The following is a 576,464-nucleotide window of genomic DNA, read 5'->3' as shown; positions in this document are numbered from 1 at the left end:
CTGGCTCTTGCTCTGAGAGGGCAAAGGAGATGGGCAGTAAGCCAGGGGGCTGTGGCTTCTGACTATGCCCACGGAGCTCGTACCCCCAGAATGGCCTTCCAACCACCAAAAGATGGAATCAGATTTGTCCTCAGCCTTTCAGACAAGCCATTCTTTTAAAAAGGAGATCTGGAGTTAGATACTAGATGTCCTCCCATGGCTTCGGATAGCGCCTGGCCTCCTATTGTCAAACTTAGGGCAGGGATTTTCTCTTCCGAACTGTAACCATCTGAAAACCCTTCTGGAGCTCAGCTTAGGCTTGTGAGATTGGCAGTCAGGCAGACGTTCGCTCAAGCCCTGTACTGTGTGCTTTTGGGTTCCTCATAGACCCTCTTTGAGCTCAGACCTGAAAGATGAGTATCCCAGGCTGAGGGAACAGCCAGGGCAAAGTTCTAGGGTAGACTTGAGCTCACATGTTCAGGGAGCATTTGTGAAAAGGGGTAATAAAGGCACTTCTCTCCTAGGGCTGCTCTGAGGGTCAGTGCAACCAGCTAGACCTCTGGCTTTATCCTGCACCACCCATGAACCCCAAACATGACTCGAAAAGGACATGATGCCACCCGGAGCAAGCCTGCTGTTTCTCAGGTGGGAGAGACTTTAGGGGCCCCTACCCCAAGAAATTGCCCCTCCCAGGTGAGGGTCCCCCACCAGACTCAGCATCCCCTGCTCTGCTTTAATCCTCCCTGAAAGTGGCCTTGGGTGTGCAGGGGGGTACTTTGAAAAATACTTATATTTACGTTTTGCTTTTACAACAGCAAAGAAAGTAAAAGTCACCATGGAGCCCACATTCTAGAAATAAACTTCCTAATTCTGGGGTGTATTTTATTCCGGTGTTTATTATCATAAATATTTTTACATAGCTGAGAAATCACTATATACCTTTCTTTTTTTCTTTCGGCCAATTTGTCGATTTTCTTGGCCTGCCATCCCCCATGAAAGGTGCAACATACGGTAAAGGAATTTTCCTCCACTGGCGGTTTTGGAACTAGTTCAAAAAGATTCTTTGGCCATTTTTGGCTGAAATGTGTGTTTTTTTTTAAAAAAAATAAAACCTGCTACTTAGAATCAGGGGTCATAAAACTGAACATAGTCCAGGAAACACAGATTGACTCTTGCTACAAAACCCCTTTCCCACAAAGGAACGCTGCTGGATGAGAACCCAAATGTCCACCACAGTAATCACGCCTCAGTGCCTCCTTCTCTCCTTTTTGCTTATTTGCATTTTTCCAGTTTTTCTGCAATGAACATGTAATGCTTGTATAATAAAAATATTTTTTAAATTCATTAAGATAAGGGGGGGAAAAGGACAAATAAAGGCATTTTACGTGTAGCACACCTAGTGTGCTAGAGGATGGTAATGGACGCTCCATCACGAAGAGGTCTAGTGATGAAGTAAGTTGGGAAACACTGAGTTAAAGCTAACTGGATTTCTTCCCTGCAGTACTTCTCGGAACCTTTAAGACGCTGGAGGGTAGTCTGACCCTTAACAGGGGGCTGTACCCAGCAGTGCTACGGACAGTATCCGACCTCTGAACCCCTCTTGTGAGGACTATCTCTGTCCACTGATTGTCTTTGGGACGCGTTTTGGAAAACCCTTTTCCAAAACCCGGGCGGCGCGCAGAATCGGGCTGACGCCCCAGTCCCGTTAGGCCACGTTCTCGCGAGATCTGCACGGCTGAATTTCGGGAAATTTGAGGCCGTGTCAGCTCTCAGAGCAGGGACGCTGCTGCAGTCTCACCGGAGGATTAAGAAGCGTGGCCAACTCCATTATGGATTTTATTATCAATTAAGAGATCTGGAGAGGAGAAAGACATTCGGAGGCATCTGGTTGGTAGGATCACCGAGCCGTTTGGTTCAGCAGAGACTGTAGGCCATGAATAAACAGAAGACAAACGCCCCTGAGTTCCAAGGGCATAACATATCCCTGCAAACGAAACAGTCCAAAGGAGAATAAAAGGAGCAATGGGGAGTGGGTGCAGCAGAAAGGACAGTGGCTGCCCGTATCCAGTTGGGCCTCACCGTGGCAAGGGCTGGCCCTCCAACTACCAAGATCTGTATCTCTGCCCGGAGAGGCCAGAAGTGCCTAAGAGTTGATGGACAGCAGCCTGCAACCAATGAGAAGCTCGCCTGCATCTCCGGCAGGATGACTGAGGTGCAAAGTCCACGCTGGCTCCCAGAATTCCCCAGTGGGCTGAATCTCCAGTTGCCCATAGTGGCCTCTGGTTTGATAACAAACCCTTTATCGGCTGCCTTTCCTTCCCTGCCTCACTTTCCCTAGGAAACAAGGTTAAGTCCTGCAGGAATGTCTTTGCTGGTAAGATTATTAGTAAGAAGACCTGTTTTTCTGGGTTGCCGAAATTCTCCCAGCCAAGATTTGCTGCACTCCAGTGAATGAAGAACAGTTCCGTCTTATTTCTGACAGAGGGCAGCATTTAGTTTTCTACCGCAGGGAGATATATTTCTGGGGGTTGCAAATGACTCCAGCTCAAAATAAAGAAAAACAAATTGAAATGAGGATTTTAATCACCGTGAAGGGAATGAAAGACTGTGTCAGCGTTTCCATGGTAAGTGCCGTCTTTCAAGGATTTATCGTCCCAGCTGTAAAAATATGCTTTATGCTAGGATTTGGCAAGAGCAAGGCTTCAGTCACTGAAAATCTATATGTTACTAAAGATTCTACTTTCGGTCAAGTTGGAAACGTCACTCTGTAAAAATGGCACAGAATGCCCCTGTGCCCCTTGGGGCTGCCAGCTGTGCTCGCTGCATCTCCTGCCAGATGCTCGGCACCGGCTTGGAGAAGTGGCAGAGGCACAGCCCCTGGCCTTCTCCAGAGGCTGCTTTGCATTCTGGAAATGGTTACACTGAGGAAGATGCCTGGTTCTTTGCGGAGGAAAAGTGGTCCTTGTGGGGTCCTGTCTGTGTGGCTGTAGGTGACTCTCCTCTGAGCCTTGGCTCACTTGCTCCCTCTCCCTCATCCCCGGTCCCAGGGCCACCGAGGGGAGAGAGGGGCGTCAGCACAACCACACCCACACAGGAGGCTTGGTCCCCCAGCTCATGACGCACAGGCCCCTGACAGCATCACAAGTGGAAGAATCGCAGGCTGAGTTGACCAGAAACCTTAGACTCGTTCTGATTTTAGCTCGCAGCCTGAGCTCCGGGGTGTGAGGGGAATAAAGATCACAATAGCAGCCAGAGAGGAGGCAGGTTGGGTAAAACAGAACCCAGTCTGAACCTTTGTCACATCACATCAAAGTCACCTCTGCTTGGTTTCAAACAGGACCGAATTTACAGAAACTTTGGTGTGCTCTTTATTTGAAACAGGCCGGTGTGGGCGGAGGGGAGCTGTTTACAATATGAGAGAAAAGGTAAGAGCAGGAGGGTGACTTTTTATGACCTGAAATGAGTCCTTAGTATGTGCCCATTGGTGTGTTTATCAGGTCTTAGGTATCAGCAGTTGAATCTTCCCCCAACACAGTGGTCGGTACTGTTACTCCCATTTGAAAGATGAACAGATCGACATTCAGAGGTTGGGCCACTTGCCTTCACGGAGGTCTCAAGGAGAGAAGGTGGCAGAGTGGGGCCTTGAGGCGTCTTCCTGACTCCAATCAGGTCTGAATTCCCCTGCCTTGACACCGTTCAGGGGCAGCACTTTGGGATTCCACCAGCCCATCTCCTCATCCTACCCTGGGTGATGGGCAACCTGGCACAGTGCTTGGCATGTATGGCAGCCCAGCAGATTTCCTGCTGCGGGGACAGCTGATGGCTGCAGAGGGCAGGCCTAGGAGCACTGGCTAAACTCGAAAAGGGCAGACTTATTTTTTTGTTTTGTTTTTTAAAATTTTTAAATTTAATTTTTATTTTTTTATACAGCAGGTTCTTATTAGTTATCCATTTTATACATGTTAGTGTATATATGTCAATCCCAATCTCCCAGTTCATCCCACCACCCCCTCACCCCACCCCTGCCACTTTCCCCCGTTAGTGTCCCTGCGTTTGTTCTCTAGATTTGTGTCTCTGTTTAGGGCAGACTCGTTTTTAATGCTAACGTTGTTTGAGGGTTTACTGTCTACCAGGCACAGTTGGAAGGCTGTATATATGTTATATATTTCATCTCATTCACAACCACTCCAGCAACTGCCTGAGCTACATACTAGTATTGCCTCCATTCTACAGATGAAGAAAATGAGGAAACAGAGATTGAATAATTCGCCCAAGGCCACATGCAAGCCTGTAGGAGATGAAGGTGGGAGTCCAGCCCAGGCAGCTTGACTCTCAAGACCAAAGCAGGGAATGCTGCCTGGGGGAGGGTGAGTTTCCCCAGGCTCAGATTGTTCACTGGTAATCTGATCATAAGTGGCTGGGCTGGACTTCAGGCTAACTGGTCCTACCCCTCATCTTGCTGTTGACCAAGCTGATTCGGCAAGAGGCAAGGTGGCTGCTGTAGGGTGTCCTCCCTTCCTCCAGGGGCGGAGCCAGGATGACAGCCTGAGTGATGGGACCTTGTGATGGAGCCTCACACTGAGCAGGTAAGGCGGTGTCCTCCTGCACTTTGTCTCCGCAATGACTCAGGCGAGACAGCCCCTGGAAAGCTATGGAGGGTTGCATCCAAGGTCTGGGCAGGGCTGCGGCAGGCTGTCCTATGCCCCTTAGGCAATCCAAGTTATCCCCGCCTCCCCCCAATCTCTCAATCTGGAGAAGGAAAAAGCTAACAAATAGCTTGGGGCAGGATGGACATAATTAGTGGTTCTTTTTTTTTATAAGTTTATTTTATTTATTTATTTTTGGCTGCGTTGGGTCCTCGTTGCTGCGCGCGGGCTTTCTCTAGTTGCGGCAAGCGGGGTCTACTCTTCATTGCGGTGCGTGGGCTTCTCATTGGGGTGGCTTCTCTTGTTGCGGAGCATGGGCTCTAGGTGCGCGGGCTTCAGTAGTTGTGGCACGCAGGCTCAGTAGTTGTGGCTCGCGGGCTTAGTTGCTCTGCAGCATGTGGGATCTTCCTGGACCAGGGATCGAACCCGTGTCCCCTGCATTGGCAGGCAGATTCTTAACCACTGTGCCACCAGGGAAGTCCCTAATTAGTAGTTCTTTTCTTTTCTTTTCTTTTTTTTTAATAGTGCGGCTGCTTTGGAACTCCTATTTTCTGTTTTTTTGATAGTGGCCATCCTAATGGGTGTGAGGTGATATCTCATTGTGGTTTTGATTTGTATTTTCCTTATGATTAGAGATGTTGAGAATCTTTTTTTTTCTTTCTTTCTTTTTTTTTTTTTTATATTTATTTATTTATTTTGGCTGCGCCGGGTCTTAGTTGCAGCATGCGGGATCTTCGTTGTGGCATGTGGGATCTTTTTTAGTTGCTGCATGTGGGCTTCTTAGTTGTGGCTTGCAAACTCAGTTGCAGCATGCATATGGAATCTAGTTCCCCAACCAGGGATTGAACCTGGGCCCCCTGCATTGGGAGCGTGGAGTCTTACACACTGGACCACCAAGGAAGTCCCGAATCAGTGGTTCTAAAGTGCATTTGGAAACAGAAAAACTGATTCCTGTTGGGATGAGAGTGTCACCCATGCCACCCCAGGAAACTGGGTCTGTGTAAGCAACCATACAAAGCAGAGATACCCCTGATGGTGAAGCTGCAATATTTTGGTTGCACCAAGATGTTTTGGTTTTGCATTTCTGAGTTGGTCTAAGACAGTTTTCCATTGGTGCTTAACCATATTGGTTTACAAGGCAGTTAACGGGTGGAACCTTCCAGGGTCCAGGCCCTACACTGGGGGGAGGGGGAAAGGAGAGAGGAATGGACAGGGGCTATAACATGAACAAAGGAAGAGCAGAAATCAGGAATGAAAGTGGGGTTTCACCATTGACCTTACAAAAACAAAAGGGTTTTTAAGGGACTGCTATGAATAACTGTATGCCATCAAATTAGATAACAAAGATGAGATGAATAAATTCTTAGAAAGACACAAACTATAAAGACGAACTCAAGAAGAAATAGACATTATGAACAGACTTACAGTAAGTAGAGAGATTGAATTAGTAATGTTAAAACTTCCCTCAAAGAAAAACCCAGGCCCATATGGATTCACTGGTGAATTATACCAAACATGTAACCAAACAGTGGTTTCTTAGACATGACACAAAAAGCACAATTCATTAGACTCATTAAAATAAAAACATTTTATTGTTGTTGTTACAAATGATACCACTAAGAAAGGAAAAGACAACCCACAGAATGGGAGAAAATATTTTCCAATCACATATCTGATAAGGGACTTGTATCCTGAGTATATAAGAACTCTTACAACTCAGCCATAAAAAGACAATCCAATTTTAAAATGTCTGAATAGACATTTCTCCGAAGAAGATATACAAATGGACATCAAGCACATGAAAAGATGCTCGGTGTCTTAGTCATCATGAGTCATTAGAGAAATGTCAGTCATAACAACATACCACTTCACATCCACTAGGATGGCTATAACCAAAGCCACAGAAAATAACAAGAGCTGGTGGAGACATGGAGAAATTGAAACGCTCATACCTTGCAGGTGAGAGTGTAAAATGGAGGGGCCCTTTTGGACAGCAGTTTGGCAGTTCCTCAAAAAGTTAAATGTGCTGTATCATATGGCCAGTCATTCCACTTCTAGGAGAATTGAAAACGTGTTCAAAAAAACTTGCACGTGAGGGCTTCCCTGGTGGTGCAGTGGTTAAGAATCCGCCTGCCAATGCAGGAGACACGGGTTCGAGCCCTGGTCCGGGAAGATCCCACATGCTTCAGAGCAACTAAGCCCGTGAGCCACAACTACTGAACCTGCGCTCTAGAGCCCACGAGACACAACTGCTGAGCCCGTGTGCCACAACTACTGAAGCCTGCACACCTAGAGCCTGTGCTCCACAGCAAGAGAAGCCACCACGATGAGAAGCCCGTGCATTGCGACAAAGAGTAGCCCCTGCTCGCCACAACTAGACAAAGCCCTCATGCAGCAACGAAGACCCAACACAGCCAAAAATAAAATAAAATAAAATAAATAAGTTTATTTAAAATAAAAACTTGCACATGAATTATGTTCATAGCAGCACTATTTATAAGAGCCAAAAAGGAGAAAAAACCGAAATGTCCGTCAACTGATGAATGGACAAACAAAATGTGAAATATCCATACAATGGAATATTATTCATCAACAAAAAGAATAAAATACTGATTCATATTACAACATGCGTGCACCTAGAAAACAGTTTAGTAAGTAAAAGAAGCCAGACACAAATCATTCCATTTATAAGAAATGTCTAGAATAGGCAAATCCATAGAGCCAGAAAGTAGATTAGTGGTTGCCTAGGGTTGGGAGAAGGGGAAGGATGAGCATGTGTTTTCTTTTTGGGGTGATGAAAATCTTCTGAAATTAGATAGTCGTGATGCTTGCACAATTCTGTGAATATATACTAAAACGCACTGAACTGTACACTTAAAGTGGATGAATTTTATGGTATGTGAATGTCAATAAAACTGTTAAAGATTATAGGGAATTAGTTAAAAAATATGGTAAAAGTATATAATGAATTACTCTGCAGCTGCTTAAATTAACAATGTGATTGATATATACTAATATGGAAAGTTATCCACACTATAGTAAATGAGGCATAAAGCAGATTATAATTCATTGTAGCATGATCTCAGTATTATAGAAATAAACAAAATGTGTGTGTGTGTGTACAGAAAATAAAATTTGGAAGGATATATATTGAGGGAGTGATTTTCACTGAGTACTGCATAATAAACTATTCTTTTTCAAATTTTTATTTAATCTTTGGAAAAGTAATACAATCACATGGCATAAAAATCAAAAGCTCTAGAAGACTATCTAGTGAAAAATCTCCAAGCCACCCAGTTGTCCTTCTAGAGAGCAACTCGTGTCACCTGTTGGCTGAGCATCCTTTGGGAGAATTTGACACAAGTGGACAATGCTCTCACTCTGTCCAGCACCTTATTTTTCTCATGTAATTATGAATCTTGTCCATACTGAGATATCACAAAAGTCCTCATTTTTTTTTATGGTTGAATAGCTCTTTATCCTGTAGAGGTACTGTTTGAAAGATTCTTTATGTTCATGCATTTCCTAATTTATTTACTTTTGCATTTAGCATGTATTTTACTTGTAATCAGAAAGAAATCTAGCTATTTCTCCAAAAGAAGCACCTGTATTGAGGATTCAGATCTAAGAAGAGTGAGCCCCCAGGAGGTGGGCAGGTTGCACGCGGAGACCCGGAAACCCTGGACGTGAAAGCAGGTCAGTGAACAGGGCGGGGGAGTGCCCTCCACCATTGGGCAGGGACCCAGGAGAGATGCTGGAACCTAGAAAGGAGTCCAGACAGCATTTAAGGATCATTCCTTCTCCTTTTTTCTACTCTTAATCTCCCCAAATATGAGGAGCATTTGAGACTTACTGGGGAAGTGGAGGCAGAATTCACCTCCCAAGGGCTGCTGCTGACCTTACACCTGCTCACCATCTTTCCAGTCCAGCCCTCGATCGGACTTGCTGCCCTCGCCACAGTGCTGGGTGCTCTGAGAGCCTTCTGGGCACCTTGTCGTTTACTCCTTCTAGAACTTCTGGGGTCATTTAACCTATACTATGCAGAGGTTCTAGAAACCACCTGGTTTTGACTTCTGCTTCCCCGCTCCTTGCTGTGTGACCTTGAACACATTATCCGGTCTTTCTGTGCCTCACTTTTCTATCTCACCAGCAAGATGTCAAGGGGTGTATTTAGCCATCGTCACTGTCACCCTGTTACTAAAGTAGGGCTCACAGATGGGACTCGTGTTGGCTGCCCACAGCCCTTTGGGGAGCAGAGGGAAGGGCCGGTTGTGTGGGAGACGAGCTAAAGGGATGGGGGAGGAAGGGCCCCTTTGGTGAGTGAACCCTCCCTTCTCCTTGAGGGACTCGCCCGCACCCCATGTCCTTCCTGCCCTCTGTTTGTTCGACCTCTGGAAGGCATTTCCTGCTGGCCCTACCTGCCTCCGTCCTGCCCCTTTCCAGCTTGGTGGCCACCAACCCTGCTGTGAGTGGGACCAGGAGAGAGGCAGAAAGGAAGAGATTCTTACAGCGGCGACTCTTACTGAGAAAGGCCAGCTCCCAGTCCAGTCCGTGCCCTGCACCTTGTTTGTTTGTTGACTGCTTACTGAATCAAAACAAAAACAAAACCTGGCTGGCCTCATGGTCGCCCTACAACTTTCCTGTTATTCTTCAAATGAGCTCTCCCCTCCCCTGCCCGTCCGTGCCCACCCGGCCCACCTTGGCCTGAGTTCCAGTCTGCCAGAATCCCGCCTCAGTGACCTCTCATAGTGCTGGCCCTGGCTGACCCCCGGACTGGGCCTGCCGTGGTTCTACAGGTACAAACTTCTTTCTCTCTTTGCCATTGAGCTGGCTTCTTCCTGACGCCCTGCATCCCCGACCCCGGCCACTGCACCCCTGAGCCAGTGACTTCGGAGGTTCTCACAAGAGCCGCCTCCAGCCCTTCGTCTGGGCTGAGCAGAAACACTTGGTTCCTGGCATCCTGAGCCTGGACCGGCATGTGGCCATGGTGAGGGCTCAGCCCGCCTCCCTGGAGCAGGTTTGCTGGAGATTTCTGATTAATAAGTTGTCAAATAGGAAAAGGAGTCATAAGACCCAACGTCCCAGCTGAGGAAGGAAGTACATTTCTGGAAGTTGGCCCAGGATAAGGACCAGATATTTTCTTCCACAGGAGTTTACACTTGACCAAGCTCAGAATCTCAGAGAGATTCATTCTGGAGCTGGTGGCAGGGGCTCAGGGCCCATCCTTCCAATGAAAACAACTCCAAGGATGCACGGGGATTTTCACTGGAGCATCTGTAAGGGCTTCCTAAACAGCAGTGAATCTTCACAGAAGCCTTCCCAGAAAGGCAGGCAGGAAGGAGACTTCTCTGTTTGGAGATGGAGGTACCAAGCTGGGCAGTGATTTATCTGAGAGCGTGAAATGCCAATGATCAAGAAGGGAACGCTTTTCCCAACACCCAGTTGAATCCACAGTTCTTTGATGCTGACAAACCACTTATTTGAAACACTGCTGACTAACAGCATTTACTGAGCACCTTTTATAGGCTGGGCTCTGGGGAAGATGCTTTGTACAGTTCATCCTCACAGTATTCTTAAATGCTGGTACCATTATCATGCCCATTTTACTGATGAGGAAACAGAAGTTCAGAGAGGTTCCCTGACTCACTCAGTTTACACATCTGGCAAGGGGAGGAACTGTGGTTGTAACCCAGCTCTCTCTCTGCCAAAGCCGGTTCCTTTCCCTCTGATTTACTCCTCAGTCTGGCAAGCAGTTTAAACTATGTACCGACAACCTCAAAAAATGTTCCTGCCCTTTGATCCAGCTAACTCGCTTCTGACAACCACTCTCATGAAATGATGCCAAGTGCAGAGTAAGTGTCTTACAGTTCAACATGGCTAAGCACACGGTGGTGTGTACCCCTCTTCTTCCCTACATTCCACTGAAATGACAAGAAATTCAGAAATAAAAAGAGTGCTCGTGGTTGTGGGCAGTCAGGAGGAATGGGATCAATGTCCAGAAGATTAAGGAATTTCAGGGAAACTATAAGACAAATACAAGAACAGGTTGGTGAAGAAATGAAAACGAAGCTGTAATGCCACAGGGCGAAATGCGCAATCATCACAGAGTGAATTTTCCCAGCAGAGTTCCAGAACAGAGGCAACGTGACCTGGGTGAAAGAGTGAGCTAGAGATGGACTGTAGGGTGGTGAATGGTTCCTTTCCACTGTCCGCTAACCACTCTGCACACGCAGTCACCTGAGGCTGGCTCCTGTATCAACAGCTGCATTCCCTGCCAGAGGAATGGGATTCTCATGGGGGCAAGGAAGTGTCCCCCAGCCACGAATACTGTTCAGCCCAGATGGTCATCTACAATGTTAACAGCTACGTTAGAATTGCTAGCTATTTCAGAAAAGCCAGAGCCTGAGAGAGGCACAAAAATAGAATGGACTCCAAGAAAACAGACTACCCAAAACAGAAGAAAACTGTCAGGAATTAAAATGAATATCCCAGAGAGAGTTAAGAGAATATCACATCCACTTAAAAAATAAAGCCTCTATGAAAAAGATACAGTAAGAGTTCTTGGGAATTAAAACCATGACTGACAAAAGTTTTAAAAACTCAGTAAATGTGCTAAATAGATAACTGAAAACTTAATTAGTAAGCTGGAAGATCAAGCTAAAGGATTCCCTAAAAATGTGTTAGAAAAAAAGAAAGATGCCATTGTTTTTTAAGTTATGTGATATGAGGTGTAAAATCAAGCACAGATACCTTTCTTATGGAAGCTCCAGAGGAGAGAACACAGAGAATGGAGAGGAGGAAATAAAAAGATATATTAGAAAAAAATATCCTAGTGCCAAAGGAACACTTCAGATAGAAGAGGACCCACTGAGAACAAAACAAGTCTCTTAAACTCAAGTTTCAAAAAAAAGGCAATAAATCTAATAGAAAAATGGGTAAAGGGCACAGATAATTAATTCACAGAAAATATGAATATGGCTAGTAAATAGATGAAAAGAGCTCAGTCTTACACATCACCAGGGAAATGCAAATAATACTTTACATCCATCCACCCTAATATCCAGTGTTGGTGATGACATAAGTCAGCAATTTCACGAACGTCATTTGTGACAGCTTCCAGAGGGCATCTTGGCACCAGCTATGAAAATCTCAGATGTAATTCAGCGCTTATATTTCTAGGAATCCATCGTATCCACTAAGTGGTGGAATCTGGTTATTTTTTAAAAGGTGGTCGCCGGTGTTTCCGTATTCTGGGGCTAGTCTGCCCAACATGGTCACCACCAGCCATGTGTGGTTACCGAGCGTGCGAAAGGTGGTTGGTCTGAATTGAGATGTGCCGTAAGTGCCAAATAGATACCGGATTTAAAATAGCTTGTTATATACCAGAATTAAAATAACGCATAATTTTATGCCGAGTAAATGTTGAACTGATAATATTTTGGATATATTGGGTTAAGTAGAGCATATTAAAATTAATCTCACCTGTTTCTTTTAATTTTTCTTAAATGTAGCCACTGGAAAATTTCATATTTTATATAGGGTTCATATTCTCTTTCTATTGGATGGCACTGAGTCCGTGGGAATCAGCTGGAGAGAAAACAACCCTTTGGTTTGAGAGAGCGAGTAATTGGACCCAGGCCTGGAGGAGACTTTGAGGCAAACGGGAGCTCAACTGCTTCGTGTGAGAAAGGAGAAGAGGAAGTAACAGACTAGGACGAGGACAGGCAAGTGTGGCCCGGGGCTGGGTTTCAGGGGACAGAGAAAGCGAAGAGAGGATGGGAGGGAGGCCCAGGAACACGACAGTAGCCGGAGACCAGGGAACAGGTGGCTGAGGAAGGCCTTCCCGAGCCCCTGGGGCAGGGCCAGCGTGAGTTTTGCCAGCAGTGAGGTCAGCTGATAAATTTTAAATGGGTTCCTGATCTATGCCATGATACTGCTCTGCCGTCCCTGCACCCCAAGGACGGACTGTGTGGGGCTGGGGACACTGTGTCCCTGCTAGGACAGCAGGGCTGGGGGAGGATGGTGATGTGCCAGGCAATGGCCCAAGAGCCCCAGGGGAGGAGGGAAGGTGAGGAGCAAGGGTGCCGGACGAGGGGTCAGGCAAGGACGACGTGACAGATACCCAGAGTCCTTGGAAGGATCCCCAAGAGCCCTGAGCTGCTGCTGGCAGGGAGGTGCAAGGCGGCTGAAAATTTTCACTTGGTTTTGAAGGGAAGGATCACCCCAGCCGGCTGGCCGACACTAGGACCCTTCGCCGCATCACACAGGGCCTTGTAATACCCTCTGGGGTGCTGGGCAGCAGCGGCTGAGAAGTTTGGTGGCAGTGCTGGCGGGGAAGGTGAGGAAGTGGAACCAAGCAATGCTAGTAGCCACCTCAGCAAATAACATGGAAAGCTCTCCGGGATCAGCTGTCAGGTGATGCAGGGAGCAAGGTCCCGGGGTGGGGGTGGGGCAGGGTGTCCTGCATGTTCTGCAGGGGCCCCCCTGCGAGACACCCACACCCCTCTCAGCCTGCTCTGGGTCTCGGGAGGCTGGCTTGTAAAGTCTACACACACAGACCTCTTTGCCCCAGACTCCTGAGGCGGATTGGCCGATGGGGGCCCTGCTGAAGATCCAGGGCATGGGTGGCGCGTGAGGGCAGGTGTTTAGTCCCTGGCTCCTTCCCTGCATTGCGGTACGTTGTCCCTCTACCTTGAGGCCTCTCCACAAAGTGCTGTCTCTCTCTGTCTCTCAATCTCTGGCTTCCAGCATCTCCTATCCCTCACCCCTGCAGGCTCCCCATGGTCCCCAGCCCTGGCGAATTGCACATTCCTATTCCTTCCCCCCTCAGCCGACCACACCTTTGTCAACAGCCTTTCACTAACTCTTCCTCACTAATCCAGCTCGACTCTGCCATTGGCTTCCTACAGAGACCCTGACCGATACCAGGATGTACCATACGCTAAAACTTTTGTGCACTTAAGGGAGAAGGCAGAGGGAAAATACACGTTTGAATTTACAGAAAGGAATATGGGAAAGGTACATGAGAAACTAATAACAGTAGCGGGTATAGTGGGAGGAATCAGTGAACTGGGGCAGAGGTGGAGCGGGATTTCCCATTGTATCTAATTTATATTATTCTGATTTTGAACCATGTGAATTATTATCTGTCACAGCGGTCCCCAACCTTTTTGGCACCAGGGACCGGTTTATTGGAAGACAGTTTTTCCACGGACGGGGTGGGAGGGCAGGGGAGGATGGTTCAGGGGGTAGTGCGAGCGACCAGGGGCAGCAGATGAAGCTTCGCTGGCTCACCTGCCGCTCACCTCCTGTGTGGCCCGGTTCCTCACAGGCAGCGGCCCGGTACTGGTCCGTGGCCCGGGGTTTGGGGACCCCTGATCTATCACACAAAATTAAACTGGAAAGAATCTTCTCTACCCCCTGTTGGATTATCTGGGGGAATTGTAGACTGAAATAATAACACACCACGTGAGAGCTGTGACTTTCAGTTTTATTTGGGGATTTACCGAGGACTATAGCCCAGGACACAGCCTCTCGGATGGCTCTGAGAAACTGTTCAGAAGCGGGGAAGGGGTGGTCAGCATATATGTGATTTTGGAGAAGGGTACCTGCAACCAAGCACACGTCTCGCTAGAAGGTTACTGCTAGCCACGGGGAATAGACATCTTACTTAATGATTTTCGTGCTTTTCCAAGTATGGGAGGGCGCGAGAACTTGTGTTCATAAAATTTTCTCCTGGAAATATCTAACCGAAGGCTGTTCTGCCAGTTTTCCCAGAGCCCAGAGCACCTCATTCCTGATCTCCACCCTGAACTCCTTTCAGGGTGTGTTGAAGATCAGTGATGGCAGTGGCGGATGACTCAATCCTGGTACAGCTGGATGGCGAGCGATATTCTTTGGCTGGCAGAATTGGTTTAATCCCATCTAGACCTTTCACCAAGGCACCTCCAAATCTTGAGCGGGAAAAGCCACAGCACGGAGGGAAGTGGCCTCTCCTAGCTGCCTCCAGGCAGCTGGGCCACAGCTACCCCACCTGCCTCTCTCCCTCCTCCTGTCCTTCTAGGGCTCTGGCTTCAGCCACTAGTGTCCTAGAGGCTTTCCACCAAGAGAGACCACAAAACCAAATCACATAAGTGGAGAACAAGGGGGGCCAGCGCTGAAAGCCAGCATCGTGGAGAGACAGCTTTCATCCTGCTCACTTCAACCTTGACAGGTCCTGTTCAGTCTGTGGTTTTTGCTACTGGAAGTTTCCAAAAGGCCCAGCAAGATCCACTCCTTTAGCCGACTTGCCGTGTGAAATGCCCCCGGCACGTGGCCAGAGCTTGGACGATGTTCCCCCTACCCCCCCTTTTCTAAGTCTGACCCCGGGGCCTCACCCCAGATGAGCGTGACACAGACATAGAGCTCAGAACCACACCCAGTGAGGACCTCAACCTCCCATAAAGAGAACGTTGACCTTTGCTATTTCCCATCAGTTTTGTGGAATAATCAGAGGGACCAGCTGGGGAACAAAGCTGCATTCACCGAGCTTAGCGCTCGCTCGTTTCCTCCTTAATCCTCCGAGTCACCGTTACGAGGCAGGGAGGGGCCGGTGCTGTTACAGCCTTTTAGCCACAACAGCGGGTAATGACCTGCCTGTGTCGTGCATGAGTCATGAGCAGAGTGAGATCTAAGCCCTGATCTCTGGACCCTGGCGCAGCATCTCTCCTCACCCTCAGCTGGGCACCAGCTGTAGCGGATGCCCTTCTGTCCCTTCACGTGGCTCCCGGCTTGCTGTGGGAAGGCAGGCATAATGGACACGCAGATTGGCCTAGCAGCTACCTAAGCGGTGTGACCTCAAGTTCAAAGACAAAGACCTTCCTTCCTCCATGGGCCGAGACTGCCCAAATGGTTACCATCTGTCCCCCTTTGGGGAGTTGGGCGTAGCTCTTGGCAGCTCTGGCAGAAGCGAGCACCTGGTCCAGGTGTTTGGGAAATACTGGGCGAGTGGCAGCCTGTGCGTCCCTGAAGCGTTGTCGCTGGGCCTTGATCAGATGTCACCTCACTCTGTTAAAGTGTCAGCCAAGGTTAGTTCATCAGTCCGGCTGCACCCTGTGCAGAGACCGGCAGGGGCTGGTTTTACTTGGGTAGGAGGGAGTCACAGAAGCATCCGTGGAGTGGTGGGGCCTGTCCATATCGGAGGGAGATCTGAGGGCAGGAGGAATCCACGGCTGAGGCCAAGGCTGTGGCGAGAGACAAGGGGGAAGCAGGCCCTTCACAAGTGCTAAGGACGCACCGTGCCTCACACTACACTTAGCCTTGGGCAAAAGGCTTATCCCCTTATTCCATTTACTACTCCTTTACCTTGTGCCAGGCTGCGGACGAAACCGTCTTCACGTGATCTCACAGTTTCCACGTGGACATCTGACAGTCGGGTAAACTGCCCGTGTGTGTAGAGCCCAGAAATGGTTGAGCTGGCATATGAACCCCTGTCTGCCTGGAGCCTAAATGTCCCCACTTTCCAGAACATTCCTGCACACTTACCCACAGATCTGAGCAAGTTGTGGGGAGGGAGGAAGGGAGGAATGAAGGGGACCAGCTCAGAGGCAGAGAGGAAACGGTGAGGTGGAGGCAACGGGAAATCCTGGCCGTGTCCACACAGGCTGTCAGTACAGAAGTGTAACTGATTTAACGTCAAGGCCAGAGGCAGCCGCCACAGAATGGCAAGGGCAGAATGCATGTACTTCGACAGTTGGCCTTTAAAATACATGTTCCTTCAGCAATTGGAGACCCGGTGAACATCCGGATCTTCCTAAATTAAGCCTTTGAAATAAAAATAATAATAATGTCAGGTGACAAAGTAAATATGCGTCATGCTTTGTAGCTAGAAGTCTGCAGATCTCTGAGATCCAGGCTGTTCCTGCTCACCTGGTCCCTGCATTTAATGGATTTGCTGGAAGGACCTCCAGAGAAGAGGGGACGTCCTGATAAAGTTTGGCCCAGGAGACGAGGAGGAGGAAGGCAGACCCAGCAGAAGCTGATGGCCACAAACCTGGCAGCACCCGCAAAGTCCCTGGATAGTCAGCCTCATTTGACTCTTCTGTGTTCCCTGTGGGCTCCCTCTGCAAGGGGGTCATGGAAGGTTCTGGAGCCATGTCCACTTTGGGGTGTGGGATGTCCAAAGTTCCATGGGAAAACTTACCATGCAAATCAAGCTGCAAATGCCCACCAATCACTGTGACAGTCACTCCTAGCTCTGCCATGCTGGCTGACCTTGAGCAGGTTACTTAACTTCCCTGTACTTCTGTTTTCTTATCTGGAAGGTGAGTGTGACACTAACATAACCTACCTCCTAGGGTCATGATGGGAATACAATGTGAGAAAGTATGCAAGAGGCACAGGGCGCTTTGCAAGTGTGCTGTATTACGTGTCCTGGTGAGACTGTGGAGATCGTGTTGGTGGGGGGGGGGGGATTTATCGCACCGTGCTTTATGTCAGAGGTCTTAGGGGACCTCCTTCAATGCCTTCAGTGATCCCTTAGGAAAGAGGTTATTGGCAGAGTTGACAGATGAGGACTCAGAGAGGACAAATAACTCTGCCCAAGGTCATGGAGTTTAGCGGCCAGGGCTTGAACACACCTGGGCCTGGTTCCAAGCACTGTTATGTGAATCAGGCCATGCCTCCTCCCAGAAGCCCCCGCCAGGCCTGAATTTATATCCCTGACACCTACTTAGGTTGCCTGATGCAACCACAGCCCTGGCAGTAAGAGAACCTGGTCACACTTTACTCGTGCTCCCCGACCCCCCATGGGCGGGCCTTTTCTGTCGTTCACAGACAGTCGGTGGCCCAGTGGGGAGTGTGGCCAGAGAAGGTACACCGAGGAAACGGAAAAGTGAGAACAAAACTAGAAGAGGAGTTGGGATCCTCGGGCCCAGTCGTGAAGGGACACATTCCAGCAGAAACACTTCTCTATTTTCTGCCTGATCTTTGAATCGCCTCCTGGGGGAACAGGTCCCAGGCACAGTGACAGGGGAGGCAAGCATGTGGGGACAGCACGTGGGTGACGGAGCACCTAGCCCGGCCGGTCCTCACGGCCGTGATCTCATGCAATCTCCACACCAACCCTAGGAGCTGATGATCAGTGTGCATTTTACAGACTAGGCAGCTGAAGCCCATTAAAGTTAAACAAGGTGCTCCAAGTCGAGCAGCTGAGGAAGATTTAAGCCTGGTCCACCTGGTCCAGAGTCTCTGGGTGACCGCCGCCCTCAGGATAACAGTGATGCTGCTTGGATCACAGATGACGTGTGACCTGCACCCGCCAAGCCTGGGCTCCTCACCACGGCTAGAGTCCAACATTTCGATCCAGTGGCATAAGGAAACAGGCAGAGCTGGGATTCCAGGAGGAAAGGGATTGGAGTGGAAGGAAAGAAGGAGACAGAAAAGTTAAGGAACAGGAGACAACAGAAAGAATTTAGGGAAACGGGGATTTCAAAGCCCTCCTTCTGGAGCCAACTGGCAGCGAGTGCAAGGCAGCTAGAAGCTACAGCAAAGGACGTCTCTTAACTCGCTGTCTACTTGCAAAACAACAAAACAGACCTGTTTAGCAGCTGAAGAAATGGCTGCCTTTATCCTGCCTCTGCGGGCTCAGGGATGGAAAAGCTCAGGAGAGAAACACAAGCTGTGGAAGAGTTTCCCAGATGGTGGGGAGACTTGGGCTGGGGCAGAGGAGGCACCCAGTGCAGAGATAGGTCTGATTTGATCAGACCCAGGGGGAACCTGCAAATGTTGGTTGATGTGATGAGGCCATGACACATACAGACAGGCCACAGGGCTCGGGTTCATCCTCCCCAGGCCTCCATCCTGGGCCCTCCTCTTTGCGACCCAAGGCTGGGCCCCGTCACGCACCCCCTCAGGGCTCCCATACTTGCCTCTGGCTCACGTGCTAGTTTTGACCTTGATTCGAACAATGAAAGGCTCTGGGATTGGCTTGTCCAGCTCCCGCATTGTTTTCAGATAGAGAAAGAAGTTAGGAAAGAGCCTTTTCTTGGTCCTCAGCAAGCTTGCTTTTTGTTTCTGTGTGACCTTATTTCCCCGAAGGGTTGGAAAGCCTCAAGGGGCTCTTTGGAGGGTGGGTCAGGCCCTGGAAGGACCTCACTGCCACCCCTTTGTCCCAGATGGAGACCAGGAAGAGTCGGCCTGAGAGCGAGGTCAGTGGGGGGCTGTGTGGGTGGCGGCATTACTGGTCACTGGTCACGCCCACAGGCTGAAGTCTGGGCAGATTTGCTTTTTGCTGGGCGCGAGTCAGGCTCCTCAAGATGTTCCACAGCTGGGAGCACTTAGGTCAGACCAAGGTGGAGCCTCCGAGGAGGGTGGCCAGAGTCTGGCCGATGCTGATGGGCAGAGCAAGCCCCAAATCCAAGGAGACTCTCCTACGTCTGCCCAGAACAGAAAGAAAAACAACTCGAGAGATCAGAGGAGTAAAGGAAGGCAAGAGTGAGCAGTACAAAGGGATGGGAAGGAAGTTCTGGTTCTGTTGCCCCAGGGGGAGGCAGGAGGGGGTGTTTAAGGAAGCTGCAAATAGATCCCTTCACTGCCCCTTCATCTGGACCGGTGGCCGCGTATCAGAATCACGGGGCGGCTTTGGAAAACTACAGATTCCCAGGCTCTGCCCTCCACCACCCCGGATTTGGCACTGGTACACTGGACAGTCTCCCCAGGCGATCCTAACGTGAAGCCAGAATTGAAAATGGTCAGGTGTAGGTCAAGGCTCCTGAAACTTTCATTGCATACTGATCAACCAAGGTCTCATTCAAGAGAAGACTCTGACTTAGCAGATGTGGGACAAGACCTGGGAATCTGCATTTCCAGCAGGCTCCAAGGTGCTGCTGCTGCCGCTCCTCCTGGCGTGGGGACCAGTCTGAGGAGCCCGGCTGTAAGCTAGACACCTGGGACAGAACCCAAGGAGCCCCAGCACCAGAGGTGGACACTGAGGCCGGGAGAGGCTGTGTAGCTCAGGAAAGGGCCAGCCACCGGCTTCCTGACGGGGGGAGGGCAGCACAGCCGGACCTCACACACAGTAGCTTATTTTTTGCTGCTGAAAGGCTCCAGGTGCCCCAGGTTTCCGAGCAGAGTATTGAGATGAAGGAAGAACTGTTCTCTGAGAATGATGAGCCACAAGTGGTCCCTTTACGGCTCAGAAAAGTCCTCTGGACACTCACACAGAGACAGAGGGGATGAGATTCAACCACCCAAGTCGTTCCCTTGTGGACCCCTCCCCATCTGCTTCAGCCAGGACCAGGGACAGAGCAGGGGAGGGAGGGAGGCAGGGTCTTCAGCCCAGAATGCTCTGGGAAGGGACACCGTGGCGCCTAAGTGTGGCGAGTCCTCCCTGTGAAGTAAGAAAGGTTGAAGACCCAGATGCAGAGTCGGTCCCTGTCAAAGGTCATGACTGTAGAACAGGCCAATTCTCCAGGGAGCCTCAAACCCTGGCACCTCTGGGGCCCTGCCCATCCTGCTGCTCCCAGTTGGCCAGTCTCTCTCTCCTGGGTGCCTGGGGCGTGTGCTAGAGGGAGTCCATGCGATTGGCTCAGCCCTGATGATCTTCCCACTTCATGGGTCAGCCACGAATGATGGGCGAGGCTCCCTTGGGTCCCCCTTCACTGGCCATCCCTGAGGATGGTTGGCAGATATCCCAGCTGACAAGTCTGGCCACACCCTAGGAGCCGGCCAAGGCTCGGAGTGGGCCCTCACGGCCGTAGTCTAAGCAAATTGGGGAACAAGTGGCTTCACTCCCCCAATGTGGGGCTCAGCAACCCCACCCTCCCTGCGGGTCCCCCATCCAAGCATCTTTGGCCATGTTGGGAGGACTTTGTTGGTCCTGGTATTTTTCCTGTTTGTCCTCAGGTAGAGGTGATAAAAATGCCCCTAAGAAACTTCATGTGAGCAAAGTTATATTCTAAGGCTTTGGGAAGAAAGAAAAGGGGTAAAGAGGAAAGAAAGAGAGATACAGGAAAAAGAAAAAGGGCTGGAGATTTGTAACAGGCATGCCATTTGTTTGCAATAGGAATGTCGATAATAGAGCTCTTTTGAATAGCTATGTGTCGTTATTCTAGCTAAAATTGATCACCTGGATGACAGAAGTGATGCAGACAAACCGCAGCCCGCCGAGCAAACCTGGAAGCTCACAACCCACCAGGCTGGGAGGCCCGAGAGAGTTAACACACGTGAAACCCTGGGAGCTGGCCCCGGCCCACTGTGAGTAAACATGTCCTCTCGTTTTACAGCTCGGAGATGAAACGGGCTCCTCCTGGTTTCTTTCTATTCCATCACCTGTCTCTGTGGTCACAGCCTATCCTGCCCTTCCTGGGAGGGCAGGTGCCATGTCTCTGAGCCCTGGTCCTCCTCGCCTTCCACCCTGAGCTGAGTTCACTCTCCTCGCCCCCAGCCACCTTCGCCAAGCCAGGAGAGTCCCCAGCCTGCTGTCCCCCTGCCCCAGGATCCAGACATGCATGCTGCTCTGCCCTCCACCTGCACTGCACAGGGCAAGTTATGTGACCTGTGTCTCAGTCTCCTCCTCTGTAAATGGAGGTGAAGCACCGCCTTGCAAGGGTGATCTAAGGTGTAGTGTCAGGCACCCGAGTGTTATATAATCCTCTGCTACTTTTTTTTTTTTTTTAATAAATTTATTTATTTTATTGATTGATTTTTGGCTGCATTGGTTCTTCGTTGCTGCGCACGGGCTTTCTCTAGTTGCGGCGAGCGGGGGCTACTCTTTGTTGCGGTGCGCGGGCTTCTCACTGCGGTGGCTTCTCTTGTTGCGGAGCATGGGCTCTAGGCGCGTGGGCTTCAGTAGTTGTGGCACGTGTGCTCAGTAGTTGTGGCTCGCGGGCTCTAGAACGCGGGCTCAGTAGTTGTGGCACGCGGGCTTAGTTGCTCCGTGGCATGTGGGATCTTCCCGGACCAGGGCTTGAACCCGTGTCCCCTGCATTGGCAGGTGGATTCTTAACCACTGCGTCACCAGGGAAGCCCCCTCTGCTACTTTTACTAATAGTATTGTTATCGTCATGGAAGTGTTCTTAGCTTCTCCAGGGACCAGCTTCTCACCGTTGTTGCTGCCTACATGGCTGACGTGGTCTAGCACATATTCATTCATCAAATTCCTCAAATATTTACCGAGTGCTGACTATGTGCTACACCCTTGGGACATAATGATGTTAGAGATGTCCAGTGGTCCTTTTTTATTGAAGTATAGTTGATTTACAATGTTGTATTGGTTTCAGGTATATAGTGACTCAGTAGTTTTACAGATTATACTCCATTAAAAGTTATGACAAGATAATGGCTATAATTCCCATCACTATATCCTTGATGCTTATCATTTATACATAGTAGTTTGTATCTGTTAATCCTATACCCCTAATTTGCCCCACCCCCTCCCCTGTCCAGTGGTTTTTTTAATCCATTTCTTTGGGATCCTATTGTCTCCACTTGGTGGTATTGATGCTGGAGTACCATCTACCGCTTTGGGGGCACTTACCCTGTAATTTATATGCACATTTCCTCAGTTAGATCCTTACACAACCCTGGGCGCTAAACTTTGCTCCCTTCATTTCCAGCTAAGGACACTGAGGCACATGGAGGTCAGGTAACCTGCCCACACTCCTACAGTGAGGGTGGCGGCCCTGGGCTTTGAACAGAGCCCTATTTTTACCCTAAGCTCTCCACCATGCTCTGGGAGGCTTTCTTTTGTGGAGCCCACCTCCCTTTTCTGGGGGGCCACCTTCCCTGGGCACAGTGAGACCCTCCCTCAGTTCTATCCCCGAGAAACTGAAAATCCTTCTGCAGCTTTTAGCCTCAGCCACCAGCAAAACTTCCTGCAACTGGGAGTATCTGCAGTCAGCTCTTTCCGTGGGCCTGTGTGCATTCAGATTTTCTTTGGAGGTGCTGCATGGAAAATATTAGCCCGTGAACTAAACAACTGTTCAGAGATGCCATTCAAAGAGGCACAAGCATTCCAGGAATTGTTGAGTGTGAAAATGGCACACAAGGGTCCAGGTTCCAGGCACAGACTTGGGGACAAAGCAAATGCCATGTGTATCCTTGAGCCCACAGATAGCTGTTCTGGGAGCGGGTCATCTGGGAGAATCTCATGACAAACGAAGCCAGAAGATGTTGCTTTTCTGATTTTAGATCAGCTCGGGCACAGAGGGAGAGCATGGGCGGCTGGCCTGGGACCCACCACGTCAGCTCTACCAACCAGGAGAGGCCCCTGCTCACCCTTGAAAATGCACTCGCCTTCGTCACGTACAGAAGGCCCAGACCTACCATCCCTTCCCATTGGTTCTCTTCAGCCCACACACAATGAGCTGAAGTTCTAGGGTGCCCTGCATGGTGCAAGGGCCTGTGGGGGACACAGGAGGTCCAGTGTGGGAGCCCACAGCCTACAAGGTAAACTGGCTCTTCTGTCTATTCTTTTTGTCCTTTGCATATTGGACTTGCAGAATTTTGCAAACTGTAACCACAGTGTTAAAAACATGCCTGCCTTTTAACCCAGCGATTCCAATTTCAGGAATTTAGCTTTAGGAATCAAGCACGTGAACCAATTTAGCTACAAGAAGGTTCAGACAATTTTTATTTTAATTAGTTAGTTGTTTTTAATAGTAGCCAAGGATTGGAAACAAGCCAGATGACCAACAATAGGAGGTTGGTTACCAAAAGATGGGTATACCACACAGTGGAGTGATATTTGGCCATTAAAATGATTTTGTAAAAGTATATTTACTGAAAGCAGAGTCCAGATATATTATCAAGTGAAAGGAGCAGTTGTAAAATACGCTATGATCATATGGCATGATCCTGTTTGTGTGTGTGTGTGTGTGTGTGTGTGTGTGTGCACGCATACACCTCTCTCTGCACAGCAGTGTCTACACGTGCCATGGTGTCTGGTGTTTCATCGTCCTGACAAGAACTGTGCAGGGCCCCCTTGTTCACCACTGGAAGAGGGAATCCCCACTTCCAAGGGGTCTAAAGGGGCCTTTTGTCTTTCAGAAGGTGTGTGTTGGTGGGGGACTGGGGGTGGGGATAGCTTATTTCCCCAAGACGCTTCCATCCAAGTGGAGGCAGCGCCCCAGGTATGACACCCCTGCACTCTCTCCATCCCTCCGGCTACCCCATCCTTGTCACCCTCCCTGGAGGGAGGGGCTTAATCAGATTGTGAGTTTGGAAGCAGAAGTTGGGTGGGAATCGCCCAAACCCTCTTGGGTCTGCTCTCCCATGCGGTAAATCTCACAGGACAGGCCTCTTGGTTATGATGGGGTGAGTGAGATGCCTTATTCTGGGATTCAGTATTTGGAAGGACATGTAGCTGGTACACACCTCTCCAACATCAGTTTTCTCTGTATCCGTGACCTTCTGGTCTCCATCTGCCTTAACTATACCTTTGTTTATTTCTCAATTGGAGCAGGACTCAAGTGAGGAAGTAAGAAAGGGGGTGCTATTCGCTGGCCCCCCTCAAACACCTCAACATTCTGGGCCCCTTTTTCAAAACAAGCAATACTATACTGTAAGAAAGGGAGTGAAAGCAACTCCCCTGTCTCACATTTCAGTTCCATCTTCAAATACATCAAGACGCCATCTCACCTCACCACCTCCCTTATCCTGCTGGTCCAAATAACTAGCATCTCTCTCTTGGATTATTGCAATAGCCTCATCACAGGCCCCTTGCTCCTACCTTTGCCCGCCTGTAGTTTATCCTCAGTGTTCAGTCAGATTGTGTAACTGCTCTGCTCGAATCTCCTAGTAGTGTCCCATCACTAATCAGAGAACAGCCCGATCCTTTCGCTGGCCCTCAAGGCCCTGCACGTTCAGGCTCCGTGACCTCCCTATCTCATCTCCTACACCCCATCTACACTGACATTCTCTTTCCAGTCACACTGACCTCCCTGTTGTTCCCAGCATATGCCTGGCACACTCCTGCCCCAGGGCTTTTGCACGTGCTGTTCCCTCTGCTGGAACACACTTCCCTATTGTCTCCAGATGGTTCAGTTCTTTGTCTCCTTCAGGCTATTGTTTTCAGACTTTCCCTGATCACCCCATTTAAAATTTCAGCCTGCCTAACACTCCCAAAGCCCTTTCCCTGCTGTGATATTTTCATGGCGTTTATCCCCAGCTGTCGTACTATTTTTCTTATTTGTTTATTGTCTGTCTCCCCCAATTAGAATGTCAGCTGGACAAGGGTAGAGATGTTTGTTCTCTCACTGCTATTTCCCCCGCACCTGGAAGAGTGTCTGGCACATCATAAGCATTCAATTAATATCTGTTGAATGAGTGAATGGATCTAAAAGGTGGGGGACTGAGATAGTTTTAATTTATGGGAAAAATAAAAGAAGTATGATCTACTGTGCACCAAAATGTCATGGAGAAATTCACACCAAGTACACACACACACAAAATGAGGCTTCATCAACATTAAAACATTATAGTGGTTTTCTCTGCATGGGCAGCTGCAGGTAAGTCTCTCTCTCTCTATCATTCTCTCTCTCCAACCACTGCTTCTAATAATCTACAGTAAATATATTGTTTGTGTAATGAAGTAGAAGTAGAGGATTAGTTTTGTTTTTTTTTTTTTTTTAAAGTAGTGCTTGCTGTAAATGATAAGGGGCTCAGAGGCAAGGACTGTGTGTAGGCATACGGGCATTTCTGTGTCCCTCAAATAGAGACTTTCCATAGCCTTAGATGCTCCACCTCTTGCAGGACGGCTAGTTCTCTACTCATCAGGTGCTCTTTCCGCCCCCCCCCCTTATTATTTATTTATTTATTTTAATTTTTTTTATTTTAATTTTTTTTTATTTTGCAAGTTTTTGGCTGCATTGGGTCTTCGTTGCTGCACACGGGCTTTCTCTCTAGTTGCAGCGAGCGGGGGATACTCTTTGTTGCGGTGTGTGGGCTTCTCATTGCAGTGGCTTCTCTTGTTGCGGAGCACGGGCTCTAGGCATGCGGGCTTCAGTAGTTGCGGCGTGTGAGCTCAGTAGTTGTGGCTCATGGGCTCTAGAGTACAGGCTCAGTAGTTGTGGTGCATGGGCTTAGTTGCTCCCAGCATGTGGGATCTTCCCGGATCAGGGATCGAACCCGTGTCCCCTGCATTGGCAGGTGGATTCTTAACCACTGCACCACCAGGGAAGTCCCTCATCAGGTGTTCTTTATGTGCACCAACTACATAGCCTCTGGCTGTACATGAGAAAGAGGCCCCAGAGTGTTTGGACAAGTGCAGTAGTCAAGCTGCTGTCACCAAGAAAGGAAGATACATAAACACTCGGACAGCCAGTGGATGCCTTGCTTGGCATTCATGAGTAAACAATCATAAATTTCACTGGGTTCTGTGGCTGACAAAGCATTTTCATATACATCATGTTACTTGGATCTTTCCAACAGCTTTGTATGTTACCTGTTATTTCCTTCCCCAAGGAGGCTTAGAGAGTTTAAGTATTTTGTCCAAGATCCCACAGCTGGTTTCTCCCACAAACAGCCAGGAAGTAACAAACAGGAGTATGGTCTGTGGACTTTCCTAAAAGGAGTAGCGTTTGGGATGAGCCGATTATAGCTAAACCCCTGGATTTCTTAGAGGAAACTGAGATGGAGAAGTGCAGTAGGATTTGTCTAGGAAAGGAGATACAACGACTCTGTTATCCTAGCAGTATGGGAGTGCCTCTTGTGGGGGGGGACTACCTTTGTTTGGAAAAAAGACCTTAATAAATACTTGGGGTAGAATGTGAGGTCTTGAAGTTGAAGCCACTCTGCCATACCAAAAAAAAAAAAAAAAAAAGTGGGAGGCATTTTTTAAACCACTAGGAGAGTCTGCGAGAGAATAAAGGAAAGAAGAAGGAGCAGGGGAAAGGGCAAGATGGAGAGAGGCGGAAGAGAGCAGGGAAGTGTCAGTTTGCGGTGGCCAGAGGCCGCTTGAGGATTTTGTTGGATTTTGTTGGAGTTTGAACTTGTGTTGCTGTGACAGAAATCTGTTCTCATTCTCCCCTTCTAGTCCTTTCACTACTGAAATAGTTGGCAAATTCTGCTCAGCTCACAGATATTTTGTGTGAGAGAGAATCTTGATATACTTGACAAGAGTTGTGGCATGTAACAGCACAGAATAAGGACCACACACATATAAGCAAAAGTCAGGGCAGGGCATGGGAAGACAGAAGAAGCCATGAGCACGTGAGCCCCCTAAGGATGTGCAGAAATCTTGGGGGGGTGGCTCTAGGTTTCTAAAGGTCAGGAATCTGATTGCTCAAGCCAGCTTTACCTGGATCTCCACCAGGTGGGAGGAGGTAGCTAATAATCTGGGTTACATTCGAAAGGAAAATATTAGGGTTGACATTTAGCGGAAATTTATTTTTCCCTCTAATCAAGTTCCCTTGCTTGAGTCAAAAAGCAAGAATAAATAAGTGGAAAGGACAACAAACTTGTTCCTCCCCCTTTTCTTGCCTTTCTTGAGAACAAGGCTTAATGGACCATTTTTCTTTTCTTTACTAGACAATGTCATGTGATTAGTCATACAGAAGGTTTATTTACCAGGGCAGATTTTCAGATTCCAAAGAACTTGAAAAATGCTGCACAAATAAGTGGCATTTGGGTTTATCCATCACTCCCCTGTGAGTTTGGTCAACATGGGTCAGTCTCCCTGTTTGCCCCTGTTTGTTCCCGTAGATTGGCCACTGCCAGCACTGGACATAAGCTGGTATTTTCCACTGTAAACCTTTTCTTCCTCCTAGGATTGGGCTCAGGCACGAGGCTACGCATAGCTCTGACCATATCAGAAGGAACTCAAGGTCCAGCCTTTTATATGGAGCATTCCCAGGAGGCAAACCCAGAGGCATTCTCCCCTCTCCTTTCTCATTTCACCTGTCCTTGTCGTCACTCCTCTCCAAGGAGCCTGCAAGAAGGGCCTGTGCCCAGAACAGTCAGGATTTCTACTTCAAGACGTGCCCTGGGACCATAGTAGGGACATGGCTTTACACCTTTCCAAATGCGGTCACAGTCATCATCTGACGCCACCCTACAACTGTGATAAGAAACCACTTTCTCCAAGTCTCGTTCCCCATCCTGTAGGGCAGGATCCTGAGGCATCTCAGGGTGGGGATGCTTGGAGATGAAGACACTGGGGAAGCCGACCTGCCACCTTGGCCAATGGCACCTGCTTTACTTCCACCATAATCGACGCATCAGAAGAGCAGCCTCAGGCAGGTGCCCAGAGTTGGGGGAATTTCTCTCAAAGAGGATCACCCTCTGACCAACCAATATAATATCTATCTATCTCCACTCTTCTTCGAAGCTGCATTTCTCAGCACAAACCCACGAACTGGCAGGTGAGTTTGACCATCTGTCTCTAGGGATTTTGATTTCCATTCATCAGTCCCCCAAAGCCTCATTCAATTATTTCAATCTTAAAAAGCATTTGAATGTCCATCCATGCATTAATTCATTCGGCATGGAATTGCCTGATGTTATGAGGCACGTGGTGGAGCCGGTGGGCTGGGGACTGAGGAGAAGGCTGTGCCGCCCACCGGAGGCTTAGGGGCTTGTAGAGGGTGGAGAACGTTGAACAAGCCCGTGGGGGCGGGGACACAGGAGGGGCTCTGACAGCTGTAGGAGCGGGTCTGCGTGTGTGAGCGAGGGGCTTCCTGAGGGCAGGGTGTCCTCCCTGCCGTGTGCCCCTCCTCCCTCTGTCCCTCTCTGCTTCTCTCTGTGCCCATCTCCCTTCTTGTTCCCTTTTCCCTTCCTCCTCTGTCACCCAGTGACCATTTGTCCCCTTGCTCCGATCTCCCCACTTCACACAAAAAATGTTGTCCCTCCTCTGATTCTCTTTTCTCACCCCGCCCCCATCTTTCCCACACATCAGCCAGTCCCTCCAAACCAAAAGAAATTCTCCCCAATCAGAGGCAAGGAGGAAGCATCCATCCCAAAAAGGCAAGGAACAGAACCAGCGTGGAGAACCAGAATCATGTCAGACATTTCCCAGGGGAGAGGAAAAGGCCATAGATGATAACAAAAATGTTGCTCGCTGCCATGACAACCGCAGCCAGTCAGCCACAGTACCACGGGTTTGGAGGCAACAGAATCAATTGCATGTTTATTTCCCCAGCATGACCAGTATCCCTAAGGAAGAGGAAGCCAAGAAGGAGATGCCTTCAGTCCTCTGCCTGTCACCTGCCAGAGAACCAGGATGCTTGGTGGGGTTGGCCTTCCTTTCTCCAAACTGCCATCAGTTGTGACGTCACTGTCAGCTGTGCCCGGTGTCTAACTTTTCATCTGTATCAATCAGCATTGAGAGTCCACTGGGTGCCCAGGTCGGGAGGCTCGGCCCCAGGCTGATGTGAGTAGCCCCTGTCTCGAGGCACAGGAAGAGCCACAGCCAGCCTCGGTGGGGTGGCCACAGGGCCCAGAAGGCTCAGTGCCAAAAAGTTACCCAGATTATGTTTGCGGACGGGAAGGTGGGAGGTGGAGCCCCACATAACACAACAGGAAGCAGCGTCATTATTAAGAACAAAGCCTAAACTCAACAATGGGAAGCAGAATAATCAATAGAGCCCCTTTCCCGGCTGTAGCCCACATCACACAGCTGAAGATTTAAAGGGCCAGTTAAGAAAAGGCCATGAGGGGATCATTTAGCCTTTCTGTCCCAGGTCGTTTATGAATATGGACACGAATGTCCTCAAGCTGCATTGTGAGCCAAGCCGGCCACAGAGTCAGAGGCAGGCTGTTTCTGAGGGAGTGGTGACGCCCTCTCCAGAGAAGCTGTCACCTGCTCTGAGGCTGTCAGCAGGTCCAGCAGCACATGAGGGCCCTGGATATCTGATCTCTGATTGCTTCTGCACTGTTAGGATGACAGAGGAGGCTGAAGGGCGACTGGACATTCTCTCCCCACCATATTCCTCCCCACCTCCCCAGGCATCATGCGGCTTTCAAGGGTCTCTGCGCTAACGTAATATTGCCAAGTGCCAGGCATCTCAAATTGTGTGAGATATTAGCAGAAGTATAAAAAATATTGCCTGCCATAAGGAAGCTCCTTTAAGAGAATCCGTCTGTGCTGGGCATTGGGGAAGGGGGAAGGAGGCAGTGGAGATAGATCGCACTGCCGCTGCCTATTCTATTAAATATGACGCGTGGTTCAGAGCCACACGGGCATTTGTGAACCTCATTCCTCTGTTGGCTAAATGGAGCTCGATTTGTATGTGGATCAAAGAAAAGCTACTTATCCCTACTGGATATCTCCTTCTAACTCACTGGCATTGTTCAGCAGGGAAAGGTGAAACAAAGGCTGAATTTATTCACAGACAGGAGCTTCAAAGCCCAAACATCAAGGAAATAGCTCAAAACTTCAAAAAACAGCTCTGACCTAAGTTCTCCAACATTTTATATTTTCAAAAATCACAAGCAACAGATGAACTATCCAAAAAGAGCAAATTTCACTTCAATTTCCATTTAAACGCCTCAAAGCAAAAAAATCCAAGAGTTCTGTCTCTTTTTGCACTGCTGTCAGCCAGGCTGGGAGCCCCTCATATTCTCTTCTCTTATTTTTCCACCTTGTGGTGAAGGTCTACCTTCCAAACTGGTGAGGGCTGAGGTTAATCAATACGACAGTTGCTCAATGCTTCAGCATAAGAGAAGTTGAACATTTACATCCAAACACCTCAGATTTACCACACCACCACATGGATCCAAAAACAAACAAAACAAAACAAAAACTGGCTTTAAAACAAATGCCATTAGAAAACAGTTTCTTTAAGAGTTATACATACACCTATCATATGTTCTATCCCTAATTACTTATCCAAGAAAAAAGAAGGCACATGTCTATATAAAGACTTTTACATAAATGTTCATAAGAGCTTTATTTGTAATAGCTAAAATTGAAACAATCAAAATGTCCATCAATAATGAATAAGTAAATATGGTATAAACAAAATAACCAAACAGATTGTGGTATATCCATACAATGGAATACTACTCAGCAACGAAAAAGGGAGAAACTGGTGATACAAACAACAAGGTGCATGAATCAAAATAATTATGCTGATTGAAAGGAGCCAGACAAAAAGGAATTTATATAAAACTTTAGAACATGCAAACTAATCTGTCATGACTAAAAGCAGATCAGTGGTTGTCTGGGAGGAAGGGTCCAGGGAACCAGAAGGACAGATTGCAAAAAGGGCATGAAGAAACTTTTGGAGTGATGGATATGTCCATTGTCTTGAATGTGGTGATAGTTTCATGTGTATACATCAATACATATGTCAAGACTTGTCCGTTTTATACTTTAAATGTATATATATACATATATATATATGTATGTATATATATATATATTATGCTTCAATAAAGCTGTTTAAAAAGTCAAAGAAAACATATGCCATGATGCAGTAACAGGGACTAGATATATACCCCTCCTTAAACAACTAGAAAACCAGAAAAAATATATGAGACAACAATTTCAACATTGGACAACAGTCAAGGTAGGATTGTGAAGGAAAATAAGCAAGATGGGTCTTGCAGTGGCACCAGCTCACTGTCTAGAGACAACCCAGATGGTGGGATTGCGGACTTGAGGAGACAGAGTTCAGAGTTGTGGGAGACCAAGGAAGTTCACGTTTTCAGGGCAGAATGCCAGAGTGAAGGGAGTTCTACACACAGAGAAAAACTCCAGACACCGTCAGGTTAGAAACCTTGTCTTTGATATCTGATCATAACCTGCATGTGAAAAAATTCCTTGAGGCAGAAAAAAGAACCCCATAAAAGGAGCAGCTGGAACAATTCCTGGAGTTCTTACAGGGCTAGAAAACGTTGGTATTTTCATCAGCCGAAGTGCAGACCCTGTAACACATGGGTTGTGTCCCAGAAGGGTATTGCCTTAATCACAGGGCTAAATCAGTCCTAGACTAAAGGTTGTTCTGGACATAGCATAACAAAGTTTAAAAGCAAGCCCTGAAAAGATTAAACTGTTTCCAAGTAACCGTGTGCCAGAGCAAAGTCCAACACTCTCTCAAGGAATAAAACAAAATCTGATACCTAATACTGTAAAATGTCCATTACCTAGCATCGAATAGAAAATTACCAGGCGTGCAAAACATCAGGAAAATATGACTTATAACTGGGAGTAAAATAAAACAGAAATATGCCCAGAAATGGCAGAGATGATGGAACTAGTAGGCAAGGATATTAAAATTGCTGTGATAAATCTTATAAATATATTCAAGGATGTTAAAGGAAAACACAAACTCAATTATGAGAGAAATAGAAGACATAAAAGAAAACCCAAATGGAACATCTGGAGGTGGAAAATACAATAGCTGAAAAACAAATAAATTGTGAACAAAAATCATCATCTCATTGTTAGTGGAACTCACTTTCAGGCTGTCAAGTGATAACTGAATCATCACTTCCTTGGAGATGCCTCCCTGGCTGAAACAAACTCAGTATTCTGTGTTCGCACAGTGCTTCAACCTCCTCTTCAAAGTACTTGCCATGGTTGTAATATTTCCATTATTTGTGAGACCACCCAATGTCTGTCTTCCCTACACTGTAAGGTCCATGAGAACAGAAGCATGTTTTTGCTTACCTGTTCACCAGTGCCCGGAACAGTGCCAGGCTTCAGGAAAGCACTCAATAAATATATTATGAATGAATGAATGAACTGCTCTCATCAGCTTTGCACTGGATTCATTCAGCAGCTCCTATTTAAAGCATCACCTCTGACTGCCTTGATCAGTGTAGTGACCCAGGTTGACCACGGGCTGCGATTCTCACATGGCTTCGTAAAATGTGCTTCCTGCAGGCACTGTATAGTGTGAACAGATGATTCGCTGAGTGACCTGGAGTGAGCTACTTAATGTTGCCGACCTTTGGCTTCCTCAGCTATTGAATGAGGATGTTGAAACAGATGATCTCTAAGAACTCTCTCAGCTCTGATGTCCCAGGATGCTGTTATGGTCCAGTCTCCAAAGTTGTTCTTCCTCCCTACAGGGTCCTCACCTCCTAGTCCCCATGCCCTTGGATATGCTCTCCCTGCCTTGAATCGGGACTTCCTGTGTGACCAATAGCGTAGGATGCAGAGAACAGTGTGTGACTTCTGAAGCAAAGTCATAAAGGGCATTCTGCTCTGGTCTCCTGGATTGCCAGCCACCGTGTCATGAGAACACTCAAGTAGCCCCTGGGGAGAGGTCCTCATGGAGAGGAACTAAGGCCTCCTGCCAACAGCCGTGCGAACAAACCATCTTGGAGACAGATCCTCCAGCCCCAGTCAGACCTTCAGCTGACTGCAGCCCAGCCAACATCTGACCTTAACTTCATGAGAGATTGGAGCCCGATGCACCCAGCCAGGCTGCTCCCGGGTTCCTGACCCACAGAAGCTGTGAGAGATCCTAATTGTTCACTGTTGGGTTTTGTTTTGTTTTGTTTTGTTTTTGAGGGGATAAACATTTGCCATTTATTTATCTGACAAAAGGCTCTTATCTAGGATATGTAACTCACGGCCATAAATTGATAAAAATACCAGCCATCCACCAGGAAAAAATGGGCAGAAGATTCGAGCAGGCACTTCACAAAAAAGATAACCGAATGGGAATAAGTATATGAAAAGGTGCTCCACATCACCACCCATGAGGAAAAGGCAAGGCAAAACCGCAATGAGATGCCACCGCACATACACAGCAATGGCTAAAATCAAAACCCTGACAATGTGTCCTGTTGTTTCAGACCACTAAGTTTCGTGGTAATTTGTTATGCAGCAATAGACAACTAGTACACTGGTACTGAAAGCTGTCCCTCCTTCACTCTTTCATTACTTCTGCTGTGAAGAAAACACTAACTCATTGCATAAGTGAAATCTCCAAAACAGACATCTTTCCCAGTTTGGAGAGCAATTTGGGGGCCTGGAATCTTGATCAAAAGTCTCAAGGAATACAGAAGCCCCCTTTTCTTCATTTGTCCCCTGCAGATCTGATGCCACCCTGTCTTCACTAAACTCCCCCCCAACTCTTTTCCTTCTTTTTTTCACCAGCCATTTTTTACTCAGTTTCAACAATTTCACTCCCACTCTGCATATGATTTTCTAGGTGTCCGTGGGATACAGGTCCTGCTATCCTGAATGACTTTGCCAAGTTCCATAATCAGTTTTGAATGTCCTCACAGTACCTGTGGGCACATAGCAGGTGTTGAACAAGTATTATTATTTACTGCCTTGGTCCAGAAAGCTGACCCTGAGCAAGCATTAAGGTTCTACTGATTTGGTTAGAAGGTGTAAATCCAGGGCGATGGAGATGGAAACAAGGAAGTGAGACAAGAAGTCACGTGATGCCATGTAACATGTTACCGTGGTGGCCTTGTTTCACCGTGAGCTCCCCTGAGCAGTGAGGGGGCACCGGGTTTACTCAGTACGGAGCTTCTCTAGAAAGGCTGCAAGAAGGAATCATGATCCAGTGTCATTCACAGGAGAAGGGAACGTGGAGGAATTTATCTGCCCTGCTCCTACCTTCTACCACCTAGGTTAACATTCACCCCAAGGGGAGTGAGCTCCCTTGCATTATCCAGGCCCTGATGACTGCCCATGAAGCCAGATTCCGTGCCCTACGGTGAGGGATTTCATCTGCGTTCAAGGTGAAGGGCATCCAGGGGCAGGTGGGACACCAGCTGAAAGAGAGAACGGTCATCGAGGAACTTACGAAGATACACAAGATGGGTATCTCATATAGTTACCTTCTTGGCCCCTTTTCTAATTCCTTAGATACTAGCTTGCCAGCACAGCTGTAGGAAGGCCTGGCTTCTCGTTTTGACTGCATCAGTTCCTCAAATGTGTGATGTGGGCGGAGATACAGTGTGGCTGCATATTAATGGGAGCTGACCCTTGCAGGCTTCAAGACAGATGGACACGCTCAAATCCTGGCACCCTAAAAGGCGAGACTTCTTTCTGCAGCCGGCTGGAAGGAAGATCTTGTCTCTCAGCTGAGGGGGGGGGGTCTCTGAAACAGTAACAGCCACCAGCTTAGAAAACGCAATTTAATTGAGTAAAACTGGAGTTTTTGAGCAGTCCCTGGGCTGTTTTAGACAAATTAAAAGGCCCTGAAGCACCCTTTTTTTTTTTTTTTTTTTTTTTTTTTGCTACAAAGAGAGGTGTTTCCTCCCAACAGTTCTTCAAACTTCTTCTTAGAATCAACCCCTGGGAACTGGCTGCAAGCAGTAGATGGAGGCCCCATGAGTCCCTCAGAATCCCAGTGTGCCAAGAGGCCCAGTCGGGCTCTCATTAACAGATGAGGATAGGTGGATGGATGGGTGGGTTGCTGGGTGGGTAAATGAATAGATGAGGTTTGTAAAACCTCAGTTTGTAAAAACCTAGGAGGCGTTGTCCAGGCACCTAACACCCTCAATGCCCCCTTTCCAGCAGGCAATCGATGAAATCACTGCTGTGGGTTTTTACTGTCTGAGTCTCTCCACCATGCATTTTTCCTGTCCCTGAGAGAGCCACCCTCTCCAATCCCCCACCCTCTGGCTTGTTATCAGCTCCATGCTGTCTCTTTGCATTAAAGTGACGAGAAGCAGCACAAAGCTGCCGACAGGAGTCTGGAGCTGTAATTTGCACTGACATTCACTGGCGTTATCCACTTATTGCCTGGTAAGCCAAATAGGAGATTTGTCTGATTTTGATCCCAGGAAGAGAAATAACAGCCCTGCTCTGCTCCTGCCATTTAAAGCAAAGCACCAGGCCGGTCCTCGGGCCCGAGTCCTGGCTGGCAACTCCCACCTTCGTGATGCGGGTATCATCTTCCTTTCCTCTGTCTGGAACTGCCTTTCAGATCTGACATCTGGCAAACACTGGATGGTTGGGGAGGGGGGAGACCATGCCATCCTCTCCGCTGGTGACAGTACTGACCACAGGTTGCCAAGGGTCCTTAAAGGAGCCTCCAGGGGATTTAAGTGCCTCTGGGAAGTCAGGCCCCAGCTGAAAATACCGCAGCAGCTCTCCTCTGCCTCCCCAGCCCCTGCCTTTAAACTCTCCCGGCTATAAGAGAAATGAGGCTGAATGAGAGGCTCATGAAAAGAGCACCAAGTAGTCGGCCTGTGGGCACAGCCCACTACATAATTTACAAAATGAAAATGGGGGGCCCCTTGTTCAAAAAAGCAGGAAAAGTGTCGTTAAAGGTACTAAAATATAAGGCCTTTTCCCTTTCTTTGGTGGTCTCTCTCTGAATTGTCATAGTATTTTTTATTTGCTATGTAGTGCTGTTCCAAGTATAAGTAGATAAATAAATATTATTTATTAGCACGATCTTTACCCTTCATCTCTAGATTATACAAGGACAGTTTTAAATGCACACGGAAAAGCTTTTAACTCAGATGTGGAATCACCAAAGTGACACAATTCGTATTTCCTAACTCGTATATTCATCTCTGGTTCATCGCTACCAGAACAGTGGAGATGCTGCATCGACCTGTTCTTATTTCACTTCTTGATATACAGACTTTTTACCAACATTCTCCGCCTTCATCTTACTGACGAGTAAGGGAGGACTGAAGGGAAAAGAAACCGTGGTTGCCCTTTCTTTCCTTCTATGTCATCATTTTCAGTGTAAATAGTCAATACAGGGAAGTAACATTAAGAATGTGGTAGAGTGCCTTGACCTTTCTTAGAACACGATCATCTTCTTTCTGCGTTTAAGGCAAGTTGTGGAGTGCCTACAGTGGCCAGGCGTGTCCAGATGCTCTGTATGCTTGAACTCATTGGATCTTCTTGACAACCCCACACAGCAGGTAAGTTACTTATATTTTTTCAGAAAATAATTGGAGGCACTGGGAGGTTAAATGACTTGCCCAAAGTCCCGGAACATGCCACTGGCAGAGCCAAGATGCAGGCACGAGAGCCCCGCCCACTAGGGTCTCCTGTTGATCAGGACAGATCAAGGAAAGATCTGGGGGGAGTCGCACCCATCTCTTTACCCCTGCGTCTGTCAGGTCTATGTACCAGGGCTGGGGATTGGGGCAGGGGGGGGGGGGACAGGGAGCGTCTTTCCCTTCAAGTGTGAATCCATAACTTCACTTCTTTAAGATGTTACCTTTGCTCAAGCCCAGATCAAGGGGCTTACTGACATTTTAAAGATGACGAGGGGGGTGAAGTTCACAGTGGGACGCCCTGGAGTCTGCTGGGTCCAGATAAGTTGGGGGAGGGCAGCTGGGAGTCTGAGGAAGCCCCTTCCTCCCAGCTGTTGTTGGACTCGGGAGTGGGGGAGTTGGCACGGGAACCAGCCAGTGAAGCCCTGGCTTGGTTTCCCTCGTGCCTCAGTGAAAGGCGCGAGTGTGCACACACGACCCAGCTCTGCCTCCGGCCACATGCTTAGAAACCGTGTCCTTTCACCCCCAGTCTCCTCTTTCTTGAAGTGACTCAAAAGTGTTCCCCACCCGCTGCCTGGAAAGGCATTGCCCGGCAGGTTCACCGGGTCAGAGGAAAAGCCCTTGGCATCCGGAACACCGGCCCACAGACGTCAGCAGGGAGCAAGGACGGCCAGGAGGAGGGAACTGATAACTCCCTTTCGGGCTTGGGGCTTGTGTCGGTAGGAAAGGGCAGGGAGGGCGGGGAGGGCCGGGGTCATGGAGCAGAATGAAGGGTCGGGGAGCGCACAGAGGAGGGAGGTGCAGCGTCATATGGGCACTTTGCCCAAGGTCCCTGGGAGATGGAAGGAGCCCTGCGATGCCCAGTGGTTTTACAGCGGCCCTAAATGGTTCATCATCACCCAGCCATCCAGTCCTGTTCAGTCATCTTTATGACATCTTTATAGCAAAGCTAGTTACCTTTGCCCCAAGTAGCGTGTGCTCTCTGGTTAGCCATCCAAACGGGCTTATGTCAGATGGGAGCCATGTCTCCCCTCTCTTAGCACGCAGATTATGGGGCAGAAACACCCAGTCCCGCCTACCATAAAGACTTCTGTATCTGGTGCATTGATACACGGTTGGAGGTTTGTTCCCTAAACATTCCTGCAGACACGAACTTAAATGTCTCATCATTTAGGAATTAAAAACAAAAAGTACAATCATCCCTCACTATCCATGGGGGATTGGTTCCAGGACCCTGCGGACATCACACTCTATACATGCTCAAGTCCCTTCTGTAAAATGATGTAGGACTGGGGCCCTCCGTATCCACAGGTTCCTCATCCCCTGAATCTGGGATTGGGGATGGGGAGCCCGCAGTACGGAGGACCAACTGTACAACGTAACAGGCTATTGACTCCTACAGACTGGATGCCTGGACCTGGAGAAAGGACATCAGCGAAGGGAAGCTATGGCTTAAAGCGATGTTTTCACAATTCTGATAGCAGTTTCTTTCCACTGTTGGTTTTTCCTTTTCCCAGAATGCAGAAGGCTTTGTCTGCTTTTCTCCATCTTTGCTCTGTGTTGTCCAGTGCCTTTAGGGGAATCTTACTGATCAGCAACAGTGGGGGGTGGGGGGTGGGGGAGCGCGGTGGGCAGAACTCTCTTTCCTCTCCTGTTTCCTTTTTTGGGTTGTAATGCTCTATTTCTCTCTGGATATATTGTTTGGAGACCATCAGGCATGTGTTTGATGCGTGACGCAAATGTCATATGGTGTTGTTAACGTCACACAGTTGACAAAAGAAGACGAGGAAAAGGATCCCAGCAGATGGTTTGGTATTACATTTCATACTACACACAGTCCATTCCTGACGGCCCAAAGCAAACAGCAGTCACTCTGTCAGTGAAAAAGATGCAAGTTTTTCTCTTGTCTCAAGTGAGAATTCCCCATATGGCTATTTTACAGTCCTTACTCACTTCTCAGGAAATTTGCTTTTTCTTGGTTCTCTTTTTTTCTCCTCAAACATACTGATGGTCCCAAGGCTTAGGGACAATAATTGTTGCTCCTTTTCAACATAAAGGTCAGGATCCTTTGTTACAAAGCAGGTTTTGTGGCCCAGAGAAAGCTGGGCAGACATGATCTCTGCTAAAGAGCAGAGGAAAATAATTCGCTCCCTGGTTGTCACGTTTGGCCAATTTGAGTGAGAAAAGGGGGCTTGTGGGTGTAAGAGCATATGAAACCACACAATTATGGTCTCTCACTTTTCTTTTTATAGGCAGGCAAAAGAGACCCCAATATGTCAGACAGCGCTGGACCTTGAAGGGAAGGTCAGTAAAAAAATTTAAGCTGTTTTCTCCTTTTGTTTTCTGTTATCTTGTGTTAACTGTTTCTTCATAGTTATCTGTTAATATTATTTTAAGTCTCCAGCAAAGATTCTGACACTATGATGATACAGTTATGTTTATAAAATACGGGGGAACTGCTCTCGTCCTGGCTTGCTGATTTCCAGGTTTCTTCTGGCTTTAACACAGGAGAGCTGGGGTGTTGAATGCCCAGCAGTTGGAGGTTGACCCCTGGCTGGCTGACCCCGATCCCTGAGTTAATCTCCACCAGCCACCCATCAGTTTGGAAGCATCACTTGGCAGTATGGCCACCACGGACCATTCCTTTCAAGTTGTTGTGGGTTGCCATGGAAACAAAGATGTCTCAATGTTAAAAGTAATTTGGTCCTTAATGGAAACGGTCTCTCTCTAAAGGAAAGTTAACTTGGGAACCATTAGAGTCATGCCGAGTCACCGGCCCCACTGCGCACCCCCGTCCTACTTTCTTCTGCTGGCCTAGAGGTCTTAATTTTGATGATGTATGAGGTGTCAGCCAGAAGATCTTGTGCTCTGCTGCGAAGCACTATAAAAAGGCAGATGGATGACTGTGTCATCCACAAATACCCTAGAAAGTTAAGTGTTAAACCAATGTTAATAATAAATGTTTTCTTCTGAAGTAGGTTACGGCAGTATCACCGGAGCCCTTTAAAATGTAACGAACCAATAAAATCTCAGGGAGCTGAGGGACACCTAACCCTGCCATCGTCCCTATAGTACAGTCAGGAAAGTTATTAAATGCCATCCCATCTGGTCTGCGTCTGCCTGAAACCCTTGGATGGAAAGAGGAACAGTCCCTCCAAACATCTGAGCTTGATCTCTGCAAATGAGAAATCTTGAGACCAGAAAGCCCCAGGGAATGCAGAAATGACTCTTTAAAAGTCGTTTTGAGGAAACATGGCCACTGACCCATCACACTGACTCAGCCTCCCTGCCCCTACCATTTTGCTAATGGGCTCCCTTGATTTAAATGGAAGGAAGCGAGGAAACACTCTCTGATCTAGGTCCTGCCTGATCTCCCATTGCTGGATGCTGCCTTGATCATTTAGCAAGCACTGGTCTTGACTTCTGGCTCCTGCAGGGGCTTGTCTGAAGATAGTCCCCAGGTGGGGAGCCTGGAAGAAGAACTGCATGCTTGTGTGCATAATTTGAAGCTTACTTTGCAGGGACCCATAGTTGTGCTGTCTTTGCTCAGGAAAATTCTAAGCTGAAATTCTGTATTCCAGCCCCTGTGGATATAAAGTCCTAACTCTTCCTCATCTTCTCCTGCTCCTCAGTCAATAGTGAGATTGGTGGTTGTTGCTATTGTTGTTTTCTCCTAGGAGGTCCTTCCTGGTTTAAGAAAAAGAGTCAGCATCACTGAGAAGATGAGTCAAAATGCTCCAGTGTCAAGCTGGGTTCCCCAGAAGCAGACCCTGAGGGAAGATTCTAGTGAAAGTGACTCATTAGGAAGTGTTCCATAGGGTGGGGAAACAGGACTGGGAAGGGAAGGACGACGTGATGTCAAGCCACATCCCTGGGAGGGTAATGCTGGCACAGTCCCTCAGGGGCACGGTGTAGGTGACACCTAAGCGTCCCCATCGGGGATGAGGGAGTTGGAGAGTTTATAGCCCTCTCATCGGTTAAGGGCTGCAGGGGCAGGACATACAGGGAATGCAGCCAAGGCAGTTCCAGGTGCCCGTGGTCCATCCTCTGACACAGATGCAGGTGCTGCTGGGAGTGGAAGCCTCAGGAGAGACCTCATGCTCAGAAATGCTGAACAATCTGAGATGTTGACATAGGACCGACAGTCACTGCCACACACCCCACATACAGGAAAATAAAACAAGGAAAGGAACTCAAGGTTTACTTCCAGGTTCATTGACTTGTTTGTCACTCATTCAGTCATTCAACAAACATTATTGAGCACCTGCTATATTCGTCATTGTGCTAAATGCTGGAGCTTTAAAAAAAAAAAAGGAGGAGGAGGTAGCACTGATCTCGTACCTGAGAGGCTAAGAGTGTAACAGGGTGGGGTGGGGGAATATGAACCTAATGACCATCACCCGCTCAGGTTTGGACCCAACTAGTCCTAACTTCTGTCTGGGTCTGTCCCACCTCAAAGAAGCTCTCTGTATAATGGCATAATCCAGGGGCTACAGGGCTACGCTGCTTCATGTGACTATAGCACCCAGCGATACCTGGATGAAAAGCACAACATGAGTGTGACGTATTATTAGTAATAAAAGTGGCATTTAGTGGGCTTCCCTGGTGGTGCAGTGGATAGGAATCTGCCTGCCAATGCAGGGGACACGGGTTCGAGCCCTGGTCCGGGAAGATCCCACATGCCACGGAGCAACTAAGCCCGTGGCACCATGGCTGCTGAGCCTGGGGTCTGGAGCCCACAAGCCACAACTACTGAGCCCGCGCCACAACTACTGAAGCCCGCGTGCCTAGAGCCCGTGCTCTGCAACAAGAGAAGCCGCTGCGATGAGAGGCCCTCGCATAGCAACGAAGAGTGGCTCCCGCTTGCCACAGCTGGAGAGGGCCTGCGCGCAGCAGCAAAGACCCAACACAGCCGAAAATACATAAATAAAATAATAACAATAAAATAAAATAAAAGTGGCATTTAGCAATACTGAAATAAATAAGCTGACACAGGAATTTTGCTCTGCATTTAGGGAAATGTTCTGGGTCTCCGAGGCCCTATGTCTTAGAATCAAATGCTTCCAACAGCCATAAAATATTCCTGCCCTGGTTTGTTTTAGGACTTGAGCATTTTTCTGGCATCCTTGCTTTGCTAAGTGCCCTGCTGCTTCCAAGCAGTGTGGCTGCGTGGGCGGCATTTCAGCTGCAGCTCAGGCAGGGTTACTTAAGGTCATGTCCATCTATTGCCCATGACCTACCGGCCAGGACCAGGAGGGAGGGACAAGGCATGGGAGTGACTGGAGACTAATAGCAAAACTTTTCTCGTTTGTAGGGTAAAACAGGTTAGGAAAAGTGTAAAGCAATCCTGTCCCTCCATTCCTAGGACCAAAGACTTGATGATCAAAACAGACCCTGCCAGGTAAAATATAGGGCACATAAATAAATGATGAATACTTTGTAAAGTGTAAGTATGTCCCAAATATCTCCTGGGATACACTTATACACTTATATTAAAACATTCCTTGTTACTTATGTGAAATTCAGATGAAACTGGGCATCCTGTATTTTTCTTCTCCAGTGTTATCTGGCAACCCTACCTGCAAGGGCTTCACCAGAAGGAACTTACTCCTTAATTCCTTATCCAGGTGGGAAATGGAAAGCCAGATATGACTGGAGGCCTCCATTTCAGGCCTTTGGGAGGTTCAGATCTCTCCAGCTGAGCCATTTATCTGAAGTCAACTTAAAATCGCTTTCTAAGATCCTCCCTCAACTGTTCCTTGGGCTGGAAACGTGGACCCCAAACTGATCTTTAACTCGCACTTCAATTCCCTAATGCCCAGCAGAAAGGCCCACCTGGAGAGGTGTTCGCGGGCAGGAAAACGGAGGCAGAGAAATGACCAAGGTGAGGATCCCTTAGCAGGGCCTCCGATTCCAGAACTTCTTATTCACATGTGATTCCTTAGATTTTTAATCTGCGATGGGCTTGCCTTAAGCTTATGAAGTAATTAAATAATGCTTTAAGTTTTCTTAACTACAAGAATGAAAAGCTCATCTAAAGTCAAATGCCACGTGCAGATGTTATTTGTTTTGTTCTTTATTTTTTTGATGAATCCATGTATTTTAGTATAATACTTTTTCAACCAAAAATGCACTAAGTACAATTGATACAAAAAGTGACATTTTGACATTACCATTTTAAGCAAAGACAATTTTCTCCACACAAATTTCTAGCCAGAGAATATCAAACAAAACAAATTTGAATCGCAGGCCACCAAGCCACTCAAGAGGGATGGGGAGGTAGCATCTTCTATAACTCCTCAGTGCAACCATATCATTTTTATCTATTTCAAAGTACTGTCATATTTTGTCTTTATTTTGCCCCTAAGGAATTTTTCGTGTGTTATATCTTTATTTGAATTGCAATTTGAGTGAAAGGTAATCATGAGTCCCAAGATGACTGAAAACTTGGTAAAGAAACTGGTTCAGAAGAAGAACTTCCTAAAAAAATGGCTCTCTTCTGCCCATTTTCCATCAACCATCATCTACTGTCACCACCTCCTATTAGGCCATTCCTTGGGGAGAACTGCAAACTTTTTCGACATTACGTTTTATGTGCAAACCACATTTATTTACTTTCAAGTTGGTGTTGATTGTGTAAATTCCCCTTCTTTGTTCAGTTGCAGCAGTTCAGCAAGGGACAGGTGCAGGCAGGCGGGCACAGGAATCTCAGGCAGATTTTAAAGCCATAGAGAAGTATCACCAGCCCCAAACCTCAAATTTGCAGGCACTTTTTTCCTGGCATAGCCAGCCCTTTCCCAGCAGTCACCTCATTTGAGCCTTGACACCGTCTTGAGGGAGGGCACCACAAATGTCATCCAAACCCTTTGGCAGGGCCTGTCCAAAGCGACAGGGGTGGTGACAGAAACCTCATTTGTGGCCCCGGTTTTTCCCATTTGAACCCGCTGTTAAGCAGTGAACCTGGAGCCAGATTCTGGATTTTAGAGCCCAGGTCTGGGATATGCTGTTGAAGGATGCCAGTTCCTGCCTTCCATAGTCTACCTGGTGGAGGCCACAAATTCATTCCTTAAATCCTTATTGAACAAGGACGGTGTGCCGGGCACACTCCAGGTGCTGGGGACGCAGCTAGGAAAGGCAGACAAGGTTCAGGCCTCCGTGGAGCTTCCATTCTGGAGGTGGCATCAGATGGCGACAAGTGCTCTGAAGATAGGGGCAGAAGGACCAGGTGGGAGGCAGGGCTGCTTTATGGAGGGTGAACAGGAAGTTCTTTCTGGAGAGGGGATGCGTGACCAGCCAGCCTCCTCATGTGGGGCCCCAGCTCTGCAGGCAGGGCAACTGCTGAGCCCCAAGATGGGAACAGGCTTGCTGTCTGAGGGCCAGCCAGGGAGGACAGCAGGTCAGAGCGGACCCAACACGTTGAAGAGAAGGGAGATGCTGTCCGAGCACCAGGCAGGCTCAGCCCATGGTCAGGAGCTTGGATTTTATTTGAATGGTGATGGGGAAGCCGCTGGAAAGCTAAATCTTAGCCCAGGTTCTCACCTTCTCCTGTAAAGATCAACAAAGAAAGAGGATGTGGGCTCAGGCACAGACGGGGCGGAGTGGAAGGTGCACGGAGACCCTCACAGGTGACGGCCAGGTGTCCGCCTCTTGAGGAGATTTGCCTCTGGAAGAGGGCGGGTAAGGCCCCTGGCTGCTGCCTGCTGTCCGAAGGTTGGTTCCTGGAGCTTGGGGTTTTCCCAGGGTGTAAAATTCCATTTCCTGAAGCTTCATGTGCTTCTCCAGAAAGCTAGTAGGTGTCCTGATGAGGTTTCAGACCCTGTAGCAGCACTTTTTAGACCCTGGTGGCCTTAACACAGGTTAGGATGGTCCCGTCTGCCTATGCAGACTGCCAAGAAAAGACATTCCAAACTGTCGTGGGGATGAACAGAGCTGAGGCCTGACGCAGAGGCCGACTTGGGAGAAGGTCAGTTGGGCACCTTATCCAGGGGCCAGATTAAAACATTTCGACCAGTGGTTCTTAGAGTGTGGCCCCTGCATCAGCATCAAGTGGGAACTTGTTGGAAATGCTAAATCAGAAACTCAGCTTTCTGTATTTTAACAAGCACTCCAGATGATTCTAGTACTCAATATTAAGTTTGAGAACCGCTCATTTAGAAGAAAGCTGGGCAGATAGTTAAAAAAAAAAAATTCCCGCTTTTGCTGAGACATGGCTCAAATCAGAGCAAAACCAGAAAACTTCAAGGCACGGGGATGTGGGATGTCGTCTCTGCCCCAAAATCAACCAACCACAGAGACTAATATCCAAGTTATAACTTCTCAGTCGAGCAAAACTCCATCATGAAACATATTAGTAAAGACTGATCTCTGGCTATTTCTCCCAACCAGTTTCCAAGGCCCTAGTTTATTCTTGGTGCACTCTGGATACTCCTGGAGCATTCATTCATTCATTCACTCATTCATTCTCACACTCTTAGCTGCTGAAGATACAAGATAATGAAACCCTACGTCCACCCTCAGGTAGTTTGTTTCAAGGAGAGGCATATGGCTTGCAAATGAAAAATTACAGGGCAGGGTAATAATTACTACAAGAGTGCTCTGGGCTGGGGTGGGGCTCCTCACCTAGGGCAGGAGGGAGGAGGTCGGCCAGGCTTGGAGGAACAGAAACAGCAGGGGTTAATCCAGTTCAGCCAGCCTAGTGGCTGAGTCAGATCATGACGCAGTCAGATGGGAAAGCTCCAGTTCGCAGTCCTAACTTCCCCCTGAGAACAGAATTGTCTGCAGAGTCCAAGTACACCCCATGACCACACATGTGTGCTTGGGGCGTCAGGGGTTGACTGGAGGAGTGAGGGCACCACTGGCAGCTCCAGCCCCCAAATTACTGACCAGGGGCTGCAAATTCCAAGGGGCTGCATTACCAGCTCCTTTTCCTGATGAGCGTTCTCATTGGCCAGTCCGCCAGTTCCAAAGCCCAGCAACTCGTTCTCAGCCCTATCACCCCAGTAGACACTCGAAAACCTCACTTCTATCCCAGCATTTTGTCCTTTTGATCAAGAAAGGACTGGGAATAAATCCCTGTCCACACAATCAAGAACCTCAGTCCTTAGCACGTAGTCTTAGCAGTTCTACTCACATGCACGGCGTGGTCCTCCTTTGGTAATTCATTCATTCAAAACTATTATGCCGGGCTTCCCTGGTGGCGCAGTGGTTGAGAATCTGCCTGCCAATGCAGGGGACACGGGTTCGAGCCCTGGTCGGGGAGGATCCCACATGCCGCGGAGCGACTGGGCCCGTGAGCCACAATTACTGAGCCTGCGCATCTGGAGCCTGTGCTCCACAACAAGAGAGGCCGCGGTAGTGAGAGGCCTGCGCGCACCGCGATGAAGAGTGGCCCCCGCTCGCCGCAACTAGAGAAAGCCCTCGCACAGAAACGAAGACCCAACACAGCCATAAATAAATAAATAAATTTAAAAAAAAACAAAAAAAACAAAAAAAACAAAACTATTATGCCAGGCCCTGATCCAAATGCCTCCTCTACCCAGTCATCCTGTTACTGATGGTTAATAATTATGCGGTAATTCTTAGTCTCACTAGGAATGAAAAATGAGACAATAAACTACCATTTTTCACCCATCAAATTAGCAATACTTTGTTTTAAAGAAAATACTCAGTGCTAGCGAGGAGGCTGTGAGACGGGCAACTGCAACATCATAATTAGCAATAGAAGTGGGACATCCTTTCTGGAAAGCAGTTTGACAAAAACTATTTCAATGTTAAAACTCATTAACCCAGAAGTTCATCTGGAAGTTTATTATAAGGAAATTATCAGGGATTTAGACAAAGATTTATACCAGCCATGCACTAAATACATAAATTACCTCCTGTACCAACAAAGATTTCACCAAAACATTGTTTTTCATGGCAAAAAAATTACAAACAGGTTACATTTACAGTAATAGAGAATGTTTAAACAAATTAGAATAAGTCATAGAACATAGTATGCATTAAAAACTGTCTTTAAAGAATTTTAAATGCCATAGGAAATGTTCTTATATATACAGTATGCTTCTAACTTATAAAAATATATAATAAATATACATGCATTAAAAATAACGCAGAGAGGGACTTCCCTGGTGGACCAGTGGTTAGGACTCCCGAACTTCCACTTCAGGGAGCAACTGGTCAGGGAACTAAGATCCCGCAAGCCGCGTGGCACAGCCAAAAAAAAAAATAACAAAAATAACACAGAGAAATAAAATACTACTAGGTAGGATGGAAACTTACTAATGCTTCCCGCGTTTTCCTATTTTTCTACAATTGGCCTGTATCCCTTTAATAACAGGAAATGTTACAAAAATAAAAGGCGCCTGCGCGAGCACACACGTGACTTCCCTCGGGTATGAGGAACTCCTTATCGCGTTCTTCCTTCGGACAGCTGCCTCCTGGTCGAGTCTTGGTGAGTCACCCAACTCGTCTGAGTATTTAATTTTCTCTTTGCAAAATGAATGTGATAATCCCGGCCTCTCCACCTCATAAGATAGTTGTATATTGCTGCTGCCTGCTGCCCATAAAACCCCAGGTGAATGCTAATTACTGACATTACTAACAGACCAATGCTTTCTGGGAGAGGTGAGTCCCGGTGACGGTGACATCATCAGGAAGACTCGTAAGAAAGGAATGGTCTCCTGGGACATGAAGTCTCCTCTTCCCAGAAACCTTCGTCCTGCGTATTACTCCGCAGGTACTATTGCTGGTACCAAAGGATTTGAAAGCTCAATGGCATTCCACGGAGCGTTTGTTTCTCACTCATACATTTGAGCTGCGGTTTGGCTGATCTTGGCTGGGATCAGCTGGGTTCGGTTGAACGCTGCTGTTTGGGTCCAGGTCTGTCCCACATGCCTCTCATCCTCCCGGGACCAGCAAGCTAGCTGGGGCATGTTCTTCTCCTGGTGACGGGGAGAGGCATAAGAGGACACGCCCAACCACACAAGCACATTTCGAACCACTGTATGCGTCACATCTGCTAATATCCTCCAGCCGAGTCCAAAATCATGGGGCAGGGAAGTGTTTCCCTCCCAGGGTTGTGGGAAGATCTGCAGAGTTACACAGCAGAGGGTGTGAGTGCTGCAGAAGGTGAGGAACCGAGGCTAATGATTCAACCTAGCAGGAGGAGGGTTGGGAAGGTAAAATGAGCCACGAAGCTGTTAGCTCTGTTCAGACTGAAGGCAACGAGGGAAAGAGATGGGAAGCCCGGGCTGTGACTTGTTGGAGGCAGCCAGGAGATGCCTACTCTGCATCCCTTGTTCATATAGCCAACAGTTACTGGGGGTTGGCCTTGGAACTTGGTGAGGTTCTGAGCTGGGATGAAGTGTAGATGAGAATGAAGGCAGGACTCCATTCCCTCTAGCTGTTTTCCTGATCAACTTTCTTTCCACACCTGCAGCCCATTGCCATATTTTAAATGCCCTTTCATTTGCAACTGTCCTGCCTCTTGTGTTGCCATGGTTTTAAAAGGTGGCGTGTATTTAAAAAAAATGTTTTTTATTAAAGTCTAGGTGATTTACAATGTTGGGTTAATTACTGCTGTACAACAAAGTGACTCAGTTATACACACACACATATATATATGTACATATTCTTTTTCATATTCTTTCCCATTATGGTTTATCACAGGATATTGAATACAGTTCCCTGTGCTATATGGTAGGACCTTGTTGTTTATCCATTCTTTATATACCAGTTTGCATCTGCTAATCCCAAAATTCCAATCCTTCTCCCACCCTCCACCCCCTTGTCAACCACCAGTCTATTCTCCATGTCCGTGATTCTGTTTCTGTTTCATAGATATGTTCATTTGTGTCATATTTTAGAGTCCACATTTAAGTGATATCATATGGTATTTGTCTTTATCTTTCTGACTTACTTCACTTAGTATGATAATCTCTAGTTGCATCCATGGTGCTGCAAATGTCATTATTTCGTTCTTTTTTATGGCTGAGTAATATTCCATTGTCTACGTGTACCACATCTTTATTGATTCATCTGTTGATGGACATTTAGGTGGTTTCCATGTCTTGGCTATTGTGAATAGTGCTGCTGTGAACGTAGTGCTGCATGTATCTTTTCGAATTATAGTTTTGTCTGGGTATATGCTCAGGAGTGGGATTGCCGGACCATATGGTAATTCTATTTTTAGTTTTCTGAGAAGGTGGCGTGTATTTTTATCACCTCAAGGCTGTATATCAAGCACTTCCCTCATGCGTAAACGTCTTTATGATCGGAGTTCTCTCTGGGAAAATCAAATGCATGTGTTCCCAGTCTGGACCGTCAGGACCCATCTGACGGTGTGGTCTATCATCTAGGAAGGAGGGTCCGCCTGCCAGGACAGCACCTGAGGACGGTGGGGAGTGGGGTAGCTTCTGCAGATGTGCGCCCACAGGGCTAGCTGAGGAGATGCCTCCCCGGAGACAGCAGGGATGGAGAGCTGCAGAGACAAAGCCACCACCTGGCAGCTGGGAGGCAGCTGGCCGCGCATGCTCTGGCTTCAGTGGGAGTGACAAGGCTTGAGGAAATGTTGGCTGAAGGAAGCAAACAGAACCCCACAGAGCCCTACAAGACCAAGTCCCCGACTTTCCCTTTGCACTTCTCTGTGCCGGGGTCTGAGTCTTAACAGGGATGAACAGGGCCCAGCTGGAGGAACGAAATGCACCCTGCGACCCTGGAAGATGGAAACTAGCATAAACCAAGGGCTTTACCCCAGCGGGAGAGTCTAGGGTAAGATGACTTTCTTTACTCGGAACCAGATGATTTAGCACAACGACAAAAGAGAAGTCTCCTTTTCCTTCTGAAAAGAACCGAATACATAAGAAAAAAAACACCTACTGTGGAATTCTGTCAAATAATGGCAGATGTCCCTGTTATGTTGGCACCTGCCTTGCAAGAGCTCACTGTAACGATCAAAAGGCAAGGGTTGGGGGAGATCAGCTGGGTGCTTTGTGACCACCTAGAGGGGTGGGATGGGAAGGGTGGGAGGGAGGCTCAAGAGGGAGGGGATATGGGGATATATGTATATGTATAGCTGATTCACTTTGTTATACAGCAGAAACTAACACAACATTGTAAAGCAATTATACTCCAATAAAGATGTTAAAAAAAAAAAAAAGACAAGGGTTGGGCCCCAGTCTAATTAGGAGAAAAATCATCAGACACATCCCAAAACACCTGACCAGCCCTGCTCAAAACCATCAACGTCATGGAAAACAAGGAAAGTCAGAGAAACTGACTGCCACAGCCAAGAGAAACCTAAGGAGACATGAGGAATGCAGTAACCGGGATGGGATCTTGGAACAGAACAAGACATTAGGTAAAAATTAAGGAAATCCAAATCAACTGTGGACTTCCGTTAATAGTAATGATCAATGCTAGTTCATTAAGTGTAACAAATATACCACCTTAATGTAAGATGTTTATAACAGGGGAAACTGGATACAGGATGTATTGGAACCCTCTGTGCTATCTTCTTAATTTTTCTATAAATCTAAAACTGTTCTAAAAAAATAAAGTCTATTAAAAAATCAATTCAAGAGTTGAAAGCACAGACATGGAAACCAGGCTGCCTGGGGTCCAGTGCCGGCTCCTCCTCACCCTGGGTAAGCCGCTTAACCCTTTCTGCCATGCCTCAAGTTTCCTCGCCGTAAAATGGGAATAATCATAGGACCTCTGATTGTCCTGGGGACTAAATGAGTTAAAACTTGTTAAACTCTGGAAGAGTGCTTGGCACCAAATAAGTGCTACATGTGCTTATTTAGTACGTAAATAAAATTGAAGATGTGGGTTCACCTCACATGTTCTGTAAAACAGGAGGAAGTGTACATTCACTGAGTTTTAATTTTTCTTAAAAAAAAAAGGAGCATGCTTAGGGCTCAGTTTGGGCTCCACTGTCCCAGAAATCCCATGACCCTGCCCCTTCCCTCTGGCTTGGCCTGAATTGGGTTCTTCCTGTTCTTTCTCCCAATGGTTTCCCATTCTTTGCCAGGTTCAGACGGGGTGACTCAGCCTGGAAACCTCCCGTCAGGAGGCACATCACCACGGGCAGATCCACCGCTCTCTTGCCTGTCCTAGCTCTTCCTTCTTCCCCGGGAGGGTCCTACTGCACCTGCGTTCCAGCAATACCCCCAGACACCTCCAACCCCACCACCCTCCCCCACACACGTGGCCCCAACCCCTCAGTCCCTCCTACCTGTGCGGATGCCCTTCCAGCTTGGAGAGCTTTGGTAAAGAGGGAACATCACCGCCCAACAGGATGCCTGGGAAATGCGTGTGTTCCTTATTGCTCAGGAAGAGGTCTTGCTGAAGAACAATCCTGAACTTTGTCCAAATGGTTGAAAGCTTGACACGAGTCATCTTCCTGTGAGCATCTGAAAAAAGCCTGTGTCCAAGCAGAACTGGAAGCACAGATCTGCTGTTTCCTTTAGTCAAGACCTTGAATTCCTGGAGCTGTTTCCTGCCCCACTCATGGCCACGGTCCCTCTCAGGGGCTGCCAGGTAAAATGGAAGCCAAGCACTGCAGTGTGGCAGGGACAGAAAATCTAAAGGATCCAAGCCTCTACAGGATGAGGCTGAATCTCCCAGTACTCTTCCCTGGTGGGTTCCCCCACTTGTTTCTAAAGAGGCTTATTTATTGTCCAAAATCCTGAGACACTGGTGAAGGGGGTCATTAATAGGACCCTCATTTTACAGGTGAGGAAGCCAAGTCCTCCTGGAGACAAAAAAGATTTCGGGCATGCTTCCTGTTTAGAGAAGGGGTTGCAATTCCTCATCCACATTCTAGCCAGGGTTAGCTTGTTTGCTTTGCTTTTCTTTGCCAGCACTTGGCAGTGACCTACATAGACCACATGCCTAATAATAACTTGAGCTTTATTAGCACCCAACATTCAAGGGCCTCTGGGGATTTGGCAAAAGGCAGTATTTAGTAAATCATCTGCTTTAGTAAATCATCTGCTTATACCTCTGGGGCAGCCTTTGAAGAGAAGAGGCTGCCAGCTGGGAGTATCGGCACAGCCGTCACTTGTCTGACTTTTTTCTTTTTCATTTATTTATCTGGAAATCTCTACGACCATGGCTCACTTGTAAAGGTTGATATTTGAGATAGATAACACTAGTCTGGCTCAGGTATCGGCCAATCAGAATGGATTTTGGCCAAGGGTACCCAACCAAGGCCCTACCCCCACTCCTGCCCCTGATTGGCCAGGCATTGTCCCTAAAGCTGCAGGTTTAGGGGAAGGTCTAGGGAGTTCCAGGGAAGGAGCCTAGGTGGTCAAGGTAGTGGGTCAATAGCTGTACCAAGTGACAGGGAAGTAATTCAGTATTTAACCAGCTGACTGCCAACCCTGTATGTACCCATATTCTCAGTTCCTGGGAAGTACAGATCCATGCCACGTGGCTTAACGTTCTCCTAAACGTCCATGATGGTTAACCAACCATAGCAGGCTAAGGAGTAGAGGTGTTTGGATTCAAGAGCCTTGGGGATTTCATTTTACTGCATCTTACCTCCTCTTTGGTCCCCTGGAGCTGGAGCTGGATCAGGTGTAAGAAGAAGAGTGGGTGCAAGTCACAAGTGATAGCATGAGATGATCAAAGTTAGGGAAGCCCAAGAGGGCCCCTAAGTCCAAAGGTCGGTGTAGAATTCGATGTGAGAGACAGGATAGAACAGGGCAGATGCTGGGAAGATCTAGGACAAGAGGGTCGAGGGGGTCAGAGGGTCTAAAATCACTGCCTCGAAAGCTCCATCACTCCTTGCCAGGGAAGCTTAACTGTGGTTAAAAATGTACAGAAGGGTAGAGCTACTCAATCCTCAACAGTTCTTAGAACTTCCTTGTGAAAACATTTCCCCAAGTGTTTGCAACTCACCCAGCAAGCTCTTTGTAGAAAAGTTATCCCAGAGGCCAAAGCTGATACTTAAGAAGGACCTTCATTGTTTGAAAGGCTGCTTCCCACTGGGAAAAAGCATGATTTAGATGGGTGGTCTTTTTCATCACAGAGTCCAAATTCTCTAGGACTCTGGCCACCTCAGAGCAGGGTAGCTTTATAAATTTTTACCAGTAAAGTAATTCTAATAGAGCCATTTTCGAAGTGGTCTCAAAGGCCACTGGAGATGCAAGAATTCTCCTGATGGATGCAAATTGCTTTCCAAACATATGAGTCCTTTCTGCTCTTCTGGGTGAATGCCACGCAATCCTCCAGCTGTCATTTAGGGAGAACTAATCGCTTTCTACTATTAACTTATTAAGTGAATCATTAAGGGTGACTGAATTTGGAATTCATGAACCAAAATTAACGTGTGACCAGAATACTTTTAACCAGCATTTATCCAAAATTCTATCATCTATGCAACGTGTGGCCACTTGCATAGCTCCTGCTGTGCGTGCAAAACTGTAAACAGCCAAATGCCCATACTTAGGAGGAAACAAGTTTTGTTTTCTCTCTTAGCAGTTGCTGCTACTGTGTTATCCACGTGGTTGGTTTTAGGTTTTCTGATCTTCTCTAAGATATTTGCCACATCAGTATTTGGGGCCCGTAATTTTCTAGTAACTAAATTGGAAGATACATTGTGGTTCAAATAGGAATCATCATACCCCAGTTGCAAAAGCAAATGTTTACATAATGCTACCCCCTCTCCCCAAAAGCAAACTGCTTATACGTTGACACTTTGTTATTATGAACAAGTCCCATTGTTTCTTCCACTGGAAAGCGTAAAAGGATAGAATAGATGGACAATGAGGTCTCTTGCCTCACCTAAGTGGGTTGAAGTGAAAAAGAAGATGGAAAGTTATTGCTCTTCTCAGGGAAGGTTTTTCAAATGTAATTTTCTTTTTAAAATAGGTTATAAATTCCTATGATTCAAAAATCAATATCAAAAGTTATAATTGAGAAGTTTCCCTCTCTCTGCTACCCAGTCTGCTTGGATCCTCCACTCCACCCCCGGAAGTCATCACTTCACTAGTTCCTTGTATATCTTTCCACTGTTTCTTTGTGCAAATAGAGGTATTCATATTTTCCTCTCAAAGGGAGGTTTGAAATATTTCACTAACACTCAGAGCTCCCCTGACCCCGCACTAGGAGGTAAAGTTAAGTATGGTAGATAAATTCAGAAGTGACTCCAGAAGACTGAAATTGCATCTGAAGTCTATCTTCCTAGGACCGTCCGCAGCACTGGTGTTTTTTTATATACCTGGCTCTTGGGAAAATGATGGACTAGAATTTTCTCCCGACTCCCCGGCTCTGCTTTCACACTCCGCCTCCTCCCGTGTCCACAGCCCCACAAAAGTTTCTGACAAAGGTGCACCTTTTGTTCTATTCCCCACGCCCACCTCCCACAAACACACCTTTGTAGGGTCCCGTCACCTCCGTGCCTGTGGGGACGGGTAAATGGCTTCTAATGTATATACAGTATTCCAGGAAGCAATGGCTGGCTCCTTCAATTCAAGGGTTCTTCCAAATGGAAATAGGCCTTCAACATGGGGCTAATGGGAAAACTTGATACTGGAGGATGTCCCAAATGTACAATATTCAACTGACTGATGGAGTGCTTATTATATGCCAGGTGCTATGGGCGGGTGCCAGGTAGAAGGGTGAGTAGGACGCGGTGCCTGCCCTCATGGACCTCATGAGGAGAGTTACAACACGGAAGAGCCGCGAGGGCGCAGAGCTCAGAGAGGGCTTCAAAGCCGAGATAAGAGGGGCAGGTAGACTCAACCAGGCGGTGAGCGGGGGGGTCTGAGGCAGCATCATGTGCAGAGGCCTCTGGGGTGAAAAAGTCAGGATTCCTTCCTCCTCTGCTACAACTTCCTTTCCAAGCAGGACCTCGTGGAGGTAATTCTGGTGACCAAAGGAGTGACTTTAATGGAGATGTAGGGGCGGTAGGAGTTGGAGGTGCTTGGGAGTGTGTGGAGGTGTGCGGCACATCACAACGCGTGGACACGGGCCTGGGGCAGTTCCGAGCCGGGTCAGGTGAGGGGGGTGCTACTGGGAGTCAGGAAATTAGATGCCTTCTTGCCCCGGGACCCCCAAGTTTATTCCAGGCTCTACTTCATACATGGCTTTGGAAACCTCAGAAAATAGCATGGCCATGGGAGCTTCATGGGAAAGATCTTGACATACCAAGGAGTCAGAAGGTGAGGCAGTCCAGTTCCCAACAGAAGACAGATGGCACGTTGAAAACAGGGTAACCTGGGGAGGGATAATTTATGAAAGTGTGGGCAGGGTGGGGGGGCAGGGAACAACCAGTGCTGCAGTAGCTGGGGCTTTACCACCCAGAGCCCTACCACCCGGCGCCCAGAGGAAGGAGATTAGGAACAGTTACCAGAGCCTGTGGGGGGCGAGTGCCTTGTTTGGCTCCTGGGTCTTGAAAGGAGCAGTGACCTTCGGCAGAGGTGACCTTGCAGAGGGGGAGCGAGGGGAATAAATTCCCAGCCACACTGTCCTTGCCCCTGCCAGGCCTGCCTCGTAGCCGAACCCTGCCATACGAGAGGACGCGGGGCCTGTCGTGAGGTTCCAGGCGCAGGGAAGCGTGGGGCGGGCATCTGCAGGGGCACAGGAGGCAAGAAGGAAACCCACCAAGTCCTCGCTGTGGCTTGAGGTGGCAGGAGACCGGACAAGATTGCTTTTCTCCATTTTTCTAAAGTCTCAAAATGAGCACATATGACTCCCGATTGGAGAAACGATGATTTTTAATTTAAAAATGCAAAACCACAAACCACATCAATAGCAATAACAACAAGGAATGTGTCCCAAGGAGACGCCCCCCTGGGAGTACCAATGCTTTCATTACTTAGAGCGGGAAAGGGAGGCCTCACCAAAAATTCTGTCCCACTCTGAACAGCCAGCTGACCCTTTCCCACGGGACACTGACCACAAACAAAGCACGTGGAACCGGCGCTCTCAACCAAGTTCTCGGGAAGAAGAGTCACTGGGTCCTGAAGAAAGTGACACCCAAGCCCTTCCTGTTTCTCTGAAGCAAACCTTGTGTGGGCGGGTTGGGGGTAGGGGGTGGTCATAGGGGAAGATGCTCAGCTTTCCAGGGACATGGGTTCAAGTCCTGGCCCAGCCGCTTCATCATGGGGGAGCCTCAAGCATTTACAGGCTCTGAGTCTTGTATTCAAGTGACCGTGAGTGTGATGATGATCCTTCGCTCTAAGAGTCATTGTGAGGGTTCACGACCTTGTAAATGGTAAGAATCTCTACAAATATTCCTTGTAAATGAAGGAGAGCAGTGCACAAAGGTAATCACCACCACAAAAGGCAAGAACAAATACATCCGCGGCCTCTAGGAGGCCTGAGGCCTGTAGCCCAGCTCATGCGTGGACAGAACACAACCTTGGTGAATTAAAGAGAAACACAGCACCAGAGCCCGCTGGGAGGGATTTCTCTATTTCCCATCAGATGGTCTTTCTCTCTCCAGTCTTCTCCTGTTTCTCTGCTTTCTCCACCCCTCAGCTCCCTGGAGTCCCTGTGCCCAGGACCTGGCTAGGAGTCTCTCGTGGGAGTCTCTCCCTACGTGCAAGGTGAAGGTAGACCCTCAGATTTAGGACTTGCAGAGACTTCAGAGGTCAGTACCTATGATGCCCACCTTTCTCTTGCTACCTTGACTGCCTTTGGCGTGTAATTTCAGTGTGGGATTGTTCTAAAAGGCCCCTGTCCCATGAGGGAGGGACAAGACAGATGAGGCCAGTGAAAACCGAGAGGAACCGAGAGAAAAATCATGGCAGAAGAGGGCATGAAAAGAAGTCAAAATAAGGAAATGGGAAATTCTTGATAAAGACTGGAAATGTGATCACACTTTCATAGTCATTCTCAATCCCTTTGACATTTGGCACTATGGGGTCCCAGGCTTTTGCAGCCAGAGCCTGAAGGGTTTAGGGCTGGAGAGAAATGCGGCGGCCAAGGAAAACTCTTGTCAGATGCCACCCCCTTCCCAGACCCTCCCCACCTCTTACACCTCTGACCATGACCCAGCGGACAGAAGGAGCACCCAAGCCTCATCTGGACCTCCTGGTGCTTGAAAGCACTGACCTTGTGTTCCTCCCCAATTTAAACTACAGGATCTGACCTACAACTAGTGGTGTTTGTCCTTGGTACAGGGGAAAGATGGGTGGTGGGTACAGGAGTCCAGAAACAGAGAAAAAGGTATGAAAGTGGAGCACTTATTTTTCCTGAAAGATGGGGGAGTGGCTAAAATTGTGGATTCTGGAATCAGACTGAGAAGGTCCAAATCCCATCTCTTCTGCTTCCCGTCAGGGTCACCCCCTTACTTAGCTACCGGAGCCCTCTGATCTATCACTATAAGTGGGATGACCAGACCAGATGTGCTCCCTAGGGGGATGCAGTGTCAAATACACAGCATCAACTCGGACACATTCTTGCCTTAAAAAAAAAAAAAAAAGACCTGAAATTAATCAAGCCTCTAGATGTCTTACCAGTTTACAGGGAGTAAAGGGGACTGAAGAACAAATTAAGCAACACTACAAGGAAGCAAGCAGCCCAGTCCAGAACGTGGGACATCCTACGAGATAAATGACCTGGTGTCTTCAACTAACCAACTACAAGGAAATGAAAATTTACAAAGGAGTGGAGACTGTTACAGAACAGAAGGGACCATCAAAACAAAAGTGTGAGCCTTGTTTGGATCCTGATTTGAAAAAAAGCCCTAAAGAGACATCTTTAAGAGAACTAACCTGATATTAAGGAATAACTGTTAATTTTGTGGATAACGGCATGGCGGTTATATTTCTAAAACATCCTTTCTAACTACAGACACGCACTGAAGCACTTACGGGTAAAATGACAGGATGTCTGGGATTCGGAGGGTCAGGGGCAGAGTTAAAATTGTTGGAGCTGAGTGATGAGTGCCTGAGTTTTCATTTTATTCTTCTGTCTATATTGCGTATTTTTGAAAATTTTCATCACAAAACATTTTAATAGAGCCTCAGATATATGACTACAATGGCGTTAGTTTGGATCAGACACCTTTGTTAGGACCTCAGCATCTGTAGGGCTTACCCTTGATTGTGGGCATGCCTCGGGGCGGGGTTCCACCCAGCTTTGACTTGCTTCACTTCCAGAGCAAGCCATGTGTCTCTCTGACCTGTGGCCTGGGATGCCAGCCAGAGCCTGCTCAGGACACCCCCCCCCCCGCCCCGCGCCGGACCATGAGGAGCCCACAAGTGCAGGGGAGTCAGTGCCTGTGGGCAGTAAGGCCAGGTGCCTTGTTTTAAAGGTGCATAAACTGTGGCTGTGTGAAGTGCAGGGACCCCTTCATGACAGCTGGTTGGGGACAGAGCTGGACAAGGGATTCTGTCTTGAGGCCTTCCATGGTACCCAGCGGAGGGCTCTGCCCACAGGAGGCCCTCGATAAGGATGTTGTGCATGAGTAAAGAAATGCCAGGGTCAAAAGAAGAGAGACCATGACAACACAACACAATGAACAATAGAGGTTCAAAAAAATAGGTCTATTTTGCTTTATATGACTGATTTTAATGTTTTAAAGTTGAAATATAGTTGATTTACAATATTGTGTTACTTTCAGGTGTACAGCAGTGATTCAGATATATATATATATATGTTATATATATATATTTTTTCAGATTCTTTTCCGTTATAGGTTATGACAAGATATTGAATATAATTCCCTGTGCTCTACAGTAGGTTCTTGTTGTTTATCTGTTTTATATATAGTAGTGTTATCTGTTAATCCCATACTCCTCACTTATCTCCCTGCCCCTTTCCCCTCTGGTAATCATAAGTTTGTTTTCTCTGTAACTGTGTTGTTTTCCATGACTGCTTTTAAAAATCCCAAAATGTCATTTGAGAAAATGAGTAATTATAAAGGAAGACAGTCCTTCACCCCACAGCAATACACTTCTGCAAAGGTGGTAAAGCACCAAGCTTACTGTCCCTTAGCTCTGCCTTCAACAGAGCTAAGGGACGGTAACGAACCCCAGCGTCCGTGCGCATAGATGAACGTGGGAACAGGTATGTGTGCTCCATATTTTTGCAGATAAAAATAGCTCATGAGCCTGGAAGAATAATCTGCTTTAATTCTAGGAATTTGAAAAAACACTTGTAGCCAAGAACAGATTCTCTGTTTTGAAGATAATTGGCATTTCCCCCCCAACCACAAATATTTTAAATATTAACATAAGTGAGATAACATGCAGAGGCAACGCCTCAGGCCCCAGTCCTGTGACCATGGGAATTCATTCCTTCTCCCCTTCTCTCCCTTTTCACTGTCTCCTGGGACATCCAGGGAGCTGTGATTGAATCTGTAGAATTGCTAAGTTCTAAAAAATAAGCTTCTTGTCTATCAGGTTAAGATATGCAAAAGATAATCCATATCCTCTTTTTTTGTGTGTAAAGAGCTAGGTAGAAAATATTTTTTTTGGAAGAAACCTGGCAAGAAGAAAGCTAGTTGAGGGATGGAGGTTCCTACTGCGTGGATAACCTGTTTAGCCAGCACCAGATGGCTTGGAGGGCGGGTAATGAGATCCAAAGTGCTCTCTATCTAGGTCAGCGTTGAATCCAGTCCAGGTCGCAAATCACAGAGAGTTGTTTGGCCAGATGTGTGTTCAGAGGCTGATGGAAACGAGAGGATGTTCTGAGACCCAGATATATTTGAGTTTGGGTCTAATTTGGCTCCTTTGGGGGCCTGACTTCTCAGATGGAGCTGTCGTGGAAGGAGAGCTTTGTGTATAGGATGGATATGCAACTGTGGTTCTTTCCCAAAAGATTACAGAATGTCATTGACTTTCCAGGACTTTAAAGAAAGACATAGTGTCTAGTGTAAACTAGAACATCGGGAATCTCCTCATACATGGGAGATGAGTGTAAATTATTACAACTTTTCTACAGATAAATTTGACCATGCATATAAAAAAATCCTAACAGTTTGCAAAGCATTTGCCTAGCATTCTACTTCTAGGAGTTTATTCTAAGGATATAATCAAGCATGTGCCCTAAGATCTTTAGTAATAATAATAATAATAGTAATAATTTTTTCCAAAAATAGCGCAATGAACTAATCTTACTGTCCAACAATAGGGGATTTAAAAAAAATGATGGTACAATGTAATATCTTCAGTCACTAAGAAAAATATTGTAGATATATATTTATTGACATAGAAAGATGTCTGTGGCCTATTGCTAAGTGGTAAAAAGCTGGTTATAAAATAGTCTGAGGCCATATTTGCTTTTCAAAAGCTTTTTACACACACATGCATGTGCATACGAACATACACGTGTATGTGCTTAGAAAAATATACAAAAGGTTAGTCACGGTTATCTCTGGGTGATAGAATAAGAGGCAGTTTTTCTTCCCTTCTTTTTAGTTTCTTTTCTGAATTTATAATAAACAAGCACTTACTTTTATGTCTTTTATTGAAAGGTATTTTAAAACAGAAATTAAGAGCTTTTCAGAAGGATTCTCTGTAGTGGTCAGAAGGACGGTAGTGGAGGGGTGTGATCTGTGGAGTTGGAGGTCCGCCGAAGGAATGGGTGACCCAGACTCTGTCCTCTTCACGGGAGACGTGCTTTTAGGGAGTCAGCCCCAAGCTCATGTGGAATGACCTTGTGTGGAGTCGAGAAGCCTCTGTGGTCCTCCCCAAGCAATGCAGACACCGTGTGCTTTAGAACAGTCAGGCTGCACACACCGGCCAGGGGGTGGAACGGGCAGTTCGTAGGCAGAACAGAACTAGTCTCTTTCTTAAAAGTTACTCTTCTTGGCTCATTCCTCATCCTCACTGATTTAAACATTAAATTTCCTAATCCCTCAAGAGAGTTCATTGAAAGTATGAAAGGAACCCAAATAACCATCAAGAGAAGACAGAGCCAGCCAAAGGCGGTTTCTTTTTAGTTTTAGGTGTTCCTTCCTAACAACAGATGTCTCAGCCCCGGGGGAGCCCAGCTCGGGACTGATGCTCTTTTTTCCCTTTGGCTCTCTGGGGTCTGCAGTAAGCGCCCTCCCACCCTTCCAGCACACGCATGTCCTCAACAAAAGTGGGTACAGCTGCAAATCGGGGATGAGTGAATCTGCCCCAGAATGCTAACATCAACTTGAAAAGTAAGCAAGCCGGTGGCCCAGCCTAGGGTTTCCAGCCTCCAGGGTAAGAGCAGGGCTGGGGTGATGTGTACAGTTTGCCATGTGATGGGCTCCTGGAGTCCTGCATGGCAGGGTTCGGAGTTAGGAAGACATAAATGTGTAGAGGTGACCATGCCTGGAGCTGAGAGACCCTGAGAGACCCACACAGCCATCCCCAGGCCCATCCACCTGCCCCTCTCGGTGCTACAGAGGAAGGGGCTTTGTGACCACTCAGGGCTGATTCTGAAGAATTGGAAGGCCAACAGCATAGCTTATGGAGCTGCTTTGGATAAGTGACACAAACTCTTGGAATCCTTCTACCTTTGTAAAGTAGAAATAACACAAACCCAGGGAAGTTGTATTGATTAAATGAGACGATTGGCCTAGAAGAGTCTCATGTGGAAGGTCTGTGGTACTTGTGAAAAAGAAGTCCCGAGTTCTACCTTCTGCCGTAACTTCCTGGGGGCAACGATTGCTAACCATTGACCCCAGTATCAGCCTTCCCTTTCTTAGCTGTGCAGCAGCTCCCCAGAATAAACATCCATTTCCCATCCTCTCCTGTAGCGAGGTGTGGTCATGAGAACATGTTCTGACCAGTGGAATATACGTGGGAGGGTTACATGCAACTTACCTTATTAGAAGGATGGGGGGACCCTTTCATGCCTTCCTCTATCTCCTGGGCCAGAATCTAGACTTGATTAAGGCTGAAGCTTAAATAGTCAAATCATCACATTGGCCCGTGAGCTGAGGGTGGTAGAGTGATAAGACAGAAGGAGCCTGGGTCCCTGACAACCTCACAGAACCATCACAGCAGCCCAGCTCCCTCCTGGATTCATTTACAAGGAGGGAAAGAAACTTCTGTGCTATTTAAATCACTATTGTTTTGGATTTTCACTCATTTGCAGACAGGCCTAATGGTAACTTAAACATCACTCCAGCTGCATTTAAAGTTGTTTAAAGTTGGCTTTTTTTTTTGTCTCATCTGTGAAAACACTGATTAGCAGCTTACCACCCTGATAGCAGCCATTCACATTTGTGAGATCTCCTAATAGATGCCTTCCCCGACTCACAGCATCTTCTGTCACACTCTCCCCCCACTGACCTGCCTCCTTTTTGTCTATGGCAAGTCACTGCCCACCCTGTAGGGTTTCCCAGCTGATTCGAGGAACAGGGCTCGTTGGTGGGCACCAACCACAAGGAGACCCCAGAGTCACTGACTCTGTTCAAACAACAAAGGAAGTTATGTTTATAAGAGAGGAAGTAAGTGCATATCCGGGGAGTGGGTGGAGGCTATAGTATTTGAAAAGCTTTGAACTGCAACATTTCAGAGACATTTTGAAAGATCCAGAAAGATCTGTGTGTAAACTTTTAGGAATGATTTTTTTTTTTTCCTTGAAACAGAAGATTTATTTTAGTCTCCCATTTCCTGTTTCTCTCTGTTTATTTTATGATAAGGGACACTGATATGATGAAGGAAGCTTGTTCTGAACTAATTTTCTTTTCTAAAGATTTTTATCTCTGACAGTGTTTTGGAAAAAAAAAAAAGTTATTTTCTTGGCTCTGATTTCTTTGAGGTGGCTTATTTCCTTGCTAGAAAGAATTGTATAGGGTTTTTTTGTTTTGTTTAGTCATTGCTGGTTTGTTGGGTTTTTGTGTGTGTGTGTGGTAAAATATCCATAAAATTTATCATTTTAACCATATTTAAGTGTACGGTTTACTGGCATTAAGTATATTCACGTTGTACAACCATCACCACCATCCATCTTCAGAATTTTTTCATTTTCCAAAACTGAAACTCTGTACCCATGAAATAATAGCTTCCCACAGCCCCTGGCAACCCCTGTTCTACTTTCTGTCTCTGTGGATTTGCCTACTATAGGAACCTCATTGAAGTGGAATCGTACAGTATTTGTCCTTTTGCGTCTGGCTTATTTCACTTAGCAGTATGTCTTCAAGGTTCATCCACAATGTAGCATGTGTCAGAATTTCCTTCCTTTTTAAGGTTGAATAAGACTTACTTTATGTATATACCACATTTCTTTTATCCATTCATCTGTGATGACCACCTGGGTTGCTTCCACCTTTTCGGCTATTGTGAGTAATGCTGCTATGGACATGGGTGTACAGATATCTGTTTGAGACCATGTTTTCAGTTCTTTTGGCTATATACCCAGGAGTGAAATTGCTGGATCTTACGGTAGTTCTATGTTTAATTTTTTTGAGGAACCATCCTACTGTTAGGGGTTACTTCAGAGTTAGAGCAGGATGGTGTAGTTTTTTTAGTAGTGGGTAAAACACTGGTTCCGAAACTGGTCTATGCATCAGAATTACCTGGGAACTCTTAAATACAAATTCTTGAGTTCCCCACTCTCCAAGACTATTAAGTGAAATTATCTAGGAGGGGAGCCTGGAATCTGGAATTTAACAAGCTTCCTGTGACACTCATCTGTGGAGTGACCTTTGGGACCAGCAGGGTTGGGAGGAGGGTTCCAGCTGCCCATATAACGTCCACTACACACACCCAAAGGGAGCTGAGCTTTGTCAGACACCGGGGCCCACTCTGCCTACATCTCTCTGTATGGTAGGTGCTTCTTGTACGAAAGTAGGGAGTAAGGAAAGCCATCTCCGCAGCCTCCCGAGGAACCAGAATAACAGCCCTCATTGCTCAGGATTCCCAGCTGCTTTATGGTCTGGTTGTCCTTGTTAATCTCTCAGGAGGGGCAGAGGAGCCTCCTTGGAGAGTTTTTCCATGCACATTTCCAGAGACAGGATCTGATTGGCCCTATTTTTCGCTATCCAGTGTCAAAGGCTCCTCTGTGACAGTACCTCCAGTGCCTGGAGTCAAGCCTCCTCATAGGTGGTTGGGCTTCCTTCCGCCCAGTCTACTGGAGCCTTCAGTAGGGATTCCTCATTCAGTGGGTTGTGGCCAGGGTGGCCAGGGTCACTTGGCACAAAGCCTGGCTCCTCGGCGCAGGAGGAAATATCTGTTTGGCCTCTCTCCCAACAGCATGCACTTACAGGAATGCTCACAAAGGTCTGTGGATCCTCCAGGACAGGCATCAGAATTTTTTTTTAATTAGGATCTTCTTTGTAGTTTTGTTTTGCAGTTTGGAATAAACTCATTCATAGGCAGCTTAGAAAGTTTAGAAACCACAGGAAGATAGAAAGAAGGAGGGAAAAAAAAAATCACTCCTGATCCCACTCCCCAGAGTCTACCATTTTTAGTGAGTTTCCTACTTGTCTTTTTTTTTTTGCATAGTTTTTTTATTTGCTCACTTATCATTCTAAGTATTTCCCCATGTTATTATAAACTCAAAAACACATTTTAGTGGGTACATGGATCTACCATGGTTTATTTAATTCTTTCCCTACTGTTTAATATTTTTTGTTGTTTCTAATTTTTTCGTCTATTGAAAATCGTACTACAACAAGTACCTTTAGACAGAAAGCCTCTTGCAAATTGTTTCCTTGGGCCAGAGTCCAAGAAATGGGATTAAGTTAAAGTCATGGACATATTGAAGGCCTTTGCTATGTATCTCATTTATGAAAGGATTGGTACCAAATTGCACAACCATTAGCAAAGTACAAAAGTGTGCATCATTACCTAGATTCTGGCCCATTGGTCCACAGCTATAAGTAATTTGGCACCCAGGGGACACTTGTCAATGTCTGGAGGCATTTTTGGTTTGCACAATGGGAGAGATACTCCTGGCGCCTAATGGGTAGAGGCCAGAGATGCTGGTAAGCATGCTACAATACACATTACAGTCATGTGCAATGGAGAATCGTCTAGCCCACAATGTCAAGGGTGCCAAGGTTGAGAAACTCTACTGTAGTCATCACTTGGATCACAACCCTTTCAGAGAGAAAAATACAGAATCTTATCAGTCCAGTTTCAAGGCCCAGTTGTCAGCTGCTGTTGCTTCTGTTAGCACCATATGATGTCAACGTTGAAAACTGGTCTAACGCTACTTCACCGTGACCTTGTCCAGGATTAGCAGCCTGCTCCAGAATCAGATTTCCCCTTGACCAACCCAGGGCACCACTCAAAGCACCCCTCCCCCTGGGGCCCTGAGAATTCTTACCAGTCACCTGTCAGTGGTTCAGTCCAGACCACTGCCACCCATCAGAAATGTTCTAATACAATTACACTTCAAAAGGGGGGATATATACTCTGATTTTGATAAGTATTCTGGGATCCTATGCAAATTTACCCACACATCGCCCCATTCAAGACCCACAGTAGCCTCTGTGCAATATACCAAAACCCTAGGACTTTGAGGTTACAATTTCAAAATCATCAATCTAGTGTGTGGTAGAGCCAGCTAGCTCTTCCCAATATCTGTTCTCCCTTTCCTCCATTGCTAATAGAATCCCCAACTTTTAGTTGGTCAATGGCTTCTCAGAATAGACACCTCATTTCCCAGACTCTCTTGCAGCTACTCATTGGCTTAAAAGTGGAAATGTTGAATGTGACTTTGGGTGGTACCATTTAGAAAGGCAATGTGCCCTCTTTCACTGACGGCAAAAATGTGGACATGCTGGCTTGATCTAGAGCAGCCATCCTAGACCAGAGGTTGAAGTCAAGTTCAGAGGATGGCAGAACAATGATATAGAGGGAGCCTAGGTCCTTGATGATCACAGAGTTAATGTTCTAGCCCCATACTCTTAGCACCAGGCTTCACTACTGGAAGAGAATAACCTCATGTTTGATTTAAGCTGCTGTTGTCTTGGTCTCTGTTACAGTTGAACCTAATCCTAATTGACACATAATCCCGGTCTCTCACTTGAAAGATACAAATGGAGGCCTGAATGGATTATATCAGGCTCAGTTCATGGTGCCTTTTCTTTCAGCTGTCTGGGAGTTTACTAAATAAAATTTTTTAAATGTGTGAATCATTTAAGAGAAATGGTATATTTTGGGATACCTTATGAGGTTGATAACACAAAAGAAGACAAAAGACTTGAATTTGGAGGAAGCAAAGGTTTCAGAATAAGAGATGAAAGTCAGAGCACAGTCAGAAAAGGGGGGAAAAAAACACAGCCTTCATATTTCAGGGTTAGATCTTCTGAATCAGGGAGTAGCTAAAACTCTAACGACACCCTTGGTGATGTAATGTTCCCGTTTTAGCAATTAGCATGTCTGAATGCAGAGACTGTTTATAGAGTAGCGTAATTAGTAGATACTGCATGGAAGTGATTGTTGCTGGTTCAATTATTCTTTAACAGATTGGCTAGATCAAGGGGCTGCTCTGGAAGGAAAATCAACCTTTCTTTTCTCCCCATCAGAATAAGTGAGCACTCATAATTTATTATACTTATCCCCTTGGTTTCATTTCATTCACAAAGGAAATATATGCCCCTTCTTAAAATATACAGATTTATTTCCCCTAGCATCTAGCAGGTAAAGAAAAAGATAATTGGCATCCCATTGAGTTAGAAGAAAGTTGTGTCTGCACGTCACCTAAGCAACCAGTTACTCAGGACGATTCTGCCAAAACACCCGTCGATTCTGTGAAAAATCCATCAGCCTGGTTGTGAGGCATCCCACAGCCTTCTGTTTGCCCTTCATGGCTTGAGTAACTCAATTTCTCATTTTCTACTGCCTGTATTGGCTTCCTAAAGACTCTGCTGCAGGTAGAGCTTTGATTTCTTAGAGGAAGTCATCTATCTTTAAAACTCTTTTTTAAAAAAAAAAAAAAATTTATTTATTTATTTGGCTGCACCAGATCTTAGTTGTGGCACATGGGATCTTCGTTGTGGCACACGGGATCTTCGTTGTGGCATGTGAACTCTCAGTTGCAGCATGCATGTGGGATATAGTTCCCTGACCAGGGATCGAACCCAGGCCCCCTGCATTGGGAGTGTGGAGTCTTAACCACTGCGCCACCAGGTAAGTCCCTATCTTTAAAATTCTTGTTTTTAAAAGTCACTAGGATTTTGCTCATGATTATTAGAAAATTCTCTGCAGAAATGAAGTTCGGTTGCCCAGTGGAGCTTGGAGGGTCAGATGAAACCCAGTCCCTTGGACGAGTAGAAACAATTTGAAAGCTGATCATTAATTGGCATTTTCCATTTTCTTCTTCCCAGTGCCCAGAAGATGGTTTTTCTTGGCTCTGGGACTAAATGGAGTGAACACCTGGTCCAGATTTGCTTGGCTCTTTCTTCTCTAAGCAACTAATTCCTGATGGAAAATATGCTTACACCACATAGACTCACACCAAAGACAAGGGAAAGCTTCCATTTATCCTGTCGCTTTGATTTCATTTCTGCCTCCTGAAGGTGAAGTCAGCCCAGGCAAGCCTCATCCGGTGCCTCACGACACAGAAAAGAGTTTGGCCTGGCTGACTGCATGATTATCACAGTGCAACAGAACCTTGGCAGCAGCCTTTTAAGCAGGGTGCTGTGTTTCTGAAGACCGCATCGCAAAAGAGAAACTCAGAGCTGCACCAAGATTCAACCTACAAAACGTGTGGGTGACCAGCCCTGCGTACACCCACTTTTCTATGCCAAGTTACTCTTCTCATCTGCGACTGGCCTACTTTCATTCTGCCTTCTTCTCCCATACTCCTTAGTCTAGCCTGTTGCATGAGCTGCCACACCCTGATTCTATCTGATGTTTTCATCCCTCACTTCAACCAGTGGTGCTGGAGTCGGCTCCTACTGGCTCAAGAAAGCGATTGTGCATTGTCCTTCCCAATGTCATGTTCAAAAACATGACATTGGTAGCTTGAAATTGGGCATGGTAAGGGTAATTACATCACAGAAAGCAGCAAATCCTACAAATAGGGCTTTTCCCCCCTCCAGAGAGCCAGTTGTTAAACATTTACTACCATCCAACTGAATTTACTCCTTTTCAAAAGTTAAATAAGGATCGATTTTATTTTGACAAATGTTTAGCTCTATCCTCAGCCCTAGAATAACAAAAAGGAGTATCAATCCTGGGCAAAATGGTTATACATGCCCTGTGTACCACTGCACAGTTTTCTTCAGAATAGGCTCCTCCAAATTGGTCCCCCCCCCCTCCTTCATGACTCTGATCTACCTCCAAGCCAGCCTCAGCAAGGCTGGAGCACCTGGAGCTTTCATGACCATTCTCCCCTATCAAAAGTTAAAAAAATTTTTTTTTATTGGAGTAGAGTTGATTTACAATGTTGTGTTAGTTTCGGGTGTACAGCAAAGTGATTCAGTTATACATATACATATATCTACTCTTTTTTAGATTCTTTTCCCATATAGGTCATTACAGAGTACTGAGTAGAGTTCCCTGTGCTATACAGTAGGTCCTCCTTATTAGTTATCTATTTTATATATAGTAGTGTATATATGTCAGTCCCAGTCTCCCAGTTTATCCCTCTCCCACCCCTTTCCCCCTGATTCCCCTATCAAAACTTGCCTGACCGGTGTTCCATTTACCTATGTCAAATTGATAAATGCATTCTAACTGGGTATTGCTCCATATTTTATTTCTCTTAGATGAATATATTTTTAACACAGGGCTTTCAGTGTCTTAGCTCCAAGAATGAGGGGAATTTCAGTCACCTTGCCAAGGCTAGCAAATATTTAGAGAGCAGTGAAACCAATCACTCTCCTAAATAGACCTTACATACTTATTTCAATAAAGAATTACAAGATGATAGTCACTTTAGAAAATAATTCGGCATTTCAAATGTCAAACATTAAAACCTTATGACTTAGAAGGTATTCCACCCTAGGTATATAGCTAAGAAAATTGAAAATGTACATCTACACAAAAACTTGTATGTGAATGTTCATGGCGGCACTATTCATAATGGCTAAACAGTGGAAATCATTCAAATGTCCATCAACTAATAAATGGATAAATAAAATATGGTTGGGACTTCCCTGGTGGCTCAGTGGTTAAGAATCCGCCTGCCAATGCAGGGGACACAGGTTCAATCCCTGGTCCAGGAAGATCTCACATGCTGCGGAGCAACTAAGCCCGTGCACTACAACTACTGAGCCTGCACTCTAGAGCCTGCGAGCCACAACTACTGAGCCCACGTGCTGCAACTACTGAAGCCCATGCGCCTAGAGCCCGTGCTCCGCAACAAGAGAAGACACCGCAATGAGAAGCCCGCGTACTGCAACGAAGAGTAGTCCCTGCTCGCTGCAGCTAGAGAAAGCTTGCGCGCAGCAATGAAGACCCAACACAGCCAAAAATAACTAAAATAAATAAATTTTTAAAACTATGGTCTACCATACAATGGAATATTAAGACATAAAAAGAACTGAAGTACTAATACATGCTATAACATAGGTAAACCTTGAAAACATGTAAAGTGAAGGAAACCAGACACAAAAGACCACACACTATAAGATTCCATTTATATGAAATGCTCAGAATAGGCAAATCCAGACAAAGTAATTAAGACAGAAAGCAGATTAGTGGTTTCCAGGGGCTACGGTGGAGGGGGAATGGCAAGTGACTGCTAATGGGTATGGAGTTTCTTTGGGGGGTGATAAAGATGTTCTTACATTAGATAGTGGTGAGGGTTACATATCTCTGTGAATATAGGAAAAAACACTGAATTGTACACTTTTCAAGGGTGAATTTTATGGCATGTGATTTATGTATCAATAAAGCTGTTATTTTTATTTTTTTGTAATTTTATTCTATTTTTTAATTTCAATTTTATTGGAGTATAGTTGATTTACAATGTTGTGTTAGTTTCAGGTGTACAGCAAAGTGATTCAGTTATACATATACGTATACTCATTCTTTTTTATATTCTTTTCTCATATATGTTATCACAGAATATTGAGTAGAGTTCCCTGAGCTCTACAGTAGGTGCTTGTTGGTTGTCTGTCTTATATATAGTACTATGTTCATCCCAAGCTCCTGATTTATCCCCCCCATCACATTTCCCTTTTGGCAACCATAAGTTTGTTTTCGATATCTGTAATTCTGTTTCTGTTTTGTAAATCGGTTCATTTGTATAATTTTTTAAAATTAGATTCCACATATGATTCATATGAGTGATGTCGTATGATATTTGTCTTTCTCTGTCTGACTTACTTCACTTAGTATGATAATCTCTAGGTCCATCCATGTTGCTTCCATGTCTTGGCTATTGTAAATAGTTAAAGCTGTTATTTTTTTAAAAATCCACAGTTCTGTATCCACAGAAAAAAACAACTATGGACTTGTGCAGTACTGTAGTACTTATCTGTTGAAAAAAACCTGCATACAAGTGGATCCATGCAGTTCATACCGTGTTATTCAAGGGTCAACTGTATTTAGATATAAACTTAAAAATATATACAAGATCTCTATATGAGGAAAACTACAAAACTCTGATGAAAAAAATCAAAGAACTAAACAAATGGAGAGATATTACATATCTGTGGATAGGAAGACTCAGTATGGCCAAGACCTCAGTTTTTCTCAACTTGATCTATAGATTCACAGCAATCCCAATCAAAATTTCAGCAAGTTATTTTGTGGATGTCAACAAACTATAATTTTAAAGTTTATATGGAGAAGCAAAAGATCCACAATAGCCAACACAATACTGAAGAACAACAAAATCAGAGGACTGACTCTAAGCCTTACTGTAAACGTACGGTAATCAAGATTGTGTAGTTTTGGCAAAAGAATAGACAAATAGATCAATAGAACAGAATAAAGAGCCCAGAAATAAACCCCCATAAATATAGTCAAGTGATCTTTGACAAAGGAGCAAAGATAATACAATGGAGGAATGATAGTCTTTTCAACAAATGGTGCTGGAAAAACTGGACATCCACATGCAAAAAATCTAGACACTGATCCTACACCCTTCACAAAAATTATCTCAAAATGGATCACAGACCTAAATGTAAAAGGCAAAACTATAAAACTCCTAGAAAATAACATAGGAGAAAATCTAAATGACCATGGATATGGCAATGACTTTTTAGATACAATGCCAAAGACATGATCTATGAAATAATAAGCTGGACTTCATTAAAATTGAAAAATTCTGCTTTGCGAAAGACACTGTCAGGAGAATGAGAACAAACGACAGGCCGAGAAAAAATATTTGAAAAAGACATATCTGATGAGGGACTGCTATCCAATATAAACAAAGAATTCTTAAACTAAACAATAAGAAAACAAACATTTAAAAAATGATTTTTAAAATGAGCAAATGACCTGAATGAACACTTCACCAAAGAAGATGGCAAGTAAGCATAAGAAAAGATGCTCAACTTTCTATGCCATTAGGTAATTGTAAATTAAAACAGTAATGAGATACCATTACACACTACTAGAATGGCCCAAACCCAAAACACTGACAATACCAAATGTTATCAAGGATGCAGAGCCACAGGAACTCTCATTTATTGTTGGTGGGGATACAAAATGATACAGGCACTTTGGACGACAGTTCAGCAGTTTCTTCCAAAACTAAACATATTCTTACCATACAATCCAGCAGTCATGCTCAGCAGTCATTTACTCAATTCAGGTAAAAACTTAGGTCCACACAAAAACCAGCACATGGACGTTTATAGTAGCTTTACTCATAATTGCCTGAATCTGGAAGCAAGCAAGATGTTTTGTTTTTGTTGTTGTTTCTTTTCTCTTTTTTCTTTTTTTTCTTTTCTTTTTACAAACCCTTGTGTCGAGGGCTGACTTTCAACCAAGATGTTTTTTAGTAGGAGAATGGATAAATAAACTGTGGCACATCCAGACAATGGAATATTATTCACAGCTAAAAAGAAATGAGCTTTCAAGACATGAAAAGAGATGGAAGAAGATTAAATGCATATCACTAGAGGATAGAAGTCGATCTAAAAGGTTTTATGCTATATGATTGCAACTCTGTGTCATTCTGGAAAAGGCAAAACTGTGGAGGCAGTAAAAAGACCAGTGGTTGCCAAGCTTTAGGGGGTTAGGTAAATAGGTGGAGCACAGAGGATTGTTAGGGCAGTGAAACTATTCTGCATGATACTATAATGATGGATACATGTCATTATACATTTGTCAAAACCCGTAGAATGTACAACACCAAGAGCAAACTCTAATATAAACTATGGACTTTGGATGATGATGATGTGTCAGTGTAGGTGCATCAACTAACAAATGTACTACCCTAGTGGCGGATGTTGATAATGGGGAGGCCATGCATGTGCAGGGTAGGCAGTGTATGGGAAATCTTTGTACATTCCACTCAATTTTGCTGTGAATCTAAAACTGCTCTAAAATATAGTCTTCTTAAAAAATTGGATTATGTTATGTAGGAAACTGTTTCTGTAGTTTAGAGAAGTATTTAGGGATGAAATGCCATAATGTCTGTAATTTTCTTTAAAAATACTTCAGAAGAAAAATGAAGCAAACGTGGGAAACTGTTAACAACTGTTAAATCTGAAGGGTGGATATATGGAAGTCCCTGCTCCGATTTTCTGCACCTATCTGTATGTTTGAAATTTTTCATCATAATCATTTTAAAAGAATTTCCAGTCCTGGAAGCTATAAATTCGGTCAATCTTGAGTAGAACTGTTCATCTTAGTCCCTGAAAATCTGGGCCTGTATGACTCTAAAGGTTGTCAACCTACTGAATTGTTGCAGTCACAGTAAAAACCTGTGACCGTCCCTATTATAGATTTGGCAGTGGGCCCTGTGTTCACACGGGGCAGGGCTCGGCTGAGGCTCTTGCATCTGCAGTGGGCGGGGTGAGGAATGACTGACCAGCAGGCATTTCAGCTTTTCCTGGTTCAGCTGGAGGGAGTTGAGTGCAGTACGCATTTCATTATCTTTCTTGTGTGCTTTTTTAACTGTACAGACCAACTGAAAGTAATTGTTTTTTACTAACCCTCCTAAGAATGACCCCCCGCCCCCATTCTGTTCACTTAAATGTTTTAGGTCCTACTAACTGCATTTGGTGAGATGATACTATTCTCTGAGCAGCAAATCCCATGTAATCAAAATAATATTTTAAAATACACTAAAATATATTTTCTTGTAGTGACACCTCCCTCTTTTCCTTCAAGGGGAATCCTTTGGCTTTGGGGAATTTTAGGGATCTTTCCTTTCATCCTACCCGGTTCTGTGGAGATCTTTCTTGTCCTTTCAGGTGTTTGAGGTCCTCTGCTAGTGTTCAGAAGGTGTTCTGTGAGAATTGTTCCATTTGTAGATGTATTCTTGATGTATTTGTGGGAAGGGCTGAGTTCCACATCCTACTACTCTGCCATCTTGATTCTGATCCCCCTAGGGATCTTATAAATGCAAAGCAATGGAAAGTTAACATTTAGCTTCTAGCATTTAAACTAGGATTTTGAAACAACAAAATCCAAGCTTTGTCTTCAGGGAAAGGATTGTGTAAGCCCCTCTATCGCTACCCTTCTGGAAGAATGGCAGTCGCGGTGGACCTGAGGATGATCCCAGCCTTTGAGGTCACAGAGTCCCATTCAGTCCGGAAGGGGAAGGAGAAGCTGGCTGCTGGGCACGTGTCCCGACCTCTGGCTCTGGGCTAAGGTGGTGTGTCAGGTGCATGGAGGGGCCTCAGGACAGCATTTCTGCCCCCGTCTCACTTGGATCCCTGGGAGGAGGCTGCCCTGTAAGCTCCCCACACCACCTTCCATGTGCAGCCACAGCAGAGGAAACTCGGATGCACGGCGTGATCTAGCGGAGGCAGTGTGGCTTCTACATGATGTGAAAGACACCCCACAGTCCCCACGTACCCTCTCAGGGGACGACAAAGCTGAACTGAGAGGCGTTGGGTCTGTCAGGAGCCCTGTGAGAGGTGAGGTGGCCCCAGAGCAGAGGAGAGCGGGACAGAAACTCAGAAGGGTCTGCTTCTGCCAGCAGAAGCAGTGCTGGGCCAAGTTGGCCTGAGAGAGACCAGGCTGTGAGTCGGGGACAGCAGAGACACCAGGAGGGCACCCAGACCCGGGGGTCGCCATTCACACAGCAATCCCACTACAGCAGAGACTGGCAAGGAACCAATGGGCCTCACCTCTATCCAGCCGCCCCCCCTCCCTCCGAGATCACAGGGTCATGTAAAAAACAGCCCTCTCCGCTACACTTGGATGTCACTGTGGAGGAGCAGAAGTGGAAATAGAGCACTTTCTCCAAAAGACCGAGAAAGATTGTTAAAATGATTGCATCTAACCAAGTGCGTTGGACCTAAGTAAATACAGTTGCTCCTGCTCCTTACCCAAAAGGGTGGGCTCTCATGAAGAAGATTAGGCCAGTTTCAGAATAATGAAGGAACTACATTTTCTGTGCTCATCTGAATACAATATGAGAAGATCCTAATCATGCTACAGCCAAAGTTTGTTCTTCAGCACACCCTGCTCCCAAGATGCTCATGTGGCAAGAGTCCCACGACCAGGTCTGGAAGCCCCTGTATCCTGAAAGCCCCTTCTGGAATGCAAGGTGCACCCTGGCCTATTAACGGTTCTGAATGGTCTGCAGTGAGAAGGCTGTTGAATCTTTGTTTATCTCAGCACCATGTTTGGCCCCAAGCTTTTCTTTGGATAATCTCTGTGAATGTCCCCAAGTGCTCATGTTCCCATGAACTGCTTGGGAACCTTGTTCAACGGAAAAGAAAGGTGCTGGGCTCACCTATGGAAGCTCTGTCTTGGTTCCAACAGGTAAGGGAGGCTACTTCCACTTGCCACCTTGCAGAAGAGATGAAGCATCCCCCAAGCAGTTGTTCTCAGCTTCTAGGTGTCTCGGGCACATGATGCAGACACTTTCCAGCATTTCAGGCCCCTTCCTGACAGGCACATTTGTGTGATTAGGGTCAGGTACACCCTGCACACAGGATTGACTCTAGCTGATTCATAGTTTTTATCTTTTTTACTTAATTTTTTTAATTGAAGTATAGTTGATTTACAGTGTGTTAATTTCTGCTGTACAGTGAAGCGATTCAATTATTCGTACATATATATGTATATACATTTTTTTCTAATATTCTTTTCCATTATGGTTTATCATAGGATATTGAATATAGTTCTCTGTGCTGTGCAGTAGGACCTTGTTGTTTATCCATTCTATATGTAAAGCTTACACCTGCTAACCCCTCCCACTCTGTCCCTCCCCCAACCCCCTCCCCCTTGGACAACCACAAGTCTGTTCTCTATTGGCATGGTTTTCATCTTGCTCCCAGAGACAAGTGGTGAAAATGCACACACACAGTTTTGGTTTTCCTAGACGAACCATTTATTGAATTGGCAAGAGCACTGGACTAAGGAATTTCAAAGAGGCTGGGTTTGAAGCTCTCCCCAGCCACTCGTGGCTACCGGTCCCAGTTCAAGGGTCAACAAAATCATCAAAGGCAAATGGAAGCAGAGCCTTGGTTCCTTCACCAAAAACCTCCCACAATGGGATTGGGACTTGTTGAATTCCTCAGGAATTTCTGCAGATCACACCTATGGCCTCCTTGCTGTCTCAGCCCTCCTTGCCCAGCCTCAGTTTGTACTTACCCCTTGGACCATAAGACCCCAGCAGCCCTGGATTGCACCTGGTGTTTCTAGCCCTTGGCGTGGAACCTCATAGGAACCCAGATCCCAACCCTCATCCTCTTCCCCTTGGCCAGCTATTGATTCAGAGCTTCTGCCTTGTCTCCTGCTGTGGCCTGATGATTTGAAGAAAACCACAAAGCTGAGACAGGACAGTCTGTGTTCTTGGACAGCCCATGGACCCTTGGTTTCATTTCATAATGAGATTAATAAAAGCCATCTTTTATCTGCCTTGCACGACTTGTGAGGATCAAAAGAAGGAAAGTCTACCCAAGTCTAAGATTTGCTGTAAAGCCCAATACAAATGTTCCTTGTTATTATCTATTTCTATATAATTTAATTTTTAATGTTATACAATATCTTTAGTAACTCTCCAAATAGCCAAAGTTGTTATCTGTTTACCCATCTGGGGAAAAAAAAAGGTTTAATGCAATATTTTCTACCTGGAGAAGTTTTAAATAAGGAAGGAGGGGGTCAGTGTCCTCAGAAACAGCCCATGAAATACCCCTGTAAAGAGGATGCTGAGGCCTACCCAGGTGTGTGCCTTCTAGAACATGTTCCTGCTCTAGTCATTAGCTACAGATCCAGCTTCTATTCGTTTGCGAACTGCTGACGTTGAATTTTTACTGGCTTCGATTTTCCTTTGGCCTTCATTTCTTCCTCCCTCCATCCCTCCCTGGCTCCCCAAGCTTTTGTGCTATTCAAACCTTTGGCACACAGGGCTGCTGACATACGTTTTGTACAGCAAGCTGTCGTGTTCTACTTTTAGAAGTAAACACAAATGTTATTTTTAAAAAATTTATTTAGAAAATTTTAAAAATTTTCATATTCCTTTCCATTATGGCTTATCACAATATAGAATATAGTTCCCAGCAGTAGGACCTTGTTGTTTATCCATCCTATATATAATAGTTTGCATCTGCTAATCCTAAACTCCCAATCCATCCATCCCCCCCACCTCCCTCCCCCTTGGCAACCACAAGTCTGTTCTCTATGCCTGTGAGTCTGTTTCGTAGATAAGTTCATTTGTGTCATATTTTAGGTTCCACATATAAGTGATATCATATAGCATTTGTCTTTCTCTTTCTGACTTACTTCACTTAATATGATAAATCTCTAGTTGCATCCATGTTGCTGCAAATGGCATTATTTCATTCTTTTTGGTGGCTGAGTAATATTCCACTGTGTGTGTGTGTGTGTGTGTGTGTGTGTGTGTGTGTGTGTGTGTGTGTGTGTATACACACCACAGCTTCTTTATCCATTCATCTGTCGATGGATATTTAGGTTGTTTCCATGTCTTGGCTATTGTAAATAGTGCTGCTATGAACATAGGGGTGCATGTATCTTTTCAAATTATGGTCTTGTCTGGGTGTATGCCCAGGAGTGGGATTGCTGGATCATATGGCAACTCTATTTTTAGTTTTTTTTAGATACACCGTACTGTTTTCCATAGTGGCTGCACCAATTTGCATTCCTACCAACAGTGTAAGAGGGTTCCCTTTTCTCCACACCCTCTCCAGCATTTGTTATTTGTATAGTCCCATTTTAGAGTGGAACAAAGTGAGGTCTGGAGAGTTTGAAAGGGTTCCCCCAAGGTCCTACAGTTGGTAAATGACAACTATGTCTCAGCCCTCATGTGTCTAAGTCTCATGCACTTTCTGTTCATTCAGCAGGTTCTTAACCTAGTGTCTTTTGTCTGGCTTCGGGAGATCGCCTAGAAAAATTTATACGTACATGCATTTTTCTAGAAAGAGGGTCCACAGCTGCCATGGGGTTTTCAAAAGATGCGAGACTCAAAAGTTAAGAACATGCTTCATGTTTTGTCTGGCATAGAGCAGGTGTTCAACATTTGTGTGCTGCATTGAATTGAGGATAAGTGGGGCTTGGGGAGGTGGGTCTCAGAGGGATAACACGGTTTATCCAGAAAAGCACCCTGTGGGGAATGACCCCCCTGCTGCAGCAGCTGAGGTCCTGGCCATGGTGTCTCAGAGAACACATGCAGAGGTTGGGGAGCAGGCCAGGAAAATTTCATGATGGATGGATAGCCTGGAACCCAGGACCAACCCAATTCACCTGGAAAGGGCAGATCCCTGAAGAAGTCTGTGGAGAGAAAAGTGTTGAAAGAGAGAGAAATGTCCTGCCCCTCTTCTGGACTTGGAACGTAGTGGCCACTTGAGGGGTTCTGGGTCTTCTCTGGATGAGTGGACCCTCCAGGACTTTCCTAGAAGCAAAGAAATGAAACCTTCTTGAGGAGATTCCCTTCATCCGCCGTCCCAAGGCTCATTACAGAGTGAGACCAAGGGGAGTGTTGAGCTTCCCAACCTTATACAGAGAAGAAAAATGAACAGGAGGCTCTGGCAAAGGAACTGCAGCAAATATGGCCATCAAGGAGCATCACCGTCAAGCCAGTTGTCATCACGGCAACTGGACCGGCTTTCAACACACTCATTTGGGCATCTTAAAGAACTAGACGTGTATCACGGTTTGGCATCCATTCAGAGATATGGAGTAAAATCAGGACATTTTAATCCTAACAACAGAATATTACAGGACACATGTTTTTAGCATATGTAAAATCTGATCATCCTGGGCGGTAAGAAACAAGCATAAAACCCCCAAGTCAGACCGCCAGTATGGGATGTTTTTGGTCTTTGTGTTTAACAGGATGTGTTTAGAGGAGAGATTTCCGTAGCCACTGAAGCACAGAGAAACTTGGTGCCCAAAAAAAGAATGAGGGGAAATAAGAGCCTGCGTGTGTGTCCCATGGTAAACAATGAAGCCGGAAGCATCCATCTGGAATGCAGTCAAAAAACACAACTGCCTGCTGAAATGCTGGAGAACCAATGCTCTGGAAATGGAGCAAGCCCTTAGCCAGACTTTGCTGGATACCAGTATAAAAGAGTAGGGGTGTGGGAATGAGTTCAATGGGGAAAAGCTGGGAATAAGAATCCTTAGTAGCCAAATGGTGTGTGCTTGTGCGTCAGGCAGAAGCAGAGAGGGGAGAGAAGAGAAGCCCAGATTCTGTTGTCGGAAATGCTCTGAGTTTAAAATTCAGTCCACAGCCCATCTCGGTCCCTTTCAGCGGAGTCCTGGCACTAGACTCAGGTCGTGGCAGCTCCTTGAGGGACCCTGAATATAATAGCATGGGAAGAAAGACAGCATGTGTTTCAAGATCCTTGAATGCATCTTAACCAGGTTACAGTGAGGAGGAGAAGTGCAAGCCCCAAGCTGGCATGATTTTAATTCACCTAGTGGAAGATTATTGAAGCATATTTCATATACTTAGGGTCAGGAATGGATCTGGCATCATTTAAGGCAAATGCCCCAAACACAAAGCCGATTCAGCTGGCATGATTTCTAGTCCTGAGAACAGCAAGTCTGGCAACGATTAACCAGGCAAGAGGAAACGGCAGAGAGGCCACTCCGCTGTTTGGCCACCCTCTTCACAAACCAGGGCAAGGAATTATGGAACACCATCAATGAGCAGTACCAGGGCCCCACTGGAACACAGCAAACTTGTGGGTAATGGCTTGTGCCTGGAACATCTCAGGAAGTTTTATGAATGTTAATTTAATTGTGTGATAGGCCAGGAAAGTAAGTGGTGCCTGTTCGGTAAACACGAGGCATGCTGGGAGCTGGGCCTTCTGGAGTCCCCCAGTGTCCTGGGGTGAGCTGACTCTAGATCCTGATGCTGCGAGATTAAAAAAGAGAAAGAAAAAAAAAAAAAAAAAAACAAAGGAAAGGAAAGAAAAGAAGTAAACCGACATTATTGTCGACATAGCTGATGAGCAGAAACTGGATTTGGAACAGAACCATGATGCTTAGCACGGACGCTTCCATTCAGGACCCCCCAAAATTGTTTTGAGCCTTAAAGCTGCTGAGCTGTGGCAGACCGCCAAACCTCATGGCATTCTTAGACCATAAGCCTCCAGTGTGCCTGGCTCCCAGTGTGTGGAAGTCTGGGGTTCAGGTATGGCAACATCTTGGCTTGCTGGTGGATGCCATGAAGCCAGAGCCAAAAGGTACATTTGGCGTCCTTGTGATTGCTTTGCTTCCCCCTTAGGCTACTCCCAGTAGATGCCTTGAGGTTAAGACTGGCAGGTTTCTCTCCAGGCACACTCCAAGGGGAGTATTGGGAGGCAAAGGACCAAATTCTATTATAGATGGCAGAGCACATAGTGGGTGGATGGAAAAGGGCAGCCTCATAGACAGAGGTGACGTAATGTAAGAGAGACCCAAATAACAGTGGCTGAAACAAGATGGAAGTTACTTCTCTCTCTTATAACAACCTGGACGTAAGCTGTCAGGGCCGGTAGGATGGTTTATGGTTGAGGGACCCAGTCTCTTTCAGTCTTGTTCTCTACTATCCCTAGGTTGTCTTCTCATCTAAATGGTCCAAGATGACTCATCACCACCATGTGTACATTCCAGCAGCAAAGGACAGGAGGGCACGTCTCTACCCGATAATGGAGCGATCCGGATGTGCCACACATCCCTTCTGCTTACATTCCATTGGTCAGGAGATAGCACATGACCACACCTAGCTGCAAGGGAGACTGGGAAATTATTTTTCTTCCCTGGGTAGCCACGCAGCCACTAGGAATTATATTTCTGTGGAAGCAGAGAGAGGCGGTCTGAAGGAGTTGAGTGGGTGTGATGGCTCTGTCTTAGAAGTCTCCCACCCCACCCTTCTTCATCAGCTGCTCTCCTCTTCCTCTCCTGTGTCCCACACAGCACTTCCAGACTTTATCACAGCTGCTTTCACCGGATTCCAGGGCCCCACTCAGAACTCTCTTCTTGCTCTCCTCTTTTCATGTTCTCGTCTTCCCTCAGATTAGAGAAACTTAAACACCAGGAAAGAAAAGTTGAATCTTGCATGGACATCTGCAAACATTTTTTTCCCTGGCTGTAAGTCCTTGCAGTACATGGACCACTTTCCACCATCACCTCCCTGATACAGTGGGAGCCTCCTGTAAATAGAAAGTGCCTCTAACATGCTTGGTTCTGTAGGTGCTGAAAAACAAGAAATCATCTCAAACACACAATCAAGATTCACTTTGGGGCGTCCTTGGTGGCGCAGTGGTTAAGAGTCTGCCTGCCAAAGCAGGGGACATGGGTTCGAGCCCTGGTCCGGGAAGATCCCATGTGCCACAGAGCAACTAAGCCCATGCGCCACAACTACTGAGCCTGTGCTCTAGAGCCTGCGAGCCACAACTACTGAAGCCAGCGTGCCTAGAGGCCATGCTCCGAAACAAGAGAAGCCACCGCAATGAGAAGCCCACACACCGCGACGAAGACCGCGACTAGAGAAAGCCCGCACGCAGCAACAAAGACCCAATGCAACCAAAAATAAATAAATAAATACATTTATTAAAAAAAAAAAAGATTCACTTTGTTCTGGAGGGTGGTGACGTGAATGTATACACATGTGAGAGACTAGATATGCCAGTGACAATGACCAGACCGTACATGACAGCAGGTCTGTGACCCACAGAAGAAGCTCCGGGAACCAAACCACAGCCTCCTAAGCAAGTGGCCCAGAACAGAGTCAGGACTTGGTCAATATCTGCCAACTTCCCTATTTTTTTGCCATGCCCCTTCCCACTGCCCTCACACTTGCTTCTAATTCAGTACCAACCAGGGAAAGCCAAATATCCAATATGCTCCCCTACCCAATCAGGTAGGACGCTCCCCTTCTAGTTACGCACGTCCAGCTCCCCCGTGCCAATAACCTCCAATCAGGGCACACCTGAAGCCTTCCCTTTTTCCACTGTAAAGCTTTCCCACTCCTCTGCCTGCCTTCGAGTCTCTGCCAAAGTCAAGCGATGGTGTGACTCTCTTGCTATATTGCAAGCTCGGAATAAATAGCCTTTGCTCTTCTCATTTGGACAGTCTTCGTTTATTTTCACACTTGTAATAACTCACTGAGCTGAACATTTAAGATCAGTGCTCTTTCTACTGTTTACTGTATGTCTCTTACCCATCAAAAATTTGAAAACCTTTGCTTTGCTCAACCTTCTGAATAAAGAAAAAATGAACAATATTAAGTAAGACAAGTGAAGGAAAAGCAAAGAACGTGGTAAAGTAAGCACTGCCAGTTTCAATGGGGAATACACGAAACAAGAACTCCTCATTTTCAGTTCATTTGAAATGCCACTGGAGACTTGAGAATAGCTCCTTTGTTTTATGAAAAGGCCACAATCACTGCGCTGAAAAGGAAGATGGAAAGAAAACATACAGAGAAGTTGTATGTCCAGAGCTTCTGGGACCCTGTCCCGTTCCCTAGCATCTGCGTGGGAGTTGAGGAGAACAGACCAAGGCGTTGCTGACGCTAAGTATTAAAACTTCTAACAAATCCATATGCACATCATGTTTTATTTCTTTCATGCCTAGTGACACATATCTCTGAAGTGATCTGTTTCATCTTAATATGTAACTTGCTTTGACCTCCCTGAGACCCACTAAAGGAGGTGGAATCATCTTCCATCCCGGTCTCAAGGAGCTCTCAGAGCAGCACAAGTTATGTTCTTCAGTTCTCTCTCAAGGGGCAGTGGAGCAAGCTATGCAAATTAAACCCAGACAATTAGAGAACAAAGAACCACCCCCCCGCCCCGCCCAATAAACAGATTTTTTTTTTTTGAAGAATTTAATTCAGTGTAGTTCTAGGAACAAAATGGAACTTCCCCCAGCGTTTTGGCTGAGTTGGTTTTCTTTTAAGAAATTAATTAATTCATTTATTCATTTATTCATTTATTTATTTTTGGCTGTGTTGGGTCTTCGTTGCTGCACGCAGTCTTTCTCTAGTTGCGGCGAGCAGGGGCTACTCTTCATTGCGGTGCACGGGCTTCTCATTGCAGTGGCTTCTTTTGTGGAGCACGGGCTCTAGGGCATGCGGGCTTCAGTAGTTGTGGCTCGCGGGCTCTAGAGCACAGGCTCAGTAGCTGTGGCGCACGGGCTTAATTGCTCCGCGGCATGTGGGATCTTCCCGGACCAGGGCTGGAACCTGTGTCTCCTGCATTGGCAGGCGAATTCTTAACCACTGCGCCACCAGGGGAGCCCTTGGCTGTTTTGGGCATAAGTTTTAGGGCATTAAATGTTCAAAGAAATCAAATATAAAAAATTACAGTGAGGACTTCCCTGGTGGCACAGTGGTTAAGAATCCGCCTGCCAATGCAGGAGACACGGGTTCCAGCCCTGGTCCGAGAAGATCCCACACGCCACAGAGCAACTAAGCCCGTGAGCCACAACTACTGAGCCTGTGCTCTAGAGCCCGTGAGCCACAACTACCGAAGCCCGTGCGCCTAGAGCCCGTGCTCCGCACCAAGAGAAGCCACCTCAATGAGAAGCCCGTGCACAGCAACGAAGTGTAGCCCCCGCTCACCGCAACTAGAGAAAGCCCGTGTGCAGCAATGAAGACCCAACCCAGCCAAAAATTAATTAATTAATTTTTAAAAATTACAGTGAGGTTTATGTTTAGGATTAGGGTCAAGGCACCACTCAAAGCTGCAGAATCCACAGCGCTGTTTGTGACAGTAATACAGGGCTGTTCTTCCAGATTCCAAAGTTGAATTTCAAATGTAAATGCCTAATCCCTTCAGTTTGTACTCCACCAGCAGTGAGGTCTGGCAGAATACAACATGTATCGATGACTTGACACCAAGCTAAGCATCCTTGGGACTCCAGGCACTGAAACTCACGGGCATCACCAGGGCCATAAAGAGATGATGGATGAAGGGAACGATAGCTACTAACAGATGGTGGGTATGAGAGGCAACTCGATGATGTTAATCGATTGCAAAGTAGAAGAAAGGACATTAAATATGAATGCTGGGAACAAACTAATTATACAAAAGTCCTGGGTGCAGGGCAAGCTTCTCACCTTCCAGACAGAACACTACCTACTAGGTGTCACCGAGCCCTCCCGTGCTTCCCTTTTTTCAATATTTATTTATTTATCTTTATTTTTTTATTTTTTGGCTGTGTCGGGTCTTAGTTTCAGTACCCGGGATCTTTGTTGAGGCATGCGAGATCTGTTGTTGCAGCGCACGGGCTCTTCGTCGTGGCGTGCGGGCTTCTCTCTAGTTGTGGCGTGCAGGGTCCAGAGCACGTGGGCTCTGTAGTTTGCGGCTCGTGGGCTCTCTCATTGAGGCGTGAGAGCTCAGTAGTTGTGGCTCATGGGCTTAGTTGCCCCGCGGCATGTGGGATCTTAGTTCCCCGATCAGGGATCGAACTTGCGTCCCCTGCATTGGAAGGCAGATTCTTTACTACTGAACCACCAGGGAAGTCCTCTCCCATGCTTCCTTAATTAATCCCTGGCAGCTCTGAGAAGTTCTAATACTTTTCCCATTTAAAACTGTCTGCAGATGTCCTTATTCTGGCACCAAATGTGGTATCAATGTCACCCCAACCATCACCTCTTGATGGACAATATCTTGGCCAGCTCCCCACACCACCCCTGCTCAGGATGCTCTTAGACTCTTATCATTGAGGCCCTTACCCCTTCCTGTCCATCAGCCACAAATGCGGCTCACATCTCTCCCTTTCCTTCCCATTTCCCTTGTCCTCTACTAGCCAGGCCTTTGTGTAGCTTAGCTGGACTCTCGCCTTGTCCCCTGCGGGTGGCTCTGTGCCCCGGCCTCTCTCCTCTCCTGTTGACAAGCTGCTCCCCACTGCCTTCCAAACTCAACCACCTTCCCCAGCCTGGCATCCCAGGCCCTCCTCCTTCCAGCCCAGCCCTCAACCTCACTTCCCTGACAGTCCTTCAGACACTCTCTTGTCCGGCCTTACCGCTTTTTTTCAAACCATTTTTTATTATGAGATAGAACATAAAAATCCCACTTGGGATGTGGAAAGCAACAAAAGAACATCACTCCTACTCTAGCAATGTGAAAAGACAGATAATGTACAAAATCACATTTTCTTGAGCCCACCAGAGAGTTAAGGTCACAAGCAAACCCGGTAAACTAAATTCCAACACTGACGAACCCCTTCAAGGAGATGGAGGACACATGAACCGGTTTGCCTTTGGCAGAGCCTGGATGGAAGAGGTTGCTGTGGGCCTCTATAAAATACAGCACAAAACTGTAAAAGTGCGTGGAACAGACCTGCAGAGCTTAGTGAGTCATTGTAGGATAAACACCTGTATAATCACCAACTAGTTCAATAGGCAGGTCACAATGCTCCCTCCCCTCCTAAGAAGAGTAACTGCTGGTCATTATGGTAAAAACTTCCTTGCTTTTCTTTATCCTTTTACCACTAAATCTGAGTCTCTAATCACCACAGTTCAGTTTGCCTTTTTTAAAACTTTATAAAATGAAATCCTACAGTGGATCATTTTCAGCAGCTGGCTTCCCTCATTCAGCATTGTGTGGGTGAGATTCTACCATGTTGCCTGTTTGCCACAATTTAGGCCCATGCATCTTTCCTGCTGACTCCTCCCACCTAGAATATCTATCCCCCACTGTCCCACTCACTCTCCATATCCACCTGCCAAATTATTATCCATTCTTAGAATTCAATACAAATCCCCCTTCCTCCTCCAAGAAGCCCCCCATAGAACCCCACAGAGAAGCTGTCACGCCTGCCTGTAACTCCTCCAACACTTTGACCTTCTCTTCCAGCTCTTGCACCTACATTGCCCTGCACCACGGTTTCTTGTGCTGCTATTTCAACCTGTTGTAGAGTGTGTCCCCAAAACCAACAGCTGGACTCTTTTACTTTCGTTGAATGCCGCAGAGTGCTTAGCGCTCAGCCAGAAATACAGTAGATGTCCAGTGAATTCAATAACTGGATGGATCTACTAGACAAACTCTGCCTGTGTGAAACAGAAGTGTCATGGACTCGTTGGGCCAGAGCCTGGCAGCGCCTGGAAGCTGTTCTTATTATGTGATTGTCTCGAATGGTCCTGTAGATAAACGAGCTTCAGGAACTAGACACGAGGCTGCGGTTTGTTCTGGGAGTTGCTCTGGGGACTCAATCCCCCCTTAAACTGTTTCCATTGTATCTGTCTCTAGAGAAGTGACGTGAGAACATCATCTGGCTCTTTGAGCTTCCTTGTTATTTGGATTCGGGGTAAACAGTAGTTTCCTTTCTGGCTCTCTGGGATTAAACAAGTTGGTAAATTATTTCAGTTTGAAGGAAAACAGAGCAACATCTCTGACACTGCGTTCTGAGAAGTGGAAACAGGGGAAATGATCTCGGTGCATCTTTGATGACCCACGGCAGAGAAAGGAGCGGGTGAGAAGCTTTAGAAAACCTGCCTCTCTGCTCTGAAAATGGGTGTGGAGGTGGACCATGAGAGGCGTAGAAGCTGAACAGAAGCCCAAACCCCTGTTTGGTCCCCTGACAGTGGCCGTGAGGACCGGGTCTCTCTCACGAGGCTGGAGCAGAGTCCTCCAGGGGCCCCGTTGCCTAGTAGCGATGCTCTGCTTGGGACTTGCGTCCTTTATCTCTGTTCTTATTTGCCCTCCATGGAGTCTGGAAGCTGGAAAAACACCTATAAACTAGGTGGGGGAGGAGGAACAACTTACCTCCGTCAAAAAGCTGAGCACTTTGCAGCAACATGGATGGACCTAGAGATGATCATACTGAGTGAAGTAAGTCAGACAGAGAAAGACAAATATCATATGATGTGGCTTATATGTAGAATCTTAAAAAAAAAGATACAAATGAACTTATTTACGAAGCAGAAATAGACTCACAAACATAGAAAACAAACTTCTGGTTACCAAAGGGGAAAGGGGGAAGGGGGGATAAATTAGGAGTTTGGGATTAAAATATACACACTACTATATATAAAATAGATAACCAACAAGGGCCTACTGTATAGCACAGGGAAACTATATTCAATATCTTGTAATAACCTCTAATGGAAAAGAATCTAAAAAAGAATATATATATATTTAACTGAAATATATATATATTTAACTGAATCACTTTGCTGTACACCTGAAACTAACACACTGTAAATCAACTGTATTTCAATAAAAAAATTTTTTTAAAAGCTGAGAAAAACAAAAGAACAGTTATTATGACCAAACTATTAACAGTGGTTACTGGCGGCAGATGGGCTTACGGTGGGGAACTGAAGAGGGTGTCTTTCTGTATTGCATCTTTCTGAATTGCTTGAATTTTTTTAATAGCAATGAAGGTATTTGATAAAGGAAACCCAGGAACAATGTACAGGTATAATATTGGTTTCTTAGCGGGCGTGAAGACACCCCCAGGCTCTCCCACTGCCCTGTTCACTGTCGTGTACACACCGTGGTCAAGCACCCACTGCCTTCACCGCACCAGTGGCTTCCCCCCTTAGCTGCCTGTTCCCCCGTCCCCTCTCCTCTCTTCAGTCCTCTGCAAGAAACTCTTGGCTTGCCAGGCCTGCGAGACATCTCTCTTATCCTACCAAAACCCACCCATACCGTATTCCACTCCATCAGCTGAGTAGCCTGCCTCAGTTGGCTGTCATGTTTGATAGATGACTTCACGAGAAAGTAGTAATGACTGGGCTAATGCCCATATTTCCTGCGCCATGAAACAGGTTTTAAGAGTTACATGCCTGTTCCACCATTTTTTCTAATGGTTCCACTACTTGGAAGCTATTCCAAAGCAGTCACCCAAAGAGGGTGGAGTGGATACTGCTGGTTCCTCGCCCAGACCCCTCCACAGTGCCAGAGCCCCATCCCCACGCCTGCTGGGAGTTTCTCACCGCTGACCCCTTCCCCGGAGCCGACTTGCAGGGGAGGTTATGCACCCTCCTCCACCACCCAGGGCAGCCCGCAGCCCATGACTGACTGGAGTTCTTTTGTCTTGACGGGGGATCAACTCTGTGATGCAGCTCGTGCTCTAGAGCTCCCCGTGGGACCGGGTGGAAGCCAAGTCCAGCAGAGACCCCATCTTTGCTCAGCCCCTTCCCCCTCAGCAACTCATCCTCCTCCTCTCGCTCCTGCGCTCAGGTCCGCCCTCAAGAAATCACAGGCCCCAGAATCCCATCTCAGGCTCTGCTTTGGGGGAACCTGATCTGAGACACAGGGAAAAGTTTTGCTCATGGAAAAGATTCATTACAGAGTTATAGAGATGATCAGACATAAACTAGGCAGATGCTGATCAGAGAGACCACCTTGAGGGGGTGGCACTGGAATAGGCGGCTGTTTCTTTTCACCACGAGCTTTTTTGTTCTGTTTAGTTCATTATCATGTGCTTGCATTACTGTGATTAAAGTATTTTAAATTTAAAACAAAATAAACATCCATTCGACCTCCAAATGAAGCCATGGTCCTGCATTTGATGATCATCTGGATCTCTTTTTTTTTTTATACATCTTTATTGGAGTATAATTGCTTCACAATGCTGTGTTAGTTTCTTTTGTACAACAAAGTGAATCAGCTATATGCATACATATATCCCCATATCCCCTCCCTCCTGAGCCTCCCTATCCCACCCCTCTAAGTCATGGCAAAGCACTGAGCTGATCTCCCCGTGCTATTTGGCTGCTTCCCACTAGCTATCTATTTTACATTTGGTAGTATATATATGTCCATGCCATTCTCTCACTTTGTCCCAGCTTACCCTTCCCCCTCCCTGTGTCTTTAAGTCCAGTGTCTATGTCTGCATCTTTATTCCTGCCATGCCACAAGGTTCATCAGAACCATTTTTTTAGATTCCATATATATGTGTTAGCATACAATATTTATTTTTCTCTTTCTGACTTACTTCACTCTGTATGACAGACTCTAGGTCCATCCACCTCACTACAAATAACTCAATTTCATTTCTTTTTATGGCTGAGTACTATTCCATTGTATATATGTGCCACGTCTTCCATTCATCTGTTGATGGACATTTAGGTTGCTTCCATGATGTGGCTATTGTAAATAGTGCTGCAATGAACATTGGGGTGCATGTGTCTTTTTGAATTATGGTTTTCTCTGGGTATATGCCCAGTAGTGGGATTGCTGGCTCATATGGTAATTCTATTTTTAGTTTTTTAAGGAACCTCCATCCTGTTCTCCATAGTGGCTGTATCAATTTACATTCCCACCAACAGTGCAAGAGGGTTCCCTTTTCTCCACACCCTCTCCCGCATTTCTTGTTTGTAGATTTTCTGATGATGCCCATTTTAACTGGTGTGAGGTGATAGCTCATTGTAGTTTTGATTTGCATTTCTCTAATAATTAGTGATGTTGAGCAGGTTTTCATGTACTTCTTGGCCATCTGTATGTCTTCTTTAGAGAAATGTCTATTTAGGTCTTCCGCCCATTTTTTAATTGGGTTGTTTTTTTGATATTGAGCTGCAAGAGCTGTTTACATATTTTGGAAATTAATCCTTTGTCCGTTGTTTCCTTTGCAAATGTTTTCTCCCGTTCTGAGGGTTGTCTTTTCATCTTGTTTATGGTTTCCTTTGCTGTGCAAAAGCTTTTAAGTTTAATTAGGTCTGATTTGTTTATTTTTGTTTTTATTTTCATTACTCTAGGAGGTGGGTCAAAAAAGATCTTGCTGTGGTTTATGTCAAAGAGTGTTTTTCCTATATTTTCCTCTAAGAGTGTTATAGTCTCTGGTCTTACATTTAGGTGTTTAATCCATTTGGAGTTTATTTTTGTGTATGGTGTTAGGGAGTGTTCTAACTTCATTCTTTTACATGTAGCTGTCCAGTTTTCCCAGCACCACTTATTGAAGAGGCTGTCTTTTCTCCATTGTACGTTCTTGCCTCCTTTGTCGTAAATTAGGTGACCATATGTGCGTGGGTTTATCTCTGGGCTTTCTATCCTGTACCATTGCTCTATATTTCTGTTTTTGTGCCAGTACCATACTGTCTTGATTACTGTAGCTTTGTAGTGTAGTTTGAAGTTGGGAAGCCGGATTCCTCCAGCTCCATTTTTATTTCTCAAGATTGCTTTGGCTATTTGGAGTCTTTGTGTTTCCATACAAACCGTAAAACTTTTTGTTCTAATTCTGTGAAGAATACCATTGGTAGTTTGATAGGGATTGCATTGAATCTATAGATTGCTTTGGGTGGTATAGTCATTTTCACAATATTGATTCTTCCAATCCAAGAACATGGTATATTTCTCCGTCTGTTTGTGTCATCTGTGATTTCTTTTGTCAGTGTTTTATAGTTTTCTGAGTACAAGTCTTTCGCCTCCTTAGGTAGGTTTATTCCTAGGTATTTTATTCTTTTTGTTGAGATGGTAAATGGAATTGTTTCCTTAATTTTTCCTTCTGATTTTTCGTTGTTAGTGTATAGGAATGCCAGAGATTTCTGTGCATTAATTTTGTATCCTGCAACCTTACCACATTCATTGATTAGTTCTAGTAGTTTTCTGGTGACATCTTTAGGATTTTCTATGTATAGTATCATGTCATCTGCAAACAGTGACAATTTTACTTCTTCTTTTCCAATTTGTATTCCTTTTATTTCTTTTTCTTCTCTGATTGCCGTGGCTAGGACTTCCAAAACTATGTTGAATAAGAGTGGCAAGAGTGGACATCCTGTGTTGTTCCTGATCTTAGTGGAAATGCTTTCAGTTTTTCACCATTGAGTATGATGTTTGCTGTGGGTTTGACATATATGGCCTTTATTATGTTGAGGTAGTTTCCCTCTATGCCCATTTTCTGGAGAGTTTTTATCATAAATGGGTGTTGAATTTTGTCAAAAACTTTTTGTGCATCTATTGAGATGATCATATGGTTTTTATTCCTTAATTTGTTAATATGGTGAATCACACTGATTGATTTGCATATATTGATGAACCCTTGCATCCCTGGGATAAATCCCACTTGATCATGGTGTATGATCCTTTTAATATGTTGTTGGATTCTGTTTGCTAGTATTTTGTTCAGGATTTTTGCATCTATGTTCATCAGTGACATTGGTCTATAATTCTCTTTTTTTGTGATATCTTTTTCTGGTTTTGGTATCAGGGTGATGGTGGCTTCGTAGAACGAATTTGGAAGTGTTCCTCCCTCTGCAGTTTTTTGGAAGAGTTTGAGAAGGATGGGTGTTAGCTCTTCTCTAAATGTTTGATAGAATTCACCTGTGAAGCCATCTGGTCCTGGACTTTTGTTTGTTGGACGATTTTTAATCACAGTTTCAATTTCATTACTTGTGATATGTCTGTTTATATTTTCTATTTCTTCCTGGTTCAGTCTTGGAAAATTGTACCTGTCCAAGAATTTGTCCGTTTCTTCGAGGTTGTCCGTTTTATTGGCATATAGTTGTTTGTAGTAGTCTCTTATAATCCTTTGTATTTCTGTGGTGTCAATTGTGATTTCTCCTTTTTCATTTCTAATTTTATTGATTTGCATCCTCTCCCTTTTTTTCTTGATGAGTTTGGCTAAGGGTTTATCAATTTTGTTTATCTTCTCAAAGAACCAACTTTTAGTTTTATTGATCTTTGCTATTGTTTTCTTTGTTTCTATTTCATTTATTTCTGCTCTGATCTTTATGATTTCTTTCCTTCTACTGACTTTGGGTTTTCTTCATTCTTCTTTCTCTAGTTGCTTTAGGTGTAGGGTTAGATTGTTTATTTGAGATTTTTCTTGTTTTTTGAGGTGAGATTGAATTGCTATAAACTTCGCTCTTAGAACTGCTTTTGCTGTGTCCCATAGGTTTTGGGTCATCGTGTTTTCATTGTCATTTGTTTCTATGTATTTAAAAAAATTTCTTCAGTGATCTCTTGGTGTTTTAGTAGCACACTGTTTAGCCTCCATGTATTTGGTTTTCTTTACATTTTTTTTCCCTGTAATTGATTTCCAATCTCATAGCGTTGTGGTGAGAAAAGATGCTTGATACGATTTCAATTTTCTTAAATTTTCCGAGGCTTGATTTGTGACCCAAGATGTGATCTATCCTCGAGAATGTTCCATATGCATTAGAGAAGAAAGTGTATCTGCCACTTTTGGGTGGAATGTTCTATAAATATCAATTAAATCTGTCTGGTCTATTGTGTCATTTAAAGCTTGTGTTTCCCTATTTATTTTCTGTTTGGATGATCTGTCCATTGGTGTAAGTGGGGTGTTAAAATCCCCTACTATTATTGTGTTACTGTCGATTTCCCCTTTCATGGTCATTAGCATTTGCCTTAGGTATTGAGGTGCTCCTATGTTGGGTGCATAAACATTTATAATTGTTATATCTTCTTGGATTGATCCCTTGATCATTATGTAGTGTCCTTCCTTGTCTCTTGTAACAGTCTTTATTTTAAAGCCTATTTTATCTGATATGAGTATTGCTACTCCAGCTTTCTTTTGATTTCCATTTGCATGGAATATGTTTTTCCATCCCTTCACTTTCATTATGTATGTGTCCCTAGGTCTGAAGTGGGTCTCTTGTAGGCAGTGTGTATATGGGTCTTGTTTTTGTATCCATTCAGCCAGTCTGTGTCTTTTGGTTGGGGCATTTAATCCATTTACATTCAAGGTTGTTATTGATATGTATGTTCCTATTACCATTTTCATAATTATTTTGGGTTTGTTTTTGTGGGTCTGTTTCTTCTCTTGTGTTTCCTGCCTAGAAAAGTTCCTTTAGCATTTGTTGTAAAGCTGGTTTGGCAGTGCTGAATTCTCTTAGCTTTTGCTTGTCTGAAAAGCTTTTGATTTCTCCATCAAATCTGAATGAGATCCTTGCTGGGTAGAGTAATCTTGGTTGTAGGTTCTTCTCTTTCATCACTTAAGTATATCCTGCCATGCCTTTCTGGCCTGCAGAGTTTCTGCTGAAAAATCAGCTGATAACCTTATGGAGATTCCTTTGTATGTTATTTGTTGCTTTTCCCTTGCTGCTTTTAATATTTTTTCTTTGAATTTAACTTTTGTTAGTTTGATAAATATGTGTCATGGTGTGTTTCTCCTAGGGTTTATCCTGTATGGGACTCTTTGCATTTCCTGGACTTGGGTAACTATTTCCTTTCCCATGTTAGGGAAGTTTTCCACTATAATCTCTTCAAATATTTTCTCAGACCCTTTCTTTTTCTCTTCTTCTTGGACCCCTAAAATTCAAATGTTGGTGTGTTTAGTGTTGTCCCAGAGGTCTCTGAGATTGTCTTCAATTCTTTTCATTCTTTTTTCCTTATTCTGCTCCTCGTCAGTTATTTCCACCATTCTGTCTTCCAGCTCACTTATTCGTTCTTCTGCCTCAGTTATTCTATTACTGATTCCGTCTTGTGTATTTTGCATTTCAGTTATTGTGTTGTTTATCTCTGTTTGTTTGTTCTTTAGTTATTCTAGATCTTTGTTAAACATTTCTTGTATTTTCTCAGTCTGTGCCTCCATTCTATTTCCAAGATTCTGGATCATCTTTACTATTATTACTCTGAATTCTTTTTGATGTAGATTGCCTACTTCCTCTTCATTTATTTGGTCTTGTAGGTTTTTACCTTGCTACTTCATCTGTGACATATTGTTTTGCCGTCTCAATTTTTTTTTTTTTTATGATGGGTTGGATTGTCTTACTGGTTGTTTGGCCTGAGGCTTCCAGCACTGGAGTTTGTAGCCTGTTGGGTAGAGCTGGGTCTTGGTGCTGAGATGAGGACCTCTGGGGGACCTCACTCTGATGAATATTCCCTGGGGTCTGAGGTTTTCTGTTAGTCTGGTGGTTCAGACTTGGAGCTCCCACTGCAGGAGCTTTGGCCCGATCCCCGGCTCGTGAACCAAGCTCACGCAAGCTGCACGGGGTGGCAAAAAAAAAAAACCAAGAAAAAAAGGAGCAGAACAATAACAAAGAGTAAAAAATAAAATTAGACTAGGAAACTAACAGATATGTTAGAAATAATATAAAAATAAAAATATAGATGAAATAACAACCGGAAGGTAAACCAGAATCACGATAGTAAAAAAGAGGAGAAAAAAAAAAGGTGGAAAAGGCCTTGGCTGTGGGGGGCAGGACCTAGGCAGGGGCGGGGTTTGGGCAGTGGGCAGGGCCTATGCTTAGGACCCACAGGGCTGGAAAAGGCCCTGGGGGGCATGGGGGGTGGAGCTTAGGCTCAACAGAAGGGGCCCAGGCATGCCTCTGGTCCTGGAGGGTTGGGGACCCAGCCTGGGAGCCCAGCAGGCTTCCTGGGCCCAAGTGGGTGGGGCAAACACCCTCTATGCCTCTGCTTCTCCTCCCGTCTGCCTCTCCTGTTCTCCCCTGGCCTCCCTCCTACACCCCCAGGACCCACACAGCCCAGAGGGGGCCTCTGAGGATGTAGGACTCCGCCGGAGAGCCGGGCAGCCTTTCCAGGCCAAATGGGCAGGGTAAACGCTAGGCGAGCTTCCCCCTGATCTGAGCCCCCAAGGGTCCCCCCAGGTGTGGGAACCCCTCCCCCTTCCCAGCCACCCCTCAGGGGCACCGGTCCTGTCCGGCCTCCACTTCTCCCCCCTAACTCCCCGCAACATCCTACCTGGTCGCTTGGGGGTTCCCCCATCTCCTTGGGTGTCAAGGTCCCCCACCAGCTTCCGTCAGGTGCCCTAGTTGTGGGGAGATGCGAACTCTGTGTCTTCCTACACTGCCGTCTTGACTCCACCCCTCTGGATCTCATTTTGGAAGATTGGTTCAGAAAATTCAGAAGTTTTGTCGGTCCTAGAATGAAATCCATATGCCAGGTGAATTTCTATCTGTAGCTAGATAAAATTTCATATTTTCTGCTGGAATTTGGCTGTTTACTAAACGTAACTAAATCCCAAATCAGAATAGAGTGAAAAAAACATGGGGCCCTGACCATTTGTTACTGAACTACAGGACACTGAGATGATTGTAGAGCCATCCAATGTGGACGGCACCCAACATGCTTTTAAATTATTGATAAATGGCGAGGAAGGAGAATTTGAGAAACAGGATAGTCAGCCGAGCAGAAAGGCACTGGCCCTATGGGGACTGACCTAAAAGGAAGGCAGCGTCTACCTCTGAATGGGATGAAGCACTGTTTGGGAGGAGGGCAAGGTCCTCACTGTGCAGCAGGCATGGGACAGAGAGGTAGGGGACCCAGGTGCTCCCATGTGACCGAGTTGGCCTTGCTCTGGTGTGAGATAGGGATGGCAGCTGTTGGGGGCCTGGAGAAAGGGATGTGGTCCACAGGGACCAGTTCATAAGCCATTCATGCAACAGCGCTTTGGTGCCTCCTCTGTGCCAGGGGCTGGTAGGGGCATGGGGGACACAGTGAAGAGAGATGGAAAGAAAGAAAGTGTGTCAGTCTAGGACGTTTGATTGCCTGCAACAGAAACAGATTTTGTCTCACAGCAGCAAAGCTGTATTTATTAAAAGGAGAATGAGCCACAGAATTACAAGAAGTTTATAGAACCAGCTTGGAAACAGGTAGGAAAGACGGCAGCTCAAGCTGGAGGGGCTAAGAAGAAGGAACTCTACAGGAAGGATCTATATAAGAGCAGAAGAATGTGGTCAGTGCTGATAGGATAAAAAACCTCCAGCCATGTCTTCCATCTGCTGTGTTCCAGAAGAAAGCATGGCAGTAGCCAAGCCTAGGTCACACATCTGTCCCTGGCCATGTGGGGCTGATCGCAGGAGGGAATCAGCCTCTCACATTTGTGGGAGGTGGGGCTCCACTGGAGTTACTGTCCTAAAAAGACCACATACTATGGTGGATTCCCCACGAGGAAACTGAGATGCTCCTAAAGGGGGGGAGGTGAGATCCCAGCTGTGATGTGAAGCATCAGTCCGAGTCAGCCCAGGGAGTGGGCAGTGGAGGAATGCTGTGGGCAGAGGACACTGCCAAAGGCTGGATGCGGTACAGCCTGGAGCAGTTTTGGAAATGGTAAGAATCGTATCTCCCCACTTTACATGGTTCCTTATTCTTAAAGGGGTAATTCAGTTGAGGTGCAGCCTCGGGTAATGATGCCGTGGAATGGGGGAAGTCGGCATCTTCCTGGGCTGGAAGCAGAGGGTGAGGAGGATGTGGCAGGGGAAAGGCGTGCCGAGGCCAGCAGGGGTGCTCTGTGTTGAAGAGCTCTGGGTGGGGAAAGATTGTTCCCTGCAGCGGGTAGGAAGGCTCTTAGAGCTAGAGGCAAGGTGAGAGCCAGAAGGCTGCTGCTATAACCCAGCAGAGGCGAGACCAGGGCTAAAGAGGTGGAAAAATGCATAGGAAAGAAAGGCTTTGCCGTAAATTAAAAAGGATCCCCAAGGACAGTCTCTAAATGTACACAACATGGCAAAACCTCTGAATCTCCCATTGACATTTTAGCCACAATTGAGACACCCAGGGTTGGTGAGGTCACTTGTACAGAGTGGATTTTAAAGATGGAAGGACTGGGTTTAAAACCTCCCACTCTGCTGCTTTCTTTTTATTTAATTTAATTAAATTAATTAATTAATTAATTTATGGCTGTGTTGGGTCTTCGTTTCTGTGCGAGGGCTTTCTCTAGTTGCGGCAAGTGGGGGCCACTCCTCATCGCGGTGCGCGGGCCTCTCACTATCGCGGCCTCTCTTGTTGCGGAGCACAGGCTCCAGACGCTCAGGCTCAGTAATTGTGGCTCACGGGCCTAGTTGCTCCGTGGCATGTGGGATCTTCCCACACCAGGGCTCGAACCCGTGTCCCCTGCATTGGCAGGCAGATTCTCAACCACTGCACCACCAGTGAAGCCCCCCCTGCTGCTTTCTTGCTGTGTGGCCCTTCAGGCCTCACTTCACTGCTCCAGGTTTCATTGAGGATAATTTCTTCATCTACCTGTGCTGGACATCCATCTGTGGTTTGAATACTCAGCATCTGTTCCCCTTGGTCTAGTAAGACCTCTGATTTTTGTTTGAGGATCTGTCCTGTCTTCATTCTCCAGGAGTAGAGCTCATCCCCACTCCCACCTGGCAACAATGGTTGGTTCGAGGACAGGCACACATCCTAAGCCAGTCGAATCAGAGCGAACCTTGGGAATTTTTGTAGAAGCCACTGGAAGAGTGTTAAGTCTTTTCCACTGAGTGAAACTCTGAACTTAGTCATTCTGCAGCCCTCTAGGCTTCAATATGGAGAGAGCCACAACACGGAGGTCAAGAATGGAGCCACAAATGGATGGCAGAGATGAGAGACCAAGAGAAAACAAATCCTAATGACCCTCTTTTAGCCCCTGGATCAAGCTTGACCTGAAGCCAAAGATACTTCCGGATTTTTATTACATGTAAATTCCTACTCATGTTGCTGGTTTCACCCAACAGGAAAACAGAAACAGATAAGGTCTGCAGATGCTGCACTCTCCAATCACTACCTTGACCCCAGGGCTAGAGTTTGGTTGGTAATGTCTTTCAGGTGAACGTGGTCCTCTGAAGCAGTTGCCCCCTGGGTGTGTTCGGTAATCGAAGCCGTTCTCAGACACGCCCATGCTGGCCCACCACTGCTGCGGTGAGGAAACAGGGGCGGGCCTAGCTGGCTGCAGTGGGAGCTGCATGGGAGGGGCAAGGACAGGCGGCGCCGGGCTGGGTGGGAAGGCCCGCAGGTGTGCACTGCCATCTCCGTACCAGCATCCCACGCACTACGACTGCTTCCCAAAGAGGTGTTTCTCGCCAGGAGGTGCTGTGGATGCTTGTGACACTGCCTGGGAGGAAATGGGAGGCGCCAGGATGGACGTCTCATCGTGGAGACGTCCAGGTAGGGGCGCAGCAAGATCTCCTTGTTGGGGTAGTAATAAGGCACGTGGACTTGGGGTGGGCTTGGGGTACTTGTGCCAGCCCCTCCTCAAAGGAGCTCATGGACCCCCACAGGATCACCAGCATCATGGCAATCTGAGGTCTAACAACAAGCAGCTGGCACTCAACTGGTGTTGGCGGCTTCTGTGTCGCTTTGGTCCACGCTCTTTGTCTCAGTAATGCCTAGTGCGCAGGCGTAGGAGCCAGGGGCTGAGCTGAATACCGGTAGCTGTGTGAGCTGGGGCAAGCGGCTTAACTTCTGTGCCTTGGTTTCCCGATCTGTCGAGAACGGATAATAATAGCACCGGCTTCATGAGTTGGTTTGAGGATTAAATGGATTAATACCTCTGGGGCTTTAGGACAGGACCTGGCTTCTAGGGAGGGCTGTGGGTCTGTGGGAGGAGCATTTTTAACAAGCCTGTTTTGAGCTGATTGGCAAGGGTAGGCCCTGGACCGGGGCTTCTGACTCCAGATCTGCCTCTGACTCAGCCAGGAACAGGAAGGTGATGTTCACACACTCCAGTGCAGCTCATGCGGGCGCGTCCACGCCCTCAGAACACAGAAGCCTCCAGCCCAATCTCTCGTCAGGCGCTCCATCTGAGTCAGTGGTACGTGGGGCACGTTGTCATTAATTATACTCAGAGCAAGGCTGGGTCCGCATTCCCATACCCACCTTGGCAACTGCAAACAGCTTAGGGACACCAAACAGAGCTCATTGTGTGTTTATCAGGGTTCATAGGCTATTTTTGCCTTCTTGTTTTTTTTCCTTTGGCTGCGCCACGTGGCTTGTAGGATCTTAGTTCCCTGACCAGGGATTGAACCCACGCCCTTGGCAGTGGAAGCCCAGCATCCTAACCGCCAGGGAATTTCCTATTCCTAACTTCTTAACCTCCCAACTTCTGGCTGCTTTGGTGTCAAAGGGATTCAGTTGAACAGCTGACCTGACTTCTTTCATGGTGGCAAAACTCAAGTCTTCCCCATCCACTTGGTGTGAGTGAGTGAGGAGTGTTGTGGGCGTGCGACTCCTAAATTGAGGCTCCTTGTGTCTTGTGGACACACCCTAGGTTTACATAACAAGCCCCAGGACCTACTGGAGATAAAATGAGATCCACTTCCACTGAGTCAGCTGCCCAGATTGTCTAGTTTATGATCGTCTGGGACTCCCGTCTCTGAAGCTGGGGCGTGAGGGCTGAGGTGAAACATTAGTCACCCTGAATAATGCCCCGCTCCGCTTTGGATAATAGCAAGTTCCGGGCAAAAGGGACAGTTCCTCTGGTGTGACAGCAGCCACTTGACTAGACTGTTGCAGTAGTCTTCTAAGTCATCTCTAGCCTTCTGTTATGCTCCCTTTTTTTGGGGTAGGGGCGCCCCAGGTGGCAGGCAGGATCTTAGTTCCCCAACCAGGGATCGAACCTGTGCCGCCTGCAGTGGACGTGTGGAGTCCTAACCACTGGACCGCCAGGGAAGTCCCATGTTATGCTCCCTTCTGATCCATCCCCAAGTGGCCCCAGGGAGGGCTCCGTGAAATACGATGATGTCATTTGCTTGCTTAATATCCTCCTGTGCTTCCCGCAGCCTGGAACAGCACTGTTCAATAGAACTTTCTGTGATGAAGGAGATGTTCTGTATCTACATTGTACAGTATGGTAACCCTTAACCACATGTGGCGACTGAGCACTTGAAATGTGGGGAGTGTGTCTGAGGAATTGAATTTTTAATTGTATTTTATTTCAACCAACTGAAACTGAAGTTGCCACATATGGTTAGTGGCTGCATAGCAGACAGCATCGGGCTAGAGAATGAAACCAAAATCTCAGCCATGTCCCAGCCCTATCTGAGCAACTTTCATTTTTTTGCCAAAATTCATTCAAACTGGGGATTCCAACCATAGCAAATGACTTACAACTCCCTAAACTTTGTGCCCACTTCACACCTCCAAGCATTGGCATCTGCTATTCTCCCTGCCTGGAATGTTCTCATCTCCTGCCCAAACATGCCTTCAAGCTGCCTGCCAGCCAAACAACCCTCCTTCAAGCCATAGCTCCCATGTTACTTCTACCATCAAGCTTTATCAACCACCCCCTGCCCTCCGCATGCAGAACTAACCACCCCTCCCTTTATGTATCTGGCAAAGGCATGCTCTGAGGCCCTTCCAGCACTTATACTGCTGATGTGTTTCCCATCTCCGAGTAAAGGCAGCCTCCAGGAGAAAAGGTTCTGTGTCGTATTCGCCTCTGCGTCTCCAATGCCTGCTGCAGAGTTTGGCTCAGATCAAGCAGTCATTAGATGGTGGCTGAAGAAATAAAATTATTGTAGTAGACATAGGTCATAGTTCAGGCTGTCTCGCATCCAACTTCCTGTCTTAATTTACCCCAGTCACTTCTGGGGACTTCTCTTTCTGTGTGGCCTTGGGAGTTGAAAGTTAAAGGAGAAGATTTTTTTTTTTTAATAGAAGTATAGGTGATTTACAATATTGTATTAGTTTCTGGTGTACAGCAAAGTGATTCAGTTATATCTATATATATTTTTCAGATTATTTTCCATTATAGGTTATTATAAGATATTGAATATTGTTCTCTGTGTTATATAGTAAATCCTTGTTGCTTATCTATTTTATATATAGTAGTGTGTATCTGTTAATCCCAAACTCCTAATTTATTCCTTCCCCATCCCCTTTCCCCTTTGGTAACCATAAGTTTGTTTTCTATGTCTGTGAGTCTGTTTCTGTTTTGTAAATGGGTTCATTTGTATTATTTTTTAGATTCCACATGTACGTGATATCATATGATATTCGTCTTTCTCTGTCTGACTTACTTCACTAATATGATCATCTCTAGGTCCATCCGTGTTGCTGCAAATGGCAACATTTTGTTCTTTTTTATGGCTGAGTAATATTCCATTGTATACATGGACCACATCTTCTTTATCCATTTATCTGTCGATGGACACTTGGGTTGCTTCCATATCTTGGATATTGTAAATAGTGCTGCAGTGAACATTGGGGTGTATGTGTCTTTTCCAATTAGTTTTCATCTTTTCTGGATATATGCCCAGGAGTGGAATTGCTGAATCATATGGAAAGTCTATTTTTAGTTTTTTAAGGAAGCTCCATACTGTTTACCGGAGTGGCTGCACCAATTTACATTTCAAAGGGGAAGATCTTTTCACTGCCCAGGCCAGTCTTTCCAGAGACTAATGAGGGCGTGAGGAATGCAGTGAGGCCAGGGCAGGTAGAGGTCACACTCATCATAGCAGCAGCACACAGCCCATACCACTTCTGTTGCCCAGCCCGCCAGAGCTCTGAGATTGATTCTCCAGCCTCCTGCCAAACATGTGAGTCCCTGATGGCCTTCCAAAAATTCGCTGGGAGAGTTGGCTGGCTCTTGGTCATTGGCTACCAAGTGACCCTTAGCAACAATCATACAGAGAAGCTTCCAGGTCCACAGAGCCCTGCAGGAGGAGAGGGCATGTCCTTTGGTGATGAGACTCAGTGGGTGACGGGGCTGAGCTGTCACAATGCACAAAGCTGAGGTTGAAGCCAGAGCAGAAGACCCTCCCAGGCAGCTGAGGAGGACCCACCTAGCATTGCAGGGCGATGAAGCTGACCATGCCAGGAGCTTGGCCTGTGCCAGGGAGGCAGAGCACTGTCCACTGCAGTCAGAGTGACTGGGACGTCTGGGTGACTACAGGCTGGGCCATCCCATGGAGTGACGTAGAGGAGACTCCAAGTGAGGCTGAAGGATTCTGTTGAGATAGGGATTGGTAAACTGAGGGCCATGCAGGGGTCTTTGGGTGTTATTGGCAAGTGTTATTGGTTGGGTTTCTATTCTCTTAAGTAAACATCCCTTCCAATACACTGTGAACTGAGAACTTAATTCATCCATTCAACAAAGTTTATGAAGGGCCTCTTCCTCTGCACAAGGGACCATGCCAGCACATTTTCCCACCTCAGGGCCTTTCCCCAAGCTGTGTCTCCTGCCTGGATTTCTCTTTTGCCTTGTCTGAACAGCTCCTACCCATCATTCACACTTAGTTTAAATGTCACTTCCTATGGAAACCCTCCTTGACACCCAGATTAGGTCTCCTGGGCCCTGGTACCTCATGTTATAGCATGTTATCAGAGCTATCATTGTGTAGTTATTGGTGGGGCCATTTGAAGAAAGCTTCTCTTCTTGCTAAGTGGCAGGCTTCCGGAGGGCAGGACAGGGTCTGTCCTGTTCATAGATGAACCTCAGCACTACACGGTGCAGTGTCTAATAGTCAAGGAATATTTGTTGAATGAACGAGCAAAGGAGGGGAGGTGAAGAGGAAGGAAGGAGGGGAGGAAGGAAAGGAAGAAAGGCAAGGTTGCAGTATTCCCACTGGCCCTCTGGGTGCCCACAGTATGATATCTGTCCCTAATTATGCTCCGTGCCCTTAAAAAAGGAAATAATAAGTAGCCTCTCCAGGCCATGCGCTTGGGGCCAACCAGGATAAAGACTGTGTCCTCCATAACCTCATACCTGATCCTTTGTAGGGTGAACTCCCCAGGGTTCTGGACAGAGACAACTCAAAACAAAGTCCCTGCTGCTATGCCTGAATGTTCATGTCCCCACAAAATTCCCATGTTGAACTCATAATGCCCAATGTGATGGTATTAATAGGTGGGACCTTGGGGAGGTGATTAGATCGTGAGGGTGGAGCCCTCATGAGTGGGATCAGTGCCCTTATAAAAGAGGCTCAGGGAGCTCCATAGCTCCTTCCTCCATGTGATGATACAGTGACAAGTCTGTGACTCAGAAGAGGGCCCTTATCTGACCACGCTGTCATCCTGATCTTGGTTGTGGAGAGATAAGCATTTTAAATGTTAACGGCTACTGCCAAAATAGCTGCAGCCCCATGGTCCATTGCACCTTTGAGTTTAATCTCTTTGTGTTGGGGTCGATTTCACACACAGTCTGAAATTGAACACTACATTTTGGCATCAAAACTGCTGCTCCAAAGGTGTTAGAACTCGCTTCCTAGTGCAAGTACAGCTAACATTGGCAGTACCTTCTAAGCATTCTTCATGAGTTCACTCATTTAATCCTTACATAAACCACCCTTTGAGGCAGGTGTTGTTATTCCAGAATACCAACGCCAGCCTGAGGCCTTGACCGTGCTTGGATGGCAATAAAGTAGCCCATCCAAGGTTCAAAGTCGGTGTCTGCGGCTTCCCTCGTTTGCCGTTCAGAGTTCTGGGTGAGCAAGGGACTGACAGGATCTCAAGTCACATAATCAGACTGAGGCTTCTTTAAAGGCTTCTTCAAACCCATACATTCATAATTGACTTAACTCAGGAATTCACCCACATAGAAAAGCCAATGGGATTTGCAATGTAGGCAATCCTACAATATGATAAAAATACAGATCAGGAGTTTCACCTGGAGGCTTGTGAAAGGCCTAATAGGAGTTGCTGCAGCAGAGACAGTAATTGGGGGTGAAGTCATCATCATAAGTAGCATTAAAAACAGAAGAAATGGAATTTGGGATTAACAGACACTGCTATATATAAAATGGATAAACAGCAAGGACCTACTGTATAGCACAGGGAAGCTATATTTAATATCTTATAATAACCTATAATGGAAAAGAATCTGAATCACTTTGCTGTGCACCTGAAACTAGCACAACGTTGTAAATAAACTATTAAAAAAGAAAAAAAAAAAAGGAAAAAGGAAAAAAACTCAGAAACACAGGCAAACTTGTTTTTTCTTTTTTTTTTGGTCTCATGGGTGAGAATGATGTGCCCAGGCCTCAGCATTTCAACCTGCATCCTGTGACGTTTCCCTGACGTGGAACACAAAGATATTGACCTCAGCACCTTCTCTGAGTGAAGCTTTCCCATGGTTCTCTGGGGTGATTATAATATATATTGAATTTAAAAACAGTCCCAGTCTTCAGCCCATCAGGAGTGAAACTGCAGTCTTTTTTTTTCCTTTGACACTTTTTACAGAGAGAAAATGTGTGACTTTTCTTGATGAGCAAACAGCCAGAGGTGTTTAGGAAAGGTCTATCATTTTTTCTGGTGGCGAGACACCCTAAACTAAATTCATTAGCAGCTCTTCTGTTTGGGATTTTAAAATCTTCTCTAACCTATATAAATTCCTTGTTATGTCCTCTACTAATATACAAAAATTAACTGACGTATGGCTTTCAGAGCAAAAAAGCAGCATAGTATAACAAAAAAAGGACTTGGAGGCTGTCATTTCACTGTTGAAGACAACAAAATCCATGCTCTACCCATGCCTCTACTCCTCCTCAGAAAGGTTCTTCATGTTTATAATTTTGTGAATAGTAGATACTGCTTTTTAGACACAAGTCAAGTTTTTAGTTCTACATGTGTAAGTCATTTAATTATGTTTCTGTATTTTCCAACCTTCCAGAAAATATTAGAGGTACACCAGGACAGACATTTGGCTATGTCTTACAAGCAACTAACTGTAATGAGTCATATGGACCAACTCAAGTAAATCAGTTCACTTCTCTGTTTCTCAGTTTTCTTTCCCCAAATACATGTGACACAGCATCCCCATTGGTTCATTTATTTGGCAAATATTTATTGAGCTCTTACTCTGTGCTGTGTACCAGTGCAAGATGCTGGAGCTACAGTGGTGAACAAAATACATGAGGTTCTTGCCCTCATGGAATTGAAATACTGGTGGATATGAAAGCAATTCTCTTGCAGTTTACACTGTGTATTGGCATTTATTCTATGACACCTTGGCTGCAAAGGATCAGTAATCTTCCTGAGGGCAAGACATGGCTTAGACTTTTCATGTTTGCAATGCTTAGGATGATTGGGTAGCTGTCTCTGAGCCCTGAACATGGTCTTAGGCCCAGGAGTCTCTACTCTTTCTCCTTTTTTAAATGGCCTTTCAGCTGGGGCAGGTTATTGTGGGCGTCGAATATTGGATGACAGGGATAATGAAACTGTTTTTTTCCTCCCAGAACTAACAATGAGTGAATCCTTTTTTAATATAAATATTAAAATATTGAAATATTTGAAATATTCCTTTTTTAATATAAATTATTTAAACTGTTTAGTCCTGAGTTTATAGACATTTGGGGACAGTACGTTCCATGTTCATTAAACCTCAGTTGGTTTAGGCCAGTGACTTTTTCTACCTAGTTTACAACCATGATTGGCCCCTGAAATCTGAATTAGGCCCTTTTGGTTGATTGCATGTAAAGTTAGATATTGCTCACTGATGGTAAAAGAAACAAGGCTGTTTTCACTTTCAGTTTGCGTCTGGGTACTTTCTGGCCCTTCTCTTGGCTCTCAGTTGACATACATACTCCATTTACCTCGAATAGCTGAGAGTGTACTATTTAGGAAGCATGGGGAGTATCATGAATAACCCACACCCATCCTCCTTACTACAGATTGAGATCTACTAATTAACCACGTCCAGGCACAGGGGCCTCTGTTGGGAGGGGCCCCGAGTACCGACTGGGGCCCAGGGTTTAGTCATCTTCCGGCTGAGTCAAGTCCCCGTGCGCCGTAAGCGAGTGTGTAAGTGTCAGAAAGGAGGACTCAGCTCTTGCCAGCTGTCTTTGTCACTTTCAGCACTATCCACACCCCCAACTTTTCTCTATTCAGAGGGGCAGAACAGAGGACTAAAAGAGGAGGACAAGTAAAACCTCAGCTGGTCATTCCAGAGGTGGTGGCTCGAGAGAAAGAGAGAGAAGGAAAATAGGGAGACATGGTGGGTACCTGCAAAACGCATCCCATTTCTCCTATCCAATCTTTCAATCATTTTCTGAGGACTAGGGGGTTCCTCCCATTTCAGCATTATTCTTTTAAGTTAAACTTTGAGGACAAAAGGTGTTTCTTGAACACCTTAACAAGCAAGATGGTTTAAATTTAGAGTCTCAATTACTGGACATTTGACTCTTGAAAGCCATTCATTTGATTACTTGTATATTCACAAAGCAAGTGTTTATGGAGGAGTTACCATGCGCAAGGCACTGGGGAAACAGTGATGAAAGACAGTCTTTACCTTGGCAGAGCTTGTTAGCTACAGTGAAGGTAAGAGAAAACTATACAAGTGTGTTGGAAGAGCCATGTCACAGGACCTGTGACTTGCTATGGAAACACAAAGAAGGCCACCCAATCCAGTTTGGGGGTGGGGAGGTCAGAGGTTGTGACATTGAAGCTAAGACCTGAGGGACATTGAATAAGTAATGAACGTGGGAAATGAATGTCTAGTTGGCTTTCCATCACTGTGGTTTGTAACTCTGGGGAGTATCAGAAAAAAGAAAGGTCTTTCCTGAAGGTAGGCTGCATGGAATACTTGAGTATGAACCTCTGGCCAAAGGCTGGCTCAGAGCGGTCGGCAAGGCTCAGAGAAAACCAAGGTCAGTTTCAGTTAGGAGTGGATTGCCCTGCATGCCACAATGTATGCCCATGACTTTGGGGCCCAAACTTAAGAAACATTAAAGATATTTCCTGGTTTCCTTTTCTTGACTCAGCTGGAGGAGAAATAAAGGAAGAGTTCATAGTTCTGGAAACACGAGTGCTAAGGATTTCACGTATTGTCGTTATTATTAGAAGCAAAACCTTTTCATCTGTGTTATATAATTACTTATGATCTTTCCTGCCTAAAACAAATTTGGGTAATGTCTTCTGGAAAGATACAAAAGTGTCATGGCATAGAACACCCTGAATTTGTTATGAGAATTGGGTTAGGGGAGCACTGGAAATGGCACATTGGGCCCTGGTAGAGGAAGGCTCCTCCCATAAAGAGGAAGACTTCTGGAATCAGAAATGAGATTCAGAAGTAGCCCTGGGTTGGAACCAGAAGGTATAAGTTCTCAGGAATGGTTCTGATTCTGAAACATTGCAGTCTCAGCCTAGAAACTTCAACCCTTGGGGTGTCAGACTCCACAGGTGTAAAACATAGAGGATTGGGTTCTGTTCATATATTCCCCGGATATTTATTGAGCACCTACTACATGTTAATATTAGCCTATTAGAGAGAGAATACTAGGAAGTGATTCTTGGTCCCTGACTAAGAGTGGGAGGGCAGGAGGATGGCTCACAGTCTGGTGGAAGAGAACAGACAAGTTATTAGATGTCAATGACAAAGCAAAGTCCTCTTGGGAACATCCGAGAACATATGGGAACCATCCTGGGGAGGCCCACAGGTGGACAAGAACACAGGTGTTGGGTAGGACTAGCATCTCTAAAGTACCCCTGAAACACTGTGCTTTAAATTACAGACACATGACATTGCTTTATATTCTCATTTTGTGATTGTATCATTTGTTTTCGCTTTTATGAAAATAACACCATGAAGGAAGGAAACAGAATTCAGGAACTTTGACAGGATTTTCTTTTTTTAAATTGCTTTCTCATTTTTGTTGCTATTAGCATCTAGAATGCAGGAAAATCCAATTAAAGTAATAATTTCAAAAAACAGTTTATCCAAAATGTTATAGGTAAAAGTGGAGGAAAAAATACAATGAACCCCTTTGTGGCTCACCTGATTCTGTTTCCTCTGTACCCTCTCCCCACCTCACCACACACAATATTTGTTTGCTTTTGCTGGAATATTTTAAAGCAAACTCCAGGCATCATTTCATTTCATCCATAAGTATTTCAGTAGGTATTCTATCAGGGAAGAACTTTTTCAAAATTCATAACCACAATGCCATTATCATGTGATATAATACCTAGAACATACCATATTTTCCTGATTAACTCAATATTTTTCAGTTGTTTCTTTCAAATCAGGATCCAAACAAGAACTACACATAGTATATGATTGAAAGGACTCTTAAGTCTCTTTTATTCTGTAATGGTTTTTCCCCCTTCCCCGTTTTTTTTATGCCATTCCCTGAGGAGGGGGAGAAATGAGTCATTCATCCAGTAGAATATCCTACATTCTGGATTTGGCTGGTGGTTTCCTCCTGGTGTCATTTAACTTGTTCTTCTATTTCCTGTAAACTGGATTAGATTTTTTTTTTTTTTTTTTTTTTTGGCTTGAAAACTTCATAGGAGATGCTGTGTACTGTCTGATGTATTACATCATGAGGCTGATTGTCCCATTTTAAGAGATGTGAAAATTGATCAGTGTGGGCTCAGGTGTTATCAGCATGGTCCATCCAAAGTTCCCTGTCAACCTTTTACCTAATAGTTATTGATGATCATTGGCTAGATTCTTTATTTCATCAGGTGTTCCCAAGTGGTGGTTTTCTGATTCTACTATTCTTTCTGTCTTTATCAGTCGTAATTCTTCTATTAAGAACTCCTGATCATTTCTTTGGTTTCTTTGAAATACAGTTCAAACAAGGTATGCAGAATAAACGCTTGGTTATTTCCCTTTATCTATTTTTAACTCATTTTAATGCATTGTAGTCACTGTTTTTTGATGCTCACATTGTCCCCTCCTTGGCTAGTGAAAGTCCCTTCAAGTTGACCTTTCTGTGTTTTGACCTGACCCTAGTGGGATTTGATACCTCCTTGCTTTTGAGAATAAGTGTGCACAGCTACTTTCCGATGTAGTAACTAAACTTGGAAAACCCTCACTGGCCCTCCGTCCTTTTTTTTTTTTTTTTTTTTTTTGGCCTATCCATGACAAGCAATGGTTTATATTAGTTGTATCAGTTAGGAATGCTTTCTGCTATAAGTAAGCATAAAGAACAAACAGAGTTTTCAATTTTTGCACAGCACAAAAAGTCTGCAGCAGGCAGCTGTTAGCATTTGTTCAGCAGCTCGTGAGGTCCAGAGCCAGCATCACGATGATTCTCTTGGCCTCTCCTTCATGGTTGCAAGATGGCAGCTCCTGTTCCGGGCATCACGCCCACAGTTGGGGCAGGAAGAAAGGAGAAGGCCAGAGCCAGCTGCAGCTGTCCCTTTGTATCAGAAAAGCAAAAGCAAGGGAGGCTGGGAAGCGAGCAATTCATTTTGCTGGTCTTTAGAGTCAAGGCAGGCAACGGAGCGGGGGTTGAAGTGAATCTAGGGCTACTATTTCTGGGAGAGTGATCTTGAGTCCTGAACCAACTTTCCCTATTTGCTTTTATTTTTTATTTTCATGTGAAGTGTAACACTCCTAAATTTGGAAGCGGGGTGGGACAGCTAAAAAGAATTGTGAGTTGGCAATGAGGAAAGCGTTATTTGCAAGACTGCCCTAAGGAAATGAGCGCCAGCACGGCTCCGTTCGGTTACCAGATGCCAACTCCAGGGCCAGGGTCCGCACTGCCAAGTGTCCTGTCTCCTCACGTGCGTGAGGGGACAGACCAGTCTCACCTTCATGAAGACAGACGCTGCTTTTGAGCTGTAGAGATTCCCTCTGATGCCTGAATACCTTGTGGCCACAGTTTCACCAGAGGATGCCCAACCTTCACACTGTTTTGGCAAAGACCAGTGTTAACCTTCAGCCAGCACTCTGTGCTGACGTGGAAACACTGAGCTTGCTCTGCACTGACTGATACACAGCTGCTGCCTGGGGCCTCGGGGTCCTGCGGACTTGGTCATCCCGGCTCCTCCCTGAGGAACTCACCCACCGTGCTCAAGACCTTCTCACATTCCAGCAACTGAGGGCTAAGGCCCGGCCTAGTGGGGGCCCGAAGACCCTTCCCTGAACAACACTAGGGCCATCCATTCTGTGTCCAAACATTTAGTGGTCACGTGGCTCTGATTTTTAAATATTTTGAATCTCTCCCATTGGAAAGAATACTTGTTATTATTCCCACTGGTCATTTCTCTTGACTGTGCATGGTTGAAGGGCAAATGGGTAGTTAATGATAACCAACTCAAGGAAGAGAGGTGGATTAATTCCATCACTGATAGTCTTGGTTTCCTCAAGGCTAATTAATAAGTCATTTGATAGAAAACTCGAGCTACTTTGATACTGGGATTTTTGGGGGTTTTTTTTTTAGTGTTTATGCTGCAAGTGAAAGAAGCCAGACACAAAAGAACACACTCTGTATGATTCCATTTATTTTTTATTTTGTTTTATTTTATTTTATTTTATTTTTTGGCTGTACTGTGCAGCTTGTGGGGTCTTAGTTTCCCAACCAGGGACTGAACCCATGTCCTCGGCAGTGAAAGCGTGGAGTCCTAACCGCTGGACCGCCAGGGAATTCCCTGTATGATTCCATTTATATGAAGCTGAAAAAGGGGGGACACCCTTGGGGGGAATGCTGACAGGGAAGGGGCATAAGAAAGCTTCTGGGGTGCTGGTCTTGTTCTTTTCTAGGATCTGGGTGTTGACACTGCTGGTCACTAACCCAATATCCATCCTCTTCTTTTCTCCTGTCGGAGCCCTAACATCCTTGTTGAGGCTGGGGTGACATGTGACAAGCTGAAAACCACATTTCCTAGCCTACTTTGGAACTAGGGGTGGTAACATGACACACTTTTGGCCAATGAGATGTAAGTGAAAGTTGATGGGACTTCCAGGAAATCTCCTTCAGGTGGACAGGCTCTGTGGGCCTGTTGTAACTCTATGTTTAACATTATAAGGAACTGACAAATTGTTTTCTGAAGTGACTGTACAACATTTTACGTTCCCACCAGCAATGTATGAAGGTTTTTATTTCTCCTCATCCTTGCCAACACTTGGCATTATTAGACTTTAAATTATCTCTATTCTAATAAATGTATGGTGGTATCTCACTGTAATTTTAATTTGCATTTCCCTAATGACTAGCGATGTTGATCATCTTTTAATGTTATTTTTAGCCACACAAATATCTTCTTTGGTGAAAGGTCTATTCAAATCTTTTGCCCATTTTTAACTGGGTTGTTTGTCTTACTGAGTTATAAGAATTTTTGATATATTTCAGATACACGTCCTTAATAAGATACATAATTTCCAAATATTTTCTCCCAGGCTGTGGCTTGTCTTTTCATACTTTAAATGATATCTTTGGAAGTGCCAAAGTTTTGAATTTCAATGAATTACAATTTAGCAAATTTTTCTTTTATGAATCGTGTTTTTGGTATCATATCTAAGAAATTTTTGCCTAAGCCAAAGTCACAAAGATTTCTTTCCTGTGGTTTGTTTTTTCAGGTTTTATAGTTTTCAATTTAACATGTAAGTCTGTAATTGATTTTGAGTTAATTTTTATACATGATGTAAATTTTTTAATTTGTTTAATTTTTGTGTATGGATACCCAATGGTCCCAGAAACATTTGTTAAAAAGAATATCTTTTCACAATTGAATTCCATTGGCACCTTTGTTGAAAATCAATTTACCAAAAACATAAGGATTTTCTGGACTTTCTAGTCATCTCCATTGATATATGTGTCTATCATTACACCATTGTGACACAGTCTCAACAACTATTATTTTGTAATAAGTTTTGAAAATGAGTAAAATATTCCAGCAACTATGTTGTTGGTTTTCAAAATTGTTTTGCTATTCTAGGTAATTTGCATTTCCATGTAAACCTTAGGATTGGTGTGTCAATTTCTATCCCAAAAAAATTGATTGGAATTGTATATATAAATCAGTTTGGGCAGAATTGCCATCTTAACAGTAGTGAGTCTTTCAATTCATGAAAATGGTATATATCCCCATTTATTTAGATCTTTTAAATTTTAGTGAGCAATGTTTTATAATTTTTACCTCTTACACATCTTTTGTTATATTTATTTCTAAGTATTTTATTTTTAGTGCTATTGCAAATTACATTGTTTTCATTTCATTCTTAGGGTGTTCATTATCAGTATGTAGAAATATTGGTTTTTGTATCCTCTGACATTCTCATTTATTAGTTCTAGTTGGTTTTTTAAGATTCACTAGTAGTTTGTAGATACAGGATCAAATAATTTGCAAATAAAGACAGTTTTATTTCTTCATTTCCAAACTGGATACCTTTAATTTCCTTTTCTTGTCTTCTTGACTGGCTAGAACTTCCAGTGTGATAGTAAATAGAAGTGTTGAGAGCAGACATCCTTGCTTTGTTCTCAAACTTATGGAAAACACCTTTAGTCTTATCGCTAGTAAGTACGATGTTTGCTGTAGGTTTTTTCTTAGATTCTTTTTTATCGGTCTGAAGAAATTCCCTTTTATTTGGAGTTTGTTGAGAGTTTTATCATGAATGAGTGTTGAATTTTGACAAATGCTTTTTCTGTATATATTAACATGACCAAGTATATTTTGGCCTTTATTATATTAATATGATGTATTGCATTAATTTTGAGATGCTATATCAACCTGGCATTCCCAAGATAAATCCCACTGGGCCATTTTTATATGTTACTGGATTTGATTTTTGTGTTTATGCTCATGTGGTATATTGTCATGTCTTTGGCCTCAATGAACGTGGAAGTGGATCCATTTCCAGAGCCTCTAGATAAGAGCCTAGTCCGGCCAACACCTTAATTTGAGCCTTGTGAGACACTAAGCAGAGAACCCAGTCAAGTCTGCCTGGACTTCTCACCTATAGAACTCTGAGTTCTAAGCTGAGAAGTTTGTGCTAATTTGTTACATAGCAACAGAAAACGAATACACCAACTTTCTCCAGTTTTCCTCTGCCATAGCTAGAAGTCCTGCCTCATGGCAGAGTTAATTTTGAAAAAAATAAAATAAAATCAAGATTTCTGGTTTCAAAAAAAAAGATTTCTGGTTTCTCTTGAAAAATGGGAAGACCTTGCAACTTGAGATTTGAATTTCTCACATGTCAGACCATCAGCAAGAGCTGGGTAGTGACTCTCCCCATCTTCCTTGTTAGCCAGGGTCTAGATCCTCCGATTTATCTGCTCTCGCCTTTCACCCTAGACCTGCATCTCCAATTACAGGCCTGGCCCGGAGACATCTGAATCTGTAACACCCCTGATCAGCACATGCCCAACTTATAGTAAGTGTTCAGTAATTATTTGTTGAAGGAGTGAATCAAACCACAAAACAGGCGACATGTGGGGGAATTTTACATAAGAGCACGTGAATGGACATTTGGGATGGCCAAGGCTGAGGACACCATACCCTCAGTGCACTTTGGAGATATATGTAAATATTCACAGCAACATTATCCATAATAGCAAAAATCTGGAAATAAATGAAATGTTCATTACCTGGTAAATGGATAAAGAAAATCTAGTGTATCTGTCTAATGAATACTATTCAGCAGTAAAAAGGGATGAACTACTTATACATGCTACAACATGGATAAACATTATGCTAAGTGAAAGAAGCCAGACACAAAAGACCACACATTGTATGATACCATTTAAGTGACTTTCTAGAAAAGGCAAATCTGTAGAGATGGAAAACAAATCACTGGTTGCCAAGAGATGGAAATTGGAGTGTGATTGACTGCAAATGCACAGGAGAAAACTTTTGGGGAGTGATGGAAATATTGGGGTGGATCGGGGTGATGGTTGCATAACTTTATAAATTTACTAGAAGTCATTGAATTACCACGTATTAACGGTGAACTTTACGGTATGCAGATCATACCTCAATAAAACTGTTAAACAAAACCATTAACTCTTCCAATTTTAAAATGTCCTTGGGAATTCCCTGGCCGTCCAGTGGTTTAGGACTCTGAGCTTTCACTGCTAAGGGCCTGAGTTCAATCCCTGGTTGGGGAACTAAGATCCCACAAGCCGCAGGGCATGCCCCCCCACCCCCTAGAAAAATGTTCTCAACTAATTCAAATTCTTAAAGGACCTTTGTGGAAAAAAAAATACCCCAAGTTTATGGCACAAGCCCTTGGGCTGCCTACTTGCAACCCCAGTGCTAAGCTGCATGAATAGAAATTTGAATAAAATAAAATCCTTGTCCTCCGGGAGTTCAAGATCCAAAGGGAGAAAATGGAAGCGTAAACAGCTACAAAACACTATGATAAATATTACAAGCAGGATGTGCAGGGAGGTTTGGGTCCAGAGAATGCCTGGCTCTGACTGAGCAGGGATGGGGGTGCCAGAGATGAGGCTGGACACTCAAGTGAGGTTTTGAAGGGTTCAGGAGATTGCAAGTGTAGAAAGTGGAGAAAAGGGGTGGGTGACATTTCCAGGCAGTGGGAACAGAATGGGCAGAGGCTCGGAGGTATGAAAAAGCAATTCCCTTTCTGAGAACTGAGAAGGTTGGAGATGTGGTTCACCTGGAGATAAAGAACAGGAAAGGAAGGCAGGGGCCAGGTTGTGAAGGGCTTGGCAGGCAGTGTTAAAGTCTTTGGACAAAATATGAAGCAGAATTTATTTGTTGGAGGAATATGGGCATCCTTCTTGTGGCCTGAATTAAACTTTGTATATCTTGGAAACATCATATTGCACTAATTTAAAAAAAATCCATTAATATACTGCTTATCATGTGCCAGGCACTGTTTTAATACTTTATATAAACCACCTTAATCCTATCAACAGTGATTCTCAAATTCTAACCTGCATCAGATTCACCTGGAAGTCTTCTTAAAACAGAGAGTTTCTAATTTAGTAGGTCTGGAGTGGAGCCCGAGAATTTGCATTTCAGTCCAGTTCCCAGCTGCTGCTGCTGATTTCCGGGGAGCACACTGGGAGAACAACGGCCTTACACCCATCTTATAAGAAAGATATCATTATCATCACCATCATTCCCATTTTACAGAGGAGGAAACAGATGGAAGGTTAAGCAATCTGCCCCCAAGGCCATATAACTCTTGGTGATGGGGCTGGCAGTCAATGCCAGGCAATGTCTGCCGTGCTTCCCAGTTCACAGGTTGCAAACAAACAGAGTTAAGGGCTGGCATTTTCAATCCTTCATTGCAACTATCAAAAATACATTACACACATACACACATACAGTCACGCACAGGCCTTAACTGACATCTGAGATAAAAGAATTAGGGATGCTGACTGATGCCAACGAGGTAGTGAGGGAAAGTCTTTGAGAAACGCTTGAGTCCATTCCAATGAAGTTTTATTTTGGTCCTACTGGATGAAACCAGGATTCAGATATGCTCAAGTATCAATGCACGAAATGACTAATTAAATACGTAAAAGGAAATCATTAAATGTCACAACTCAAAACTGAAACGTACATGAGTCCTCAATCTCTGTTGTTTTCAATATATTTATTTTAAATGTTTTATAAATTATGAGAATTAACAATATCTAGAGAAGATAACCTGGTTATACGTGCTGCTTTGGGGGGGTAGTCCCAAGAAGAAAATGGCAATTCTTTCCTGAATCGGCTTGCTTTTCACATCTTGATCTAATTTGTAGCATCTCCCTGGTTGCCTTCCAATAAACAACTTCTTCCCTAAATTGGTGGCATTATGTTATTTCTGAGATCTGAATCACAGAGACTGTAGTCCAAGCCTGCATGCTCCTTCTTGTCGTTTGTGTAGAGTGCTGTATATCTAATTAAAGCTTCTTACAGGTCCATAAAAAGACCTAACATTAAAAAAGCAGTCTGGTTTGGAGAAAGCCCCAGGGCAGAATGAAGGAGGGGGTTCTTCATTAACGATAAACACATTTTCTTGAATTCAAAGTTAAGCAATCATATATTAATTTGTACTTGAGTATTTTTAAATGTTGCCTAAGCATGATCAGATCACGTTACCACATTGATGGTGCGGGACTGAAAACGGGTCACGTTCTTGCCAGCAACACTCCAGCTTCCCAGGAAACACTGGGGATGAATAAATGATTTAGCACATGGCCAGGACTGCAGCCGTCTCTCTGGAAGAGAATTTGAGCCAACTTGATTTAAACCAAGGTATTATTCTATTCCTTTTCATTTACTGTTTTGCTATTCTTATGCCCTGTTGCCCTTATAGAATTTATTCAAAACCCGAGTTACACAGCAGCAATATAAATACTCTGTTTTCCAAGGGCTTATCTACTAAGGCCATTGTTTTGTGATTACTGTTCTATCTCAGGGGCTACAGACCTGGCATGGAGGTCTTCAACCACTGGAATTCCCTTGGGAGACCATTAGCGGGGTATTTTTTTCCCTTTACTTGGTTACAGGGTTCCCTGAATAGTGATATCTCCCTAAGGAGAAAAGTGCAAGGACTTCCCATTTGCCAGTAACAAAGGAATGAATTCCACAAACCAAGTTAGAAGCTCTTGCTTAACATACTGCTAGAGTTAGAATGTCAGTATCAAAGTGAGATTATTCTTTTATGATCTTTTTAAGCCAGTGTTATCCCAGAGTTGGGGCCTTGACTCAGCCCTGAGGGGCAGAGGCCCACCTGAGGCCTACAGCCCCAGGCTTTCCCCAGCCAATGAGATCCATCACCCCATGCCAGAGCCTTAGGGTAACTGGGAGTCCCCCTTTAACCTTCTGTTATTACCCTGAGGGTCTGTACCTCCCAACAATCCACTCTTGCTTCCCAGTCATCTTCAGACATGCAAAGTGGATGCCAAGGAGACAGTCTGAAAAGAAAAGGCTTCTGACACTTCCAGGTCAGCAGAGACATTTGCTAAAGCCATCTAGATTTTTCTTCTCCGTCCAGTCAATTTAATCAAACTTGGAGCATCTAAGCAGCTCCCGCCTCCCCCCACATTGTGTCCTTCTTTGCTAGGGGTCCTTCCTTGGGGGAGGGGTGGAGAGCAGGGAGAATCATTAAGGGAAAAAGCAGGTTGGAGAAATCTGGCATCTGGCTTGTCACTCCCTTCCAGAAAACCCGGAGAGCTGATCTCCATTGCGCGCCAAGCTTCCAAGGGCGGGAGACGTGAGCCCCTGCCCCTGTCTCCCACCCTCCCAAACCCTCCTCTCCGGCGAGCGCGAAGTTCCCTTCGGGAGCCACCGGCCTGGTGACCATGCCGCTGTGCACAGTTAATGCCTGGAGTGTTCTGAATCCCTAACTTAACATGCTTTAATACTTCCCACGACCTTTCGCCTGTCCACACTTTTCCAGAGGAGGCAGCCTGGCCAGGCAAGGGTCTCCCGCTGACCTTTAAAGCCAGCGCTGCATTCGGATGCTGGGCTTTTTCTCTTTTTTAAAAATGGCAACAAAATCAACAAAATTCCTTCAAATTGGGTTCCCAAAGAGAAGAAACTGTAAAGAATATGTATGTGTATACATGAATGTATATTGAATTTTTTCCCTTTCTTTGCTTAAACCTGGGCGGGAGATGGGAGGAAACTTTAAAAGGGTAAAGCGCCTGGCGCCCTCGGCCCCACGTCCCAGGACCTAGAGTCTGGTGAGGACGCGATCCCTTCCCTCCGATTTCCCCCGACGGCTCGCGCTACTTTTCTGGGCCATTCTCCCACGTCCCTAGTGCTTCCTTCTTCATCATCCCTTCTGTTCGGGCACCTCGCCCGCTTCCTACCGCCAGCCGCAGCCCAGACTCGCTGGGGTCGGGATGATGCCAGGATGCCCTCCAGCAGCCCGCGCGCGGGAGCCCGCAGGTGCACCCCGCCCCGCCCCGTCCCGTCCCTCCCTCCCCGCGGCCCCGCCCCGTCCCGTCCCTCCCTCCCCGCGGCCCCGCCCCGGCGCTTACGTCACAGTGACGCGCGCCCCGCGCAGGCGCAAGTCGGTCCCCACCCCCTCCCCGCGGCCGGCCGCCCGTTCGGTATTATGATTATCGCTGGGTGCGGGGATTCGGCGGCCGGGAGGGAGTCGTCGGCGCCGCGGCCGCTGCAGACAGACGCCCGCCTGCTGGCTGAGGTAGGGGCGAACGCGGAGCGCGGCCGGGCGCGGTGGCTGTGGGCGGGGGTCGGGCCGGCCTCCGCCGCCTAGTCGCCTCCGCCGTTGCCGGGCGCCGGAGCCGGGCTACCGCCGCAGGCGGAAAGTAAGTTGCGCGCTCCGCGCTCCCCGCGCCGGCCGCGTCGCGCGCCGGGGAGGACGCGGGGCCCCGGCTGCTGCGGCCCCGTCCCCGCGCGGCGGCGGCGCGGCCTGGCGGCGGGCGGCGGCGGGGCCCGGATGGGAGCCGGCACTGCGGCGGCTGGCCGCGGGCGCCCGGAGGCCCTGCCCTTGCGGCCGCGGCGGGATTGCGGCACCTCGGGAGGCGCCCGCATCCCCGCGCCCCGCCCCGGAGCGGGCCGAGTGCGGCGCCCGCGGGGCTCCGCTCCCAGGTTTTCTCGTGCGGTGTGTATTCTTCACCAAAGGTGTTTTCCTTTTTCAAAAGAATCTGGAAATCTGGCGTAGCAGGGGGGTTCCTTGCTAAAACTGCAGCCGTAAAATAGAATGGGGATATTGTTGTCTGTAGAGAAAGGGCATCGGGGTAAGGAAGGAGGAGCAGTGCCATTCCCGAGGGACAGCTAGAATTTTTAAGATTGGAAAACGTCCGTTCTTTTCCGTAGTCATCGCCTGTTGATTTCTTTCTGGACCGTTTTACAGAAACCTTCCTGCCTTTTATTTGGACTTGGGATCCAGGAAAGTGACAGCCTTGCATCCTGGGGGGCGGGCGGGGGGGGTTCCTGGAGCTGTGCTGTTCCAACAGTTGCATCAGATAAAATTCAATAGGTTCATAGGGAATTCGGTTCAAGTCCAGTATTTGGAGGGGAGAGGAGGGATTTAGCAGTAGGGTTCCTCAACCTATAGACGTCTGAGGATATCGGATTTTTCACACTGTCAAGTTACTTTTTTCCCCTTCCATTTAATTGAGTACATTTCCACAGTTTTAGGAGCAGGTGGTAAAGCTGACTTAATGCGTTTCACGTTTTATGGTGAAAGGTGAAGCATGGCTAGCAGGTGATGGAACTGCAAATGTTCGGCATACTGATTCGATTCCACCTGATTCCTATCAAGCATCAGTTGCCTCAGTTTGGGTTCCTTGTATGGGGTTGGGGTGCTAGTCCCAAATCAGTCTAATTTATCAGAATGTATATCGGTGTACTTTAAAGTCTGGGGTTGTCAAGGCTTATGTAATCCATTTGTTAATTTATAATCTTGTTATATGGCTCTCCAGATTTATAAAATCATTCCCTTAAGGAAATCTGTCTTCAACGTCTGCTTAAATATTTCTCTTGGAATTGGATTCTTGGAGAGAAATGTTCTGTACTGGTGGTGATTAACGCATACTAATTAGACAAGTTTAAAAAAGAAATCATGTTGATTCTTTTATTTGACTATCTAATTATGTCTATTAGGAAAACATGACATTCCCATTTTACAGAACTAGAAATGAGAGAAATGACATTCCCAAGGTCACTTACTGAAGCAGTATAGTAATTGAAAGTCAGGTGCACTGTGTTAACTTTTCTTAATACTCCATCTTTAAGGCTTTCCATGTAGGGAACTTTGACACCTTTCTGTTTTTTAAAATTTGCACAGTTTTTATTTTGTGCAGAAAAGTTACTCACAACGTACTAATTTTTTTACTATTTTTAGTAAGTTTTCCTGTATTATTGCAGTAAGATCCATTTGTATAAAACATACAAGGACTCAGAAGTTATGTAATTTTTATTATTCTAGAACAGAAGTATAGATTGAGGCTTTATGGGTCAAATGTAATCCCATAATCCTAAAATGAAGGCTTTCAAATGTCCTTATTAAAAGTGAAGGGCTTTCAGATATTTTTACTGGGCGCAGGAGATACTATTGGTCTAAACTTTACTATGGATGTTTCATATAGAAAGTGAAACTAAATAGAAAAAAAACTTTATTTTGGAGATATTAAGCAGCCCAGGTTCTAAGCACTGGTATAAATAAGGCTTGATTTCTCCCCTGCAGCAGCTTGTCTGAGCCTAAGAACTCATTACACAGCCCAGGAAGAAAAGGGTACAAGTACACTTATCACATGGTCAGAATTTTAGGAATTAGAAACATAGATGTGAGGAACTCTGAAGACTTGATTTTACTGCATGCCAGCTGTTTGCCTAACAACCAAGAGGTAGAATTTTTAGCCAAGATGCTTTTATAAGAAAACTAATTATTTAGAATATGGATACTTCCCAGTGTGCATGTATGTGCTGGTCAGCTCTTAGAGCAAGTTAGGTGGAAAAGTTGAGTGGTTTGTAGCAGTTTTGAAGGTAAACTAACCTATGATCATTTATTCATGGAGCCTTTGTCTACTTTTGGGGCCCTGGGTTAGAGGATAGCAGTAGAAAAGTGAATAAAAACTAGTTCCTGCCTTTACAGGCTATTGTATTTTTTGTTTTTTTGTTTTATTTATTATTTATTTATTTTTGGCTGTGTTGGGTCTTCGTTGCAGTGAGTGGGGACTCTGTTGCGGTGCGCGGGCTTCTCACTGCAGTGGCTTCTCTTGTTGCGGAGCACGGGCTCCAGGTGTGCGGGCTTCAGTAGTTGTGGCCCGCGGGCTCTAGACCGCAGGCTCAGTAGTTGTGGTGCACGGGCTTAGTTGCTCCGCGGCATGTGGGATCTTCCCGGACCAGGGCTCGAACCCGTGTCCCCTGCATTGGCAGGCGGATTCTTAACCACCGCGCCACCAGGGAAGTCCCAGGCTATTATAAATTATATTTACACCAAGGTAATCAATAACAGTAGGATCAAATGCTGTGGTGAGACATAGGCAAGACCCTTGGGCAAGGAACAGTCTGACTTGGGAATGCTTCACAGAGAAGGTGATGGTTGAACCAGTCTTGAAGGATGGGTAGAGTTCCCAGGCAGAGAAAAGGGGAGAGGGCTCCAAGGGTTCAAGGAGGGTGAAAAGACAAGGGCAGGTGGTGGAGGAAGAACTTAGATCCAAGTGGGTGAAAGGGAGTTGAGGAGGTAGAAACAGGGTGCAGCTGTTTTTGTTTCTTTTAAGACTATGGAAAAGAAGGGGGAGGAGTGGGGCAGTACCTTTGGGGATGGAGGGGGACATGTTTTGTTATTCTGTTTTAGTTTGGGAAGAGCCGGTGTACAGCCTCTTGGACTTAATGGCCTCACAAGTGAGCACTGGAAATGTGTTGTCTGTTCTGGATGATCTGGAGCTGCGTTATTCACACCACAGATTATTTCCGTATCTTGCTTTCCATGTATCTGCTTTGGGTTGAGGCCTTAGATCCCGTGGGAAACCATTTCTTGCTGGTGGTAGGGGAGGAACCTGACTAAAGAGGATTCCTGCTCTATCTTTCCTGAACATTTATTTCTCTGCTGTTACTTCCAGAGCCTCCTGAGATTCTGCTTTGGCACCTCCAGCGTTTGGCCTCTGCTCAGGTAGGCTCTTTCCTGACAAAGAAGGCCTTTCTCTCTCTCCTTCCTTGTTGTGTCCTATTCCCCAGACTGCTGCCATGTGACTACAGCAGTTACTTCAGAGTTGGAGGGCATTGGCTGCCCATGCACCATGATGTTTTTTTTTTTTTTTTTTTAATTTATTTATTTATTTTTAGCTGTGTTGGGTCTTCGTTTCTGTGCGAGGGCTTTCTCTAGTTGCGGCGAGCGGGGGCCAGTCTTCATCGCGGTGCGCGGGCCTCTCACCACCACGGCCTCTCCCGTTGCGGAGCACAGGCTCCAGACGCGCAGGCTCAGCAGTTGTGGCTCACGGGCCCAGCCGCTCCGCGGCATGTGGGATCCTCCCAGACCAGGGCTCGAACCCGTGTCCCCTTCATTGGCAGGCAGATTCTCAACCACTGCGCCACCAGGGAAGCCCCACCATGATGTTTTAAGTTCTGGAGTGTCTCCAGGCTCACAGCAAGATTGGGGGGAGGGGTGTCTGTCTGCCTATCTAAACACATAACCCCTCAGCTACATGTTGGCCTGAAATGTGATATTGATTATGAAATCAGTGCTCCAGAAATGTAGGTTACAGGACATGTAACTGGTCAAATCGTAGCCTCAGTGGGCCTCGGTTTCTCAGTTGTTGACGTGCAGTTACCTTTCTCAAATCCAGAAGACTGTCAGCTCCTTGGAGCCAGAGATCCCTTCTTTGATTTCTATATCCCCAGACCAGTGTAATGCTTCACACAGTCAGTGTACCCAAGAAGTGTCCTGGCGAAGAAACTTTAAAAATCTCAACTTTAGTTTGTTGCCCATTAGTGGAAACCATACCCATTTTCTCCAGATGAGTTGGATTGAAATTGCTCTTCACTCATAGAATTCCAGAGCTAGAAGCAAATCTTCCACTCTACACTGCCATGCAGTAAATGCTCAAGAAATGTTTGTTACTGTCCTGAATTCCCTGTCTGAGTAAATGACCCCTCCTGCTACCACTCTCCACTAGTCATTCTAGATTGCCCTCTTTGCTTTGCCCCCTGTGCATTGAGTTCCTGGATTCTACTTCCTAAACGTGTCTCCTCCATTACATCCTCGCCATCACCGCCCAGGTACAGGCTGCCCTCATTTTTAAGTCTTTAATCATTTATCTGGAGACATTTTCACTAGTCTCCTTACCTGTGTCCAAACCCTAGTCTTGCCCTTCCAATCTGATCTTCACTTTGCTGCCAGAGTGGTTTGTTTAACTGTCATCTCTGATTGCCGTTCCCCTGCTCAGGATTCTTCCTTGGCTTCTTAGTGCCAGCTTTCATTTGTTCATTTAATAAAGTATACCTATATATTTTGGGCAGATGCTATACTTGGCGGGCCCTGGGATGGAGAGCTGAATAAAACAGATGTGCGTCTTACACGGGCTGAATTTATCATGTAATCTAGTGGGGGACACAGATTATTAATCACATAATCACAAAAATAATTATATAACCACAGTTGTGATAAGGGCCATAATGGAAAAGGGCCTGGTGCTGTGAGAGGGTGTGGGGAGCTGGTGTGCAGGAGTGTGGGAGGGGAGGGAGAGGCTATGGTCAGGAAGGTGACCTTCACGCTGGGCCCTGAAGCATGGTTAAGGGCTAGCCAGATGTGAGGAATGTCAACTGATGTGCACAGGATACAAGGACCTTTGGGTATCTGGCCCTTACCTACCTGTCTAACCTTGTCTCTTACACTCTGCTCTGCATGTATTGCTGTCCCAATCACACTAAGGCCTCTTTCCCACCATGGCCGATTTCAGTTCTTAGCTCAAACAAAAAAATTAATTTCTCTGAGATGCCTCCTGTGAACTACTGAAGGCAGACTTAGGGGAAAGAACACCTCTTCCGGCCTCCTTGTCCCTTTGAGAGGTGTAAATAATGTGGGGCAGCGGCCTTCCTATTATATCCAGTACAGGCATTTAGGAGCAGTTACTTGGGCCAATAAGGGGTGAGGGTACCGATATCAAACTAAGATGAGGAAGTAAGTATACAACCCCTCTAAAATATCAGACTCTCCTGGGAGGGAAGCCATTTGTGAAAAGTTGGGGAGAAAAATCCTGGGGTGATTTTGATCCCACTCACAACTTGCTAATATGTATTATCGCCTTTTGCTTTCATAATAACTGTCCAAGGTGGTGATTATCTTTGTTTTATAGAAAAAGACATGCCTGTTGGCAGAAGTTGAGTAATTTGTTGGGCTCCATGTCCTGTGGTACTCTTTTGTGCTAAGATGCTACTCATATTTGCTAAATAAATGAATTTTGATCATTTTTAAAGTGCACCTCTATGGTGAAGATAATAAAAGTTGACTCTGTGGTACTTTGAAATGTGCCTCTTAGGTTGCTGTCCCAGCTTTTCTCTGATGTTCCCTCTCCTTCTATGCGCAGACACACCTCTTAGTTCATTATATTGTCTTCATATTGCATAGATAGGGGAAAATGTTTGAATAATGTATCTAACTGGGTTTAATATTTAGCCACATTGCTGCTTTTATATTAAAGAGATTATATTTTAGGTAATGTAGGTTTCACTCTTACAGTATAACTTATCTAGGTAAAGTTCATTTTAGATTTAGGACATTATACTAACAAATATTCGTTGGACAAATTATGAAGCTAGGGTGTGCCGTATTTATGGATCTCTTTAAAATAGTCCAAATACCATACAGTCTTTTTTTTTAGCAGTGGACAGAAGTAGAGCGATTGAATTTTAGAGTTTAGCTTTGTGTTTTATCTCATATTCTACAGGTTAAACAGTTCTCTCTTTATTGGTATAAAGCATTATGAGTACTACAGAAGATATTTACAATGAGAATATTCAATCTACAGTTTCAAGGCTTGATTTTATCCTTTGTTCTCCTATTCTGTGAGCATTTGCTAATCCTCTTGTGAAGGAAAATGCTTTTTCAGAAACAAATGGAGAGAATGTAATATGCAAAAGTACGTTAAAATTGTAGCTTGGGTAAGGATAAATTTTTTAAAAAAAATAAATTTATTTATTTATTTATTTTTGGCTGCTTTGGGTCTTCGTTGCTGTGCGCGGGCTTTCTCTAGTTGCGGCGAGCAGGGGCTACTCTTCGTTACGGTGTGCGGGCTTCTCATTGCGGTGGCTTCTCTTGTTGCGGGGCATGGACTGTAGGTACACAGGCTTCAGTAGTTGTGGCACGCGGGCTCAGTAGTTGTGGCTCGCGGGCTCTAGAGCAAGGCTCAGTAGCTGTGGCGCACGGGCTTAGTTGCTCCGCGGCATGTGGGATCTTCCCGGACCAGGGCTCGAACCCACGTCCCCTGCATTGGCAGGTGGATTCTTAACCGCCGCGCCACCAGGGAAGTCCCAAGGATAAATTTTTTACAGCAGAAAATAGGATCTTCCTAAATTGTACTTAAATTACTTGCTTGGTGTTGGCTGTTCTGTGCCACTGGGGAGGACTCTTGCCATAACAAAATTGTATGCAAACTCTAAAGGTGAAGTTATTTTCAAGGTGCCATTCAATTTTTAGATGACCAGTAATTACCTCAGTCTGTCTTTTGAATGGTTATTTGCCTGCAATTTCCTTTCTCAAAGAGCAGTTTCTAAACATTTCAAAAAGTTTTTAATGGAATTATTTATTTAACTTTTTAAAAAAAGTTTTACTTTGCAAAACTTTCTGTTAAAAGTTATGTGAATCTTTTAAAAATATTTATTTATTTATTTGGCTGCGCCGGGTCTCAGTTGCGGCATGCGGGATCTTTAGTTGCAGCATGTGGGATCTAGTTCCCTGACCAGGGATCAAACCCGGGCCCCCTGCATTGGGAGTGTGGAGTCTTTGCCACTGGACCACCAGGGAAGTCCCTGGAATTATTAATTAATAATGTTTATTAGGTGAGTCTTTGGCACTTTGGTGGCATTAGGGAATTTCCTCTTTTTAGTTGATTGCTGGGTCAGGTAACTCACATGGCATGTCAGAATGGGAGGAAAAACAGAAATGTCAAAATAGATTTATTTTAGTGCTGTTGTTTCCCTGGGAATTAGAAAGGCCTACGTCAAAGGGGGAGGCATTGTATTATTTCAGGAAAAAATGCAGGGCCCAGGAGTCAATTTAGGCAGCTCTTACTTGGGCGTAGGACTGGGGCCATAGGAAGTCCTTATCCTATTTGACCCTGCTTTCTCATCTGTTAAAATGGGTATGATACTTCCATTGTATTCTTGGTTGTGAGGAATAAATTATATAACATATGTAAAGAATCCAGTGCATACATAGATTCCCAGTAGTTGAATTGTTTACTCTTTTTGAAACCTGCATTAAAACAAAACAGTGGGCAGTTGTGGCAGTAGAAGACATTTTTAAAACTTGAAATGAGACAATGAAAAGAAAGGTCAACTGTAGTTTTGCTGTAAGACTCATTTCTATATAAACCTATTTCGGTTAGTAATAGCTTTTTAGGAAAGTAATATGGGTAATAATGAGAGAGATCTAGTAAGTCAAGACAAAAATTGGTGTTTATGGAACTTTAAAGTGAACAGTGTTTTTAAATTGGTTTAAATTTTCTAATGACCTTATTCTTATGTCGCTCTCATGTTAAAACCTAGAGTTTTTCTCTTCTTTTGAGGCCTCATATCAGCTCTGTGATGTGAAGCTGCTTCTGTGCATTTTTAACTCTTTAATGGCACTTGAATTAACCTTAAGTATAATTCAAAGATAGATATGTGGTGAATTATTTAGTCTAGCAAGTTTTCCATTGATTTTGAGAAGCTAAGAGTTCATCACAGTTCCCTGAATGGTGAGCCACTAGGTAGTTTTCAAGATCAGCCTTCCTAACCCTATTAAACTTACCTCACTTCTACCCCACGGCCTAACTTGACGCACATTGGCGTTCTCCTTTCGGAAGCCGTATGCGCACTCTGCTGCCTGTTTCCCCCACTGTCAGGAATGGTGTCCCGCTGCTCCCGGTGAAGGGTAAGGCCTGATCTGTGGGTTGCCCCATCCTTGGGGATCCTGCCTTTGGTATCCTCTGCTCTTCCTTTGACGGAACTCACTGAGGTTAACTTGTATAATTGATTGTCTTTTTATGTGTAGATAACTTATTTGTAAGATTCTAAAGGACAGGGACTGTGTTGTGTTCTACACAATTAGGGCTCAAATGTTTGCTAATAAAAATAGACTCAGTGTTCCTGTTCCTTCCTCAGCCTGAAGAAATTGCATACTTTGTCCCTCAAGGGAGGTAGAATATTTCATTGAATATGCCTTGTTTGTTAAGATTACATAAATATGTATATATGTTTTCAGGGAAATTGGTTTACTTTATAGATCTCAATGGAAAAGTAAATTGAATAATTATGTACAGAAATTCAGAATTTTAATAGCATCTGCCTTTCCTAGATTAAAAGGCAGCACACATCTGCTGTGAAAAATTTGAAAAGAACAGAAAAGCATAAAGAGAAAGAAAACTACAATTTTACCAATTAACATTTTGGTATTTTTAGTATATATGCAGACAAATTATATGCTTTTAAAGAAATTGGGATCCTGTGCCATGAAATTTGGTGTGTGAATATTTTTACTTAATATTTTATTGTGACAATTTCCCATGAGATTAAATAGCTTCAAAATATAGCAGCATAGTGTTAATGTTAGGTATAGCATTTCCTTATTGTAGACCTTTTGGCTATTTCTGAGATGTATATATATATACTATATATATACACATATATATACTTTTTTTTTTTTTTTTTTTTGGCCACACCGTGTGGCATGTGGGGTTTTAGTTCCCTGACCAGGATTCGAACCCATACCCCCTGCATTAGGGGCGCGGAGTCTTAACCACCGGACAGCCAGGGAAGTCCCTGATTTTTTTTTTCTCGTATATGAATATCACTGAACATTGTTGAATATAAATATTTGTTCATGTCTTTATTTCTTTAAGACATAAATCTAGTAGTAAGATTTTTAAATCGAGGGTATTAATTATTTTAAGGCTCTTGATGCAGGTATTGCCAAATTGTTTTTCAGAAAGGTAATTTGCAGTCCCAGCAGTATGAGAGAATCCCCAAATGATTCTGCCTTTTAAGTCAAAGTCAATGAAATGTTAGGTGCCAGTATTTTTGTTAATGGATCAGTTTATTTTTTTTCTTTTCCAGCATTCTTTTTTGACCACTTTTTCATTACCATCTTTGTCACAATATCAGCAGGGGGGATGAAAAGATGATAGGGAGTTAAAATGAGTTTTGACAGTATTAATAAAAGCTTTGTAAGAGAGATTTAGATTATTAAGTTTTAAAATTCTCCATAACTTCCAACTTATATTCTGTTTTCCTGGCAAAGGAGTAATTGTGGGTCGGCTTTATTTATTTTGGAGTAATTTCTACACACCAACTTGTGCTTAAGTCATTATTTATTATGTGGGCACTTTATACGAGGGCTGTCACCATACTAATTTTTGAAATCTCACTTTACCATCAGGTAGAAATGGTGACATGCTTATTGACATTTTTCATCACGTTAATGAGAGGCAGTTCTGTTTAGGAATTTGAACTTATTATCTGTGCTGCTGCTTCAGGTTTTGTGGCTTGGATGTTAACCGTTTTCTACAAATACTAACTACTGCTTTCTATCAGTTAATGGATTGCCTGACTCCTAAATTCATTCAAAAATTCCTTGATGTGTCCTGGAATATAGCTTGTTTACTTAGAGGAAATAAAGATTACTTAAACCAGCACTTTAAGGGATAGATCTGCGTTGGCAACCCAGTCACTGCCTCGAGAGACTGGAGCAGGCTTTTCAGCCTGGCATTCCTGGTTACCTCAGTGGCCCTGAGTCCATTAAAATTGACTACCTCGAAGAAAACTTGAAGAACATACTTCAGTAGGCAGTTACCTTCCCTTGAAAAATACTTTATTAGACATTTGGAGGTACATTTTTGTCTATTGGGACATTTCTCATAATAAATGGTTGACTGAAATCTTCTAATTTGTAGTTTCCATCTTGATTCCATTCAGTGGCTACAGACTGATACTACATGATACCCACTTAGTAATATTCAATCAATCCAGTGAAGAACTCTGGATTCTTCCGTAACTTGGGACGTGTTGACCTGTTTGTGGTTTCCTCTTTTTTTTTTTTTTTTCTTTTTTGGCCGCGCCCTGCTGCATGTGGGTTCTTAGTTCCCCTACCAGGGATCAAACCCGCGCCCCCTGCAGTGGAAGCGCAGAGTCCTAACCACTGGACCACCAGGGAATTCCCTGGTTTCTTCATCTTTGATTTATAGCTTATATTGATAACACCCAGGAGGAGGAGTGCTGTTCTAGAAATGTGGCATGTTGTTTACTTTGGATGAAAAGAGCAGCAGTGGTGACTGCCACTGGGGTTGTGTTTATTTTGCTTGATCTGGAGGTTGTTGATATTCCTGGAGGATTGAGTCTACTGTCTTCTTTCCAGCCTATACCATTTTTGTTATAGGTATCTTTGAAATTTTAGCAGTTAAATCAGGGCAGTAATTTTCATGGAGAGTCTGTTAGTTCCTTCACTTAAGTTGGCTTTTCTCCAAACATACATTTAGTCTGATACTTCCCCTAAGTAAGAGTAACAACAGTGTTCATTTTTTTGGTGTTTGTAAAAGATACCAGATAATTTCCATGTGTAAGAAGCTTAAATACAGTTTTAGCATGGCTTTATAAAAACTCATCTTTTAGCTGTATGTATTGGAGGGAGAGTATTGGCACAGATACTTTTTTTCAAGCATGTAATTTGTTTGGGAGGTTTTTGTGTGTTTGAATATTCGTGGTCTGGTTTGGGCGGGAATTTAATGTCCCAAAGTGCAGAGAGGCTATAGAAGTAGCCTGATTTTTGCACATGGTCCTTTTTGCGTGACCGGCTCTCTCATGCCATGGATTGGTTGATAATGAGTATCCACGCCGAGCCACCTTTGTTCAGTGTGCTCTTCCTCACCTCTCCTAGGGAGAGGTGTGAGTTGGAGACCTTTGTTTGATATACAGACCACACTGCAGTGGTGAAGATGTCAGTGAAAAGCCAGAAGTGAATTTTGACAAGAATAACAGGGTGAATTCCAACTTGACAGTAGGTTTAACAGAGGCTGGTTTTACAACTGTTTTCAGCAGCTTGCAAAATGTGTGTAGGGCCGCCCACACTTCCTTCCTCTTCTCCAGCCACGCCCGCACGCCTCAGTTGCTTCTGCTCTCTTTAGTAAACTGGGAGAACATCGGTGTGTTCTTGCAACACATTACTAGTACTTGTTTCTCAAACGTGGATTTCCATATTGTAAATGGCCTGTTTCATTTAGGTCCTGCCTAGCTATATGCATGTGTGAGCACATGCTGAATAAGAAGACTGCTTTAGAATGGCCTAATTTAGTGCTTTTGCTGTTTTAAAAGATGTCATCTTAGCTATGTAGTCATTAAAAATAGTGATTTAGAAGAACTTAGTGCATGCAAAAATGTTCATCCTATAGTAGAGGAAAAAGTAGTCATAAGACTTCATATACAATATCTTAGCTTTGTAAAGAAGCATAGGTGTAAAGAATATATACTCAAACCTGAAGAGAGGTCATCCTAGATGAAATTATAGGTGTTTTTTGTTTGTCTGTTTTTAATCTGTGGTGCTTTTCTTCATTTTCCAAACTTTCTAAAGTGAACTTGTTTTGTGGAGAGAAGTACTTAGAAAATGGTTACACTGCTCCCCCCCTTCTCCAATTTATGTGTGTGTGATCCCATTTTATTAAAACCTTTGTGTCTGGCATGTATTATACATAGAACATAATTTGGAAAGCTGTGTCCGAAATGTTAACAGAGATAATCACAGAAGATAGACTGATGGATTATTAATTTAAAAAAACTTCCCTCTCTTTTTTGCCAATATATATGTTCTGATTTTATTTCTTTCTTACACTGCATAGATGTTTCTTTCATAATTGAAGCAAAAATACTAAAAGGAAAATAATAGGTCAAGTGAAAAAAGAATACAAGATATAAAGTTATATATAGAATGATCACACCTTTATAAAACAAAATGAAGCGGTATATAAACATTTGCAGAAAAACCACCAAAATATTAATAGTGCTGATCTTTTGTAGTAGGACTGTGGATGCCTCTTTATTCTTTCTACTTCCTATTCTGTATTTTCCATATTTTCTATTAAAATATGTTACTTTGATAGGAAAAATATAAAGGAATATTTAGTCCTTTTTAAAAGGATAGACTTGATAGAATGTCATCTTAGTATCATTTGAAAAGCAAATACTTAGATTTTTGTGGGATGCTTTATTGAAAAATCATCAGACTTTGATACCAAACTAGAGATTAGTTTCTTTATCAACACCCATTTCCAAGTTAATACATTTTAGGAAACTAAGCAGTAGAAGATTTCTGAAAACAGAAGAGAGGTAATAGCTCAGTAAATTCAGTCTCTTGAAGTAGACTGGAAGACTAAAAGAATTTCTACTTGGGTAGGGGAGATTACCATCAGTATAACAATGATAGTGGTGGTGGTAGCTAGTATTTACTGAATGCTTACTCTGTGCCAGGCTTTATTTTAATCACTACCTTTATTAACGCATTTAATCCTCACCACAATCTATGAGGTGCTCTTGGCTACTGACATTTTCTAATGAGGAAACTGATGGTACAGAGAGATCAGGTTTTGCTCAGGTCCAGTGACTTGTGAATGGTGAGCTGGGATTCAGATCCAGTCATTGGCCTTCAGAACCAGTCCTCAGCCATGCAGGACCATCGCACTGCTTGGCCAGAGAGACTGTGGGTGAAACTGGCTGTTGGAAAGAGAGAAGCAGGCATGGGTAATGGGAGGAGCTACTGTATCCCACTTGGAGCTGAAGGACCAGGTAGGCATCCCAGGGTTCAATTCTCACTAGAAGTGGGCCTGTGCCTATGGCTTTGCTGGCCTCGTCTGTGTGGTAGCTGTGTCTCCATCTCTTTTCATCCCCTCATTCCCAGCAATAAACTTGGTTTCACATCCACCTTTCCTTCTTTCTTTTACCTTTCCTGCTTTCCCCCACCTCTTTGTACTCCCTTTCCCCCAAGCTCCTGTGAGCTTGAGTTTAATGCTTACCTGGACGAACTCACCTGTGTAGTGTATCGTGTAAAGTGCCTTGGCGTAGTTTGTTTGGAACTTCATTTGTGTGATATTTCAGTGTTGAGGAAAGGCCTGCAAGGCTGCCTCAGTCAGTCAGTATTCCCTCACTATGCCGTGAACTTAGATATCAGTGAGCCTCTCACATTCTCTTTGTTCATAGAGTTTCTTTTTTTACTATCAGATGGAAAGCCTCTAAAGCAAAGGTGTTTTGTGTTGTGTGTTCTCTGGTGCTGGTGTTGATTTCTGCTGCCCTGCTAGAGGATGGTGTGTTGGGAAGGTTGCCCTCCCTGGATATTGGAGTGGGTGTTTCATGAGCCCAGAGGGCATCCTGCAGGCAAGTTGGGCTCCCAAGCCAGGCTGAGCAGGCTTGGAGCTGCAGACTGCTGCTTACAGGGCAGGTTGAGCCTCCTTGTGCCTACCTTGCAGGCTCCTAGTGAGGATTCAGTGCAATGCGGATTCGTGCTCGTTACCCAAGAGGCATTTAAAAACGGTGACTTGACTGTTGTTCGTTATTATAATTTCCTCCTTCTTCCAGTGCAGTAATCCTTCTGAGCTGTCTACCTGGACCAGTCTCCATGTATCTGTGCACTGTGACACTCCTGTTGACTAAAGATTCCTTGAACGGGTTGCAGTTCATAGAGGAGAGAAAGAAAATGGGAGACTGGGTCACAGAAGACAAATTTACCATTTTTATATGTTCGTCTGGATCCAGCCTGAGGGTTTATATTTTAACTTTAAGCAAAGTTAAGTAGAACTAAACTAAAATCTTTTTTGTGTTTTCTTTTAGGAGAAAGAAGCACCTAACGAAACACAGTAATAACAAGGATTATTCAGTATGCAGTTGGCAGGGTATGTCTTGGAGCTGGTGCAGAGTCACCTTTACTTTATATAAGCCGCATCTTAACATTTTCCATTGGTGTTCAGGATGATTTTCAGGCACTGCAAGATCCTCCAAGATCAAAAAATGATTTAATTATTTCCTATGCTAACTCAAAATATACTCGATAGGAGGGTTAAAGAGTGTATTCAAAAAGATGTTCAATAACAAGGATATTTTTCCTCCCAACTTTCAGTTATACGTAACTTCCTGTTTTTAGGTATACAATTGTAGTTTCATAGGCAATGAGCAAGAGATATGTATACCCAGAAAAGCACCAAAAAAAGTAAATTCTTTAATAGTGAGAGTATCATTTCATTACAGGGTAGTCTGTCATTAAGAAGAGACCCTAGGGCTTCCCTGGTGGTGCAGTGGTTAAGAATCCACCTGCCAATGCAAGGGACACGGGTTCGAGCCCTGGTCCGGGAAGATCCCACATGCTGCGGAGCAACTAAGCCCCGTGAGCCACAACTACTGAGCCTGCGCTCTAGAGCCCGCGAGACACAACTACTGAGCCCACGTGCCGCAACTACTGACGCCTGCACGCCTAGAGCCCGTGCTTTGCAACAAGAGAAGCCACTGCAATGAGAAGCCCGTGCGCCGCAACGAAGAGTAGCCGCCGCTCGCCACAACTAGAGAAAGCCTGTGTGCAGCAACAAAGACCCAACTCAGCCAAAAATAAATAAATAAATAAATAAATAAAATTTTAAAAAAAGGACCCTATAAGATTCTTCCCTGTGAACTTGCTAGTAGATTAAAAATTATTTCATTGTGCCCTTTTGCTAACACAGTACTGGGAGGAGAAATGACAGTGTGTGAATAGTGATTATCTCTGGGTGTTTAAGACCCTGAAAAAAGACTTTTTCCCTCATCTGTATATTCATTTATTACTTTTGTAATAAAAAAAATCTTTAAATTAAAAAAATGAATTAAGGTAAAATTCAAACAAACTCAGATTTACTTGTAAAGTCTGATTTATATGCCACTGTAGAACACATCTAAACTAAAGTGATAGATGAAAAATAAATATTAGGTAACTTGGTGGCAGCCTGAAGAAGTTTGTTTTGAAAGCGAAAGTTGCATTTGCAAACTCATACAATAGAAACATAGACTTGGGTAGAATTTTAAGAGTAATTACCGCCATTATAATTAATTGAAGTTAAAGATTTAAAGATAGTTTTCTGCCCCCTGGAGTTAGCTTAGAGTTTCTATTTTTGAAAATTAGACATGCCTGAATTAAACTTTCTTTTGGGGAACTACTGTCCAAATAAAGCAAGACTTTTCCACTTGGGTTTTCCTGTTAATCTTATTAAAATTATTAGCTCAGATGACAAGGATAATACATAGTATAGAAGAAATTTGCTTTTTCTCCAGCCCCTGTACATAGTATGGGTTTCTTATTTTAAAAAATCTTAATAGAAATAGGATTTTGTTTCTGAAATTAATGCAGAAACAGTGTAGCATAGTGGTTAAAAGCACAGATTTTGGTGTCAAGATAGCCTTGGGTTCGAATCCCAGCTCTTTTACACACTGGCCCTATAGCCTAGGCCAAGTTACTCATTATTTTTGTGCCTCAAAATGAGCCTGATAATCCTATCTCTGAGGGCAATTTACAATTAAAAAACCAAATCACTCAAAATTACTCTGAGGGTAATTTACAATTACAGAAAAGCTTGAGGGGGCCCCAGATATGTGATTCAGATCATTTCAGTTTGCATGGGAGAATGACTGTGCCTCTTTTATAGTATTTTAACCCTTAAGATATTATTATCCTAAATATAGTATTGTTAAGAGTGGCCAAATGTTTATAAGAGGTGTATGCTTTGAAATAAGAGTTCAGTTTGAACCTTAGCTTTAGCACGTACCTGGAACACAAGTGTTTTCTTGGCTATAAAATGGAAATAATACTGACCTCTTAGGATTGTTAAGATCCAATGACACAATCCAATTTGATTCATTTTGTACAAGTACATGTAGTAGGTCTTCAGTAAATGTTAGCTTTTCTTTTCTTTTAAGCGAAAATGAGATTTAAAGGTATTTAATGCTAGTGCTTAAAAAGAAAAACTACCTTATTTTATGTACAATTTAGTTTTTTGGGATATTTTCACCAAAGTGGAGTAAATGCTGTAAGTACTGTTCTTAACAAAAAGTAACTGAAAATGTGAAACTGTATACCAGGAGCATTAGAAAATGCTTCACTGAAGGGATGAATGTGCACTAACAGGAAAGATCTAGTCTTGGGAGATGGCTGTATTTTTCATTGGATTTTGTTATTTAATTCTGTTAAGTTTTGGTCAGAAAAAATAATAGTGGGAGTTCAGTCTGTGAGATTTAAAGTGATGTCTTAATTTATATAATTATATACATTTAAAAATTTTTCTGAGTCAGGGTCATTTATAAGAACCTATTTCTATATTTTAAGGTTTACACTATAAAGGATGAGAATTTTAAATTCCATATGAAATGAGGTCTTTAAAGCCAAATGGTCTTTAACAGTTAAATGGTTTAAATGCATGCTTGTCTGTTCTTGAAATATAAGCAGATCATAGTAGGTTTTGTTTGAGAGTTGGAAAACCGTAATAAAGATAAGCATAACTGATAAGCACGAAGAGTGAGTACCAGTCAGTCAGCAAATAATAAGCACCTACTGTGTGCCACTTACTGTTCCAGGCACTAGTGATGCAAGAGCAAACCATTGCCTTGTAAACATTTTGAAAAAAAGTTGCATTTCAAAATTTAACAAAATTTTAATTACCTGCTGTATGTAGAACTGTTCTAGGCATTAGGGAAGGGTAGAAGTAAAAAATATTGATAGAACCATAGGCCCCTCAGGAACCTTGCAGTCTCAGGATAAAGGCGGTATATACAAAAACCTATAGAATAAGACCGCCTGGGATGGTGGTGTCCCATGGTGCTTTGGAGATGCAGAGAAGAGAAGGGAAGGTAATATCACCTGGGAGAGTTAGAGAAACCTTTATTGAAGAGATTTTAAAGGAAATAGTGCTAATTTTGGAATAACAGGAAAAAGTTGTTGGTTTCTGTCCAAGTGTATATTCTTTGTGTTTTCCCTTTCTTGTCAATCCCTGACTTCTTTTTTAAGACACTAATAGAAATTACTTTTGGAAAATATTCTTTAAAAACATAGCTTATCAAACTTGCCAGTTTTCTTATTTCTGACATCACCAAAAAATTGTTTCAACAAACTAACTTTTTATCAGTTTGCAAAGTAAAATGGTATTTAAATTATCAACCTTTATAATGTAAATCCTAAATATGTAAATAGGTTGTTATAAATGCTCCTGACTCATTTTATGTCTCAGTATATTTATTTCAAGCTTCTCTTAAAATTTAAAGAAAAATGAAGCTATAAAAGGAAAAGTCACAGAAAACTTAATTTTATTTCTCTTATTTTTGTAGATGTCCATGGCGACATTGAAAATGAATTCCTTATTTTCAGCAGATATATGAGAAGATCCATTTTAAACAGTCTAAATATTTTTTCTTCGGTTGGACCAGCATGGCAGGATTCAAGCGAGGGTATGATGGGAAGATTGCTGGATTGTATGATCTGGATAAAACCTTGGGTCGAGGTCATTTTGCAGTGGTTAAACTTGCCAGGCATGTCTTTACAGGTGAAAAAGTGGCAGTAAAAGTTATTGACAAGACAAAATTGGACACTCTAGCCACTGGTCATCTTTTCCAAGAAGTGAGATGCATGAAACTAGTGCAGCATCCCAACATCGTACGCCTTTACGAAGTTATTGACACCCAGACCAAACTATATCTTATTCTAGAACTTGGGGATGGAGGAGACATGTTCGATTACATAATGAAGCACGAGGAGGGACTTAATGAAGACTTGGCCAAGAAGTACTTTGCTCAGATAGTTCATGCCATATCTTATTGCCATAAACTCCATGTGGTTCACAGAGACTTAAAACCTGAGAATGTGGTCTTCTTTGAAAAACAGGGTCTTGTAAAGTTGACAGACTTTGGTTTCAGCAACAAGTTTCAACCAGGGAAGAAGCTCACTACAAGCTGTGGATCTCTTGCATATTCTGCACCAGAAATTCTGCTTGGTGATGAGTATGATGCACCTGCGGTAGGTAGGTAACCTTCCAGTATTTGTCCTCTTGAATTCTACTGGCTAGAGTGTATTTGGTCAAATCTGTTGTTGTTGGTATCAAAATAATTTCTAAGAGAATTTCTGTTAAATGGGTCTTAGTTAACAGATCGGGTTTCACGAATGCCATGTTTCTCTAAAGCTGGCAATGAGTTTATTTTACCTTTTAGATGGCTAATGTCGAAAGTGTATTTGTCAGCACAAAGGAAAATGAGTTAAGTTGCTATCTAAGGTAACCTCTCATCTGCCCGTTTTAATTTTTTTTAAGGTCTGAGTACTTTTCCTGTCTTCTGAGATACTTCTAGTCATCTCCTTCCTGTGAATACTTTTTAACAGTCATGAGACCCATATTAGACAGGTACTGTGAATATGACAGTGCAGTGTGAAGAATTGGGGCATTGGAATCATTTATTGTGACCTTGAACAGTGTACTTGACCTCTCTCTGCTTCATTTCCTCATCCATAAAATAGAATTAGATCAGATACAGGTATCGTATGTTCTCTTGTTTACTTTTCACAGTGACCTGTGTGGTGGTTATTGTCTGTCTCATTGTACAGAAAAGGAAATTGATACACAGAGTGCCTGCTGTGTGGTGGATTCCAGAATAGTGGTAGCATTTGGCATTCCCACTGACCCTCTCCCTTGACTCCAACATATTTTCACGCTCTCACTCACTTGTCGTGAGTTATTTAGTTGTGGTAGAAGGGTTTATTGCTTTTCAGTTTGTGTCAGCTTTGTCCCCTTGGGATCATATCTGTTTTGAAGGTCATTTAGGAATTTACTTTCAATTTTTAAGGACTTGTTAATCTGAAGGTGTGGTCAGCTTTTAAAATTGTAGGTTTAGTCTTGGAAAAATATGCCCAAATATTACATGCACATGATATCAGACTTCATAGATATGAGCCTTCCATTTGCATTCTGATCATTTAAAATGCAGGTTATAGAAGATTAAAGACACACATTGAAGAGTGCTGATCTTACACTGAATACTCTGTACACCAAGACATTGTTTTTCATGTTAGACTATGTGTTCTGGAAAAGAAAGGGTTAAAAATGGTTTCTGCACACACTACAGATAACCAGGCTTCACTAAAGTCTTTCATTAGAATATTTGAGGCAGAGATTTTTGATTAGTGGAGAGGCTCTAATCTGAAAATGAGGCCCAGAATATGCAGAAGAGGAAACATAAATGTCTCAACATGAAAAGGATGTTCAACCTCACTAATAATCAGGGAAAGGCAAATTAAAACCACAGTAAGATATTTTCTTACTTTTCACATTGAGAAAAACTAAAGTCTGACAAAACCAAGTGTAGATAAGACTATAGAACATCAGGAACTCTTGTGCTTTGTAGATGACAGTTTGTCAATATCTGGTAAAGTTAAAGATGTACACATCCTGAGACCCAGCAGTTCTGCTTCCTATGTATGCAAGAGATTTTCAAAGAATGTTTTTAGCAACATTGACTATTCATCAGCAGGAGAATAAATTGTTCATTATTCATGTGGTAAAACTATAGCTTGGTGAAAATTAATAAACTATGTCAGCATGGCTGGAGTTCACAAACTTGTTTAAGTGAAAAAATGAGTGAAGAATACATACAGTATTATAACATTTATATGAAAGTTTAAAACATACAGAGCAGTATGATATATTGTTTAGGGGTGCATGCACATGCAGTAAAGTATGAAGAACACATGAGATCAAACTAGTTACTTCTAAGGGGCAGGCATATCTAGAGGGTTTCAACTGTATTGGTGATGTTTATTTCCTAAGTTGAGTAGTGAATGTGCAGGTGTTCATTGTAATATTCTTTTTTTCTCCCCTTATATCATAAATATTGCATAATAGAACTTTAAACAAGTTTTTAAAAAGGAAAAGAAAATCGTTTAGAAGGATAATCACCAGTCTGATAAATGGTTAACTTATGTTGGTACAGTAGATTTGGGTGGAGTTCATTTTCTTTATTTGTATTTATTTCCATACATTTTGTGTAATTGTGTGATTGAATTTACTACAGAATTGCTTTAAAAAACAAATGGAAAGTTATCTCTCTGTTAATGTAGTATTAGTTTATTATGCCAAAATCAGTGATTTTTCACAGATGTTTCGCAAAATTAGTTGGGAATAAATATTAGAATCTGTCATTTAATTAAATTATCAGATGTTGCTAAATAAAACAACTTTGGTTCAATTTTATAGGTAAGTTTTTTTTTTGAGTACACTGGTCCTCAACATTGAAACTTAGTTCAGAAATTGTGTATTTTATTATTATTTTCAAAGAATCAGATTTTGATTTTATTTAACTATACTTTTTGGTTTCTATATCATTACTTTTTCTTTCATTTTTATTAATTCTTTCTAGGACCTTTGAGTTTTCTTTCTTTTTTCTTTTTTAGTGTCTTGAATTGAAAGCTTTTTTCCCTTATTGTCCTGATTTCTAACAAAATATTTACATCTAAGGCTGTATGTTGCCTTCTCCCTCCATCTCTGGTAACATCCCAGGGGTTTCACTCTGTAGTCATTGTTGTTCATTGCTAAACTTTATCTTCTCTCCTTTGTTTCTTGTTTAGTTTTTTTGTTTTTTAAAAATTCAGAGTGGATACATTTATTTTTCCTTTTAACCATTTGGTTTTAACTTCTAATTTTAGTACATTACAGTCAATAAATATGCCTGATTGGTTTCTGCTTTGGGAATATTTTGAGATTTTCTGTGTGGTTTAATACATAGTCATTTTTGGTTATTATTCCCTGTATGATTAAAATTTTTGGTACGTACAGAATTTTTATACATAATTAAGATTGTTAATTATGTAATTTGTTCCTTTGTGTCATTATGTTTTTATTCTAATCTGTTATTTTATGAGAGAATTATGCTAGTCTCCTACTTTTATCTGTGAATTTTGTATTTTAATCAGTTTTTGCTTAGTACATGTTATTTTCAAGCTGTGTTAGATATATAAAAGTTTATATAATTTATTTTACATGGTGGGCTATAGCTTTTAGCAATGTGAAACTGCACTTATTTTCTTATTGCCTTCGATCCTATTCGTCATTTTGTTTTAGATTTATCTTTCTTAAATAATATGTAGCTGGATTTTGTGTCTATAATCTGTGAGTCAGACTTTTAATAGGTGAATTTAATCCATTCATATTTGTTTTGACTGGAATGTTTGGACTTATTTGTGCTATCTTATTTTGTGTTTTTCATTTGCCTTATTTCATTATTACCTTTTTCCATATTTTGTTGGGTTATTCAAGTTTTCTTTGCTCCTCCTTCAGTGGTTTGCAAGATGTGCAATCTGTTTCTTTGTATTAGTGTCTGCTCTTGATGTCTGGAGTTAATTGATATTTGTATCATTCCCTCTACCATACAAACAACTATAGTTTGCTTTCACTTTCCTTTGAGTAAAAGATTTTTTTATTTGCTTTTATTTATTTTATAAAAAATATTTAATTTTGGACTTAATTTTACTAATTTCTTGGTTTACCACTGAGTCTTCACCTTTCTATCTTTCACTTAGATTATTTTTGTTTTGTTTGTAATTCTTTAGAGATGATTTGTGAGAAGTTTGCCAAGTCTTTGTCTAAAAATGTCATCACATTTGAATGGTACTTTGGCTGGGTATAGAAATACGTATTGAGAATCATTTTCTTCCCAACTTTGAAGATATTTTCCTGTCACCTTTTGCTTCTAAAGTTGCCAGGGTGAAGTCTGATGTGAATTTAATTTTATTTTCTTTGTTGGGCTATACATTTCATTTATCCTGTGAAGCATAGTTTCACATTTCTGGAAATGCTCCATTAAATGATTTTTCTTGGGTATTAGTTCTTCCGTTTGATGCACTTGGTTCCTCTCTTATGCTGCCCATGTTTCCTAGGTGCTTGGGGATTGTTAGTTGTGTGTTTATGTCTTTTTTGAGATTCCCTAATAGTCTGTCTGTGAATATAATGTCTGAGTAGCCTCCAGTGGATGTGGGAGAGGAGCAGAGTGTGGCCTGGTGTCTGGTCTTACTATTTGACAGACTGTCAGTACACCTCTGCCCCTGGTGCCCACAGTCACTCCTCCCACCTAGAACAAATACCTGCTTGTTCATGCTTGGTGAGTTATGGGGTGAGAGAAATTGATTCATCCTTCTAATGGTTGTCTTAGTGCAATTTCTTCCTGTTTCCAGACTGTGTCTTCTAGAAAGGAGCACCACAGACGCTCCTACCAGCTGGTTTCCTCTTTCAGTCTGATTGCATGTGCCATCTACCTTTGCGATCAGATCTAGGGATTTGGGGGGAGAAGGAGATCTAGATCTTGCTCAGTGAGCTGTTGATTCCAGTTGCCTCTGTTGGCTTTCAAGAATGTATATTAAGTTGACTTTGCCAAGTTACAAAGGAAAGATAAAAAATGATCTTTGTGAAAAATCCTGGAATCTCTCATCACAGTCTTTGGAATTCCTGTGGTAGAGATTGCAGTGCAGCAGTGTACAGGGTGGAAAACTCATTATCACTGCTAATTACATCAGTTTAGATGATGGAAGGTCAGGCAGGGGATGGACCTGTCCCTGCTGGAGTCATGCACACGTCATGATGTTGCTCTGGAGAGCTCAGGCTCTGCTGAAACTGTTGGGGACCTTGCTGCTGGCCCTGTAGGGGGCCCTTGTAGTAAGCCTCCAGGTGAATTTCTGGGTAGGTGAGGGTTTCTTTTTTTCAAAGCAGTATTGGAAAAGACCTTACTCTGCTTTAAAAAACAAAACTAAAGTATGCGTTAAAGTTTTCTTCATTATAGAAACTCTGAAATGGGAAAACTGTTTCTTAGATCATGGACAGAACTTTTCAGTTGTTGTAAAACCCTGCAATTGTTTATGTCTTTCTACTTCACTAAATTTTTAAAGTTTATTTTCAAGTTAAAATGAACTAAATTTGGTATTGAAAACTTTGTCATCTCACTTGAGATTCAGAGGCTTCCTGGGATGTTACAGCTCTGGAACTGAAAACCCCTGTATTAGATGCTTCCTACTTTATAGACAAACTGTTTCAAAGATGAAATATTCAGTCTCTTCATTAGTTTATTATTTGCTAAATTAATATGCAGGAGATATCATTGAAAGCTAAATTATATAAAACATGGCTCCATATTAGTACAGTGCAGAGATCTGGATTTAGACTCGGTGTGTATAAGCTTTTTGGGATGTAAACAGAAAATCTGTATACACTCTACAATTTGCAGTTCAGCATTTAATGGATATTATTCATTTATGGAGTTATGAGAAGTGTCCTCATGTATATGAGTATGCAGAAAGCTTGGAGTTCTTTTTATAAATCTGTTATTTTTCCTACATTAAAATATTACTCTTTGCTGGCTCTCAGTAAACTAGGAATAGAGGGGAACATTCTCAGCTTCATAAAGAGCATCTACAAAAACCTACAGCTAACATCATACTTAATGGTGAAAGACTGAATGCTTTCATCCTAAGTTTGGAAACAAGGCAAGGATGTACGCTCACCACTCTTATTTGGCATAGTACTGAAAGGCATACAGATTGGAAAGGAGGAAATAAAACCATCTCAATCTGCAGATGACATGATTGCCTATGTTGAAAATCTCAAGGTATGTATCTACAGAAAAATTCCTAGAACCAGTAAGTGAATTCAGCAGGATCACAGGATACAAAATCAACACATAAAAATCAATTGCATCTGTATATATTAACAAACATCTGGAGACTGAAATTAAAAACACAATAATATTTACAATCATGCAAAAGAAAATGTATACATCTAACAAAACATAAAATAATTTATGCTGAAAAATGCAAAATGCTAATGAAGGAAATCAGAGGAGACTTAAATGAATGGAGAGACAAATCATATTCATGAATTGGAACATAGTACAGATGTCACTTCTCCTCAAGTTGATCCATAGATTTAATGTAGTTCCTGTCAGAAGCCCTGCAAAGTTTTTGAAGACATAGACAACATTATTCTAAAATTTGTATGGAAAGGCCAAGGACCTAGAAGAGCTAAAACAATTATGAAAAAGAATAACAAGAGAGGAGTCACTACTGTACCACTCTGGAAAATAGTTTGGCAGTTTCTTATAAAACTAAATATGTACTTCCCATACAACCCTGCAGTTGCACTCCTAGGTGTTTATTTTCACATGAAAACCTGTATGTGGATGTTCATAGCAGCTTTATTTGTAATAGCCCCAAACTGGAAACAAGCCAGATGTCCCTCAGTGGGTGAATGGTTAAACTGTGGTGCATCCTTGCCCTGGAATACTATGCAGCAATAAAAAGGAACAAACTATTGATACAACAACATAGGTGGATCTTGAGAATTATGCTGAGTGAAAAAAGCCGATCTCAAAAGCTTACGTACTGCATAATTCCATTTATAACTCTCTTGAAATAACAAACTTATAAAGATGGAGAACAGATTGGTGGTTGCCATGGGCTAGAGATGGTAGTGAGTGGTGTAGTTATAAAGGGATAGCATGAAGGAACCTTGTTGTGATGGAGCACTTCTGTATCTCTTGTCGTTACATGAATCTACACATGTCATAAAATTGCATGGAAGCTACACACAAATGAGTGCATGTAAAACAGTGAAATCCGAATAAGCTCTGTGGACTGAACCAATGTCAGTTTCCTATATGATATTGTGCTATAGTTAAGTAAGGTGTTGCCGCCGGGGAAACTGCGTGAAGAGTACATGGGACTTCCCTGTACTTCTTTTTTTTTTTTTGGCAACTCTTGTGAATCTATAATTATTTCAAGATAAAAAGTTAAAAAATACATATTATTCATTGCCTGGAAGACAAGTACTCCAGTGTAGGGCTTCCCCGGTGGCACAGTGGTTAAGAATCCACCTGCCAATGCAGGGAGCACAGGTTCGATCCCTGGTCCGGGAAGATCCCGCATGCCGTGGAGCAGCTAAGCCCGTGCACCACAACTGCTAAACCTGAGCTCTAGAGTCTGCGAGCCACAGCTACTGAGCCCATACGCCACAACTACTGAAGCCTGTGTGCCTAGAGCCCGTGCTCCACAACAAGAGAAGCCACCGCAACGAGAAACCCGTGCACTGCAATGAAGAGTAGCCCTCGCTTGCGGCAACCAGAGTAAGCCCGTGGGCAGCAATGATGACCCAACACAGCCAAAAATAAACTAAATTAAAAAAACGAGAAAGTATTCCAATGTACATGTTCCTGAGATGTTGTGTAGGGGTTGTTTTTACTTTATTTTTAACAGTAATGCCTGATTATGGTCTGGGAATGAAGGTCGCCATGACAGAAACACACTGCATTTTTTCAGTGTTCAGATACATGCTAACAAATGTATTTTTATATTGTATTTTTTAAAATAAAAACAATTGTAAAACTAGATAATCAGCCAAAAATTATCCTATGTCCACTGAGGTGAGAGCATTTAACCTTCACCATGTTAAAAATATGTACTTGCATTTATTTTAGAGTAGTGATTCTTAGCTTTTTCAGGTTCAGTAATGCCTTAAGATCTGATGAAGTCTATAGACACATCTTAGAATTGTGTTCATTTTTAAAAAAAATAAATTTATTTATTTATTTATTTTTGGCTGCGTTGGGTCTTCGTTGCTGTGCGCGGGCTTTCTCTAGTTGCCGCAAGCAGGGGCTACTCTTTGTTGTGGTGCGTGGGCTTCTCACTGTGGTGGCTTTTCTTGTGGAGCACAGGCTCTAGGTGCGTGGGCTTCAGTAGTTGTGGCACGTGGGCTCAGTAGTTGTGGCTTGTGGGCTCTAGAGCGCAGGCTCAGTAGTTGTGGCGCACGGGCTTAGTTGCTCCGCGGCATGTGGGATCTTCCCGGACCCGGGCCTGAACCCGTGTCCCTGCATTGGCAGGCGGATTCCTAACCACTGATAAAGAAGATGTGGCACATACATACAATGGAATATTACTCAGCCATAAAAAGAAGTGAAATTGAGTTATATGTAGTGAGGTGGATGGACCTAGAGTCTGTCATACAGAGTGAAGTAAGTCAGAAGGAGAAAAACAAATACCGTATACTAACACATATATATGGAATCTTAAAAAAAAAATGGTTCTGATGAACCTGGGGCAGGACAGGAATAAAGACACAGATGTAGAGAATGGACTTGAGGACACGGGCCAGGGGAAGGGGAAGCTGGGACGAAGTGAGAGAGTGGCATTGACATATATACACTACCAAATGTAAAATAGATAGCTAGCGGGAAACAGCTGCATAGTACAGGGAGATCAGCTCGGTGCTTTGTGACCACCTAGAAGGGTGAGATAGGGAGGATGGGAGGGAGACGCAAGAGGGAGGGAATATGGGGATATATGTATATGTATAGCTGATTCACTTTGTTATACAGCAGAAACTAACACACCATTGTAAAGCAGTTATACTCCAATAAAGGTGTTAAAAAAATTTATATGCTAATTATATTTTGTATAATATTTGGGAAATCTTGGTGTATTTAAGCCAAGAGCTGAAGTGAAACTGGAGGCCACATTTAATGCGCTTATGGCAGCCATTCGTCGCTCTGCTCTAGTCCTGTGATTTAAAAGGATTCCTCCTTCCTATACAGATAGTGCAACCTAACCTAAACTTTGTGATAGAACTTTGAAATAATCCAAAAAGATGTAAGCAAATCGGAAATTTTCTCTTTGATTAACATAGATCTGCCATTATAGCTTAGACTATGAATTGATAATTCCTTGCTTTTATTTCAGATTTATTACAGAAAAGCTGCTTGTGTACTTGCTTTTACAGTCCTTCCCAAGCTGCACCAACTCTCAGTGTGTACAGTTTCATTTTTCTCAGTTGTTTATTAGAGCCAGATGTCTTTGTAATGTTTCAGTATTTTCCGACTTGGACCTTTTCTTCCCAGAGTCAGAATCTGGCTAAATTTTATATTACTTATTCTTATACTATTTGTCATTTAGACATATGGTCCTGATGAGTCTAGATTAGAAGACCGTAGGCTTGTGTCAGAGTATTAGGCCCAAGTGTGGAGTTTGGGATTATATATTTTTAAGGGATGATTTGAGCCTCTTCTGTGCGTAGGTGAGGAAGTTTGGTCTGCTTTAAAGTAGCACCTTTTTTGTTTTATTTGCATGTGGGAGTGGGCATGGCCTTAGAACACTTCTCTGGCCTGAGCACATCCTGCTGTAGGTGATGCTGCCATGTGAGTAACAGACCGAGTGCTGTTCTTCGAGGTTTTCTCTGTCCTTCTCAGCTTTGCAGTCATCAACGGTTTGCTGTTCTACTGACCAAGGTGAAAACCAGGCTTGCTTCCATCCGGTCCCTCCCCTGCTTTCCCTCCCTCTCCTGAGCACGTGTTTATGGCATGCTTAGTCCATGCCAGGCGCCCAGGATACAGCACTGAGCGAGGCAGATCTGGTCTCTACAGTTCAGCGGAGGGATGATGTTACCTGTTATCTCATAATTAATTGATCACTATCGTGCCAAGGGCTAAAGAGGAACTTTAGGCTTTATACACTCATGCTTGTTAAACCAGGCCCATACCCAGGCCCAGGGCAGAAACCTTGGAAAACTAAAAAAGGAAACACAGAACCTGCTTGTGTAAGTGTGCCCAGTATGAGCTGCATTGCAGCCTGGGGCTTAGGCCTAGTCACACGGGTAGCATTTGGTTGCTGAGAACTGAAAAACATATCCATAGAAGTGTGGCACACACCTTCCACAACCCAGCTGCCAAATGCAGGGTCATATGCTCTGACAGCTACCTTTTACAAAGTATGGTGCCATCACTTGTCATATAAAACCAAAAGAAAAAATGAAAATCCTTCCTTAAACTTTCTGAAGTTTCACATGTCTATGAGAAATGAAAATTATTTCAGAAATCGCAATTAAAAATTGATCTGGCATGAACACTAAATAAAAGCACTTGATTTGGTATTAATTCTGTCTTCACAATGTACTGGCTTTAAAATGTGAATGTTGTATAATCAAGTATTTGAGAAGCAGGTAGCAGTGCCTTGAGTAAAATCTTTTGGGTTTTATAAATCAGCTGTTATTGAATTTAATATTTGAGCATGAAGTGTTAGAGGTAGTATAATCTATAGGTACCCTATAGATGGGTTTTTCAGGCTGACTCAACCATTGATTTCTCAGTGAGACATCTGAAAAATATGATAGAAATGATTTGCGTGTTTTTGATGTTTTCCCTGTTGCATTTTTAGCCACGGTACTTATTGTTCTCACTGTGTGATAAGGCTGTGATCAAATGAAATATGTGGTGACTCTATTTTGAAAAGTATAACTTACTGTACTAGTGGTATGGTAAGATTTAAATTGGTGGTTCTCAATTCATCGCCCATCAGTTTCACCTGGGGGAGACTTAAAAAGAAAAAAAAAAAAACCTTGCCTGGGCAACCCTGCTAGAGATTGATTCTGATAGTCTTGGGTGAGGCCCACAACCGGAAGCTTTCATGAGATTCTGATATTCATCTAGCCTTCCCTACTGCTGATTGAGACCCATAGAATCAAATGTTTTTAGCCATTAGTGGAAAAAAGATTCCCAGTATTTTAATTCTCATGTTCTTTAGATAATAAGCATTAGGGAAAAAATTTTTTTTAACCTTCAGGTTCAAAAAAGTGAGCGAGAATGTATATTCTTTTTGATGTTGAGAATTGAGTTTAAATTTCTCCCCTCCACCTCTCTCCACTTCCCGCCCCCCATTTTTAGTCACATTCTGTGTTCATTTAGGGATAAGTAAGTGAAAACCAAATTTCAGGTCCCTTGGAAATGTTTTCTGATGCCTCTCCAGTGCCTGGAACTTGAAACTAAACAGCCGTCAGGGTCCCTTGTCCTGAGGAGCCCAGAGACTGTCCCGCTGCTTCCTTTCCACTGTAGTCAGAAGGTTGCCTCATTGCCTCATTTAAAATCGTTTTCTTCATCCAGAAGATTTATAGCACCTTTGCAGTTTTCTAAGGGCTCTACTATTAGCTAGACAGGGGTTTTGTTTTGTCTTAGGTGGACCTTAGTTGCACCACTTACTCCCCCTAAAATCCTGTGGAAAGACAAAGGTGTGCAGGGCTGGTAACCGCAGGTCCTATTAGAATAAAAACTGGAAGTTACTGTTCACCTACTTTTCAAACTAGAGCCCAGCTCTGATCTGAGTCTTTGGGTATTCTGTCTGAGGAGGTAAGAGTTGGGCTGATACGCACGAGTGCGTGTGTCTTAGGAAGCAGGTAAGAGAAGGGATTTTGGAAGCCGCTTTCCTTTCCTCTGTTCCGTGCTGCTGCCCTTCTCAGATACTGACGGTTCCGGGGAGAGGTGGCTTCTGGGGCTTGGGGCGGGGGCGAGTCGGAGGTGCCCTGGGGAGTAGCTGTAAGGAGGGGCTTCCTCGGGTCTGCAGCCCGAGGCGGCAGTCTCAGGTCACCCCTGCCGAGGAGGAGCGGTGCTGCTCAGTTCCTTTGAAGACTGGAGTCTGTTATGTCACTCCTCTGCTCAGAACACCTTCAAGACTTCCCATTCCACCCAGAGTCGAAACTGGAGTCCTCACTGTGGCCGCGTGACCCTCAAGGTCGGCTCCCCCCATTTCTTCCCTGACTTTCCCTCCCGGTTTTCCCTGTCGCTGCTCAGCTCCAGCCACGTGGGCTGTCAGTCACCTTCCTCCCGCCCCAGCCCAGCCTCAGGGTCCTGCTGTCTCCCAGCCCCCTGCCCTCAGGCCTCACCTTCTCCCCACCCAGCCGATCTCCTTCCCCACTTGTCTCACCTCTCTGTGCAGTGCAGGTAGGAACGGTTCCCGCCTTAGGACTGTTGTAGGGTTTAGGTGAATGAAGACCCCCTTCAGCCGGCAGCTCGGACTGTCTCAGCATGTCCTCCTCTGGAGGAGAAACACGCCGCCTTCATGTTTCTGTGGGGCTGCATTGGCTTCATTTTCCTTCCTGAGGTGCTCGCTCCTCTGGAAAGTTGTCCTGGGGGAACTTCTGAAATGCTGGCTGCATGGGAGAACCGGGGGAAGGGCAGGCCTGTGCACGTGTGCTTTCCCGCTCGTGTTTTTAGTTGTGTTTAACTTTCAGAATGTTAGGTTTTTTTGTGTTTAGGGAGTAGGTTGACTTCTAAAGAAGGGGTGTGTGTGTGTGTGTGTGTGTGTTTTCATGTTAGATTTTAAAAAAACAAATGAAAGTCCTGATGTTTATTTGATAACTGGTTAGTTTCTTGGAACTTCAGAAGAGTTGTTCAAAACACCCCAAACAGGAACTATTTTAATACAGAAGTACATATGGAAACCGAAACCACTTATCTTCACTTCAGGTTGTAGCCTAGGAAACCTTTGGGGAGTTGAAAACATCATAATCTGCTTGGGTGTTTTTTAAGCTTTTTATTTGTGGGGAGAGGCATAAACCTGTTAAAGAAAAGGCTAGTTCACAAAACAAACTATAGTAGAACCAACTCAGTGACACAGGAAATTTGGAATCCTTTCAGTCAGAGCGCACATTGCTGAACAGACTCAGAGCTCCGAATGGCCTGTGGAGTGACTGTCGTGTGTTTAAGAGCTGCTGAAGGATGCGTGTCTGCTTACGTCAGGGTGCCGGCTTCATGCCTCTCCCGTGTGCTCCCTGAGGCGGGCCTGGCGGGGCTAGTCAACCGCAGGCCCCGCTTTCTGGGGAAACCCTGCCCGGCGGGTCCTGTCATGACTCCCAGGGTGGCTGCTTGGGCAGCGCTTTCACAGTCACCTTAACACACAGTGTGGCTTCCTTCTTTCAAGGACTATGGCTTCTGTCAGTCAGATCCTCACCTGCTAATGTGGACTTTGGTAGACAGAGGTGGAGAGCAGACATGGCACAGGACCCCTGGAGCTATAGTCCAAGTTCACCAGCAGAGACTCCTGTGTGGAGCTGATGCTTCCTTACAGCTATGATGCCAATTCGTGCCCTTCACCATTTTTCATGTCTCAGTCCCATCATTCTGTGTAGCACATTTTCTATATAATCTACACTGTGTTTGGAAGACATTGGTGTATCTTAGCTAATTTTTATTGATTTGTTAGCCTGATGGTGATGTGTTTAAAATTACATCCAGTATAGTATAAGACACTGCCTAATTTAATATTTTAAAACTTTAATTCAGAATTATTTTAAACCCTGGAACCTAAGGAAAAAATTGTGGGCCCTCAGCATTTGTGACAACGTCTGGTGAGTAGGAAAATAAGAGTGTGAAGGGAGACCCTCTTCATAGATGCGCCTGAATTCTGGTGCCTGGGGTGCAGCCAGGCACAGAGTAGGCACTCTAGTTTGTTGGGTAAAAAATAATAGAAAGCTTGTGAATGGCTAAAAAAAGAGGGTGATGAGTTGCAGAGGACATATGCCCTGCGTGCCTTTTCCCTTTGGAATTGGATGGGGTGATGCCAAGCCTAATCACTCCAGATGGCTCACTTGTCCCGCTTGCTCAGTAGTAAGATCCTGGAGAGAGGGAACTGTGTTTGTATCTGTGTCCCATCCTCATCTCCTGGTAAACACAGCAAGCTCTTAATGTTTGTTTAAATGAATAAACATTACAGAGAGTAAGAAATGAAAATGTACGTTCTTCTAAACTTCTTTACAAAGTTTAATGGTGGTCGCCCTCCATGGCTCCTCCTGCTCTCTTTGGTCACTTCAGAACTCCTTTTTCTTGCCCTTCTGTATGTATATTTAATGAGTCCTAGACTCACCATGAGTCTGATGAAAGCTGTGGTGCCTCTGTTCGGAGAGATGCAGAGGTGCAGTTTCTGAGGTGTTTTACGGACCACTGTGAAGCCCCTTTTTAGATGAGACCTTGGGGCTGAGTAAAAAGTGGGCCCACAACTTTCTGACAGAAGGAATAAGCTCAAGCACTTTCGAAATAAGCTTTGGGGCATAAAATACAGGTGTGGAATAGTGAGTGGCCTTGTTTTTTGTGCGTATCTAATTCGTTTTATATATTAGAGCTCTCATTTTCCTTGTTGTGTTTTTAGTTTCCTAGCTATGACTTGGGAAGATTGTAATGGAAAATTGGAGGTAAGGTTTTAGATAGGGCTACTTCCAAAAGGAACATCAAGTCATTGCGGGTACAGTGTTCTTTTTATTTTTTAAAACCAAAGTAGACTTAATCTGTAGGTATTTGGTGTGTTAGGTAAGATTTTTTTTTTTTTTTAAAACCCATCTTGTGTTAACAGAGTTTGTGTGTATTAACTCTTCACTGACCTTTGGAGGTTCTTGTTACAGTTTAAAAGAGACTTAACATGGATTGGGAGCTCCAGTAGATGCAGGGAAGCCCCTCAGGTGGTGTGACCCCCATGTTCCAGGGTGTGATTCCCAGTTTTGTACGCAGTGGTAATTTGTTTCTAGAGGGCTGAAACTGGTTTAACAAATTCTTAAGAGACTAATGTATACAGATAGCAGTTGATTGATATATGAGACATTAAATATCAGTTCACTGTAAGCTTATATTCTTGCATCAGAGTAGCTATATTTTCCTAACCTTACCTGGTTTTCAGGGTTTTAAAAATGATGTTATACCTAAGATACTCTTTTAGTTATAGTGTAATATAAGTTGATTGGGCTTAACCTTCTTCAGGAACATTTGTGATCCATTGAAACTCTGGAGGTCACATGATTCTTGTTTGAATTTCTGCCTTAGCTCTAGAAAGGGCTCTTTCCAGTCTGGAATTTTAGTTCATCTATTCCTGTTGCTCCCAGGGCTTTAAAATCATGATTTCTGCAAGTTATCCTTTTGTTTCTAGTTGTTAGAGCAGGACCTTCAGTCTGCTACAACCCATTGTATTCTACCTGGAAGCAGAAGATTCCTAGTGGTTTTAGATTAGTCCTAATTTTTTTTCTCAGTCATCAGTTTATGGGTGGCGTACGGTGCTGTCTGTCTCAAGGATAGTTGTATTATCAAGTTGTCAGTAAATAGCTTGATAAAAACTTCTTGGACTTACCATCTAGCTTCAGTATTAAAATGAACTCGTCAATCAGCAGAGGCAAGAATAGGTAGAGAATTTGTGTTCCCTGACTTTCTAACCTTTGACTCTTCTGGCTGCTATCAGGGGAGTGAAGGGAGTAGCTTTTCATATGGTAAGGAAGCTTTCTGAAATTGTTCTTGTGTTACTTTATGTAGGAGAAATGAGCTTCAGAATCCTTAGCTATCAGTGTCTCCTACCAATTAGGGAAAGTACTTATTGAGCCCTTTCTTTAGATTAGTTCTTGAGTTGTCCCGAACACAGTAGAGCACCAGAAAGCAAGCAAATAAAGGCTGCTGGGATGCTGAAATGGACTGCCCTCAGCCCATGTACAAAGCTCATGTATTTTGTTTACAGTTGTCATTCAGGGTCTCACTCATATCCTTATTTATTAGTTAATTTTACATAAAATTCTAGCAAGTTGAATAAGTTTATTTTTGTAGCTTCAGCTGATAGGTAGCAAAGGGACCTCCTAGAGGCCGGCACACTGATAGCAACAAGAGATGAGGAAGAATCAAGAAATCGTAATTGAAAACTCTTAAAAACGTGATCTGCCCCTTTGTAACCTGGAGTCCAGGCTTTTATCCGGGCTTACGGGTACTTTTGGAGGTAGAGCGAGATACATGCTTGCCATGGAAGCAGCTCTAAAAGGGGAATCTTAGATGGAAGATAAGGTGGAGCTATCTTTTATAAGCCAGGTGGTTGTTGTAACATTCATTCATCTCTGTAAATGAATGAACAGAAACGAACTGTGGCAGGGCCCAGGACCCCAAGGGCAGCAGTGCCCGCTCTCCTGGAAATTCTCCCTTCATTGCCAACCTCTAAGGTCTTGTGAGGACTACATTTCAGCACCTAGCACAGTGCCTGGCAAATAGTGGTGCCATATACTTGCTGAACACACACATCAGTTTCTGCTTTGTGGCCCTTTAGTGTAAGGACTGGTGCCCAAGGGCACCTCTGTATCTTACCATGATTCTTTAGCTGGTGATTTTAAGTGAGGTAGAAAAAGGAAGAGGCCTTAATAATTTTAAATTCCTCCATTATCAGAAGGCATCAGGGGAAGAATTATTTAATAAGTTATACTGGAATAATTAAATATTTCAAGAAGAAGGGATGATAGATCCCTACCTATGTCATATGTCACAATAAATTCCAGGTGAATTCAGGATTTGTATATGAAGAATTAAGCCTCCCCACCGCAAAAAAAAGTTGAATATTCGTAAGATCTTGGCCTTTCTAAACAGGAATTATAAAGAAATGGTGATCGATTTGATTACAGTTTATGGGTATGGTGCATATGTTTAAAACAAAATTATGATGGAAACAAACTGGGGAAATAATTTGTAATATAGTTGATAACTATTCTTACTGTAGAAAGAGCTCTTACAAATCAGTGAGAAAACTCTCCTAAAGACAAGTGAGGAGTCGATTTACAAGTCATTTAAATAGCCGATAAAGAAGGAAGAGGTTAACCTTAAGAGTAATTAGAATATTTGGGACTTAGTATAAAGCTACAGTAATCAAGACTGTATGGTATTAGCAAAAGGGTATGATCAGTGGAACAGAATAAAGAATCCATAAATAAACCCACACATATTATTGGGTAGTTTCTAATAAAGCTAACATATGACCTAGCAAACCCACTCCTAGGTATTTACCCAAGGCTAATGAACATTTAAATTTGCATGAGCACACACAGATATTTTTAGTGACTTTATTCGTGATGGTCTGAATCTTAAATAAACTGTGGAACACCTGTGTAAAGGGACACCACTCAGCAGTAAGAACTGATGAATTATTGGCACGTGCAGCAACATGGACAGGTCTCAGATGCATCCGTGAAGAAAGCCAGACTTCAGAGACTACACACTGTATGAGTCCATTTACAGGCAAGACTTTCGGGACATGAAACAGACCCGTGGTTGCCAGGGGCTGGGCTGGGAGGAGGAGTTGTTGACTGCAAAGAGGCACAGGGAACTTTCTGGAGTGATGCTCCGTATCTCCGTGTCTCGGTTGTGATAGTAGTTCCACGACTACATTTGTTAGAACTTGCAGAGATGCGCACTGACAATGGTGAATTCTAGTGTATGTAAATTATACCTTGGAGAAATTGGGAGAAAATAATCAGGACAGTGCAAATTAAAACAAATCTGTTATATCTTTACCTATCTAATAGGCTAATATGAAAGATGGTGGTGTTGGGAATTGGGGAGCTTCCCCCAGGCTGCTAATAGAAACTTACTGTCATTAAACATGTATTTCATAATCTGAAGAAAGTAAGCGTTAACTTTTAAATACAGGAAATGTGTGGTTATATTTGAGAGAACTCTCTAGCTAAAGTTTTAATATGAAGGAATCTAAAAGTTATAATCCTATGTAGAACCAACCAGGTTGTATTTATTGTAATCCCTAGAAAGATGTGTTGATTTTTTTAATGTAGGAAAATAGCTTGTATACATTTTTAAACCACATGACTAGTTTAGGCATTATGCAGGGAGAACTAACCAAAACAAACATTTCAAGAACTAATATTTTGAATTTTGAATCTTTTTATAGCGAATACACTATTTTAAAGTTTATTTCTTTTTATCCTCAAATGATAACGTTAAAGTCTCCGGACAAGTTTAACATTTTAGGGAGTCTAGGGTAATGCCATGATCCGTTAAAGGACACACCTCATTTGACTTTGTATCTCTGTGCCCAGAAAGCTGTGTTCGTTGCATTTTGAAAGAGAACCCTCAAGAGTCAGCATATGCAGGTGATTTTTATTAACTGGTATTGTAATGGCTTGCATATTTGTCTTATGTTAGCACACCTCAATCTTATGCAAAAGGCTCAGTGTTTTTAAAATCAATATAAGAAAACATCAGAATACTCCACTAGCTATTAAACTAAAGCATCAAGTTAGTGCAGGCTTCAGATTTATTCTTTAGTCTGCATAGTTGCTATTGTTTGATTAAACAATTGACTTGGACATTTTTAGGTTTGGTACTGAATCTGAACATTTTTACTTTCTAGATCCGAGCCAAATTGTGAAATCACTTTGCATTTGTCATATTCCTGTCATAATCATGTAAAATCACTTCTTAAAACGAAATCCAAGTCCCTGAGTGACCACGATGAGGCAGTGCTCCAGTACACCCCCTCTTTGAAAAGTGTCCACGTTGAAATTTGTAGTCGAAGAATGTGCTCATGCATGTTGCCATCCTGATGGCGCTTGTTTCCACATTTAAAAAAGTATTTCTCATATGTGAACGTTTTAGGCTTTGTGACTAGTGTAATAAAATTGGACAAAAGTTAGAGACTTTTCTCATAAGCTTGTAAAAGGAAGTATTTAGGTTTCATAAGGTTTTTTTTAATAAAAGATCTAATTTTGGAAAGGTATGAATTTGTAACTGATTCTTGCTTCACCAGGGTATGTAGAAATCAGTACTTTGAAGGATTGTTCTGAGGGTGGAAATTTCTAGGAAGCCAGAGCACCCAGACTGACTTTGGGAATATACCCGAGGTGGATGACTGTGGTGGCTCTGGCTTCAGGGTCACCTTCCCCTTGAGAACCCTTGGGTCTGTCCTGAAGCAGGGGAGTAGAACTAGAGGGTGACCCAGCCCAGCAGCACTACCCTGACCCCTTCCCAGGCTTCATGAGACCCAAATCCTCTCCCTAGACACTGTGGTACCGAGATACCACCAGGAAAACAGGTTATCCAGAGAGTCTGGACCCATATAACTCTGCCCTTTTTTCTTTCATCACATTCTGTAAGACTCTCAGGGGTGCTTATGAAACATCAGTGAGTTCGTATTTGAGTTTTCTTAATCCTTGAAGGAAATTATCTGTGCTAAAAATGAAAAGTAATATATTTCCTACTGTAGGTATTCATGCTATGGGCAGATTGGTCTATGAAGCCATTAAGGGAACCCTGTGGAACCGAATGCCCCCGGACCACAGGCTAAGAGTCACAGGCTCAGTGACTAGAGAACGTGTCTAGACTTTTTTTTTTAATATCTTTTACATTCCTATAAAGAGGTTTCTGCTTATTCAGTTAAAGTAGGTACACATCAGAATATTAAGTACAGCTAATTTCTAATTACTTTTTTTTTTACAAGTAATAAATGAATGTTCTTGTAAGATAATTCAAATAATACAGAAATATATTTAATAAAAAGTATAAAATCCCTTTTGCTTTCTCCCGCCAGTCCCACTCCTATGTCTAGAGGTGTGACCATTTATGATCCTTGCAGACTCTGCAGTAATACATGTAGCACTGTTTGCTCAGACACCCTGTCAGCGTCTCAGGAAGTACCAGAGAAGTAGTGGTGTCCACATTTTAAAGAAGAGAAAACTAAGACATGAAGAAGTTGGGTGACTTGGCCAAGAATACACAGCTAATTAAACGGCCAAGGTAGGGTTTGAACCGAGGTCTCTGACGCTTTAGCCCAGGCACGCTCTTTTCCTTAGGCTGTACTGAAAGAAATCACACCGCTATTATGTTGTAGCTTGTCTTATCTTTCCTTCTCCATCTGTGAAGTTCACTTCCTAACCGGTTTCAAAATCAGACTCGTAAAGTGACGTATGAAAGAATGCCGAGTTGGAAGGGTGTCTGCTGCTTGTCTGGTTTGGATGTGTGTGAACGTGTATAGTCCCACAGTGTGTGACTGATAACCTCTGACTTCTTGAACTTTTCCCTGTTTTCTTGCGACTTAAAAAAACAAGTTTGCATAAGGCCTTAACCAGCTGACACTGCAGCTTGTCCTCATTGACCTCCACACCCCCCCCCCACCGTACCCCGAGCCCTTCTTAGTCTCCTTTCCCTCTCACTAGCTGCTCACTGCCTCTGTACCTCAGACTTCCGCTTCATCTGCCTCCTGGGGGCTCTACCCAAACGGCATTTGCAGAAGTACTACTTTGTTTTTAGTTTCAGGCTCACTCCATTCAGCAGACCTCTGTCGAGCAGGACTGCCTGGGTGCAGGGGACATACTCTGCACTCAAGGAGCTCTGCGCAGTGGAGGAGGACAGGAGAACATCTGTAGTTACAGCTGGCTGTGGTGATGCTGAAATCACCAGCTGGCCCAGCTCCCGAGGTTGGAGGGCAGTGTGGGGAGACCTCAGGGAACCTGAGGGTCAGTGGTGGAAACCGCTGTGTCTAAGCACATACTGGAATTGGCACGATCTCCCTGGCGTGGAAGTCAGAGGACCCACAGAGTGTAGAGTCTGGGAGGTCTCCCGAGTTTTGATTGGGTGGGTGAAGGTGTCATTGACCAAGTTAGAATACAAATGAGGACAAATAGGTTTGGGTAAAAGATGATAAGCTTTGTTTGTGCAGCACTGATTTTTGAAGTCCCCAAGGCACATTTAGGTGGATTCAGGTCTGGGAAAGAAGTTTTTTCAAGTAGGTATGAGATGTCGACATTCATTCTCACTCTTTTCTTTAAAGAGAAGAAGTGATTCCTTGTTAAATAATACAACTTTGCTTCCAACTAGAGTGTTGATAAAACCAGAAATAATAGGACATGTCCACATGCTTCGTTCCTCTTCTGCCTCAGTCTTACACTGTTAGTTCAAATGACCTGACAGTTTTCTACTTTCAGAACAGTCTCTAGTTATGTCCCTTAGAAGCAGCCACTGATCTTGTCCAGAGCAAGAAAGAATCCTTGAAAACCAGAGCTCTAGGTGATTTTGAATGCAGATGAGTAGTTCTTACTATGTAGATAGAATTCACATCAGTGGACCATAGAGATTAGGTTTCTGAATATCATACAAGAAACAAAGGCTCTAGGTTTTGTTGTAGAACTCCTGGGACCTACACACTTCTGCAACAGTACTTGCTATTCTAAGAAAGCATTCCCTTTAACATTAGTATTGGGTCATTTGTCAGTTGCTAGTGACCGTAGTTGGAACTGCAAAGTGATTGCATAAATCCTGCCAGTTGTGAGTGGTGTTATAAAAGGTGCTGGTCCCTAGCTCATCTATAGTGGTTTTAGAACATTCTATTCCTGTTGCTTGTTTCATGACTCATGGCTACACTGATAAAAGAAAGCCAGAGGGAAAAAATAGAGGGTTCTACTTAAAATCTTTCTTCTGGTCTTCCCATTTTTATTACTTTCTAATCCCTGTTTGTTCTTTTGCTGTCGAGATAATTACTTCAGAAATTTTCAGAAAACCTTTCAGTAGTTGTGACATTTTCCCTTCCACACCCTTTGGCAATTACTTTTCCTCAAAGTAATCACTCTTTTATTCTGTTTTGTTTTCATTTTGATCTTTTGTTAGCCTGCCTAAATGAACTTAGTAATATAAACTCCACCTCCAACCCTAGAGATAGCATAATTCAATTGTATTATGGTGAATTGACCTACTGAATGTTAGCAGATGAGACTTCAGTGCTCATTCTTGTGATCTTATTTCTAGCTACCTTGAGAGCCAGTAAGGGGACCGGTAATTCCCACCCTTCATACTAACAAAGACTTCATTAGCTTTCTACTCCTTCCCCTTCCATGAGTTGGAAGGTTTTTTTTTTAACCAAAGGAACTGTATTTATGAAGTGTTATTTTCTTTTTCTATTATTAACCAAGGGTCTGTAGCTGGGTCTGAAATAAAAACATATGCTTCAGGTAGTAGTCATTAAGTTTGATTTTTCAGATGATTGATGTTTGTTAACCTGTGGACCTTTAGTATGAATAGACAATTCCACTGACATTTTTTTTAATGAAAATAATGTAAAGTCCCCGTTCCATGCTCTTTCTCTAACTTTCCCTACTCATCCCCCCCCCGCCCCCCCCCCCGCCAATTACAGACTTGGTGGATCCCTTGTGGTCCTAGGATCTCAAGCTTAGGCTATGATCTATGCCTTGGGAGTTTGTAGTTTTATTAGCAAGTTATTTTTTTTTATGGAAAAGGTAATTTAAAATATCCACTAAAATGAATTTTTATTAAGACAAGTACCCCCTCCCTCCCTTATTTTGGGTGGAATATCATAGATAATCTTTCTTGATTCCACTCTTAGTCCTGTAACACCAGATGTGTAGTCCTGGGGACCAAACTCCTGAGTTACCACCTTTTTCTTTTTTTTTTTTAACCTGAATTACTAAAAGGCCTTCCTTGTTTCTCCTGCCTCCCCCCAGTCTCTTAGTTTTTCTTTGCTGTGTTGGCTTTGCGCCTTCTTGAGCTTACCTGCTTTCTGTTTCTGTTACCTGCTGTCTGTTTCTCACAGTGAATTAGGAGCCCCAAAAGGGCAAGGGTGTCTCTCATTTATTTCTGTGTTTGCGGTGCCTAGACAGAGCCTGGCACAGGTGAACAAGAGCGGGGTGGCAGCAGCCTCCTCGGGAATGCTTCCTGTGTGCCGGTCTCTGTCCTGAATGCTTAACCATGAATTCGATTCTTATCCGTTTAATGCCTACAGCAGCTTTAAGAGGAAGTAACTATTCTCATTTTTCAATAACTTGGTTAAAGTCAAACTTCGTGTTTGTTTAGTGACTCTTTTTATCTCTTTCCTTTGGCGCCTAGGATGGAAAAGTTAATGATTCAAAGACAAAAAGTAGAGTAAGAAGAGAAAAAGTCTGGAAAATAAGCAAATGGAATAAATGGTCCCTTGAATAATGTCGTGTCCATGAGAGGGTTATTTGCCCTTTCCAAAACTTTACCCCCTCAGTTACACTGCCGTTCTTCTCCAGTTTACATGCTTCAAATCATGTCGTTTAGCTTTGGAAACTACTTGCCATAGAACTGTATTTCTGAGTTTCTCAAATTGTAAGCATTTCCATGTTCAGAAATTATTTGAGCCGTAACTGAAAACAGTGGAAACAGTGTATATATTTATGTTGTTTTTCTTTTCTACTCTTCTAACCATGCATCAGTTCCTTACAGGCAGAGTGTGTTAGCTTGCTTGGGCAAATGATCCGGAAGAGAACATTTCCAAATAATTGGACTTCCTTGTTGCTATTGAGGTTAATATTTAACAGGAAAAGAGAGTTTCTTTAACCAAATTAGAATTTGGGGTAATTATTAGTTGATATTTATCTTATTTGTTGTATTTTTAAATCATTGGTTTCGTATAATTGTACTGTCAGGTATCATCTCCAGTTTAGCATAGAGAAAAAGTAAAAAACCAAACTAGTTAGAGTATGAAATGGTAGAAGAAATAATGTAGCCAAACTCATAAAAATTATTGTGTTTTTAGGATTTATATGGAAAGATATGAATTTATTATATCTCAAATGTATATGTATTAATGGTTAGGTTTGGTTACAGTAGTAGCATTAGGCACTGTCAATATTGTAACAACAGAAGAAAGTTTTTATTTTAACTATCTTGATTTTTATGATTATGTATTTTTATTGTAAGCCACTTAAAATCCCCTCTTTGGGATTATTATATATATATATTAATGTTTATATTATAAACAGAAACTTCCCTCCTTGTGTAATGAACATCAGTGAAAAGGTGGGTTTACTTTACAGTTAATTTCTAGATTATGACTCTTTTGTAAAATGAAGGACACATGCATTAAAGGGAGAATAATTGTAATTGCCAGTTGTTCACAGTGGTGGCTAGGGAGTTGGAGCAGGTGACCAGAAATAGCAGGTTCACGTTGTACAAAGAGAGTTTAAGTTAAACATCAACTCTATAAGTTTCCTTTTAAAAATCTTAATAAGGTATTCCTAGAATTGGGGATATAAATTCTTCTCACTGAATATTTAAAAAAACAGGTGCAACTAACCACCATTACTGAGATTGTTTGACTTTGAATGGGGATGGCCCTCTGGATTCCAAAATGAAGATGAAGAAATGTGGGTCAATGAGTGGAGTGGAGCCCTGAGACACCTTGCTGTCCTGGGGCAGTAAGATAATTCATGCATCCAACAAGTAATGCCAGGCAGCCTCTTGGGGACACTGCAGAGCCAAGGGTTTGAACTGAGTGATCCTCAGGTCCCTTTCGTTCTCATTTATATAAATGTTTTAATTTTAGTAGATTTCCCCATCTCCTTCACTAATTTCTATTGGAGCATCCTTAGTAAAATTTATTGTACATATAAAAAAATCACAGTGTGTGTAACTTTTGGGTTTCTGCCTTTATTGCCCTCTGTTTAATCTGGACCAAGAAGAAGATGTTTTATTAACAAGTTTTAATTCTCATGGAACCTACATAATTTTGGGTGTTTAAGCTTAAATGAAGAGAGAGGTTGAGTGTTAACAGATGTGGTGACAAAGGCCTTGTGGCCTGCCCCTTACTCTCTTCTAAGCCTTTCATGGTCTAGAAAGCTTCTTGAATTGATGTCGTGTTACATGCATGTTCATATAATCATGTCTATACTTTAGTTTCTGGAATGAATGACTTGTGATGGCCTTCCTAAATTGAGTCATTATTTTTCCATCTGTGTGATGGCTTTGTTTTTCATTTAGTGGCAAGAAGTAGGGGGTTATTTGTTATTATAGGAGTTAGTGTTGAGAGGGTCCTCAGATGTCAGCTAGTCCAGCTTTCCAACCAGTACAGGAGTGCCTTATGCAGGAGATTAGACTGATGGTTACCCAGCCTTTGCTGGAATACTTATAGTGATGGGAAACTTACTACCTTTTCCAGTGTTATCATGGTTTTATTAAGTAGCATCTGCTGTTTTTAAAGTCAAAGTGTGCCTTCTGGTTACTATACCTTCAGTCCTAGTTCTTTCCTCTGAAGTAATACATAACCAGTCTTTTTCCTCATTGACATCCCAGCCCAGGAATATTTTTCTCCTCTCTGAGCTTTAATTTTCTTGTCTGTAACATGATTTGGTTACCTGACCAGGATTGAGGTTTAAGAACAGCCTGGACAATCGTGACCTTAGGCAAAACCCTTTTCATGTCTCAGAGTATTAGTATCTTAGTTTTATCTCTGGTGTATAATACAATGGGAAAAATGGCAGTGTGTGTACATTGGTTTGGGAACCTTGATAGGTACTTTCCAGTCGATGTTCTTGCCATTAATAAATGAATTAATTCATTTCTTCATTGAACATTTATTGACCATTCCCTATGTGCCTGGCACTTGCTTGGGTCTTAAGTGAATATAAAAACAGGGAATACGACAGATACCTTCCCTGCCTGACTGAGGCTTAAGTTCTCTTCCCTAGATCTTTTTACTTTGAGGTATAAATGCTTTTCTAAAATTTTGTTTTACGTTTTTAAAAAATTTTTATGTTGGAGTAAAGTTGATTTACAATGTTGTGTTAGTTTTGGGTATGCAGCAAAGTGATTTAGTTATACATATACCTATATCAGTTCTTTTTTCAGATTCTTTTCCCACATAGGTTATTACAGAGTATTGAGTAGAGTTCCCTGTGCTATACAGTAGGTCTTTGTTGATTATCTCTTTTATATATAGTAGTGTGTATATGTTAATCCTAACCTCCTAATTTATCCCTTCCCGACCTTTTCCCCTTTGGTAACCATAGGTTTGTTTTCTAAGTCTGTGAGTCTGCTTCTGTTTTGTAAATAAGTTCATTTGTATCATTTTTTAGATTCCACATAAAAGTGATATCATATGATATTTGTCTTTGTCTGACTTCACTTAGTATGATCATCTCTAGGTCCATCTATGTTGCTGCAAATGGCATTATTTCATTCTTTTTTTATGGCTGAGTAATATTCCACTGTATATACGTACCACATCTTCTTCATTCATCTGTTGATGGCCATTTAGGCTGCTTCCATGTCTTGGCTATTGTATATAGTGCTGCAAAGAACATGGGGTTGCATGTATCTTTTCAAAGTATGGTTTTTTCCAGATATATGCCCAGGAGTGGGGTTGCTGGATCATATGGTATCTCTATTTTTAGTTTTTTAAAGAACCTCCATACTGTTCTCCATAGTGGCTGTACCAATTTACATTCCCACCAACAGTGTAGGAGGGTTTTAGGAGGGTTCCCCTTTTTCCACACCCTCTCCAGCATTTATTGTTTGTAGACTTAAAAAATTTTTTTAATTAATTAATTAATTAATTTGGCTGCGCCAGGTGTTAGTTGTGGCACACGGTATCTTCATTGCCGCACGCAGGATCTTCGTTTCAGCATGAGGTATCTTTTAGTTGCAGCACGTGGGATCTTTAGCTGTGGCATGTGGGATCTGGTTCCCTGACCAGGGATTGAACCCAGGCTCCCTATGTTGGGAGAACAGAGTCTTAGCCACTGGACCACCAGGGAAGTCCCCTATCGTTTGTAGACTTTTTGATGATGGCCATTCTGACCCGTGTGAGGTGATACCTCATTGTAGTTTTGATTTGCATTTCTCTAATAATTAGTGATGTTGAGCATCTTTTCATGTGTCTCTTGGCCATCTGTATGTCTTCTTTGGAGAAATGTCTATTTAGATCTTCTGTGCATATTTTGATTGGGTTGTTTGTTTTTTTGATATTGAGCTGCATGAGCTGTTTGTATATTTTGGAGATTAATCCCTTGTTGGTCACATCGTTTGCAAATATTTTCTCCCATTCTCTGGGTTGCGTTGTGTTTTGTTTATGGTTTCCTTTGCTGTGCAAAAGCTTTTGAGCTCAGTTAGGTCCCATTTGTTTATTTTTATTTTCATTACTCTAGGAAGTGGATCCAAAAAGATATTCCTGAAATTTATGTCAAAGAGTGCTCTGCCTATGTTTTCTTCTAAGAGCTGGATAGTATCCGGCGTTACATTTGGGTCTTTAATCCATTTTGAGTTTGTTTTTGTGTACTGTGTTAGAGAATCTTCTAATTTCATTCTTTTACATGTAGCTGTCCAGTTTTCCCAGCACCACTTATTGAAGAGGCTGTCTTTTCTCCATTGTATATTCTTGCCTCCTTCATCATAGATTAATTGACCGTAGGTACATGGGTTTATTTTTGGGCTTTCTATCCTGTTCCACTGATCTGTTAGTCTGTCTTTGTGCCAGTGCCATACTGTTTTGATTATTGTAACTTTATAGTATAGTCTGAAGTCAGGGTGCCTGATTCCTCCAGCTCTGTTTTTTTTTTTTTTTAATAAATTTATTTATTTATTTATTTATTTATTTTTGGCTGTGTTGGGTCTTCGTTTCTGTGCGAGGGCTTTCTCTAGTTGCGGCAAGCGGGGGCCACTCTTCATCGTGGCACGCGGGCCTCTCACTATCGCGGCCCCTCCCATTGCGGGGCACAGGCTCCAGACGCGCAGGCTCAGTAATCGTGGCTCACGGGCCCAGTCGCTCCGCAGCATGTGGGATCCTCCCAGACCAGGGCTCGAACCCGTGTCCCCTGCATCGGCAGGCAGACTCTCAACCACTGCGCCACCAGGGAAGCCCTCCAGCTCTGTTTTTCTTTCTCAAGATTGCTTTGATTATTTGGGATCTTTTGTGTTTCCATATAAACTTTAAGATTTTTTGTTCTAGATATGAAAAAATGCCACTGGTAATTTATTTCATAGGGGTTGCATTGAATCTGTAGATTACCTTGGATCGTATAGTCATTTTGACAATATTGTTCTTCCAGTCCAAGAACATGGCATATCTTTCCATCTGTTTGTGTCACCTTTGATCTCTTTCATCAGTGTCTTACAGTTTTTGGAGTATAGGTCTTTTGCCTCCTTAGGTAGGTTTATTCCTAGGTATTTTATTCTTTTTGATGTGATGGTAAATGGGATTGTTTCCTTAATTTCTCTTTCTGTTCTTTTGTTGTTAGTGTATAGAAATGCAGCAGATTTCTGTGTTAGTATCTTGCAACTTTACCAGATTCATTGATTAGCTCTAGTAGTTTTCTGGTAGCATCTTTAGGATTTTCTATGTATAGTATCATGTCATCTGCAAACAGTGACAGTTTTACTTCTTCTTTTCCAAATTGTATTCCCTTTATTTCTTTTTCTTCTCTGATTGCCATGGCTAGGACTTCTAAAACTATGTTGAATACAAGTGGTGAGAGTGGACATCCTTGTCTTGTTGCTGATCTTAGAAGAAATGCTTTCAGCCTTTCACTGTTGAGAATGATGTTAGCTGTGGGTTTGTCATATATGGCCTTTTTTATATGTTGAGGTAGGTTCCCTCTATGCCCACTTTCCGGAGAGTTTTTATGATAAATGGGTGTTGAATTTTGTGAAAAGCTTTTTCTGCAGCTATTGAGATGATCATCTGGTTTTTATTCTTCAGTTTGTTAATGTGGTGTATCACACTGACTTGTGGATATTGAAAAATCCTTGCACCTCTGGGATAAATCCCACTTGATCATGGTGTGGGTATCCTTTTAATGTATTGTTGGATTCAGTTTACTAGTATTTTGTTGAGGATTTTTTGTGTCTATGTTCATCACTGATATTGGCCTGTAATTTTCTTTTTTTGTTGTATCTTTTTCTGATTTTGGTATCAGGGTGATGGTGGTTTCTTAGAATGAGTTTGGGACTGCTCCTTCCTCTGCAATATTTTGAAATAGTTTCTGAAGGATAGGTGTTAACACTTCTCTAAATGCTTGATAGGATTTGCCTGTGAAGACATCTGGTCCTGGACTATTGTTTGTTGGGAGGTTTTAATCACAGTTTCAATTTCAGTACTTGTGATTGGTCTGTACATATTTTCTGTTTTTTCCTTGTTCAGTCTTGGAAGATTGTACCTTTCTAAGAATTTGTGCCTTTCTTCTAGGTTGTCCATTTTATTGGCATACAGTTGCTTGTAATAGTTTCTTATGATCCTTTGTATTTCTGTGGTGTCTGTTGTAACTTCCTTTTTCATTTCTAACTTTATTGATTTGAGTCCTCTCCCTTTTTTTCTTGATGAGTCTGGCTAAAGGTTTATCAATTTTGTTTATCTTTTCAAAGAACCAGCTTTTAGTTTCATTGATCCTTACTATTGTTTTCGTCATTCCTATTTCTTTTATTTCTGCTCTGATCTTTATGATTTCTTTCCTTCTACTAACTTTGGGTTTTGTTGCTTTAGTTGCTTTAAGTGTAAGGTTAGGTTGTTTGTTTGGGCTTTTTTTTGTTTCCTGAGGTTAAGACTGTATTGCTATAAACTTCCCTTTTAGAACTGCTTTTGCTGCATCACATAGGTTTTGGATCATCATGTTTTGTTTTCATTTGTTTCTAGAAGGTGTTTTGACTCTTCAAAATAAAATAATCTTGTTAGTCTACTTTTACTCCTTTGAGTGTTTTTTGTTGTCTAACTAATTCAGTATTTAACAGTGTGTCTTTGATTTGTAGATATATGGAGTCTGGGAGTGATCCTTTTCATGTTGGTGTGTGGGCAGCCACCATTTCAAGAGGCCAATGACAGTGAAACATTGACAATGATCATGGATTGCAAATATACAGTACCATCCCACGTATCTAAAGGGTGTAAAGAGTAAGTAAAAAAAAAAAAAAAGTATGTGGGTATCTTTGTTCGTTTTAATTTTTGAACCCAATATTTCTGCTCTTGTTAAGTATGTTTTGGGGAGTTAACCACAGAATATGATTGAAATTTAATATTGGAGTACAGAATGTATTAGTCTATTTTTCAAATATGCCAGTTTTCAAGAAACCCATTATATGCCTCCTCAGCCTCCAGGAGAAGTGGGTTACTTTCACTTGAAGAATTACCATAAGAACTACTTTCTCTTTTTGCACCTGGAATTATATTTGACGTTCCAGAGAAGAGTTAGGGAATTTTCTTTCCTGAAAAAGACCATCAACACACCATTTTAGGATTTACATACCATGCCTCATAATTTTACTCATGTACCTCTCTCCCCAGTTGACTGAGGAGCTCTGTTTTGGTTCATGTGACTATGGGAAGAAGTATATGCAAGCTGATTACTTGGAATTTAAAGTACTATATATATAGTACTGTGATATGTGTAGTGATAAATTCATAATGGAGTAAAAGAACTGCTGGAAGTTCATTGTTTCTTTGATACTGTGGTGATATTTTAAAATAAGGTCACCTGAGATGATAGCTACTTAAAGGATTTTGCTAGAATAATAAAGTTTTTAGTTTCTCCCATCAGCTGATAAGAAGGAAATCTGAGCTTGAGGAACCTTTTCTCCAAGTGGATCCCCATCTTTAGGCCATAGTTAAGAATTTAGGAATTCCAACTCTCTGGATTCAGCTACTGGTTTCTCAGTTTACTAATGGTATGAGAATGGTGGAACCTACCTTACAGGGTTATTGTGAAAATTAAATGAATTAATGTATATAAAGCTTGTAGCTCAGTCTTTAGCACATAAGTAGCACTCAAAATGAATATTGATGATGAATATGATGATGAATATTGATGTTGAATATGATGATGATTATTGATGATGATTACAATCCTCCTCCTCCCCCTCCTCCCCCTCTCCCTCCCCCCTCCCCCCTCCTCCCCTCCCCGCCTCCTCCTCCCCCTCTCCCCCCTACCCTTACTATTATTATTCTCTACCCCAGGAAGCAGGCTGCTCTCTGTGGGTATATGTTGTGTGCATGTTAGATGCTTGTAATTCAAGGAGTATCTCCATAGCCCCTTCTGAAAAAACTAAAACAGAGTAACTTATTTTTATATTGACATTTATCATTCAAAAGAATGGAAAAAATGTGTATGTAATAAAATGAACCCATTATCCAGCTTAAGATAAAGAACATTTCTAATATTTTAGAAGCCTCTTCTTGGTGTCTCCCTCCTAGAGGGATTATCTTTGATAATCATAGGACCATTCAGTTTCTACTTTATCCTACTTCTTCCTTTTTCCTGTCAGTTTTGTTAAGTTTTGTTTCTTAAGGAGCTTGTCCATTTTATCTAAATTTTCAAATTTATTGGCCTCAAGTATTTATAATATCCTCTAATTATATTTTTAAAGCCTATGAATTAGAGGAGTTGTTGCCCTTTTTCATTCTCATACTGATTTTTTTGCCTTCTTTATTTTTGCATTCTCTATTTTTGTCTTGATCAGTCTTACATGAGGTTTGTTCATTTTAATCTTTTTCAAAGAACTATCTTTTGTCTTTATTAATTTACTATTATATTTTTTGTTTTATGCTGTTGATATTCTTTTGTCTGTATTATTTCCTTCTGCCTACTTAATGGGCTAATTCTTTTGTTCTTTTTCTTATGCTGGGTATTCAGATCATAAATTTTCCTTTTCTAAGGTAGTAGTTTAAGGCTATAAATTGCCTCTTAGTACCATTTCAGCTACATCCCATTAGTTTTGATTAATAGTCCTTTTGTTATTCAGTCCTGATTATTTTATAGGTTCCATGGGTTTATTTAACCTATTACTTTCAGAGGGGTATTTTAAATTTCCAAATGTGTAGCTTTACTAATTAACTTTTTGTTATTCATTTCTAACTTAATTGCATTGTGATCCAAGAATATAGTCTGTATGTTACTAGTTTTTTTAAAATTGGTAAGGCTTCCTATGGCTTAGCATGGAGTCAATTTTTGTGAATAATCCTTCTGTTCTGGAAAAGAATGTATGTTTCTAATTGTTGGGGTCAGAGTTCTGTATAAATTCTTAAGACTAAGCTTGTTTATTATGATGTTCAAAATTACTTCTGAGTCTTTTGACTGCTTGATCTATCACTTACTGAGATATTCTTCCACTACATGGAAGTATATTATAGGCAAATAAAAATAGTGATTACCCCCATTAATACAACATTGTAAATGTATTTTTCTTATTCTTGAAAGTCTCTCAGTGTTTGCTTTGGGTGTTTTGGGGGAATGTTATTAGGTCCAAACAAGTTGAAAACTGTTGTGTCTTGCTGGTGAATTGAACCTTTGTATCACTGTTTATCTCTAATAATGCTTTGGGCTTTAAAGTCAGTCTATGTTGTCTAGTTTTAGCTAACCACTCCAGTTGTCTTTTGGTTAGCATTTATGTGCTATATAGGTTTCCATTCTTTTACTTTAAATCTTTTATTGTCTTGTTTTTAGGTACATCTTTTTTTAACAATTGGGAACTGGATTTTTGATTAATCCTATCTGACCAATGCTCCCATCTGAGCATTGTCTTTTAATTGGAGAGTTTATTCCATTTATTTTTTATTGTGTTCACTGATAGAAGTAGATGTATTTGACGTCTTTGCATTCTGATTTTGCCATCGTGTCTTTTAGTTCTTGCAGTGGTACCTTGTTTCCTTTGTACTTTTTGACTGCGAGGTCAGATTTCTTATAAAATTATGTGGGAGTTCTTTTAAGTTACATTCCCTAGAGAAACAGTTTGCATTTGCTTTTCTACTAGTTGCCCTTGGGCACGTCCAGCCTGAAGCCTCTTAAAATTAACTTTTTCACTATGTGTACCATACGGATATACTGTCATTAATTTGGACCACAAACTTGTGAGAGGACCAGCTTGTAGTTAGAAGTTCTTAGAAGAAATTCCCCCATCTCACCTCCACAGCACTGTTGAGGCAGGCAAGTTTCCCTCTTGACATCTTAGCAGTAGGTTTGTTTCTTCTCGTTCATCTTCACACTGAAGCTGGGGTCCCAGTTCTTTGCAGGGGTTCTAGTTGCATCCCCCACTTTCAGTAGGCCGTACGTATTATAATCTGGTTATATTCTGTTTTGTGTACTCAGTGTGGAAACAGAAAAAAGCAGAAACAATCAGGCCAAGGCCAGCTTTGTCATTTGCTCCTAAGAGTCTTGCTTTTACTGTTTTTACCTGCTGAGTAGTTCGTCCGTCCGTGCTTCTGTCTGCCCTCCCTCCCTTCCTTCCTCCCAACACAAAGCCTTTAAACAAAATATATGTCTAAAAATATATGCCATTTTGGTTGCTTTCATCAGGATGGTCATTCATTCTTCTGGAAACAGAAGTTGGCTCATGCACTCTATTCTGTATGTCGTTGCTGATCATTGTATCTGATTCCGGTATGCCACTATGCCACAGTTAATTCAAGGACAGATGTTGGTACCTAGAGTTAATTCTAGATGATAGGAAACTGCATTTGTGTGTTTGGCTTGTCAGTATATCTGGTGGTTGTGATTTTTTATTTTATGAATCTGATGGCACTTTCTTTATTCCCATCTGCCCCACCATCACCTCTACTGGACGTAATGAAATTGATGGTATAAGTTTAGGAAACAATTCTGATAAATACAGTAACCCACCATTACTAATCCCTGACAGCAGTTTGCTTTAACAACGGACTTACCTTCCTTTCCAGCCTGATCACAAGGATGCTACAGAGAGATCCCAAGAGAAGGGCCTCTTTAGAAGAGATTGAAAACCATCCTTGGCTTCAGGGAGTGGACCCTTCCCCAGCCACGAAGTATAACATCCCCCTCGTGTCATATAAGAACCTCTCGGAAGAGGAGCACAACAGCATCATTCAGCGCATGGTGCTCGGGGACATAGCGGATCGGGATGCCATTGTCGAGTATGTCGGCGCTCATCACTACAGGGGCCGTGGGCTTAGGGTTCTTGGGATGGGCTCTTTTCTTAACGTGTCAGGGCTTGGGGACACTGTGTAATGGATAGGGTTGCCAGTTGGCAGGGGTTATGTCATTTATCTCTAGAGTTTCTGGCCCCGCGCCTGGCTCATAGGTTTTGTTGGTCTTTTGTTTTTATTTTTGTACTAGTGAGCAGTGAGTCCTGTGGCCTTTCTCCCTTCTTACAGAAGTGGATTGGAATAGACTGTTTTATATCCCAGTACATGCCTTGTCCATTGCTGTATCCTCTTAATTCTTGGGTCTCCCTCTGGTCCCCATACAGAAGCAGGGACACTCAAGGGGGCGACACCACAATTCCTCAAAATCAGGGGTTGCTATATGCGTCCAGTCACACATTTTTGTAAATAAAGTTGTAGTGGCCCACAGCTGAGCCCATTTGTTTACATGTCCATGGCAGCATTGTGCTGCAGTATCAGCGTCATTGCGAGATGGACCATGTTACCTACAAAACTCAAAATATTTACTGTCTGGCTCTTCAGAGCTCTTGCTGCAGTAATCTGGAACCCACGAGATGCACAAGTTGTTAGTTACATTTTTTAAAAGCAAAGACAGTTTTTTTATAACCTAAGAAGTTTGGATTCAAGGATAATATAAAGATGCAGTTGGTTTAACAGTGATATGATTCATTTCTGTAAGAGGTCCTGTCTATAGAAATACGAAGCGTTTCCACAAATGAAAAGTCAAAAGTTATTTAACCCATTGAATGAAATAGTTGGATATGATGGAAAGAGGATATACTCTGGGGGGCAAAAAAGAGATTCCCATCGGGAGGGCCACTCTGGCCTGGCTGAGTGATCTGACCCAGGTACCTGACCTCGGGGGAGAGGAGGCTGCAGGCTGGACTTACTCTGCAGTGTGGCAGACTGTCACACGTGGCACCTGAGGGCCTGGTCCCTGAGAAGGGTGGTATCTTTATAAAGGACATGCATCTTTAGGGTACACTGGAAAGAAGGATTTACAAAACTAATCATCATTTTGGTTTAAGTACAAATTTCTTCAGCTTTCTGAGTGCATTCTCAGTTTTCACAGATTGACCTAAAGAAACAGAGAAGCGCAGGACACTTGCTCTTTCTGCCAAGGACACTCACTTTAGGAATGTGTGGAAAATGATTTTTCACTTTTGAGTGAATAAAAGGCTATTTGCATCGCCCTGAATTGGCTTAATATTTTTAAATGAATAAGTACATGCAGTGGTGTAGTATAGAACTGTTTAATTCATGTGAATTCAGTTATCAATCCAGAAGGAGAGGTAATGCCTCAGCGGATGCCCTGAGCCCGAGTCCTCCCAGCTGGTCTCAGGCAGCATGATTCCTGAGTTCATAGACACGTTTGCTGGTCCCCTTAACACAAGCCCACAGCTCTATCCAGTGCCCAGCTGAGGAAACCACTCTGAGAAGTCATTGTGGCCCCGAATTTCATCTTGGGCTCTTCCCTCAGAACCTCTCACCTCAGCCCCACTTGCCCCCATTAGCTGAGGCCCCACCATCCGTTTTGTGAGGAGAGACTCCTGTATTGTTTCCTCCCGAAGTGTTCATTGCGTATGTTCGCTGACTACAGAAAGGTCCTGAAAAGCATAATTACATATCTCTGGGCCTTGTGGAGCCTCTGTGGCATTCCTCCTGTGTCCTGCTACCGGCCAGCTGCAGGAGGGCAGGCAGGCTGTGTGCCCCAGCACAGCGCCGGCCAGACTACGGACTCAGCATTACTTTTGAGGTGGATGAATGAACGCGTAGATTTTATTCAAAGAAGAGGCTAATGACATGCTTTCAATATATTAATAATTCATTCATGTCGGAAAATGCCAATAAATACAAAGAGTATAAAAATAAAAGCTTCTTCTAATTTTTCTGATTGATATTAGTGTTTCAGTGTACGTTCATATAACTCATTTCATAGTTCTACTGGAAGCAAGTAAGCCAGTGTAATGGAAATAAACACTGACACACATTAAATTTCTGGATAATGTGTACATTCTTGGAAACTTTATTATCTTATGCATCTAAAACCAACATCCAGCTCAGCTGCCATCAGCATTTTGGGTTTTTCTTACTAATTGAACATTTTTATGCAGTTGTGTCTTAGAATTTTAAGAATGATCTACTAGGTTTTTTTCTTATTTGTGTGTGTGTGTTGGGTTTTTTTTTTTCCCCTGTAATTTTAAAGATTCCAGGTCATTGGATTTCATTTGCTTGTACTTAAAAAAAAAAAAAAAAAAAAAAAATCCAGTTCTGCTTGTGAAAAAACAAACCTGCGAATGTGGCTTATATTCACTCTCTCTTATTTCCTCAGAGCCCTGGAAACCAACAGGTATAACCACATCACAGCCACTTACTTCTTGCTTGCTGAAAGGATCCTGAGGGAAAAGCAAGAGAAAGAAATACAGACCAGATCTGCAAGCCCTAGCAATATCAAGGCCCAGTTTAGGTGAGAAAAAAATCTTCACTGATTTTAGTAAGTTAACGTTTTGAAATCGAGAACTTTTTTTGATGTTTCCTAAGTCTGTGGGGTGGGAGCATAGAGAGCGGTGACAGCCTCGCTGGAGGGGCCACCTGTGGGCTTTCCACGTGAGTGGGGGCCCCGGTTCCTTGGTCACCAGGGACGCCTTCCTCTCTCGGGCTTAGCGGAGAGAGGGGCTGCACTTGCTGGCTTGGCCACAAAGACACCTGCGGAGAAGCAGCAGCCTCAGGCTAGAGTGCCAGCTATTTTCACTAAGCTCTTCCAGATCGGACATGTGTAAATGTGTTATTTTCTTTAATTTTTTCATTCTAGGAACAAGGCCAGGTTTTCCCTCAGTATTTGACATAATTTTAAAAAACATACAGAGCCTGTCTGTGGCATGATGCTGTCTTAGGATTTCAGGAATTTGGCAGTCGCATCAGCTAGTTGATTTGTCATCTGCTTGATCTTGGGAGGTCACTTCACCTCTCTCTGACTCAGCTTCCTGTGAAGTGGGAGTAGTAATCCTGTTTACCTCTTGGGGTTGTGGTGACGGATAAACGAATTAGTATATGTGAAGTGCTTTGAACTGGGTTCCACGTGTTTGCTGTCATTGTTGTGAACGTTTCCCCACCACATCATCTTTGGGAAAGCAGTGACCGTGCGCTCGTCTCCCTGTGTTTGCCTTCCCCTTCCCTTCCTTTCCCGACTCTCCCCCTTCCCCCCTGCCCCCCTCCTCTTCTCTCCCTACCTTCCTACTCCTCTTTTTCTTCTGCCATATTAGCTTTCCATTTAATATCAAAGCTTGGGAAGGGTTACTTTTTTTTGTCACCATTATGAAAATTTATTTAGACTTTATCTTTATTCAGATGAAGTAATCCATGGAATTATAGTGATTCAAAAACAGAAGGAGGGACTTCCCTGGTGGTCCAGTGGTAAAGAATCCGCCTTCCAATGCAGGGGATGAGGGTCAATCCCTGGTCGGGGATCTAAGGTCCCACATGCCGCGGGGCAACTAAACCTGTGCACCACAACTACTGAGCTCGCGTTCCTCAACTAGAGAGCCTGCGTGCCGCAAACTACAGAGCCCACACGCTCTGGAACCTGCATGCCATAACTACAGAGCCTGTGTGCTGCAACTAGAGAGAAGCCTGCGCACCGTAACGAAAGATCCCACACGCTGCAATGAAGATCCCGTGTGCTGCAACTAAGTCCCGATGCAGCCTAAATAAATAAATAAGTAAATAAATATAAAATAAGTAGTTAAAAAAAAATTTTAAAAAACCAGAAGGATGCTCTTGGTTTTAAATAATTCTCTACTTGTACATCCAGCTATATAAACATATATGTGTGAATATGTAACAGTAATTACTACTTAGAAGAGGAAGAATACCATTGGATTTTAAACTACTTGCTGTCACCTTGCCATGTGTAGGTTGTTGCTTGGGATGGAGCAACAGAGAAGAGACAAGAAAACATTCCCGGGTGACCAAAGACTAAATATTTAGAAGTCTAGTTTAATAGGAAGATGAATTTGCTAACTTCATCTATATCCTGGCCATATTCTTGCATAATGAAAACTAGGCACCCTGTCTGGTGTCAGCTTGGAAGAAGACTGGGCCCCAGGGAGCATGGGGACCCTTGCACATGGGACAAACCAGAAGAGTGACAGTGAGTGGTTAGGGTCAACCTAGTCGTGACCCGAGCCCTCTAGCGTGAAAGAATGGCTCCAGAGCCGTCACCGCATGCTGCGCCACCAGGCCTGGAGCCGCCCCAGTGTTTTGGAGAAGGGAATATTTGGAATTGAACTGTTTTATTTTTAGGGGAACAGATCGGAACTCAATCTGAAGTTGAGCAGATATGTAAATGAATTAAATTGGTTTTACTGCATCATAGAAATTACAAAGCCAACAGTAGCTGTAAAGAAATATCAGAGCCTTCCATGCAGTTTCCTTTTACCCACCTGGGGATTACAGAGTGGAGATGCTGTCATGGCCTGTCCTCCTCCTGGGGCCCAGGGCCCACTGGCAGGTGGTGGATGTCTGCTTACTTGCCTTTTCTTTGTTGTCAAAACCCTGCACCCTAACTTGGTTCCATTGCTGGGTGTGCCTTGGGGTCAGAGTGACTTGGGGTGCAGAAATGTGGACTGAGTCAGGAGATTGGCGTCTAACCAGCAGAGTTATTTGTGGGACATGGGTAGGTCAAGTCAGGGAGAGCCAGCCCTAGAGAGCGAATACGCTCTTTGGGTCCTGCCAGCATGGGATGGAAACACGTGTATTCTGTTAGAAGAGCTTTGTGAAGTCCTCTGGGAGCTGAACTCCACACGGGTGGGACCAGTGCCCACATCCTTCCAGAGAGAAACTAGGAGGTAAGGAAAACCACAGAGGCCTGACTGCAAAGGTGCCATCCATTCGATAGGCAGTCATTCAGAGGGCTTCCTGGGTTGCAGAGTGAAGCCACTGCTCTGGGGGTTTAGTAACCACTGAACTCAGCCTAGATGTCACTGTCTTCAAGCCCGTGTGGCCTTGGGCAGGTTGCTTACACTCGCTGTGTTTTGATTTCTTCACTGTCAAGGGAGGGTGGGATTGTGGTGGGATTAAATGAATTAATTGCTGTCAGGCTCTCTCCACAGTGCTGGCTCTAGTAAGTTCTCAGTGTGAACTGTGCTGTCAGTGTGACTTGTTTGTAATTCTTGTTAGCAGTCTTTCTTATCTTTCGTTAAGATAAGCCGTGATTTTCTTACAGTGTTGTGCTCATTAAGTCTAGCACAGCGTTGGGGCCAGATATGTTCTCAATAAATGTGAGCTGTTTAACCCTCTGATTTACTCACATAAATAAGAGCCGTTGGTTCAGAAGTGGAGATAGCGTGTCCGGTGCAGCTGCAGCGCTTGCCCATCTGGTTTCCGAGGGTGGGTTCTGAGGGTGGTTTTGGCTTTCTCTTGGGGTTGGTGGGGAGAGAAGCGCCTCCGGCACCTCTGTGCCCCGCCCCCCCCCCCCCCAGTGGACTGGCTGCCGCTCTGGGGGGTCAGACGCACTGTCCGCACCTGCCTCCCACTACACGGCCCCCCGCGTTTGCCAGGGCGACCTTTTGGGTGGCTGCTCTTCGAGGAGCAGCCTGAAAGGAATGTTGTGTGCCACTTCCTAGGGCCCCGAGCCTCATCTGGAGTTGGTACAGTTGTGTTGTGAGGACAGAGGACTCGTCCAGAGTTGCTGCTTGACCTCAAAATCATTGAACACCCAGCTTCTATAAACTACCAAGCAGTGACCAGCAAACGGACCCACTCCATCCTTGAGAGAGAGGAGGAGGCTCCGAGTTGGGGGAACGAGGTCTGCTGTAGACTCCTGTGGGTTTTTTAAGGCTACAGATTTAAACTGGGTTTTATGTCTAGGATAACGTAAGTGGTGTGAAGTGGAAGTGTCAGCGTACCAGTGGCTGTTTCAGTGTCACTGGCGTCTAGTGTTCCCCTGGGCAGAGAGGGCAGTTGAGAATTCAAGATATTTATTCAAAACAGGCTGGAGACCTCACTTGCATAAGTCTTCCTTGGGCTACCAAGCAGTGTTCTTACTACTTGGGTGACTCTGGATTGGGGAATAAAATCAAAGTTTAAATAACAGTGGATTTTGCTATGCAGGACTCCTATGTGGTCATTTAAAAATGTATGTATTTAGTTTAGAGGGTGCATATTTTAATTGGTGAAGAAGAGATTTATGTATGCCAGTATTCACTGACTTTTCTCTCCAGTATCATATTTAAATACAGTAAATTATTTCCATTTGTTTTTGTAAACACCAACTTTTAACACCATCCAGTAAAATCTGGAGGACTGGAAATTTCAGGTGAATTTATTAGCAGTAATATACCTTCAAAGGTTGTGATCTTAAGACCGAAAGGAGCAAAACCTGTGTTCAGGTTTTGCTTTGGTGATAACTCCCTTGTACTTTCTAAAAAGGTTTTTCTTGTGGTATAAAACGTTTCTATAGAAAAGATGTTTGCCCCCTTTTCTGACAACCGTGATGAAGTTTTCATTTGGCCAATAAGCCATAAACGGAACCACATTTCAAAATCACATTTGCCCTTCTAGTGTCCTTGTGATGTTTACAGGATGTTGAATGGGTTTGCAAGGCTGCTGTTTCTTTTTGTGTCTTTCGTTTTCTTTTTTTTTTTTCTGTAAAGTCTGTGTATTTTGTCCCAGTAAGTTTTATTTAAGGTCCTTGAGTAAAGTCTGTGTACCATTACATAGCTTTTCTTTTTTCTTCAATCTGTTACATAGGCAGTCATGGCCAACCAAAATTGACGTGCCCCAGGACCTTGAGGATGACCTCACGGCCACTCCTTTGTCCCACGCGACTGTCCCTCAGTCTCCTGCTCGGGCTGCCGACAGTGTCCTCAACGGCCACAGGAGCAAAGGCCTGTGTGACTCGGCTAAGAAAGACGACCTCCCCGAGTTGGCCGGGCCCGCGCTGTCCACGGGGCCGCCCGCCAGCCTGAAACCCGCGGCCAGTGGGCGGAAGTGTCTGTTTCGGGTGGAGGAAGACGAAGAGGAAGACGAGGAGGACAAGAAGCCCATGTCCCTCTCCACACAGGTGGTTCTGCGCCGCAAGCCGTCCGTGACCAACCGCCTGACGTCCAGGAAGAGCGCCCCGGTCCTCAACCAGATCTTCGAGGAGGGGGAGTCGGACGACGAGTTTGACATGGATGAGAACCTGCCTCCCAAGCTGAGCCGCTTGAAGATGAACATTGCTTCCCCGGGGACGGTCCACAAACGCTACCACCGCAGGAAAAGTCAGGGCCGCGGCTCCAGCTGCAGCAGCTCGGAGACCAGCGACGACGACTCGGAGAGCCGGCGGCGGCTGGATAAAGACAGCGGCTTCACCTACTCCTGGCACCGCCGGGACAGCAGCGAGGGGCCCCCGGGCAGCGAGGGCGACGGGGGCGGCCAGAGCAAGCCGAGCCGCGGCGGCGGGGGCGCGGACAAGGCCAGCCCCAGCGAGCACAGCGCCGGCGGGGGCGGCCCCGCGGGGGGCTCGGGCGGCGCCCCGGGCGGCACATCAGGCAGCACCCGCCGCTGCGCCGGGCCCGGCTCCTCCACATCCACGCAGCTGGCCGCGCGCGGCGCCGGGGAGCTGGTGGAGAGCCTCAAACTCATGGGCCTCTGCCTCGGCTCCCAGCTGCACGGGAGCGCCAAGTACATTATCGACCCGCAGAGCAGCCTGTCGTTCTCCAGCGTGAAGGTCCAGGAGAAGTCCGCCTGGAAGATGTGCATCGGCTCCGCCGGCGGCGCGGCGCCTGCCCCAGCCGTGGGCGGCATGAAGTTCTTCTCCGACCACGTGGCAAACACCACCACGGAGTTGGACCGGATAAAGAGCAAGAATCTGAAAAACAACGTGCTCCAGCTACCTCTGTGCGAAAAGACCATCTCTGTGAACATCCAGCGGAACCCCAAGGAGGGGCTGCTGTGCGCCTCCAGCCAGGCCAGCTGCTGCCACGTCATCTGACCTCGGTGCGCTTCCTGCTCAGAGCGGCGAAGACCGGCTCACTTCACTGGTCCCTTTTCGGTTTTCCTCTTTTAAAGCGGGCAATTATTTATTACTTTTTCATTTGTTTGCCTGACGACTTGACAAATGCATGGTCTTTGTGCATGCTGCTAGACACTCCTTTTTTTCCCAGCCGAAAAGTCTTGTGTAATTTTTACATTTATAATTTTAATGTGGATGATCAGGATTAAATTAAAATGTATATTTGGAACCTAATATAAATGGAGCACTTAGAAATTTGATGTTCTGCACTTACCTAGAGAGAGAAAAAATGCTTTTCCTTGTGAAAAACCTAAATTCCTGCTCCGACCTTCTGTGACATGGAACCTCCGCGATCTGAGGCACGCTCTGGTGTCTGAGGCAGAACCAAAGCAATAACGTTGTGATGCCGTCAGGCCTAGAGCCCGCGAGCGTGCTGCGCGCCCCTAGACGCCGGGGCCCGTGCAGAGTACAGTGAGCGTCTGCACTGACAACCTTAAAACCATGATTTCAGCATACCCACACCTGTTTGTCTTAAGCTGTAGTGTGAAAACAGTTTGGGCTCTTAAAATTTAACTGAAAAAGATTTTCTCGTTTTGTAATACGTGAGATAAAGTACTTAGATTTATAAGGCAGCTTCCCCATAGAGGTAAATCACAAGCAGACAATCTCATTTTGTAATGTGATAAAGTGAACTGATGATGTCTTAACTCTACTTACAGAGTGTGTGTCTGTCTAACAGAACAAAACGATGCTTGGTGTTAATTCTTTCCTGGAGGGCACACCCCAGGGTTCCTTTACAACCACATAGATAGAAGAAACTATAGGGCCTAATATAGAAGCAAAGGTGTACCCAGATGTTGGCAAAGTCAAAACCCCATAAATGAAAAAAAAGAAAACGATGATTGGCATTTGATTTTTAGGAGTTTGATAATTAGGTTGTCTCTTTTGTTAACTTCCATTCTTTTACGTCTTTTAGCTCAGCTACCTATGAAAATTGGCTGATTAAAAAATATACATAAAAGGGTAAGAATTCACGCATAAAGCAAACAGAAATGCACAAAGCCTGCTTTGTTTTTTGTTTTTGTTTTTTTTTTTTTGCTGTGTTTTTCACTTTGCCTTCCTGCAAAAACAATAATCAAAGAACTCTTGCTTTAAACTATTCCTGTACAAAGACTACTTTTGACCAGATAATCATCTTTCGTGGCTTTTATCTTGTAGGACACAGTATCATTTTGGAAGGGACCAGATGCTACTTTTTCATGCTGTGCCCAGGGGGTCTTAAAAGCAACGCTTAGAGACATTGGTGATAGGATGTGGCTGGGCCCCAGGGCCTTCCCACACTCATCAGCCTCCTGTCATGTCTCTGCAGTGACAGTCGCCTGGTCCGTAGAGTGGGCAGAGCACCAAAGGACAGCATTCCATTGGTCACGGTTTCTCCCAAGTACACACTGACTCTGCTACTTTAGGATTCATACGTTTTACTCAGAACTCTGAATTTCACAGTATACTTAACTAAACTAAGTAAAGATGATAGTCAAAATACTTATTTTACTTTCTAGACCTAGGCTAGATACGTTTTAAGCTACAGCTCTAGTTCATTGTGGTATTTATAACTGAGAGCTATGAGAATAGGCGTGTGGGGGAAGCCACAGAACATATGTGCTTGAAATTCTTGAGCAGGGATCTTACACAGGGCCAGAAATAAGATGTGTGGTTCACACAGATAGCGAGCGTAACATCTGTGTTAAACGTAGGAGAGAAGTTTATGAAGGGCATTGGCAATAAACTCTTTGTTGCAGCTGTTTTCCAAGCAATGTAAATACTTTTTCCTGTGATTATGTATAGCCTTGGAATGGCACCTTTTAACTAACCCATATGTGTTTGGTTTTCAATGGTTTTTTATATTCAAATGTATATATGGTGCTCACTTTTAGGATCAGCAGTGTTGACCATTTATGCTGCATAGCTGTATCATAGCCTTACTAGTTGTGTGTGGTTGGTTGACCCTCTGGGTATACAAATGTTAGTCTGAGTGGCGTCTTACTCATTTGTTCCTAAGTGAATGACTGTGCATGTGTTGTATGTCATAGTATGTCGTCACATAAAAGGGAGGGAGCAAATAACCATTACATTAAGATAATATTGGACCAAATGACTTACTTGCTCTAAACAGTTTCTTGTACCCCTTAACCTGTCTTCAGAAGTTGCATAGAGTTACAGTAGTGTGTAAATTAAATATTGTGGAAAAACAATTAGTCTTGTATTTTTCTGTATGTGTGTATATATATATACATATATATACATATATATATATATATAAAATGATGTACTTCTGGCAGTTCTATCTGTATTTAAAGTTGTGACAATCTTGACACTGATTTTAAGAATAGCCGTGAGACTGACTCAAAGATGTCCCTTCCAAGTAAGAATTGATGTGTGTTAAGAGGGTACAGAATTATCAGCTGATTTGGTCGGTTGCTTCCACTGCACTGCTGGTTGATATTCCTCATTGTGTAAACATTGACAGGTATGTGACAAATGGGAAAAAAAAGTCCAGATAATAAAGTGGCATATCGGTGTTCAGCAATATAAACTGTGTCGCATATTTTGTTTCTTCTTATGAACGCAGCTCTGTATAGTCCCGGCCTGGGTTAGACCGAAGTTCTACGTGCTGTGTGCGCACCTGCACCACCAGATGTGACTGAAAAAAATGCATTCGTGACTGTTCTCACTTTAAACTCGTGACCATAAGTCTCAGGTGGGTCCCAGGACTGCCCATTAATTAAACTTTATTTCCCCAATTATCTGCTTTCCTCACTCAGCCAGTCACCATGCTCTCAATAAATAAACCAAAGCCGTTAGAACTGCCCCCAAGCTCCCACTTCTACTTTCCTACCTTGGTGTGTGTCCACGTGCCCTGCTCTTCCTCCTGGTAGCGTGACTCCAGGTAAGTCCCTTCACTTGCCCCTGGAGACTTGACAGGTGTTAAGTGAGACAGACCTGAGGACTTTGTCATTCTCTTCTTCCCTCTGCACCATCAATCTTTGCCTCTCTACTAGCTTATTCCTAACAGCAAACAAAACAAACATGATTTTATTCCCTTACCTTAAATACTTTGTTGTTTTCTCTCTAGCTGTTGCCACATTTTTCTATTCCTCTCCTCACCTCTCTCTGAACCCTTCCAATCAGGCACTGCTGCTGTCACCCCACCAAAACTGCTTTGCTCAAGGTCAGCAGTGATCTCCATGTGCTAAATCCAGTGGTCAGTTTTTAGAAACAGCTTTCAGGTATAATCCACATACCGCATAATTCACTGATTTATATCGTACAGTTCAATGGGTTTTAGTATATTGACAGAGTTGTGCAACCATTACCATAAACCCCAAAAGAAACCTTGTACCCGTTAGCACATTCTCCCTTTCCCTTCAACTCCCAGCCCAGCCTAAGCCAGACACTAACCCAGTGGTCACTTCCAGTCCCACGTTAGCATTTGTTGAGCTGATCACTCTTCCTTGCAAACTTCGCGTTGTTCAGGACCCTACTTCTACCTTGCTGCTCTTCAGTCCACTAGCTCCACGTTCTCCCAACCACTAAAGTTGGAATACCGCAGGGTTTGATTCTAGATCCTTTCTGTATCTACACGCAGTCTCTTGATCCTTAACATCCCTGTGCTGATAGAAGCCCGAAATATATTTAGCTCACGTCTCTCCCAGGAACACCAGATTCCAACTACCTATTTGATCTCTCTACTTGGATGTGTCTGATGAGCACTTCAATTTGTACAAGTCCCAAACTCATAATCCCTACTAATGTTCCCCATCTCATAAGTGACAACTCTAAACCTTCATTTGTTTTGCACAAGTCAAAAATCTTGGTGTCAGCCCTCACTCTTTGATCCCAGCATCCAATCCATGAGCACATCTTATTCACCATTCAAATATTGACACCTCATTGCCTCCACTCTTAACATTCTGGCCCATGACACCATCATCACTTATCCTGTCAACTATAAAATGCCTCTTAAAGGGTTTCATCACTTTTGCCTCGTCTCGCTTGTCTGTTTTCCAGTCAGCATTGTGAGTGATCCTTCTAAAGGCTAAATCATGCCATGTTTTGAAAGGTGATTAATTTCCAAACATTTGAGGATTTTCCACATAAGTTTCTGTTACTAATTTCTAGTTTGTTTTGTTCAGTTATGCTTTGTGTAATTTTTTTTTTTTTTTTAGTGTATTTTATTTTTGGCTGCGTTGGGTCTTCATTTGCTGTGCGTAGGCTTTCTCTGGTTGCGGCGAGCGGGGTCTACTCTTTGCTGCGGTGCGCAGGCTTCTCATTGCAGTGGCTTCTCTTATTGTGGAGCACGGGCTCTAGGCGCGCAGGCTTCGGCAGTTGTGGCATGCAGGCTCAGCAGTTGTGGCACATGGGTTCTAGAGCGCAGGCTCAATAGTTGTGGCGCCAGGGCTTAGTTTCTCTGCGGCAGGTGGGATCTTCCCAGGCCAGGGCTCGAACCCGTGTCCCCTGCATTGGCAGGCGGATTCTTAACCACTGCGCCACCAGGGAAGCCCCTGCTTTGTGTAATTTAAATCTTTTTAAGCTTACTGAAATTTGTTTTATGGCCCAGCTAATGGCCTATCTTGGTGAATGTTTATGTGAGTGCTTGAGAAGTGCTCTTGCTGGTAAAGTGTTCTATATGTTTTATACGTGTCAATAATTAACTCAAGTTGGTTGATAATGGTATTCAAGTCTTCTGTATCCTTACTGATTTTCTGTCTCATTATATAAACTACTGAGAGAGAAGTGTTGCAATCTAGCTGTAGTTATGGATTTGCCTATTTCTCCTTTTAGTTCTATCAGTTTCACTTCATGAAATTTGAAGTTCTGTTGTTAGATTTAAGATTGTTAAGTCTTCGTGATGAATTGATCCCTTTCATCATTATGAAATGTTGCTCTTTATCCCTAGTAAATTATTCTTTGTCCTGAAGTCTACTTTGTGTGATACTGATATAGCCATTCTAACTCTTTTTGACTTGTGGGAGTGTATTTTACTTTTAACCTATCTGTATCTTTATATTTAAAATAGGAGTTTTGGGGTTTTTTTGTTCTTTTTGTAGGCAGCATGTAGTTGGGTCTTGCTTTTTTGTCCAGTCTGCAAATCTTTACCTTTTATTTGGAGTACTTAGACCAATTACATTTAGTGAAATTATCAACATGGTTGAGTTTAAATCTACCTTCTTTCTAATTGTTTTCTACTTGCTTCATCTGTTCTTTGTTTCTTTTTCCGTCTTTTACTACCTTCTTTTGGTTTAACTAAGCACTTTTTATTGGCTGTGTGCCTCTCTTATTTTTTTATAGAACATAACCTTACAACTATATACTTCCATTTTCTTCCTTCTCTTCTTTGTACTGTTGTCAATCATTTTATTTTTACAGATGCATACAGAGTTTTGTTTTAGGTAGTTTTCTTTTTAAGAGAGGAAACACAGAAAAAGTCTTGTATTACCAACATCTCTATCATTTCTGTCACTCTTCATTTCCTTGTATAGATCCACATTTTGGTATTTTCCTTCTGCCTATAGAACTTTAAATTTTTTATAGTTCAGGTCTGCTGACTATATTCTGACAGCTTTTGCTTGTCTGAAAAGGTATTTTTACTTCATTTGTGAAGGCTGTTTTCATTGGGTATAGAATTCTAGCTTGACAGTTTTTTTATTGCAATGCCGGACACCGTGAATTTCACATTGTTGAGTGCTGGATTTTGTATTCATGTAAAAAGTGCTGGGTTTCGTTTTGGCATAGGGTTACTTGGAATCAGTTGGATCCTTTTGGGTCTCGCTTTTAAAGTGTGTTAGGACAGATCCAGAGCAGTCTTCAGGGCTAATTTGGCCCACCACTGAAGCAGTACCCTTCTAAGCACTCTACCGAACTCTTTCCACTCTGGCTGGTGGGAGCATGAACTGTTCTCAGCTTTGTGTAAGCTCTAAGCGTTGGTCAGTCTACTGCTTTCCTGGGGGCTTCTTTCTCCAGCTCCAGGTAGTTTTCTCATGCACATGTACCGATCAGCTCTCAAAGACGGCAAATTCCAGTTCTTGCTCACTCCTTGTGCAGCAGGATATGCCAGACTTCAGGCTACCCCTTAGCCCTGAAGTCCAGCAGGGATTGGGTTCCTCAGGCTTCTGGATCTGGCGAGGGATAGTTGAGAAGGGGAAATGGGATCTAGCCTTTCTTGAGCTGATGGAAGCCAAGCACATTGTGACTGCTAGAGAGTCATTTGTATTTTTGAGGATCCCCGACTCCTGAACACCTCTCTCCCAGCAAAGTGTTACGTGTTGGAAAGTTGAGAAGAGGGAAAACACAGAACCTTGGTCCTTGTGAGTTCATAATGCCCTTGGAGAAGAAACAGGGATTTAAATTAGCACCAGATGACCATCAGAGGTGGTGACGGGTCACAGGGCACTGCTGTGAGGGCCGGGAGAGTTCCAAGACAGGTGAGTCAGGGGAGGGAGGGAGAGTGCAGGAGGCAGAGAATTGAGCTGGGTAGGATCCGGGTCATCGGTCCCTGTGAGCCACAGGAGACAGGCGTGGACTTTGCTGGGAGAGAAGGGTCCGTTCTTCTTCTTGACTGCTTTATCCCTTCACAGGGACTCCAGGGTTTCTGGACTGGAAGACTGGAAGAACTGGAGGACTGCGGGCCATGGCTAGAAAGAGTGTTGCCAGGTGGAACGTCAGTGTTAGGGTGGAAAGGAGGCAGATTCAACATCCCACTGTCACTCAGGGCCCCTGCTTAGAAGGGCCCTCTCTTGGCTTGACACTCTGCTCTTAGTTTCTTGTCTTGAAATTCTTGAAACTTTTGAAAAGGGGGACTGCATTTTCATCTTGCACTGGGCCCTGCAGGTTATGCACCTGGCTGAGGGGTTAGCTCTGTATTCTGCAGGTATGAAGGAGGTGATCTCAGCCACGAGGATGGGAGGCTTTGGTGAGAGCAGAGGCCCAGAGAGAGCAGCCAAGGCCAGAGACAGAAGCCCAGGGGCCGCCTCAAGTGTGGGGCTGAGAGGAGGCATCAGGGAAGCAAGGAGTGGAGACCACCGAGTGGGAGAGCAACAGGTGAGCCCGAGAACTGCTCGCCGAGGCTGTGGTCTCTGAGGCGGAGGAGAACGAGAGGTGGAAGCAGGTCCTGAGGAGGCCTCTCTGAGAAGTGTCGGCAGTGAGGCGGCCGCGGTAACGGTGAGTGTGTGGGCGGGACTCTGAGAGCGCCCCGCGGGAAGGGACCGCTAGGCGGGCTGTGGGGCTCAGAAGGGTACACGGCGCTGACCCGACCCGAGAGCCACCCCTCAGGTTGCCCCCCCTGCATGCGGCAAGGGGAGGCAGTGGATGACCTCTGACCTTCCAGGGGGCTGGGCAAAGCAGTATTAAAGCACTAGGCTACGGGTTCACTTTAAACCACACTGGAACTCTTACGTAACAGATGTCTATGCATCTTGTTACCTTTCTAATACCTGAAAAAATTCCAAATTCTGTGAGACCCCTGGTCCTGAGGGATGCGGACACGCAGATGAGACCATGTCGGGCAGCTCATTACACCTTGTGATGGGAAGGCATTTGGAGTCAGGGGCTGAGACCTGGTCTCACAACATGCCCCAAGGGGTTCCAGCGTGCCGAAGCTTCCCTGGGACCCGCCGTCTGGGAGCAGATTAGGACCGAGGAAGAAGCGTCTCTCGGCCCCGGGATGCCTGTGGTGTGTTAAGGAGTCGGTACCTTCAGCGTGTTTGTGTAGGAAGCACAGCAAAAACCTGGACCAGTGGGCACACGGTTTAGGTGGGAGTCAGCACATCACTGGGTCGGTTCAGGTTATTAACGCAGATCCCTACCTGCATCCTTCCTTCAGTTGTGGCCCAAATGCCAGGGGCTGCTCATCCAGGGCACAGGCAGGGCGCCCCGGCTGGCGGGCAGTCGGGCAGGTCCTGGAAGGCAGTTGTTGGTACCACGCTTGGTCTCCCCGTTTATTTAGCTGACTCCATCTGCAAAGGGCCAGCCCTGTGGTGCCAGTTTTCGGCCTTGTGTTCTGGGATTGGAGAGGCAGAGATCACTGTAAGTGGCTCTTCAGCCTCCCTTAGGGTGGAAACATATCTGTTTCCTATTTTCGAGCCAGACAGCTGTGTAAAGGGCGGCACGGGTCTGTGTCTGCACTACTGAGCTGCCCTCTGGTCCTTTGTTCGGCACTCCGATGATCTTCCTGGTCCTGAGCAGATGACTGCCTTCACACCTTGGGCCTGTTGGACACCTGCGGGGGCGGGGGCGGGGGGGTGTCGTGCTCCCCGCACGAGGGTCCACAGACCTGGGCTCACCCGGCTCTGCCCTTCCCGCGTCCTCCTGCCCGGGCCGCGGTGCTCTCGGCTGTGCACAGGAGAAGACAGCGGGTAGCGGAAGGAGCCACGTGATCCCGATGCTTTGTGCCGCATTTTCCCTGTCCCCCGAGGGAGTTCACCAGCAGCCAGAAAGGTCCAGAGAGGAGGCCACGTGTCATCTGCGTGATCTGTGCCACAAGCTCAAGGGAAAATGCCGTCGTATCTCTTTTACGTTTGTTGATCACGTGAGGCTCACAGACCAGTTAGCAGGAAGCCCGGCGTCCCCTCCCTCCTGAGTGGTGGTGGCTCTGCCTCTGACCTGCCCGGGTATCCCAGGGGCTTCCAAAGGGTCGTGGGGCATGCCAGTCATCCAACGCCGGGTGTTGGAACTGGAAGGTCTCTTTGGCCCTGCGCCCCGTTGCTCCTCTGCCCCAGGTCCTGTTCAGGCCCAGGGGTGCCCACCCAGTGCGAGGGAGGTCCTCGTTGCTCCAGATCCCTGGTACCTTGGTGACGAGGCAGCAGGGGAGGAGGCTGGCTCTGCGGGGCCGTTAGCATCAGCCCCTCCTGGGGAGAAGCCGGCAGGGCCTCTGCTCCCCTCAGTTCGCACACTCCAGAGTGTGCAGCGTGTGGCAGCGCCCACCGCAGGCATCGTCAAGGACATGGAGCCCCAGGCCAGGCTGCCAAAACCCGGTTCCTCAGGCCTGCGTGGTGGCACCCGAGCATCCGCATTGAACAGGGTGCAGGTGAGTCTCTCTTGGGGGTCTGCGGCCCGCTTGCTGATGCCAGCCTCACTGCCCGCCCAGTGCAGGGCTTGGCTGGGGCCCCAGCTAGCTCGCAAGACCTCCTAACTCTGAGTCTTAGAAGGTTGGGATGAGGAGCGTCCCATACCCTTCCCAGGTGCCCACTTGTGCAGACACCAAAGACCACAGACAGGCCTCTTGTTAGGACGCGGGGAAGCGCCTTCCTTCCTCTGCAGAGGCTGCGGCCCCTCGTGGTGGTGACACAAGGGTGCTCCCAGGCTGGAGCGTGCTGAGGACACAGCTACCCCGGCAGAGGGGCCATGTCTTTCTTCCAGTCCCTGGTGGCCCTGGAAGGTGCTGGTGGCTCCGCTTCTGTCAGGTCCCTTCTCTTCAGGCCACCCTAGGGCAGGGCATGGGGGCATGGAGGGCAGTCCTCGGACTTGGCTGACCCGCAAGAAGCTCGCCATTACCTGCTGCTTGCCCGGCGCCGGGGGCTGTCATTGCAGGGCCGTGGGTTAAACTGAGTCAGGAAGAGTCTGGATCCCAGGGTTCTTGTTCTGTGGCCTTTGGTCTTCCGTCTTCTTGTTGCTAGTTTCCTGCTGGAAGGAGGGCAGGAGCTCCAGGGTCAGGGCTGATTGATAGAGAGCTGGGGCCGAGGGTCTGGTACAGGCTGCAAGCACCGTCCTGGCAGATGTGGGCCACGCTGCCGTCAATCCCCTGAAGCCCCCTGTGCCTCAGTTTTCTCATCTATAAAATAGGGACAGTAGGAAGAACCGAGGCCCAGAGGGTGTATCAAGGAGGGAAGTGGCCTCTGGCTTCCCTGTAGGGCTGGGTATCCCCAACCATTTGCTTCTAGTTTCCTCCCAAAAGCCAGCAGCATAAAGATTTGTTCTCACGTCTGAGCTCTGGAGCCGCTGGTGGGGAGTGAGTCAGTGTGGCCACCAGGGGGGAGAGAAGGGTCCACTGCCTGCCCCCCGCCTGCACCCAGGCCCACCAGGCCTGACCATAGAGAGCAAGGGGGCGCCTGTGTGGGGGGCACGGGCCCAGCCCCTGCCCCCGGGGGCCCACTGAATGTCGGTGGCCCAGAACTGAGTATCATGCTGGTGGCGTGAGAGGGGGATAGTCGGGCTGAGAAGTGAATTGGGCCGGGGCGCAATGGCAATCTGTGGACTCAGCGACAGTCTGTATTTCACGGCTTGAGGGAGGGCGGCAGTCAGGGGAGAGGCCACGGCAGGCAAGGAGCGGCGCTGCGGCCTGGCCCTGCCCCAGAGAGCGTCCCGCCCAGCGAGGGCCACCCGTGCGGCCGCACACGCCTCGTCTCGCTGGGACCCTCCCAGCAGGGCCGGCGGAACGGGACTTGTGTGGGAACGGGGGCATCACCTGTCTCCGGTCTCCCCAGGTGCTGAGGCTCTTCTCTGGGGACCTGCCCACGCAGCGGCTCCTCGAGAGCCGTCTGGTGGCCGGGCTTGGGTCCAAGGACCTGGGGTCACTGCAGTGCGGGCAAGGCCTCACGCGCCCTGAGAACCGGGGCAGGCTGTGTGCACAGGAGACCGGGTTCCTGGCTGCCCGCTCCCTGCTCGGTCTGGAGACACCGCTGCCTCGGTCTCCTGCTGGCGCCATCTCTTTATGCACCTTTTCTTACCCGGGCTCGGGCTCCTGCCTCACCTGTTCCCGGTAGGCGGTGCCTGCGGCTCTTGTGCACTCCATGGGGGAAGGCGGGCTAGGAACGACGAGAGGAGGGCTCTCCCGCAGCCGGAATCCTCGGGGCGTCTGGAGAACTGGGGAGCAGCGCAGGGCACGTCCTGTGACCACAGAGGCCGGAGGCAGCGCAGCGGAGTTGGGGGTGGGGCACGAGGACCGCAGGGCCAGCAGGGCAGCGGGGGGCGGGGGTGGGAGCTGAGGCTGGGGTGAGGCCAGAACAAGCGGACAAGGGCCGAGCCTGCGAGGATGAGGTGCAGACCAGCGGAGCGGGGCCGGCATCCTCCTCACGCACGTGAGGCCACTGAGCGGCGGTGGGACAGTGTCATCCTGGGTGTCTCCCTCAGGTCGCTTAGGGTGACAAGGGACTACGAGATGCGCAGTGAAGGACACCTTGGTTTCTTCCACCCCTGCTCCTGGGCACCTGCCACGAGCCAGACGCCACCGACGCCGAGCGCTGGGACACCAAGAGGAGTTCTGGGGGCCTAGCGGGCCTACGCGGCCCCTCCTTCCTGCCAGCCTCCCTCTTGTCTCCACCTGACCGGCTCCCACGTCCATCCTCCTCCTCCCCGAGGCCCAGGAACCCGCCCCAGTGAGGTGGGTCCCCGCGTCCAGGCTGACCCGGTCCCGTTTCCCCCGAGCATGACTGGCTTAGTCCTGGGTAAGTGACGTGGTTCTGCTGGGTCAGACTGAGGAAGAGCAGGGGGAGGCTTCTGGGAAAGACAGCGCAGGGAGCCCGGGGTCCGCACTGTCGCAGGGCGAGGAGGGCCAGCCTGGAGAGCAGCTGTGAGCCCACAGGTGGGGAGGTGAGCTGATGGGGTCCACCCGGAACCCACCGCCTCACACCCAGCTGCACTCATGTGACTGGTCCCCAAAACCCGCTCTGGGGGAGACAGAGCTGGGTCCAAGGACCCACCTGAACTGTCTCCTTTCCCAGCAACCACAGGCGCCCAGGCTGGAATTGCAGGGAAGCTCTTGGCGGCTCAGGACTGGAGTGGCGGCTACCATTCCCTGGTGTTTTAAGACCCGAGAATGTTCTAGAAAGTATCCATCAAGCACGGAACCACCAGTGAGTACTTGTGCCATGCAGGGCCTTAGACCAAGGGGGCAGGGCAAGGCTGACCACAGGCGTCCGTGCTGGCAAAGACGACAGTCTGGCAGCACCCGCTGACCAACCACGCGGGGCAGACAGGAGAGCTGGGCTTCCAAGAGCATGCGTGGAGCGGGCCTGCTGTGGCCACCCCGGTCTTGATGTGAAGGAGGGAATCGAGGGGCCGGACACGGAGCGAGGGACACGGGTCTAGACCTGCCCGGCCTTCCCCAGGTGGGCCCGGTGTCCTGGCTATGAGGGACCAGTGGGGCGGGGCTGGCTGTTGTCTGGGGTAGTTTGAGCAGCCGGTGGGAAAGGAAGCCAGGCCTGGCCTGAGCGGGGTGGTCCCCAGGGCTGGACCAGAGCCAGGAGCCCAGAGGGCGGTTCCCGGGGGCCGGGGGATGCTGTGCCGGCGAAAGAGCTGCCCCCCTGCGGGCACAGCCGGGACAGACCCCCCCCCAGGTGTGGCCCAGCCGGCCGGGTGTGCTGAAGGCAGCCCAGCGGCCCCTGCCGCGCACCCCCAGGGAAGGCCCGGCGGCAGCAGAACCTCCCGAGGACCCCTGGGGCTTCCGCGCGCCTTGGAAGCGGCCCAGCCTCGAGGCTAGCCTAGCCCGGCCCTTGGCTGCCCAGGCGGCTCCCCCTTCCACGACCCGGCTCGGAGCAGAGGGGCCGCTCCGTCCACACACGGAAGGAGGCGTCAGGCGGGCGTGAGGCCTTTAATAGCTCGGTGACCTCTGTGAACATAGAGCAGGACAGAGCCAGAGAGAGGCACCTCGCTGGACGCCCCCGCCTGCCACCCCGACGGGCCGAAGGTCACTGTGAAGGCGACCCGGGGAGCTGGCGGTTCGTCCACGTGCCAGGCTGGGCAGCGGCGGCTCCAGAGCAAGGTCGGGCGGCGGGCGTGCAGGCGGGGCTCCGCGCGGGGAGGGCGCCCGCTGGCTCCACCGGCCCTCAGGGCGCCGCCTCCTTCCCGCCTTCCCTCCAGTCCTCTTTCAGGTTCTCGGCCACGCGCTGCATCTGCTGTGGAGAGAACACAGGACACGCTGAGTCACGTGAGGCTGGGCGGCAGGAGTCCTGCGGCTCCAGTCCCGGGGCCCCGCCGCCTGGGTGCCCTGGGTGCTGGATGACGTGCGTAGAGCTCTGCCCTAGTTACTGAACCGATGAATAACTCCTTTGGGATCTGGCTTAAAATACACAGAGGTTTTTGATAACAGCTATTTACTTATGGAGGAAACAAGACTCTGAGCACAAACACTGCTGGTGCCCGGGTACCTGGCTGCCCCCCTTGGGAGCCCCAAACACCACGCGGGCTGCACACGGCGCACACTCCGTCCGGCTGTCGGGGAGAGGAGGCCCGTTCACAGACTGCAAGTCGAAAGCCTCTGCCTCCTGCTCCAGCCTGCTTTCCTCCCCGAAGGCTCCTTTAGGTCTGTAGCATCTCAGGAGGCCCCCGTCACTGCAGACAGTCCTCATCTTTTCTAGCCAGTTCTGCCTTCCGCAGGGCCGCGCCGAGATGGGCTCCCGGCAGCTGGCCCCGTCCATCTGGGCTGCGGAGGGGCCTGCCTGGGTCTGGGGGAGCAAGGGTTAGGGGACGGCTCCTGATGGGGGAGGTGCCGAGTGGGGACGGGCTCTTCCCGCAGCCTTTGAGCGGGCGCGGGCGCGGAGAGGTGCTGACGAGCGCCCCTCAGCTGCGGGGTTTATGCGACCTTCAGCCTGACGGGACGGCAGAGATGGTGCGATTTAGTTCACAAACCTGGAGAAGCAGAGCGGCCATGCCACCTGATTCCCCCCAGAAGTTAGTTTTTGCCTCTGCAACCTTTTCCGTTACTCATGTCTCCCGTGCTCTCACGAGCCCACTTCGACTGTCAACTACTGATGTAAAATGTAGTATTTCACCCCAGATGCACTTCAGACTCTTGCAGCTGGTGTCATTTAATACTTACGAGACCTTTAAACATGTCTATTTATGAGAGACAGAAAGGGGGTGAGGCACAGAATATGAATCTATTTCCTGATTTGACAAGTAACCGTAAGAAACTAAAAGCGAAATAAATTTAACTAAACTAGCATCAGAATGAGGATACGATATTCCCTAGTTTGTCACGGAATCTACCAGCCACACTTGCCCTCCACACGGGGAGGACAGCCATAATGGGTTTTGACTGAAAGGAGCCTTCGAGGCTCCCTGCGAACTGCGACCAGCCCCCCGTCTACGTGTGTGGCTGTGGAGGGGGGAGCCCCTTGGCGTCAGGCCAGAGCGTCCCGCAGACCTCCCGGGAGGGGCCCCTGCCCACAGCGGCCAGGCCGAGGGGAGCCGTCTGACGGGCCCTCTGCCTTGAATGACCCAGCCCCAAGTGACCTAGCTTTTCGGAAATGCCTCTTCTTTCAGGTACCAGGTCGGGGGCTTGGCCCAGGCCGGGGAAGAGACTCAGAACCCACTGGGCTTGGACGACTGTCCACCCGCAGTGCCTGCCCTGCTGAGGGCAGCTCCTAAGGGTAGCGGTTCCTGGACGTCACGGGCTCGTCTATACTTAACCGCACTGCTGGAAGCAAAGGTAGGAACTGGGGCAGGGACCGCCCCCCCGCCCCCCGCCCCTGGCCTCTCATGCAGTCTACACAGGAGCTCCTGTCTCCACTCGTGCCCTTTCCTCGCCTGTCCTGGAGCAAGGCTGCTTCTGAAGCTGACGAGTGACAGGCCCCCAGGCCTCTGGGTCGGGCCAACCCTACTCCACCCACCGGCCGCCCCATGGCTGGGTCCCTCAAGGCTCGATCTGCCTCACAGAGCTTTGTGATCCCCAAAGGCAACGTGGCCCGTGGGGGGCGGGAAGGCTTCTGCCCCCATGACCTCTACCTGGCCTTCCTCAGCACAGTGCCGAGGCCCTGGGAAGTGGCAGGGAGCTGGGGCTCGGCCTGTCTTCCTGTGTCTCCTGTATCCCCTGGCTGGACACGCTGCACAGGGGGCAGGACCAGAACTTAAGACCTGTAGCTAAAGCCCAAAGAAAAACCCCAGCAGCTAAGAGGAAACAAACTGCAATGGCCCGCTTGCCTGAGATGAAGAGTTCAGCTGGATTTGAGGTCAGTGAGCGACGCTCCAACCTTTCCTGCACAAACGGGGCAGGCCTACTTGGCTCCTGCCTGAAAGATGGGGTCAGATGCCATCTGGCCTCGAGACAGCTTCTCCTGGGTCAACCGGCCGCTGCCCACTGCTCTTGGGTCTGGATCCCCTCAGTGTGCGGTCATGTAGCTTGTAATGAAACTGCCCCCCGCCCCAGCGAAGCTGCCCACATCCTCGCCTACTGGTGAAATGGTGGGCATTGGCAGAATTAACTCCAGAAGCACAAAATTGCTGCTCTGAAGGCACCCTGATGATCATTTGGTCCTGTGGTCACTTAAGGGTCCTGAGACCTTGTTAAATGCAGACTCTTGGTCCCTCCCCGAGATGCTAAGATGCTGTCCTGCTGGCTTGTAGAGGGACCCAGGACTCTCTGAACTTGTAGCAAGCCCTCGAAGTTTCTCCGAGGACAAACCCAGGGCGGGGAGTCACCGGTTTGCTCTCTGCCATCTTTCACCAGCACTCAAGCCACGCTGGGCAGACCCAGGCCACCGTGCGTGCTCTGGCCGGGGCGGGGGGGCGGGGGGGCGGGGGGCCGGGGGGGGGGGCGGGGGGGCGTCCCCTCAGGGCCTCACGCTGCCTCCGGCAGCTCAGCTCTTTGGCATCTTCTCTTTAGCTGCCCTGCCTGGAGGGTAGGGTGGGGTGGGAAGGAGCGGCAATATCCCCTTGAAAAAACTGCCTTTTCTAGGGATTCTTAAAACCTTATTAAAAAGACAAGCAGGATAAAAGTCCTGACTTCTTCCCCATAAAAAGCACCAGAATGAAGAGAGAACGAAATTTTCCTCAACTCATGATTCATTAAAACACTCACGCTCCAAATTACTCTTTAAAAAGCACAGACTGATTTTTGGCATCATCATTAGCAATGATTATACAGGCAGACCTTGTTTCATTGTGCTTCACAGAAATTGAGTTTTTTTACAAATTGAAGGTTTGTGGCAATCCTGTGTTGAGCAATTCTATTGGTGCCATTTTTCAAACAGCATTATTTTTAAATTAAGGTATGTACATTGTTTTTTATAGACATAATGCTACTGCACACTTAATATAGTACAGTGTAAGCATAACTTTCATATACGTTGGAAAACCAAAAATTCACATGACTCGCTTTATTGCAGTGGTCTGGAACCAAACCCTGGGTATCTCGGAGGTCTGCCTGTAACAGGAACCGAATCACCAAGAGTGCTGGCCAAACATGCAGCTTAACCTGAGAAAGGGTGAGTAAGCAGATCCCTTTTTCCCTGTGGAGAAGTGCAGAAATGTGTTCTGAGACCTGCAGTGCTTCCCACAGTCCTCACACGGGGCTTCATCCTCGCGGGCTTGTAGCGGAGACTCTCCCTCGCTGAGCCCAGAATCAGTTTTGGGATCCTTCTACTCGCATCGCTCAGGAAATCGATTGATTACAGTATTGCCCAGTTTTCAATCTGTTAGCAGCTGTTCCATTACTCCTTCCCTCAGAGCAACAACCAGCGGCCCAGAAGGACTCTATCTGGGCAGGTCTTGGCTGAGGACAGGCCAAACCTGTGCATTCATCTCTTCCTGTTTGTTTGCTAGAGGGCTCCAGTCTCTCTGAGTGCGGAGCTCGGTGGCCGGAGCCAGGCCATCCCACGACAGCAGCTCAACACGAACTGGGCTCTCAGGTCAGTTCAGCTCAGCAACAGCACCTGGGGGACCAGGGTCCCTGAGTCCCACCAGCCTCAGGTGCGCAGCCCTGGTGACAGCACTGCCATCGCCCGTCCCTACTTCCCCTACCCCACTCCGTTTGGATTTAATGGGCGGGGGTGTGGCCTGGGGGTTAGCAGAGCTCCCCTGGGTGGTTCTAGCGCACAGCTGGGGTGGAGAACCACTGCCTGGAAGGAAGCCCCTTCCACAGTGGGCGGGGCCGGCGGGAGAGGGCGCTTCCCTCGTGCACAGCTGTGCCCTCCCTCCCCATCCACCCCGGCAACCACAAGCATGTCTCCTCTATCCTGTCCCTTGTTTGAGGTCATGTACTCAGAGTCAGGGCAAAATTAAGCAAGGGTCTGGCAATTCAGGTGAAAAGGGAAGTAGAGAATGGGCCTTTTGAAGCACCGCATTTTCACAAAGACGATTTTTGTCTGTGAGATCTAGAGGAAAGTCCCTCAAACAAGCAGCAGGCTGAACACGTTCGGAAGTAACAGTTAAAAACTCCAGGTCTGTCCTGGGCCTGGCGATGCCATCAGGCTCTGACGACCCCAAGCAGTGGGTGGAGGGGCAGCACCAGCGGGAGTTACATCCACTTCCTCTCCCGCTGGAGGGGTTGGTTCCTAAATGTAGAAGTGTGAGATTTGCTGACACCCAAACAGGCCAGTGCTCTGAATCCCTCACCTCCCACCCCGGCCAACTTTTCTCCCAGTCGTCCCCATCTCAGGGACCACTCCCAGCCGGCTACTCGGACCCAAACTGCAGACGTCACCCTGGATGACTCTCTGCCCCTCCCCGCCGGGTCCTGGCGACTCCACCTGCCAAGCACACCCCACTCCTCCCATCTCCTGCCTTAGGGCTGTCGCCCCGCTACACCGAAACCACCTCCCAAACCTTCCCACGCTTGTGCAAACGCAGCCCAAGCCACGCTGTAAAACGGGGGACCAGAACATGCCACTACAGGGGCTTCCCAAAGACTCGAGACGGAAGCTCAAGCCTCCGCTTTTCTCTCACAGCCCCGCTGCCTCCAGTCCAGCTCCTTCCCGCAGGCTCCTCACCATCTGCCTCGCCTGCCCTGCCCCTGAGCTTTGCTCCTCAGCCTGTCTTCCCCCAGAGAAGCCGTCCCAAATCACGTACCGCAGAGGAGTCTCCCGGCACCGTCACATCCCTCTATTTTAATTCCTGCACTCCACTCAGACCATCTGGTTTTTAATTGTCTATGTGAATTTTTTTTTTTCTGCTTTAAACGTTCTATCCCACCTAGCACCTGGTCTCCTGACTCTACCCCCAGGGCCTGCAAAAGCTCCGGCACCAAGTGGGTGCTGCACAGATGCCTGTGGAAGAGCAACCAAGCACGGCTCCAAGCCTACAGCAGCCAGAGAGGTGACAGCTCAGCCGGTAATCTCATCAAGACCAACACGGACAGGTAAAGCTCCCTTCTCGTGGTGCGTAAATGAGACGCATTCATGTTCTAGAAGTCAGCGTCACTTTCTGGACCATAAATGTGCCAGTCACAGGTATAGGATCATAGGAAACACACCGTAACATGGGCTGTATGTCAGAAGTTTCAGGATTTTTGGAGTTCCAGATGGTTCCCTGCCCTGGTAACAGTGCAGACCTGGGTCCAGCCCCTCAGGATGTCACCCAGTGGAGACAGGAATCTCAGCCCCCCAAGCCCTCAGGGGTGGCTCTGGTGAAGGGAAAGTGGTGTGCAGGTAGAGCTGGGTGGAAAGAAGATGACAGGGTAAAGTCAAGGGCCACCAGGAAAGTTGCCAGATCATCAGCTTGGTCCCAGCTGGAAACCAAGACTCCTCCAAGAAGGTCCAAACCCAGCTCCCAGACCTGGTGGCCAGGCCCAGCTCGCCCAACCAGTGAGATGCCAGTGTCCACGAGTTCATTAACTGCATGAGCTGATCCTGGGGAAGATAAATGTCAGTTCAACTTAAAAAAAAAAAATAATGTCTACTTCTTAAATCATCTTTTGGGAGGAGGAGATCAAGATGGCAGGGTAGAAGGACGTGGAGCTCACCTCCCCCCAACAAATATGTCAAAAATACATCTACAACTGGAACAATTCTCACAGAACACCAACTGAAAGTGCTAAATGAAAAAGCGGAGGAAGCAGTCCCAATTAAAAGAAAAAGAGAAGTCGCCTGAAAGAACAAACAGTGAATACCACTGAATACCAACTGAATACCAACTGAAAGCGGGCAGAAGATCTCATACAACTAAAGCTGTAAGAAAGATCCCCATGTAACCTGGTAAGACTAAAGGGAAAAAAGCAGGGGAATCAAGGTGGGACCTGTGCCCCTGGGAGGGAGCCATGAAAGAGGAATGGTTTCCTTACCCTGGGAACCTCCTTCGCCAGCTGGGAGCTCAGCCAGGACAGATAGGTGGCTGCAGGGGCCTGGAATTTGCCCAAGAGGAGTGTGCACAGGCTGGCTTGCTTCCAAGCAGGATAGAGAGGAACCGACACTGACTGCTGCCACGTCACCACACTTCCCAGCCCAAGACACGCACTTACTGGTGTGCGCAGTGCCTGGGTGCTGAAACTCGGGCTTCAGCGGACAGACTCGAGGAGGGGACTTGGTTTGGCTATTTGGACATAGCCCGAAGGGCCTAGGATGTGGTCCAGGCCACAAATGGGGGCGTGTGTGGGACAGAGCGTGGGTCCGTCATGGAAGCCTCATTCGCACCATGCTCACAGTGGGCATGGCTTCCGGAGCTCCCACTTTGTGAGTGTGCACATGCCAAAGGCAGGCAGAGCTGACGCATGCGCTCTTGCAGTAGAGACTAGGCCGATTTTGTGCGTGTGCACACCAGGTGGGGGGTGGCGTCACGGAGTTGCCTGTCCCAGCAAACAGGTCCCGCAGAGGAACACCCAGCGGCTCCTTTCCAGGGGGAGTGCTCCAGTCTCACCTACCTCACACTGCAGCTTAGAACCGGACCTGGGGCTTTTACTCCAACAACTGGGGAGCAAGCCCTACCCCCGACAGGGCTGTGACAACCAAAGAGGAAGCCCCACCCAATATCCAGTGCAGGCTCTGGTCACCACAGCACCAAACACACCCCTTATCAAGGGGACAATGGCCAGCACGCTCTGAGCAAAGTCATGGCAGGCATCTACACCAAATACAGCCCTCGCATCAAAAATACCGGACTTATACAGTCTACAAAGGGATGCTCCCACATACAAACAGCCTTTCAAGACCACAGTACGTAACTGTTTCTCCTAAATTCTTAGCGTAAGAGAAATGAAAGTAAAATGACAAAGCAGAGGAAGTACTCCCAATTAAAAGAAAAAGAGAAGTCCCTGAAAGAAAAAACAATGAAACAGACCTCTCCAGCCTACCAGACCCCTGAGTTCAAAAAGGAAGTAATAAAAATGCTGAAGGAATTAAGAAAGACTATCAGTAGAAATGGAGATCACTGTAACAAGGAACTAGAAACCATAAAGAGACAATGAAAATTAGACAACTCAATTGCCAAGATAAAAACCGAGCTAAAGGCAATAAATAGCAAACTAAATAATGCAGAAGAATGAAAAGTGATCTGTAAGGTAGAATAACAGAAGTCACCCAATCAGAACAGCAGACAGAAAGACAAATGAAAAAAATGAAAGCAACATACGAGACATATAGGATAATATAAAGCATGCCAATCTACACATAATAGGAATTCCAGAAGGTGAAGAAAGGGAAAAGTGGATCAAGATGTATTTGAAGAAATTATGGCTGAAAACTTTCCAAACCTAAAGAAGGAAACAAGATATCCAGGTACAAGAAGTACAGAGAGTCCCACACCAAGACATATCATAATTAAAATGGCAAAAGTTATAGAGGATTCTAAAGGCAGCAAGGGAAAAAGAGTCAGTTACAAGGGAACCCCCATAAGGCTATCAACTGATTTCTCTACAGAAACATTGCAGGCCAGAAGGGAGTGGCAAGCTCTATTCAAAGTCCTGAAAGGGAAAAATCTGCAACCTAGGATACTCTACCCAGCAAGATTATCATTTAGATTAAAAGGAGAGAGAAAGAATTTCTCAATCAAAAACTAAAAGAATACAGCAATACTAACCCTATCCTAAAAGAAATATTGAAAGGTCTTCTTTAAATAGAAAAGAAGCAAGAACCTATAAGAAAGGGGAAGATCACAATAGGAAAGGCAAATATATAAAAGGATTGAAGGTCAGTTAAATAAGCCAGTACATAGGTTAAAAAATTTTTTTTTAAATTTTGTGAATGTGATTACAACTACAAGGAACAGCAAATGGATAAACGTGAAGATGTAAAATGGACATCAAAATGTGGAGGGTAGTAGGATAATGTACATCTTTTAGAATGTAGAGCTTGCATGACTATCAATCAGTCTAAAGCAAGTAGTTATAGTTATGGGTTACCATACTTGAAAACCAGGGTAACCACAAATTAAAAACATACAATAACAGAAACATAGATCAATGGAACAAGATAGAACGCCCAGAGGTAAACCCAAGCACCTGTGGTCAACTAATCTATGACAAAGGAGGCAAGGATATACAATGGAGAAAAGATAGTCTCTTCAATAAGTGGTGCTGGGAAAACTGGACAGCTACATGTAAAAGAATGAAATTAGAACACTCCCTAACACCATACACAAAAATAAACTCAAAATGGATTAGAGACCTAAATTTAAGACCGGACACTATAAAACTCTTAGAGGAAAACATAGGAAGAACACTCTTTGACATAAATCACAGCAAGATCTTTTTGATCCACCTCCTAGAGTAATGGAAATAAAAACAAAAATAAGCAAATCGGACCTAATGAAACTTCAAAGCTTTTGCACAGAAAAGAAAACCATAAACAAGACGAAAAGACAACCCTCAGAATGGGAGAAAATATTTGCAAATGAATCAACGGACAAAGGATTAATCTCCAAAATACAGGAACAGCTCATGCAGCTCAATATTAAAAAAACAAACAACCCAATCCAAAAATGGGCAGAAGACCTAAACAGACATTTCTCCAAAGAAGACATATGGATGGCCAAGAAGCACATGAAAAGCTGTTCAACATCACTAATTATTAGAGAAATGCAAATCAAAACTACAATGAGGTATTACCTCACACTGGTTAGAATGGACATCATCAGAAAATCTACAAACAACAAATGCTGGAGAGGGTGTGGAGAAAAGGGAACCCTCTTGCACTGTTGATGGCAATGTAAATTGATACAGCCACTATGGAGAACAGTATGGAGGTTCCTGAAAAAACTAAAAATAGAACTACCATATGATCCAGCAATCCCACTACTGGGCATATATCCAGAGAAAACCATAATTCAAAAAGACACATGCACCCCAGTGTTCACTGCAGCACTATTTACAATAGCCAAGTCATGTAAGCAACCTAAATGCCCATCGACAGACGAATGGATAAAGAAGATGGGGTACGTATATATAATGGAATATTACTCAGCCATAAAAAGGAACGAAATTGGGTCATTTGTTGACATGTGGATGGACCTAGAGACTGTCATACAGAGTGAAGTAAGTCAGAAAGAGAAAAACAAATATTGTATATTAACGCATATATGTGGAACCTAGAAAAATGGTACGGATGAACCGGTTTGCAGGGCAGAAGTTGAGACACAGATGTAGAGAACAAACGTATGGACACCAAGGGGGGAAAGCGGCGGGGGGGGTGGTGGTGGTGGTGTGATGAATTGGGCAATTGGGATTGACCTGTATACACTGATGTGTATAAAATTGATGACTAATAAGAACCTGCTGTATAAAAAAATAAATAAAATTAAATTTAAAAAAACATACAATAGACTCACAAAAACCAGTAAGAAAAGAACTCAAGTGTAATACAAAAGAAAGTTATCAAACCACAAAAGGAAAAACAAAAAGAAGAAAGGAACAAAGAAGAAATACAAAATCAACTGGAAAACAAGGTTTAAAATGGCAATAAATACATACCTATCAATAAATTATCTTAAATGTGTATGAACTAAACACTCCAATCAAAAGACATAGAGTGACAGATTGGATAATAAAACAAGAACCTACAACATGCTGCCTACAAGAGATCCACATAGATTAAAAATGAGGGGATGGAAAAAGATATTTCATGCAAATGGAAACAACAAGAAAGTGAGGGTCGCAATACTCATATCAGACAAAATAGACTTTAAAACAAAGGCCATAAAGAAAGACAAAGAAGGACACTATAAAATGATGAAAGGATCAATACAAGAAGAGAATATTATACTTGTTATAATATTCTTGTTATTAATATTATATAATATAAATGCATCCAATATAGGAGCACATAGATACATTAAAACAAATACAAACATTAAAAGGAGCAATTGATGGGAACACAATAATAGTAGGAGATTTTAACACTCCACTGACATCAGTGGACAGATCTTCCAGGCAGAAAATCAAAAAGGAAACAAAGACTCTAAATGACACAATAGAACAGTTAGACTTAATTGATATCTACAGGACCTAAGTCTAAAAAAACCAGAATACACATTGTTTTCAAGTGCACATGGAACACTCTCTAGGATGGACTACATACTAGGGCACAAAACAAGCCTCAACAAATTTATAAAGGATAGAAATTATTTCAAGCATCTTCTCTGACTACAATGGCATGAAACTAGAAATCAACCAGAGAAAGAGAAATGAGAAAAAAATGACTACATGGAGACTAACCAACATGCTACTAAAAAACCAATGGGTCAGTGATGAAATCAAAGAGAAAATCAAAAAATACCTTGAGACAAATGACAATGAAAACACAACCATACAAAATCTACGGGATGCAGCAAAAACAATCCTAAGAGGGGAAGTTCATAGTGATACAGGCCTTCTTCAAAAAAACAAGAAAAATCTCAAATAAACAACCTAAACTACTACCTAAAATAATTAGAAAAAGAAGAAGAAACAAAACCTAAAGTCAGCAGAAGGAAGGAAATAATAAAGATCAGAGAAGAAATAAAAGAGATTAAAAAAATAGAAAAAAATCAATACAAAACCAAGAACTGTTTTTTTGAAAGGATAAACAAAATCAACAAACCTCTGGCCACCAAGGCTCATCAGGAAGAAAAGAGAAGAAGAAAGGCTCACCACAAAGAAAAGAGAGGAACCAAATAAAAAAAATAAGAAATGAAAGAGGAGAAATAAGAACTGATACCACAGAAATTCAAAAAACCATAAGAAATCATATGCCAACAAAATAGACAACCTAGGAGAAATGGACAAGTTTCTTGAAACATGCAGTCTGCCAGAACTGAATCAAGAAACAGATAATTTGAACAGATTGATCATTAGAAATGAAATAGAATTTGTAATTTTAAAAACTCCCTGCAAACAGAAGTCCAGAACTGGATGGCTTCACTGGGGAATTCTACCAAACATACAAAGAAGAACTCATACCTGTTCTTCTCAAACTCTTCCAAAAGACTGAAGAGGAGGGAACACTCCCAAAGTCATTCTATGAAGCCACCATCACCCTGATATCAAAACCAAAGATACTACCAAAAAAGAATACTACAGGCCAATATCTCTGATGAATATAGATGCAAAAATCCTCAGCAAAATATTAGCAAACAGAATCCAATGACACATAAGAAGGATCATATGCCATGATCAAGTTGGATTCATTCCAGGGTCACAAAGATGGTTCAAAACACAAATCGATCAATGTAATACACCACATCAACAAAAGAAAAGCAAAAAACCACATGATCATCAATAGATACAGAAAAAGCATTTGATAAAATTCAACATCCATTCATGATAAAAAAATCTCACCAAAATGGGTATAGAGGGAACATATCTCAACATAATAAAAGCCATTTACAACAAACCCATAGCCAATATAATACTCAATGGTGAAAAGTTTAAAGGCTTCCTGCTAAATTCTGGAATGAGACAAGGATGTCCACTCTCACCACTTCTATTTGACACAGGATTGGAAGTCTTAATACAGTAATCAGATAAGAAAAAGAAATAAAATGGGAAGAGGTAAAATTGTCATTGTATGCAGATGAAATTATACTCTATATAGAAAACCCTAGAGACTCCACACAAAAACTATTAGAACTAATAAATGAATTCAGCAAGGTAGCAGGATACAAGAACAATATACAGAAATGTGTTGCATTTCTTTATACTGACAATGAAATATCAGAAGTAGAAAGTAAAAAACAATTCCATTTAAAATAGTGTCCACCCCCACCCCCCGCCAAAAAAAAAACCTAGAATAAACCTAACCAAGGATGTGAAAGACCTATATGCTGGAAACTGTAAAACACTGATAAATGAAATTGAAGATAATCCAAAGAAATAGAAAAATATCCCCTGCTACTAGATTAGAAGAATTAATATTGTTAAAATGGCCACACAACCCAAAGCAATCTACAGATTTTATGTGATCCTTATCAAATTACCCATGACATTTTTCACAGAACTAGAACAAATGATCCTAAAATTTATATGGAACCACAAAAGACCCAGAATTGCCAAAGCAATTCTGAGGGAAAAAACAAAGATGGAGGCATAACTCTCACAGACTTTAGACGACACTACAAAGCTACAGTAATTAAAACAGCATGGTATTGGCACAAAAACAGGCACATAACATCAATGGAACATAATAGAGAGCCCAGAAATAAACCCACACACCTAGTCAATTAATCTTCAACAAAGGAGGCAAGACTATACAAGGGAGAAAAGACAGCCTCTTCAGCAAGTGGTGTTGGGAAAGCTGGACAGCCACATGTAAGTCAGTAAAGTTAGAACACACCCTTATACCACGCACAAAAGTAAACTCGAAATGGCTTAAGGACTTAAATATAAGACATGACACCATAACGCTCCTAGAAGAGAACGTAGGCAAAACATTCTCAGACATAAATCGCAGTAAAATTTTCTTAGGTCAGTCTCCCAAGGCAAAAGAAATTAAAAAAAAAAAAGGGATCTAATCAAACTTATAAGCTTTTGCACAGCAAAGGAAACCATAAACAAAATGAAAAGATAACCTACAGACTGGGAGAAAATATTTGCAAACAATATGACTGACAAGGGCTTAATTTCCAAAATACACAGACAGCTCATGCAACTCAGTATCAAAAAAACAAACAACCCAATCAAAAAATGGGCAGAGGACCTAAATAGACATTTCTCCAAAGAAGACATACAGATGGCTAGCAGGCACATGAAAAGATCCTCCATATTGCTAATCATCAGAGAAATGCAAATCAAAACTACAATGAGGGGACTTCCCTGGTGGCGCAGTGGTTAAGAATCCGCCTGCCAATGCAGGGGACATGGGTTCAAGCCCTGGTCCGGGAAGATCCCACATGCCACGGAGCATCTAAGCCCATGTGCCACAACTGCTGAGCCTGCGCACCACAACTACTGAAGCCCATGCACTTAGAGCCTGTGCTCTGCAACAAAGAGAAGCCACCGCAATGAGAAGCCCACGCATCACAACCAAGAGTAGCCCCCCTGCTTGCCGCAACTAGAGAAAGCCCGTGCGCAGCAACAAAGACCCAACACAGCCAAAAATAAATAACTAAAATAAATAAAATTTAAAAAAAAAAACTACAATGAGGTGTCACCTCACACTGGTCAGAATGGCCATCATTAAAAAGTCTACAAATAATAAATGCTAGAGAGGGTATGGAGAAAAGGGAACCCTCCTACGCTGCTGGTGGGAATGTAAATTGGTACAGCCACTAGGGAAAACAATAGGGAGGTTCCTTAAAAAACTAAAAATAGAGATGCCATATGATCCAGCAATCCCACTCCTGGGCATATATCTGGAGGAAACCATAACTGGAAAAGATACATGCACCCCAATGTTCACAGCAGCACTATTCACAATAGCCAAGACATGGAAGCAACTTAAATGTCCATCAACAGATGAATGGATAAAGAAGATGTGGTACATATATATAATGGAATACTACTCAGCCATAAAAAAGAATGAAATAATGTCATTTGCAGCAACACGGATGGACCTGGAGATTATTACACTAAGTAAATCAGAATAGACAAATATCATGTGATACCACTTATATGTAGAATCTAAAATATGACACAAATGAACTTATCTATGAAACAGAAACAGACTCACAGGCATAGAGAACAGACTTGTGGTTGCGAAGGAGGGGGAGTGGAGGAGGGATGGAGTGGGAGCTTGGGATTAGCAGATGCAAACTATTATATATAGGATGGATAAACAACAAGGTCTACTGTATAGCACATGGAACTATATTCAATACCTTGTAATAAGCTATACTGAAAAAGAATCTGAAGCTGTACACCTGAAACTAACACAATATTGTAAATCAACTGTAGTTTAATAAATAAATCTTTTAAAACATCACCTTTTGAGCCTGTGTTCTCCGCATATTATTTGGGTTTCAGATTGAAATTTCCAAAAGTTAAAGGCACTTCAAAAGAAAACTTCGCAGTTATTTTGAGAATGCAAATTACTTTCAATTGAGAGTGAGGGGCCCTGCAGAAGCCGGAGGCTTGCTTCTCAACCACCTTCAGGTGTGCACTTGTGCTGACGCTGCTGGAGCAGGGAGCCGTGCGCATCTGATTTAGCTACAGCCAATCAGGGCTGTGAAAATCATTACAGATCTGCCAATGCTACGGGCCACAGAGGTGCACAGGTGGCTGCAAGGCACTAACAAAAGATGACAAAGCAAAACTGAGGAGAGGCTGACCCACGTCCCTGGGTTTGGGAAACATTATTAGGAACAAAAAGCCCTCATCAGAGCTGCTCATCACCGCTGTCCTTTCATACTCTACCAGTGGGTGCTAATATTTTCTCCAAGTTATGGGCACCCTACATGTGATCCTTCCCATTTATCCAAAATCCACACGAAATCACTAAGTGATAAGTCTAACAAACCCCTCCTTGGGCTCCCCGGGCCTTAGCGTGAGGTGGACACACTCCCTACAGATTGTTTCCTGCCGGCTGTGGGCCTCAGGCAGTGTCCCTGAGTCCCTGTGCTTCATACACGTTCCTCTGTGCCAGCTTCATGGGAGTCTTGGTTACTGACCTCCCCCCTCCCCATTTCCTGCACTTCTAACCAAGCTCGTATGTCAAAACCTCTTTTTTCCTCCTGCTTTGTTGACATAACTTTTAATGTCTGTTACATTCTATTACCTGCATGTAACTTAATTTACAGTGACCACCACTTACATTACATACTAGGCGCTGTTCTAAACTATACATATACTAACTCATTTGCTCCCTGTAACCGCCCGATGAGAGGCACACCATTATCAGCAATTTAAAGATGAAACTGAGGCACAGGGAGGTTGAGAAACCAGCCCGAGGTCACACAGCTCAGAGGAGGTTTGAGCCCAGGCCATGTGGCTCCAGAGCCCAGGCTGCTAACCTGCGGCTGCCCGGCCCGTGCCTGATGGTGCGTCCCGACTCTGTGCTGGTTTTGGACTATTATAACATCACCCCATTATCCGCTGGGTTCACCTGTGCTGTGAGATTCGGATGTGGATGGACCACACTTCCATCCTGTGAAGGTTTGCCTGTATTTTGGAAATTCTTGGTGAGGCTGAAATCTTGTCCTGTCCCACCTGGCTCAGACTTTTTTCTGCTTCAGCTAAATCTCTAAACCAAGGGAATCTGGCCCTAGAACACACTATGTTTACCCTATTCTGACCTTTAAAGCACAAATTTAAGCAAGATTTTAAAAGTTGCCTAAAATTCTGGAAAGGAAGTTTAAGAGTTAATTTAAAAGAAAACACACAGAAATCCGTTTGAGTATGTTTTAAAGAAAGGCTTCTAAAGAAAGGCAAAGAACAAGAAAGTGTGGAAAATGTAGTGGGAAAGTTAGGTGGCAAAATCACAAGCACTTGAACAGCTAAAACATGGAAAAGCAAGCTAGTGATGGGTGAACAGCTTAAGAGAGCAACTCCAACAGAGGGAAATGTAACGAATGAGCAAACCTAAACCTGGCAACGCAGTGCAATTTACTAAACACATAAAGAGGGAGTAGAAATGTTCATGAATTATCCAAGAACCAGGAAGGTTATGATCAGCGACATCTCCTTTACTAGATGAGGAGAGAAAAGTGGTAACGGATGCTGCTTAAAAGGCAGCTGAGTTGAACGGATGTAATTTGGAAACATCCAGATACGAGAGTGGAGAATAAGAGTTGTGGGCCCTGGAGGGCCTTGAGGACATCCACAAAGGGGGACAGTAGAGCAGTGGCTCGAGGCCAGGCTTCGGCTGACGGTGCCTTAACCCTGGCCACTCAGGGGCCCAGAGCAGTTGGTCCCACCGTGTAGGATCAGGTCAGAAGGCAGATGGAATTTGTAAAAGAGAAGTGTAACTGGAAATAAAAAGAATCAGTGTCCATAAGATCAAAAACAAGCTATGATTAATCATAAGGAAATAAAAATAATATAAATATAAAATATAAATATATATTCCACAATTAATACTTCTGGAACATCATATCATGTAATGTGCATTGCGACCACAAAAGAAGGTGACAAAGGCAAGAGCGACATGACAGGGATGGCCCGAGATGGCAGGACAGAAAAGACAGACAAAGGTGACACCAATTCTGTGTAAGAAAGGGAAAAGAGCATTTCGTATTTTGGCAAGTATTCATGTAAAAATAGTATAGTGATCAGTTTACCCCCAAATCAGAGGACTAATGACTAAGTTTCTTTTAAAAATTCAGTTACTTTTTTAAAGGCATCACACAGTGTAGTAACTAGATCTCTAGGTGTGATGTTATTTTGAAAACTGAAATGCAGGAGGAAATCCTCCGTCCAGGTTCTGCTACAATATGGTCCTGGGCCATCTATCAGAAGAGAGAGGTTGACTATCTGATCTGTTACCATCAGCCCATGATACTGACACATCCATTGATGCTACCAGGACACTAACCCAGTTGTTCAGATCATCCAGATGACCAACAGCAGCTGTTCTGCAGGAAGTGCTTCCTGGACAAGACTTTCACAGCATCACATGCTCAGGAACCAGCCTCCTCTTGATCTGAATGCAGGCAGAGGCCTGGGAGGAAGGGTGTGCTGGGCCTGCAAGATACCCCTCCCTTCCTGTCTGGAAGCCTGGGAGCCAAGGATGGAGGCAGCGTTCTCCTGCAGCATGAGTTTGTCGAGGTCAGGAAGCCCCGTGCGTAGCACACAGGTCACTCGGGTTACTTGGGAGATGAGACCCAGAGGGGTCTGTAACCAGCCAAATCTGCGACAATGATCTTGGTCAATCCTCATCTTTAATGTGTCCTAAGTTGACGGGCAAGAACACTCCAGGGCTCAGGGTTCAGGCTGGGGGACGGGATGTGAACAGGCACCGACGCAGAGGGATAACAGGCACCAACCCACAAGGGGCGGCTCCAAAGAAACCCCCCCCCCAACAAGGCTCCTTCAGTGAGTCCCGAGTCTCAGAGTATGAGGGGATGCAATTTCACTGTGGCATGAAAGATAAACCCAGGGTTTAGAAAAATAAAAGGCTGAGGTAAACAGTTCACTAAACGAAATGTAGGAAATAGTCCACTGCCCACACCAGGGTTTCAACCCAAAAAATTTTTTTAATTTAAAATAAACATTTTTCTTAATATCAAGGGTTTAATCTAAGAAAACACTGATGGTCACCACCAGGAAAAAGACAGCAGGAGAGTGTGAGTGGCTGCGTCTGTGCCCACGGCGTCTGCACCCCTTGCTGGGCACCTGCCTGTGCAGGCACTTGGGCCCTTGCTCCCTGCAGAGGGGGCTCCCGCCTGCAGAAACGCCTCATCCGTCACCCCTTGTAAAATGCAGGCACGACTTCGGGCGCAGAGAAAGCACTGGAGTTCCCCATCCCCCTTGGGATCGTCCCCAGCACTGCTGGGTTTTCTCCCCACCTAAACAGGGTGTGGCCCTTTGATAAACACAAACTTCTATGTCCTCCATTCGTGTCATCTGATATCTCAGAGTCAACATTATGACTAAAACCAAGCCAATAATCATAATATTGACTATGATTTTATTGCCTCCATGCCCAAGAGATGAACATGCACCCTCCACCCCTGGGGCGGCGGGTCCTGTCCTGTGGTGGCGGGTCCTGTCCCGTGGCGGGTAGGAATGGCCACCTGGGTGCCCGTGGCTGCCGAGTGGCACTGCCTGGGTCAAGCTGGAGCCAGGAACAGCTGATGGTTATGCTTGATCTTTTTCTCCAAGAAAAACACCCTAAGTGCTAGGCAGGGACTCGAGCCTTCATCCTCTTGATTTCCTTTTGCTCAGAACAGCTAATTCCCACTGATTCCCACCTCTAAGCCTCATGAAGTAGGATTAGTTCCTACTTCTCCCCTACGTCTTTCATTCCACTTGAATTCCCCATCACCTGCATCCCTCCTGGGTGAGTGGCGGGCCCTGTGCCCAGTGCTGACGGCCACACAGGCTGATGGCACTGGCACGGCCCACTCCTCACTGCTCCATCACAGGGCCCTGCACACACCTGGGCAGCCAGTCAATAGTTTCTGACATCGAGAACTGAAATGACACAATGCTGTCCCAGTTGGTGACAACAGGCCATTGAAATCTGTCAGGAGTCCCCATAGCACCAAACTGCAGGGGACATATCTGTGGGTTTCCCACTTCCCCTTTTATACTGACATCTGACACCGGATGCTAACGTTTCTTAGAGGAACAGGCCACAACGATGTGTGTGCACAACAGAAACACCTGCGTGAGGACAGCAGCACAGCTTCGTCTGTGAAGTAGAAACGACTTCTTTGCAGACGTGTAACTCTAGGTCTTCGAGAGCAAAGAATCCAAGCTCCCAGTGTGATCAGAGCCCAGAGCCCAGAGCCTGCATGAAGAAATCTGAGCATTTGTGGCTAACACCCCACCCCAAGTACAGCCTACTCAAACCACAGTGGGCTTCTCCTGAGTGTGCGAGTGCTTTGGCGAGACTTGGCCTGTGGCGTGTGCGGTGTTAGATGGGCTGAGACGGGATCTTCAGAATTGCAGTGATTACAGAATTTCCCTGAAGCTAATTATGGAGTCATTCATGGGTTGACTGCCTAGTGCATTACACACGTGCCCCTCTCGGCCTTGAAAGGCAGTGCTCCCAGGATGCCCAGATGGGAGGGAAGTGGGTCAGAGCGAGGCGCTGCGAGACCGCATTGCAGGTGCATGAGCTCGTCTCTGTTTCTGACCACAGTCCCAAGGATTTCTGCGGTTCTTTCCAAAATAATGTAAATATAGTAAGAGCTAATTTATTATTCTCTATGTAATATCACAGGGTCATACTTTGTTCACCCAATAGAAACAGAAAAGTTCTGATTTTTCTTAGGCCCAAAACACATGGGTGAATTTAGAAGATGTTCTTGGTTCCCTAGGTGAGGCCAGTATTACCAAAATTCAGGTGTGTTATTGAAAAGAAAACTGTGAATTCACAAAGAGAGTAAAAGCTAGGACTAAAATATTGTAGCTCTATCTACAAGGCACATTCAGAAGAGTGTACTTAATAGGGGAAGCAGCAGTAAAACGCACTTCGTGAGGCTCCTAAAATCACCTCAGAAAAGAAGCTTCATTCCAATTCCACCTGCTTCTACTCGCCGCTTCTAAGTCCAAAATGTGGCTGTAGTTTATGCTTTGAGAGCAGCAATGGCTTCCTTCTCTGATTCCATGACACACTTTTCAGAGACTGGAAAGTTCTAGAAAGACAGCATCTAGCCCATGTGATCAGTATTCTCTTTAGTCCAACCTTTGGAAAAAGAGATCCCAGTCGCCATTTAGGTTAAGCTGTCAGGCAGCACAATCGTGCCTAAGCCTCATACTTAGGTTCTGACAAAGGTTCTAACCAAAAGTCACACTATTTCGAGCGGGTCAGAACTCAACCTCCTTGCTCTGTTATTTAGAAACACAAGCTGATCCATCCAGTAGGTGTTGAATTAAACATGTCTTCAACTGTTCAGTTCTTCCTCTACCATTAATGCTGTTTTCTTGTGTGAAGCCAAGAAGAGCAGAAAGCGTAAGAGATAAGCTGTTTGCTAACAGGGAATCCCTTGGTAAAAGTCATAAACTACAGATGATTTTTGCCTGTTACCCTGAACGACCTGCAAGTCATTTTGTTAAGAGGAGATGGGATAAATGTTTCAGGAGCACGCGGCCAGGTTTGGGTGAAGTGATTCTGTGTCACCTAGCAAAGCCCACAGCTGATTCACAGTTAAGTTACGCAGCTCTAGGAGGGGGAAGCAAAGCAGTGTTTCCGTAAGTTGTTCTGGACAAGTCAAACAAACAAGCTTGCACCAAATAAATAATCATGCCGTTGTTCCAGGTTGTGGGTATGTATATTTTTTTACCCTTTGAACCAAGCATTCCAGGTAAGTACCTGGCAAGCCACACAGATAAATGTTCTTACTCATATAGGCTTAATTAAGAGGGCATGAAAACCACTGGAAGGGAAGAGAATGACATCCATAATGATTAATAAAATAAGCTCAGGGGCAAAGCCCCACCGTTCCTATTTTCAAAAAGGAACTGGCACGGGTATCGAGGCTCCCTCGGGTGGGCTAGAAAAGCCAGTCACTCGCCGGGCACACACAGCCCAGCAGCCACGTGTGACCACAGAGGAAAACGTGCCCGAGGGAAGTGGAACAAAACAAACCAGTAGGGTGAGTCAGGGCTCAAAGGCCTCAACACAATGAGATGACAGCTCTTTCCAAGCAAAGCCCTCCTCAGGTGCAAACTCAAGCTCACCCCACGGCGCTGGAGCTCCCGCCCTCCAGGGACTGCTCTCCGTCCCCAGGGAAGCAGAGCCCCACTGACCCCACCGATGGCATCTACTCCTGGGCTAAGCATGCTTCATGCTGTGAAGAGCTTGCAGACCCCGGGAGAGAGTGGGAGACCCCTGGGCTTCCGGCCACGTTGGCACACCGGACTGGCCCTTGAACCCACCTCGCGGGCCTCTTCTCCTGGTTCTCTAGTCCCCTCCCTACCGCCCTCAGCACCGAGGGCAGGGCAGCAGGCCGCGCTTGGCACTCACTCTGACCTCCGGGACCAGCACAGGGACCTGGCAGCAGGTGACTGGTCTCAGGGCCCCACAGCTTTACATGCACCTGTGAGTTCCTGCTGCTCTTCAAAGCCACTCATGTGTCACACCTCCCACGAAGCCTCCCTGGCCTGCCACAGGAAGGCTGCCAGGCCCCACCCTGTGCTCCGCCTGGGCTGCCTGTGGCTTCCCTACCAGACGGTGGGCTCCCCAGGACAGGGTCACTCACTAGATAAGCTCAGCCAGGGCCCCTGTACGGGGGTGATCAAGATGTGGCCCAGAATTGTGGGTGAGCCCAAGAGGCAGGCTGGGGCGGATGCACAGTTCTGTGCTGAGACCGATTGCATCTACCCTTCACAGCGACCACGAACACATCCCGGGGGGCTCCTTTCTTCCCTAGGTTTCAAAATTAGAGTCCCTTCTGCCATCGAAATCCCCTTCCCTCAGAGAGCCAATTCTACCGCTGGAGGAGAGCCAGGGGTGCTGGTGAGGGGATGAACACCAGCCCATGGACGACCTCCTTTACCAAAGAAGCAAAAGTCCACTTGGCAATTTCAGATGCTCTACGCAGCAGCTTTTTTTGGCTGCGTTGGGTCTTCATTGCTGCACGCAGGCTTTCTTTATTTGAGGTGAGCGGGGTCTACCCTTCCTCGCGGTGCACAGACTTCTCATTGCAGTGGCTTCTCTTGTTGCGGAGCACAGGCTCTAGGCGCACAGGGTTCAGTAGTTGTGGCACGTGGGCTCAGTAGTTGCAGCATGTGGGCCCTAGAGCGCACAGGCTCTAGTAGTCGTGGCACGCGGGCTCAGTAGTTGCGGTTCATGGGCTAGAGCACAGCCTCAGCAGTTGTGGCGCACGGGCTTAGTTGTTCTGTGGCGTGTGGGATCTTCCCGGACCAGGGGTCGAACCTGTGTCCCCTGCATTGGCAGGCGATGCTTAACCACTGCGCCACTGGGGAAGTCCCTACACAGCAGCTTTAAGAGCAAAGTGAGATGGGCTCTCAGGCAGTGAGACCCAAACCTTGATGATCAGTAATCAGAATGTATCTGAGGATCTTTCATAAGATGAGTTCCCACTTTTCATTTAGCAGGTCTGGGGAGGGGCCTGAGAATTTTTTTTCCAAACTTTAAAATTTGCTATTATTTCAAACTGACAGAAAAATTGCAAGCATAGTGTAAGGATCTTAAATACGCTTATTCAGATTTACCAACTGCTTCCATTTTGCCCTGTTTATCATTCTCTTTATATTATTTTTTTCTTAATCATTTGAGAGTAAGTGGCAGACAACACACCCCTTTGCCCCTAGTTACATCAGTACATACTTCCCAAAAACAAGGCCTTTTTCTTACATAGTATAGGAAAATGTTCCCTAATGATTTTGAAGGGTGAAGTGATGGTCATTTCCTATTTTATCAAACTTCCCAAATTTTATCAAGTTGATGGAATCCACAAAGTATAAAAACAGCTGGGAGTCCCTAAAGCATTACTGCAGAATGATAAAAGAACAACTGGTTATTCTGAGGAAAAGCAGATAGTGATGAACGCACGGCTTCCCTTGCGTTCACGGCACACATGATTTTGATGAACTGCTATAGAACGGGAGCATATCAACACGCGTTCCACTGAGCTGAACTGGGGGACTGGTGCTGGGCAGCCTCTAAGAGGGCCCCCAGTAATGCCCTCCTTCTCCCTGCGGAAGCCCCTCTCCCAGAGTGTGGGCTGGACCCAGTGACTCACTTCTAGACAACAGAGCACGGCACAGTGAGGGGACGTCACTTCCGAGACGAGGTGACAAAGAGGCTGCGGCTTCCATCCTGGGGGCTCCCTCTCTCGCTTGCTGGCTCTGACGGGAGTCGGCTGCCGGGTGTGAGCAGCCCACATGCTGAGGAACTGATGTCCCTGCCCTGAGGCCGTGAGCTGGGGAGGGGAGCCCCCCCAGTCAGCCCTGACGCCTGCAGCCCTGGCCGACTCCTTGATTACAGCCTCGAGAGGCACCCAGGAGCCACGTGCAGATGCAGACGCTGTGAGGCGGTGAATGTTTGTTCTGGGGTCATTTGTTCTCCAGCAATAGATATAGGGGATGGTTAAGATGGAACGTCACCAAATCTCATTTGAAGTAAAAATATGCTTGATTTCGTGAAGCTCTGGTCAATGGCATAATCAAGGGTCAAGGGGTCCTGGCCAGAGAGGCGGGAGGGGGTCACTTCTCTCTCTCCTCTCCTGATTACTCAACCTCTCTCTCAAATGAATCCTTCCGAACGACTTTAAAAGATGTTTCTATTTTAAAATGCACGTACATAGTTGAAAAGAATCAAGCACTAAAAAAATATATTGTGAAAAAAAATTCACCCCCATCTTTGTGCCCCAGTCCTTCATCTTATTACATTACCAATTTCGTGATCATTCTTTCAGAAGTCTTTTTTCCCCCAAATATCGGCGTAGGATATTTCTAAAATATCTACTTTCTTGTTTTTAATACAGAGGGTCGCATAACATATCCTATTCTGCATCTTGCAAAGTAAATCTTGGAGACGGCCCTATATCGGGAATTGTAGAAAGTTCTTTTTCTTTTGAATATCTGCAAGAATTCTACTGTACAGACAGGACAGTTCATTTAAGTAGCCCCCCTCTAAGCCAGGATATTTAGGTTACGGGTGTGTGCGCATCCTTATGAACATGTGAGTGTATCTGGGGGATAAATTCCTAGAATTCTTCATAGGCTATTAAACATCCTGGTTTCTCTCATTAAACAAATAAACAAAACCCTCCCCTCCACCTCTTACCCACCCCACGTGCTCCCCTCCAGCTGACACTGTAGGTTTTTGCCTCCCTTCCCAGACAAACTTGTTGATAGAGTTGTCTATCCTGATTGTTTTCTCACCTCTTGCTTCCCAACCACTCCAAATCGACTCCCGGTCCTATTAACCTAAGATCACCCTGAGTGCCGTATGGTTCAATCCAAGGGGCATGCCCCGGTCTTCATCTGATGCTTTCATAGCCGCGGCTGACATTTTGCAACTATCTCCTTCCTGACACTTCTGCCCTTGACTCTGTGACGTGACAGCCCACCTGGCCTTCCTGCCCTCCCAGCCTCTCTATCTGGTCTTCTTCTGGCAGGCCCTCAACAGCTGGCATTCCTCCAAGATCAATTCTAGGCCCTCTCTTCATTTTAGATTAGCACTGTCCAACAGAACTTTCAGTGATGCTGGGAATGATTTAGTAAGCACTCAAAATGTGGTCAGTGCAACTGAGGACCTGAATTTTTCATCTGATTTAATTTGAACCAATTTAAATTTCAGTAGCCGCAGGTGGCTAATGGCGACCACAGACAGTGCAGCTCGACACGCTCTCCCTAAGAGAGATCACACACTCCATGGCCTCGGCCACCATCTACGGGCAGAGCACGCACACATCTCTATTGCCAGCCCGGATTTTCCTCTAAACTCACGTAACACTCACGTAACCAATGCCTGCTTGCCATCTTCCCTTGGATGTTACTAAACTGACAAAATTAAATTTAAGATCATCTTCTGAAGCTAGGCTATCTTCCCAATTAGTGAAATGCACAGCTAAGGAGCCTCAGAAAACCAAGTTTGGTTGACTCCATCTCCTAATCATTTCTCAGCTTTGCCTACTTCTCCACATCTTGACTACCTCCACGTGAACCCATCATGGAAACTGGTGGAACAACCTCCTTACTGGTCCACTTGTATCCTCTCTGGCTACACCTCCCAATCTGTCCTCTATGCTGTAACCTAATGTAAATGTGAAGATGCTCAAGCCCCTTCAGTGGCTTCCTGTGCTTCAGGGATAAAGGCACAGTCCAGTGTGCAAGGATCGATTTTGCCAACCACTGGCCAACTCTCCGTGACCCTCCCCCCTTCCCTGCAGCCACACTGGTCTTCTGTCTCCTGCAGTTACCATGGGGGGACGTTATCATTTCTTTTTGACTCCTTTCCTAGTTTTCAACATCACCTTCTCTAACTCTGGGAAGCAAACAAAAAAACCCTCCTGTTAGTCACAACATGAAGATTCTGGAAGAGCTGGCTCCTGAGTGATGGACACCACGGAAGAAAAGCGCTGCTCGTTTGCTTCTTCCCTTATGTATCTCTATAAACCCAGGTCCCTTCCATACCAAAGCAGAACTGGAAGGGACTGTGCTGATAGGCCCTTCGCTGGCCCTCCTGCCAGCTGGGCAGCAAAGTCTGCTTGAACATTCCCAGTCAGAGGGAGGGCACCCCTCACAAAGCAGACCCTTCCCCTCCTCATTCTGGTCCACGGTGATGATTAGGAAGGTCTTCTTTATATTTTGCCACATCTATCCCAATGTTCCTTCTGGCCAGGTCCCAGGTCCCACTTTTGGAGTCGTAACAAAAATGACAACAGTGAGAGCAGCTACTGTTTACTGTGTGCCTGTCACTCTGCCAGCCTCGTGCCAACTGGCCTCGCAGTAACTCCACGAGCCGGATGCTATTATTATCACTAGTTGGTAACACAAGAAGCTAAAACATAGAGACAGAAAACAATCCTCCCCCAGCATCAGAGCATTCTGATCACTCCTGAATTCTTCAGTGTCTTTACTGAAATGCAGTGCCTGGAATTTAACGATACTCTGGTCCTTGCCACACCAAGTGTGGTCCAAGGAGAAGCAGCAGGTGCTTCACCTGGGAGCCCGTCCTGATGCAGAATCTGGGGCTCCGTCCCAGACCAGCTCAATCAGAATCTGCATTTTAACAAGAGCCCACGGGCACTTCAGAGTTTGAGAGACACTCGTCTTGGTGTGCTCAGAACACCCTGGCACATTCACTTATTAAGTCACCAGACCAGTGACCAGTCATCAACACCTACTATTCGTGCCCGGCACTACACACGCACCAGGGATCCTCTGAGTCCCGCACAGCTGAGCTTGTGTCCAGCCGCGAGATGGGTAGGGCTGAGGGGCTGGTAAGTGTTAGGCAGGAGCGTGGTGGGGAAACGTGGCGTCAGTGGTCCATCCTACTTAGGGCCTGGGGGCCGCGGGTCAGGAAGGACTGGAGAAGCCAGTACCTGACCAAGTATTAAGTGAGGGAAGGCATGTGCCGAGCTGCCACCAAGAGGGGCTTTCTGAGCAGTGAGAGGGTGACACCAAAGAATGAAGGTGGCAGAGAAATCCAGGGAAAGAGACTGGGCAGGAGACAGGGCTGGGCCCAGGAGGCCTTGGGGTTGTACCCTCTTTGTTCTGGAAATTATTCTCTTCCTGCAGCCTCTGGTTATAAGCTTCTCTGGCAGCTTTGCCTCTAGCTATAAGCTTCTCTGGCAGCCTTTCCTCTAGCTCATTTGAACTTGCAGCTAAGGAGACAGGCCTGCTTTTTTCACATGTACTTGGTCTGGTCAGATGTTTTTTGCCTGTACTTTTGTGATTGATTTTTCTAAAAAAAAAAAAGCAAGACCTTCAGTTGATCCTGATTAAATTTTAACTTGTCCTTTTGGACCGTCATCATTGAAGCCTACTATGATCTTTTTGAGCCCCTTCATCCAGCACATCCCCCCAACTTCCCCCCATCTTTCCTTTACATCTTCATTTCATGCAGCTCCCCTTAGCTGTGCATTTTCCTGACATTCAGAGCTTCTTGCAAACTTTAATCTACCAGAAAAAATTACAGGTCAATATCACTGATGAACACAGACACAAAAATCCTCAACAAAACACTAGCAAACTGAATGCAACAGCACATTAAAAGGATCACACACCATGATCAAGTGGGATTTATCCCAGGGATGCAAGGATTCTTCAATATCTGCACGTCAATCAGTGTGACAGACCACATTAACAAACCGAAGAATAAAAACCACATGATCATCTCAATAGATGCAGAAAAAGCTTTTGACAAAATTCAACACCCATTTATGATAAAGACTCTCCAGAAAGTGGGCACAGAGGGAATCTACCGCAACATAATAAAGGCCACATACAACAAACCCACAGCTAACATCATTCTCAGTGGTGAAAAACTGAAAGCATTTCCTCTAAGATCAGGATCAAGACAAGGATGTCCACTCTCGCCACTTTTTTCAACATAGTTTCGGAAGTCCTAGCCACAGCAATCAGAGAAGAAAAAGAAATACAAGGAATCCAAATTGGAAAAGAAGTAAAATTGTCACTGTTACCAAAGGGGAAATGTCAGGGGGAGGGATAAATTAGAGTTTGAATTAACAAATACACACTACTATATATAAAATAGATAACCAACAAGGATAGCACAGGGAACTCTACTCAATATTCTGTAATGACCTATATGGGAAAGGAATCTGAAAAAGAATGGAGATATTTATATGTATAAATGAATCACTCTGCCGGACACCTGAAACTAACATGACACTGTAAATCAACTATATTCTAATAGCAAATAAAATGTTTAAAAAAACTGTATCAGAATGAGCTGTATTCCCTTCTGTTGCTACTCAATGCCTTCCCTTCCCAGCCCGTCTCTGCTCCTTCCTTCCTATAAGAGCCCATCTTTCACTCTAGAAGGTGAAAATGCCAGGTGCCTTCAGTCTCCTCAGTAGTCAGGGTATGAACCAGTAACTAAATCCTGGCCAGTGGGGCTTCAAGGTAAGTCTGCCGGTGGACTTTGGGTAACGTTTTCTTCCTTAATATAAAGAGACTCTGAAGAGCAGCACTGTTTTTATCCCCTTGCCTTTGGACATGTGTGTGAAGATGTGATGCCTGGAGCTCTGGCATCCACCCTGCGACCATGACGAAAGCCAACACACTGAGGGTGGCTGGGTGGGAAGATAGAAAAGGCCTCCCTAGTTTCTTAATGACATCACCGGCTGTTCCCCTAACCCTGGGCCAGACCCACATAGGGATTAACTGTTGTATTACACTTTGAGTTCATTTAATAACTTTTATTCTTTATATGGGAACAAAGCAGAAATTTCCCAGGTTATGAAAGTGCCTAAATTTCATCATTCTTACATTCTCCTGTAAATTACTGGGTACCTTCTCAACTAAATGTGTCATATCTACTGTTTATAATTCCACCTAGTCTGAAGGCTTTGTCTGGGCATATGTTTTTCTCCCTTAAATTATAAAGTTCTCTTGATTCCACCGGCCAGTTTTCTGACAAGCTCATTCTTCTGGTGTACTCTGAGGTACTTTCTGTGGGTTGCTAGTTATACTATGACATTTTAAGCCTTGTTCAGAAACCCAAATCATGTTCTTTGACATTCCCAGCAGCTACTTATTTCCCTTTCTTTTTCATTACAAAGGCTTGACCTCTCTTGCACACAGGGAAGCAGCTCCGGGCCCCTCTCTGACACACACGGCTCCAACACAGTCCAGAAGCTACTTGAGGCACCTCCCGTGAGCTGACCCCCTGTGGCCTGTCTCACTCAGCCCCACAATACAGCCCACCTCAGGCGACCCGCCTCTTTTCCCGAGTCCCCCTCAGTCCAGCATCCCCAGGCTCTGGTCTCTGCTCCCTCCTCCATTTCCAGATCTCTTCCTTCCTCATCTGCCCTCATCTGCAAAGCAAGCTGGCCTGTCACCTCAGTACTCTGTCCACCCCAGAGTTCTGCTCTGCACACAAGCCTAGGGGCCGAGCTGGCAGGGGAAGGTGCGGACGTACAGGTTATGATAACCGTTTTTTTCGATCACACTTCATTTTCAAGAGAATGAGGGGGAGTTTAGGGTGACTGGCAGGGTTATAGGTGTTGGCAGATTTGCTTTCGCATCTCGGAAACACGTGCCGAAGAGACAACATCCTTTCCACTCGGCAGTGTGAGCCTTATACTCGCGTCCTCTGGTTCCACCTGGGCGAGTAGCCCGTGTGTGGTCAGTAGCAGGTGTCCTCCTCCGACCTGGCTGTGATGCTTCTTCTTGTTCTCAGGCCTGGTGTGCAGCTGCCTCTTGAGCAGGCCAGAGTCACCCGCTACGGGGAGAGCATCTGTCATAAATACTCCAACAGTAGCTCTGCATTTTCCCTTTCCCTCGTGTCAAATTCTTCCACCCTCACCTCTTGGCTCTAAGCTTCCTCGGGACGCTTGTTCGCCTGGCTTCCTTCTTGAATTTTTTCCATCCTGCACAGGAATGTTTAATCCCTTCTGAAATGTTAAAGCCTAGACCTTCTCTCCTAGCAAGGAGATCAGTGAGAATTTATAGGAAACAAAACAAACCACCTTACACTTGCATGCACTTTCCACATTTGACAGAACTGGCTCCCACGCTGGCCTGGAACACCAAGAGGCGTCCCCGTCACTCAGCACACCTGAGTGAAGAGGGGCTCGCTGCGGGCCACCTGTGCTGGCATCGGGGTCACACCGTCTTCCCAGCTCTAATTCTCACCATGCTTCCCACAGATGTGGTAACTGTGCTGATGTCACACGCCCGCGGCTAATGAGCTTAGCGGGCTATAAATCCAGGGCTGCCTGGCACCAACCCACTGCTTTCCTTCCTAATCCCCTCCATTTCCATGTTTTCTGGCATTCAAAGGAAGTATACTCCTCTGTGACTTTTCCTAAAAACAGTTGTTTTGATTTCAGGAAACTACGATTTTCTGAACTTGTCTGCCAGCCTGCTTCTGCTCCCACCCAGTGGAGCAGGGCACGGGCTGGGGAGGGGGCCAGGCAGCTCAACTCTGACACAGCACGTCTCCAGCCCAGAGAGAGTAACCATCAGTGTTCCAGAGGCCCCTCCTAGGACCGTTTTCCAGCAGATTCGTCTGCTTTCCTTCTAGCTTTCTCATTGTATAGATGAGATTTGGAGAAAAGCATGTTTTTAATTTTGATGAAGTGCCATTTATCCATTTGTTCTTTTATGGATCATGCTTTAGGAGCCTAAGAAATCTTAATGCCTAATGCCAGGTCACAAAGATTTTGTCCTATTTTCTTCCCCAGATTTATGGTTTGGGGCTTTACATTTAAGTCTATGGGCCACGCTGAAGTGAAATGTGGTCCGTGTTCATTTTGCTGCACATGGATGTCCAATTGCTCCAGCACCATTTGTTGAAAAGACTGAGCTTCTTCTCCTGCACCGTCTTTGTACCTTTGTCAAAAATCAGCAGTACAGGCTGTCTGCCTCTCTCTCATACTATTGGTTTTCTTCAAATTTCTTTTTTTTTTTTTTTTAAACAATTTTTTTTTTTTTTTTAATGGGAATTATTTATTTATTTATTTATGGCTGTGTTGGGTTTTCGTTTACTGTGCGAGGGCTTTCTCTAGTTGCGGCAAGTGGGGGCCACTCTTCATCGCAGTGCGCGGGCCTCTCACTATCGCGGCCTCTCCCGTTGCGGAGCACAGGCTCCAGATGCGCAGGCTCAGCAATTGTGGCTCACGGGCCTAGTCGCTCCGCGGCATGTGGGATCTTCCCAGACCAGGGCTCGAACCCGTGTCCCCTGCATTGGCAGGCAGATTCTCAACCACTGCGCCACCAGGGAAGCCCTTCTTCAAATTTCTGATGCTCCCTGGTAGTTTCTTCACATTTTTGAAAGAAGGGACTAGGTGATCCTTGGTGGGCTACTCACATTTGGGAAAGGGACTAGGTGACAAGGATGGGAAGCCACCGGGGGTGTCCTCTCTCCTGGTCCCACCTGTCTCCACCTGGCCCTCCCCTCTGAGTTGGGGGAAGGGGGTGTGGGCTCTGTGGAAGCAGACTGCATTACCCCCCAGCCTCTCTGTCTTTAGGGTGTGTGTGTGCAGGCGGCAGGAGGTGACCTGCAACCCACGAGGAGCCACAACAAGAGCCCCGGGTGCACAGGTTTAGCATCTTCCAGCCCCGGGTACCATGGCCTTGCCTGCGGCCCCTCCCTGTGGGTCACGGAAGTCCCGAGTAACTTGGAGATCCCTCACAGTTCCAAAGCTCCCTGCCTACCTAAGCCGCCCTAATTTTCTCCCTTAGGGGAAGTGGAGCTCCTGTGATGAGCCGCCCAGTGCTGGCCTGCTCCCCGTCCCCCTCCACCGTGGGGCCACGCTTAGCCCCCAGCAGGCACCTGCGGCGTCTCTGCTCTAGTTCTCTGTCACCCTTTCCTAGTCCGCTTTCTCTTTCACAGAAACTTCTCAGCCTTTTCTGGTTAGCTGATGGTACTCTCTCTTGTCTTCCGAGATTTTTAATGCATCGTGCTTTTCTTATTTTTCCTTTTGTTTGAAATGGTCTTTGGATGAGGCAGAAGTACATGGGATGTTTTGAGCTCGGCAGTCCTACTTGATGGTCACAAGTGTCAGGGACGTGCGAACTCACTTTCCCACGGAACGTCCACTAAGTCATCCCCAGAGACAGACGGCAGAGCTGGCCAGGTCACCAGGCCGACCAGTCACACTGCACACAGAAAGCTGGCTGGCCGGGAAGCCTGGGAAAGTCCAGAGCTTGTGTGGTCTCGCTCTCCATCTGGAAAACACTGCGTCTTTAAAAGAGGCCTTCTGGCTCTGCAGCTCTGTGGAAGGGGAGCCAGTGAGCATGGGCACAGCTAGGGATGCTGGAAACCACAAGCTGCGCACGACTGACTTTGTCAAGAGTCAAGCCCATAGTCTGTCATGTCAAGAACTTTTTTTCTTTTCCTTAACCATCTTTCACGATGGACTTGAGTCTGCCTCTATCTATTTTCTGGAAGAAAAGTGCACCTGTGTATATATTTGTAATATCGACCCAGTACTTAGTAGTACTAGGTTTTAAAAAACTATATTGAGAGATTTTGTTTTGTCCTTAAATGCATCAATAATCTTGGTCCCACAGACTGTTTTTTTTTAAGTTTCTGTAGTATTTTTTTCTGCACTAAGACCGGCTAGCCACAGCATTTATCAAGGAACTGCTGGGGTGAAGTAGCAGGGACCAGCATCATCAAACATGCAGTTTCCATCATATTCACGATCCAAAGGAGTACATAGTTTCATTTCAAAAAACAAAATAAAAAACTCTAAAATTTCAGGTTCCTATTTAGACTGAAGTTCTGTCATTAAATCACTCTGCATGGGCTTCCCTGGTGGCGCAGTGGTTGAGAGTCTGCCTGCCAATGCAGGGGACACGGGTTCGAGCCCTGGTCTGGGAGGATCCCACATGCCACGGAGCAACTAAGCCCATGTGCCACAACTCCTGAGCCTGCGTGTCTAGAGCCTGTGCTCCGCAACGGGAGAGGCCGCGACAGTGAGAGGCCCGCGCACCGTGATGAAGAGTGGCCCCCGCTCGCCGCAACTAGAGAAAGCCCTCGCACAGAAACGAAGACCCAACACAGCCAAAAATTAAAAAAAAAAAAAAAAAAAAAATCACCCTGCATAAAAATACATTAAGTTTTTTAAAAGGGGGAAAAAGTAAACACAAAAACATACCACAAATATCCTTCATGGCTCACTCCTTTTGCTAATGGGCTCCTGCTTCTGCTGTTAGATTCTCTTGTTAATTTTGATCTGGCTGTTCACACACATTTTTAATTCGTTCAATGATTTCACAGACCAGCAGTTCCAATTTGTTTCGGGCAAAGTGGACTGTTACAAAAGATCCCAGACTATTTTCAGGTTGGAAAAATAAATGAATTGAAATTGGCACTATTCTACATGATTGCTTTTTTGTTCTAATTACAGAGTGGAGTCCTTTCCATAAAAGTAAAAATGTTCAGTACTTCTATAATACATATAAGAAATAAGATCAATACGAATATCTTCCTATATTTCCTAACCTTTCCCTTGCATTTTTTTTTTTTTTTTTTTTTTTTTTGGGCCATGCCACGCGGCATGCGGGATCTTAGTTCCCCGACCAGGGATCGAACCCGCGCCCCCTGCAGTGGAAGTGCGGAGTCCTAACCACTGGACCGCCAGGGAAGTCCCTCCCTAGCACCCTTGGCAGCGTCCAAAAGCCATCACGTTTTTAGAGGCAGGTTTAACTGACGCTTACTCTGTGGTAAGCGCCAGGCGTGGGCACTGCTGTTTCTTCTCAATCTGCACCGTGGCTCCGAGAGGTTGGCGTCACTACTCCGTCTTCCTGAAGAGGAAGTCCAGCTCTGAGGGGGCTGTCACCGTGCCCAGGGTGAGAGCGGCACGGGGGGCACAGAGCCTCCAGCACCCCCAGCCCCAGCCTTCCCCTCAGCTCGGCAGCTATACACCTCGGTAGCCGAAGATGGGTGCCTGCTGTACCTGCTCCCTGGTTAGTTTCCCTTAAAGCAAACGAACACAAACAAAACAACCTAATTTTCATAAATCTATGAAGTATTACTCTTCCTATTAAAAATTATAGAATATTTCACAGAGACATTGCACTGGAAAGAATGCTATATGATCCCCACGTCCCACCCCTGTCCCCATTTCTTTAAGAAATGAACATTGCTAATACAACACATCCCGCCCCGGAGACCCCTCTGGGTCTCAGCCTCCACCCTCCACCCCCAGAAGGGACCACTCTCCTGGATTTGGTGTTTATCATTCCCATGTGGTTGTCTTCCCCCTGACGTACTATGCCTAAGTGGTGCACAGAATTACTCTGTACATTTTAAAACTTTATGTCAGTGGTAGAGTCGCCCACACGGGGCTCCAGGGTGAACCGGTTACCAGTGTGCCAATTCCTCCACCCCCAGCAGCCCTCCCTCTGTGTGCTGTAGAGACACCATCACCTTGCTGGAGGCTGAGGGAGTCCTGGTCCTTTCCAAAGCCCCCCATCCCACAACTGCCCCACATCCTGGCCCTGTTAGCACCGCACCCGGCAGCCAGCACCCCTGGGGACTCTTGGCCAGCCGGAGGGGGAGTGCTGAGGCGGGACAAGTGACTAGCGTTCATGTCTTCTCTTCAAACCAATTTAAAAACATCTCAGCGTCCTCACTGAGGACAGTCAGACAGCTGACGTCTCAAGTGGGAAGAAATGCTCGACAACAAATCAGCGGATCACCAAGACCTCATCCGCCATCTACCGAGGATTTCAGCTCTGCTCCAGGCAAATGAGAAGGACATTTTTTCAGGAAGCATCCTGCCAGGGCTGACGCTTGTTTTGTCTTAAGGCAAACGGCCACTTTCCACACCAACCCAGGATTAAACATGCCTCCTCTGTCCTCTCCGGAGGGAGAGTCTGCGAAGCCTCTAATCCATTCTGCTCAGTGTTCAAGTCCTTGGTTGGCATATTTCTTCCTCCACTCGCCGCCCCAGCCCAACCATTCACCCCTGCAAACAGCGAGTGCTCAGCAGTGGGTAGTGGGGGGGCGGGTCCCGCCGGGGTGGAGCCACAGCTCTCAGCTGTGCACGGGGCACCCAGGGCACCGCACGCAGCTCCCAGCCGCGCCACTGACACTTTACATTTTTGAGGGAAACAGCAACACCCAGCATCAGCTGTCAGCGAGGAGCCACGGAGGCTAGCCTTCCTCCACACCTGATGCTTTCAGGCTAGTCCCGCTCAGTCTAACACCTGGTGAGGTGAGCCTTACTGAGGGGAATGGCTTCGACTGGGGGAGCAGGAGGAAGGTCACCTGGGCACAGAGGGGACTTGGGCTGGGCCGGGGTGGCGAGGGTGCAACAGGAAGATGCTTACGGCAGCACAAGAGGCTGGGCTGCTCCAGGTTTGTGGCAAAGGGGAAGCAGATGTGACCTATCACCCAACAGGACTGCAGTGGGCGTGGCGAGGCGCCGACGGGCAGGAGGTCCCTGAGCCTCAGAAGCACCTCTCCCATGCTGCACATCCCGCGGTCTTACTCCAAACCCAAGGTAAATCGCGTTGTAATATTTTAGGCTAGCCACACTTTGTTTTAAATAGGCTTGGTCAGCTCACCTATAAACTACAAATGACCACTTTCTTCTTATTAGAACATGTGTTCTGCATCCCAAATAAATGGCTTATAATAGAATCTTTCAATTCAATAAACATTCACTGAGTGTCTATGGTGTGCACACCCTGGGGTATACACTAGGTCCCCCACCACATAGTGACTCCCATCTCCTGGTATCCACGCCTTGGACAATCCCCACCCCTGAGTGTGAGTGGAAGCTGGGACTTGCTTTTAATCAACACACTATGACAAAGGTGATGTGACGTCACTCCCATGATAGTTACATCACATGACAAAGGTGAAGGGATTGTGTAGATGTGAATAACATTCCTCATCAGCTGATTTCAAGTTAACCAAAAAAGAGATTATCCTGAGTGGGCTGGACTTAACAAGCTGAGACCCCTTTCAAAGAGAGCTTAGGGATCCAAGGATGGGTGCCTCTGCGAGACCGTGACCTTGGCACTGGGAGCAGGCCCTGCAGACCCTCTTGAGTGCACCTTGTGGAGGCCCATGGCCGATGGGCTGGTGCTGCCCCCAGTGAGGGAGACCAGGCCGGGGCGCCAGGTTGGAGACCAGATGGTGAAGTAGAAGGACTTGAGCTCACTTCCTCTCATGAAAACACCAAAATCACAACTAACTGCTGAACAACCATTGACAAAAAAGACTGGAACCTACCAAAAAAGATATTCTACATCCAAAGACAAAGAAGAAGCCACAACGAGATGGGGCCAGACACCAGAAGCAAGAGGAACTACAATCCTGCGGCCTGCAGAATGGAGACCACAAACACAGAAAGACAGACAAAATGAGAGGGCAGAGGAATACGTTCCAGATGAAGGAACAAGATAAAACCCCAGAAGAACAACTAAGTGAAGCGGAGACAGGCAGTCTACCTGATAACAGAGGGCTTAGGCTGCCCATGAGGTCAGAGGCTCCAAGCACAGAGAGTCTTCTTTGCCAACTTTGAAGCAGTACCTGCCAAGTTGTGAGAGGCCTATGGGGAGGGCTATGAAGGAAGGTGGCCTCCAGGAGCCAAGAGCAGCCCCCAGCAGACAGCCAGCAAGACAGAGACCTCACAGTCCTACTGCCACAGAAGATAAATTCTGTGAACCTTAGAAAACTTGAACCAGATCTCTCTCCACTTGGGCCTCTGATGAGCCCAAAGCCCTGGCCGCCATCTTGGCTGCAGGCTGGTGAGACCCTGAGTAGGGGACCCAGTGAAGCTGTGTCCTGACCTGACCCAGAGAAACTGTAAGATGACAAAGGTGTATTGTTTTAAGCCACTAAGTTTGTGTTCATGGTCACAGAACAATAGAAAACATAGTACCCAAGGTAGAAGCTATTTATGCCGCATTCTCGATGCACTGAATACATGAAACAGTCAAGCCGAAATTGTCTCCAAACATTTTATGGTTTTAAGTAAAGGAAGATTTAGAAAATGTCTCAAATGTGGGCCATAATTTTCATCTGCAAATTGACCTGACATGCTTTCAATCTTAGGCAAATTAAAACTCCTGCGTGTTGCCTGGCTCTTCTGGCAAACTCTTCTCGGTTTTGCAGGATTTTGGTGGCTTTAACTTTTAAGAACCTCTACCCTTTGGTGACCTCTAAACACTAGAGTTCCAAGCAATCCCACCTGGAGGAATCCTGGGGTAAACAGGGTCCTGTAGCTTAATTAGAAGAAGGGCCCGTGGGTTCCTGAAGCAGTTTACAGGGAGGAGGCACATATGATGTGATACTGGCCACCTTCACCCAGGAAGTCCCACTGCCCTTCTGTGACCCCGCTGTGTTACGACTTTATCAAGATTCAAAGCTTTCTGTTAATTTATCAGAGACTGACAAACTACTCCTTAACACTTTTTTACCTGCAGGTTTTCCTCAAAGAACCTAAAACGTATACTTATCATAGCTAATTTACCTGATATTGCTATACTTTCATCAGCTATTTTGTCAAAGGTAATTACCTACTTCTTTGGGTCTGAAGAGAAGAACAATTTTCCTCTAATTTAGTTCAAGTGGCACCGTAGCTAAGGTGAAATAATTTTAACCATTCTTGAAAGTGTACTGTGGAAAAGGAGAAAGAAAAGAAATCATGACAATGGAGCAGGCTAACCGCACACCGTTACTGTGATGACACCGCACCAGGCACAGCTGGAGAAACGCAGCCCTCGGGGCGCAGAAGTAACCCCACCTGCCATGGCAACCTCTCAGTGCCGCCTTCCGGCACCTTCTAAATGGACCTCTAGACGGAGATGGGCCGGGAGCAGGATGACGTAGGGCTCCTGCTCCCGTGGGGACACGTCTGCCACGTGGAGAGCAGGCTGCACTTGGGCCTCGCTGAGGGAGAGCTCGCACCCCCGGAAACAAGATGGAAACACCAAAGGCACATGACATGCAAATGCGTCCACTTACCACATTCCACTCATTTACAAATCAGGGGGATATTTAGTTAACACTATCGTGACCGCATTTTTAGAGGCCAGTTTTTAAATGCCGCAATACTGAAATCTTTAAGGTAAAAAAGGAGCCATCGCTACCTGTTTATTGCGAAGTTTGAAACAATCATCATATTGTTATGCTGATAAGGTACTGGTACTTGCAGAACTGTGGCTCACACACATATCATGGCTGATAGGAACACCAGTTATTAACGACATTGAAGGGCTTCCGTGACAAATAACGTGACACCCAATTCATGACAGTTAAAGTATGCAGAATGCACTCTAACGACAGGGGTGCTGGACGTCTCTCCCAAAAGCAAACTGCTGCTTTATATCCCTCGTTACCCAAAGAGCAAAAAAGACGAAGTAAACACTAAATTCCATGTACAACATCCCAATTCCCTCCCCATCTATGGGAACACAGGCATTTCTGGACAACGGTGCAGTTGACCGCGTGACTATCGTTTGAACACCTAAGGGAGAAGCCTGGTGGGTCGCCCCACCCCACCGTGTGCAAGCCGAGTCTCCAAGAGAGGATGTGCTCGGTAGCAACGGGGGCGCCTGAGGGATCGCCTGGTCCAGCCATCAGTTTAGTGACGGGGACACAGAAGCCACAGTTGGGAGACTCGCCCAAGCTTGCACGGCTTCTCCACCCAGAGCTCAGGCCAGAATCCAGGCCTCAGCATCCTAAACTCCTAGAAGGCTGGTAAAGGTCACTTGACCCAAGGAGCGTGCCAAACTGACTCTGCAGGGGTTCTAACTCCAAATAAAATGTTTCTCTCCCAACCCCACTCTTCTCTGACTCCCAGGGACAGGGCCTGTCCCTCAGGAGCTTTCACTGAGATAATGGCATCACCTTCTTTGGGAACAGACAACGCAGACACGGGATCACCAGGTCGGTCTGTAAGGCACGCCCTCGACAAGCTGGGTACAAACACAGATGAGCCACACTCTGGTTGTGGCCAATTCAGGACACAGGTACGTAAACCAGAGAGCACAAGGGGGCGGGACCCGTGCCCACGAAGGACAGCCTTCCGTGGTGGTGACCCATGAGTCTTCAAATAGGAGGAGATAGTGCCAGGAAGACGAGGGGACGCAGGGAACCAGCAGAGTAGAGAGAACGTGCGAAGGCAGAAGCACAGGGCTGTGCTGGGATCAGAGTGCAGCTCTGTGAGGCTGGACAGAGGGGCTGGAGCAGGGAGATCAGGCTGAAACACAGCCGTGGCGAGGGGCCAGGGTTCTCTTGAGGGATGTGGAGATGCTGAAGGATTCTGGGCAGAAGCGTAACGCAGAGTTACACTGGCATTTGGGAGGGGAGCTGAGGCAGCAAAGGGGGAACTGGATGGGAGAGAGGAGAGAGGGCGGTGGAGAGCAGCCAGAGGGCAGGGGAGCCCCCCGGGGGGAGGGCGCAGCCCGTTAATGTGCTCCCTGCCATAGTCCTGTTAAAAAGAAAGTCTCACTAAAAAAAATACCGGCGAAGTCCAGACACCGTTTAAAATCACAAGTTAGGGATCTGAGTTCCTAACGCTAGTAAAGGAAACCCCCAAACACTGCTTGTTACCGTAATGAGCGGTTCTTGGTCAGAGAGAGTTCCCCAAGGATGTAAAAGAATCATCTTAGTTCTTCTAAACACTGACTTATAAACATAGTTTATTTATTAAGTATATCTTAGCGGTTTGGCTTATGTTATTATAATCCTTAGAATGGTCATTTCTGTATTTTTTAAAGCACTAAATGAAAAGAGAGACAAAAGGGAAACCAGCAATGTACACTGTGATTTTGAAAACGGTTTGATTTTCAATCTAAGTGCTTGCTCCTTTGAGGATTTCAAAGGTATAATTTAAGGGTCTGGCAAGTGAAGAATTACAACCAGCTCTCCCAATTTCAGCAACTGTGTATCATGTCCATATCTGCTCCTCTCACACCGCCCCGTGTTTGACTCACAGCCCTGCTTAAGGCGCAAAGATGCACAGAGTGTCTGCTGGGTGAGTGACTCAAACCACTGTGCTCCCTGGCCTCACTCCCTGAACAGACCCACCTGGGCACCCTACCCTGGGGGCAGGACTAGGTCGCCCTCCTGCCAGCTCTTCACTTTTACTTTCTGGCTGCGGATTCTAGATACAAGATCACAGGGTAAGAGTTCTGTAGCTCTAGGGCTTCCCTGATGGCGCAGTGGTTAAGAATCCGCCTGCCAATGCAGGGGACACGGGTTCGATCCCTGGTCCGGGAAGATCCCACATGCCGCGGAGCAACTAAGCCCGTGCACCACAACTACTCAGCCTGCGCTCTAGAGCCCCCGAGCCACAACTACTGAGCCCACGCGCCACAACTATTGAGGCCTGCGCGCCTAGAGCCCGTGCTCCGCAACAAGAGAGGCCACCACAATGAGAAGCCCACGCACCGCAGCGAAGGGCAGCCCCCGCTCGCTGCAGCTAGAGAAAGCCCGTGGGCAGCAATGAAGACCCAACGCAGCCATAAATAAATAAGTAAGTAAGTAAGTAAGTAAGTAAGTAAATAAATAAATAAATCTATAAAAAAAAAATGAGTTCTGTAGCTCTAGATATTTCCTGACTGGTTACAGTATCTCCCCAACACCAGCCTTTTCTTGCTTTCAAGTTACCGTAACTATGAAGTATTCAACAGTATCTGGTGACGCTGATTTAAACACACACGTCACCACCACTACTCCCCAAATATCCAGCATCCATGGAAGAGGGCTGGACATGAAGGACTCTGGGGCTGTGGCCATCAGGAAAAAAGGAAGGACTCTTCTTACTTTCTCTGTACCTGGGCATCTATCTTTCAGAATCCTGTTTCCCCAGATATAAAATGTAGTTCATGTTACTTTTAATTAATTACTGCAGGGAGCTGGAATGGATTTTACTAATTTTAATATACAATAAAAAAACAATTACAAACAAACAAAAAACCATACACATGTGACATTACTAAACCACGAGTCAGATAAAAACCAACTAACCCACCTAATTCACATCTCACACTCGGGGTAAATGTCATGTTAACAAAATACTGGACTGGAAAAGCACTATCAAAGCTAAGTGTCTTTAAGGGGGGGTTGACTTTTTACAACTTTTTACATTACATTTGAATATTATTCTTTCTTTTTTCAGCATTACAGCATTATTACTCATGAAGACCCATCCTTTAAGAAGAAAACTGGAAGGAGAAAGAGAGTGATTTGAGTCCTTCATTTGTGTTAGATGAGAAGTTAGGATACTACCACACTATCTGCTTTGGAAAATGAACAATCAAACGTATTACATTCTGTGAGATTATCTAACCTTTCCCTGCCTCACAAAATCTTCCATATTTAACATACGCTGAGAAAAAGGTAAAGCAAAAAGAATGTTGTTCAAGTTTTGATTTTCAACTGTATTTTACTAAGAAGTTATTGCAAAAAGATTTTTCCTCTAGGTAATTTTAAATATATCCTATCACTGTCATTTTAAAATGTATTTAAAAACATTAACATTTTCTTGCTGGCCCCATATCTGATTCTGCAGGGCAATACTACTTGAATTTCATCACCTAGATTGTAATGGAACCTTCTGTGACTGCAATATTCTGAGCCCTTCTGCATTTATATTCTCTTAAAAAAAAAAAAAGACATTCCAAGCCTGCAGCATAGTAAACTATTTTTGATGTGCTCTTCAAAACCATAAGAAAACACACTGTGCCTTTTCAATGAGGGCCCCGTTTATATAACTAGCAAGATGGGAACGTTACCAAGCCCACGCCATCCTATTAGCCTCATCCAATACTGAACATGCAGAAAAGTCTATGCCAGCCCACTGCGTTTAGTTGCATGAGAAAATGTACTTTGAGTACAACAGGGCTATATTTGTGAAAAAGATGTTTTCTGTGACTGTTTCCAGGTGGAGAATATGATTCCAAGGGGTCTGAAGAATAACTCTTCTCTGATATGGTGAACAGAAGCTAACACCTTCCTTACTGGTTTCCCTGTAAAAAACGTTCCGTAACATCAGCATGACAAGGTTCTTCAGCAAATTGCCGGTATGTGTACACTTCTTTTTCAGTGTGCACTGAAAACCAATTATTACCTCAACCATCACGTCTATAGCCTTAGGCAATAAGTGTTTTGATTTGCTATTACACTTGCATGTAGTCATGCTGGAAGGGAGCTGGTTCTGGAAAGCCAGAAAGGCATAAATGCAGTGTGACTAAGACGTTAATCCAGGATTTACTGGATGCTACATTAAGAATCAAAGGGTCGCACAGGCCACTCTGGGGCCATACTACCTTTTTGTCCAGTAATTTTCCTGTATGAGAAACTTGCCTCCCCATTTTATTGACAGTCCTTCAAAAGCAGATCATACTGATTCTGGCAACAGTCTTCTAGCTGAGGACTAATTACTTTGAGTGTCCGAATGCAAATAGGTGCCCCGATCAAGGCAGATTAAGTGAGAAGCCCAGGGGGTTGGCAAGAGTGGAGCTCTTTTTTTTGGCCGCACTGAGCAGCCTGTGGGATCTTAGTTCCCCGACCAGGGACTGAACCCGTGCCCTCGGCAGTGAGAGCGCAGAGTCCTAACCACTGGACCGTCAGGGAATTCCCATGTGCATGTATTTTAAACTGACAAGTCCAAATAACAGGGCTATCTGGGCTGTCACAAGCTGATGACTGACGGCTTAAATAAGATTCCTGAAGCCAGGGATGGAAAAGCAACCAGGTCACACAAGCAAACGTGAATGAAAATCAAACCCACTCTGCCCTCACACAGCAATACTAATTCGTTACCGCGTATCCATCCTCTAACCAAGAACACATGGCTTGAACAGGAATCCGAGGGAGCCGAAGGAGTTGCGGGTAACCTGGCACATCAGAAATGCTGGAGCAGGGAGTTTTAAGAGAATGTGGAAAGGAGGCCACGAGAGATGGCAGCCCAGACTCCTGGTGGTTTCTGCCGTTTCAGGCGTGACTGCTAATGGCGGCTGAGGACAGTCAGTGGCCCAGGCACCAGCCCACTTAGCAGCCAGCCCTACGGAGCCCACGGTTCCAGCTCTGGAGGGCACTCAGCCCTTCTCAATCAGCCGCTTGTGTCTATGGCGAGGCCTTCTGGCATCACTTCTCAGCCACAGTGAGAGTACTCTCTTTTGATCAAATGAAAGAAACCATACACAAGGCAAACAATTGTCTTTATTCCCTGCCTTGTTTGAACAATGAAAATTATGTGCACTATGATCTCAAACAAAATCTTTACTATGCCAGAGTCACAAAAAAGGCCTGTACTTGGGATTACAACAGTCCAGACACGGCAGGAGGCAACTTCTGGTAGAGCTCTCAAATGCTCCACTTTTTGTTTCCCGTTCATCCTACTTTCTACTTTTCTGTGCCTATGTCTGTCTATAAAAGAGGTCACAGGGTAGGATGGACAGAGAGTTTTCTCCCCCCGTAGAATGCATGTACTTGTAGGTTCCAGTTCAATTAAAGACAAGCTCCTTGTTTGCCATCTAATGTGGCAACATTTAAAAGTGAATTCGTTTATGATCATTGACAGAGGCAGACCATTTTCTTCAGAGAACAGTGAGTTAAACTGGCTGTAGGGCTGCATCCCTGACCGCAGGGTCTGAATCAGATCCATTTTCAACTCACCTGCTCTTACCAGGAAAGTAGCCTGTATGTCCCCCTGGCCCCCGCGGGGATCGGGGGCACTGGGAGGGCTTCACCAAGCACAGCTGGCCAGCGTGGGCCACTGGCGGCTGAGATGGAAGGGCTCTGAAGCCCCCCAACCCCACGCCCCCCACCATTCAGAGAGGCCAGGCTTTGTGAGGGACGTGATCCTCAACAGAGAGTTTCCCCAGCGGGAAGGCCGGCTGAGAGCACAGACCTCCGGGCCTGTGGCCATCCCAGGAAAGGGTGTGAGACCAAGTGCTCTGAAGGTTGGAAGATAGAGCCAGCAGAATAAAAAGGGATGCATGAGCACCTGAGAAGATAAATGGAAGGAAAAGCAGGATAATTTGCTAAAAGGAAATGAAGCCAAAAAATGAGGATGCAAACAGTAACACAAGGACAAAGAACGAAGGTTAAAACGAGGGTATTTGGACAACATCAAATTCAAAGAATGGCTACTCTGTGCACTACGCCCTTTTCCTTTCTTGGAAAACAGAAAGAAGAAAGAAAAAAGAAGAGATGAAGATGGGGAGTGGGAGAGGAGGAGGCAAAAGAAAGGAAAATAGAGACTGACATGCACGCAAAGATTCTACAGAATGCTATACCTGGAGCTCTATCAACTTCTATCATGTTGAACTAATATCATTATTCCTGTTACAAACTCTAGGCTCTAATTTATTTCACATCTACTACTCAGTGAATTCTGCCACGGGAAGAGCAAAGACTTATCCTTTCAAGCGTGAGCCCAAGAAGAACCATCCAAGGAGAGCCCCACTGTAATTTCTGAAGGAAGGCCACCGTCCGGTAACCTGCCAGCACTCTTCATTTCCAGAATTCACTCGAAATCCAAATTTGTTTTGGTTGATTAGCATTTCAATATGACCTGCTTGGGGTTAAAATATAGCTGGATAGCAACTATTTTTAAGGAATCAGAAGGCTGGGAGGGATCTGAGACTGCTCATTGCCAGAAAGCAGGGATATCTCCAAAGGAGGTAGTTACTTCTCTTATGCAAGATCTCCACGGATAGAATTTTAAAAAGGAGGATTTTATTTCCTAATGGTCAAGAAGTTCTGCGTTGCACTCAATTAAGAATTCTGTTATTTATACCTATTTGCTCTATGGTGGAAAATGGTAGAAAAGCCACAGACTTAGAGGTGCTGGCCTGGGCCTCCCTCTACTTGCTCACCCCATGTGCTTGTTCCTGTCATTATGCCCATTTTACAGAGGATCAAACTGAGGCCCAGAGAGGTTTGGTAACTTGCCCAGGGTTACTCAGTAATGGTAAAGCTGGGATTCCTGAGACATGTATACCTGATTCCAAAAGCCGTTCTCTTAACACCCAAGGCATGCAAACCACCCGTCCTGCTCCTGGCACATTTTATGTCCTCAGAGGTCCTAAATGCTTCATTTAAGGCCAGTGTTTTGGTACATACTGTGAATAAAAATGACAATTCCTTAGTGCATTGCTCTGATTGTAACTGTTTAATCATACATCATTTTCTCAGAACTGATTTGTTCACAGCTATCCTGAATAAAGTTTAAATAACCTAGATTGATGTTTCTGCAAATGGTTTTCTACAACATACCTTAAAAAAAGGTGAACCCATTAGTCCAAGAAGTCAAAAAAAGCAACCTGGATTTATTCTGTCTCTAACCAAAACAATATTTATCACATGTAGAAAAGTAGACGGGGTTGGAGTTGTGCTTCCCAGACATCTGGCAGCTCATTTTCTCTAGTGCCTGTGACTAAAACCAGACTTGCAAATTAAAAATATGCCTATCATTTTTTTTCCAAGACAATTCAAACAAAAGAGCCTGCAAATCTATCCATGTGGACATTGCTTTAAGCAACTTGAATGAAGACCTGGAGAGAAACTTAAGATCCATTTATTTTCCAAATAACGAATAAAAGATTTTTTTTTTGCAAATTGGAGGTGGGGGGGCGGGAGGGGGAATGAAGAATTTAAAGTTATAGCCCTGATAACAAAGTTACCTGGCAGATAGCAAGTGCTTGTAGACTATCTGAAAGGACTGTTGAAAGAAAGAAAAGGAAGGAAGGAAGGAAGGGAGGGAGGGAGGGAGAGAAGAAAGAAAGAAAAAAAGAAAGAAGGAAAGAAAGAAAGGGAGAAAGAAAGAAGGAAAGAAAGAAAGGGAGAAAGAAAGAAAGAAAGAAAGAAAGAGGGTAGGAAGGGAGGAAGAGGAGGAAGGAGGGAGAGAGGGAGGGAGGAGGGGGAAGGAAGAAAATTAAAACTCAAAAGTTTATGGGGGAACAATTCATTCCCTCCCAACCACGTGTTTAGGATAGGAAAACACAACATAAAAAAGATTTTTGAAAAGAAACAGGAAAGAGAAGACGATGTCATTCAGTTGCATTTTATCAGGTCTGGTATTCTGCTCTCTGCTCTCCTACCACTTTCTTCGCCTGTTCACAAAATTTTATCTCATTTGTAAATGTCATCACCAAGGACATCTGGTTAAATGTACAGAAAGCATGAGATGTTCGAAATCCAACACTAAATCTTATTTCATGGTTATCCTAGGGAACTGCAGGAACAGAATAATCCAGACCCATTCTCTGAATCCAACACATGAACCACTTTGGGGATCAATGCAATAAATCAAAAGACAAGTTATTTCAAATATCTATTTCCTGTGGCTAACACATTAAGTTATTTATACTGCCAATTAAAACCCTGTCAGGGTGATTTCCAATTTCAAAGGGATTTTAAAGGGAAGGTAAACTCACTGTTTGAGAGCCTACTATGTGCCAAGCACTGTGCGATGCACTTTCACACAGTGATTTGATTTTATTTGAAGTCAAATTCTACCTGTTTCTCCTTACGCACGGGAGAGGCAGGACAGGCAGGAAGAAAGAACACCGAACTAGCCGCCAGATTCTGCACCCAGCTGAATGTTATTCGTCTGATCATTTAAACTTGCTGAGTCTCCGATTCCTCATCTATAAAATGCTAGAGTGAAACCTGCCAGGCCTACCCTCCCAGGCTGTGTTAGGATTCATTACGAGAATGGATTTGCTAGTGCTCCGCTGACAGCCAAGCTCAATAAGAAGGTAAAATGTAAGTATTATTATATCCCAGGCCACACCGAGGCTGGACTCTGTAGATCTTTGAACAAGGCTCCCTCTCTAAGTAATGGCTGGTTTTACAGTCTACAGTGGAAAGAGGGATAAAGAAGTATAAAAGTGTAAAAGTCTCAAAGATGGCTCAACAACAGCCATGGTAACAAAATCCAAAGAACTATCTTGGATATTAAGGTGGAGGTACTAGGGCAGTAAACAACTGATGGAAAAATACAGGCAAACAGCTAAAGCTTTGCTGGTTGCTCTTAACGCAGGAAGAGGGGCCAAGAGAACACAGGGTTCAGAGCCAGAGACCTGCGTGTGCAGCACGGGCTTCGGGATTTATTGCTGCTCTGATTTTAGATAATTACCTAACAGCTTTTCTTTTTCTGTTTTTTTTTTCCCCTTTAACCTTTTACTACACAAAAGTAGAGAGAATAATATAATGAAACTCCATGCATCTACCCACCACCTAGCTTCAACAATTAGCAACTCACAAAGTTGGCTCATCTGTCAGTCAACCTTCTTTACTGGGTTAGTTACCTGTTATTGCATTAGTTATCTACTACTGTGTAACAAATTACTCCAAAATTTAGTGGCTTAAAACAGTATTTATTCTCAGGAATTTGGAAGCAGCTGGGTGGCTCTGGCTCAAGGCCTCTCACGAAGCTGTAGTCAGAACACAGGCAGGGACTGCAGTCATCTGACGGCTTGACTGAGGCTACAGGAGGGGGTGACAAGGTACAGTCCATAGGCCAAATCTGGCCCACTGCCTGTTTTTGTAAATAAAGTTTTATTGGAACACAGCCTCTCCCTTTCATTTACATATTGTCCATGGCTGCTTTTGCACTACAATAGCAGGCCTGAGTAGTTGCAAAAGAGACTCTATGGCCTACATGCCTAAAATATTTACTATCTGACTCTTTACAGAAAAAGTCTGCCAACCCCTGGATTAGAGAATCTGCTTCCAAGATGGTTCATTCACGTGGCTGTTGGTGGTTGCTCATGTTCCTAGTCATGTGGGCCTCTCCACTGGTGGCTTGAGTGTTGGTTTGCAATCTCAGGAGTCCCTCAGGTGAAATTCGAAACGCACCCTCAAGTGAAGGGCAAGGAGAAACTGAAGAAAGAGACTCCAGACTGGTAGGGGGCAGTTTTAGTAAACAAAGGAACTTATATAAAAGACTTGTCTCGGGCGACCATAAGACAAGTAGATCTCTGCACCAGCCCACCAGAACCTTAGAAGTTTATATAGCGGCCTTAACTGGGTTCAGTCACATGCACAAGACAGTCTCAACAAGAAATCACTCCCTCAGGGCTACGTCCTTGAAAGAGCTTCTAGTGTGGGAATGGTGGGCAGAACGTACACCCCAAGGACAGGGGAGGGGGTAAGGGGCCTTGCTTGCCTACGTCCATCTCTGGGGCCGACCAGCAGTCATGACCTCTGGATGACCTCCTCTAACACTGAGTGTCCTCACAACATGGCAGCTAACTTCCCAAGAACAAGTGATCCAAGAGGGAGAAGAAGGCAGAAGCCACAGTGTTTTTCTTATGACCTAGCCTCAGAAGAGACATGCCAACACTTCTGCAGTATTCTATTGATTACACAGACCAACGAAGATAGAAGGTGGGATGGGACTCCACAGGGTATAAACACTAGGAGGCAGGGATCATTGGGGACCATGTTGGAAGCCAACAACCACAGTTAATGACCCTTTCCTTAGTCTGTACAATCAGCGTTTGGGACAGGATCTTTTCTGTAAAGCTTTTCAACTCTACCATTTGACAATTATATGAATGACAGGAATTTCTGATACTTCCTATTTTTGTGCTTTGATCATAGCATGTATTCAGTATCTGTTGCTGAATTTTAATATCTGTATTTTAATTTTGACTTATTATGAATTCAGTAGAATTTACTACTTATGTTCTTAGAGCCATTATCAATGGAAAACACTATTTCAAAAAGTTCTTAAATCCAAACATTTCTTGCTTTCTGCATTCTGTTCTTAGGAGAAAGAAGCAAGTCACTATATGTGCTGTTCTTAGGGATTTACTTTAAAGGCTAAATTTCCTAGTCTATCAATTACTATATTTTCAGCCCAATCTCTTAGGTTTACATTCATTACATGATACAATAATATTTAATCATATCCTTGAGGTTCTGTAGCATTGGAAGTCCACGGAAATGAATATTATTTATTATACTTAAAAAGAGGTTTTCCATTTTAACAATTTACTAGTAACTAAAAATGAAAGTAATTTTTTAAAAAGCCACATGATAAGTACTCAATGATGGCTTCCTCAATCTCAAATCTAACACACAGAGGACAACTTCAAAGCCAAAGGACTAGAATTTAATAACAGAAAAAGGCACAAAGGGATGGGGCTGTGACCCATCATCTAATTACTGACTCATTCATTCGACAAGTTCATTCATTCAACAAATATGAATTCTGTGTCTGGCATAATCCTGTCTCTAAGATGCTTCTAGTCTGGTAGTCACAGACAAATATCTTTGATCTTGATGAGGCCAAAAATATAGTCTTTCAATATCTCAGAACATTTGGTATACATATAAAAAAAGTAAATAGATGCATAACTAACAGCTCACGCACTTACCTGGAGAAGGAAGACCTGCTCTCACACACATCAGCCCTCAAGGCAATGTAATTACTAATCTAGCACAGAATCTGAGATTGGAACTCTTAGAACTTTTAATAACTTACCAGACTGTATCCTTCTTTTCTTCTTAAACATATAGTCTTAAGCATTCTGAAATCTCTGGAATAATTTATTATAGGGTGAATTTTTTTCTTTACAAATACAGACATATTTTAATGACATATGTATACATGGTCCAAAGCACAGGGCGTCCCTTCCACCATACAGTGAACCTGAGGCCCTTCTCTGTGGAATAATCTCTGCTCCCAGGCCCCTTCTGCCCACACTGTTTCTCATCTACTCCTATGGTGACTAGGAAAATGCTACATTTTATTCTGTTTCATGTCCTTTTCAGGAATTTCCACAAGTGAAAATGAATCTGGTTCTAATTTGGCCATGTCTCTTACATCTGGGGGAATAATTAAATATACAGATTTTAAATTTTGCCTAGAAGGCCAGGGGAATGAGATAAGTGCAATTTATATAGATTTGTTACTAGGGAGACAAAAATGATCAGAGGCTTTCTAGCCTTTAGTGAAGCATCTTACTTAACGTCTGGATGCCTCCATGAACCTTAAACCATTTTTTCTCTAGTGCAAACAAAAAAAACCCTAACCAACAGTGGTAAGGACAGGATTGTTCCAGAGTCTGAATCTGTGCAAAGTACAAACTACTTTAGAATTCTATCTGGCTTGATTTGGGGTTATTTTATGGTCTTTTGGGAGCCACCCTTTTTACTGATGTCAATCACAGTCTTTTTTAAAAAAAAATAGGATTCGTGCTTCCTCAAGGCTAGGTATAGAGTCCTTCTAAAATGCTCACATGTAATTCCTCAGAAGGTATTCTCTTCCCTAGTGATCCCAGAAAGGAATATGACCTAACTGTTTCCATTTTTGCCCGAGTACCTATTTTAAGATTCCTCTTTTTTTGTCCAAGGACATCATTTGTCATTTACTTAATATATTAGCTTCTGAACTATGTATGAGTCAACAAAACTCAGTTTGATTAAGGTGGAGATTTAGTCAGAGTCTACTGGGCATCAGGCCCTGTGCTGGGTGAGGAGATGCAGGGGTGAGGAAAGCATCACCTGGCAAGGGGCAGAGGGGGCGGATACACAGAAATGGGCACCAGGACCCTCTGTCACACAGCAGAGGGCGGCTCTCCCGAGGAGGGAGGGTCTGTGCCACTGACGGTGGACGAGAGGTGTCTGGGTGGTCAGGGTTAGGCTACAGCAGGGGTGCTTCGGGATCCATGAGCAGTGCAATCCTGCTAGACCCAAAAGTAAGGGAGAAGTGACAGCAGACGGGGAGGGGGAAGGGTAAGCTGGGACGACATAAGAGAGTGGCATTGACATATATACACCACCAAATGTAAAATAGATAGCTAGTGGGAAGCAGCTGCATCGCACAGGGAGATCTGCTCGGTGCTTTGTGACCACCTAGAGGGGTGGGATAGGGAGGGAGACGCAAGAGGGAGGGGATATGGGGATATATGTATACATATAGCTGATTCACTTTGTTATACAGCAGAAACTAACACAACGCTGTAAAGCAATTATACTCCAATAAAGATGTTAAAAAAAAAAAAAAAAGAAGTGACAGTAGAAGGGACTAAGGAGGTGCACAGGAGCCAGTATTTGTTAGTGCATTTATCATTTTGAAGACAGTTATTCATTTATGAATTGGAGAGAAATCTACTGTGTGAAAAATCAAGTGCAAATAAATGGCTACAGACCCCCACCTCTGAGAATTGTTGTTAGGAGTCACAGCCTACGCGGAAGGCTTAGAACGGTGCCTGGCTCACGTGCCCTCCCACTGCGTGCCATCTGTTACCACCCTGTCATCATACTACTTGCCCGGCTGTGTTCGGGTCATGAAAACAGGTAGGACTGCTGCAAAGGTGCAACTCTGAGTTGCCATCCCATCTGGTTTTATGGTACCATTTATCCCAGAATTCCCTCCTGGTTTGCCCAGTGAGGCAGGGCACTCAAGCCTGAGGTGGTCCTCCTCCTCCATCACCAAACTCATCTCCCCGCCGCTGCCCTGTTTCACACTGTGTGTCTTACGCTGTGTCCACTGCAGCCTCACTCTGGCCCATGTGTGCTAGGACTGTTTGGGGAGATTATGAAACAGGAGGGTCAAGCCACTTGCCCTGAAGCTGCACAGGGCTGTGAGACAAACTCCCGACACAGGAGAGAGGGAGAAGCAGCTTAGAGGGGCCACTTGAACTCTGGAAACACTATGGACTTCAGTTTACCTTACTTTGAGCTTACTAGGCGGGGGCTGACTGGAGGCCCTGGGAAATGAACCATCCCCTCCCCAAGGACTGAGGCTCCGGCACTGACTGCCACTGGCTTTCTCAGGAAGCCAATTCTTTATCTGGATTCAAGATTTCATTCCGAACTACAAGTTGGCAGATCCAACATGTGATTACATATTCAAAGGTCAATACTTCAGCATCCTCATTCTATGCTGTGGAACTCTTAACTTTCCATTAAAAATGCATATCTAGCTACCATAACTTGAGAGCACAAATACGCAGGGAAAGAAAACTTCAGAGCTCTTGGGAAATGTTGGAAATGGTTGTGAATATATACTTACCCTAGAAAACAAAGACATTACTAATGTAGGCTGGCCCAATGGGCTTGCTGGTCACAGGGTCTCACATTTGATTGGAAGCCCTTGAGGGCCATAATTCACATGTGGTGTCTTCTTTAAAGTCCTTATCTGTTTCTGCAACTGACTTCTGAGGCTGTTCTCTTTCTCAAAAGGCTCCATCTGGACCAGCTCCCTGGATTCTGTGGGTGCTTGGCTCCCGAGAGGGCTGCTGCCCAGAGGCATGACGGTAAACTGAGGATGTTGTGCCTTGTGCTCTGGGCCATCCAGGGAGCAAACGGTACCTGGATAAGACTCCTTTCTATTTTTACTGGATCTTAAAATTACTGAGAGTTGAATACATCAATTTGAAAAAGAACTAAAAGGGCATCACTAGGATGATATTTACTGTCTAGAGTTCTCTGTAAATGTCTCACTAACTGAAGTCTAATCATTTGAAAATGCCCTTTGCAAAGCAAACAATTTATTTCCCCAGTTTCGCCTCTCACCTTCAAGTATATCTCATTTGCTTATATATTTAGAAATGCCACAGTTTCCCATCTGACACTGCAAAAATAACTGCCCTGGGTACCCTTCCTCTCCATGTTCGTTCCCACACTCCACCACGGCCCCCTCCCCGCCGTGAGCTGGAGGAATAGCCGGGACCACAGAGCACTTCCCCAAGTGGGCTCCACGGCTCCTGCACTGGAATCACTTGGGTGCTGGGTAAACATGTACAGTTCTGGCCCTTCTCACAGACCTTCATTTTATAAAACAAACACTGAGATGCAAAGACACTACCCAGCTCATTCCCTGTGGCAGGACTTGGCCCAGAAGTTGCTCACCTGACCCGCGCTTGGGATCCATCTCTGCTGGGAGGTAGGGGTTGAGGGAAGGGGTGTGGAGCAATAGGAGGGGTTTTTTAAAATGTAGGTATCTGGGCTCCACCTTAGCTTTAGGGGATCAGTCTTCATGGTGTGCGGTGCCCAGCCTCATGCATTTTTTGCAAGTTCTACTTTCAGATGCACAGCTTGATTTAAGAACTGTCCAAATGACTTACATTTCCCAATCACATTTTGTCCATAAAATGGGAAACTGAGTTGAAAGGTAGCAATTCCAATATAAATTAAACATAATACAGTAATTATTCATGAGTAGTCATTTCTATTGACAAGCTTGTTGTCAACTTCTGGTCACTTAACAGAGAAAGAGTCTGGGGACAGGCTAGGCATCAATGAGGTTTATTCTTAAATATGTTTTCCGTAACTCCATTTTTGATTACAGTCTACCAACTGACCAGAAGACATGGCAGAAGCTCTCTCTGCCTCTGGTCCATGGGAATAGCCCAGTGAGGTGAGGCTCCACTTGTTTACAAAGCAGATAGTTAAATGTCAGAGTTTAAAAGAAAAAAAAAAGAAAAAGAAAAGAAAAAATTCTATATCCTAGAAATGACACTAGTTGAGCAAGTAAACTGAAGACACGCCAGTGAATTTGAGTTTTTGGAAAGCACAAAGCGGGTGACCTTCCATACCTAGGACCTTTCAGACTTTTCAGGACCTCTGCACAGTGAGACTGAAGAGGAAATGTGATGAAAATCTTTGTCTCCGACTGGCAGCAGCATGAACTTGGGCGGCCCAGGCAGCAGTGTCAACCGTGCAGCAAAGCCCTGGGCCAGCAGGAGAGAGAGAGCGAGCAAAAGAAGACCTTCTGCCCAGGTTTTACTCTGGACCTTTTATTCTCAGATTGTAATGTTAAACAAAAACAAGCAGTGGCGGTAGGTTGGGGGAGGAAAGCTTTTTCCTGGTTTGCAGTCAAGGCCCTAAGAAACCACAAGTACTCATCATGGCCTCCCGCCCTACTTGATGGGTTCCGAGACACTGGAGCTACATGTGCACAAATATTTAGTCACCTATTAGCGCAAGCCAGAACCACCCTTCTATGGAGGCATTTGATAAATATACTGATGGACAGCTATTGGACATCTCTGTCCCACCAGAACCTTAACAGCAAAATCGGCAACTAAAATCACGTTTTCTTAGAAGGGGATGTTAATCAGAGATCACATCTATGTCCTCAGGAGAAAACACCCCAAACAGACTTAAACCACTTAGATTTTTTTTTCTTTTAATAATATAAGCTAGAATTTTGGTTAATGTTTCATTTCCCAGTGAAGTGATGAGCATAAACAAAACTTGTCGTCGACTTTGGACTTTGGTTTACTGGTGAGTTGGGGGCGTATCTTGAAGACACAGGAATCCAGGAGCTGAGATGACTTGGGAGGTTATTTAGTCACATCCATAGTAAACACGAATATCCACCAGTCTCCTCCAAAGCCAAACATGACAGCTCTGAAGTAGGACTTTCAGGTAAATGTGTTTAGTAACAAGAGACATGTTAGTCATATCCAACCATCGAGAAAGACCCTTTGCTTTTAAGACAAATACATGGCAGGGTGAAATCCTGAGTGAGAGGAGAGGAAAGCTTTCCTAACATGAAGCAAGATCTTGCCTTGACCTGGAGTGAAGGTGTGTACAATGGCCAGCCTGCCCCAACCTATAAAACCTCACTAGAATGTAATCAGTGGAGAAACCTGAATCTACCAAAAACTCTTCCAGAGACAATGCTGTTCCATTAAAAAACATTTTTTTTGCTTACATAACCCTTAACATTTTTGGATGCCAAATGTCCTCCCACACAATTTTAAGTTGACATCTAAATTTTCATCATAAAGTAAAATAGTTGCAAAAATATATTTTCTAGCATACTGTAAATACTGACACTTAAAAATAACTATGAGGTCACTCTTTTAAAGATATCCAAGAAATGCTAAACATTATAGTGACGTGATATCCACCATCACCCATTCAAAAGATACATCAATAGCTCTTAATGAATAGTAAAAAATTTTGTTTTCCTTCTTTTTCTTCTTTGAAGTAATATTTTCTTTCCACTCTCCCAAAGAATCTTAACTTAATAAATTTGTTTTTTGCTTGAAAGTCTTCATCAATCTCTTTCTAATACTTTGCTGCAATAAATTGAAACTTAAGAAGCCTTTAAAATTCCCTATGACCAGAAGTCTCACGATAAGTATTTTAAATTTTCTTCTGGACTGACTGATCATTACAATTATTACTGGTGCATAAATGATAAAAATTATATAAACAGAGTACACATTTTGATAAACATTGAACATAAATTTCTAGCTATACTTTGGAAATGCATTTCTTAAGGGAATGGAGGGCAGGAGATTGGGGTGCCTTTATCGAATGCAGCTTAGCCCGACACCTCCATTTTGAAAGGTTCTGTTACTTGGTTGGGGTGGGGTAACTCTGGGGACAAGGCACATGGTAGGGTTCCAAACGGCAAGAGATGTGGCTTCCTTCTGCAATGTGGAAGAAGGATGCGTGTGAGAGGCGATGAGGTGTGGCCATGGACAGCCAGGAGGGACCAGCAGGACGCCCGGGTGTGCTCAGGCGGTTATGTTCAGGAAAGAAGACTCATCTAAGCTGAGAATCTCAACACTGAGGCCCTCATAATGATCTGTGTTCCTCGCAGAGTCTAAGGAACGTTAGACTGTTTGGAACCTCCCTGTCCATCCTACCTCTCTGCCCTCTCCTCCAAGTGAGAGCTGAGCACGTTATTTCCCCAGTTCGTCCAATTTATCTTTTCAATTTTCTTTTTTTTCTGTGGTACAGAAGTTTTAAATTTTCTTGTATCTTACTGTATCAATATTTTCCTTTATAAATTCGGGGATTTGTGTCCTGATTAGAAAGGCATTTCCCACTGGAAGAAGTACCCATGATTTTTAATGACCTTTTATGGTTTAAGTTTTTTACGTTTAAATTTCTCAACCATCTGAACTTTGTTGGGTGGAGGGGAGAGAGGTACATAAGAAATGAGGTAGAATAAAGTATAATAATTTCCCCAAACAACTGTTTGTCATCATCAAACCATGTAACAAACAATCTTTCTTTTTTTCCCACTGATATGAAACATCACTTTTACCATAAAGTCCCATTTTTATTTGGGTCCATTTATGGAATCTCTGATCTATTCCACTGACCTGTCCATTTCTCCCCTCATTCAAAATGGATTTAATTACCATGACGATTGAATTATTCAAAATACACTTTAACATGGCAAAGCTAGTGGCCTCATTTTTCTTCTTTTTCAGAAGTTTCCTTGCTATTCTCAAATGTTTATTTCTATGTATTTGACTTGGCATTACATTTTCACAAGATTGAATCTTTTGATCCCAGTAGAGTTTAAAAAACATTCTTCACATTGATTATCCACATAGTTTTCATAAATTACCACCTACAGATTTTATTTTGGTTTCTTCTGTAAATGGGACTTTTCTCTCAATAATATTCTCAAACTGGTTACTATTTTTTTGAAAGGAAACAAATGATTTTAGACAAACTTTACAACCTGCTTCTTTTCAAATTTTCCTATTGTTATAAGAATTTATCTTGTGATTTTTAGACACATATCTATAAATCTTCAAGTAATGGTACTTTGCCTCTTCCGGGTTCCTTGAACTTATCTCTTTCCTCTTGTATAACTACAGTGATTACGCCTCCAGAACAATGCTAAAGCGTCAGTAGTGGATAATGGGTCTCCTGACACTGTTGTGAATGCTGCTGGTGTTTCACTACTGAGCATGATGCTCTGCGTTTCCATCTAAGAGACAAACACACCTGGTGAGCCCAGAGGCCCGAAGTGAAACTTGCCCTACAGCTAGCAAACGCAGCTAATTCAGTCTTCTTTCTCACCCACTGTGACACACATCAGCCCAGCAAAACGCGGTGGGACCCGGGGCTCTCCCGCTTCTCTGTACTCTGATCACAAGTCTGTAGTCCTGCTGGGCTCACCCCACCTAATCAGGGTCAGGTTCTGCCCCAATGTGGGGTTCCCCTATCTGGAGCACCACCCTTGAGCCCTGGCTTCTGTCAGAAGGTTGGCTTGAGTGGGTCCTCCTCAAGGTATTTTTTCTCCCAATTCCCCAAATATAAAAAGGAAATATTCCTGTAAAAGGTGGTTTGGAAGCATACAGGACTGCGTGGGTCAGAGAGGTCCTGGACCCGAGCTTGTCCCCCTCAGATGACTCTGCCTTATTGATCTTCTCATTCGTTAAATTCCTATGTATCACTGCAGATGACCAGCTCTACGCATCTAGGGATCTTTTGTCTCCCGACTCTCATTCTGTTACAGGTAGAAAATCACCAAAATGGTGAACTCCAGCATGGCTTTTTAAATTCTCTCTTTCTTTTGGGGGCAGGGGTGGGGGGGATCCTTTGGGTAGAATGTGGAAATCATCAGGAAGAGGATTCTACCTCCACGGCATTTTTTGCTGCTTCTGCCCACACTTTCCCGTTCTCTCTCGTGCTCTGTGAGATATTATTCAGGATTCCAATTCCTCACCTCTCCTCCCCTAATGTTTCTGTAGAAGGTAGACTTGGAAACTCTGGAGCTGCCCCAGGGAGATTCTTGGAAATCTCTGTCTGGTTCTTTTGCTGAATGCCAGCTCTAGTCTTCATTTAACATTGCTTGAACATTTTTGTTTTGCTTAGTTTAGTTCTTTAAACCTATTTGTTGCTCATATTATTAAGAATTTGGTTTTGTTATGCCATCCTAAACTGGAATCTTCTCTAAAAAGACAAACAACCCAATCAAAAAATGGGCAAAAGACCTAAATAGACATTTCTCCAAAGAAGACATACAGATGGCCAAGAGACACATGAAAAGATGCTCAACATCACTAATTACTAGAGAAATGCAAATCAAAACTACAACGAGATATCACCTCATACCGGTCAGAATGGCCATCAGCAAAAAGCCTATAAACAGGGGCTTCCCTGGTGGCACAATGGTTAAGAATCTGCCTGCCAACGCAGGGGACACGGGTTCAAGCCCTGGTCCGGGAAGATCCCACATGCTGCAGAGCAACTAAGCCTGTGTGCCACACTACTGAGCCTGTGCTCTAGAGCCCGCGAGCCACAACTACTGAGCCCGCGTGCCTAGAGCCCGTGCTCTGAAACAAGAGAAGCCACTGCAATGAGAAGCCTGTGCACCACAACGAAGAGTAGCACCCGCTCGCTGCAACTAGAGGAAGCCCGTGCACAGCAACAAAGACCCAATGCAGCCAAAAATTAATTAATTATTAATTAATTAAAAAAAAAAAGATACACGCACCCCTGTGTTCATAGCAGCACTATTTACAATAGCCAAAACATGGAAACAACCAAAATGTCCACTGAAAGACAAATGGATAAAGAAGATGTGGTCCATATATACAATGGAATATCACTCAGCAATTAAAAGAATTAATAATGCCATTTGCAGCAACATGTATGGACCTGCAGATTATCATAGTAAGTGAAGTAAGTCAGACAGAGAAAGACAAATATCATATGATATCGCTTACATGCAGAATCTAAAAAAAATGATACAAATGAACTTATTTACAAAACAGAAACAGACTCACAGACTTAGAAAATAAACTGATGGTTACCAAAGGAGAAAGGTGCGGGGGTCGGAGGGGTGGTGAAGGATAAATTGGGAGTTTGGGATTGATATATACATACTACTGTATTTAAAACAGATAACAAGGACCTACTGTATAGCACAGGGAACTGTACTTGATATTCTGTAATAACCTAAATGGGAAAAGAATTTGGAAAAGAATAGATATGTGTATAACTGAATCACTTTGCTGTACACCTGAAACAAACAACATTGTAAATCAACTATACTCCAATATGAAATAAAAATTAAAAACAAAAAACAAAACTGAGGGACTTCCCTGGTGGCACAGTGGTTAAGAATCCGCCTGCCAATGCAGGGCACACAGGTTCGAGCCCTGGTCCGGGAAGATCCCACATGCTGCAGAGCAACTAAGCCCATGTGCCACAACTACTAAGCCTGTGCTCTAGAGCCCGTGAGCCACAACTACTGAGCCCACGTGCCACAACTACTGAAGCATGCGCGCCTAGAACCCGTGCTCCACAACAAGAGAAGCCACCGCAATGAGAAGCCCGTGCACCACAACGAAGAGTAGGCCCCGCTCGCTGCAATTAGAGAAAGCCTGCGCGCAGCAACGAAGACCCAACGCAGCCAAAAATTAAATAAATAAATAAAAATTAAAAACTGGAATCTTCTATACTTATTTAAACTGGTAACTTCAAGGCTGAAGTAAAAGCTGAGAGTGAGCTCTCTGACTTATGTTTCCTGGCATTTGCTAAAGAAATACATTTTTATTTTCAGGACAGTTGCCCTTACCTGCTGCTTGAGTGCCTCCAAAGATTCAAATTCCAATCTGGCCAGTTTCATCTGGATATGCCGTGGCTTATCAGATATGGCAAATGCAAGGATGAACTTCAAAGCCAGGAGTGCGTGCTGAAAACAAGAAAGAGCACACGTTGCAGGGACACATTAGACCATGTGGGCGAGGAGACAAATTAGCACCTCAACACTGTGATCCTTCTCATTAATCTTGGGTCACTTCTAATTACTGGCCTGTGATGTATCACAGATCAACCAGGTCCATGAGTTATATTTATAATGCATCCCACTGTGGTTCATTCAATAATTATTGACTTACTTTGCTTTATTCTTTTAAAAACCAGTTATTCCCTTAAAATGATACCATATGCTGCTCTCAGTGAAAAATAAAGTTTATTCTGAGAAGTCTCCCACCAAATGCTTTTTTTACACGTCTTAATCCCCAGTGTATTTAGTGTGCAATGTGTGCAGAGCCAAACGTTGCTCTTTGTGTAGCAACATCCTGCCTGTGCTGTACTTCAGGCTGAGTTACGTGGAACGTGCATGTGCCTTTTGGTGCCTTGTATCCTCTGCATCCCCAGTAGTGTCTGGTGCAGTTTCTTTCATGAAATGACAATCAATAAATATTGATGAGTTGATCGGCTGTAATGTGCTACCTTATGCTGCGGACTCCACATATTGTGAGGCAGAAATGTATACAGAAATGTAGAGTGTATCCTTTATATTATGTAAAACGTATCCTTTATAACATGGGTAACTTAGAACCTGGCTATTTTATTTCCCTTCTACACCAACACCATACAGAGGTTTTCTAACGTAATAATATGAGGTTTATAATTATGCTTCTTTCTCTGCAGAAATAAGCCAACATGACTGCTTCCCCTGGTAAGCCAGCTCTTCAGATGCACAGCCTCGACTCGATGTTTCTCTAATTCTGCCTTCATCTTGTGACCCAGGATCAAGACCCACAGAAAGCTGAATGTTCCTTAAAGTTGCCTCTTTGATGACAGCATGAATTACTAAATATTAAAGGCTGGATAATACATTTTAAAGGTAGGAAATAATTAAAAGGCATTAAGAAAATCAGTGAAGGAGATGGAACAGCCTGTAAGAAATGTCGCATTGAATTATTGACAGAAAAGGAAGATAGCTGAAAAAAAATAAGTGAATTCCTTACTGTGTTATTTTCAAAAGGGGGATGAAGGATAAATAACATGTGGATATCTCCTGGGAGAAGCATGAAATAATGAAGGAAATCAATATCGTGCCAGAACAAGCAATAATTCAATACAAAAACTTGAAAACCGGCAGAACCCCAGGGCAGGCCAGGCACTGCCTGGTATTAGCAGGAGACCTGGAGTGGACCAGGGAAGGGCAGTCTTCGCTGAAATGTGACTACCAGGACCAAAGAAGAAACTGGAAGATACTGATGAGGTGTCTATAGTGTGAAAACAAGAAGATAAAACAGATGACATCATGTGTTATAATTCTGAACCAAGTGAAGTGAATTAACAGGAACCTGGAGATAATCAACAAAGAACAAATGAATAATTTAGAAAGAGCTATACTGTGTCATTACTTCATTCCACTGGAGCACTGAGATATAACTTTATATAAGACTTAACCTCTTCAGTAGAATTGTTAGACAAGAAATAAACAAATTAGTGAATGGAAAGAAATCCGTATGTTTCAGAAACTGTGTGTCCTCAAGTTGCCAGAGCCCCACCACGACCCGGTCACTGGCCCTATCCCATCTCTCCTAGCAAATCTGTCCCCGTTTTCTCTTCTCTGGAGTCTCAGGAGGAATTATTGAGAAAGAAGACCCTGTCAAGGACTTCCCTTACAGGGAACCTGTAAGATGTGTCAACTCTTCTTTGGGAACCAGGATTGGCTACTGGGTGACTGGGCAAGGTTGCCACAGACCTCGGTTTCCATATGAAATGTTCATAAAGCTCTCTTGAATTGAAAAAAAATTGGTATTTATTAGACAATATTAGTTAAAACAGGAAGTCATTTTAACATGGTTAAAACACTTATGCAGCAACAAGCTTTTTTTTTTTTTTTTTTTTTAAGACTTTTTTTTTTTTTTTTTAATTTTTATTTATTTATGTATTTATTTATGGCTATGTTGGGTCTTCGTTTCTGTGCGAGGGCTTTCTCTAGTTGCAGCAAGCGGGGGCCACTCTTCATTGCGGTGCGCGGGCCTCTCACTATTGTGGCCTCTCTTGTTGCGGAGCACAGGCTCCAGACGCGCAGGCTCAGTAATTGTGGCTCACGGGCCCAGTTGCTCCGCGGTATGTGGGATCTTCCCAGACCAGGGCTCGAACCCGTGTCCCCTGCATTGGCAGGCAGATTCTCAACCACTGCGCCACCAGGGAAGCCCAGCAACAAGCTTTTATGAGTGGTTCTCTATGATTTACTTCCCCCAAAATATTCTATAATAAATGCTTTTAAAAGCCCATATGTAGAGAAATCATTTTCTTTGGAACTACATTTGCAAAAAAGTTCCTAGTAGACCTGCTTATTTCAAGCTTTTCACGTCCCACGTAACAACCCCAGGGTCACGCTCCTTGAAGAGCCCCGCAAGCCGCACAGCCGGCACTCTTCACTGGTTCCCACACCACCAGAAGCCAGCAGGGCAGTAGCCCTGTGTCCATCGCTCCATTCATGACTGCTGCGTTGGCCAGTGCAGCGAAAGGGCTGATGTCCTGGCGCACAGTCTAGGTGGGAGATGAGTAAGGACAGGCCATCACAACGCCACGTGGGAGCGGTACTGGCAGGGTACACACAAGCACTTGGACCAGCAGGTCAGAGAGGGCTTCCTGAAGAAGTAAGTTTGAACAGAGACATGATGGATGAGAAGGAGTTAGCCAGGCAAGGAGAGGGGGCCGAAGGGCTTCCACAGAGAGGGCAAACGGATAAAGGGATGTGGGCTGAAAAGAGGGGCTGCAGAGGCAACCAGGAGCCCGGGGACACAGGCAGCAGAGTGAGGGGGCGCTGAAGGCATGAACACAGGAATGACTCAATCAGATTTCTCTGTCTGTGGCAAGGGGCGTGGACGAGTGTGGAAGTGCAGGCCAGTGAGCAGGGTGACCTGAGTGTGCGTTAGAGCCGTGGGGCCGAAGCTCCAGGAGTGACCGGAGGGCTCGTTAGCAGCAGACTCGCCAGACCGCCGTGACTCACGCACTGAACTGATAAGCACAGGACGGGGGGCAGGCCAGAGGGGAGAAGGGGTCTGCGCGGGCTGTGGATTTTCAGATGTCTATGGAGTGTCTAAGTGGACACGTCCAGCACGTAGTACGGTAGAGGAGTCAAGGAGGCAGAGATTTGGGTCACTGCTGTATGTGTGTGAGTGGCAGATAAAGCCGTGGGAGTGGACGAGATTTGCAAGGCTGTGTGGTGAGAGAGAGGAAAGACGAGATGGCAAGACGACGGCAGAGGATGGAAGTGGGGGAGCCGAAACATGCGTGTCGAGCGAAGGGGAGGGGCCGGCAAGAAGCCTGATAAGCAGCAGGCGGCAATCGGCAGAAATCTAGGAGGTTCTGGAGTTTCAGAAGCCAAGGGGAGAGAAAGAAGCCAGTCAAGGAGGGTGTCGGAGGGTCAAGTACATGAAGCCTGAGGAGGAACATATAGGTTTATCCACCAGGAGGCCTCTGGTGACCCTGGTGGGAGTGGCTTCAGCTGAGTGGTCGCAGAAGCAGGACTCGGTGGGCTGGGAAGAGACCGGCAGGCAAGGCTGGAGGAGGGAGGTGCCGACCACAGGGTTTCTGCAAACGAGGGGTGAGGGGCGAGGCGGCACCTGGACAGAGACCTGTGCTGGCCAGGTGTTTGTTCTTTAAAGGTGCAAGTCCTAATAAACACGTTGAGATGCTTTGGGGATGGAACCAAGAGAATGGCCAAAGGTGAAGCTCCTGGAAGAAGTTCCAAGGCACAGAGCCAGGCTGCCGTGCCAGGCAGGGGCTTAGCCATAAACAGGGGGTCTGATGTGGTCCCTATCGAGGAGAGAGAGCTGACCACGAGGGACAGAAGCATTTAAAGGCACTAATTTGAGACTTAAGAATTTTAAAACACATTTATTGCTTAGAATATGCAATTCAATACTTAAAATGAGGAAGGACAGGTGAGAATTATACCTCGCGTTCTCACTTTTCTTTTGCAGAGCTAATCACAGATCATCATTAAATATCCTTTCCTCAAAACAGATAATCATAATCTTCAGCAGAAAAAAAAAAAGTGTCTCAGAGAACAAAATAAAAATGCCGACTTTATTAACTACATTGGAAGAAATATCAACATCTTCACAATGAAATTTTGTTTGGATGGTGGCACTTTGGGCAACCTCTTTATCTTTAGTCTTTAACAGACATGCATTACTTTTGTACGGGGTAAAAAACACTTATGTGAAAAAGAACGCAGGGATTCCACTCATTTAGAAAACGAACTACACGTGCCCTGCCAGGCTCCTAACCCACCTGGTCACCACTGCCCACATGCCCAGTAAACAGACCCAGACCAGACAACCTGCAGCTCAGAGAGTCTGGCTTTTAATCGGGAGTCCAAGAAGCTGGCAAAAGCAATCACACACTCTGCAAATGCACTGAGCACAATGATGCAGGGCCCGACGGCTTCAGTGGTGGCCTTCTCCCACCTTACCTATCAAAACCTTCCGTCACACTGATTTTTTCCCCCCACTTTGCTACACTCTCAGAAGTTTCACCAATTTTAGGTTTATGTGGCATAACACACAGCATCTTTAAAAAGGGAAAATATTCTGGGAGGGTTGAGAAGCATCACCATTCACAGATACCTGTTAATTAATTAGCTGGCGTTAGCAAACACTCTCTCTCTGTACTCCCCCACCCCAATAACCTAGAGACCTTGGGAGTGGGGTGGCGAAGGCATCACAGCTGCTGCAACACAGGGTATCAGCTTCAAGGAAGAGAGGTAAAGAGAAGCAGAGAGGAACCGACATTGTCTGAATGATCAGGAAAGGATACATTACCCCCCTCTTTCTTCTTAGTGGGTTCTTGTACCCAGGATCCAGAATTCAAGTTGAGCATCATGATGGATTAAGTAAGCTTTTGTAGTCTAGCCTAGAAACCTAAATAACATTTATAGCACTGTGCTTCAAAAGATTAATTTTTAAAATCTCGTTTATATTTTTCATACAGAAAATCTGTTTCAAGGCTGGGAACTACTTTATGCTAACTGAACAGAGAAAAAAAAATTGTGAAAAGAATTTTAGCTATTTTTACTTGTTTTCATAAATAAAAGAAAGCCTAAGATAAAATACAAATCTGCTCAGATTTGAAGAAAAACACTCAAAATGAATAGCTGGGTTGGCTTTTCATAGCCTCTTTATGAAAAGAGAAGACATTTTATGGGCCATGATTGTGATTCTTCACCAACAATCTTCCTTTAAAGTGAAACTCACAAAATTTATCCTAAACAAAGTAAAGGAGAAGAGAAACAGTGAGGGGTGGGGTGGGGAGATGGGCAGAATTTTTAAACTAATAAACACAAAGAAGTTGGCTACCCATGACAATATAGTTCAGGTAATGATTATAGGGTGCCTTGGCTGGGAAAGGTAAAAAGAACGGGACCAGAGAAAACTGGCACTCAGAAGCTACACGTTTTCTGTGCCAGCGGTAAAGTACTGCCCACTCCACCATCACTGTGTCGCTCACCTGTGGTCACTGCAGGGCTGTCAGACTCTTGGGAGTCTCGTGCCAGGTGCACAGAGAGTGAGAGGAACCATTTTATTTTAAAAAACTAGAAAATTCATGATATGATCAACAGTAGCAGCTGTGTTTGTAGCAGTGTGTCCCCAACCCTGTCTCTTCTGAAACAGAAAGTGCAAATTAGAGCTGAATTCTTGGAATTCTGAAAAGTTAATTTGATTTCTACAGTGGTAGGTCTGCCACATTACCTCTTTCCATTCAGAGCTCACTGAATAAAAGAAGAGTCCTTCAAAAAAGCATCCTCTGCTGATTATCAGACAAACTAAGTGTGAAGTACCAATTAGTAAGAAATGATCAATGAAGCTGAGATTGAAAAAAAATTATGGAATTAGGCTCTTAAGGAAAAAAAAAAAATCAGGGATTTTCATTTTAAGATGGTAGATCAAGCATGCTCATGTACTTCTTCTACCTCCCCAGGGTCCCCTGAAATGACAAAAATATAGTCTAAAAAGAACAAGACTGGAAAATAAGAGAATTTGCAGAACTTCTGAATATAGAACTTATGGAGTGGAAAAGTGCTGCTCAAGTCTCCTGAGACAAAGGCAGGTCCTCCCAAAGGAGCCTCAGAAGAAGGCCAATGTCAGATTCACCCCACAAAAGAAAGGATTGGGGCAGGGAGTCAGCACCAAAGTGAATGCATTGAAGAACTACCTTCAGAAGAGCTGGGGCCATAGGAAGCCCTTTCTCATGCCACCTTATAACAGACTGACTGCAAGTTCTACTCTTGCACTAAAGCCAAAAACCTGCCCTTTAAAGAAAGCATGTGATCTTTTGGGAGAGCTCCTTGTGTGGGGTTGCCAGGCCCAAGAGAGAAGTTGAGCCTAAGGTCATACCAGACTCTTATTAAAAGACTTGGAGACCAGAGTGATGTCAGCTGTATGACAGGATAGGAAGTCCCAAACCTTGTTCCCCCACAGAGACACTGACTTAAGAACAACATACAGTCCAAAAAGCCTTTGTGAGAACTTCAGAAAACAGCTAAGAAGCTACAGTACTCTAGGGAAGCACAAAGCTAAAAACAGCTGCTTTAGAATGAGTAAGTGAGTAAGAAAAGCTGTTGGATTTCACCTATGATAACCTTTCCTCCAAGCTGGCACAGCTCAGCACAATTGGGAGAAAACACCCAACGTGTGGATAGAGAAGTGTAACGTACATTCAATGTACGTTCCATCTTTTCAAGGAACTTCCCTAGGAACTGGTTTCTGTCTCATTAGACTCAGGGCACTGGAGAGGATCCTGCATACTTTGGATGCCTGGGGGGGGCCAATAAAAACAAAGGAGAGATTGCTGAAATACCAGAGAACCTGCAGTACTGAAGACAGAGACCAGAGGGAGGAAGAGATTACAAACGCCTAAAAAAGAAACCAGTAGACTTCCCTAATTGGGAAAATACACGCACAAGCCCAGAAAAGATACATCTCCAGAATGTTTGAGACATTCCCAGAATCTCTAGCTGGGCTGACTGATGGAGGTCTTTGCCTGTATGAAGCTAGTTTGTGAAGACTGGGAGAGATGGCTGTTTTTTCAAATGCCCAAATCTCAGCAAAAAAATAACAAGGAACACAAACAAACAGAAATATGACACAATAAAGAAAAATAATAAATCTCAAAAAAAGACCCTAAAGAAACAGAAATCTATGAAGTACATGACAAAGAATGCAAAACAATCATCTTAAAGAAGCTCAATGAATTATAAGAGAACACAGACAAGTAACCGAAATCAGAAAAATGATGTGTGAACAAAATGAAAATACCAACAAAAAGATAGAAACGATAAAAAAAATTAAAAAAAAAGAACTAAACAAATTCTGGAACTGAAGAATGCAATAACTGAATTGAGAAGTTCACTATATGGGTTCAACATCAAGCTGTTCAAGCAAAAGAAAGAATCCATGACTCTAAGACAGGTCACTTGAAATTATTGAGTCAGAAGAGCAAAAAGAAAAAACGAATCAAAAAGATGACGAAAGCTCAAGATACTTAACGACATCAGCAAGTATTACCAATATATGCATTATGGGAATCTCAGAAAGAGAAGAGAGAGAAAGAGGGAGAGAGCTTATTTGAAGAAATAATGGTCAAAAACTTCCCAAATGTGAGGAATGAAATGGACATCCAAATTCAAGAAACTCAAAAGACTCCAACTCAGATGAACCCAAAGAACCCCATGCTGAGGTACACTGTAATCAAACCATCAAAGAACAAAGAGAGAATCTTGAAAGTAGCAAGACCTGTGTCACATCATGTACAAGGGAGCTACCATAAGATTATCAGAGGAGTTCTTAGCAGAAAAAAATATAGGCCAATATAGGAGTAAGATGATACATTCAAAGGGCTAAAAGAAAAAACCTGCCAACCAAGAATACTATATCCAGCAAAACTGTCCTTCAAAAATGAAAGAGAAATAAAGACCTTTCCAGACAAACAAAAGCTAAGGGAATTCATCACCACCACATGTGCCTTACAAGAAATACTAAAGGGAGTCCATTAAGCTGAAAGGAAAGAAATGCTGGACATAACACAAAAGCATATAAAAATATAAAGCTTTCTGGTGAAGGTAAATAAATAGACAAACACAGTATACAGTAATGGTGGTATGTATATCACTTTTCATTCTGGTGTAGAATTTAAAGGAGAAATTTCATAAAAATAACTATATAAAATGTTAATTTGTGACATCAATAACAAATTGGAGGGGAGATGTAAAAGAGTAGACATTTTGTACGTGACTGAAGTTTCTATTATTTTAAAATAGATTACTATACTATAAGATGTTTTATGTATTCTCCATGGTAACCACAAAGAAATACCTATAGAAAATACATAAAAGAAAAATGAGAAAGAAATCAAAAACAAGTCACTACGAAAAAAAATCAACATAACACAAAGGAGTACATCAAGAGAGGCAAAGGACAAAATAACTATAAGACATACAGAAAAAATGAATAAAATTGCAACAATAATTTTGTTACTATCAGTAATTACTTTAAATGTAAATAGATTATATTCCCTGATCAAAAGACATGAGAGGCTGAGTGGATTAAAAAAACAAGATCCAACTAAATGCTATCTATAAGAGACTCACTTTAGATGTAAGAACATCTAAAGATGTAAGATGTAAGATATCTTAGATGTAAGATAAAAGTGAAAGGACAGAAGAAGATATTACATGCAAATGGTAACCAAAAAATAAAAAATAAAAAGAAAGAAAGCAGAAGTGGCGATCTTGTATCAGACAAAATAGACTTTAAAAGACTGAGATAAGAGACAAGAAGAGCATTATACAATGATAAAGGGTCAATTCACCACCAATAATTATATATTGTTAACACTGGCGTACCCACATATATGAAGCAAAAATTGGCAGGATTGAAGGAAAAAGTAGACAATAATGCAATAATAGTAGGAGATTTAAGTACCCCACTCTCAATAACAGATAGAGCATCCAGACAGAAGATCAATAAGGAAATAGAGGACTTGAAGAACACTACAGATCAACTGTATCTAACAGACATGGACAGAATTCTCCATTCAACAAGAGCAGAATACACATTCTTCTAAAGCACACATGAAATATTCTCTGGGATAGATCACCTATTAGGCTACAAAACACATCTTAACAAATTTAAGAACATTGCAATCATATCAATTATCTTTTTAGACAACAATGGAATGAGACTAGAAATCAACAGCAAAACGAAAACTGAAAAATTAAATAAGTGAAAATTAAACAACAAACTCTTCAACAACCAATGGGCCAAAGAAGAAATCAAAAGGGAAATTAGAAAATATTTTGACATAAATGAAAATGAAAACACAATATACCGACACTTATGGGATTCAGCAAAAGCAGAACTAAGAGGGAAAGTTATTGTCTTAAACACCTTCATTAAAAAAGAAGAAATATCTCAAATCAGCAACCCACTTTATATCTCAAGGAACTAGAAAAAGAAGAACAAACTAAACCCAAAGTTATCAGAAGGAAGGAAATAATAAAGAGTACAGGGACTTCCCTGGTGGTGCAGTGGTTAAGAATCCACCTGTCAATGCAGGGGACATCCCTGGTCTGGGAAGATCCCACATGCTGCAGAGCAACTAAGCCTGTGTGCCACAACTACTGAGCCCACACTCCAGAGTCTGCAAGCCACAATTTCTGAGCCGTGTGCCACAACTACTGAAGCCTATGTGCCTAGAGCCCGTGCCCTGCAACAAGAGAAGCCACTGCAACGAGAAGCCCGCACACCACAACGAAGAGCAGCCCCCGCTCGCCGCAACTAGAGAAAGCCTGCATGCAGCAATGAAGACCCAACGCAGCCAAAAATAAATAAATAAAATAAATAAATTGATAAAAAAAAGATTAGAGCAGAAATAAATGAATTAGAAAACAAAAAGCAATAGAAAAAAAATCAATGAAACTAAGAGTTGGTTTTTTTGAAGACCAACAAATCAACAAACTCTTAGCTTGACTAACAAAGAAAAAAAAGGCTCAAATAATAAAAATCAGAAATGAAAGGGTCGACATTATAACTGATGCCAGAAATAATAAGGATTTTAAGAGATTACTATGAACAATTATATGCCAACAAATCAGATAACCTAGAAAAAAAATGGATAAACTCATAAAAACATACAACCTACAAAGACTGAATCATGAACAAATAAAAAGTCTGAATAGATACAGAACTAGTAAGAAGATTAATCAGTAATAAAAAATCTCCCAGCAGAAAGCCCAGAACCAGATGTCCTCACTTGAGAATTCTAACAAATATATAAAGAGAAATTAACACCAATCCTTCTCAAACTCTCCCCACAAAAAATTGAAGATAAGGGAGCACTTCCAAATTCATTTCATTCTCTGAAGTCAGCATTACTTTAATACCCAAACCAGACAAACTTTCTACAAGAAAAGAAAACTACAGACCAATATCCCTGATGAATATTGATGCCAAAATCCTCAACAAAATGCTAGCAAAGTGAATTCAGCAGCACACTGAAAGGATTATACACCATAGCCAAGTAATTTTTATTTCTGGAATGCAAGGATGGTACAACATATGAAAAGGAATCAATGTAATATAACACATTAACAGAATGAAGAAAAAAACATGATCATTTCAATCGAAGAAAAAGCATTTGACAAAATTCAACTTCCTTTCATGATAAATACAATCAACAAGAAGAAAATAAGGAAAGTACCTCAACATAATAAAGCCCATAGCTAACAACACACTCAATGGTGAAAAGCTCAAAGCTTTTCCTCTAAGATCATGAACAGGCAAGGATGACCTCTCTCACTGGAAATCCTAGCCAAAGTAATTAGGCAGCTGCTACGGAAAACAGTATGGAAGCTAAAAATAGAATTACAATATGATACAGCAATCCCACTTCTGGGTATATATTCCAAAAAAAAAGAAAGAAAGAAAAGAAAATAGGATGTTGAAGAGATATTTGCATACCCATGTTCACTGCAGCACTAATCACAATAGCAAAGAAGGAGAAGCAACCTAGTCCATGAGTGGATGAATGGATAAAGAAAATGTGGTATATACATATGGGGGAATATTATTCAGCCATTTAAAAAGAAGGTAAAATGAAATGGAGGTATTTGTAGTGAGGTGGATGGAGTTAGAGTCTGTCATACAGAGTGAAGTAAGTCAGAAAGAGAAAAACAAATACAGTATGCTAACACATATATATGGAATCTAAGGGAAAAAAAAAAAAGGTCATGAAGAACCTAGTGGCAAGACGGGAAAAAAGACACAGACTTACTAGAGAATGGACTTGAAGATATGGGGAGGGGGAGGGGTAAGATGTGACAGGGTGAGAGAGTGGCATGGACATATATACACTACCAAATGTAAAATAGATAGCTAGTGGGAAGCAGTCGCATAGCACAGGGAGATCAGCTCGGTGCTTTGTGACCACCTAGAGGGGTGGGATAGGGAGGGTGGGAGGGAGGGAGACGCAAGAGGGTTAGCGATGTGGGAACATGTGTATATGTATAACTGATTCACTTTGTTATAAAGCAGAAACTAACACACCATTGTAAAGCAATTATACTCCAATAAAGATGGTAAAAAAAAAAAGGTAGAGTTTCAGTTTTGCAAGATAAGAAAGCTCTAGAGATCTGTTGGACAACAATGTGCATATTGTTAACACTACTGTACTGTACACTTAAAAATGGTTAAGATGGTAAATTGTATGTTATGTGCTTTTTCCACAATTAAAAGACTCACAGGTCAAAAATCCCAACAATCCCCCCCACCAAAAAGAAAAAGCCAAACAAGGAGGGGTACTGCTGCCCAGGATGGCAGACACTCAAGTTCTTCAGACTCAGAGTGAGGTCAGTCAAATCCCTGGGTGGCCAGTCTGTTCCCAGCTTCTGAACCTCCCAGGGACTCTCCTCATGTATTGATAGAATCTCCTACCGCAGGGAGCCCTTCCGAGGAACAGATCTGCACACCCACGCTGGCAGAGGGAAGCCACAGCAGCTCTTTGTCTCACCATCCCAACCACCAGACAGTGTCACAAGGCTGAGGACCACAAATGCCATGACCAAGATGAACAAACAGAGCTAACCCTCGAGGACAAAAGCAGACATTTGGAGAGCACATAAGAACTCAAAGTTTACGGCCCACATGTGCTATATGAAAAAGAAAATTACTCGAGGAGTTGCTCCAGGAAAATGAAAATGGAATCTAAGACAATGACAGGGAAAATAAGAAACAGAAGCAGCAGACCATGACTTATAAGAGGCTAAAAGAAAACAAAAGATGACCCTTTGGATTTGAAGGCTTACAAGGTTCTCTTTTAAGAAGCAAAGTGTTAATCCTAGGATTATATTTCCTTCTCTTCAGGTTCAATAATGCTAATGGTTAAACAGTATCTAATATTCATAATATTATAAATGTTCCTTCTTCTGTTTTTATCAACAACTGGGAGACAAATCATGGCCAATTATAATTTGCAGTGTAAATGTAATAAAAGAGCCAGCAAAAATGGGGAGAGGAGAGGGCAGTGTAAGCCAAAGGAAGATTAACTATGTTAATAGCCTCATCTTCAACGAGAGGACACAATATTACCTAAAGTTGACAAATCAAGAGACACATGTTTTAAGTGAATTTTTTAAAGCTATAATGCCATTTGCAGCAACACAGATGGACCTGGAGATGATCATACTAAGTGAAGTAAGTCAGACAAAGACAAATATCATATGACATCACTTATGTGTGGAATCTAAAAAAAATGGATACAAATGAACTTATTTGTAAAACAGAAACAGACTCACAGACATAGAAAACAAACTTGTGGTTACCAAAGGGGGAAGTGGGGGGAAGGGATAAATTAGAAGTTTGGGATTAGCAGAAAAAAACTGCTATATATAAAATAGATAAACAACAAGGACCTACTGTATAGCACAGGAAATTATATTTAATATCTTGTAATAAACTATAATGGAAAAGAAACTGAAAAAGAATATATATGTGCGTGTGTGTGTATACACACACACACACACACACACACACACACACACAGAGCACCTAATTACTTTGCTGTACACCTGAAACTAACACTACTTTGTAAATCAACTATATTTCAATTTTAAAAAATGGTGCGGGGGAGACTTCTGTTTTTACTTTATTATACTATTTGGACTTTGTGATACTGCCCTCCATCCCCATATGTATCCATTACTTCTCTAAAGAAAACAAAATGATAGATTCTCTTAGTCTGGTGCAGGGTCAGCAAACTTCTTAGAGGCCCACAAAGTCAGTATTTTAGGTTTTCTTGCCGTATGTCTCTGTCACAACTATTCAACCCTGCCGTTCCTTGCAGCATGAAAAGCAGCCACAGTGGATACATAAAGAAATGGGTGTGGCTGTGCGCCAACATCACGTTATTAAGAAGCAGCAAGAGGCTTTGGTCCTTTGGCCAGAGTTTGCTGTCCTTTGGTATAGAGTGTGTAGAAAGACTGAAAACTCTAGTTATTTAACCCATTAATTCATATGAATATTTGTCCAAAGATGAGAAAGCCTCACAAAATTTGCCTTTGTCTCAATAACACAAATGAATAGGAACCTTCTCTGGAGTTTCAAGGAAGGCTTCTCGCAGCATCTTCGGGCCCTAACCCTGACGAGTCACTGCCAGACCCCGAGAGACGCAGCACCTGTGACACCAGCACCCTGTGCTCCTGAGGATACACACACACGGCAGGACCGGGAGATGCCGTCGTCACAGACAGCCTGGGCCTCTGCTCCACCCACATGGCTATTTCCCAACATCAGTCAAGTGAATAAGGAGTTGGGCTTAAAAGGTTAATGGAAAGTTGAATCTAAAGGAAGCGTACAGGGTGAAAAAGCAAGAGGAAAGTGTTAGGAGAGCCAATTAAAACAGAGAGCTAAGAGTAACTGATTACTATAAAAACATGAAAAATTTTTTACCTCCTCTTCTTCTATCTCACCACATAATGAAACAGTGATTTGAAAAATATGTCAATTAAACTAAAAGAATACAAGGAAGTAATTTTAAGGGTTACAAATAAATTAAGCCGAATGCCTCATCAGCTCTTCCCTTTAAAAAGATAATCTCCAGGACTTCTCTGGCGGCACAGTGGTTAAGAATCTGCCTGCCAATGCAGGGGACATGGGTTCGAGCCCTGGTCCAGGAAGATCCCACGTGCCAGGGAGCAACTAAGCCCATGCGCCACAACTACTGAGCCTGCGCTCTAGAGCCCGCGAGCCACAACTACTGAGCCCGCGTGCCACAACTCCTGAAGCCACGCACCTAGAGCCCGTGCTCCGCAACAAGAGGAGCCATAGCAATGACAAGACCGCGCACCACAACGAAGTGTAGCCCCCACTCGCTGCAACTAGAGAAAAGCCCGTGCACAGCAATGAAGACCCAACGCAGCCAAAAATAAATAAATAAATTTATTTTTAAAAAATATATAATCTCCGTTGTAGGCATTTGCTAACAGAAGAGGCTCCTCACTGGTGAAGGACACTGAGTGATGAGATTGCCATTTGTCACTGGGATGAGAAAGCTAGCTTTCAAGGCTTTGGCAACCTCTGTGTCACCAAAGAACACATCTTATCCAGCCTTAAAGCTTGCTGTCCTTGAAGTGATTAACTTTAATTTAAAGCCTCTTTCAGCTTCTCTCATCTCTAAAATCTGTGCATTCCCGATATGGCAGCAGGCATCACTACCTACCATAAAGCTTGTAAAGCTTGTTCTCCTCCCGATCGGAGGCACATTTCAAGCCGTTTCTAGAATAGATTTGATGATTGTGAAAGGAAGTGCAACCTGTAGGAGGGTTATGTTTTATTTGGAGTTTGTTTTTTCCAACAATTATTTTGATCACTTGACAAGCAAAAAATCAAGTTACACTTAATAACTGTGTGCCTGGAAATGTTCTCTGAGGCCTGTGAAGCAAAGTGATACCCTGAGATTGCCGTTTCATTTCACACTGTATACTTACTGCATTTACATTAAGTGGACCATCAAGTGAGAATTTAAATCACGCTGGAGAAACACACATTTGTAACCTCGAAATCATAAGCCACAGAGGCCAGCCATGTTGCATGCCAGGGATTATAATAAGGCTGGTGGCTCTCCCGCAGTGCAAGGACACAAAATCAGCCTCCTGGGGTCACCTGCCTAATGCTTGGCTGGTCAGTGACACAGCTGATCCAGGAGCCCTGCCTCCTCACCTGACCCCACCAGGCAAGGAGGGCAGGCTCACGAGACCAGATGGTGAAGTCTTGCAGGAAACGAGTGCAGTCTGGGGCCAACTGAGCTGTCCCTTCCTCCCTGGCCTCCCCAAACATTGTTTATATTCAGACATATATAGGTACAGTGGACACTGGAAGAATCTCCGAAATTGAAAAAAAAAAAAAGTCTTCAAGGCCCAATGGCAAAGGGAATCTCAAGCCACAGGTACAAGAGGGGAGGAGAGTTCTTCCCCTTCACCCTGGTGGTGGCAGGACGTGTTCATGGCTACAGTACATATGTGACATGAGCCTGTGACCCCTGAGATGGTTCTTCATTCAGACTTTACCTGCTTCCCTCCAAGTCTTTTGTTTTCTTTATAGTTTTTTTCCCCCTTCTAATGTAGATGCTGTGGCCATGGGAACACAATTTGTTCAGTACAGAACTAAATAAGTTAATAACAAGTTGTATTTAATCACACTTCCTTGAGTCCCAACTGTGAAGTAAAGATAGGCATTTCTTTGACACTACTGGGCATAAATTCTATCCCATCTCGTTTTGCTTTGAACCAGCCTGAATTTGCCAACGCCCTGTCTGGACTTGGCCTCCTCTGAAACGTGTCCCCTCCAGGGGCTGCTGCTTCTACCCCCTCTCTGCCGGGGTCCCTGGAAGGTTCATGCCTCTTCCACGTCCCCCAGAACATCATCTTCCTTTATTCCTACCATGCTCCAGTCCTTATGAAGCTCACTTGGGTATGTACAGGAGGACACAGAGGCTACAGCTTCCACGTAAGGACTCCCTGGTGGACAGTGGTGCCTGTTGCCGTATCTGCTATGCAGAGATTTTACAGCTGAAACAATCTGAGAGAGTCTTAATTAAAGTCAATCACTTCAAGGGCAAGAAACTGACCTTCAGGGACTACATGTCGGGGCTGAGAGGCAAGTTCTAGATTCTTCATTTTGCACGATGCTGTTTCTCCCCACGTGACCCTCCTGGTGGTGCTCTGTAAACACACACGGTGGCCATGGGAAAGCACACGCTTGGAGGTCAGGCAGACCTACGTGCAGACACCTCCTGCAGGATGCTGTGCACGTCAGTGAGCCATGGGAGCCTCACTTTCCTCGCGTGACACAGCGCTGTCACACCCAATATGTGAGGAGTAGTCAACATATATGGAATGCTAATTCTTTTACTGAGGTATAATTGACATATTAGTTTCAGGTGTACAACAAATGATTCGATATTTGTATACACTGCAAAATGATCACCAAAGTCTAGTTACCATTGTCACCCTACACAGTAATGAAGTATTTTTCTTATGCTGAGAACTTTCAAGATTTACTCTCTTATGCAGTACAGTATTATTAACTGTTGTCACCATGCTGTACCTCAATCACATCCCCATGACTTACTTATTTTATACCTGGAAGTTTGTGCCTTTTGACCCCCTTTAACCTGCCTCTCTGGCAACTACCAATCTGTTCTCTGTATCTATGAGCTTGGTTTTGTTAGATTCCACCTATAAGTGAAATCATGTGGTATTTCTCTTTCTCTGACTTATTTCACTTAGCGTAACACCGTCAAGGTCCATCCATGTTGTCACAAATGGCAAGATTCCATTCTTTTTTATGGCTAAGAGTATTCCATTTGTGTGTGTGTGTGTGTGTGTGTGTACACCACATCTTCTTTATCCATTCACCTGTCGATGGACACAGGTTGTTTCCATATCTTGGCAATTGTAAATAATGCTACAATGAACACAGGAATGCATGTGTCTTTTCGAATTAGTGTTTTCGTTTTCTTTGGATAAGTACACAGAAGTGGAATTGCTGGATCACATGATAGTTCTATTTAAAAGTTTTTGAGGAAACTCCATATTATTTTCCATAGTAGCTGCACCAATTTACATTCCCACCAACAGTGTAGGAGGGTTCCCTTTTCTCCATGCCCTCTCCAGCATTTATTATTTGTAGACTTTTTGATGATGGCCATTCTGACCAGTGTGAGGTGATATCTCACTGTGATTTTGATTTGCATTTTTCTGATGATTAGTGATGTTGAGAACCTTTAATGTGCCTGTTGGCCATCTGTATGTCTTCTCTGGAAAAATGTCTATTTAGATCTTCTGCCCGTTTTTTAACTGGATTGTTTTTTGCTATTGAGTTGTATGAGGTCTTTATATTTTGGATATTAACCTCTTACCAGATATATGATTTGCAAATATTTTCTCCTATTCAGTAAGTTGCCCTTTCATTTTGCTGATGGTTTCCTTTGCTGTGCAGAAACTTTTTAGTTTGAAGTAGTCCAATTTGTTAATTTTTGCTTTTGTTGCCATTGCTTTTGGTGTCGAATCCAAATAATCATTACCAAGACTGATGTCAAGAAGCTCACCGCCTGTGGTTTCTTCTAGGAGGATGTCACTCTCTTTTACAGTTTCAGGTCCTAGATTCAAGTCTTTAATCCATTTTGAGTTAACTTTTGTGTATGGTATAAGATAGTCTGGTTTTATTCTTTTGAATGTGGCTGTCTAGCTTTTCCAAAACCATTTATTGAAGAGACTACCTTTTCTCCACTGAATATCCTTGCCTCTTTGTCGTAAGTTAATTAACCACATGTGAATGGGTTTACTTCTAGGTTATCTGTTCTGTTCCACTGATGTGTCTGTTTTTATGCCAATACCATATTATTTGATTACTACAGCTTTGTAATATAGTTTATAAGCAGGGACTGTAATGCCTCCAGCTTTGCTCTTCTTTCTCAAGATCGCTTTGGCTATTTAGAGTCTGTGAGATAACAGAAAATATATATTTGGTCTCTGTCCCTGGTTCCTGGCACAGAGATACTAAAACCCTTATAATTTCCTAAGTGATAAGAACACTAGGAACATCTCTTTTTCAAATATTGGTCTTTGACCTCTGTTCTTGACACAGAGCTCCTAAAGCCCTTGTAGTTTCCTAGGTGATAGGAGTGTCTTTTCCTCTATTGAGGTAACTCTGGGTGGGCTCCTGGATGAGGGCTGGTCACCAGAAAGGCCAAGCTAATCTTGTAAGATTGGAATTTTCAGCCCCACCTCCCATGCTCTTGAGAAGAGAGAAGGGCTAAAAATGGAGTTTATGATCTATTATGCTGACGTGATAAAGCCTTCCTAAAAGTACAGTGTTTGGACAGCTTCCAGGTTGGTGAACACATGGAGATGCTGTGAGAGTGGGTACCCAGGGAGGGCATGGAAGCGCCACACCCCTTCCCACATACCTTGCCCTATGCATCTTTTCCACCTGGATGGTCATCTATATCCTTTACTATAGCCTTTCATAAGAAACCAGTAAATGTAAGTAAACTTTTCCTGAGTTCTGTGAGCCACTCTAGCAAATTAATCAAACCTGTAGAGGGGGTCACGGGCACCTCTGATTTATAGCAAGTAAGTCAGAGGCACAGGTAACAAGCTGGACTCGAGACTGGCGTCTGAAGTCCAACCTGGACTTGTGACTGGTGTCTGAAGTGTGTATGGTGGGACATCCTGTGTGACTGAGACTTAACCTATGGGATCTGATACTACCTCTGGGTAGACAGTGTCATAACTGAGTTAAATTGCAGGACATGCAGCTGGTGCCGCAGAGAATTGCTTGGTGAGTGGAAAAACCTCCACATATTTGGTGTCCAAAAGGGTCTGAAGTGAAGTGTTTTCTGTGGAAGGTAAAGGAGACACACAAGAAGAGCTGGCTTTTTCCCTATACATAAAGTGGAAGACTGAGGGTTTTCCATTACAGGGTCTTTTGTGGTTCCATACGAATTTTAAGATTTTGTTCTATTTCTGTGTAAATGTCATTGGTATTTTGATAGGGGTCGCACTGAATCTGTAAATTGCTTTGGGTAGTACTGAGACAGGCTGGGACCTGGGACCCTTTGTTGCAGTGCCGCAGTGCTTGCACCTGGACAAACATCTTCTCGAGCAACAAAATAAAGAAATTATAAGGGACTAAAAACAACTGCATACATGTGCAGTTGGGGCAAATTATGGACAAAAAGACCAAAAAACCCAACTGCCACTTCTGAAGAGCACTGAGCAAAAACAGGGTGTCAGGAACAAAAGCAGGGTACTGCGCACACCCCTTGTACAAAACACCACCAAAGGGTGGGCAAAACACCTAAGCCACCCCTCTGGCCCGACCCCTGAACACAGCCCCACCCTCACCCCATGTAAGAAACCAGCTCACCCCCCCTCAGGGAGTGAGCAAGGGAACCTGTTACTTGTTTTCGCTCCCTCCTGCGCTTGCAGGAGCCCCAATAAAGCCTTGCCAGCATTTCTTGTCTGGCCTCTAGTCAACTTCTATTGATTGGGGAAGGCCAAGAACCCTGGTCTGTATCAGTATGGACATTTTAACAATATTAATTCTTCCAATCCAGAAGCATGGAATATCTTTCCATTTATGTGTATCTTCTTCAATTTCTTTCATCAATGTCTTATAGTTTTCAGTGTACAGGTCTTTCACCTCTTTGGTTAAATTTATTCCTAGGCATTTTATTTTTCTTGATGTGACTGTACATGGGATTGTTTTCTTAATTTCTCTTTCTCATAGTTCATTATTAGAGTGTAGAAATGCAACAGATTTTTGTATATTGATTTTGTATTTTGCAACTGAATTTGTTGATCAGTTCTAATAGTTTTTTGCTGGAGTCTTTAAGGTTTTCTATATATAAAGTCATGTCATCTGCAAATAGTGACAGTTTTACTTCCTCCTTTCCAATTTGGATGCCTTTTATTTCTTTTTCTTGCCTAATTGTTCTAGCTAGGATTGTCAATACTAAATTGAATAAAAGTGGTGACAGTGGATTTCCTTGACTTGTTCTTGATCTTGGAGGAAAAGCTTTCAGCTTTTCACCATTCAATATGATGTTGGCTGCAGGCTTGTCATATATGACCTTTATTATGTTGAGGCACATTCCCTCTATATCTACTTTGTTGAGAGTTTCTATCACAAATGGATGCTGAATTTTGTCCAATGCTTTTTCTGCATCCATTGAGATGATCAGATGGTTTTTATCCTTCGTTTTGTTAATGTGTTGACTGATTTGAACCAACCCTGTATCCTGAAATAAATCCCACTTCAGCATGGTGCATGATCTTTTTAATGTATTGTTGAATTTGGTTTGCTACAAGGATTTCTGCAGCTATGTTCACTGGGGAAAATGGCCTGTAATTTTCTTTTCTTGTGGTGTCCTTGTCTAGTTTCGGTATCAGGGTAAAGCTGGTCTTGTAAAATGGGTTTGAAGCATTCCCTCCTCTTCAATTTTTTGGAAGAGTTTGAGGATTGGTATTAATTCTTCTTTGAATACTTGGTAGAATTCACCAGTGAAGCTGTCTGGTCCTGGACTTTTGTTTGTTGGGAGGTATCTGATTACTGATTCAATATCCTTACTAGTAATTGGTCTCTTCAGATTTCCTATTTCCTCATGATTCAGTCTTGGAAGGTTGTATGTTTCTAGGAATTTACCCACCTCTTCAAGGTTGTCTGATTTGTTGGCATATAATTGTTCATAGCAGTCTCTTATGATCCTTTGTATTTCTATGGTATCAGTCCTCTCTTTCATTTCTGATTTTATTTATTTGAGCACTCTTTTTCCCTTCATGAGTTCAGCTAAGATCAAAAAACCAGCTCTTAAGTTTCACTAATCTTTTCTAATGTCTTTTAGTCTCCATTTCATTTATTTCTCCTCTGATCTTTGTTATTTCCTTCCTTCTACTAATATCGGGCTTCAATTGTTCTTCTCTTCCTAGTTCCTTTAGGTGTAAGGTTAAATTGTTTATTTGAGATTTTTCTTGTTTCTTGAGGTCGGCCTGTATTACTATGAACTTCCCTCTTAAAACTGCTGTTGATGTACCCCATAAATTTGGGTTTGTTGCATTTCCACTTTCATTTGTCTCAATGTGTTATTTGATTTCTCCTTTGATTTCTCTGTTGACCCATTGGTTGTACAGTAGCATGTTGTTTAATCTCCATATATTTGTGATTTTTCCAGTTTTCTTTTTGTAATTGATTTCTAGTTTCATACCATTGTGGTCAGAAATGATGCCTCATATGATTTCAAACTTCCTAAATTTATTAAGAGTTGTTTTGTGGCCTAATATATCATCTATCCAAGAGAATGTTCCATGTACACTTGAGAAGAATGTCTATCCCCCTGCATTTGGATGCAATGTTCTTTATATATCTATTAAGTCAATCTGATCTAATGTGTCATTTAAGACTGAAGTTTCCTTATTGATTTTCTGTCTGTTTGATCTATCTATTGATGTATTAAAGTCCCCTACTATTATTGTGTTACTGTCAATTTCTCCCTTTATGTCTGTTAATATTTGCTTTATATATTTAGGTACTCCTTTGTTGGGTGCATACATTTTTATAAACATTATATCCTCTAGTTGGGTTGGCCCCTTTATCATTATGTAATACCCTTCTTTGTCTTTTATTACAGTCTTTGTTTTAAACTCTATTTTGTCTGATATAAGTATAGCTACTCCAGCTTCCTTTTGGTTTCCACTTGTATGGGACATCTTTTTCCATCCCTTCACTTTCCGTTTATGTGACCTTACACCTGAAGTACCTTGTAGGCAGCATACAGATGGGTCTTAATTTCCATCCATTTAGCCATTCTTTGTCTTTTGATTGGATAATTTAGTCCATTTACCTTGAAAGTAACTTCTGATAAGTATATACTTATTGCTAGGCTGTTATTTGTTTTCCTCTCTGTTCCTTCCTTCTTCTCTTGCTCTCTTCCTTTGAGGTTTGTTGGTAGTGTTATGCTTAGATTCCTTTCTCATTATCTTTTGTGTACATACTGTAAGTTTTTACTTTGTGGTTACCATGCAGCTTGCTAGAACAACCTGTACTTAGAACAATCTATCTTATGTTGATAACAACTTAAGGAGGGGCTTGTTGGAACCTCTAATCTATAGTTCATCAGTCAAAAGCAAAGGTGATAAACTGGGCTTGTGACTGGCATCTGAAGTGTGTGAGATCCATCTTGATTGTGGGTCACAGTGCTGGGAGTGGGGTTTTTGGCGAGACTGTGTCTCACCCTTTCCTACCCACCTCAATGTGGTCCTTTTCTTGTTTGATGTGAAGGAGACACTCAGCTGTTTTTCAGGTCTTTTCCAGAGGGAGTTGTTCCATATGCAGCTGTAGATTTGGTGTGTCCATGAGAGGAGGTGAGTTCAGGATTTTCCTACTTGCCCTCTTGAACCACCCTCTAGAAATGCTAATTCCTAAAGTTAGTATGTTACTACTTTGTCAGATTGGGCTCTCTGACCTTCTTCAACTTAGTTTAGGACTCTAGACTTTAGTGGCAGCAATTTAACCAATCAGCTATTTTTCTGAAGAAAGAAATTACTGCAAAGAATGTTAGTGTCCTGTAACAGAGCCTCCTAAAAATCAGATCGTATCTGTTTATAAATGAAAAGATGGTAACTCTTAATTTTGCTCTTCATAAGTCTTCATTCCAATTCAGTTAATACTGCTTATATGCATATACAAATGTTCTGTGGAAGGCCACAATGTCACTGTCTGCAGTTTTCACTCTCAACAAATGTTTCTAACAAAAATATACTTCTAAATCGAGAACCTGTGCCAGGATATAATGGGCTTTACATTTCAAGCACCAAACCATCCCAGTGGCATCAGCTAATTACTGGGTGATGGATGACAGAAAGGTCCTAAACTGCATCTCAGAATCTGCAATGAAGAAAAGCCTGAAAGACTGGGCAGGAGAGGGTGGGGGGCTAGATTTCTGTCTATCTCACTGTGGACTTTTCACTGCCACTGTCATTGAGCAAATAATTGGTTTGCTTAATTATTGAAACATTCTGCTTTATATGTTTCCCTGAAGCAAGATTTGTCATATTTACTACTGAACATATGCTTCAACTTACTATTTCTGTAACTGACAAATTTATACAAAACCTAATAAAACTCCTCAAAAAAGACTTACAAGCACTTCTGGTTTCAGCTCCAACATGTAAAGAGCTTGGAAGACATCACTCCTGTCAATACAACAAGAAAAAGCCTGGACAAACTGAAATTAATGACTTCTTTGACCTGTCTGCGAAGTGAGGACAAACCACCACCCCAAAAAGTCTGGAGAAACAGGTGCATCCAGAGAGATAAAGCAACAGAAGCTGGAACAGAAGCTGCTGGAGCCATAAACTAGCAGGAACACTTAACTGGTAATTTTGATGAATTGCTAGTGGTTGAGTGTGACTAGCGTGAGTGAGAAACCCCTAAGGGTTGCTGTCTTAGGGGGGTCCCCACACTTCCACAGGCTTTCCCTCCAGGAACTCTACCAGGTTCCCATGGTGAGGATGCAAGAAGGATCCCCTCATGGGTCTTGCAGGAGAAGAAGAAGAACAGGCATGAGGAAATGCTGTTCAGAACCTTCTCCATAACAATGGCTTACTCTCCAGGGGTAAGGACTTAGCCAGGGAAAATTCTGAAACTTGATTTCAACTGGGATAGGGAAATTCCTCCCTGCTCCAGCCCCCTCCAGCCATCCTGTCTCACCTAGGGAGAAATAAAGACAAAAACATAACATAGTCAACAGAGGTCAGGGTTTCAAGGAAATAGACCAGGAACTCTGCAGACAGGGAAGGGGATGGGGACGGGTGGAAAAGCTATACTGGGGATGAACACTTGTCCTGAATCAGTGCCCCCCTTAAAAGACTGAGATTTAATTGGAAGATTACAGAAATTGTCCCCTCCCCAACATGTTATCACACACCAACAGGGCTCAAGTATAACAACAGTGGGTTATAGTTACATGGGCTGTAAGACACAGACTCTCCCTAAGGAGGAAAACATAGGGAAGCCCATAGCAAAGAGGAGAAACAAAAACAAGGATATTAGAGGAACTTAAAGCCTCTGGTACCTATAGCCAGAATAAACACTGAATACAGCCCAACTCCTAGACAGATTAATGTAAATTCTCAAACTAAAGGTCTATTTACCTCATCTGCTGCCTCACAGAGCATGTCTGACTTTCAACACCAAATTGCAAGGCATGCCAAAAGGCAAGGAAAACACTCTGAAGAAACCATCAGAACCAGACTTGGATATGACAGATTTGGAAATTATCAGGAAGAGAATGTAAAATAACTATGATTAATATGTTAAGGGCTTTAACGGTAAAAGTAGGCAAACTGCAAGAACAGATGAATAATGTAAGCAAAGAAATGGAAAATCTAAGAAACAATCAAATTGAAATGCTAAAAGTCAAAAACACTAACAGAAATGAAGAATGCCTTTGACAGTCTCATCAGATGACAGGAGACAGCTGAGGAAAACCCAGCACTCTTGAAGATAGGTCAAAAGAAACTTCCCACACTGAAACGCTAAGAGAAAAAGAATGGACAAAAAAGAAATTAGCCATTAACTGTGGGACAATATTAAAAAGGTGTATCACGTGCATAACTGTGACACTAGAAAGATAATAAAGAGAGAATGGAGCAGAAGAAATAATGGCTGAGAACTTTCCAAAATTAATGACAGACACCAAATCAAAGATCCAGGAAGCTCATAAAACATGAAGCTGGTAAATACTAAAATATCTATACCTAGTCATATCATATTCAAACTGCAGAAGACCAAAGACAAAGAGAAAATCTTGAGAGAAGACGGGAGAAAAACACCTTTCCTATAAAGGAACAAGAATAAAATAGAGCAGACTTCTCATCAGAAACCATGCAAGCAAGAAGAGAATAAAATGAAATATTCAAAGTGTGGAAAGAAATCCCCAGTAAGCTAGAGATATAAACTCTAGCTGGAATTATCTTTCAAAAGTGAAGGAGAAGTAAAAACTTTCTATTATTTCAAAAGTTATTATTCTAGAAGTCTGAGAGAAAGAGAGAGCGAGAATGAATACGAATGACAACCCACTGCCACCAGACCTGCCCTGCAGGAAATGTTAAAGGAAGTTCTTCAGGCAGAAGGAAAATGATGTAGGTCAGAAACCTGGATCTACAGAAATAAAGAGTGTCAGAGAAGGAATAAATGAAGGTAAAATAAAACATTTTATTTTTCTTATTCTTAATTGAGCTAAAAGATAAGTGCTTGTTTAAAGCAATAACTGTTATTAGGTGATTATAGCATATGGAAAAGTAAAATGAATGATAGCTATGTTTTAAGGGACAAGAAGGAGGAATTGGGAATACTTTATTATAAGGTATACATGTACCACACTACATATGAGGTAGTATAGTACTATTTGAAGGTGGATTAGATTAGCTTAAAATGTATATTTTAAACTTTATGGCAACCAGTACAATGTTTTTAAAAAGAAGTATAGTTGATAGGCTAAGAGAGGAGATAAAAAGGGATCATACAAAATGCTTAAGTAAAACCAGAGAAAGCAGAAAAAAAAGGGAAAAAAGAAATAACAAACGTAGCAAACAGAAAACTGAAAAACATGGTAGACATTAATCCAACTACACCAATAATCATTTAAAAAATGCACGGTCGGGCTTCCCTGGTGGCGCAGTGGTTGAGAATCTGCCTGCCAATGCAGGGGACACGGGTTCGAGCCCTGGTCTGGGAAGATCCCATATGCCACGGAGCAACTAGGCCCGTGAGCCACAACTACTGAGCCTGCGCATCTGGAGCCTGTGCTCAGCAACAAGAGAGGCCGCGACAGTGAGAGGCCTGCGCAACGTGATGAAGAGTGGCCCCCGGCTCGCCACAACTAGAGAAAGCCCTCGCACAGAAACGAAGACCCAACACAGCCAAAAATAAATAAATAAATAAATAAATTCAAATAACCTTTAAAAAAAAAAAATCACCTTTCTTTAAAAAAAAAAATGCACGGTCTAAATACACCAATTAAAAGACAGAGAATATCAGAGAGGATAAAAAGCAAGGCTCAACTATATGCTATCTGCAAGAAACACATCTTAAATATAGGGACTCAAGATAGGTTAAAAATAAAGAGATGCATGCAGTTCTTGGTTTCTAATACCATTCTCCAATTTAAAAAAAACCCGAGCTCCTTGGAGAACTGGGTGATTCTAGGACTGGGGCAGGAAATATATAAAATGAGTCTGGAACATCTTATAGTGACAGAAAATAAGGGAGTGCTCAAAAAGAAAATACATACACACACACACAATGGGGGTATGTCAAAGGGACTCAAAAGCCAACCAAAAGAGCCCCCACTGGCCAAAGCTGGAACAATTTGAGCAACAAAATAAAGTAATATTGCATGATAACCCAAAATATAAAATAAATATCCATAAGCCTATAGTGATACAAATGATTGAATAAATAAATGGGGAGAAGAGACTAACCTCCCTTGTGGAAGAATTCCAAATAATTTATATAGATAGCCCTCAAGATCATTACACACTAGGGCTCAAGAGCCCATGTAGTTCAGCAAGGAATGCTTCCTACCTTTCATTTTCCAGGGCTCATTAAGATACAGCATCCATGCCTACTCCTTGTAGAACTTAGCAGCAATATCCTGTGTTTGACAGATGTTGCCTTAGTGTAACGTTTTACATCTTTGCCAGAGTAAGGGAAATAGAAAAGTAGTTGCATAGAGGCAGTGGATGTAGAAGAAAGAGGAGGAAAAAAAAAAAAAGCCAATTGGAAAGTCTGCTCTAAAAGAGAATAACAATACAACTGAATAGGGAGTTGGTGTCAAAGAAGAAAAGGGCTAGAACTTTTTACAGCTACACATTTAAAAAACAGATGGAAGATAAAATTTTACATTTTCTACTGACATACTTTCTTAAAGGAAATACTATCTTGCTATTTTTTCTCTTCTTAAATCAACCAGATATGCTTAACGAACATTACTGTTAGAAAAGTAAAAAAAAAAATCTGAACTACTTTTTTGGCAAAGTCAGGTTTTCACTGGGAACATTAAACGACCCTCACAGTTAAAAAATAACTTTAACAACTCACCATACTGCAAACACCCAAGGGAAGGATTTTCATACACAGATAAAAAGAATTTCTAAGGTTTGACAATAGCAAAAAGCAATTTTTCCTAGGTATTCTAAGTTTATAGTAAATATTCACATTTTATAATTCTTTGTTTTCTGAAACGCATGTTTGAAGGTAATATAGTCACATGGTTAGCGGGAGAAAGGCACACAGCGAAAAATTTCCTTCTTGCCCTTGCGTCTGTCTGCCCAGTACCCTGCTGTGCCCAGTGCCCACATGTACAAGCGCCAACTAAAGAAGGTCACTCACCATCCTGTTCTATGAGAATTACTGATAAGTCATTTGCTACTGCAGTCACTGACCTTCAACACACCCTGAAAGGAATGGCACAGATCAGGAATGAGGCGCTCAGTGCTCTGGGAAAACTGGCAGAACAGGCCTGCAAATGGACATTTTCAGAAGAAGTTTTTTATGAACCTCGATTCTCACATCTTCCCACACTTAGACCCGCATTAAAACCACTAACTAAGATACCTCTTCCCTGTGACTAACAGCAACCTTGTAACGAGACATGTGCTTGATTACACATATCCTTAGCCAAGATCACCTATATGCTCGAGACAGGCTGGGACCTGGGACCTGGGACCTGAGATCCTTTGCTGCAGTGCTTGCACCTGGACAAATGTCTCCAAGCAACAAAATACAAAGAAACTATAAGGGACTAAAAATAACTGCATGCATGTGCAGTTGGGGCGAATTATGGACAAGATACAAAAAGACCAAAAAAACCCCATCTAACACTCCTGAAGAGCCCTGAGCAAAAGCAGGGTGTCCAGAGCAAAAGCAGGGTACTGTGCAAGCCCCTTGCACACAACACCACCAAAAGGGTGGGCAAAACACCTAAGCCAACCCTCTGGCCCAACCTTTGGACACACCCTTACCCTCACCCCATGGAAGGAACCAGCTCGCCCCCCCCCTCAGGGAGTGAGCAAGGGAACCTGTTACTTGTTTTCGCTCCCTGCAGGAGCCCCAATAAAGCCTTGCCTGAATTTCTTGTCTGGCCCTTTATCAACTTCTATTGATTGGGGAAGGCCAAGAACTCTGGTCGGTATCATGCATGACCTCCCCCGTTACCTCTTCAGAACAGTTTCTCAGAGCTATCTGAGAGGCTATCCCTGGGCCATAATCCTCAGTGAGACACTGGATAATCTCAATTTACAGCTCTTATGTTGTGTGTGGTTTTTTTCAAGTCAACACAAGTAAACAGGACTATATTATTGTTATTCTCCATTTTTACACAAAAGGAACATACAGCAATAGTGTTCTGCATTTTGATTTTTGTACTTATTAATATTAGAGTGCTTTCATATTTGTACATAGAAAGCATCCATAATTTACTTAACCAGTGATGGACATTTATGTTATTTCCAATATTTTGTTATTATTGAGGACGCTGCAATGACTATCCCCACACATTTATCATTTTGCGCATATGCAATTATATTTGTGGGATAAGTTCCCAAAGGTAGAACTGTTGGGTCAAAGGATATATGCTGTTGTAAGTTAAGTAGACTTTGCCAAACTGTCTCATATGTGGTGCTGAGCCAGTGTGCACTCCTAGCCGCTGCGTATGAGGGTGCCTGCTTCCCCACAGCCTGTTGACTCAGGGTAATATCCCTCTTGTGGATTTCCAACAGTGATAGGTGACAACTAGTATTTCAGTTTAGTTTCACTCTGCATTTCTTACTCAGTGGTGTTAAGTATCTATTTCTATGCTTAACAGCCATTTGCCTTTTATTTATTTGTGAACTTGCTGTTCATAATGAAAAGCATCAGAGAAGATTGAGGGATTGGAGGAAAAGGAAGGAGAGGAAGAAGAAGGTACGCTAAGTTCTGTACAAGTACAGAGAACTTGACTTCTGGCTTAAATTTAATGTAATTTATATTAGAACATGTTAAACTGTAATGATTTTTTACTATTACTTTTTATTAAGAGATTTTATTTTTAGAGAAATTTTAGTTTTGCAAAGTAATTGCATAGAAAGTACAGAGAGTTCCCATATACTCTTCACTCCTCCAAAGAGTTTCCTCTATTATTAACATCTTGTGTTAGTGTGGTACACGTGTTACAACTGAAGAACCAATATTGATACATTATTATTAACTAAGGTCTATAGTTCACATTCAGGTTCATTGCATGGGTTTTTACAAACGCATAGTGTCATGTATCCACCACTGCAGTATTATACAGAATAGTTCTACCACCCTAAACATCTGTGGGCCACCTCTTCATCCCATCTTTCTTCCCTCCCTAACAAACTCCTGGCAACCACTGATCTTTTTACTGTCTCTATAGTTTTGCCTTTTCTAGAATGTCATATAGTTGGACTCGTAGAGCATGAAGCCTTTCCAGACGGGAGTCTTTCACTTAGTAATACGCATTTAGGGTTCCTCTATATCTTTTCATGGCTTGATAGCTCATTTCTTCTTAACAGTGAAAGCACTCCATTGTATACATGTACCATAGTTTGTTTATCCAGTCATTTACTGAAGGATGTCTTGGTTGCTTCAAATTTTTGACAATTATGAATAAAGCTGACATAAACATTCATGGGTAGCTTTTTGTGTAGACATAAGTTTTCAACTTAGTTGGGTAAATATCTAGGAGGGCAATTGCTGGAATGTAAACCTATATTTAGCTTTGTAAGAAACTGCCAAACTGTTTTCCAAGTGGCTGTACCATTTCGCATTCCCACCAGCCATGAATAAACTGTTGGGTTGTTTATTTATGGGCTGTTATGTTGAGTTTTAGGAATTCTTTGTATGTTTTGTATACAAGTCCTTTAGGAGTTACGTCTTTTGCAAATATTTTCTCCTAGTCTGTGGCTTGTCTTTTCAGTCTCTCAAAATTATCCTTTGCAGAGAAATTTTGTAATTTTTAAAAAGTTCATCTTATCAATTATTTCTTTCATGCTTTTGGAACTGTATCTAAAAAGTCATTGCCAAATCCTAGGTCACCTAGATTTTCTATATTATCTTCTAGAAGTTTTATAGTTTTGTGTTTTACATTTAGGTCTCTGATCCATTTTCAGTTAATTTTTGTGAAAGGTGTAAGGTCTGTTTATATATTCTTTGTTGTTTTTTTTTTTGCATGTAAATGTTCAGTTGTTTCAGCACCCTTGCACCCTCTGTTGAAAAGACTATCCTTTCCGCATCGAATTGCCTTTGCTCCTTTATCAAAGATCAGTTCACTATATTTATGTGAGTCTATTTTTGGTCTCCCTATTCTGTTCAACTGATATATTTCTCTCTTCTTTCACCAATACCACACTGTCCTGATTTCTGTAGCTTCATGGTAAGTCTTGAAATCAGGAAGTGTCAGTCTTCTGACTTTGTTCTTCCTTCTTCATTATTGTGTTGACTATTCTGGGTCTTTTGCCATTCCACAAAATCTTTACAATCTTTGTCGAAATCCAGAAAATAACTTGCTGGGATTTTGATTGAGATTGCACTGAATATATAGATCAAGTTGGGGAAAAACTGACATGTTAACAATATTGAGTCTTTTCATCCATGAACATGGACTATCCAGATAGGTAGATTTTCTTAGATTTCTTTCATCAGAGTTTTATAGTTTTCCTTATCAAGATCTTGTACATATTTTGTTAAATTTATACTTAAGTAATTCAACTTTTGGGGGGGTACTAGTGTAAGTGGTGTTGTGTTTTTTATTCCAAATTCCAATTTTTACTTCTGGTATATAGGTAAGCAATTGACTTTTGATCTGCTAGTTTTTACCATTGTTTTTTGAGTCAAATAGAAAAACAGTTGTCTATATGTCTGTGAATGTAAAATAAAAATGTAGAAAATCTGATCCCTCAGTTTGAGAAAAATTACATATCCGGCTTTTTACCCATACCAGAATCAGACATCTTGGAGAGTTCCCTGGTTATGATAAAGAAATTTTATATTAATAACTTTGACATTTTTGATACGTTTTTAAAAATCAAGTGACAAACTTGAAATAAGATTCCTGAACAAAATACTCAAGCCACATGAGCTAAAGTCATAATACTGTGCATTAGAAAATGCTAATGAGAACATTTATGTAGTCTCTTGTGACGCAACAGAGCAGTAGGTTAAAAAGCACTTCTATTAAACTGTGGAATAGTTCTGAAAAACTTCTGTGAATGGATTAGATGTCTGACAAGTCCAGGTACAGTATTCTTTTCTATTGCTTAGGCTTGATAATACATAGTACTAATAGTAGATATACTATGTAGTCTTAAAATTAAGACCAATACAATAAGAAGAAACTTTCCTTACTTTCAAAGTATATCACAGCACAAATTTGAAGTCTGCAATGTCAACACTACTCTGGATTACGTCCCCTAAGTCCATTCTCACAGAAATAGGTGCTTAAGGAGTTGACTTTTGAGAGGAGCAACACTCAGAATGTAAGGGAATTGTACAGGATGCTGGGACAGGCCACCCACATGCCCCATCAGGACTGAAGGACTTATTCGCCCAGCTGCTGGAAGCACACCTCAGCTGAAGAGACCCACCTTGTTGATGGTCACCCCCTGCACCTGAGGCAGACTGCACCCGATGACTAGTTCACGAGTGGTGACCAAAAGCTTGGCCACCTCGTCCCAACTTGGGACGACTGTGCAGGGCCAGCCCAGCTTCAGAGCTCCCTGTGGGATCAGCAGAGGTCTTTGTTGAGACTGCACTGCTGCCCACCTTCTCCCTCTGCTCATTCCTGCTTCTTCCTCCTCTTTTCATGTGTTGATTCTCAAGAGCTTTCCCTAATGAATGTCCTGCATACTAGGCTCGTCTCAGAGTTTGCTTCCCAAGGAAACTGGTAGCAAGGCGTCAGGGAGGCTCTGTCCTTACTCCAGGGAGCTGGAATTGCAAAATCATGAAAGGGTTTTGGAACTCTTAGATGTACAGCCAGAGCAAGTGACTGAAAGTGGCTTTCTGTTGTCAGTGGTTTTCTACTCCCAACGGTATAAGTCAGTTTGGCGACCTGGTAAACCCCTAAGATTTGATACTAAATTATTTTTCTTATTTAAAAATCCACCCTCTAGTGTGGAGAAAAGGGAACCCTCTTGCACTGTTGGTGGGAATGTAAATTGATACAGCCACTATGGAGAACAGTATGGAGGTTCCTTAAAAAACTAAAAATAGAACTACCATATGATCCAGGAATCCAACTACTGGACATATACCCTGAGAAAACCATAATTCAAAAAGAGTCATGTACCACAGTGTTCACTGCAGCTCTATTTACAATAGCCAGGACATGGAAGCAACCTAAGTGTCCATCAACAGATGAATGCATAAAGAAGATGTGGCACATATATACAATGGAATATTACTCAGCCATAAAAAGAAACAAAACTGAGTTATTTGTAGTGAGGTGGATGGACCTAGAGTCTGTCATACAGAGTAAAGTAACTCAGAAGGAGAAAAACGAATACCGTATGCTAACACATATATATGGAATCTAAAAAGAAAAAAATGGTTCTGAAGAACCTAGGGGCAGGACAGGAATAAAGATGCAGACGTAGAGAATGGACTTGAGGACATGGGGAGGGGGAAGGGTAAGCTGGGACGAAGTGAGAGAGTGGCATGGACATATATACACTACCAAATGTAAAATAGATAGCTAGTGGGAAGCAGCCGCATAGCACAGGGAGATCAGCTCGGTGCTTTGTGTCCACCTAGGGGGGTGGGATACGGAGGGTGGGAGGCAGGGAGATGCAAGAGGGAAGAGATATGGGGATATATGTGTATGTATAGCTGATTCACTTTGTTACACAGCAGAAACTAACACAACAATGTAAAGCAATTATACTCCAATAAAGATGTTAAAAAATAAAAATTTAAAAATTAAAAAAAAAAAAATCCACCCTCAAAGGCTAAAAATTCATTACTAATAAAACAGGCTGCAGGGCAATTCTAAAACAAACTTACCTAACACTCTCTAGGCTTGTAAATTGGTTCTCCTTTGTTAAAAAACCGCTTTATTGATATATCATTATCCCTTTTAAAGTGTACAATTCAATGGCCTTTAGTATAGTCACAGAAGTGTGCAATCATCACCACAATCAATTTTAGAACATTTTCCTTACCCCTCCAAAAACACCCATTCTCTTCAGCCATCATCCCTTAAATATCCCCTATCTCTTTGAGCCCTAAGCAATCACTAGTCTGCTTTCTGTATCTATAGATTTGCCTATTCTGGACATTTTATATAAATGGAATCATACAATATGCAGTCCTTTGTGATTGGCTTTTCACTTAGCGTAATGTTTTCAAGTTTCAACCATAGTGTACAGCATGTATTAGTAGTTCGTTTCTTTTTACTGTCTAATAATGCTCAATTATATGCATAAACCACATTTTACTTATCCTTTCATCAGCTGATGGACATGTGGGTTGTTTCCATTTTGGGACTATTATAAAAAATACTACATTTCTATTGCGCATACACCTAGGAGTGGAACTGCCAAGCTAAAGAAGAGTGGCAGGAAGAAAAGCAGGTGATAATAGGATCCTGGAAGCCAAATGAAGAAAGTGTTTCCAGGAGAGGGGAGTCAAGTCAGATGAGAACAAATGGTTAAAAAAATAGAGAGAGAGATGACTGTGTGTTAACAGCCTGCTGGTCTCTAGTGACGTTGGGAAGTGGCATTTAGGTGGAGTGATGGTTCAAGAGAAAACGAAGAAGAATAATTGGAGACAGTGATCATGGACAACTTTTTAAAAGGAGTTTTGTTTAAAGAAAAATGGGGCAAAAATTGGAGGGAGATGTGAGGTCAAAATGGGAGAAACAGTGGCATGTGTGTGCACCGATGGGAATGATCCCACAGAGGGGGAACGAGATGACGTACGCGAGAGTGGGGGGACTGCTGTGGCACTGCTGCAGGGACGTGAGAATGGGACCCAGTTCACGAGCAGGGAGGTGTCCTTAGACATGGTTCCCTCGCAGTTACCGGAGAGGTAGCCAAACACATGGGGACAGATGCAAGTAATACAGGTGGTGGGAGTTTTCATCTGATGCTTCTGTTTTCTCAGTAAGGTAAGAAGCATGGTCATCTGCCAAGAGTGAAGAAGGGGAAGGAGGTACTGGAGGCCTGAGAGAGAAGACATGAAACTGTCATCTCGGTGAGCAGGAAAGATAATGCACCAAGAAAATATGCACAACTGCCAGGCAGCATGGAGGGCCATTGAGGTCAGCGACTGGGAAATTAAACTGAGGCTAGTCACATGGCTATATGGAGGGAACAAGGTCAAGGGTGACTGGAGGTGAGGGGCTGAGGTCAGGGGGCAGACAGGTCAGGAGAGGGGTTAAAGAAGTTGGCTGCTGTGGTAGTGCAGGATGGAGAAGGATATGTATTAGAGAGAGGGGTCTGCAGCCAGGCCGTTAAGTGCTCAAAGAATGGGGGGAGTGACCTGGGGGAGAAAGGATGCATACTGGAAATCGGCTGGTTGGCGGAATAACAGGGCCATCTCCCTGGGCGTCTTCCGTCCCACTGATCCCTCTTAGGGTCAGCTGAATTGCACTGATCTGACTGGCTGGTTATTCTTTTCCCCTTTTACCATCTGATGGCCCCTCCCAGAACTGCATGGGCACTGCCTGTTTGATCTTTGAGTAAGCTGTGTGTGCAAAATTTCCAAGCATAACATCATAATCAATCAAACATTGGTTCCAAACATTTTTTCCATTTTTGGCACCAGACTCTGACTCTTAGGTCTTAGGGCACAAAGATGAAAAAGACACATATAAAGCAAATTATAATGTCCTGTGGTCCACGAGGCAGCATTTACTCTGTAGAGCAATGTGCTCCAGCACAGCCATTCCACAGCAAGGTCCAAGTGCAACAGGAACAAAGAATTGTGTTCATTATAATTTCTGTTGCATGGAGATAAAGAAAAGCAAAGAGAATTTTTAACATTAAAAATAAAACACTTAAGTACCTGCTACATGATGAAATAATTAATTTCTTTAAATAGAACTCAAGGTCCTACTTTACCCACTCCTCAGATAACTCAGGTTGGCTCCCTCCCTGGGGAGCAGGTGCCCAGCAAGGAGCGACAGTCACCAACACCTGCAGAGCCATTAGGAGAAAAGAAAAAGGCCGCTACGAAAATAGAATCTTCAGACAGTGCAGTTTATAATGAACAGGAATCTCAACTGAACTTCTGAATGTCATCTTTTATACAAAATGTATACATTTGAAAGCTCCAAAAAGTTCTGTATTACACTGGTGGCACTAAGTTTTACCTTCAGGATGCTAAACATCTCCTAGACCTGGGCATTCTCTCCACCTGTGCTTCAGTGCAAGCTCGTGTACACATCCACGAGGGAGCACAGACCAGGCTGTGCAGTCTCATGTAGCAATGGCTTTAGGAGCAAAGGGCCGGAGGCAGGTGTCCATCACTAGGAGAATGGATAAGTAAATTCTGGTATATTCAAACGATGGACATTTATGCAGCAGTAGAATGCAATGAACCAGATTTATATATGACAACATAGATGAATATCATAAACATAACACTGAGCAAAAAATAATTACGTAGAGATTCAGAGCCCAGATCCACGCACATAAACTAACAAACACACACAGACAACACAATTTAAATAAACAAGCGGCGGGGAAGGACATACACTAAACATGCCAGTATGGGTGCCTATCCCGGGGAAGGGCCACAGAAGTGGGAGTAAATAAAATACAAGCAAAGATGCCTGTGCCGTGAATTAAAGAGTAGCATCAACTTGATTTTGTGTGTCTGAGGTGGTGGTGGTCATAGGGGAAGGGAACTGCAGTTAATAAGTATGGATTTTTTGTACTTGAAGCTTTCCAGTATTTCCAGTACTTGTAAATCATGCTCCACAGACACCTATGATGTACCGTGACAATGTACCCAACAGTCTATCACCATTCTGTAAACTTGCCATGTTTTGGTACAATCGTTATCTCAATGTAGGGATGGTATTTAACAGGAACTAGAAAGCTAAATCAGCTCATGCTCAATCTAATGGAGAGTAAAGCTTTGAAATAAATTCAAAGAGAAAAGTAGAATAAAAGACTCCTATAGAATTGAACTTGACACTGTGGTGAATAGCTTAGCACACGAAATACCACACAGCCGACACTGCTATCCACATGTGTCCGAGCTCACCCCAACATGCAGAGCTGACTGCAAAAATGTGCTCGTGTTTCACTGTAGAATAAATATATGTTTCCTACAGGCTCCTAGTTCCTAACACGCTTTTTGCTCTCCATCTCTAAACTACAAATTACATCCTAAAATAAAAACCTGCTGCGAGGAGGAGATCAGCACAGGTGGAAATCAAATGAACTCGTGTGTTGTGAGAAGCTGCCACTCACGAGGCTTGGTGCTCCGGGGAGACTATACGATGGGAGACCTGGGGCCAGAGCGGCTCCCAATCTGATCAATCATTCCTACTCCTGTGGGAGTTTTGTGTGATCTGGGAACAATCGCTCAAGTTTCTCTGCCTCCTTTTCTCTGAGTGACACTGAGTTCCTGGCAACAAAGACAGTGGATGAATGAGTGCTGGAAGAAGGGTCAGGAGCTCTCATTTCATTCCCAGCTTATTACCTATAAAAGGGGCGATTACAACAAATCCACACTGGGCTACATATGACCTCTGTTACTTGGAAAATAGAAATATGAAAACCCTGGAGACCTGTTATAAATACTGATCCTGGAGTCCTTGTCAAGAAAGCCCTTACAACGGTGACTATTGTTCAATAAGATCTGTACAGCAGCCAAATCTCCTTTAAGGGCTAAGACAGACACACTTTAGAAAAAAATCTGTTCTAAGAAGAAGTTTAACAAAGATTCCACTAAACGTCTTTTCCTGTTCTTAGAAGGAACAATGAAGCCCTGAAAAGTTTTTGAATTTAAGCTGAAATAAGTTGATATGCTCCACAAAATTCCTCCACACCCTCCTTTCACTTACTGTAACAATGAAATATTCTGAAAATATTTCTACATAGAAAATATTTCTACATGAATTCTCTCATGAATTATGAATTCTCATTAACAAATGAAAAAGTAGACAGGAAACACAGAGTATTAAATCTCCCATCAGTCTTGAACCAATTTCTTGTATGCCATGAGCTTCTGAATCCATGTTTCCACAGGCGTGAGACAAAGTCTCTGAGCATTCGAGTTGCATGGAACGAGGCAGAACTGAAGAACACTCGAGCAGAGTGGCAGCACCATTCAGTGCAAGGTGGGCGAACTCCACCTGAAGGCCATCTGGTGGCTCCAAGAGCGATGGCTGTCTGGCCCTGTCATTCTCCACCTCGTGTGGCACTTCTTTTTTTCTTTCCCTGGCCCACTCCTGCTGCCGTGTCACTTCATCTTTGTTCTATCCTGCTGGAAGCCACGACTCCCACCCCTTCAGGAGTCAGCGTGGTTGAGTGAAAAGGACTGGGCGTGCACTCGGACCCCAGCTCCACCCCATGCACTTCCCAGTAAAGGGAGGGCAACAAACCTGAGCATCACCCGTTCGGTGGGTGACAGACAAGGTGGTGTTACCAGGGAGGGGCAAGGTTCACACAGAGTCGTCCATGAAGAGGCCGAGGGCTGGGAGAGGCGTGTTGGTGACAGAATATAGTTCCAGAGGGCCCGTGGAAATACCCGTGTGGGGGCCGAAGTGGAAGAAGGCCTTGTGGGCGAAGTTCGGAGCAGGGAGTGGTGAGTGTGGGCAAAGAGGTGACCTGGCTGAGAAGTGTGCCGGAACCGCTGGGTTCCGCCTGGGACCCTCCTGAGAAAGGTGTTTCTGAGCTGGCCCCAGAGGCTGGTAAGTGGTTCCCGTCAGTGCCTGTCAGAAGCTTCTACTCAGCCTTCCAACCGTTATAAGTGCAAGGCTGCCTTCTGGGCCTTGGTAAAGCTCAGCCCGGAATGGCAGGTGTTGCCGGGGGCTTAGCCAGGACAGGAGGGACTGAATTCCAGGCTGGTGGACCAGTTCTAACTCTGCCACCACCACGGTTTGCTACATGAGCACACTCTATGTGAACCCCGGCTCCACACCTCGAGACTATTAGGAATTCTAAATACAATTTTTTTTGGCTGCGTTGCGTGGCTTGCAGGACCTTAGTTCCCTGACCAGGGATTGAACTCAGGCCCACAGCAGTGAAAGCGCCAAGCCCTAACCATTGGACCACCAGGGAACCCCCATTATAAATTTAATTTGTTTAATTTATTTAGTTATTACTGTATATACTATAAACAGCCAAGAATCACCAGACACTTGAGAAAAGCCTTCATAAAAACAGAGAAACAGACAGACACATACCCCAGGGTGAAAGAAAGAAAGAAAATGAACCTCAGAGAAAACATAATTCAGGTAATTCAGGGAACAGAAGACACAGTTAAAAAAAAAGATAACAGCCTCAAGGAGAACTAAGAAAATTTTGCGTTCATACAGTGAGAACAGCCTCTCATGAAAAAGGAAAAACTGGAAAACCAGAAAGAATTCTTGGAAATTACCAAATGTTTGTCAAAATGGAAACTTCAGTAGAAGAGCTAGGGAATCTAGGGTAAGAAATTCATAAAACAGAATTAAGAGCGGCTAGAAAAAGAACTAAACCAAATTAAGCAGAATGAAGAAAATATTAACAGAAAATGCAGGAATCAGTAAAATAGAAAATAAACAATAGAGAAAAATCAATAAAACCAAAAGCTGGTTCTTTGAAAGATCAATGAAATTGACAAAAACTCTAGCTAAACAGATTAAGAATAAAAAAGAAAACACAAATTACAATATCAGGAAGAAACAGAAAATCTGGACAGCTTTCTGCATCTATTAAAGACACTGAATTCATAACTTAAGAACTTCTCAGGCCCAGATGGTTTTATTGGGAAATTATATCAAACATTTAAGGAATAAATAATACCAACCCTAGGGGCTTCCCTGGTGGCGCAGTGGTTGAGAATCTGCCTGCCAACGCAGGGGACACGGGTTCGAGCCCTGGTCTGGGAGGATCCCACATACCGCGGAGCGGCTGGGCCCGTGAGCCACAACTACTGAGCCTGCGCGTCTGGAGCCTGTGCCCCGCAACCAGAGAGGCCGCGATAGTGAGAGGCCCGCGTGCCATGATGAAGAGTGGCCCCCGCTTGTCACAACTAGGGAAAGCCCTTGCACAGGAACGAAGACCCAACACAGCCAAAAATAAATAAATAAATTAAAAAATAATAATAATAATAATACCAACCCTATACAACCTCTCTCAGAAAAAAAGAGGAGGACAGTACACTTAGGAGGACAGTGGTACTCTGATACCAAAACTTGACAAAGATATCACAAGAAAAGAAAATTATAGACCAATATCCTCCACTAGCATAAAAATAAAAATCCCTAGCATAATATTAGGAAATCAAATCTATAAATACATATTAATTAATTTTCTAATGTGAAACCAACCTTGCATTACTGAAATATACACTACTTGGTCATATTTTATTATAGATTGCTAGATTGGTGCCTAATAATGCTGAGCATCTTTTCATGTGATTATTAGCATTTTATATATCTTTTGTCAATGTTCTATCCAATTATCATGCTCATTTTTTTTACTGCATTTCTTTTCATATTGAGTTGTAAGGGCTTAACATCATTAGTCAGCAGGAAAATGCAAGTTAAAGCCACAATGTGATATCACTATCTACTAGAATGGCTAAAACAAAGAAAAAAAAACTGACAAATGCAAATATTGGCAAGGATTTGGGGCAACTGGAACTGTCAACCATTGCTGGTGGAAGTGTGAAATGTTAAAATCACTTTGGAAAACAGTTTGACAATTTCTTATACAGTGACACATATACTTAACAGTAAGACTCGGCAATTCCATTCTGAGGTTTTCACCCAAGAGAATGAAGACATATATACGTGAAAAAGTGTGTACAAGAATGTTCACTGCAGTTTCATTCATAATAGTAAAAATATGGAAATGACCAAAATGTTCATCAACTGATGAGTGGATAAGAAAATTGTGGTATATCATACCATGAAACACTATTCAGCATAGAAAGAAAGACACTATACACAACGACATGGATGAATCTCAAAAGCATTATGCTGAATTTAAAAAGCCAGACACAAAGAGTATTCACTGTGTTATTCCATTTATATGAATAGAAAAGACAATTCAATTTATAGTGATAGAAAGCACTTCAATGATAATCTTTGATAGGGAGTAAGAGGGACTAAATGCAGAGGGAAAGGAAGGAACTTTCTGGAGTGATGGAAATAGTCTAAATCTTTTTGTGGTGGTACTTACACGGGTGTATACAATTGTCAAGACCCAATCAAACTGAACATTTAAAATGGGTGCATTTTATTGTACACAAATTGTACCTCAATAAAATTAATTTAAAATACTACATAACAAAATGATGCAGAGAATCCTTAACTCCTCTAATTTTATCTGCAATATTAGTAATTAACAATTAACGTCAGATTGAGATATGCACAAACAAAACTGTAAAGGTACAGAGGAATTTAGAGTCTTCCATCACTATACAGCTATGAAACTACATGGGAAAACACTGACACTTTATTTAGCTTTCATCATAGTGATGGACTTCTTAGCATTGAGCATAGGTATTCTTTTCAGTTGCCTGAGGAAGTGTAATGTAAGTATTTTGGGTCATATTTTAAGTTTTAATTATAAATCTTTTCACTCCACAAGCTGTTTACTTCAGAGCAAAATTAATTACTTTCCTGCCTTGGCTATGATGTCTTATAATTTTTAGCAGCACCTTCTCATATACATTATATAATATCACTGCTTAAAAAATTAGCTGTGGGCACTATGCTGGATGGGCAGATAATTCTAAAGGATTCCACACTGGTCTATTCTATGGTACAAGTTAATTTCATAATTCCCACAACTGTTTCAGTCACCACTGTATGCCCAGTGTGCAGCACAGCGTGGGCACACGGGCCCCTGGGAAACGCTGAAAAGATGGATGAAGGAACCGTCTCTAACCCAAAGACTTTCCTCCAACAGGAAATGCCCTGGAGGAATGGCAGGTTCTTCTGCAGGACCCAAACAGAGTCACTGAGCACAGGGGACAGCAAAGACCAGGGAAAGATTGGCCCCAGAGCACCCGGCACGTCTGCACATGGTTCACCAGGCAACTTGTTATAATGATTTCCACTCTTACATAACACTGCTGTAACGGCCCAGAAAATGTTCAGAAAACACTTTCCCACAGTTGGAAACCTATTTAAAGTACCATAAAACATTCAATCCCAGGTTTAACTAACAGAAAAAGTATATCCAATTTAAAAAGCAATATTAAGGGAAAAAATCAAGTATAAATAAAACCCTTATTTTTTTCTTTACTTACCATAAAATGTCTATTTTGGGAGTACTAAGTTTCAAAATTTCAAAATTCTACGCTTAGGAAATGGAATATTCCTTGCAAGTCTAGATTTCTAGATTTTCTGCTCTTGATCTGAAACCTCTTAACGCCCGTCTCCTGCAGAGGATGGGTGTTCAGGGCACCTGCCTGAACATCAAGGATGTCAAAATTCTACACTGTAACCAGTTTTACTGATACACTCCATGGGTACTCCCACATTTTGATAAAATCGCCGAAAGTGAAAGCCCACGATTAACTGAAATGGCTCTAATTATTAACAACATGCTTACAACAATGGCTGGAGGAAGAAACACAACTTCAACTGACCCCGCTTCAAACTCATGCTCTCAAGAGGGCTCTTAGGGCCTGGCGTTTGTATTTTTCCGTGGTCCATTCAATCTCCCACTCTCCTATTTGATTCTACACTTTCTCCTCTCTCTACAACCATCTAACACCTCTCTCTACTTCCTCATTTTCAGCACTGACCTGTGATTTCATGGAGAGAACAGAAGCTTTCAGAAGAGAACATGTGTGAGCTCCCATCACCACTTCTTCCCACTACCTGCCTGGACCCATACCCTCCACTGCTCCCTCTGGATTGACATCCAAACTTTCCACTTGTGTTTGATCTCCTTTGTGCCTCTTACATAGTCAAGGACATCATTCTAGCTCTTCTCACCCTTGGGGAAGCTGCTGCAATGCAGTGAGTGACAGCATCAAGGTGTGGCTTTGAATCTGCTCCAATTCATTTTTAAAAAATCCTTCACATATACATCATTCATGAAATACTCTTGGCAAAATTGTTTAAACTTAATCTAATCAAGTCTCTAGATCTAATTTCCAATATAAGAACAGAGGAACCAGTTTTTAGGAAAGGAAGGAAGGGAGAGAGGGAGGGAGGGAGGAAAGAAGAAAGAGAAAAAAATGTACCTTAAGGAAACAGATCCACATTGTGGAACAGTCTATAGGAAAACTGACCTAGATGCTTCATAAGTCAATGTCATGGTCACTTCATCATAGAAAATATGTGATCACAAACACCTGAAAACATGTTTGACATCATTAGTCACTAGAGAAACACAAGGGCAGACACCACAACACACTTATTAGAATGGATAAGAGAAAAAAAACTGGCAATACCAAGTGCTGACAAGGATGTGGAGCAACTGGAACTCACACAATCCTGGTGAGAATGCAAAATGTTACAGCCATTGTGGAAAACAACTGGCAATTTGACAACAATTTCAAACATTTCAACATTTCAACAAATTCAAACATTCCCTTAACACAGCATTCACACAGCATTCCCACTCCGAAGTCAAATGAAAACCTATTTCATACAAAACACTCTGGGCAAATGCTTATAGTAGCTCTATCCAAAACAGCAAAGACTGAAAACAATCAAAATCTCCCTCTTCTACCGAAGAAACAAACCAACTGTGGTACACCTACACAATGGTATACTAGTCAGCAACACGAAGGAACTATTAATAAGTGCAATAACATGGATGAATCTCAAATGCATTAGGCTAAGAGAAAGAAAACAGACTCAAAAGGCTATATACTATATGACTCCATTCATAAGATATTCTGGAAAGGGCCAAACTGTAGGGAAGAACAGATCAGTGGTTGCCAGGGGTTAAGGGTAGGGGGAGGTTTCAGTACAGAGAAAATTTGCACTCTCTTTTTTCTAATCTCTTCCTTTTTCTTAATGGAAGATTGTCAACACAATGGCTCAAGAGAGAAAGCTGGTGGGCTCCAAAGAATCTACCAGACTCAATTATCCAAAACCAATATTGTTCCTCCAAGTCAATAAACTATTGGAGGACTCAAAGCAGAAGGGGCAACATTTCTCCAGAAATGAGGGGTTTCCTTGTTGGCAGCTGAAAGCTTCTTGGTAGACTATGAGCTAAAACAATCTGTCCTTGATTACCATTTTGACTTACAAACATTTTAAGTTGGCTACATCAAAGCTTTCATTCAGAGGCACAATCACTAATTCTGGTGCACTATAATACATCTGTATGTTAATACAGCTCTTTGCTTCTTAATTCAGAGAAACTAAACAAAACAAAGACTGGTTAAAGGGAATGAATGTATATATAACTCAAGTATCAACTATAAGAGAAATCACCATTTAAAAATACAATCTTTTAGAGTTATTTTAGAAGCAATATATACATTTGGCTTTTATGCTTAAAGAAATTTGCATTTATGTATTTATAGATTCAAGTTGCCATATAATGCAATGCAGTTATTATGCAATAAAACAGATGATACCCAAAATCCTTCTAAGAAATCTATCTAGTCTAGTCAAGAGGGTAGTTTAAACCTCCATTTTTCTCTCCAATTTTATTATCACCAATTATTTTGTAAAACTTTTTTGTCCTCTGGTTTTAAACTAAATTAATTAAACATATAATCACAACTTTAAAAAAAGGAAAGAAGACACAGAAAATTCAAAGGGAAAGAATTTACCCAGATCTTAATAGCCAAAGAAAAAATATTGCTATTAACATTTGGATTAGAACCATCCAGGCCTTTTCCTATAGAAATGCATACATGTAAATATACACATTTATAAGCTTTTCACTTAGCATTATATCATGGCCCTCTTCCCAATAATAAAGCTTTATATACAGTTTTATTTTCATAGTGGCAAGGTATACCATAGGAGAGGCCAACATTTAATCAACTGTCTGATGTTGGACACATAGCTCCTTTTCAGTCTTGAACCTTACATTCAACATTGTGAAGGACTTGTGAGTCTTTTATAGTTTCTTCCTTTGGTGTCATTCTTATAGTACAAGGGTTCCCCATTCAAAGATCAGCTAAATATTCACCTGTAATTCTTTCTAGTACTTTAATTGGTTTCACTTTTATATTTATATCCTTAATTTTACTGAATTTACATCTAATATATAATTAAAAGAGGGGATTTAACTTTAACTATCCCCCCTAAATGGCTAGCCAGTTGTCCCAACACCATTCAATAACCAGTTCATCTTTTTCTTCTGACAGGAAATACCTACCGTAACATATACCAAATTTGTGTATATCTACACTTTGACAGCTCCTGGACTTTCTATTCTGTCCCATTTATTTGTCTATTTATTCTGGTGTCAGTACCATGATCTTTTAGTGACTGTAGCTTTATAACATGATAGGAAAAACCCCTTCCGCTGCATTATTTTCTCCAAAAATGTTCATGACCATTATCTCACCATTTATTCTACCTGACCTACCTTAAAATCAGATGTTTTGATACACTGTTTATTCACTGTTATTTTATTTTGTTAACTGGTCTTCTCTGGTATTAGATTTGAGTGATGTATTTTTCTTTCAGCTTATCTACTTTTTCCCTGAAATTGTCATGTACTTAATCACATTTAATTAAGAACCAAAAGGAGGGAATTCCCTGGTGGTCCAGTGGTTAGGACTTCGCACTTCCATTGCAGTGGGGCACAGGTTCGATCCCTGGTTGGGGAACTAAGAACCTGAATGCTGCGCAGCATGGCCGATAAAAAAGGGGGGGTGGATAAAAGAAAGCTCCATAAAATAACTAAATAACTGTTAGTAGACCTGATGGCTGTCCCTAAGCTTTGGTTTATCATGGCAGTATCCTTGTGCCAAGTCTCTGAATGTTAACTGAATCCTGGGGTAGAAATGGCCCCTGTTTCTCCTAGGCCAGCTTTTGTCTCTCCAGTTAGTAGGGTTTGTAGTGGTCTGCTAGAATTTGTGAAAGTTAATTCTCATGACACTGCACCAACTTTCTCAGGAAGGGAAGTCACAGATTGGTTCTTGGTGCCTTCCTGTAGTTATCTGTCCTTCCTTCCTTCATGTGTTATGGCAGGTGAAAACTCATCAGTGCTTGTGGGATGCAGTGGGCACCACTTCCCTACTAGCTCACTGTTTCTGTACCAGTGGAGTTTTCCCCTAACTTTTCTTTTTCTTTGTAATCTTCTCCCCTTACCTCACCATCTTATCAGGAAATCCTGAGTTAGATCACTTTGTGGAAATGTGTATAAGCAAACTGTACCACTAATAAACACTAAAATAACAAGATAACCTAAGATTAACTGTTAAAAAAAGTCTAGCTCTGAATACATGGATGACCACACTATGGGTTTTGGAAGAAGAAATAAAAGATGGCAACCCGCTTTCTGATTGGTAAGTAGTTTCCCTGGTCTACTCAACAGAGGCAGATCTCCTGAGTGGGCAGATTTTGGGGTCTTTCCCAGAGAAAAGCCAAGAGTTTCACTATGTTATAATAACCAACTGACTGAACAATCTAGAAAAAAAAGTCTCCTTGATAAACCTTCCTGTCCCCAGAACAACTGGGTACGCTCTGAAAGGCGAGCTACACAGTTGTTGCCCAACTATTTATGTAATTAGCAGGGTAAGTACATTCTCCTCAGCTTAGGCACAAATAATAGCACTCTTTTTCTTTTAGCGTGGGTCAAATTTTTTTTCATTTGAGAAAGTAATGTGTACACATGATTTTAAACATAGACAAAGGGTACACTGAGAAGGAGATCTTCCATCCATTCCTGACCTGTCTCCTACCCCCATCCTACACTGTTCTCCCTAGAGACAAGTCCTATATTCATCTGTTCTGGAAGTAGAGAAATCCTTCATTATCCCTCAAATTAAAATTGGTGACTCAACCTATTACATGCCATAGAGAAGACAGAGTACTACAAACTGTTAAGAAAGCTGGCATATCAAAGGTATTGCACTGGCTACGATTTATCCAGATATGCAGAAAAGATGTAGTATGTTTTCCTTTTTATTTATGAATATGGAAATAATTTATAAATTATTTATTCAACAAACATTTATTAAGCATCTACCATATACCAGGCACTTTCCTAGGAGGTAGGGATAGAAAATGAAACAGGACATGATCCACCCACTATGACCCTCCCGTTCATCTTACTAAGAACATAGTTAAGAACAGCTGATGGTTATTTTTTGTGTTAGATCACCATATTATCACGTACAAGTTACTCATGAATCAAATGAAACAATCTCAACACAGATCCAAGGCTCAAATGCTTCCTCCAGATGCTGGACCACAACACTGTATGTGTGGTAAGGTGCTGGAATGGTCTGATGGCAAAGCACCCCTTATCTGTAATGTCCTTACAGCTCCCTGACTGTCAGACGAACTTGGGGTGTGATCATGTACAAAGCACCCAGGAAGATGGGTTGACGCGGCCTCAGTGTTTGGACAAAGTATAATCTCAGCACAGAGGGTGCCTGCTGCTGGTTACGAGCACAAAAAGGAGAAGAATCACTTCCACTTGGACAGAAGCCTTTGACTTTGGCAGGTGACAGCCAACCTGCACAGCACAGGCACAGGTGGGTGAGGGTGGGAACGTCCTGAAGCTACTTCACCACAGCCAGTCTCTGGAGAAGCAGTACCTGCTTTTTAAGTTAACGCTTCAAAACAGTGCTTACCATGCATTACCATCTTTGAGTTTAATTTTTTAAAAAATTGTCTCTGAAGAATTTCTATGCTTTCTTTTGCTTAATAACAAAAAAAGATGTACTACCTTTCCTTTTTTAATTCAGTTGACAGGAGAAATTAAGGGCAAGATTTAAAGCCCAAATGTATTAAATATTTTGTCTTCTGTGGATGAGTAAGAACATACTGTCCCTTTCATCCCAGATAGTCTATCAAAGTTTCTTAACCTCATTATCCTACTCACATTTTTAACTTTGTTGTTACTTTCTTCTTCAAGTAGGTAAAGGTAGAAATAAAGAATAAATATTAAATGTTGATGCTAATTAATTCAGAAGTTGACCAATCTAAAATTCAAGACTGTAGCAAAAATTAACAAATTCCTAGGGCTCAATGATAAGGAAAGAATCACAGAAGTAATGACCTTTAGTAAAATGGGGTTGGTACGTCTGACCCGAAGAGAGCTTGTGGGGTGGGGAGTCAATGGCTGCAGGCATTTCTAAGTAATAGTATTAAATAGACTACATACGAGAAAAGCTAATTACCAAATGGTTAAAATCAAAATCTAATACTGGGATTTGAGAGCCTCCTGGAATAAACAGATGAACTTTTATTTCTACTCTCCTCTCCTTCAAAAGTCTCACTAAAATGACCGTCCACAGTGCTCAGACCCCAGCGAAGTATGGGAGACAGGGCTCTGGGACCTCTGAAGGGCCAGCTGAACGTCTGCAGGAGGGACAGGAGCCTCCCCGCTGGCCCCTCTCTCCCAGCCTTGAGAGCCAGGCCTCCAGCCCAGTGAAAGACAAGAGACTTCCTCTCCAGCGACCATACCAGGGAAAATGCCACTACACTGAAAGGGGGAGCAGGAGACAGAAACCAGGCAGGGAACAGAAGAAAACTTCAGAGAGATGACACTGCATTCATGAAACAAAGTACAGGATATTAGTTTTAAAAGGGAGTGGGAACACTCAGAGAACAAAGAAGAGCTCTTGGATGCTAAACATCTGATAGCAGAAATAAATTCAATAAAAGAATTAGAAAATATTGTTAAGGACATCTTTGCAAATAGACTAAAACAGAAAAAAGCAAAACAAACCAGAAAAAGAAACAGAAGTTGAGGGTGGGGGAGAATACACAACAAATGGTAAGTCCGGATAATGCAATAGAGGTCCAGAAATAGAGAAGTTAGAAGATGTGGAAAAGATGATTTTCGAAGAAATAATTCAAGACACTTCATGGAACTGAAGAACAAGAGTTTGCAAATGGCAAGTTCAATTGATGGGAAAGAAAAAAGAAACACCAACCCACAAAAGGCATATTATTATGAAATTTCCAAAAGCCAGGGATAAAGAGAAGACCGTGAAAGCTTCTAGAGAGAATGAACAGGTCACGTGTGAAAGATCGGGGATCAGGCTGGTATCAGCCTCTCAACAGTGATGCTGGAGGCAACCCAGCAATGTCTTCCAAATTTGGAGGGAAAATGGGCAAGAAGATGTCTTTTGACACACAAGATTCCAAAACATCTCTCATGCACCTGTCAACACAAGGAAGGGGACTAAGAAAGGGTGTGGGAGCAAAGCAGAGTACATTCTCAACAAGTTGGAAGTGACGGTGAGAAGAGTGCAGTATATTCAGACAGTAGCCTGGCCAGGAGGAACAGGACAACACAGATTCCAAGAACACCCTCTCCAAGGAAAAAAACAAAACAAAACACAGATAGGTCATCTGATGGGCTTAAGCACACTAAGTTTAGGAAAGGAGCAATAACAGGCACATAGAAAACCAAGCAAGTAAAAAATAAGGCACTTATCACCTCAATTATGTTTAAGGAAACATGATCACGGCACACTACATGCTTATCTGTAAATAATACCTGCATAGTAGTATAAATCATTTCAGGATTAACTGAAGCAAAACTTGTGATGTGAAACTACACTGGGAGGATGGGAACAGAAGTATGTGGTGGGTAAGAGGGCAGACAGCAGAAGCAAGAAGAACTACAATCCTTCAACCTGTGGAACAAAAACCACATTCACAGAAAGATACACAAGATGAAAAGGCAGAGGGCTATGTACCAGATGAAGAAACAAGAAAAAAACCCAGAAAAACAACTAAATGAAGTGGAGATAGGCAACCTTCCAGAAAAGGAATTCAGAATAATGATAGTGAAGATGATCCAGGACCTCGGAAAAAGAATGGAGGCAAAGATGGAGAAGGTGCAAGAAATGTTTGACAAAGACCTAGAAGAATTAAAGAACAAACAAACAAAGATGAACAACCCAATAACGGAAATGAAAACTACACTAGAAGGAATCAATAGCAGAATAACTGAGGCAGAAGAACGGATTAGTGACCTGGAAGACAGAATGGTGGAATTCACTGCTGCGGAACAGAGTAAAGAAAAAAGAATGAAAAGAAATGAAGACAGCCTAAGAGACCTCTGGGACAACATTAAATGCAACAACATTCACATTATAGGGGTCCCAGAAGGAGAAGAGAGAGAGAAAGGACCAGAGAAAATATTTGAAGAGATTATAGTCGAAAACTTCCCTAACACGGGAAAGGAAATAGTCACCCAAGTCCAGGAAGCGCAGAGAGTCCCATACAGGATAAACCCAAGGAGAAACACACCAAGACACATAGTAATCAAAGTGGCAAAAATTAAAGACAAAGAAAACTTATTGAAAGCAACAAGGGAAAAACGACAAATAACATACAAGGGAACTCACATAAGGTTAACAGCTGATTTCTCAGCAGAAACTCTACAAGCCAGAAGGGAGTGGCATGATATACTTAAAGTGATGAAAGGGAAGAACCTACAACCAAGATTACTCTACCTGGCAAGGATCTCATTCAGATTCGATGGAGAAATCAAAAGCTTTACAGACAAGCAAAAGCTAAGAGAATTCAGCACCACCAAACCAGCTCTACAACAAACAAAGGAACTTCTCTAAGTAGGAAACACAAGAGAAGACAAGAACCTACAAAAACAAACCCAAAACAATTAAGAAAATGGTCATAGGAACATACACATCAATAATTACCTTAAAAGTGAATGGATTAAATGCTGCCACCAAAAGACACAGGCTTGCTGAATGGATACAAAAACAAGACCCATACATATGCTGTCTACAAGAGACCCACTTCAGACCTAGGGACACATACAGACTGAAAGTGAAGGGATGGAAAAAGATACTCCATGCAAATGGAAATCAAAAGAAAGCTGGAGTAGCAATACTCATATCAGATATCATAGAATTTAAAATAAAGACTGTTACAAGAGATAAGGAGAGACACTACATAATGATCAAGGGATCAATCCAAGAAGAAGATATAACAATTATAAATATATATGCACCCAACATAGGAGCACCTCAATACATAAGGCAACTGCTAACAGCTATAAAAGAGGAAATTGACAGTAACACAATAATAGTAGGGGACTTTAACACCTCACTTATACCAATGGACAGATCATCCAAAATGAAAATAAATAAGGAAACACAAGCTTTAAATGACACAAGAGACCAGATAGATTTAATTGATATTTATAGGACATTCCATCCAAAAACAGCAGATTACACTTTCTTCTCAAGTGCGCATGGAACATTCTCCAGGATAGATCACATCTTGGGTCACAAATCAAACCATGGTAAATTTAAGAAAATTGAAATCATATCAAGCATCTTTTCTGACCACAACGCTATGAGATTAGAAATGAATTACAGGGAAAAAAACGTAAAAAACACAAACACATGGAGGCTAAACAATACGTTACTAAATAACCAAGAGATCACTGAAGAAATCAAAGAGGAAATCAAAAAATACCTAGAGACAAATAACAATGAAAACACGATGATCCAAAACCTATGGGATTCAGCAAAAACAGTTCTAAGAGGGAAGTTTATAGCTACACAAGCCTACCTCAAGAAACAAGAAAAATCTCAAATAAACAATCTAACCTTACACTTAAAGGAACTAGAGAAAGAAGAACAAACAAAACCCAAAGTTAGCAGAAATCATAAAGATCAGAGCAGAAATAAATGAAATAGAAACAAAGAAAACAATAGCAAAGATTAATAAAACTAAAAGCTGGTTCTTTGAGAAGATAAACAAAATTGATAAACCATTAGCCAGACTCATCAAGAAAAAGAGGGAGAGGACTCAAATCAATAAAATTAGAAATGAAAAAGGAGGGCTTCCCTGGTGGCGCAGTGGTTGAGAGTCTGCCTGCCAATGCAGGGGACACGGGTTCGAGCCCTGGTCTGGGAAGATCCCACATGCTGCGGAGCAACTAGGCCCGTGAGCCACAATTACTGAGCCTGCGCATCTGGAGCCTGTGGTCCGCAACAAGAGAGGCCGCGATAGTGAGAGGCCCGCGCACCGCGATGAAGAGTGGCCCCCCGCTTGCCACAACTAGAGAAAGCCCTCGCACAGAAACGAAGACCCAACACAGCCATAAATAATAAATAAATAAAATAAATAAAAAAAAAAAGAAATGAAAAAGGAGAAGTTACAACAGACACCACAGAAATACAAAGCATCCTAAGAGACTACTACAAGCAACTCTATGCCAATAAAATGGACAACCTGGAAGAAATGGACAAATTCTTAGAAAGGTATAACCTTCCAAGACTGAGCAAGGAAGAAATAGAAAATATGAACAGACCAATCACAAGTAATGAAATTGAAACTGTGATTAAAAATCTCCAACAAACAAAAGTCCAGGACCAGATGGCTTCACAGCTGAATTCTATCAAACATTTAGGGAAGAGCTAACACCCATCCTTCTCAAACTCTTCCCAAAAACTTGCAGAGTATGGAACACTCCCAAACTCATTCTATAAGGCCACCATCACCCTGATACCAAAACCAGACAAAGATACTAGAAAAAAAAAAGAATGGAATATTACTCAGCCATAAAAAGGAACGAAACTGAGTTATTTGTAGTGAGGTGGATGGACCTAGAGACTGTCATACAGAGTGAAGTAAGTCAGAAAGAGAAAAACAAATACCGTATGCTAACACATATATATGGAATCTAAAAAAAAAGAAAAAAAGAAAATGGTCAGAAGAACCTAGCGGCAAGACGGGAATAAAGATGCAGACCTACTAGAGAATGGACTTGAGGATACGGGGAGGGGGAAGGGTAAGCTGGGACAAAGTGAGAGAGTGGCATGGACATATATACACTACCAAACATAAAATAGATAGCTAGTGGGAAGCAGCCATGTAGCACAGGGAGATCAGCTCGGTGCTTTATGACCACCTGGAGGGGTAGGATAGGGAGGGTGGAAGGGAGGGAGATGCAAGAGGGAGAAGATATGGGGACATATGTATATGTATAACTGATTCACTTTGTTATAAAGCAGAAACTGACACACCATTGTAAAGCAATTATACTCTAATAAAGATGTTAAAGAAAAAAAAAAGAAAATTACAGACCAATATCACTGATGAATACAGATGCAAAAATCCTCAACAAAATACTAGCAAACAGAATCCAACAACACATTAAAAGGATCATACACCACGATCAAGTGGAATTTATCCCAGGGATGCAAGGATTCTTCAATATACGAAAATCAATCAATGTGATACACCATATTAACAAATTGAAGAATAAAAACCATATGATCATCTCAATAGATGCAGAAAAGGCTTTTGACAAAACTCAACACCCATTTATGATAAAAACTCTCCAGAAAGTGGGCATAGAGGGAACCTACCTCAACATAATAAAGGCCATATATGACAAACCCACAGCAAACATCATTCTCAATGGTGAAAAACTGAAAGCATTTCCTCTAAGATCAGGAACAAGACAAGGATGTCCACTCTAGCCACTATTATTCAACATAGTTTTGGAAGTGTTAGCCACAGCAATCAGAGAAGAAAAAGAAATAAAAGGAATACAAATTGGAAAAGAAGAAGTAAAACTGTCATTTTTTGCAGATGACATGATACTATACATAGAGAATCCTAAAGATGCCACCAGAAAACTACTAGAGCTAATCAGTGAATTTGGTAAAGTTGCAGGATACAAAATTAATGCACAGAAATCTCTTGCATTCCTACACACTAATGATGAAAAATCTGAAGGAGAAATTAAGGAAACACTCCCATTTACCACTGCAACAAAAAGAATAAAATACCTAGGAATAAACCCACCTAGGGAGAAAAAAGACCTTTATGCAGAAAACTATAAGACACTGATGAAAGAAATTAAAGATGATACCAACAGATGGAGAGATATACCACGTTCTTGGATTGGAAGAATCAATATTGTGAAAATGACTATACTACCCAAAGCAAACTACAGATTCAATGCAATCCCTATCAAATTACCAATGGCATTTTTTATGGAACTAGAAAAAAAAAATCTTAAAATTTGTATGGAGACACAAAAGACCCCGAATAGCCAAAGCAGTCTTGAGGGGAAAAAACGGAGCTGGAGGAATCAGACTCCCTGACTTCAGACTATACTACAAAGCTACAGTAATCAAGACAATATGGTACTGGCACAAAAACAGAAACATAGATCAGTGGAACAAGATAGAAAACAGAGATAAACCCACACACCTATGGTCAACTAATCTATGACAAAGGAGGCAAGGATATACAATGGAGAAAAGACAGTCTCTTCAATAAGTGGTGCTGGGAAAACTGGACAGCTACATGTAAAAGAATGAAATTAGAACACTCCCTAACACCATACTCAAAAATAAACTCAAAATGGATTAGAGACCTAAATGTAAGACTGGACACTATAAAACTCTTAGAGGAAAACATAGGAAGAACACTCTTTGACATAAATCACAGCAAGATCTTTTTTGATCCACCTCCTAGAGTAATGGAAATAAAACCAAAAATAAACAAATGGGACCTAATGAAACTTCAAAGCTTTTGCACAGCAAAGGAAACCATAAACAAGACGAAAAGACAACCCTCAGAATGGGAGAAAATATTTGCAAACGAATCAATGGACAAAGGATTAATCTCCAAAATACACAAACAGCTCATGCAGCTCAATATTAAAAAAACAAACAACCCAATCCAAAAATGGGCAGAAGACCTAAACAGACATTTCTCCAAAGAAGACATATGGATGGCCAAGAAGCACATGAAAAGCTGTTCAACATCACTAATTATTAGAGAAATGCAAATCAAAACTACAATGAGGTATTACCTCACACTGGTTAGAATGGACATCATCAGAAAATCTACAAACAACAAATGCTGGAGAGGGTGTGGAGAAAAGGGAGCCCTCTTGCACTGTTGGTGGGAATGTAAATTGATACAGCCACTATGGAGAACAGTACGGATGTTCCTTAAAAAACTAAAAATAGAACTACCATATGATCCAGCAATCCCACTACTGGGCATATATCCAGAGAAAACCATAATTCAAAAAGACACATGCACCCCAGTGTTCACTGCAGCACTATTTACAATAGCCAAGTCATGGAAGCAACCTAAATGCCCATCGACAGACGAATGGATAAAGAAGATGTGGTACGTATATACAATGGAATATTACTCAGCCATAAAAAGGAACGAAATTGGGTCATTTGTTGAGACGTGGATGGATCTAGAGACTGTCATACAGAGTGAAGTAAGTCAGAAAGAGAAAAACAAATATCGTATATTAACGCATGTATGTGGAACCTAGAAAAATGGTACAGAGGAACCGCTTTGCAGGGCAGAAGTTGAGACACAGATGTAGAGAACAAACGTATGGACACCAAGGGGGGAAAGCTGTGGCGGGGGGGATGGTGGTGTGATGAATGGGGTGATTGGGATTGACATGTATACACTGATGTGTATAAAATTGATGACTAATAAGAACCTGCTGTAGAAAAAAATAAATTAAATTAAATTTAAAAATTAAAAAAAAAAGAAGTATGTGGTGGGTGTAAAAGCATTCATGTTACACAGCAGGGAGTCAGTAACACTACAAACACGCTATTTGGAAATGTACAGGTAACCAGCAGAAGAAAGGGCGAAAATGCTAAGTCACTGACTCTAGGAAATCAGAAAGGGGCAGTGACCTGTTATTTTGTTATTACTTCTCAAGAGAATATTCAGGTTTTTAAATTATGAGTATGCGTTACTTTCAAAAATAAAGTACGATTAGAAAAGGAAACTGAGCGTGTGGTCGATTATAAGCAGAAAAATGTGTAAAATCGTTTTTAAGTTATAGCAAGTACTAAGGCAGACACAATTTGTGCCTGTAGAGAACCACGGGAACTCAGGGCTAGAAGCACGAGAACAGTCATCCGATGTATGCCACCTGCTCCCAGCGTGAAACCAGCTACTTCATGAACAACTCTGCTCCAGGAAGTGCTCCCAGGACAGCCCCGCCCTCTGGAATGGGCATCTCAGTGGACAACACACTCAGATGAACATGCTATCAACCAGCCCTGGCCCCTGAGTCTCTCTTTTTCTGAGTTCCTACTTCTGGCCGCTCTCTGCCTCCTGAGGGGCCCCCTCTGCTTCCCCAAATGTGCAACCCAAACGGCCAGGAACAATAGCTCCTGAGTTAACTCCCCGAGCCAGGAGAGCAGCCAGGCCAAGCCGGGTGCCCCTCACTGGCCATTCCAAGCCCTCCAAGGAAGGTCGTACAGAGGAGCCTGGGCTGGGTGTTCACAAGCTCACCACTGGGCAGGGAACAAGGCAAGGGCGGGGGCCCAGCTCCCACCAGGAGCCCTGGCCGCACCCACTGCAGTCAGGGACCAGGGAGGCCAGCTTCCAGAAGAAATGGGTAATGGACAGGCAATCCAATAAAATAGGACATCGACGTTAGGGAAAGAGACTGTTTATTGAATTTATGCCTTAAGAGATTCAATTTGGGGCCATGTTCAAGAATTATTTAATTATATCTTCTCTTAGGAACAAATGATTGTATGCTCTAAGCTTCCTGTGCTCTGCACGGGGATGAGGGATCGGCACCAAATGCCATAAAGCAGAAATCCAACAAGACGATCATTCTTTAGAGAAGAAAATTCATTCTCTTCTTTGTCTTTGTTTGTTCATTGGTAGTGGAAAGAATGCCCTCCTGAGTGACTCGACCCAGAGTGAAAAAGGTCTGCTTCCAGGCCCTAGACCTTTTTCTCAGTGAGCTCAGTAACCATATATTTTTACAGTGTTTGGGGGATCTTACAATTTTTCCTTCAGGTGGCAGGTTTTGTTCTTTTCATTCGCATTTCACTGAAGAAGCAGCCACACTAGACTCGCGTTAACAGCCCCTGCGGATGCACCCTGGGGCGACACTCAACACTTGGCCTGGGTGCCAACCACGCAATAGACACGAACGACTAACATCAATGCCCTGGCACCTTGCACGGCTCAGCGGACTCATAAGCCAATATCGTCCACGCTTGATTACAGACACAGGACTGCACTCTCCCCCCAACGGCATGGCCAGCTGGCCACGTATTGGACTTTCCGTGTCTGCAGCGTATTGCACTGCTGAGTAGGGACCCCGGTGTGAGGACCACTAAAGACACCAAGGGCGAAGGAGGGAAGCAGCAAGTTTTCACAGTAATGCTGTGGAGAGCACACAGGCTGACAGGACGAGTTCTTCAATAATTTTCATTTCAGGTGCTCAAAACTGTGGTGATTCAATTAGCTAATATTGTAAGTACACGCTAGAGAAAATTATTTTTGTGTGTGTGCTAAAGAAGCATTTCGCTACCAAAAAAAAATGGGGGTATCTACTTCCAAGTGACTAAATAAAGGTCACAGAAAAAGTCTTCTCTCTCTCTGAGGACAAAGAAAAGTATAGTGACACCCACAAAATTAATGAGATAGTGTTTTGTTTCACTTTCTTAATATTGCTAATGGCGCCAGGAAATTCAAGTGTTACTGGGCCTGGCTCATTGGCGTAGTGTAACATCTTTAAAATTGAGATTACTGAATAAAATTTAAAACCTGTTTTATTCTCTCATGGTCATTAGTGGTCCTGAACAAGAAAGACTGTCTTACAACAATAAACAACTACCTAAACATTTACAAATAAAAATCTCCTTTTGCTGAAGAGGTCTTCTATTATAAACTAATCATAATCCCACATAAAAATGAATAATCCCATAAAGTACCTTCTGCAACAATACGGTGCTTTAAGGATTGGAAGTCCTGAATACTACTTCTTCTGATCTTCAGGCAAACTGTATTATAAGCAGTTATCAACATGACACATAGATGAGGAAAAAAACAACTTGAAGCTCAGAGAAGGCTTGCTTAATGTCACCCAGTTTTCAGGGAGTTGGGGCTGGAATCAGGCTTTTGACATCCAGCCCTGTTCTCCTTTTCTTACTAAATCTACTCACATCTCTAATAGCAAAAGCTTTAGATGGTCTATATATATAGCTCTTCCCTCCATTTGTTCCTTCTGGTTGCAATAAGCATTCAGCCTGAAAACTACTGAAACTCTAAAACATTCCCGTAAACACAAACAAAATGAGAAGCAAAACATTAAAATAACCCATATCCTGGCAGTTTGGAAGACAGAGGCAAAAAAGCATTTTAGAGATCATCCTTTAAAGCAATGAGATTATATTTTTAAATCATAATGGTAAAGATTAAAAGCTTGGTAAAACCCCACACTTTATTAACACTGGGCAGTAGATATCATAAGAGAACAGGTACTTGCTATGTACCCAATCCAGTCTAGACCATGGAGAAGGATGAAAAGCTACCCCAATTCATTCAAAGAAGCTAGAATCTACTTAATACTAAAACCTGATTTTAAAAAAAGACCAAATTCACTTATAAATATAGATGCCAAACTCCTAAATATAGTACTGGTAAATGGAATCCAGCAGTGAATTAACTGAATAATATAAAATGACCAAGCAGGGTTTATTTCAAGAATGCAGAAATCGCTCACCATTAGGAAAGCTGTCGACATAATTTATTACATTTACGTTTTCTTAAAGTAAAAAAATAAAAACCATATCAATAAAACACAGGGGCTAAAAAATCATTTGGTAAAATTCAATAGTCATTCCTAACTAAAACAAGCAAGCAAACTAACAACTACCTAAAATAGAAGTAGAAAAAGATACTTAAATCAGATCAAGGCCATTACTACAAACCTATAACATCTTATTAAACAGTGAAATACTTAGGCTATTACCATTTAAGTCAAGACTAAGACAGAGATGTTTACTATTCAATATTGTTTTGGAGGCCCTAGCTAATGCAACAAGATATAAAATAAATAGTGTAAGTATTGGCAGAGAAGAGAAAACATCATCTGTATTTGCAGCTCTGAGTATAAACTCAAGATACAACGAACAACCAGTCACCACTAATAAGACAGCAAAGTAGTGTTGGATACAAATATATTTTTCTAAGTTTTCTTTGTACTAGTAAGGTATTCAGCACCACCCAGGACTCATTGCCCCTTTTTCCAAAGAGTTCTTAACAAGCTTTTTTGGCGTGAAACCATGAGAAGTTCCAGTTGCCAAATCACACTACCAGCAGTAAGATTCAATTTGCCCACGTGCTGACAGTGGCAACCGTTTCATGGCATCCACCTGATGACAGCCACTGTAAAGGGCAGCCAATTTCAGAGACATTAAAATGTGAAAAAATGTGCCCTTAGAATCAATGAAATGAGGTGGTATAATCTGTGGAGCTTTTATCCTAAGCTATAACTTTACAGATATTGGTACCGAAACCACCCTTGGATATAACTAACCTGAAGATGGAATTTGTCTTTTAAACCCTGAACAGACATGGGCATGCACAAACGTACACATGCACACATACACACACCCCCGTTACAGAAATTATCCCAATAAATATCTTAGCTTTTTCAGTGTATGTATTCTGAATTGGCATAAGCTATGAAGGTTTAGATAAGCTTCCGGATCTATATGACTTCCTATAGGTCAATATAGAATGGTGGCCAAAGAAACAAGTAAAAGGTGAAGCATGTGTAAAAAGGCTTATGGGGGGAGGGGAACGACAAGCTGAATCAACTCAAATTTCTCAGTGAAGAACTTACTCATACGCTGGGGTAGGAAGTAGAAAATTTTATAAATTCCAAACATTTTTTTAAAAAGGTGAACAAAGTCCTACTACTATAAGACCATTCCTGTGAGATGGGTTCATAAACTGTGGCTTTGGTAGAAAAACTGGAAGCTCCCCAGCCCTGTGCCCTGGTAACGCCTCACCAAATCTATACCCCAGCTGCTGTATGGGTTACAGCAGAAATAGTAATTCTGTCCTATCAGGTGAGTGAGAACCGGGATGGAATGAAACAGATGAACAACTTTGGTAAGTCCTATCATAAGGGTTGTGCAACAACATTTTAAAAAAAAATTACTTGGGCAATTTTGTGCTTCCTTCTTTTAACATGTTTGAAATGCTTAACAGAATCTAATCTACTACTTTTATGGGTTAGCTGTATTTTATCTGAGTTGCCTGACGCTCAGAAGATTCCGCTTGTTAAGATTCCATGGATTCTTTGTCAAGCTTTGACAGGTTTGAGTCAGACACATGAAGCCTGCAAATTAAGTTTAAATGTTAACTAATTTTGTGTTGGGGTTAATAGTTTAGGGAGTCCTAATGCGTTTATTTATAAGTTTATTGAATATTAATCAAAATATAAATAAAAGTGAGGATGATTTCATGTAAAATTTACTAGGTTTACAAACAAAATAAGCTTTATAAGTTGAGTGTAAGAAACACTGTTTTTTTTTTATATTCACGGGTGTTAGTAACTTGAATGTTAAAACACAAGTATTTTGAGTAATCCTTTCCATGCACTCAGACAATGAAACACAAACACAACTCCGCTGACGGAAAGATAGAAAACCTAAAGAATTTGAAGAGGTAAAGGATATCTGAGAAATCACGAGGACAAAGCTCCTCAGAGGAGAGCAAAGGGAGAAAAGGTTGAAAGAGGCCATAACACAACACCTAAGACTAAGATTCCTACCCTGATGACAGAGACGGTTGTATTATTCACCTTCCAATTGGCCGGAGCCCGGCGTAATGTCTACACGTGACTGATAGTCTGCTGAATGACTACATCTGCCTGGGATGGGGTGGGGGGCGGGGGGTGGAAGATGACAGTGAGTGTTATGGGGAAGGTGGAGGAGAGCCAGGGACCCCCGCCAAAGAGCCAGTGCAGGGTCCTCGCTCAAATTACTTCACCCGCATCACGTTCTGTGACATGGAACACGAGGAGGACAAGAACACCAGTGTAGACAGTGGTTCTGATGTGGTGATCTCCCTTTTCCTCTTCAAAGCAAACTGAAGAAGACCATTAAAATCACACATGTGTTGGGCTTCCCTGGTGGCGCAGTGGTTGAGAATCCGTCTGCCAATGCAGGGGACACGGGTTCGAGTCCTGGTCTGGGAAGATCCCACATGCCGCGGAGCAACTAGGCCCGTGAGCCACAACTACTGAGCCTGCGCATCTGGAGCCTGTGCTCCGCAACAAGAGAGGCCGCGATAGTGAGAGGCCCGCGCACCGCGATGAAGAGTGGCCCACACCTGCCGCAACTAGAGAAAGCCCTTGCACAGAAACGAAGACCCAACACAGCCATAAATAAAAATAAATAAATAATTAATTAATTAATTTAAAAAAATATCACACATGTGTAAACCATTGGCTGGAGGTATCCTTTTCTACAGCCAAAAAAAATCAAACTGTTAAACGGTATAGGATTCAGAAATCAGAACAATATGGGCTCCCTCTAGTGGTTTCAAACACCTTTACATACACTCAGATCCTTAAAAGGATGTTTCTACTGCATTTTGGTCATTTATTTTTATTTTTTTGTATCGCCTAGTTCTTTTCCTCTTGGGAAATCCAAATCTAACAAATAGTTCACTGCAAATAGTCATCCCAATAGATGAGGAGAGGGGAGTAGGCCCAGAGACCAAATGCAATGGCTCCCAAGTCACAAAGCAAGTTTATCTGCTCCCTTCAAGATCAATCAGAAGCTTAAGCAGCAGTGAATGAAGAGGTGGGGACAGACATAGCCAAGCCACGTGATGCGAAGGGACCGGAGAAAGAGACCTGCATTAGGCAAAGGGAAGGGAGCTGTACCATGACGTAAAAAATTAATTTTCTCATGTGGCTATGAAATCATCTCTGAAGAAACTAAAAAGGATTCATTTCTAACAGGCTTTAGGGTAATCCGGCCTCAGTCTGCAGGCTGCTGTGGCTGCTCTGACAGTTAAGTCTGCTTGATATTTTCAGTGCTGTCAGGTACAGAAAGCTCTCATCACTGCCCAGTCATGCATCCTATTAAAGACTGCACTCCAGTGAGGCGCTTTTATGGCTGAGGTAGAGGGATTTTTTTTAGCAAAACTGAGTATGGCTGCCATTTGCACTGAAGCTTTGAGTCTTGTTACATAATGATACAACAAAGTGTTGGGGATCTACAGGTGCAAAAAAATCAATACAAACAAAAAACATAGAGGAACCGAGGGAAAAAGCATGAAATCCCTCCACTAAGAAATGTAAATAACAATTACGAAACAGGTGGGCAATGTAATTGGTACCTAACTGATTACAGCTCTGGCTGTGATGGTGTCTATTTTCTGCCACTGCTAAGAAAGGTATTCTTGTTGCTGCTGCTGTTGTTGTTTAATCAGGTTATTTCGCCTAGTTTAGAGAAGAAAGTCTTTTCAGAAGATTATTCTTGAATCAGTTTCTCAAAAAATTACCAAATAGTCCAAAGTCTGTTTCAGAGATAATGGTAAAAATCTGAACGAAGTTCTTCTGAATTCTCTAAGTACAATGACAGTTTCTCTGATTTGTTTTAGTAAAACTAAGATAGACTACATGAAAACAAAAGCAGCTTTCTGGCACAGTATGAGACGGTGTCAGCATTAGTAAAATTCCGTGACTGGTAACTGGGTTTCTTAATACTGTATAAGGTTTATGCTAAAAAGTGCCATTTATAGTTGAAAATAAATATAGCTAAATCCAACGTGTCTGGTAATTTCTATAAAATGTTGAATACCGGATCCCTGGTCAGAATAAAATCCTCTCTCACATATTTTTTTAACGGGAAGATCAGAATCAAATTAAAATTGCTTTAATTACCAGAGAATTTTTCCAGCTTAGATCGAGGACTGCCTACAGGCTGGATTCCCTGGACATTACGTCACTCGTGGATTGACTGAGGAGCACGTGTTTTCACGAGGTGTCATCATCGCCAAGGGTTCACTCATGTACAGTGACACCCCAAATTATGCCGCAGCAAAGCCCTTTACTGGAGGTGTGCTGCCAAACCTCACCCGGCCTTCTTACTCATCAGGAGCGAGCTAAGACATGTTCTTCACATGCTCTTTTCAGTCGGTCATCTTTCAGGTCACAGAACCAAAACATTGTCATTTTGTGACAAATATTCCAGAAGAGCAGGTGACATACATACACACAGAGTCAAGGCACCAAAACCGTCAGCCAGTGGGGTTTGCTTCTATCTGGTCATTATTCTGCAGTTTCCCCATCTCTTATTTATGTTTAACAAAATAATATGGTCCCTTGGGGCAGAGGTTATACCTTTTTTATTCCTCCCACAGGGCCAGGATATTAAGAGTATGCATAATAGGAATAAAGCACACTTGTAGAACAAATGAATTTTATGTTTCAATTTGTAGCAGAGACAGATGTACCTTGTTCCTCAGAAGAGCTAGAAAAGGTAAAGAATTTAACATGTAAATAATTCAAGAAAAAACCATTCCTTCCATTTTTATGATGAATAAAATATATTTAAGATACAGTGTTCCTGCAAAACTGCAATTTAAAATGAGCACACTTTAATACACTTCACCGTATGCTTGTTAATCCTCCACTTGTCAAAAAAAGAAAACGCTCTTGCAGTATCATCTAGATCTTATTAGCCACAACTCATTTATCATGTTGTTCTCATCTCAGAAATGACAATTCCATTCTCTAAACTGCTCAGGCCAAACCTGGGGTCCATCCTTGATGCCTCGCTTCTGTTGCATCCCACCTGCAGCCTGTTATCAAGGCCTTTTGGCTCTGCCTTGAAAATACACCCAGAACCCGCCCACTTCTGCTACCTCCACGTTTCCTACCCTGGCTGAGGACGCCATCATCTTGGTCGTACGTCACTGCCATGGCCTCCTAACTGGTCTCTATGCCTCTGCCCTCCTCCCATTATTGTCACCACAGCAGCCACAGTGACCTCATTAACACATAAGTCCGACCACCCACCCCCTGCTCAGAACCTCCAGAGGCTCCCGTCACCCAGAGTTAAGCCAGAGTCTTGCCCTTGACCTGAAAAGCCCTGCATGATCTGCCTTCCCAGCCCCTCTGCTATATTTCTGGACTCATCTCCTTCCACGCTTTCCCTCGATCACTCCGATCCAGCCACACGTGCCTCTTTGCTCATCTTGAACACACCAGGCCCAGGCCCACCACCGGGTCCCATTCCAGATGCCGAGTCAGTGTCACCCTCTCTGGGCAGCCTTCTCAGACTGAACTCCCTGAAACTGGATCGCCACCCCCATCACGACACTCCCACCTCCCTTCCTCACTTAATCTCTCCCCTTAGCACTTACCACTCACATGTGCTGCATACTTTATTTTCTTATGCATTATCTATCTTCCCCCCTAAAATACACTCCATGAGGGCAGAATTTTTTCTTTTTTTTTTTTTTTCTTGTTTGCTGCTGTGTCATCTCTGCCGTGAAAAATGTCTGGCACTGAGTAGGTGCTAATAAATCCTTCTTGAATTAACTGAATGAGTTACAATTCCTATTTACTGGAAGAGTCTAGAGGTCACCTCAGTTTCATAAGAAGACAAAGTATGTCAGTGCCTTTTTTTTTTTTCTTCCCCTAATAGACATGACGTTATTACTTTTTCGCCCAAGAGTTAACGAACAGTTTCTCTCTGCATCCCTAGCAGCAGGGCAAGTCACTGGGTACCTTCGTCTTCCTCTCACCAGAGTCCAGGTAAGGTAGGAAAAAAGAGGAGAGAATTTTTCTGAAATGATGTTTGAGGGAAGCAGGGTGGGTACTGTAGTCCCCCCAGCCCTGCTTTACAGGAGGGAGGAACAGGGGTTCAGCGAGGCTCAGGTCTGACCGCAGTGCAGGGCTCACGCAGGACCCTCCTTGCCCAGACTGCTTCCTCAACCAGCACCGCAGGCAGACAGTCAAGCGTGTGAGGGACCCCAGCACGACCCCTGCCACCGCCAGCCCCTCCCTGCAGGGTCGGCATTGCCTGGACGTCCTCACCGTTAAGACCGAGCCCTTTACAAGGGGCCTGAGGAAAGGAAACAACGAAAATCTCTGATGGTGCCTGGAGTGCAGAACAGTCACTGGTGGCTCGGTGACCAGGGACACTCAGGCAACGCCTGTCTCTAAATCCCAATGGATGCGGACGGCCTTCTCCCAAGCGGAGAGCATGAATATATTAAACTTAGGGAACCCCTGTGTGGGCTCTAGGGCGCCGCTCTGTCACTGTTAACTGTGATAAAAATGAAATGCCACTGGCACATGGGTCTGGTTTTGAAAAGAAAGGGAAGATTCTACAGTTAGCATGTGAATACTGAAGCGAATGAACAGTCACCAACAAGTGCTTACAAATAATGTGGTCAAATGAGGAAGAAATGTTCTAGATGTTTGTAAAGGGTAGGAGAAAAATGTAAAGGTATTTATTTAAGAACACTGGAAATAAATTATAGTTTGAAAAATTTACAATATTTTTCACAACCAAGAAAAAGTTTATGATGCTTAAGAGAAAACAAAAGTGGGGGAAACGAAGGAAGATAATAAAATAGAATAAAACTAACTAAAAGAGAAAAATGCTCCAATCTTACTAAAGGTATATCTCCTTATTTTTTCAAAAAAGACCAAACATTAAAAAGTCACGAAGGGGACCTCATCAAAATTGAAAACTTTTGTTCTGTGAAAGCTTATGCAAAGCTACAGACAGGAAGAAAATATTCGGAAACCACGCATCCAACAAAGGACTACATAACGAACATTTAAAACTCAACTGTTTAAAAAAAGAAACCCAGTTTAAAAATGGGCAAAAGACATGAACAGACGATTCACTAAAGAGGACAGAGAGATGGCAAATAAACACCTGAAAAGATGTTCAACATCATTAGCCATCAGAAAAATGCAAATTAAAACCAAAATGAGGTATCAATACAAATCTATGAGGATGGCTAAAATAAAAATCAGTGACGACACCATCCTGGCAAGAATGTGGAGAAACTGGATCACTCATACACTGCTGGTGGGGATGTAAAATGCTACAGCCACTCTGAAAACCAGGTGGGCAGTTTCTTATAAAACTAAACTTGCAATGACCATACAGCCCAGCAATGTTACTCTTGGACATTTATCCAGAGAAATAAAAGCATGTTCACATAAAACCTGTACAAAAATGTTCATAGTAACTTTATTTGTAGTATCTCCAAACTGAAATCAGCCCAGATGTCCTTCAGTGGGTAAATGGCTGAACAAGCTGTGGCACAACCACACCATGGAAAGCTACTCAGTAATAAAAAGGAACAGCTATGGATACACATAATATCTTGGATGAATCTCCAGGGAACTGTGCTGAGTGAAAAAAGCCAATCTCAAAAGGGTATGTACTATATGATTTAACTTACATAACACTTTTTCAAAAGACAAAATTTTGGAAATAGAGAACAGACTGGTGGTTCCCAGGGGTAAGAGATGGCAGGGGGGTGGGCGGTGGTTTTAAAAGGACAAGATTCTAATGGTGATGGAACTGTTCTGTAACTTGACGGTGATGGTGCATACACAAACCTCCACAGGTGATAAAACTGTATTGACCTAAACACACACACACACACACACACACACACACACACAGGTGAGTACAAGTAAAACGGGTTGATCAGTGGGTCGTCTCGATGTCAATATCCTGGCTTGTGAAATGGCTCTGTAGTTCCACAAAATGTTACCACTGGAGGAAACTGGGGGAAGGGTACACAGGTCTCTGCATATTATTTCTTATGACTGCATGCGAACCTACAATTATCTCAAAAATTTCAGTGAGAAAAATCATGAAGTCATTAGCTTGACATGGTCTGATTAGGCACCTTCTTCCAAATGCCTTGGACCTAACTAACTTTTTCACTATGTGCAAGAGAGCAAGCTTATAGAGTTGGAAAATGTATTTGATTCAACTGAAAGTTAATTAAACCCACTAGATTTACATTAAAACTCTCCAATAATCCTACTAAGTCAGCCAGAGATTACATTCTGCTATTCATATCTCCAGCTAGATTGGAAAAAAGGTTATCTTTTTAAATAGTTGGACGCAATCATATTTAGTTTTAGTACAATCATACTCTTTTCAAGATGACAAAAATTAACTACATAATGTTTATCCCATTTTGTGGTTTAATTAAAATTGTTAATAAGCAAGAATGGTATAGTTTGGTTGTGACCAATTAGTGAATTTTTATAAGCAACATTCAAAATTTCATGATCACTTTAATGATTTCATTTTTAAAGACTGGAGCTTTTAAGCGATATGAAGATAGTTAGTGCAAAAAGAGTTAATGGTAATAAAATAACGGAGTGCAACATGCACAAAATAAAAAGTATTATTATATTTCCAACATAATTTACTTATACATTATGGTTCTTCAGCTTTTTTAACTGCTGCTCTAGTAACACAAATTAGATTTCTTTTAAATTCACAAAATATAGCCCACATATCACTCTACTGATTTGACGGTACCTGCAAAATCTCAGAAAAATGTTTTAACAAGGTCCTAGCTCTAGACTGACATTCCCAATTCTATTTAGTCCAAGAGTGGAGTCTGCATAAACTCTTCCATATTAAATTAATGTCTGTCTAATGTATAATCCTTATCTCTGCCTGAAAATAATCTTTTATAAAATAACCCTAAGCTTCTCTCTTCACCTGTAAATCACGATTGCGGACACACGGAGTCAGGATTTCGCTCGTCTTTTAGTGTCACTGGCCTTCCTGTCTGGGCTGCCACCACAGCTCCCACTTTCAGTTTTCAGATGTGCAGCCTGAACCAGCCCTGACACCTGAGAGGATCGGAGAAGCTCATGTCTGTAGTCTGACAAGAACGAGACCTGCAGGCTTCTCTGGAGGGAGGAAATGCCTTCTTGAACTCAGAAACCTCTCACAAAGTGTTGGGGGGCTCTTCACTGTGCCCTTGGGGGTCAGGGCACCAGCTCCTCATGGCCGCTGGGGCACTGCCCCCCTCTAAGGTGTGTTCCTGGGTACAGGCACAGGACAATGAGGTCCATGGGGCAAGGGCTAAACTGCAAAGAAGCACAGTCTCATCACATAAACCCAGGGGGTCACGAGCTCCGACTGTGCTTTCCTTAGAGAACTGCCCAGTCTGTAGGCTGGGGTGGGAGCAGGGAGAAGGGTGAGAGCCCCCCATGGGAGAACATGCTTGCCGCGACAAATGGCTGCAGCCCACGTGAGTCTCACTCACGTCAGCGCGTGATTCTACCAGCTTCACTGTTGGCTTCATGCCTCTGGGCTCTGTCACCCAACTAACTGGCAAGTGTCTTCTGGGAAGGGGGCCACCCTCTCACTGTTTTGTATTTTCCAGCACTGACCACAGCTCTGGGCACAGGAGAAAAGCAGAAGTAAGATGGAATATCAACACGTCAGGAGCCAGCCCAGACACAAGAAAGAACCCCAGATCTGCCCCTTTTCATTTAATAAACATAATATAATATAATGCCAGGTACTGTTCAAAGCCCTTTAAAAATACTGACGTTTTTTCCTCCATAACAATGTTCTAAGGGTGGAACTATTATCATGCATTATTCTACAGATCAGGAACAGAGGTACAAAGAAGTTCAGTAATCTGTCCACATTTACAAAGTGTGACTGGACCACAATGCTAGCAGTGGAGGTGATAATTCTGGATTTTTTTTTTTTTTAATGTATGTATGTATGTATGGCTGCGTTGGGTCTTTGTTGCTGCCCAAGGGCTTTCTCTAGTTGTGCTGAGTGGGGGCTACTCTTTGTTGCAGTGAGCGGGCTTCTCATTGCAGTGGCTTCTCTTGTGGCAGAGCACGGGCTCTAGGTGCATGGGCTTCAGGAGTTGCGGGACGTGGGCTCAGTAGTTCTGGCTCATGGGTTCTAGAGCGCAGGCTCAGTAGTTGTGGTGCACGGGCTTAGTTGCTCCGCGGCATGTGGGATCTTCCCGCAGCAGGGCTTGAACCCGTGTCGCCTGCACTGGCAGGCGGATTCTTAACCACTGCGCTACCAGGGAAGTCCCTCGGGATATATTCTGAAGCAGAGTAAACAAGTTTTGGGATTTGGGGTTGGAGTTAGATGAGTCAAGGACAACTCCAAGGTTTTTGGCCTTAGCAATTAGGAAGATGGAGTTGTCATTTATGGAAATGGGAAAGATTTTATTTTCATTCTTTTACACACTTATCTTTACTGAAAATATTACACTCTTACTTATTAAAAATACCCTGATGGGTGACTTCAACTTCCACCAAGATGAAATAACCCTCCCACATGAAACAACAACCAAAATTTTATGATACAACGCTCTTCAAGACCCTGGACATCAGGCAACGAAGGACCGTGGTCCCTGAGAGATGGGAAACAAGGTGACTCTAGGCTTATGGCCTAGAGCCTCAGCATGGGGAGAGGAGGCCAGGTTGAGCCCAGCAGACCCCCTGCGTTAGGGTGAGAGTCCAGGGAGAACATGCCACCACCTGTCTGAAGGGTGATTACAAAAGAGGAGAGCACTGCACAGAAAGAGACATCTCGTGAGGCCTGCAGCCAGCGTCCCTCAAGTATTCAGTGGACAAATGACCAGCACATGCATGTGAGGAAACCACCTGCAGTCCAGGAAAGCAACACCTGAATGGGTTGGAGGGAAGAGTGCGTGTTGCTTACAAAGGACTTTGAATAGTGTCTGTTCTCCACCAGCCAGATAAGAAAACCTAACTCAGGGGTCATCAGATAGAATACTCAGAGGGTCCTGATTCAGTACCAGAAAATAATCAAGGAGGAGAAGGGAAATGGGTCTCATACTGTACATGAAGTGCTATATCTCTTGATATACTGTAGACTGTGATAAAATAAAGATGTATACTATAAGCCCTAACTAACCACTGCAATAAAACGAAGAGTTATAGCTATTAATTCCAACAAAGGAGAAAAATACAGAATCATATACATACACACAAACCTCTATGAATTCATAAGAAGGCCGAAAAGGGAACAAACAGCAGATGGGGCAAACAGTAAATAAATAGCAAGATGGCAGGCTTAAATCTAACCATATCAATAACCAGGTTAAATATAAATGCTATAATATCCCAATTAAAAGGCAGAAACTGTCAGATTATATCAAATAGTAAGACTTAATCATATGCTGCCTAAAAGAAACACACTTAAAATATGCAGACACAAATAAATTACAAGTAAAAGGATGTTTTAAAAAAGGATACCATGTAACACTAGTCAACAGAAAGCTGGAGTTACTATATTAACATTAGACAAAGCAGATTTCAAAATAAACAACATGGGATAAAGAGGTCATATAAAAATAAAGGCATCAATTCATGAAGAGGACAAAAGAATTAAGTGCCTAATAACTGAGCTTCAAATTAAAAGAAGCAAAAAGTGATAGAGTTACAAGGAAAATTAGACACACAATTATAATAGGAAATTTCAAAACTGTTCTCATCAACTGATACAACAGGTAGACCAAAAATGAGCAAGGATACAGACTTAACACCATCAGCCAACTTACCTACTTGACATTTATGGACCGTTCCCCCACCAACAGCAGAATACACATTCTTTTCAGGTGCACGTGGAACATTTACCAAGCAAGACCATATTGTGGGACATCAGATAAGTCTCAATAAATTTAAAAAGATTCAAATCAGACAAAGTGTATTCTCTGACTACAACAGAATTAAACTAGAAATCAGCAGCAACACATTTCCGGAAAATCCCACGAACATCTGGAAAAAAAATAACACACTTCTAAATAACCTATGGATCAAAGAAGAAATCAAGGGCACCCTCTTGCACTGTTGGTGGGAATGTAAATTGATACAGCCACTATGGAGAACAATATGGAGGTTCCTTAAAAAACTAAAAATAGAATTACCATATGACCCAGTAATCCCACTACTGGGCATATGTCCAGATAAAACCATAATTCGAAAAGACACATGCACTCCAGTGTTCATTGCAGCACTATTTACAATAGCCAGGTCATGGAAGCAACCTAAATGCCCATCAACAGAGGAATGGATAAAGAAGATGTGGTATATATATATACAATGGAATATTACTCAGCCAGAAAAAGGAACGAAATTGGGTCATTTGTTGACACATGGATGGATCTAGAGACTGTCACACAGCGTGAAGTAAGTCAGAAAGAGAAAAACAAATATCGTATATTACCGCATATATGTGGAATCTAGAAAAATGGTACAGATGAACCAGTTTGCAAGGCAGAAATAGAGACATAGATGTATGGACACCAAGGGGGGAAAGCGGGGGTGGGGGGGTGGGGGTGGGATGAATTGGGAGATTGGGATTGACATATATACACTAATATGTATAAAACAGATAACTAACAGGAGCCTCCTGTATAAAAATAAATAAAATAAAATTCAAAAAAAAAAAAAAAGAAATCAAAAGGAAAATTAGAAAATGTTTTGAACTGAGTAAAAATGAAAACAACATTTGCCAGAATTTGTGGGTTGCTGCTAAAGCACAACTCGGGAGGAAACACCTCAGCTTCCACCTTAAGAAACTAGAAAGACAAGAACAAATTAAACCCGAGAGACTGGTTAAAGATGGTGGAGTAGAAGGACGTGTGCTCACTCCCTCTTGCAAGAGCACCAGAATCACAACTAACTGCTGAACAATCATCAACAGGAAGACGCTGGAACTCACCAAAAAAGATACCCCACATCCAAAGACAAAGGAGAAGCCACAGTGAGATGGTAGGAGGCGTGCAATCACAATAAAATCAATCCCATAACTGCTGGTGGGTGACTCACAAACTGGAGAAGAACAATTATACCACAGAAGTCCACCCACTGGAGTGAAGGTTCCGAGCCCCACATCAGGCTTCCCACCTGGGGGGGTCAGCAACAGGAGGGGGAATTCCCAGAAGATCAGACTTTGAAGGCTAGCGGAATTCGACTGCAGGACTTCGACAGGACTGGGGGATAGAGAGACTCCACTTTTGGAGGGCACACACAAAGTAGTGCGTGCATCAGGATCCAGGGGGAAGGAGCAGTGACCCCATAGGAGACTGAACCAGACCTACCTGCTAGTTTTGGAGGGTCTCCTGCGGGGGTTGGGGGGCGGCTGTGGCTCAGCGTGGGGACAAGGACACTGGCAGCAGAAGCTCTGGGATGTATTCCTTGGCGTGAGCTCTCCCAGAGTCTGCCATTAGCCTCACCAAAGAACCTATAGGCTCCAGTGCTGGGTCGCCTCAGGCCAAACAACCAACAGGGAGGGAACCCAGCCCCACCCATCAGCAACAAGTGGATTAAAGTTTTACTGAGCTCTGCCCACCAGAGCAACACCCAGCTCTACCCACCATCAGTCCCTCCCATCAGAAAGCTTGCACAAGCCTCTTAGATAGCCTCATCCACCAGAGGGCAGACAGCAAGAAGCAAGAAGAACTACAATCCTGCAGCCTGTGGAATGAAAACCACATTCACAGAAAGATAGACAAAATGAAAAGGCAGAGGACTTTGTACCAAATGAAGGAACAAGATAAAACCCCAGAAAAACAACTAACTGAAACTGGAGATAGGCAACCTTCCAGAAAAAGAATTCAGAATAATGACAGTGAAGATGATCCAGGACCTCAGAAAAAGAATGGAGGCAAAGATCGAGAAGATGCAAGAAATGTTTAACAAAGACCTAGAAGAATTAAAGAACAAACAAACAGAGAGGAACAATACAATAACTGAAATGAAAAATACACTAGAAGGAATCAATAGCAGAATAACTGAGGCAGAAGAATCGATAAGTGACCCAGAAGACAGAATGGTGGAAATCACTGCCGTGGAACAGAATAGAGAAAAAAGAATGAAAAGAAATGAAGAGAGCCTAACAGACCTCTGGGACAACATTAAATGCACCAACATTCACATTACAGGGGTCCCAGAAGGAGAAGAGAGAAAGAAAGAACCCAAGAAAATATCTGAAGAGATTATAGTCGAAAACTTCCCTAACATGGAAAGGAAATAGCCACCCAAGTCCAGGAAGCACAGAGACTGCCAGGCAGCATAAACCCAAGGAGAAACACCTCAAGACACATAGTAATCAAACTGACAAAAATTAAAGACAAAGAAAAATTATTAAAAGCAACAAGGGAAAAAAGACAAATAACATACAAGGGAATTCCCATAAGGTTAACAGCTGATTTCTCAGCAGAAACTCTACAAGCCAGAAGGGAGTGGCACGATATATTTAAAGTGATGAAAGGGAAGAACCTACAACCAAGATTACTCTACCTGGCAAGGATATCATTCAGATTCAACAGAGAAATCTAAAGCTTTACAGACAAGCAAAAGCTAAGAGAATTCAGCACCACCAAACCAGCTCTAAAACAAATGCTAAAGGAACTTCTCTAAGTAGGAAACACAAGAGAAGAAAAGGACCTACAGAAACAAACCTAAAACAATTAAGAAAATGGTAATAGGAACATACATATTGATAAATACCTTCAATGTAAATGGATTAAATGCTCCAACCAGAAGACACAGGCTCGCTGAATGGATACAAAAACAAGACCCGTATATATGCTGTCGACAAGAGACGCACTTCAGATCCAGGGACACATACAGACTGAAAATGAGAGGATGGAAAAAGACATTCCATGCAAATGGAAATCAAAAGAAAGCTGGAGTAGCAATACTCGTATCAGATAAAATAGACTTCAAAATAAAGATCTTCACAAGAGACAAGGAAGGACACTACATAATGACCAAGGGATCAATCCAAGAAGAAGATACAACAATTATGAATATATATGCACCCAACGTAGGAGCACCTCAATACATAACGCAACTGCTAACAGCTATAAAAGAGGAAATAGACAGTAACACAATAATAGTAGGGGACTTTAATACCTCACTTACACCAATGGACAGATCATCCAGACAGAAAATTAATACAGAAACAAAATCTTTAAATGACCCAATAGACCAGATAGATTTAATTGATATTTATAGAACATTCAATCTGAAAACAGATTACACTTTCTTCTCAAGTGCTCACAGAACATTCTCCAGGATAGATCACACCTTGGGTCACAAATCAAACCATGGTAAATTTAAGAAAATTGAAATCACATCAAGCATCTTTTCTGACCACAATGTTATAAGATTAGAAATCAATTACAGGGGAAAAAAGTAAAAAACACAAACACATGGAGGCTAAACAATACGTTACTAAATAACCAAGAGATCACTGAAGAAATCAAAGAGGAAATCAAAAAATACCTAGAGACAAATGACAACAAAAACATGACAATCCAAAACCTATGGGATGCAGCAAAAGCAGTCCTAAGAGGGAAGTTTATAGCAATACAAGCCTACCTCAAGAAACAAGAAAAATCTCAAATAAACTGTCTAACCTTACACCTGTAAGAACCAGAGAAAGAAGAACAAACAAAACCCAAAGTTAGTAGAAGGAAAGAAATCATAAAGATCAGAGCAGAAATAAATGAAATACAAACAAAGAAAACAATAGCAAAGATTAATAAAACTAAAAGCTGGTTCTTCGAGAAGATAAACAAAATTGATAAACCATTAGCCAGACTCATCAAGAAAAAGAGGGAGAGGACTCAAATCAATAAAATTAAAAATGAAAAAGGAGAAGTTACAACTGACACCGCAGGAATACAAAGGATCCTAAGAGACTACTACAAGCAACTATATACCAATAAAATGGACAACCTGGAAGAAATGGACAAATCTGTAGAAAGGTATAAACTTCCAAGACTGAACCAGGAAGAAACAGAAAATATGAACAGACCAATCACAAGTAATGAAATTGAAACCGTGATTAAAAATCTTCTAACAAACAAAAGTCCAGGACCAGATGGCTTCACAGATGAATTCTACCAAACATTTAGAGAAGAGCTAACACCCATCCTTCTCAAACTCTTCCAAAACATTGCAGAGGAAGGAATACTCCCAAACTCATTCTACGAGGCCATCATCACCCTGATACCAAAACCAGACAAAGATACTAGAAAAAAAGAAAATTACAGACCAATATCACTGATGAATATATATGCAAAAGTCCTCAACAAAATACTAGCAAACAGAATCCAACAACACGTTAAAAGGATCATACAACATGATCAAGTGGGATTTATCTCAGGGATGCAAGGATTCTTCAGTATAAGCAAATCAATCAATGTGATACACCGAATTAACAAACTGAAGAATAAAAATCATATGATCATCTCAATAGATGCAGAAAAAGCTTCTGACAAAATTCAACACCCATTTATGATAAAAACTCTCCAGAAAGTGGGCATAGAGGGAAACTACCTCAACATAATAAAAGCCATATATGACAAACCCACAGCAAACATCATTCTCAATGGTGAAAAACTGAAAGGAATTCCTCTAAGATCAGGAACAAGACAAGGATGTCCAGTCTCACCACTCTTTTTCAACACAGTTTTGGAAGTCCTAACCATGGCAATCAGAGAAGAAAGAGAAATAAAAGGAATACAAATTGGAAAAGAAGAAGTAAAACTGTCACTGTTTGCAGATGACATGATACTATACATAGAGAATCCTAAAGATGCCTCCAGAAAACTACTAGAGCTAATCAGTGAATTCGGTAAAGTTGCAGGATACATAATTAATGCATAGAAATCTCTTGCATTCCTATACACTAACAACGAAAGATCAGAAAGAGAAATTAAGGAAACAATCCCATTCACCACTGTAACAGAAAGATTAAAATACCTAGGAATTAACCTACCTAAGGAGGTAAAATACCTGTATGCAGAAAACTATAAGACACTGTTGAAAGAAATCAAAGATGACACAGACAGATGGACAGATATACCATGGTCTTGGATTGGAAGAATCAATATTGTGAAAATGACAATACTGCCCAAAGCAATCTACAGATTCAATGCAATCCCTATCAAATTAGCAATGGCATTTTTTACAGAACTAGAACAAAAAATCTGAAAATCTGTATGGAGACACAAAAGACCCCAAATAGCCAAAGCAATCTTGAGGGAAAAAAACTGAGCTGGAGGAATCAGGCTCCCTGACTTCAGACTATACTACAAAGCTACAGTAATCAAGACAATATGGTACTGGCACAAAAACAGAAATATAGATCAATGGAACAGGATAGAAAGCCCAGAGATAAACCCACACACCTATGGTCAACTAATCTATGACAAAGGAGGCAAGGATATACAATGGAGAAAAGACAGTCTCTTCAATAAGTGGTGCTGGGAAAACTGGACAGGTACATGTAAAAGAATGAAATTAGAACACTTCCTAACACCATACACAAAAATAAACTCAAAATGAATTAAAGACCTAAATGTAAGACCGGACACTATAAAATTCTCAGAGGAAAACATAGGAAGAACACTCTTTGACATAAATCACAGCAAGATCTTTTTTGATCCACCTCCTAGAGTAATGGAAATAAAAACAAAAATAAACAAATGGGACCTAATGAAACTTCAAAGCTTTTGCACAGCAAAGGAAACCATAAACAAGGCAAAAAGACAACCCTCGGAGTGGGAGAAATTATTTGCAAATGAATCAAAGGACAAATGATTAATCTCCAAAATACACAAACAGCTCATGCAGCTCAATATTAAAAAAACAAACAACTCAATCCAAAAATGGGCAGAAGATCTAAATAGACATTTCTCCAAAGAAGACATACAGATGGCCAAGAAGCACATGAAAAGCTGTTCAACATCACTAATTATTAGAGAAATGCAAATCAAAACTACAATGAGGTATTACCTCACACTGGTTAGAATGGACATCATCAGAATATCTACAAACAACAAATGCTGGAGAGGGTGTGGAGAAAAGGGAACCCTCTTGCACTGTTGGTGGCAATGTAAATTGATACAGACACTATGGAGAACAGTATGGAGGTTCCTTAAAAAACTAAAAACAGAACTACCATACGACCCAGCAATCCCATTGCTGGGCACATACCCAGAGAAAACCAGAATTCAGAAAGACACATGCACCCCAATGTTCACTGCAGCGCTATTTACAATAGCCAGGTCATGGAAGCAACCTAAATGTCCATTGACAGACGAATGGATAAAGAAGATGTGGTACATATACACAGTGGAATATTACTCAGCTATGAAAAGGAACGAAACTGGGTCATTTGTAGAGATGTGGTTGCTCCTAGAGACTGTCATACAGAGTGAAGTAAGTCAGAAAGAGAAAAACAAATATCGTATATTACCGCATATATGTGGAATCTAGAAAAACTGTACAGATGAACTGGTTTGCAAGGCAGAAGCAGAGACACAGATGTAGAGAACAAAGGTGTGGACACCAAGGGGGGAAAGCGGGGAGGGGGTGGTGGTGCGATGAACTGGGAGACTGGGATTGACATATATACACTGATATGTGTAAAATAGATAACTAATAAGAACATGCTGTATAAAAAGCAAATAAATAAAATAAAATTTTTTTTAAACGGCTGCAAAAAAAAGGAACAAATTAAACCCAATGTAAACAGAAGAAAAAATAAAGAACACAGCAGAAATCAAAGAAACAGAAAACAGTAAAACATACAGAAAATCAATGAAAACTAAAGTTTTATTGATCTTTTAGAAGATCAATAAAATTGATACATTTCTAGCCAGACTGATGAGGAAAAAGAGAAGATACAAATCACCAATCTCAGGAATAAGAAAGGCACATCCTGGTGATGGGGAAAAGTTGAAGCACACAGCTGAAGGGCTGCAGCTGAAGCTGTAGTCTCATCCTGGAGTCAGTGGAACACTGCATGAGACCACAACATGTTATGGGAGCACATTAATTAATCATTAATCCTAAATGGGAGACCAGGGGAAACTGTGGGAAAGGTCATGTCTGAACTGGTCCTTGAAGGACCAGGGGTCCTGTGACAAGGAGAAGCTGGGTGAGAGAAAAATCCAGGACAAAGGAAATTCAGGGAAACACACAGAGGCAGGAAAATACAAAACAGCTCTGTATGTGGTGTGCATGTTGAAAGGCTGGGGTGATGGCACAGCGGAGAGGAAGGACAGTACCTAAGATGCAGATTACAGAGGACCTGAAACCCCTTGCTAATGAGGCTGGACTTTATTTTATTTTAATTAATTAATTTATTTATTTATGGCTGTGTTGGGTCTTCATTGTTGCGCGCGGGCTTTCTCTAGTTGCGGCAAGTGGGGGCTACTCTTCGTTGAGGTGCGCAGACTTCCCATTGGGTGGCTTCTCTTGTTGCAGAGCACGGGCCCTAGGGGCACAGGCTTCAGTAGTTGTGGCATGTGGGCCTCAGTAGTTGTGGCTCGCGGGCTCTAGCGCGCAGGCTCAGTAGCTGTGGTGCCCGGGCTTAGTTGCCCTGCAGCATGTGGGATCTTCCCGGACCAGGGCTCGAACCCATGTCCCCTGCCTTGGCAGGCAGATTCTTAACCACTGAGCCCCCAGGGAAGCCCCTGGACTTTATTTTTTAAGAAAGGGAAACAAGCAAAAGCTTTTCAGATTCAAAGCGATAGAGTCAGGACTGTGCTTTACAAACGTGAGACTGCAGAGGAAGAAAGTGAAGTCAAGGACAGCAGTTAGGGGCTCACTGAACGACCCCAACAAGGCATGACAACAGTGGTCTGGTGAGAGGTGGCCAGCACCTTAGAAAGGAGGAGACCAATGGAGGGGTCATTCCAGAAGCTGAATCAGCAGGTAGTAGACAAAAGAAATCTCCAAAGGGAAAGAGGAATGGTAAAAAATGTCCCCTGGTTTCAAAGTGAGTCATCATGAAGATACGATGCTGTTTGTTGAGATCTAAAATCCCGAGAAAGAAGGAAGCACAAGCATGGGGGGCGGGGGCTCCCAGGGAGGACGCTGTGCTCCCTTCTGAATGGCTGAGATGGCGGTGTGGGCAGACTGGCTCTGAGGGGGTGTCCTCAGACAGCCAGAGGCCGGAGCCCGCAAATGGGGACACAGATTTATGAGTCGGCTTCACAGACAGGACGGCTACGCTACAAGAGCAGCTACCGCGCTATAATGACATCAAGCCCAGGCCTCTGCAGGAATTAACTACGCAATACATCTTTCCCAGTGTTTAATCTCATCTCTTCTAAAGATTCGACATTTCACACAAAATGATTTTACTGAATGTCAAGATACATAAATTTCATAAACATTCACACATTTTTAAGCTAAAGCGAATTGTTTCCTGCCTCTATATTAGTAATATTTACTTGCGGTTAGGTTAATTAGCCCCGTGTATGTCTCCTGCAGAGCTTCACAAACATCTGATGAAGGACCAATTTTTAAAATTCCCAGTCCATTATGGACCTATCTACAGTCCTACGTGCTTGGACTGAACTGTGTCCCACCCAAATTCATATGGTGAGGCCCTAACCAGCCCCCAACCTCCCTCCCCCACTCAGTGTGACTATATTTGGAGATAGACAGGGCTTACAAGGAGGTAATCAGGGTTAAATGAGGTCAGAAGGGTAGGGCCCTGATAAACAGAACTAGCCTCTTGACACCAAAGAGTGCGGGAGGTGGCTGGGAAGCGGGGGAGGTCCTCTCTCTCTCTCTCCCTTCCTCTGAATGCACTCAAAGAAGAGGGCATGTGAGCACACAGCCAGATGGCAGTCAGCCACGAGCCAAAAAGAAGTGGTCTCAGAATAAATTCTACCCTGCTGACACCTGGAGCTTGCACTTCCCAGCCTCAAGAATGGTGAGAAGTAAATTTCTGTTGTTTAGGCCACCCAGTCTGTGGCACTGGGCTATGCAGCCAGAGGAGACTAATCCATACTGCCTGTGACCAAATGAGCTTGCACCACACACAGCTCACCACGCAAGCTGAACACTTCTCTAACTGGTTTATACCTCATTCAACAAGATGAGGCCACTGATCGTACACTTAAATGCAGCCACAACGTCAAACTGCCTTGGAAGTTTCTAAATGCTTACCCTCTGTTTCTGTGCTTATCTCACTGTGGACCAGCAGTGAACATTCTGTGGAGTAACACCAGTCTGCAGCCCATGCTTCAACCAGCACTGGTTTATAGTCTTTCTATGATTTTTTTAAAATGCAACACTTGGCTTAAACATAGAACTAGAAATAAAGGCATACATTTTAAACACGTTAGAAACCAGATGCATGCTTGGGGTGAGGGGAGTAACAGAGAAGCTCAGGATTCCATCACATCAGATGCAGACAAGATTCCTCAAGACACTGCAGAGTGCAGGTTCCTAAAAATGAACAGCACTGGGCCTTGTTTATGATGCCCCTGGAATTCTGTTTCTCTTTAGTTCTTGCATCAGTCTCTGTAATCATATCTACAGAGCACATTACAGTTTGATTACAAACTCATAGCTGGAGTATTACTTCTTCTTCAACTGACTATATATATATATATATACAAACTCACAAAACAGTTGCCCTCCAGAGACTCTGACTTAGACAGATGAGAAAATTAACTCCCATGATCCTGACGATGAGGTGAGGACCCTCTGGTCCCAATGCAGAGATGTCTAACTTTCTGATGGCCATTCCAGAGGATCTTCAATGAAATCTAATTCATACACTCGGTTTTCATTCTGAACAATTATTAGTGTGTTTGCTTTTCCTATAAGGTAGTGTTTGTTCATCTTCCAAAGCTTCAGATAGCTTCTGTACCATAAATGAGAACCACATTCATCCTTTCCGTTCACATGGAAACAGGTCAGAGATCAAGAGAGACGATCATGGTCTCAAGCTTGCATCATGCCTTAGCAAACACGCAGATGCACAAGATCACAGAATTTATTTTTTGCAAACAGGACTGCTGTGTAAAACTTTGCTGGCTGAACTTAAGTCTTTTTTTTATATCCAAGGAAAAGGGAATTGAGTGTTATTGTTCTTACTTCTTTTCAGTTCTTATAAGTGTAGGACTCAATGAGGGAGAGCTGATACAGAACAGAAATTCAAAACTGTAAACACCCCAGAGATTAATCAATGGCAACCTCCTTGTAACAGAGGAGGCTAGCCGTGCACCTAAACCATCTCCTCTTTCTTCTGGGCACACAGCTGGACCACATTTCCCAGCCTCCCAGTGACCACGTTGTTTCCTAACAGCCGTGGCTATTTTTCACAGCCAGTAAACTGTGAGTAGAAGTGATAACGTGCTCCTTCCAGGCCTGGTCCATAAAATCCTCTCTCTTGCCATCCTGCATGTCCCTCTTCCCCAGCTCTTACATTTAGGTCATTGATCCATTTTGGGTTGATTTTTGTATATGGTGTTAGGTGGGAGTCAGTCTTTTGTATGTGGATATCCAGTTGTCCCAGCACTATTCTTTGAAAAGACTGTTCTTCCCCCCATTGAATTATCCTGGCACTTTTGTAAAAAAAAAAAACCAACAGACCATAAATGTGAGGGCTATTTCTTGACTCTCAAATTCTATTCCATTCATCTATATGTCCTTTCTTACGTCAGCACACAGCCTTGATTACTGTAGCTTTATAGTAAGTTTTGAAATTGGGAAGTGTGAGTCCTCCTGCTTTGTTCTTCTTTTTCAAGATTGTTTTGGGTCCCTTGCATTTTCATAGGAATTTTAGGATCAATTTCTGCAAATAAATTAGCTGGGATATCATTACGGATTGTGTTGAATCTGTAGATCAATTTGGGGAATAGTGCCATCTTAACAGTATTAAGTCTTCCATTTTATTCTTTTTTATACTATTGTAAATGGAATTGTGTTCTTAATTCCTTTTTGGTTTGTTCATTGCTACTGTATAGAAATACAATTATACTGTTTTTGTATTCTGTAATCTTGTTGAATTCATTTAGTAGTTCTAATAGTTTTTTAAGTAGATTCCTTAGGAATTTCTATTTACTAGATTATGTCAACTGCAGACAGTCCTTCACCATTAGGTATGATGTTAGCTGTAAGTTTTGCATAGCAGCCCTTTTTCAGCTTGAAGAAAAGGGATAATTTTGTAAATGCTACTGACTGTCGAGCCTTTACTAGTATTTATAGGGGACCTTTATGTTTGAGAGCTGGGCCTGGCCATAAAATGATATACGGTAGAGAACCCATATGCTTACTTCTAGGAAAAATGCCAGTTACAGAAATGGATTAGCTGAGCAAGATGCTCTTGACACAACTGAGACGGTCAAGACGCTCCACACCCACGAAAAAGTGCTGAACATCATTAGTCATCACGGAAATAAAAATCCAAACCACAATGAGATACCACTTCACACCGCTAGGACAGCTGTAATTTAAAAAAACAGAAAATAAGTGTTGATGAGGATATGGAGAAACTGGAATCCTTGTGCACTCCTGGTAAAATCGTATAGCAGCTGTGGAAACAGTTTGGTAGTTCCTCAAAACATTAAACATAGAGTTACCATATGATCCAGCAATTCCATTCCTAGATATACACTCAAAAGAAGAACGGAAAGCAGGGACTCAAACAGATACTTGTATGCTGATGTTCACTGAAGCATTATTTACAATTATGCTAAATAAAATAAGCCAGACAAAAAGGGACAAATAATTATACAAATTCACTTATATGAAATGTCTAGAATAGACAACCTCATAGAGATAGAAAGTAAAGGTGAGGTTAGAAGGGACTGGGTGACGGGACTGGGGGGTAATTGCTTAATGGATACAGAGTTTCTGCTTGGGGTGATGAAAAAATTTTTGGAAATTTATAGTGGTGATGGTTGCATAACACTGTGAATGTAATTAATGTCACTAAGTCGTACACTTAAAATGGCAAATTTTGTTATATATACTTCACCACAATAAAATATATACACATATATATTTTAAAACTAGGTCCACAGCTATCAGTACACACACGCTTCAACCATCTCTAGTACCATAGCAATGTTTTGGTGTTCCTGTCTAGGGAAAGCCCTGTGACCTTAATCATGTCACTGCATACACAGCACAAGCTCCTCTTGTTCAGTATTGTGACTACTCACTTATGTGCAAGCCAAGAGCTTTATATGATTCTTATGCAGTAGGGATGTGTCACTGCAGTTATACAGATAATGGCATTCTGCCCTCTGTCCTTGCAGGTACTGATGCTGGAGATCTACCTGAGTCAAGCAGGGTTCTTATCTGCAAGCCACAAACACCAATTCTGTTTTACTTGAGCAAAGAAAGTATGTGTTAAAAGGGTATCAGGCAGCTCACATACCCTCCAAAAGGTCTACAACACCAGGTGTGGCTGTCACACAGCCAGAAGCAATGTCCACAATCACGCACAGAGCTTATCCAGTAAGGACGCCAGGGCCCCGGCTGCTGGGCATAGACGGAACACCCCCGACAACAGACACCACCGCAGCCTCCCTCCCCATAGTGGATCCTGCATGGTACCTGCTTCTTGGGGTCACTGGCTTCCAGTGCAAAGTCTGGAGTGGCAAGGTTAAAACCGGCTGAATACGGATCATGTGCCATGTCCATGCCCTGGAAGCAGAGGAGGCCAGGAAGGGAGCATCTGGCACCGTCTGCTTCTAGAATGGGAAGGGACCTCTGCCTCATAAGGTCAGAGGTTCTCTGGACACAGGAACGGGGCTTAGAGACTCAATGACCAAAGAAAATGACATGTTCACTGCACCATGTCTTCAGGCCAACCAATGTGCAAAATTAACAATTCAAGCAAAATATGCCTGAAATGAGTTCTCAGTAGAGGAAGAAGGACCACCTAGAGCATCAAGCAAGCAAGAGCTCAGTCCTTTGGAGGAGCCACAAGGAGCTGAATATGATAAAGCATGGAGAGGAGAGCAGCTGGGGAGGGCTGCAAGCTTCCATCCAGGGCCTGCAAAACTCAATCTGAACTTGAATCCTGAAGATGGTGGAGAGCCAGTGAAGGCTTTAAGGAGAGAATGAGATCAGATTTGTGTTTAAGAACAACCGTTTAGCAGCAGAATGGATCGGAGAGCCCCGGGCCAGGATGCCAGTTAAGAACTTGCTGTAACTCAGGCAAGAAACGGCAAGGGCCTGCTCTAAGGCTACACACGGGGCAGTGAGTGGAGAAGACTTTAGTCCAGATGAAACGACTGCTGGACTGGCGGGGAGTGAGGGTGATTCACCTCCAACTTCTGGTTGAGACCAGGTGGATGTGACAGACGAACGCGGTTTTGGATGGCTGACTGAGAGCACCGGGTAACACTCAGGTAGAGGCAGTCTGGGTGCAGATGCCCAGGTGGGTGATCAACAGGGGGTGCTGCAGCAAAGCGGAAGTCACAGGGAAGACTGCAAACCAGGGCAGGGGACGCCCAGGGAGTGAGGAGGGATAGGAGAGGAGGAATGGGATGAGTCCTCAGGAGGAGAAATCCTGGAAGCAGGTGGAGAAGGCACAGGTCAAAGAGGTGGGAAGAAAACCAGGAGACCAATCTCTCAGAGCAAAGGATGAATTGAGTCATTCACCTCAAACAAGCGCTGTGCATGGGTCATGTTTAGTCATCCTCCCAGGCTTTAAGCAGTTCTCCACACAGAGAATGATAAAACTTCAAGTTTCTGTAATGGCTGTGTGAGTACGTTTCTAACTAAGAGTATATTTTCCACCTAGTTTTGAAGACCTGGGTTCTTGTGGGGGAAAAAATCCAAAGCAAATTTCAGGAAGCAGTTTTGTCACGTTTCTAAGTCAGTGCTCCAACTCCCTTAACCCGACCCTTTTCCACGTAGGGTCTGAGACATGACTTCAAAGTGGTAATTCTAGCACCTGCAGTCCACCACACACCACTTATCTACTCTGGCTGCAGTTTTCCTGGAGCCCTAGAGACCAGGAAGGTCCTCCCAAGATACATCTTTTCTTCTCCAAGTGCTCTGTGCATGGCCCATGTGCATCCATTGGGCCAGGAGAGCAAGGGGGAGGGAAAAGGAGCATGGATTCCCCATGCAGGCAATTCACAGACATGGGTTTCTAGCTCATCAGACTGCCCACTGGCCTCCTCCTGCCTGTCTCACAAATACTTGAGACTCTGTGAGACCAGAAGCAATGGTCCTCTTTTGGCATCTTTTAGCATCCTCTGTCTCAGTGACTGGCTCTCCATCTGATACCCAAGCTGGACACCTGTGGTCACTTGTGACATCCCCTCTCCCCTAACACACTCCACACCCAACACATCACTGAGGCCTCTGAATACTGCTTCCCACATGTGCTGCTCCAAAAAGCCACTGCCCGCCCTGGTCCAAGCTACCAGGATCTGTCCCCCGCACCCTGCAGTTACTGCATAATTCATTTTCACTCTTGACCCCCAGAAACATCCTCCATCTGAGCCTGAGTGAGAACCATCCTCCACTCTGCACCTCAGCCATTTTGCATCTATCTGTGTGACCATCTGGTGCTTTGTATCCACACTAGTTAAGGCTCCAAGAGGCCAAGGACCAAGCCTGCCTCTGCTCAGGGCCTGGCACAAGGTGTGCAATCCCCCAAATCTGCTGGGTAAACATCCCTCACGGGACACTGTCAACCGCATGGTCAGAGGCCAATGACCTTGCCCTCTCCGACACCACAAAGCACTTTAACCACATTTGGTGAGGAGGAAGTAATGCAAAAGGGAGTAGAGTTATTAAGTAGGAAACGATGTTTTGTCTCCTCTCCTCTTTCCAAGTTCCTAAAATAAACCTGTAAATGGCAGAGGACAGGAGCTGATGCATTTAGGAAGAACAGGGGCCCAGTTTTCAAATTTGCTCCTCACCATTACAAACTTTTCTTCTTCTGTTTCAACATCAAAATGCCAGCAATTTATGAGGAACTTAATGGAGACTGGTCACTATAAACCTCAGGCTGCCTGGAAACCATTCCTCTCAAATCCAAGGATCTGCTGCCACTATAATGTGCCAACATCATCTCTGCGCTTTGGGTTTATTTATTTTGTTTGTTTTGCAACAGAGCTATCACTTCTATCTTCAAATGACAACATTCAATATACTCTAGCATAGTCGCATAATATACTTAGAAAGCATTAAGTTAAAAAAGTCACTGAAATCAGCACACTTAGGGAAATAAAACCAATTGAATGATGAAAACGATGAAGCTTTAAAAAGACTGCCAACTTATCTCTTCAGTCAGGGAGATGACTAACATATGGAGTGTAACATTATCTCTTCCATTTTAGACTCACTTTCAGAATTAGCAACGTACTAATTGTCTTGTTCTGTCACCGAATCTTTAAATATCTTCATATTTTATTAATCTCTCTAATTAGCCATCATTTTGACAATTTCTTCCCTGGATTTATAGATGCAATGTTTATGATTATTTTTATAATGCTAGAAACGGTGCACCTGTGGGGCACTGCAGCTCACTGCCAGCCACGTAGAGTGTCACAGTGCCCACCAACACGGTGATTCTAGATGATTAATTAACAAGTCGGAGGGAAAAACTGCTAAAAAGCACCATCGTTGGGAAACAATTTCAACAGACTGAGATAACTAGAAAACCATACTGATAGAACATAGTGTATGATGTAATTCACATAAAATTTTAAAAGAGACAAAACTAAATGACAGCAGAAGTCAGGGAAGTGGGTGCTTTTGGGTGGTGGTGAGTAATAAAAAGGGCAAGAAGGGGCTTCTGGGAAAATGTTCTATGTCTTAGGAGTATGTTCACTTCTGAAAACTCCATGGAGCTCGACACTCATAACCAGTAACTATATGTATGTTACATTTTAATAAAAAGCTCGCTAAAATATTATGAACATTGACTTAAAATATCCTACAAATATTGGGACTTCCCTGGTGCCGCAGTGGTTAAGAATCCACCAGCCAAAGCAGGGGACACGGGCTCCATCCCTGGTCCGGGAAGATCCCACATGCCGCGGAGCAACTAAGCCCATGTGCCACAACTACTGAGCCTGCGTGCCACAACTACTGAAGCCCGCATGCCTAGAGCCGGTTCTCCACAACAAGAGAAGCCACCTCAATGAGAAGCCCATGCACCGCCACAAAGAATAGCCCCCGCTTGCCACAACTAGAGAAAGCCCGCGTGCAGCAACGAAGACCCAATGCAGCCATAAATAAATAAATAAATTTATATTAAAAAAAATATCCTACAAATATTATAGAATGTAGCATCTACAGTCTTCTATCAGTATGTTTTTAGTAGAGGTCCCTTAAATTCTCTTAGGGTTTAAAATAATTTCTAACTTGCTTTTTGACTCCAACAAGAGTGGAAAAACAGTGTATGTTTATAAAATACATACATACAATGGACATAATACACACACACACACACACACACACACACACACACACACACACACACTGCTGTTCTTTAATGGTTTGGGGCAAACATACAAAGGATTTAATTCACAAATTCACAGACTCATAAGTGTAATGAATTTCTGGGAATTTTTTTCACATCTTGTTCAATGGCTATATATTTATAAAATTCAATTTAAAAATGTCCCTTATCCAATTAAACCATTACAACATGCCTAGCATGCTTCTTATAGATGACATATTAGATACATCATATTATGCTATATTAGATATGTTATTATTAACAAGAATAGACTTTGTAGCAAACTAGGTATAAATTAGTAGAGTGATAAGTATAGTGATAATCCAAATAATATAAAACATGCTGTAAACTAAACAGAAAATGAAGTACTCTTTAGTTCATAAATGAATTATCATATATTAAAACTGTCCAAAAATACCAAAATAAAAATGATTTTTTTCAGATATAAAATATTATTACAGAATTCTGGGTTCTCACAGGATAATGGGGCCACCTAACTCCAAATCTCTCCATACATCCTCAAAAAAATAAAAATAAAACAGATCAATGAGGAGAGAACAAATGAAACCATCCATTATTCATGCCTGTAACATAACTAGGAGATAGGGAATGCTATGAACTTCATGATATATGAAAATAGGGAAAAACCCAAATCTAGTTAAGACCAGCTCCAGAGCTCACATCTCTGTGGGAAGTCAAGTCAGGGACTTTGAAAAAAGGTAGAGAGAAATAGAGTTCTAATGGTGTTGGAACATATATAAAATCACCCCCAGAAAGAGAAATTTCTACTGTGAGTGAGGAACCACTGAGAACAGATCTGATCAGAGGTTTTCTGAAGAATCAAAAGGATGGGGCTTGAAAATGAACAGAACCAGAGATGTAATCTTGGGAAGGCACTACTTCTGGGAGAAAGATTACATGAAGGATCAGCCACCCAAGGAAGCTGGTAATTATGGGAAAGAAGAAAGTAAAAGGTAGAAATTATGGTCCTACAGAAGTACTCCAGAGCAATACTCACACTTTTCACCACAAAGAAGGTACTCATTTTAAAAATGGCATTTTACCCTACCAAGAAAAGGAAGCACTCTCAAACTAAGGAACCGACTAAACCACTCAAACCTTTTATCTTTGCCAACTAATACTATTGCTAGTCCAGGAAAATTATTCATTTAAAAATGAACAAATAAACAGCAGATAACACCTATACAAAATTACTATGAGAATAAAACACTCAGAGTCAACGTATTTCAATTTTTCATTTTGTTCCCCCCAAAATAAAAAATAAACAAAAGTCAATCAAATAAACAAAACATGAACTAGATGAAAATTACAACTCAATATTTGAATCTAAATGAAATAATCTTAAATAAGCACCTATAAATGTGAAAGAAAACCTTTAAGTAAGAAATTTTAAAATTCAGAACAGAAATATCAAATGAACAAACAGGAATTTATAAAATGAGAGTGAAAACCCAGTAAAGAATTAAATAAAAAGACAAACTCATCTTAGAAATGATGATTCAATTACAAAGTCGCCAAGGGAGAATGGATGGAAATGAAAATATAGTAAGGATCATTGAAGAAAGGCTTAAAAAGCCTAGAGGACAAAAGTAAAATAAAGAGATGTCAGGATGAAAGAAAGTGATTGATATAAAAGACAGGCAAAGAAGATCTAACATAAATATAACCGGAGAACCTGAAGACAAAGGAAACAACAGAACACAATTAATAGTGAAAACTATATAGAAAGAAAATGTTCCTGAAATAAAAGGAAACCTGAAACTGCATTGAAAGGACCACCATGTACCTGTGATCTGGACCCATCAACTCTGAGAAGTATACCTATAAAATGATTAGATTTTAAAGGTAAATTTTAAAAGTAATACTAAACCCCCAGGCCTCAAAGCAAAATGACTAAGTCACACACAAAAGGAGAAAAATCAGACTGACATAAGGTTTATAAACAACAATAAACCAAAGCAATAATGCAGCAGCATTTTCAAGAAACTTTAAGAAAACTTAACCAAGAATTTTTTTAATCCAGCCAGTTGTCTTTCAAACGTAAATGCTATAACAGACCAGTCTTAAACATTTAAGAACTTAAATACTCTTCTTGAGGAATCTTTGGCTACTCAAAGTAGGATTCATGGTCCATAGCATTGACATTATCTGGGACTTTGTAAGGAATAAGAATCTAGGCCCCTACCAAGAGGTCCAAATGATTAACATGCCCATTATTGTTTGAGAAGCACTTTACTAGAGAACAAGTTTCATAGAAAAAGAGGTGAATAGGGAAACTTTGGCAAGATAACTGATGGGAAGCACTGAAGGGGTTTAACTGCTTACCATGGACTGAAAAAAGATATATGTAAATGCTGAATATTCTGACAAAGTAGGAACAATATAACTGAAATAATGAGAGGATAAAGGAGAACACATTAATTGTCAAAAAGATAATACATAATCAAAGGATGTTATTTAAAATTGACAAACCAAATAGTAGAAATCTAAGTAAAGGCAAAGGGAATTAAGCACATTACAGAAGGTAAAACTATAAAGATACAAGAGAAACCTTCCTAAATACTTCCCATGAAAAATGAGAGCAAAGAAACAGATCATATAGAGAAAGAAACACAGTAAATATAACGTAATACCACAGTATATAAAAGTAAAATAACATGACAATGTTGAGACCAACACATCATGAATCTCAATTAATGCAAATGGACTGAACACACCAATTAAAAGCAAAATAGTTCAAACTTTCTTACAAAAGAAAACCCAATTCTAGGCTGTATATAAGAGACACACCTAAATCAAAGGGATTCAGGAAGGCTAAAAATAAAGGCACTCTGGAAAAAATGGAAATATTAAGAAAGCAGGGAATACAATTTAAATATCACACAAAGTAAAATCTAGGTCAAAAAGCACCAAAAATGACAAAGAAATATTTTTATAATGTTAAAAGTCACAATTCAAAATGAAAACACAGCAGTTATGAATCTCTATGCACCAAATAACACAGCACCACATTCATAAACCAGAAACTACAGTAGGTGCTTTGTAACAGGAACATATTATTTAACAGGAGACTTTAACACCACTCTTAAACCAAGACAAGTGGACGAAAAGTAATAATTTAGGAGACCTAAACAATATGTTTAATAGGGTGGAGCTTATGGAGAAATATAGATATTGATAACATTACATGCTAATTAACAGAGAATATATCTTCTCAAGCACACATGAAACATTCAAAATCATGATCCTATGTTAGGTCACAAAAAAGTCTCAAACTCAAGTGGCATGTATGCATCTAAAAGACAAAATCTGAATATAATTTTAACTAAAACCTAAATGTGCCACATTATTAATAAACTCTGGGCAAAAAATTTAAAAAATAAGTCTATAGTCACAAGTATGGGTGTTCTAACTTGTGACTTCAGCCACATGCTGAATAACTAATATTCAACTATTCTGAAGACAAAACAAAATGACAGACTCCCAAGAACCAACATGTATTTTTAAAGCAAACTCCATTTTACCCTGGAAAATATTTTTAACATTCTTTAAAGTTACGAATCCTGGCTTAATCCTTATCCAAAAAGTTCACCAAGGTCTACTTCATTTTAATCTTAGATTTGTAAATTATTCCACATTTTCCAAATTGTTTTATGAGAAGGAAGGTAAAATAAGGGCTTCTCATGACTCAGATAAAAAATCTCTATCTTTTGATGTCTATGGCAGAGTTTTTTCTTGCACTAACATTTTAAAATATGAAAAGTTAACATTTTATATTTCTGCTTTGTAACTGCTATAAAAATACATATAGCAGGTCTCAAAAATAAAAATAAAATGTGTGGTCTCACAATTCTATCGTTTACTGTAGGTAATTAAAAACATATTAATTAAACGGCTGACAGCACTGTCACAAGTCCAGTGAAGTTTTGCCCAATAAATAGAAATCCTCGTTACTGACAGACACCATGAAGATGTCCCCAACTAGTAACTTACTGATTCATTTGGCAACCCCATGTGTGACATCAACTGTATCTTGCCAACAAGAAGAAGAGTAGAATCACAAACGGCCATGATTAAAGTCTCAAATACTCCCAGAGATACTAATAATGCAAAGAGGAGAGTAAAGATCTAATAGTCAAAGGGACAAGGACTCAGTTTCTCTAAATAAACAGGCAATAGCAACTGACGCTTCGATGACTGCACATGCTTTTCCTTCACTTAAACTTTGCATATAAATTCTCAAAATTTATGCTAAGTTAAAAATGGCTCAAAATTCTTCCTAAGCATTTAGGGGAAAAATTCCAAGGGCCATCATCACTGACTTGCTATTTTCACTCAATTTGGAACTGATTTTATACTAAATACGAAAATACATGCTGGTGTGTCTATGGAAGGAGGGGTAGATAGACTGGGAAAGAGTCTTACTAGGTCCTTGGAAATCCCAATATTTATGATAGGGCCATGCGACAGTTCATCCAGTATAATAGTGATTCCTTAATTAATGACACACACAGTTATATCTCTATTTGCAGGAATACATAAAATTCTTTAAACAAAGTTATTTTGTTTTTAAATTTTATTTTTATATCATATAATAAAATTGACCTTTTTAGCATACGGTTTCATGAATTTTAACTTGCATAGATTCATGTAACCATCACCATAATCAGGGTACAGATCAGTTCCATCACCTTCAAAAACCCCTCAAGTTACATCTTTACAGTCATTCAAAGCAAAATTAATTTAATTTATATTATTTTAATGCTTTTTCCCACAAAAGAGTAAAACAAAGAGTAAACCAAAACAATCCCTCCAAACATCTGGGAATCAGTGACCCAGGGATTCAAAGAACACAGGGATAAGGTAAAGTTTATTTGTGCTCAGTTCCGTTTTTTAGTCCTCAGGAAAAGAAGAATTCACACAAAGTATGTGCCCTGCTCTAAAGGCACTGCTCTCTGATTAGGAATCTAGTGGTTCCTGTTCCGCAACAGAGAGATGTTCTCTGTTCTGTGTTTATGGCCTCTGGCCAAACCCAGAGCCCCATCCAGGAGGGGCTTAATATACCTCTGCTTGCTCCCAGCCCAAGACACGGCTTAAGACCTCAGTGAAACAGCTGGAGAAGAGTTGAACAAGGAGGCCTAAAATAGGGGGTTGTCAGCAGAAAAGAGGTGGCTATACATTTCAGAGGATGGAAATAAGAAGTGAAAGGTAGAAGAAACTTGCGGGATAGTCGAGGTAAGGGAGAAAGAGGGATGATAGTAGAAAATGAGAGTGAAAAGGGGGTTGAAAAACTGGACGGTTAAAGCAAGTTCATCCAAAGAACTGTATCACTGAAGCTAAGCCACCCCACCCTTAAACTCTCTCTCCTGAGGATAAATTATTTAAAGTAGAATTTCTAGGTCAAAGACTATACCTATTTCACATTTGTTTAAAATTTATGAAGCTTATTTAAAAAAGGAAAAACCCTTGAAAACTCCCTAATCCAATTCATTTTTGTTGAATTAGACTGCGGCAACTGATTCTTTTCCCGTAGTTGCACGATGATCTGTTTGAAATTCATTCTTATTAAAAAAAATTATAAAAAATGCACAAACTACATAGACTGCTCCTTTGCTTTGGCTCCAATCCAATCCTGGTACTATCTTTGGCAAAAAGCAGGACAAAATATTTGTTATTAATAAGCAGCTTTTGCTCTTCCTAAACTGTAGGTGCAACTGATCCGAACCTGAAATAACAAGCACACCAGTCATTATCCTTCAACCTGTCATTTCCTCATGATGCAAGGACTACTACTACCCTGAAAAGGTCAAAACTGCTTTGTAAAACACCATTCAAGTCATAAATTCTAAAGTTCAGTAACGTTGGATGTCCTCTTACATATGCATTCCTTTACATAAATATTTTTTAAATTACCAAGAGCACTCTTATTTGTACTAAACAGCCAGGTGTAAAACAAATTCACTAACTTCTGCTCATGAATCCTTATTCTTACATACGTATTTGTTTATCAGCACATTAAATATTCCTGGAAGCATATATAAGAAACTTACCAGATTGGCTGCCTCCATGAAAGAGAATTTGTTTGACGGGAAGCAAAAGGTAGAGGGATTTTTTTCACTGTGTTTTTGACCTTTCAAGTTCTGAATCATATAAATGCATTACTATTCAAAGAATAAACACCAAAAAATTTAAATAAAGAAGATCATTACTTCTGTAAGAAACAGCTTTGTAGTTTCCATGCTGCCAGCTAACAGAAGTGAAACCATATCAAAAGATACTGTTATATATCAAGCCACATGGAAGATGAGGCCAAGTACCACCATCCAAACAAAAGATGTATATGGGAGAGAACAGCTTCTCCAAAATCTTGATTAAAAGTTATACAAATAAAACAAAAAGCGCCTAGAAGGAATGCTTGGAGCTGGTTCTTTCTCTCGATGGTTGCAATGCCCAACTGAATATCTGCTGCTGTTTTCAAAACTCTGTTCACTCGTGTGTGTGTGTGTGTGTGTGTGTGTGTGTGTGCAAGAGGACAATGCAGCTGAGGTAACAGCTGAGGTCATAAGCAGCACAGTCTCTAAAGAGTACATTTCCTTGACCCAGACAACCCTCCGGACAATTCCAACATGCAGAGCCAAACGATGGAGGTGACCTCTCTGCAGGACAGTCCTCCACCCCTATGCACTGTCCCATGGTCCACCTGGAAATGGACAGCCACAGAGTAGGACAATGAAACACCATAGCTTCAGAGTCAAGATGGGAACAACAAAACAGACACTGTTCCTGCTCAGAAGCATGAATGTTATCCAAACCCAATGACAGTCTTAGAAAGGAGAGAAAGAAGTATTCATCTGCCATGCTACAAACCAGAGCAGGTCAGCGCACTGTTTCCAGTGCACAAGGAAAGAAGGACTTGCGCCAGAAGGCAGATCAACTGTCAATAAGCACACTTACAGCTCAACTGACAGTTTTTTCCATACTTAGACATTTTCAAGGAAGGAAGCAGCCTGTTGATTTACATTTTGGTATGAGCTCCTTTCTGCAAACTACTAACCAACAGTTCCCAGACCAGCCCAGTGTGTGGACCACTTGGAGTATCACTGTAAATTATGATGAGTACAAATGACAGTAAGTTTTAGTGATACGTGGGCCAAAAGAACAGGCAGAAAAATCCAGAAAATCCAAATACCATTAATCTCAGCTAACGTGTGAATTAATAGCTATGATACCAGTTGATAAGGGCTTGAGATAGACCCCTTCCCAAAGACTTCAGATTATAAACCTTCTTTCTCCCAAAAGAACAAATAAGTAGGGCTTGGCACTCTAGTTGTAAAAAGTCACTGACCCTTATTTTAAAGCATAAAAGCTACAAGATAAGTACTCAGAAAATATTTGATACCCAACTGATAAATCAGCTTGCTTTTTAAAAATAAATTTATTTATTTATTTTATTTATTTTTGGCTGTGTTACGTCTTTGTTGCTGCACATGGGCTTTCTCTAGTTGCGGTGAGTGGGGGCTACTCTTCGTTGCGGTGCGCAGGCTTCTCGTTGCGGTGCGCAGGCTTCTCATTGCGGTGGCTTCTCTTGTTGAGGAGCATGGGCTCTAGATGCTTGGGCTTCTGTAGTTGTGGCTTGCGGGCTCTAGAGTGCAGGCTCAGCGGCATGTGGGATCTTCCCAGACCAGGGATTTAACCCGTGTCCCCTGCATTGGCAGGCGTATTCTTAACCACTGCACCACCAGGGAAGTCCCTAAATCAGCTTTCAACTGGATCACAATCACATACTATTTAGTCTTTTTTTTTTTTTTAATATTCACTTATTTATTTATTTGGCTGCATCGGGTCTTTGTTGAGGCGTGCGGGTTTTCTCTTCTGTAGTTGTGGCATGCGCTGCAGAGCATGTACGCTCCAGAGGTTGCGGCATGTGGGCTCTCTAGTTGAGGCACGCGAGCTCAGTAGTAGTGGCACATGGGCTTTGTTGCCACACGGCATGTGGGATCTTAGTTCCCCAAGCAGGGATTGAACCCGTGTCCCCTGCATTGGAAGGTGGATTCTTTACCACTAGACCACCAGGGAAGTCCCCAGTCTTTTATATTTTAAAAACTATTCTTCAGGTTAACCCTTTAAATAGCTTCTTGGCTTAGGATATTTTATAGACTATTTAAACAGTCCTCACAGAAGTTAAACTCAGGAGTAAGTTTAACATTCCAAGTTGTTTAAAATGTTTTTAATTTGAAATTACTTATTTAAAAATTACCAAATACGGAACCAACATGGTGGAGGAGTAGGAGGACGTGGAGTTCATCTCTCTCCACAAATGCATCACGAATACATCTACAGATGGAACAATTCTCACAGAACACCAGCTGAACACTAGCAGAAGACCTTGGACACCAGAAGGGACAAGAAAGATCCCTGCATAACCAGGCAGGATGAAAGAAAGAAGGGAAAAAGAAGAGGAGAGGAAGCGGGACAGGATCTGGAGGGGGAGCTGAAGCAGAGTAGAGGTTCTGCATTTGGAGAAGCCCCCTCACTGACAGGCAAATCAGTTGGGAAAGAAGGGGAGCATCTGAGGCTGTCAGAGGAGGGTGAAATGGCTGGTCTACGGTAGATAGGACAGAGTGAGACCTACACAGACGGTCCGTGCCACAGCCCTGAATGCCCCAGACTGGGACATGAGTATGCCAGTGCACACGAGGGCTGAGAATTGGAACGTGGGGATTGGAGCAAACCCAGGGAGAAGACTACTGTTCGCTGTGAGAAGACAGCCTGAGGGGATGGGAGGGAGGAAATCCGCAACTGAAAATGCTTGTGGAGGAAACCCAGACTGCCATAGAAGCAAGGCGCCACTGTTGAGAGATGCACAGGGGGTAGAGCCTCCATTGAAGCCTCTCTCTCCCCACGTACCAGGCCCCTGCCCCGCCAGGCGCTATAAAAGCCCACAATGGCTGACCTTCTCGTGCTAGCTGTGAGGCACTAGGAATGGCTCCCACTAGGGCCGGATCTCTTGTGCCCATGGCCACCAGCTTTCCCATGCACCTGCTGCTACTGGAGCCACCGTGACCCAGGCAGTTGTGCCACCTCCACGTCCTGTCCTCACCGGGGCAGACCCGACTGCTCCAGGGCAACCTCAGGAGCAGACTCCTGTGGGTGGCCCACACGAAGAGGTGGGGCTAAAACCAGAGGTGAGTCCCAGGGGCAGGGCGACTAAGGAAGAGGAGCAAACATCTTTCTGTGCAGCCACACACTCTGCAGATTAAATCCCCGTGATCGGCTTGGTAAACCCTGCATCTATGGAATATCTGAATGGACGAGTGTTCCCACAACTGAAATCAGTCCAGCTCTAGCAGCTGTGGACTTTGGAGGCAAGTACACGTGGGAGTTGGGGCAGGTCAGAGTCTGAGCTGCCCCCACAGTGCCCACAGAAGGACCAGAGACCTACCTAGAGGTTGTGGAGGGCCTCCTGGGGAAGCAGAGGTTGGCTGTGACTCACGGTGGAGGCAAGGACACTGACAGCTGAGACCCCAGGAAAATACAATTATTACTGTTTTTTTATGTTTTGTTTTGTTGTTTTTTAATTATTATTTGTTTTTATTTTTATTTAGTTTAAAAAATTTTTTTATATATATATATATTTTTTCTACATTATTCCTTGGTCGTTCTGTGTTTTTTCCTTCTTTTTTTTTCTTTCCTTTGTTCTACTTTGTTTTTATTTTTTTTCCTTTGTTCTATTTGCTCTTATCTTTATTTATTGTTTTTTGTGTGTTTGTTTTGTTCTCTTTGCTTTTTCCTTCAGTTTGCATTCTGCTTTTCTTTTGGTTTTTTTTTGTGTTTGTTAGTTTTGTTTTTAATTGTTTGATTTTGTTTGGGGATTCTTTTGTTTGTCTGGGTGTTCTTTTGTTTTTTGTTTTCCCTGTTTTTGTTTCTTATTTTGTGTGTGTGTGTGTGTTTGGTTATTTTCTTTGCTTCTTTGTTTGGTTTAGCTTTTACAATTTGTCTTAGGTTTTGTTTGCCTGTTTGTCTTCATTTGTTTTCTTCCCACCCTTTTTCCTTTCTTTTTTTCCCCCTTTTTTGCCAAGCCATGTGGCTTGTGGAGTCTTGGTTCCCAGGCCGGGGGTTGGGACTGAGCCTCTGGGGTGGGAGCGCCAAGTCCAGGATGCTGGAACACCAGAGAATTCCCGGCCCCAGGCAATATTAATCAGCGAGAGCTCTCTTGGAGGTCTCCAGCTCGACTCCAGGACCTGGCTCCACCCAACTGCCTGCAGGCTCCAGTGCTGAACGCCACACACCAAACAACAAGCGAGACAGGAACACAAACCCACCCATCAGCAGACAGATGGCCTAAAGTCGTACTAAGCCTACAGACACCCCAAAACACACCACCAGACGTGACCCTTCCTGTCAGAGGGAAAAGATCCAGCTCTACCCACCAGAATGCAGGCACCAGTCCCTCCCACCAGGAAGCCTACACAAGCCACTGGACCAACCTCACTCACTGAGGGGAGACACCAGAAGCAAGAGGAACTACGACCCTGCAGCCTGCAGAAAGAAGATCTCAAACACAGTAAGTCAGACAAAATGAGAAGACAGAGAAATATGCTGCAGATGAAGGAGCAAGGTAAAAACCCACAAGACCAAATGAATAAAGAGGAAATAGGCAATCTACCTGAAAAAGAATTCAGAGTGATGATAGTAAAGATGATCCAAAATCTCAGAAATAGAATGGAGAAAATACAAGAAACATTTAACAAGGACCTAGGAAAACTAAAGAACAAACAAACAGTGATGAACAACACAATAACTGAAATTAAAACTAGAAGGAATCAATAAAAGAATAACTGAGGCAGAAGAACGGATAAGTGAGCTGGAAGAAAGAATGGTGGAAATAACTGCCACAGAGCAGAATAAAGAAAAAAGAATGAAAAGAATTGGGGACAGTCTCAGAGACCTCTGGGACAATATTAAACACACCAACAGTCAAATTATAGGGGTCCCAGAAGAAGAAGAGAAAGAGAAAGGGTCTGAGAAAATATTTGAAGAGATTATAGTCGAAAAAATCCCTAACATGGGAAAGGAAATAGTCACTTAAGTCCAGGAAGCACAGAGAGTCCCATACAGATTAAACCTTAGGAGAAACACACCAAGACACATATTAATCAAACTAACAAAAATAAAATTCAAAGAAAAAAATATTAAAAGTAGCAAGGGAAAAGCAACAAATAAGATACAAGGGAAGCCCCAAAAGGTTATCAGCTGATATTTAACAGAAACTCTGCAGGCCAGAAGGGAGTGGCAGCATATATTTAAAGTGATCAAAGGGAAAAACCTACAATCAAGATTACTCTACCCAGCAAGGTTCTCATTCAGATTTGACAGAGAAATCAAAAACTTTGCAGACAAGCAAAAGCTAAGAGAATTCAGCACCACCAGACAAACTTTGCAACAAATGCTAAAAGAACTTCTCTAGGCAGGAAACATAAGAGGAGAAAACGACTTACAAAAACAAACCCACAACAGTTAAGAAAATGGTAATAGGAACATACATATTGATAATTACCTTAAATGTAAATGGATTAAATGCTCCAATGAGAAGACACAGACTGGCTGAATGGATACAAAAACAAGACCGGTATATATGCTGTCTACAAGAGACCCACTTCAGACCTAGGGACACATACAGACTGAAAGTGAGGAGATGGATAAAGATATTCCATGCAAATGGAAATCAAAAGGGGGCTTCCCTGGTGGCGCAGTTGTTGAGAATCTGCCTGCCAGTGCAGGGGACATGGGTTCGAGCCCTGGTCTGGGAGGATCCCACATGCCATGAAGCAACTGGGCCCGTGAGCCACAACTACTGAGCCTGCGCATCTGGAGCCTGTGCTCCGCAACAAGAGAGGCCGCGATAGTGAGAGGCCCGCGCACTGCGATGAAGAGTGGCCCCTGCTCGCCGCAACTGGAGAGGGCCCTCGCGCAGAAACGAAGACCCAACACAACCAAAAATAAATAAATAAAAATTAAAAAAAAAAAAAAAGAAAGCTGGAGTAGCAATACTCATATCAGATAAAATAGACTTCACAATAAAGACCTTCACAAGAGACAAGGAAGGACACTACATAATGACCAAGGGATCAATCCAAGAAGATATAACAATTATGAATATATATGCACCCAACATAGGAGCGCCTCAATACATAAGGCAAATGCTAACAGCCATAAAAGAGGAAACCAACAGTAACAAAATAATACTGGGGGACTTCAACACTCCACTTATACCAATGGATAGATCATCCAGACAGAAAATTAATAAGGAAACACAAGCTTAAATGACACATTAGACCAGATAAGATTCAGTTGATATTTATAGGACATTCCATCCAAAAGCAGCAGAATACACTTTCTTCTCAAGTGCACACGGAGCATTCTCCAGGATAGATCACATCTAGGGTCACAAATCAAGCCTCGGTAAAGTTAAGAAAACTGAAATCGTATCAAGCATCTTTTCTGACCACAACACTATGAGATTAGAAATCAATTACAGGGGAAGAAAAAATGTAAAAAACACAAACACGTGGAGGCTAAACAATACGCTACTAAATAAGCAAGAGATCACTGAAGAAATCAAAGAGAAAATTTTAAAATACCTAGAAACAAATGACAATGAAAACATGATGACCCAAAACCTATGGGATGCAGCAAAAGTAGTTCTAAGAGGGCAGCTTACAGCTATACAATCCTACCTTAAGAAACAAGAAAAATCTCAAATAAACAATCTAATCTTACACCTAAAAGAACTAGAGAAAGAAGAACAAACAAAATCCAAAGTTAGTAGAAGGAAAGAAATCATAAAGATTAGAACAGAAATAAATGAAATAGAAATGAAAAAAAAATAGCAAAGATCAATAAAACTAAAGTCTGGTTCTTTGAGAAGATAAACAAAATTGATAAACCTTTAGCCAGATTCAATCAAGAGAAAAAGGGAGAGGACTCAAATCAATAAAATTAGAAATGAAAAAGGAGAAATTACAACTCACACCGCAGGAATACAAAGGATCATAAGAGACTACTACAAGCAACTATATGCCAATAAAATGGACAACCTGGAAGAAATCGACAAATTCTTAGAAAGGTGTACAACCTTCCATGACTGAACCAGGAAGAAATAGAAAATATGAACACACCAATCACAAGTAATGAAATTGAAACTGGAAGATTAAAAATCTTCCAACAAACAGAACTCCAGGACCAGACAGCTTCACAGGCGTATTCTATCAAACAGTTAGAGAAGAGCTAACACCTATCCTTCTCAAACTCTTCCAAAATACAGCAGAGGGAGGAACGCTCCCAAAATCACTCTATGAGGCCACCATCACCCTGATACCAAAACCAGACAAAGATATCACAAAAAAAAAAATAACAGGCCAATATCACTGATGAACATAGATGCAAAAATCCTCAACAAAATACTAGTAAACCGAATCCAACAACACATTAAAAGGATCATACAACATGATCAAGTGGGATTTATCCCAGGGATGCAAGGATTCTTCAATATATGCAAATCAATCAATGTGATACACCACAGGGGTCACTCTTCATTTTTGACAAAATTCAACACCGATTTATGATAAAAACTCTCCAGAAAGTGGGCACAGAGGCAACCTATCTCAACATAATAAAGGCCATATATGACAAACCCACAGGAAACATTATTCTCAATGGTGAAAAAGTGAAAGCATTTCCTCTAAAATCAGGAACAAGACAAGGGTGCCTACTCTCACCACTATTATTCAACATAGTTTTGGAAGTCCTAGCTCTGGCAATCAGAGAAGAAAAAGAAATAAAAGGAGTCCAAAATGGCAAAGAAGAAGTAAAACTGTCACTTTGCAGATGACATGATACTATACATAGAAAGTCCTAAAGATGCCACCAGAAAACTATTAGGACTAATCAATGAATTTAGTAGAATCGCAGGGTACAAAATTAATGCACAGAAACCTCTTGCATTCCTATACACTAACAATGGAATATCAGAAAGAGAAATTAAGGAAACAATCCCATTTACCATTGTAAGAAAAAGAATAAAATACCTAGGAATAAACCTACCTAAGGAGGCAAAAGACCTGTACGCAGAAAGCTATAAGATACTGATGAAAGAAATCAAAGAGGACACAAACAGATGGAGAGATATACCACGTTCTTGGATTGGAAGAATCAATACTGTGAAAATGACTATACTACCCAAAGCAATCTACAGATTCAATGCAATCTCTATCAAATTACCAATGGCATTATTCACAGAACTAGAACAAAAAATTTTACAATTTGTATGGAAACACAAAAGACCTCAAATAGCAAAAGCAATCTTGAGAAAAAAAAAACAGCTGGAGGAATCAGGCTCCCTGACTTCAGACTATACTACAGAACTACAAGTAATCAAGACAGTATGGTATTGGCACAAAAACAGAAATATAGATCAATGGGACAGGATAGAAAGCCCATAGATAGACCCACGCACACTATGGTCACCTTATCTATGACAAGGGAGGCCAGAATATACAATGGAGCAAAGACAGCCTCTTCAATAAGTGGTGCTGGGAAAACTGGACAGCTATATGTAAAAGAATGAAATTAGAACACTCCCTAACACCATACACAAAAATAAACTCAAAATGGATTCAAACTTAAAAGCTTCTGCACAGCAAAGGAAACCATAAACAAGACCAAAAGACAACCCTCAGAATAGGAGAAAATATTTGCAAATGAAGCAACTGACAAAGGATTAATCTCCAAGATTTACAAGCAGCTCATGCAGCTCAATAACAAAAAAACAAACAACCCAATCCAAAAATGGGCAGATGACCTAAATAGACATTTCTCCAAAGAAGATATACAGATTGCCAACAAACACATGAAAGAATGCTCAACATCATTAATCATTAGAGAAATGCAAATCAAAACTACAATGAGATATTATCTCACACCGGTCAGAATGGCCATCATCAAAAAATCTAGAAACAATAAATGCTGGAGAGGGTGTGGAGAAAAGGGAACACTCTTGCACTGTTGGTGGGAATGTAAATTGATACAGCCACTATGGAGAACAGTATGGAGGTTCCTTAAAAAACTAAAAATAGAATTACCATACGACCCAGCAATCCCCCTACTGGGCATATACCCTGAGAAAACCATAGGTCAAAAAGAGTCATGTACCAAAATGTTCATTGCAGCTCTATTTACAATAGCCAGGACATGGAAGCAACCTAAGTGTCCATCATCGGATGAGTGGATAAAGAAGATGTGGCACATATATACAATGGAATATTACTCTGCCATAAAAAGAAACGAAACTGAGATATTTGTAGTGAGGTGGATGGACCTAGAGTCTGTCATACAGAGTGAAGTAAGTCAGAAAGAGAAAAACAAATACCGTATGCTAACACATATACATGGAATGTAAGAAAAAAAAAAAAAGGTCATGAAGAACATAGGGGTAAGATGGGAATAAAGACACAGACCTACTAGAGAATGGACTTGAGGATATGGGGAGGGGGAAGGGTAAGCTGTGACAAAGTGAGAGAGTGGCATGGACATATATACACTACCAACCATAAAATAGATAGCTAGTGGGAAGCAGCCGCATAGCACAGGGAGATCAGCTCGGTGGTTTGTGACCACCTAGAGGGGTGGGATAGGGAGGGTGGGAGGGAGGGAGACGCAAGAGGGAAGAGATATGGGAACATATGTATATGTATAACTGATTCACTTTGTTATAAAGCAGAAACTAACACACCATTATAAAGCAATTATACTCCTATAAAGATGTTAAAAAAAAAAAAAATGGATTCAAGACCTAAATGTAAGGCCAGACACTATAAAACTCAGAATGGGAGAAAATATTTGCAAACGAAGGAACTGACAAAAGATTAATCTGCAAAATACACAAACAGCTCATGCAGCTTAATATCAAAAAACCAAACAACCCAATCAAAAAATGGGTGGAAGACCTAAATAGACATTTCTCTAAAGAAGACATACAGATGGCCAACAAACACATGAAAAGATGCTCAACATCACTAATTATTAGAGAAATGCACAACAAAACTACAATGAGATATCACCTCACACCGGTCAGAATGGCCAGCATCACAAAATCTACAAACAATAAATGCTGGAGAGGGTGTGGAGAAAAGGGAACCCTCTTGCACTGTTGGTGGGAATGTAAATTGATACCGCCACTATGAACAGTATGGCGGTTCCTTAAAAACTAAAAATAGAACTTCCATGTGACACAGCAATCCCACTACTGGGCATATACCCAGAGAAAACCATAATTGAAAAAGACACATGCACCCCAATGTTCACTGCAGCACTGTTTATAACAGCCAGGACACGGAAACAACCTAAATGTCCATCAACAGAGGAATGGATAAAGAAGATGTGGTACATATATACAATGGAATATTACTCAGCCATAAAAAGGAACGAAATCGGGTCATTTGTAGAGACGTGGACGGACCTAGAGACTGTCACACAGAGTGAAGTAAGTCAGAAAAATAAATATCATATATTAACACATATATGTGGAATCTGAAAAAATTGTAGATCTTACTTACAAAGCAGAAATAGTCACAGATGTAGAGAACAAACGTATGGATACAGAGGGGGAAAGGGGGTGTGGGATGAACTGGGAGGTGGGATTGACATATATACACTATTGATACTATGTATAGAATAGAAAATAAAATAAAATAGATAGCAGAGAAAAAAAATTACCAAGTACAAACTTTATGGTTTTTTAACAATTCCACTAACTGACATCAATCTTCATCCCTCATTTACTTGTTCCTACTGTGCTGCTTCCTATTTGTCCTAGAATCCTGCTGATTCTAGAAGCACAGGAAGAATAACTTGTGCCTTTAAAAGGCTTAAGAGCAGTGCATATTACTTTCTACACAATTGTTTGCATTTTTTTGCATGACCCACATTCGGAAAACAGAGTCTGAGTACAATAAAATATAAAAACAGCTGATCCTTTTTGTTCTTAGCATGACCATTGAATTCTCCAATGTCTGAGAACTGTGGCTCACCTCATTAATTTCCTCTCATCAGCAAAAAAAAATACTCAAGATGAGCAGCTCCTTTTATGTTGAAACAAAGTTATGAGGGCTCAAAAGAGAAAAGCCAAAGAAGCCTACTTCTCTTAATCCTTTTAGCACTAGCTCTAAAAATTCAATTACGAAATCTTATTTGGAGTTTGAAAACAGCCACTTGCTATATAAAATCAAATTTTAGATTAATTGGTATTAGGTTGTTTCTTTATTACTTTGGGGGAAAAAATACTTCTTTCATCATGAACATATTCTGAGGCAGAGACAAAAGATTTTCCAAAGCATGTTTTTCAATAAATTTTTATACTTTTAAAATTTTGCTTTTTCATTTACATGGAGTAAAAATCACTCCTTTTGGTGTACAGCTCTTTAAGTTTTACCAAATGCACTTAGCTGTGAAACTATCACCGTAATCAGGATAAAGAACAATTCCGTCACTCCAAAAAATGCCCTTGTGCTGTACCTTCGTAGTCAAATACTCACCTTACTCCTAACTCCCTGACAACCACCCTCAGTAAATTGCAGTGCTCGAATTTAGACTGGATGCAGATGACAAAAATCTACAGGACAGATCTAAGAGCAAAGAGAAGACAATGCAATGAGCTCTCCCCAGAGTCCTGCCCCTGGGTCCTTCCTAAAACCTCAGTGGAAGGATATCACTGACCCAAAAGACAGCTGCTCTTTTTCCTTGTGGTTCCTTTTCTACAACTGATCATGAAAGACTATTAATAAATTGTATTTTTTCTGCTCCAATCCCACCACCTTTCTTCTGCTGTGAAACACTCCCTCAACCTCAATTCCTTGTGCACCAGTGACCACATCACAGATTTAATTATTAGCACAGATGGTGCCAATTAGTTTTCCCGTGAAGTGCTGAACTAGAAAGGATAATGGAAGCACTACAATCTTAGTGCACATGCAGAAATGGTCCCAGCTGGGGCCCACTGACAGAAGCATGGGGATAATCATATCTTCACGTTTTCTGCAGCTCATCCCCCACCTTGTGCTCAAGCTGCCAGAGGAGAAACTTGATCTTCAGGCTCAGAACAGGCATATCTTATTAAAAAAATACACACACACACATATATGTGTGTGCGCATATATATGTATGTATGAATATGTGTGTGTGTGTAAAACATGGCATTTACATTCTTTCAATTGGAAGAGAAGGGTTTTTAACTAAAATATGTAAGAGAAAAAGACGTTTTCTTACAAAGGAATCAACATTTAAAATCTTTCTCTCCCTTCCTTTCATGGTTCTTAACATCTTTGAAAATAGTCCATTTTTAGTAACATTTATAACATAATGTGTTGGGAACACATTTTATTACCTAGGAAGAAATTACAGTGGTAATATTAACGTCTCACATTTATAAGCACCTTGGAGTCTGCAAAAACACTCTTACGCGATTTCTAATTTAATTGGTCTTTAGAACACAGCCCCTTGGGGGACTACAAAAGACACTAAAGCCCCTCTGAACCTTTTAGGCTACAGACTAAAGTGGGGGGCGGGGGAAGAAGGAAAACAGAAATAATGACAAAATAAAAGAGTAATTATGACATATAAAAATAACTAGAAAAATCATTAACTGGTCAAATTGATACCATTTCACCAAATCCAATTAATACATCAATATCTCTGACACTAAAAAATGATATTCAAACCTGGTTCAATCTTTGATACAGAATTCCTGTGTAAAAAAAAAAACAGTGAAGGGTTTCTTGAAGTGAGATTCGACCTAGAGGACAAACACAACACTTTGGATTTGGGTACTGCTAATGTGGGAGAACTTTCCTAAAGGAGAGGGGTGATTAAGCAGGGTCCACATGCTGAGAAACATGGATTTAAAGGCACTGTTTTAATTGAGGGGAAAAGCAAGAAGATAGGCATCACAGATGACTACTGAAATGCTCTGCCTGTGGGCTGAGGTCTCCTTAGAGGACAAGAGTGTAATTTTTCTTCCTTGTCTTTCCAGTGTAGACTAGCAACCCAGAAACAGCATGTTAAACGGAAATAAAACAAGTTATATGAAAGCACAGACGGAAAGCTGAAAGAACAGGTCCTTAAGAACAACTATTCTGACAGTTTTGTATTTCTGGCAGAAGAAATAAACTATAAGGATTGGCAGGCATAAAGAACTGGGACCTAACCAACAGGACTGCAGGAACCAAAAAAAACAAGGTAGATTGGAGGACAATGAAAAAGAGGTCGTGGCAGACTCCGGCTTTTGGACCCTTGTGGAAAGAGCAGAGAAACCTGACGGCTACTGGGACCACTGAGACACAGGAGGGCGCAGGTGTGGCCCAGGGCAGAGGACAGCCAATGCTGTCTACACCCGCAGGGCCAGGCTCCTCAGGCATGAACCCACTTCAACCTCCTCACACCCACATGCAGCAGCTACTCCCTAGTAAGGAAAGGAGGGGAGATATGGTAGATCCAATTTTCAAGCTATTCATTTTCATGTATCACTGGGAATAGCCAAGTAGAGTTGACATTAATGAGGGGAAATGAAAATTGCAGTTCTGCCTCTGAGCATGTTAAAACGGACCACTTTACATGAAATGTACATGCAATGTAATGTTTTCCTCAGGAGCTCTGAGCCCTCCACCAATTTCCCCACCCATTACCCCTTATCCTCCAATTCATGCTCTTCACTCTCCCTAAGCAAACCCACATGGCCTGTGACCACACCATTCCCAAGTCACTCCTGCCTCTGGAGCTGCCCCAATGTCCCACTCTTCCTTCAAAAGAGGTCCCCTGCCATACAAGGCCTCCCCAAATGTATTCCCCTTGGATTGGTACTTCTCAACATCCCATCCAATACTATAAAGAGTGGAGATTTCTTATGTTCTTAAAGTCTACTATCAATTTTCTGAAGCACAACTTGCTTTCCATCTTAGGAAAAAAAAAAATGAAACCAAAATGCTTTCTTATCTCCCATTCTCCAAAGGGATAAAAGAGAAAAGCAGAGAAAGGAGGCAAGTTTGACTGTGAACTGGTTTATGTATCAGAAAGGGAAGTTCAATGTCATGCAAAGAGGCAGTCAGCAGGTAAATCCGAGAGGAAGCCAGTGCACTTAGCAGGTCTGTGGCTGAAGGCGGGGCACAGGCTAGGATGTAATAGGAGATATCAGAGGGAGCAGGTACTTGACAGGAGGCTTTGAAAGCGCCAGCTGAGAGGAGACCTGAGTGACAGTCCTCAAAGACGAATAACCCAAGTCATTTTCTTTGTGGATATTTGGAGTATTTACATTTGAATATGGATATACAGGATGTTCTACAATTTTACTTTAAATAAGGTAGAAATTATGACTTAAGAGTGTAGAGAAACTGTCAAGCTTTCTAATTCTTAATCCTTCTAAAATTCTTATCTGAAAACAACTCCATTCCGAGTATAAACTGATCTCTTTCAGAGACCTGCCTTTTCCTAAACTTTCCAGGATAAGAAACAGGTTACAACCACTGTTATCACCTTAAAAGAATGCAGAGTAAGAAAAAAAAAAAAGAATGTAGAGTAATTTGTAAAAATTGGATATCAACAAAGTCACATTTAAACAGATTATATACTAATCATCACTTTGGAGGGCACTGGGTCCTTCAACAAACCAATATTTCCCATTAATTGACAAACTTACAAGCCAGGCCCCTAATCCCCTATTCCCCAAGGACAGAAGCTCCTTTAGGCAGCTCACCTGGGTCAGTAATTTCTCAGTTAACCAAAAAAGTTAGCTAAAATGAGGACCCATTAAAAAAAAATGCCTATCTTTAATATTTTATTTTAATAAGCATTTAAATGTATGTATTTATTTGCAAATCTTTTAATGTGGAGCCAAGGCCTTTCTTTTGAGTAGGATCCAGTGATGGAGCTTCTCACTGTCTTCTAGGCATAAATAACACCCATAAGACAATGTCAAAGATTCCCAGGTTTGTTTTCTTTAACGAAGAGTGAAAATTTAAAGACACTTGTGAAGCAATGTGAAAACAGAATCTGGAAGCTGCCCATATTTTTATGATTTTCCCTAATCTTTTATAATTGACTCATCTTTATCCATCTGATAGTAATTTGTCTTTATGGAGTCTTTCCAAAGGTTTTCACGGAAAATGACGGCTTTCTCTATTTTAGCACACACATTTCATCAGTTTTCATTCCATTTAATTAAATTATGCCAATCACAGTAACGAGAATACCACACATAAACAGATTTGGGAACAAAGTGCCTCTTGGTAAGCACTTAACTCAGTGAGTGGACATCTTCCCCATGGCTCCCACCCAGCAGGCTGGGAGAGTCTATGCCAGTCGGAACTCTGTCAGGAGGGGATGGAGAGAGCTGGGGAAGGTTAGGAAAGAGGTCTTCTACTGCACTGTGATTTATCTCTCAGAGGATTCTCTCTGTGAGCACTTCTAAAGCTAGGGCTGTATCTTGGTTAATGCCCGGCATATTGTAAGCACACAATGAATATATATCCAATGAAAGAATTTACCTTGACTGTCTTTAATTATTCCCACACCATTAAGAGAACACAAGCAATGTTTCATCAAACTGAAGAGGGGGGCAGCCCATAGAAAGATGAGAAAATTACCAAGATTATCACAGGAATTGATGAAGCAAAAGGAAGAAGGAAAAAACCCAGTTCAATAATTCCATCCCAAGTACCCTAATCCAAAGGTCAAAAACCTTATTTACCTTCTTAGGAACCCAACACATGGTCCGACACTGGGAAGTGGAGAAGGTAAAGAGTTGGTTGTGGGTTCCTTCCTAGGCAAGTTTTTAAATTGAAATCTCAGAATTTAATCAGACCTTTCAACCAGGTGAAGAGACTTTTATGAGAACAGATTTTTTTTTCTGAGACAACAACAATTACTAACAAATACTGAATACTTAATCTTGCCAAGCACTGTGGTAAGCATACCACGTGCATTTATTCATTATCTGCATAACAATTGTACTGAATTGTTCAAATTCATTCAAAGACACATAGCTTGTCAGGATTTGAATCCAGTGCCCATGTTCTTAATCACTGTACCATACTGCCTAATTCAGTTCACCTTTTCTTGTAATAACACAATTTTAATATTTTGCCATAGGGGTTTTGTTGGTGTACTTCCCAAAGGTACAGCAGAATCTTTAATTAAAAAGTTGAAGTTAATTCTCAAATAGCTAACGCTAACTGTATGTTCACTGAAGAAAAAAACCCAACAACTATATGTGACTCAGTCATTCATTAACAAACATTTAACAAGCGACTGCTTAATCACTTGAAAACAAAGAGTTAAAGTAATTCAATGGCCACTTCTCAGTTATTGAGTATTTATTACGCACTTGTCCTTGCCCCTGCTCTCAGGAAGCTCAGTCTGGTGGAAGAGATACATGATTGCCGTACAGTTTTAGTAAATGCTAATAGCAACTTGTAGGAAGGGCTCCGGTATGTCCAAGGGTGAGATGGGGCAGCAGGGGAGGTGAAGGGGAAAAGGAGGTTATAAAGAACCTGATATTTAACTCGGGCATTTCTTCTGTAAGCAGAGGAGAAATATGATCAGAATTTCATTTTAGAATAACCACTCCAGAAGTAGAGAGCATGAGGCAGGGGAGAGAAAGCATGAAAACCAGATGGCTGGCGAGGATCTACTGTAAAAGTCTAGGTAAGAGGTGTGGAATGTATATCTGAAATGAGTGAACTGTACAATTATGTGACATATCTCCAAAAGCTGTTAAAAAATAAGTCTAGATGAGAAATGGTGAGAGCCTAAACTCAAGCCACGCCAATGGTAACAGGGAAGAGAAACTAAACAGATATTCAGAAGTCAGAATCAGCAAGACTTGATGCATGATGGATGGGTGGGAGGGAGGGCTGAACTCAGATGTGGGAACAAGACCAGGAAGAGAGAAGAAAAATGGAATCATATCACAGGATGGAAACAGGCACATAAGAGAAGGCAATTAATACTTAAGAAACTTCAGCACAAACAAAACCAATTCAGTGTTATTATGAAAAACCAAGCCCATGAAAACACATCAATGAGCTCATGGAGACATATGAGCCAACTGCTAAAGGATTAACTCATTAACAATGGTGGTACTGTGAAGTTATCACTTTTTCACCTCCTCCTCTGTGTCAGACCTGGTGCCATCACTTCTTGTGTACAATACCAGTGCTCTCATTTTACATCTAAGGAAACCAAGGTGTGCAGAGATTAAGGGGAAGAGCTGAAATTCTAATTCATCTACCTCCTGACTCTGACACCCCAAGCTACTTCCATGCTGCTATACTGCCTGCTTAACAAATGATGATAGAATGATATAAAGATAACAAAAGCTTCATTCTGCCATTGCAGAGATGGTTAGAACTGCAGCTCACATCCACTGTGCCTTGACCAAGTGCCCAGCTCTGTGTTTGGCATTTTACATGTACAGTATCTTGCCTTGTAAGAGTGATAACAAGACCTGCAATTTGTTCAGCACCTGCTCCATGCCGGACACCTGTGATTAGGGTTACACATGTGTCATTTCTACTATACTCATCAGAGCATCCCTGGAAAGGATGCTGCACTGGCCTCAATACGCAGTCAAGGAGGTGAGCGTACAAGACAAGGTGACTGGCCCAGGGCCACAGTGCATTAAGAGGCAGTACAGAAATAGAATCTCCATAGTTTGAAATATCTATATGTAGATACAAATACAGATGTAAATCAATCAAGAGACAGACAGCAAGCACATATACGGCAAAATGTTCAAAATTAGTGACTCCTAATAAAGGGATATATAGGGATTATCTGTATTATGCTTGCAACTTTTCTTTAAGTATGAAACTAATTTTTTTTTAAATAGGAAAATAAAGCTTGTGAGTCGGGGCATAAAAGAACCCTAAGGGTTCAGTCCACTCTCAGAAGACACCTTTAGTCATTACAAAGAGATGAGGATCAACTCTGTTTCTGAGCAGCACTAGACAAAAAATTACCTAACTTACGTTCTTTTGTAAAAAAAAAAGAAACTGCAATTCAGTGATATTTTTAAAACTAAAAATTAAACATGCATGGTGCAGACTGGCTTGCTGGTCACCAGAGCCTAACCATCAGAAATGCAGTGTAACTTCTAGGTGAGTAGTTAATTCATTTTCACCCTAGAAAAAGAACAGCATTTAGTAGGTGAATTGTTAGCATTCAATATGTTTGCTGCATCTTGCCAAGTTTAAAATTAAAAGAAAACTGTGAATGCATTTAACGCTAAAATGAAAGATTATCAAACATCTGATATTTAGGGGATTTTAGGCCATTTCTATCTCTTAGGAAATGGAGATCTTTGTGTAATTCTGCATTTAACATAGTGATCCTTTCCTTGAAATTACATCAAAGAAGTGAGCTAAATTTGTCTCAGAAGTGAGGATAATGATGATTATTTAAGAGAAATTATTTAGATACTGACTTAATGCTGTGGGCTGAACTTTATGAAATTCCCAATATTTGACTATTTTTAACCCAGAAAATGGCATTTCATATGATTCTATCATATGGTTTCACATATTGGTAGGCTATTCTCTTGGTCAGTGTCTAATAAATTTCTGCAACTACTATACAAATAAAAGTAGTGTTGAAGTCTCATGATTTTTTAAGGGAAACACTAGATGGCGGTAAATACACGAAAGTTGTAACGTGGCACTGAGTTACCAACATAAAATAATGATAATTTTTGTCTTTTATTCAATTTTACGTTGCATACTCAATCAAGCTTTAAAAAAAATCTAAAATTTTCTTTTTAATTTAATAAAATCCTGGGACTTCCCTGGTGGCGCAGTGGTTAAGAATCTGCCTGCCAATGCAGGGTACAGGGGTTTGAGCCCTGCTCCGGGAAGATCCCACATGCCACGGAGCAACTAAGCCCGTGTGCCACAACTACTGAGCCTGTGCTCTAGAGCCCGTGAGCCACAACTACTGAGCCCGCACACCACAACTACTGAAACCCGCACACCTAGAGCCCGTGCTCCACAACAAGAGAAGCCACGACAATGAGAAGCCCGCGCACCGCAGCGAAGAGTAGACCCCGCTCGTTGCAACTAGAGAAAGCCTGCGTGCAGCAACGAAGACCCAAGGCAGCCAAAAAAATAAATTAAATTAAATTTTTTAAAAAAAACCTAAGGTTTTTCCTCACAAGATTTTTAAATAGAGGCTTATTTCTGTTGTACTCTAAGGAACCAGTTTAGATAACGACAGTGAAACAGTTACTTTAATACTATATGAAGACACTAAAAATGTAAGAGGAGGCATAAGGGTTAGAACTTCAGGGCAACAACAGAGTACACGTTAAAACTTGCAGATTAAGTGAATACATGAGGATTAGACTAGCAAAATCAGTCTGCAACACTTGAGGTTAGCCATGTACAGAACAGTCTTATGGGCTAGGAAATCTCCCATGTTAATTAAGAAGAACCAGGGTGTGGCTATCTGATTAAGAGATCACCAATACAAAAGAAGACCGTGGTCTAATTAATGGGAATATACAGGAAGACTGGGCCAGCCAAAAGTCTAGAGAAAGTGAAGGCAAAATCAAGAAGTGGGCAGTACTGAAATCATCCAGCATTGTTCAGAAGCTGGCGATGGACACCAAGATCCGGCTCATGAAAGAGCTCTGCCCTGTTTGAGGGAAGGGATGGTTTTCAGGTTTTCTGCGTCTCTCAAGACTATTACACTCCTCCTGCTCTGCTTCTAAATTTACCAAGAAATCTTCAATAAGATAACCAATAACCAATTCCACTTCTACTTTTTTATTTTTTTGAATTTATTTATTTTATTTATTTGTTTTTGCCTGCACTGCGTCTTCGTTGCTGAGCCTGGGCTTTCTCCAGTTGCAGTGAGCAGGGGCTACTCTTTGTTGCAGTGTGTGGGCTTCTCATTGCAGTGGCCTCCCTTGTTGCGGAGCACAGGCTCTAGGCACATGGGCTTCAGTAGCTGTGGCTCGCGGGCTCTAAAGCACAGGCTCAGTAGTTGTGGTGCACGGGCTTAGCTGCTCTGCGGCATGTGGGATCTTCCCGGACCAGGGCTCGAACCGGTGTCCCCTGCACTGGGAGGCGGATTCTTAACCACCGCACCACCAGGGAAGCCCTCCACTTCTACTTTAACACCAACGGTTATAAGCATTGGAAAAGTCTCCTTATGGTAGATTAACTACCTGGTATTCTGGTCAGTCCCCTGTGAGTCTCATGATTTTTAAGTGTCAGTCAGTCCCAAAGCCTCATTAGCTCTGGATGTGCTGGCAAAGACAACTTCCAAGATCTGCAAAGTTCAGGGCCATATTTTAAATCAAGAAGATGCACTGTGAGCCTGGCCAGCTGGCCATCCTCTGTCTAAGGTACCTCTGTTTTGTTCTCTTACTGCCACAGGTAATAAACTGCCTTGCAAATAGCTCTCCAAAATCCTGTTCAACTCACAAAATTCAAAACAGACCTACCTTTATCTGCAAAGCCATTCTTTCCCTTCCTAGTTGCTGCTGTCTAAAATCATTCTCCAAAATGCATACTCTATATATAGCTTCTATCATGAACACAGATTCCTATCAAATACACTAAAAGAGCAAACAGAGCAAAGCAGAATATATTTCTTTAGCCACCATTAGAAGTGTACAAGTTCACAATTCCATTTCTTATGGTCAGCCCTAAGTCCAGAATCACTGCTCTATGATCCTACTAAATTCTGCTTTGAAAAATCTCCACTACTGCTCTATTTTTTTAGTATCTAAAAATGAAAGGTCACAATATTCCTGACAACTATAATCACTAGCAACAAGAAAATTCCTGCAAATTCTTCCATTTGCAACTGGTTAGTGCTTAATTTTCAAGATGTTACAGTAATCTGTACTCAGAAACATGATAAACAAGACAAATATCTAAAATGTACACAGACAGCCTACTTGTACTTGGTATTTGAAATTGAGTCTTCCTACACGTTACATTTTGGAGCTTTAGAGTGTTTTGCAATGAATCCCACACCTGTTGCAAATGATACTTAAGTCATGATCAAAAAGCATTTCTTAGGATTTATTTGCTTTAGAAAGTGGAAGTGACAGATTCCCTCGCCCCCAAACAGACTCAAAAAAAAACATTAAATCTATAGAATTCTATGTCAAATAGGATTTATTTCCTCAATGCTAGACAGGCCAGCACAATGGCTGGAAAAATCACTGTCCTGTTAGCACCACAGTGACTTCTTTGTAGTAGTCAATAACCAGGAATGGACAGCCTGGATCCTCATGTGTTCCTATTACCTGAGCCACTTTGCTTTCTTACCAGTAAATGCATGTCGCTAAACTGCCCATCACTGACAGCCAGGGACATCACTGCCTTAGAATAACACAGGCATCTGACGTAGAGACTATTTAAAATAGGTCTAAATGTTCACTCACCTCCACTGCTGCCACGATCAAAATGAGGTCAGCTTTTGACTCTGGAAAGAGTGCATTCACTTGTGGTGACATTCCAATCAGAGCGCAGTTAGTGACCACAGATATAACACTCATTGTTTCAAAAGCCAACTGAAATAAAACAAAATGTGAAATTAAAGACCACAGTGACTGCTTCCATATTTCCTCATCCTTTTTCGTATTACCTAAAGTCTTTCCTTAGTTCTAAACATTCCAAGGACGTGTACAACTTTTTCTCTATAATGGCATGATTTTCGTTAGCTCAAAAAAGCCATACTGTTAGAAGGTATCTCAGATACTTTTGGCTTGAATATCCCAAACAGTATGTTCTATCTTCCCAAATGGATGTGGCCAGGGACCTGAATTGGGAACACATCCAAGAAAAATACACTATTAAAGTTACTTGATTCTATGCATAGCTAAATGGAATCTAAACTAGGGCCGCCAGAGAGAATGTTTCACATTCAAAAACAGGTATGATTTCAAATAGAATTCATTCCGTGAAACTGTCCTTCTACTTTGACAGACCACATACCACATCTGGTTCAGCCATACCCGAGGCACCAGTGATAGTGATCCCTTCCTAGCGACATTTACCGAATCACCTGTAGAACTTCAGAAAAATACAGATGCCCCACTGAGACCTACTAAGTAGACTGAGCCAGGGTCCCATGAAGGAGACTGGTGCGGATTACTGAGTATGGACTATGGAAACATTGTGACCATTGTTCTTTCTTTTCTTTCCCTCTTTCTCTCTTTCTCTTTCTTTCTTTCTTTTTATGTACAGCACTTGGTGATCACTACTTAATAACAATGTCTAATTCTAAGAAATACAATTACTATTAGAAATACAGAAGCAAAACAAAACATGATTGGATCCAAACTTAATAAAATCTTGTCCAAGGAAGAATATCTACCATCTTATAATATTTTAGAAATCCTTTGTGTAATCTTCTTATTTTTCCAGTTTTCTTTACAACAAATCTGCTCAGGACTTTATCTTAAAATAGCTTTAAATTTCTATTTATTGATTTATTATAAATTAGTTCAAAAATAAAATGTTATCAGTGTATAGGGAAGAGTCTCCTTGTCCCCTTTCTCCCCTTCATCACCTCCTGTTCTCCCCATAAGATAATCACTATTATTAATTTCTTATGTATCTTTCCAGATACTTTGTATGCAAATAAATATAAGCAAACCTGAACATATACTTTCTTACTCTCTTCTCAGCATAATACACATTGTCAGGCCCCTTGCTTTTGTCACTTAAAATGTCTTGGAGGATATTCTGTGTCAGTACTCAAAGATCTCCCTCATTCTTAAGTCACAACGTAAGACTTAAGTCACAACTGCTTAAGTATTTCATTGCATCAGTGTACCAAGGTTTATTTCCTTTCCATTTCCTAATTGCTTGCTATTACAAACAATGCTACAGTTAGTAAACTTGCAAACACATCATTTAAGAAGTGTGGAAGTGGGATAAGTTCCTGAAAGTGGACTAGTTGAGTCAAAGGTGCCACTGTGTTCATAATTTTGATAGATAATAGTAAGCTGAACTCCCCAGGGTTGACCAGTTAGTTCACTTTCCCATTGGCAGCACATGACAGTGTCTGGCTTCCTGCATTTTTAATACATTTCTAACTAAGCTTTTGGGTTTTTAAATATCACCTATACTGAGTTCCAATTTACATATAATAAATTGTACTCATTTATGGTATACACTTCATTAACTTTTGATAAGTGTATTTACCAGTGAAACCACCATCACAAATAGGATATTTCCATTTTCCCCAAAAGATTCCTGGCCCCAAGCAAACCACCCCTCACTTTGTACCTGGTCCCAAGCAAACCCCCCCCTCACTTTGTACCTGGCCCCAAGCAAACACTGATCTGTTTTTTTGTCACTATATATTAGTTTGACTTTCCAGAATTCTATATAATTAGAATCATACAGTATACATGCTTTTATGTCTGCTTCTTTCACTTGGCATACTGATTTTTTAATAATATTTTTATTGGAGTATAGTTGCTTTACAATGTTGTGTTCGTTTCTGCTGTACAGCAAAGTGAATCAGCTATATGAATACATATATCCCCTCTTTTTTGGATTTCCTTCGCACTGAGGTCATCACAAGCACTGAGTAGAGTTCCCTGTGCTATATAGTAGGTTCTCACTAGTTATTCACTTTATACTTAGTATCAGTAGTGCATTATGTTAATCCCAATCTCCCAATTCATCCCACACCCCCCCTTCCCCCCTTGATATCCATATGTTTGTCCTCTACATCTGTCTCTATTTCTGCTTTGTAAATAAGATCGTCTATACCAATGTTTCCACATTCCACATATATGCGTTAATATATTTGTTTTTCTCTCTCTGACTTACTTCACTCTGTATGACAGTCTCTAGGTTCATCCATGTCTCTACAAATGACCCAATTTCATTCCTTTTTATGGCTGAGGAATATTCCATTGTATATATTACCACAACTTCTTTATCCATTCCTCTGTCAACAGACATTTAGGTTGTTTCCATGCCCTGGCTATTGTAAACAGTGTTGCAATGAACATTGGGGTGCGTCTGTCTTTTTCATTTATGGTTTTCTCTGGGTATATGCCCAGTAGTGGGATTGCTGGGTCACATGGAAGTTCTATTTTTAGTTTTTAAGGAACCTCCACACTGTTCTCCATAGCGGCTGTATCAATTCCCACCAACAGTGTAAGAGGGTTCCCTTTTCTCCACACCCTCTCCAGCATTTATTGTTTGTAGACTTTTTGATGATGGCCATTCTGACCAGTGTGAGGTGATATCTCATCGTACTTTTTATTTGCATTTTTCTAATAATTAGTGATGTTGAGCATCTTTTCATGTGTTTGTTGGCCATCTGCTGTCTTCTTTGGATAAATGTCTATTTAGGTCTTCCACCCATTTTTTGATTGGGTTTTTTTTCATATGAGCTGTATGAGCTGTTTGTATAGTTTGGAGATTAATCTTTTGTCAGTTGCTTCGTTTGCAAATATTTTCTCCCATTCTGAGTTTTATAGTGTCTGGCCTTACATTTAGGTCTTGAATCCATTTTGAGTTTATTTTTGTGTATGGTGTTAGGGAGTGTTCTAATTTCATTCTTTTACATGTAGCTGTCCAGTTTTCCCAGCACCACTTATTGAAGAGGCTGTCTTTTCTCCATTGTATATTCTGGCCTCCTTTGTCATAGATAAGGTGACCACAGTGTGCGTGGATTTATCTATGGGCTTTCATCCTGTTCCATTGACCTATATTTCTGTTTTTGTGCCAGTACCATACTGTCTTGATTACTTGTAGCCCTGTAGTATAGTCTGAAGTCAGGGAGAGTGATTCCTCCAGCTCCATTTTTCTTTCTCAAGACTGCTTTTGCTATTTGAGGTCTTTTGTGTTTCCATACAAATTGTAAAATTTTTTGTTCTAGTCTTGTGAAAAATGCCATTGGTAGTTTGATAGAGATTGCATTGAATCTGTAGATTGCTTTGGGTAGTACATTTTCACAATATTGATTCTTCCAATCCAAGAACATGGTATATCTCTCCATCTGTTTGTGCCATCTTTGATTTCTCTCATCAGTATCTTACAGCTTTCTGCATACAGTTCTTTTGCCTCCTTAGGTAGGTTAATTCCTAGGTATTTTATTCTTTTTGTTGCAGTGGTAAATGGGATTGTTTCCTTATTTCTCTTTCTGATCTTTCATTATTAGTGTATAGGAATGCAAGAGATTTCTGTGTATTAATTTTGTACCCTGAGACTTTCCTAAATTCATTGATTAGCCCTAGTAGTTTTCTGGTGGCAACTTTAAGATTCTCTATGTATAGTATCATGTCACCTGCAAAGTGACAGTTTTACTTCTTCTTTGCCAATTTGGACTCCTTTTCTTTTTCTTCTCTGACTGCCGTGGCTAGGACTTCCAAAACTATGTGGAATAATAATGGCGAGAGTGGGCACCCTTGTCTTGTTCCTGATTGTAGAGGAAATGCTTTCAGTTTTTCACCATCGAAAAAATGTTTGCTGTGGGTTTGTCATATATGGCCTTTATTATGTTGAGGTAAGTTGCTCTATGCCCACTTTCTGGAGATTTCTTACATAAATGGGTGTTGAATTTTGTCAAAAGATTTTTCTACACCTATTGAGATGATCACATGGTTTTTATTCTTTAATTTGTTAATATGGTGTATCACATTGACTGATTTGCGTATATTGAAGAATCCTTGCATCCCTGGGATAAATCCCACTTGATCATGGTGTATGATCCTTCTATTGTGTTGTTGGATTTGGTTTGCTAGTGTTTTGTTGAGGATTTTTGCATCTATGTTCATCAGTGATATTGGCTTGTAATTTTCTTTTTTTGTGATATCTTTGTCTGGTTTTGGTACCAGGGTGATGGTGGCCTTGTAGAATGAATTTGGAAGTGTTCCTCTCTCTGCAATTTTTTGAAGAGTTTGAGAAGGATAGGTATTAGCTCTTCTCTAAATGTTTGATAGAATTCACCTGCGAAGCCATCTTGTCCTGGACTTTGGTTTGTTGGAAGATTTTCAATCATAGTTTCAATTTCATTACTTGTGATTGGTCTGTTCATGTTTTCTATTTCTTCCTGGTTCAGTCTTGGAAGGTTGTACACCTTTCTAAGAATTTGTCCATTTCTTCCAGGTTGTCCATTTTATTGGCATAGAGTTGCTTGTGGTAGTCTCTTAGGATCCTTTGTATTCCTGCAGTGTCTGTTGTAACGTCTCCTTTTTCATTTCTAATTTTATTGATGTGAGTCCTCTCCCTCTTTTTCTTGATGAGTCTGGCTAAAGGTTTATCAATTTTGTTTGTCTTCTCAAAGAACCAGCTTTTAGTTTTATTGATCTTTGCTACTGTTTTTTTTTTTCATTTCTATTTCATTTATTTCTGCTCTGATGTTTATGATTTCGTTCCTTCACCTAACTTTGGGTTTTGTTTCTTCTTTCTCCAGTTGCTTTAGGTGTAAGGTTAGGTTGTTTATTTGAGATTTTTCTTGTTTCTTGAGGTAGAATTGTATTGCTATAAAAATCCCTCTTAGAACTGCTTTTGCTGCATCCTATAGATTTTGGGTCATTGTATTTTCATTGTCATTTGTTTCTAGGTATTTTTTGATTTCCTCAGTGATCCCTTGGTTATTTAGTAGTGCATTGTTTAGCCTCCATGTGTTTCTGTTTTTTACAGTCTTTTTTTCCTGTAATTGATTTCTAATCTCATAGTGTTGTGGTGGGAAAAGATGCTTGAGACGATCTCAATTTTCTTAACTTTACCGAGGCTTGATTTGTGACCCAAGATGTGATCTATCCTGGAGAGTGTTCCGTGTGCAGTTGAGAAGAAAGTGTATTCTGCTGTTTTCAGGTGGAATGCCCTATGAATAACATAAAAGTCTATCTGCTCTAATGTGTCACTGAAGGCTTGTGTTTCCTTATTAATTTTCTGTCTGGATGATCTATCCATTGGTGTAAGTAGAGTGTTAAAGTCCCCCAGTATTACTGTGTTACTCTCAATTTCCCCTTTTATGGCGGGTAGCACTTGCCTTATGTATTGAACTGCTCCCATGTTGGGTACATAAATATTTACGATTGCTATATCTTCTTCTTGGATTGATCCTTTGATCATTATGTAGTGTCCTTCCTTGTCTCTTATGACAGTCTTTATTTTGAAGTCTATTTTGTCTGATATGAGTATCGCTACTCCAGCTTTCTTTTGATTTCCATTTGCATGGAGTATCTTTTTCCATCCCCTCACTTTCAGTCTGTATGTGTCCCTAGGTCTAAAGTGGGTCTCTTGTAGACAACATACATATGGGTCTTGTTTTTGTATCCATTCAGCCAGTCTGTGTCTTTTTTTTTTTTTTTTTTAATTTATGTTTGGCTGCGTCAGGTCTTAGTTGTGGCATGCGGGATCTTTGCTGAGGCACGCGGGATCTTTCGTTGTGGTGTGTGGGCTCTTTGTTGTGGTGCACAGACTTCTCTCCAGTTGTAGTGTGCAGGTTTTCTCTCCTCTAGTTGTGGCGCACAGGTTCCAGAGCGCATGGGCTCTGTATTTTGTGGCATGCAGGCTCTAGCTGAGGTGCGCGAGCTCATTAGTTGTGGCACGTGAGCTCAGTAGCTGTGGCAGGCGGGCTTAGTTTCCCCACAGCATGTGGGATCTTAGTTCCCTGACCAGGGATCAAACCCACATCCCCTGCATTGTAAGGTGGATTCTTTAACCACTGGACCAGGAAAGTCCCCAGTCTGTGTTTTGATTGGAGCATTTAATCCATTTACGTTTAAAGTAATCATCAATATGTATGTTTCTATTACCATTTTCTTAATTGTTTTGGGTTTGTTATTGTAGGTCTTTTCCTTCTCTTGTGTTTCCTGCCTAGAGAAGTTCTTTTAGCATTTGCTGCAAAGCTGGTCTGGTGATGCTGAATTCTCTTAGCTTTTGCTTATCTGTAAAGTTTTTGATTTCTCTGTCAAATCTGAATGAGAGCCTTGCTGGGTAGAGTAATCTTGGTTGTAGTTTTTCCCTTTCATCACTTTAAATATATCCTGCCACTCCCTTCTAGCCTACAGAGTTTCTGCTGAAAGATCAGCTGATATCCCCTTATGGGGATTTCCTTGTATGTTATTTGTTGCTTTTTCCTTGTTGTTATTTGTTGCTTTTCCCTTCCTGCTTTTAATATATTTTCTTTGAATTTAATTTTTGTTAGTTTGATTAATATGCGTCTTGGTGTGTTTCTCCTAGGGTTTATCCTGTATGGGACTCTCTGTGCTTCCTAGACTTGACTGTTTCCTTTCCATGTTAGGGAATTTTTCAACTATAATCTCTTCAAATATTTCTCAGACCCTTTCTCTTTCTCTTCTTCTTCTGGGACCCCTATAATTCCAATGTTGGTGCATTTAACATTGTCCCAGAGGTCTCTGAGACTGTTCTCCATTCTTTTCATTCTTTGTTCTTTATTCTGCTCTGTGGCAGTTATTTCCACCATTCTATCTTCCAGCTCACTTATCCATTCTGCCTCAGTTATTCTGTTATTGATTCCTTCTAGTGTATTTTTAATTTCAGTTATTGTGTTGTTCATCACTGTTTGTTTGTCCTTTAGTTTTCCTAGGTCCTTGTTAAACGTTTCTTGTATTTTCTCCATTCTATTTCTGAGATTTTGGATCATCTTTACTATCATTACTCTGAATTCTTTTTCAGGTAGATTGCCTACTTCCTCTTCATTTATTTGGTCTTGTGGGTTTTTACCTTGCTCCTTCATCTGCAACATATTTCTCTGTCTTCTCATTTTGTCTAAGTTACTGTGTTTGAGGTCTTCTTTCTGCAGGCTGCCCCCAGTGAGTGAGGTTGGTCCAGTGACTTGTGTAGGCTTCCTGGTGGGAGGGACTGGTGCCTCTGTTCTGGTGGGTAGAGCTGGATCTTTTCCCTCTGACGGGCAGGGTCATGTCAGGTGGTGTGCTTTGGGGTGTCTGTAGGCTTAGTACAACTTTAGGCAGTCTATCTGCTAACGGGTGGGTTTGTGTTCCTGTCTCCCTTGTTGTTTGGCATGCAGCATTCAGCACTGGAGCCGGCAGGCAGTTGAGTGGAGCCAGGTCTTGGAGTCGAGCTGGGGACCTCCAGGAGAGCTCTCACTGATTAATATTCCTTGGGGCCAGAAATTCTCTGGTGTTCCAGAGTCCTAGACTTGGCTCTCCCACCTCAGAGACTCAGGCCCGACCCCCGGCCTGGGAACCAAGGCCTGGGACCCCACAAGCCACACAGCTTGGAAAAAAGGGGGAAAAATAAAAAGAAAAAAAAAGGGCAGGAAGAAAACAAATGAAAGCAAACAGGCAAACAATACCCAAGACAAACAGCAAAGACAAAAAGAAGCAAACAGCAACAGCAACAATTAAAAACAAATGAACAAACAAAACCCCACATGGTAAAAGCAAAACCAAACAAACAAAAAGCCGAACACATACACACACAAAATAAGAAACAAAAACAAAAACAGAGAAATCAAAAAACAAGAGAACCACCAGATAAACCAATGAATCCCAAAACAAAATCAAACAATTAAAAACAAAACTAACAAAAACAAAAAATAAAAAACAAAACAAAAGCAGAATGCAAACTGAAGGAAAAAGCAAAGAAAACAAAACACAAAAATGAGAAAAAAATTATAAAAAAGATAAGAACAAATAGAGCAAATGAAAAAAAAGATGAAAACAAAATAGAACAAAGGAAAGGAAAAAAACAAGGAAAAAACAGAGAACAGCAAAATAGTAATGCAGAAATAGAAATATAAAAGAATTTAAAATATATTAAAAAAATTTTTTTAACTAAATAAAAAGTAAAAAGAAATTTAGAAAACAGAAGAACAGAACAAAGCAAAACATTAAAAAAACAGTAATAATTATATTTTCCTGTGGTCTCAGCTGTCAGTGTCCTTGCCCCCACCGTGAGTCACAGCCAACCTTCACCTCCCCAGGAGGCCCTCCAAAACCTCTAGGTTAAGTCTCTGGTCCCTCTGTGGGCACTGTGGGGGCAGCTCAGACTCTGACCTGGCCCAACTCCCGCATGTACTAGTCCCCAAAGTCCACAGCTGCTAGAGCTAGACTGATTTCAGTTGTGGGAACACTCGTTGTCCATTCAGATATTCCATAGATGCAGGGTTTACCAAGCTGATTGCAGGGATTTAATCTGTGGTTTGTGCAGCTGCACGGAAAGGTTTTTGTTCCTCTTCCTTAGTCGCCCCGCCCCTGGGGCTCATCTGTGGTTTTAGCCCCACCTCTGCATGTGGGCCATCCACAGGAGTCTGCTCCCGAGGCTGCCCTGGAGCACTCGAGTCTGCCCCGGTGAGGACAGGACATGGAGGTGGCACAACTGCCTGGTTCGCAGGGGCCCTGCCGACGACAGGTGTATGGGAAAGCTGGCAGCCATGGGCGCGAGAGATCTGGCCCTAGTGGTAGCCATTCCTAGCGCCTGGCAGCTGGTGCAAGAAGGTCAGCCCTGGTGGGGTCTTTTCCTAGCACCTGGCAGCAGGCGTGAGAAGGTCAGCTCTGGTGGGGGCTTTTCCTAGCACTTGGCGGGGCAGGGGGCCGGTGCATGGGGAGAGAGAGGCTGCAATGGTGGTTCCACCACCTGCGCATCACTCAACAGTGGCACCTTGCTTCTATGGCAGTCTGAGTTTCCTCCACAAGCATTCCCAGTTGCGGATTACCTCTCTCCCATCCCCTCTGGCTGTCTCCTCGCAGCCAACAGCAGTCCTCCCCTTGGGTTTGTTCTCCAATTCCCACATTCCAGCTCTCAGCCCCCGTGTACACCAGTGGACTCACGTCCCAGTCTGGGACGCACAGGGCTGTGGCACGGACCATCTGTGTAGGTCTTACTCTGTCCTGTCTGCCACAGACCAGCCGTTTCATGCTCCTCTGACAGCCTCAGATGCTCCCCTTCTGTCCCAACTGATTTCCTCGTTGGTGAGGGGGCTTCCCCAGATACAGGAGCCTCTCCTCTGCTTCAGCTCCTCCCCAAGTGCGCAGATCCCATCCTGCTTCCTCTCCTCTTCTTTTTCCCTTCTTTCTTTTGTCCTACCCAGTTATGTGGGGATCTTTCTTGTCCTTTCCAGTGTCCAAGGTCTTCTGCTAGTGTTCAGCCAGTGTTCTGTGAGAATTGTTCCATCTCTATTCGTGATGCATTTGTGAAAAGAGTTGAACTCCACCATCCTCCTACTCCTCCACCATCTTGGTTTAGCAGCATACAGATTTTAACATTGTATGTTATCAGTAATTTATTCCTTTTTTACTGCCGAGTAGTGCTCCATTTTATGAATATACCATAATTATTTTTTTACCCATTTACCTATTGACAGCAAGTTGGGTTGTTTCCAGTTTTGGACTACTGGAATAACTGTGAATAAAGTTACTATGGACACTCCTGTGCAATCTTCGTATGGACATATTCTTTCATTTCCCCTGGATTTCCAAGAGTAGAAGTGCTGGGTGGCATGGTAGCTGTATGTTGAACTTTTTTACAAACTGCAATCTAGTTTTGCCAAGTGACCATTATAGTACATCCTTATCAGCAATGTATGAGAGTTCCAGTTACTATACCTCATTGCCAACACTTGGCATTATCAGTCTTCTTAATTTTAAAACAGGTATACAGTGCTATTGCATTGTGGTTTTCATGTGCATTTCCCTGGCAGCTAATTCTCAATATTTTCATGAGCTCATTGGCCATTTGTATATATTCTTTAGTGAAGCATTTCTTCAAATATTTTGTCCATGTTTTCATTTAATTGTCTTATTATTAAGTTGGTGAGTCCTTCATATAATCTGAATACAAATTCTTTGGCAGACAAATGTATTGTCAACATTTTCTCCCATTCTGTGTCTTGCCGTTTTTCCTCTTAACTTCTGAAGAGCAAACTACCCCCCGACACACACACTTTGGAGACTTAATTATCCCAAAACTATTGGTGGACGGTTAATGATTTTCTCCATTGAACTGACGTTTCACCTATATCATATACTGAATTTCTGGACTTTTAATCCTGTTCCATTGGTTTGATTGTCTAATGATGCACCAGCACTACACTACTTTAACAACTGAGGTTCTATAACAAGTTTTAATACGTAGGAAGGAGTGTTCCTGCCCTTATTCTTTATAGTTTTCTTGCTATTCTATTTCATTTATTTTTCCCTGTGAACTTGACAATAAGTTTACCTAGTTAAAAAAAAAACTTCCATTGAGATAGTGCTACATTTATAAGCTCATTTGTAGATTAATTAATTTGTAAATTAATGGAGAACTGATATATTTAGAATACTTAGTCTTCCTACATTAGTTAGCTATTGCTGTGTAACAAACCATCCCAAACTCTCTGGCTTAAAACAACAACCATTTACTTAGCTCATGATTCTGCAGGTGGACAATTTAGGCTGTGCTCACCTATGCAATTTTTCTGGTCTAGCTGACCTTGACTGGGCTTGCTCATGTACCTGTGGTCAGCTAGTGGGTAAATTGGAGATATCATTGGCCTTACTACGCTAGTTAGAATTTCTAGTACTATATTCAATAAAAGTAGTGACAGTGGACATTCTTGCATTGTTCTCAATCTTAGAAAGAAAGCATTCAATCTTTCACTAATAAGTATGACATTAGCTTTAAGTTTTTTTAAATAGATGCTCCTTATCAAGTTGAAGGTGACAGTATATTCTACTGTTGAGTAGAATGTTCTATAACATGGATTAGATTCTGTTATTTGATGGTGTTGTTGAGTTCTTCAATAACCTTGATTATTTTTTATCCAGTGTTCTGTCAACTGTTGAGAAAGGGATGTTGAAGTTTCTAACTATAATTGTGTATTTATCTATTTCTCCTTTTAGTTCTATGTTTTTAGTTCACATATTTTACAACCTTGTTGTTTGCTGAATATATATTAAGATTTCTACATCGTCTTGATAATTTGACCCTTTTATCATCAAAGAATGTTCCTTTCTGGTAGTTTTCTTTGCTCAGAAGTCTACTCTATATGATATTAATATAGCCACTTCTGCTTCCTTACAATTAATTTTTCCACATATATTTTTTCTATCCTTTTACTTTCAACCTGCCTATATCATGTTTAAATTGGGTTTCTTGTAGATGGCATATAGTTGAGTTACGCATTTTAATCCATTATGCCAATCTTTGTCTTTAACTCATGTCTTTAGACCCTTTACAGTTAATCAAAATATTGACTTAAGTCTGCCATTTCTTCGTTTTCTGTGTTTTCATTTCTCTGTTTTCTTCATCTTGTCTTACTGTAGGTTACCTCAACATTTTTTAGTACTACATTTTGATTTAACTATGTTTTTGAGTGTATCTTTTAAATAATATAGCTTTTTAGAGGTTGCTCTATATACAGACATACACACACAAATATATATACTATATTTTATATGTGTGTGTATATATATGTATACATTCAGTCTACTTGTGTCATTTAGTTTGAGTAAAGTACAGAAATCTTACCTCCCTTTATCACTCCCCATTTATAATACAATTGTCATAATATTTTTTCTACATATACTTAGAACCATTAAATAGTGTTGTATTTTTTGGCTTCAACTGTCAAACATAACTTTAAAGACTCAGGAGTAGAAGGAAAATATATTGTTTTTACTTGTGTTTTTGTTTACCATGTTTCTGCTTCCTGACATTGTCCCTTTATCATTTCCTCAGTTTACAGAACTTTTAGCCATTCTTTTAGGATAGGTCTGCTAGCAAAAAATTCTCTTACTCTTCCTTCGTTTGAGAGTGTCTTGATTTCCCCTTCCTTCCCAAAGGATATTTTCTCTGAATATAGGATTCTGTATTGACAGTATTTTTTAGCCTTGGAAAATACTGTGCCACTTTCTTCTGGCCTCCATGATTTCTGATGAGAAACTGGCTGTCATTCTAATTGTTTTTCCCCTATAGGTAAGATGTCATTTCTCTCTTAGTGCTTTCAAGATTTTTTTTCCTTGTCTTTAGTTTTCAGATGTTTAATTATGATGTGTTTTGGCATGAACTTCTTTGTTTGGGGTTCACTTGGCTTCTTGAACCTATAGTTTTAGGTCTCTTGCCAAGTTTGAAAAGTTTTGGCCATTATTACTTCAAGTGCCTTTTCAGCCCTTCCTTCTTTCTCCTTTCCTTCTTGGACTCCAATAACAGGAATGTTAGATTTTGTTGTTGTTGTTATAGTCACACAGGTCTCTGAGGCTATATTTACTTCTTCAGTCTATTTTCTCTCTGTTGTTCAGATCAGGTAATTTCTATTTTTCTATTTTCCAGTTCCTGCTTCTTTCCCCTATCCCTTCCATTCTGCTATTGCACCCATTCACTGAGCTTTTTGTTTATTATATTTTCAACTTCTAAAATGTCCATTTGATTCTCCTTTGTGTCTATTTCTTTGCTGAGACATTCTATTTTTTCATCTGTTTTAGGTGTGTTTGTAATTGCTTGTTGAAGCATTTTTATTGTGACTGCTTTAAAATCTTTGTCCAGTATTTCCAACATGTGTGTGTCATCCTGGTGGTGGCATCTGCTGATTGCCTTTTTTTCATTCAGTTTGGTATCATCCTGGTTCTTGGTATAATGAGTGATTTTTTTAATAAAAACCTTGATACTTCAGGTGTTATAAGACTCCAGATTTTGTATAACCTTTTGTTTTAGTTGGTTCCTCTGATACCACTCCAGCAGGGGACAACATCTTGTCACTAGCAGGTAGAGGCAGAAGTCCAGGTCCTCCACCTGGACACCACTGACACCCAAGGTGGGAAGTGGGGTCCTTATTATTGCTGGAGAGGGGCCAGAGTTCTGGCTTCCCACTAGACTACCACTAATACCTCCTTTGATAGAGGGGTACAAGTGCCTCCTTTGTGCACTCATGTGGCCTCTTGGGTGGTATTAAAAGTCCTGACTCTCCACTGGGCTTTCTCTGAGACCACCCTAGCAGGGACCTGAAAGGGAATCTCATTACTGCCAGGTAGGAGTGGAAGTGGAAGTCCAGGCTCCCCAGTAGAAGTCCAGTGTCAGTGATTTCCACTGACACTGCAGTGGGGAGGGCCTCATTAGTACCAGTGGGTGAGGCCCAGCTGACTACTCTCCAAGAAAACTGTCAAAGTTTCACATCTGAAAGGAGTCGTGGAGATTATAGCTCATCCCCGCCCCCAACGTTAAAAACAAGAAAAGCTTGCCCCAGAGAAAGTTAATGACCACCTGAAGTTACACAGCTAGTTTGTGGCATGGCAAGGATAAAATCCAGTTTTCCCAAATCTCTCCATAGAGCTTTTTTTTTTTTAATCACAATGCCTCATTTTGTTTTTTTTTAAAGAAATAATTTTTTCTCAAATAATTACCTGCCATACGCCAATACTGGCTGAAGGTTCTGAGAATGGGCGTTTGAAGACCCTGCACATTTTTAAGGCATCTGAATTAACTTCGGTGAGATTATTTAGCACAGCGAAGGCAGCTGCCAGTGGGTAAACACAGGAGAAAAGGCTCACATAACCAAACTGCAGGAATAACTCCAAGTAATCATCAAAGGTGCCCTGAAAATGTAAAAAAGAAGAAAACAGGCATAGTTTTAATATCACTTAATAAGAATAGTCTTTTGCAATACTATTCAAGGCATGAGCATCTAAACAAAAAAAAAAATCTCAAAGAGTTTCTCCCAATTCCTTCTTCTCAACAACAGAATTTACTTAAATTCAAAGCCAACTTTATATTAAAGACCCTGAAATGAAGAATAAAAAAATGATTTAGCTGCTCATATCATGTCGAATCACTGGATTATTACATTTTTTTCCCTAAGGTAAATAACAGCAAAGCTAAAGAAGTTTGCTCTTGACCAAGTAAAAAGAAATGATCCAGGATCATTATTAGAAATTTTACATGATGGTCCCTTCACATCATGGGTACCCCAGCGTCTCAGCCCCTGACCCTCCATTAAAAAACTGATGGTGGTGATGCCAGCGAAACGGGCAGAGTAAGAACCTCCAGAAGTTTACACCTCCATAAAAGCAAACAACAACAACAAATGACAAAATGTGTCAAGATCAACTTTTTCAGTACTCTGGAAATTAACTGATGGCTTGCAGCATTCGGGGCAGCATTTAGTCAAGAATAACAGCTCAACCTTGTAGCATTTTAACTTACTCTAGTTTCATATCCTGCTCCCCAGTTCTGCAGCAGCCTCGAAAAATAATAGGATGCACTCCTGTGCCAGAGGGAGGAGAGTGGGGCTACAGATCTTTGAAAGCCTCATTCCCAAAGGGAAATCATTATCTGACCTGGCTCTAGAAGACCCCACTCAAAGGCTTGTCTCTATTTAACTGCACAGAGTCCTCCCAGCGCTAAAGGCTCCTCCCCCAGGGATGTTAATTGAATGCTTTAACATCAGTCTGCCTGAGGTAAAGGGTAGCAGCTGGGGCAAACAACACACTAGCCAGGGAGCCCAAAAGAAAAGGCTGAAGAATGAGATATCCACGGGGGGTTTGCAAAGCTCGCACATTTTACTGGGAATTGAGAAGATGAGGCACATGCAGAGGATCACACATAAGCTTAGCAAAGATCTGAGAAAGGTCTAAGATCTCACCTCTGACTGACCCTGAGGCTCCGCACAAGCAGAAAGTGAACGCTAGGGCAGAACTTTAAACTTCCTGGCCTAGTATTGAAGGCACGCCCTAACACAATAACAAAGACCTAACAGACATGTATAAAACACTCAATCCAATAGCAGAATACTCATTCTTCTCAAGTGTACATGGAACATTTTCCAGGATAGATAATATGTTAGGCCATAAAACACTTCTCAACCAATTTAAAAGGCTTAAAAATCATACAAAGTATCTTCTCTGACCACAATGGAATAAAATTGGAAATCAATAACAGAAGGAAATTTCGGAAATTCACATACTATGTGAAAACTGAGCAACATACTCCTAAAAAAAACCAATGAGTTAAAGAAGAAATCACAAGAAAAATTAGTAAATACTTTGAGGTGAATGAAACATACCAAAACTTAATAAGATATGGTGAAAGCAGTGCTCACAGGGAAATTTATGGCTGTAAATGCCTTTGTTAAAAAAGAAGAAAGATCTTAAAAAAACTGAAATTTTCATCTTAAGAAACCAGAAAAAGAAGAGTAATCTAAACCTAAAGCAAGCAGAAGGAAATAAATAATAAAGATTAGAGTGAAATAAATAAAATAGAGAATAGAAAAACAAAGAAGAGCAATGAAACCAGAAGTCGGTTTTTTGAAATGATCGAGATCAACAAAAAATGACAAACCATTACCTAAACTGTGCAAGAAACAAAGAAAGACTCAAATTACTAAAATCAGGAATGAAAGAAGGGACATTACTATTGACCTTTAGGGTCAGTAAGGGGAAGGGGAAGAATTATAAGTAAGAATTATGAACAATTTGAAATAGAAAGGAAGGAGCAGGGTGAAACCATTAAAAGAATGACACAACCATTAAGAGCAGGATATGACAAAAACTGGTTAGAACCTACTAGGCCCAAGATGGTGGAAGAGTCAACTTCCATAGACCTTGAGCCTCATTATACACTCACTGTAATGCATTAGCATATGCTAAACAACACGCCCACAGGTGCCATGACAGTTCCAAGGCCACCCATAAAAGGCCAAAAAGTGGGCAGTGCCCCAACTCCTGGAAATCCCTGCTGCTTCTCCAAGATAGCTAGAACATTCCTCCCACTCATTAGCCTATGAAATTTCCCAGCCCATGAAAACTAACCACCACCACAACTCAGGGCTGCTCTTGCCTTCTGAGACAGCCTACACTCTTGTCTATGGAGTGTATATCTCTCTAAATAAATCTGCTTTCAGTTTACTATGGCTCCCTCTTGAATTCTTTCCTGTGTGAAGCCAAGGACCCTTACTTGGCAGCCTGCCCCAAAGACTCACTCGAGACCTGGGACATGACAACAATTATATGCCAAAAATAACATTAAATAACCTTGATGAAATGGGTAAATTCTTAGAATGACACAAACTATCAAAAGTGACTCGAGAAGAAACAGAGCATCTAAACAGACCTAAAAAAGGTAAAAAAATTGAGTTAGCAATCAAAAACTTTGCACAAAGAAAAACCCAGGCCCAGACAGTTCACTTGTGAATTCTCTCAAACACTAGAAGAAGAATTAATACCAACTCTTCACAAAGTCTTCCAAAAAGAACAAGAGGAAGAAACACTTCGCAACTCATTCTGTGAAGCCAGTACAACCTCAATAGCAAAACCAGACAAAGACTTCATAAGAAAAATACAGACCAACACCCCTGAATAAAGATATAAAAATCCTCAACAAAATACTAGCAAGGTGGATCCAGCAGAAGAGTAAAAGGATTTTACACTGTGATCAAGTGGGATTTACCCCAGGATTGTAAGACTGGTTCAACATATAAATATCAGTCAATGTGATACACCACATTAACAGAATAGTTTTATTGGTATACCTGTATGCATGTATAAATATATTTAATCACCTCAATAGACACAGGAAAAACAAAGTACAACACCCTTTCATGATAAAAACAGTCAACAAATCATAGAGTAGTAAATCTTCCTGACCTTGGATTAGGCAATGGTTTCTCAGACGTGACACCAAAGGCACAAGTTACAAAAAAGAGAGAAACTGGACTTCACCAAAATTTAAAACTTATGTGGATCAAAGGACACCATCAAGAAAGTAAAAAGATAAACAACAGAATGGGAAGAAATATTTGCAAATCATATATCTGATAAGAAATGTATATTCAGAATATATGAAGAACCCTTGCAACTCAATAACAAAAGGGCAGATGACCCAATTTAAAAATGGGAAAAGAATGTGAATATATATTTCCCCAAAGAAGAGATACAAACGGCCAAAAATCACATGAAAAGATGATCAATATATTTAGGCATTAGGAAAATCCAAAGCAAACCCACAATGAAATACTACTTTACACCTACTAGGATAGCTAGCATTTAAAAAAAAAAAAAAAAAAAAAAAAAAGTGAGGCTGTGGGAAAAAATGGGACCCCACTCATAGCTGGTTGGAATATAGAATTACCACTACTTTTGGAAATAGTCTGGCAGTTCCTTAAAGTTAAACGTTGAGTTAACGTATGACCTAGCATATGGCAACATGTGTTCATACAAGAACTTGTACAAAAATGTTCACAATAGCATTATTCATAATAGCCAAAAAGTGGAAACAATCCAAATGTCTACCAGCTGATTAATGGATAAACAATACGTAGTATATCCATACAATGGAATATTATTCAACCACAAAAACAGGAATGGGATACTGGTACACGGTACAGCGTGAATAAATGTTAAAAGCATTATGCTTAGTGAAAGAAGCCGGACACAAAAGGCCGCCTATTACATGATTTCATTTATATGAAATGCAGAGAATAGGTAAATCCACAATAACAGAATGTAGATTAGTGGTTGCCAGACTGGGGGAAGATGTTACGGCTAATGGGTATGGGGGGTTTGGGGGTCGATGATGAAAATGTTCTGGAATTAGATAGTGGTGATGATTGTACCACCTTGTGAATTTACTAAAAACCTCTAAATTGTACATTTTTAAATGGTTAATTTTATGGTATGTGAATTATTACCTCAACTTTTTAAAGAAGTTAAAAAAAAAAGCTGTTAGTAACAAGGAAGCTCCCCAGAATCACCCTAGTAGAAGCAGCAGACACATCAAAGAGGCAAAAAAAAAAAAAAGGAGTCCACAGCAGAAAAGGGGGAAACCAGGAAAGCATGACGAAATCCCTCTGAAACTATATTTAGAAACTTTTCTGGGGCTTCCCTGGTGGCGCAGCGGTTGAGAATCTGCCTGCCAATGCAGGGGACATGGGTTCGAGCCCTGGTCTGGGAAGATTTCACATGCCGTGGAGCAACTAGGCCCGTGAGCCACAACTACTGAGCCTGCGCGTCTGGAGCCTGTGCTCCGCAACAAGAGAGGCCGCGATAGTGAGAGGCCCGTGCAGCGCGATGAAGAGTGGCCCCCGCTTGCCGCAACTAGAGAAACCCCTTGCACAGAAACGAAGACCCAACACAGCCAAAAAAAAAAAAAAAAAAACTTAAAAAAAAAAATTTTTTTTAAAATAAATAAATAAATAAAACTTTCCTGATATGCTTTAAAAGGTTTAGTCCAAAGGAAGAGAGGAGCAAAAGTCATTACATACCCTTGATTTGCGGGTAAGAGATATAAATGGTAAGAGGTGAGTTATTTCGTGATCTTTAATAACTGGAAAAAGGCGCCTGCACTGAAATGGGATGCCTGGTCATTGGTGACTCTGACTTGTCACCTGAGTAACATCACCACGCCCTGACTGGACCCAACGGCCTGCTGCTCACCTCCTGATCCGAGAGGGGCTGAGCAGCACCCTATGTGGTGCAGTGATTGGGTGACGGAGCCACAGGCACCCGCTTCCAGCATCCTCAGGCGCTCTCATGATCATCCAGGGCACATGCAACAACAGTTTCAGTTTAAGAAAACTATTCATCATAATATTTTAAAGCAACATGAAACATGAATATTTTAAATTAATAATTAAAATTATCATTGCTGCATCTCAGAGTCAGTCTTTCACCAAGATATGCCTACTAGGCTCAGTAGCTGAGAGCTTTAGTATAAGTCAGATTCTATTTCTAGTTGGTTTCTTTTTTTATTTTATATTTTACCAAAATAGAAAACACTCAAACATAATTACAGAGTACTGGGGATGGCAGGAAGTGCTTCTTCCAGATGCTCTGGATATTTGGATGAAGTATGAACCCAGGGATTTTGAGTGAGTTTCACTGGCTGTTTGCAAGGCTTGCCAAAGAGCAATGCCAAACACATGTGCTTTGGGAGCTGGCAGGTTGACGCTCAGCTGGGGATTCAGTGGTGAGCAGTTTCTAAACAACTCTTTGGTTGCATTTGGCTCTAGAAAGAATTTCCTTATGTGTGCTGCAGCATACGGATGTGGTTTTTAAATATGCCCAGCAATACAGCACTGATTTACTTCTCTGAAGAGTGAAGAAATCAACAGTGAAAATCTTAGCAATCAAGCCATTTTTACCACAAGTCGATCTTAAGAAATCCTGATAGCCTATGCTCAGCTTTCAAAATTGTGTTGTTTCAGCTCGTAAAATAAAAGGGTGAGCCTCTGCAGAGATGTGTAGACAGTTTCTCTCAGATGTACCGAGAGCAGCCTCCAGAAGCCGCGCAAAGGTCTTCCTGGCCTTTTTAGCATCCAGCACCCAGGGAGCCCCTCCCCCCCATTCTGTGTTCCCATCTCACGAGCGGATTCGGAGGGTAGGATTTACATGGTAATTCTATCAGTACTTTCACACTTTTGAGCACTTTGGGGTCAGTCAAGTCAGCAAACCAGGGACGTAACCCAACAGCAAGAAGGAAAAAAACAATGCAATTTTAACAAAGTAAACAATCACATACTAAAAAACACACTAAACAAGACACTCTACCCCATTGGCTGCAAGTTGGAAAACACCAACTTACTAAGACGATTCTAAGAATGTATGAACACAAAGTTTCAGGCTCCAGGGGATCCATCCCACTGGCCCCTCGCACCACCCCTGGAGAAACATCACGTCTCAGAGCTCCGCATGCTGAGTGTGTGAGGAGGATAAAGTACAGGGTGAGGGCAGCAAAGCAGCACACAGGCAGCAGGGGCTGGGCTGTTCTTTTCCTAAAACTGTTCTTTATGCAACATTACACTGAGCACCCGCTCAACGCCCGGCTCTGCATTAGCAACAGAGTTTGCACGATAAATAACACAGGGACCCTATCCCAGTGACTGAGAAAGGAAAATTACTAGCAAATGGCACAAACCCTAAACAGAGTATTAGCATATTCAACATAACAATGTAGATAAAAAAAATACTGAACAAGTGAAGTTAATCATTTAAATGCAAACATGGTGTTCCATTAGGAAACTTACAAATATAAATGAAAATATTAATTAAAGGAGAAAACATGATGATCGCCACAGAAGCAAAAAAAATATTTTTTGATAAAATTCAACGTCATCCACAATAAAAACTCTTCCCAAATAAGGAAGAGAAAAAAAAAACATTCTTAAACTGATTAAAAAGTTACCTACCAAAAACACGGAACAAACATAATACTCAACAGTTAGAAAAAAAAAAAATCAGGAACAAGATTCCTGTTATAACTACTTCTGTCCAAATTGTATTGAACATATTAGTGAGCCAAATAAATAAATAATACAAAGTATAAGGACTGCAGGAAGAAACAAAATGGCCATTAGTGAAGGGGGTGGGGAAGGGAAGGACTGAGAGTTTGGGATTAGCAGACGCAAACTATTACATATAGGATGGATAAACAAGTCCTACTGTGTGGCATAGGGAACTATATTCAATATCCTGTGATAAACCATAATGGAAAAGAATATGAAAAAGAATATATATATATATACACATATATATATATATGTGTATATATATAACTGAATCACTTTGCTATACAGCAGAGATTAACACAACATTGTAGATCAACTATACTTCAATAAAATAAAAATAAAAATTAAAAATCAGCCTTTTTTGGCCACAACATGTAGCATGCAAGATCTTAGTTCTCCAACCAGGGATTGAATCCGCGCCCCCTGCAGTGGAAGCACAGAGTCTTAACCACTGGACCACCAGGGAAATCCCTAGCCATTATTCATTTGTAGGTGAAATAACTGTGTACATAGAAAACCTAATAAAATCCAAAAAAATAGGAGAATTCAGCAGAGTTTCCGGATAAAAAAATACAAAAACCAACAGCATTCCTATATGCCAGCAACAAACGATTAGAAACTATTTTTAAAGAGCTACCATTTATAGGGAATAGGATAGTCTTAAAGAATCTACCACAGATAACCTATTCAACACAAAGTGTAAAAGAACCTTTGCAAACTGTCTGTCACCCAGTCAATCACGTGATCTAACAAGGCAGCCCCACACAAGGGTCAACCTGCCATCAATGCCTCCTGATGGGGCACAAAGGAGGTATACCTCCAAAACTGCTGAACTTGAATCTTAGGGAGTAACAAATGGGACAAATCCGCTTCACAAAAGCTAATGTTCTGAAAAACAAAAAGGAGTGGGAATTATTCTAGATCTGCAGTTTTCAAACTTTCAGGTCTCCAAAGCCTTAAACTCTTTAAAATCACTGAGGGCACCAAAGACTTTTTGTTCATGGGAGTTAGTATACCTAGTGTTATTTACTGTGTTAGAAATTAAAACTCAGAACTTAAAAAATATTTCCCATTGATTCATTTCAATAATAAAAAGCATATTAACATTAATAAAGTATTGTTTGAAAAATCATTACATTTTCCAAAACAAAAAATGTCTGGTGCGGAGAGTGGCGCTCAATTATGTTTTTGGCAAACCTCTTCAACGTCTAGCTCACTAGAGGGCAGCTCATTTGCTGTGTGGCAACATGCTGTTCTGGTTGGAATACTGATCATGAAAATTCAGCCTCACGCAGCTATGCAGTTGTACGTGAACTGTTCCCAGGAACGGAACAGCAGTGCACAGTGAGATCAGAGGGGCTATACAGCCCTGGCCCTGTGGCTGGAGGAACAGGGTCGGGAGACCCCAGTGGATCACCCCTAGTGGAGACATTATGGAGAATGTCTTTTTCTTTATACTCTGTCCTACATTTTCCAAGTTGTCTACAGTAAGTAAGCAAGTATGACTTTTTAGAATCAAGTTTTTTAAGTCTCAAACTGCTTTTCCCCAAAGCTTGGCAACATTGTTTTAGATTCATATATAGCACTCAGGATGAGATTACAGAAAATACAATTTTAAGCTCATTGGCTTCAGTGAGGAGAAAAACATACCCGGAGGGAAGGATGAGTGCATAGCAAACGACGATCTAGAACAAATGAGCCCCCAAAGCATCTCCCCCTTTCCAAATATATGGGGAGAGTTGAAATAGAAAATACCTGATGTCATTTCCACGAAGAGAGTAAAGGAGGAACTTGTAGGAGATGAGGAGGGAAAAACAGTCAGATAACGCGGGTCCCTGCAAGCAAGTTAAGTTACTAAGGAGAGGCACTCACTGTTAACCCCAGCATTCACACACAGACCCAAGGCCTGCGAGAGAAATTAGTATACTATTTCCTTAACTTCCTATCAGAGAGCCCGTGCTGAATAATAGACTCTGAAGAGAAAAGCAAAGTCTTGAATCTTGTCTCTGATTTAGTCACCAGGTGATTAATAACACAGAGCTTCGGACTTCCCTGGTGGCGCAGTGGTTAAGAACATGCCTGCCAACGCAGGGGACACGGGTTCGAGCCCTGGTCCGGGAAGATCCCACATGCCGTGGAGCGACTAAGCCTGTGCGCCACAACTACTGAGCCTGCGCTCTAGAGCCTGCGAGCCACAACTGCTGAGCCCACACACCTAGAACCCGTGCTCCGCAACAAGAGAAGCCACAGCAATGAGAAGCCCACGCACCACAACGAACAGTAGTCCCTGCTCGCCGCAACTAGAGAAAGCCCGCGCACAGCAATGAAGACCCAACCCAGCCAAACATAAATAAATAAAATTAATAAATTAAAAAAAATAACACAGAGCTTCATCTGCCTATTATTAACGTGAGAAAAGCAGTGCCTGCCTTACCTTCCTTCATAAACGTATTATCAGATATCATGAGATACTAAAAAGGTAAGATGTAAGATTTTGTCACCTTGTCAGCATACATTCTTAGATGAATTAAAACAGCTTTGAGAAGGGCATATTGTCTGTATTACTGTGTACCATTCGCTGAGCCTGAGGAAGTGGGGAGGAACTGGTCTGGAGAAGACTGCGAGCTTGGCTCTGGTCACTTTAGGGGACGATGCTGTCTGCCCAAACGATTCAGAGAAAAAGAAGAGCTCAGAGCGGGTTCTCATTGACCACGGGAAGAGAAGCAGGGACATAGAGACGACAACATGGAGAAGAATTATTTCAAGAAATTGGCAAGGGCAGGAAAGAGACAGGACAAAAATAGCCGAGGACGTGAGGGGTTTGCTTGGTTTGAAACAGGAAGGGGAGAAGGGGGAAGCAGGAAACACGGGAGCTCCAGGTGGGCCTGGGGCAATGAGAGAGGGGATGGAATAAAGCACTCAGGGGAAAGAATGGTGGTTTAGTTTCTGTGTGAAAATGAAGGGAAAAAATAAATATGGCCCAAAATACTACCCCCCAGAACAAGTGAGGAAAGGATTCTGACACTATGTGAATTAGACTGACTTGTAACCCACAGTAAGCCAGCACTCGATCAACATTGTGCCCAAGTGCTATTTTCTTTAACTCTTAACTGCCCGCGTGTGTGTTTCTCTGATACTTCATGTATAAACATAAAAAGTGCTGCTGGTCAAGATATGCTGTAAGTATATACTTTGAATCATCTTCTCCCCCAAACACAGCAATAATAGAAAATGCTAGTGCATATATGTTTATTTTAATCAAAAGAATATCACCACTCAAAAACAAAAAAAATCAGCTGCCCAAGCGAGAAATGGAACAAAGTACAAGATAGTAATCAGAAGCCTGGCCAGGCTTCCGTCCACAGGCTGGCCATGGTGGCCAGGATCTGAATCCTTAGGGCAGGGGAACCAAAGGCACCCCACTCCTCTAGCGTGTACCTGGAAGCAGGCTATTTGAGCAAAACCACAGGTGAGAACAGTGGTCCCCTACCCTTAAAGGGGCCTGAAAAAAGCCACAGCTGCTGCCCTGGAACTACAGCTTGTGTCAACAGCATGCTACCTGCTGGCTCTGCAGAATCTCCACCATCATCACAAGATGGGATGCGAGCTCTGGGCTACAAACTCCTGGTTCTGGACTAGGGGCTGGGGCAGAGGGGACTGCAAAAATAAGACAGAGAGAAGAAAGCAGGGAGAGAGAGAGAGAGAATAAACTCCTGCTCAAGATAAACATACAAACTAAAATTCTTAGGCATACAAGAAAAACTATGAAAGTCAGCCAAGAAATTCAGGAATCAGGAGACTCATTCATTCATAATGAAAACCAAGACTATGAAAGTTTAACAATAATGGACCCTCACTAAAGGATCTATTTCACTAAGAAGAATATCACACCCAGAAGGAAGGGGCAGGATATAAGAAACAATGACCTAAAGCAAACATGACCCCAACACCTGACCCCCTCAAAAGAGATATACCGAATGTAGTCAGAACTCAGTAAACATTTGCTAAATACATGTTTAGGTTTAAGAACCTCCAATGACCTACTTGGAGTTCCTAAAAATAATTCAGAAATTCTGTCTTAAAAGAACTATTTTATATTTACCACAGCACTACGTAATTTAAACTATATTATAAATTAATCTTCAGATTAGCATTCCACTCTTAGCGATGGGCTTCAATTTTTTCTTTCAGTTTACAGTGTCCAGAGCAAACAATGGCTCCACAGCCATCTCACCTCTGCCTTGCTCTGCCGTCTATGAAACATTCCCACCACCCTCAGCAGAGCAGTCTCGTAATTCACTGGACTCATCCTTTGGATGTTAGGCGTAACTTCCGGTTCAAGATACCAGCATTTTGAATCACAGTTCCATCTTTTTAACTTTAAAGTAGTTCATGGTAAGGAAACTGGCTGGAAAGCACTTACAAAATAGTCACACCTGAGACAATGAGTGGTTACTTATTTGTTGTATATAGTCTGGACACGACTTATTCACTTTCAATCAATGTTTAATTCAGCAATATTCAAACTTACCAAGTAAGTTCCCATTTCCTTTTCCAGAACGACCTGTTCATATAATGTAGCATCGATGTCTGCCTTTAAAGCCTGCACCTTCTTCTTTACCTTCACATGCTGCTTCTTTTGGAGCCAGTAAGGAAGAAGAGATTCTACAATTTGGTTAAAGATCTGGGAGGTAATCAGGAGAGTAGCCAAGCTCTAAAGAGAAGCACATAAATGATATTTGGCAATGTGGCTTAACAAAACCAAAGCATGTGTATAATTATGCAGTAAAAAAAAGAATCTTCAACAAATAGTATACTATTATGTTATACAAACTAGTATTGGAAAAGCTAGGTGTTAGAATGATGTTTCTAATTTATTGGTTTTTTTCTCAGGACAGACTAAAATACAAAAAGATTATAATACAAATAAGATTATAATAAAAAACTGGTTATGAGTCGGTAGGAGAACAAATTAACTTGAAATTGTGTTTTTTATTATCTCATCCTGGCTGCAACATGTGAGTCTAAATGATGTCACCAACTTTGAAAAAGTTTAGCCACAACTTATTATTATAAAATTAATATATCCTCCCTCACTGTAGAAAAACTTAAAAGATAGAAAAAAAAGTCACCCTTAATTCCACAACCATGTCAGAACCACTACTAACATTCTAAATATTTTTTTTAATTAATTAATTTATTTTTTGGCTGCACTGGGTCTTTGTTGCTGTGCGCAGGCTTTCTCTAGTTCAGGCAAGTGGGGGGCTACTCTTCGTTGCAGTGCACGGGCTTATGGCTGCAGTGGCTTCTCTTGCTGCGGAGCACGGGCTCTAGGCGCGCGGGCTTCAGTAGTTGTGGCTCGCGGGCTCTAGAGCGCAGGCTCAGTAGTTGGGGCGCACGGGCTTAGTTGCTCCGCGGCATGTGGGATCTTCCCAGACCAGGGATCGAACCCGTGTCCCCTACATTGGCAGGCGGATTCCTGACCACTGCACCACCAGGGAAGTCCCCTAAATATTTCTTTATAATCATATGTAAAAATAAAAGTAGAATCACCCTATATATAAACAGCTTTGTAGATTTCTTTTCTCACTTACTATATTGTGAGCACTTTCCCATGTCATGAATAATTCTTTTTTACTTAGCTCATGCACTGTTGTTGAATGTAAGTATTATTCCCAACCCCGACTATTATAAATGCTGCTCCTTACTTAACGTACATGAATCTTCGCCCCATCTCTGATGATTTACTAGGGATGGATTAACGTTCTTGGCAAAGTTGCCCAAGTAGTTTCCAGAGGTACTGTGTCAATTTCCACTTTCCCCAGATAAGTATCAGTGTTTCCATCACAAACCACCTTAGCTGATATTAAAATTCTATGTTTTAAAGAGACTTACCCCGTCCCCCTGTCCCCTGTTAAATAAAGGAGGCTCTCTAAAGTATGAGAAATGAGGAGTCATACCCCACTAATACAATAATGGTGGGATTGGAAAAGGTATGTACATCTAACCTATCGATTTCAAATGTAGTATTTTCAAAAATAATTTTTTAAATACTAAGAACACAATATTTACTTTTATGCAAGCTCTTAGAACCGTAACTACAAAATCTTTTAACTTTCTCTGTTATACAAATTTTTAAATTCCTTGAAAAATGACCCCAAGCTCTCATATAAAGATTAAGAAGCCTAGGCTTTGAGACTCTGCTCACTAACAATCACAGTATATTAAAGCCAGGAAGGAAGAGCCCTTACTGGTAGGTGGCTCAAGTATAAAAAAGAGAAATTAGAAAGCAATAATTTATTATTCACTATTATCATGTGATCCAGAAATGGTAACACAACAAAATATGTCATCTTTCTTAAACATTTCAGAAACGATACAGCAGTGCATAGGATCTGCTGGTCTCTAAAGTTCAACAACTTATTAATTTAAAAATGAAATGTGTGGGACTTCCCTGGTGGTACAGTGGTTAAGGATCCTGCTGGGGCTTCCCTGGTGGCACAGTGGTTAAGAATCCGCCTGCCAATGCAGGGGACACGGATCCCATTTGACACCATCTCCCCTGGTCCGGGAAGATCCCACATGCCGCGGAGCAACTAAGCCCATGTGCCACAACTGCTGAGCCTGCGCTCTAGAGCCCACGAGCCACAGCTACTGAGCCCATGTACCACAACTACTGAAGCCCAGATGCCTAGAACCCGTGCTCCACAACAAGAGAAGCCACCGCAATGAGAAGCCCATGCACTGCAATGAAGAGTAGCCCCCACTCGCCGCAACTAGAGAAAGCCTGTGCGCAGCAACGAAAACCCAACACAGCCAAAAATAAATAAATAAAATAAATAAATTTATTAAAAAAAAAAAAAAAGAATCCACCTGCCAATGCAGGGGGCATAGGTTTGATCCCTGGGCTAGGAAGATCCCACATGCCGCAGAGCAACTAAGCCCGTGCGCCACAACTACTGAGCCTGCGCTCTAGAGCCAGCGAGACACAACTACTGAGCTCATGCACCACAACTACTGAAACCCACGCACTCTAGGGTCCGCGTGTCACAACTACTGAGCCCACGTGCTGCAACTACTGAAGCCCGCACGCCTAGAGCCTGTGCTCTGCAACGAGAAACCACCGCAATGAGAAGCCCGTGTGCTGCAACGAAGAGTAGCCCCCACTCACCACAAGTAGAGAAAGCCTGCATGCAGCAATGAAGACCCAATGCAGCCAAAAATAATAAAATTAAATTAAATTTTAAAAAAAAAAGAAATGTGAAAGAACTATTTAAGGTTATACCATTACCTGAGACACACACAGAAGTTCAATTAATGAACACATTTTGCTGTTAAAATTGCTCTTACAAGCTTTGATATGAACTCTATATTTGATTTTGTGCTCTACATGATTTATTTTGCAAGTTGGTTAGCTTCAACAAATTTCTTCCCAGTTGAGTATAATCCACAGTGCAATTGCTAATGGTTGTTTATTTAGAATTGGGCTTAGAAGTACACAAAATTTAATAATTTTATTTATAAAGATAGTAATGGGAAGACAATTATATTACCTGAATATAGGAAACCACCTCTAGAACCTAAAAAATTGATACCTTTCTGTTTTTTCACACTCACCTGACGCAACAGCTTCATATCCCTCAGGACAAAGGCAATGTAGAAGAGTGAGGCAAAGCAATTTAAAAAGTTGAACTGCCGAAAAAAAAAAAGATAGCAATATTTAATATTGCATCACAGTACTTCATTACAACTATAAAAATCGCATTTAAAAAACGTAATGAGGGACTTCCGGTCCAGACAAGGTGGCCTGGACGTGTTTCTCCTACTCCCCCTCGCTAAGCACATCTACGAACTCGAAATATCGCGAGAGGCAACCAAAGGAGAGCTCTGAAAGGTGCTAAGAGGAAGAAGAACAGGTTTGGGACCCCAGGGCTGAAGGAACAACACAGCACCAGCGCATCTTGCGTCCCTACTACTTTCTTACAAAAGAGAGAGTCCAAGGCCCAGCATCTCCCACCCCCAACCTAGTAACCCAGGCAGCAGGGAGGCACATTCCTGCCCAACCCACTCAGGAGTCCTGACAACAGGCAAGCCCAGCAGCACTAACAGGGAGACTGACGAGGACCCCCACTAACAAGCTGCGAGGGGATGTGCTCTCCCTCCCTTCCGCCCTGCCACTCCCCTGCCCCACGGAGAGATACCGGGTGGGGTGGCCAGGCAGCACCAGAAAGGAGGGCCCTGCCCCAACAAGCAGTCCAGCCCTGGAAGCCTCTCTGTGCCAAGGGACCTGAGATCCCCACGACCCCCAGAGAGACGCCTAGGTAGCCGAGGGGCACTAGCAAGAGAGATCAGCCAGAACAACCAGCCTGGCCCGGGCAGCATCTTTGTCACCACGGGCCTGAGACTGCCCCGCCCAGACACATGGTTCAGGGGTAGGGGTGCGGGGAGTGGGGTGGAGATCCCACCACAACAGGTGCCATTTCTTCAAGTAGTTCCCCTGCTCAAGAGCCTGCCATTGCCCCCAGGACTGATGGGTTTCCTTCCTGCCCCCCCAGCCGCACGCTGGCTACTTCCTCCTGTGCGGCATCACTTTCCGAGACAAAAGACTGCTCTGTGCACAGCATGAGCACTTCATTAGTGAGGGAAGGGGGAGTCACTGGAGAAGGGCATATTGTCTGTATTACTGTGTACCACAGTGTGGCCACAGGGTAGGGGGAGGTAGGGGTAGGGACAGGGGTGCTGAGTTAAGAGTAGAAGTTGAAAAGCAAAAGCTCGGAAGGCTGAGAAACGCTCTCCGCACAAGACTGAAAAGGAAGGGAGAGACCTAGCACACACAGTGGAGGACGAACAGACTCTAAGGGATGAGTCTCTTTACAAGACAGTCACCTGATGTTGTATCTGGCACCATCAGAGAATAATCAAGTCTTACAAATAACTAAATTCTTTAAGACAAATGGAGTGTTTTACCTCTAAGGGCAAAAGCTCCATATTGGGATCTTTTTGGATGAAGCTTTTAATGCATTACACGTTCCGCTGCTTGTTTTCTCACACAGAGAACGCAGAACGGAACATCCTTGCTGACTCAGCACCAACATTTTGAATATAAATTATTTTACACGGCTAGAGTGAGGCCTTCGGAGCCTTTTTAGATATGGATGGCCACTTGCCCCTTTTCTCATGTCCAAATTGCTGAAACTGTTGAATTCTCATTACCTATTTATGAGAGGTTTTCCATTTCCTTCCGGGCTCTTGCCTCTACAAATTTACCTACTTCCAGAAACCTAATCACCTTCCTAATGGTGGTTTCTCATCTTTTAAGGATGGAAAAACGAGATAAATAAGCTTCTCAGAATGACTTCTACAGCTGGAACAAAGGCTCTTTCTAAGCGAGGGCCTGGGAGTAAAGTACATGGACGGGGTTAAATCAATTCCAGTGGATAGTTCAGAGGACTCTTTACGCACTCTTTCTTGATTCTCAGCTATGTTACAGACGGCTGAGGTAATCTCCGGATAAACAAGGTGATTTCAGGCTGGTACCTCTTTGTTATTTCTAATAATGGTGGGAAGAGGCATAATGTGTGTGCTTTTATACAAACAGCAAGCAGGTTACACAGTGCCTTCCCTCCATTCCTTTCCTCCTACTCTTCAAAACATGCTGGGAACCTCTTGGACTTTGGAAATTTCTTAGACAAAATTTTTAAAAAATAATAATTTAATGCTCCATCACTAAACAGAAGGTGGATAACTGGAAGACTTGCTGAAAAATGAAACATTCAAACCCAAGTCACCGAAAGGAAAATAATAGAAACGTGTCTATAAAGTAGTTTTTTTAAATAATTGGAAATTGGCTATAATACTAATTTCTACGTTTAAAGTCTTATACCGTGTGCACATTTGTAATAAGACTGTTGAACGTTTATGTAAACACACATTAATCAATCCTTGCCTACTTGGACAGAGTATATTAACTACCTGATACCTTAAATCAGAATCAAGTCTTCATATTTATACTCCTAAATATTAAGTAGTATGTGTTAGTTTCAAAAGTACAATGGACTTGGATATAAAAGATCTACTTACCACTAACACTTTCAGAATTAGGTGGTTCTGGTAGGCAGATTCCAATCTGTGATTCTCTAAAATATTAAAAAGGAGAGGTAATGTCTCTCAGGTAAGAAAGCAGAATGGGAGCATTGTCATGAAGTAATGTGAGACTTGTGCTGAGGGCAGAGATGTTCAAAAACAGAGCCTCAGTCAGTAAACGCGCCAGGCTACTGCTCACCACCAAGAACATCAAACAAAAAAGAAACTAAATTTAAGACACATTTTTCAAGATACTGCAATGGCACCGTGGTCCGAAATTATTTTTTAAATATTACTGCAATAAAGAAATGTAATAAGTGTTGGCAAATGATCCCACAGATACCAGAAAAAGACCCTGCATCAGCGGTAATAGTAAAACTGAGAGCAACCTCTAAAGAGTAGGGCAATAAATAAAGTTTATAAGGATTATCTTAAAAGGAAACTCAAATTTCCACCCTAAGAAAAGGAGACACTGTGCAGGTCCCAAGACAGCAGGGCAAAAGGACAAAAAAGGAAGATTCTGAACAGAAGTATCACCTTGCACAGAGAGGCAATGTTAGGCTGACCTGGATTTGAACCTCAACTCAGCCACTATCTGACCTTGGGCAAGTCACTTAACCTCCTGACACTCAGCCTCCTTGCCTACAAAACAGGGCTGACACCACCCTCCTCCCAGGGTCACCGTCAGGATTAGACATACTACCAAACCCCAGCACCAGCTCAAGGGAAGCACTCAATAAATGGCAGCTGTCGTTATATGACTAATAAAAAGAATTTAAAATACCTTTCTGGTCCACGAAGTTAAGGCCTAGACTTCTTCCTAGGGATTAATATAGCCTATTTATTTGTTTGAATGAATAAATTAATTAATGAGTGAATGGCCCATCAAGACCTTTTCAAAACTATAACCAAGTTCCTCTTTCACTACAGAGACAGACAAGAACACCTGCCTTCACTGAGTTCAGTGGCAGGCCTCACAAAACTACACAACTGGTTTTCAGATCCCAGACATAGTTCTTTCAGCCAGAGTATTGTGGAGATAATTCAACTGATTTTATCCTTAGCATAAAACACGATATAGTATTAGCAGCATAGGTTGGACTAGCCTGGCTCTACCATTTGCTGTCTAAACTTTGTTAATTCTCAGTATCTTTAGCCATAAAATCGTGAAATAACTTCTATTTCATGGTGTCCTGAGCAGGTGAAAATGAGGAACTATGGATAAAGTGCTTAGCAGGGCACCTAGAACATAGTAACTAACAATAAATGAGAGCCGTGAGAACCGTGACCTGGAGATCATCAGAGCTCCCAGAGCCGATGACTTTTCCTTATGTCTCTAGAATGAGCCCAGAGCAACAGCTATCTTCTTTGCAAGGTAGCGGTTACATGAATCCTATGATCGAAGCAATATTTCTTACAGGCAAATAAGACATAAATTCAAAGCATTGAGTCTTACCCCATGAAGTTAAAAACTCGGCAGCATATCGATAGAGGCGGTTCATGATCTCAATCACGATGGCATAGATGATGCTGGGCACATACAACAAGATACTGGTCCACTCGGACCTGCTGTTCTCATGTAGATCCAAGGCCCAGGCCTCCATGTCAAAGTAAATCATCATGACAAACAGAGAGGAATAGAGACAGAGGCACACAAACGGCAGGGAGACCAGGTAAATGCGCAACTGTCTCTTGTAGCTGGGGTACAGTGGTTCCTCCCTGCCGGTGACGGAATTGATCCCCAGGACCCCGTGATATCCTGGCCGGGGCTCCTCAAACTGTCTCTTCATGACCAGGGTCCCCCACCTGTAGGTCATACTGGCACAGCCGCGCTTCCACACTTCCAGGATCACTGTGGACCAGATCAGGTTGAACGAGGCGAAGACCACATACTTGTCATAGTTTTCCCACACAAACAGGTAGTAAGGTAGCCCAAGGACCGCCACAGGGATTAAGGCAAAAGTGAAATATTCCAAAAATCCAAAGTAAAGAGCGATTGTTTCTCCAAAGTAGCCACGAATACTATCTACAACGAAAGGCAAAAAAGGACCTTAAGTCCCGACTGGCAAAGACTTGATTTTTTTAAAAAATCATTTCAAGTAAGCTTATTTACTTTTTTGCTTAAGTGGGGATCATTTAAAACCCTTATTTCCCAATCGGTGTGTGATGGTAAATCCATCCTCCATGAAGTATAGAGACCTCGCTTGTCTTTATAGCAATAAGCCTGACACTTCCCCCAGCTCAGGGCTCAGGCCACAGCTGCTGGGGCTGCTTCGGGTCTGCTTCTCTTCACCTTCTCATCTGGTGGATGCCTTCTTCACAAGGAAGAACTCACCTCGGGCTCATCCTCAATCCCCAAGGTCCTAGTTTAAATTCAGCCGTGGCCAATGAACCATCTTAATTTGGGGGTTTACTTTATGCTCCCCACTTTTCTCTCCCTTTAATACTGGAATTATAGAGGTTATTTTCAAAGAAGACTCCTCATCCACAGTATCCTGCTCCCCCCTACTCAAAGCTGTAAACTTTCATCAATATGTCATGGCAAACTTTTCAATACACTGAAGAAAAATTATTCAAAAGCACAAAACAATATTCTACACATTAACTTTTAGATTACATGGAATACATTTATCTATACTTTCATATAGATAAATGCACTGGGCAGAAGAAGGGCCAAGCAACATGAGCCAGCTAACCCAAAAGAGGTCATGAACACCGTGTCCTTTGCTGGCCACATCTACATGGGTGACTGCCTAGATTGTAAAAGCATCTTGCACTGGGACCAAGGTGGGATGCAGGGGGTGAGGGAGGTATAATAGAGTTAGTATTTCTTGGTTAATTACATGAAGTTAAAACATTGTGTTTTTTTCTTTTTTTTTTTTTAAGATAATGTGTCAGATCAGTCTATGTGGATGGTTTAGAGTAAACAGGGATACTATTTTCCCCTATCCTTAATTCTTCTACTAACTCAGGAGCATGTTCAAACAGTGGGTATGATGAGGTAACGTCAAATCAGAATCAGGTTACAAGAGAGGCCGCGATAGTGAGAGGCCCACGCACCGCGATGAAGAGTGGCCCCCGCCTGCCACAACTAGAGAAAGCCCTCGCACAGAAACGAAGACCCAACACAGCCATAAATAAATAAATAAACAAATATTAAAAAAAAAAAAAAAAAAAGAATCAGGTTAAAAGATTAAAAAAAAAAAAAAAAAAAAAAAGCCACTCATGGTCCTGGGCTCCAAATCAGACCACCTCTCTCTTTTGACCTCAGGGAGAAGTTCAAAATTTTCCTGAGCCCCAGCTACTATCTTCAGTCCCAGCACTCCTAGAGGCCTCTAAGCCACTACCACACCCATGCTCAGCCTTCACCATCAACTCACTTTTTCCCCCTCACTTTCTAAGAAGTAGCTACTGGATACGGTCACTCACAAGACCTAGAGGCAATATTTAAATTTACTGCCACCTAAATGCTAAACAAGGTGAAAAAATGTCCTAAGTGTAACATAAAATGACTATTACATCACCTGGAACTATCAAAAACAAACATTTTTCCTTTCAAAGAATACAAGAAAAAATTCAAAATGCAATTTCAAAATTTGACCTTAAAAATGATTTATGTTCACTGTTACAATATTATAATAATTGTTTTCAGAAATGGCAATTAGAAAGAAAATTTGAGAGGAATTCCTTTAAACAAAGTCAAAAAGGCAATGTCCTTTAAAGAAAAACTGACAGTAATGCTTATGGTGAAAACTACCATCTTAAATATAATCCTTATGCTTAAAAGACATAACTGAACCAAAAAAGCCTGAACATCCATATTGACAGAAGTTTACACAGAGTAATGCTCAACACACACCGAATAAATTAATGGTTATTCTTCTAAGTGTCTTAGAGAAAATGGACAGTTCCAGTAATGCACACCAAGATCCTTATAAACTACCTCAAAAGATGTTTAGGCCTGCTAGTCTGCCACTAAGAATGAGCGCAGCTTGGCCCACTGATTAGCTCTAAAGAAACAGAAATTTTCAAACACAAAATTCACGGTCAAACTAGATTCTTATAAAGTATGTTCTACAACAAATCTGACACGTACTCATGAAGGCCACTCTGGGTTGCCTGTATCGTTGGTGAAATTCAGTAACAGCCTGTAATTCCGTTCATCTAAAATGGTATCAGAAATAAAATAAACAAATAGGTCATGTAACCCCTCTATCCTCCTCACCAATTTTTTGCCCACATGCAGCTGGTGAGCCCTACCCAGCACAGCGTTAAGTATCTACCCAAGAGGGATACCACCACTGCTGCATCTTCCTCTTCTCTAAGAGAGCAGGCGCTGACACATACCTATGGGCTGATACTTTAAGGTAAACCGAGTATACCAGGTGTCCTCCAGCTTCTTCAGGGCTTCGTTGTCATGCAGTGGGAACACCTGAATCACGATGCCAGACGTCAGCAGCCTCCTCACTGTGGAAGGAACAGGTGAGACGGGTTTGAGATTGCTCATGATACGCTTCATCAAATGCTACCCAAACTCTCCAGGAAGAGAGAAGGTCTACACAGAGATCAACGCTATCCTGCCTGCTCCCAAGGTGTGTATTCTTCTGTTCTTCAGAATGTAAATATCTTTACTATTTCCTTTGGCTATGAAAGCAATACAAGTCGATGTAAAATTTTAAACCTTACAGAAAGGCACAGGTTAGAATTTAGAGAGGCCCCTTGTCATTCTCTCCCTTCCACAAAAACATAACCACTGTAAATAGCAATTCAGTGTATAAGCAGACTTCAAAATATACATCCATAAATATTTATTTTAGAAACAAAAGGGATCATTCTCTACACATCATTCTGTAATCTTCTCATGTAGTAGTAGTATATGATGAATATTTTTCAATGACAATATAAATAGAACATGAATGACCTTTTTCACGGTATCATAATATTCCCTTGTATGAAGTACTATAATTTAACTAATCCTCTATTGAAAAATACTTGTTTCCTTTTTTCACTATTATAAATAATGTTAAAATTCTTATACTTATAACTTTCCCCACCTGTCTACTATTTCCTTGGTACATACACTTAGAAGTAGAATTGCTAGCTCTAAGAGCAGAGCATATGTATCTTAAACTTGGACACATATTACAAAACAGCCTCTAGAAAAAATTTTACCAATCTGTCCTCTCACTACAGTGAAGGTAAGAGAATGTTCAGTTCCTTTCGTTGTTACTGATCCTGAGTACTTTCAAAATCATTTTTACCTTTTCTAATCTGCTAACAAAGGCTTACATTCACAAACAGCAAATATCAAAATAAAAAAAGACTTCCTGCTTCAGCAATTGTTTGGTATGATTTTAACACTTGTGCACATACCTGGGAGATGAGACAGGCTGGGACCTGGGACCCTTTACAAGAGTGTTTGCACCTGGACAAATGTCTCCTCCAGCAACAGAATACAAAGAAATTATAAGGGACTAAAAACTACCTTATGCAGGCCAAGTGCAGTTGGGGCAAACTATGGAAAATAAGATTCAAAAAGGCCACAGACCAACTGCCACTTCTGAGGAGCTGGGAGCAAAAGCAGAGTACTGCACGTGCCCCCTGCACACAGCACCACCAAGCGGCTGGGCAGACAACCTAAGCCACGCCTCCAGCCTGACCCACCAATCCGCCCCCAGCCTCACCCTATTTAAGGGACCACCTTGTACCTCCCCCCACCCCCGCCCCCCAGGAACAAGCAAGGGCACCTGTTACTCTTTTTAGTTCCCTTGTGCTGCAGCATCAGTACCAATAAAGCCTTCCCTGAATTTCATCTGGCCTCTTCACAATTTCTATTGATTGAAGGGTCCAAGGTTGGTTACAGAGAGACAAACAAACTTAACCAAAGACAATATCCCCTAGTGATAATAAATGAAAACGGGGCATTCTCTCATCCAAAATTATTCAGAATGACTCACTGGGTAGACAGGTCTTCAGGTCTTTAAGAGGAAATGTGCTCAGTTCATGGAGAACTCAAATGCATGCCCTGTGCCATATGTGGGGAGATGCAGCACTTTCCACGCAAGTTCCTAGCAGCTGTTTTAATCAGCTCATCTCTTCTGAGGGCTGCCTTCCTTATCTCCTACCTACCTTGTTCCCAAAGACAAGTGATGCGCATATCGGGCAGTAGGCCCTTCAATGAGGACGGCAATAAATATCTGCAGCGTGGAAGAGAAACATGATTTAAGTATCTGATGTGCAAATACTGCATATAACAAAGAGAGATGGTATTCTCAGGACAGATGCCCTATTATAAAATCTTCAGAGTAATTTAAAAGAAAACCTAACTTCTCAGAAATGAAAAAAGGATAATAAAGAGGAGATGCCTGATACTAACAGTAGGAAAAAATATCAATATTATCACTAGGGGATATTGTCTTTCGTTAAATGTGTTCGTCTCTCTCAGATATGTGCACAAGTGTTAAAATCATACCAAACGACTGCTGAAAGCAGGAAGTTTTTTCTGATTTTGATATTTGCTGTTTGTGAATGTAGGTCTTTCTTATCAGATTAGAAAAGATAAAACTGATTTTGAAAATACTCAGGAAAAAGTATGGATCTCAAAAAAAAAAAGGATTCTTAATAGATGGTTCTTCTTACAACTATATCTCATGCATAAGTTATACAGAGGAAAAAAGTCTTAAAAAGCTAGGGTTGTGATAAAATCCCTCTTCTCAATAACTGAAAAAGGTATATACTCAAAATATCAACAACTAGGGTAAAAAGGTGTATGGTTTAAGTTATATCAGCCTCTGGTGCTGTCAAGTCCATTTTTAATATATTTTTTTAACATCTTTATTGGAGTATAATTGCTTTACAATATTGTGTTAGTTTCTGCTGTATAACAAAGTGAATCAGCTATACGCGTACATATATCCCCATATCCCCTCCCTCTTGCATCTCCCTCCCACCCTCCCTATCCCACCCCTCTAGGTGGACACAAAGCACCGAGCTGATCTCCCTGTGCTATGCAGCTGCTTCCCACTAGCTATCTATTTTACATTTCGTAGTGTATATATGTCCATGCCACTCTCTCACTTCGTCCCAGCTTACCCTTCCCCCTCCCTGTGTCCTCAAGTCCATTGTCTGTGTCTGTGTCTTTATTCCTGTCCTGCCCCTAGGTTCATCAGAACCATTTTTTTTTTAGATTCCATATATGTGTTAGCATACGGTATTTGTTCTTCTCTTTCTGACTTACCTCACTCTGTATGACAGACTCTAGGTCCATCCACCTCACTACAAATAACTTAATTTCGTTTCTTTTTATGGCTGAGTAATATTCCATTGTACATATGTGCCACATCTTCTTTATCCATTCATCTGTCGATGGACACTTAGGTTGCTTCCATGTCCTGGCTATTGTAAATAGTGCTGCAATGAACACTATGGTACATGACTTATTCTAAAGTATTTCGCTGGGTTTTTTTGCAGCTAACATGAGTGAAAGTCAATCACCCACACTGGTTCTGATTCTTAGCTCTTATTTAGGGATGCAGAGCTGTACCTTATTCTTCTATTACTATCTTTTCCAACTACTGTATCAAGTTTTTGAACTTTGGACTTATAACATCTAAATTATTATTTTACTATTTCTAAGCTCTTTTTAAAGAAATGACTCCATTCTGCTATAGAAAACTTTCCAGACAAGCATAAAAAGCCACTTGTATACCTCTAAAAGTAAGGCTGAAAACTGAGGGAATCAGAATATAAAACCGCAAGTCCTAAATTCCTGGGCTTCTCTTCACCATCAATGCCAAAAGCATGGTTCTGGTTTCAGCTTCTAAAAATAGAGGTTTTTTTTTTTTTTTCCAATCCATCGACTTTCTCATGTCAGTGAAGCATGTAATTAACCTGAGCCTTACCTTCAAAGGAAAAATTTGATGCTGTGCAGGCCTATTTAAAGAAAGGAACGATTCAAACCAAGATTCCTTCCTTTAAGAATGCTGAATGATCTGCTGTCAAGAACTAGGGTTATAACTATTACAGCCATTTAATAATTAGCGAAACTAACCAAAATCTAATTTAAGGGAGACTGTGAGTAGCCTGGCTTATGGTAGGACCCTCTAAATTAAATAATGCAATAACAATACTAACACAGTCTGTTTAACATGACGTAAAAGTAAAAGCACAAATCCCTCCCACAACTCCTTCCGGCGTTTCTGTGCAGCAGGGAGGGGCGGGTCATGCTGCCTCCACTCCAGCAGAGGGGTGATCAGCGCCGACCGGGAGCGGAGGCCACACAGTGAAGACAGAGTCCCTCTGCCGCTGCAGCCGCTGCTGTGCCCAGCACCCCGCCCAGGGCCCGCCTGCATCTAGCTCTCAGCTGTGAACAGACCAATCCTGTCTTAAAGAGGAAAACACTGCTTCTCAGGGATACCTGTGTTTTCAAAATACATTTTCATATTCCTGCATTGTTTTCAACCCTGCTTAACATAAAGACTGCAAGTATGTACGTGGCAAAACACAGTGTGTGTGGAGATACACAGATATAGATATATAGATATATGGTGCTGTACCCGGCCCTAGACACATACACACACACACATACATCGATGGTTTCACTGTCTTATACACAAGCCTGCTACATGATATTTACTTGACATCCACTCTATTATTCTCATAAGGTCAATAAATAATTTTAGAAGACAGATTATATCTGACCACTCTAAAAATCTAACCATTTGTATATAGAAGATATTCAGAAGTAGTTACTGTAATGTTCTAAAAGAGTAGCAATATAATATTAAAGACCTACCACGAGACTGCCATATCCCATCAATCAAAACATCAGAATCATCTGATACACACTTTGAGACAGAGCTTTTACCTAAGCTAAATCATATCCCTTAGGATAAAGTTAATATATAAGAAATTCTCTGCTCCCTCAACTCTTCCTTCTAAAGAAAATCTTTCGTTAGGTTATTTCCATGACTATTAACTATTAGGAATCAACAGGCAAAGGCAGTCTGAGGTTATGAAGAGATCATAGCTCACACAGAAAACTGGAAAGGAGATGCCCCTCAATGTGACCGCTGATGACTAAGACACACGTATAACCAATTCCTAGTTCTCCACGTGTTTGCTATTTGATGGAAGAGGGGAGCTCTGAAGTGCGGAGCTCACAGCACCGTCAACTGCCCCTGGCTCGTGTTTAAAACCACGCAAGTTGCTCTCTACTTAATGAAAGCTTTCCATCAAAACACAACATTATGACAAATAAAACTATAATCATTGCGTGTAAAATTAACTTAAACCTAAGATAAAGGAGAGTGTCTCTCATGAAAGCCCTGGCCAGCTCCATTTCTATGGATTAACTTCATGAAAATCTAGGATTTTAAGTTACTCTAAGTTCCATTCATTCGAAAATTTGCACTCTGAAAATAGTTCACACTTTCTGCGTATACCATTCCTTCTTCAACCAAATATTATGATCACACTTTCAAAGACACAGAGGAAGAGAATAATGCAGAATTTCAAAATCCAGACTTCTACAACTTTAATTTGATTCTTATCTCAGATGGCATACAAAATTTCAAACGATCCCGACTGAGATGATTTTATTGTTTTCATATTTATTGCAAAAAAGAAAGAGAGAAGAAGGAAGGGAGAGAGGAGGGATCCTTGATTACAAAAGCCTCATCCTACCCACAAGAAAGTTATTTCTATTATGGCTTCAGGACACCAGACTGGCTACCTACACACCCAAGAGAAATCCATTTACATATTTTCGGCAAGGTTTTCGTTCAGTGAAAATGTCTGTCTTTGAAGCAACTGGGAGCACTTGGGAAATTGCTGCTCCTGAGTCCCATCTGATGAAAGCGTACACTCACTCTTTAACAGGTGGAAGCAGTGGTTTCCACGTGATGGTCTGATTAATGTGATGAACAAGAAGAAACGAGATGCTCACGTTGACAACTAGGACAGTGCCTTAGTCGGCTTAGTCTTTTAATTGATACACGGGCCAGCTGTGCCTGACAACATGCCCTCCCACCATGAGATTAAAAAAAGATTTGAAATTTTGGAATGGCACCAAACAATGGCCTAAAAACAGAATGTGTAACTCCTGGTAACAAATGGTGGCAGAAAGACACCCCTGCCCTGTTCCTGTTCATGACGCCAAATTGAAAACAACAAAGTAAACAAGAAGCATAAAAGGAAACCCCACCTTTGATGACAGTAGAACAAAAGAAAACAAAACAAACTATAAACTGAAATCACAAACTTTGAAAAGTGGCCTTAAAAGTCAGCCCAGGGTAAGCTAAGAGCACCCGTGCCCCTGCAAACCAGGGCCAGCAGGCAGAGGGCAGGGTTCTCCTGGACACTGAGGGGTGGGAAACCACTGTCCCCTTGCCCAGAATGAAGGCAAAGGGGACGCCTGGCAGACCCCTGAAGTGTGTCTGCTCCCTGCCGGGCACCACAGCCAGACAAGAGACACGAGGCTGGAGGAAGGAAAGCGGGGGTCTGCCGTCTTGGGAAAAGAGCTGCCTGCTGGAACCCAGGGATGGAGGTGAGCAGCTCAGGAGCTGTGGGTCTTGGGTGGCCAAAGACAGACCTAAAGGCCAAACCCAGCAAAAACTCCTGATAAGAAACAGGGCTCCATGGAGGCTCTAAGACGACTCAAGGAGAGCACACTGCCAGCAAAATCCAACCTCCTGCCACCACAGTTCCCGACTGGAGGCCCCCAACATCCCCTCTCCCCAACACACATACTTCCTCCCAAAATAGCTGGTCTGAAAAAAATAGGGACTCATTAAAAAATAAGTAAACACCACAAAGAAACTGGCATAGAACTATGCAAGAATACAAGGGAAAAAAGGAAGACCATTAAAAAAAAAAAGGCAGAGAGGAAACATAGCAAAAAAAATTACAGCATAAAGCAATGAAAAATTATGGAATTCTTCAAGGAATTAAAGAAATTAAAGCAAGCCACATCTCTGAAATTAAAACTAGAGGAAGACCTATCAGAGCTGAAGGTGGGAGCTTAGAAAAGGAAAGTAAGAGAAAAATAAAACTACTATAGATACAAAGTCAATAAAAGCTACTGAAAAAGGAAAAACTGAAAAAATAAAGCCAGAAAATGGTGAAGAAGACTAAGAAAATTACATAAAAACTTTAAAATATTCCAGAGAATATGTAAGATTCACATATATATAATTGGCATACCTAAAGACAAGAAGAGAGAAAACACAGCCAAAGAAATCTTCAAAGGTAACTGAAGAAAATGTTTCTGAAATCATGGTAATCTTTAATCCACAAATTGAGAGAACATATGTCCAAAAAAAACCTGCTACAGAATAATTAATATCAAGACATATGCAGACAACTGGAAATGCAGACAAACAGGAATGATGAGTACCTGCACTCAGATTTCCAGACACCTCCTAAAAGCCATACAGGTCAACAAGGAAAGCAAGCAAAAGCATCGATAATACATGTCTACAGTATAACTCAGACACAGGGGAGACTACAAAATGCAGTTTACATATAAGTCAGGCAGTAAAGAACCGACACACTCTCAGTTCCCGAGTGTATGTGGGACATTTTCCAAGATAGACCGTATGTTAGGTCATAAATTAAGCCTCACAGATTTAAAAAGATATAAATCATAAAAAGTATCCTCTGACCACAGCGGGATGAAGTTAGAAATCAATAACAGAAGGAAAACTGGGGAATTCACAAATGTGTGGAAATTAAACAACACATTCTTAAACAACCAGTGGGCCAAGGAAGAAACCACAGAGGAAATTAGAAAATACTTAGAAATGAATGAAAACAAAACACAGCATACCAAAACTTATGGGACACAGAGAAAGCAAGGCTAAGGGGGGAATTTATAGCTATACATGCTTATATTTAAAAACGAGAAAGACCTCAAATAACAACCTAACTTTACTATTAAGGAACTAGAAAAAGAAGAACAATCTAAACCCAAAGCTAGCAGAAGGAAGAAAATAAAAATGATTGGAGCAGATATAAACAAAATAGAGAATAGAAAGATAATAGAGAAAATTAAAGAAAACAGAAGTTGGTTCTTTGAAAAGATCAACAAAATTGACAAATCTGGGGGCTTCCCTGGTGGCACAGTGGTTAAGAATCCACGTGCCAATGCAGGGGACACGGGTTCAATCCCTGGCCTGGGAAGGTCCCACATGCTGTGGAGTAGCTGGGTCCATGCGCCACAACTACTGAGCCTGCACTCTGGAGCCCATGAGCCACAGCTGCTGAGCCCGCTCACCACAACTGCTGAAGCCCACATGCCTGGAGCCCGAGTTCTGCAGCAGGAGAGGCTGTGACAATGATAGGCCCGCGCACCGCAGCGGGGAGTAGCCCATGCTCGCCGCAACTAGAGAAAGCCCACGCACAGCAACAAAGACCCAACACAGCCAAAAAAAAAAAATGGTATAGATGAGCCAGTTTGCAGGGCAGAAGTTGAGACACAGATGTAGAGAATGGACATATGGACACCAAGGGGGGAAAACTGCAGTGAGGTGGGGATGGTGGTGTGCTGAATTGGGCGATTGGGATTGACATGTATACACTGATGTGTATAAAATTGATGCCTAATAAGAACCTGCAGTATAAAAAAACAAACAAAACAACTAATACTAAACTTTCATTGGGTTATTTGTATGGAAATATGTTAATATAAATGTTTCAGACATTACATGAAATTTCTAAAAATCTTATATTTGTATTTGTATGGAAATATGTATGGAAATATGTTAATATAAATGTTTCAGACATTACATGAAATTTCTAAAAATCTTATATTTGTATTTGTATGGAAATATGTATGGAAATATGTTAATATAAATGTTTCAGACATTGCATGAAATTTCTAAAAATCTTATATGTTCTGGTATAATGTTATAAGTAATAATCCTAGTTATTACTTTAAAATGTATATCTCAGAAATAACTAATTTTCTTGTCAACTGCATTATTATGAACTTTCATCAAATCTTTAACCGTGGTCATTTTTAAGTCTTTTGTCATTTACAGACAGTTCTGGGTGTACTCTGATGATTTTGCAAATATGTTCCCATAAAAGGGTTTCATCTTCAAGAAATTCATGGAAAAGACTCTGACAAGTACAGGTTTCTGGTAACTGACTGTACTGCTGAACTGAATGAATAAGCATTTTCAGAACTCTAATGAAAAACTGATGAACTCATAAAAGTGCTAACAAAAGATCAAGATGAAAAAAAAAAATTAATTACATGGGACTGAGTGAACTGATGAGGATAAGTATAATTTTTGCGACTTTCTGTCTGAATTAAAAAAAAAAAAAATCCCACAAGGACTCAGAGACAAAGAATATACAAATCAATTTTCACTGCAAAGTAAAGGAGCTGTTACAGTGGAGGATTACTGGACTGAATGTCAATATTATGACATAGTATGAGTGTGTTTCATGTTTGGTAATTGCAATCATTGTTGCTTTTGTTGTGGTCATCCATGTACAATGCTTGGTGTCAGTCTATTTATCTCTTGTAAAAATAAAATACAGTGTGTGTGTGTGAAAAAAAAAATAAAAATAAAAAAATAAAAATTAAAAAATTAAAAATTAAAAATTAAAAAATTAAAAAAAAAAATTGACAAATCTTTAACTAGATGAACTGAGAAAAAAAGAAGACATAAATTACTATGATCAGAAATGAAAATGGGGACATTACTACTGATTCTAAAGAAATAAAAAGGATTGTAAGCGTGTACTATGAACACTTGTATACCAACAAACTGGATAGCCTAGATGAAATGGACAAATTCCTAGAAACACAAAACCTACCAAGACTAAATCAGGAAGGGAGAGAAAATGTGAATAGAACAGCCCTACAAGTATTAAGGAGATTGAATCAGTAACTAAAAATCTCCTAACAAAGAGAAACCCTGAACCTGATACCTTCGCTGGTGAATTTTACCAATATTTAAAGGAAAACTAATACCAATTCTTCTCAAACTTTCCCCAAAAATTTAAGAGGAAGGAACACTATTAATTCACTCTATGAGGCCAGCATTACCCTGATACAAAGTCAGACAAAAGCACTACAAGAAGGGAAAACTACAGACCAATATCCCTCATGAACACTGATGGAAAAATACTCAATGCTAGCAAACTCAATTCAGCAGCATGTTAAAAGAATTATACACCATGACAAGTGCGATTTATTTCTAGAATGCAAGGATGGTTCAACATACTAAAAACAATCTGTGTAATATACCACATTAACAGAATGAAGGGGGGAAAAACCCACATGATCATTTCAATTGATGCAGAAAAAGCATCTAACAAAGTCCAACACTCTTTCGTGATACAAAAAACACTCAATAAATGAGGTATAGAGGGAAACTACCTCAACATAATAAAATCCATCTATGAAAAGCCCACAGCAAACATCATGTTGAATGATGGAAGAATGAAAGCTTTTCTCTAAGATCGGAAATAAGACAGAGACACCCACTGTCATCTCTTCTATTCAACATACTATTGGAAGTTCTAGCCTGAGCAATTAGGCAAGAAAAAGAAACAAAAAGCATCCAAACTGTAAAGGAAGAAGTAAAATTATCCCTGTTCACAGATGATATCATCTTATATGTAGAAAACCCTAAAACTTCCACAGAAATACTGTCAAAGCTAATAAATGAAGTCAGCAAAGTAGCAGGATACAAAGTCAACACAGAAAAAATCAGTTGCATCTCTATACACTAACAATGAACTATCTGGAAAGGTAATTATGAAAAAAATTCCATTTCTAATAGCATCATAAAGAATAAAGTACTTAGGAATTAACTATGGAGGTAAAAGACTTGTACAATAAAAACTATAAAACAATGCTAAATGAAACTAAAGAAAACATAAAGAAATTGAAACACATCCCACATTCATGGGACTTAATCTTGTTAAGATGTCAATACTATCCAAAGCAATCTACGGATTCAATGCAATCCCTATCAAAATCCCAATGATGTCTTTTGCAAAAATAGAAAAACCCATCCTAAAATTCATATGGAATTTCATGGAACCTCAAATAGCCAAAACAATCTCCAAAAAGAAACACAAAACTTCCTGATTTCAAAACTTAGGCGAGAAGGGACAGTGATTGTTTAATGGGTATAGAGTTTCAGTTTTACAAGATGGAAAGAGCTATGGAGATGGATGGTGATGATGGTTGTAAAACTTTATGAATGTATTTAATACCACTGAACTGTACACTTAAAAATCATATATAGGGACTTCCCTGGTAGTGCAGTGGTTAAGAATCTGCCTGCCAATGCAGGGGACACGGGTTTGAGCCCTGGTCTGGGAAGATCCCACATGCCACGGAGCAACTAAGCTTGTGCACCACAACTACTGAGCCTGCACTCTAGAGCCCAGGAGCCACAACTACTGAGCCCATGTGCCACAACTACTGAAGCTCGCGTGCCTAGAGCCCATGCTCCGCAACAAAAGAAGCCATCACAATGAGAAGCCTGCACACCGCAATGAAGAGTAGCCCCCGCTCACCGCCAGTAGAGAAAGCCCACGTGCAGCAACGAAGACCCAACGCAGCCATAAATAAATCAATAAATAAATTTATTTTAAAAAATCATATATAACATATGTTATATGTACTTCATCACAATAGAAAAAAAGGGAGACTTAAGAGATATAATAACCAAACAAAATGGGTGATCTATGATTGGATCTTGGTTTCAACAGACCAGATCTAAAATATATTTGGTGACAAGTGAGAAGATTTGAATATGGACTGACTCTTGGGCATCCGTCCTCCTGGATGACACTGACTATTTGAAGGAAACCAGACTAGGGGACACAGAAACTTCTATGTTTAAAGAATATTTCAGGCAGCAAAAATGCTCTGGGCCTTGCCATTATCTGGGTTTGAGGAAAATTTGGAATTACACATTGTAGTAAATACTTTCAGTCTGCAAACCAGTATTTTCTTTCAAATGGAATTATACAAAATCAGAAAGTTACAAACTGCTAATTTGCATTCAGCTATTATGTTACCCTGTGAATCTTCTTAAGCCTTTCTATGTTTGTATGTGTTCATACCCAGCGAGATGAGAGGAGATGGGAAGAGAGCTTCAGGAAAAGACCGTGTCTCTGGTTTTTATTCCTCCACAGATTTTCATTATACTACAAGGTTTGGGTATAAGGTAAGCTTTGCTAATTTTAACTGAGTAATATGCAAATATGTTCACGCTGAATTTTAAGCTTACTGAATGCTGTGAGACCTCGTAAATAAGAAGCAGAGAACCGTAAAGAACAAATAAATTGATCTAAAGGTGCAATACAATTAAGGTCTAAAGGCAAAAGATATGACTATGAAAAAATAAGTTATTGTAAAGTTGCGTTAAGTTCTTCAGTAAGAGGGGGAAAAAAGCCTCTGTAATTTGTTATTTACATCTACTAAGGAAAAATAATTGCATTAGAATGTACATTCATGAAGCTGGTTGATACAATGACTTACATAATGATTTTCCTGGGTACAACTTTGCCTGGGGGTAACCAGGGATCATTTTTTCATCTCTGGCTCTAAGACTTTCAAGTTCATGTTTGATAATGAATTGACGTTCTGCCATGGTGAGGAAATCATCATTATCATCTAAAATAAAACAAAGATTTACAGTTATTTTCTCAGTAATAGCCAAAATAAAATTAATAATATTCAAATAATCTGGGATTATGAAATAATGATATAGACAATAAATAATAAACATGAGTAAGCAAAGTATAAAACTGGCAAATTAAATAGAACATAAAGCTCCTTAGATATTTTATAAGAATAAAAATATTCTGTAATGCCTTCATATAATATATAATTCTTTAATTATTATACTAATCATTCTATAATACGGTACAAACATCCAAATGGCAGACACTTGCTTGATCTCATTTAACACCAATGAGCTGAAGGCAATACATTCTTTAATTCTAACAGTATTTTTAACTAGGGATGGAACTGAAGTTTGCCTACATGGCAAATTCTCCTTCAAACTCTCAAGCCCAGGCCATTCCCTTCTGCAGTTGAACATCCCTCCCATAAATAAGGGAGAAGAAAGTCTGATAAGAAAATAGTGTTGTTTCTTGACAGGTGAATCCTCTCAAATGAGGTGAATTTCACCTTGATCATTTATTTACTAATATATAAAAATCCAGAGTGAGTGAGTCTGAAGAAGTCGAAATCACATCTTCTAACTCTGAAAGCCCTCAAAGGGACCAGTTTGGTTGTGAAAGCAAACTCCCACTCTGATAACATAGCCACACTGGCTTTCTCAGTTCTTTCCAGAAACCATTCTCTTCCAGAACCCCCTCTGAAGCTAGAACAGAATCAGAATAGGGGATTATAGGACACTGGAATACTACTGTGTTTCTTATTTGTATCAATCCAGTGAACATTCACCATTCTAAGAAGTAGAATAATATAAGTTACATGTGTCACCCTAGTTTATGTTCATCTACTCTAGGGGTTACAAAGTAAATCTGCAACCCCAAATCTGACCCCACCTGCTTTGATAAATAAAATTCTACTGGAACACAGCCTTACCCGTTCACTTCTTATGGCTGAAGGCTGCTTTTGCTCTGCAATGGCAGTGTTGAATAATTGCGACAGATCATATCGTCCACACAGCCTAAAATATTTACTACCAGGCCCTTTACTGAAAAAGTTTGCTGACCCCTGATCTATTCATCAAAAACTTCTTTTTGATAAATTGATTCTGGTAGAAGCCATCTTGGAACTCACCATCAAAACCTTTGAAGTTGTGTCGGGTTCCATACATGAAGGCTCTCATGGTGTTATCACTGCACTCTTTCACCAATCCCACTGCTTCTGCCCCCAGTAACAATCTAATCCTGGAGGCACCGACAAGATATAAGTTCTGATTTTCTAGTGTTTCTTTCTCATATTTATTTAACAACGGTCTAAACAACAGCTGAGCACCTTCAGAAACAAAAGATTAGCACAATCTTAGAAAGAGATAAACATAAAAGTTTTAAAAATGAAAGCCTTCTAAATAAATATTATGTTCCTAGTTTGGTAGAAGGCAAATAAATTATATTAACAATTTAAACCTATCTTCCAAATAAATAAGAAATATAAGTAAGCTGGGGATGGCAGTTCTTTATAGCTTTTTGAAATAAATGCCAAAACTGGAAAATGTAATAATAAGTGGCTTGCCAGTTGCTCAAATTAGAAGTAAATATGAGACAAGAATCGAATATTTATTAGCTCTCAGTAAAAATATGGAGCAAAAGGATATAGTTTAATATAAAAATAAAATACCAAAATTTAAGAAAATTAATTTGAAATAAAATATCCCAATAAAAATGCTTCAAATGTAACACAATTACATCGGACTACACAGATTTTGTGAATGTTAAATACTAAATAATAAAGAGCAAAATAATTTTTCAATGATTTTTCCCATAAATACATGCAATTAGGTTTAAAGGTATTTTTCTTAAACAGATTCACAAAATGTTAAGAGTAGATATTGTGATTTGCTACTGTATATGGAATTATTTCACTTAAAATATTATGGAGAAAAAGGAATTTTTTTCCTAATTTTAATTTCTACTTACATCAAACTTTTTAAGGTACATTTATTTCTTTACTATTTATCCTCTCTATAGGATTGACAGGAATTATAAAAATACTAATCAGATGGTAACAGGATAATGAGCAGAATTTATATTTCACTTACCCAAAGGATTAACAGATTAATGTACTATGGCACTATTATTTAGGTAATTTACAACAGAGGTACTAAAGACTTTAATAAAAAATCAATAAAAGATATAAATAAAATATAATAAAAGATATATATATATAAAAGATATATTCAATTTAAAGAAAACACAAATGTCTCTTAAATATAAAATCCTTAATGTCATTCACATTAAGATAAATGCAATGTGTGTGTGTAAGGAGAGAGAAAAAAACGTGTATGATTCTTCTCTAGTGTTTTTGAGAAGCAGCATTTTGGAAATGCACACGGTTAAGAATTTTAACTCCATGTTCTCTGAAAGTGAGTCCTGCTAATTTGGCTGCTATTAAGGGCTAGTGCTTTGGACTTTGGTTGTATTTTATATACGAATTGCAAACCTATCTGTACGTTATCACATTGATTTGCATGTATGTTTTCTATTTTCCCTTCTCAAGTTCCACTCTTCTTAAATGCTACCTCAGTAGTGTTTCCCAAAGCATATTCGATGACCCATACTAGATGCTGCATGGGAAAAGGGGACCTGTGATTAAATACCATCGAAAAATTGGGTCAAACAAAGTTGAACAGATGTCTTTACTGTGAAATTACTCAGAACGTATTTTATGTTTATTTGCATTTTAAGTCTCCAAGAATAGGGCATTATGTGCAGTCTTTTTGACCTAAGAAATCTGTCCTTTGTTCCCGTAACAGAATTTCTTCAAGAGTCATTGTCCATGAGTCACCTCTTCAGAAAATGTCGCTATAAAACAAAAGTCAGCTGAATAAATCCATTTGGGTGCTCTGTTTAATTAAAAAACAAAAAACAAAAAAACCCCAACACCAATACGCTACTTTTCACTTCTCACACTGCAAAAATCAAAAGTAGGGTTAAAAACTAGGTTGGTGGGTATGGTAGCCATGGAAGTGCCCTGCTCCACCCAGATCTCCCATCAGAAGAATCTGCTGTGAGGAGCAGAGTTGACTGCAGCCTCCTGCTGCCTCCCTTTGGGCACAGCACCCTCACACCTAGACCATGCTCCCCCAGCTGCTCCCAGCCACAGGCTGAACACGCAGGGGACACTGGAATGAGGCCATTCCTGCTCAACATGCGTTTCCTTTAAAGGGCAATGTTGGGCCTGGCTCATACGTTCTCAGAACCGTGCTGTAGTCTGAGGCTCTTCCTATCCAAGCCTCCTTCTTCCCTCTCTCCTTTCTGAAGTGTTAGACCTGCACCAAAGTCTGAAGGCTCTCAATGTCTAAGCCTGCTCCTTCTCCCTTTATCTTTCTACAGATGTTCCCCTCAACAAACCTCCTGTGCGTTAAATCCCATTTGGTGGGCTTCCCTGGTGGTGCAGTGGATAAGAATCTGCCTGCCAATGCAGGGAACATGGGTTTGATCCCTGGTCCAGGAAGATCCCTCGTGCCGCGGAGCAACTAAGCCCGTGCGCCACAACTACTGAGCCTGTGCTCTAGAGCCCGCGAGCCACAACTGCTGAAGCCCATGTGCCTGGAGCCCGTGCTCCACAACAAGAGAAGCCACAGCAATGAGAAGCCCGCGCACTGCAACGAAGAGTAGCCCTCGCTCGCTGCAACTAGAGAAAGCCCACATGCAGCAATGAAGACCCAACACAGCCAAAAATAAATAAATAAAGATTTTTTAAAAATTTTTAATAAAATAAAGTAATCCCGTTTGGCATCTCTTGCTTGGACGACGCAAACTGACACGGAGTGAGTGGGGAAAGGCACTCTGAGACATCACTAGGGGGGTATAAAAGGGTATATAACCCTCACAGAGAAACATTTGTCAACATCTTGTTCTGAAAAAGAGTAGTCCCCATCTCCCCCACCGCCCCCCCCCCACCAAGGCAATGACTTTCAACTTGTTCAGGTGATTCCTTTGTGATTTCTTTTCATGGCACCAAACAACATGCTTATAGAGCTATTTATTTTTGTTTAAACCTTGGCAAATGAGGATTTAGCTCTCTTTCCAACCCACCTTCAACATTTCCACCCACCCTTTCCATCACCACATTCTCACAATATCGTCATATCATCCTTTTCATCCCATCAACAGTATTTTCATTATTATGACTACATACTTTATAGTTGAGCCTTACAACATGCTATGATTTTCCTTCCCTACAACTTACCGTTTTCCCCAAAATTGGTATCTTGTCTTATCATGTGCTTGGTTTATTACATACTTATTGCTAATTCAATCCCCCAAGCTCTGCCAATTATTTAAGTCTTCCCTCAATACACTGCCAAGACAGATAGCCTGTTAACATTATCTTCTTAGAGAAATCTCTCTTCACTCTGCCCTCACACCTTGTTGACAGCTGGGTGGGTTTAGAATTCTGGACTGAAATCATTTTCCTTCAGAAATGAAGATATTATACCACTGCCTTCTAGCTTCCAGTGTTTCTGACCTATTTTCTTTTTTCTGGAAGTTTGTAGTATCTTCCCTGTCCCCAGGCTTCTGAAACCTTCCAGTGATATGCCATTTTCAGCCACAGTGCTGGGCATTGCATGGGCCCTTTCAATCTGAAAAAGCACACATCAGCCCTGAGTTTCTCTTTGATGATTTCTTCCTCTCTTTTTTCTCTCTTCCCTTTTTAGAACTCCTTTTATTCAGAGGTGTACCTCCTGGACTAGTCCTCTAATTTCCCTATTTTTTTCTCTTAGATTTTCCAACTCTTTACCTTTTTGCTCTACTTTCTGGGAGGTTCTGTCAAAATTGTCTTCTAACCCTTTTACTGAGTTTTTAAATTTTGCTCTCATACTTTCATTTTATGAGCTGCTTTTTTTCTAAATGATTATTTTATAATATCCTACTCTTGATGTGTAGGTGGTTTGTCTTCTCATAATGCTGAGAATTGAGTTTTTAATTCTCTTTTGGTTTTCTCCTGCATGGTTTTCTTTTATCTTTTTTAGCTTTCTCTTTCACGTTAGGGATTTTCCTCAGATATCTGGCGATCTTTTGTTATAAGCTCATGTTTAAGAAAGCAGTTCTAAGAAGTGGAACAGAAGTTCTGAAGGTTTAGATGGAACTCATCAAAGATGGCCTTTAATGCAAGGTAGTCTGGCCAGGTTACTTTCCATGGGCAACTCTTGATTTCTGCACCTTTATTTTGTCTTGAGTTGCTCAGATTCCTCAAGGAAAGATTATTCAAATCTCCTTCCGAGATGATTACATTGTGGAAACTTAATTAGGTATGAGACTGGTGGGATGGAGGACAGGGGTAACAATATTCAATTAATTATCTCATTTTCAGTACAGAATCCGTTACCAACTGTACATAAAGCCCCCATGCCAAAATCCATGCATCTGACCCTCTCCAGAGAATAACAGAGACTTCTGCTGGGGTGGTAGAATACAGAAGAGACCTAGGGATCAGACTATTTCTTAAACAGATCTCAGCCAATTCTTTTTTATTTTTTTATTGGTACCATTTTTATTTCTACCTCTATAGGCCCCTAATGTCACTAATTCCTGAGTCTTTAGGAATATTTTGCAGTGTAAACCAAATTGTATCTCAGTTTTCTCCCCTGCCAGCTTGAGCTCTGGATTTCTCAACTCTGAGAAGTTACTCACTACTCATCACCTGTTTTCTCGCTTCCAGAATGGTGCTGCTGTTATATCTTCTCCTTTCTTGTCAATGTGGACTTAGGTCTTTTTTTAAAAGATCCTTTTACTGTCATTTTAATAGGAGTTTGTAAGAGAATAAAAGTAAATATTGAGTGTTAAATACAATACCTTTACCTGGAAAGATCCAGAATACTTTTTTGGAATGTTCTTTTATGACTGCCCCAGCATTGCAGGAGGATGCCCATCCCCTCCTCATCCTCATGTGTCCTTGCTAAAGCCACACAAAGAGCAGAGAAGACGACTGGGAATACACTGGTGTCTCTCACCCTAAGACACTACAGATGTTCTTAACCACAGGGATTTTATTTTTTATTTATTTTTTGAATTTATTTATTTATTTATTTATTTTTGGCTGTGTTGGGTCTTCGTTGCTGCACGCGGGCTTTCTCTAGTTGCAGCGAGTCGGGGCTACTCTTCGCTGTGGTGCGGGGGCTTCTCATTGTGGTGGCTTCTCTTGTTGCAGAGCACGGGCTCTAGGTGCGTGGGCTCAGTAGCTGTGGCTTGAGGGCTCTAGAGTACAGGCTTAGTAGTTGTGGCACACAGGCTTAGTTGCTCCAAGGCATGTGGTATCTTCCTGGACCAGCGCTTGAACCTGTGTCTCCTGCACTGGCAGGTGGATTCTTAACCACTATGCCACCAGGGAAGTCCCACCACAGGGATTTTAAAGAAAAGACTCCAGTCCAGTGAAACACCTCAGATTTCAGCAAGCAAGTATTCTTGTTTTTAAAGGTTTTTCTTTTTTGGTTCAATTGTTTGAAAAAAATTAAAAATTCCACTTTGACTCAAAGTTTTATTTTTAAGAAGGCATTTCCATTTACAGTCAAAATCGTTTTTTTAAAGAGTCTTATTTACATTTTGTCCAGTGTTTCGAGACTTAGTGAAGTTTTAGGGGTTGTTTTGTGTACTTTTATGAAGTGTCTGCTCATGTAAAACTCCCTCCACCCTCTTACCCAGATCTAGCCCCCTTTTTGTGCCCTACAGGAGAGGGCTAACCTTCGGCTTCTTCTATAAAGTCATCCCTTACCACCCCGCAAAGCATCACCAAGTGTCACCTCTTCCTTTCCTTTACTTTCTTTTTTTTTTCATTATACATCCTTATTTTCCTTTTAATATCTGTAGAAACTGTAGTAATGTTACATACCTCATTCTTCCTATTGGTAATTATCATCTTCTCTCTTTTTTAAAAAAAATATTTATTTATTTTTGGCCACATTGGGTCTTAGTTGCAGCACGTGGGATCTTTTGTTGCAGCGTGCGGGCTTCTCTCTAGTTGTGGCATGCAGGCTCGGTAGTTGCAGCACACAGGCTCTCTAGTTGTGGCACACAGACTCCAGAGCGCATGGGCTCTCAAGTTGTAGCGCACGGGCTCCAGAGCACATGGGCTCTGTAGTTGTGGCGCATGGGCTCCAGAGTATGTGGGCTCTCTAGTTGCAGCATGCGGGCTCACTTGTTGTGGCATGTGGGCTCAGTAGTTGCGGCACGCAGGGTTAGCTGCCCTGCAGCACGTGGGATCTTAGTTCCCCGACCAGAGATCGAACCCGCATCCCCTGCATTGGAAGAAGGATTCTCACCCACTGGACCACCAGGGAAGACCCCCTTTACTTCCACAGCAAGTATACATAAGGATTTTTTTTAAGTATCATGCAGTATTTTGTAACAGCTTTTTCCTTAGCTTTTTTTCCTGTTCCTTCAATTTCCTGGAACTAGCGTTCAGTCTCTTTACCCTGACAGTAACATCCTTGCAGGCAGAAGTGTGTTTCTCTCTCCCTTAGCACCATAACGAACACAGAAAGAATACTCAAAGATATTCATTCATTTGACAAATATTTATTAAGCACCTACTATGCACCAGGCACTGTACATAGACACAGAGTTTATAGCTGCGAACAAAATCACTCACGTTGCTTACGGTCTAAGAGAGACTTACAATCTAATGCTGATTTAAGACCTCCTTTCAAGTCCTAGATAAATAATAAAGAGCAAAGAAATGAACATGAATTTTAAAAATATATCAATTAAAAGACTGTGAAACACATTTGAAAATACAGTTTTACTCACTGGCATGACTAAATCTGACTGATATTTATTTTACTCACCTCCATCTTTCTTTCTACCGATAATTCTGTTTTTCAGCCATTCTTTGGTTTCTTCCTTGACATCCTGAGCAAGTTCTATGACAACCAGAGGCGTGAAAGAGCTCTCATGAGTATCCAGAGCTGACAAGGTCACCTTCATCTTTGACAAACTTGCTGAAAATAAAAAGCAAACATGGGTTATAATGGGAAAAATAAATATAGACTGTATTTGTATTTTCTCTTAATTAAACCTAATTCTGGCTTCCTGGACAGAAGAAAATTTCTCACGAGCCAGATGGGTTACATGACAGGCTCACCCAATGGCTCACAGCACCTGTGCGAGCCAGGCCCTATACAAAAACGAGGGAAACACCAGTAGTATCCGTAAGCAGCTCAGAATGTGGCAGGGGGTACATTCAGGTAAGTGAAGGATAACAGTGTAAAATGTGCTCACACAAGAGGACTAAGAAAGTATTTACAAAGGGTGTGACCTGAACAGGATTTGGAAGAATGAATAGGAGTTTGCTAGATCGACAACGGATGGCATTCTAGGCAGAGGAAATAGTGTTTCCCTACAAAACAATGATGAAAAATAGCCAAGAGACTCAGAGAAATACAAGTGAGTAGGTACAGCTGGAGCATTAACTATGTGTTAGGGGAAGGGAGGATGGGAGCTGGTAGCTAATGAAGGCCCCTGATTATTACAAATTAACTGGGCCTTGTCCAACAAACAATGGGAATCACCAATTCATTATGGGCAGGGAATTGACACAGCCCAATTTCATGCTTTTGTATGGAGTTGATGTCCCCAGCATCAGCTTCCCTTCCCAGTGTCCCTAACTTTCTCAGGGATGTCATCTTTACCTCTGTCACCAAGCTGGGAAGATAATGAAGTCAACCTGGAAACCCACAAATGGCATCGGTCACTAAGGCCTGATGGCCTCCCTCGAAAATGTTTCTCATGTGGACCTCTCTAACTCCATGATTCTCAACAGGGGCAATTTTCAGACGTTAGATTCATTTATTCTAACTTTGTACTTAATGTAAGTTTTAATGACTCCAAAGTAGAAGTGCAAATCAATTCTTGGGAACAATCACAAAAGGAATGACCAACAACACGGAACATCTTTTCTTTCTTTGGGGGAAATCACAATCTTTCAGCAAGCTGATCAAACAGATCCAGCTTGTTTGGCCTGGACTGATAAGCTTTGTTTTTCTCTAACAGAGTATAAGTTTTGTTTGGGGCAATACTGGTGTTATAAATCAATGCTGGATTCAAATAATACTACAAATACATCAGGAATGCTATTTCAAGGTATCAGCCAAAGCAAACTCCCCAGGCTAGGATCTATGAGGGAAGCCAGGTCAAAATAGGACCAACTACAATGAGGTATCACCTCACACTGGTCAAAATGGCCATCGTCAAAAAATCTACAAACAATAAATGCTGGAGAGGGTGTGGAGAAAAGGGGACCCTCTTGCACTGTTGGTGGGAATGTAAATTGATACAGCCACTATGGAGAACAGTATAGAGGTTCCTTAAAAAACTAAAAATAGAACTACCATATGACCCAGCAATCCCACTACCAGGCATATACCCTGAGAAAACCATAATTCAAAAAGAGTCATGTACCACAATGTTCATTGCAGCACTATGTACAACAGTCAGGACATGGAAGCAACCTAAGTGTCCATCGACAGATGAATGATAAAGAAGATGTGGCCCATATATACAATGTAATATTACTCAGCCATAAAAAGAAACGAAATTGAGTTATTTGTAGTGAGGTGGATGGACCTAGAGTCTGTCATATAGAGTGAAGTAAGTCAGAAAGAGAAAAGCAAATACCGTATGCTAACACATATATATGGAATCTAAAAAAAAAAAAGGTTCTGATGAACCTAGGAGTAGGGCAGGAATAAAGATGCAGACTTAGAGAATGGACTTGAGGACACGGGGAGGGGGAAGTGTATGCTGGGACGAAGTGAGAGAGTGGCATGGACATATATACACTACCAAATGTAAAATAGATAGCTAGTGGGAAGGAGCTGCATGGCACAGGGAGATCAGCTCGGTGCTTTGTGACCACCTAGAGGGGTGGGATGGGGAGGGTGGGAGATGCAAGAAGGAGGGGATATGGGGATACATGTATACATATAGCTGATTCTCTTTGTTATAAAGCAGAAACTAACACACCATTGTAAAGCAATTATACTCCAATAAAGATGTTAAAAAAAAAATAGGACCGAGTTCTCACCTCCAAATAGCTAATGATATAATCAGGAATTATAAAGAATGAAAGAATGGTAACAGATAGCCATTAAAGCTATGGGAACTCAGAACACTCCATGTGCAAAAGTTATCAATGAAGTGAGAGTAAAGGCCCAACCAGAGCAGAGTGGTAACATGTTTGTAAGCTACGACCATTTGAGAAAGTATGCTGCCATTTACATCTGACCTGACAGCCAGTAAGGAGTCACTGGGGGTTTCTGAGCAGAGGATTGGCTATGTGTCAGAGTGACAGAAATCTCAACAGGTAAGTTTAGGAGGCGTTCTTCATGGTATTCTTTCAACTCCCCTGAACTTCTGAAATTTTTCATAACAAAATGTTGGGGGGAGGCTTCCCTGGTGGTGCAGTGGTTAAGGATCACCCTGCCAATGCAGGGGACATGGGTTCCAGCCCTGGTCTGGGAAGATCCCACATGCCGCGGAGCAACTAAGCCCGTGCGCCACAACTACTGAGCCTGTGCTCTAGAGCCCGCGAGCCACACTACTGAGCCCGTGTGCCACAACTACTGAGTCTGCGCTCTGGAGCCCACGAGCCACAACTACTGAGCCTGCACACTACAACTACTGAAGCCCGCACACCTAAAGCCCGTGCTCCACAACAAGAGAAGCCACCGCAATGAGAAGCCTGCGCAACGCAACGAAGAGTAGCCCCTGCTCGCCGCAACTAGAGAAAGCCCGCATGCAGCAGCAAAGACCCAATGCAGCCAAAAATAAATTAATTAATTAAAAAAAAAAAAGTTGGGGGAAAATGTTAATCTACCAGTAGACTACAGAGGCTTACCATCATCATCTTTTACATAGAAATATCAAATACAACAAACATTAATCATGTGCTTATTATGAGCCAGGCCGTGATGGAGTCTGAAGATACAAAAGTAAGTAAGGTCTACATCTTACTTTTGAGAAGCAGGTGTGCATCAAATCATTCTAACACAGGGCTAAGTATAACAGTATAACTGCAGTAACCCGAGGGCTTGGGGCAGCCTGAGAAAGGAGGCTGAGAATGGGACAGCCTGCAATTTGGAAAAGATACCCAGATGATTCCAAGGTTTCTAACCTGGGACATGGGAAGAATGGCTGTGAGTTAGCAAATAGCAAAGATGGAAGGAATGGTGAGGTTAAGGGGACAATACAGGGCTCAACAGAGCATATGTGCACAGGCATCTAAGGTCAAAATTTTTTAGCCTTTATGCATTGCCTAATGTGAGTGAGAATTATTCACAATTACCAGGTCATAAAACAATCTTTCTGAGAAAGTAAGGCAGGTTCCAGTTCTCAACATGTATATGAGCATTATCTAGAAACTCACAGTAAATACTTGCTCATTGATTTATTCTTATTTGAGATACTGTATGCCTTTCATTACTCAAAGCACGACCTTAACAAGACTTCCAATATATTACAGACAAAAATGTCGCAATCTCTGATATACGAAGAGTTCTTACAAATCAATAACAAAAAATACAAAAAACTAAAATCACAAGTCACAAAGAAGAAATACACACTTGAAAAGATGTTCAAAGTTACTAAGAAAGAAATGCAAAGTAACAATGAGTTATTTTTCCCTTTTCAGATTTGTTGAAAGATGGACAGAACCCAGGTCTGGCACGGGAGTAGAAAACTGGGCATTTTCACACATTGCTGCCAGATGTTGTGATTTGATACCACCTTCCCAGAAAGCAGAGTAGCAATCTGAAAAACAATATTAAATACTCATACCATTCAACAGAACAATGCTAGTTCTCGGAATTTATACCAAGCATATAATAAAATCAAAAATGTACATAAATGTGCATTACAGCTTTTTTTCTGTCTTTCCTTTCTTTCCTATAAAGTCAAACAACAGGATACTGGCTAAATAAAGTATAACTATACAATAGAACCATTAATACTAGGATACAGATCCAACTACATTAACATGGAGAATGTTTCATAACACATTATAAGGTAAAAATGCAAAGTATGACCCCATTTATGAATATATATCATCCATAGTAATATCAAAATGACAACACTAGCTAACATTTGTTGAGGATTTACTGCATCAAAGCACGGGCTACACATTTTTATGTGAATTAACTCATTCGTTTCTCACAGCAACCCCATGAAGAAGGAACTTTAATGTTTTCATCTTACAGATGAGAAAACTGAGGTGAAAGAAGTAAAGTAGCTTGTCCACATCATGCAGTCGCAAGCAGGGAAGCTGGGCTTCAAAACCAGGCAGCCTGATGCCAGAGCTCACATCCTTAACCACATTTGTGTATACATATGTATTCATCACATGTGATATAAGAGTGTATTACACACACTCGTGTTAGTCACGGTGTAGGTATGTGTGTTTAATAAAAATTCCATCAGTGATTAGTCAGATATATTTCTCCATTGCCATTTCTAGGTAGTAGGATTTACGATGAGTTTTACTTTCTTCTTTACATTTTTCTTTTTGATTTGAATTTTAGTGAGCAGGTATTTCTTATGATTAGAAAAAAATGGCTTCTATGTTCGTAAAATAGAAGCCTCACATTTTCAACAGTAAGTGTAAAATATACACTGTAGTATAGACCAAATGATACTTTTTAAATTACCTAATACAAGATAATATTTTGCTTTATTCCTCAGATTAAAAACATACTAACTTTGTACACAAGAAGTCGCCTAGCTTCAAAGATTGTTTTGTTTAGTTTTGGGTAAAAGTTAACGGCATATAGAATGAAAGGACTTGGTACCTAGGCATGTCCTATCCAGGAGACTGGCAAAAGCAGCGCGGAAGTTGGACTAGGAGAGAATTTTTAGAGAAGGAATCTTAGGGGTCAATTAGTCCCAAGACCACACTATTTCATGTTAATAAAACCCAAAGTCACACAACCAGTGTGACAGAGATAAGACTGAAATCCAATGCTCTTTGAATGACACCATACCGTATGCAAAAGACCTTTTTTCCCCGTTTTTTTGAACTTAGCCAATTTATAGTCTCACCATCAAAAGTAACGCCGGCCTCACCACAGCTGTGTAGCTGTGTGCTTTCACTTGTTAGAGTCTCACAGACTAACACAAGTGTCAGTGTTGCTTGGGTTCTGCTCTGAGCAGTTCAGTGGAGCCTGGTAAGCCTCAACCCCTTCAAGGCTCCAGTATATAAGATGCTCTTGGAAGTGTCAACACTGCTTGTTTTCAGCTGTTTCACACTCGTGCCATCCACTGGGCCACAGTGTACTTACAGGCTGGGTGACCTAAGTGGCAGGAACCTCTCTTACGCTGCCCGTGTTCCCGTCCCTGAAACCCTGTGCCCTCCTTCTTGTGTCCTCTGCTCAGGAAATTTCCATCACTGTACAGTAACACCTCTGGGGATGGCCTCTCCTTGGGGGATTCCTGCCCCTCTCCATGTTCTGCATGCAACATCACTCTTGCAGTTCACCGACCAGCACAATCCAGGCCTGCTCCAATCCCACCTCTTCACGTTGGCTGGCCCAACGGCGTGAATACCAAGTGTAAGGTGGTGAAAATAAGAAGCCTCATGGCAGCATGGGCTAACCTGAGTTCTGCAATCCACTTTCACTGGAGGGTCTTAACAGAGGCTGGCTCCACCATTACCATGCACACTAGACTAGTACATGGGACCAAAATACCACCTGGGGGGACATGAGGACTTTAAGCGTGGACACAGCAGAGGGCCTCACGGTTCCTGCTGGGGCTGATCTGAAAACAAGCAATGATTCAACACACAGACTTCCCGGGCACTAGAGGGTAGAATGATTTCTGCTACCACAGCCAATTTCCCCCTTTTATCCAGACTGTCAGCCAGGCCAGCAGCCAGGAATAACTGTAAAGCACAGAGCAGCTAGGTCCCATATGCCCTGGGCACAGGATCAGTAGATGGCCATCTCAAACTCTGTTCTTCTTAATCACGTATTGAATTGCACACAGGGCTAAAGGAGACCTACCTACAAAGGATCTGGATCCCTGTGGCTCTTACATTAGCTATTGGAATCATCTGCCTATAGTAAGAGTTAAATCCTGACCTTGGTGGTTGAAATGCACATATGAAAAGAAACTCACTGGGAGTCCAACCATGGAGGGGGGTGGTTCACATATTTTATCACGGTTCAAAAAAAGAATAACGGACCCTTTATTCTCTTCCTGAGTTTGGGTAAAGAAAAAACATCAATGGAATTATCATAAATTCAAAGACTAATAAGTAAACGCATAAGGCTGTCTTTAGGAATCACCTTATTTCAGACTCAAGGAGAAACACAATCCAAAATGACAAAATTACTCTCAGTCATAAGGCAGAATAGGAACACATCAGTGAGAGAAAAATGAAGGGCCACACTGATCAAGCAGGAAGATGAGCGGGATTTCCTAGGAGAAAACTTGCAATTTTAATGGCCAGTGTTAGAAGGGACAGGACCCCTCCGGAGGTCCCCTCCAAGGTGTAAGACAACTTAGAGGCAGTTAATTATGAGAGCAATTGTGGGACAGTCCTCCTTGAGACCTAGGGCAGCTGTCTCTCAGAGTCACCTAAGATGAGGGCAGATCTGAGAATGAAACATCAGCACTGCACACATGCACCCTCACTGAAGAGTTTCTCAGTGACACCCACAATGTAGGGGAGCTGGTGAGGCCCATTCCCTGAGGAACATACCTAGGAACCTCGTGGCCTCAGGACTCCACAGGAAGGTATAGGAGAGATGAGACACGACACAATGAAGACAGCCTCGCCACAGCAGCCCAGGTTCAGGCCTGATTAGATGCTGCACTCATACTCTCTTTCTACACTCGGTACCCCAGACACTGCCAAGATTTTGCTTATTCGAGCTGGAATAATGTCTGAAAACCTAGAGCAACAATGAATCTCCTCCCCAAGCACAGGACCTGGCACACAGCTGAAATGCTTATATGTGATAAAAGAATGAATTCACATGATGAACATACCACCATTTAAAAAGATGTTTAGGGAGAATTTTTAATAATCCAGGAAAATGCTAAAAATACAAAGGGAAAAAAAGCAAAATACAAAGTAATACAACAATATGACCCCAACTATGTAATGTGTACATTTAGATACACAAAAAAATACAAAAAGAATTAAGAAGAATTGCACAAAAATGTTAGGGTTGGTGAAATTACACGGAGTTTTCATTTTCATTCTTATACTTTTCTCTATCTTCCAAGTTCTCTTAACAATGAAAAAAAGTTTCACTGGGTTTGTTTTTTGTTTTTTTAAGCACACACAGTCTCCAATTTACCAGGACTTTTCTATCCCTTTCCATTAGTTTAAATCTTTTCAATTTCATTCTTCATCTGCAATTCTACAATTCTTTCAGCAATAACTGGTCAGAATAGATACGATCTACTTTCCACAGTTAATTTAAAACTGTTTATCATACTCACAGAATGGGCTCTTAGAAAACATCTAGTTCTCTAGCTCGGTGGGACTTTAAATTCAAAGTAGCCAGATAAGAAAGATTTAATTAAAAAAAAAAACCCACAGGATTAGATACTTTTAAAATTAAAACTCAGCAGGATTTAAGGGAATATGATACTACTGCTTTTGAGTCTGAATAAAAACCTCAACTCTGAACTTTGTGTGGGACCTCCATACACCGTCTGGGCTGCCGGAATAGGGTTTTACAGAAGACGGCGCCGCACCAACGCTGGCGCTGCCAAGGCTCCAGGGAACTTAGAAGCATTCCATAGGAGAAGCACCCCTTCCAGCCACGCTTCTGTCCCAGGCATTGCCCCTGACTTTCATCTAATACTTAAGCTGTACGGTGTCCCAGTCGTAAACCTGGAAACCCGATCACCCCGATGTGAGAGCACAACCCCGCAAGCTCACTCGGGTCACGCCCGTTCCGAGACAACCCGAAGCTCCAGGCTCTCCGGACAGTTGGGGAAACGTGAATCATTGGGCTCCCGTGAGCTGGTCCTTCCCTCAAATGCCCTTCACTAGGCTTCGCCGACTCCTCCACCCCCACTCATCTCATTCCCCGTTGCTCTGGAGCCCCCCAAGCCCTCGCATCCTGTCTCCACCAGCCACCAGATTTCAGCTTCACCACGTTTCTTCTATCAACCCTCCACCCTCAGACCAACCTCGGCCCTCTGCAGCTTCCACCTGCAACTGCCACTCCCACCCGAACGACACCCAACCTCGGCCTCCCTCCCGGTCCTACTTTCCCATTCCCGGGATTGCCAACCCCGGGAGGTACCCCGGAAAGGAAGGGCGGCGGCCGGGAGGAGTCCCTGGAAGCGTCGCGCCGCCGCCCGACAGCCCGGACCCAACCACCTGCACTGACCCAGGCTCTGCGCCGCCGAGAGCGAGGGGGTCCGAGGTCCCCTCCCCCACTCACCGGCCGCCACAGCACTCCACGTCTTCGGGGGCGGGCCCGAGAGCCAGCTAGTCCCCCAGGCCGGGCGCGCGACTCTCGCAGCCGTAGGCGAGCGGCGGCCTGCCGGGCGGGCACCACCTAGCGCTGGGCGTGCAGGGCGGGGCCGAGACGCGATCGCACGCAGGCGGGGGCGGGGCCGCGGTGGGGGAGGCGGGACTTAGCTCTGGGTCGCACCGAGCGGGGGCGGGGCCTAGCGGTGAGTCACTCCCGGCAGAGACCAGGCTGCTCCAGCGAAACGCTAGACTGGCCTAGTCGGGCTGTCGCCGGGAGTGAAAGCGGAGACTGCTAAGGAAGAGGCGTGCCTTATGGGCTGTCACTCCGCATGGGGGCGGCACCACGGCGGAGAGGCGGGGCCTCGCGGGACTGGGCTGTCACTCCGAGAGTATGGGGGCGCGACCTGCAAAGAAATATGCCCGTTCACATTTTCCTCTTTTCCGTCTCTTAAGGTCCAGAATCCAAATTTCTTGTCACTTTCAAATATAAGAACAAGTCTCATTTTAGTTGTAATTCACTTTCAGGCAGTGAAAAACCCAATTCCAATATATTATTAAAACTTCATATCCAATGAAGCAAATACCTTACAGAGGTCTATAGGGTCTCCTAGCCCCGCCTCCCACTACCTCTCAGAAAACCTCTTACTCTCCCTTTTTCTCCGCCCTAGCTACATTAGTCTACGTGTTCTGCCCAGAGCTCACCAGACACCCCTGGCCCACCGCCCACCTCGGGATCTGTGCCCTGGGAATGTGTTCCCTCTGCCTTGCAAGCTCTTCGTTAATTAAGGAGATGATTTATTTCTTCCCTTCCCTCACGGGAAGCGGGAATCCAATCTCACCTTCTCACTGAGGCCCTTTCTGACCATCCTATTTAAAACCTGCTCTCCTCCCTACCCCACTATCTTACCTTAGCATATGTCTTTTGTCCGCAGCACTCATCACCTTCTAACGTTTTATATTATTATATTTATTGTCAGTCTTTCCCTAGAATGTAAGCTTCACAAGGGCAGGGATTTTTGTCTGTTTTGTCCACTGATACATCCCCAGTGCCTAGAACAGCGTTAGAGTCACAGTAGGCATGCAATAACTCAAAGGAATGAAAGAAAACAATGCATGAACCCTTTCTCCTTCCGTACACGCAGTTCAGTCCAGACAGATGCCTCGAGGTACTACAACTCCAGAAAAGCCGTGTCTGCTTTTCCATCCTCTGCCCCTTCTCTGTGTCTTCCAGACTAAAGACAGGAGACAGGGAGACCAGGGGCAAGGCACAGAAGCCTAATTACTTGCGAGGGGCCCTTTGTTGATCTTTCTAGATGCCTGTCATAGCAGCTCACAACGTTATTGGCCGGTTCCCCTGTGGCCATCATGGGTATGGCCAGAAGTTCTTTCTCTCCTGAAAATCTGGACAAATTGTTTATGAGCTTCAACAGGTTTAGACATTGATTACTCAGTACATTTTTGTTTTTTAATTGCACTCTTCCTAACTTCTCATTCCTTGAATTTATGGCCATCCCTCCATATAATGTCATCTTCTGATATTTATATGACTGGAAGGATTGGAAAAAAGATTGAATGGAAATGTTAAAAATGCGTTTCACACAGATGGTCTCCTTTCATCTCCACAATTAGCACATTAAAACTTTGTGTTAAGTATGACAAATTAGCTGTTGGACAACACAAAGGGCAGACTTCAGTTAATGACATGGATTCCTGTGTCAGTTAGCTATTGCTGTGTAACAAACCACTACACAGAATTAAGGATTCCCTTTTCCCTCACTTTCCTTTTGGGCATTTCCTTCATAATCTCTGGCACCCAAAACCCCCTTTTTCCAGTTCTGCTGGCCAGAGAGATAGGGTTCTCCTGGAGTCTGCCATACTTTATATCTGTTGTGATGCTCTGTGCAACTGGGGCTGCCCTCGGGGCAATATTGAGGGGAAAGAGAGAAAAGACGACAGGGATTCTCCCCATACTCTGCACAACAAGTGTCCTTTTTCCCATTTCCTCTGACCAGAGGGACAAGTTTTCTACCAGGGTCTAATTATCCACGTCACTGTACTATAGCAGTGAAGCTCTGTGACTGAGACTGGCCTCAGGACAAGAGTAGGGAGAAGAAAAAGCAATCAGGAGTTTTCACCCCTTTCTCCAGCTTGCGGTAGCCTTTTTCTCATATTTTGTCCAGAGGTTTTAATAGTCATCTGTGGTGGACATAGGCTGCAGTGGACATAGTCCATTTCAGCCAGAACTGGAACTGATCAATTTAATAAATGAAAAAAATTGTTTTTACTTGTATTTCTCTTATTATGAGTGAAAAAGCACATTTGTATTTCATTTGCCATGAATTATCTATTTATGTATTTTGTCCACTTTTCTACTGGATATAGAAACACTTTATATAATAGTAAGAATGGTCCTTTTCTTAGAAATGAATGTCAAAACTTTTTTTCAGTTTGTCATGTCTTTTGACTTTTCTTATGCTGTTTTACTCGCTTATTTTTTGTTTGTTGGGTTGCTTTTTTTGTTTGTTTTGTTTCTTTGGCCATGCAGACCTTTTCCATTTCTAATTGGTCAATTTTTATCAAGCTTTTGTTTTACTATTTACTACTTTTGGGTATATTAGACTTAGAAAGGACTTCACCTCTCTTAGATTACTTTGAAAATCCTTCCATGGTTTCTTCTTAATGTTTCATGATTTTGCTTTTTTCCTTTAAAAATCTGACCCTTCAGGAATTTGTTTCAATGTGAGTTAAGTAGAGTGGATCCAACTTTAATATCTTGATAGCTACACATTTGCCCAACCTCAGTTACTAAATAATCTATCTTTCCCCAACTGATTTTAAATGCCACTGTTATCATAATTAAATTTACTTCTGTATTTTTGGACTTTCACAATATATCATTTTTTTTCTTTAAACTCTCCAATACAGTCAGAAAAGGCCAACCCATCCCAAAAGTTCTTGAATCCCTCATTCCCATCATAGCTATCTAGTAGGGCAGCCACTGAAGCCTCCTTGCCTTCAGTAAACTCTTCATTCCAGGCAACCACAGGTGATTACAGAACTTTTTCCACTGCATGCCCTAGATTTGCAGTATCCCATTTTCCCCTGGTGGCAAGTTCACCATTATCTTCAAACCTAGCCAGGTCAGATCCAATCCCAGATTCTCATCTTGAGGGCCTGATTTCTGCAACCACTTCCAATATCAAATATGTCAGACCAGTTTCAGTACAGAAAACAGAAATCACTCTGTGTATTTTACACAGGAAGAGATTTAATAAAGGGAATTAAGTCCTTATCGAATCATCGGGAAGTGCTGGAAAAGCACTTGTAGGCGTATATCTTGGAGGGAGCAACGTTGCTGAACTGATCCACCATGGGAGCTGCTACTTTTGAAGCTACTTGATCCATGCCAGGGCCGGAGCCACAGCCACTGGCTGAATGTGGAGAATGGACACCTTATCCTGTGATCCTAGGATCTCAGAGTTAGATCAGGAAGCTGCCACAACCACTGCTGCTTCTTGACACCCAGGAAGCTTGAGAATAAAGACGGGAACTAGCTGCAAAGAAACCACACCCTTCCTCTCCAGTAGCAAGGCCAGGAGCCACAGGAGGATGGTTTCTTAACTCCCACCTACCTGATCTCAAGTGAGTGCATCTAACAAGGGAAACTGATGCTATTTTTAGGCTTCCAACCCCTATACCTAGCACCTCTTCATATAAATCTTGCCCATTTCTTATGAAGTTTATTCCTAGGTAATTTACCTTTCTCGTTGCTAGTGTAAATGAGATCTTTTCTTCCATTATAGCTTCTATTTGGTTGTTGCCTGTTATATGAACATTAATTTATGCATATTAATTTTATACCCTGAATAAAATCTTTTGCAGTTTATAAGTGGTTTATTCCATTAGGATCTCCAATTTTACAGTCACATAATCTGAAAACCATTATAATTTTCCTTCCTTCCTTCTTGTCTTATATCCGACATTAAGGTGCTCACTCTTTCCTAGAGAACAGCTTACTCCTTCACTCCCCTAAGACTTTGTTCAAAATGTCATTTCCTCAATGAGTCCTACTCTGATCTCCCTATTTAAGTGTAACCTACTGTCTCTAATCCTTTTAAACTCTATTTTGCTATTTTCATTCCTGCTCTCCATGGCCCTTGCTGGGTTTTCTTTAGTGTCTGTTCTTTCATGGACTGCTTCCAGTTTTCCTTCAATTCTTTGATGCCTTTTTTCTTCCTTTCACTTCTTTTTCTTTTTTTTTTTTAAAGATCTTACATGTGGTTTAATTCACTAGGTGAGTGACAAAAAGCCAAGCAAGCAGTGTGCATTTTATGAGACAGTTTTTCAATAGGGAATTATAACAATCATAACAAATATCCAAAGCCTAATAAGATATTTTTCTCACAAAATTTTCTTCCCATTGGCATGTTGTAGGTAAAACTGAAGAATTGCTCTAAATTCTGAATTTGCCCTAACTTGGTTCTAAAACTTGAGAAAATTTTCTCTTTTAAATAAATATTTCCTTTTTATTGAAAAAGACTATTTTTCTTTTACTTTTTAAGGCCTTTCACTTCTTTTTGAAGTGCTACCTGTTCATGTTTCATCTTCTGTCTCACCTTCTCTCACGTGAGCTACTTGCAGGATGTAGATATTGGTAGGGCCCAGGTTCCTGGCTGGAAGGAGTTTTTCTTATGGCTCAGTATTAAGTGAGTGAATTGATTCAGCCTTTACTTCTCGTCAGTGAAAAAATAGGCAGCTGGAGGGCTGCTTACACTGTGGTCCTCCCCTCTCCCTGTTCACTGGCAGGCTGCTTCCTGCAAATATATGTTTTTTCTGCCTGTGTCCTCACTGAGCCCTGCCCTCTTTGCTTCGACCTTTATTCTCTGCATGCCACTCCTCTAGCTGGGATTTGGCTTTGTGCACCGTCTACCCTGAGCCCTTTACCTTGGAGTATCCACCAGCCCCATCTGAGATCTGCTCTCATGACATGGGTGCACTCTCTCCACTTCTGCCAGTGTCCCTACTTATCCTCACTGCCCTGGGGACCACTGCCATCAGTTTTGTATGGTTTGGAGCTTCAGTGTCTCCTTGTTTTGTCAAAGATGAGTGTTTTAGTCAGTTCTGGTTGCTATAAAACAAACAAAAAAAAAATCATAGACTGGTGACTTAAACAAAATATTGTTTTGATGTTTTCCATTTTGATATCTAAAAATGAAAAACAGAAATTTACTTTCACATATTGAAAGACTTATCTCATCCTCCTAGAAAGAAATATATAAACTGTTTCCATCCTTCCTGTAAGTGTTGAATACAAGCACCTATTTGCTAGAGTAGATGAAGTATCATATAAGTATTTTGAATATCCTGGGGAAAGTGTTGTTTTATTTCCACTGTATTTTTACCGGAAACCTATAACGTAGAGAAATGACCATTTGACATCTGCCTAGTAACCAAGGACACAATTATTTCAATTTCTTGTCTTAGCAAGGAGCAGGCTAAATGGCTCATGGGTCTTTTCTGTGTCTTCTGTGTATCTAACACACTCCTGGAATAAAGCCATTGAAGTAACGGAATTCCTCTATGAAATTGCTCACCTGAGGAGAACTGCTCATCCTAAATATTAGATTTTGATTAAGATGAGTATCTTCAACTATCAAAATCTATATCATTAGTGTCAAGAACTACAAATGCTATGACATCTTACCATACTTGTGAGCTAGTATGTTAACCATCAGTTTCATAGATGCCAACAGAAGACAAGATACTCCTGGGTCAGAGACAGAGGACTTTATTACTCACTGCACATGAGGCTGAGCTCCACGTTTGTGTCAGCTCCCCTTGTCCCCAAGTCCCATGGGAGCAATATGGAGCAGCCCAAGTGGATTCTACACACTCATCAGGTTTGCATCATAGCTAAGAAACTCTGAGTTTAGGTAACCGTGGACTTCTAAGGGGCTGGTAGCAAGCCTGCTCAACCTTGACCCCTGAGGGAGACATTATCTTTATTATCCTCGACAGAAAACAGGTCTGCCCTCTGCTCCACAGGGAGAAACCAGCTCTATCTCAAGGCCGTTTGCTATGCAAACATCCTTCAAAAAGATAGTTTGCAACAAACATGTCAGTGCCTTTACTCAGAAGATATGCAGACACACACCCCTGTAGAATTATCTCCCAACAATTAGGAGTAGCCTTGCTACCAGCCCAACTCATGAGTTTTCCCAGTGGAAGTATATCCTACAGCCTGCACATATAGCCAAACCTCAGAGTTACACACACTAAGAGGACAAAAGATTACTGGATTTCTTCTTTACATGTCTTTTAGTTAAAAAAAAAAAGTTAAACTAGATAACACAAAAGTAAAAACTAGTACAAAAATACTAGTACGAAAGTAAAAAACTATATGGGAGTAGGCAGTACAAAGTAGGTCTCTCTCCCTATGCCCTAACCAGTTTCTCTCGCCAGAGGAAACCAGCTTATTTTGAGTTTCCTGGAGATTTTCTATCTATCTATCTATCTATCTACCTATCTATCTATCTATCTATCCATCCATCCACAAACACAAACATGCACAACGGTTGGATATGTGTGTATATTCACGTTTTTCCTTTACCTAGAATCTTGTTTACTTCTTCACACATCCCCACTCACCAAAAACAGTAAAAATTAAGACAGACCAAAAAATCTAAAACCCCAAACACTCCAGTTCCATCCAGTGACTTTTAAAATTCCTGCATTCCCTTACTCATGCATTCCCCACTGGTGACCACTCACTGAGCTTACACGTGTAGGGGAGCAAGGCGCCTACACACACAATTATAATATAAAGAATGCAGTTGACCGTTGAACAACGCTGGGGTTAGGGGTCAACGGCCACCAGGAGTCAAAAATCTGTGAACAGCTTTACAGTGGGTCCTCTGTATCCGTGGTTCGGTATCTGCAGATTCAACCAACCAGATAGTGTAGTATTGTAGTACATATTTATTGGGGAAAAATTGCATGTAAGTGGACCTGTGAAGTTCAAACCTGTATTGTTCAAGTGTCAGCTGCAGGTAGAGCAGGAAAAATAAATGTACTATAGGAGATCAGAGGAGGGATAAATTACTCAGAGTTGGAGGGACTGCTGGGAGGATCGATGGCAGATGTGACATCCAAGGTGGCTTCAATGAAAGGAGATGGGGACATGTGTGAGTTGGGCAGGGGGTGGGGAGTGGAGGAGTAGACAGGCATTTAGGAAGAAGGAAGACATGAGCAAAGGTACAGAGGCAGGAAAGCAAAGCATGCAATAGGGAAACAAGGAGCAGTCCATGGAGCTAGGCAGAAGGTAGGTGAGGAAGTAAGGGAAGGAAGGAGGAGTCATTCATGGTGAGGGCTCAAACATGATGCTGCTGCCAATTATGGTCTTCCTGGGCATGAGTGCGGCAAAAATGATCACTTTGGTCCCACCACGAGACAGGGGTCCTGAACCCATCATGCATCATTTAGGACACCTTGTCACTGGCATCTACTTCCTTCATGGCAAGCAAAAGTTTCTGAGCCTAAGGCTAACTTGAGCCCCCACTGTGGCTCATCACTCATGTCAAACGTTGGTGCTCTGAACCCTGGAAAGCCCTACCCATCTCTTTGTCTTCTATCATGTATACCGGACATAATTTAAAATCCTTTCATCTGATGTCTTCCAATATACGCTACAGATATTACTCTCTATTTAAGTATTGTCCAGTACACCTAAGTCCATAGACGAAAATGAATTCTGACTTTTATAAAGTAAATATAGTCCTTTAACCTGTAGAAATAGAATGGGATAAGAAATAGATGAAATAGAAAAAGGGAATGTTTTGAAGGTCTTTGACTTGATGTGACTTATAGTTTTGGTTTATTTTGTTCCTATAATTTGGAAGCTCTGACACCTTCTTTTTGAGGAGCCCAGTGTGTGAGAGGTAAATATTTTCATGTGGTGAATGCTTAACAAACAAATAAGCAAAAAACATAAACCCAAATCAGTGTTGTCTTCGTTTGGATTTCCCCAGAAGCAGACCCTGAGACAAGGATTCACAGCAAGCAGTTTATTTGGGAGGAAAGCCAGGGAGCACAGGTGGGGGAGTGAAGGAGGGAGGCGGGGAATGCAGGGGGTGTGGTCAAGCAGGTGGCTCTGTGGGTAGAAGGGGCTGAAACTCCCGGGCAACTCTGGGAGCCAGTGGAGAGCACACTGCAGTTTCCTGCCTGATGGATGAGGGAGCTGGCTGAGGACTGCTGGCTGGAAGAGGTTTCTTCTCTGGTATTTTGGCTAAAGTTTCTGTTGGGAGCACCAGAGGCACCCTCAGGCTACCAGATGCAGTGCTGGCCCTTGGACAGCCCTGAGGGGATATAGGTGGGTTATGCCTGCATCTGCTACAAGGGTCATTAACAGGACCTAGGGAGTCCTTTGGTGCATAATCTACATTCACAAAAGTCCCCAGATTCAAGTAAAACATCATCTCTAAGGGTACAGAAGTAGTTATAGAGATATACACACAGGATTGAAAGAACACACCTATCAAGTAACTTTCAGTTTGTGTCCCTTTAACAGACCACAATAGTAATGGTTATATATGATGAATTTAATATTTTTCATTATCTTGTAATTAGTATAATTATATTGTCTTGTACTTTTGTGTTAAAGGATGCACCCCATTAAATGTGGATATTTAAAGTATTTAATTAACAATTTAAACATTTTATAACCCTGCTTTGACTTTTTGCTTATTGTTTAATATAGTGGGAGCCTCAAAAACTTAAAAAAAAACCTGAGCAGATATGGGGATATACGTATATGTATAACTGATTCATTTTGTTATAAAGCAGAAACTAACACACCAAAACAAAAACAAAAACAAAAACACAAAACCTGAGCCTCTTTCTCCATTGGAAAGGTGTCAATTAAAAACAAGAGAATCATGGAGAAGTTAGGAATCTTTAGGGTCCTCTCTATATATTATATATCATCTGTAAATAGTGACAGTTTTTCTCCTTCCTTTCTTATTTGGATAACATTTTTTTTTTGTTTTTCTTGCTTCATTACTGTGGCTAGGACATCTTTTCACACAGATTTTACTTTGGAATCATGTAAATATCTTACATATTCAAAAGATTTTTTAAAAAGATAAAAATAAACCCTTAAAGTGGAAAACAATTTGCGACAAATGAGCCTAACTTTATTTGCAATGTGGCAACGTAGCTACACAGAGAACAGAATTATTTCAGTACTCTGATTATCCACCCTTTGTGGGATATGATCTATGGATAAATGAATAGAATGAAATCTCAAACTTCACTCAGAAATGTATTGTTAATACAGTAAGTCTCCTACATATGAACCTTCAAGTTACAAACTTTCAAAGACGCAAACGTGTGTCGCATGTCCAATCATGTAAGGCATGAGTGAAATTGCAGCTTGCCCTCCATCTCCTATTGCTGACGGTCCTTCAGCTCTACCATCTCCTACCTCCTCTCCCTCCTCCAGTCAGTAACTCTTCTTGCCTGCTCACTTGATGCCAGCTCCTGTATGCCAGCTGTTGTACTGTACTACTGTACTTTTCAAGGTACTGTACTGTAAGGTTAAAAATGTTTTCATTATTTCTTGTGTTTGTTTTTTTTATGTATTATTGGTATGAAAAGTATTATAAACCTATTACAGTACAGTACTATTTATATAGCTGATTGTGTTAGTTGGGTACCTAGACTAACTTTGTTGGACTTACAAACAAATTGGACTTACAAACGCATTCTCAGAATGGAACTCATTCATATGTAGGGGACTTATTATAGTGTTATAATTCTGAACTAGGATCATTGCAGCACTATTTACAACAGCCAGGACACAGAAGCAACCTAAAGGTCCACCAGTGGAGAAATGGATAAAGAAGATGTGGTACATATATACAATGGAATATTACTCAGCCATAAAAAAGAATGAAATAATGCCATTTCAGTGACATGGATGGACCTAGAGATTGTCATACTGAGTGAAGGGAACCATTTGTTGCCCTTATCCATACTAACATGTTTAAAGAACTTGACACAGGATTGATGTAAAAAAAGAACACTTAGAACTAATAAATTAATTCAGTAAAGTCACAGAACACAAAATCAATATAAAGAAATCTGTGGCCTTTCTATATACTAATAACAAACTATCAAAAAGAGAAATTAAGAAAACAATTCCATTTACAATTGCATCAAAAAGAATAAAATACCAAGAAATAATTTAACCAAGGAGGTGAAAGACTTGTACACTGAAAACTATTACACTAATAAAAGAAATTGAATAAGACACAAATAAATAGAAAGATATTCTGTGCTCATGAATTAGAAGAATTAATATAGTTAAAATGTCTATACTATCCAAAGCAATCTATATATTCAGTGCAATCCCTATCAAAATTCCAATGGCATATTTCATAGAACTAGAACAAACAATTCTAAAATTCTTATGGAACCACAAAAGATCCCAAATAGCCAGAACAATCTTGAGAAAGAAGAACAAAGTTGACAGTTTCATGCTCCTTCATTTCACACTATATTACAAAGCTATAGTAATCAAAACAGTATGGTACTGGCACAAAAAATAGACATACAGATCAATGGACCAGAACTGAAAGGACAGAAATAAACCCACACATATATAGACAATTAATTTATGACAGAGGAGCAAAGCACATACAATGGAGAGAGGAAAGTCACTTCAATAAATGGCATTGGCAAAACTGGACAATGACATGCAAAAGAATGAAACTAGACCATTATCTCACACTATACACAAAAATTTAACTCAAAATGGATTAAAGACTTGAATGTAAGAACTGAAACCATAAAATGCCTAGAAAAAAAAATTGGCAGTAACCTCACTGACACTGGTCTTAGCAATGTCTTTGTGGATCTGACTCTAAAGGCAAGGGAAACAAAAGGAGAAATAAAGAAATGGAACTACATCAAACTAAAAAGCTGAATAGCAAAGGAAATCAACATCAAAATGAAAAATCAACCTACTGAATGGGAGAAGATATCTGCAAATCATATATCTAATAAGGGGTTAATATGCAAAATATATAAAGAACTCATACAACTCAACAACAAATAAAACCAAACAACCTGATTTAAAAATGGACAGAGGACCTGAATAGTAATTTTTCCAAAGAAGCCATACAGATGGCCAACAGGCACATGAAAAGATGTTCAACATTGCTAATTATTAGGGAAACGCAATCAAAACCACAATGAGATGTCAGCTGACACCTGTTAGAATGACTTAATTGAAAAGACAAGAAATAACAAATGTTGGAGAAGATGTGGAGAAAAGGGAACCCTTGCACACTGTTTGTGGGACTGTAAATTGATGCAGCCAATATAGAAAACAGTATGGAGATTCCTCAAAAAATTAAGAATAGAACTACCATATAACCCAGCTATTACACTTCCGAGTATTTATCCAAAGAACATGAAAACACTAATTTGAAAAGATATATGTAACCCTACGTTCATTGCAGCATTATTTACAATAGCCAAGATATGGAAACAACCTAAGTGTCCATCAGTGGATGAACGGATGACAAAGATGCAGATAAGGATGAATGGATAAGGAATATTCTACATTATATTATATATTTATATATAATATGCATATATAATGTATATAATTATATATTATATTCTGTTTATTTATATTCTTTATATATATATATATATATATATATATATATATATATATATATAGTGGAATATTAGCCATTAAAAAATAATCAAATCCTGCCATTGGTGAAAACATAGATGGACCTTGAATGTATTATGCTAAGTGAGATAAGTCACCCAGAGAAAGACACCAAATGATTTCACTCATATGTGGAATCTGACAAACACAAAACAAGCAAAATAAAACAAAGCCAAACTCATAGATACAGAGATCAGTGGTTATCAGGGGGAAAGGGGATGGGGGAAATGGGAAGAGGGGGTCAACTATATGATGATGGATTGTAACTAGACTTGTGGTGGTAATCACTTTGTAGTGTATACAGATGTCAAATTATAATTCTGTATACTTGAAACTTATATAATAAAAAGTATATCAATAAAAAGGAAAAAAACTGTGTGAGAAGGTAACCAAACTCACAGAAGTATCAATTCCAACTCTCTCTTCACTCCATTCCTCCCATCTCCTCTAGGTAACCATTTTTATTGCTTCTTTTTGAAAATATAGGCAAATATCTGAATATATTCTTGCTCTCCTTCTTTCCTAAACACGAAGTATAGCATACTCTATACACTGAGGTTTGCTAGCTTTTTTCATCTAAAAGTATATTCTGGAGATAATTTCAGTTCACATTTTCCTGTCTTTTTATGACTGCCTGGTCTCCAACTCATTTATGAACTATAGTTTATTTGCCCACTCTCCTGTTGGTGAACATTTAGGTTGCTTCTAATATTTTGGTACTACAAACAATGTTGCATAACCTTGTGCAAATTTATGGAAATTTCAGGGTAGGGCCTAAAAGTGGGATTGCTGGGTCAAAGGTTAATGCATATGTAATTTTGTTAAAATTTGCCAAATCCCCTTCTGTAGGGTTTGTTCCATTTTGCACTTCCACTCTCAACAGAGTATGTTATCAAACTTTTAGATTCAGGAGAATTCAAATTTGTGTTTCTTTTATTATAAGGGAAAGTGAGCATCATTTCATATGTGTAAGGAGCGACTTACATTTATTTTTCTCTGTTACCACATTCCTCTCTGTTCATGACTCTTGTCCATATTTCTATCCAATTTTGGGGCTTCTCCATTTTTTAAAATTGAAGTATAGTTGATTTCAATGTTGTGTTAGTTTCAGGTGTACAGGAAAGTGATTCAGTTTATATATATATATATTTTTTTAAATTTATTTATATTCTTTTTCAGATTCTTTTCCATTATAGGTTATTACAAGAGTTTAAATTTAGTTCCCTGTGCTATACAGTAGGTCCTTGTTGTTTACCTATTTTATATATAGTAGTGTGTATCTGTTAATCCCAAGCTCCTAATGTATTCTTCCCCCTCTTTCCCCTTTAGAACCATATATTTGTTTTCTATGTCTGTGAGTCTGTTTTGTAAATAAGTTCATTTGTATCATTTTTCTAGATTCCACCTATAAGTGATATCATATGATATTTGTCTTTCTCTGTCTGACTTACATCACTTAGTATGATCATCTCTAGGTCCATCATGTTGCTGCAAATGGCATTATTTCATGCTTTTTTATGGCTGAATAATATTACATTGTGTATATATATATGTAACACATCTTCTTCATCCATTCATCTGCTGATGGGAACTTGGGCTGTTTCCATGTCTTGGCTGTTGTAAATAGTGCTGCTATGAATATTGGGGTGCATGTATCTTTTTTTTTCTTATTGAAGTATAGTTGATTTACAATGTTTTGTTAGTTTCAGGTATACAGCAAAGTGATTCAGTTTTAGATTCAGATTTTTTTTACCTTACAGCTTATTACAAAAAATTGAGCACAGTTCCTTGTGCTATACAGCATGTATCTTTTTGAGTTAAGAGCTTTTGTCTTTTCCGGATATATGGGGCTTCTCCATTTTTAAGAGCTCTTTGTGTACTTGCCCTCATTTGTGAAATAACTTGCAAATATTCTCTCCCAGTTTATCATTTGTCTTTTGATTTTGCTTATGGTGTTTCATTTTGCTTGTTTGTTTTTAGGTAGTAAAGTTTATCAGTCTTTTCCCTATGTTACTGTTGGATTTTGAGAGGCTTTCCTCACTTCCAGGTTATAAAATAACTCACCTGTAATTCATAGGTCTTTGGTTTCATGTTTTACATTTGGGTCTCTGATTCATTTGGAGTTTATTTCAGTGTGAGATTTAGATTCACTTTCATCCTTTTCCAGATGGCTCTCTGTCCCAGCATCATTTATTAAAAAGCCCATATTTTCCTCAGATAGGAATAACTTGATTTATTTTTGGACATTAACTTGATATAATGCAGCACACAGAGACTAAGGAACAAACATCGGGGAGAAATGAGATCCACAAATAGACACTTTAACTCTAGGGTGGAATAGAACCACCCCTTCACTGTTTGGAATAGAGAGGAACAATGCTCACAATGGTAGACACGCGTGGTCCTCCACTGGCCGTTCCAGATCCATGCTCTGTCCTGCCCAGTTGCTCTCTCAGTCCCACCCACACCACTGTAAAAAGGTCCTCCTAAACCATTTTCACTTATGCCTCTCTGCCCTTTGAGCGTGCAGTCTGTGTCTTGTCAGAGCCTGACATACCAACGTCATCACAAATACACACCAACCTATCAGCAAAAAGGTAGGCAGTATGGTTCCATTCCACCATCCCCAAATTAGAAATTTTACAGAGTAAAGCTGAAAAACACTCAATTAGGTCACACCTCATTTAGAAATCCAGTGTGGTATTATTTATCTTGATTATCTTCCTAATTTACTATACAAGGCTCTGGTCTAATTTGTGATTGGTTTCACAAATCAAGTCCATCATCAAAGGCTTAAGGTTGAACTCTTCCTAGGACACTAAAGATAGTGTTCTCTGCCTCTGAAGACAAGTCCACTAAAAAGCATTCCTAAAATGCTTTGTGCTGGTATTTTCTCTGGGGCGATTGCTTTGAAGTCAGACAGGAGCAAGTACAGGCTCTGGTATCTTTGCTTAAAAAACAAAACCCCTAGTCCCATCACTTACAGCCAAACCCCAAATGCTATTTCCTGAGTATATTTCTTTACCCTGATATTTTTGTACTTAGCTTTTAAAAGGCTCTAGCAAAGGTTTTCAAATAGCTCTGCCAGTTATAAGTTGCTTAGTTGACCAGTGGGAAACTTGCATGGGAGGTTCATTATTCTACTGCTGAGTCATGTTCAAAGTTATGACTTACCTTTGTTTCAGTGAATACTGACCTTGGGAATAAACTGTAAGGGTCTCACTATTATATAATGTAAAAACAGAAGGTTCCAGGAGTTCTATTTCCCATGATTATAAAAGGGACAAAATACACATAATTGAAGTCCCAGAAGGTGAGCATAGAGAAAAAAGGAGGAAAGAAAGAATATTTTTTGAAAATATGGTCCAAATGTCACAAATTTGATGAAAACATTAATCAAAGCAACTCAACCAGTTCCAATTATAACAAACTCAGAGGTTTACAACTAGACACATTAGAGATAAACTGTCAAAAGCTGAAGAGAAAATCTTGAAAGCAGCAAGAGAGAATAAACTCATGTGCAAAAGACCCTCAACAAGATTAGCAGCTGACTTCTCATCAGAAACCATGGAAACTAAAAGGCAGTGTAATGATAGAGTCAAAGTACTGAAAAAAAGACTGTCAACTAATTAGAGAAATGCAAATCAAAACTGCAATGAGATATCATCTCACACCGGTCAGAATGGCCATCATCAAAAAATCTAGAAACAATAAATGCTGGAGAGGGTGTGGAGAAAAGGGAACCCTCTTGCACTGTTGGTGGGAATGTAAATTGATACAGCCACTGTGGAGAACAGTATGGAGGTTCCTTAAAAAACTAAAAACAGAACTACCATACAATCCAGCAATTCCACTACTGGGCATATACCCTGAGAAAACCATAATTCAAAGAGTCATATACCACAATGTTCATTGCAGCTCTATTTACAATAGCCAGGACATGGAAGCAACCTAAGTGTCCATCGATAGATAAATGGGTAAAGAAGATGTGGCCCATATATACAATGTAATATTACTCAACCATAAAAAGAAACGAAACTGAGTTATTTGTAGTGAGGTGGATGGACCTAGAGTCTGTCATACAGAGTGAAGTTAAGTCAGAAAGAGAAAAACAAATACCATATGCTAACACATATATATGGAATCTAGAAAAAGAAAAAAAGTAGTTCTGAAGAACCTAGGGGCAGGACAGGAATAAAGAAGCAGACATAGAGAATGGACTTGAGGACACGGGGAGGGGGAAGGGTAAGCTGGGACAAAGTGAGAGAGTGGCATGGACATATATACACTACCAAATGTAAAATAGATAGCTAGTGGGAAGCAGCCACATAGCACAGGGAGATCAGCTCAGTGCTTTGTGACCACCTAGAGGGGTGGGATAGGGAGGGTGGGAGGGAGACACAAGAGGGAGGGGATATGGGGATATATGTATGGGGATATATGTATATGTATAGCTGATTCACCTTGTTATAAAGCAGAAACTAACACACCACTGTAAAGCAATTATACTCCAATAAAGATGTTTAAAAAAAAAAAGACTGTCAACTAATTCTATATACAGCAAAACTAACCTGTAATAAGGAAGCAGAAATTGAGACTCTCCCAGATAAAAAAAAACTGAGAGAATTAATCACTAGCAGACCTACCATAGAAGAATGCCAAAGGGAGTCCTCAGGCTGAAATGAAAGGACACTAGACAGGAACTCGGATTCCCATGAAGCAATAAAGATCATCAGTAAAGGTAAATACATATGTAAACATAAAAGACAGTATAGGGCTTCCCTGGTGGCGTAGTGGTTGGGAGTCTGCCTGCCAATGCGGGGGACGCGGGTTCAAGCCCTGGTCTGGGAGGATCCTGCGTGCTGCGGAGCAGCTGGGCCCGTGGGCCGCAATTGTTGGGCCTGCGCATCTGGAGCCTGTGCTCCGCGGCGGGGGGGCCCGCGGTGGTGGGAGGCCCACGCACCGCGATGAGGGGTGGCCCCCGCTTGCCGCAGCTGGAGAGAGCCCTCGCACAGAAACGAGGACCCAGCACAGCCATAAATAAATAAATAAATAAATAAAAATTAAAAAAAAAAAAAGACAGTATAAATGTACTCTTCTTCAGATTGAAAAGATAACTCGTGAAGCAATAATTATAAGACTGTGTTGATGTGCTTATAATGTGTAAAGATGTAATTTGCCTAACAATAATAGACAAAGGAAGGGGGAGAGAATGGAGCTTTGCTGGAGTTTTGTTCAACATTTAATTGGAGCCATGTTGGAATTTTGTATACTATTAAAATCAAGTTGGTATTAATCCAAACTAGATAGTTTTACGTTATGATGTTAATTGTAATTCCAAGGCAACCTCTGAGAAAAATAACCCCAAAATACAGTAAAAGAAATAAGGGAATTAAAACAATACATTATAAAATATTTAACAGAAAAGAAGGCAGTAATAGAGGAACACAGGAACAAAAAAGACATCAGATGTGCAGAAGAAAAAGTAAAGTGGCGGATGCAAATCCTACCTTATCAGTTATAGTATGGGATGCAAGTGAAATACATATCCCAATCAAAAGGCAAAAATTGGTACAAAAACAGGATTCAACTAGATTGAAAGACATAAATAAATGGAAGGTAAAAGGACGGAAAAACACATAGCAGGTCAACAAGACCAAAAAGAGAGCTGAAATGGCTATACTAATATCAGAAAAAAACAGATTTTTAAGCCCAAAGTTGTTACTAGTGCAAAAGAAGGACATTTTACAATGATAAAGGGTTCAGTCCCTTTGGAAGCCTTAACACATACAAACATATACGTATTTAACAAGAGAGCCACAAAATGCAGAATCAAAGGGAGAAAAACAACAATAATAGTTAGAGACTTCAATATCCCACTTTCAATAATGGATAGAATAACTAGAGAGAAGATAAACAGGGAAATAGAAGACTTGAATAGCACTATAAACCAATGAGACCTAACAGAAACTACAGAATACTCCACCCAGCAATAACAGAAGTGCACGTATAACATTCTCCAAGATTTACTGTATGCTAGGCCATAAAACAAGACTCAATACATTTTAAATAATATAAAACATACAAAGACTATTCTCTGACAACAATGTAATAAAAATAGAAATCAACAATAAAAAAGAAAATTTGGTAAATTCTCAAATATGTGGAAATTAAGCAATACACTCCTAAATAACTATACGTAAAAGAAAAACTCACAAGGGAAATTACAAAATAACTTGACATGAATGCAAATGAAAACATGAAATAGCAAAACTTATGGAATAAAGCTAATGCTTTGACAGAAATTTATAGTTGTAACTAACTGTATTAAAAAAGAAGAAAGATTTTATATCAATAACCTAACTTTCCACCTTAAGAAATTTTAAAAAAAAATAAGAGCAAACTAAACAAAAATCAAATGGAAGGAAAAATGTAATAAATATTAAAGTGGAAATAAATGAAATAGATAAATGAAAAACAACAGAGAATATCAAAGAAACCAAAAATCGGCTCTTTGAAAAGATCAGCTAAATTGACAAACCATTACCTAGACTGTACAAGAAAAAAAGAGAGAAGATGCAAATTACTAATATCAAGAATGAAAGAGGGGTCATCACTACTAGCCTTTCGGAAATAAAAAAGAATATTGGGAATTCCCTGGTGGTGCAGTGGTTAAGAATCCACCTGCCAACGGAGGGGACACAGGTTTGAGCCCTGGTCCAGGAAGATCCCACATGCCGTGGAGCAACTAAGCCCGTGCGCTACAACTACTGAAGCCTGCGTGCCTAGAGCCCGTGCTCTTCAACAAGAGAAGCCACCGCAATGAGAAGCCCGCGCACTGCAACGAAGAGTAGCCCTTGCTCGCCACAACTAGAGAAAGCCCGTGTGCAGCAACAAAGACCCAATGCAGCCAAAAAAAAAATTAATTAATTTAAAAAAGAAAAGAAATAAAAATAATATTGGAATACTATGAACAATTGTATGACGACAAATTAGATAACCTAGATGAAATGTACAAATTACTAGAAAGACAAAAACTAACTTAAGAAAATATTAAAAATCTGTATCAATAAGAAGTAAAGAGATTGAATTAGTAATTTAAAAAATTTCCCATGTCCAGATAGCTTCCCTGGTGAATTCTACCAAACCTTTAAAGAAGTTTTGGCACCACGCCTTTACAAATTCCTTCAAAAATATGAGGAAGAACAATTCCCAACTAAATATATGAGACCAATATTACCATGATAACCAGACAAAGACATCACAAAACAAAGAAAACTGGACCTACATCCCTTATGAAAGTAGATGTATAAAAATCCCCTACAAAATAGTGTAAGCCAAATGCAGCAACATATTAAAAGGAATATGCACCATGAGGAATTGTGATTTACCCCAGGAATGTAAAGGTGGTTTAACCTGTAAAATATACATACATACATAAAGTGTATATATATATTATATATTATGTAATATATAATGTATATATTATATATTACATAATATATAATATATATATATTGGGTGGGCCCAAAAGTGCCTTTGGTTTTTTAAGTAAAAATAAAAGATACATTTTTCAGGACTTCCCTGGTGGTGCAGTGGTTGAGAATCCGCCTGCCAATGCAGGGGACACGGGTTCGAGCCCTGGTCTGGGAAGATCCCACATGCCGCGGAGCAACTGGGCCCGTGAGCCGCAACTACTGAGCCTGCGCGTCTGGAGCCTGTGCTCTGCAACGGGAGAGGCCGTGACAGTGAGAGGCCCGCGCACAGCGATGAAGAGTGTACCCCGCTCGCCACAACTAGAGAGAGCCCTCGCACAGAAACAAAAACCCAACACAGCCATACATAAATAAATAAATAAATTTATTAAAAAAAAAAAAAAAAAAAGGAATCCGCCTGCGAATGCAGGGGACACGGGTTCGAGCCCTGGTCCAGGAAGATCCCACATGCCGCGGAGCAACTAAGCCCGTGTGCCACAACTACTGAGCCTGCGAGCCAAAACTACTAAAGCCCGTGCGCCTAGAGCCCGTGCTCCGCAACAAGAGAAGCCACCGTAATGAGAAGACCACGCACCGCAACGAAGAGCAGCCCCCACTCACTGCAACTAGAGAAAGCCCACGTGCAGCAATGAAGACCCAACGCAGCCAAAAATAAATAAATAAATAAAACAAAATTTTAAAAAGACACGTTTTTCATTTTCACCAAGAACTTTATTGAACAACGTATTCACCCTTTTGTTCCATTACCTTCTGCCATTTTTCAGGCAATTTCATGATTCCTTCTTCCCAAAACTTTTAATCATTTTGAGCAAAGAACTGTTCCAGGGGCCTTTTACAGTCCTCCAGGGAACTGAAATGTTTTCCATTAAGAGAATTTTGTAAAGAAATAAATGGAAATCTGAAGGTGCAATGTCTGGTGAATACAGTAGATGAATCGGAACTTCCCAGCCAAGCTGTAACAGTTTTTACCTGCTCATCAAAGAAACATGTGATCTTGTGTTATCCTTATGGAAGGTTATGCATTTTCTGTTGACTAATTCTGGATGCTTTTTGTCAAGTGCTGCTTTCACTTGGTCTAATTGGGAGCTGTACTTGTTGGAATTAATCGTTTGGTTTTCTGCAAGGAGCCCGTAATAGAGGAGTCCCTTCCAATCCCACCATACACACAACATCACCTTCTTTGGATGAAGACCAGCCTTTGGTGTGGTTGGTGGTGGTTCATTTCGCTTGCCCCACAATATTTTCCGTTCCACATTGTTGTACAGTATGCACGCCTCATCACCTGTCATGATTTGTTTTAAAAACGGAACGTTTTCATTACGTTTCAGTAGAGAATCGCATGCAGAAATATGGTCAAGAAGGTTTTTTTTGCTTACCTTATGTGGAAACCAAACATCAAAGCGATTCACATAACCAAGCTGGTGCAAATGATTTTCAACACTTGATTTGGATACGTTGAGTATGTCGGCTATCTCCTGCGTGGTATAACGTTGAATGTTCTCAATTAATGTCTCAATTTGATCACTATCAACTTCAACTCGTCTGGCCGACCGTGGAGCATCGTACAGCGAGAAATCTCCAGCACAAAACTTCGCAAACCACTTTTGATACGTTCGATCAGTCACAGCACCTTCTCCATACACTGCACAAATCTTTAAGTGTGTTTCAGTTGCTTTTTTACATTTCTTGAAATAATAAAGCATATTAAGCCGAAAATGTTGCTTTTTTTCTTCCGTCTTCAATATTAAAATAGCTACACAATAATTCACCAATTCTGATAAGTCTTTTTTTTAAGTGCATGCTGATATGACAGCTGTCACATACAGTCTAACAAAATTGTTTTGAATGAAGTTAAAGACAACTAAGTGGGACTTCCCTGGTGGCACAGTGGTTAAGAATCCGCCTGCCAATGCAAGTGACACAGGTTCTAGCCCTGGTCTGGGAAGATCCCACATGCTGCAGAGTAACTAAACGCATGCGCCACAGCTACTGAGCCTGTGCTCTAGAACCTGCGAGCCACAACTACTGAGCCCGTGTGCCACAACTACTGAAGCCCGCGCGCCTAGAGCCTGTGCGGCAACAAGAGAAGCCATGGCAATGAGACGCCCGCACACCACAACAAAGAGTAGCCTCCCGCTCATCACAACTAGAGAAAGCCCGCGTGCAGCAACAAAGACCCAATGCAACCAAAAATAAATAAATAAATAATAATTTTTTAAAAAGACAACTAAGTGCTACCAGAGCCATCTTATGGAAAAAAATGAACGAACCTTTTGGCCCACCCAATACACACACAAACACACACACACACACACACACACACACAAACACACATTATTAATAGATTAAAAGGAAAACCCACATGATAATCTCAGTGGAAGCAGAAAAAGCATTTGGCAAAAGCCTTTACAAATAAAAACACTCCCCAAACTAGACATACAAAGGGGTTTCCTTAACCTGATAAAGGACAGCTAAGAAACATTCACAGCTAATATCACACTGATGGTGAAACACTGGATGATTTCACCCATAGATCAGGAACAAGACAAGGAAGTCCACCTTCCCACCTCTACTCAATATTGTATTAGAATTTCTTTTTTTTAACTTGAAAAAATTCACATTTATTTACTGTCAAACCGAATTAAACTTTACACTGGATATTAGTGATGGGCTCATTATTAACAGGTTTACTGTATTAGAATTTCTAACCAGGGCTATTAGGCAAGAAAAAGAAATAAAAGACAATAACTTTGAAATGGAAGAAGTATTCACAGATGACATGACCTTGTATATTGAAAATCTTAAAGAATTCACAATAAAACCATTAGAATTAATACAAGACTTATACTAGTTAGGAGGATACAAGGTTGCAGGATACAAGATCAATATACAAAAATCAATTGTATATCTATATGCTAGCAATGAACAATCTGCAAAGGAAATTAAAAAAACAATTTCAAATGCAACTTTTTCAAAAAACTAAAATACTTAGGAATTAATTTAACAAAAGAAGTTGAATACTTGGATGCTAAAAATTACAAAATATCATTGAAAGAAATTAAAGAAGGCCTAAATAAATGGAAATACATCTCATTTCACATTTTACTCCCTAAAATGACTATAGATTCAAACAATTCCTATCAAAATTCCAGCTGCCTTTTTTCACAATGTTCGACAAGTGATCCCAAAATTCATGTGGAAATGCAATGAACCCTGAAGAGTCAAAACTATCTTGAAAAAGAACAAAGTTCTTTTATTTACACATCTAGATTTCAAATTTACTAAAAAGCTACAGTAATCAAGACATCGTGGTATGGGCATAAGGATAGACAAATCTATGGAATAGGATTGAGAGTCTAGGAATATACCCCTACATTTATGGTCAATTGATTTTTGGCAAGGGATCTAATGGGGAAAAATAGTTTTTTCAACAAATGATGCAAAGACCACTGGATACCTACATGCAAAAGAATGAAGTTGGACCCCGATCTCATGCCATATATAAAAAAACTAACTAAAAATGGATCAAAGACATGAACGTAAGGGCTAAAACGATAAAACTCTTAGAAAGAAACATAGGATTAAAACTTCATGACCTTGGGTTAGGTAATGGTTTCTTAGATATGACACCAAAAGCACAAGCAATCAAAGAAAAAAATAGATAAACTGGTATTCATAACAATTTAAAACTTTTTTGTTGCAAATGATACCATCAATAAAGCTCTCACTCAGAATGGGAGAAAGTATTTGCAGGATATTTATCTGATAAGAGACATATCCAGAATTTATAAAGAACTGTTGCAACTCAACATAAAAAAGACAAATAATTTAAAAATAGACAAAGGATTTGAAAAGATATTTCTTCACAGAAGATATAGAAAGAGCTAACAAGCACAAGAAAAGATGCTCAAAATCATTAGCACTTAGGGAAAGGCTAATCAATACCATGATGAGATATTATTTCACATCCAGTAGGGTGGTTTTAATCAAAAAGGACAATAAGTGTTTCTGAGGATGTGGAGAAACTGGAACCCTCATACATTGCTGGTGGGAATGTAAAATGCTGTGCCTGCTTTGGAAAATATTTTTGCTATTCTTCAAAATGCTCAACATAGAGTTACTATACAACCCAGAAATTCTACTCCTAGATATATACCCAAGAGAATTGAAACCGTGTGTCTACACAAAAATGTGTACATGAATGTTCATGCAGCATTATTTATTTATTTATTTTTAATTTTTTAATTTAATTTTATTTATTCTTTTATACAGCAGGTTCTTATTAGCATTATTTATAGTAACTAAAAAACAGAAACAAATCAAATGCCCATCAACTGATAAATGGATAAATAATATGTGGTATGTCCATACAATGGAATATTATTTGGCCATAGAAAGGAATTAAGTATTGATGAGTTATATAACATGGGCAAATGCTAAGTTAAAGAAGTCATTTACAAAAGGCCAAATGTTGTGTGGTAACATTTGTATGAAATATCCAGAATAGGCACATCTGTAGAGACAGAAAATAAATCAGTGGTCGTCTAAGGCTGTGGGAAGGAGAGATGTTTTCTTTTGAACATGCAAATGTTCAGATGAAAATGTTTTGAAAATAAATACTAGTGATAGGCCTGTAACACTGTGAATATCCCCAACACCACTGAACTGGACACTTGCAAAGGGTGAACTTTATGGCATGTAAATTATATGTCAATAAATCTGTTAGGGAAGAAAAAGAAGAATGCATACCCTATGTTAAAGTATCCAGTGCTGATGTCTGCCTATAAGACTAGTCCCTTGTCCTCTCCACTTTGAGTTAGTCATGACTCCTGTTATGGCTGTACACACACATAACCTGACAAAGTCCTTCTCACCCATATACATACATATCATCCTGTGACTGACGCACACATCGCCACATGAGGATAGAGGATTTCACAAGTAGTGGAGCTGAGCAGGGAGAATGCAGAATTCACCAAGTACAACAGAATCTGGGTTGGAGACAGAGGTGTTTGGAATGTCCTACATAAGTAAAAGGACATGGTGGGTGTGAGATAAGAAAAATAACAAGTAGTGGAAAGGAAACTGTTTCGAAAATTGAGGAAAACCGTTGATTTACAGAGCAAAATCATCAAGGATATCGTCTGGTGGCCTTTTTGGGTGGTTAGAAAAAGAAGCAACAGGAAATCAAACTTAAAAAAGACAAGCTGCAGTAACTTGAACTTTTGGGGGGTAAATCATAAAGAATTACAGGAAAAATGCAATCAGAAATTCTTTTGTGGAAGTTAAAAAAATAGCTTCAATAAAAGGCAAGACTGTCATCATAGGGTTTCTGGGTAGGGATTAGAGTAGGGTTTAGGGAGAGTACATATGCAAGAATTAAAGTACTGGATCATTATTTTCTAGGTTTTAGGCTGTTTTGAGCATTTCCCCATAGCCCTAAATAATTATCTTAAGCCAGCTGTGTTCTGACTTTGTGTTAATTCAGCTTCTTTTATTTCCTGTCTGATAAATAGTGTGCATTAAGTTGTACATATTAAAATGTAATAAATGAGCAATGTACTAGCTCTGAAAGAAGTCAACAGCCTCCAATTCACTTGTGGAAGTTGTATTTATAATCACAAACACCTGTGTTAATTTCCTTGACAAGAAACACAACAGCGTTCTCCTTCAGGCAGCACCTTTTGATAAAGTGAATAATAAGTGCTCATCCCATCACTTATTCCTTGTCCCTCTGCTACACCAGCAAGTCTGTGTTCAATTAATATTCTGCTTCTTGCACAAAAGGTGTTTGGCACTAAATGTGATACTTTTGAAAGTCAATAAAATTAGGTGAAATAATGGATGTGAAATCTGGATGAAGTTTAGGATAAAAGGACTATTCATAACATCTTTCAAAAGACTTTATTCAGAGGGGAGGGCGACCTCACTGAGGCTGCCAGCTCTGGAGGTGCCCCGGTGGCCGAAGCCGTGACAGTTGCGGGGACGTCGGGCCGGTTGTTTCAACAAGTAACTTAAAGACAAAATGGAAAAACAAGGAGGTTTGTGCCTGAGATCATGTTGATGTGAAACCAGGGATGGCCACCTTGTGCCAGCTCTGTTTTTTAGATGTTTGAGGAAACACCATACACTTCTCCAGAGTGACCATTGGCAATTGACATCCCGCCCATCAGCGTAACAAAGCTCCCATTTCGAGGGAGGAGAGAAGATGGCGGAATAGTAAGACGCGGAGATCACCTTCCTTCCCACAGATACAGTAGAAATACATCTACACGTGGAACTGCTCCTACAGAACACCCACTGAACGCTGGCAGAAAACGTCAGACCTCCCAAAAGCCGTGTGGACGAAAGGCTCTTGGTGCTCCAGCCAGGCATCAGGGCCGTGCCTCTGAGGTGGGAGAGCCAACTTCAGGACACTGGTCCACAAGAGACCTCCCAGCTCCACGTAATACCAAACGGCAAAAATCTCTCAGAGATCTCCATCTCAACATCAAGACCCAGCTTCACTCAACGACCAGCAAGCTACAGTGCTGGACACCCTATGCCAAACAACTAGCAAGACAGGAACACAGCCCCATCCATTAGCAAAGAGGCTGCCTAAAATCATAATAAGGCCACAGACACCCCAAAATACACCACCAGACGTGGACGTGCCCACCAGAAAGACAAGATCCAGCCTCATCCACCAGAGCTCAGGCACTAGTTCCCTCCACCAGGAAGCCTACACAACCCACTGAACCAACCTTAGCCACTGGGGACAGATACCAAAAACAACGGGAACTACAAACCTGCAGCCTGTGAAAAGGAGACCCCAAACACAGTAAGATAAGCAAAATGAGACGACAGAAAAACACACAGCAGATGAAGGAGCAGGGTCAAAATACACCAGACTTAACAAATGAAGAGGAAATAGGTAGTCTACCTGAAAAGAATTCAGAATAATGATAGTAAGGATGATCCAAAATCTTGGAAATAGAATAGACAAAATGCAAGAAACATTTAACAAGGACGTAGAAGAACTAAAGAGGAACCAAGCAATGATGAAAAACACAATAAATGAAATTAAAAATACTCTAGATGGGATCAATAGCAGAATAACTGAGGCAGAAGAAAGGATAAGTGACCTGGAAGATAAAATGGTGGAAATAACTACTACAGCGCAGGATAAAGAAAAAAGAATGAAAAGAACTGAGGACAGTCTCAGAGACCTCTGGGACAACATTAAACGCACCAACATTCGAATTATAGGGGTCCCAGAAGAAGAAGAGAAAAAGAAAGGGACTGAGAAAATATTTGAAGAGATTATAGTTGAAAACTTCCCTAATATGGGAAAGGAACTAGTTAATCAAGTCCTGGAAGCACAGAGAGTCCCATACAGGATAAACCCAAGGAGAAACACGCCAAGACACATACTAATCAAACTGTCAAAAATTAAATATAAGGAAAACATATTAAAGGCAGCAAGGGAAAAAAAACAAATAACCCACAAGGGAATCCCCATAAGGTTAACATCTGATCTTTCAGCAGAAACTCTGCAAGCCAGAAGGGAGTGGCAGGATATACTTAAAGTGATGAAGGAGAAAAGCCTACAACCAAGATTACTCTACCCAGCAAGGATCTCATTCAGATTCGATGGAGAAATTAAAACCTTTACAGACAAGCAAAAGCTGAGAGAGTACAGCACCACCAAACCAGCTTTACAACAAATGCTAAAGGAACTTCTCTAGGCAAGAAACACAAGAGAAGGAAAACACCTACAATAACAAACCCAAAACATTTAAGAAAATGGGAATAGGAACATACATATCAATAATTACCTTGAATGTAAATGGATTAAATGCTCCCACCAAAAGACACAGGCTGGCTGAATGGATACAAAAACAAGACCCATATATATGCTGTCTACAAGAGACCCACTTCAGACCTAGAGACACATACAGACTGAAAGTGAGGGGATGGAAAAAGATATTCCATGCAAATGGAAATCAAAATAAAGCTGGAGTAGCAATTCTCATATCAGACAAAATAGACTTTAAAATAAAGACTATTACAAGAGACAAAGAAGGACACTATATAATGATCAAGGGATCGATCCAAGAGGAAGGTATAACAATTGTAAATATTTATGCACCCAACATAGGAGCACCTCAATACATAAGGCAAATACTAACAGCCATAAAAGGGGAAATCGACAGCAACACAATCATAGTAGGGGACTTTAACACCCCATTTTCACCAATGGACAGATCATCCAAAATGAAAATAAATAAGGAAACACAAGCTTTGAATGATACATTAAACAAGATGGACTTAATTGATATTTATAGGACATTCCACCCAAAAACAACAGAATACACATTTTTCCCAAGTGCTCATGGAACATTCTCCAGGATAGATCATATCTTGGGTCACAAATCAAGCCTTGGTAAATTTAAGAAAATTGAAATCGTATCAAGTATCTTTTCCGACCACAACGCTATGAGACTAGATATCAATTACAGGAAAAGATCTGTAAAAAATACAAACACATGGAGGCTACACAATACATTACTTAATAACGAAGTGATTACTGAAGAAATCAAAGGGGAAATCAAAAAATACCTAGAAACAAATGACAATGGAGATACGACGACCCAAAACCTATGGGACGCAGCAAAAGCAGTGATAAGAGGGAAGTTTATAGCAATACAAGCCTACCTCAAGAAACAGGAAACATCTCGAATAAACAACCTAACCTTGCACCTAAAGCAATTAGAGAAAGAAGAACAAAAAAACCCCAAAGCCAGCAGAAGGAAAGAAATTATAAAGATCAGGTCAGAAATAAATGAAAAAGAAATGAAGGAAACAATAGCAAAAATCAATGAAACTAAAAGCTGGGTCTTTGAGAAGATAAACAAAATTGATAAACCATTAGCCAGACTCATCAAGAGAAAAAGGGAGAAGACTCAAATCAATAGAATTAGAAATGAAAAAGGAGAAGTAACCACTGACACTGCAGAAATACAAAAGATCATGAGAGATTACTACAAGCAACTCTATGCCAATAAAATGGACAACCTGGAAGAAATGGACAGATTCTTAGAAATGCACAAACTGCCGAGACTGAACCAGGAAGAAATAGAAAATATGAACAGACCAATCACAAGCACTGAAATTGAAACTGTGATTAAAAACCTTCCAACAAACAAAAGCCCAGGACCAGATGGCTTCACAGGTGAATTCTATCAAACATTTAGAGAAGAGCTAACACCTATCCTTCTCAAACTCTTCCAAAATATTGCACAGGGAGGAACACTCCCCAACTCATTCTACGAGGCCACCATCACCCTGATACCAAAACCAGACAAAGATGTCACAAAGAAAGAAAACTACAGGCCAATATCACTGATGAACATAGATGCAAAAATCCTCAACAAAATACTCGCAAACAGAATCCAACAGCACATTAAAAGGATCATACACCATGATCAAGTGGGGTTTATCCCAGGAATGCAAGGATTCTTCAATATACGCAAATCAATCAATGTGATACACCATATTAACAAATTGAAGGAGAAAAACCATATGATCATCTCAATAGATGCAGAGAAAGCTTTCGACAAAATTCAACACCTATTTATGATAAAAGCCCTGCAGAAAGTAGGCATAGAGGGAACTTTCCTCAACATAATAAAGGCCATATATGACAAACCCACAGCCAACATTGTCCTCAATGGTGAAAAAACTGAAACCATTTCCACTAAGATCAGGAACAAGACAAGGTTGCCCACTCTCACCACTATTATTCAACATAGTTTTGGAAGTGTTAGCCACAGCAATCAGAGAAGACAAAGAAATAAAAGGAATCCAAATCGGAAAAGAAGAAGTAAAGCTGTCACTATTTGCAGATGACATGATACTATACATAGAGAATCCTAAGGATGCTACCAGAAAACTCCTAGAGCTAATCAATGAATTTGGTAAAGTAGCAGGATACAAAATTAATGCACAGAAATCTCTTGCATTTCTATACACTAATGATGAAAAATCTGAAAGTGAAATTAAGAAAACACTCCCGTTTACCACTGCAACAAAAAGAATAAAATTTCTAGGAATAAACCTACCTAAGGAGACAAAAGACCTGTATGCAGAAAATTATAAGACACTGATGAAAGAAATTAAAGATGATACAAATAGATGGAGAGATATACCATGTTCCTGGATTGGAAGAATCAACATTGTGAAAATGACTCTACTACCCAAAGCAATCTACAGATTCAATGCAATCCCTATCGAACTACCACTGGCATTTTTCACAGAACTAGAACAAAAAATTTCACAATTTGTATGGAAACACAAAAGACCCCGAATAGCCAAAGCAAACTTGAGAACGAAAAATGGAGCTGGGGGAATCAGGCTCCCTGACTTCAGACTATATTACAAAGCTTCAGTAATCAAGACAGTTTGGTACTGGCACAAAAACAGAAATATAGATCAATGGAACAGGATAGAAAGCCCAGAGATAAACCCACACACATATGGTCACCTTATCTTTGATAAAGGAGGCAAGCATATACAGTGGAGAAAAGACAGCCTCTTCAATAAGTGGTGCTGGGAAAATTGGACAGGTACATGTAAAAGTATGAAATTAGAACACTCCCTGACACCATGCACAAAAATAAACTCAAAATGGATTAAAGACCTAAGTGTAAGGGCAGACACTATCAAACTCTTAGAGGAAAACATAGGCAGAACACCCTATGACATACATCACAGCAAGATTCTTTTTGACCCAGCTCCCAGAGAAATGGAAATAAGAACACAAATAAACAAATGGGACCTAATGAAACTTAAAAGCTTTTGCACAGCAAAGGAAACCATAAACAAGACCAAAAGACAACCCTCAGAATGGGAGAAAATATTTGCAAATGAAGCAACTGACAAAGGATTAATCTCCAAGATTTACAAGCAGCTCATGCAGCTCAATAACAAAAAAACGAACAACCCAATCCAAAAATGGGCAGAAGACCTAAATAGACATTTCTCCAAAGAAGATATACAGATGGCCTACAGACACATGAAAGAATGCTCAACATCATTAATCATTAGAGAAATGCAAATCAAAACTACAATGAGATATCATCTCACACCGGTCAGAATGGCCATCATCAAAAAATCTAGAAACAATAAATGCTGGAGAGGGTGTGGAGGAAAGGGAACCCTCTTGCACTGTTGGTGGGAATGTAAATTGATACAGCCACTATGGAGAACAGTATGGAGGTTCCTTAAAAAACTACAAATAGAACTACCATATGACCCAGCAATCCCACTACTGGGCATATACCCTGAGAAAACCATAGGTCAAAAAGAGTCATGTACCAAAATGTTCATTGCAGCTCTATTTACAGTAGCCAGGACATGGAAGCAACCTAGGTGTCCATCGACAGATGAATGGATAAAGAAGATGTGGCACATATATACAATGGAATATTACTCAGCCATAAAAAGAAATGAAATGGAGGTATTTGTAATGAGGTGGATGGAGTTAGAGTCTGTCATACAGAGTGAAGTAAGTCAGAAAGAGAAAAACAAATACAGTATGCTAACACATATATACGGAATCTAAGGGAAAAAAAAAAAAAAAGGCCATGAAGAACCTAGTGGCAAGACGGGAGTAAAGACACAGACCTACTAGAGAATGGACTTGAGGATATGGGGAGGGGGTGGGGTGAGATGTGACAGGGTAAGAGAGTGTCATGGACATATATACACTACCAAATGTAAAATAGATAGCTAGTGGGAAGCAGCCACATAGCACAGGGAGATCAGCTCGGTGCTTTGTGACCACCTATAGGGGTGGGATGGGGAGGGTGGGAGGGAGGGAGATGCAAGAGGGAAGAGGAATGGGAACATATTGTATATGTATAACTGATTCACTTTGTTATAAAGCAGAAGCTAACACACCATTGTAAGGCAATTATACTTCAATAAAGATGTTTAAAAATAAATAAATAAATAAATAAATATTAAAAAAAAAAAAAGACTTTATTCAGTTCTATCCAACCCAAGTCTACAAATAATAAATATCTACTATGTGTCCTACACTGTCCTCACTTTCACAGAATTTATAATCTTGCACAGAAGAAAAACCTACACAAGATGACTTAAAAAGCAAGCTAAAACGATAACAAGCTTAATGTCATAAAGACATGCTGTAAAACTTTATGAAACTCCTCCTCTAAGAACAGCCACGTGTTCAATTGTGCATTGCATGTTCTATATCACAGTGGAAGGGGCACCGTTCATATGGTAGATGTTGCAGGTTTGTAATTTATTACAACATTTTTTTGAAGATGGAAGCAAAGTGCCTTGAGAAACGATGGGGCTTTTCTTCTAAACTAGCACAGAGATGTCACAGGGGCTATAGGCAGCCTTAGCAAAGTCACTTGGAGCAGGCAAGATGATGAATTTCTTGAGAGCGGAGACTTTCTCCTATTCAGCTTTGTGCGAACAGGTTTACCGAAGTCTTAACCCATTGAGTTATAAATGTGAAAAATATTTTAATTTTTTCCAATCAGGCTTCAACCTTTCTATGGTTGAATCTTCCTGGCCTGACCCTTAATAACATCAGAAGCAGATTCTATCTCCCTCCTTCCTACAGCACAGCCTAGAGCTGGCTGTTGCAGGACTGCTTCGTATCTCTCTTTGGTTCTACTCCTCCAGAGCTGAAAGGGGGCCAGGACTATAAATAAGGCAGTATTTCTTACAAAACAGCCTTTTTTTTTTAAAAGAAGATTTAAATTAATGGAAAAACATCTCACATGCTTAGGTCAGAAGGTTTAAAATTCTTAAGATGGCAATAACCCCAAATTGATCTATAGAGTCAATGTAATCTCTGTGAGAATCTCAGCTGCCCTTTTTTTTTTTTTTGGCACAAACTGATAAGCTGGTCCTAATATTCACATGTAAAGGCAAGGGATTCAGAATAGCCAACTATCTTGAAAAAGAAGAATAAAGTTGGAGGGTTCACACTTCCTGATTTCCAAATTTCTTGCAGTAATCAAGAGAGAGTGATACGGACATAAAGATAGACATATAGATCAATGGAATAGAATTGAGAGTGCACATATAAACCATTACACTTACAGTGAGTTGATTTTCAACAGGAATGCCAAGAAAATTCAGTGGGGAAGGAATAGTTGTTTCAAAAATTGGTGCTCAGACAACTGGATATTCACAAGCAAAAGAATGAAGTTGGACCCTTACCTAACACCATGTAAAAAATTAACTCCAAATGAATCACATATTCAAATCATTTGGGGGGCTATGCAAATATTCTAAACGTAGATAATGGTGATGGTTTTACAACCCCATGAATATATTAAAAACCACTGGACATTACACTTTAAATGGGTGAATTTTATGGTTTGTGAATTAAATCTCAATAAAACTAGTTTAAAAGGATTTAAATGAGTTACCAGAAGAAAATAGAGTTGGGGCTTCCTTGCATCCATTTCCCTTTTCTATCTGCCCCTCAGTTTCCTTTATTAGGATTACCCTTCAATTATTGCATAGGGTTTTTTTTTTCAGGTATAAGTTTTCATTTCTCTTAGGTATATATTTAGTGCATAGGGCTTTGTGGGGCTGTCACTGAAGGTCTCCTCCTCCCACTACCCCCTCTGCCCAGCTAAAGGGAAGGTATTTGACCCAAGTCAAAGCAATTCGTTGTTCCTGCCTTGGAATGTGAATCTTGAGCTGAGGAATAGACACTGAAAACTAATTTAATTCCATCTGACTCGTAGCACTTGCCCATATTCTTCTTACTATCAAATGGCTACTGAGGATCTTTCTGGAATCTAGGACAGCCTTTATTCTAACCCCATTATCCAGCCTCCCATCTATTCTATAGCCCCTGGTATCCTTCAGGTACCTTTCTTCTTGCTTACGATGGCCCGAGGGAGTTGCTATGATTGAAGCCATAGAACTGAACTGGTACAGAGAGTGTCAGTGCCTCACAAATTTCAACTTTGAAAGAGCTATGTTTTTATTTATTGTGTGGGAAAATTTGAAGATCTAAACAAATTACACAGCCCTTAATTCTTTCCTATAAGATGTGTATTCAATCTGGACATTTTGATGTTTCTTCCCAGGGTTAAACATAAGTATTTTGTATTTATATTTGTATTTTGATTTTTCTTCTTTCTCTTTTGCCTGCTGGTCCCACTTCCACCTAGGTAAAACACACCATAAGCGCACACAACTGCTGCTATTTAAGTAGTCCTTGGAAACAATATGAACTATCATAATAGTACAAGTTATATTGGAAATATTAGCTTTAAGATTGCCTCTAGAAAATTTGAACAATCAAGATGAATATATCTTAAGGTGTATTTTTTAAACTCCATGGGAATGGACAGTTCATCACGGCACAGGAAGGATCATAAGCTAATATTTAAAAAAAACCTATTAAAAAAGATCTAAAGTCACAAAGCAAGTCATTGAAGAAAGAGCAGCTGCTTGGATCAATACATTGTGGTGTCTTTGTACAATGGATAGGAACATCTACAGGAACTATAATCACATGAAGAAATGTTGTGTGAAAAGAGCCAGACACCAAAGCTCATATTCTGATGTAAAGATCAAGACCAGGGGCTTCCCTGGTGGCGCACTGGTTGAGAATCTGCCTGCTAATGCAGGGGACACGGGTTCGAGCCCTGGTCTGGGAAGATCCCATATGCCGCTGAGCAACTAGGCCCGTGAGCCACAACTGCTGAGCCTGCGCGTCTGGAGCCTGGGCTCCGCAACAAGAGAGGCCGAGATAGTGAGAGGCCCGCGCACCGCGATGAAGAGTGGCCCCGCTTGCCGCAACTATAGGAAGCCCTCGCACAGAAATGAAGACCCAACACAGCCAAATAAATAAATAAATAAATAATAATTAAAAGGTGCTAAAAAAAAAAAAAAAAAAAGACCAAGACCAGGCAAAACTAAACTGTGGTATTGTAAGTTAAGAGAGGAGTTACCTTTAGAGAGGAGGGGTAATGACTGAGTGGCATGCGGGGGAGGTATTAGGGATGTTTGGAATGTTCCATTTCTTGACCTGGGTGGTGGTTTCATGAGAGTTTCCTTTATGATAAAGCATTGGGCTGGATATTTGTTTTGTGCACTTTTCTGTATATGTATTTCAGCAGAAAAAATTTTAAATGAGGGAAAAAAGGTAGTATCTTTTAAAACTTGTTTTTTTTTTTTGGTTTTAAAGAAAAATCTTGGCTTTCTAGTACTGTGATTCTTAAGGCAGCTTATTACCGAAAACTCAATAAATTTCTCTTTATTAACTGTTCTGTCACCCTTTTCATTTACTTTCCACTCTCTTTATCAACACCTCTCTAAAAACATATTGCTTCTGCTCAAGGACAGAGTATGAGGCACCAGCGAAATTCTCAGGATTTACTGTTTGGCCATAGCTCCAACTCTGAGAATTCAACCAACTAGTTTAAGGGTGATTATATTATTCAAATCATTGTGAGTAAAGTTGGGTAATGCACTCTCTGTAACCAACATGGGGCGCTGACTGCTCTCTGAAAGTTTACTTTTATATTTGCCAACCTGGGGATGTTTAATGATACAATGATAAAGAGTTTCTAGCATGTGCTTTCAGTGTAACTTACTGGGTTTTTTGTTTTGTTTTGTTTTGTTTTGAGTACATTTTTAATCTAATAACTCCAAACAAGCAAGAGCATGCATAGATGACAAAAAAAATATTAATGTAGTTTATTTACATGTTAAAGAACAATACTATCTTTCTGTCATAGTTTCAGGGTTTTTAAATTCAAATCCTGATTTGTACGCTCTTCAAAGTGCAAACATTGGTCTGGGAATTAAACCTATATTTTGAGTACTTCAAAAAGAAGTACTTGGGCTTCCCTGGTGGCACAGTTGTTAAGAATCCGCCTGCCAATGCAGGGGACACGGGTTCAAGCCCTGGGCCGGGAAGATCCCACATGGCGCGGAGCAACCAAGCCCGTGCACCACAACTACCAAGACCACGTGCCACAACTACTGAAGCCTGAGCGCCCGGAGCCTGTGCTCTGCGACGAGAAGCCACTGCAATGAGAAGCCCGCGCACCGCAAAGAAGAGTAGCCCCTCTTGCCGCAACTAGAGAAAGCCCGTGCACAGCAATGAAGACCCAACACAGCCAAAAAAAAAAAAAGTACTTAACGTCTCTTTGTTTTCTTTCTTGCAAGAGAAAAAAACGTCTTCCACTTGAATAAAGGCTAAACTGCAGTGATAATTCAAAAATTAAGAAAAGATTAAGAATCACAGTTAAAAGGAGAATGAAACATCTCATTCTGGATTTGGGGGATTGAACTGTTAGCTTGGCAATCACTTTTTCTGTAAGTTGTTAAAATGGTTAAAAATTAATATGAGAGACCTAAATTCTCTCTTGCTTTGGAATTCAACCAGGATTCTATATATTTTGTCTAGAGATAATTGCTTTCTTTTCTTTTCTTTCATTTTCAACCAAAAAAAAAGATAATGTTATGCTGACAAGGTACTCATGAGGAGAAAAATACAGTGGCTATATCTACATACGTCTTTATCGTAGATATTAATCTATCATCTATCATAATCAAAGCAAATTTTTAGTTTATTTTTAAATGAAATTCTATGGTCTAAATCTGGAGATCATTCCTAATTTTCTAACAGGTTGGAGATTTTACGGTTTTAAGAGCTACATTGTTATTTAGCAGATTTTGTGATATTTTTACATAATGTTTATATAACTACACCAACTTGATTTCCAAGTTTCCAATTAGGGTGAAAAATAATCCATCTGCTCCAATCCTCAGAAGTGAAACTGGGCAAAAACAGAGGATTCAGCATTCTTATAATTAAATGGCCCAAGTGTATAACTGATTTACAAATGTAATTGATAGCTGAGGTCTCAGTTGTTCTAATTTACTAGTTACAGCATTACTTGCATGGGCTGACTGGCAATGGGAACAGAGTCTCTGGCTGGTGACAGTCATATTATGGCTCTAAAGTGTATCTTTAGCTGGTAGACCAGTGATTATTGCTTCCCACTAAGAAGGCCAACAAAACTAGTCTTGTCAGGTTCATAGATAAAGCCATAATTGCTAGCTCCTTTCAACTGCTCTGCAATAGATGCAAATCTGTTACCACTGTTAGAAACACAACTCCAGGAGAGTGCCTTAGCCGTGGGGGTGTGGTGGGATAGCCTTTTATCAACTCACTGTCACTTCACGGGACAGCCACCATCATGCTAGGACACATGACACAAAGAGACAGAGAAAAGTCCTCTTCGTTCTCTCTGTATAATTGTTGGTAAGCAATGGAACCTCTCTAATCCCTGATTTCTCTTTTGTATGGTGGAAATTGTATGAGCTGTTGAGAGCGATGGAAAGATCAGTTGGCTTAATCAGGTAGCATTTTTAATTCCTTGCAGGTGTTATTTAAATCTGGTTGTAACTCAGTCAACTAAAAGGGTTTATTTGGCCCCCACAGTATATAGATTACAATAAGGTTCTAAGTACTTCTGGGACTTATAAAGGAAGTATAAGACACATTTCTATTCTCAAGGAATTATTATACTTCAGGTGAGATAGGACCAACCCCAGTGTAAGTTGGTAAGCAAACTAATGAAAGTATAACCAATTGCAGCCACTGACTAGGACTCTGATGTTCCTCCAATGCTCTGTGACCAGATTCAGATGTGATGAACAGGAAGGTCTACTGGACTCCAGGAAGGAAAACTGGGCATGTAAGATGGGTTCACTTTTGAGAGTTTAATTATTTTGGTAAATCATTTTAGCATAATCTCATGTTACAGTGTAGTTTTTGTTTGAAAGGTTTGTACTGAAAAAACAAATTTTTATTACAAAAAATGATAGATTCAACCTCATATAGACATGTGTCATCACTAAAATTATCCCTTTTGTTTACATACAACTTCCCCCCAAGAAAATAATGCACATATGTACATAAATGATAGTTTAAATGTCCAGTTTTGGGAGACTAATTCATTAATAATACAAAAGTATCAGAGAGCAATATACACATTGCACGTGCTACAGAACTCGGAAGATATTTAATAATAGCCCATTTTCCTCACCTGCAGCTGAAGAAATTATAGTAAATCAGAGACTACACAAAAAAACAGAGGGTAGCTAAGCAACACATTCAAATTTCAAAGGAGAAAAGCCCTAAATTTAGCTATTAAATGTATATTCATCAGCACAGCAAAAAAAATCTTCATAAACTGATTTGCAGCATCTATTAAAATAAAATAAAAATCCAGAGTAGGTTATATTGCCTAGGTGAAATTCTTGAAGCTAGATATGTGTTGTGAAGCTGCAAGCCATCTCTTCTGGTGCAAGCCTTCCTGGATTGCCCGCTCCATTAATCTCTATCAGAGAGTCCCATTTTCTCCTAGAAAATTTGCTTAATAATCTGGATTGTGCTTATGTGGGTGTGTTATCACTTTGTGATAATCATTATGATCTGTGCTGTATACTTCAACCTAAAAGAAATAAAGCCTTGTGAGACTCACTTTCATAAATCATTACCACATGTGCTTGATCTAATAACCAGGTCTCTGTCTTTCCAGTGCTTAAATGTGCTAATCTATACCCGTGTACCTTTACAGAAGGTTGTTTTACCTTTGTCATCCATTGCTTTGTGTATTTTTAGTTGACTTGTGTTTATTCCCTCTTCCCTGTGAAAACTTAATTTCTTGGCCTGCCATCTGCTTTGTATTGATAATTCTCCTACACTGAGATAGAGTAGGCAATGGTGTGTTGGTAAACCAGCTCTCAGAAGAAAAAAAAAAAGAGCCCTGATTTGAAGTGATTGCCGATTTCTGGGGTGTAAATACTCCCAATTTCAAAGTCTCGCAAGGTTTAACATCCAGCTCACAAAACTTTTTTTTTTTTTTTTTTTTAGAAACAATACCCATAACAATTATTACTTTTTTTAAAAATTTATTTATTTATTTATTTTTGGCTGCTTTGGGTCCCCATTGCTGCGTGCAGGCCCTCTCTAGCAGCAGCAAGTGGGGGCCACTCCTCGCCGTGGTGCACAGGCTTCTCACTGCGGTGGCCTCTCCCGTTGCGGAGCACGGGCTCTAGGCGCGCAGCCCTCAGCATCCCTGGCACGCGGGCTCAGTAGTTGTGGCCTGTGGGCTCTAGAGCACAGGCTCAGTAGTTGTGGCTCATGGGCCCAGCTGCTCCACAGCATGTGGGATCCTCCCAGACCAGGGCTCGAACCCATGTCCCCTGCACTGGCAGGCAGATTCCCAACCACTGCGTCACCAGGGAAGTCCACAAAACTCTTGAATGTTTAACAGTAGAAGCTTGTGAACCGACAAGAGCCAGCTCCAGCCATACAGGTAAGCAGTAAGGTCTTTGCTAGTTTTGCACTGACTCAGAACAGCGTTTTCATTAACTGCTTATTCACTCATACCACCACAAAGTTCCCCCAGCTGCAGGCATACAATCATAACATATTTCAGCGTGGAATCAATGATGGGTGAAAATTGTTCCCTCCGTGCATCCCTTCAGAGTTAAAGCTAAATACCAATTTGCTGAATTACTTAGAACCAAGTATTTATTGCATTACAAACAGATATTTCCTACTTGTCAGAAAACGTAATAGAGCCAAGACACCCACTGCTGTTTGTTTTCTGCCATAAGTGCAGACTAAACGGAATGGACATCCAGTAAACTGTTTTACACTGAAGGATGCATTTTCAAAATGGGGAGGGGGTAAATAAACAGGCAACATAAATGTCAGAGGGAATTATGGGTATGAACACCTTCTTTCTACTACTGTATAAACTGGCCCCTGCTAAAAATGTCAGTGGCATAATAACTACATAGATGAGTTTTGCTCTTGGCAGTTGAAACACAGAAAGGCCACTGACATTTGCAGTGTCAACAATTTGGAGGGCAACATTTTTCCTGGTTTATGAGAATGCCTATTAGTTCAGCATGGACTGATCAGGAAAAACAACTAGAATAAAAGTTAAAAGATGTGGAATAGTGTGAGAAAAATCCTTTCTAAAAACACTGATTCTACTGAAAATAAAAATCTAGGACTCTTCAATTGTAATCAAATGAAGTGGAAGGTGGAGAAAAGGGACACCATTAAAATTCCCTCCCCAGATCATCATGACTTCAAATTTCCTGGGGCCAGGGGACATGACTGCAAATTGAATGCTAGCCCCTCTGGCTTCTTTTCCTCTCTCTCTTTCCTGCCTCCAACGCCAATGGCATTTGAGGTTGAAATTGGACAATCACGTCTATGACTTCCCTCTCTATCCACACTTGGGTTTCCTAAGAAGTCATGAAAAATATCAGAAACACATTAGAATGGGAACCGGTATAAGCATGGAAATTATTTCAAGGGTTATGCCTACCTGATTTTTGATCACGTTGATGGGGAGATTTGGTCTGCTGTACGTTTGGATACTCACCCACACATCTACCTTTCTAGTGTTGGAACCTCTATAAACCATGGTGACAGAGGAGGGGACAGCATCATGCAACTCTCACTCTATCTCGCTTGTGATCTGTCTCATATGCGTGCCTGTGCTAATCTTACCTCTCACACCTATCCTTTCCCTACCATTCAGCTCACTTCTTTTTTGCAGTGGTGTGTTTTTTTTTTTTTTTTACAGAATGGAAAGGATGCATGAAAGTGTTTTTATAGCTACTTTATTTATTTATTTATTTTTGGCTGTGTTGGGTCTTCGGTTCGTGCGAGGGCTTTTTCTAGTTGCGGCAAGCGGGGGCCACTCTTCATCGCGGTGCGCGGGCCTTTCACTATCGCGGCCCCTCCCGTTGCGGGGCACAGGCTCCAGACGCGCAGGCTCAGTAGTTGTGGCTCACGGGCCCAGCTGCTCCGTGGCATGTGGGATCTTCCCAGACCAGGGCTCGAACCCGTGTCCCCTGCATTAGCAGGCAGACTCTCAACCACTGCGCCACCAGGGAAGCCCTGCAGTGGTGTGTTTTGAGAGTAGAGTTTCTGATGAAAGTTTTCCTGTTGTTACTGATCCCTATAATAGTGGTGTAAAGACCATCAAGTTATAACCTTTTCACCATTCTCAGTACCTAAGCCAAATGTCATGCTTATCATTAAAGAAAAATGAAAACGAATATCACAGTTTGGAGTCTGGAGGAAGCAGTCTCTGAGATAATGTTCAGGGAGTGCCCTCAAGATCACACCTGTGGAAAGGAGGGGGAAAAGTGGGATCCGACAGAGGGAGAAGTTTGAGCTGTGATGTAGGCTAGACAGCCTCAGCCACAGGGAGTTCTGGAGCAGAAATGGCTCATCAGAAATATCTCACTTTGGTCCTTTAGTATCTCTACCTCCATCCTTCATTAGACGTGAGCCTTCCTCAGAAGGGCATGACCTTGGTGAGGCAGCTCTCTGTAGCTGATGTGCTCCCTGAAAGGACTGTAAGCTGGGAGCTTTTCCACTGAAACTCTCACAGCATCTGGGGTAATAAGTTCTTCCTTGAACAGGGGTTTGAGCACCCCACCTCCGTGTGCACCACTACAAATCTCCTAACCCAGAAAAATACCTATCATCATTCACACATCAGACATCCTTTAAAAGAGCATAAGAGGTTACCTAGTATAAGTAGTTCACTTATATGTGGACTCTAAAATGATACAAATGAACTTATTTACGAAACAGAAACAGACTCACAGACAGAAAACAAATTTATGGTTACCAAAGGGAAAAGGGGGGGCAGATAAATGAGGAGATTGGGATTAGCAGATACAAACTACTATACACAAGATAGATAAACAACAAAGTTCTACTGTAGAGCACAGGGAACTATATTCAATATCTTGGAATAAACCATATGAAAAAGAATATATATTCTGTTCACCAGAAATTAATATAACACTGTAAATCAACTATACTTCAATTAAAAAAAAAAATAGGAGAAAGAAAAAAGAGGCTACCTAGTAATACATTAAAAACCATTGGTGATTTCAGGACTTCCCTGGTAGTCCAGTGGTTAAGAATCTGCTTTCCAATGCAGGGCACAGGGTTTCGACTCCTGGTCGGGGAAGTAAGATCCCACATGCCGCAGGGGAAGTAAGATCCCACATGCCGCAGGGCAACTAAGCCCATGCGCCGCAACAAAGAGCCCGTGCGCAGCAATGAAAATCCTGCATGCCGCAACTAAGACCCGACGCAGCCAAAAATAAAATAAATAAATATTTTTTAAAAGCTAAAAAAAACCATTGGTGATTTCAACAAATGATGTTGGAACAACTGGATATCCATAGGCAACTAACAAAAACTCTTGACCCAAACCTCTCACCTTATACAAATATTAACTCAAAATGGATCATGGACTTAAATGTAACATGTTAAACCATACAACTTTTAGAAAAAGACAAAGGAGGAAATCTTCAAGACCTCAGGTTAGGCAAATAATTCTTAGACAACACCAAAAGCATAAGCCATAAAACAAATCAATACATTGGATTTCATTAAATTAAAAAATGTTTTCTCTGCAAAAGCCCATGTGAAGAGGATAAGAAGACAAGCTGCATATGGGAGAAAATATTTGCAAACCACGTATCTGACAAAGGATTAGTCGCTAGAGAATATTAAAAATTCTCAAAACTTAATAGTTAGAAAATGGGCAAAAGACATACATGAACAGACATTTCACTGAAAAGAACATACATATGGCAAATTAGCATGTGAAATGACGCTCAGCATCACTAGTCATCAGGGAAATGCAAATTAAAACCACAATGGGGGGCTTCCCTGGTGGCGCAGTGGTTGAGAGTCTGCCTGCTAATGCAGGGGACATGGGTTCGAGCCCTGGTCTGGGAAGATCCCACATGTCGCGGAGCAGCTGGGCCCGTGAGCCACAACTACTGCGCCTGCGCATCTGGAGCCTGTGCTCCGCAACAAGAGAGGCCGCGATAGTGAGAGGCCCGCGCACCGCGATGAAGAGTGGCCCCACTTGCCGCAACTAGAGAAAGCCCTCGCACAGAAACGAAGACCCAACACAGCCAAAATAAATAAATTAATTTTTAAAAAAAAACCCACAATGGGACACTACTACTGGTCTATCAAGATGGCTAAAATAAAAAATAGAGACAACACCAAATGTTGGTGAGGATACAGAGAAATTAGATCAATTACATTTTGCTGTTGGGAACAGAAAATGGTACAGCCATTCTGGAAAATAATTTGGTGGTTTCTTTAAAAAATCTAAATATGCAACTATCATGTGACCAGCAATTACAGTCCTGGGCAATTATCCCACAAAAATGAAAAACTTAGGTTTACACAAAAACCTGTGCACAAACGTCTATGCCAGCTTTATTTGTAATATCCAGAAATACTGGAAACAACCCAGATGTCCTTCAACAGGTGACTGATTAAACTAACTGTGGAAAACTACTCAGCTCTAAAAAGGAATGAACTATTCTATTGGTTCACTTGACAACTTTAATGAATCTCCAGGGAATTATGCTGAGAGAAAAAAGTCAATTTCAAAAGGTTATACATTGTATGATTCCATTTATATAACTGTGGGGGAGGGGAAGGTCCTGGCCTTTCTCATGTGCATATAGAGGCATATAAAAGGAGGTTCCCCTCAGTATTCTAATAGAAAAAAAAGAAAAGAAAAATTAATGAGAATGCCTATGATTAAATAAATTCCAGTACCCCCATAATATGAAATACTGTGGTAGCAATTAAGAAAAATGAGGTAAATCTATATGCACTAATATGGAAAGCTCTCCAGAGCATATGTAGAAAAAGCAAAATCCATGAAATTGCCAAAAGTTGGTTCTTTGAGACTAATAAAATTGATAAATTCTTAGCTAACTGACCAGGGGAAAAAAAGAAAGTGCAAGTGAACAATATCAGGTTTGAAAAGAGGCTATCACTACAGAGCCTAACAACATTAGAAAGGTAATTAGGCAACATTACAAAGAGCTTATGCCAATAAATTTGACAACTTAGGTACAAAAAGACAAAGTATTCTACATTTTAAACAGGTAACTCTCAAACTATTTTCCATTTGGTGGAACTGCCAACCCTTCATGCTTTACTCCAGACTTTAACATCCGTCTCCTCATCAAACTCCTATCCTCACCCTCCACACACACTTTGAACACAACAACTTGGAACCACAGGACATCAGATGGGACCGTGGGAATTGTCTGGTCTCAAACTCTCATTTTCATAAATCTAGATCTTGCTGTCCAACATGGTAGCATTAGCCACATGTGGCTTTTTAAAGTTAAATTAATTAAAATGAAAAATTCGGTCACACTAGCCACATTTCAAGTGCTCTGTAGATACATGTGACTCACGGCTACTATACTGGAAAGTGGGGATTTAGAACGTTTCCATGATTGCAGAAAGTTCTAGCGGACAGGGCTGCTCAAGAGCTTTGTTATTTAAAGTGTGGTCTGCTGACTGGCGGCCGGAACACAGGCATTACTGGGAGCCGGTTAGAACTACAGAATCTCAGGCACCACTCCAGACCTACAGAGGCTGAATTTGCCATTTAACAAGATCCACAGGAAGTGTGGATGCAGGTTAGAGTCTGAGAAGCCCTAATCATGTGATTCCAAACCTCCCCAGGTCATACAGCTGACTGGTATCCAGCTCTTCCCTTGATCCAGCTACCATTTCCCCTTACTATCCCATGTCCTTATTATTTCCCCGCCACACTTGCTTTCTTACTCCGTTTAATCACAGCACTTTATCAACATTTACGGGGCAGCAAGGCCATCGAAGTCCTCAGAAAACCCTTCAGGCCCTTATCCTCATTCTGGTTTGCAAGTGCTAGCCTGGCAGCCTTGTGATAAAGGCCCAGCCCTCTCTGACAGCTGTGGTGGTGTTCAGCATTTCTCCTGGAGAACCACTGTTGAGGGGCTAGAAATTAAAGCCAACCTTGACACCAGTGGGGCACAAGTCATCAACTTCTATGGTACACTGGTATAATGGTGGTATAATGGTCTTGGTGGTATAACAGCAGCATTAGTTCTTTGGACGCCACAGCCCTGGGGTAGAGCAGGCAGAGCAGGCTATGAATTTGCCTTGATGAGTGTCACATCTGACCATCTGATGAGAGAGAGAGTTCAAAGTAGGCGCAAGTGATCCCCCAACATAAGTACTGCTTAATCAAAGTAACTGGTTAGTACGTCATCAAAAAGAAGTGGATTTGGAAAGAGGGCACCAGGTTGGCCTGGAACTCTGGGAGGTGTGCTCTCAGGGCACCACCAAAGTACAGGGAGGTAGTGATGGAGAAGGTCTGGCCAAGCAGTGACTGAGGGTGGTGTAGGAGGGGCTGTCCAGGTACAGGTTGCATCAAAAGATGTTGGTCTCACTGTCTCCCAAGAAGACACAGTCCAGGAACTCCAGGGTGGTGTGGCAGTCACAGTGGAGCAGCAGGCGTTCCCCCACTGCTGGCAGCACCCAGGGGCTGGGTGATACCAGCTTGCACTTCCTGCCATAGTCAAGGACAGCTCCTCCACCAGCAGCAAAGTGAAGCCTGGGCAGAGATATCCCCAGAGCTGGGGAAGATCATGAAATCCCATAGCCCTATGCACTGCTCTGTCAGTTTCTGGATAAACTCCAGCATTGGATCAATGATTTTTTTTTTAACTGTGCAGCAGTCATAGGCACCTATGAGAGTGGGCTCCAGGTCCACAAAGTCTTGAGGGTGAATACTTGCCAGTCCAAGTTTCTGAAGGTGCTGCAGGAGTTGCTGCCATATTCTTAGGTTTTGATACTGGACTCAGTACCACAGGGCTGGGACTGTACTCCATGCAGTAGAGTCCTCAATTACCTGTCTGGCCCATATAGAAAGAGGTGTCCCCACTATGGATATGGTCTGATAGGTGGAGATAGTCGAGAGTCAGTTTCTGCAGACACACTGCAAGTCTCTGGCAACACCATGAATTCCTGGAACGGTGTTTTCATATGTCCTAGTCTTCCCTAACATACTTATGAATTGGATCAAATACAATAAGAATATTCATTAGGTGTTGCTATGCCCAAGGGATTATGAGTTGCCTTTTTTCCTCCCTAAATCCCAGAAGACACCATCCCTATCCTCAAGGAACTTCCAGTGTAGTTGGAAGAATACTGATTAATGTCCATTGAAAAGCCCCAACAACTAGACAAAGCTGAGAATCTGAGTGTCAGATGAGTGATAGAAACTGTCTGGGTTAGGGGGGACTCAGAGGAGAGAAAAAGAGGCTGCAGAGAGGGAGGAGAGTTAGGGAAGGAGAGGGATGAACTGCGTCTAAAATAAAGGATAATATATTAGCGTAGGCTCCGTAAAGGAGCAAGCCCTACTTCAATCCATTGTTTCTAAGCGCCTAGAACAGTGGGGACATAGTAGGCAAACCGTAAATACAAATGAATGAATGGCAGGAAGTGATATAAATACAAAAGCAGGTAGTATCTGACGGTTAAAAGACTTGAAAACAGGTCAAGAAATGTTGATATTTACATTAGTGATGTCCTCTCAAGAACTCTAAGTACCTAAACGCTGACTCTTTACTCTCCTCCCGTGTGTACACAGCGCGGGGTGGATGGGAGTTGCTGGTTTTGGTCACTACAGTAACTCCAGGGTCTGGAGTAGTGTCCCGCACATCAGTGAATATCAACTGACTAAAGGGTCCTGTGAGTCGCCCTCTCCCCTAGGCCACCCACCTGCGAGGAAGGGCCGGCGGCAGGCCACACAGCTCCTCCATTACAGCATTTCCATTCGCTATTGCAGCATCTATCGAATACTAGATGGACTCTTTCAGGGCAAGGTCGCGCCTCATTCCCCAGGGAACTGCTAGGTGCCTGTCCAGTGCCCAGCACCTGACAATCAGTATCAGCGGACGATGCATTAATACGGTCACTACTGAAATTTGTTACCACCTAACTCTGCCGGGGGAATCTCACCGGTTCCTCCAAGTTGACTGCCCCGCCTAGCGCCCTCACCCGAGCGCATCGGACGGGAGGACGCATGCGTGACTGGTGGATGGTGGGGGGGGCAGGATGGCCCGGCACGCGCAGGCGCGGCCGCAGCGCCCGGTCACGCGAGGGGGCGGCCGACGCCTACGCGGGCGGAGGCCTTAAGGGCGGCGGCAGGTACCGACCTCCCAGTCGGCCTGTCAGCCGGCTTGGAAGTACGGCCGGAAGCTCGCGCGGCGACGGTGGCCATGGCGGCAGAGGAGGTGGAGGTGGACTGTGCGGACGCTAGTGAGAAGTAAGTGCGGCGGGGGCTGCGTCAGGCTCGGGCGCGCGGGCAGCGCCGAGGACTCTTTAACTCGCCCGGCGGCTCTGTCGTCCGGCCCCGGCGCGAATCCGCTCGGCGCCGGGAGGAGAAGCCCTGGCCTCGCTCTGCCCTCGGCGGGCGCCCTTCGGGTCTGAGTGTGACCCACGCAGCGCCGGGAGGCCGCTTGACCCCCGCGCGGAGGGGCCGCCGCGGGGTCGTGTCAGCGGCTCGGCGGGGCGGGCGGCGGGGCTGACCCGGCACTCAGTCCGGGCTGGTCGTCCGCTGAGGTCTCCTTCCGGGCAGAGACGGCTGCGGACCCCAGCCTTGCCCCAGCGCGGCCGGCGAGTGCTGACCGGCGTCCCTACACCTGACACTCGACTCACGGGAAACGGCTGAGTCACTCTGTCCACTTCCGAGCGCGGCTTCGGACCTCAGGTACGGGCTGTGCTCGGTCCAGCCCGGGGCGAGAACGAAAGTGCCACCCGGCCGAGCGTCTCGGGAGCCTGAGGAAGGGGCGGCGCTTCCTCGGGACAGTGTTGGATGGCGAGCCCAGGTTCACCCCAGAAGCTGCGGGAGGGATGGGGGTGTCGGGGAAAGGAGGAGCCCAGAATGGGGGAAAGGGGCTGGGGGAGTGAGTCTGTGGCTTGAGCTTTCAGAAAACGTTTAATTTACAGATATTTTATAGAAAGAAAATTAACACGATATGGGTAGCAAGTTAAGAGTCAATCTCTCAAATGGAGATCTTCCTTTGCTTCCAAGTGTTCTGGCGTTACTGGAGAGATGTGTGCGTTTGCTTCTCAGAAGACACATATGTGTAGGAAACTTTATGGAAGTGGGGGGACAGATGTCTAATGGGAAGCTTTTTTTTTAATTTTTATTTTATTGAAGTGCAGTTGATTTACTATGTTGTGTTAGTTTCAGGTGTACAGCAAAGTGATTCAGTCAGTGCATATATATATATATATATATTCTTTTCGGATTTTTTCCATTATAGGTTATTACAAGATATTGAATATAGTTCCTTGTGCCATACAGTAGGTCCTGTTGTTTATCTATTTTATATATAGTGGTGTGTATCTGGTAATCCCAAACTCCTAATTTATCCCTCCCCCCTTCCCTTTTGGTAATAAGTTTGTCTTCTGTGTCTGAATCTGTTTCTGTTTTGTAAATAAGTTCATTTGTATCATTTTTTTTAGGATTCCACGTGTAAGTGGCATCATGTGATAGTTGTTTTCCTCTGATTTAGTTCACTTAGTATGATAATCTCTAGGTCCATCCATGTTGCTGCAAACGGTCATATTTCATTAGTTTTTATGGCTAATATTCCATTGTGTGTGTGTGGATATACACACACACAATGTATATATATACCACATTTTCTTTATCCATTCATCTGTTGATGGACATTTAGGTTCCTTCCGTGTCTTGCAGCACTTGTAAATAGTGCTGCTGTGAACATCGGGGTGCATGTATCATTTCAAATTTGAGTTTTCATCTTTTCTGGATATATGCCCAGGAGTGGGATTGCTGGGTCATATGGTAGCTCTATTTTTAGATTTTTAAGCAATCTCCATACTGTTTTCCATAGTGGCTGCACCAATTTACATTCCCTTCAACAGTGTAGGAGGGTTCTAATGGGAAGCTTTTTGATATACAGATATACTATGTTTTTATTATTCTTTTCTACATGTAACTTCATGCACTTGGCAGTAGATGAATAGCAGTTAATTAGTGGAAAAATTAAATTGCTATGAACATTATTGCCATATTTCTCAAGGCCAGTCATTCAGATTGGAAAGTAAATAAACTTCTATGCTACCCCCCATATATGTTTAATATTTTGACAACAATTCTTTTTCAGATGTCGGGAGAAATTAGCATATGAAACATAACCTAAATGACAGAAGGGAATATAAAGTATCATGATAGACAGGGGTATTTGGAAAGATGACAGAGGGGAAAAGTTGTGAAATATTAGAAACTAGGTTCTTCCCTTGAGTTATGTTTATATGATGAATAGGTCCATTATTTTGGTTTGTTGATGAACTTCCTTGTTGAGGTAAGATGCTGCAGGCCGTGTGAATACAAGTCGGAAGCTGTTAGCTTGTTACCCTCTCCTTTGTCACAACATATTTGGCTCTCAGATTGCTTTTAGGAGGACTCTTTGGCCTCCATGTTGTTGTGGGACTTGGGAGTCCAGGGCACAACGGTGAAAGGAATTTGTGGTTTTGGGTGATAGCAGGAGGTCACTGGGGACAGACTACAAACTATCCTTAGCAGCTAACCAGCCGCAGTCCCTTGTTAGAGGTGGGCCTCCTTGGTGCTCTTGGCGGTACACTTGAGCAATGTCCAGTGTACAAACTGGTATGGCATTGTGAACTGTACCAAGCAAGTACCTGTTGCTGCTGGGTGTTCCCTAATGTGTTCATATTAAACCTTAAGGTCGACCCTGTGTGCTAGATATTACTGTTTCCATTTTTCAGGTGGAACTGCAACTGGGACTGCTGCTAGCACCCCACCAGCAAGTAGCAGGGATGGATTGGAGGCCCCTAGGTATCTGGATTTAGTCTAAGGAGCTTTCCCATATCTCTGCTGCCTCTCACCGCGATTGGGCCTACTAGGATGTTTGGTTCATGTTTCTTTTGCTTATTCCACTGATACTTCGTTATTTAATCCTTCATTGATACAGAGCTCACTTTAAAATTTTTTTTTAAATTGGTTAATCAACAGTAGAACTATCCCAAGAGCCAAGTGGATTGTGGGAAAACTGAAGTCTTTGAATCAAGTTCCCTATTCTCAAGACATCTCAGATTTATATGGGGCGATGACATTAACAAAGGAAACAATTATAAAAAAGGTCATCTGAAGGCTTTTTGGAGTATATGATTCTTGTTGTTTCCTTGTTCGTGAAGACAGGCATGCCTGGGAGCCATTTGGCTTTCAACATCTAACCCTTTTCAGTTGTAATACAGTTGAGAAAGCAATATGTAACAAGAGTTGGGTAGACTTCTGTGAATTGCTGCAAGGTTGTCCCAGAGAATAATTAAGTATCAGTTGAGTTTAGAGGAAGGCTGTCACGGAATTGCTGAGTTGCAGAGTAGACCACAGAGTAGCAGTTTGCAGTGGTGGTCCAGAGTTATTACTAAATTTTCAGGAATTTTGCCAACCATTGGCATCTTGAAATCAGTCATGGTGGTAGTACTTACACCATGGAAATCATCAAATAGTAATAAATAAGGGATTTTTTTTTCCCCTCCAGTGGGTTTGCACTACTGGATTTCATTAGAGTTTTACTGTATTTCTTTGCCTTGGAAGTAAGATAGAGAAGTCCACTCTCCTATCTTTTAAAAGACTTCTAAGATCAGTGACTCCTCTCTGTTGCCATCTCCCCTTTCCAAATCGTTACCTCCTGACTTCTTAAACATCACAGAACTTCTCAGTGCCACATCCCAGTGGGCTTTTATTTTTCTCAATACTTATCTTTCTTGGGTCCTTTTTAGTGTTTGATGCTAAAGATAGCTACTCCCTTTTGAGACTTCTAGTGAATGTCTGATAAGAGCCATCTTCCGACATTTTGCTTCTTGTCTTACCTGAGATCCCTAGTTAGTTTTATTTGTCCCCCCGCCCCATTCTCTAAATGGAGTCATTCTCCAATCTGTCTCCATCTATGTTTTCATTTTTGCCTTGTTTACTCACAGTCCTTTTAACTATCCTGTCTGTGGAGAGGGCTGAAATCTCCTCAGGATGGAGCAGTTCTTCAGTACTCTAGTGATGTTTCTAATTGCGTGCCAAATGTTTGCAACTGATTCCTTAAATGTAACAAGTCCAGACCAGAATCTCATTTGCACCGCCTTCCCCTGAACTAACAATACAAAAAGCTGAGTTCTTCCCCTTGACTTCCTATTTTTGTTAGGGCACTTCGGTATTTAATTTCTTCTGGTCATCCAGATTAAGAACTGTGGCACCGGCTTCCCACTCCCCCTCCCCTGCCTTCATTGCTCCAAATACCAACTCCTTTACCACGTCCAGTAGATTTTAAGTGAAACATCACCTTTCCATTCCCACTGTCACCTGGGGGCCACCTGGTTCAGATCCCCGTTACTCCCTTTTCTGATTTATTGCAGGCTTTAGTAATATGTTCTGTCCCTATGCTTTCAGTGTAATTTATTCGTTACTTTCACACCCCCAAGAGGCACAGTCTTGCTTGTAGCACAGCCACACACAGTGGCTTTATTATATGTCCTCAGCCTGACTTCAGAGCCCTTTACAGGCAGCATGGCTCCTGTCTTTGAAGTCTTATTTCCTCCCTGTGCACTGGGCTCTAGCCAAGCTGTGTCTTTCGTTGTTTCCTAAACATGTTTCTTGCTCACTTCCCATTTCCCCATGACTTGGTTCAAGTTGTTTTCTCTGACCCAAAATAGATTGTGATCTCCCTTCTCTAAAGGTCCAAGGTATTTTCCAAAACTTTCTTCATGGCATCTCCACCATGTCTTGTAGTATAGTTTTTCTATATTTGTTTTGTCAGCTCATTGAGGACAAAGCTTTTGTCTTATTCAAATGTCTGATAGAACCTAAAGGGGCATTACAAATAGAAAGCTTCAATACATTTTTAAGAATTAAACACTTTAACTATTGTAAACTCAGGCTGACACAAATATTAAGATCAAAAACCTAGTACTTGATTATTCATTTTGCAGTTTGTGATTTAAATTTTTTAATCCTAAAGTATCCAGAGTACATCAATAGATATATTCATAAGAAATTCAAAGTTTGAACTTGACTAGGATGAGTTTGAGCCATTAGGATCATGAACTTAAATTATATTGGAGGGGTTGGGAATATGATTCTTTTCCTTGACCTTGGATGAACCAACAGGGAACCATGCTTCACTGTTTTGCCTGTTCTCCAAAATGCCAATTACAGACCAGCAAATGCAGATTTCATTCCTGTGACAAAGAACTTAACAAAAGATTGTTAAGTCCCATGGATGGTACACTTAGTAAAAACAACACTGAATAATACATTTCAGAATTAAATGTGTCTCTGAATGAGTCCCTAAAGTCTGTATTATTTATAATAGCCATTCAGAAACATTGTTTAGTTAGATTTTTAGTCTGATTTCACAATTCTATAATCTCTCACTCCTGATCATGAATCATAAAAAAAAATTGTATAGAAAGATGATTTTATTAAAACTTATTATTCAGTTTGAGACTTAGAATTTTTAGTTTTTATTTTCTTTATCTAGTGGATGAACTTATTTTGGAATTAACACAAAATGTCACTTGGATTTATTAAACAATGTAAATCTAAAAGTACACATGTAGTTTTTTTAATTATGTGTGTTGGATGATGATGTGTCTGATTCTAGAATGGCTTCTTTACTGTGTGCGAGAAGGTAGGAAACAATTGGGGGAAAATATTACCGTCACATGGCTATGTCTAAAACACCAATTCTCCAACTCTAGGTCTTTAAAAGTCACAGGTTAGGACAGTAATGTTTAAAAGTTGTATAAAAATTTCTTAAAAAATAGAAAAAAATAATAGTAAAAAAAGTAAAAGTTACAGGTTAGAAATGAAAAATAGTTAAAAGAATGCTAATTAATGTGTTAAAATATACTAGAGGGCCTGTGTTGTCATTGGTCTAATGGTTATGATAATTTGAATCACTAGTATTATTTATTTAAAATAAAATGGCATGTTAGTCACTTAAACTATGATTGTGTGAGACATACTCTATTTTTTTTTTTCTTCCTCTTTTCCAGGATAGGATTTAAGAAGTCATTTCCCAGGAAAGAAGGTCTTTATTTGCCCAAGTGTGTTATCATTTTCAGCTTGGAAGTTTTCAGTCATTCATTGGTTGAGGAATTATTTCAGAGGAATGTGTATATTCATATGTCTAATAAATTTGGATATTTATAATAAAATCAAAACCTCATAGTTTCTTTAAATGAGGTAGACTACTGTGCGTAGAGTGCTTAGAATAGCTTATAGAGAGCAGTAATAAACATAGTTTTTCTCTCTTGACAGTACTAGTATAGGGATGGAGGCCATTTTAAACAAAATTGTAATATAATGAAATCCTCTTTACTTATAACCTAATTAGAAATATTATTTAAGTGGCCAAGAGTGTGTGGAAATTGACCAGACTTCTGTATATTTTCTTCAGAATACTTTGAAACCTCTTTCACTGTTTCACAATATTTACAGATTGTGCAAATCAGATTTAGTAATACTATAGATAGTCAAATGCCTTAGAGAACAAAACAGGAATTACTAGCCAATTTACGTGTTGATGTCCTAGGATACAAGTACAATGTTAATGATATTTTTTTTAACAAAAGATTGCATAGAGAGTTAAGGGAGGACTTCCCTGGTGGCACAGTGCTTAAGAATCCGCCTGCCAATGCAGGGGACACGGGTTCGATCCCTGGTCCGGAAAGATCCCACATGCTGCGGAGCAGCTAAGCCCGTGCGCCACAACTACTGAGCCTGTGCTCTAGAGCCCGCAAGCCACAACTGCTGAAGCCCGTGCACCTAGAGCCACAACTACTGAAGCCCATGCGCCTAGAGCCCGTGCTCCGCAACAAGAGAAGCCACTGCAATGAGAAGCCAGTGCATCGCAACAAAGAGTAGCCCCCGCTCGCCGCAACTAGAGAAAGCCTGCGCGCAGCAACAAAGACCCAGCACAGCCAAAAATTAATTAATTTAAAAAAAAGGGAAAAAAAATTCAGTTTTATCTCTCAAACTCGGGATACTTAAAATCACATTCTTAAGTTAATAAACTCTGTTAATATGCTAAGCACATCCTGTTTGGCTTTCCTTACAGTTGCCACCTTTAGTGTTTTAAATAAAGCTTTTCTTACTCAGAAGTCTGCTCACTAAAAAGATTCTTTATATCTGTTACAGGTTGTAAAGCAAGATTATTTAGTTTTTTGATAAGATGCTTTAGGGCTTGGATCGTCAGCCTTCCTAATGAGGTCAGTTCTCAACAGATGGACAGTGTAGAAAACCTTTTGGTGCACATTGATAAGCCTTCCTGATGCCATAGATAGATATAGTTCCTGTAGTGAATGGCTTATATTGCAATTGACACTTTTCTTCTCTTTTGAAGTTAGGGCCTCAGCAGTGTATGATGGTGTTTATTGTTTATCTGCTTAAATAAATTAGAGAAGTTAATTTTTGCTTTTCTGTGTATTTTCCAAAGTTCTGAGGAGGCAGCCCTGTATCTTGTTCACTGTATTATGGCCATGGTAAATTTAATTTTTACTTTGGTTTTTGTGACCTCAGAAGTATGGCTGGATATCTGACGAACTTCAGTCTGTGTCCTTATTTCCAATCTCATGTCCTTCGTTCCAGTCTTCCACACACTAAGCCTAGAAATGCAGAACAACACTGAACGGCATAGGAGATTTTGTGGAAGAGGCAGAGGGTTTCTTTGAAGATGAGGTCAATTTACCTGAAAGACAGGAAGTGAGGTTGGATGGGTGTTTTAGAGCAGGGGTCCCCAACACCCGGGCTGCGGACTGGTACCGCACAGCAGGAGGTGAGCGGTGGACCAGTGAGCGAAGCTTCATCTGCCGCTCCTCATTGCTCACATTACCGCCTGAACCGCCCCCCACCACCTGGTCCGTGGAAAAATTGTCTTCCGCGAAACTGGTCCCTGGTGCCAAAAAGGTTGGGGACCGCTGTTTCAGGGGGTTGAAGCAATAGAGGTTGCAAGCTAAGGTGTGGGAACTCAGTGAACAAAGGGTGATAAACTAAAGGGTGGAAGAGATAGACCCTTGCTTTTCACTCTTTAAAAATGTTCCTTTGAACCTACTATGTGCTAACACTCAAGCCTGTAGAATAACTCTAAGAAAGAAGTAAAGGCAGTTTATATAAAACATTGTCATCTGGTTAAGGCAAAAACCGATTAGATAGAAACATTATCGTGGCTTAGGGGAGAGAGATATCTTTACAGTTCCGTTAACAGTGAAAATAAAATACTATGTTTTGTTAAATGTAGAGTTTTCAGTTTAAATATACTTTAGAAAAGCTCCACTTTAAAAAAAAATTATCTACTTTGAAGAAAAAGCTGCTGTAAAAACTTGGAGAGTATTGGTGCCTCTTGTGGTTGAAGAGCCCTAATTTTTAATGTAATACAGTAGCCTTGCAAACATAAAAACATTGTTTTGCCCCTTCTCTTTGAGTTAAGCCCATCACTAGGAGGCAAAATGCATAGACAAGACAATCCTATCCTTTGAAAGTTGGTTTTGTGATGAGTGGTAAATAGGTGGAGGTAGGCATGATTCCTGTATTACCAGCTGATACATCACATTTTAAACTCCAGTGCCTTGTGCATAGTAGGTATTCAGAGACTGAATTTTATTTTACTATTATTTTTTTTGAAGACCGAAACAAAGATTGCATTTGTATTTTCTCTGCCCCAACATGTCTGTGATGTAAGTGGGAACAGTAGTAGGTTATAGTTCATTTCACTTTTATTTGTTGTACTGACCTCTGATTCTCTTTGGCCAAGAACTGTGCTATTATTTGAGGGATATTTGTTGAAAAAAGTTGGTGAGATTGAGTTGTAAGTAACTTCCTGTTGGTACTAGTTCATATATTTGTGGCCGAACATAGATATTGATGACCGTGTTGTCAAGGACTTTTTTTATTTTAAGCTCCAAAGATCATGAGATTCTTTCCTTTTAGTTGCCTGTTAAACTGCTGTTTTCAACAATTGAAAAAATTGTTGAATAAATTGAAAATTTCATTGCTGAAGACTTGAGTTGTTTTTCCTTGATAATTTGTAAATAGTTTATATATTTATAATAAACTACTAGTAGTAATGTTTTCTATTATCTTGATACCTTGATAATAAGTTACAGGTAACATTTGTCAGAGATGCCTAGAGGTCTTATCTCCTGTTAATTCAGAAGATTTGAAACTGGCAGCAGAGAACATTAGACTAGAGCCTTATTATAATGTAGGCTATTATGGATCTTCTGTTCTATCATTCTTTTTTTATTATTGAGGCATAATTGACATATACCATATATTTGTTTCAGGGGTATAATATAATTTGATATTTTTATATATTGCAAAATGATCATTCCAGTAAGTCTAGTTAACCATGCATAGTTACAGAATTTTTTTTCTTGTGATGAGAACTTTCTAGATTAACTCTCTTAGCAACTTTCAAATATGCAGTACAGTATCAACTATAGTCACCATGCTGTACATTACATCCGCATGACTTACTTTTTTTATAACTGGAAGTTCTTACCTTTTGACCCCCTTCACCCATTTTACCCATTTTCTACCTCTGGCAACCACCAGTTTGTTTTATCTCTGAGTTTATTGTTGTTGTTGAAAGATTCCACATATAAGTGAGATCATACGAATTTGTCTTTCTCTGCTTATTTCACTTAGCATAATACCCTCTAGGTTCATCCATGTTGTGCAAATGGTAATATTTCATTCTTTTTTATGGTTGAATACTATTCTATTATGTATATATTTTGTGTATTATACACATTTTCTTTATCCATTTATTTGTTGATGGACACTTAGGTGTTTTTTCCATATCTTGGCCATTGTAAATAATAATTCAGTGAACATGGGGGTGCATATATCTTTTCAAGTTACTTTTTTTGTTTTCTTCAGATACATACCTAGAAGTGGAATTGCTGGATCCTATGGTAGTTTTATTTTTTGAGGAACCTTCATACTGTTTTCTATAATGACTGCACCATTATACATTTCCACCAGCAACAGTGTGCAGGGGTTCCCTTTTCTCCATATCCTCTCTAACACTTGTTATTTCTCATCTTTTTGGTAATAGCCACTCTAACCAGTGTAAGGGAATATTTCATTGTGGTTTTAATTTACATTTCCCTGATGTTACTGATGTTGAGCATCTTTTCATGTGTGTTGGCCATCTGTATGTCGTCTTTGGCAAAAAGTCTATTCAAATCCTCTGCCCATTTTTTAATTGGACTGTTTTTTTTGCTGTTGAGTTTTATGAATTCTTTACATATATATATATTTTTTTAATTAATTTATTTTTGGCTGCGTTGGGTCTTCGTTGCCTGCACGCAGGCTTTCTCTAATTGTGGAGAACAGGGACTACTCTTTGTTGCGGTGTGCAGGCTTCTCGTTGCTGTGGCTTCTCTTTTTGCGGAGCACAGGCTCTAGGCGCGCGGGCTTCAGTAGTTGTGGCATGCTGGCTCAGTAGTTGTGGCCCGCGGGCTCTAGAGCCCAGGCTCAGTAGTTGTGGCGCACGGGCTTAGTTGCTCTGCAGCATGTGGGATCTTCCCAGACCAGGGCTCGAACCCATGTCCCCTGCATTGGCAGGCAGATTCTTAACCACTGCGCCACCAGGGAAGCGCATATATTTTGGATATTAACCTCTCATCAAATTTATGATTTGCAAATACTCCCTCCCATTCAGTAGGTTGCCTTTTTATTTTGTTGATGGTTTCCTTTGCTGTGTAGAAGCTTTTTAGTTTGATGTAGTCCCACTTATTTATTTTTGCTTTTGCTGTCTTTGCATTTGGTGTCAGATTCAAAATATCCTCAAGACCATTTTCAAGTAGCTTACTGTTTTCTTCTAGGAGTTTTATGCTTTCAGGTCTTAGATTCAAGTCTATAATCCATCTTGAGTGTATGATACAAGATAGTGGTTGAGTTTCATTCTTTTTCATGTTGCTCTCCAGTTTTCCCAGCACTGTTGATGAAAGAGACCATCCTTTCCCCATTGAATAGTCTTGGCTCCTTTGTTATAAATTAACTTACATATGTGTGGGTTTATTTCTGAGCTCTCTGTTCTGTTTCCTTGATCTGTGTTTGTGTTTTTATGCCAGCACCATTACTATTTCTATTGCTATAGCTTTGTAATATAGTTTGAAATCAGAGAGTGTTAATCCTCCAGGTTTGTTCTTCTTCCTTAAGACTGCTGTGGCTATTTGGGGTCTTTTGTGGTACCATACAAATTTTAGAATTGTTCTATTCCTGTGAAAAAATGGCATTGGAATTTTGATAGGTTTTGCATTGAATCTGTAGATTGCTTTGGGTAATATGGACATTTTCACAATATTCTAACAATCCACGAGCATGAAATATCTTACCATTTCTTTGTGTCTTCTTCCATTTCCTTCATCAGTGTCTTACAGTTTTCAGTGTACAGGACTTTTAACCTCCTTAGTTAACTTTATTCCTAGTTATTTTATTCTTATTGATGCACTTGTAAATGGGATTGTTTTCTTAATTTCTCTTTCTGATACTTCATTATTAGTGTATAGAAATGTAACAGATTTCTGTATATTGATTTTTGTATCCTGCAACTTTACTGAACTTATTTATTAGTTCTAACAGTTTTTTATTTCTATTTTTTGGTGGAGTCTTTATTGTTTCTTATATATTACACCATGTCATCTGCAAATAGTGGCAGTTCTTCTTTTCCAATTTGGATGTCTTTTATTTCTTTTTCTTGCCTAATTGTGCTGGCTATGACTTCTAATACTATGTTGAATAGAAGTGGCAATACTGGGCATCCTTGCCTTCCTCCTAATCTTAGAGGAAACGCTTTCAGGTTTTCGCCATTAACTGTGATGTTGGCTGTGGGCTTGTCATATATGGTCTTTGTTATGTTGAAGTATGTTCCCTCTGTACCAACTTTGTTGAGACTTTTTTTTTATCATAAATGGATGATGAATTTTGTCAAATGCCTTTTCTGTGTCTATTGAGGTGATCATATGATTTTTTTAAACATCTTTATTGGAGTATAATTACTTTACAATGTTGTGTTAGTTTCTGTTGTATTACAAAGTGAATCAGCTATATGTATACATATATCCATGTATGCCCTCCCTCTTGCGTCTCCCTCCCACCCTCCCCATCCCACCCCTCTAGGTGGTCACAAAGCACTGAGCTGATCTCCCTGTGCTGTCAGGCTGCTTCCCACCAGCTATCTATTTTACATTTGGTAGTGTATATATGTCCATGCCACTCTCTCACTTTGTCCCAGCTTACCCTTCCCCCTCCCCGTGTCCTCAAGTCCATTATCTACGTCTGTGTCTTTATTCCTGTCCTGCCCCTAGGTTCATCAGAACCGTTTTTTTTAAGATTCCATATATATGTGTTAGCATACGGTATTTATTTTTATCTTTCTAACTTACTTCACTCTGTATGACAGACTCTGGGTCCATCCACCTCACTACAAATAACTCAATTTCGTTTCTTTTTATGGCTGAGTAATATTCCACTGTATATATGTGCCACATCTTCTTTATCCATTCTTCTGTCAGTGGATACTTAGGTTGCTTCCATGTCCTGGCTATTGTAAATAGTGCTGCAGTGAACATTGTGGCATATGTCTCTTTTTGAATTATGGTTTTCTCAGGGTACATGCCCAGTAGTGAGATTGCTGGGTCATATGGTAGTTCTATTTTTAGTTTTTTAAGGAACCTCCATACTGTTCTCCATAATGGCTGTATCAATTTACATTCCCACCAACAGTGCAAGAGGGTTCCCTTTTCTCCACACCCTCTCCAGTATTTATTGTTTGTAGATTTTTTGATGATGGCTATTCTGACTGGTGTGACCTCACTGTGGTTTTGATTTGCATTTCTCTAATGATTAGTGATGTTGAGCATCTTTTCATGTGTTTGTTGGCAATCTGTATATCTTTTTTGGGGAAATGTCTATTTAGGTCTTCTGCCCATTTTTGGATTGGGTTGTTTGTTTTTTTAACATTGAGCTGCATGAGCTGCTTGTATATTTTGGAGATGAATCCTTTGTCAGTTGCTTCGTTTGCAAATATTTTCTCCCATTCTGACGGTTGGCTTTTCGTCTTGTTTATGGTTTCCCTTGCTGTGTAGAAGCTTTTAAGTTTCATTAGGTCCCGTTTATTTATTTTTGTTTTTATTTCCATTTCTCTAGGAGGTGGGTCAAAAAGGATCATGCTGTGATATATGTCATAAAGTGTTCTTCCTATGTTTTCCTCTAAGAGTTTTATGGTGGCTGGCCTTACATTTAGGTCTTTAATCCATTTTGAGTTTATTTTTGTGTATGGTGTTAGGAAGTTTCTAATTTCATTCTTTTACATGTAGCTGTCCAGTTTTCCCAGCACCACTTATTGAAGAGGCTGTCTTTTCTCCATTGTATATTCTTGCCACCTTTATCAAAGATAAGGTGACCATATGTGTGTGGGTTTATCTCTGGTCTTTCTATCCTGTTCCATTGATCTATATTTCTGTTTTTGTGCCAGTACTATACTGTCTTGATTACTGTAGCTTTGTAGTATAGTCTGAAGTCAGAGAGCCTGATTCCTCCAACTCTGTTTTTCTTTCTCAGGATTGCTTTGGCTATTCAGGGTCGTTTGTGTTTCCATACAAATTGTAAAATTTTTTGTTCTAGTTCTGTACAGAATGCCATTGGTAGTTTGATAGGGATTGCATTGAATCTGTAGATTGCTTTGGGTAGTGTAGTCATTTTCACAATGTTGATTCTTCCAATCCAAGGCCATGGTATATCTCTCCATCTATTTGTATCATCTTTAATTTCTTTCATCAGTGTCTGATAATTTTCTGCATACAGGTCTTTTACCTCCTTAGGTAGGTTTATTTTGGGGTATTTTGTTCTTTTTGTTACAGTGGTGAATGGGATAGTTTCCTTAATTTCTCTTTCTGATCTTTCATTGTTAGCGTATAGGAATGCCAGGGATTTCTGTGGATTAATTTTGTATCCTGCAACTTTACCAAATTCATTGATTAGCTCTAGTAGTTTTGTAGTGGCATCTTTAAGATTTACTATTTATAGTATCATGTCATCTGCAAACAGTGACAGTTTTGCTGCTTCTTTTCCAATTTGGATTTCTTTTATTTCTTTTTCTTCTCTGATTGCTGTGGGTAAAACTTTGAAAACTATGTTGAATAGTACTAATGAGAGTGGGCACCCTTGTCTTGTTCCTGATCTTAGAGGAAATGGTTTCAGTTTTTCACCATTGAGAACGATGTTGGCTGTGGGTTTGTCATATATGGGCTTTATTATGTTGAGGTAGGTTCCGTCTGTGCCTACTTTCTGGAGAGTTTTTATCATACATGGGTGTTGGATTTTGTTGAAAGCTTTTTCTGCATCTATTGAGGTGATCATATGGTTTTTATCCTTCAGTTTGTTAATATGGTGTATCACATTGATTGATTTGCATATATTGAAGAGTCCTTGCATTCCTGGGATAAACGCCACTTGATCATGGTGTATGATCCTTTTAACGTGCTGTTGGATTCTGTTTGCTAGTATTTTGTTGAGGATTTTTGCGTCTGTGTTCATCAGTGTTATTGGCCTGTAGTTTTCTTTTTTTGTGACATCTTTGTCTGGTTTTGCTATCAGGGTGATGATGGCCTTGTAGAATGAGTTTGGGAGTGTTCCTCCCTCTGCTCTGTTTTGGAAGAGTTTCAGAAGGATGGGTGTTAGCTCTTCTCTAAAAGTTTGATAGAATTCACCTGTGAAACCATCTGGTCCTGGGCTTTTGTTTTTTGGAAGATTTTTAATCACAGTTTCAATTTCAGTGCTTGTGATTGGTATGTTCATATTTTCTATTTCTTCCTGGTTTAGTCTCGGAAGGTTGTGCTTTTCTAAGAATTTGTCCATTTTTTCCAGGTTGTCCATTTTATTGGCATATAGTTGCTTGTAGTAATCTCATGTTCCTTTATTTCTGCGGTGTCAATTGTTACTTCTCCTATTTCATTACTAATTCTGTTGATTTGAGTCTTTCCCTTTTTTTCTTTATGAGTCTGGCTAATGGTTTATCAATTTTGTTTATCTTCTCAAAGAACCAGCTTTTAGTTTTATTGATCTTTGCTATTGTTTTCTTCATTTCTTTTTCATTTATTTCTGATTTGATCTTTGTGATTTCCTTCCTTCTGTTAACTTTGGGGTTTTTTTGTTCTTCCTTCTCTGATTGCTTTAGGTGTAAGGTTAGGTTGTTTATTTGAGATTTTTCTTGTTTTTTGAGGTAGGATTGTGTTGCATAAACTTGCCTCATAGAATTGCTTTTGCTGCATCCCGTAGGTTTTGAGTCGTCATGTTTTTGTTGTCATTTGTTTCTAGGTATTTTTTGATTTCCTCTGATTTCTTCAGTGATCTCTTGGTTATTTAGTAACATATTGTTTAACCTCCATGTGTTTTTATTTTTTACAGTTTTTTTCCCATAATATCTAGTCTCATAGCATTGTGGTTGGAAAATATACTTGATACGATTTCAGTTTTCTTAAATTTACCAAGGCTTGATTTGTGACCCAACATATGATCTATCCTGGAGAATGTTCCATGAGCACTTGAGAAGAAAGTGTATTTTATTGTTTTGGGGTGGAATGTCCTATAAATACTAATTAAGTCCATCTGGTCTAATGTGTCATTTAAAGCTTGTGTTTGTCTATTTTCATTTTGGATGATTTGTCCATTGGTGGAAGTGGGTTGTTAAAGTCTATTTCCCCTTTTATGGCTGTTATTGTGTTACTATGATTGTGTTACTGTTGATTTCCCCTTTTATGGATGTTAGCATTTGCCTTATGTATTGAGGTACTCCTATCTTGGGTGCATAAATATTTACAATTGTTATATCTTCTTCTTGGATTGACCCCTTGATCATTACATAGTGTTCTTCTTTGTCTCTTGTAATAGTCTTTATTTTAAAGTCTGTTTTGTTTGATATGAGAATTGCTACTCCAGCTTTCTTTTTATTTCCATTTGCATGGAGTATCTTTCTCCATCCCCTCACTTTAAGTCTGTATGTGTCCCTAGGTCTGAAGTGGGTCTCTTGTAGACAGCATATATATGGGTCTTGTTTTTGTGTCCATTCAGCCAGTCTGTGTCTTTTGGTTGGAGCATTTAGTCCATTTACTTTTAAGGTAATTATCGATATGTATGTTCCTGTTGCCATTTTCTTAATTGTTTTGGGCTTGTTTTTGTAGGTCTTTTCCTTCTTGTGTTTTCTGCCTAGAGAAGTTCCTTAGCATTTGTTGTAAAGCTGGTTTGGTGGTGCTGAATTACCTTAACTTTTGCTTGTCTGTAAAGGTTTTGATTTCTCCGTCAAATCTGAATGAGATCCGTGCTGGGTAGAGTAATCTTGGTTGTAGGTTTTTCCCTTTCATCACTTTAAATATGTCCTGCCACTCCCTTCTGGCTTGCAGAGTTTCTGCTGAAAGATCAGCTGTTAACCTTATGGGGATTCCCTTGTATGTTATTTGTTGCTTTTCCCTTGCTGCTTTTAATATTTTTTCTTTGTGTTTAATTTTTGATAGTTTGATTAATATGTGTCTTGGCGTGTTTTTCCTTGGATTTATCCTGTATGGGACTCTCTGTGCTTCCTGGACTTGATTGACTATTTCGTTTCCCATGTTAGGGAAGTTTTCAACTGTAATCTCATCAAATATTTTCTCAGGCCCTTTCTTTTTCTCTTTTTCTTCTGCGACCCCTATAATTCGAATGTTGGTGTGTTTAATGTTGTCCTAGAGGTCTCTATGACTGTCCTCCATTCTTTTCATTCTTTTTTCCTTATTCTGCTCTGTGGCAGTTATTTCCACTATTTTATTTTCCAGGTCACTTCTCTGTTTTCTGCCTCAGTTATTCTGCTATTGATTCCTTCTAGAGAATTTTTAATTTCGTTTATTGTGTTGTTCATCATTGTTTGTTTGCTCTTTAGTTCTTCTAGGTCCTTGTTAAACGTGTCTTGTATTTGCTCCATTTCCTTTCCAAGATGTTGGATCATCTTTACTATCATTATTCTGAATTCTTTTTCAGGTAGACTGCGTATTTCCTCTTCATTTGTTTGGTCTGGTGGGTTTTTACCTTGCTCCTTCAACTGCTGCATATTTCTCTTTCTTCTCATTTTGTTTAACTTACTGTGTTTGGGGTCTCCTTTTCACAGCCTGCAGGTTTGTAGTTCGCATTGTTTTTGGTGTCTGTCCACAGTGGGTGAGGTTGGTTCAGTGGCTTGTGTAGGCTTCCTGGTGGAGGGGACTGGTGCCTGTGTTTTGGTGGGTGGGGCTGGATCTTGTCTTTCTGGTGGGCAGGGCCACGTCTGGTGGTGTGTTTTGGGGTGTCTGTGAACTTAGTATGACTTCAGGCAGCCTCTCTGCTAATGTGTGGTGTTGTGTTCCTGTTTTGCTAGTTGTTTGGCATGGCGTGTCCAGCACTGGAGCTTGCTGGCCTTTGGGTGGAGCTGGGAGCTGGGTCTTAGCGTTGAGACAGAGTCTCTGGGAGAGCTCTCGCTGATTGATATTATGTGGGGCTGGGAGGTCTCTGGTGGTCTTCTGGACTCAGCTCTCCCACCTTGGAGGCTCATGCCTGACACCCGGCTGAAGCACCAAGACCCTGCCAGCCACACAGCTCAGAAGAAAAGGAAGAAAAAAAAAATAAAGAAAATAGAGAGTAAAATAAAAAAAAGAGAGAGAGCAACCAAACCAATAAACAAATCCACCAACAATAACAAGCACTAAAACTTAAACCAAGATAAACATAAAAATCAGAGACAAATCAGTTGCAGAAAGCAAACCCCAAGTCTACAGTTGCTCCCAAAGTCCACCGCCTCAGTTTTGGGAATATTTGTTGTCTGTTCAGGTATTCCACAGATGCAGAGTTTATCAAGTTGATTGTGGGGTTTTATCTGCTAATGCTGAGGCTGCACGGAGAAATTTCCCTTTCTCTTCTTTTTTTGCCCAGCTTCTGGGGTCAGCTTTGCTTTTGGCCCTGCCTCTGTGTGTAGGTCACCCTCAGGCATCTGTTCCCTGCCCAGACTGGAGAGGGTTAAAGTAGCGGCTGATTAGGGCTCTCTTGCTCACTCAGATCAAGGAGAGGGAGGGGTACAGTAGTCATAATTGGAATGTGGGGCGAGCCTGTGGCGGCAGAGGCCAGCATGACATTGCAACAGCCTGAGGTGCACCGTGTGTTCTCCCGGGGAAGTTGTCCCTGGATCTCGGGACCCTGGTAGTGGCATGCTGCACAGGCTCATGGGGGTGTGTGGGTAGTGACCTGTGCTGGCACACAGGATTTTTGGTGGCAGCAGCAGCATTAGCGTTTCATGCCCGTGTCTGGGATCCGAGCTGATAGCTGTGGCTGGTGCCCATCTCAGGAGCTCATTTAGGCGGTGCTCTGCCTTCTGTGGGCACACGGGGAAGGAATCCCCTCTCCTCGCGCACCCCCAAAACAATGGTCTCTTTGCCTCTTCAGCAGGTCCAGGCTTTTTCCCAGACTCCCTCCTGGCTAGCTGTGGCGCCCTAGCCCCCTTCAGGCTGTGTTCATGCAGCCAACCCCAGTCCTCTCCCTGGGATCTGACCTCCGAAGCCCAAGCCTCAGCTCCCAGCCCCCACTTGGCCTTGGCGGGTAAGCAGACAAGCGTCTCAGGTTGGTGAGTGCTGGTCGGCACTGATCCTCTGTGCGGGAATCTCTCCGCTTTGCCCTCTGCACCCCTGTTGCTGCGCTCTCCTCCGTGGCTCCAAAGCTTCCCCTCCACCCACCCCCCATCTCTGCCAGTGAAGGGGCTTCCTAGTGTGTGGAAACTTTTCCTCCTTCACAGCTCCTTGCCAGAGGTGCAGGTTCGTCCCTATTCTTTTGTCTCCATTTTTTCTTTTTTCTTTTGCACTACTCAGGTAAATGGGGATTTTCTTGCCTTTTGGGAAGTCTGAGGTCTTCTCCCAGCGCTCAGTAGGTGTTCTGTAGGAGTTGTTCCACATGTAGGTGTATTTTCGATGTATTTGTGGGGAGGAAGGTGATCTCCATGTCTTACTCCTCTGCCATCTTGAAGGTCTCTCTTGATCATGTGATTTTTATCGTTCATTTTATTGATGTGGTGTATCACATTGATTTGCGATTGTTGAACCATTCTTGTATCTTTGGAATAAACTCCACTTGATCATGGTATGTGATCCTTTTAATATACGTATTGTTGAATCCAGTTGGCTTACATTTTGCTGAGGATTTTTGCATCTATGTTCATCAGTGATATTGACCTGTAATTTTCTTTTTTGTGTGGTGTCCTTGTCTATTTTGGTATTGAGAAATGCTGGCCTTGTAAATTGAGTTTGGAAGTGTTGCTTCTTTTCTGTTATTTGGCATAGTTTGAAAGGGATTGGTATTAATTCTTTTTTGAATGTTTGGTAGAATTCACCAGTGAAGATGTCTGGTCTTTTACTTTTCTTTGTAGGGAGTTTTAAAATTACTGATTCAATCTCTTTACTAGTAATCATTCTGTTCAAATTTTCTGTTTCTTCATGATTCAGTCTTGGAAGGTTGTATGTTTCTAGGAATTTATCCATTTCTTCTCAGTTGTCCAATTGTTGGCATATAATTTTTCATAGTAGCTCTCTTATTATTCTTTGTATTTCTGTGCTGTCAGTTGTAATGCTTCCTTTTTCATTTTTGATTTTGAGTGAGTCTAGCTAAAGGTTTGTCAGTTTTATCTTTTCAAAGAACCAGATCTTGGTTTCACTCATCTTTTCTATTGTCGTTTTAGTCTCTATTTCATTTATTTTTTCTCTTTGTTATTTCCTTCCTTCTACTAACTTTGGACCTTGTTTCTTCCTTTCCTAGCCTTGAGGTGTACAGTTATGTTGTTTATCTGAGATTTTTCTTGAGGTATAAAGTTAGGTTGTTTACTTGATTTAGCTACTTTTGCCTTTTAATCTTTTTTTTTAATAAATTTATTTGTTAGGTTTTCTAAAATTTATTTTTGGCTGTGTTGAGTCTTCGTTGCTGCACGCGGGCTTTCTCTAGTCACGGCGAGCGGGGGCTACTCTTCGTTGCGGTGCGTGGGCTTTTCATTGTGGTGCATGGGCTTCTCATTGCGGTGGCTTCTCTTGTTGTAGAGCATGGGGCTGTAGGTGTGCGGGCTTCAGTAGTTGTGGCACGTGGTCTCAGTAGTTGTGGCTCGCAGGTTGTAGAGTGCAGGCTCAGTAGATGTGGCGCGTGGGCTTATTTGCTCCACGGCATTTGGGATCTTCCCGGACCAGGGCTCGAACCCATGTCCCCTGCATTGGCAGGTGGATTCTTAACCACTGCGCCACCAGGGAAGTCCCTTGCGTTTTAATCTTCATACTAGTTTTAGTAGTGGTTAGTGCACTACCTTTATGTATATTTACCTTTACCAGTGAGATTTATACTTTCATATGTTTTCTGGTTAGTAATTAGTGCTGTTTCTTTTCAGCTTAAAGAAATCCCTTTAACGTTTCTTGTAAGACTGGTATAGTAGTGATGAACTCCTTTAGCTTTTGCTTGTATGGAAAACTCTACCTCTTATTTAGTTCTGAATAACTTTGCTGGTTAGAGTGTTACTGGTTAGAAATTTTTTTTCTTTCATGATTTTGAATATATCATGCCACTCCCTTCTGTCCTGCAGTTTCTGCTGAAAAATCAACTGAGAGACTTATGAGGTCCCTTATGTATAAAACATTCTTTTTCTTTTTCTGCTTTTAAGATTCTCTCCTTGTTTTTAACTTTTGGCATTTTAATTATAAATGTGTCTTAGTGTGGGTCTCTTTGGGTTCATCTTATTTGGAACTGTCTGGGCTTCCTGGATCTGGATGTCTTTTTCTTTTCCCAGGTTAGGCAAGTTTTCAGCCCTTATTTCTTAAAATAAGTTTTCTGCCCTTTTCTCTCTCTCTTCTTTTTCCGGGACTCCTAAAGTGTGAATATTACTCAGCTTGATGTTTTCTTTTAAGTCCCTTATGGTATCTTTATTTTTTTTTTATCATTCTTTTTTCTTTTTGCTGCTCTCTTTGGGTGAGTTCCTCTGCCCTGTCTTGGGTTCATTGATCCTTTTTTCTGCTTTATCTAGTCTGATGTTGAACTCACCTAGTGTTTTGTTTTGTTCGTTTGTTTGGCTACACTGTGTGGCTTTTGGGATCTTAGTTCCCTGCACAGGGATTGAACCCAGGCCCCTGCAGTGAGAGTGCCAAGTCCTAACCACTGAACTGCCAGGGAATTCCCACATCTAGTGTATTTTTTAGTTCATATTTTTCAGTTCTGTGATTTCTGTGTGGAACTCTCTTGTATTTCTGTCTCTTTGTCAAAATTCTCACCGTGTTTATTCTCCCAAGTTCAGTGAGCATCTTTATGACCATTACTTTGAACTCTTTATCAGGTAAATTACTTATCTTTGTTTCATTAGGGTTTTTTTTTTTTTTCCTGAGGTTTTATCATGTTCTTTTGTTTGGAACACATTCCTGTTTCTTCATTTTGCTTGATTCTCTGTTGGTTTCTATGCAATAGATGAAAAACAACCACTTCTCCCAGTCTTAAAGGGTTGACCATAGGAGATAAACCTTATTGTTTAACCCTGCCCTAGCTCTTGGTTGTCTTTCAAACCTTTGTGATTGTCCAAGAAGCTTATTTTATTTTTACTGGTTCCCGGTAGTTGAGGATGTGCCAAGGCCGGTGTCCCAAAGGGGAGTATCTCAGTCAGCACCTTGATTCAGGCTGAATGGAAGCCAAACCCTTAGGTATCAGTTTTTAAAGAATGCAAATACACACACACACACACACACACACACACATATGTATATATAAATATATATATATATATTGCCGTGGGACCACAACCATAAGCCTTGCTGGCCTCCAGGTTTGGAGGTGTCGCCTGGGCAGCAGTCACACAAATCAGGGCTCCAGAGGAGTGTACAAGCTCCTTTCTGGGAGATATTGGTGAGCTATAGCAAGGCAGAGGGTGAGTGCAAAATGGCATCCCCCAGCCTCTGTTCCATGAAAGCACCTCTGTAGTCGTTAATGTGTGCCAAACCAGAAACCTGCTTCTAAGGCCAAAACTCCTGGACAAATAAATAGGCCACTTTCTCAGAGAGACTAGGGATGTGTTTCAGCCAACTGTCTGTGTGGTGTCCTGAGAGTGGCAGTCTGCCAAGAACTGTCTCTCCGATTGTTACAGTCCCATGGGACCCAGGAACAGAAGCCCCTCTGACTGCCAGAGCCAGGTGATCGAGGGGCGTCCTCTGGGTAGCAAACATAAAAACTGGGTCACCAAACATAAAACGGCAGAGGGGGAGCAGGAAGATGGTGTCCACCAGTCTCCATCCCTGGAGAGCAATCCCAGCAGGCCCCTGCTCCTTCAGCCATCGCTTTAAAATTAGGAAATTGGTCTCTTTCACGTAAAGCCCGGGTGCTTTCAAAGGGCTGCTTCTGTGCTGGGCCCTGGTGCAGGTGAGTCTGCACACAAGCCCTTTAAGAGCCATTCCTCGATTTGCCACACCCCATGTGTTTCATGGGCTTGAGCCCCATTGGTCTCCAAAGCCAGACATTTTGGGGGCTCATCTTTCAGCTGCCAGTCTTAAAAATCGGGGTGCCCAATATGGGTTATGAGCCCTTTGCTCCTCAGGGAGAAGCTCTGGGTTTTGAGTTCCCTCCCGACTGTAGGTCACTGCACCAGGGTGGGGTTTATGGTGAGATTGTGTCTCAGCCTTTCCCACCTGCTTCGATGTGGTTTCTCTCTGGTTTGGGTGATGTGGAGGGCCTTGCTCTGTCAGTTTTTAGGTTATTGTCAGAGGAAATTGTTGTATATGTAGCTGTAGATTTCAGTGTGAGTGTGGAGGAGGTGAGATCAGGATCTTCCATCTTGAACTGGAACCCCAACATTCTTTTTTTCACTTAATATCTCCATAGTATAGCCCACATGCCATGAAAACCTGACCAAATACATCTGCTTACAGTCCTGTCCTTTAATCCTGTGTGTGTGTGTGTGTGTACATGCATACATACATACATATATACATGCTTACTTATGGACCTTACTAGCAAGTTGTTATATCTGAAGATAAAGAGACAAGAAGAAAGTTGACTAGCAGACAAAAAGGAAAATTTATATATATGAGAAAAAGTGTGAATTACAGTGCTTCTCATCACCTTCCTAAATTGTTCATTCTGTTGATTACCCTTTTCTTGACTGATCTTTTTGCATTGACATTTGTTTGTTTTGGGGGGCTTTCAGGCCCGCATCTTGCCCATATCCTGTCGCCTAATAAAGAACTAGTGGAACTGTTAAGTGCTGTCTGCCTATAGAAATGAACCTCATTTGCCTTCCTCCATCCGCTTCTTGTATTTCTTTTGACCAAGGCCTTCATTTCACACACACAGTTACCAGGCAGTCCATGGCCACAAGCCGGTTAGTGTGTTTGGCACTGGCAATATAAGAATGACTTGTAACGTGGGTTTAGCATTCATTGTGCTCAGAGTGCAGTAGGGCAGATAAATAGTAGACAAATAACCACAGCAATAGTAAGTATACCTGTAACAAGGGCCAGAGGACTGACTAATCACCTGTGCTCTTGGCATCAGGATCAGGGACAGTATCTCAGAAAAGACAAGGTATTTTGGGCAGAGGGAAAAGCCATAGAGGCATAAGATAACATGAAATTTTGGGAGTTATGAGGTGTTGAAAAAGTACAATGTGAAAAGACAAGATGGGGTGAAGTAACCTGTGGATGGATTGTAAAGCATCTTCTGTGCAGATTTAAGGATGTGATTTTATTCTGTAGGTAATGACAACTCCTCAGACATTTTAAGGAAGGTAGTCACCTGAGACAAAAAAGGGTTTTGAAGTCACTCAGAATTCAGGTCACATCTCTGCTTATGTCACTTACTAGCTGAATACTCTTGGGCCTAGTGCTTAACATTTCTGAACCTCAGTGTTCACATCTGTGGAATGGGTGTAGCTTGGACTGAGAGTACCTTGGATTGTGAGTGACTTAATCATTCAGCAAACATTATTTATTGAGCGCCTGTTATACATAATGCCCAGAGAAATTCTGCAGGGAAGGGAAATGCAGTAGGATGAGCCTACAAAGCTTAGAAAAGGTAGATGCTGTATCAGCCCATTCAAAACTTAGCACATTTCTCTATTCACAGCTCTTCTTATTCATGTGTTCTCTGTCGTTATTAGTGGCACCTCAGACAGAAGCCTGGGAATCCTCTATTGTACCTTCTTTATAACCAATTATCAAATCCAGCCTGTTTTACCTTTTTTTTTTTTTTTTGGTATAAAATTTTATTATGATGAAACGCTTAAGTTTTACGTGTTCATTTGTTAAATTTTGACATATATGCATACATCTCTGTAATCCAATTGTATGTTAAGATGGAGAGCTTCACTATCATCTACTTGTAATTCATTGCAACCAGTACACTTCGGATGAAGCAATAACTTTATTCATTCATAGCATGAATGCATATTAATATGCTAGGTATTGGGATAGAAACCGAGAATGCAATGAGTCCTTACCTTCAAGGATCTTATAGTTAAGTGAGGATACTGATGAGTAAATATGAACTTGATGACACACCTTGAGAATTAAGAAAATAGAGCTTGAGTACAGGGTGCCATCGTGTCACCTTGATCTAATTCTCTTTGGGTATGTGGGCAAAGGGGAAATGGAATCTAATCTGAGGTTGGTAAGAAGTGTAATGAATCATGCAAAGAAGGGAGAGGCATATTCCAAGGATATTCGGGGCCAGGAAGCAAGAGGACAGAGAATGTTGCATGTCTAGAGGATAGAGAATAAGCAATAACAAAAATGATATTAGAGCGTCAAGTGAAAGGCTGGAGCAAGGCTGCGTTTCCCATTGAAGGTCAACTAGAAGCAGCCTTGCCTTCGAGGCAAGGAGTGATGCAAGATGACGATTCTTTGTCAGTTCTTATCTTTGAAATCCCTCTGAACCTTATATAAAACTCCTATTTTATGCCTCATAAGTATTAGTGAATCATTGTTACTGTTGTCATCAGCATAATATCAACTACTGTTTATTGAAGGTTTCTACATGTCGTATGGAGAAGAGGGAAGGCACTGTGGTAAGGGGCACAGATAACTGGAGTGACGCTGCCACAGGGTGAGGAATACCAGCAGACACCAGACCCAGAAGAGACTAGGAAGGGGTTTTCCCTTAGAGCCCCTAACGGGAGTGTGGCCCTGCTGACACCTGGGTTTCAGCCCAGTGATGCTGATTTCAGACTTCAGGTCTCCAGAACTGTGATAGAATAAATTTCTGTTGCTTGAAGCCACCAAATTTGTGGTGATTTGTTAGAGCAGCTATTGGAAACAGTGCCCTTGTTACCTCACAACACGCATGATATACTTCTTTCTGTGCATGTGCTCATGCCCTTTCCTTCCCTGGGAATGCCTGAACCACCACTCCAGCATTTTTTTTTGGCTGCGTCAGGTCTTAGTTGCGGCACGCGGGATCTTTAGTTGAGGCGTGCAGACTCTTAGTTGCGTCATGTGGGATCTAGTTCCCTGACCAGGGATTGAACCCTGGCCCCCTGCATTGGGAGCACGGAGTCTTAGCCACTGGACCACCAGGGAAGTCCCACCCCCACTTTTGAAGTATCCCGTTTATCTGTGAAGATCCAGTCCAAAAGCAACTCTGATCCCTTTAGGGAGAATTAATCACTCTTACCTCTGTTTGGTAACTGATAGGCCCCAAGTGAGTAGAATAGTTCCTCAAAGATAGTAAGTGCTCGATAAATAACTGCGGAGTGAATTAATTCTATCATGTATTACAGTTGTGAGTCACCTATTTCTTCCATTAGATTTTTCTTTGCTTTATTTATTTTTTAAATTGAGATATAATTAACATATAACATTGTATAAGTTCAAGGTGTACAATGTGTTGATTTATACATTTATATATTGCAATATGATTCCCACCATAGCTTTAGTTAACACCTCTACCACTTCACATAATTATCTTTTTTTTTTTTGAAGTGAGAACATTTAAGATCTAGTCTCTTAGCAATTTTGAAGTCTACAATACAGTATTGTTGACTATAATCACTATGCCGTGCATTAGATCTCCAGAACGTACTCATCTTCTAGTTGTAAGTTTGTACCCTTAGCCTGTTTTATTTTTAAATATTCCTCATCTTCTTGTCTCCATCCCTGTTGCCAAAGCCTTCGTTCTGGCTCTTACCTCTCATCTGGAATCTACAGTAGTTGGTTTCTCTTCTTCTTTAATTCATTTTCTCTTTGATGAGAAAGTTCTCACTTTAAGTGATACTGGCCATATGCTGAGCACTTGCTAACTGTCAGATGACTGCTAGTGTCCTGCATTATCTCAGATTGTTAGGATATGCCTGGGGTCTGCTGCTAGACCAGGAGTTGAAGGCTCACCCTCTCCTTGGTTGGCTATGAGCAAAGTGTGTCAGTTCCAGCCTCCCCATGCCTTTTGTCTCCTCTTGCGCAAGGCCTGCTTCCTTGTTCTCTTTGTTTAGCTGTCTTCTGCCAGATGCCTGGGGCCTTCTTATCATCTACTGTTTGCTGGAATCCAAAGCTTTTAAAAGTTAACTGGTTCATGCTAGGTAGATTGGACATGGGCCCGTCCTCTGCATTTGTATTAGGGGTATGTTCTACACTTAACCATGAGATTTGAAGCTTTAAAAAAAAATCTCATATTTTAATAAGATGTCTCTTCTCTCAGCCCTCATAGTAGGTATATTTTGTACTTGCTGTGAACCTGCCGTTGAAATGATCGTATTCATGGTCTTTAGCTTTTTTGTACTTCCACCCTGATAAGAAACTGTCTTGCAGCGGGGTGGGAGAATGCCTTTTTTATCTTTTCTTGTTTTGCCCATTTTTAGTCTCTGCTTGATTATGTGGAATCTGACTATCCATGAAGGTAAGATGGACTTGGAGATCTACTTGTAGTTTCTCAGGTTGAAAGTATCTGTACTTTATCACAGTGCCTTGTACCTATTAGGTGAATTTGTCACATACAGCTAGCTTCCTCATCACACAGACAGTAAACTTTGTATTCTGCTTTTCTTCTCCCTATGTAACAGTTGGGAGTTGAGAAGAGCATTAACTCACTTATTTGTATTTTGTTTTTGATGCTCTAGGTCAGGATGGCTAACTGCTTGGCTTCCCACATGGTGCCCTACGTCAACATCACACCTTAAAGAAGCTGAAGAGAAAATTTTAAAATGTAAGGTTTTCTTCTTATAAGTTAACTGAGCCATTTACTAAAATAGGTCCAATATAAAGCATCGCCTTGAAACTGAAGATCGGATTCTGTGGTGTGTTAGTTGTTGGCAAAAGAACTTTTTTTCCTTTTACATGTCATCAGTAAGTGCATAAATGTGGGAAGAAGGTAAGGGTTCTCAAACTTTTTGGTCTTGAGTCCCTTTTATACTCTTAAATTAGGAAGTACCCCAAGGAACTTTGTTTAGAGGTTATAGCTATCAGTATTTACTGTATTAAAAATTAAAACTGAATAATTTAAAATGTCAACTTATTAATTTATTTTAAAACAATAGTAATAAACCCATTGCAGGTTAAAATAAATAACATGTTTTCTAAAAATAACTGCTTTCTAAACAAATGTAGTGAAAAGAGTAACACTGTTTACAAGTTTACACCTCTCTTTAATATCTGGCTTAACGTAAGGCAGCTGGATTCTCATATCTGCTTCTGCATTCAGACTGTTGGTAATCACTTATCATGTGACCTCTGGAAAACTCCACTGTATACCCATCAGAGAATGAGAGTGAAAAAGGCAAATAAAGTCTTAGATTGTCATGAAAATAGTTTTGACCTCGTGAGACCTCCTGAAAGGATCTCTGGCTCACCAGAGGTCCGCAGACTGCTCTGAGAGCAGGCTGTAGGTGTCGCAGAGCAAGTAGCCTTGTCTAGTAGAACACCTACTGGACTACGTCCGGGTAACCTGTTCTAGGCCCAGGGCTGCAGTCCAGGGGTTACAGGGTCTTGGGCAAGTTCCTTTTCTCAGCTTCCTAGTTTTTGCCCATAAGAGGAATGGGTGGGGTGATCCTTAGTCTAGTATTCTAGGATTCTTTATGTCTACGTTTATAGTAGTGTGGAAACCTTTACCTTTTTTGTTTCTTGTGAGCACTGAAATTTACCCACACTTGTACTGTCAGAGTGTTCCCAGATATCTGTGGGTATACTTTCAAGTAATGGTGTTTACTGTGCAATTTTGTTTAGAGGAAGAGCTTAAGTGGTGCAGTGCACATACATGAATATTGTGTATATTTGTGCATATACTTGTCCACACCTGTTTTTCATACTCTCTGCCACAAATGAATTTTGTTTGTGCATTTGAATGATTCAGGAGTAAGTGACCATAACTGGATATATCCAAAGAAGGGGGCAATTAGCCATCTTACATGGATTTTTAACATGAAAATGGATTTCTACACTGTATGGTTGAGTAATCTTGTTCTCTACAAAGCTGGCAAAGTTGTCATTGTGATTTACTAAATGAAAAAATTCTTGTCAAGAGATAAAAAAAAAGGGTGCTAGATACTCAATTCATGTATTTAACAAACATACTGATTTCCTACTGCTGGGTTCTAGGGATGCAAATAGGAGTGAGAATTGGCCCCTGCTTTAATATCAGACGTGGAAGCAAGCAACTAATACAGTGGGGTGAGCTCTCTCATAGAGGTCACAGATGGTTTTTATGGGAATACGCAGACGTCTATGTTCAAAATGTGGTTTGGCTTGGCACTAGTACCGGATCACCTCCTTTTCTAAACTGGTGTCATTTCCACTCACTCTGGGCTCTGTTAATATTCTGAACAAATGCTGGGTTTCCCCTTCTGCCACTATGTGGGTACAAAACTGGAGATTATTTGGTTAAAGGGCAGAAACTCCCAGTGCTCTGTGTTTGTCCACTGCAGATGTATATGCACAAATAATTAAGATATATCTAAAGTGTAACTATTCAGTTGACAATTTAATGTAAAAGAATTTCAAATTAGTTTCATCTTTAGTCAGTTTTGGGGGAGATTTAAAGTATTTAGTCCTGTAGCATTGAGGGCGAGAAAGATTTTTTATCTACAAAATTGTGATTATTTGCTTTCTCTAGAGAGATTGTTGGATACGAACTCAGACTACCTGGCACCTCATGCTGAGGAGTTCCTGCCATCTTTTTCTACTGAACGTTATGATGACTTAAGATTTAAGTTATGTGTTTAATACATGTTAATCCTTCCCTAAATTCATGATGATGTTTTAGGAAAAAAATGTTTCTTTTGAGTCTGAGTTCAATGTTCAATGCTTAATCCTCAAGTGTTCTACACATACGAGGTAGTATTCTATTGTCTGTAAAGCTAGAGACTTTAAAATAATGGATTCAGCAGCCACTAAGTTCCACTCCAGTACCCTCAACTGATAGATACGGAAAGAAGTCCAAAGAGCTGACATGACTTGCCAGAAAACCTAGGCCACGGTTGCTTGAGACTTGTGTGAGATAGATCTTACCACCAAGATGTAAAATATGGTAATTAAGAAATACTTGCTTTGGGACTTCCCTGGTGGTGCAGTGGTTAAGAATCTGCCTGCCAGTGCAGGGGACATGGGTTTGAGTCCTGGTCCGGGAAGCTGCCACGTGCTGCAGAGCAACTAAGTGTGTGCACCACAACTACTGAGCCTGCGCTCTAGAGCCCACAAGCCACAACTACTGAGCCTGCGTGCCACAACTACTGAAGCCCACTCACCTAGGGCCCGTGCTCTGTAGCAAGAGAAGCCACTGCAATGAGAAGCCTGTGCACCACAATGAAAAGTAGCCCCCGCTCACCGCAACTAGGGAAAGCCCGCGCTCAGCAACGAAGACCCAACACAGCCAAAAATAAATAAGTAAACAAACAAACAAATAAATAAAATTAAAGAAAAAAAGAATTGCTTCAATAAAGTGTGCACTTTTTTTTTTAGGGCTGATATAATAAAGGCTAAACTCATATAAATGAATACCAGATGGTTTCTAGATTATTAATTTCTGATTGCTCTGAGAATACTCCCCTTCTCAGAAGTAGTGACACTAAGCAGAATTTCTCTTTTATGTTTCCATTAGGTGTCCCCTGCACATACAAAAAAGGACCTGTTCGTATATCTAATGGAAATAAAATATGGACACTGAAGCTTTCTCATAATATTTCAAACAAGACTCCACTTGTCCTCCTCCATGGTTTTGGAGGAGGTCTCGGACTCTGGGCACTGAATTTTGGAGATCTTTGCACCAATAGACCTGTCTATGCTTTTGACCTGCTGGGCTTTGGACGAAGTAGCAGACCCAGATTTGACAATGATGCAGAAGAAGCAGAGAATCAGTTTGTGGAATCCATTGAAGAGTGGAGATGTGCATTAGGATTGGACAAAATGATTTTGCTTGGACACAACCTGGGTGGGTTCCTGGCTGCTGCTTACTCACTGAAGTACCCATCAAGGTAAGTGATGGTGACAAAAGAGAGGCACCCAAGCGCTGGTTTCCAGTTCCCCTCTTTGGTGGTTGTTGGTGTCTGAACCTTATAAGACAGATATTGTCTTAAAGGACCCTGTAGACTGAATAGCCACAACTGATGGCCAATTTAGTAGCAGAAATAATGTTGTCAGGTTTTCCTATTACATATGCTACACATTGGTAGGAGGCTTGTGAAAGGACTTTCTATTTGTTAGACTTAGAATGTACACAATTTAAGCCACGAGTAAAAACTGTTGTGTTGTTATTGTTTACAGTTATTATTATCATTAGACCTATGGATCCAGCAGGCTTTTCCTAACCTTTTCCATGTTTTAGTAAGCTGTAGTAGGAAACCAGAGGTTAGAAATCAGAAGACGTAGGTGCTAGTGCTATCTTTATGGCTTAGAGCAAATCACTTAATCTCTAAATTTTAGTTTCCTCATCTCTAAGCTACAGAAAATACACCTGCATAGAAAATCTTTTAGCTTTTTTTTTATTATTATACTGTGCCCTAACCTTTATTGCTATAGAATTTTTTTCTGAGTCATTGAATTAATGAGTGTTTACTTCAGAATCTTTGTAACATCTCTTCCTTTCTTATTTTCTTATGCTATTTCCTATTATTTATGTTGCTAATCTGGGGGGAGGTCACATTTGAGTGCTCAGAAAATAGAAGCAAAGCTTATTTTTGTTTTGTTCATCTTTTGGAAAGAAACGAAAAAGATCAGTGTTTTTGTGTTGCCACTGTATTTTTCCGTTGGACTAAGGGACTAATCCAGAATTGCGAGACTGACTTTGACATTGAGGTCTGTGAATGGGATGAGGGTCATTTTCAGAGCGCATGGGTCAGGCTGCCCCACTGCATAACTCCAGGTGTGCTGTTGACACAGAATTTGACATGTGAGGCAGCAGCCCTGTGTACCTGAGGTTATCTTCCTCTGGAACGGCCAACTTTTTCTCTATAGATTCTTTGTCTAAACTTCAGCATTTACGCTTGATTTTTCTGGAGAGTTCATAGTCCTATGTGTGCTAGATGGTAAAATAGTCTTGTCACCTGGCAGACCTGTGCTTTCAAAAGAAATCCAGATTTTCTTCTTCTGGTTGGCTTTCAGGGATTACTGTCTTTTATTGAGTCCTCCTCTCAGTCATGAACAACTAGCTGTGTTTGTAGAGAAAGAAAGAGAAGATTACTCTTCTGGTATAATGCAACAGGGCTATTTGTGGGGGGGTTGGGTTTCCTTTGTTTCGTATCAGGTGTTTGTTTTGTCTGTCTTGTGGTATTTATTCCCTGGAGATGTGACATGGGACTCAGTGAGCTAAGCTCTGGTCATGAAACCCTAGTCTTAGGATCCTGACCCTTCATGGCTATGTACTGTTTAGGTCAGTTGGTGAGATTTTCATTTACAGTTGTGAAATGCTCTAAAGAAATAAGGGGCTTCAGTGATTCCGAAGGGAATGACCACTTTTTTTTAAACCATATTTTATTTATTTATTTATTTATTTATTTTTGGCTGTGTTGGGTCTTCGTTTCTGTGCGAGGGCTTTCTGTAGTTGCGGCAAGCGGGGGCCACTCTTCATCGCGGTGCGCAGGCCTCTCACTATCGCGGCCTCTCTTGTTGCAGAGCACAGGCTCCAGTCGCGCAGGCTCAGTAATTGTGGCTCACGGGCCCAGTTGCTCCGCGGCATGTGGGATCTTCCCAGACCAGGGCTCGAACCCGTGTCCCCTGCATTGGCAGGCGGATTCTCAACCACTGCGCCACCAGGGAAGCCCGGGAATGACCACTTTAAAACCACCTATAAAAAAAAAAAGGTCATGAAGAACCTAGTGGCAAGATGGGAATAAAGACACAGACCTACTAAAGAATGGACTTGAGGATATGGGGAGGGGGAGGGGTGAGATGTGACAGGGTGAGAGAGTGGCACGGACATATATACACTACCAAATGTAAAATAGATAGCTAGTGGGAAGCAGCCGCATAGCACAGGGAGATCAGCTCGGTGCTTTGTGACCACCTAGAGGGGTGGGATAGGGAGGGTGGGAGGGAGGGAGACGCAAGAGGGAAGAGATATGGGAACATATGTATATGTATAACTGATTCACTTTGTTATAAAGCAGAAACTAACACACCATTGTAAAGCAATTATACTTCAATAAAGATGTTAAAAAAAAAAAGAAAGAAAATGGGGGCTTCCCTGGTGGCACAGTAGTTGAGAATCTGCCTGCCAATGCAGGTGACACAGGTTCGAGCCCTGGTCTGGGAAGATCCCACATGCCGAGGAGCAACTAGGCCCATGAGCCACAACTACTGAGCCTGCGCGTCTGGAGCCTGTGCTCCGCAACAAGAGAGGCCGCGATAGTGAGAGGCCCGCGCACCGCGATGAAGAGTGGCCCCCGCTTGCCGCAACTAGAGAAAGCCCTCGCACAGAAACGAAGACCCAACACCATAAATAAATAAATAAATAATTTAAAAAAAAAAAAGAGAGAGAGAATGGCAACATACTTTGAATGACATTGGGGGGCTGAACAAGTATATGAAACAAAGCCAGTGATCCCTGCGTTGGACTGACTACATTTTAGAAATGATATTTGAATGTTTGTGCCTAATAACTAGAAATAAAACTAAAGTACTGTGTCAAGACCAAGAACCACTAAGTATTAGCATACATAAATAACAGAATGCTTGAAATAATTAGCATGTTTAAATTGGCTGATTGCTACCAAATATTGAGTGAAACTGTACAGAACATGTTGGATAGTCAAGCCTATATTTTTAACTGCATAAAAATTGAATTATTAAACACAAGTTAATTTCAAAATAACGAGGTTCTCTGGATTTTCAGATATCCCAAATCATGAATGAAGTCCATACATAACACTCTGCTTGGCACATAGTGAGTGCCCAGTAATATTTCTTGAACCGATTAATCTGAGAAAGAGAATTGAAAACTAAATTCATGTTTACCATTTTATGTTCTTTTTTTCTGCTTTCTCTTTGCATTGTGCAGAAATGTATCAAGAGGTGGGAGTGGTCATGTTATACTTTTTCATTTTCTTTGTGGGAGAAAAGTAGGTTTCAGACATGTAAATGTAAACAAGGGAAGATTTCAGTTTTATGCCTTTTGACCAGTTACTTTGCATCTTAAGTTAGTATGTCTCATAAAACCAAGTTACAGTCGAAATAAAGTTGGGATCATTTTGTGTGTATGTGTGAGAAAAGATTAGTGAGAATGCTTTTTCTAACATATACATTACGTATATACATATTTTGTATGATTAGTAAGTATAGACCAGATGATACCGCAGTGTAGCACACAGTATAGGAAGGTGGCAGTTAACCTCTAGGGTTCTCCTTCCCCCTAGCTTTTTTTCTATGTTGCTTTTCAGGATGGCTTTCCTTGGAACACTTCTCTTTTACCGGAGAAGAAAAAGATCAATGAATAAGAATGTCTCTGTTCTTATAGAGACATCATCTCCTTTGCTGTAGACATCCTCACTGCTCTGTAATGGTCCCCACTTGTGTTAATTTCTTACCTTACAGAAACTTTTTTTGCTTGATCCTGACTAAGCAAATTCATCTAGATTTCCATAGAAGATCAGAAGTTATGGTTAATAGAACAGTTCAGCAGACTCACAGATCCAAACATATTTAAACACAATTGATTGCTACGAGTGTAAGTGTTCATAATTATAGCAAGCCTCATAGTGAGTGAGATTTAGCATTAGCTGTTTCTTCAAGTTGCACTCCTACTAAGCAGACGGGTGGATGTCAGGGTTGCCATCTGTGTGATCTTGAGAGGTTTTACCTGAGCCAGAAAAGCTGCTTGGCGGCACACACATATTTTCTCTGGTGCAGCGGAGTGGTCTGTTTTGTGTTGTAACTATCTACTCTAAATGTCACTTATCCAACTTTAACTTGATCCCAGTACCTTTTTAAAAAACTTTTTTTAGAGCGAGGTACAGAGATTTCCCATGTAATCCTTGTTCCTACACATGCATAGCCTCCCCTACAAGGACCATTTTTATTTTGCTGTCATGAGATTAAATCTTTAGTTTCAGAAAGATTTTGGTGGGGTGGGGTGAGAGGAAGGGAAAAATGGTCTAATAGAGACCAAATGAGGTTCAGTTAATTTCCTTCACTCAAACTGTGCATCTTATCTCTCTCTCTTTTTTCTCAAGTGGACTTTGAGAATATGACTTTTTTCTTTGCCTCCTCAAGTATGACAGATATAATCTGTACTTTTTTTTTCTCCTAAGTAAAACCACAGCTCTTTAATTTCTATTGTTTCTATGCATGGAGGAAAAAAACACAAAGACAACACTTTTTTTACTTGTTGGGACTTATGTCCCAATCCATACCTATTTCTGCCCTTAATCTTTTATGGGCAGCCCCATTCTTTCATTCTTTGTTTATTTTTATAGGACAGTTTGAGGAGAAGCGTGAAAATGCCTAGTTTAATGTACTTGTTCAGGAAGGATTCTAATAATAGAAAACAAATAAAAACTAATTTTTTTTCCAATTTTTGGTACATTAGGTCAACCTATGTGCTTCATCTCTATGAGCAGCAGAGTGCCTCTGTCCATAAAAGTTGTTCTATAGCCTAACTTGTGGCAGGGATCCCATATTTTCCCCAGATTCTTGATATCGATGAAAAACTGAGTATTCAGCAATTGTGATACTTTATGTAAAAGTACCTGGATGAGTCCTCCATTGAAATAAACAGGTTGGTTCTGCTTAAATAATGTTGAGTGACTTTGTGTGCTTGTAAGGCTTACAGTGCATTGGGGGAAAAGACACAAATAACCATATGAGTAGCATGATAGCTGTGAGAAATCTTGATGAATATCTGACCCAGTCTCAGGTCCATTATGGTACCCTAAAGAAGTATAATTCGAGCTGAGGTGGAAGTCTCAAAGGGATGTAGCAGGAGAGCATTCTAGGTAGTAGGGACAAAAATTGCGAAGGCCTTGTTCTAGGGGGACATCTGGGCCATTCTGGAAAGGCTGTGTGGTTGGTGGGCAGAGAAGTTATGAACTGATTAATAGATAACTCCAAATGGGGGCACAAACCCCATGTTCCTTCCCCTAAAATGACCGTAGTTCATCTCCGTTCTCTTACCTTGATGTGCGATAATTAGAGATGTTGTCTGTAATTTTACTTGTAGATTAATGTGCTGCATTAATTAAACAGGACCACTATGTGAGGTGTCTTGGGCTGCCACTCTGTAAAATCTTCTTCATCAATCAGTATCTGATCACCTTAAGGGGGGAACAAAGGGAATAGAGGAAACCAACAATAATAGCCAAAGATACCATCTCCTTTCTTTCATCTGTGTACTCAGTTTTTCCTTTTAATTTTCCTTTTCATTCTGGCCCCTGCTGTTCAGGATCCCATACAGAGAGTATCTGTATTTTATAGGTATTTGTTATAAACTAAGGAAAAGGACACTATGAAAACTTTTATTAACTTAGAAAGTGTTTAGCAAAGAGATCCATTCCAAGTCACAACAGTATAGGTTACAACTGGTCTTCTCCACTAAAAGGTTTTCAGATCATCTTGCTTTTGACCTTGCCTGGCTCTGTCTCCTTTCTCCAGACTATGTGGAGCTGGGCTGAGAATTTCTTATCAGCCCGTCTTGAGAAGAAAGACTGTTCTACTTGACTCGAAGTTGGAGGTATTTAAGTTTATTGTTCTGTGCCCCATCCTCCCCTCAGTGGCTTGGAACCAATGGGAACTATCTGGGGCTAACTTCTTTTTGAGAATGCCTCATTTGTGCACTGACTCGAGTTCTTTCTGGTCCTTTTCCTTGTTCCTTAGTAGGTCCTGTAAACTCCTTTGCACATTTTGGTTCTGGGTCTGGTCATTCCTGTTGTTGTATTATTTCTGGCTGGTTGCTGACTTCAAGTCTTGTGAAAGTCAGGTTTCCACAGACTTGTTAGCATTTAGACTCAGCTGTCCCAGCATGTTGGAGCAGGTGTTACCTACTTCTTTGCCCTGTAGGCTGTCACCATCTTCAAACTCAAGACCTACTGTAATGACTAACCTGGAGAAGAATGCTTCATTATGTTTCTAAACTGATGAGCTCTTTTCTTGTTCCTGCTTTGCTGGTTCTTTGTTTTTCCTATAGTTTGCATTAGCCTCTGATTCTTTTTTTTTTTTTTTCTCTTTCTTTTCTTTAGAGGAGGGGGGCACTGCATTGGGTCTTCATTGCTGAGCGCGAGCTTTCTCTAGTCGTGGCGAGTGGGGGCTACTCTTCGTTGCGGTGCGCAGGCTTCTCATTGCAGTGGCTTCTCTTGTGGAGCACGGGCTCTAGGCACGTGGGCTTCAGTAGTTGTGGCATGAAGGCTCAGTAGTTGGGGCTCGCGGGCTCTAGAGCACAGACTCAGTACTTGTGGTGCACAGTCTCAGTTGCTCCATGGCATGTGGAATCTTGCCAGACCACGGCTTGAACCCATGTCCTCTGCATTGGCAGGCGGATTCTTTTTTTTTTTAAGTCCCCATAAATTCCTTTGAGATATACCTTTTTTTTTTAAATAAATTTATTCATTTATTTATTTATTTTTGGCTGTGTTGGGTCTTCGTTTCTGTGCGAGGGCTTTCTCTAGTTGCAGCAGGTGGGGGCCACTCTTCATCACGGTGCGTGGGCCTCTCACTATCGCGGCCTCTCTTGTTGCGGAGCACAGGCTCCAGACGCGCAGGCTCAGTAGTTGTGGCTCACGGGCCCAGTTGCTCCTCGGCATGTGGGATCTTCCCAGACCAGGGCTCGAACCCGCGTCCCCTGCATTGGCAGGCAGACTCTCAACCACTGCGCCACCAGGGAAGCCCCCGGCAGGCGGATTCTTAACCGCTGCGCCACCAGGGAAGTCCCTAGCCTCTGATTCTTGATAAAGATGTCTGATAGGATTGCTCTCATGCTGTCTGGCTAGACCCGTTCCTTAAGCCTAGATGTGAACTAGCCCATCAGGCTATCCTCTATGGGATATTAGAGGGTGGAGTCTGGATTAGTATATGAGTTTGGATATACATTAAAACTAAATAACGCCTAGCAAATGAGGAGATAATCTTCTTACTAGAGAAGCAGGTGAGAAGATAGCCTGGGAACTTAGTCTGGTGCAGGGTTATAAGGAGTGTGAGCCAAAGCCTGTGATAAAGCTTTTCTGAAGAATAAAAAAAGTTAAATTACTCACTCCTTACATGGTCCCAGCCACTGTCTTCCCATGCTTCTGGCATGAATTATTCTCTAGTAATCTTCCTGTATTTGCTACTATAACTAGCTAGCATTTACTGGGTATTTGTTATTTGATAGCCGCCAGCCTAAGTGCTTTGCATGGTCTATCTCATTTAAAATCCTTACAACCAAAAATAAGCGACAGTTATTTTCTGAGGTTTTTACAAGTGGAGGCAGATGATATATAACTGCAGTTTAGACGTTGTTGCAGAGCTTTTAAAAAATTGTTTTCCAACTTTTTTGACTACAACCCTCAGTAAGGATTATATGTGTGTGTCTGAAACAAAAGTTTTGTTATATGATACATTTTTCTATTCCAAATTATACAATTTTATTAAAAAACAGACTGGCTCTGACTCTGTAAGTGGATTTTACTACCCACTAATGAGTAATGACCTGCAAGATTAATATGAGAAATAACAGTGATGTTCTAATGTCATCCAGGAGACCAGAAAAATTCAGACTGGACTAACTCCTATGCTTACTCTGATTATACTTTATAAAATTTGTACATCATTATAGGTAAGGATCAAAAGGAAACTGGAAAAGCACAATATTCCAAATGTTTACTGAGCATCTACCATGTGCTAGGCTGAAGGCATAGGCTCAAACAACTGTTGGGGCAATTTGCTCCGTTTCAAAAAAAAAAAAAAAAGGGTTATCTGCTCCTGTATGTATACTCTGTGTAACTTGTTAAAATCTCGTAGATCCATACTAAACAAGGCAAGCCAAAACTAAGGCAAAAACAATACCATCAGTTAACTAGAGATAGGTGAGACTTTCCTCCCTCAAGTTTCCTTTGTCCTGCCCCTTCTTGGATTAGCAGGTCAGTAAGAGCCCAGAGCAGACTGGGCAAGGTCCCATAACAAATTTGTAACAAAATTTAATCATCTTTTCCTGTAGAGTATGTTTTAATAAAGAGTTTGTTTTTCTCTTTAGGTAAGTCAGTAGTGAATAATACCTGCTATTTCCCCGAAATGAATCTTTGCTGCTTTCAACTAGGTGGCTGTTTCATTAATTCCACTCATACCTCTGGCATGTGTCCCCCTCCCCGACCCTCAAATCTCACTGTGGGCTGTCATAGGAATTTAGGAGGCAGTCAGAATATCAGAGATAACTTAAAAAAAAAAAAAATTCATTTTCACCTCCATTTCCATACACTATTAGAAAATAGTCTCATAAAACTTTCAAGCAGTGATGTCGCTCTAAGTATATGGAAATCTCACATTTGACATATATTCACCCAGATTCATAGTTACATTCTACAGATCTTCTGGATGCTATGAAATTTAGAGTATAGTGTTAGGACTGGCCTAGAGTTGATAAGAGTTAAGCTCTACCTTTACTAATACGTTTATCTTATGTTGCTTGGCCTGTTCTTAGGGAAGAGAGCCTTCTGCCAGATGGCTTGTTGGCATCTGTTAGTACACTGGGGTTGGGAAATAAGGATCACAGCCCTAGTTCTGCATTGACCAGCTTTAGGTTCTGGAGTGAGTCACATAGTACGTCTCAGTTTTCTTCTCATCTGATGAGATGAAAGATTGGGCTGAGTATTCTCCAAGGGTCCTTGGAGCTCTGTGCTCTGGGTCTGTGCTCTGAAGCTTTCTGTTTGAGAAAATGCAGTCAGAGCAAAGGATTCATTACTAACTCATCCTTATCTGTACTGGCAAAAATAAGAAAACTTCTTATATTGGGAAAATAATAGCTGTCTGTTCCCATGTTCTGGTTTTTTTACCTTTCTATTTCAATTATGACTTAGGAAAGGGACTTTAGAATCAGTGTCGGTTCACCCTTGGGAGATTGTTGCTGCCATTTGTTGACTGTTTTGGCTACAGTTGAATATCGTTTTGTGTCAGGACATTTATGTTTTGTTGAAGATCTTTATGATGTGTTATACCGTGATACAATCACAAGGACATGGTTCTGGTTTTCCCTCATCAGAAAGATGCTTCTTCCTAAGATGGAAAAATTAGAACTATTAGTGACATGAAACAATTTTTATATGAGTTTGGAATGAAGATTTTCTGTCTCTTTGAAGTAAAGAAGAAAATTAGGAAAGGATTAGGAACAGAATCTAATGCCAGTATATCATGATGTTATGCATAGGGTAACTGTGTTCCTGTTCACCAAACTGAAATCCACACTAGGGGTATAATTTCAGCCCATATTGTTACATTATCTTCGTGTTTGTCAAACGTTCATTCAAAGTCCTTTTGAATCCACCTAAAGTGCTAATGCCTCATAAATTTTTAGAATGATTTGGTTCATAGGAGATAACTATTGTTGGTGTCCGAAGCTATTTTATGAGTGTAATATTAATCTCCAGTCATTTCTGCAGTGTCAGCCATGAGATACATGGAACCATTGGATTTTTCTGAATGGTCAGTGATCTGTGTCATCTGCCAGAGTGTAGCTTAAACAACAACAGATGCTGTCTTTTCTTGTTTCTCAAGAATAACTGCAGTTATCATACACCCTTTCACACATCCGTTACTATCCACATTTAGATAGATTAAAAATGAAGCCCTCTTTCTACCATAACAACTCTCAAATCCTACCACATCTCATCAATTTATGCGTAATAAGAGCATGATGTAACCTGTTCAGTCATTAGTTTTTTCTTTAATGCAAGGTTTTTGAAGGAAGTTCATTCTATTTTTACTTTATGAATCATGTAAGTTCTTTATAGTCCTAGGGTGAATTTGCCAAATGATCTGAAGTCTCTTCTTTCCCCAGCAGGGTTAGTCATCTCATTTTAGTGGAGCCTTGGGGTTTTCCTGAGCGACCAGACCTTGCTGACGAAGAGAGACCAATTCCAATTTGGATCAGAGCCTTGGGAGCGGCACTGACTCCCTTTAACCCTTTAGCCAGCCTCAGGATTGCAGGACCCTTTGGTGAGTGCTTGCTTGTATCTGTGTCCTAGGAAAGCAAAATGTTTATACATAGCAATAGAGGAGTATTTGCTGATCACCATTGTTAGTTAAAATCTTAAAAACAAACAAAAAAACTGAACCTTACTTTTTCTCCTCCTTCTCTAAAAAGTACCAGTCCATGCATAAAGGTGAATGAAACCAGGCTCCTCTCCTTAAAAAGGAGTCTTTAGGGCTTCCCTGGTGGTGCAGTGGTTAAGAATCTGCCTGCCAATGCAGGGCACACAGGTTCGAGCCCTCGTCCGGAAAGATCCCACATGCCACAGCAACTAAGCCTGTGCTCCACAACTACTGAGCCTGCGTGCCACAACTACTGAAGCCTGCGTGCCTAGAGCCCGTGCTCCGCAACAAGAGAAGCCACCTCGATGAGAAGGCCACACACCGCAGTGAAGAGTAGCCCCTGCTCGCCGCAACTAGAGAAAAGCCCGTGCGCAGCAATGAAGACCCAATGCAGCCAAAAATAAAATAAATAGGGCTTCCCTGGTGGCGCAGTGGTTGAGAATCTGCCTGCTAATGCAGGGGACACGGGTTTGAGCCCTGGTCTGGGAAGATCCCACATGCCGCAGAGCAACTAGGCCTGTGAGCCACAACTACTGAGCCTGCGCGTCTGGAGCCTGTGCTCCGCAACAAGAGAGGCCGCGATAGTGAAGAGGCCCGCGCACCGCGATGAAGAGTGGCCCCCGCTTGCCGCAACTAGAGAAAGCCCTCGCACAGAAACGAAGACCCAACACAGCCAAAAATAAATATAAAAATAAATAAATAAATAAGACCCAGCACAACCAAATAAATAAATATTTTTATAAATAAATAAATAAATAAAATAAATTAATTTTTTTTAAAAGGGTCTTTATATTGTAAACATTACAGATAATTAGCAAGCAGAGGAGGTGGGAAATGCTAAGGATGAGTTTAGGTGACCTTGAACATTCTGCAAAAAGCCAAGCAAGCAGTGTCTTGGGGAAGTTTACCTGCTAGCCCCAGGCATGGGAGTTTACCTGCTAGCCCCAGGCGTGGGAGGTTACCTGCTAGCCCCAGTGACCTGTTGAGGAGCCTTTGGCCAGTTAGTGATGTCCAGCTGGCAGGTCACAAAGCCTGACCTGACTGACAACCGTGAGATAACAGGTACCATCACTCAGATTCCTTTCTTGCCCTGTAATGTCAGAGTGTTAAGAAGATGAAGTCATCCTTTCCCGCAAAGATTTGGGGGACTCCTGATTTGTGTTTCCGGTCATATTTTGAGTTTAGTCTCTGATTTAAGTTATTTGACCCTCAGCTCTTCTGCCTCAGCCTCACAGCCAAGGGAATTTCCTTCCCTCGTTGTCACAGATGGTGATGGTCTGGGCCTCTGCCTTTCTCTCTTACAGCTTATGTCAGTTAAGAGGGCTTTTGGCCGAAAGTGACTGAAGACCTCAGCGGTTTAAACCAGAAGGCCTTTTATTATTTCCTTAACAAGCAGTCTGGAAGCAGGTGGTTTTAGCATTTGTTCCCAAAGCTAGCTCCTTGATGTTAGGGTTTGGGTCCGTGTATGTGCTTCTCTTGACCTTTTACCTCACAGTTGTTCAGTGGTTGCTAGGACAGGAAGCATCATCTCACAAGCTCTCTGAACAAGAAGAAAGGAAAGCATGATGCTCTTTGTCAGGGAAGGGGGTCTTCCCTGGGAGCCCCAGCAGACTTCTCCTTATGTCTCTGCCCACCCCTAGTTCTTCCATCAGCAAAGAAGAAACTTCTATGACTGATCATCATTTGTTCCCAGGGGCTGGAGTGAGGGGCCTGCTTTCCTGGGCACGCTGCCTAAATGATACGCAGAAGTCAGGTTCTCTTAGCAAGAAAAGAATAGAGGTGTGGCGGGGGGGGTGAGGGAGTGGCAGTACCTGCTGCATAGGTGACTGTAGATTCTGCTGCCCCTGTCCAGGCCTGGCCCCCCCACCCTTGCCTGAGTGCCATCCCTTTGGGAGAGCAGCGGGACTGCAGCAATGACAAGAGGGCACAGGGACTGAACTGGTGACCACGCTACATGCCCTCAGTACTCGTGTAGGTAGCCTCTTTTCACTGCCCCCCCCCCAGTAGAGCCACGCCTTCTTAGGTGCCTGGTCCTCCTTTGATGAGCTGCTTAAGAGCTTTATAGTCCTGGTATGTAAGTGGATTTTGCTTGATCACAGTTACACAGGTAGCAATTATGGGAAAAGTAAAGCATAAAAAGAAACGAGGAGATGATGATGGGGGAGGGAGGGTGCCTAGGAGGGGCCCTTTAAAGCCATGTCCTCTGCTTCCCATTGCTGTTTGCATGTGGTGGTGAGGGTGATGCAGAATGTCCACTGCATCATGAGAATTCTTGGTGGAGCTGTGTCATTCCTTCAGCGATGGGAAGGCAGGGCCAGTGAAGAAGTAAGATCTTGCTGGAGTATTGGGCAGTGACAGCAGAGAGGGAAACCGGCCAGTCCCTGGGTCCCCAAAGGGAAAACAGTAACCAGACAAACGTTCCTGCTCCTCATCCTCTTTCCTTTGGGGGCCTTGGCCCTGCCTTTCACCTCAGGGGTGGGACCGTGGGAGCCACCGTGGATGGCCTTAGCGGGGAGTTCTGCTAGTGTCCCAAGCAGAAACTCTGAATTAATTTTCCCAAGAAATATTTATATACCAGTTCACTTCATGTAGGTGCTAATGTGTTGTAATTGTGGAAGAAATACAAATTATGAAGTTAATTTTATGTATGAGCTGTCCTATTCACCTCCCTTGTTTAATAGAATTTATTTTCCTACAAAAACAAATCTTAGGCAACTGTTTCTGAGCTCCTAAAGCATATTAGTAAGTCAACATATGACAGACTTTTATTCTTATTTTAATCTTTCCTTAGGGAACTTGAGGAGAGCAGTTTCTAGGATCTGTGCTTTTTTCCACTTAAAATACATATTTGAATACATGTGTAATGTAGCATGTAGTGCTCATTATAGAAGCAAACACTAAACTCTTCTATAAATTAAATCATAATTTAAAACATACATATAATTTGAAATGTTTGTTTTCTATTAAATAGGTTTAAGTCTAGTACAGCGTTTAAGGCCTGATTTCAAACGGAAGTATTCTTCAATGTTTGCAGATGATACTGTGACAGAATACATTTACCACTGTAATGTCCAGACTCCGAGGTAAGGTTTATCTAAATTTACTGTGTTTGTGTTTTAGACTTTTATTTTTTGAAAATATGAATAGTCCAGGAGACTTTTATCAGTATGTAAATGACTAAATTTAAAAGGACAAGTAGTTAAATGACTAACACTTCTTTTTATTTATTTATTTATTTATTTATTTATTTATTTATTTATTTATTTATGGCTGTGTTGGGTCTTCGTTTCTGTGCGAGGGCTTTCTCTCTAGTTGCTAACACTTCTTAATTTACTCATCTATTCATGGAGCACCTACTATGTAAAACATTGTACTGGATTCTGATGAGAGATTAAAAAGCCAGACATACTTTCTTCCCCTAAGGTGCCTGTGGATAGTTGAGGGAAGTCTTGGTCTTGGGCATCTCGTTAAGGTGGTCAGAGTTGAGAGAGAAAGAAGAATTTCAAATAAAGCAACATTCCCAAATGAGTATGAATGTTCTACAAAAAAGGAGTTCTGGGTTAAACAAGAATGGTTTTCTGTACCATGGATCTTCTTAGAACCGTTTTTTAAGCCAAAGGTTTTTTTTGTTGTTGTTGTTTGTTTGTTTTTTATTTTCAGCTGCATTGGGTCTTCATTGCTGCATGCAGGCTTTCTCTAGTTGTGAGCAGGGGCTACTCCTCATTGTGGTGCGTGGGCCTCTCATTGCGGCAGCCTCTCTTGTTGTGGAGCACGGGCTCTAGGCTCGTGGGCTTCAGTAGCTGTAGCTTGTGGGCTCTAGAGCACAGGCTCAGTAGTTGTGGCACACGGGCTTAGTTGCTCTGCAGCATGTGGGATTTTCCCGGACCAGGGCTCGAACCCGTGTCCCCTGCATTGGCAGGCGGATTCTTAACCACTGCACCACCAGGGAAGCCCAAGAGGAAGGGTTTTGAATCTCCCAGGTGCGTGGGAGATACTAGGCAGCATTTTCAAGTTCATTTGCTGATTGCGCCCTTCTTTTTACTCAGCACTTCTTCGAGTCTGTGTGTTAGCAGGAGAAACACTGCTGCAGCAGTGAGGAGTAAGTGAGGGGCAAGGGGAAGGGGAGTCTGCATGAATTTTGGCAATGATTATGAGAGAGAGCATAGTCGTTAGAGGGAGCAAGAGGGCCAAGCAAAGGTATTTCTTTTTCTTTTTTTTTTAAATGACTTGTGGATGTTGTGTACAAGGCACCGGTGGAGAAAACAGAGCCTGAAAGTCTTGACGAGCTGGGAGGAGCCTGGAAGACAGAGCCTACAGTCGTTAGGGAGAGGATCAAGAATGGAGCATGACGATGAGAGCTCCAGTTCTTGTGCTGCGTTCTGTACCAGAATTATTGGAGGAGTTTGTCAAAAATGTGGTGCCTCAGCAAAGGAAACCATAAACAAGATGAAAAGACAACCCTCAGAATGGGAGAAAATATTTGCAAACGAAGCAACTGACAAAGGATTAATCTCCAAAATATACAAGCAGCTCATGCAGCTCAATATCAAAAAAACAAACAACCCAATCCAAAAATGGGCAGATGACCTAAATAGACATTTGTCCAAAGAAGATATACAGATTGCCAACAAACACATGAAAGGATGCTCAACATCACTAATCATTAGAGAAAAGCAAATCAAAACTACAATGAGGTATCACCTCACACCAGTCAGAATGGCCATCATCAAAAAATCTACAAACAATAAATGCTGGAGAGGGTGTGGAGAAAAGGGAACCCTCTTGCACTGTTGGTGGGAATGTAAATTGATACAGCCACTATGGAGAACAGTATGGAGGTTCCTTAAAAAACTAAAAATAGAACTACCATATGACCCAGCAATCCCACTACTGGGCATATACCCTGAGAAAACCATAATTCAAAAAGAGTCATGTACCACAATGTTCACTGCAGCACTATTTACAATAGCCAGGACATGGAAGCAACCTAAGTATCCACTGACAGATGAATGGGTAAAAAAGATGTGGCACATATATACAGTGGAATATTACTCAGCCATAAAAAGAAACGAAATTGAGTTATTTGTAGTGAGGTGGATGGACCTAGAGTCTGTCATACAGAGTGAAGTAAGTCAGAAAGATAAAAACAAATACCGTATGCTAACACATATATATGGAATCTAAAAAAAATGGTTCTGATGAACCTAGGGGCAGGACAGGAATAAAGACACAGACGTAGAGAGTGGACTTGAGGACATGGGGAGGGGGAGGGGTAAGCTGGGACGAAGTGAGAGAGTAGCATTGACTTATATACACTACCAAATGTAAAATAGATAGCTAGTGGGAAGCAGCTGCATAGCGCAGGGAGATCAGCTCGGTGCTTTGTGACCACCTAGAGGGGTGGGATAGGGAGGGTGGGAGGGAGACACAAGAAGGAGGGGATATGGGGATATATATACGCATATAGCTGATACACTTTGTTGTACAGCAGAAATTAACACAACACTGTAAAGCAATTATACTCCAATAAAGATGTAAAATAATAATAATAATAATTGTAATGAAGACCATTGAATATTAAAAAAAAAAAAGTGGTACCTGAACTCTGTCTCTAAGACTCTAATTCAGCAGTTCTGGGCTGCATCTTTAACAAATGCTTCAGATGATTCTAGCCATAGACCATGCTTTAAAATATAAAAGTGGTACCTCATCCTTTCTAAGACTGAAACTTGGGTGAAAGGCTGAGAGGTGAGATGCAGAGACAGCCTCCTTCACTTTTTTTTTTTTGTGTGCCTCTCTCCCTTCTGTCAGAGAATATGTACACTGACTTTATTAAAAAGATTGAGGCCATGAGAGCACTTGAGGTATAGCTGTAGCCTCAGTCTTTTTAATAAAGTAGGTTAGAGGTTCTCTGCCAAAGGTGAGGGAGGCTGGAGAGGTTTGGGGGTCCCCCAAGGGTTTGATGTTTTGTGACTCACCAGACAGTTGGGTCTGGTGGATTAGGTCTACACACTTCATTGACTTGTTTGAACAGTTTTTAGTGGCCTGTTCCAGGGACATCATCTGTTTTCCTGCATGGTCTTAGTGGTTTGTTCTTTACCTACTCACATTTCATGATTACGTGTGCCTGTGTAATCCTAGTTTGTTGCCTTTCTTGTGGTGGAACTTGAATTCATAAACGGCCGTTCAGAAGCACACCTAGTACAAGGAAAGAAGAAAAATGATGGCAGAATGTATATGTCCTAGGAGTTTGCCAAATGTTCTGTATTTTATGTGACGGTCAGTCAGCTATGGCCATGAGAGAAGACATAGGAGAGGTTCAAGAAAACAAAGTTTAGTTTACTCACAGGTCCTAGAGAGGGGGTCACTGAATGCTGTGAAGGGTCACAGGGGACGCACCAGATTTTGGTCAGGTGGCAGAAGACAGGAGTGAAGGGAAGTCCAGGCGGGAGCCTTTACTGGGTTCTGCAGGAGAGGCAAGGCAGCACAGGGTGGGCAGTGTAGGATTTGCTAGTTGAATAATTTCAGTGCGCACTAAGATACAGGGGCGGTTTCTAGTTGTCTGGCACCTGGCCCTGGGATGATTAAGGCAGAGGAACATTGCCTCCGGGGATGTGCAAGCCAGACAGAAGAGGTGCAGCTCTGGACTGGTTAGTTTGCGTATAAAGGCAGTCCCAGTTGAGTCCTTTGCTGTCTCTACGAATTGGCTAGCTCCAGGAGGCTGTCTCTCCCCGGTCGGAAAGGTTTTTAAAGATGGCAAACATCATAACAGGCAGAAAATTTTAAATATAAACAATACACAAAGAATACTTAAGCTGAACTTGTTCTTATCTTGGTATTGGTTTTGCCATTGTAGGTAAAATGCTGGTGCCATGAACATGTGGAAAAGCTGCCTTGTAAATAAGTTAGAGTGAAAAAACATATTTCACTTATCCCCACAGGAAATTTGATGATTTTATGATAGGGACTTAGGGTTGCATGTTTTGATTTGGAAGATGATCATTTTTTTTTAGAGTTTTTTTAGAGTTTACAGCATCCTTGTTTATCTAACAAAAGCATATATCTTCTGTGGGGTTTGTTCCTTACATTTCCTAGTAAATTATTTTCTATGTAAGCTGCGGTTACATAGAAAAGGAGGAGAAGCTAAATATGAGTGTGTTTTGATAGAGGTGGGAGTGTGATACATACTTATCCCCCAGAATCATACGTATGATTTTCTCCCTTTAAGTGGTGAGACTGCGTTCAGAAATATGACTGTCCCTTATGGATGGGCAAAAAGACCAATGCTGCAGCGAATTGGTAAAATGCACCCTGACATTCCAGTTTCGGTGATCTATGGCGCGCGTTCCTGCATAGATGGCAATTCTGGCACCAGCATCCAGTCATTACGACCACATTCATATGTGAAGACGATAGTAAGTGTGTGGTTTATTTTTGGTTTATAGCTGTAGGTGAAGTCTGTTCTATTATCTTTGCTGTCAGTGAGATTTCAGGTCATCCCTGTGCTTTCACATCTAAGCGATACCTGCAGCCTTGGTCAGAGACCTGCTGTCACTTGTGATGGGGGCAGGGTTTGACCCATACAAATCTTCATGTCCAGACAGCGAATCCCCATTCTTAGGCCCTTGTCTGTCCTAGAGCCACAGCATCTCCGCAGTGGGAGAGACTGAAAGAGGGACAGACAGGTCCAATAGCACTGCGACCACCTCCCAAGGCAGCACGTTCTTACTTTGTTCAGTGTTTCTGTTGGCCCTATTGTTAGAGGTCAATTTAGAATGTTATTTTTGCATATTAAAATTTCAGTAAGGTTCACTGGATTTTCTCTTTATTCTCAGATCCTTTATTTAATAAAGTATATAATAGTTACTACAGATCAGTATTGCTTTTTCTTTTATGTTTTATATCTAGCTGTTCTCACTTTCATTGCTGAGTGTCTTTGTGTGTGTCATTGTGTTTTATTAGATGCTTTTACTCCCTGACCATCTGACTGCTTTTCCTTTCCTAGGCCATTCTCGGAGCAGGGCATTATGTGTATGCAGATCAACCAGAAGACTTTAACCAGAAAGTGAAGGAGATCTGTGACACTGTGGACTGAGCACACTGCAGATGATGTGGGAAATGCACATGGCTAATACAGTTCCTCAGCAATAATTTGCAGGCTGCAACGCAGAGTAAGGAATCTCACATGAGAACCAGGCAGTCTTCTTGACTGTACTTTCCCCATGTTTTCTTTATGAAGCTGCTAGCACATTTAAACCAGTTAGTGCCTTCTAGAAGAATGACTTTCCTTTCTCCAAAATCAAAATATACAGGAGTCTCCAAATCTAGTGGCTTTAATAAAAGGTTATTTGTCCCTCTGCTGTACTGAAATATTGTAATTTTTCAACTGAAATTTTTATTTCTAACTTTGCTATATCAAGTATTTTTTATATTGCAGTCTGTATTGCTAATTTTAAAAAGTGATTTCTGGGTTTATTATTTTATATAATGTAAAGGTGCACCTTATTTTCCTTGCTTATATATACTATGTCTAATAACTGATAGAGTTAAACAAAATTTGGTGTGTTTTTATGTAAAAATTTGTCACTTTCTTAGAATGCTTCACTTCGTTTTTGAAATGGAGTGTTGAGACAGGGTTTTGGTTAAAAAGATGGGAGTTGATTTCTAGCATTGATTTTTCTGATTTTCCTCTGTTCTCTATTTAAGGCTGCAAAGCCATGTTCACCGTTTTAAATGTGATCCATCCTTAAGTATTTCAAGTACTGAAAAACCTTAACTAAAAGTCTATCCTATTTTCCCCCATTAATACTGTTATGCTTTTCTTTGAACCAGCATGCAGCAGAAGGAACAGATTTCCTCACTGAGGGGTCACTAAGACTGTTACCTTCCAGTAAGCCAAATCATATGTTTTCATCTAACTCTTGTAGACGGGTGCTAAAACTGGATTACATTTTTACCACTAAAATATAAAAATCGGTGGTGCTATTATATCTCATGGCACCAGAAGTCAGCTAGTACTTGGGGGGTTTTTTGTTTTGTTTTTTTTAAGAGTTTTGTGTTGATTAAATAACTTACATACTTGAAGTTATATTACAAAAATTCTGTAAGGTTGATTGAACTATTTGACAGTAACCACCATCAAGTGTAGCACTTTCTTGCTGTTTTTAATACAAGGAAAGCTTCTCTGAAACTGTGAAAAAGCTCCATGTGGTAACTGGCTACTACTGAGAAGACCCTCTGCAAAAGGAAGTTGAATAGGATGGTCACCAGCAAGTCATCTTTGCCTTATGTTTTGCTTAATGTTGCTTGTCTAGGAGAAAGGTGGTTATGTAAATAAAAACAGTGAACTAGAGCAAATAATGACTTCATAGTTTTGTTGTTGCATTTAAAAAATGATTAATTAGGAAATCTTTAGTTGTTAGGAAATGTAAGGTTGTATCACTGTTGATTAACTGTGAGGAAGAGGAATGTTCTGTTTTCAACATCTTCCCTGCCCTAAAAATAGGCACATTTCACTGAAGCACGACAAGTAGCTTCCCAGTGAGCAATTTGTCTCAGTTGTGGGATGGACTAGGTTAGTGCAGAAGATAACAGCAGAGCCAAGTCAGATTTCTCTACCTTGAGAATAAAAGTAGTCTTTAATTTTTTAGTTTGTATCTTGGATGGCCAGATTCAAACCTATAAGTGGTGCAGATAATTTGGGTCATTTTTGGTGTTTTTATTTGACACACTCTCCAGTCTCTCTTAATTTTCCTTTGCTGGGTGAATGACAGTTTTCAGTCGTACAGGAGGGTTTCTGCACTGGAAACGTGGTCTCAGACCTTAGAGGGAAGTTACTAGGTTCACTTAGTAGATGGGGCTTCTAGCCATAGATGTGCCAAGTGATTCAGGGAAAAGATGTACCCAGGTGTCAAGTGGAACTTATTTTCCTAGCAACTAATTTTGGTTTCTATGAAAAATATTGCCATAATTCTTTTTAAAAGGTGAATTTTACCTTGGGCTATTGTATATGTAAGTTTGTGAAGACTGAGCTAACACAGAAGTTCCCAATCCTTGAATTCCTGAAAATAGAGTGGGTCCTAAATGTTTTCTTTAAAAAAAAAAATCTATTTCAGTATTTGATCTTTGCTAAATTATGTACAATGTACTTTATTTTACAGAAAATGAAGGAGGGATAGCACTACTAGATATTATAACATACTATAAAAAATTGAGAAAAAATCCAGGAATTTAGTATATGATAAAGGAATCATCTTACTGGTGGAGAAAAAGACTTTAAAAACGGTGTCGAGACAAATGTGGTTAAACACCTGGAAGATAATAAAATTGAATCCATTTCTCACACTGTACAGAAAGATAAAATCCAAATGGATTAGAGACCCAACTGTAAAAATGAAACCTTCTAAATAACTGGAAGAAAACATAGGTGAATTCCTTTATGCTCTGAGAGTGGGGCAAACATTCCTATGACTGAAAATCCAGAAGCAATAAAAGGAGGAGTTTATATCTAACCGAAAGAGATTTGGAGAGCCAAAAAAAGCGAAGTTAAAAAGTAAATAATAAACTGGCAAAAATATTTGCAACATTTATCACAAAAGGCTAATATAGCCCTAATAGGTGAAGAATTTCTAAACTTTGAAAAGAATCAGAAAGAACGGGCCAAAAGATACAGACAGGGACTTCCCTGCTGATGCAGTGGGTAAGACTCCGCGCTTCCATTGCAGCGGACCTGGGTTCGATCCCTGGTCAGGGAACTAGATCCCACATGCATGCCGCAGCTGAGAGTTCGCATGCCACAACTAAGGAGCCAGCAAGCCGCAACAAGGGAGCCCGCCTGCCGCAACTAAGACCCAGTACAACCAAATAAATAAATAAATAAGATATGGACAGTTCACAGAAAATAAATTGCAGATAAATAGCTCTTAAACATATGAGGATATGCATAATAAGAGAAATGCAAATTAAAACTAGTGAGATACCATTTCTTGCCTGTTGGATTGTGAAAAGTCCAAGTTACATAGTGCACTCTGTTAGTGAGACAGTGGGGAAACAAGCACTCCAGAAAGTACAGATTCCTGTGGATGGAATTTGTTAATAACTATCAAAATTAAATATGAGTTTATCCCTCAACCAACAGTCTCACTTCTAAAAATCTATCTGAGTTGTACTGGTAAAAATATGAGATGGTGTATGCACAAAGATCTTCATTACAGTGCTATTTATAGCAGCCAAAGAGTGTAAGCCACCCAAATCTCCATCTAGAGGGGATTGATGGAAGAAACCTGGCACATACATACAGTGGAATACTGCACAACTGTTAAAAAAAAAATGAGGGAGCATCTCCAGGAGGGAAGAGGGAGAAGGCTGCAGAACCACACACACATGGAGACACATCTCAGTTGGTCTCTAATCTTATTTGTGAAGATTCTGCCAGTTGAATGCCTGAAAAGGGAGGTGGGATGGCCTTCGGATTGTACCAGCTTAGCTGGCATTGCTAACCAACTGTTGCAGGCTCTGAAAATAAAAACAATCTTGAACTCCTGCCCCCTCCCCCCCCACCCCCACCCCCCCAAAAAATGCTGTCCTGGAGTCCTCTTCAGAGTAGAGGAAGTGAAAGTGAAGAGCAGGTTTGTTGTGCTACCTGATTGTGTAAGAAAGGAGGAGACAAATGAAAAAACGAGCGTGCATTTACTTATGTTAAAAAAAAAAAGAAAAATGGAAGGATTAATTACATCAATAACTAATAAATCAGTTCCCTTGGGGGGTGGGTGGTAGGGAGCTGGCCAGAGATGGCACCTAGATCTGTATCTTGTTTTATACTTTTTACTTCGGGACACTGTCAGTGTTTTCTGTAATTAAAAAAGCAACTCTTAAAACTAAAACTTAACTATCTATCAAATTGGGGATGTAACCACACACAGAACAATTACTTCAAGCGACTTTAAAGCCCAGCATTTGTCTGCACTTTCCTAATGGAATATATCCTGTGAACTACAATGAAAACTTAAACTGCATTTAATATTTTTATTTTTAGCAATGATATTGGTGTTGTCCTTTTGAAACTCTATGTATTTACATATGATAAAGCAAATATTAAGTCAAAGGAATTAAGAGCCAAGATTTTTAGTACAAGAAAGAAGAGATACAAGAATAAAATCAAGTAAAAACCCTGTAATTGTATATTTCAATTGGAAGTGCCAGCAAAATACAGTGATTTATTTTTCCTAAAAAATACATGTTGCATAGCTTTATCCACTGAAAAGGCCTAGGAGCAATCAGATCTCAGTGGCAAGGCATACCCTAGCACCAAGACTGTCCCATTAGAAGGGGCAGGGAAGGGACAAGATGAGGCTGGACCATCTTGTGTCTGAAAGCAAGGAAGCAATCAGAGTAAGGTCATGTCAAAAGGACCCAGGAGCCAACTGGAAGGGGCTTCCATTGGCCAAAGATGGAACAATTTGAGCATCAAAAAGAATAACAATTGACATGAAATATATAAAAATCTATGAGGGCATAATGATAGTTTAAAAAAAATCTATTAGTCACCTTTGGAGATTATTAGGGCACCAAACTTACTATTTTGAAAATTAACTGGAAAAATGAAGTATTTATCCTGATTCCTTTGTGTATCAGGTTAACCTGATAAGAGAACATTTTTCGCTTAAGAATCATAACTAAATGCCAGAGAATTGATAGGATTAGGAAATCACCCTATTTAGTAACAATACATTACTAAATAACCAAGAGATCACTGAAGAAATCAAAGAGGAAATCAAAAAATACCTAAAGACAAATTACAACGAAAACACGATGATCCAAAACCTGTGGGATGCAGCAAAAGCAGTTCTAAAGGGAAGTTTATAGCAGTACAGTCCTACCTCAAGAAACAAGAAAAATCTCAAACAATCTAACCTTACACCTAAAGGAACTAGCGAAAGAACAAACAAATCCCAAAGTTAGTAGAAAAAAAGAAATCATAAAGATCAGAGCAGAAATAAATGAAATAGAAACAAAACAATAGCAAAAATCAATAAAACTAAAAGATGGTTCTTTGAGAAGATAAACAAAATTGGTAAACCTTTAGCCAAACTCATCAAGAAAAAGAGGGAGAGGACTCAAATCAATAAAATTAGAAATGAAAAAGGAGAAGTTACAACAGACATCGCAGATATACGAAGCATCATAAGAGACTACTACAAGCAACTCTATGCCAATAAAATGAACAACCTGGAAGAAATGGACAAATTCTTAGAAAGGTATAACCTTCCAAAACTGAACCAGGAAGAAATAGAAAATATGAACAGACCAGTCACAAGTAATGAAATTGAAACCGTGATTAAAAATCTTCTAACAAACAAAAGTCCAGGACCAGATGGCTTCACAGCTGAATTCTATCAAACATTTAGAGAAGAGCTAACACCCATCCTTCTCAAACTCTTCCAAAACATTGCAGAGGAAGGAACACTCCCAAACTCATTCTACGAGGCCATCATCACCTTGATACCAAAACCAGACGAAGATGTCACAAAAAAAGAAAACTACAGGCCAATAACACTGATGAACATAGATGCAAAAATCCTCAATAAAATACTAGCAAACAAAATCCAACAACACATTAAAAGGATCATACACCATGATCAAGTGGGATTTATCCCAGGGATGCAAGGATTCTTCAATATGCACAAATCAGTCAATGCGATACACCATGTTAACAAATTGAAGAATAAAAACCATATGATCATCTCAATAGATGCAGAGAAAGCTTTTGACAAAATTCAACACCCATTTATGATAAAAACTCTCCAGAAAGTGGGCATATAGGGAACCTACCTCAACATAATAAAGGCCGTATACAACAGACCACAGCAAACATCATTCTCAATGGTGAAAAACTGAAAGCATTTCCTCTAAGATCAGGAACAAGACAAGGATGTCCACTCTCACCAGTATTATTCAACATCATTTTGGAAGTCCTAGCCACGGCAGTCAGAGAAGAAAAAGAAATAAAAGGAATACAATTTGGAAAAGAAGTAAAACTGTCACTGTTTGCAGATGGCATTATACTTTACATAGAGAATCCTAAAAATGCCACCAGAAAACTACTAGAGCTAATCAATGAATTTGGTAAAGTTGCAGGATACAAAATTAATGCCAGAAATCTCTGGCATTCCTGTACACTAACAACAAAAGATCAGAAAGAGAAATTACGCAGCCAAAAATAAAAGACCTGTATTCAGAAAACTATAAGACACTGATGAAAGAAATCAAGGATGACACAAACAGATGGAGAGATATACCATGTTCTTGGATTGGAGGAATCAACATTGTGAAAATGACTACACTACCCAAAACAATCTACAGATTCAATGCAATCCCTATCAAATCAGCAATGGCATTTTGTACAGAACTAGAACAAAAAATCTTAAAACTTGTATGGAGACACAAAAGACCCCAAATAGCCAAAGCAATCTTGAGGGAAAAAAACAGAGCTGGAGGAATCAGACTCCCTGACTTCAGACTATACTACAAAGCTACAGTAATCAAGACAACATGGTACTGGCACAAAAACAGAAACATAGATCAATGGAACAGGATAGAAAGCCCAGAGATAAACCGACGCACCTATGGTCAACTAATCTGTGACAAAGGAGGGAAGGGTATACAATGGAGAAAAGACAGTCTCTTCAATAAGTGGTGCTAATATATACAATGGAATATTACTCAGCCATAAGAAGAAACGAAATTGAGTTATTAGTGAAGTGGATGGACCTAGAGTCTGTCATACAGAGTGAAGTAAGTCAGAAAGGGAAAAACAAATACCGTATGCTAACACATATATATGGAATCTAAAAAAAAAAAAGGTTCTGAAGAACCTAGGGGCAGGACAGGAATGAAGATGCAGACATAGAGAATGGACTTGAGGACACGGGGAGGGGGAAGGGTAAGCTGGGACGAAGTGAGAGAGTGGCATGGACGTATATACACTACCAAATGTAAAATAGATAGCTAGTGGGAAGCGGCCGCATAGCACAGGGAGATTAGCTCGGTGCTTTGTGACCACCTAGAGGGGGGGGATAGGGAGGGTGGGAGGGGAGACGCAAGAGGGAGGGGATATGGGTATATATGTATACATATAGCTGATTCACTTTGTTATACTGCAGAAACTAACACAACATTGTAAAGCAATTATACTCCAATAAAGATGTAAAAAAAAAATGGTGCTGGGAAAACTGTACAGCTATATGTAAAAGAATGAAATTAGAACACTCCCTAACACCATACACAAAAATACACTCAAAATGGATTAAAGACCTAAATGTAAGACCGGACACTATAAAACTCTTAGAGGAAAAGATAGGAGGAACACTCTTTGACATAAATCACAGCAAGATCTTTTTTGACCCACCTCCTAGAGTAATGGAAATAAAAACAAAAATAAACAAATGGGCCCTAGTGAAACTTAAAAGCTTTTGCACAGCAAAGGAAACTATAAACAAGATGAAAAGACAACCCTCAGAATGGGAGAAAATATTTGTAAACGAATCAACAGACAAAGGTTTAATCTCCAAAATATATAAACAGCTCATGCAGCTCAATATTGAAAAAACAACCCAATCAAAAAATGTGTAGAAGACCATTTAATAGACATCTCTCCAAGGAAGACATACAGATCGCCAAGAGGCACATGAAAATCTGCTCAACATCACTAATTATTAGAGAAATGCAAATCAAAACTACAATGAGGTGTCACCTCACACCAGTTAGAATGGGCATCATCAGAAAATCTACAAACAACAAATGCTGGAGAGAGTGTGGAGAAAAGGGAACCCTCTTGCACTGTTGGTGGGAATGTAAATTGATACAGCCACTATGGAGAACAGTATGGAGGCTCCTTAAAAAACTAAAAATAGAACTACCATATGACCCAGCAATCCCACTACTGGGCATATATCCAGAGAAAACCATAATTCAAAAAGACACATGCACCCCAATGTTCATTGCGGCACTATTTACAATAGCCAGGTCATGGAAGCAACCTAAATGCTCATCAACAGACGAATGGATAAAGAAGATGTGGCACATATATACAATGGAAAATAGCCATAAAAAGGAACGAAATTGGGTCATTTGTAGAGACGTGGATGGACCTAGAGACTGTCATACAGAGTGAAGTAAGTCAGAAGGAGAAAAACAAATACTGTATATTAACGCATATATGTGGAATCTAGAAAAATGGTACAGATGAACTGTTTGCAAGGCAGAAATAGAGACACTGATGTAGAGAACAAACGTATGGACACCAAGGGGAGAAAATGGGGGGAGGGGGTGGCGGCAGTGGGATGAATTGGGAGATGGGGATTGACATATATACACTAATATGTATAAAATGTATAATAAGAACCTGCTGTGTAATAAATAAGTAAAATAAAATTCAAAAAAATAATTAAAAAAAAGAATCATAACTAAATGCCAGAGAATTGATAGGATTAGGAAATCACCCTTTTGTCACCTGTAGTGAAATAATGGGTCTAGGCTGCTGAAAGTATTAGGTAAAAAACTTATGGGAGGGGCTTCCCTGGTGGCACAGTGGTTGGGAATCTGCCTGCCAATGCAGGGGACACCAGTTTGAGCCCTGGTCCGGGAAGATCCCACATCCTGCGGAGCAATTAAGCCCATGTGCCACAACTACTGAGCCTGCGATCTAGAGCCCGTGCTGCACAGCAAGAGAAGCCACCACAGTGAGAAGCCCACGTACCGCAACTAGAGAAAGCCTGTGCGCAGCAACGAAGATCCAACGCAGCCAAAAATAAATAAATAAAATAAATTAAAAAAAAATTTTATGGGAAGTGTTTTATTGGATGGCTCAGGTTGATAACATCTGAACCCAGTGATCAACCTTAGCATTAATAAAAAAGGAACAACCAGAAGTTACATGCCTCTGACGTGTTGCAGTAGCAAGAACCCAACACCAGCCATGATGAATTGTTGCCCAAAACAAATGAAGTAGAACTGGAATCTAAGCAAGCGTTTTACATCTAACGATCAATTTGTGAAAGCATGGGATACTGAGGAACATGTTAAACAACAGGCTTAATCCAGAATGTGGGAAAGTCCACAGGACAAATAATCCACTTTCTTCAACAAATCGAAGGTGTAAAACAAAGATGGTGGTGGTGGGACTTAAAGATTGGAGAAACTTAAAGGACTTGTTTGGATCCTGATTTGAACAAAACCAACTTAAAAAGACATTTTGGGGAACAATTAGAGGAGAATTTTAAGACGGATTGGATATCAGATGATATTAAGGAGTTAATAATTTCACTGGGTGAAATAATGGTATAGTGACTATGTGTTGTTTGTTTTAAAGCTCTTATTTGTTCGAGATACATACTAAGTATTTGTGGTTAAAATTATGACTGGGATTTACTTGAAAATATTCCAAGAAGAACAAGGCAGGGGACAGGAAATAGAGAAGATGAGCAGAATGTTTTGCTGAAGCTGAGTGACAGATACAAAGGAGTTTATTATTCTATTTCCTTTACTTTTATGCATGCTTGACAATTTCCATAATAGAAATTTAAAGAATGAAAGAGAATGGGAGAATGGGGGAGATTGGAAGTTGCCAGTGTAGACAACTTTTTTTTTGGGGGGGGGGAGTAAAGAAAGAGCCGAAAAGTAGGTAATAGCTGGAGGGGGAACCTTATGATTAATTTGGCAGAGGGGGGGAAAATGATGATGCAGGAGAGAATGGTTGGGGTGATGTATTAGCAAGGCTAAGGGCAACTAGGAACTCTCACACACTGCTGGTGGGACTGTAAATAGGTACTCACCACTTTGAAAAATAATTTACAATATATTGTAAAGCTATATGTGCCCCATACTACTTGACGTGGCACTTTCGTTTCCAGTAGTCAGTCCCACAAATACACCAGCACCAGTGTGCCAAGACAGCTACAAGGTGTTCACTGCAGCACTGTAAGATTAAAAATCTGGAGCCCGATATATGACTGATTAAATTCCACACTGGAATATTATGCAGCCTTAAAAATGAGGTGGATCTCCATATATGCATGTATCAAATCATCGTGTTGTACACTTCAAACTTACTCGTGTTATATGTCAATAAGATTGCAATAAATGGAATGTATGAGATAGGTCTATCTATAAGTGACAATATGGAAAATTTCCAGAATATCTTTAATGGAAAAAAACAAAGGGGAAACCCCCCAAAATTCAGAATAGTATTTCATATATATATATATATATATACACACACACACATACACAGACATATAAATATATGTATACAGAATACACTTACCGTGTACTCATATATATAGACATTTTGAGGAGGGTAAACATGTACATGAGTTTGTTAATAGTGATTAGCTTTGAAGAGGACAGTTCTGTTGTATATGCTTTTATAAATTTTGGATCCTTGCACATTCTTTATGTTTTAATAAAATCCCTATAAAATATAGAAAAACTCTTGTTTACATACGAAGTAGGTAAGAAAATAACTGAAGGGGCTTACTGGCTCGGTGTTCTGTGTGGATGTGTAGACCCAGACTCGGGGGAGAGGGACAGGTGTTCAGAGTATGGAAGGCTGTAAGTCTCAGTAATTTAAATTGTTGAAAATCGAGCTATAAAGTTATAACTGGTCTTTGTTTGACCTAAGATAGAAACACAGTCCCAACTTGAAACTGCCCTCTTCATTTGCTCTCTTTTGCTTAAACTTGTTGAAAGGGTGACCTGAATTAGAATATCTGTCTCCCAGTTGGAAACCAGACTTAAGTGCAGGTCTTCCCTCTAACCCTTACTCTTTTCACCTTTCCTCACAGGCCTCCTCTTTCAAATAAGTCATGACGGGCAGCAGAGAAAGGGTTTATTGATAATGTTGCTATTTGGTGTTAAGTGATGGGGCTTTTTCTTCTCTTTTTATTGAGGGGGTGGGAGTTGGGTGTGTAATTTATAAGTACTTTTGTGCATGATCTGTCTCTCCCTTTTCACACCCCTACAGTTCTCTGAAGGGGCAAACAGCCTTCCCTCTGCCTTGGATTCTGAAGTGTTCCTGTTTGTCTCATCCCAGCCCTGGCCAGATATTTTTCTTCGATTTTTAATTTTTTTTTATTAAAAGATACCAATATGAGATGAAAAAAAAAAGAATATCTCCGTATCTATAAAGCTCTACCTCTATTTCTGTCTCTCCCCATCTCATATGCACTCCTGTATTTCTCTTGCTACTTCCTCTAAAACCTCTCTTTAGAAAAAATTTTGTAACATTATACTTAATTAGAACTAGAATATCTTTTTTTTCTGTAGCCTGGCTTTTAGGATTACTTAATTAGATGAGCTCCCAGATTTAAAATTGAAAAACACTCTTATCAAATAGTTTACTAAATAAATGGGTAAAGAATTTTATTCAACCATATAGTTTAATCCTTAAAAAAATTTCTGTATACTCACTTAAGGCTTAGAGAGTTTCCATGAAGTGGCCATTGATTGTTTGAAAATTTAGAATAACCCAAGCCTTTTTCCTTATTAAACATTGAATCCGTTTTGAGAGAAGGGTGACTTAGCTGACAGATGTGAGGGCTGAGAGTTATAAATCGGGTTTGTCACACTGTATGACTTGGGACACTTGTTATGAAGACAGGTATGAAAAGCTAAATGACTGGGCCCATGTCCTCCTTGGTAAAATTAGACGTATTGGTCACAGTGACCAGGGTGGGGGGATTAAGTGCATTACAGACATTACTGCTATGTTTGTTGTGTTCATTATGAGCCATTTCCTAGTTTTTACCTATGAGTGTTTTTATAATTGGAAGTTACAGCAATGGAAACAATGTTGAGACTAAGATGCCAGACACGAATGATTGGTATTTCACCTTCCTGTGCCAACCAGCTTGCTATATTTCTGCAGATTTGCAAAAACTCCAACAGATCTTTAACCTACATCTATTCAAGTCTTGAAAATGCTGCTTTCCATGGGGTGGTGGGGGGGGTGGTTCGGGGGATATGGAGAGGAAAAGATGGCAGAAGGAGGCCTTGTGCTGACGTGCAGGAGACTACCGAGGGACCGGTGTCCTGTCTCTGTCTGACGGGACATATCCTAAAAGTTTTCAGTGATGATCTTAAGAAGGGAAGCATCTCCTCTGTGTCTCCAAGTGACTTCTCAGCTTCCCGTGGCCAGCACCAAAGATGTGGGCAGCTGACACATCTTCCTTGGCAGACAGACACCGTCTCTTCAAGTGCAGCCTGTTTCAGCTGACATCTGAGCACGCGGTGTGGACTGCATCAGCTCTCAGAGCAGCGAGGCTCCAACTCTGCTCGAGTCATTGAAGCTCCTTTTGACAGTGCAGAGTTGAGGCCCTACCCCCAGCGGATGCTAATGCTTCAGATCTGTGGGTGTGGCCTGGGAATTTACACTTTGACAGCCTCACCCCCACCCCCAATACATCTGACAGAGGAGTGTTGGTTTTTTGTTTGGTTTATCAGGCAGTTAATCTGATTGGACTCAAACTGCTACAAACGCTGTCTCTTGGTGGCAGCTGAAATCTCAGTTCAGTCATTGTATCCTTAGCTACAGTCTGGCCCTTACAGCCAGCTGGAAATTTGGGCAGAGGTTATATCCAGACTTTGAGGTTCTCTTCTCTGGTTCTCCCCTTTCCAGGACTCCCCGTCATTTTGCAGTGACCTTGTTTGCCCTGAACTCTCTGGTTCTTGAAGCCAGAAAGACTGCTGGTTGTCTCCCAGAGTTCTGGGCCCTGGGTTTTGACATTCCCTCAGGCTAAGAGCTGTGAAAATGCTGTTCTCTCTTCCAAGTATCGAGTTCCTTCCTGACTCTGCTTGCCTTTGATCATTCTCTAGTGCCTTCAGAGTATTGTTTCTTGGTCTTGTCCAGTTGATGGTTGTTATAGGTGGGTTTATTGGTCCCCAGTAGGATCTTCCCCAGCTGTCCTGGAAGTGGAACTCTTGGATCAGACTTTGAGGTCACCGTTGTCTAGTGTTTCTTTTGTACAAGCTTGAGACCTGGCTAGGAAGAGGCTTGCATCACTGAAAGACAAAATTGCATCTTATTTCTGTACTTAGCAATCTGTGGAGAGTTCACTTTACTGTAGAAATGTCAACAAGAATTAGCCAAAGCAGGAAATGTGGTGTGGTATTTGTACTGCTTTTAGAGAGTTTGGCCCAAAACGAGCTGAGATGAAAACCAAATATAGTTTGCAGTCAATATCCCGTCTGGAAACTGCCATTTCTACCTCATCTCCCTAAAGCAGCTTCCTTTTAAACCTTTCTATCTTTAGCTTTTGCTGGCCTCATAGGCCTTGCTTACCATGCCCACCAGTGGCTCCAGAGCTTGCAATGTTTTGTTGGCCCATTATTTCTGAGTCCTTTGCCCTCTCTAGAATTATATTTCTCATACTTATGGTTGGAGCCATGCTGGTTCACTGTCATCTAATAGCCACAGTGCTGTACATTTCTACTAAGCCAACAAAACCAAAGTGCTTAAATTCTTAAGAAATGCCAAATTCTCATAAATCAGGAAGGTTCGGACAACTTCAGATAGTAAAGTACCCCAGTATTCCGCATTGCCCAGAACCCCATGGCACCAACTGTAGAATGAGATTAGTGAAATCTTTTTAGTCTGGAAGTGAGCAAAAATCTTGAGGGATGAATGCTTTTAAACTTCTGCATTGCTGATGGAAACGATTCATAATTCCCTAAACTAACCCATAACAACCCTAAGAAGAGATGCTCCTGACACATTCCCTCCATATCTCCACTCCCTGATGCTGATAAAGAAGGAATCTGGAAATAATAAGCTGGCTCTACTAAGGGGTTTGTTTACTAAAATAATGGAATTTATGTACTAATATAATATGGAATTCTGTGAGTCACAGTCCTGTGACCTGTGAATTGGAGCTCTGACATCCAGCTCATCCTTCATTCATCTTTGGCTTGTGGGGACAGGAGCCAGCCAGCCACTAAGGCAGGTGTCACACACATACCTATTGAGCAGCCTCCGCTATCAGAGGCACAGCTGAGAGCCAAGGAAGAGGAATCAGGCCTGAGGGCTCAAAATGGACACCACCAAGACTTGCACATAAAGCCCTGGATGTCCGAAGATGCAGAGACCCTCCCTCAGCATCCAAGCAGCTGGCATTCTCACACTTCCAAACGGCTCTTTTTAATCTGATGTGTGGCTTTAATCCACATAAAAGCAAGGATTTCCTGGTTCCTAACCTGTTTTCTGGGAGAGAGTCTGAACAGCAAAGAATAAGTTGGTTCATTTTAAACTATAAGCTTTTTATGTTTTCCTGGCAGCTTTAACCATCATGGCCTTGGATGGAGCTCCCAAGAGTTGGATGGAGAGCCACTCTCTTGGAAAAGCAGTAGGTCCCCTCCCTGTAAATGAGGGGATTTAACAAAAGAATGTTCAGTGGTGGTGACCTCATGATGAGCTTGGCAGAGAAGATACAATTGGGAACCTGGTGTTTTTGAGGAATGGAAAGATGGTCATCTCAGAGGACTGGAGGAAGATGGGGTCCTGTGGGTGAGAATGGGGAAAGCACAGCACTTTTATAAAGGTGCCACAAGTACCTTACCTCATCCTAACTATCTGTTCTGGGCACCGCATAAGATTTTGGATTTCATTCTAAGGACAATATATAGATGTGGAAGTATATGGGGAAGGTGGAGGATGGAACCAGGTACATTTGAAAGGTATCTCCATTTTCAAAAGGAGGAAAATGAAGCTCAGAGAGGTTAAATGACTTGCCCAAAGTCATACAGCTAAAGAGTGGTCAGCCAGGATGTTGGAACCAAAATAGTCTCATTCCCTTTAGAGTGTTTTCATTTGGACTTCCTTCTGCATAATGTTGCCAAATATTATAAATAATGTGCAGGTTTGCCCTGCCATGTGTTCGAGTGGGCAAGATCTTTACAGAAAACTAAAGACACGACAAAGTTCATTTGATTATCTAGCTAAGTTTTGATCTAGATCTCACAAAACTGCCAGCACCCGAGCGAGGCAGAAGTACGTAGGTATTTTCAGAATGATTACAAGTTTCTCTATGACAGAAGGTGCTCAAACAAATGTTATAACAGTACAGGCCACATTCAGGACAATGAGTAAGGTGTACACCCTCTCACACTGGGTCATAAGCTCTTTGGGAATCTATTTCTGCTTGTCATTCTTTTGTGTACTTTTGTTAACTTACTGTAAGGTAAACATATTGCATTGTTGCAAAGGGAGAGGGATTGCATCTGGCCGGGGGGGATCAGAAAACTGGAAACGGGAGGTGGCATAAGAAGCTGGTGTTAAGCCATTGTTTAAATACGATTCATCTTTCATAAGAACTAACGTTTATGGAACACTAATAGTGTGCTGGAAGCTTTGCAACATTGTTTTATTTAACCCTGGGGAAATGTACAGTTATTTCACAAATGTAACTTGTTAGACCAGATGCTACTGGTGCCAGTACCCATGTGGCTTTTGGTGAGTCAGCTTCTACTGGCATGGCTGTCAACTGGTTCACCCTGACCTTTCTATTGAGGACTAGTGTTGGCTGACAGAAGAAGCCTTGCCTGGAGATGTAATCTGGAAGGCAAAGTCAAGGAAATCTGACAAAGAGATAAGAAATAGGAAAAAACCAAGCTGATGAGAGGTATGAATATTGGAGTTCCCGGATCTATCTTCCATCTAATAAGCATTCCAGAAAGAGAGACTTTAAAATTTTTTTATTTTAATAGGGAATAGAAAATAGTGGGGGTTTTTTTGTTTGTTTTGTTTTTTTTAAGTGAATTGCTTTGAGGTGCCCCCAGGTTGTGAGAAGCAATAACGGGGGAAAAAGTCACACACAGACATCACCTAGTGACGTTTCAACCTCTCAACGATGCCAAAGATCCTTGGCTAAGGATAAAAAGAAAATCCTACAAGTTTCCAGAGGGAGACATGCACGTGAAGTTTCAACAAATAGACTGGCATCTGATTGCTCGTCCTCAAAGTGGGAGCTATCTACAAAATTCGGAAGGAAAATGATTCTGAACCTAGAATTCTGTGCCCAGTTTACTATCATTAAGTGTGAGAACAAAATAACAATGTCCTTGAACATGCAAAATGCCAGACTAGACTGAATGTATAATTTGTGGGACACAGTGCAAAATGAAAATGTGGGTCCCCTTGTTTAAAAATGTTAAGAATTTTAAGATGACAATATCAGAACATTAAATCAAGTGTGAGGATCTTCTGAATACAGGGCCCCAGGCAACTACCCAGGTTCATATGACCATGACAATCCCCTGGACCTAGAAAGCTTACCACCTGCGAGCTCTTTCTGGAAAAAAGAAAAATTAATTAAAAAAAAAAGGTGAGGGGGGAATTCCCTGGCAGTCCAGTGGTTAGGACTTGGTGCTTTCAACTGCCATGGCCCCGGATTCAGTCCCTGGTTGGGGAACTAAGATCCTGTAAGCCGCGTGGTGCAGCCAAGAAAAAAAAAGTGAGGAAATAAAACAAACAGGACAAAACACCAAAATACCCTCCCAGTAAAACTTCTAAGTCCTCTGTGGGCCATAGTTTGCCAACCCCTGATTTAGAGTCATATGACATAGGTGGATCAGGAGGGGTCAGGTTGAGACAGGAAGTGTGAAAGATTAGGGTTAGCAGGGCATTGCCTCATTCACCTCAGGCTGTGTAAATGGCATCCCACGGAGTTGTGCAGTGCACAGACTCTACAACCGTACATGATAGTCCTGAGGGTAAGATTGAAAGAAAACAAACCTTCCAATCTAGACTGTCCTACCCTAGGAATGGCTAAGTGCTAAGGCCCTAGACAGCACCCTGTTCCTTGGTGGGGTGGGAATGACAGATTGTGAAAGGGCCTTGGAAAAGGAAAGTAGGGGTGGGGTGGGGCCACTCACTTGCTGAAAGGTAATGCACTTCCAAGAATATCAGGTTCTCAGCAGTTGTCAGGATCATGCAATGTATTAGTTGCCAGAGGATGACGAAGGCAGACCCACCCGGTGACCTGGTCTCGTGGAATTTGGCCTCCCTGCTTCCTGTAGGGCCTGTACAGCTCTGCTCCACCGTGGAAGCAGGGTCAGAAGTACAGAAGGAAAAGCCTCATGAGGCAGAATCACGCATCTCAGAAAGGACTAAGAAGGTCATCGTTCTCACTTTCCTGGAACTCCGTTCCTGGGCTCCTGGGCCAGTTGGACACACAGTTGTGCAGTAAAGCCAAGGTAAACTTTGGCCACTCCTGACAGCAGCTGCTCCAGCAGGTCAAGAGCAGGACAAGGTACAGGAGAGATTAAAGTGGTTGCTGCTTTCAGCGGGTTTGACTAAGGCTGGGTAAGAAAGACGCAAAACTCATTCGTCTGACAAGTTCCAGGCTGTTGGCAAAGACCATCACGAGAAGTTCTGCTCTGGACAGGGGAGTTTGCCCAGCAAATGCTGGGACAAGGGTGCTGTGCTCGGGAGTCGGGGGATAAATGAGGCAAGGCTGGAGAAATGGACTTGGAGCCAGAAAAGGAGATGTTAGTGAGAACAAGGGAGGTCCTGGTGGGAGATGGGGAAGGCCACTGCTTTGCCAGGGTCTGGCCTGCTTGGCAGGACCATGGGCATCACCTACCAAAGGAAAAACACAGGCCTGGCTCTGGTGAAAACAGCTTCTCCACCAGCTGCTTTTAAAATCCTCATCTTGGCTGTGGAGCTGGGGATCAATTATGCGACAATAACATTCACACGGCTCACCCGGAAAATCAACTCAAACTTCTCATGTCTTGCTTCGACTCAAGTCCCCATGGGTGTCCTGCTCCGGAGCTGGCTGTGTACCCAGGGGTTGGATGAGTTGCTCAGGAAAGTTTATGAATTGAATAACACCAGGATGAGTAACCAGAAGTGGTTTTCTAAAAAAGATCTCCAGGGAAAGAAGCCCACTCCCAGGTTCTGAGACCTGTATAGGTGGGTTGCTTCCTGGAGACCAATGAATGCACTGGATTGAAGGTTTTTGAAACTGGTAATGCAGCAGAACGACCTCAGGGTCTTGTTAAAAGTTCTGAGGCCCAGACTACGGAATCAGATTCTCTTGGCATGGAGGCCAAATATCTGGATCCGACAAGTTTCCTGGGTGCTTTAAACATACAGCCTGGTTTGGAAATCCAAGCATAGAGGACCTCCAGAGATTATTACTGTCCCTAGAGCAGAGCTGAAACGACTGCCCCAAGCTGCCCACGCTGCCCCGCTGCTCCTGTCCTGTGTGCCCGACTGTGCTACAGTACAGAAGAGGGAAACCAGGAGCGCTTGGTTAGGACATGGTACCTGCCTCCGGAAGCCCCCAGCGCGATGTTTAAATCATGGCACCAGCTACATGCCCCTCCAGAGGCGGATACAAAGTTAGGGAATCCAGCCCCTGAATGGAGTAAATATGGCAAAGCAGGAAAGTGGTTAAGAGTTGTCTTCCCAGTGCGCAATGGCTGCAAACAGCAGCCTCAATAGTGTATGCAGCCTGTTGCCCTAAGGGACCCTGGAGACAGCCCTTTCCAGTGGACATCATGACTGGCATGCTGTCCTCAATCCAGGCTCCAGACGGGTATGCGAGGTGCCTTTGGAAAGCCCCAGGGCACAGTGGCCAGGGTCCACATTGGCCAAGTCATAATGTCCATCCGCACCAAGCTGCAGAACAAGGAGCATGTGATTGAGGCCCTCCGAAGGGCCAAGGTCAAGTTCCCTGGCTGCCAGAAGATCCACATCTCCAAGAAGTGGGGATTTACTAAGTTTAATGCAGATGAATTTGAAAACATGGTGGCAGAAAAGCGGCTCATCCCGGATGGCTGTGGGGTCATATACATCCCTAATTGCGGCCCTCTGGACAAATGGCGGGCCCTGTGCTCGCGAGAGCCTTGGCGCTGTCCCCTCCTTACTCGTGCCCACCAATAAATCCTACTTTCCTGTCAAAAAATTTAAAAAAAGAGTCGTCTTGCTGTTCTGTTGGTGGTGGTGGTGGTGGTGTTTGTTTTGTTTTGTTTTTCATTGATGTTGGTGAAAATCCAAAGGAGCTATGTCAGGCCACTCTCAAAGGCAATTGGTACAAGGGATCATTCACTTCCATCTGCACATGTTTAAAATTCCATCAGCAAAGTCATAAAGCAAATAGAAAAGAGAAAGGAAAGGGAATTAAAGCTTCAAACGGAAGAATAAGAAAATACGCTAAAATACGCAGAATGAATATGGTGATTAAGGACGCAAAGTCAGAATAACTGCGCCCATATTCTAGTGGTCAGTACTGAAGATACAAATACATAACTAGACACACAAACTAGAAATACATTTTAGGTTAAAATGAAAATTTGTGCTAATGGAAAGAGGATTAAGATCTAGAAAATCATCCAGACAGCATTTTTTTAAAGCAGATCAAAGTTATCAGACTTTTGATTACAAATTCAACTTCTTTAATGGTTGAATGGTCCTCTAACCATTCGAGAAATTGAATTCAGAGTTTAAAATTTCCTGAAAAAATAAATCTCTTCTGGTTTCAGCTCTGACATGTAAAGAACCTGGAAGTCATTACTCCCATCCTTAAGAAAAAGCTTAAAAAAACTGAAAGTCGGTGACTTTTCTTGGACCCATCACAGAACTGAGGTCACAGGGCAAACAGCCACTTCAAAACCTGGAGAGACAGGCAAATCCAAAGAATCACAGCCAAGATCTGTTTACCTGGGGCAGAAGCAAATGGTGAACTGGGGCAAATGGTCTTCAAAGATGGAATAGACAAAAGGATACTGTCTTTAGCAGATAAAGGGCTGACACCCATGATGGGGAGAACATGCAGACCCCAGAGAGAACGTGAGCAAAGACTATGGATAGGCAAGAGGAGACATAAAAATGCTCAAAACAGTTGTGGGGAAAAGTTCAAGTTCACTAACGATGAAAGAAAAGCAAATTAAACCCCTGAGATAGGTTTCCTAAATTCTCTCCAAGCTGGCTGGAGCAAAGACTCTCTCTGGTGGCCACATCACACTGTTACATCCTTTCTGGAAGGCAGTTTAGCAGCTAATGTCAAGAACCTTAAACACTGTGTGCCCTTTTGCCTAGGAACTCCAATTCTAGGAAACTGCCGTGAGAAAAACAGTTGGGGTCAAAGGCTCACACCCAAACATATTTGCCTCACACTACAGTGATAAGGAAATGCCAGAATATTGCAAAATGCTGGCAAGGAGCCGGTGTGTAAACAATTCATGGCATCTATTAAAATGAATGTGGAGGATCCACTAAAATTACACTTAGAAAGCGTTCTTGATGATAGGATAAAATGCTTATGGTGCTGTCTAAAGGGGAACAAAGAATACAAATTTGTATAAATCACATATTTTCACCTGCACTTAAAAAAAAGCAGTCGAAAGGAAACATACAAAATATTAAAAGAGTTTATGTCTGGGTGAGAGCTGGCAGGGAGATTGGAAAACACAGATAAATATTCTTAAATCTAGAATTTCAATATAAACAAGCAATTTTATGTTCAAGACTTCTAGAAATCTTTTTTGTTGAGCTTAAAAACCTTTTTTGGACTATAAAAGTACATCAACTCAATGAAAGTTAATTAACGAACAATGTGCTGAAATAATTAAATTGATAAGAAAACTCATGGAATTTTCTAAAAGCCCTGACTACTTACTGTGATTATATAAATTGTACATAACAGAGAAAATTATTTTAGTGATGGGAGGAAAGGGAGAGGGGGATGGAACATGAGCCTATGTCGAAACCAGTGTGTGTGTGTGATGGAGGGTTTGTGTGATTCATTTATGAAATCACATCGGAGAGCAGTTCTTTCTCCATTTTTTTATCCCTTTAGAAATATTTTAAACACAGAAAGAATGACAATAATATAACCCACTCCTAGATTCAACACATGTTAGCATTTTGCTACATTCAGATTCTTTTATTTTTTTAATTAATTTATTTATTTTTAATTAATTAATTAATTAATTTATGGCTGCGTTGGGTCTTCGTTGCTGCGTCCGGGCTTTCTCTAGTTGCGGCAAGCGGGGGCTACTCTTCATTGCGGTGCACGGGCTTCTCATTGCGGTGGCTTCTCTTGTTGCAGAGCATGGGCTCTAGGCGCACGGGCTTCAGTAGTCATGGCACGCGGGCTCAGTAGTTGTGGCTCATGGCCTTAGTTGCTGTGCGGCATGTGGGATCTTCCCGGACCAGGACTCGAACCCGTGTCCCCTGCATTGGCAGGCGGACTCTTAACCACTGCGCCACCAGGCAAGTCCCCAGATTCTTTTATTTTTAAGGAAATAAACACTGTGGATACATTTGAATTCCCTCCTTAAACCCCTGCCCCCTCCAGTTCATTCTCTCCATCCCACCCGCCTCTTGTCACACTCACACCTGTTGATTCGCTGCTTTCCTATCCTATGAGAGAAGCAGTTGTCAAAATTGTAGCCATGAACTTCATTTATTTGTGCATCCAGTACAGCAGAGGTTTCCCCCACCATAAGCCTGTCCAGACAGCCTCTGCCTGGCCAGGTGGCTCCCTGCTGTGAGCCTGTGACCGTGTCCCTCAAAGGGCACCCCCCTCCCAGTCAGAGGCCCTGGACACTCTCCCTGCTCAGCCCCATGGGCTGTGTGACCTGAGAAAGTCTTCACTGTAGGACAGCCTCTTCCTTGGTACCAGAGGCATCTGGGCTGTGATTTCTGGTCCCTTCAGGCTCGAGACTAGGAGGCCAGGCAGCATCTCTGGGTCCCTCCCCACATCGCAGCCTGTTTTTCTAGCCTTCCTTTTTCGTCTCTCCTATGCTGACTCTGAGAAGTGTTTCCCGCATTTCATCCTTTGAGAACTGCGATGGTGGAGGAAGCGGACACGTGGAGGGCAGTGAGGAGCTGGGGGCTGTTACCATCTGTCCGCAGGGTGCTTTACTCACTAGCAGCTGCTGGGTTCACTCATCAAAGATTTATTGAGCCCCTGCTCTATAGGAGGCACTGTCCCAGGCTTGGGCAGACACAGACTCAGCTTCTGTCTTGATGAGCTGCCTCTTCCTGCTGTAATAAATTACTGCAAACTTGTGGTTTAAAACAACACAAACGTACTGCCTTATGATTCTGAAGGTGAGAAGTCTAAAATCTAGGTGTGGGCAGGGCTGGTTCCTTCTCAAGGCCTCAGGGGAGAATCTGTTGTTAGCCTTTTCCATCTTCTAGAGGCCACCCGCATTCCTTGGCTTGTGGCCCCATCCTCCGTCTTCAAAGTGTATCCCATCACTCCAACCTCTGATATGTCCTCCCATCTCCTTTTTCTGATCTCTGACTCTCCTGCCTCTCTTTTATGAGGAGCCTTGGGATTACATTGCCCCCCAACCCCGGCCGATAATCCAGGCTAATCGCCCCATCTCAAGAGCCTTAACTTGATCACACCTGCAAAGCCCCTTTGCCACTAAGGTAACATATTCACAGGTTCTGGAATTTAGATGTGGACAGCTTGAAGTGGGGGGATCAATCTACCTACCACACCGTCCCCGTGGCAGTTTTCACTTGTGATTAGTTGTTAAGTCATAGCAAATGCAGAGGGAGGAGAGGTGGAGAGCCTCAACAGGGAGGTCAGAGCCCTCCCCAAGGAAGCGACACTTAGGCCAAGACTGGGAGGCTGAGGTATATTGAACATTTGCAGAGGGAACAGCCCCTGCGGAGGCCAGGCAGCAGGATGAGGCCGGGGTGGGGTTGGGGGGATGATGAACTGTCTGAAGCCTGATAGGTCAGGAGGAGGAGAGAGAGGAGGAGAGAGTGGCTTGAGATGAGGTCAAAGGGGGAGGCTGGGGCCAGACAGTCCAGGCCTAGGGATTTGGTTAAAAGATATTTTTCTTACTATCAGTGGAGGTGTGTAAACAGGGGATGACTGACTGACTTATTTTTGAAAGTCCCCTCTGGCTGTGTTGTATGGAGATGACCCTGGGGAGGGTATTCTGACCTTGCCCTGTGTGATGGAGAATTAGGGCTCCCCCAAAGACAGTCATGTCTTAGAGAAAGACAAATATCACATGGTATCACTTATATGCGGAGTCTAAAGAAACTGACACAAATGAACTTATTTACAAAACAGAAACAGACTCACGGACTTAGAGAATGAACTTATGGTTACGGCGGGGGGGGGGGCGGGGGGGGAAGGGTCGGGGGGAGGGATAGTTAGGGAGTTTGGGATTGACATGTACACACTACTATATTTAAAATGGATAACCAACAAGGACCTATAGTATAGCACAGGAAACTCTACTCAGTATTATGTAACAACCTAAATGGGAAAAGAATTTGAAAAAGAATAGACACATGCATACGTATAACTGAATCACTTTGCTGTACACCTGAAACTAACACATTTTTAATCAACTGTACTCCAATATAAAATTAAAAGTTTAAAAAAAAGTATGTATTTGTATAACTGAATCACTTTGCTATACAGCAGAAATTAACATAACATTGTAAATCAACTATACTTCAATAAAATAAATTTTTAAAAATCATTAAAAAAAAAAGGCCATGTCTTAATCCCTGAAACCTGTGTATGTACTGTTACATGGTCAGGGGGAATTGAGTGGCAGATGGAATTAAGTTGCTAATCAGCTGACCTTAAAATAGGGAGAGTGGCCTGCATGACCCAAGTGGGCCCTATGTAATCACTGAGGTCTTTAAATGTGGAAGAAGGAGGCAGGTGAGTCAGCACCTAGCACTCAACTAGCTACTGCTGGCTTTGAAGGCAGAGGACACGGCCGTGAGCCAAGGAGAACAGCAGCCTCTAGAAGCTGGAAAGGCGAGGAAATGAATCCTCCCCTTGAGCCTCTGGGAAGGACCTTATGGACATCTTGATCTTGGTCCAGAGAGATCCATTTTGGACTTCTGAACTCCAAAACTAGAAGACAGTGAATTTGTGTGTTGTTTGAAGCCACTAACGTTGTAGTCATCTGCACAGCAGCAATAGGAAGCTAACACCCCTGGAAGTTCCGGGACACCATTGAGGGTTAAGTCGGGGAACAGGGAGTCGCCGAGGGAGGGGACTTGATCGATTGTTCTCTTAAAAGGCCTTGATCCTGGGATCTGGGGAGCTGGACACTTCATTTTATGAAAAAAGAATCAGAGGCTTAGAGTGAGGGATAAAGCACTTTACCTAGGAAAGAACAAAGTTAAGAATTACATCCAACTTCTCAGAAACCATGCAAGCAAGAAGAGTGTGGAGTGAAGTATTTAAAGTGTTGAAAGAAACCACCAACCTGGAATTCTGTGCTTTGTGAAACTATTTTTCAAAAGTGAAAGAAAAATCAAGGCTTTCTCAGACAAACGAAAATGGAGGGTATCTGTTGCCAGTAGATCTGCCTTGCAAGAAAATGCTAAAAGACATTTTTCTTTAAGAAGGAAAATAATATAGGTCAGAAATTCAGATCAACATAGAGTAAGGAAGAGCATCAAAGAAGGAATAAGTAAAGGTAAAATAAAAAACTTTTAGTTTTCTTATAAATGGATCGAAAAGATACATTTGCTCAACATAATCCCGACAATGTATTCGCTCATGGGTAATTGTGCTCAGGCCACACAGCTGGAAGTGGTGAAGGGAATAACCAAACCCTTGTCAGTTTGGGAAGGTAAAGCCCTGCTGAGAGCTGCAGCCTCGCACATGGCATCAGCATGTTACAGGTTTGTGCAGCACCCGTGGAACTGAGCGGTCCAGAGTCCCGTTGGGGAAGAACTTGTCCAGCTGCAGGACGCAAGCCGTGAGCATCTTCACATCTGCCTCACCCAAGGTGGGACGCCAGCACATGCGGCACCTGAGCCAGCCAGGGGCATGAAAGCCTGGCCATGTGGGCCAAATGTGGATGCCGCCAGGCGATCCTTGCTGCAGAGCCCTTTGCGAGACCAGAACAAGTCTTTGGACGGCGAAGACAGTCCTTGGAGACAGAAAGGCTGCAACTAGGGGCTGAGGGAGCCCAGCTTTGCATTCTAGGTAGTATTTACTCCAGGCTGCTTTTGTTTTCAGCACAGAAAAATGAGTCAGGGGCCTCCCCATCTTTAATGCTTGTTTTGGTTTTTGTTCTTTCTTTTGAAGGTGAGGAATGAGTGATTGCACATGTGTCTTGATAAGGGAGAAGCAGAGCTCTTGGACGGTGGATTCCTGGGGAACTAGCATCCTCCTGCCCTGGCCAAGTCATACTCATGCCTCTGCCTGGCTATACGTCTCATCTTCCTGCCCCCAGCTGCCTGCAGGCAACAGAATGAATTCAGCGCTGGGCAGGGGCACCACATTATCCACTGATTCACAGTCTGAGAGGGAAGCTGACCTCACCCATTCAAAGGGCAGGGGGAGCCATTTGTCCCCACTCATCACAACTTCCTCCTGGCTCCTGCCTCCAACTTCTGGGAAAAAAGAAAGCACTTTATCCACATCCGCACGGTAGCTTCTGGTGAGAATGGAAGGGGTGGAACAGGGCTCAAGCAGCCATGAGTGAAGCCTCAGAAAGCTACAAGGACCATGTAACAATAGGTATGTGGATACCAGCCCAAATCATTTTTCTATGTCAATCCCTGAACACTTTGTTTTTCAGATATTCTCTCTCTATATATGCAGAGATTTTAGTGTTTCAGCTTCACATGTAAGGAGCTTGGAAGTCACCGTTCTGTCCTAACAATACATAAAAAGCTGAATAGACTGAATAACAACTCCTCCTGGATCCATAAGAGAGAAGGACACCGTCAAACCACTGCCCCCCAAGATGGGAGGGGCAGACAGGTGAATACAGGGAGTGCTGGCTTAACGGAGAAGAGACTCATGAATGGAAACCAGTGTGGGAACCAGTGCCTGGGTAGGAAAATCTCAAGGTAATTGATGAATCATTGGAGCTCAGTGTGGACAACTCAGAGTTAAAAACTCCAGGGGGACCCCAAAAGTCTAGGGGTAAAAAACTCCATGACACTGTGAGATTTACCTCTAGGAGTTCTACCAGTATTCCCACAATAAATATCTGAGAAAAACCTACTCAGGAGGCTGGCAGATGGAGGGGAAAAAAACACTCTACAATATGCCTTAACAAGGCTACCCCCAGGAGAAACTAGTTAACCAGAGCCTGACCTGCTGGGGTGTTATCAGAGCCTGAGTGACCCGGGGAAAGAGAAATACCCAACTCCAGCCCACTCAAGCCATCCTGTCCCACCTAAGGGGAAAAGAAAAAACAAACTCTTGTGAAGTTCACAGACCAGGAGCACAGGCTCACTGAAAGACTGAGACCTAATCACAGGACTATAGAACACTGCCCCTCCCCAAACCTCCCCACTACATTGCTAAAGGCCTATTTATAGCAGTTCCGTTTTTTTTTTTTTAACTGAATATAGCAGTTCCTTTTACCCAGTACATCATGTGTGGTTATGAAGTAAAAATACAACGCATACCAAAAGACAACAGTTTGAAAAGAAAGAATGAGCATCAGAATCAGACATGGCCGGGATGTTAAAGTTTAAAACAACTAGGATTAATATGGTAAGGGCTCTAACAGGTAAAATAGACAGCACACAAGAGCAGATGAGTAATGGAAGCAGAGAGAGAAATCCTAAGAAAGAACCATAAAAGAAGCGCTAGAGCTAAAAAATACTAACAGAAATAAAGAATGTCTTTGATGGGCTTTTTTGTAGAGTGGACATGGCTGAGGAAAGAATCTCTGAACCTGAGGATATCTCAATAACCAAAAAGCGAAAAGAACAAAAACAGAACAGAGTATCCAAGGACTGTGAAACAACTACAAAAGTATAACATGTGTAATGGGAATACCAGGGGGAGAAGAGCAAAGAACAGAAAAAATATTTGCAGAAATGTTGGCTGGGAATTTTCCAAAATAATCTCAGACATCAAACCACAGATCCAAGAAGCTTAGAGAATAACAAGGATAAATTCCGCCCCGCCCCCCAAAAAACACCAAACTATACCTAGGCATATCATTTTCAAAGTGCAGAAAATCAAAGATAAAGAAAAAAATCGTGAAAGAAGACAAGGGAAAAAAAGCACTTTACCTATGGAAGAACAAAAGTTAGAATTACACCCAACTTCTCAGAAACCATGCAACAAGGAGAGAGTGAAGTGAAATATTTAAAGTGTTGAGAGAAAGGAACCACCAACCTGGAATTCTGTACGTTGTGAAGTTATTTTTCAAACGTGAAGGAATAAAGACTTTCTCAGATAGACAAAAATTGAGGGTATTTGTTGCCAGTAGATCTCCCTTGCAAGAAAATGCTAAAAGACATTTTGCCTCTCTAAGAAGGAAAATAATACAGGTCAGAAACTCAGATCTACCTAAAGTAAGGAAGAGCATCAAAGAAAGAATAAAGGTAAAATAAAAACTTTTATTTTTCTTATTCTTAATTGATCTAACAGATAAATTTGCTCAAAATAATAGCAAAAATGTATTTGCTGTTGTATAATTGTCTTATGTACATATATATGCTTATGTATGCTTATATCAATAGATAAGTGCAATGAGTGACAGCAATGAAACAAGGAATGGGAGGGAGGAAACAGGATGATTTTATTAGTGTAAAGAAATGCAACAGACTTTTGTATATTAATCTTGTATCCTGCTACCTTGCTGAATTCATTTATTAGTTCTAATAGTTTTGGTGTGGAGACTTTAAAGTTCTATGTCATAGAGTATCATGTCATCTGCAAATAGTGACAGTTTTACCTCTTTTCTTCCAATTTGGATGCCTTTTATTTCTTTTTCTTGTCTGATTGCTGTGGTTAGGACTTCCAATTCTATGTTGAATAGAAGTGGTGAGAGTGGGCATCCTTGTCTTGTTCCTGAATTTAGTGAGAAGGCTTTTAGCTTTTCACTGTTGAGTACTATGTTGGCTGTGGATTTGTTGTAAATGGCTTTTTTTATGTTGAGATACGTTCCTTGTATACCTATTTTGGTGAGAGGATGATTGTTTTTATAAAGTACTCATACTTCCCATGAAGTGGTATACTAATAATATTTGAAAGTGGACTTGGATTAGCTGTAAACATATATTGCAAACTCTAAGACAACAACTAAAAGTAAGAAAGGAAATATATAGCTGATATTCTAAGAAAGGAGAGAAAATGGAATCATGTAAAATGCTCAATTAAAACTGCAAAAGGCAGAAAAAGTGGAAGACAAGAATAAAGAAGAAGGGCAACAATTAGAAAACAGTAAAGAATATGGCAGATATTAATCCAACTATATAAAAAATCACTTTGAACATCGATGGTCTAAGTGTAACAATTAAAAGACAGCGATTATCATAATGGATCAAAAAACAAGACCCAGCTATATTGTTGTCTACAAGAAACCCACTTTATTTTATTATTTTATTGGCCCGGCTGCGCAGTATGTGGGATCTTAGTTCCCTGACTGGGGATGGAACCCGTGCCCCCTGCAGTGGTCACTTGGAGGACCACCAGGGAAGTCCCAAGAAACCCATTTTAGAGATACATATAGATTAAGAGTAAATGGATGAAGAATAATTTACCATGCTAACACGAATCAAGCGAGAGCAGGAGTAGTTGCATTAATTTCAGACAGAGCGGACAGAATTCAAAGCAAGGGAAGTTATCAGGAATAAAGAAGGGCATTTCATAATGACAAAGGGGTCAATTATCCAGGAAGAGTAACAATCCTTAATGTGTATGTACCTAATAACAGAGCATCAAAAACTAATAGAACTGTGTGATGAATTGGGAGATTGCAATTGACATATATACACTAATATGTATAAAATGGATAATTAATAAGAACCTGCTGTATAAAAAAATAAATTAAATTAAATTTAAAAAAAAACCTAATAGAACTGCAAGTGAACCTAAAACTTAAAGTGTTAATGATAAAAATACCATCAGGAAACTTTCTTATGCATGTCTTTTTAATGAGAGGTCAGAATGCCAGAGAAGAGAGAGAAGGCAGTGTGTGTCTTCTCTAACGCAATCCAAGCAGTTTCCCCTGTTACCCCAGTAGTATCACCTTTGCACATGCGTGTACTGGTGTGCTAGTAAGTGGTTGAAAGCTCTGATTTGTAGCCTTTGCCAATTTCCGTGTTATAAACATTACCCCCATGGCTGATATCAAGCTACCAAGGTGACATTACTGAACACAAGAGATGGGCAGCAGCTCACTGTTTTATAGTGTATCCACCACTCCGATACAATAAACATAAATAACCTCAAAGCACAGAGAACAGAAAAACATAGTGAAATAATTAGGGAGTGATGAATTTATTACCTTTGTTTTTAATATCATTTAATTGTAAATGTATATAATTTAATTTTATCATGGATGTGTTTAACTACTGGATCACAAAATTCCTGAACATTTAACAAGCAGTTCTCATGGGCCAGGGAAGAGCTGGCTCCAGCACGGTGCCACATGTATGGCCATTTAGCAACTCCATGTCACTTCATAGCCACCATCCCAAATGACACTAGGGTTGAGTCTGTGGGTTCAGATACAATAAGAGATGATCTGTGTGGCCTGGCCCCTTTTCCCCCCACCCTCAGCCTATGCTCTCCTTTGCAGTATCTGGAGGTAACATCAGATGAACTTCACTTCTTGGTGGGAAAAAGCATAATATAGTGGAAAGAGCACAGGCTTTGGAGTCAGAAACAGCAGGATTTTTCAGTTCTGCCACTCACTGTGGAGTGACTTTGGGTGAGGTAGTTAACACTCTGAACCTCAGTCTTTTTTTCTCTAAAATGGGGGTAATAGTGACTACCTTATAGGGTTATTATGGTTTTTGACAGGGATTACTAACTATACCCCATTCTCCCATTTAACAGAGCTTTAGAATTTTTAGCCAGACACATACCTGTCTGGATGAAAGCTTACATTTCCCAGCCTCTATTGCTGCTAGATCAATACGTTCTGAATGATGGGATAAAGGTGGAAGTGATGTGTGCGATATCCAGGCCATACTCCTAAAGGGAAGGAGCATACCTCCCTTTCCCATGTTCTGGCTTCTTGCTGGCTGGAATGCTGATGTGATGGTGGGGGCAGAAGCAGCCATCCAGACCATAAGGGGGAGGCCACATGTCAAGACTGACAGAGTACTCAGATAGAAGGAGCCTGGGGTCACCTGGCAATTGTGGGGTCACCTTACCAGGACTGGACCACCTGTTTAGCCTTTTATGAGTGCCAGGAATGGTATTTAAGCCTCTATTATTTTGAGTTCTCTTTAAAACTCTTTTATTGCCATAAAATATAAATAACATAAAATTTATCATTTTAAGTGTATGATTCAATAGCATTAAGGACATTCACAGTGCTGTGCAACCATCACCACTATCGTTTCCATAACTTTTCCATTATCCCAAACAGAAACTCTGACCTCTTAAACAATAACTCCCCATTTCCCTCTCCCTTCACCCCCAGGTAACCTCTCATCTACTTGCCTCATATAAGTAGAATCAGACAACACTTGGCCTTTTCTGTCTGATTTATTTCACCTAGCATAATGTTCTCATGGTCCATCCATGTTGTAGCATGTATCAGAATTTTGTTCCTTTTTAAGGCTGAGCAGTATTTCACTGTAGATATATACTATATTTCATTTATCCATTCATCTGTTGATAGACATTTAGATGTTTCCACCTTTTAGCTATAGTGAATAATGCTGCTATGAACATTGGTGTACAAGTTATTTGAGGTCTTTTTGTGAAAGAAGTAGAACCAATATACCAACTAATACCAGTCTGAAATTAAATATTGCATACAAAATGTCGTCCCAGTGACTGTATGTGTGTCCCCCCCACTACTCATTCTTTTTCGAGAGAGTAGGTCAAGGGGTGTGATGAAGCAGTTTGGGGTAAAACCAGTGGTATAACAGAGCTGGCTCACAAGAGCCACTGATTCAGCTCACAAGATCCACTGATTAAGTATTCAGTAAATTTGTGAGCTGGCTGTTAGAATCTTGGTGACCTCAAATCAGCCATGGCGGGGGTATTTACACTGTGGTAATTGGCAAACAGTACAAATCCGGGCTTTTCGGTTTCTTGGAGAGCTGGTTGTTGAACGAGTAGCACCTCACTGGTGAAAGCCATCCATTGCTGGAGGCACAATCCTTTACTGCCTACAAGACTTTATTATAACCCCCTCTTAGGTGTAGCAGTTTGTGGAAATGTTAACTCCATTGCTGGAGAGTGTGGATTGTTGTGTATAAAGGTTGTGAAGCAGACATTTATTTGTGCATGTAAGTACCTATAACCCTTGCTAGCTAGACACGCCAGGAGTTGGGGGCTAAGAAAATGCACGATTCTTCATGCTCTCTTCCCTGTTGGGCCACGCTCGGAGGCTTTGTGTTATGATGGCTGTTCATGAGAGTAGAGCTTCCATCAGCCCCGGGGTCCCTGACGGATGAGAATAGAAGTCCCAGCTGACATGTGGTGGGCAGGAAGCACAAACAAGAAATAACCTTCTGTGGTTTTAAGCAGCTGAGATATTGGAGTTGTTTGATCTGCATTGTAATCTAGTTTATCCTGATTGATGAACCTCCAAGTGGAGCTGCCGGGTAGGTAGCTGCATATATAAAGAAAGCGTACTGGGCTCCATGTAGGTGGCACTGAAATCTCTGGGATTAGATGAGGTCACCAAGGGAGTGAGTATAAATAGAAAAGAAGTCCAAAGACTGAGCCCTGGGGCTCCCTCCGTGTGTAGATGTTAGAGGGATGAGGAGGACCTGGGGAGGCAGGGGAAGCCAAGAGAATGTGGGGTCCTGGAAGGCAAGTGTATCGGGCAGGAAAGAGGGGCAGATCTGTCAGGCTCGACCCAGAGTTGTGCTGGCACCAGCAAGGGCGTGGGTGTTCTGGTGACCTGTGATGGGTGGGGTGAGAGGCTGATTGGCACTAGCTCACAGCAGATGGGCAGGAGGCGAGCTGGAGAGAGGAATTGTTGCAGGAAGGCGGACCCCTCCCAGGGCCTGAGAGCGGGCTCTTGTCTAACACTCGGAAATGAATTGTCCGAGGAGACACACGTGCTGACACAGCAAGAGGCTTTATTGGGAAGGAGCGCCCGGGCGGAGAGCAGCAGGGTTAGGGAACCCAGGAGGACTGCTCGGCCATGTGCCTCGCAGTCTCGGGCTTCACGGTAATGGGGTTAGTTTCCGGGTTGCCTCCGGCCCATCACCTTGCTTGGCCTGTAGTCGGCCTCAGGGTCCTTCCGGGTGGCGCGCGCATCTCTCAGCCAAGATGGATTCCAGTGCGAAGGACTCTGGGAGATTGGTCGTCTCCGCCCTCTTCTGGCCCCTCCCGAGTCCTGCTGGTTAGTTTTCCACGGCAGCACCGTGTTCCGTGTCGGGACCTCCTGTTGTGAGACGCCTCAGGCAAGTGGTCATCCTCGTGCCGGGCCGAGGCGGGCGGTTTCGTTCCCTCACGGAATTACACGCAGCCTTTCAAGGACGGGGCTGCAAAGGGGAGGAGAAATGGGGCAACACCTGGGAGGGAAGTGGGGCTGGGAGAGGGTCGTTGTCTTTTAAAGAGAAGAAAGAAGACCATGTTTGTGTGGCGGTGGAAGGTTGCAGTGGAGAGGGGAGAGTTGCTGGTGTGTTAAGCACTGAGAGAGGAGATGGGGACCCGGGCTGAAGGTCCCTCTCCAGTGCCAGAGGGAGAGGGGACTGAGGCAGAGCGCAGAGGAGGGGGCGCGAGAGGGGCTGTGGGCTTCCCTCCAGTGGCTTCTGCCTCCTCTGTGCGGTAAAAGCTGGTCACCAGTAAGAGGCAGGGAAGGGGCAGGAGCTGGCGGTTTGAGGGATGGTAGGACCGGAAAAGGCAGAGAACCCTGGAACAAGGTCAGGACTGAGGTGGGGTCATGACTGCCGCTTTGGGCAGGAGAGAAACTCCACACAGGAGTGCGTACACCTGCTGCCTTTCCTCCCGCCACGGGCAGGACGCTCAAAGGGAGGAATATGCTGGTGTCTTGGCTGCTTTCTGCCTCAGGGGAATAGGGTCTCACAAGGGAAAATATCAAGAGCAGAGAGTAAAGCTAGAACCGGAAATTATTCCTCTTAGGCTGTCTGTAGTCAGAAGTAGCCTGTCGTCTACCAGTCAGTCCATCAGTCAGTCAGTCAACAAACACTCACCTTACAAACACCTACTAAACTCCAGGCACTGAGCGGTTGCTGGGGATATTAAAATACTGTCTTTCTTACTAGACTAACTGTTATTTAATGTGGCTGGAGCTCCGTCAGTGAGGACACCCTGGAGAGGGAGCGAGTGTTTCCGCCCAAGGGGAGAGGGCAGAGGAGGATCCCCACCAAGAACTGCCCATTCTCCTTTCCTGGCTGGACCCTCTCTGTTCCTTGAACACACCTCACGCTGTTCCCTCTGCCCAGGGCCCTCTGCCCTGGCTCTTTGCATGGCTGATGCGTTCGTTATCTCTTAGGTCTTATCTCAAAACCCTCTAGGCCTCTACCTGGAGCACCTTTGGACTCTGCCTGGAAAGCTCCTCCCCCACTCACCTGTGGCTCCCTCCCGTGTGTCTGTTCTTTTTTTCCACGTCACCCTTACTGAGGTCTAGTTGACAAATAAAATCATAAGATATTTAAAGCATATGTGCTGATTTGATACACGTATACATTGTGGAATGATTCCCCCAGTGAGTTAATTACCATATCCATCACCTCACATGTTTACCTTTTCTGTGTGTGGGAGAACGTTTAAGCTCTACTCTCAGCAAATTTCAATTATACTATACAGTGCTATTAACTAGAGTCATCACGTTTTACATCAGATCCTCAGGCCTTATTCATCTCATAGCTGAAAATTTATACCCTTTTACTTTTACTAACCTCTCCCTATTTCCCCCACCACCAGCCACTGGCAACCACTTTTCTACTCTTGGTTTCTATGAGTTTGCCTTTCTTTTTTTTACATTCCTCATGTAAGTAGTAGCAGGCAGTATTTGCCTTTCTCTGTCTGGCTTAACTGACTTAGCATAATATCTGCTAAATGCATCGTGTTGTTGCAACTGGCAGGATTTCCTTCTTTTTAATAATATTGAATAATATAATATTCCACTGTATATATGCACTGCGTTTTCTTTATCCATTCATCCATCGATGGACATTTTGTTCAGCTGCTACCTGCTGAGTCTCTCTGGCCATGTCCAGCACGTCCCCTCCTGTTCCTTCCTCTGTGGTCCTTCACCACACTCATCCTATCTGACAAAGTTTCTATTTTACTCATTTTTCTGTCTCTCCTACCAGAATGCAAGCACCACGAGGGCAGGTGTTCTGGCCTCTTTTCTTCATCCTGTATCCCCAGGGCCAAATGCCCAGCAGAGAGTACATGCTCAGTAAATCTGTCTTGCTTCAAGGAGTGAAGGAAGGAAAGGTCACCTTGAAGAGACACGCTTCAAGGTCAGAGAGACTCTCCCAACCCCCTCCGTCCACAGTTCCTCCTGCCCCTGCTTGTTTCCCTTATAGCCCTCATCACTCTTTGAAGGTCTTCATTTTTTCTCTCTACCCATGGAGTAGAAGATCCCTGGGGCTAGCTTTTCTGTTGGTCTTGTTCGTAGCGTTTTCCTCCAACATCTGGAAAATAGCACAGAGTTAGAAGTGGGCAGTGACCAAGTGAAAGAGTGAATGGGTGCACGTGGCTGCCTGGCACACACAGAGGAAGCAGGGGTCACCCTGGGCATTGGCGTTGGGGTGTAGGTGGCAGCGGCCCGCCCTTCCTGTTGGGAGAAGTTATGAGAAGTGGGAAGAAGTTTCGAGTTAGGTAGGAGGAAATCGTGTAAATATTTAACAGACACGGAAAAGTTCAGTAAGTGGCGGTCAGCATGTTTATTTTCAATTTTATCTGTCTGTGTATCTTACATAGGTGGGGTTTCACAAAGAAACGTCATAATTCCTGGCTGTGGCAAAAGGCAATACAGAGGGTCTCCAGGGAAACTTCGATGTTACAGATCATGGGATTTCTTAGGATTTATGGCTGATTAGTAACTGGCCTAAATCTCTTTACCAAAAACCTTCAGTGAGGGCTACAAATTGCCCGGTTCTCCACAGGGCTGGAGCCCGGGTAAGGAAGGCGGTGCCTGCAGCTCTGGTGCTTGTGAGAAATCACAGCTGCTGACTGCCTCCACCCTGGGATTCAGAGGAATGAGCCCCCGTTCTGCCAGCTGGATGGGGGGTGGGAATCGTTTCTCCCCACTTCCCAATGCCACCTGCCCCTCCACCTCCAGGAGCGGGACTGGTGGACGGGCCTGAGATCCTGATTTTTTGGTCTCATTGGTACCAGGGTCAGAGGCAGCCTCTGAGCCCCCCCTCACCTCTCTGGGCAGTCACCGCTAGGGGGTCAGGGGGCCCTCAGTGGAGACGTGTGGTTCCCAAGTCCAACCATAAACGGCACTCTCTGGTCCTGCTGGTGTGAAAGCTCTCCCACATGGTGCTATTCAAGTGCAAATATGTCTTTGCGGCTGTAGGGAGAAGGTTTCTGTGGAGAAAAGTATTATTTAGGAGGCACAAGTGTGGGCCTGGGCACTGGTAGCTTGAGGGTGACCCACCCAGCAAGGGCGAAGTAGGATCTAGTCAGGATGGAGGATGGTTAACTCCTGAAGGCGCCTGGCCCGGGAGCCATGCCGGGGTTCTCTGTGTCAGGAGAGGCGGGGAGGTTAGGGGTGGCTTTACACCGGGGACCGGACTGGAGGCTTTGAGGACACAGTGTGTCACAGATGCAGCGGTGGGAGTCGGGGAGGTGGGGACGAGAGTTAGGGCCCCTCGGAACCTCCTGCCTGATGCCGTGACTGTGCCCCTCAGTCAGCCACTGTCTGTTTGTACCCTGTCTCCTCTTCCCCTTCTCTCCCACCTCAACTTGACTCCAACCCCCAGACTCATCTGGCTTAGGAAGGGCAGAGAAAGGGGTGCAGCCCTGGATTAGCAAAAACCATTCAACCCTCGGAGACCATGATGGACAAGGGACACAGACAAATGTCCCAGGGTGGAAGGGGGAGGCCAGAAGGAGGACCCTTGGGTCACATTAGGCCCATGTTCACTGAACTGAAGTTTTCAGACTCCAACTCTGATGTTTGTGAGGCAGCTTATGCCAGGGAGCCCTCCTGTAAGTCAGAAATTTGAGGCTGAATGTAGTCACCAAATTAGGGGTGTCACCCTCAAAAGGGACATCTGGTGTGTTTAATCCCTGAGCAATCACATCCGTGAGTTACTCACTCGTGGGAAGATTGGTGTCTAAAGCCAACAGAAGAGGGGACAGGAACTCATATTTATTGAGGGGCTGCGATGTGATTTATTTAAAATAGCAGATAGCATGCGAAATGCTTTCACATTTTCTCCTTTAACCCCACACCATCCCTTCTGGTAGGTATTATTATATCTGTTAGGAAACAGAGGCTCAGATTTTGAATAACTGACTGAGAGCAGGGGTCCAAACCAAGATGGACAACTAACCCGGGTTCTGTGCCACCCAAGGCTCACCAGCTCCTGTGGCTGCTGGGAGCACGCATATAACACAGAAGAGGAAGCAGGTCTGGGGGATTTGTGAGAAAATCAGCTCAGGGGTGATGATATGGTGCCTCCCCTAAATTAGAAGGGGTCATAGGAGCAGGAGGGCTGCTCAGCCGTGGAAGAATATAAGCCAAAAATTTCCATACTCTTTAGGTTTTCAGAAGCCAGAAATCTGGATTTTGAATGCAGTTCTCCACTTTTAATTTTTATTATTATTAATTTATTTATTTTTAAAAAACATCTTTATTGGAGTATAATTGCTTTACAATGTTGTGTTAATTTCTGCTGTACAACAAAGTGAATCAGCTATATGCATACATATATCCCCATATCCCCTCTCTCTTGCGTCTCCCTCCCACCCTCGCTATCCCACCCCTCTAGGTGGTCACAGAGCACCGAGCTGATCTCCCTGTGCTATGCGGCTGCTTCCCACTAGCTATCTATTTTACATTTGGTAGTGTATATATGTCCATGCCACTCTCTCACTTTGTCCCAGCTTACCCTTCCCCCTCCCTGTGTCCTCAAGTCCATTCTCTATGTCTGCGTCTTTATTCCTTTCCTGCCCCTAGGTTCCACTTTTTAAATACCATTACTTCAAACACTGTGCTGGTCAAATAAGACACATTTGTGGGTCAGCTCCTAGCTGTGAATTGGGGTTTCCCAGGCATACTGGTCGGGAGTGAGTTCAGCTGTGTGTAACAGATACCTGCCTGGGTAGCATAAGCATGCAGGAATCGGCTTTCTCTCTACACTGTTCCTTCCTCCTCAGGAGGAAGTACTGGGATGATGTGGCAGCTCCACAGTGCTGCTGCCAGAGACCCAGGCTTGCTTCATCTTTCTGCCCCACTCTTGCGTCTGTGGCTTTTATCCTTATGCTCACAGGATGCAGCATTTCTGGGCATCACTTCCTGTTTCTGCTAGGAGGAAGGGCAAAATGAGAAAGCATGAGCTACTTGGGTCTGTCCCCTTAGGGAAATGATAGCTTTCCTGGAAGTTCCACCTGGTACACTTTACCTCATATCCCATTGGCTAGAATTGGTCTCCTGACCAGCTCTAGCTGCAAGGGAGTCTGGAAAAAGGAGTGTTTTTAAATAGAAACCATTGCTAATCAGGGCAGAACTAGGATTTCATTAATAACTAGAGAAGGGAAAATGAGTATCATATAATCGTGTCTTTCTCACTGTGCTAATTTTCTGAGTGATGTTGACTGGTTGACTCCTGCTGGTAACAGCAAAGGAGGTGCCATAGCTCTGTTGGTAGCAATTTTACACTGTTCCTTCCTTCTCTGGGTTTCCAACATTTGGGCAATATAATCTGTGTTGGTGTTTTTATTGCCCAAATCCTCCTCCCGACAGAGACACCTCTGGAGCCAGCCAGATCCTTGGTAAAATTCACCCACATGGCAAATTCTGTCCCTTCAAGTTGCCTGCTTTTATCTTTTAATATAATCTGACATCAGTTTTTGCCCTTCTTTTTTTTTTTTTTTCTCATTCTTAAAATTAAAAAAAAAATTTTGGCCATGCTATATGTCACGTGGGATCTTATTTCCCCGACCAAGGATCAAACCTGGATCCTTGGCAGTGAGAGCACAGAGTCCTAGCCACTGGATCTCCAGGGAATGCCCTCCCATTTGTTGATAGACATTTTTCCTAAGGATATCTCCCTATTATTATATATTTAGTTATAATTTATCTACATTCTTTAGGAAATACAACATTAATTGCCATTGATTTAGTTATCTAAACTACAGATTACAGGGTGTATCAGTCAGGACAGGCTTGGTTAAGCCACAGTAACAAAGAACCCCAAAAACCCACTGACTTAAAATGGAATATTACTCAGCCATAAAAAGAAACAAAATTTAGTTATTTGTAATGAGGTGGATAGACCTAGAGTCTGTCATACAGAGTGAAGTAAGTCAGAAGAACAAATACCATATGCTAACACATATGTATGGAATCTAAAAAAAAAAAAAAAAAGGTTCTGATGAACCTAGGGGCAGGACAGGAATAAAGGCACAGATGTAGAGAATGGGCTTGAGGACATGGGGAGGGGGAAGGATAAGCTGGGACCAAGTGAGAGAGTGGCATTGACATATATTCACTACCGAATGTCAAATAGATAGCTAGTGGGAAGCAGCTGCATAGCACAGGGAGATCAGCTCGGTGCTTTGTGACCACCTAGAGGGGTGGGATAGGGAGGGTGGGAGGGAGATGCAAGAGTGGGGGGATATGGGGATATATGTATACATGTAGCTGATTCACTTTGTTATACAGCAGAAACTAACACAACATTGTAAAGCAATTATACTCCAATAAAGATGTTAAAAAAAAAAGTTAAGATTAATTTCTTATTCACATGTCCACGGTGGGTCATTACAGATATGGGAAGACTCTGCTCATAGTGGTCATTCAGGAATCAAAGTCTAAAGGAAGCACTGCCATCTTGAACATCGCTAGTCATCACACCAGGGGGAAAAGAGGGCTCTGGAGGACCTTGCATTGGCAATTAAATGTCACTTTCACTTGCAACTTATTGGCTAGAATTGGTCACGTGTCCTCAAACAACCAGAGGGGCCCAGGAGTGCAGTCCCATCATGTTCACGGAGGCATGAGAACAAGAAGTATTTGGGAAGCAAACAAAGTACTCAACGTGTGTAAGCAAGTCCAGATCAGGGGTCTGTCTGGTTGAAGTTTGTTCTTGATGCAAACCTCCACCAGTGAAGCAAATCTCTGATGGTAACTGCTCTTGAAGGAAGCCCTGTCCCTCTGAAAGGTGCTTGCTTCTGAGTCGGCCGGAGGAAGGAGGAACCTAGAATGTGGCTTTAGCTCTGCACGGTAGAATTTCCCCCCAAGTAAAGTAAAGAATGTTCTAAACTCTTCTCTTTACTTCAGCCAATCTCTGAGGTCCCCTTCCCTCACATAATCCCCACGTCATCTTACTCAGGAGCCACCTTCAAAGCCTTTCCACAAAAGTTGTCTGGCTGTGCGTGGAGAGTGCGGTGGGGGAGGGTTGTGGGCGGGGGGAGAGTTGGAGGGCAGGGGCAGGATTAAGTGAGCGCCGTTCCTCAAATTCATGGATCCAGCATTTCTAAGGAAGACTGGGTCAGTGGATTTTCAGGTCCATGGTGACAGTCACCGGACACATGCCTTTCTTTTCAGCGTAAGGTTATAATAACAAGGGTGCTATTTTGTTTTCCCTATTCTGGGATAATTTCCCCAAAATGGTGAGACAGGGAAAAAGCGCTCTCTCCTCTGGCCTTTGCTTCAGCACCGCTTTGGTGCAAGAAGGTATGAACAGCAAGGGCCTCGTGGGTATCATTTTCCTTCTGTTGGTGGGTGGGAGGAGCTATAGAAGGTGTTAATTCACACACATCAAAGATGCACACTATACTCCCATAAAGATGTTAAAAATAAATAATTTTAAAAAAGGTGCACACTTTCCTTGGGCTGCAGAAGAGGGAGCAACGGAATCTAGCACAGAACTTTAGGCTGATGAATTAACTGACACTCTTTGCAAGAGAGTTTTGAAAGAAAAAAATAATCACTAGGCTAAGGAAAGCCTCCCTAGCTTCCAAAACTCTAGCAACTTTCTCTACCATAATTATGCAGGGCATGTTTTCAGAGGAGGACACACCAGCATCTGTCTGTCTGCAGGACTCCCGGAGCGGTGTTAAAGCTCCAGGTGTCCTGCGGGCGGAGACTCTCACAGCCAGCATTGGCGAGAGTTCTAGGCATTGGCAAGGGTTCTAGTTTAGGTCTTCCGTCTATATGGGGGTTTGCTGTTATACTGTTGTCATTGTTTCTGCTGGGGTGGTGCTCTGAGGCAGTTTACACAGTGAATAGTTGAACCTGAATTTGAACTCAGGCTCTGGCACTTACAGCCAAGGGATGTCCCAGGTCTGGTTCTTCAGAAGCAGAGCCTTTGCATGCAGTGTTTCACTGGGAAATGCTCCCAGGAAAACCCAGAGTCCAGGGGAATGGGACCCGGCAGGGAAGGAGCTGGGCAGGGGTGCAATGTGCGGCATCAAACAACATCCCACGGAGGGAAGACTCCCACTTGGCTCTGTTCCCCTGGGAGCTCTGGGGTCCGTGTCCCGTTAGGGGTGGGGACCTAATTATTTATCCGTTTCCCCAGGTCACAGTTTACCAGCCTACCTCCAAATCCCCAACGTCAAACACCGTGATAAACCACCTGGTACTATGTGAGAATTTCCCTGGGACTTACATGTCCAGGAGTGGGATTGCTGGGTGATGGAGACAACGGATTCTGCATTTTGCTAAATGTTGCCTGCAAGCTGTCCAGAGAGGTGATTGCAGCTTTCCCCTCGCAGCAGTGCAGCGTTCCCACCTCCCCACATTTCTAACTTAGCCTCTCTGCTGGGTGTGAGAGGACCTCTTGTTTGAATTTGAATTCCTCTGATCAATGCTGACCTGGAACTACTCCTCACATACTTGTTGGCTGTTTGGTCTCCCCTCCTGTGTATTGCTTGATTACCACTTTGTTTCCTCTTAAAATTGGTGGTGGTGTTATAGTTGTTGATTTGTAACCAACTGTATATTTGAGAGTCTGGATAGATATCTTTGGATTTTCGACACTGCAAATACCTCAGTTTGTCATTAGTGTGGAAATTTTCTCCCATGTCCTTTTAACCAACCAGACATGCAGTTGTTTAAATATAGTCAAAAGCATTAACTGAGCACATACTATGTGGCGACACTCTGTGAGGTACTTGTCTTAGTTTCCCTCTCCCTGGAGCGGACCCTGAGACAAGGACATGGGTGGGAGTAGTTTATTTGGGCCGTGAAGACAATGCTTATAGGGTGTGATCTGGGTAAGGGGAGGCAGCCAATAAACGGTGTGTTATCCAGCAAGTTACCACTGTACCTGAGGGTGACTTAATTCTGCTGGAGACTTGTGGGACTCAGAGCCATCCTACCAGAGAGGTAAGGGAGCCGGGATGTTTACACACCAGTTGCCGTCAGTCGTTGGCTGGGGGGGCAGGGAGGGTGTCAAATCCCCAGCACTTCAGGCTTGCTGCTGAGGCAGCAAAATGAGCTCTAGGCAAGAGAAAGGTTTCCCACAAAGCAGTGCAGGGACTTGCAGTCTCCCACCACCCGCCAGGTGTGCCCTGAAATGGTGAGGAGATATGGACGGGGCACCAAGGGGGGCCTGCTACTCTGCTGTATGTACGTCATCCCTAACCCAAACATCAAACAAACCAAAAACAAAAACACTCAGAAGTAGGCATGATTGTACCCACTTTTTAGGCTGGGACAAAGGGTGAAATAAATGGAGTGAAGTTAGTGGCAGAGTAGTGATTGAATTGCCTGGAGGAGTTTATACAAGGCAGGTTCTACACCTGAGGTGAGGCTCAGAGATCTACATTTTTAACCAGGGTCTGATGTAGGTATTTGTATTCATTATCTATTTCTGTAAAACAAATTACCTCAATACTTAGCTTAAAACCACAAAACATTATCTCCCACAGTTTCTGAGAGTTAGGAATCCAGGGTGGCCTGGCTGGGTGGCTCTGGGTCTCTCACAAAATTGCTGTCAACATGTGATTCACTGTCACGTTTGCTCGTGTGTTCCTCATGGGCTGTTGGTGACAGAAATGTTCAGTGTCTTGACTGGTGGCGAATACACCTACGTGAGTGATAAAAAGCGTGTAGAACACCAGAATTCCCTGGTGGTCCAGTGGTTAGGATTCAGTGCTTTCACTGCCGTGGCCCCGGGTTCAGTCCCTGGTTGGGGAACTAAGATCCTGCAAGTCACACGGCGTGGACAAAAATTTTAAAAAAGTGTTGAGACTTCCCTGGTGGCATGGTGGTTAAGAATCCTCCTGCCAATGCAGGGGACACGGGTTCGATCCCTGGTCCGGGAAGATTCCACATGCCGCGGAGCAACTAAGCCCGTGCACCACAACTACTGAGCCTGTGCTCTAGAGCCCGCGAGCCGCAACGACTGAGTCTGTGTGCCACAACTACTGAAGCCCCCGCCCCATGCCTAGAGCCCACGCCCCGCAACAAGAGAAAGCCCGCGCACAGCAACGAAGACCCAATGCAGCCAAAAATAAATAAATAAATTTATAAAAATAAAATAAAAATTAAAATTACAAAAAGTGTGTAGAACTCAACATACAAATGAGTACAAATGAAACTGGGGAAGCCTGAACCAGGTCCACAGTGGATTATATCAATGCCAATATCTTGCTTATGATATTTTACTGTAGTTTTGCAAGATGTTCTCACCAAGGGAACCTGGGTAAAAGGCACACCAGGTCTCTTTGTATAATTTCTTACAACTGCATGTGGATGTACAATGATCTCAAAAAGTTAACAAAAAAACAAGACTCTGGCAAGAATATCCATAGCAGCTTTATTCATAGTCACCTTCAACCTCAAAGCCCATAAAACCAAAGAAGGTGTAACCAGATTGTGGTATATTGACACAGTGGCACAGTATAATACAATGAAAATGAATGAAGTACAATTATACACAACGTGAATGAATGGCACATGGTGTGGAGTGAAAGAAGACAGGCACAAAAAGTACACCCAATGTGAGTCCATTTATATAAATACAAAACCTGGCAAAACCCAGTCTACATTATGAGAAGTCAGGACAGTGTTACCATCGTGGTGGTGTACTAACATAAGGGATGTAGGAAGGGGCTTCTGGAGCCCTGGCAATGTTTCCTCAGTTGTCTGGTGTGTCCTGTTTGGGGAGATTCATCAAGCCATACATTTATGATATGTGCGCTTTTCTGTAAGGGCGCATCAATAAAAGTTTTTAAAATATTTAACATATGGACTTGGAGAGCATTATGCTAAGTGAACTACGTCAGACAGAGAAAGAAATACTGTATGATATCAATTATATGTGGAATCTAAAAAATACAACAAACTAGTGAATATAACAAAAAGGAAACAGACTCACAGATATAGAGAACAAACTAGTAGTTACCTATGGAGAAAGGGAAGGGGGGGTAGGGGATTAAGAGGTACAAACTATTATGTATAAAATAAATAAGCTACAAGAATATATTGTACAACACAGGGAATATAGCCAATATTTTATAGTAACTATAAATGGAGTATAACCTTTAAAAACTGTGAATCACTATGTTGTATGTCTGTAACTTATATAATATTGTACATCAACTATATCTCTAAAAGAAGAAATATGTAACATACAATATGTTAATACCCAGTATTAACTGAGTGCTAGCTACATGCCAAGCCCTTTCCTAGCCACTTTACATGCATTTTTTCATTTCAGTTTTTGAGGAATTTTCTATTATTATCCCCATTGTACAGATGAGAAAACTGAGGTTAACGGCCTCCCAGCTGCCCTGTGAGGTACCTGGAAATCCCCGATGCTCAAAATCACCTTGGGTTCATAGACAAGGCCAAGCCATTAGCAACGTCATTGAAAATGGTCCTGTTCACTCAGCAACACATGATTGCCCTGATAACACTAAACATGGTTGTTTGCCCAAAAGGAGGGGGACCCCTACAAAGAACAGTTGTGAAATCCAAAAACTTTATCTTTTACTGAAAAGCCAGGGTAGGCCCAGGGTAGGGGATGAACTGCTAATTGATAAACACTGTAAGTAGAGAGGCCTCAGTTCAAACCACCAGGATTGTAGTTGACAATGGAAGTGTGAAGTTTTAGCTAGGAGCACATGTGGTGACTGCAGATCAGCCAGTGGGCAAACCAGTGTAACTTTCTTTAACTATTTCCGGTTTCTACCCTGGAGTCCCATTCAGGTGGTGAAAAAATTTTAGTCAATTCAAGGCTTTTTCTCTTCCCCCTTTCCCCCAAGGAGAGTGCCGGGGTGACGGTGTCCAGGCCTTGGTGGTGGTAAGGGTGGCATCTGGTTCTGATTGTCATGTGTCCACTCTGGCATCCCTGGATGACAAGCTCCAGATGTGACAATGCACGTTGACATTCTGCCACACTGGCAGCTGCCGTGGCGTCCTTGTCCCTCCATGGCCAGCAGTCCTCTCTCCTGATCTACTGCTGTGTTCTCCTTGTTTTGGCCACAGGCTTTGCCCCTAGTTCCTCTTGTCACTTCCTTCAGTGCCTTCTCAGAGGGATAATTGGCTATACTGACTATCCTGGATGCTGTTGGTGCAAATGCTGAAAACTCGGCCTCTGTGCATCGGTGCCAAATCAAATCTCGAAGACAGAGTTTTGGGTAAAGTAGAAAAGAGTAGCTTTGTTGCTTTGCCAGACAAAGGGGTGCACAGAGGGCTTCTGCCTCAAAAACTGTGTGTCCCAACCCGGGAGGATTTGGTGAAGAGTTTTATAACAATGGTTCAAGGGTGGGGGTTGCTGATAAGGATCAGGGTGTGTGCAGGGCCTACACTCCTTTAATCTGGCTTCAGGTAGTCTCTTGATGAGCTTCTCTGGTTCCTTTAATCTGGCATCAGGTGGTCTTCTCTGGAATGAAGAATGCTGACATCTTCCATTTGTTGGGGGTTTTAGTTCTGTAAAGAGCTCAAAGATATTGTTATGTGTATCCCTTGAGGTGGAACCAAGACCCTACCCCAAGCTTGCACTATTGTTTCTTGGCTGCACCTTCTTTGTATCTGCATCCCCTCCCTTCCCTGATTAGCAACTGTTCGAATCTGCCCTTTGGAACGGAGGGAAGGTCATGGAGGCTGGAGTCTGTCCCCTACAAACAAGAAACAGGGGACACAGAAAGGCTTCCATGCCCAAGAGCCCCACAGTATCCTGCTCGGTTTCAGTGCCCCATCCAGAACACTTTCTCTGGGCCAGTGCATTCATCCCCCAGGTGCTTGAGCACTGGAAGCTGAGAATTCACAGCTACCCTCCTCCAGAATTGTCCACGGCTGATGGGAAACACCTCACCTAGGGAGGGGACAGTTAGATCTTCCTCCTCAGGGCAACCCACAGCCATGACTGATTGGTGAGTGTACCATCCCGTCCCCTTGCTGGAAGGTGGTGTGATGGCCTTTCTCCTGAAACCAAATGCACTGTATTTTTTCCCAACACCGATTCTACAGTTCTCCAACACCAGCTGGGTGTCCAACAATTCATTCAATTCTGACACTAACTCCCCAGAGCCAGACTCCAGGCTTAAGGGTTCAGTTCCACAAGACTGCCCTTACTTCAGAGGCCAACTTCAAATGGGGTGTCCAGGCCGCCCACACTTCTGCCTGGTCTACTACAAATGTAGAGGATGCCATGACGCCCCTCAGGTTGACAGTTTGCTAGAATGATGCACAGGAGAGTGCTTTACTTACTCTTGCTGGTTTATTATAAAGGCTACAACTCAGGAATAGCCAAATGGAAAAGATGCACAGGGCCAGGAATGGGGGAGAAGGAGGTTCAGGGGAGTGGAGCTCCATACCCTCTCTGGGCCACCACCCTCTCAGGACCTCACTGTGTTCGCCCACCTGGAAGCTCTCCACCACATCATTTAGGGGTTTTTTGTGGAAGTCTCATTACATGGGCACGAGTGATTCAATCATTGATCATTGGTGACTGAACTTTTTTTTTTTGGCTGCGTCACACGGCTTGCAGGATCTTAGTTTTCCAACCAGGGATCGAACCCGGGCCCTCGCAGTGAAAGCACGGAATTCCCTGGTGATTGAACTTAATCTCCAGCTCTTTTCTCTTTCCTGGAGGTTAGGGGGTGGGACTGAAAGCTCGAACCCTCTAATCATGGCTGGTCTTTCTGGCCACCAACCCCCAACCTGGAGCTCTCTAGGGTCCCCTAGTCACCAGTTATTCATTAGCATCCCAAAGAAGCTCTAACCACTCCCTTGCCTCTCAAATCCCTACAGCTACCAAATAATTCCTATTAGTTAGGATGTCTTGAGCTACAAGTAAGAAAACCTAACACAAACCAGCTTAAATAATTTCGGCATCACTCATCTAGAAGCCCAGGGGATGGGTGGGCTTTAGGGTTAACTTAGTCTGAGTCCCAACTCTGATTCCTGGGGTTCTTTTTGCTTTACCCTCTTCCAGGTATTGGCATCACCTTCTGTTTAAGAAGAGGTAAAGCCCAGAATGCTCCAGGCAGCCCATCTACAGCTCACATTCGAGGGAAGAGAGTAATACAGAACTGATTCAGGAAGCCTTTTCAGCAGAGTAAGGAAAACTTCCCCCCAAATCTGCTGACCTTGCTTTGAATCTCAGTGGCCTGAATTTGGCCATGTGCCTATTTCTGAACCCATCTAGCCCAATCCTGGAGCTGGGGATGGGGTCTGCTTCCCTAGGGAGAATACACGACGAGCACATCAGGGTGCCCCTAGAAGTGGGGGCGGGGGGGGAGCTTCATGCAGGGTGGCCAGACAATAATGTTCACACACGATATTGTTGTCCGGTTGGCTGGGGTGGGCACAGGGCTCAGGAGGCTTTCCTAGGAACTCCTCAGGTTCAATATCAGCAACTTTATGTTGCTCAACCAAATGCAGTCAGATGCTCTGTGAAAGGTCACACGACTTTACGTTCTAACCAGATGGCTCAAGTGTTCTTGCTTTTTGACATCTTCACTAGCACTTGGTATTACCTCCCTTTCTAATCTCATTATTGCTTTAATTTGCGCTCACTTGAATTCCAGACAGAACGCTTATCTTATCATGGACAGCCAGCCAGTTCATTTCTTCTCCAACGAATTACCTATTTATAGACTTTGGAAATTTTCCTGGTGTATGTTTTGCCCATTCCCTCCATATTCTAGATCAGGGTCAACAAACTTTTTCTGTAAAGGGCTAGATATTAAATATGTCAGGCTTTGTAGGCTGCACGGTCTGTCACAACTTCTCAACTCTGCTGATATAGCACAGAGCAGCTACAGGCAATTCATAAATGGACAGGCATAGCTGTGTTCCAGTAAAACCTTATTTACAAAAACAGGCAACCTGCTGGACTTGGCCCTGTGGGTTGTAAGTTGCCAACTCTTATTCTAAATAAATATTAATCCCTTCATTTTATTTTACTTTTTAAAATTGAAGTATACTTCACCTACAACATTATTAGTTTTACGTGTACAGAATAGTGATTTGACATTTATATACACTATGAATTGATTGCCACAATAAGTCTAGTAGCCATCCGTCACCATACAAAGTTATTACGATATTATCAACTATATTCCTTATGTTGTATGTTACATCCCCATATCTTATTTATTTTATAACTGGATGTTTGTACCTCTTTATTTTTTATTTAAGTATAGTGGTGTTTACAACTTTGTGTTAGTTTCTGGTGTACAGCAAAGTGATTTAGGTTATACATATATACATATTCCTTTTCATATTCTTTTCCATTATGGCTTATTACAGGATATTGAATATAGTTCCCTGTGCTCTACAGCAGGACCTTGTTGTTTATCTATTTTATATATAGTAGTTTGTATCCATTAATCCCAAACTCCTAATTTATCCCTTCCACACCCCCTGTCCCCTTTGGTAACCATGAGTTTGTTTTCTCTGTCTGTGAGTCTGTTTCTGTTTCATAAATAAGTTCATTTGTGTCATATTTTAGATTCCACATATAAGTGATATCATATGATATTTGTCTTTCTCTGACTTACTTCACTTGGTATGATAATCTCTAGGTACATCCATGTTGCTGCAAATGGCATTATTTCATTCTTTTTTATGGCTGAATAGTATTCCATAGTGTATATACACCATATCTTCTTTATCCATTCATCTGTTGATGGACATTTAGGTTGCTTCCATGTCTTGGCTATAGTAAATAGTGCTGCTATGAACATTGGGGTGCATGTATCTTTTAAAAATTTTTTGTTGGAATATAGTTGATTTACAATGTTGTTTTAGTTTCTGCTGTACAGCAAAGTGAATTGGTTATAAATATACGTATATCCGCTATTTTTTTAGATTCTTTTCCCATATAGGTCATTACAGAGTATTGAGAAGAGTTCCCTGTGTTATACAGTATGTCCTTATTTGCTATCTATTTTATATATAGTAGTGTGTATACGTCAATCCCAATCTCCCAATTTATCCCTCACCCCCTTTCCCCCCGGTAACCATAAGTTTGTTTTCTACATCTGTGACTCTATTTCTGTTTTGTAAATAAGTTCAATTATACCATTTTTAAAGATTCCACATATAAGTGATATCATATGATATTTGTCTTTCTCTGACTTACTTCACTTGGTATGATAATCTCTAGGTACATCCATGTTGCTGCAAATGGCATTATTTCATTCTTTTTTATGGCTGAATAGTATTCCATAGTGTATATACACCATATCTTCTTTATCCATTCATCTGTTTTTTTTTTTTTTTTTTTTTTTTAATTTTATTTATTTATTTGTTTATTTATGGCTGTGTTGGGTCTTCGTTTCTGTGCGAGGGCTTTCTCTAGTTGTGGCAAGTGGGGGTCACTCTTCATCGCGGTGCGCGGGCCTCTCACTATCGCGGCCTCTCTTGTTGCGGAGCACATGCTCCAGATGCGCAGGCTCAGTAATCGTGGCTCACGGGCCCAGTTGCTCCGCAGCATGTGGGATCTTCCCAGACCAGGGCTCGAACCCGTGTCCCCTGCATTGGCAGGCAGATTCTCAACCACTGCGCCACCAGGGAAGCCCCATTCATCTGTTGATGAACATTTAGATTGCTTCCATGTCCTGGCTATTGTAAATAGTGCTGCAGTGAACGTTGGGGTGCATGTATCTTTTCAAATTATGGTTTTCTCAGGGTATATGCCCAGCAGTGGGATTGCAGGATCATATGGTAGCTCTATTTTTAGTTTTTTAAGGAACCTCCATACTGTTCTCTATAATGGTTGTACCAATTTATATTCCCACTAACAGCGTAGGAGGGTTCCCTTTTCTCCACACCCTCTCCAGCATTTGTTATTTGTAGACTTTTTGATGATGGCCATTCTGACTGGTGTGAATTGGTACCTCATTGTAGGTTTGATTGGCATTTCTCTAATAATTAGCAGTGTTGAGCATCTTTTCATGTTCCTATTTGCCATCTGTGTGTTTTCTTTGGAGAAATGTCTGTTTAGGTCTTCTGCCTATTTTTTGATTGGGTTGTTTGCTTTGATGATATTAAGCCACATGAGCTGTTTGTAAATTTTGGAGACTAATCCCTTGACAGTCACATCATTTGCAAATATTTTCTCCCAGTCCATAGGTTGTCTTTTCATTTTGTTTATGGTTTCCTTTGCTGTGCAAAACCTTGTAAGTTTGACTAGGTCCCATTTGTTTATTTTTGCTTTTATGTCTATTGCCTTGGGAGACTGACCTAAGAAAACACTGGTATAATTTATGTCCGAGAATGTTTCACCTCTGTTCTCTTCTAGGAGTTTTATGGTGTCATGTCTTATATTTAAGTCTTTAAGCCATTTTGGATGTTTGTACTTCTTAATCTCCTTCACCTGTTTCACCCAACTCCCACATCCATCCCCTCTGGCAGCCAGCGGTTTGTTCTCTGTATCTGTGAGTCCGCTTCTGTTTTGTTTCGTTTGTTCACTTGTTTTGTTTTCAAGATTCCGCATATAAAACATGCAGTATTTGTCTTTTTCTGTCTGACGTATTTGCTTAGCATAATACCTTCTAGGTCTATCTGAGTTTTGCAAATGGCAAGATTTCATTCTTTTTTTTATGGTCGAGTAATATTCCATTGTATATATATACTACATCTTCTTTATCCATTCATCTATTGATGGACACTTAGGTTGCTTCCATATCTTGGCTATTGAAAATAATGCTGCAATGAACATAGGGGTGCATATATGTTTTTGAATTAGCATTTTCATTTTCTTTGGATAAATACCCAGAAGTGGAATTGCTGGATCATATGGTAGTTCTGCTTTAATATTTTTTAGGAACCTCCATACTGTTTTCCACAGTTGGCTGCACCAACTTACATTCCTACCAACAGTGCACAAGGATCCCGTTTTCTCCACACCCTCGCCAACACTTATTAGTGTCTTTTTGAGAATATCCATTGTAACAGGTGTGAGGGAATATCTCATTGTGGTTTTGATTTGCATTTCCCTGATTAATCCCTTCATTTTAGACAATGCAAAATCTTCTCCAAGTCTTCATCCAGCTGTTAGCTCTGTCTAAAGGTTTTTTTTCTTTTTCTTTTTTTGAACAAAATCTTTACTTTTGATGTAGTCAGATGCATCCAATTTTCATCTGAAGGTTGTGCTTTTTGGATTATGTTAAGAGATCTGTCCTCCTCATTTCAACAACACAAAGATATTCTGCTCCTTTCTTTCCTAATAACTCCTTATTTCTGCAAGCTTTCACACTGAGTGAAGACTTGGACCTGTCAGGTGTTTCCTTTTGTGTGTGATGTGGGATGCAGCTTTATCCTTCTCCCTGTGGGTGAGCTACTGTCCTCACACCAGCAGCCAAATCACCCATCCTTTCCCCACTGATCTGTAGCAGATGTAACCTTTACTTGGAAAGAAGACAGGAGAAGCTGAAAGGCTTACCTCTCCAACCAAATGCCGGTCCTTCTTGGCATGAGCTGTTCCCTCTTTGCATGAAGGGCCCTTCCTCATGCTTTAGGCCTTACCTCAAATATGCCTCGCAGATGCCTTACCTGAATACCATCTCATCTGCTCTGCTATTTAACCCAACTGGAAATTACTGCTTGCACTTGCTTACCTACTTACTGTCTGTCTCGCCCTATTACAATGTGAGTTCCAGGCAGGCAGAGACAGGAACCACATCATTCACCAGTCACTGCCTCCCCCGTGCCTGACACATAGCAGGCCCGAATTAGAGTTCTCAGCAACAGAACAAATGAGCAAGCGCAATTGATTTTTCAGAGGCAATGGGTCATTAGATTGCGCCAGCGTTGTCCAATAAATTCTCTTACCCCCTTTGACAATGTACAGAATTAGAATTAAGGTTTGTCCTTCAACCCCGCTCTACTCCACACCTTTATCACTTGATAAAACATCTCAGGAGCTGGAGTGTGCTTATCACACCTGCGTTTATTCACAGTTCGATGAGAGCCCTCGTTAACTCCCTTAAAATGTCTGATTGAATTTCATGTGGACGCGAATGCCACAGATTAAATATATGTTGTGTGAAGAAGCTTCCCGTTTTAACACAGCCTGTGCACTGCCAGAAAAGCATTCTGCATGTTAATTAAGATAGCTGGGGAATTTTTAAAAGACTTCTTTTTCTCTAACTTTCTAATGCATTCAGAGAAAGGGAACTAAGGCAACTATTTGCAAAGCTGTAAAAAATCGGTGTCAAGTCAGATGGCTTGCGGGGTCCCAGTGAGGTTCAGTGACAGGCCAGGGCCCTGTCTCCGCATGTCAGAGACAGGTGGATTCTGAGATGTCAGCTGCAAAGTTGCTGAGGGAGGCTGCAGGGAGGAGGTCCCGACTTCTGGCTTCGGTAGGAACAGTGCCCTTTTGGCTAAGACAGGAATTTCACCCAGGGAACAGTTAAGCAAGAGGGCGCAGGGTGGGAAGTGAGCAAATCTGAGAATCACAGTGGACAAGATGAATTGGGATACTGAGAAAATGGAAAAACCTGACCTTCCACCCAGTTAGAATGTCAGCACGGCCAGGACAGTGTGGCAAGACCGACGGGGCTCTGCCAGTGCCTGCTTTGGCTGCCGTAGAATAAGGGCACGTTGGTCTCCCTAATGGGCCCAGATTCAGAGGTCGCGTGGTGACGTGAAAAAAGCAGGCGCTTGGAAGCTCTTCAGACCTGGGTTAAAATCCTGGCTCAGCCCCTTGCTTGGACAAGTCACTAACTGGTCCTCAGTATCTCCATCTGTGAAATGAGCACGGGGTCACTGCTGGATCCAGGGAGCACAGGTGCAGCTGGCACCTGGCCAGCCTGCGGCAAACGACCCTCACTGCTGTTAGGTAAGAACTCGTGCCCACTTCGTGTTGGCAGGGACCCAGCGCACTGCTGAGTGTTTGATTCCCCCCCTTTCACCTCCCTGCCCCTCCACTCACCATTAAAACACAGCCGGCCCTTTAGAGGCAGAAAAGATGTCAGGATGATGTGGGGAGTAGTTCTAACCATTTGCACAATCCCAGTAAGCTCTGGTGAGGGGAAAACACCCTCACACGAATAGTTCCAGAATACTGCTGCTTATTTGGGAACCCCTGACCCATAGCCTAGGAGTCAGGCATTATCAAAATAGTGTTCCAGGTGGCGTGATACTGAAAGCAACAAGCAGATGTCTGCACAAAACCCCTGGCAAGTTTCTCCTCCTCCCTGACACCCTGTCCGGGGCCCTGTGTATTGCCGTGCCTTTCCCAGTTGTGACCAGCAGGGGGCGGCACCTCTCTCGTGTCCATTTCCACACTCCTCCCAGTCTCTGCCTCCCGCCTCCCGCCTCCCAGCCCTCCTGAGACGGGGCCCTGGCTCCTTCCTCCTGTGGTTGGTAGACTGCAGGGCGGGGAGCTCCTCCCAGGCTGGGGAACAGATGCCCTGGCATCCTTGGCACTGGATTGGCTGGTCTCTCTCCTTCCTGGCTCCATTCCAAGCAGGACAGTCCCCGGGAGAGACCCAGGTTGGTCCTGTCTGCAGCTGGGACAGGAAGGTATCAAGGGACTCTCAGTCATGAGACATCCCCACCAGAGATGAGACAGCCGTCACAAGGTGTGTCACGGACCAGGGATGACACACACCCTGAAGATGTAATATGCTCTGAAGAGGTGACACGCCTCTCACCCCACAGAGGTGACATACCCATTGGAGCTCAGCCCTACCCAGCCACTTCGGCATCAGAACCATGCCTATGGCACAGCAGGTCCCACAGTGCCCACCCTATAAGCCCGGCTCCTCGGTTCCGAGATTGCAGCCCAGAGAGCAGCCGACAGCCAGCCAATAACAGTGGCCTGGGCCAGCCCAGCTCTGGTGCCCCAGCTTGAAGGTGGCCGCCTCCCCTGGGTGGGGTCCCTACTCAGGAGGAACGGGGCGTCCTGAGCCCCAGCCCTCCTGCCTGTCAGAGGCTGTTGCAGTTTCAAGTCCAACAGACAGAGATAGACCAGAACCGGTGAGAGGGAGAGTCATTTCTGATTTACGAATACTGAACTGATTTAATCCCGGCTTTCTCCTGTGCCTCCCATTTCGTAATTTGTTCCATTTCTTAATGGCTTGAGTTCTTTATCAGGCTGTGGCAGAGGAGAGCAGTGAGTCATCACTCCAGGGATGTGAAGGGTGACCTGCATATCCTGGGACCCGGGGAGGCAGGTCCCGAGAGACGGGCATCAGCTCCGCCCTCCACACCCTCCCTGGCGGGGCAGCTCCTGTCTCCGCGTCCAAGCGGCGGGAAGGAAGCAGGTTTGGTGGTCTCAGCTGGGTCATAGCAAGCCCTCTGCTTGTCCTTAGATTGGATGTTGGGGGAAGATAGGGATGATGGGGGTCTAGCCCCTGCAACACAGGCCACCTTCAGCTGCTCCATGAGTGGGATAAGAGCTGGGCATCAGGCTGCCCCAATCCTGCTCAAATCCTGGCTGCCACTTTTCTGTCTTTGTGACCCTGGGTGCATCGCTTCACCACTGGGAGCCAGAAAAAAATGCTCCAAACGGTGAAGGTTCTCGCCTCTGGCCTGGCTGCCTGAATCTGTCAATTGAGTCAGAATCTTTTGTCTTCAATCTGCTATTTCTTTTATTTGTGTTTTCCACGCAAGGATACTGAGGCTTGGGGGAGGTGAAGCCCCTTCACGAAGAGGGCAAGAGGGTGACTGGTGAACAGAGAAGGGGAGATGGGAGCCTGAGAAGACCTGGAATCGAGACACCAGGGTGGCCCCTTAGGGCTGGCTCTGCTGTGCCTGGTCCGTGTCATCCTGCTCAGGCATCTGGCCCCCAAGGTGCCCCCATGCGGGATAAGCAGGCAGGAGGTGTGTCGGGGGGCTGGGCAGACTGTAGCGGCCCCTGAGAGTACAAGGAAGGAAATCGCTGGGGTGGGGGGCGGGGCTCTGGTTACGTGGACAGGCAACGGGGCCGGGTGGGGGCGAGGAGAAGTGTGGACAGTGGTATTTGCAAAGTTAGCACCCGCTGTTGGCATTTATCCTGTGAAACAAGGGTCATTGTGTCCATTTTACAGCCAGCTAAACTTGGGATGAAGAAGTTCTATAGTTGCTGAAGCAGCACAGCTGGTGCGAGTGGAACCTGTCTTCCTCCAAGTCTCTCTCTGCCAGCGGTCCCATGTGCAAGGCCACCTGCTCTGGGATAATGGTTGTCCTCCTTGGTGGTCTGGAGGTCCCTGGTCATTGCCATGTACATCACCCTCTTTGATTCTCCCACTATTCCTGGGAGATAGGTATGAACAAGGACTAGTTTACCTATACATATGAAATGTTTTATTCAAGTATAACATACAAACAGAAAACGGTGCACAGCCCTCTGAATCGTCATAAGGACTATTATTTTAACCTCATTTTGCCTAAAGAAAACTGGAGCGAAGCTTAGAGAAGTTAGGTCTCCTTATGTATTCAGCAGTGGGAGCAGTATTCCAGCCTAGGTCTCTTAACGTCCATGTTGTGGAATGGATTTTTATAATTAAAGTTTTGATTTTGATTTCTTTTGAGAGCAATACAATTTAATGGAAAACAGCAATGCTTTTATGTTATTAATTTCATTACAACAAGTAGTTATATGAGAAGGAAATTGGGCACTGTAAACCATACAGTCTTCTGGATTAAAACTCTTTATTTGGGGGATGAGAGTTCTGTTGAAGTATCTTAAGGAGAATTTGTTAAAAACTTACAGGGTAAACTTCACAGTGAAGTCTAAAGTTTGCAAATTCAGAAAGGCTCCAGGAAGGAACGTGTACTTGAATCGTTTATTTCTGCAACATGTAATTTAGCAGTCATTATTTACATCAACACTTTGGAATATTTTGGAGAATCAACAAAGCCTCCTTAAGAGCAGACTGATCCTCTGTTTGCAAGTCTGTTTTTTTAGCTGTGAAATGGCTTTTTTAATCCCACTTTTCAGAGAGAGGAAAACATTTCTGTTCAGTTAAGTGAAGGGAGTGGGGAGTTGTCTTCATTGTGTGCAAGGGCAGAGACCCCCTTAGGATGCTCTGGCCCCTCCCCTTAGAGGAGGGGGACAGAGAGGGGGCCTTTCTCCCGAGGTTGGGGGAACCTGGGTGGATTCCCACTTCTCTGTTTTCATGGGAAAACAGGGGTTGGGGGGTGCATTAGAAAGCCCCTTCCGGTTCCACGAGAGCATGATTTAGGACAATTAGAAACAATTCCACCTTAGTCATCTTTTCCCTTCAAAGAGATGTCTGGGGACTTTCCCGACTGCCTTTGGAGCAGAAGCGACAAAACCCCGATCAGTTAGCCAATATCCACTGACTAGGATGGACCATGTCTCCGTCTGGGAATGGCTGGGCCACACTGGGCTTTGCAGACGGGGTCGCGGAGGGCCGGGGGAGGGGGGCAGCAGATGCCACCCCTGCCTCACAGCCCTGCCTGAGGTCCAGCAGCCTTGGCGAGGTGGGCAGCAGCAGGAGGGAGGATGCTTTGCCAGCAAAACCTGCAAGTCATCCTGCGCAGCTGCAGGGCTGCAGGGGGGTGGGGGAAGGGAGCTCACATGGTTTTGTTTTCACCTAGAAGTCCCTGCAAGGTTTCAGCGCAGTCTGATCCACCAGCTGACTTTCCCTCTGTATCACA

At 42.5% G+C, this 576,464-nt stretch overlaps 3 protein-coding genes, 3 long non-coding RNA genes and 1 pseudogene across 10 annotated transcripts; 6 read left to right on the top strand and 1 right to left on the bottom strand.

Annotated features, from left to right (window-relative positions):
* Positions 1 to 20,723: 20,723 nt before the first annotated feature.
* Positions 20,724 to 34,322, top strand: LOC118903890. The gene is made up of 4 exons (XR_005021892.1): positions 20,724 to 20,858; positions 27,371 to 27,964; positions 28,741 to 28,971; positions 34,140 to 34,322. It is a non-coding gene; the product is annotated as an uncharacterized LOC118903890 (long non-coding RNA).
* Positions 34,323 to 38,104: 3,782 nt separating this feature from the next.
* On the top strand, positions 38,105 to 49,442 carry LOC118903093. Its single transcript, XR_005021713.1, has 5 exons — positions 38,105 to 38,780; positions 41,791 to 41,877; positions 46,816 to 46,929; positions 48,147 to 48,176; positions 48,836 to 49,442. It is a non-coding gene; the product is annotated as an uncharacterized LOC118903093 (long non-coding RNA).
* Positions 49,443 to 116,123: 66,681 nt separating this feature from the next.
* SNRK (SNF related kinase) lies at positions 116,124 to 177,747 on the top strand. 3 transcript variants are annotated; one of them, XM_036870645.1, is made up of 9 exons: positions 116,128 to 116,248; positions 119,634 to 119,683; positions 130,576 to 130,637; positions 134,083 to 134,202; positions 134,298 to 134,771; positions 163,879 to 164,020; positions 167,795 to 168,007; positions 170,370 to 170,504; positions 174,788 to 177,747. In XM_036870645.1, exons 1-9 carry the CDS (start codon positions 116,159 to 116,161, stop codon positions 176,010 to 176,012), a joined length of 2,511 nt encoding a protein of 836 aa, XP_036726540.1. In that variant the 5' UTR covers positions 116,128 to 116,158; the 3' UTR covers positions 176,013 to 177,747. The 3 variants fall into 3 exon arrangements, with proteins under 3 accessions (XP_036726542.1, XP_036726541.1, XP_036726540.1); XM_036870647.1 differs by lacking the exon at positions 119,634 to 119,683 and having other exon boundaries at positions 116,124 to 116,248; XM_036870646.1 differs by lacking the exon at positions 119,634 to 119,683 and having other exon boundaries at positions 116,124 to 116,248; positions 134,083 to 134,771.
* Positions 177,748 to 188,602: 10,855 nt separating this feature from the next.
* ANO10 (anoctamin 10) lies at positions 188,603 to 425,480 on the bottom strand. Of its 2 annotated transcripts, none has more exons than XM_036870648.1 (13): positions 425,349 to 425,480; positions 416,736 to 416,888; positions 410,027 to 410,224; positions 408,752 to 408,886; positions 396,586 to 396,705; positions 393,695 to 394,264; positions 392,236 to 392,291; positions 389,773 to 389,847; positions 386,687 to 386,869; positions 375,281 to 375,472; positions 361,382 to 361,510; positions 247,137 to 247,253; positions 188,603 to 188,920 (listed from the first exon to the last, which is right to left on the bottom strand). In XM_036870648.1, exons 2-13 carry the CDS (start codon positions 416,872 to 416,874, stop codon positions 188,852 to 188,854), a joined length of 1,983 nt encoding a protein of 660 aa, XP_036726543.1. In that variant the 5' UTR covers positions 416,875 to 416,888; positions 425,349 to 425,480; the 3' UTR covers positions 188,603 to 188,851. The 2 variants fall into 2 exon arrangements, with proteins under 2 accessions (XP_036726543.1, XP_036726544.1); XM_036870649.1 differs by having other exon boundaries at positions 425,295 to 425,471.
* A 46,219-nt stretch (positions 425,481 to 471,699) lies between these two features.
* On the top strand, positions 471,700 to 521,737 carry ABHD5 (abhydrolase domain containing 5, lysophosphatidic acid acyltransferase). 2 transcript variants are annotated; one of them, XM_036868949.1, is made up of 7 exons: positions 471,700 to 471,879; positions 498,767 to 498,852; positions 501,739 to 502,111; positions 512,089 to 512,246; positions 515,314 to 515,425; positions 519,571 to 519,757; positions 520,348 to 521,737. In XM_036868949.1, exons 1-7 carry the CDS (start codon positions 471,833 to 471,835, stop codon positions 520,435 to 520,437), a joined length of 1,053 nt encoding a protein of 350 aa, XP_036724844.1. In that variant the 5' UTR covers positions 471,700 to 471,832; the 3' UTR covers positions 520,438 to 521,737. The 2 variants fall into 2 exon arrangements, with proteins under 2 accessions (XP_036724844.1, XP_036724845.1); XM_036868950.1 differs by having other exon boundaries at positions 471,705 to 471,879; positions 512,092 to 512,246; positions 520,348 to 521,733.
* Positions 521,738 to 529,834: 8,097 nt separating this feature from the next.
* LOC118904066 lies at positions 529,835 to 539,305 on the top strand. Its single transcript, XR_005021926.1, has 3 exons — positions 529,835 to 529,845; positions 530,020 to 530,022; positions 538,926 to 539,305. It is a non-coding gene; the product is annotated as an uncharacterized LOC118904066 (long non-coding RNA).
* Positions 538,770 to 538,882, top strand: LOC118904586 (annotated as a pseudogene).
* Positions 539,306 to 576,464: the final 37,159 nt, after the last annotated feature.

This window comes from Balaenoptera musculus, chromosome 11 (assembly GCF_009873245.2).
Source record: "Balaenoptera musculus isolate JJ_BM4_2016_0621 chromosome 11, mBalMus1.pri.v3, whole genome shotgun sequence".
Taxonomy (NCBI): Eukaryota; Metazoa; Chordata; class Mammalia; order Artiodactyla; family Balaenopteridae; genus Balaenoptera; species Balaenoptera musculus.
Note: the sequence above shows the minus strand (reverse complement) of the source record. Positions and strands in the feature narration are given on the sequence as shown.

Excerpts from the sequence above, each read along its gene's own strand:
- SNRK (XM_036870645.1), top strand. The coding sequence starts at position 116,159 with ATGATTATCGCTGGGTGCGGGGATTCGGCGGCCGGGAGGGAGTCGTCG. Across the intron at positions 116,249-119,633 it reads ACGCCCGCCTGCTGGCTGAG|AGCCTCCTGAGATTCTGCTT; the intron begins GTAGGGGCGAAC and ends TGTTACTTCCAG. Across the intron at positions 119,684-130,575 it reads AGCGTTTGGCCTCTGCTCAG|GAGAAAGAAGCACCTAACGA; the intron begins GTAGGCTCTTTC and ends GTTTTCTTTTAG.
- ANO10 (XM_036870648.1), bottom strand. The coding sequence starts at position 416,874 with ATGAAGGTGACCTTGTCAGCTCTGGATACTCATGAGAGCTCTTTCACG. Across the intron at positions 386,870-389,772 it reads ATATGAAGCTGTTGCGTCAG|AGCTTGGCTACTCTCCTGAT; the intron begins GTGAGTGTGAAA and ends GCTTCTCTTTAG. Across the intron at positions 361,511-375,280 it reads CCAGTATTGGCGTATGGCAG|TTGGCTTTTGAAACAATGAG; the intron begins GTAATTATTTGA and ends GTTTTATTTCAG.
- ABHD5 (XM_036868949.1), top strand. The coding sequence starts at position 471,833 with ATGGCGGCAGAGGAGGTGGAGGTGGACTGTGCGGACGCTAGTGAGAA. Across the intron at positions 498,853-501,738 it reads TGAAGAGAAAATTTTAAAAT|GTGTCCCCTGCACATACAAA; the intron begins GTAAGGTTTTCT and ends TGTTTCCATTAG. Across the intron at positions 519,758-520,347 it reads ATTCATATGTGAAGACGATA|GCCATTCTCGGAGCAGGGCA; the intron begins GTAAGTGTGTGG and ends TTCCTTTCCTAG.